Below are 494,616 nucleotides of genomic sequence, written 5' to 3'. Positions count from 1 at the left end.
ACCAGGGACCCATTTTAGGGAAAACAGTTTTTCTATGGACCAGCATGGGTGGGGAAAAGGCTTTGGGATGATTCAAGTGCATTACATTTAAGTATGGAATAACATTTGAGTCCATGATACCTGAGTTCTACATGGTGGTGGGGGGAGTAATAGACGATCCTCTTCCAATATAAATGATCAATATGAGTTGTGCTGTGCAGCACTTAGTCACTCAGTCGTGTCCGACTCTTTGTGACCCTGTGGACTGTAGCCCGCCAGGCTCCTCTGCCATGGGGATTCTCCAGGCAAGATTACTGGAGTGGGTTGCCATGCCCTCCTCCAGGGGATCTTTCCAACCCAGGGATCAAACCCAGGTCTCCCACATTGCAGGCAGATTCTTTACCATCTGAGCCAACAGGGGAACCCTCAACATGAGTTAGGTATCCAGAAAAAGGAGTTCCTAATTGATCCATAGAAACTGTGTTTGTATTATCAGTTACAATACAGACTAATTGAGGGGCTATTTTAAAAGAACATAGGATTTAGGCAAAACAGTCTATTCACAATAGCTGATGGAGCTCTCCAATAAGCAGGGCTCTCAAATGCGAGAAGCTGATCAGCCTAAGAGCATTGACCTCTAGGGCCAGACTGCCTGGGCTTGAATTCAGACTCTCCCACTTATGCAGGGAATAAGCCTGGGAAGTGCTTAACATCTCTGTGCCTCAGTTTCCTCACCTGTAAAATGGGAATTAATGACTGGATTGTTATGAGGAATCCAGGCATAGTGATTTCAAAGCAATTGAAATACTGCCTGTCACCTGTAAGCTCTTGAAAACCCCTCTTCTTGGGCCCATCTTCTCTTCCACCTCACTTCTCATTTCTAACTCAAAATAGGCAGAAAGCAAAACACAACAGTTCTCACTAATCGGCACTCATGGTGTTTGGGGGTGGGACAATTAATTCTTAGTGCAAGTCTGACCCACAGACCATCTGTTATCCTTGATCTCTGGGCACTAAATACCCATGGAACACCCCACTCATTGTGACATTCAAAAATGGTGTCCCTGAGGCTTCCCTAGTGGCTCAGTGGTGAAGAATCACCTGCCAATGCAAAAGTCACGGGTTCTGTCCCTGATCCAGGAAGATCCCACAGAGCGACTAAGCCCGGGGGCCACAACTACTCTGTGCTCTAGAGCCTGGAAGCTGCAACTGCTGAGCCCATGTGCTACAACTGCTGAAAAAACCCACTGCGCCCTGGAGCCTGGGCTCAGCAACAAGAGAAACCACTGCAGTGAAAAGCCCAGGCACCACAACTAAAGACCCAGCACAGCCAAAAAGAAATAAAAATGGTGCCCCTCCCCAACAATATTCACAAATACCTGCTCATTCCAAATGCCCACCTGAGTTAAGGATCACAGTCGATACTTATCACTTACTTTAATAGGTGTCAGTTGAAGTTTAAGGGGGAAAAATGGAAAGGGTGGTAGATGAAATAGACAATAGTGACATTAACAACTACTGTTTGTCGAGTCCTTACTATGTGATAAAGCTCATAACAGGCCCATAAGGAGAAGAAGAAATGAAGATTTTAAATGTTAAATAACTAACCCGGGTCACAGAGGTGTCAAGGTGATATCGGAATTTGAATTCATGGTTCCTTTACACCATATCTTGCTTATCAACTAGGTAGCTTACTGCTTTAAGTCAATGCCAGAACAATGCCATCAGTTTGACCAAAGACCAGATTTTGTGCAACATTAACACACTCGTCTGTACATCTACATGGTAGGCATTAAGCATGTTTTTGCTCATCCTGAGCTCTGGACTCTTGACTTTAAAGATCAGGTAGAGTTCAAACAGTTTGTAGAAAAATATAGATAGCAATACCTGTAAGACTTCCTATGAAATTCACAAAAATTGCCTGGAGACTAATTGAATTCTCAGTCTGTAAAGTAAGAGGAGTGTAAGTCAGAAGTCTCTGGGTCTTTCTAGCCTGTGGCTATGACTTCCACTGGCTCATGTCTCCATTTGCCCAGACAGAAATTCCTGTCTCCAGTAATGTTCCCCCCAGTTGTGTCTAGACATTCCTAAAGGCTTGCTGGATACACCCAGGAGCACCTGTTCTCCTCAAGCTCCACTCCGGCCGCTGTCTTATGAAAACCCCACCTGGGAGATAACCTCTTTATTGCCATTGCTACTGGAGCTGTCAGTGAGAAGGTTAATACACATGCCAAGGGATTCATTTCCTTGCACTTCCAGGCTGACCATTTGGAAGGGCAGGGGCTTTGCTGGGTTTCCCACAGAGGTAGTCAGGATGCCTCTCTCCCCAGTTCCGGGTCACATTTTTCTGAATTGCAAAGCAGGTCTGCTTGAGTCCAGAGTCCATAGAATTTCTCATGAAATCATTTAGTTTGAGGCTCATCCATCTTTCCTTTGGGCTTCCCTGGTGGTGCAGTAGTAAAGAATCTGTCTGCCAGTGTGGGAGATTCACGTTCTATCCCTGAGTCAGGAAGATCCCCTGGAGGAGGAGATAGCAACCTGCTCCAGTATTCTTGCCGGGAGAATCCCATGGACAGAGGAGTCTTGTGGGCTACAGTCCACAGGGTCACAAAGAGTCAGACATGACAGAGCAACTGAGCATGCATGCATGCATCTTTCCACTGATATTCAAACCTGGCTGATGAAGTAATACGTCAGTCATGAATTCTGCTGTCTTTGCCTCTAAAGAAAATAAAAGCAAAACCCCTTATTTTAGTGGCTAACTTTACGTGTCTGCGTGAGCAGGCTAAGTTATCCAGTTGTGGGGTCAAACAGCAGTCTACTTGTTGCCATGAAGGCAACTTTTTTTTTTTAGCTGTGACTAACATTTAATTCAGTAGACTTTGAGAAAAGCAGATTACCTTCAATAATGTGGATGGGCTCCATCCAGTTAATTGAAAGCCTTAAGAGGAAAGACTGAGGTCCCTAAAGAGCAAAAAATTCTGTCTCCAGACTGCCTTTGAACTCAAGACTGCAACGACTCCTGCTGGAATTTACAGCCTGCTGGCCTGCCCTGCAGATTCTGGACTCCTAGCCCCATAATCGCATGAGCCAATTCTTCAAAATAAATCTAGACCTGAATACAGAGATACCATAGATATAGATATGAAATTGATATAGGGAGTACATATAGGATAATAGGATATCTTAATAGGATAATAGGGAAGAGGACAATAGAATATATACAGGATATTAAGATTACAAAATTAACATATAACTATGTGTATGTAATATATCCTGTGATATCTTCTATATATTAATTATATATGTATGATATCTTCTATACATTTACTATATATATCTCCTGTTGATTCTGTTTCTCTGAAGAACCATGACTAATATACTTATTCTCTTACAGAGGATCCAAAAGTACTCAACCAGAGCAACTCAAAAGATGCTCAGAGACTGCACCTGCTTGCAAGGTCAGCAAACCAGACATCGATCAATGACCACACTGAGGTCCTCTGAAGCTCTGTTTTATGTCGTAGGTAATGATTTGTAGGAGATCGAAGGTGGGTTGGGGGCTCAGTCTCGGTTTCTCTCACCTAGGGCGAACATTGCTAAGGAGATCCCCCCGCACTGGCCTTGCTGTTCTTCCCCACCCAGTTGGCACGGTGGCTTCTTCAAGAACCTTCCTAGCACTGCGATTTGTACTTCCACCACTACTATAATTAGCTAACCTTTATTGACCGTTTCCTCTTTCACCCAGATGTCAGCTGGGATATGCTCACTCTCTGAGATCAAATTAGCTGGAACCCACAGTCCAGGCCCCATGCATGCCCACATTTCTGCAGATTTTTTAAATTAAATTTATTTATTTATTTTATTGAAGGATAATTGCCTTACAGAATTTTGTTGTTTTCTGTCAAACCTCAGCATGAATCAGCCATAGGTATACATATATCCCTCTCCCTTTTGAACCTCCCTCCCATCTCCCGCCCCATATCACCCCTCTAGGTTCATACAGAGCCCCTGTTTGAGTTTCCTGAGCCTTACAGCAAATTCCCATTGGCTATCTATTTTACATATGGCAATGTAAGTTTCCATGTTACTCTTTCCATACATCTCACCCTCTCCTCCCCTCTCCCCATGTCCATAAGTCTATTCTCTATGTCTGTTTCTCCACTGCTGCCCTGAAAATAAATTCTTCAGTACCATTTTTCTAGATTCCATATACAATATTTATCTTTCTCATTCTGACTTACTTTACTCTGTATGAAAGGTTCTAGGTTCATCCACCCAATTAGAACGGACTCAAATGCATTCTTTTTTATGGCTGAGTAATATTCCATTGTGTATATATCCCACAACTTCTTTATCCATTCATCTGTTGATGGACATCTAAGTTGCTTCCATGTTCTAGCTATTTTAAACAGTGCTGCAATGAACAGTGGGATACATGTGTCTTTTTCACTTTTTATGGAGATTTTTATATGAGGAGGAAAGTCAACATGAGCTTTAGGGTCCTATTGCTTCTCTATCATGGATTGTCATCTTAGACTTGTAACTCAATTCTTCATCTATTTCTTCATAAAACATCTCAGATCAAATATTTGAGATGATATATAATGATACTGAGGATATATTGTTTTCATTTTTCGAGTTGCTTATGGCACATTACCCAGCACAGTACTGCTGCTGCTAAGTCACTTCAGTAGTGTCCAACTGTGTGCGACCCCAGAGACGGCAGCCCACCAGGTTCCCCTGTCCCTGGGATTCTCCAGGCAAGAACACTGGAGTAGGTTGCCATTTCCTTCTCCAATGCATGAAAGGGAAAAGTGAAAGTGAAGTTGCTCAGTTGTGTCGGACTCTTAGCGATCCCATGGACTGCAGTCTACCAGGCTCCTCCATCCATGGGATTTTCCAGGCAAGAGTACTGGAGTGGGGTGCCATTGCCTTCTCCCAGCACAGTACTACCAATCTAAAAACACATATCAATGTAGTGAATAATATTTGAGATGTGAATTATTCATATTCATACTTTAGCTATGAATTATTTCCTTACATTTCCTTTTACCATTATCTTTCCTCCCACTACTCAAGCAGCTGTAGTACCTTTCAGTTAAAAGGAAGCCAGATAAAAACTAGACCTCAAAAGCCCTTGAATAGCAGAGATTGAGCTGAGAGCCACAATACCTGGAAAAAAAACGATTTCTCGATTCCAAAATGGAGCTTTAATTATCAACATCCAAAGCCCGAGGGAGAAAAAGATAAAGTTTACCCTCAAACAATATATGGTGAAGAGAAGGATGAAGAGTCCATATTCAGCCACACAAGAAGAGGATGAAAGACTTTTCCTGCCGTGGGAAAGAACTTCAAAGGGGAGTGAAGAGGCGGAGGGTGAGTCTGTGAGTGTTTGGTGCTTCACTTCCCGCCGAGGCTGAGTCCATATGGTGAAGACAACTGGAAATCCAAGAAGGGTTTAGAGAACCTGAGGTGGGAAAGGACTAGCTCTTCCCTCTCAGATCAAAGCCTGGGAAGCCTGCGCATCTCTTAGAGAAAGTAGCACCAGCAAAATCTGAGAGATGCCCATACAGCTGGCCCAAGAGCAGCCTCAGGGGCCGCCAGGGTTTCATGGGGGCAGAGACAGAGAACTACGACAGCCCCTGAGAGTGGGGTGAGGATGACACCCAGGCAGGACGTGAAGAAATCTGGGATCTCCACCCCAGTGAGCAGGACCCAGAGTGGCCTGCACAGAACAGATCATCAGGAGGGTTATTGGGAGAACAGTGGTCCCTTGAGCACAAGCAGGTACATCCAGAGGCAGATGGGAGAGGGTGAAGCTCAGCATCATTTCAGAGACGGACACAGGCTGACTGAGGACCCAGCATCCTCTTCTCCTGACCTGGATGATTGTTAAAGTCTCTTCATTCTGGAACTCAGGTCACTGCCTGGGCAGAAAGGAGGAAAGGAGTTGAGGAAGCATAGGCAATGAGTGAGGGCAAAATCTCAGGTGGCACTAGTGGTAAAGAGCCCACCTGCCAATGCAGGAGACATAAGAGACGTGGGTTCAATCCCTGGGTCAGGAAGATACCCTGGAAGAGGGCACAACAACCCCCACTCCAGTATTCTGGCCTGGGAAATCCCATGGACAGAGGGATCTGGTGGACTATAGTCCATAGGGTTGCAAAGAACTGGACATGACTGAAGCAACTTAGCATGCAGGAAATGATTGAATGATCACCACCATCTGTGGAGTTTTACCCTAACTGAGCTAACCCTGAGTCAGGTTATTTTTGTCACTGTTTATTAAGAAAAAGGACACACAAAATTTAGTTCTTATAGAGAAATGAAGTTTCAGTTTTGCATACCTGTGCAATATACGGGGAAGGTTTATAAAATTTTTACTTAAAACTTCAGTCATTCCTGCTGTTGAAGTGCCAGTGCATTCACCCCAGGGATTCTCACTGGCCCTTCAACCAGCCTTACTCTTACTTCTGGTTTTCTTGCTTACATTCACTTCTCTACTCCTTTCCACCTAGTTCGCCTTGGGAATTCCAAGTTCTGCTTCTGCAGGGTGCAGAGCAAGTCAACACCAACCCCTACTCTCACCACACACAAACCAAGTCTTGGGCAACACAAAGAATATTCCTATGGAACAAAATCCGTCCCTAGAAGTCACTTTGGTGATGAATGGCATCTTCCTCCTTTACAACTATGTTGGACATGACTGAAGCAGCTTAGCATGCGTGCAGGGAGAAATACTGGGCTGGATGAAGACTCAAGATTGCCAGGAGAAATATCAATAACCTCAGATACGCAGGTGACACTACCGTTATGGCAGAAAGCAAAGAAGAACTAAAGAGCCTCTTGTGAAAGTGAAAGAGGAGAGTGAAAAAGTTGGCTTAAAGCTCAACATTCAGAAAACTAAGTTCATGGCATCTGGTCCTATCACTTCATGGCAAATAGATGGGGAACCATTGGAAACAGTGACAGACTTCATTTTTCGGGGCTCAAACTCACTGCAGATGGTGACTGCAGCCATAAAATTAAAAGACTCCTTGGAAGAAAAGTTGTGACCAACCTAGACAACATATTAAAAAGCAGAGACATTACTTTGCCAACAAAGGTCCATTTAGTCAAAGCTATGGTTTCTCCAGTAGTCATGTATGGATGTGAGAGTTGGACTATAAAGCAAGCTGAGTGCCAAAGAATTGATGCTTTTGGACTGTGGTGTTGGAGAAGACTCTTGAGAGGGTGGACAGCAAGGCGATCCAACCAGTCCATCCTAAAGGAAATCAGTCCTGAATATTCATTGAAAGGACTGATGCTGAAACTCCAATACTTTGACCACCTGATGTGGAGAACTGACTCACTGGAAAAGACCCTGACACTGGGAAAGGTTGAAGGCAGGAGGAGAAGGGGATGACTGAGGGTGAGATGGTTGGATGGCATCACCAACTCAATAGATATGAGCTTGAGTAATGGACAGTGAGGCCTGGCATGCTGCAGTCCATGGGGTTGCAAAGAATCAGACATGACTGAACAACTGAACTGAACTGATGCATCAGTAATGTGCTAGTTGCCTTTTGTACCTTGCCTCTCAATAACCCAAACAAGAAAGCTGAAGGAGGCTCAGAAGGAAAATAGAAAGAGACATAGGTCAGAAATTGAGTGGGCAATATTCGGACACTGTCTCCCTATTCTGAAATCCTGCACTGTTAGCCATTGTACTGCAAATGTTCCTAGTCTTTGCTTAGGTACTTGGTTAACATCCTTGAGGATGAAGTCTTGGTCATGCCATTTCTTCCAAAGCCTTGGATTCCATCCGGCCTGCTTAGCCTGATTTACTGGTTAACAAAACAGCTGATGGCTGTGGGCTCAGTGTCCCCAACCAGGAAGCTCATTGTTTGCCCTCTCAATTTGGCAACTTGCTCAGTGGTACAGTCAGCCTCACTGCCTCTGAGGCCTGGGGGAGTCTTTTAGTTCCCTTCTGATGAGAACAGTCATCTCCTGCTCCGAGTTTCAACTGAAATTTGATAGTGAATATTTCCCATGCGTCTCTCTGGGAGCAGTAGCTAATGGGTGGTAGTACTGTTTAATCTTTTTATGTCATCACCTGTGGACTGCCAGCATCACCCAGATCAGGGTTCTTGCAGCCTCCTTGGAGGAAAAATGATTCCAAAAGGGAATGGGTTTACGCTGGTTCCCAGCCAATGTTCTCACAAAATAGAAGGGGGAAGAGAGTTGTGTAAATGTACGGAATCTTGCAAATTAGTTTGCCCTAGGCTGAAAAAATTGTATGTTCAGAAATGCCTAACAACTCATGAAAAGTAGACGCTTCAAATATTTTCTCATTTCTAAGAAGACTGAAGAATAGAACACATTACATTTAACTTGGCAACTCAATGATCATTACAATTTATCTATTTCAAAGTCATTTCACTCTGAAGAATTAAGTTTTGAGTGTTTGAAGACAATTTTAGTTAGAAAAAAATCTTTCATGAGTTAATACACTGTGCTGTGATAACAGTCAAGTAGATTAAACTCAAACCCAACTTGATTAATTTCTCTGTTTTAAAAACTCTATCAATTCTAACATAAAATAAAAATTAAATGATAAAAAAATCCCTATTTACCCCAGGTAGGCAAGCTTTTTTAGTAATTAAGAATCAGTGGTGTAATTCACCATAGTATTGGAATGAAAAGAAAAAGCAAACCCTCTCTTTAAAAAAAATTAATTTTATTCATTTATTTATTGGCTGTGTTGGGTCTTCATTGCTGTGCAGGCCTTTCTCTAGTTGTGGTGACTGGGGCCCGCTCTCCAGTTTCAGTTCAGGCTTCTCATAGTGGTAGCTTCTCTTGTTGCTGAGGACCCACTCCAGGCCATGCGGGCTTCAGCAGTTGCAGCTTCCTGGCTGTAGAGCACAAGCTAAACAGTTGTGACCCACAGGTTTAGTGGCTCCTTGACACGTGGGATCTTCCTGGGTCACGCACCAAACTTGTGTCTCCTGCATGGGCAGGCAGATTCTTTACCACTATGCCACCTGAGAAGCCCTGAAAAAAACCTGTTACTGTCATCTCAATAGATACAGAAAATCATTTGACAAAATCCAATATCCATTTCTGATTTTAAAAAAAAAAACCTCTCAGCAAACTGGAAATGGACTGGAACTTATTCACTTGACAAAGAGCATCTACAAAAACTATAGCTAATGTCATACTCAGTGATGAAAGATTGAAAAGTTTTTTCCCAAAGGTCAGAAGCAAGTCAAGGATATAACTATCCTTTTTACAGTAAGCATTTCACAGTGTAGACAGGGAGCAAATCATCACATTGAACCCCTTAAACTTACACAATGTTATATATTAATTATATTTCAATAAAACTGGAAAAAAATTTAAAAATGGGCAAAAAAATTTGAATAGGCACTTCAAAGAAGATACACGAACAGCAAATAAGCACATAAAAGTTTGCTCAAAATAATTAGTCAATGCAGAAATGCAAATTAAGACATAATAAGATACCACCTCACACCTATCAGTTCAGTTCAGTTCAGTTGCTCAGTTGTGTCCGATTCTTTGTGACCCCATGAATCGCAGCACGCCAGGCCTCCCTGTCCATCACCAACTCCCGGAGTTCATCAGACTCACGTCCATCAAGTCAGTGATGCCATCCAGCCATCTCATCCTCTGTCGTCCCCTTCTCCTCCTGCCCCCAATCCCTCCCAGCATCAAAGTCTTTTCCAATGAGTCAACTCCTCACACCTATAAAAATGGCTAAAATTCAAAAGATTAACCATACCACACGTTGGCAAAGATGTTGCACAACTAGAATTCTAACACACTGCTAATGGGAATGTAAAATGGTGCAAACGCTTTGGAAAACAGTGTGGTAACCTTTTAAATAGTTAAACATATACCTTCCATTTGACTCAGCCATTCCACTCTGTTAGGGAATTTTAAATGGAGGAAGTCTTGTTCAGGCTTCAGAAGCAGGAAAGCAGGTTTCTGACCCAGATTCCATGCCTGCATGCAAGCGTAGCAAGTCAGGCAGCACTTTAGAAGAGAAAGGGAGTGGGTCTTGGAATTCTTGAGCTCCTAGGGGTCTGTCCAGTCTCCCAGGGGCTAATAAAATCCTGCAACTCACAAGGTGAAACAAACAGCACTGTAAAAGTTTTAAAAAAACCGCTGCATTTTTGCGTACAAACTGATGACGATACCAGCTTTCAGCCTGGGATTATAAGCATGAGTGCCCCAAACTGCAATTTGAAGTCTGTCATGATGTCAATACATTGCCCAGGACATTTCCCAATTGGAACTCCACATTGCTGTTAACCAGGGACTTCCCAGGGCTGTTTAACTCTGAATGTTGTTCAGCCCAATTTGGTGATGTATATGCTGTTACTTTTCTCTATTGTTTTTATTTCTCTTCTCTTAATGACTGTATATTGCAATTAAGTCAAGTAATCCTCTATTAAATATCACATTTGTTTGTTGAATGTGATGAGAGTGGTTTCTTTTGTTAAACAATCCTTTGAACCTAAAGTAAACCATAAGTAAAACTTTCAGGAAAACACACTTCCAGGCATTTAAACAAAAGAATGTGTCTATATAAACATTGGTACATGAATGCTCGTAGCATGCTTATTTATAACAGGCAAAAACTAGAAATAACCCAGATATCCATTGCCAGGTGAGTGGGTATAGAAATTGTAACATAACCATACAATTGAATACTTTTCAGCAATTTTTAAAAAATGAGCTATTTTCTCATATAACATGTGTGAATGTCAAAATACTTATGCTGAATGAAAGAAGCCAGACTCTCACTCACCCACACACATACACACAAAGACTAGATACTGCATAATTCTATTTATATAGAACTCAAGAAAATACAAATTAATTTATAATGACAGAAAGCAGAACAGTGGTTGTCTGGGGACTGAGAAGGGGGTAAGCTGGAGGAGAGCAGAGAGAAAAAGAGTCAGAGATGACAAAGGGCACAAGGAAACTCGATTGTGGTGAAGTTTCCATATATGTCAAAACTTATCAAGCTGTAGAACTAGTCAATTACAATGACAGTAGTGCTAGTCAATTACAGCTCAGTGAAGCTGTTATACAAAATCTCTTTTAAATGATTTTAATTTATTCAATTATGGAAAATCTGCCTTTTTCTGTATTCTATATTTTCAAATAAAAATAGTTAAGTTACTTTTGGAAATGCTTCAAGCGGTCACTTTATAAGGACACTGACACATTTGAGTGGGATGACTGAAAATGTAAACTGGTACAGTGAGAGCTCTCAAAGGCAAATCTGTGACAGCAGAAGGTCCCAAGTGTTTCAATGTCACCAGGTGCCAGGAAGCGTGCTATCGGTGAAGCATGCAAAAGCTTTGTCCTTAGGGACTCACGTGATTTGAACGAGAAAGAAATATTGGGCTCCTAAGGAAAAGCCGACCTAGGAGAATCCAGGACTGGTAGGTTGGACTGTTGGACTGGAAAAATATAGGCACTGACTGACCGCAAAAGCATGCTCCTAGTCTTCCAGGGCTTGATTGCACTCCTCAGCCAGCCCTCACCCGCCCAGGCAAATAATAAGGGATTCTCTTGGACAAAGTGTATTCTCCTTTGCTCTTCTTTCTCACTCTCTGGAAACAACCACAAAGCCCTGGTCTGGGGTATGAAAATCTGCACAGAGATCCCTGGCATTCCTCATCCCCTAAAAAGCCCAGAAGCACAAAGGGGACCAGAGTTATCCAAGTGTATGCTCTTGATCTGATTTTTCTGTTTCTGCCACTTTCAAAAAGATTCAATGTGTTATTGGCAACAACACTGTATTTATAAACTTCAAAGTTACTAAGAGACTAGGTCTTAATTGCTTTCACCACACACACACAAAAGTGATAATTGTGTCATGTGATTGAAGTGTGAGCTGAGGCTAGGGACGCAACACAGAAATGTATCAAATCAGCACTGTTGTACCCCTCAAACTTACACAATGTTGTACCTCAATTATATCTCCACAAGAAAGAAAAAGATTCAGTGGGAAAGCTGTGCTGCCCATGGTGACAGTGGGAAGAGCCACCGTATACCTGTGGTCCCAGCAGCAGTGCATGCCTGCTAAGTCACTACAGTCATGTCCAACTCTTTGCAACCCCATGGACTGTAGCCCTCCAGGGTCCCCTGTCCATGGGATTCTCCAGGCAAGAATATTGGCACAGGTTGCCATGCCCTCCTCCAGAGGATCTTCCCAACCCAGGGATCAAACCCACATCCCTTTTGTCTCTTGCATTGGCAGGTGGGTTCTTCACTACTAGCACCACCTGGGAAGCCCCAGGAGCAAATAACTTTGGCTCCAACTACATATGTGCAAAATGGCGGCTTCAGCAAAGCAAATCAGTGATAAAGATGAGTTGAGGGAATGGAAGGAAATGGCAACCTACTTCAGTAATCTTGCCTGGAAAATCCTTTGGACAGAGAAGCCTGGTAGAGTACAGTCCATGGGATCGCCGCAAAGAGTTGGACACTACTGAGCGACTTCACTTTCACTTTCTATTCCAGTAGGAGATAGAGATGAATGAATACTGACTGCTCACTGGAGATTCTAGGGTCCAGCCACAAAGGACTTAGCTGTTGCACCAGGATGGGACAATTAACAATAGCCACTGAAGGGCATCCAGCCAACCTCAGAAAACTGGGAGTCATCTAGATCCTAAGGAGATAAAAGTAAAAATTCTCAAGTCTTTCTTTGTAACTGGTTCAGAATTCACTTTTACCTGTTTAAGTTATCCTAAATCTGTGATTTAGTTGTCCTAAACCTGTGATAAAACTCTGGATGTAAGTATCATAGTTTAAATCATTGTTGCACACAGACTGTCTTGCCAACATGGAAATAGTCTTCATCTGCACTGTCCAACCTGTTAGCCACATGAGGCCACTGAATACTTGCAATGTGATGAGTGTGAATGCTATTGAATTTTTAACTGTATTTAATTGTAATTTGTATATGAATAGTGACTTGTAGCTAATGGCTATGGTATTTAATTTTTTTCACTTATCCTGAAACAGTCTGCCTTTTAATCGATGGTAGTGTTGCCCTGAGTGAATTTTGAGAAACAAGTTAAATTGCTACAAAGAAAAAACACCAATATTTTTGTGTTCCATATTTGAGAGCCTCTCAAAACTGGTACATTTGTTCTTATTCCTGTTGTGTTTTGGGGTTTTGTGAATACTAAGAGAAAATTTTAGAAAAGACACATAGTTGTTTCTTTTCTTTTTAAAGGAAAATCCATTAATTTCATTACATTAGAGAATAGTTTAAATTTTTGCACAGTGAGCAAGAAAGTTATGGCAGATATATGTTATTTTGTTACTCATATTAATTTACATTTGTCCTGGTAACAGAGCAATGGTTTGTTTTTCTGTCAACAGAACAATAGTTTTTGTTTTTGGTTTTTTTTTGTTTTTTTTTTTTGTTTTTTTATTTTAGTTTTTTATTTTTTAAATTTTAAAATCTTTAATTCTTACATGCGTTCCCAAACATGAACCCCCCTCCCACCTCCCTCCCCATAACATTGTTTTTTTTATCAATACCTCCCAAACCTATCCACCTCTTTCATTTTGTCCCATCACTTAAACACGGGGAGGAGTAGAAACTTTCTCATCATCCAATCAGAGCCAACCAAGTGAAATAAGATTTTTGTAGGGACTGTAGAGAAAAGACAGCTCATGTCAGCAGGACTGCTGGGAAATAAGCATAATGTGGACCTGGAGGGTCCATGTGAGGCCTGAGGGAATCACCAACAAAAATGAAGTCAGGACCAGAGTTCTTCATTTGTAGAAATAAGCAACTCTCGTACAAGGGTTAAGATCTTTACATTTTACTGACTGTGGATTTACTGTCAGCCTTCATGACAAAGCTGGAAAAAGACACGGGTCCATGTCAGTTCATTTCACTTGGTGGCTGCCTGGTAAACGTTTGGTGAATTAACCAATTATTCAAATTACCAAATATTTGCTGAACTCAATTCTGTAAAGGTGCCAAAAGAAAAGGTCCCTGTCCTCAAGGAGCACTGAACCCTGTTGAGGAAGTTAGACACAAACACCTGCTCATGCTGAGAGTTGACAACACAAGATTCAGGATCATAAAGAAAGCAAGCACAGGGTTAATTGCCAGTTAAGTGATGGGTAATAGGCAATGAAGAATTTCTGAGCAGAAAACAACTATTCAAGCAGAGATGATCAAACGGACATTTTACAGGGGAGATGGTTTGAATTTGATCTTAAAAGACGCCTAAGCAGGCTTCTCTAGTGGTCCAGGGGTTAAGAATCCTCCTGCCAATGCAGGGGACATGGGTTCGTTTCCTGATCCAGGAAGAGCTCACGTGCCAAGGGGCACCTAACCCTGTGTGCCCCAACTGCTAAAGCCTATTCACAGCAATGTAGACCCAGCACAGCCAAAAATAATTAAAATGTTAATAGTTTTTAAAGGTGGCTAAGCTTTGGGTTGAGAAGGGGATGACAGAGGATGAGATGGACATGAGTTTGTGCAAGCTCCAGGAGTTGGTGATGGATAGGGAGGCCTGGCGTGCTGCTGTCCATGGGGTCACAAAGAGTTAGACATGACTGAGCACCTGAACTGAACTGAAGCTTTGGGTGGATGAAAGTGTGAATGAAGCATACTCTGAAAGGCATGAGAACAGGGAAATGCAGACGTTTCCTATCTGGGAGTACAGGGAGAATTAGGATGAAATTGCTTATGTCATCAGTAGTCTTTAATTATGAATCTCAGAGAAGCGAAACATCTCAGGTATTCTTCAGGACTTAGGATACTAAAATTTTAAAAAAATAGATACACTTCAAGTTTTAAAAGATCAGAATAAAAATTTTTTTCTGATTTCCATTACTTGTAAAACTATATTCTCAGGGACTATCATTTGGAAAAGTAATCATCTTTTCCTACTGCTTGAGTTTAAACTAAGTCCCTGTGGTTCTGCATTAAATTTCAATTATTTAAATAAACAACAGACTCATTTCTCTCTTCGTGAATATAAGTGCTCATGGTAATTTTCAATGAGACGTGTGAGAAAAATTCCATATCGTTGGCTTCGACAAGCTAATTTATCTTTTCAACTTCTATGTTTTTCATTGAGATTATGTACCGCATGGGAAATAGTTTTCTCTGTATCTTTCATTTCTCAACAGCCTATCAGGTTTCCAGGTTTTTTCTCTCATCCCAGTAACCTGAGGTCCAGTTTTAGTTTCTGAAGTCCACAAGGAACCTTGATCCAGAGCAGTGCTGCCCAGAACTTGGGCCCTGGTTCCCTGTTTATGCGCCTGTCTGGACATGACAGAAAACTGGTTCTTAGAAGTCGATTGCCTAGTTGTAAAACACATACTTTTCTGCCTAAGAATGAGACCACGACAAAACCTTTCCATTTGCAGAGGGAGTCTAATAAAAGAAAAATGAAAACTTAAAAAAAAATGTATCTGTAATTGGGAAGGAAAATTGTTATCTTCTTTCCTTTCCAAACAGTGCTGGAGGCATATGTCAATATGTACTAAGAACAGAAAAATGTCTCTCTTTTTTTTTTTTTCTTTTTTAATCCATGTAGTTAGTGTGAGACAGCTGCAAATCCTCACTTTCATGGAAACAATCCCACACCCTTATTCACCCTCAAGCTCTTTTTTCCAACTCAGATCGGATTCTTTTCCCTTTCATAGGCTCATAAAATGTTGAACCTCAGGGATCATTTAGTCTTATTTTATAAACTGAATGAACAGATGAGGATGATACAGGAAAACCATGAGAGAATTTTCCCGTGTATCCTATCTTCTGCCCTTGTACTCATGTACAAATTCAACATACTTTAGTAACATTCAGCTTTCTTAAAAGATCTGCTGGTTTTAAGACTCCACGTCTTGGCACAGGCAGTTCCCTTGCCTAGAACGACCAGCTCTTGCTTCATCAGAAACACACCTGCTCATCCTCCAAGACCCAACTCAAAGGTCACCTCATCCTCGGGGCCTTTCCCAGTTCTCTGAGGCGATTGCTGTCTTGTGACTCTCACGTTTCCTTAGAGTGCCTGGCACTTGTGGAGACATGGCCCTTGTCATGGTATATCACAATAACCTTTTACATATTCTGACACTCACTGGACCATGAGTGACTTAGTTTCAGCTTTCCATTTCTACATACCCATTCCCTAGCATGGTACTTGCCACAGAAATAAGATTACTAATAGCTGATGACTGAATGATGGGCCAGAACTTGTGGACAACTTCCCTCATGTCTAATAGATGGGTTACACATTCTGAGGTCTGATTCATATCTAAACTGAAACCATTACTCTGAATAATGAGCCCCACACCTTTTGGATAATAAACTAAATTAGCATGATTGCTTGTTTTTGAACTTCTTTGATATATTTGTTGAATAAATTATTAACCACAACCTACTATTCACTAACTGTTTATTAAATTCAAGAAGTATAGGGTCTTTTGTATTTATCCCTAGAAAAACTCAATCACTGGACTCAGTAGATTTAAAATAAAATTAGAGTTTGGTTATTTTTGCCTTTTTGTAAGAAAGTTCTTTGTCCTCCATTAACTAGATATGATTAGGCTTCATAATCAAATTTTTTAATCTCTTATCCTCATGGGGAGTTTTCCTTCACTTGTAAGTTCTTTCCTACCCCAAGCATTTTAGGGACTAGGAAAAATAAAGTTTAATACATATATATTTCTAAGATGTTACCAAATGTAAGATGTAGGAAATTTTAATTAAAAATTTTATTTTATATTGGATTGTAGCCAATTAACAACATTGTGATAATTTTGGATGGACAGCAAAGGGACTCAGCCATACATAACCATGTATCCATTCTCCCCCAAACTCCTCTCCCATCCAGCCTGTCACATAACGTTGAGCAGAGTTCTCTGTACTGCACAGTAGGTCCTTGTTGGTTATCCATTTTAAGTGTAGCAGTGTGTACACATCCATCCCAAACTCCTAGCTATCCTTTCCTCCCATGCTTCCTCCCTGGCAACCGTAAGTTTGTTCTCTAAGTCTGTAAGTCTAAAACTTAATTTTTTAAAAGTTATCTCTAACCTTATCTTCCAGTCCAGTGGTGAAATGGAAATTATTTACCCTGGGAACTCTGACTGCCTTACTGATGAATCATTCCTGCTGTGACATGAGGCCCCAACCCTGGGTTCCTGTGTATTCTCTCCATTGCCATCCCTGGTTTTATATGTTTATTTAAAATGAGCTAGACTGGTGCAAACATTTCAGCCCCTATCAAGAGGCCACTAACCTGTCTGAAAAGGGAGCTCATTAGGGGTGTTGAATAAATCTTTTGGATAAAAATCAAAGACTACATAAAACTTGGTATAAGCAAACTCTGTAAGCACACATGGAGCCAAAAATAAATGTTGTATATTGGCAAAGGCTCAGCATTCAGAAGTCAGGCTTTGAAACTTCTGGTGTAAGTTTCCAACTTTCCCTGTAAACCAAAAATGTTAGTATTTGCAGTTTGTTATGGTTCTAAACATGTGCTCCTTACTGCAGAGAAATATTGAGATTTAAAATGCTATTTTTAATCTATGTTTTACTCCATTAAGCCAGTTGATATATTGGTGTTTTGGACACACTGGGAAAGAAGTCTTTAAAATCTGCCTTATAATTTCCTAGAGAGAGTTTTACTAAAGGTAAAATCATATCTCCTCATATATTGTACTACCACATGTTTTTCTCCTGATACACAAAAAGACTGTAGCACTTTTGCGTCTTTATCTCTGAACACAATGCTTCACATTCTTTCTTATTTTACATAAAAAAGTAAATAAGTAAATGTGTATTTATGTGTATATATATATACATGTGGGTGTTTATATTTGTCTATATATTTGCTGTGTGTTCATACATAAATATATACATACAAATCTGTACATAAGTAGAGAGCTCTATGAAAATGACATTTTAAATAAATCACCAGATAGATCTCACTGACTACTGAAGGCCTATGAGTGAAGTTATGGAAATAGTCGTCTAATACTAAAACACATGAAGTGTGTTTTCTCATTTTGCATTCTGATCATATCTCCACATCCCATTCCACCTGGAAATAAAAGTGGAGACATACTGGGGAAAGATATTTATACATGGATGTCCTTCCGAGAGCAGGAAATAACTCCAAAAAGTCTCGTGAGAGCCTTTCTTGCCACCCAGCCAGGCCGATTTGGGAGATTCCAGATGTTTATGGACTTATTATAAACTTTGAATTCTTATCTGAACTCTGACACTAAGCATAGGCTCATGTGATTTCACTCCTCCCCACCCCCACCTGCTAAGGTCTGAGATGATATGTCTTTATATTTTGAATTTAAAAACGGGAGGTCGTTAGCCCAGCAAACCTCTTAACAAAAACCCTTCCATCAGTTTTCCTGGCCAACTCTTTAAACCAACAAAAAAAGGCGCCAGATCACTTTTGAACACTTTCGAAACGTAAATCCTAGTTTTTTTGCAATATTATGTTGTTATGAATTCCACACTTTGGGGATTTGCTTTTATTATTAGAGCGCTGATTTGCTTTCTCTCCAGTATAGAACACAAGGGCTGAGTGAGTGAAAACCAGGGGCCAGGCTCTGAATTATCTGCATCAGCTCCCTGGTCTTCTACTGCCCGCCCTCCCTCCACACAGGCTACCACAGTGTGCAATGGCAATTAAATATTGGCCAAGTTATCTGAGAAGAGAAGGATACAGACATAGAGGTATGTAGAGGTTTGGTTTTGCAAATAAAAGAGAGTCTTTTAACCAGAAGTGTTCTCTGGGTCACTTTAAATACAAGGAAGCAGGTAGACAGGTAAATGGTGCCTGGAGACAGAACGTCATCTGGCAGTTGGCCTGCGTCCATTCCCTTCCTTTGGTGACAGTGACGCGCCTTGTCTGGGTGTAGCTTAAGCTTCTCCCTTTGAGAAGTCATCCCCCACCTGGTGTGTCATTCCTGTTGCTTGAGTCAGCCCTTTCACCACTTGTGGAAGCTTGCCTATCATCAGGTGTTTTTGTTTCAAGAGGAGACCCACTTTATTGACTTCCATGCCCAAGGTCCAGCTTCCCTGGTGACTCAGTGGTGAAGAATCCGCCTGCCAATGTAGGAGACCTAGGTTTGATCCCTGGGTCAGGAGGATCCCCTGGAGAAGGAAATGGCAACCCACTCCAGTATTCTTGCCTAGGAAATCTCAGGGACAGAGGAGCCTGGTGGGCTACAGTCCATGGGGTCACAAAGAGACACTTAGCTACTAAATATCAACAACAACAGCCAGGCCCAAAGAAACTGAAAGCGCATCATTAACACGATTCTTGGGACACTTATGTCACAAGACATTTGACATTAGTAAGGAGAGTTTGCAGTGATGACCTAAGTCCATTCAAGACACATGAAAAATCAGCAGTCATCTATCCATAACCCAGTTTTCTGGAGGCAAATCCTAGGGGGAAAAGAATTGCTTCAGAAGACTAAAACTTCATTGTGTATAATTGAATAAAGTGAATTTATTAAACAACATTTAATAAATAAAATGAGTATCCTTTCACCTTCAGAAATGGTCATTTTCTAATGACCATAGATGAACAACAAATCATAGCTGGATTTAATCTTTGTGACAAGATAATAGGCTTTATAAAGAATTGATTGCAGCTATGCCATCTCCAGTCAACAGTTTCCCCAAAATCAAGGTGATTTTACCACTTGGGAAGCAATTTTAAAATGTTAAAGATAAGTTTCTATCTGCTACTGTGTTATATATGACTCTTGCTATATAAAGTCAAGTGAAACCACATTAAAGACCATTATTTCTTAGTGAGTGAAATTTCTTCCTTTCCACACACTCCTGCCGGAGACCTCCTCTTAGCCAGCACAGCTGAAGGAATGCAATCTACACAGCCTCCTTCAGTGGTCCTGATTCTTAAAAGAGGGTCCTTGAACTGCAATGTGCAAAAATACCTACTTTAACTGCACATTTCCTAAACTGCCCTGATAATAACAGTATACTGGCAGCTTATCAAAATGAGAGCTCCCTGGATCCCACCAGAAGTTTACTGAACTAGACACTTGAGAGGCAAAAGTTGGGAATTAGTATTTTTAACAAGTACCTTGGTCATTGTTATCCTCATATAGTTGAGGGTAGAAGCTGGGAAGCACTGGTTTAGGGGATGATAAAGCCCTGGAACCACCTTTGTTGTGGGTGTGTTCGCTCACCTGGGGAAGTCAGGCATCCTTCCACTCCAGATCTTAATGCTTCTCAGAATGAAATAGAAGGGCATCATAGGGACTCCCCTGGTGGTCCAGTAGTTAAGAATGTGCCTTCCAATGCAGGGGATGCCGGTTTGACCCCTGGGCAGGGAAGTAAGATCCCACATGCTGAGAGGCCACGAGGCCTATCTGCTACAACTGAGAGAAGCCTAACGCTTGCCCAACAGAAGATCCCCTGTGCTGAGACTCAGAGCCAATGCAGCCAAATAAATGATAAATAAATATTTTTTAAAAGGGCATCACAATGTGGACAGAGGAGCAGTCCTGAAAAAGACTCAGGAAGTGCAAAATGCAGGTGAGGAGGATAATAAGCAACACTTTTTCATGGAAGAAGAAACCACGCCATTTCCTTGCAGGGTTAGTCTTAGGCAGCTGTAATCATGGGGTGTGCACCCACAGTGCCTCATTCAGTTGTCATATTCAGCAAAATGATGAATTCAACATTTTCATGTCATCACTCCTATATATTCTTAATAATTTAAGGTGTTGTAAGCTTATTTGATAACATTTATTCATAAAGTTAAATGACATTTGCTTCCCTGTTTTCACTTTCATTTTATGAAACAATACAATACTGAAATACAGGCAGGCATACCTCGGAGATAGTGGGGGCTCCGTTCCAGACTACTGCAGTAAAGCAAGTTGCACAAATTTTTGGTTTCCCAGTTCACACAAAAGTTAGATTTACACTGTAGTCTATTAAGTGTGCAATACCATTATCTAAAAAAACAATGTGCATATCTTAATTAAAAAAATACATCATTGCTAAAAAGTGCTATCTGACCCTTCAGTGAGTCATAAACTTTGCAACAATAACATCAAAGATCATTAATCACAGAGCATTATAAAGAATATAATGATAATAAGAAAGCTTAGTATATTGCAAGAATTACCAAAATCTGACAGACACATGAAGTGAGTAAAGGCTATCAGAAAAATAGCGTCAATAGACTTACTCCACTCAATGTTGCCACAGGCTTCAAATTCTAACTTAAAAAAAGAAAAGGGCAATATCTGTGAAATGCAGTAAAGCAAAATACAGCAAAATATAGATATGCCTGTAATCTGCGCAGGCTTCTCTGGTGGCTCAGGTGGTAAAGAATCTGCCTGCAACGTGGGAGACCTGGCTTTGATCCCTGGGTTGGGAAGATCCCCTGGAGAAGGAACTGGCAACCCACTCCAGAATTCTTGCCTGGAGAATGCCATGGGCAGTGGAGCCTGGCAGACCATGGGTGGCAGAGTCAGACGTGACTGAGCAACTACATGATGTGACGTGTGACAATCTGTGCAGAAAAGAACAAAAGATTATCTAAATAAACATATTAGAAGTGAATCTCCAATTTCAGTTCAGTTCAGTGTCTCAGTCATGTCCTACTCTTTGCGACCCCATGGACTGCAGCACACCAGGCCTCCCTGTCCATCACCAACCCCTAGCGTTTACTCAAGCTCATGTCCATTGAGTCAGTGATGCCATCCAACCATCTCATCCTTTGTTGTCCCCTTCTCCTTCTGCCCTCAATCTTTCCCAGCATCAGGGTCTTTGCAAATGAGTCAGCTCTTCACATCAGGTGGCCATATTGGAGTTTCAGCTTCAGCATCAGTCCTTCCAATGAACACCCAGGACTGATCTCCTTTAGGATGGACTGGTTGTATCTCCTTGTTGTCCAAGGGACTCTAAAGAGTCTTCTCCAACACCACAGATCAAAAGTATCAATTCTTCGGTGCTCAGATTTCTTTATAGTCCAGCTCTCACATCCATACATGACTACTGGAAAAACCATAGCTTTGACTAGATGGACCTTTGTTGGCCAACTAATGTCTCTGCTTTATAATATGCTGTCTAGTTTGGTCATAAATTGTCTTCCAAGAAGTCTTTTAATTTCATGGCTGCAGTCACCATCTACAGTAATTTTGGAGCTCCAAAAAAATAAAGTCTGTCACTGTTTCCACTGTTTCCCCATCTATTTGCCATGAAGTGATGAGACCAGATGCTATGATCTTCGTTTTCTGAATGCTGAGTTTTAAGCCAACTTTTTCACTCTCCTCTTTCACTTTCATCAAGAGTCTCTTTAGTTCTTCTTTGCTTTCTGCCGTAAGTGTGGTATCATCTGTATATCTGAGGTTATTGATATTTCTCCTGGCAAGCTTGATTCCAGCCTGTGCTTCATCCAGCCTGGCATTTCTCATGATGTACTCTACATATAAGTTAAATAAGCAGGGTGACAATATACAGCCTTATTGTACTCCTTTCCCTATTTAGAACCAGTCTGTTGTTCCATGTCTAGTTCTAACTGTTGCTTCCTGACCTGCATACAGATTTCTCAAGAGGCAGGTCAGATGGTCTGGTATTTCCATCTCTTGAAGAATTTTCCACAGTTTGTTGTGATCCACACAGTCAAAGGCTTTGGCATAGTCAATAAAGCAGAAGTAGATGTTTTTCTGGAAATCTCTTGCTTTTTTGATGATCCAATGGATGTTGGCAATAAATCTCCAATTTTAAGTATTTTAATTTCTTAAAAATCTTAAATATAACAGTAGAAATGTAAATAAAATACACATTTTAATAGTCTGGTAATTTTTATATGGTGACCAAATTCCTATAATGTACAGTTTTATAGAAGAAAAATCCTACAGGGTGTATATTAGAGTACTCATTCAGTGTTTTATTCTTCTGAAACTGAAAAAAATAAATCTCCATTATGGTGACTTATGGAAGTTAGAGTCTATTCTTAAAGATATTCTGGCCAAGAACTGGACAGTAATGGGTAGCTGGCTGTCATATGAGCCAGGATAACATCTGGGTAGTTCTGGCTGGTATTTGTGATCAGCCAGTGTCCCTGATTATTTGATGGTCTAATGACCTCTCCTAACCAGGCCTGGGGGTTCTGGTTGACATCATTAGGTCTTGTGGTCTCCCAACTGACTTAATAAAATTGATTCCTTGTGAATGTTGATGCTCAGATGTGTTTCTGAAAGGGGTGCCCAGGCTGTGATTATTTGTTAAAAACTGATAAACATGAAAATCCAACATGAAAAGACCATCCTAAGTCAACAGATGTGTTTTTCAAAAAGACAGATTTGTTTGTGAGCAGCCAATAGCAACCTTGCCAATTATTAAAGAGCCAAAGGACTGAGTGACTAAACCCTGTTTATAGAATACGGATGCCATAGAGACTGGGGATGTTGGAAAAGCCTCAATCATGGTTCCTAGGGCGTGGTGCTAAGAAACTCTTGGCCACAGTGCTCTGACATTGCTAAAAGGTGGAAACAGAATGGGGAATTGCCCCTCCCTGATAATCAACAGCAGCTTCCTTAACGTTTAGATCAGTTTCTCTGAGAAATAGATTTAAATTTTTTTTCTTTTTGGTCATAATCAATATCCTCAAACTGAAAATAAAGAGCTTCTATGCTAGAGTTGGAGAAGGAAATGGCAATCCACTCCAGCATTCTTAGCCTGGATAATCCCAGGGATGGGAAGCCTGATGGGCTGCTGTCTCTGGGGTCTCACAGAGTCGGATACGACTGAAGCGGCTTAGCAGCAGTAGCAGCAGCATGCTAGAGTTGGAGAAGGAAATGGCAATCCACTCCAGCATTCTTGCCTGGAGAGTCTCATGGACTGAGTAGCCCGGGGAACCACAGCCTGTGGGGCTGCAGAGTCAGACACGACTGCATTGACTGAGCATGTGTGCTAGAGTTGGTTTTTAAGGCACTTATTTGTTTCAAAGGCATTTTGGGCCCCTCTACCTTCGCTCATTGTGTGACGGAAGCCTGGGTGTTCTGTCGCTGTCCGGTGTCTGCATGTGATTCAGTTGGCATGTGCCTTGGAGTGTGCACTGTCATAAAACCAGTAGTGAGCACGTGCTATACTTGTGAAAATAGATACTGACTTCTGAACCGCACACATAGACTGGTAACTACTGCCGCAGTTACCCACTCTAAACTGGTTGCACGTGCTATGGAAATAAATCCAAACTGGATCTTTTAGAGTCTGTGAGCTTGGGAGCTCTATTAATGAGAAAAGGTACAAGTTTCACCATCTGTAAGGGCAGCCATCCCCAACCTTTTTGGCACCAGAGACCAGTTTTGTGAAAGAAAGTTTTTCCACAGACCAGAGCCAGGAGATGGTTTTGGGCTGATTCAAGCACACGTTCGATTTATTGTGTACTTTATTTCTACTATTATCACACTGTGATATAGAATGAAATATTAGACAACTACCATAATGCTGAAGCAGTGGGAGCCCTGAGCTTGCTTTCCTGCCATTAGACACTCCCATCGAGACGGCGGCACCTGAAGCGTGTTGCTTACGTCCAGTCTACTCTATAATCTCATTTTGGTTGTTGTCACTGCAGAAAACCCTACTTCACAAAAATAGGATGCTGGAAACGGAAGCAGACTTTCAGTCCCTCTGTGGCAATCTCAGGATATTCTCTAGCTTGCCGCTGACCTCCTGCTGTACGCACATGGCCTGTTGCTAGGGTGTTCAGGTTCCTTGTACTGCTTAGGTGGGGGCTGACTTCCAGGTATAGTTTGCTTTACACTGTGGTAATACTGCCTTTACCTAAATGCTTTCTCTTTTGCCCCTTTTATGCACTCCACAAACTACGACAATTCAGACAAGATGAAACACATAAGCTGACTAATGCTGTAAGTATTCAAGAAATTGAATTTGTTATTTTACTGCTCCTGAGAAAAAACTATTCAGACCCAGATGTTTTCAATGGAAAATTTGACCAAACATTCAAATAATGAACACTGATTTCATCCAACCTCTTTCAGAAAGAGAAAGAAATCCTTCTCAGTTCCTTTTACAAGGTCATTACTACTCTGATACACAAAACAGACAGAGACAACATACACACAAAATTGCAGATAGATAGTTCTCATGCAGTTCGATGCAAAAATTCTCACAAAATTTTAGCAATTCAACAATGTATAAAAAGAATAAGCCTCTGATACTAAGTAGAATAAATTCCAGGAACATAAAGCTAGTTCAGTATTTGAAAATCAGTCATTGTAACCTACTATATCAAGAAGCTAAAGAAGAAAAATCATATAGTCAGATTAATTGATGCAAAAAAAAGAGCATTTGAAAAAATTCACACCGATTTATAGTAAAAATCACTGTCTCCAGACAGTGAGAACAGAAAGAAACTTCCTTAATCTCATAAGGAATGTCTACAAGAAATCCTCAGCTTATATTGTATTTATTGATGAAAGACTGATTGCTTTCTCTGTAGATCAGTAACACGGCTGCTGCTGCTAAGTCACTTCAGTTGTGTTTGACTCTGTGCGACCCCATAGACAGGAACAAGGCAAAGATGTATATACTGTTATCACTGTTACTCAACATTGTATTGGAGGTTCTAGTTATGATAATAATGCAAGGAAGAGACATAAAAGGCAAGCAGATTACAAGGGAAGAAATGAAACTATATTTGTAGACAACAAGATTGTTTGCATAAAACATGCCAAGGAATCTACAAAAAGACTCCTAGAGCTTAAAAATGAGTTGAGTCACATGATACAAACCAATACAGAGAAATTAGTTATTTCTGTATACTGATGACAAACAAAAGAAAACCAAACTAAAAAATGGAATCAGTTCAGTCTCTCAGTCATGTCCAACTCTTTGTGACACCATGTGCTGCAGCAGGCCGGACTTGCCCATCCATCACCAAATCCCAGAGCCTGCTCAAACTCATGTCCATCAAGTCGGTGATTACTCCCTTTCCAAAAAATGAAATACTTAGGTAAAAGTCTAAGAAAACATGTACTGGATCTAGGTAATGAAAAATTACTAGATAATTTTTATTTTAAAAAAATACTGAATATTCAGGTTTTTAAAATGTATTGAATAGAGAAATCAATGGAGACTTCAATATTTGGAGAGATACATACCATATTCAAAGATTGGAAAACTTGAAATAATAAAGATGTCAATTCTTACAAACTGATCTATAGGTTTAACACAATTTCTATTGAAATCTCAATAAGGTTTCTCATAGGCATAGACAAGTTTATTCTAAAATTTATATGGAAAGGAAAAAGCCCTAGAATGGCTAAGATAATTTTGAGGAAGAACATACTGGGAAGAATCACTGTTCCCAAGATTAAGGCTTACTACATAGCTACAGTAACCAAGACTGTGGTGCTGGCAGATACATAGACACATATAAATCAGTGGGACAGGGTAGAGACCCAGAAATAGATCTTCACAAATATGGATTCAATTTATTTTTGACAAAGGGGCAATAGCAACTCAATAGAGGAGATATAACCTTTCCAATAAATTGTGCTGTAGCAGTGACATTCTTAGGCAAAAAAACGAAAACAAAACACCTGTATCTTAAACCTCACCCCCTATACAAAATTTAACTCAATATGAATCATGGAGTTAATTGTAAGATATAAAATTAAAACACTTCCAGAAATTAAAAAAAAAAGAGAGAGAGATCTTTGGGAATGAGACGAAATGCTTGATTCATAAAAGGAAAATTGATAAGTTGGACCTCATCAAAATTAAATTTTTTTCTTCTCTGAAAGACTCTCTTAAAAAGATGAAAAATCCAACTGGGAAAAAGTATTTCTAATCATACATCCAACAAAAGACTTGTATCTGGAATAAATAACTCCCCAAACTGAAGATTAAAAAATATCCAATTAGAAAACTGGCAAAAGATATGATTGACATTTCACCAAAGAGGATATACAGATGGCAAATAAGCACATGAAAAGATGTTCAATATTATTACCCATTCAGTTCAGTTCAGTTCAGTCGCTCAGTCATGTCCGACTCTTTGCGACCCCATGAATCGCAGCACGCCAGGCCTCCCTGTCCATCACCAACTCCTGGAGTTCACTCAGACTCACATCCATTGAGTCAGTGATGCCATCCAGACATCTCATCCTCTGTCGTCTCCTTCTCCTCCCGCCCCTAATCCCTCCTAGAATCAGAGTCTTTTCCAGTGAGTCAACTCTTCGCATGAGGTGGCCAAAGTACTGGAGCTTCAGCTCTAGCATCATTCCTTCCAAAGAAATCCCAGGGCTGATCTCCTTCAGAATGGACTGGTTGAATCCCCTTGCAGTCCAAGGGACTCTCAAGAGTCTTCCCCAACACCACAGTTCAAAAGCATCAATTCTTCGGGCTCAGCCTTCTTCACAGTCCAACTCTCACATCCATACATGACCACAGGAAAAACCATAGCCTTGACCAGACGGACCTTAGTCGGCAAAGTAATATCTCTGCTTTTGAATAGGCTATCTAGGTTGGTCATAACTTTCCTTCCAAGGAGTAAGCTTCTTTTAATTTCGTGGCTGCAGTCACCATCTGCAGTGATTTCGGAGCCCAAAAAATAAAGTCTGACACTGTTTCCACTGTTTCCCCATCTATTTCCCATGAAGTGATGGGACCGGATGCCACGATCTTCGTTTTCTGAATATTGAGCTTTAAGCCAACTTTTTCACTCTCCTCTCACTTTCATCAAGAGGCTTTTTAGTTCCTCTTCACTTTCTGCCATAAGGGTGGTATCATCTGCATATCTGAGGTGATTGATATTTCTCCCGGCAATCTTGATTCCAGCTTGTGTTTCTTCCAGTCCAGAGTTTCTCATGATGTACTCTGCATATAAGTTAAATAAGCAGGATGACAATATACAGCCTTGACGTACTCCTTTTCCTATTTGGAACCAGTCTGTTGTTCCATGTCCAGTTATTACCCATTAGAGAAATGCAAATTAAAACCATAATGAGATGTCATTACAAAATTATCAGGAAGGCTAAAAATTTTAAGTGGTAATAACAGAATTCTGGCGAGAACACAGAGAAACTGGCTCACTGATACTTTGCTGATGGAATAAATGCCACAGTCACTTGGGTAAACAGTTTATCAGTGTTTTATAAGACTAATCATGCAAATACCCTACAAGCCAGCAATTTTACTCTTCAAAATTTATTCCCAAGAATGGGAACTTATTTTCATGAAGAACTTTTTACGTACATGATTACAGCACCTTTATTCATGGTAATCAAAAGCTGAAAATTAACCAAACATCCTTCATTGAATGAATGGGTAAACAAATTGGTATATGTGTACCACCAGGAAAGGTATAAACTATTGATGCAGGCAGCAAGTTGGATGAACTTCAAAGAAGTTACTGTAGAGTAGAAAAAATTAGGGAAAAAAAATCTCAAAAGGATACATATTATAAGATTCTGCTTATGTAACATCGGGGAAATAGTATAATTACAGAGATGAGCAAAATTGTGGACACCAGGAGTCAGGAATGGGGAAGGACAATGGGTGTGGCTATAAAGGGGTAAAAGGAGGGATAGTAAAATTCCTTCATCTTCTCCTCCTCATCCTCCTTCTTCCTTTGCAATATAGTTGACATACAGATAGTAAAGTATCTTGGTTCAGGTGTTGGTTACAGGTGGCTGCTGCTGCTGCTGCTGCTAAGTTGCTTCAGTCGTGTCGGACTCTGTGCGACCCCATACATAATAAAATTATATAGCAAAATACGTACATATGTTTAACTCAAATAAACTTTGTGGATTGTATAACTGTAAATTTCCTGACTTTGATTCTGTTGATGTTGTTTAGTCACTAAGTCTTGTCTGACTCTTTTGTGACCCAAGGATGGGAGCCTGCCAGGCCCCTCTGTCTGTGGGATTTCCCAGCAAGAAAACAGGAGTGGGTTGCCATTTCCCTCTCCAGGGGATCTTCCCCAACCCAGGAATCAAACCTGCATCTCCTCCTTGGCAGGCAGATTCTTTACCACTGAGCCACTGACCCAGGGAAGATCTGGTTTAGATATTATGCTCATATAAAAACTCTTTGTAGTTGTTCAAGATGTTAACATTGGAAGTTGGGTGAAGGCTACACAGGACTCTCTGTTCATTTCCTTAGAAATTTTTTTGGATGTATAAATTTTTCAAAATAAAAAGTTAAAAAAACAAACTAACAGGCAAGATGGCCAAGAAAATAAATGTCACTGGTCTTGTCACACTTTTTGAGGCATTCAAAGAGATACAATCTTTTGGAAAAGCAACTTGGCACATTTTCCCCCAAACCTTTTACTTAGAAGTCCCCCTTTTGGGACCCCTAAGGAGATCATCCTAAATGAGAAGAAAACTATATGCAAGAAGAATATTTTCACAGTGCTACTCATAGTAACAACAACAACAAAAATCAGGTGCTGATAAAAGAACCAGGGAGGATTTTCCACTGAACGCAGGGTAGGAGACAATTTCAATAAGGAAGTTAAAAAAATTGCTTGAGTTCCTTGCTCCACGTGCTGCAGATACATAAAGCAATATGAGGGTGAACGACTGTCTTCTATGCAGTCGTTGACATCAGTCATGATCTTAACGCAAGCAGTTACAGGGGAAATGTAGGAGCCGAGTCAAGATGCTTGAGGATACTGAAGGAAGAGAAAAATTCAAGGGTGTTTTTGCAAGGAAACTATGGAGGGGGGCTGAATTATTGAAAAGAATCTTTGTGACACTGTTGGTGGAAATGTACAATGATACAACCACTATAAACACATCTTTTCTTCCAAAAGATGAAAAGAGAACTACCCCATGATCCAGCAATCCCACTTCTGATTCACTGTCTCAAAGGGATGTCTACATCCCTGTGTTCATTGCAGCATTTTCTACCATAGCCATGATAGGGAGACAACCTAAATATCCATCAATAGATGAATATATAAGGAAAAGGCGTTATGCGTCTACAAGGGAATCTGATTCACCCTTAATAAAAGAAGGAAATCCTACCATTCACAATGACATAGAGGACATTAAACTAAGTGAAGTCAGTCAGTCACAGGAAGACAAATACTGATAATGCTCTTATATGAGGTATCTAAATAGTCAAATTCACAGAAGCAGAGAATAAAAAGGTGGCTGCCGGGGGATGGAGTGAGGGAGGGGAAACGGGAAGTTGCTCAGTAGGTACCAAGCTTTAGGTACATAAGATGAATAAATTATAGAAGTCTGCTGTACAACCTACTTCCGATGGTTAACATATGGTGTCGTGCACTTAAAAACTTATTAAGAAGGTATATCTCTTTAAAAGAATTCTTTATTCTTTATTCTTTTCTGTACTGGATCTTTGTCACTGCACGGGCTTTTCTTTAGTTGCCACAAGCGGGGGCTACTGTCTAGTTGCCGTGCTAGCTCCTCATTGCAGTGGCTTTGAGCCCATGTCTCCTGCATTGGCAGGGGGATTCTTTACTACTGAGCCACCAGGGAAGCCCCCAAGAAGGCAGATCTCTTCCTAAATGTTCTTCCTACTGCCAAACAAAACAAAATAAACCAACAAAAAACTGAGCAAGGGAACACAAGAAGTCTTTTGGAGGTGATGGCTATGTTTATTTCATCTCGGTTGTAGTGATGGTATCACAAGTGTGTGCATATGTCTAAACTCATCAAAATGTATACATTAAATAAGAGAAATTTTTAATGAATAAAGTTGCCTCAATAACTTGGGGAAGGGATAGAGCACTCCCTTTCCTGGGCAACAAATATGATGGCTGCTATCTGTTCTATTTTGGCACAAAGAATCTTGTTTATAGGATATCCTTAATACAAGCAGATTATCATACTTCTGAATGCAAATCTACTGATGGTTTATAATAAATAAACGTTAATGATAATGTTAGCTTCTCTTTATATTAATGCTTTAGCATGAATCCCACACTTTTTATATGTTTTTGTATGTCTGATAAACACATATATTGACCCCTCCCAATGACATAAAAGTCAAATATGATTTGCAGGCATCACATGAGATGGCTGCTAAGATCATGAACATTCATTGGATGTTGCAAATCCTGATATTTGCCTGGAAACAAGTCAGTTGACTAGAAATGCATGCCTGGCAGTATACTCTACTTTCGCTTCATAGAATGTTGCAATTTGTAAACACATCTTCATTTGTGTAATTGTTTAATGTCCCTCTCTCACTGGATTTGAAACCCCAAGAGGACATGATCACATCCTTTTCCTTCGCTCCAGTGTCCAAGTTACCTAACAGACTGCCTAGCTCACAGTACCTGATGAGTATGAGTTGAAATAATAAATGTGAGGGCACAAGTAGGTAGGATGTTCTTTGGGCTACCAGAGTAGACAGGAAAAAAAAGAATATTTATAAGAACCAGTTATGCACTAGGTACTATGTGTACTTCTTATTACAATCCTCATGCTAGCTGTTATAACTACATTTGAAATAACCAAACTGAAGTTCAGAGAAGTTGAACCATTTACCGAGGGTTACACGTTACAAGTTGTGTTGACTTGATTTTTTTTTCTGTATCTCACTGCCACCTCAAGCCCTGTTGAGAGGAGAGGATGTAATGAGAAAATCTCCTTTAGAGGGACTGGAAAATAATTGTAGAGTCATCTATGGAATAAGCTTAATAGAGAAAAGAGACCAAACTAGTAAAGTATATATTTCATGAAGTGCTGCCCGCAAGGTCCACATTCCAAAGGACCAACGGCTGTGTTTGAACTCCAATACCACCAAGCAGGTGATAAGTGACAGAGAAACCCATGGCACTAGAAGCACTGTCTTTGGAGAGGAACGTCTCTCATGGGGTAGGTAGCACGGGATGTTACTGATGCCACAGTAAAGTTGTCCACTGGATTTTTTCTTTGGCAACTCTTCCCAATCCCATTTGGATTATAACAATAGTAGCTTTGAAAGGCTGCCTAAAGAATTCTTGGTGATCTGGGCCCATTAAATATTTCAAATTATCTGCAAAAGCCAATATCAGATTTATATTATATCTCTATAAATCTCCAAGCACATCTACTTAAATTGATTGTAGCGCCACTTAACCTCTACTGAGCAAGGGACAAAGGTGAGGGTGCCAGTCACCTTGATAAGACCAGCCAGGCCCACTGCTTCAGCAAAGTCTTTGGTGCTAGGTGTCATGCCAGATGTGAAAACTCAAGGCTAATGAATACAGTCGCTGTCTTCATCAAGATAACACTTCAAGTCATTGTAAACAATAATCAAACTGATCTAAATTCCCCAAATAAAAGTCCAACTAAGACCTAGGAAGGAGAACTCCTCAACTTCACAGTTGACAATCATTATTGTTTACATGAAGAATTAGAGAGAAAAATAATCAAATATACTATGTTCCTTGAGAGAAGAGACCAGATTTCTCTTGGCAGGCTAAATTCCTTCTGTTTTCCTGGAAAAACAATGGAAGCAAAAATGACAGTGGGAAGAAGGGATAGTAAGGATTTACTTGGCTAAACATTCTGCACTGCTTGCTTACTTCTACAAGACAGCACAATATGTATTAAGCCACTTGACTTCAGTGAAATTCCTCAGATGGTTTTAAAATAATTACATGTTGAATACAAACCAATTCTGTCTTTGAGTTCTATTTCATAAGGACAAAGAATAGACAAAGCTGCTCAGACTTCATGAAGCTCCTACATTTTGATGAGTTGAGTGTGAGTGAATCAGAAACATATGGATTTCATTTGTTTTGTAATTCATATGAACTGAAAAACCAAGCACAGCCATGTCAAAACGTGTTCTTCGAAAAACTTGGGTCAATGTTTCTCTCAACCAAACCCAGTGAAATTCTTTTTTCGTTTGTATCTTTAGTAAATTCTAGGAGAAGCAATGGCACCCCACTCCAGTACTCTTGCCTGGAAAATCCCGTGGACGGAGGAGCCTGGTAGGCTGCAGTCCATGGGGTCGTTAGGAGTCGGACACGACTGAGCGACTTCACTTTCACTTTTCACTTTCATGCACTGGAGAAGGAAATGGCAGCCCACTCCAGTGTTCTTGTCTGGAGAATCCCAGGGATGGGGGAGCTTGGTGGGCTGCCGTCTATGGCGTCGCACAGAGTCGGGCACGACTGAAGCAACTTAGCAGCGACAGTAGCAGCAGTAAAAACTTGGCACAGTGTTGAATTTTATTTTGGCTCATTTTCATGTCTCATTGGAAGATATTCCTTATTTTAAACTTCGGACTTTGTGGATGACTGTTGTATTGCTTATGATTTTCTGCTGAATATATGCACACTCAGTCGCTCAGTCACGTCCAGCTCTTTGTATTTCCCATGCCAGGCTCCTCTGTCCACAGGATTCTCCTGGCGAGAGTACTGGAGAGGCAATACCAGAAAAACAAACAACCCAATCAAAAAGTGGGAAAAAGACCAAAACAGACATTTCTCCTAAGAAGACATACAGATGGCTAACAAACTCATGGAAAGATGTTCAGCATTGCTTATTATTAGAGAAATGCAAAACAAAACTACAATGAGATACCACCTCATACCAATCAGAATGGCCATCATCAAAAAGTCTACAAGCAATAAATGCTGGAGAGGATGTGGAGAAAAGAGAACCCTCTTGCATTGCCAGTAGGAATGTAAACGGGTACAGCCACTATGGAAGGTGGTATGAAGATTCCCTAAAAAACCAGGAATAAAACCACCATATGACCCAGCAATCCCACTCCTACTCATATACCCTGAGGAAACCAAAATTGAAAAAGACACATGTACCCCAGTGTTCATTGTAGCACTATTTACAATAGCTGGAACATGGAAACAACCTAAATGTCCATCTACAGATGAATGGATAAAGAAGCAGTGCCTCAGACATAAAAAGGAATGCCTTTGAGACAGTTCTAATGAGGTGGATGAACCTAGAGTCTATTATACAGAGTGAAGTAAATCAGAAAGAGAGATATAAATATCATATACTAATGTATATATGTGGAATCTAGAAAGATGGTACCGATGAATTTATCTGCAGGGCAGCAGTGGAGAAACGGACATAGAGAACATACTTATGGACACGGGGGGAGGAGAAGTAGGAGAGGGTGGGAGGTATGCAGAGAGTAACATGGAAACTTACATTACCATGCGTAAAATAGATAGCCAACGGGAATTTGCTGTATGGCTCAGGGAACTCAGATAGGGGCTCTGTGACAATCTAGAGGGGTGGGATGGGAAAGGAGAGGCGAGGGAGGTTCAGGAGGGAGGGGACATGGGTGTACCAATGGCTGATTCTTGTTGATGTTTGACAGAAAACAACAAAATTCTGTAAAGCAATTATTCTTCAATTAAAAATAAATAAATTTGATTAAAAAAAAAACAAAACATGAAAACACAGGATAATAACATTTAGAAAGGGAAAAAAAAAAAAAGAAGAAGGGTACTGGAGTGAATTGCCATGCCCTCCTCCAGGAGATCTTCCTAACTCAGGGATCAAACCCGTGTCTCCTGCATCTCCGGCATTGCAGGCAGATTCTTTACCGCTTGGCCATCAGGGGAGCCACTTTCTACTAAATACATGAAACTAAAAAAAGACTCTGTGTTCACGTTTGCTAATTCATGTGGAAGAGAAGCTGAATATATTTCTTTTAGGGGTTAATGGTTGGGTGAGAATATAAAATTTTATTTCTGTAGAACCAACTATTGTATTGAAAAAAGGAATTGCAAGAATGTGGATTTTGCTATACTAATCCTAAGTATGCTGTTCAGTTTCATATCTCAGTTTTTCCTACATATAGATTTAATTGACTGTTCTTTTCACTTGAAAGCTCTTGGAAGCAGACTGAGTGTATTTTATCTGCTTATATGGTATTTAAAAAGCTCCATATTTCTCTATGAACTGGATAATGACCAATGCAATTGTATTAAGAAAATTTTCAAAGCCTTGTAAGACACACTTACTGGAAAAAAATCTCAAAGCTCAAATAATTATTCTTTTATTACAGAGTTTACGTTTTGCTAACTGCCAAATATATCAGCTGTGCTTCAAAACTGCACAGCATTACTCTTTTTATTAAATAAAATTTTATTTGTGCTTACAAGGAAAAACAATTGGCTTGCTTTTATATTCTTTATTATTTTTAGAAAGGTCTACTCTTTTCCCCAGAGAAGTGTAAAAATATTTTTTTCTTTCTGTTTTATCGACTGACATTCAGTACTGCTAAACTGAAAGTACACAGCATAATGATTTAATTTATATACACCACAAAGTGTTATCATAATAAGTTCAGTGAGCATCCATTATCTCATAAAGGTCTGAAATTCAAGAAACAGAAAAAAACTTTTGCTTGTGATTAAAACTCTTAGGATTTACTGTCATAACAGCTTCCATAGATAATGTACAGCAATGTTAATTATATTTGGCCCATGGTTCAGTTCAGTTCAGTCGCTCAGTCGTGTCCGACTTTTTGCGACCCCATGAATTGCAGCACGCTAGGCCTACCTGTCCATCACCAACCCCCGGAGTCCACCCAAAATCATGTGCATTGAGTTGGTGATGCCATCCAGCCATCTCATCCTCTGCTGTCGTTCCCTTCTCCTCCTGCCCCCAATCCCTCCCAGCATCAGACTCTTTTCCAATGAGTCAACTCTTCGCATGAGGTGGCCAAAGTACTGGAGTTTCAGCTTCAGCATCAGTGCTTCCAAAGAAATCCCAGGGCTGATCTCCTTCAGAATGGACTGGTTGGATCTCCTTGCAGTCCAAGGGACTCTCAAGAGCCTTCTCCAACACCACAGTTCAAAAGCATCAACTCTTTGGCACTCAGCCTTCACAGTCCAACTCTCACATCCATACATGACCACAGGAAAAACCATAGCCTTGACTAGATGGACCTTTGTTGGCAAAGTAATATCTTGCTTTTTAATATGCCATCTAGGTTGGTCATAATTTTCTTTCCAAGGAGTAAGCGTCTTTTAATTTCATGGCTGCAATCACCATCTGCAGTGATTTGGGGGCCCCAAAAAAATAAAGTCTGACACTGTTTCCACTGTTTCCCTATCTATTTCCCATGAAGTGATGGGACCAGATACCATGATCTTAGTTTTCTGAATGTTGAGCTTTAACCCAACTTTTTCACTCTCCTCTTTCACTTTCATCAAGAGGCTTTTGAGTTCCTCTTCACTTTCTGCCATAAGGGTGGTGTCATCTGCATATCTGAGGTGATTGATATTTCTCCCGGCAATCTTGATTACAGCTTGTGCTTCTTCCAGCCCACTGTTTCTCATGATGTACTCTGCATAGAAGTTAAATAAACAGGGTGACAATATACAGCCTTGATGGACTCCTTTTCCTATTTGGAACCAGTCTTTTGTTCCATGTCCAGTTCTCACTGTTGCTTCCTGACCTGCATTTAGGTTTCTCAAGAGGCAGGTCAGGTGGTCTGGTATTACCATCTCTTTCAGAATTTTCCACAGTTTATTGTGGTCCACACAGTCAAAGGCTTTGGCATAGTCAATAAAGCAGAAATAGATGTTTTTCTGGAACTCCCTTGCTTTTTCCATGATCCAGTGGATGTTGGCAATTTGATCTCTGGTTCCTCTGCCTTTTCTAAAACCAGCTTGAACATTAGGAAGTTCATGGTTCACATAGTGCTGAAGCCTGGCTTGGAGAATTTTGAGCATTATTTTCCTAGCATGTGAGATGAGTGCAATTGTGCGGGAGTTTGAGCATTCTTTGGCATTGCCTTTCTTTGGGATTGGAATGAAAACTGACCTTTTCCAGTCCTGTGGCCACTGCTGAGTTTTCCAAATTGGCTGGCATATTGAGTGCAGCACTTTCACAGCACCATCTTCCACGTTTTGAAAGAGCTCAACTGGAATTCCATCACCTCCACTAGCTTTGTTCGTAGTGATGCTTTCTAAGGCCCACTTGACTTACATTCCAGAATGTCTGGCTCTAGGTGAGCAATCACACCATCATGATTATCTGGGTCATGAAGATCATTTTTGTACAGTTCTCCTGTGTATTCTTGCCACCTCTTCTTAATATCTTCTGCTTCTGTTAGGTCCAGACCATTTCTGTCCTCTATTGAGCCCATCTTTGCATGAAATGTTCCCTTGGTATCTCTAATTTTCTTGAAGAGATTTCTAGTCTTTCCCATTTTGTTGTTTTCCTCTATTTCTTTGCATTGATTGCTGAGGAAGGCTTTCTTATCTCTTCTTGCTATTCTTTGGAACTCTGTATTCAGATGCTTATATCTTCCCTTTTCTCCTTTGCTTTTTGCTTCCCTTCTTTTCACAGCTATTTGTAAGGCCTCCTCAGACAGCCATTTTGCTTTTTTGCATTTCTTTTCCATGGGGATGGTCTTGATCCCTCTCTCCTGTACAATGTCACGAACCTCCATCCATAGTTCATTAGGCACTCATTCTATCAGATCTAGTCCCTTAAATTTATTTATTTAATGTTAGCCTACCATTTATTTTCAAAACCTCATTAAATGACAGCCAATTCACCACCAGTGGGTTTCTGCATAAGAAAGCACGCATCATCCCATCTTGACCATCTCCTGGGATGAGGTATATACAATACAGGGAGCAAAGCCAGGTTAGCCTCTGTGCATTCCAGCCAGTGGACACTGACGGTCTGTTTTTCACTTAGGTGTTTGCCTAAGAGCAGAAGCTTAAACTAAGTTATCACAAGAGTTGCCCAATATGTCAAGCTTGTGAACCAGTTTTTGACACCTACGTCAACATCAGGGAGAAAGCTGTGATTGCAGCTCTCCACTCACACCCCTCCACACACCCCCTGATAACACAAATCACAGGGCTGCCAGGTGGAAAAGATGATCCAACGATTTAGCCTTGCTTTATTTTCATCCAAGTTTTTTTTCTTTGCGGGAGGATAATTGTTTTACAATGTTGTGTTCGTTCCTGCTGCACAGCAACAAGAATCAGCTAGATGTATACATATATCCCCTTCCTCTTGAGCCTCCCTCACACCCTCCCCGCCCCCATCCCTCGAGGTCATCGCAGCACCGAGCTGAGCTCCCGGTGCCCTCCAGCACTTCCCACTAGCTGTCTACTTTACACATGCTAAGTGCACATATGCCAGTGGTAGTCTCAGTTCGTCCCACTGTCTCCTTCCCCCTCTGTGTCCACAAATCCATTCTCTAGGCCTGCGTCTCTGTTTCTGCCCTGCAAATAGGGCTGCCGGATGAGACAGGTGGTCCAACAGTTTAGCCTTGCTTTGTTTCTCCCCCAAAGTTTTATCTCAAGCATTTGCTTTTTGTGTGATATTCTCTATTAACCTCACCTAAACATAGCTGCTGCTGCTAAGTTGCTTCAGTCATGTCCAACTCTGTGCGACCCCAGAGATGGCAGCCTACCAGGCTCCCCCATCCCTGGGATTCTCTAGGCAAGAACACTGGAGTGGGTTGCCATTTCCTTCTCCAATGCATGAAAGTGAAAAGTGAAAGTGAAGTCACTCAGCTGTGTCCGACTCCTAGCGACCCCATGGACTGCAACCTACCAGGCTCCTCCATCCATGGGGTTTGCCAGGCAAGAGTACTGGAGTGGGTTGCCATTGTCTTCTCTGCACCTAACCATAGATATATAACCTAACTTCTCCTAACCATTGAGAAGATTTTGAGTCCCTTCGAGAGAAATTATGTAGTCTATTGGAGAAGGATAAAGCAATGTCCAAAAACTAGTCTTTTTCTAAATAATGTACCCTTTGTACTGGGTTGGCCAAAAAGTTCATTCAAGTTTTTCCATGATGGTGGTGCCAGTGGTAAAGAATCCACCTGCCAATGCAGGAGATGAAAGTGACGCGGATTTGATCACTGGGTCAGGAAGATCCTCTGTGGTAGGCAATGGCAACCCACTTCAGTATTCTTGCCTGGAAAATTCCATGGACAGAAGGTCATCAGTGGGCTACAGTCCACAGCAGTGCAGAGAGTCGGGAATGACAGAGCCCTTATGGAAAAACCCAAATGAACTTTTTGGCCAGCCCGATACTTTATCTTTTGCGTTTGTACAGGCTTGTGACACATTTCACCTAGTTGACAAACAGTTTTGACAAATGCCAAGTCATTGTCTTGCTGTCTCTCCACCTCCACTCACATCTCTGTGTGAAATCACAAGGTTATAGGACAAGTTGTCCTAAGCATTGAAATCCCATATTTGTCTAGTGCTGAAGCGTGTTTGAGTCAAGTACTGCTCTCTGGCCAACTGCTTCAGCCTTGACCTACGGACACCTGCCCCCTACATTACGAGACCAGTGATGCATTAGTGGTAGAACTCTCCTGACATTTATATTCTTCCCTGGAGTAGAGACATCTGCTGGACTGGGGAAATTCCAGAGAACTCTCTTATATTACATATAGGCACAGTCATGGGATTTGTTTTGAGAAGCAAAATTACAGTGAAAAAATTATAACATTCAGATGGGGTATCCCCCCATCCCCAACTCTACCATTAATACGGTTATGGCTTTAGGGAAAGACATTTAAACTACCTAAGTCCCTATTTCCTTTTGTGAAGAATGAAATAGCTGTGCTGGGTCATGCCAGAAACGCACCTCAACTCTAGCTTTCAATGGTTCTATGAAAACAGCAGAGTTTTCCAGTGGACAGAAAGAATACTGAATAGCTGAAATATTTGTGAGTAGCAAAAATAAAAATCCCAGGTTCCCCACTGTTTTGTGATGCACTGAGTTGCCATTTGCTTTCTTTTCTTGGAGGCAGTAGTAGAGCAAAAGCATAAAAATAATCTTAGGAAGTTATCTAACTCATGTTTGGGAATATCCACTTACCTTCTCACATAGGCTTGCATGCGTGTGTGCTAAATTGCTTCTGTTTGGTCCGACTTTTTGGGACCCCATGGATTGTAGCCCACCAGGCTCACTGTCCATGGGACTCTCCAGGCAAGAATACTGGAGTGGGTTTCCATTTCCTTCTCTGGGGATCTCCTTGACCCAAGGATCAAACCTGAGTCTCCTGTGTTTCCTGCATTGCAGGCAGATTATTTACCATTGAGCCTCTGGGGAAGCCCTTCTCACAAAGGCACATACTTGCAAATGTGTTGAAAATCTTGCAGATTTCATTTCTTTAGTCACCAGTGAAGTTCAATGGGAGAGGATGGGTCAGAGAAAAAATGTTTTTACAGGTTTTTCTTCTTTGATGATTATATTTCTTCTTACAATCAACCCTAAAAATGGATGGGCTGCCCAAGAATGGTGTATTTAAAAATAATTTAAACATATAATTCCAAGTCATAAGTATAGAAAAAGAACACAATATACCAGCATGAATACAGAATATCAACCAGTATGTGTTGGGACAAAGGAATCTGAAAGGTAATTTTGTATAAGCAGCTACAAAAGAGAAGTGAATAAGATAGGCAACTGAAGAATATCTCAAAATGTTTTTATTAGACTAGTGATCTCATCACCACTAGTCCCCAGGACACTGTTTATCATAAAACATTGTCCAAAAGTAACAGAAAGCCATGGAAGCTTTCATACCATCAAAAAAAAAAAAAAAATGTGCAACGACACCTCTGGTGAAGCTATTTCCAGAACAAGCACAAAATACTACCGTCTAGTATAAAATTTATTTGTTTTATTGCTAAAGACAGAGCACATACTAAACGATACTAAAAGTTGTACTTTTGGAGAGAAAAACATAGGCAAGCCTCACAGATGTGTCAACAAGCCTAGAAAACCAGTTACAAAATTGAAGGCAAATCTTATGCTCTGAGAGAAAACAGAATTAGCTCCTCCCCAAATCTCTTTACTAAATGACACTGGTGGAAGGCAACTATTACCAAGGCACTGTATCACGTGTGCGTGCGTTAGTCGCTCAGTCGTGTCCGACTCTTTGCGACCCTATGGAGGTCCTCTTTAGCCCCCCAGGGTCCTCTGTCCATGGAATTCTCTAGGCAAGGATACTGGAATGGGTTGCCATTTCCTTCTCCACACTGTATCATAGCCAAGGGTTAAGTTCAATAGGGTAAAATGAAGGCAAAGGAAAAACATTCTCCGTGGAAATCTCTCTGGATGGTGGGACACCAAGTGTCACCACGTAGGAGAGAAACTATCTCTTACCTATTTCAAGATACATTTTCCTCCAACACTGGAACAGATCTCTGCTTAGGTTGGCATTGGATGAGTTACTGGATTACACTTAGAGACCATGCTGTACAAAGTATATGTACCTTCAAGCCACAAAGTCCTACTTGGTGCAGTGAAATGACAGATATGTGGGATCTGAGAGCGGCCAAGGAATGACAAACAGAATCATAGCTCCTGTCTCATGCTTAACTGGGGGCATAAGCATACTGAGTAGAAGAAGAGGGAAGTGGACTATGTACTACATTTACTCAGCAGAATTAAGTTCCAGGACACTCATGCATTAAGATGCAGGACACTCCTGCCCGTGGACATCAGTCAACATCATGGCCCCCTTTTAGAGTAGGGGCTACTCAGAGGCTAGATGACGAATGAAATCTGGAGTCCTGGGCCAAGTCCACCTCACAGGAAATCCAGTGCCTCTTTGGGACACCCAAGTAGAAATGTCTGTGTAGCCCCAGGACATCATCAAAATGACTATGCTTAGAGCTGGAGAACCTCAGCTCACAGGAGTTCTTCGGCCTGCAGAGCAAACCACCTGTTAAGAAAAGCCAAGTGGAGCTCTCCTGAAAATGCCTCCACTGGCCATGATAAGAAATCAAGAGCATGTCATGTCTTGGTAGGATGCAGGTACTGTGAGCCCCGTTATAACCCCATTTAAATAATAATAATTTAAAAAACCCTTTTATTTATTATTTTTTGGCCTCACTGCACAGCATGTGGAATCTTAGTTTCCTGACCAGGGTTGGGAACGCACGGCCCCTGCAGTGGAAGAGAGGAGTTTTAGCCACTGGACCACCGCAGAAGTCCCTCGCCTCCCATTTTAATTTAAAGAAGTTAGCCTGCAACAGTGTCCATGTTTAAAATATCCAAATCCTGGTAATGACTCAGGAATTTGTGCTTCCTGTTCACTGTGCCTGTGCTGGGTCCCAGCCCCTGGAAGGAGAGGGCTCCTTCTACAAGGGGCCAGAGCAAGGTTCCCCTGGACCTTAAGGGACATCTTCTCCCTTGTCACTTTCAGTTTCTTATTCCAGATGACCAATATGCAAAGAAAGAAGCGCTGATCAATATGAGCAGCCAGGGTCGCTATGACATCATGAGGACTGAGATGACGAGGTCCTGCGTATGCTTACATGTGGGCATGTAGCCTGCCTGCCCGCGTTCTAGGAGACTTAATAGCCCCCAGGAGAAGCCCTTCATCCATGTTGATGGGATTGATGTGTCAATATCCCACTCCCCTCTCCCTCAGCGAGAGAATTGTGGAACACATTATCTATACTGTCTCCCAAAGGACTAAGCGCCACTTGTCAACATGGTGCTTTTGAGAACACCTTTCATTAGCTTCTTTCCCTCCCCTGTCTTAATTCCCTATTACCTTATTCCTCCCAAATAAATTCCTTGCAGTCAAATCCTTGTCTCATGTTGGTTTCTGTTATGCTCCGAGCCCGTGTCTCGGAACCGACCGAGAGAGCAAGTCCACCACAGTAATGCAAAAGCAAGAAGGGAGTTTGTTTATTTCTAGCGCGCTAGGGCCCAAGTCTCATCCCACACAAGGGAATCCAACAAGAGCCCCGAACAAAGGAGTATGGCGGCTTATATACAGGCAGTTCTTTGTCTCAGTTACAGGAGTAGCTGGCGTTACATGATTGGCTAGGCAGGATGAGCGCATATCCTGTCTCTTTCTGGTAAACATGACTCAGGTCCTAGAGCCTGTCGTTTGGTCCCTAACAGTTTCTGGGAAAATTCAAACTCAGGTAGTCTTTGAAAACTGTTTTTTCTTTACAAACATATTCATAACATTTAAAAAATACCATCAAAGTAGTCTATGACCATGCGCATGGAGGTAACACACATTACAAATAACATTCTTATTATTTGCATGTTCATAATTGTGACCCAAAGGTGTAAGAAAATTTCATCTGCATTGTCCCTTTAAGGATCTAGGAAGTTGTACACCAATTAAAAAAAATTTTTTTTAATGCTTGCTTAATTATGTACATATACATGGACACTTTAAATTTGGGTACTTAAGTGGACAAAGTTCTGGTCTTTGAGAATCATACCTATGCAGAACAGCTTGTTTATCCCTTCAAGCCTCAGTGAGGCTGTATTAAGGCTGTGTAAATTGTGCTCTGCCTGAATCCCAAGGATGCTTGTCACATTGTTCACCAGAATGGTACCTCTTGGGGTCATGCAGACCACAACTGGCCAGACTTCATGGATACAAAACATGAAATTGTGAAATGAATGTTTACCCCCTTGGAAATGACCGCCAAACTTTCTTAAAAATAAAGTGATGTGAAACAGTCTATCAAATTGAACCCCAACGCCCTAAAAAGAAATGTTACGTTGTGGATGTTGAAGTTATTTTTATTCAATGCAGTGTTCATTGTCCTGAGTTGCTTTAGCTAATGCTGGAATGTACTTCTTGAATCATATTCTAAGTGAGTACCCTCAATGATTCTATATGCGCCTCACAGTCTAATCACGTTGGAACTAGATAAAGGGGCACTGTCACGTTCCATTTAGCCAAGATTACCAGATTACCTCCTCAACAATACTTCAAAGATTTTATTCACTTTAATTCATACGGGAGGATTAGAATATGCACTCAGTTAAAAAAGACTCCTTTGCTATTCTGATGACCGTGCACAATCTTATTGCTAATAAACTCCTTTGTATAGTTTCCCACATGAACAAGTTCAGTTTCTCATGGGAAATATGCTTATGTAACTTTCTGAAAGAAATTTACGCTGAACTTTGTGTTTGTTTAAAAGGCAACGCATGTGCAACAGTACCTTAAAGGGAATACCATCCAGGAATAGTACAGAAAATTGAATATTCACTATGCCTACACTGAATGTGGTTTAAAAAATAATTTTAATAAATAATTTCAGTCGACTGCCCTGTTATATAAGGAACCTTTCGAACAGATGTTGAAAACTGGCAGTCCTACCTGGAGACTAACTGAGCCTGTATTTGTGCATTGCCTATCTGGCTCAGAGTGTAAATTAAAAGAAATTTTTTCTCTTACGACTTTTAATTGATTATTGTTATTTACGTATGTATGTATATAGTTATGGCCACACCACTCAGATGTGAAATCTTAGTTTCCCAGTCAGGGATAGAGCCTGCACTCTCCTCACTGGAAGCAGAGAGTCTTCACCACTGAACCAGCAGCAAAGTCCCCAGTGTCTAAATTTTTGTACTTGAATGCTTTCTCAGTTCTATAGCCTCCCTCCCCCTACCTCACTATTGTCTGATGCCCAGCTAGATTCCAAGTTTGATTTCACCTGCCTGGCCTTGCTGCAGGGGTGGGGCGGGGGCGGGGGGCGGGGGAGAGGTGCTGAGATTGCAGCTTTAGACATGGGGACCAGGAGATTTTCCTAAGATCCACCCTGGGATGAGTTTACTAGCAAATGGGAATATATTTTCATATCCTTTTAAGCATTATCACTTACTTTCATAGACTGTGACACTGAGAATTATAAAATGTGGTAATTTCAAGATTTTCTCCATCTCTCCAATTTTTTGCACTGAGTTCCTCTGAACTGTAGGAAGACTAGAAAGAAGGTCGACACAGAGGCCAACAGAAGGGAAAGCTGTATAAGCACCAAGCTGAGGTCCTTTCAGCCAACGAATGGGTCACAGTCTGGCCATCAGCGCTGCTGACACAGGGAAGATAGCACCAAAGATAGAACTATTGTTGAAAGACTGTGTGGGCAGATATTTGGCTTAAAAGCATTGGTTAGTTAAAACTTTGTTTCAGTGTAATATTAAAGATAATGCTACATTACATTGTTTATGTGTGTAACCCAAGAAATAAGAGAGTTTAAATTTTAAGTTGTTTTTGGAACTGAATTTTAGACTGATAGGGATATGAACCATACAGAACTTTCATGAGTGACTAAACTTGTTCCCAGTGTTTTTGCTTACCTGCGTATCTCCTCACAACCTTTTGGAGAATATATTATATTATTTTACAGGAAAACGAAAGTTAAAAAATGCAATTGAGAACTTTTTGCTCGAAATCATACAGTTAGCTACCTTAGCAACCAGTAAGATTAGTCTGCGTTTTTAAACTGCACATCTGTATGCAATTGTTTCTCCTCCGTTCATGATTGCTTCCCCAGCATTAAATTTTGGGAAGGATGAAAACCCAGGCAGAACTGAAGTGTCTTCTAGATTAAGCCAGGATCCTACTCAGGTTTAGCCTGGCTATAAAAACTCTCTCTCCAGATCCCAAAGCACAAAAGGGCAATTGCTTTGGAAGTTTCTGAACAAAGTGCAGTTTCCCTGCCTGGGGTGGTCAGATCTGACAGTAAGACTAGGGAACAAGCCACTCTGACCTGAGAAAGAAGCCAGGTGTTTGTCCTGGGATGGAGGAAACCAGCGTTGACTTGTTAGGAGGAAACTTGGCCATGCCAGACTGCTCATCATTAAACCAGACTCCACCTCTCTATCTAGGACACAAGAGGTTAAAAAAAAGAGACTGCTTAATTTGCTGAGAGATGTCAATTCATGCCAATCCAAATATAAAAGTAAAACAGTTGGCAGATTTAAAACTATCCTCTCTGAAGTTCTCCTCCCCTAAGGTCTTTAGGACCAGTTCATAGAGCTTTTGAAGGGATGGGTCTTTTAAGGGACAGAGCCCAAGCCAGATAGTAAGACATCAAAGTCATGCTAAGCAAGGAACCAACTGTTCTCCCTTCCCTCCCACCACCAATGGTTAATATGCTTTTCATTATTTGATCTCAAAGTATTAAAAAAAATTTTGATGTGGACTATTTTTGAAGTCTTTATTGAATTTGTTACAACATTGCTTCAGACAGTAAAGAATCTGCCTGCAATGCAGGAGCCCCAGGTTTGATTCCTGTGGGAAGATCCCCTGGAGTAGGAAATGGCAACCCACTCCAGTATTCTTGCCTGGAGATTCCCATGGACAGAGGAGCCTGGTGGGCTACAGTTCACAGGGTCACAAAGAGTTGGATACAACTGAGCCACTAACACTTTCACTTTTTCACTGCTTCTGTTTTTTGTTTTGTTTTATTGCCCACAAGGCATATGGGATCAAACCTGCCTCTCCTGAAGGTGAAGTCTTAAGCTCTGGACCTCCAAGGAAGTTCCAGTATTTAATTTTTTGATGAGGCTACACAGAAGCCCTGCAAGGTGCTAGACAGTAACTTTCCACATGAGTATTTTAAGACCCAAATTTTGCAACTTGGAATTCACAGCTCTCTGCAAGAAGTTGTTGCTGAGTGGAAATTGGAAGTGAGATATATTTTTCAAATGTGTGCAAGAACTTTTGGGGATAGGTGATTCCATAGTAGCTAAGCTTGATGAATATATGGTGTAGAGGGTTTGACATGAAAGGTTTCAGGTCAATATTTTCAAAGTTCAAACCTATCACCTACCCATTCACCACTGTGGCTTCATTCTTTTGGAACCAGAAAGCTTCTTAATCATGTAACCAACCCTTTTACAGCCAGAACTTGGAACTGAATCTGCTGCTTGAATTTCTCATCTAGGTGTTTCCCCTTCATATTGATGATGCCCTTTAGCTATCAGGCCTTGAGAACAAGCATGGGATTTCCAACAGCCCTGGGAGGGACTCAGGAGGAAAAGCCAGAGAACTGACTCAGAGTAGGCTCCAATGAAGAAGAAAGGCTACCTGCAAGTAAGACTTCTATTGCCAAATTTTGGAACTGAAATATCCCTCCTCTGTTTGATTGGGCATATCCACTGACGTATTTTCGAAATGAAAGTTGAATGAATTTAACGTAATGAACTGTGACCCCCTAGGATGTCACAAAACCAAGGCTAAGAAACACTGCTGTGACCACAGAAAGCAACCACATTCCTTTTCAACACCACTGTACCATCTCTGTCATTTTGTCAGAGAAAATGACTAGTGACCAAAAAGAAACACAAAGTTAGAGCCTGGAAGATGGCAGAGTAAGTAAAATACACCAACCATCCCAGCTTTTCTGGGACTGAAGGGTTTCCTGGGACATGGTACTTTTGTGCTAAAACTGAAATAGTGGTTTAGTGGCTCAATCCTGTGTAACTCTTTGCAACCCCAAAGACTGTAACCCTCCAGTTGTTGCTGAGTGGAAATTAGGATTGAGATATTTTTTCAGACTTGTGCAGGAACTTATGGGGGTGGGTGATTCTACAGTAGATCCTCTGTCCATGGGATTTCCCAGGCAAGAATATTGGAGTGGGCTGCCATTTCCTTCTCTGTAAGATCTTTTCAACCCAGGAACTGAACTCGGGTCTCCTGAGTTGCAGGTAGATTCTTTACTGCTGGGCCACCAGGGATAGCCCTGAAACTGAAATACTGCTGGGCAAATCAGAACGGCTGGCCAACCTAGTCAGGTGACAGTTTAAAAAACACAGAGTTCTGTTCTTTACTTGGCTAAGACCCTTCTTTCAAAGTTTTCTCTGGTTCAGGAGAACGTTTCCTCAACAAAAACACCATGCTATACCACTGCCCCAGGCATACACTTGCAGTACGCTTTCTGAAAGGCAGAGCAAATCTGGCTGGCAAAACGCATGTACCTTTTTTTTTTTTTTTTTTAGCTTCAGGTCCTGAATATGTTAGTACCTGGAAGAAAGCAGTGGGACAGAGATTGAAGAAAAGCAGGCAAGAAGTCATTCTAGAGGTGACTGAGCGCATGCATAGAGGCACAGGAGATATGACCACCGGAGTCCCTTCCAGGGCATGGCACTCACCCCAGATAATGGCTGCTTATTTTTTTTTTTTAACGGGAACCATTTAAGACTCTTTTTTGAATTTGCTACAATATTGCTTCTACTTTCTGTTTTGGTTTTTTGGTGGTGAAGAACATGAGATCCTAGCTCCCCCACCAGGGATCGAACACGTTTCCTCTGCATTGAAAAGCTAAGTCTTAACCACTGGACCACCAAGGGAAGTCCCAGCGTCTACATATTTACACCAGGCCTTTTCCCACCTCCTCTGTCCCAGAATGCCTTCCTCGTTCTTCCGCAGCTGCAAAAAGTAATCCCTCTGTCCTTCAAGCATCTTTTGAAATGCTGCTTCTTTAGAAAAGGTACTCCTGATTGCTTCTCTCCTTTAAGCTTCCACAGGGCTAATTTTCCTCTTCAGTCATTCGTTGTTTGCCCACTGGTTGTGTTGATAATTGATTTTCAATGTCTTATCCCCCTACGTGGCTTGTGAAAGCGTAGATTATTCTTTTCTTTTTTTTTTAAAAAATTTGTTGCATCTTGCTTAGTCCAGAACAGGCTTCTCAACTGTCTGAAGCTGTGCTGTTCAGTAAAATGTAATGTGAGCTGCATTTGTAATTTAGCATTTTCTAGCAGACATCCTGGAATAGGAAGTCAAGTGGGTCTTAGAAAGCTTCACACGAACAAAGCTAGTGGAGGTAATGGAATTCCAGTTGAGCTATTTCAAATCCTGAAAGATGATGCTCTGAAAGTGCTGCACTCAATATGCCAGCAAATTTGGAAAAGTCAACAGTGGCTACAGGACTGGAAAATGTCAGTTTTCATTCCAATCCCAAAGAAAGGTAATGCCAAAGAGTGCTCAAACTACTGCACAATTGCACTCATCTCACATGCTAGGAAAGTAATGCTCAAAATTCTCCAAGCCAGGCTTCAGCAATACATGAACCGTGAACTTCCAGATGTTCAAGCTGGTTTTAAAAAGGGCAGAGGAACCAGAGATCAAGTTGCCAACATCCACTGGATCATGGAAAAAGCAAGGGAGTTCTAGAAAAACATCTATTTCTGCTTTCTTGACTATGCCAAAGCCTTTGACTGTGTGGATCGCAGTAAACTGTGGAAAATTCTGAAAGAGATGGGAATCCCAGACCACCTGACCTGCCTCTTGAGAAATTTGTATGCAGGTCAGGAAGCAACAGTGAGAACTGGACATGGAACAACAGACTGGTTCCAGATAGGAAAAGGAGTACGTCAAGGCTGTATATTGTCACCCTGTTTATTTAACTTCTATGCAGAGTACATCCTGAGAAACACTGGGCTGGAAGAAGCACAAGCTGGAATCGAGATTGCCGGGAGAAATATCAGTAACCTCAGATATGCAGATGACACCACTCTTACAGCAGGAAGTTAAGAAGAACTAAAGAGACTCTTGATGAAAATGAAAGAGGAGAGTGAAAAAGTTCGCTTAAAGCTCAACATTCAGAAAACTAAGATCATGGCATCTGGTCCCATCACTCCATGGCAAATAGATGGGGAAACAGTGGAAAGAGTGGCTGACTTTATTTTGGGGGCTTCAAAATCACTGCAGATGGTACTTGCAGCCATGAAGTTAAAAGATGCTTACTCCTTGGAAGGAAAGTTATGACCAACCTAGATAGCATATTAAAAAGCAGAGACACAATATTTTAAAGTAATTAACCTCCAATTAAAATAAATAAATTTATATTAAAAAAATAAACATCCAGCTCGAATACATAGGAAAAAAAAAGCAGAGACATTACTTTGCCAACAAAGGTCCATCTAGTCAAGGCTATGGTTTTTCCAGTGATCATGTATGGATGTGAGAGTTAGACTGTGAAGAAAGCTGAGCACTGAAGAATTGATGCTTTTGAACTGTGGTGTTGGAGGAGTCCCTTGGACTTCTTGAGAGTCACTTGGCCTGCATGGAGATCCAACCAGTCCATGCTAAAGGAGATCAGTCCTGGGTGTTCATTGGAAGGACTGATGCTGAAGCTGAAACTCCAATACTTTGGCCACCTCATGCGAAGAGTTGACTCATTGGAAAAAACCCTGATGCTGGGAGGGATTGAGGGCAGAAGGAGAAGGGGATGACACAGGATGAGATGGCTGGATGGCATTACCGACTTGACGGACATGAGTTTGAGTAAACTCCGGGAGTTGGTGATAGACAGGGAGGCCTGGTGTGCTGCGATTCACGGGGTTGCAGAGTCAGAGATGACTGAGCAACTGAACTGAACTGAGCAGTAACATGGGAAAGAACATCAAAAGAAATAGGTGAAAGTAATTATAATGATGTATATTACCCAACCCAATCAATATACACCAAATAAGATTTCAACATGTTCAGTTCAGTTGAACTCTGCCTATAAGTTAAATAAGCAGGGTGACAATATACAGCCTTGATATACTCCTTTCCCGATTTGGAACCAGTCTGTTGTTCCATGTCCACTTCTAACTGTTGCTTCTTGACCTGCATACTCGTTTATCAGGAGGCAGGTCAGGTGGTCTGCCAGGTATAGAGGAGAGGTAAGTATAGAGCCTCTCCATCTTTGGCTGCAAAGAATATAATCAGTCTGATTTCTGTGTCAACCATCTGGTGATGTCCATGTGTAGAGTCTTCTCTTGTGTTGTTGGAAGAGGGTATTCATTATTACCAGTGCAGGTAGTCAATTTCAACGTGCAAACAATGTGAAGAAAACTATGAATGAGTCATTTTTACGTGATTTTCATTGTACTGTCTTTGAAATTCAGTGTATATTTTACTCTTCTCAATTTACATCTCAGTTTAGACTAACCATTATTCAAGTACCCAAGTGTACATGTGGCAAGTGGGCAGCACGGGTCTACATGGTAAGTTGAGATATTCTGATGGAGTCTTTCCTACACAGGAGTTTAACTTGATTCTATAAAGGATGATAAGATACCATGAGTTGCTGAGAAGACTTATCTTAACATCATAAGGATAGAGATGAAAGATCAAGAGAAAGGATTGTTTCTGTAATACGGAATTGATGGAGGAAGAGTAGTAAAACTTTGTGACTGATAAAACATTAAAAAAGTAAAGGAGAGGGGAGTCAATAAAAATTCAAGATTATTACCAGGACAATACATAACTTAAAGAGGACCAGGAGAATAGTAAGAAGGAACTTGGAGAGAGATATCAGTCTAAGGAAGAGATGGATTTTTCTTCAATCATATAATTTCAAGTGTTTTGCAAGTTCATCTTTCCGGAGAGTTTGGAGCAAAGATGAAAAGCAAGGTCTTGCAAAGTAGCTTTTGGGAGCTATGTCATCAAGTGGGCTGAGCCTTAAAAATGTATAACAGCTAAGATTGTGATGGTGGATGAAGATGAAATGTAGGTATAGGAAGAAGATGAGATCATGAAAGCCAACGGGAAAACAATTTCAACACAGAAAAGGATAGAAAGCAGGAAAGAATTTGAGGGAGTTGAAAACTGAGAACAGTTCCCTGGACACGGTTAGGAAGCCATCCCTGGAGCAAATGAGAACCTCTGGCCAGGCTGGAGAAGGATTTACATCAAGTGAACTCTTTCCTGACTGCCTGGTTTTCAAGCCTCTGCACGACAAAATGACTGAAGAAGTCTGGGTTAAAAAGGCTGATTTTTCCAGCAGCCACAGTCCCACCAGGAATCCTGGCTGAAGGGAACGGAGACAAGCACAGAATGGGTGGAGCTCTGGGCGATTCTTGATTAATGGCCAATGTAGGGAAAACCCAGAAACAAGTCAAGTGGCAGGATGTAGGGAAATTCATAGGGAGAGCAGTGCAGGGCTAGAAACGATTGTGAAAGCATTATTCGGTCTTTGTTAAAAGAGAAGCAGAGAAACACAAATCATTTGTCTTATAAGGGCTTATTGTATTTTTCTTCAATATTTTACTGCTTACCTTAAGGGATGGGTAAATATGGAATGTGTCCAGTGGAACACTGCCTTTAATTTTTCACATGCTTTTGAAAGGGAAATGGAGAATAACGGTGGCCTGAATGCTGACCCAATACTTTCTTCTCCTTCAAGTCTACTTATTCAATTATAACAGCACAAGCTTCACTAGCTAGGATCCAACCATTTGAGAAAAAATTGGGGTATTTTAGCTTTTTCTCTGCTGAAATAGCTTGAGGATAATGGAGTCAAAATTAGAACTAATAAGAATCAATTCATTCAGTCTTGACAGTTAAAGTAAATCACTCATTTGTGGACATGCAATTTACTCTTGAGTTGTATTTGGCAACTATAAGAGTACAGGGTGTGGAATTTATTCAGCTAGAAAAGTCCCTTGAAATTCCCAGCAATTTCACAAAACCTTAGGAGTTCAGAAATGCACAAACCTTTGGAAGACAACAACCTCGATTACTCTTCCTGTTGAAAATGACTAAGCTGGATTTTCATTCCTAAAGAGGAAGCTTGACAGATGAAAGTGTAAACTGTTTATAGTACTTCTCATGGGGTGAGGTACAAGGTGGGTAAAAGAATTACTCACCTAGGAAGAAGATGACAGTTCTCTGTAGCAGGAATAGAGTAGTGTCAAAGGAAATGCAAATGAAGATGTCAAAAGAGCTTAGTCTGTGAAATGTTTTGTTACTCAATGTTTTGTTATTAAATGTTCTATTCTAATTTCTTGTGTCTCTCAGTCTTACAAACTCATACTAGATCTGTGGATCTTCTATTCTTTTTATATCTAAATACATGATAACACTTGAGAAATAACCAAAGATGAGATGCAGGGTTTACAGTTAAATAATTTCAAAAGGAAAAAGGAACATGTTAAGTCAAAACTTCTAGTGTGTTAAGATATTCATCAAACATTATGCTTGTTAGAAAAGACTTGTTCATTTTTGCTTAAAGAGGAAATAGCTTTTATTATTCACACACATGGACACATGTATTGTTTCAATATCAAAATCTGATGGGCAGGATTACTATGTAAACTCAAAGATTCCTCAGTTCAGTTCAGTCACTCAGTCGTGTCCGACTCTTTGCGACCCCATGAATCGCAGCACGCCAGGCCTCCCTGTCCATCACCAACTCCTGGAGTTCACTCAGGCTCACGTCCATCGAGTCCGTGATGCCATCCAGCCATCTCATCCTCTGTCGTCCCCTTCTCCTCCTGCCCCCAATCCCTCCCAGCATCAGAGTCTTTTCCAATGAGTCAGTTCTTCACATGAGGTGGCCAAGGTACTGGAGCTTCAGCTTTAGCATCATTTCTTCCAAAGAAATCCCAGGGTTGATCTCCTTTAGAATGGACTGGTTGGATCTCCTTGCAGTCCAAGGGACTCTCAAGAGTCTTCTCCAACACCACAGTTCAAAAGCATCAATTCTTCGGGCTCAGACTTCTTCGCAGTCCAACTCTCACATCCATACATGACCACAGGAAAAACCATAGCCTTGACTAGGCGGACCTTAGTCGGCAAAGTAATATCTCTGCTTTTGAATAGGCTATCTAGGTTGGTCATAACTTTTCTTCCAAGGAGTAAGCGTCTTTTAATTTCGTGGCTGCAGTCACCATCTGCAGTGATTTTGGAGCCCCCCAAAATAAAGTCTGAGACTGTTTCTACTATTTCCCCATCTATTTCCCATGAAGTGATGGGACCGGATGCCACAATCTTCGTTTTCTGAATGCTGAGCTTTAAGCCAACTTTTTCACTCTCCTCTTTCACTTTCATCAAGAGGCTTTTTAGCTCCTCTTCACTTTCTGCCATAAGAGTGGTATCATCCGCATATCTGAGGTTATTGAAATTTCTCCCAGCAATCTTGATTCCAGCTTGTGTTTCTTCCAGTCCAGCGTTTCTCATGATGTACTCTGCATATAAGTTAAAAAAGCAGGGTGACAATATTACAGCCTTGACGTACTCCTTTTCCTATTTGGAACCAGTCTGTTGTTCCATGTCCAGTTCTAACTGTTGCTTCCTGACCTGCATACAGGTTTCTCAAGAGGCAGGTCAGGTGGTCTGGTAGTCCCATCTCTTTCAGAATTTTCCACAGTTGATTGTGATCCACACAGTCAAAGGCTTTGGCATAGTCAAGAAAGCAGAAATAGATGTTTTTCTGGAACTCCCTTGCTTTTTCCATCATCCAGCGGATGTTGGCAACTTGATCTCTGGGTCCTCTGCCTTTTCTAAAACCAGCTTGAACATCAGGGAGTTCATGGTTCACGTATTGCTGAAGCCTGGCTTGGAGAATTTTGAGCATTACTTTGCTAGTGTGTGAGATGAGTGTAATTGTGTGGTAGTTTGAGCATCTTTGGCACTGCCTTTCTTTGTGATTGGAATGAAAACTGACCTTTTCCAGTCCTGTGGCCACTGCTGAATTTTCCAAATTTGCTGGCATATTGAATACAGCACTTTCACAGCACCATCTTTAGGGATTTGAAATAGCTCAACTGGAATTCCATCACCTCCAATAGCTTTGTTCGTAGTGATGCTTTCTAAGGCCCACTTGACTTCACATTTCAGGATGTCTGGCTCTAGGTGAGTGATCACACAATCGTGATTATCTTGGTCTTGAAGATCTTTTTTGTACAGTTCTTCTGTGTATTCTTGCCACCTCTTCTTAATATCTTTTGCTTCTGTTAGGTCCAGACCATTTCTGTCCTTAATCGAGCCCATCTTTGCTTGGAATGTTCTCTTGGTATCTCTAATTTTCTTGAAGAGATTTCTAGTCTTTCCCGTTCTGTTCTTTTCCTCTATTTCTTTGCATTGTTCACTGAGAAAGGCTTTCTTATCTCTTCTTGCTATTCTTTGGAACTCTGCATTCAGATGCTTATATCTTTCCTTTTCTCCTTTGCTTTTCACTTCTCCTCTTTTCACAGCTATTTGTAAGGCCTCCTCAGACAGCCATTTTGCTTTTTTGCATTTCTTTTCCATGGGGATGGTCTTGATCCCTGTCTCCTGTACAATGTCACGAACCTCAGTCCATAGTTCATCAGGCACTCTATCTATCAGATCTAGTCCCTTAAACCTATTTCTCACTGTATAATCATAAGGGATTTGATTTAGGTCATACCTGAATGGTCTAGTGGTTTTCCCTACTTTCTTGAATTTAAGTCTGAATTTGGCAATAAGGAGTTCATGATCTGAGCCACAGTCAGCTCATGGTCTTGTTTTTGTTGACTGTATAGAGCTTCTCCATCTTTAGCTGCAAAGAATATAATCAATCTGATTTCGGTGTTGACCATCTGGTGATGTCCATGTGTAGAGTCTTCTCTTGTGTTGTTGGAAGAGGGTGTTTGCTATGACCAGTGCATTTTCTTGGCAAGACTCTATTAGTCTTTGCCCTGCTTCATTCTGTATTCCAAGGCCAAATTTGCCTGTTAGCCCAGGTGTTTCTTGACTTCCTACTTTTGCATTCCAGTCCCCTATAATGAAAAGGACATCTTTTTTGGATGTTAGTTCTAAAAGGTCTTGTGGGTCTTCATAGAACTGTTCCATTTCAGCTTCTTCAGTGTTACTGGTTGGGGCATATACTTCGATTACTGTGATATTGAATGGTTTGCCTTGGAAATGAAGAGAGATCATTCTGTCGTTTTTGAGATTGCATCCAAGTACTGCATTTCAGATTCTTTTGTTGACCATGATGGCTACTCCATTTCTTCTAAGGTATTCATGCCTGCAGTAGTAGATATAATGGTCACCTGAGTTAAATTCACCCATTCCAGACCATTTTAGTTTGCTAATTCCTAGAATGTTGATGTTCACTCTTGCCATCTCCTGTTTGACCACTTCCAATTTGCCTTGATTCATGGACCTGACATTCCAGGTTCCTATGCAATATTGCTCTTTACAGCATCAGACCTTGCTTCTATCACCAGTCACATCCACTACTGGGTATTGTTTTTGCTTTGGCTCCATCCCTTCATTCTTTCTGGAGTTATTTCTCCACTGATCTCCAGTAGCATATTGGGCACCTACCGACCTGAGGAGTTCCTCTTTCAGTGTCCTATCATTTTGCCTTTTCATACTGTTCATGGGGTTCTCAATTCAAGAGTACTGAAGTGGTTTGCCATTCCCTTCTCCAGTGGACCACATTCTGTCAGACCTCTCCACCATGACCCGCCCGTCTTGGGTGGCCCCGCACGGCATGGCTTAGTTTCATTGAGTTAGACAAGGCTGTGGTCCTAGTGTAATTAGATTGACTAGTTTTCTGTGATTATGGTTTCAGTGTGTCTGCCCTCTGATGCCCTCTTGCAACACCTACCGTCTTACTTGGGTTTCTCTTACCTTGGACGTGGGGTATCTCTTCACGGCTGCTACAGCAAAATACCCATTGTCCAAGGTAAGGAGCAGCAGGGACTGTCCCTTTACGGTGTTTAAATAAAAATATATGTGAGAATAATCTCATGAATTAAAAAATAGCAACCTCCATTTTTAAAAAAAGATACAAAATTTTAGATTGGGTTCCTCCCCTTTAGAAATTAGACAACTTCTCTTGAGTCTTCCTCCCTGTGTACAATGCCTCCTAGCGTTTGTGGGACTGAATGAATTTGGTGCCAGAGGCTATGGGTATCATTTTGCTCAAAGTCATTAATCATTATTTGCAATAGGAATCTGTTATACCATAAAAAGAAGTTTATATTAACAGAGTTTCTATTGCTTAGGACATTTACTAGAACAGATAATATGTAGCCATGTTGCTGTTTAGATCTCCAGTTCTTTAATGCAATTCTTAATGGCTTTATGAGGTGCATGCGCTTTCACTGAGATTTTGTACATGGATCAGTTTCTGCAGTGAAGCCCTAAACCTTTAATCAGGTAATCTTGGGAACACATGTCTTAAAGAAATTAAGCATGGTTTAGAGTGTCACATGAAAAATGTACATGTAATGCACCAATTACATGTCGCAAAGTGTCGGACACGACTCGGCAGAGACTCAACAACAACAACGCATCAATGTGATTCTGGCACTTTGTCAAAGTGAACATTACTGATAGATGAATAAAGATGTTTACCATGATATTAAGCAAAATACGGTGGATCTTTCCATCAGACTGATAATAATATACACTCACTGTTCAATTCAATCCCAGTGTTTCCTCATTTGGGATTAAAATCAATAGTTTCACAGTGTCTTTAATCTTATCCGAGTCTCTGAAAGTAAACAATAGCGCAGTGTGCGAAACCCTGGCCGTGTAACTCTTACGCTATTGGAAACGAGCATCGCTTTCTTTTTAGCCCACCCCTAAATCATCCGGACTACCTAGTCCCTTTACTGGCATTCTCAAAAGAGCAACTAAACACTGCAATAAACAGTTTACGGTCTTTATTGGCGAACTGAAGCTACTTAGCAGCAGCAGTACTAACTGATAAAGCGTGCTCATCTGGGTTCTATGTAGTACGGTCATTGTTTTACATTGTTATCACTGTTTCCTTTTGTGCAAATTCTTCTCAGCATAAAAAGTAAATCGGGGACAAAAATCACACTTTAGAGGAACTCTGCTTACACGTAACCTCGGAGATGCCCCTGAGACTGGGCCCTCCGGGGAAAGCAGAGATTCACCACCTGGCAGAGCTCGGCGTGCCCGGCTCGCCGGCGCCCACCGCCTGAGCCGGGGGCAGAGCGCTGGCCCACGTGCCCAGCGCTCGCGGCCGCGGACAGACCCGGCGGCGCTGCGGTCGGACCCGCCCACCTCGCGGATTGGCCACACGGGCTGGACGGTGCGCGCGCGGGAGGAGGGCTCGGGCGGGGGTCGGCGGGCGCGGGGGAGGGGAAGAGAGGGGGCGGTGCCTGGCCGGGCACCGCCCCCGCGCGGCTACACCCGCGGCGCCCACGTGCCCAGCCCGCTTTCCGCGGCGCCGCAGCCCCGGCGCTTTTCTCCGCGCTAACCGAGCGAGGCGGCAGCCGCTTCTTCAGTCTCCCCGAGTTCGCTCCAGCCGCTCGCCCGCCACCGCCTCCTCGGCGCGGACCTCGCACCGCCCAGTAAGTTGCCAAGTGTCCGGCGGCGCGGAGGGGCCGCCGGCAGGGGCGGCCTGGGCACCGGGGCCTGAGGGGAAGAGCCGAGACGGGGGCGTCCCGGGCCGCGTCCAGCTGCGCGCAGCTGCTGGGAGGCCGCGCTCAGGCTCCTCGGAGACGGGGAGTTCCGGCGCCGCGCTCCGGGCTGCGCTTCGACTCGCGCGGTTCCAGGTGCTGGGGAAGCCGGGGGGTGGCCTAGCGCGGGGAAGCCGCGGGTCCCCGTGGCCGCTCGGATCTCGGGGGTCCCTGGACACCCCCCACCCGGGCGGGACAGCCAGGCCTCGCCAGCTCTACATGCTGACGGGTCCCCTGGAGGTTCTCGGGTTACCGACAGGACCCCGCTCCGAGCTCTGCAAATCCATTCACACCGAGCTGCCGGGAACTGGTGGGACAGGTAAAAATGGTCCGTCGTGGTGTCCGTTTGAGGGAGTTTTAAGTATATGGGTGCAGTTTTAAACCCTTTTGAGATGGGCTAGACTCTTTCAAACCTATTTCGTGCCGTCTTTAGCCTTGAACTCCAAATACCATTCTTGACGTTTTAGGGACTCACTCAGCCTCCGAATACCCGAGAACTTTGCAACTTTTCAGAGACCGCATCTTAACAATATTTACAAGAAATCCGCTCTCAGAGTTATGTGAGTCGTTTGAGGTGTAAACTACCCAGATTTCAGGAGTAAAAGTTGTCAGGTATCCGAACTCTCAAATATTTATGCAGAACTGCCTTCAAAACCGTTTAGGTGACTCGTTTACGCCTGGTGATAGGTTTATTTAGTCGTTTCTCAGAAACATTTATCCTTTTAACTGGGGGCTATCGTCAGATTTTATTCAAGCAGAGCTGTCGGAATCCTGGCGGGGACTTGAGATACGAACGTAGTGTGTCTGTGACTTATACCTTAATATTTTTAATTCTTGCTCCAGGCAGTCTTTAAAACTTCTGTCAATTCTTCCCGCCCCCCCCCCCCCGCCGCCGCCCCAGCATGAATAATAATTATTTCGTCAGGAAATTACCAGCATTGGTGCCTGTGATCTTCTAGAGGATGTACAGGGTAAGAATATGTTAATTTTGTGTTAATAGTTATTTTCCTTTTTTGTAATATTAAATCCTTTTTTCTTTTAATCGCACTAAAGCTTAACATGAAATGATTTCTCAGTGCAGAAGAACATAAGCATTTTTTAATTTCTCCCCTGAAAAGTTGCTTTTTGGCTCCCCTGGATGACTGCAAGCCACATTATTTATTAGGGTTTTTCATTTCCTCCCTTGCTCCTCATTTGTTTTCTGTTCTGTGCTTTGAGTAAGGAAACTTCATTACCTTAAGGCACTTTAATCTTTTGGGGTGTGTGACTTGACCTTGGAGACCATGGTGTCTCCAAAGATTCAGTTTGCAGAATCCTTGGCCTCAGTTAACTTAGCCTGTCAGTAAAGCCCTTTTGATTCCAAGGTTTCTAATTATTGTCCCTGAATTCAGAGGTTGAAAGGGAAGAGATGGTAGCTATTGGAATTCTGATAGTCTGAAAATACTCTGGAGTTTTTCCTCTTGTATGCTCATGTTTTTATCATTGGGACGTATGTGTCTGAAGGATTTTGAAGTACATGTTTCTTGCTTCCCACTGCAAACCTGCTCACCTTCTCTGAGTGGGGGGTGCCTGGTCTCCTTTCTAGAGTGTCCACTTCATTCTCTTCTCTGTTTGCCTTGGGTCATTTATCATTGTTTCTCCTGGCTCTTCTGGCCAGACATGGAGCCATTCTATGCCCATTTCTTCTCACTTTTACTCAGAGGTTAAAGCGTCTGCCTGCAATGCGGGAGACCCCGGTTCGATCCCTCGGTTGGGAAGATCCCCTGGAGAAGGAAACGGCAACCCACTCCAGTATTCTTGCCTGGAGAATCCCATGGAGGATGGAGCCTGGTAGGCTACAGTCCACGGGGTCGCAAAGAGTCGGACACGACTGAGCGACTTCATTTCACTCTTACTTTTAGCCTTAATTTTTCAGATGGACCCTGCCTCTTAATTTTCCTTTGGTGACTTCTCTATTGAGCCTAGTTTCTGTCTTCACTTCTGTTTTATTTGCTTACTGCTCTGTACATCCATATCTATCTCTCTGTCCATGTATGTAATTTTAAAGTGTTCAGAGCCATCTGCTGGTTTTATTCTGATGCCCTTCAGTGACCAGCTTTCAGAACAGAACCTTGAAAACACCCTGTAGGTTGCTATTTGTTTTATTATTTCCCCAAACAGGATATGAATACATTGATTTCATGGACTGTCTACTTGTAGGCTACTTACTGCAAATCATACATTTAGATCAAAAGCAACATTTTCAGTTGAGTATATTTCTGCATATTCACATACTTAGTACCGTGTGTCCATTGGGCTATGTTGTCACCCAACTGAATTTCGAAAAGCTCAGTTAACTAAGATTTCGGTGACATGATGCCACTTGTCTAAATGATTTGAAAACTTAAGTGATCAACTCATTCCTACACCTTTATCTGAATATTCAAAACCATGTAGATATAGCCTGGATAAGAAAACGAACACAGTAAAATTGTTCTGTTCATCGTTTTCTGTGGTAGTAGCTTTTCATTTTACAGCCTGGCACGTAACATGTGCTTCTTATTGCAGAGTGAACGCCATTGATTTCAGTACTTTAAGAAAGGGTGTTATGTCAGTCTTCAAAGGAAAGTACTGAGTCCCTACTCTGTACCAAGCCTTAGACATCCAGAAGTAACATGTAGCTCCAATTTTGGAGGGATACTACAATCATTTTACATTCTGGAAACTCGCCATTGATGGATTTTAAGAGTAATTTTTAATTTTGTTGTCATTTTATATAAAGTAACAACACTTATAAACAGATGAATTCAGTACTCTGTACCAGAAAGCAAGCAAGGAACACATTCTCTAAAATATGAAGATGATGCTTCTTACTATTCTGTCATCAAAAGTACATGTGCTTGGTGTTTTTGTTTTATTGGTAGTAACAAATTTGTCCCGACTCATCTTACATTTTCTTTTCATTGCCTTTCTGGCTATTTTATAAAATCTGGTATCTGTGGAACTGTCGATGCTGCAGACAAAACCAAAGCAACAGTTGGGGGTTCAGCCCCACCAGGCTCTACCTAGTTGATCAGGCTCTAACTAACTGACTTAATCAGAACATGATTTATCTTTTAATTTTTTTGTCCAATTTAGTAAAAGCTATTTTATATTTATCTGTGGAAGCAAGCAGTATGCTATTATTTGTCACGTGCTAATGGACTCTTTTAAACTTTCAGTGTTTCTGAGAATAGCCTCTGCTGCCATTAAGCTAACCTTCTCATTGGTAAGTATAGTCAGTATTGACTTAAGCTTTGAGTTAATGTGTTTTTTGTTTACAAGTCTGGATTTGAACATGTGGGTCACATCTCTTCTGTTCCTATTTAGAATTTTGCTTTGGATATCTTGCCTCAGCAAAGTCTTGTTCTCTTGTTTTTCTGGGTGTTTATGAATATGAATACTTTGTTGAAAAATCTCGAAGTTTCTTACATCCAAGGTCAGTGTGATGACTTAGTGCTGCAAATGTCATGTGTTTAATTTTATGCCATCTCCTTATCCCACTAGAAGAATAAATAAATAAAGCCTACATGCCCACACCTATTCTTGTGCTACATACTGGTACCTCTGTTCAGAACTTGAGTATTATCTGGGATTCAGCCGTGAGGTGGATGAGATAAGAACATTTTATAACCTTTCTTCCAGGAGCTTGGGGCGGGGGGGGGGAAGAAGCCCTGTGTTATATTCATTTTTGGAATAGTTTGTGAACAATACACAACAAAGAATTTTTATGTTCCTTGTTGATTCTTGCTAGTTTTTCCCTCAGTTGTGGGGGAAATTCTTTTCTTTCCTTAACCCACTCTGGCTTCATCAAGGCTCCCTAAGTCTTCATACAGTCGTACCTTGTACAGGGCTGTTTACACTGTCCAAGCCCACTTCCTTGCAGTAGAGACCTAGTGATCACAGCGGGTAGACCTTGATGTCTCCAGGGATGCTGAATAATACTGTAATTAAGATGCTCCCATACTTAAACTGTTGCCCATCTTTATTTTTTTTCCCATGATTTTACTAGGTCTTTCCATTTAATAACATATGCTTATCTCTCTAAGAAATCAAATATGACATAAACCTTTAAGCTCACTTTTTGTTCATTCTACTCCTTTGTGGGCAAAAAGATGTTATGGGGGATTTGTAACTTGATCTTAATTAAAAGATAAAAGCTGACAGGTTAGGGTCTTTTCTTGACTTGACTCTGATACCTAGCTGTCATCTGGTAAATGATGATAATGATGAATAGTTACTATATATTGAATCATAAGGAAAGAATGGGTTCTCTTTGCCTGTTCAACTTTATTTATTTATTCCCTCAGTGTGAACTTGGAGCAGATTTTCAGAATGTTCTTCAATTTCTACTTAAAAAATAACACTAAAATCTCTAGAATTTGAAATATATTTCAGTGTTGGGGGTGGCAAATTATCTCTGTATCACATGCAAAGTTGTTTGTTTTTTTCCCCACAGTATGTATATCCTTTGAATTGTTCTTCCCACAATCCTCATTCATCCTGTCTGGTTTCTTAAAAAAAAAAAAAAGTATCCACTTGATGGGATTTTATTTTTGTGAAACTATCATGCCAAATTTATACTTTTTAGCAATTGTATGTGCAACCAAATGACTGAATACTGGTTTGATACATAAGGGATTCCCTTGGAATAGGAAATATGACTTTGATTCTGAGAATATCCTAGAAGATAATCCATTTGGAGTCTTCCACGACTGGAAGTTAGCTAATCCATTTTGGATGTGTTACAAATACATATGGCCCAGCCCAAGAGTCTGTAGAGAAGCCAAGAATAAATCAGTGATTTGGTCCCTGTTCCCTGGGCTTTGACCACCACTGAAGGGTTCATAAGTACACACACAGTGGGAAGAGAGTGAGCCATACACAGAGCTGAAGGTATCAGGTGGAGAGGTCTGTTCTAAACTTCTCTTTTTAACAGTATGTGTTGTGATCCTGACATAGACTGAACGCTCCATGAATTTCAGGTACTATTGTCTTCACCATACAGTTACTATTATTGCTGTTAAAACCACTATCACTCTTCCTCCAGTTACTCCTTGGTGAAACGTGGGTCACTTAGCCTTGAGTTCTGGTTGAGCATTTATTCACCAAATCATTTGGCAGAATTGCCTGTCATTTATTACCCTGACACTCAAGAAAGTTGTGATGTTTAACTAAAAATTCAAACTGTGCTGGGAGGTCTTAGAGGAAAATTAAAACACATACGAAGATTATGTTTTAGGTGGAAAATTTGAAGAATAAAATCATTCCAAAAGAGCCATCAAGCAATTGAGTTGTTCCGTTGGTTAAGCTTGGTGCATTTATGACAAACTTAATGAATTGAAAACCCATAAGAGACCTTGTCAGGAATATAAAGATCACAGGAGGCCTTCAGCCATTGCTCCCACTTTGCTTCTCCTGAAGGAGTCCCTCTGAAGTCCAGGAAAACAGTCCTTGTCTGCAGTTTGGTGTTGGTGCCAGCTTAGACTGGATGGAGGATTGATGAAAAATGCTGGTAGCTGAAGAGATACTTTTCAGTTCCATGTTAGAGAGGGAAGAGTTCTTTTGTTAAAAGGAAACACATTCAGTTCAGTTCCTATCATTGACCTGGAAGAAGAAAGAATGTTCTAAAAGAAATTATATAACTGAAAATATATTTATAGTCATCTTTAGCATAGCTCTTGTACTGTACAAGGAGAATTTCTATGAAGGCATGGAGCTGGGTACCACTGTTTTACCTTCTGAGTTTCAGACTTGTGAATGTACCTTTTCCAAAAAAACATCTGATAATTGTTCTTGAGTGGCAGTGGGTGTGTGGCGGGGGTCGGGGGGGGGGGGCTGGCCAGAGAGTTGACTTACATCCTCAGTCTAATAGGCAAGTGTTTACTTAAAGAAATTTTGGAGTGAATTTGTTTCTCCTCAGAAAAAATCACTTCACAGAGTTTTTGTTTAATGGACCTCAAATGCTCTGAATTCCTTTAATCATAATTCTTTGTTTATAGTACACTTGGTCCTGCCTTTATAGGCTCATGTATGTCTAATAAATATTACCCATTTTAGATTGGGTGATGGGTGGAATCTCACTGTATTATAATTTTAAAATAATATATGAATAAATACAATTTTAAATTTCCCCTAAATAAATTAGTAAATAAAGTTTCCACAAATGTGTTCGTTGCGTTTTTCCTTCAAGTGGAGCACATATGTACTGAATGAAAATTTCTTTTCATTCAGAAGGACAGCTTTCTTTAGACAGTGATGTTTTTTTTCTCCTAAAATTCCTTTTTTTTTTTTATTTTTTATTTTTTTTTTTTCCTAAAATTCCTTTATATTCACTCTCATAATGTTCCTCATCTTTTGAAGCAAAGGGTACTTATTATTTTTGCAGGGGGCTTATAGAGGCTGGGGTGAGCTTTGATATTCCATTGTAAAGGCTCATCAGCATTCTAGAGTGTTTGGGACACATTAGGAATTTACCTTTGTCCCAAGGCAGCCTATGCTAGAAAACAAAGGTAAGTTGACTGTAATTCATCTGGCAAAGTGGGATTGCTGTTTCAATTTTTAATTTTTGACATTTTACATTGATCTAGACTTTCAGGAAGGAGTTGATAGGAGTAACAGCCTTCATCCAAGTCTAAAACCTCCTCAGAGTTTTTTCATCCCTTTGAAATCAAGTGACCCTGCTGAGTGGGGCCTGGTGGGCTGCCCTCTAGGGGGGTCGCACAGAGTTGGACACGACTGAAGCAACTTAGCAGCAGCAGCTGAGTTTTTAGTGAGTCTCAGCCCTTGGAGTAAGCACTGAGCAGGAGCTGCGTGCTGTGTGCGGATGTGTCTGAAGAGGTGAATAAGGTGGGCAGGGCTCCTACTTTAGTCTCTGTGGAGCTTCATGGTGTTCAGAGTTACTGCTTTCCTCTCTTTGGCTTTTTAATCTGTATTACAAGGTTGCTGCTGCTAAGTCGCTTCAGTCGTGTCCGACTCTGTGCGACCCCATAGACGGCAGCCCACCAGGCTAACCCCGTCCCTGGGATTCTCCAGGCAAGAACACTGGAGTGGGTTGCCATTTCCTTCTCCGATGCATGAAAGTGAAAAGTGAAAGTGAAGTTGCTCAGTCCAACTCTTCACGACACCATGGACAGCAGCCCACCAGGCTCCTCCGTCCATGGGATTTTCCAGGCAAGAGTACTGAAGTGGGGTGCCATTGCCTTCTCCGATTACATAGACATATTTGGAAGAGAAATCCAAGGTCATATTCTGTTTTGTAGAATCATATTAATGTTTATGATGTGAGGTCCATGCTGTTTATCCAGACTCTGAAATATAACTGTGCAACTCCTGAAAGACCAGACAAGTGAATCAGGTGGGAGAACTAAAGCGATTCAGGTTGAAAAAGCAAAGATTACATTAACTTACTGTCTTTTCTAATGAAAGGCTTCATGACAAGTTTCATACAATTTTCATGAACTGTATTTGAACTACTTACAGTTCTTTTTGATATATGGAGAAGGAACTCTTCCTTTAATATTCTTTCAATTCTGGTAATGTTTATACTTCTGTAGAAGAAAGAAGAAACCACACACATGCATGTGAAATGCCCCTAATGCCCCTACCCCATGAGAGTTCAAGAATCCCTGAGTTTCACCAAGTGGACACCTAGGGTTCCTGCAATCCAGACTAAGATCCCTGAAATTCAGAACCCATTTCAGCCCCTGGGAAAACTATCTCAGGAGAGAGCCTTTGGGGCATGATGGGGCATTCTCGGTCATACATTCTTCCCTTATTGATATAGCATTGCTTGTGGCCGCTGAGAAAGAACTGAGAGGTCAGGGTGGCCGTGGGGAGCTCTGAATTAGAGCTTGACAACAACCCGGTGATGGCCATTTCCCATGTGTGCCATGGTGGAAGCAGTTCCCTGAATTTGAAGGCATGCGTTGGACTTTAATTGTCACCAGCACCAAATTCCTCTAGAATCCTCAGAATTCTTCTCTCCAGTTCTCAGATACACAGATATCTGTGGACCAGGACCTATGAACCAGGAAATAAATCTGATTCTAAGTTTAGCTCAGATCATTGATTAGTTATAATCACAAATGGGAAGGAAAAAGAATGGATAATTGGATTTCCCTGGTGACTCAATGGTAAAGAATCTGCCTGCTAATGCAGGAAACACAGGTTTGATCCCTGGTCTGGGAAGATTCCCTGGAGAAGGAAATGGCAACCCACTCCAGTATTCTTGGCTGGAGAACCCCATGGAGCCTAGCATGCTACAGTCCATGGGGTTGTGGAATTGGACATGACAGCTGAACATGACTAATCAGTGCTCTCTTTTCTTATCTAAAATTGTAACACCTTTAGCATGACATTTAAAATCCAACCTTATGGCTCAATATCATTCTGACATGGATCTTCTTGTGGAAACATCTGGAATTTAATAAAGTTATAGTTTAATAGAACTAAAGAGGTCATAATAAAGACATGTCACTGTAGAGCCTTGTTAGTTTTCAAAGTATAAAATAACTGAAAACTTTCACTTGTTATATTTGTCTAATAAGGTGCCTATGGGCTTCCCAGGTGACTCAGTGTTAAAGACTCTGCCTGCTAGTGCAGGAGACACGGGAGATGCAGGTTCGATCCCTGCATGGGGAAGATCTCCTGGAGAAGGAAATGGCAACCCACTTCAATATTCTTGCCTGGGGAATCCCATGGACAGAGGAGTCTGGTGGGCTACAGTCCATGCGGTCACAAGAGTCAGGTACAACTGAGCAATTGAGTGCACGCGCATACACACACACTCTAAATAGTAGCAAAGCAGAGTGAAGAATTTTAAGTTGCTTTCTGTATAGAAATGCTTATCTTTTGCAAAACTTGCTTTGTAAGTGGTTCAGGTCGTTAATGTTTTGTTGCTAAAATCCCTCTTTTAAATGCATTCCACTTGTGACACAGTGGTTGTGTAGGTGGAGTAGGATTTGTGTGCAGTATTCATCAAGGAAAGAGCACAGAGTGCCTTTCCATGCCGAGGAGAAACAGTGTGGTGGGTGTTGATAACATTTGTAGTACTAGAGCTTTGAGAGCATGTCCTGGGCTCGCGCCTGTTGCAAACTCTCTGAGAATTTCCCCTTTAAAGACAATTAGCTTTTCATTAGACAATCATACATGATTAAGGCACAGCATCCTGGAAGTGTGGTTCTACCACTGTGAAGATGGTGAGACATTCTTGTGATAGTGAGTTTTGTATTCCATACTCTCAACTTAACGATACACTGAAAGCTGTCTTGTGGGCAGTTTCTGAAGCTTAGTTTCCTTTGGTTTCATCTCCCATTCCCCCGGTCACGGACAGTTACTGAGTTCCTTGCTCTTTGTATGTGCCAAGCACGGTGCTAGGCAGAAGGGTAGTAAGCTCCTGAGAATGACATTTTAGAACTCTTCTTTTAATAGTTTAAGAAACTGAGATCTTAAGAGTTGTAACTTATCTGAGGTCAAATAGGGGCAGAGTCAAGACTTGATTTCGAGTGTCTTGACTTAACAAAAGCACTGATTTCTGTCAGTGCATCCTGCTTTCATAAAAGCAAGTCATAATCGCTATAATACACTAAGGTCATAGGAATTTTATAAATGGGGATCAAAATGCAATTTTAACTTAAAAGTTTTTATATGTTAAAATTTCTTAGAAATAAACATATTTGATAAGACTTTTTAGTAATAGTGATCAGTTTATGATGTGAACAGCTTTGTTAAGTAGCGTATTTTAGCCCCCAAATGTAATCTTAACCTAAAAATAAAAAGACTTTGCACAAGGGTTTTCAGCCATCTCATCATTAGGATTTTTGCCTCATAAGTGGTGCTTTTTAAACAAGTTCTGTTTAGAGTGCTGTTCTGCTATCTTAAAAAAAAAGTTTGGATTTTTGCTTTTTCTGATCATAGCTAACAGATGGGTTGCACTTAGTTCAGTGAACCAAACAAAAAAAGAACAGACTATGCATAAAATTTTTGTTGACAATGCATTTTATCTCACTGAAACAGATCATATGAACTTTCTGAATAATGAATAGCATATTTACATTATTCTGATCTTTTTTTGCTACTGAGTGCAAAAGAAGTGCGAAAGACAAATGGCCTACCATTATCATTTTAAAAGTTATTGTAAATTCTTTTTCTGTACTTACTGCATTGCTAACTCTGTGTTTGTTGAATGCTCTGCTTGCAAAAAGAATTGTTCCAGTGACTTTGAAAGCATAAGGCACTATTTATCACGTTGAACTAGTAGACATGGTACCAGGTTAATTTTTATGAATTATAAACAGTTGCAGTCTTATATTTGACTTTCTGTTGATTTGTCGTCACCAGCCCTGTTCATCGTTGGGGGCTGATGCCTCTGTGTGGTGGAGACTTAAGGTGGGTATTAGTGAAGTGGAGGTAACTTGACTAGCGAGGGGTGCAGGGAACATCTGTGGTAGTTGGTACCAACAGTAAAGTTCAAGACCCTTCTGTTTTAGGAATGGGCCTTTATTTTGTCACATATGATTTTAATTCATTACATATCAGACCAGAGAAATCAGTGAAGTTTGAGCTATGTAATTTCACTTCTAACTTTGTATGTGTGAATCAGAATTCAGACTATTTGCAAGAATTGGAAGAAAAGTGCTCATTTTATTGAACTAAGTATAATTTCTGTTGAGTGAAATGAGTGCAAAAATCTTACTTTTTTGCACTCCCCAAAATGATGTGGGTAGAATAATGTTTTAAGGCAGAGAAGAATCATTTTTCTCTAGTATTCTATCCAACAGAACATGTACTGCAGTTATTTCCTGAATTGGATTTTCCATGGTGTCTTTAAAGGCATAATATACAGCATTGCTGGCTTTAATAAGTCTTGAGATTCTAGCTCAAAAGAAGCTTACACATTTCATTTCAAGCAGAACCATGCCTAACCATTCCACACAGGTGTGTGTGTAAGAGTGAGCTGGAGATTATACATGTGCAGACATTGCTGCAGGAAAATAAAAATTTTCTAACTGGCATCATAAATGACAGATGTTCATATTTAAAAGCAAAACATTGAGACCATCTATAAGTGAAGAAAACATTCAGCATTTTGTCATTAATGACTGAATCCCCAGTACATCTATGTAACAGCATAGTTCAGAAAGGAAAATCCCAAGCTTATCTCAACCCACAGAAAGCATGTAAATACCAAAGACACATAATAGTCTTGGTTCTTCCCTGCAAGAGTATGTGAGCTGTCCTTGTAGGACTATTTGGGAGCAGAGCAGCTGTGCACATCCGTGAGGCACACTTCACCTCACAGGGTCTCCCGTTGATTGGGTCCCAATTCCCCAGGTCCAAGCATGTAATACAAATGAGTAAAACAGGTTAGTGCAACATGGTAAGGAATGATTGAAAACTGTGGTGAACTAGAGAGCAATCAATTTTAAAAACACTACATACCCCAAAACTTGCATTGGGAGCTGGGAAGAGTGACTGATAAAACAGAAAGAACCAAGCAACAGAGGAATGGGTAGGGAAGATGTGGTCATGTATACAATGGAGTATTACTCAGCAAAATAATGACATTTGCAGCAACATGGATGGACCTAGAGATTGCCTAGTACTGAGTGAAGTAAGTCAGACAGAGGACAAATATCATATAATATCACTTACATGTGGAATCAAAATGGTACAAATGAACTGGCTTACAAAACAGAAATAGTGTCACAGATGTAGAAAACAAACATGGCTCCCTCCCAAGGGAGGGAGGGTGGGGAGGGATAAACTGGGAGATTGGGATTGACATATATACACTACACTATATATAAAATAAGGACCTCCTGTATAGCACAAACAACTCTGTTCAGTACTCTGTAATGACCTGTATGGGAAAAGAATCTGATAAAGAGTGGATATGTGTATATGTATAACTGATTGCTGTACAGCAGAAACTAACACAACATTGTAAATCAACTATACTCCAATAAAAAGTATTTTTAAAAAGTCAAAAGGCAAAAAGAACTGAGCAGAGTTGCTGACATTGTGAGAATGTTGCATTGTGGAATGAGACTGCAGCCCAGTAAACCCATATTTGTATTCTAGATCTCTAAATATATCAGAACATTGGCATGTATGACAATTCCAAACCTATTTTCCTTTTTAAAAAAGACACGTAGAAAGAAGAATATTGGGAAATAGTCATATAGCAGCTATTGATGGGACTTGATTCCCTGCAACTGTCTGGTTCTGGAATGACCTACATTTTTAGGTTTTCTAGATTTTCCTATTCTCTTAAAGATACTTGGAGTGGAAGCAAAACTCAGAGGTTGAATGTCCTTTCCCTGTTTCTTGGATCTCATATTGATCTCTTAGGCTTGCTTCACTATCCTTTCATTCAGCAAAAAATATTCAACTGAAAACTGTCAACTAAAGCCTCATCTCCAAACAGATTCTATTGATATTTTTTCAAATTATGAATCGCAGCTTCCTTAAATCTTGGGAGCATAACAGTAATGAGGATATAGATAGTGGAGACTGATAAATTTTGCTGGCATGAGAAAGAAAAAACATCTTCTGTTTGTGTGTGATCTGAATATTCCCAGCATTTACTATTGTGATTTTCTGGGCGAAGTGTGTGCAGGATAGAGCTCTTCTGGTCTTGTGGAAGATTGTCTTATATATGATGGGCAGTTACATGGTTGACGTTGTATTACGTGCTACTTGGAATGAAGTGTTCCATATAGGAGTACAAGGGGAACAGGAGAGTAAGAGGAACTGCAGTTGTTAATGCAAAAATAGATTTGTTGTACACAGTGAACCTTTAAACTTAAGAGTTTACCAAATCAATAGTTACTTGATGTGAATAATGGATATGTAATGCTGTAATTGGACTCATCGGAAAAGACCCTGTTGCTGGGAAAGATTGAAGGCAGGAGGAGAAGGGGACGACAGAGGATAAGATGGTTGGATGACGTCACTCAATGGACATGAGTTTGAGCAAACTCTGGGAGTTGGTGATGGACAGGGAAGCCTGGTGTGCTGCAGTCCATGGGGTCGCAGTGAGTCGGACAGAACAACAATGCTGTAATACCCCATCTATATCATGAGGACATACCTTGTGGCTTTTTTTTTTTCTAGTCATTGTGAACTTACATGATTATCACTTTTTTAGAAGGTGAGGCATGGGAGGTTTGTGGCAAGATGGACTTTGGTGTAACATAACTTACCTATTATCTGACTATTGGTTTATACCTATGCAGAAAATTATGATCACAAAAAATTATATCATTTAATAATAGAACCTGAGTTGGCAGACCAAGTAATTTAGCTAACACCCTTTTAGCTAAACCTGATTCCCCACATTTCTGAATCATTCTGAATCATGTGTCCTCTGTTTAAAATGACAGTAACCTGACACCTTTCTTGGAAGGCAGCTGCTAATGTGTAGGAACACTGTTAGGTAGGGTGTGCTGCCTGGTATTGGGTAGTGTCTTACTCTTTTTATTATTGCTGTTGAGTTGCTCAGTCATGACTGACTCTTTGTGACCCATGGACTGTAACCCACCAGGCTCTTCTGTCCAAGGAATTCTCCAGGTAAGAATACTGGAGTGGGTTGCCATTTCCTTCTCCAGGGCATCTTCCTGACTCAGGGATCACGCCGCATTTCCTGCATTGATAGCAGATTCCACTGAGCCACCACGGAAGCCAGCACACTTTTTACAGTATATCCCTTATTTGTAGTTTTGTCTTCTATTATAATATGGATAGAGTCCTTATACATAGCCACTCACATATTTGAAGAAAGTTACCATCTCTTCTCTAAGACTCCCCTCGACCCCAAGAATGAAAAAAAGGAAAATGTGGAAATATGACCAACTTATATTTCTAAAGCTCTTTGCCCAGCACTTTTTTTGTTCACTTAACCTTTATATCACTTCTGTAACGTCTGTTTCCAAGGTGGGATGACTGAGAATCCAGGAACTTGCCCAGATAATGGCTGGTAACTCTCAGAATTAACTGGCTACTCTCAGAGCAGAGTTCCCTCTCTGGGACCCATCTCCATCCCCGCTTATCATGGCTCAGCACCCGCAGTGCCATTAAGTGCCTTCAAGTCATGACATGGTTTCCAGAGCCCTCACCCTATCCTGGTCACTCTTCACTGGATGTACTCGGTCAGCATTCAAGAAAAAGATGGTGGCCGCAGCCAAGTATCCGGCCATTCAGGAAATACTTGAGTGACTGCTTTGCACCAGGCATTCCCTAGGCATTTGGGGGTACACCAGTAAACAAAGCAGTCAAATGAAATTCCTGCCCCCATGAAGCTTATCTTCTGAGGGTTTCCAACCGGAGTTAGGCCCCTGCTGCCACAGCCAACAGCCAAGAGGAGTTTGAAATAGGGGATTGGAGAATTGGAGTAGCCGGTTCTGAGCTCTTAAGAAGTTAAGACAGGAATTCTATTGTTGGTCAGTCACTCAGTCATTTCTGACCCTGCGACCCCATGGATTGTAGCATGCCAGGCTTCCCTATCCGTCACCATCTCCTGGAGTTCACCCGAACTCATGTCTGTTGAGTCGATGATGCTCTTCAGCCATCTCATCCTCTGTTGCCGTCTTCTCCTCATGCCTTCAGTCTTTCCAGCATCAGAGTCCTTTCCAATGAGTTGGCTCTTCGTATCAGGTGGCCAACGTATTGGAGCTTCAGCTTCAGCATCAGTCCTTCCAACAAATATTCAGGGTTGATTTCCTTTAGAATTGACTGGTTTGATCTCCTTGCTGTCCAAAGGACTCTCAAGAGTCTTCTCCAGCACGGTCTGAAAGCATCAACTCTTAGGCATCTTGTTTATGGTCCAACTCTCAAACGTCTGTACATGACTGCTGGAAAAACCTGTATGAAAACTTAAAATGATGTATTAAATAAGAATTATAGTATCTCTGCTTGTGTCTCCCTTCCCATGCCTTCAAACAGATTCCTTCTGTGGACTGAGAAAATAATGTTGGCTTCTACTGAATTATACCAATTTGCTTTCAGGCACAAGATGAGACCACAGAACAACTTTTGGTAATAGGAGAGAAAGGTCTCTGATATCAGAAGCCATTTGAAATAAAATCTAAGCAAAATGAAAACATGAAAGATGTGATTTGCAGGGCCTAACACTTTATTTGTTCTCAGGTATGTTTTGAATTCAGACATATGAGAATAACTAAGGATCTGAGATATTTGAGAACCCAAGAGATGGATAAGGAATGAACTAGATAAATTGCAAAATGAATACAATGTTTCAGAAAATGTTGCATGTTTTTATAAAAATTGTAAACTTTGCAGGGAGCTTTCTTTTATGGGATTGTTTGAACTTTTTGTAGCTGGAAGTAATGAGTTTTAATATATGTTAGCATTTAAATATAGATATAGTTATGATACGTCTCTGGTTCATCGGTCCTTGCAAAATGTCCCCAATGCTTAAATTTTAATAGCTATTACACTTTCAATCTTAAGGTAGTAGTGGTTCATGATTTTGGAAGGTTAAACACTACTAGAGATGAGATAAGGTTTAAAATTCCAAAGCCTGCCAGATACATTTTTGATATCTGGGTGATGCCCTTCATCATGGGCTGGGTCTTAGATGGTCTGCCAGGAGCCTGGGAGCAGCTGGAATCTTGCATTTCTTCATATATTATGAAGTGGTTATATGGCAGAGGAAAAAATACGGGCATGAGCTTTGGAGCTATGCAGAACTTGGCTTCATATCTAGCTCTGTGATTTTGAGCAAGTTCCTTAACACCTCTAAGCCTCAGCCTCATCACCTGCGAATGGGACAGCATTTCCTCTGAGGTGGTCGTGAGGATTAAATAATGTATGTCAAGTGCCCAGAACATTATAGAGCAATGAATGACCCCAATGATTACTTTTTATTTTCATTTCCCAGAGCCTGTGGTAAATGGCCTTGCTTATAAATGAAGTCCTTATTCAAGGTTTTTTTTTGTTTTTTTTTTTTTTTTTCTCTCTCCAGAGAATAGTCTCGAATGTTTACTCCTTTTTTTTTCTTTTTCCCCTGCAAGGGGAAAACTAAACTAAAGGAGTAGTATCCCGTAGCTCTGTCGATTCTGAGGTTCTCTTCAGCAAGCTATCTTGAGCTGCATGATGTAATTGTTAGCTAACCTTGGCTTTTAACCAAGCCGTGGCGACAAGTTTCTTTCCTTAAGGCATGCTCTAGATAGTATTTCATCTCAGTTTAGAATGTGCGCTTCATAACTGGACTATTTATTGGCAGGGGACTGCCTGTGCTCCACTTGCAGGACATGTTGGTGAGCTCTGCTCGTCCAAGCACTGCCTCCTCAGTCCAGGGGACAGAGAGCATGGGAACTCCAAGCTCCGAAAGGAAGACACGCTTCACGCTTATCTCCTTAGGTGGCACAAAGCCTCCAAAACTTCAGCAGCAGTAACAAAAGAGAAACATTGTGAGACTTTATTCCTTTGCTTCTGAAAGGCTCATGCCTACAGTATATCTTACTGTGGAGAGTTAGACTTGATTTTGTGGCCTGACTTTGCTCCATGCTAGCGGATACTTCACCTCTCTAAACTTTGGTTTTCTCAACAGAAATTACTTTCACCTCAGAAAATTAAACATATTTTAGCATCTTTTTCAGTTCAAGCATGTGTGGTAACTCCCAAAGGGGTTATGTGATGACACACAGAACAAAGTTTCTGCCTTGCAGGCTTATCAAATGCATATGTGTTGGGGTTGGGGTGATAAGCCAAATACATGTAATGCACCAATCCAGGGCATAGATGATGAATGCCGTCCAGAGACATGGATGTGTCCACAGACCATAATGGGCTTTCGAAAGAGGGGTCTCTTCTGCTTGAGGGGACCATGAGGAAGTTTTATGAGGAAGACAGGATTTGCAAAGGATCTTGAGAAAGGAGTAAAGGGATATGTATTGGGTTGGCCAAAAATGTTCATTCGAGATTTCCATAAGATGTTACAGAAAAATCCAAACAAACTTTTTAACCAACCAAATACAAACAGAGATTGAGGCTTGAAAGGCATTCTTGATGGAGAAACAGTGAGCAAAGAACTCTGACAAATGTGAGATCTCTTGGCAAAAGAGCACACACTTCTCTTTGACCAAAGTAAGATAGAATGTAAGGGAATGGGAGGACTGCAGGAAGAGAAAGAGAAGAGGAATGATAGTAATAGCTCATGTTTATTGAGCACCTACTGTGTGCCAGGCACTGTTTTAAACACTTTAGTTGCCTTAACTGATTTAATCCTAAAGAAGAGAAGGATGGAAACACAGATTGGGTCATAGTTTGGACTGTGGAGGGTGAGATAAAGAGTTTGTAATTTGGTTGGAAGTGAGGTGTCTGAATTGGAGGAAGGAATAATTGAGCTCCTGGGAAGTGAGAACCATGAATGAACTGAGGTTATAGCAATAAGAAGGATATTCACAGAAATTTTTAATTGAGGTAACCAAGTCCCCCACTACAAAAATAAATGAAGTCGCCATAGGCAGTAGTGTTAGTGTTTTCTTATTTGTAAATTCCAGCTCTTTGAAAAAAGAGGATATATTTTAGAGTATTATGTTAGTTTATTTTATACTCCATTGTTGATTTGTGACCACAGAAGTGCTATATAAAAATTTAAAGTATCTTAAAAGCAAATCAATTCTGTTACCCGCTTTAAGGTTACTTAAATTTTTAACCTGGAGTCAAAGTGCATGTTTCCGAAATGGCCCACTGTAAACCTATTTCAGGCTTAGCATTTTTTAGATACAATTTAATTTTAAAAGAAAACACATAGTACCATGATGGTATTTACTCTTACTAGTTTGTTGACATTATTGATTAGGCTAATATATGCCAGGTAACTACATTTTTCCCCTCTTTATCTTTTTTTGTACTCCTTGAGCTTTTTACAGTCCTTTCCTTCTAGGAAAAACATACTCCAAATATGAAATTGTATCATTTTGAGAGAGGGAGGTTTAAAACATATTTACAACTTCAAAAAAAGTGCAGAGAAATCCTTATAGAATTTAGGCAAGATTTGACTTGCTTTCTGCTTCTCCCCACACACAAAAGAGAATGTGAATGGCCTGTGTTTGTTCTCTGTGATTGACAGGAAAGTAGGACTGGAAATAATTCACACCAGATTAATTTGGCAGGATGTGGATCGTTTCTCAACGTTTTGCTCTAGGCATGCTGTTTCCCTCCTGTTAGCTTGTGTCACCTTCTTGGCTAAGGACTCACACCAAGGGAATTCTGCTGTCGGACACCTGCAGAATCACCACCCATCCAGGGGTCCCGGACCCTGGGCCAGACTTGCTCACTGAGAAGACAGCCCAGAGGTGACGCCGGGGGAACAAAGGGCCTCTCTCCGGCTCTCTCGCAGCACAGCTCTCGCTACCAGAGGGTGCTGGGAGATGCTTGGCTGAGGAGGAAGGCTCGAGGAGAAGCCTTGAAGCAAGCCCAGGTTTTTTACTTTGTGTCCCTGCCCAGAATGATGCACGGGCTAGCGGGTAGACAATTAGGAAAGGACAAAATGAAACCCACATGTGAGGGCGCGTTTCTTAATGCTTTCGTTTCCCCCCTTTCTGCTGGGGCCTTCTTTCAGGAGATATGACCCAGTGGCCATGCTCAGGGAAATTGTGTTTGGAATTCCTTTTAACTGAAGCTACAGAATATCATTGAGTCTGTGCCCTAAAGACTGCTGTGGTGGTAGCAACACAACCTCTTGGGCAAGGGGATGAAAATGATCCAGGGTCTGCATGAGAAGCATTGTTGGCCTCAGAGAAGCAGGGCTGAGCCTGTGTGCTGGGACTGAGTGCTGTCTGTGCTCCTTTGACACCCTGGTAGCTGGTCAGGAGAGGGCAGGATCCTTACTCTGTCCTACCGTATTTTCTCAGATATTTGTCTTCAACACCTCCTGTTATTACCTGGGCACACACATGATGGGCACACACACGGACCCCTGAAATAAAGACTAGGTTCTCAGCTGCACAGAGCCACAGGATGCCACTAGGAACAAGCTCTTAGCATATGTGTTAAGTTGTCCTGTGCTTACTTGGCTGTCTACAGAAATAGCATTTTATTGGAAGTGGAAAAATTACCAAAAGTTATTGATTGGGGCAAGGATCAAAGATGACTCAGAAGTAGACTCTCTTCCTGCACCTAGATAAAGTTGTAACCCAGCATGGAACCATGTTTCTGTGTATTCCCTGCCCCTGTATTTTTGCTCCATTTATGTTATTATCCTTTCAGCCCACCAGAGAAGTTTGCTTTAATTTTTCAAGCTGAATAATATCCTTCACTGAGTGCTTTCAATGTGCTAGGCCCTTGGTCTGCCCCATTAGAAATAATATTTGGGTTAGAAGCATTTCTCTATTTGAAGAAAAGGGAAATGTTTAGAAGTCTTTTTAAAAGCCAAATAAACAGAATATGAAACAAGAAAGTGGCCAAAAATTGTGGTTTTGTCGCATTTTTTTTCTATTGCCTCAGTAAATTATCTTTACACCCACAGAAAGCTGCCCTAGAAAAAGGACACTATACAGATAGGAGTTTGGAGAACTGTAGGAGTGTGGCAAGTCTGGAGGGAGGCACAAGTGATAATCCAGAAGGATTTGTTTGCCAGATTTAACTTGTCAATGAACTGCTTACCTTCAAATGATCATGGTAGAATCCTGCCTTCTGTGCGCTCTGGTAGGGACTGAGTGCATGTGAGCTCGTGCTCAGAGGACATTAAGCAATGGATGGTGTGAGGGCTGAAGATGATGAAACGTTTTGCTGGTTGCAAACAGTGACCTTCCCACAAACAGGATTCGTTGGAACCTTCCTGTGAAAGATTCTTAAACAAACTTGGTCTTTGTTGACGTTAGATAAATAAAATAGAGAAGCTGAGTAGTAAGAGTTTAGGGAATTCAAGAATTTGCACAAGCTCTACTTTTGGGGAATATTCATAAAATGTTTGTCTTTTGGTGACATGGAAATCATCTGCTTAACCTTTAGAATGTTTCCTAATGACCATCTAGCAGACTCAGTCTATGTATTTAAAAATCAGATTTATAAATACTCAAGAGAAAATATGAAAATAATTTCATGGACTGTGCTGCTCAATTGCTCAGACATATCTGACTCTTGTGACCCCCTGGACGGTAGCCCGCCAGGCTCCTCTGTCCATGGGATTTTCCAAGTAAGAACGCTGGAGTGGTTTGCTGTTTCTTTCTCCAGGTGATCTTCCTGACCCAGAGATCGAACCTATGTCTCCTGCATTGGCAGGTGGGTTCTTTACCACTGAGCCACCTGGGATGTCCCATGGCCTGTATGTAACCCTAACAGGTAATACTGTTTAGAAAGAAGAAGATGCAAATAGAGCCGTGCCTCAAGAATGCTGAACCCAAGAACAGAGACCCTGTGAATATGCAGGGTGGGTTATGGGACTCTTGCATCTGTGGATTTGGGTAGCTGTGGCTGGCCCTGGAACCAGTCCCCTGAGGATACCTACAGACAACTGTACAATCAAGACCCTACTCAAGACAATGAATACTCAGAGTGAGGACCAAGAAGCACACACAGCAGGAAGGTTCACGGTGATTGTCACAGGAGTTCGAGGGGCTCAGACTTCAAAGATGGGAGAAAAACGTATGAATCTGTGGAAAAGAGCACAGGAACATTTGAGCTGAATCTTTATGAAATATTTAATCAGGAAGCAGACCTTGGAGTGGTAGCAGTAGATGACTGAGGGAAGGCAGAGGTGCTTTTGTGTTCAGGAGAAAGTTGGCTCTCTGAGAAGAAAAGAAGATAGAACAGATACCCAAAAGGGAAGTTGAGGCCCAAGTGGGTAAGAAAGAATGCAGCTGCTTTAAACTAGCTCACAAAACAACAACAACAAGTGGCTCACAGTTTCAGACCTGGATGAATCACATCTTGCAATATTAAACTAATTTGTAGATATGAGTCTGGAGTGATATCTGTCATCTTGGAGGCACCCTGTACTCCAAGAAAGGGAGCACAGAAAGGAAAGAACCAGTAACCCTTGTCTTCAAAACAGAGACCAGTGCAGATCCTGGAAACCACAGATCAGGGAGCTGGATACAGTTCATCAGTGAAATTCTAGGACTGTGTGGTGCATTCTTGGGGAAAAAGAGACCACTTCCCAAAAGGCATTGTGAGTTCACCAAGAACAGTTATGCCTAACAGGCTCCATACCCACTTTTTAACCTATTACGAGAATGGTGGATTTTTAAAAGTTTAAGCATGACAATTAGCATTTTGGCAAAGCCTTTAATATCATGTGTTGTGATAACCTTGGGCTAAGCTGGAGAGAAATGTGGATCTCTAGTTGTTTGCACAATATCTTGAGATTGTTGCTGAACGAGTCGATAATGGCTTGGAGGGACATTGGTGGTGGCATGCCATGGTCCTGGGTCCTTCGCCCTGTCACATTGTTATCATTTACTTGGGTTAGGATAGAAGTCATGCTGGTTAAATTTGCAGTGACATGAAGATAGGTAAGATGCTTGATACTGTGATGGATAGATGTGTGTTACACAGAACCCCAAATAATATGAAACTTAAAATTCTGAACTGAGGTTTGAAAATAATCAGTGAAACAGAATGGAATCATGAAGACAGTCTATGTAGATGTCTTTGAGAAAAAAAGACCTGAAGGTTTCAGCTGACTACAAACCAAGTATGAGTCATTCATTCCGTGAACATATGTGTACTGACAGCTCTCCTCTCTATATTTCTATCGCTGTGAGTACACCGGGAATGCAGCGAATCGATAAAATAAAGACCTTGCTTTCCTTAGTGTAAAGGAATGTACTGGTTTCTGAGGGTTGCCATTAAAAAGTACCACAAACTGGGTGGCTTAAAGTAACCAAAAGAATGGGGATTTCCCTGGTGGTCCAGTGGTTAAGGCTCAGTGATTCCAGTGCAGGAGACCTGGGTTCAATCCCTGGGCAGGGAGCTAGATCCTGCATGCTGCAACTAAGACCCAGCACAGCCAAATTAAAACACAAAAAATAACAAAAAATGTATTGGCTCACATTTCTGGAAACGCCCAACTCAAGGTGGCAGCAGGGCTGTGCTTCTCTGAAACCTGGAGGGAAGAATCCCCCTTTGCCTCCTGGGGCTTTTGGTGATGGCTGTCAGTCCTTGGTGTGTCTTGGCTTGCAGCTCCGTCACTCCAGTTTCTGCCTCTGTGATCACATGGCATTCTTCACGTGCATTTGTGTCTCCACACAGCATTTTCTCCTTATAAGGACACCTCTGATACTGGCTTAATACTCACCCTGATGACTTCACCTGAACCTGATAACATTAGTGAAGACCTTGTTTCCAAATAAAGTCACCAAATGCGGCACCAGGGTTTAGGACTTCAACGTATCTTCTTTTTTTTTTTTCCTTCTTAATAGATTGAGCACAGTTCAACTCATCACAAGGAGTAAAACATATTCATCCAAGCAGTTGCATAGAATGATGATGGAGAAAAAGTGCCGCAAAGATGGAGTGCTGTGAGCACAGGTGATAGGGTGACCTTAGCTTGGGGGAGGGTGTCAGGGAGGACTGGGAGCTCTCTGGGCAAAGAGGAGAAAGAGTGAGTTCACGGAGAGAAGAGACAGCCATGCAGGGAGCCTGGAGCAGCAAGAGGCACAGAGTTCAGGGAAATGAAAGCTCAGTGCAGAGCAGGGGCATGAGGAGGGCGCAGGAGACGAGCTGAGAGACACCGAGGGGCCAGGCCCAGAAGAGCTCTGGGCATTCTGTTGCCATGGTGGAGGCAACTATTAAAACAAGAAGAGTAAGTATATAGAATGGAGGAAGATAGTAAATGAGACTCTGGGCTTGCTTGACTGAATGCGGACTGCTTTGTCTTGTCGGGAGGGCCATATTTTAAGTGAGTGTTTATCAGTGTGAGTGTTGTAGTTTGAATTACTGTATTTATCCACCTAGACAAAATCCCTGGGGTGATAGCCATTTGGAATTAGTTGAACCAGAAGACTTTCTGCCTTTATTCTTTGGGCAGAGTTAGACCAGTGGGTAGGAGGTACAGGAGGGCTCCATGAAAGGGAGGTCTTCCAGCAGTGGGAGGCACACAGGCTGAGAGCAGGAGGCTTGAGAATTATTTGCCGGAGGAGGATGGCCGAGGTACAAGGGATGATGCAGTGAAGGTGAGAAGGGGACTGTTTTCCTCTAAGGTCCCCTGTGCAGGAAGCCAGCCTTATCCGAGGATAAGAGGAAACCCAGTGAAGTATCCACTAGGGGCTCAGATGTGATGTTCAGATTCCTAAAGTCCATTTCCTCACACTTTATTATTAAAATTTTAAGAGCATTAAAAGGGCTTTGTCACTGGGAGATTATTAAATAAGTGAGTTCATTTAAAATATCTTTGTAACAGTGTTATGTATCAATTATTTGTTGTTCAGTCGTAAAGTTGTGTCCGACTCTTTGTGACTCCATGGACTGCAGCACACCAGGTCGCTCTGTCCTGCAGTGTCTCCTGGAGTTTGTTCAAGTTGATGTCCATTGAGTTAGTGATGATATCTAACCATCTCATTTCTGCCTCCCTCTTCTCCTTTTGCCTTCAATCTTCTCCAGCGTCAAGGTCTTTTCCAATTTTATATATATGTGTGTGTGTGTGTGTGTGTGTATCAGTTATATATCAAAGAAAAATTGGCAGAATTATTTAGATGCATTTACTTTTCCCGAGCCTCTGCTATTATTGCAAAAGTTATCCTTCACCTCACATCTTTGGTACAACTCTTTTATTCCTCTTCCTGATGTTCTCTCAGCTGCACTTACTTGACTTGTTCTGTCAAACTCATTTCTAGGGATCCGTTGCCGGTCCTTAGGCTGGCAATGGATCCTATTCAGAAGTGATGGTATGTAAATGTGTACATTCTGTTTTATACCATACAGGCAATATTGCCTTCCCTGGTGGAGAAGGAGCAGGAAGGCACGTAGGAGGACACAGCATGAACAAGTGTCCATTCCACCCAAGTGCCCTGGGACCCAGTCGCTTTTGGTGGCGGGGGTGGGGGTGGGGGGTCATAATCAAAGAATCTCAGACCAGCTGCCAAAAGTATATTTGTTTATTTATTTTTGAAGGCTAACAGTAGGTTATTTAATCTATTTCAATTGGAGGATAATTACTTTATATATCGCGATGGCTTTTGTCATACATCAACATGAATCAGCCACTGGTGCACATGTGTCCCCCCATCCTGAACCTCCCCCTCCCATCCCATCCCTCTGGGTTAGAGCACCGGCTTTGAACGCCCTGCTTCATGCATTGAACTTGCACTGGTCATCTATTTTACGTACAGTAATACACATTTTAGTATTATTCTCTCAAATCGCCCCACCCTTGCCTTCTCCCACAGAGTCCAAGAGTCTGTTCTTTACGTCTGTGTCTCTTTTGCTGCCTTGCATATAGGATCATCATTACCATCTTTCTAAATTCCATATATATGCATTAGTATACAGTACTGGTGTTTCTCTTTCTAACTTACTTCACTCTGCATAATGGCTCCAGTTTCATCCACCTCATTAGAACCGAATCAGATGTGTTCCTTTTTATAGCTGAGTAATATTCCATTGCATATATGTACCACAACTTCCTTATCCATTTGTCTGGTGATAGACATCTAGGTTGCTTTCATGTCTTAGCTGCAAACATATATTTAATAGGAATTTCCACATATACTTGTATCTCTTGAAGGACATCCAACTCACATTCGACATTAGCACTTCTCAAAATCTCTCCTTTCCTCCCCACTTTTCCCTCTGCCAGGTGGATTTTCTCTAGGCTGTAGGCTTTTCTCTTACTCCCAGCCCTTTATTACATAGACCAGCCTGCTTCTTAGCTTTACATTTGCCAACTGTATGGTGGATTTTTTCCTTCCCTGAGTCAAAAGGAAAGCTCAGGAGTGGACGGAAGAGGCAAAAAAAAGACCCTTCCTGCCACCTCTGAAGTAGCTCAGAAGGCCCAGGAACCGAACCCTCCCGAGGGGACAAGGGAGTGACCAGAAATAAATCTTATCACCTGTGTGTAGACAAGAGGGCAGTGTTCTAGGGACAGTCGGTGGACAAATTGGCTCACAGTATTCACGTGGAGGGTGGACGAGAGTAAGACGAGGGAAGGTGGGCTGAGAGCAGAGGACAGAGGGGTGATCTTGAAACCCAGGCTAGAGCATATGAGTTGGAGAAGTTGGCAGGAGGCCGAGATGATAGATTAGATACAGTCGATTTGAAGCATTAAAATTCAGCTCGTGTGGACCCAGAGGGATGGGGGAGGGAGGGAGGTGGGAGGGGAGGTTCAGAATGTGGGGACACGTGTATAGCTGTGTCATGTGGCCAATTCATGTTGATGTACGGCAAAAGCCACCATAATACTGTAATTATCCTCCAATTAAATGAATTTTTAAAAATTCTGTTCATTCTTCATATTTCATAATTCTCTTGTTACTTAGGAGTCTGCTGATACTTATAAACATTTCCAAGCACATTTTAAAATTACAGACACTGAATTCTCTTTGACCAAAATAATTCATCTACAAGTCTCTGCAAGGCATGGTTTCATTTAAAGTCAGGATTGGGAAATAACAGTGTTATGTTGGTTCTGAGATATTTTTGAAATATTCTCAGACCCAGCAGGAATCAGCCCCATATTGGCTATTTCTCTCTTTGCATCTTGGTGCGGAGTATTCTGAAGGTCAGATGAAATAGCTGTTTGCAAAGAAGCAGCAGGAGTGTGAGGTTGAAGGGTGTTTGTGTAATTTTCTCCTTGTTTTATTCTTCTTGTTTTAATACTCCAAGGGCACCATTGCCAGACTGTGGTACAGAGCCATTTTCAAGTTATTTTCCTTTTTAAAATTCTTCTTCTAAACTTAAGTCTTAGAGGCTTTGAATCCTGATGATGAAGGGCTGGCACTGTTGTAATTACTTTCTCTGAACACGTAATAGAAATGTTTTATTCAGATTTATTTGAAGCCAACATGAACTCCCAAACCTCTCAGCCAATAACAGTGTTTCCACCATCTGCCAAGATGCTAAGGATAAAAATCTCTGGTGATACATTGTTTCTGTATTTTAAAAAGTACAAAATCAGAACATGCTTTTCAAAGTTAAAAATATAGTTTCAAAAACAACTATTTTTTAAGAATGACTTAAGAGCAAAACCATAAGTGATGAGTACACTCAACATGGTATCCATCAAAATTTCTTGAACTTGAATTAAAAATGAATGTGAATTCCGGTTGAATTCCTTTTCTGCCACAGTTTGAGGGAAGGAATTTGGGGTAGCATGGAAACAAAAGTAGCTGAGTTCTAACAACTAAATTAGGTTTTTTGAGGAGGATGAGGGGTAAGTGAATTGAGAGGAATACTATGGCTGTTTGGAAAGAGACCAATTAGAAGAAACCAGAGTGTTCTAAAGGGCTTCTCAGTCCTTTGCCTTCAGACAAAAAGAGCTTTCTTGTACTTTAGCACACCTCCTAGGCCATGAATATGCTTCTAGCATTTTTAATCTGAAATTCAGCTACTTAATCCAGAAATAAGTCAAAATAAACTTGTTGAACAATGGCTCTTAGTCGACAGAAGTGTGGGTTCATCCAGGTCGTCTGGATTTGCTTGGCATCCTTGAGTTGATTCTAATTTCTGTGGACAGTGGATTATTAAGGTAATTGTGAGTATTTATTTCTTTTCAAAACATTTTGTTAGTGTTTATTAAATGGTTGTTTTTGAGAAGTAATAATGAATCACCTTCCTGTAAAGATGAGCAGCTGGAATGCCTGGTACTAAAGCTGACAACCACCTTAAAATGCAGTGGCATTTAGGAGGATCACTGAATTGTGGCAAAATTTGGTCAACAACAGTCAAAGATTTACAGGCTTAAACGTCAGCAATCTAGAGAGCACATTCATCTTGAATACCTTGTTGTGTGCAAACGTCACACCTAGACTTCCTGTATTTAGTTTTCTGACAGTTCAAAGAGATTGATGTGGAAATACATTGTAGGCGCATATATTTAAAGGTACTCTTTATTTTTTTGGATTTAGAATGGCAGCGCAAGTTTTAAATGGTGAAAACAAAAACAAAATAAAACTGTCCATGTATAAAGTTATACTGAAGTCATTCTGACATTACTTGTTCATCCCTTGTTGTGTTATCTTTAAACTACGTGCCATGTAAGGTTTGGATTTTGGAGCTTACAAATAAGAGCTCAAAGGTCAGTCGCCTAACCTAGAAACTTGTCTGCCTTGTCCCTTCCCATTCTCCTTCTTGATGCTTAAGGTGGAGATGCCCTTTCTCCTAATTGCAGCCCTTCAACCCAACACTACTCTCAGTCTTGCACATCTCAAGAAATTTGCTTTATCCATTCTCCCCGCTCTGGATTTCAAGCTCTCTTTCTCTTCTGGCGCTTTCCCATTGGCATCTAAACAGATTAAATTTCTTCTTAATGAGGATCTCCCTTGATCCCATGGACCCTTCAGGCCATTTGCTTGAAAAATCGAAATCCTTACTGACCATATCACTTTCATTTCCTCACTGCTTATCGTTTTGCAGCCCCTGCAACCTGGCTTACACCCCATGGCCCACAGAACCCTCACCTGTCAAGGTTGCCAAAGACTTCTTTATGGAGATCATAGTCTTTCGTTCATTTCAGACACTGACACTGAGGACACTTCCTTCTTGAAAGCTCACTTTTCTTTCAGGTCGAATCTTCTCTGGTTTCTTCAGCCTCTCTTGCCTCATTTCCTCCAGGAGCAGTGATGGTGGTGGTTTTTTGTCTTCTCCTTCCCCCCGCCCATTCCTTAAACGTGTGCATCTTTGGTGTTTCACTCCCTTCCCTCTCCTGTACTGTCTCTCCCTGCGTGATACTGTCAATGTAATTACCATCTCTATGCTGATCCTTCTCAGATCTCCTGTCTTCTGGGCTCTGCTGAGGTTTGCTGAGACCATATGGCAATTCCACACATTTCTTAAAATCACAGTGGTCCAAAAGCACCTCCTTCTTTGCTTATTCCTCTTTTAAATGAAGGTCACACAAACTGTCCAGCAGCTCTGCCGCAGATCCACACAGTCCCCAGCGCCCGCATCCTCCACCTCCTCAGTGGCTCTGTAGTCCACCCGTTTCTCTTCATGATGCTGCCTTTACCCTGGAGCTCGTCACAGACCCTCTTGCCTACATCATCCCAGTGGCCTGTTTGCCCTTCCCCTCAACTCCAGTTTTGGTCTTGCTCATCCCTTCCCTATAACACAATGAGAGCACAGTTGTCAAGTTGTGTATCTGACTTAAAGTTCTTCAGTGCTCTTGTGGTCAAGTCCAAGCTCCCTGCATGGCCTGGGTACCCCTCCTCCCCTCTAGCTTCCCCCAGCCCCTGAGCTCTGTGTGTGTACAGCCACTCTCTGTGCGTCTGAATTTTCTGCTCCCTTTGCTCAGAGCACTCATCATCACCCCTACTCCCCCCCAACCTCCTTCTCACCACATCTTCAGATGGCTCCATCCATCTCATCCCTTCAGAGGTCTCAGGGTAGACACAGCTCTCCAGGAAAGCACCTGTGACCACCTGAATCCACCCCCTCCATGGCCCCCCTCCCCTTGAGCAGAAGCCTTTGCTTGGTGATATTGAACTGGCCACTGTCTGCGCCTCCCACCCCACTGTAAGTGCCATGAGGGGAGGAATTGTGGCAGCCTGTTCAGGTGGTTTCACACCTAGCGGTGTGCACTGAAGTATTTGTGGAACTAATAAGATAGCAGAAGTGCTTTTAGGAAATTTTCTTTTTTTTTTTTTAACAAAAAATAACCCTCTAACATCAACATTAAGGAAAGTGAAAAAGCTGGCTTTAAACTCAGCATTCAAAAAACTAAGATCATAGCATCTGGTCCCATTCCCATCACTTCATGGTAAATAGATGGGGAAACAATGGAAGCAGTGACAGACTATATTTTCTTGATTTTCAAAATCACTGCAGACTGTGACTGCAGCCATGACATTAAAAGACACTTGCTCCTTGGAAGAAAAGCTGTGACAAACCTAGACAGTGTATTAAAAAGCAGAGACATTACTTTGCCATCAAAGGTCTGTCTAGTCAAAGCTGTGGTTTTTCCAGTAAGTCATGTATGGATGTGAGTGTTGGACCATAAAGAAGGCTGAGCTCTGGGGAATTGATGCTTTTGACCTGTGGTATTGAAGAAAACTCTTGAGAGTCCCTTTGACTGCAGGGAGATCAAACCAGTCAGTCCTGAAGGAAATCAGTCCTGAATATTTATTGGAAGAACTGATGATGAAGCTGAAGCTCCATTATTTTGGCCTCCGAATGAGAAGAGCTGACTCATTGGAAAAGACCCTGTTGCTGGGAAAGATTGAAGGCAGGAGGAGAAGGGGATGACAGAGGACGAGATGGTTGGATGGCATCACTGACCTGATGGACATAAGTTTGAGCAAGCTCCGGGAGTTGGTGAAGGACAGAGGAGCCTGCCGTGCTGCAGTCCATGGGGTCACAAAGAGTTGGACATGACTAAGTGACTGAACAACAGCAAGAACATTAAGGTCTTAAGACCAAGAGAGCTTGGGAGACTTCTCTTCTGTGATACAGGAAACTCTGAAACCCTCTTGTGCATGATAAAATATTTCCAGTGCTCCCGTCATTCATCTTGCCTTCGTAAGGCGAATAATTGCCCCACTTCTGGCTTACTACTATGATTTATTGGTGATCAAAATGTTTTAAACACCTTTGGTAAGTGCTGTAGAGCCCTTGTTTGCTGTTTCTGGGACTTTGACAAGGTGGAGGATGTTTCTCCCTTAGAAGTGGGCACTGGAGAAATAGTGGTAACAGGAACCCAAGTTGGATGTACGTTTAAGAATAGGTTGTCTCTGCCTTATATAAAGTCACCTCTTGCAGGTAGAGGGTGTATATGTCTGTGGGTATGCATAAAGAATGGGCCTAACACACATTAAACTCTATGAGCACCTTATTGGAGAAATATCTAAACAAATATAAGTTATTCCATCAGGACACCAGCTCTGGGAAAGAAGAGGGATTATAGGAAACCCACGGGGAATGGCAGGAGGTAGTAATTTTGAAGAGATGAAATTGGAAGTAGCGTTGGTAGAGTCAGCGCAGCCTGATACCACCTTGACCTTCAACAGTTGCAGATCTTTGTCAGTAAAGTGATGTCTCTGCTTTTTAATATGCTGTCTAGGTTGCTGATAGCCTTCTTTCCAAGAAGCAAGTGTCTTTTAATTTCATGGCTGCGGTCACGATCCACAGTGATTTTGGAGCCCAAGAAAATAAAATCTGTCACTGTCTCCACTTTTTCCCCTTCTATTTGCCATGAAGTGATGGGACTGGATGCCATGATCTTGGCTTTTTGAATGTCGCATTTAAAGCCAGCTTTTTCACTCTCTCCTTCACCCTTATCAAGAGGCTTTTCAGTTCCCCTTTGCTTTCTGCCATTAGAGTGGTATCATCAGCATATCTGTGGTTGTTGATATTTCTTACAGCAATCTTGATTCTAGCTTGTGGTTCATCCGGCCTGGCATTTCACATGATGTGTTCTGCATACAGGCTGGCAATGTACAACCTTGTTGTACTCTTTCCCAATTTTGAACCAGTCTGTTGTTCTATGTCTGGTTCTGTTGCTTCTTGACCCGCATACAGATTTCTCAGGAGACAGGTCAGGTGCTCTGGTATTCCCATCTCTTGAAGAATTTTCCGTAGTTTGTTGTGATCTGCACAGTCAAAGGTTTCATGTAGTCAGTGAAGCAGATGTTTTTCTGGAACTTCCTTGCTTTCTCCACAATCCAGCAGATGTTGGTAATTTGATCTCTGATTCTTTTGTCTCTTTGAAACCCAGCTTGTACATCTGAAAGTTTTCAGTTCACGAACTGCTGAAGCTTAGCTTTAAGGTTTTGGAGCATAACCTTACTAGCATGTGAAATGAACACAATTGCGGTAGTTTGAACATTCTTTGGCATTGCCCTTCCTTAGGATTGGAATGAAAACTGACCTTTTCTAATCCTGTGGCCACTGCTGAGTTTTCCAAATTTGCTGACATATTGAGTGCAACAGTTTAACAGCATCATTTTAGGATTTTAAATAGTTTAGCTGGAATTCTGACAGCTCCACTAGTTTTGCTCATAGTAATGCCTCCTAAGGCCCACTTGACTTCACACTCCACAGTGTATGGCTCTTAAGTGAGTGACCACACCATCGAGATTCTCTGGGTCATTAAGATGTTTTTGTATAGTTCTTCTGTATATTGTCACCTCTTCCTAATTTCTTCTGCTTCTGACAGATCCTTGCTGTTTCTATCATTTATCATGCCAGTCCTTGCATGATATGTTCCCTCGATGCCTCCAGTTTTACCGAAGAGATCTCAAGTCTTTCCAGTTCTGTTGTTTTCCTCTATTTCTTTACATTGTTCATTTTCGAAGGGCCTTTTCTCTCTCCATGTTATTCTCTGGAAATCTCTGCATTCAGTTGGGAATAGCTTTTTCCTCTACCCTTGCTTTTCACTTCTCTTCTTCCCTCAGATATTTTTAATGCCTCCTCAGACAACCACTTTGCCTTCTTGCATTTCTTTTTCTTTGGGATGGTTTTGGTCACCACCTCCTCTACACTGATAGGCATGTCTGTCCGATAATTCTTCAGGCACTCTGTTTACCAGATCTAATCCCTTCAATCTATTTGTCACCTCGACTTTATATTCATATAGGATTTGATTCAGATCATACCTGAATGGCCTAGTAGTGGTTTTCTCTACTTTCTTCAACAAACATTAGCTATTTTTATTAGCATAGTACTTCCTAGAGTAGTGATGGGTGTGAAGTAACTTTGGAAAGGGTATCTCTCCATATTTGCAATGGTATGTATAGGGTGACTGGTCTTAGCCAAGGACACTCCTTCAGTGGCTGCTTGGGGAGTGGGAACAGGTGGTACCCTCTGGCATTTGTAGTGATTTATTAGCCCAAGATTGCTCAGCCTTAATGGGACCTAACGTGCCTGGGGCTGCAGTGAGCCACCAAGATCCTTGACTGGGAGCAGGGTGCTGACTGGGTAATACTCTGTTTAAAGCTGCTGAAGGTTCTGTTTCCTCTTTTCCTTTTTCAAAAAATTTCCCCTCTTCTCCAACCCTAAAGACAAATTTGGTCACAGTTCTTTAACTTGTGCTGTGCCTATTTCAATGAGACAGCAAGGTAAGCCACATTCATGTAGTTTGGTGGTTTAATAAAGCTAAATGGATTGACATCTTTTAAAACACCAGCTGCCTTTACAAACTAGAATTCCACATCAGCTGTTTGCATCTTGGATGTCCTTTGCAAGATGCTTGTCTGTATCTGGATTCTGTGTCAGAAATTTTGAAGCAGTTTAACTTCTGAGTATTATGGATTTGATGTAAAAGGGGAGAAAACATAAATGTTACTGCTGTAGTGGTTGTGACTTTGTAGTGGTCTCACTTGTGTCTTTTATTTGTGTGCACCTATCTCTAACAAAGCTAGTGGAGATGATGGAATTCCAGCTGAGCTATTTCACATCCAAAAGATGATGCTGTTAAACTGCTGCAAAAAACTCAGCAGTGGCCACAGGACTGAAAAAGGTCAGTTTTCATTCCAATCCCAAAGAAAGGCAATGCCAAAGAATGCTCAAACTACTGCACAGTTGTACTCATTTCACATGCTAGCAAGGTAATGCTCAAAATCCTTCAAGCTAGACTTCAACAGTATGTGAACTGAGAACTTCCAGATGTACAAGCTGGATTTAAAGAAGGCAGAGGAACCAGAGGTCAAATTGCCAAACCAGACTCCATTGGATCATAGAAAAAGCAAGGTAATTTTAATTCCAGAGAAACATCTACTTCTGCTTCATTGATGATGCTGAAGCATTTAACTGTGTGGATCACAACAAACTGAAAACTTCTTGAAGAGTTGGGAATACCAGACCACCTTACCCTGCCTTCTTAGAAATCCGTATGCAGGTCAAGAAGCAACAGTTAGAACCAGATGTGGAACAATCGACTGGTTCAAAATTGGGAAAGGAGTATGTCAAGGCTGTGTATTGTCACCCTGCTTATTTAACTTCTATGCAAAATACATCATGCGAAAAGCCAGGCTGGATGAGTCACAAACTGAAATCAAGATTTCTGGAAAAATATCAATAACCTCAGATAACAGATGACACCACCTTTATGGCAGTAAGTGAAGAGGAACTAAAGAGGCTCTTGATGCGAGTGAAAGAGGAGAGAGAAAAATCTGGCTTAAAGGTCAGCATTCAGAAACCTAAGATCCTGGCATCCATTCCCATCACTTCATGGCAAATAAATGGGGAAACAATGGAAACAGTGACAGATTTTATTTTCTTGGATTCCAAAATCACTGTGGACAGTGACTGCAGCCATGAAATTAAAAGATGCTTGCTCCTTGGAAGAAAAGCTATGACCAACCTGACAGTATATTAAAAAGCAGAGATGTTACTTTGCTGAGAAAGGTACATGTAGTCAAAGCTATGGTTTTTCCAGTAGTCACGTATGGATGTGAGAGTTGGACCATAAAGAAGGCTGAGCAATGAAAAATTGATGCTTTTGAACTGTAGTGATGAAAAAGACTCTTGAGAGTCCCTTGGACTGCAAGGAGATCAAACCAGTCCATGCTAAAGGAAATCAGTTCTGAATATTCATTGGAAGGACTGATGCTGAAGCCAAAACTCCAATATTTAGGCCACCAATGTGAAGAGCCAACTCTTTAGAAAAGACCCTGATACTGGGAAGGATTGAAGGCAGGAGGAGAAGGGAATGACAGAGGACAAGATGGTTGGATGGCATCACCAGTTCAACGGACATGACTTTGAGCAAGCTCTGGGAGATGGTGAAGGACAGGGAGCCTGGTGTGCTGTAGTCTTTGGGGTCACAAAGAATCTGACACAACTGAGCAACAGGACAGCAACAACCTATTTGGAGAAAACTTTGGAGGAAGATACTGTTTAGAAAATTTTATTTGGAGAAAAGCTAAGTTCTGCACCTAATTTAAGTGAAAGCTTGTTTTCATTTTCCAGAAAAATAAAGGTTTTAGATTTGAATGCAAAAGTTGTTTTTTTTTTAACCTATCAGAGTGAACAGTTATCATTTCTGATCATTTATTCTTTAATATTTATTTATTTGACTGAATCAGATCTTAGTTGTGGCATGGGACATCTTTTGTTGCAGCTTCTGTCTAGTTGTGGCACTCAGGCTTAGTTACTCTGTGGGATGTGGGATCTTAATTCTCCAACCAGAAATCAAACTCAATTCTCCTGCATTGGAAGGTGGATTCTTAAGCACTGGATGCCCAGGGAAGTCTGATTATCTTTTATCCTGCATTGTACTTTTGGTGTATCTTTATGAGAAATTAATCCTTTAAAAGTAAGAGGAATGAGAGAAAAAGCAGTAATTCCATGGTATTATGTTCGTATCTTTTTTTCCTCTCTTTAACTAATTTATTTAACCTACAGTAAAATTTGAAAATTTTTTTGCACTTTAAAGTTATAGAAATGTACTTGATGTTGAGTTTGGGGATTGCAAACCTAAAAGCTCTAGTTCAGAGACAACACACGCATACACAGTGGGGCTAAGTTCCCAGGCTTACATGGTTTAATTCCTTTTTTACTATCAGGCCAAAAATAGAAAGTACTGATATCTCACCAGGAAACTAGCAGCTCAAGTGAGGAAGGGAAATTTGGTTCTAATTCGGATGAGCTAATTTGTTGAGGATTTGCTGGAATGCCTGCTCTGCCAGGTTGCCACAACTACTTTCTCCTGTAAGATTTATTGTCAGGGCCTGTAATACTGATACCAAGGATTAAGTTTGAATTTTTAGCTTTTATTTAGAGGAGGAGAGCAAAGATTCACTTCTGTGCAGCTCAGTGCTGCATCAAACTTTTGGACCAAAGTGGAAATCCAGGATCAACTCTTGACTGTAATTAGCACATTTTTGAAGGATTTCTGTGGTTAATTGAAATGAGGTCTGCTCTATGGCATTGTGATATTATCAGGGTAGGGAATTTACTTGACCTAAAATTCTACATGGTCAAGTTTCCAACCTGGATGGAAGAAGTTTGAGAAGTACATAAATAATTCCAAGTTGCTGAGGAAGGGATTTAGCTTAATGGCAAGAATTCATAGGGGCTCCACCAGGGGGTTAGATATCTAGAAACTGTCATGCTTAGGGTAGGGGATGGAGGTAGGGACTCAGGAAGGTCTCACTTGTATCCTCAGGCTCATTAAATCCAGAGACATTACTGCTGCCTAAGCTGTCGCAGAGCCCTCTAAGCCTTTCCTCTGGCTAGTTAAGTTTTCAGATCTCAGCTAGTATGTGCATATCTTATTCCTCAGTAGAGAGGCCACTCACTACTGAGGCCTCACATCATGTACGGATGTGAGGGTTGGACCATAAAGAAAGCTGAGTGCCAAAGAATTGATGCTTTAGAACTGTGGTGTTGGAGAAGACTCTTGAGAGTCCCTTGGACTGCAGTGGGATCAAACCAGTCAATCCAAAAGGAAATCAACTCTGAATTTGGAAGGACTGTTGCTGAAGCTCTAATACTTTGGCCACCTGATGCAAAGAACTGACTCTTCAGAAAAGACCCTGATGCTGGAAAAGATTGAGGGCAGGAGGAGAAGGGGGCAGCAGAGGATGAGCTAGATGGATGGTATTACTGACTTAATGGACATGAGTTTGAGCAAACTCCAGGAGATAGTACAAGACAGGGAAGCTTGGCATGCTGCAGTCCACAGGGCCACAAAGAGTTGAATGTGACTTGGCAACTGAACAACAACAGAGAGGCCACTGTCTTAGAAATTAGTAAAATAAGCAATTATTGAAGAAAAATACATGTCTGTTTCTAGTGTCACCAAAATAATTTGTGACCTTATAGAAATGTTGATTAGGACTTCTGTATTCCAAGGTTCAGGTCATGGTTATGAGTGTCATATGGGCCTCTTCCCAAAGTCTAGGATCATTGTCCTCTACTGTATTTTATGTAGGTTTCCTACTCAGTACCAATCCTGGTATTAATAGCAATAGCTGACAGTGGATATGTTGGTTTGGATCATTTTCTGCTCTTGGAAAAATTGTGTGCCCTCCAGACCAAATAGGATCACCTTCAAAATTCCTGCATGTTTTCCCTGCATATCTGTTTGCTGATGAGACAACATACCGGAGCCCCGGCAGGGACAGTAAATGCAGACAGGTGTCAGAGAACAAGTGTGAGTGGATTTTTTTCATCAGTGAAAAAACCTTCTAGAAATGAGAGTAAGGTTATCATAACCATTTTACAACAGGAACGTATCTTTTAAAATATTTTAAGGAAAAGGTATTAAATTTTCAAAAGTAAGTATCAAATTATATTACGTTAGACACAAGTATCTTATTTTTTCTCATTCCTCTGTTGCCACTGTACTTTCTATATCAGCATGTTTCCACAAAAACAGATTTTACAAAATAATGGGATTCTTTTTTTCTTTATTGACTAAGCAGTATATTATACACCTGCTAGAATTTAATAAATGTTTATCTAATAATGATTCATTAAATTGATCCAGTACAGTCTTACATTGGTTTTTTTCCATCTTGTTATATTTCTGCAAAGTTGGTTTTGAGTTAGCTTTTGCAATCAGTATTTTATCAGTTGTGCGTAGTTAAGACTGTTTGCAAAGGACATTGCATAATCTGTCAACTCAGAGAAGAGTTTCTGACGTCTGCATTTCTGTTACTGAAAAGCAAATGAATGCTTGACATGTGGCAGCTTGGTTTTATTCCCTCAGGGCAGCATAGGAAAACTGAATGTGAAATTGGAGAGAGGCAGTAGCAGTCAGGTCTTCACTGATTAAAGCTTTATGTCTCTGTAAACAGTTCTGCTTCCCATGTAATCTGGAGTGAATTAAGTTCAGTTTTATATTGATAAGACGAGGATCATTCACTTATTCAGTTTGGGCAATTTACTGAAAAAAAGTTTTCCCTGTTTTTAGCATTTCAAAGAAAGTTTGTTTATTGGTTGACTTGCTTATTCTTTTTTATGTTTATGTTATTCTGTGTTTACTAGAGTTAGAAGTTTCAAACCAACATGGTGACCATACTACCAAAGGAGGGATTAGAAATAAATAACAGCTCACCTACAATCCTATCCTTCTCTTTTTAGTTTTTTTTTGCTTCCTTCCAAATTCCTTTGCAATAGTTTTAAAATTTGTCTTTTATTCATAATATTGGATACTAATCACTTTATCAAGAGAGTGTTTTATTTGTGTGTGTGTTAGTCACTCAGTGATGTCCAGCTCTTTGTGACCCCACGGACTGTAGCCCACCAGGCTCCTCTGTCCATGGGATTCTCCAGGCAGGAATACTTGAGTGGGTTGCCATTGCCTTCTCCAGGGGATCTTCCCAACCCAGGGATTGAACCCAGGTCTCCCACATTGCAGTAAGGATATTGTTTGAGCTACTTGGGAAGACCTGTATCTTGTTTAGTTAATGACTAATAGGTATGCCTCATTCTGTCTATCAGCTGTTTCCTAGAGTTGTGTATGAATTGTCCAATTTTCATATGATTCTTAAATCATTACTAAAATTCACCAGTGGGTCTCCATTTCTGAGTACTTTTTAGTTGGCAGTTGTTCCTACTTCTTGATCTTTGCACGACTCTTGTGTAAAAACACTTAAATGGTACCGAAGGTCAGCATTTAGTAAATATCTTCAGTTCTCCTCCTCCTGCCTCAGTTGGCCTTTGTATAACTTCAGCTTTTTACTTGATTTTTCTTTAAGCAAGACACTTCTCTCCCTTATCTTCTAGATGTGTTATAATAGAAATAGTTATTTAAGGACTACCTACGGGTAGAAATTGATACACATTTGACTTATGGAAGTTTGATAGATTTTGACTTTGGAGCGGAAATATTGGCAAATTGAAGATATCATCTGTATTTGTGAATTTTTCAGCAGCTATTTGTGAGATGTCATGCTTGGCACTCCTTCAGGTGTTTTGGAAGATGCTGATGTATAAAACTTTATTTTACATCAAGGAACTTTTCACTCATTTTTGTTTTTCTCTTTGTTTTTTTTTTCTATATCCTTTGAATCAGCCACTTTCAACATCAAACTTTCAAACATTGTATTTATATTCATGAATGAATAATGTTGAATGAGTTAGCTTTTTATACTAGAGTTAGCGTGAAACTGGATTATTCACATCCCAGAAATTTGTTCTCTTACAAGCACAAGTCATTGAGATTCAGTATAGAAAACATGGGGCTTCCCAGGTGGCCTAAATGGTAAAGAACCCACCTGCCAGTGCAGGAGACATGAGAGACGTGGGTGTGATCCTTGGATCAGGAAGACCCCCTGGAGGAGGGCATGGCACCCCACTCCAGTATCTTGCCTGCAAAATCCCATGGCCAGAGGAGCCTGGCGGGCTACGGTCCATAGGGTCACAGTGAGTTGGACACGACTGAAGTGATTTAGTAAGCATGAACAGAGGTATTTTATTATTTTTAGTATTTTTAAATGAAATACATTTTAATAATAGTTTTCTTTTATGGACATTAAGCTGAGGAGTGTTGGATAGAAAACTCCAGGTTCCTCAGAGAAGTTGTCATGCTGTGATCTCATGAGTTTAGGTTATTGACAGTGATTATAATGAGATTGAAGGGATAACATTCAATCTCTGTAGACCACTGTGCAGTAGAATTGGTAAACATGACTCTGAACTTCTAAAAGTTAAATATATTTAATTTTATTGACCGAGAAGCTGCATATACTATTATATTTCCTATTCTTAAGTTATTTCCTAGTCTGCTGAGTTATATGTCTTCATAGACAAGGCCATATATGGCCTTTTAATTTTTATATTTATTTGCACATAAGCTGTACATATTCATTGGAGATAAATTTAGAAACACATATTAGCAATATAATACATATTGTATGAAATACATAGAAGTAAAAATTAGCCTTCCACCCAAAGATCATTACTGTTAACATTTTGGTATATTGTACTTCAGACTTTTTACTGTAATATATGTATTTTTTGCCTTACTCAATCCATGTTTTGTTTTTCAGTGTTAGATTATTGGGAGCTGTAAGGTGTGGGGAGTAAGACTTTCTATCTACCTCATTCATTCCATTTAAAAAAAAACATAGCATACTTGGCATGGACTTTGGCTTTATTTACTTAGAGATTGCAAGTAAATATAAATAAACGTGTCGATTACAAATCCATACTTTAGGCATAATTGAATAGCAGTTTTATTTTAAAATCTCTAAGCATGTTTGGGGCTTCCCTGGTGGCTCAGTTGATAAAGAATCTGCCCACAATGCAGGAGACCTGGGTTCAATCCTGGGTTGGGAAGATCCCCTGGAGGAGGGCATGGCAACCCGCTACAGAATTCTTGCCTGGAGAATCCCATGGCCAGAGGAGCCTGGTGGGCTACAGTCTGTGGGTTGCAGAGAGTCAGACATGACTGAGCGACTAAGCACAGCATAGCACACAAGATGTTTTGGGGGAAATTTTTTAATTCTAAAAGGTTCAAGTAGCTCTACATTTAAATGAAATAGAATGAAATGAAAGCAGAGCTCACAAGTAATTGATAAAGCTGTAGACCACATAATGATGATATTTTCCCCTGCTTTTAGGCCTTAACTAGACTATAAGTCCTGTAAAGCTAGAGGCCGTTCCTGTGTTCCACATAATTCTAGACATAATCTTAGTGCAATCCCTGGAGTGTAATAAGGCCTAAAAAATGTGAGTTCAAGAAATGATTGAAGAAAAGACAGAGAAACAAAAAGATGAGGTGATTTACTCCTTTGCTTGCTGCAAGGATAAATGAGGTATCTCTTGGAATTTATTTCTATTGACATAGCTTTAAAAATTGTAGCAACAGGGACTTCCCTGGCCCTCCAGTGGTTAGGAATCCATGCTTCTAATGCAGGGAATGTGGGTTCAAATCCTAGTTGAGGAAATAGCATCCCACATGCCAAGCAGCCAAAAGGCAAAACAAACAAAAGACACAAAAACAAACAAAAACCTGTGTAAAAGTTTCTATCCCAACATGCTCTAACTAAATTTTCAAATATAATTATCTATTAAAAATTGCAATAGCAAACAAAAATGGCAAATCCTTTTAATCACCCAAGGTTCCAATTCCTTTGCTCCCCAAATAAGCGACTTGTGGCAGTCCTAAAAGGCCACATGAAAGAGCACTCAGAAAATCACAGCTTGGGCTTATTGCTTCCCAGGTGGCACGAGTGGTAAAGACCCACCAGCCTACCAGGGCAGGAGACTCGGGTTCTATCCCTTCAGAGATGTGGGTTCGATCCCTGGGTTGGGAGGATGCCCTGGAGAAGGAAATGGCAGCCCTCTCCAGTATTCTTGCCTGGAGAATCCCATGGACAGAGGAGCCTGGCGGGCTACAGTTCGTGGGGTCTCAAGAGTCGGACACGGATGAAGTGACTTAACACAGTGTATTTAACCCTCCTGACTGCCCCCAGGCCACACCTCCAGCATCAAGTTAAGAGCAAGCAGGTGCCACAGCTGCCGGGAAGCTGGGCAGGGAACCTGGAGAGAGGACTCCAGACCAGCTTTTAACACTGTCCCTTCTCTTCCTCAGGTTGCCATCTTCAGAATGATTCCCTGCAGAGCAGCGCTGTCTTTTGCCCGATGTCTGGTCCGGAGGAAAATCGTCACTCTGGACAGTTTAGAAGATACCAAACTGTGTCGCTGCCTATCCACCATGGACCTCATCGCCCTGGGGGTGGGGAGCACGCTGGGTGCTGGGGTCTACGTGCTGGCCGGGGAGGTGGCCAAAGCGGATTCTGGCCCCAGCATCGTGGTCTCCTTTCTCATTGCTGCGCTGGCTTCCGTGATGGCAGGTCTTTGCTATGCGGAATTCGGGGCCCGAGTTCCCAAGACTGGGTCTGCCTACTTGTACACTTACGTTACTGTTGGAGAACTGTGGGCCTTCATCACTGGCTGGAATCTCATTTTATCTTATGTGATAGGTATGTTTCCAGAAACTGAACCTAATTGGTTAGGATGGTAGAAATAGCATTCCTGAGGCAGTGGCCTTAGGTTTCTACGTAGCGTCTGCTTTAACTAGCGCCCAGGTGATCTGAGTATATCACTTACTCCCTGTGTCTCATTTTTCTGATCTCTCAGTGACTCCTAATTGCAAAATTCGGTGATTCTGCTTTTTTCCCTGAATATGTCTCTTGTGAGCTTAAAAATCTGTTTCTTAAAAGACAACAGTTCCTTAATGCAAGTAAAGTTACCTGATTCCACAGTTACGGACTTGAGCATTTGCTTGCTATTGTGAGATAATGTTATATGTGTTGAGAATGTTCAATTCTGTCTGAACTAACTCATGTTTATCCTAGAATAGAGGAGTACAAGATGGTAGTAATTTTCTCCCACTGACCTTGTATATTCTGTGGTTTGAAAGGAACATCAAGCGTTGCAAGGGCGTGGAGTGGCACTTTTGATGAACTTCTTAGCAAGCAGATCGGTCATTTTTTCCGGACATACTTCAAAATGAATTATACTGGCCTTGCAGAGTATCCAGACTTTTTTGCTGTGTGCCTTATATTACTTCTTGCAGGTAAGAAACCAGTTACACTTCTCCCTAAGGTGAGCCAGATTTGTTGTCCCAGGAAAATAGGTTACCACTGAATTTTGGACCAAAGTGCCAGGGCTAGGCAAGATATTTACACACAGAAGTCACTGTTGGAGATCTGTGGGCCTCGTCACTACCTAGAATCACATTTTGTCTTATGTGATAGGCATGTTTCAAAAATAAATCTAGGGCCTCCCTCGTGGGTCAGTGGTAAAGAATCCACCTACCAATGAAGGAGACATGGGTTTGATCCCTGGTCTGGGAAGATCCCATATGCCATAGAAGAACTAAGCCCATTTGCCACAACTTCTAAGCTTGTGCTCTAGAGCCTGGGAGCCAGAGCTCCCGAGCCCTTGTGCTCTCGAGCAACAAGGGAAGCCACCGCAATAAGAAGCTGACACACTGCAACTAGAAAGTAGCCCACACTCACCACAACTAGTGAGAAGCCTGTGCAGTGACAAAGGCCCAGCACAGCCAGTAAATAAATAAAACTATATATATATACACACACACAAAGAAATCTAAATTATACGGAACTGTAGAAATAGTATTGGTACTTCTGAAATAAATGATACCTGGAAGGCACTAAATAATCAGATAAGGTACATCAATTTTATATGAATTGGAGATTTGCGGAAATGGCCACAAAGTTTCAAAATAAGGAAGAATGTAAAATTGGGGCATTATTTCATCTTGTCAGTTACAACTAAAGATGTTTGCAAGCATACTGTTTCTAGAAGAAATTCAGTCTTTGTGTTTATGCCTATAGAATGTAGACATCTGGTTGAAAAGGGAGCGTATTGAAACTACCTGTCATTTTTTTGAGGCAGACATTATGTAAACAAACACACTTGATGCTAGAATTTTCCCATTTTCATCAGTTGTATAGCATAGTGGTTTAGAAAGGCAGAGGATTTAGAATGAAGAGTGACCAGGTTTTCAGTTCTGCTCTGCCACTTCCTATCTGTGGAACACTGGATGACTTAATCCTTCCATGACTTAGTTTGTTCATCCATAAAATGAGGATGTCAGTGTTTATCTTGTGCAGGCTTCTTGCTTGATGCATAGTAAGCACATATGCATAGTAAGCATAGATGGCAGGCAGTTTCATTTTGTAGACATAGCTCACCCCTGCCTGATACTTGTTTTAATTATTTGAACATTTTCTATTTTGATTGTCATTCTACCTTGTACTCCTGCTAAACCCATCAAGCATTGCACTAAGAATAAAGTTCATGTTTGTTTCTACTTTCTGCTTGATATACTCTTGCATTCCTGTCCAACCTTATCTCGAGCTACTTTCTCCTTCTCTTTCTATAATTTTTCCATGTATACTTTTATATAATTAAGGAGCTTCTCTGGCAGTCCAGTGGTTAAGACTTAGCCTTCCAGTGCAGGGGTTGAGGGTCTGATCCCTGGTTGGGGAAGGTAAGATCCGACATGCCTCATGGCCAAAAACATAAAGCATAAAACAGAAGCAACATTGTAACAAATTCGATGAAGATTTTTTTAAAAAATGGTTCATATCAAAACATGTTTTAAAAATTATATAATTGAAAATAGCTTTGCCCCTTAAAATGTTAGCCGTTAATTTGATGTTTTATGTAGGGACAGGGTTAGTGACATGAACAAAATTTATAGGTCCTAATTATCTGATATTTTCTTCCTAATGTGAGAAAAAATTGCATCAGTGGTTTTTCCACAGGTGATAGGCTTTGTTTGTTTTGGTTTCTCAGCAGCCTAGTAACATTAAATTACTTACATCACGCTTTATTTAGGGATGGTTTCGGTGACCTTAAATATTCAGCTTTAATCTCTAATGATGAGAAGCATGTTGCTGTGACGCGGTTCCCGTCATTAAGCTCCGTGCAGGACTCGGGCCTTGGCTTGCATCTTGCGTCCTGAGTTCATCAAGCATCAAGCCTTTCTTTCAGGATAGGCCAAGATTGCAGGCTGACTTTGTTCTTAGAAACTTTGAAGACCAAAACCTCCTGCTGTAATCTTTATTCATATTGCAATGTCAGTTGTCTTACCAACTAAGGCTGTTGTTTTTATTAATGATAGCAGGGAAGCATAGGCAGGATTTCAAGAGGTGACTAGTCTACTGGCCGGAGCTGGGGCTTTGAGAATGAGAGCACGCTTAGGGTATTGGGAAACAAAACCTGGAGGTGGCTTTGTTATTTTCCGAAGTCTATAGCAGCATTGTGTGTATTTCCAAGGTGTATAGTTGTATAGTGTTTCCTAATCTGACAGACAATTGCAGAGTCAGTCAGTATACTGAGAGAGTCAATAATTATACTGACCATACAGTTTTCCTTTATGTTGCTAATACAGTTGTATTCTTGTATAATTCTGGGGATGAAATTCAGCATTCTCATCTCTACTTGTATAATTTTGCTTATTTGACATGGGTGATATACATACAAGTAAATATGTGATTATAAGCCTTTCATCACACTTATTGCCCCAACAGTAAAAAGTAAACTTTCTTTGATCCATAATTCATACCTTATACAGGATGGATTAAAAATATTAATAAGATAGATATAATCATGGAAGGACTGGAAGGAAGCAAAGGTGGATGTTTTGGGGTTAACATTAATCTTCCTAGAGGTAGAAACTGAAGAGGAAAAATTTATATTATAAAACTTTCTTACATGTGTTATCAACACCAAGGTTAAAATTAAAATTAGTACGTGATAATTGGGTAGACCACAAGCAGTGTCTGCCATGAAAACTGCATCTTCTCCTTAACAGAGTAAAATAAAACTCAGCAAAACCTTTGTCATTCTTTTATTGGAGAAATAGGCTAGCCCATATTTCAAATTAACCACATTATTTTAATATTTGTAATTTGGGAGATACAAAATTGTAGAAATTTAGAACTAGAAGGGAACTTAAAAGTTATTTAAGTGCACAATTCAGTTGACTACTGTGGTAAGTGGAGTCCAGCAGGTTATAATCTACTCCACATTGCTCGGCTTTGTAATTATGGAGCCAGCCCTGCCTGTTGATTTCCTCTTCAAGGCAGGAACTGCCCATGTGTTTGCCCCTAGTGTGCTTGAATCTAGATATTAAAGGGCAATATTATAATGGTCTTTTTTCCCCCAAAAAAAGTATATGATAAATTGGGAAAACATTCTGTATACATGTACAGTCAGAGAGCTTATAGCATTATTGTATAAATAAGCTTTATAAATCATTATGAATAAGAATAACCTAATGGTAAAAAATGGACAATTTCAACTGGCCAAACTTTCTGGAAACTGTTCTGACAGTATGAACCAAAAGTCTTACATAAAGTGTATACCATTGATATGGTGCTACCTTGTAGAAAATTATTGTAAAGAAATAATTAGAAGGTGTTAAAAGATATTTATAAAAGGATGATTAGGTCAGTACTATTTATAGTGGTAAGAAACTAACAATGACCTGTTTGTAAAGATAGGAGTAAAGTATAGTGTATCCATAGAGTAGAAGAGTATGTGGCTGTTAAAATTATATATTTGTTGACATGGAAATGTGTGCGTGTGTGTGTGTGCAAAATTCTGAAGAGATTACACTTGATCTTTATTGTCTTTCTTTTTTCCTGTGTTTTCGAGTTACTTGAGTCAGAAATTGATTGCCTTTACAATCAAAATATAAAAATAAAGCTATTAAAGTGAGAATTGATTTAATAAAATCTTTGAAATGACAATTGAAGAATTACTTTGTTTAATGTATTCAGTAAGTATGAGGCAGAAAATATGATTGAAAGAAAGAAAAGAGAAAGAAAATTTTCTTTCAAAATTTTGCAGCCATTAACCTTGAAATTGCTTTTTAAGAATAGCATTTCATTAAAAGTAAGTTACTTTACCTCCACCTGGCCCTGCCCACCTGTGAACGATTCCTGAAGTCACTAGTGCATCCCCTGTCTGAAACGCTAGGGCTTCCCTGGTGGCGCTAGTGGTAAAGAACCCACCTGTCAATACAGGAGACATAAGAGAGGTGGGTTCAGTCCCTGGGTTGGGAAGATCCCCTGGAGAACCGCATGGCAACCCACTCCAGTAATCTTGCCTGGAGAATCCCATGGACAAAGAAGGCTGGCAGGCTACAGTCCGTGGGGTCACAAAGAGTCGAATACGAATGAGGTGACTTAGCATGCTCCTCTACCCACCCATTGGTATTAATAGCCACTTCCTAAATTTATTCAGTTATTGGAGAGTGTGAAATCTCCTGGCTATGAGCACAGTCTGCATTCTGAAATCTTTAGTTCTGCATATACTTAGAAGTGACTGAGTAAAAACTCTCCATAGAAAGGGACAATGTCAGTTAAATGTATGAATCCTGCTTAAATAATATCCTAAAGCCTGTAACTGTCTCAAACTGCTGTAGCCTTTTCCTAAAGGTGAGGTAAAAATTAAAGCACCCTTGATTTTTCCATAGGTCTTTTATCTTTCGGAGTGAAAGAGTCTGCTTGGGTGAATAAAGTCTTCACAGCTGTCAATATCCTGGTGCTTCTCTTTGTTATGGTTGCTGGATTTGTGAAAGGAAATGTGGCAAACTGGAAGATTAGTGAAGACTTTCTCAAAAATATATCTGCAAGTGCCAGGTAAAATACTTGGGTTTTTTCCCTCCTATTTCGAGTTTTTTTTTTTTTTTAATTTTGCCTGCTTTTGTCTTATGTTACATTTTCCTCTAGAACAACAGTTCTCAAACTCTTTGTTTCCGAGAACTTTGTGAAGGTCTGTTCTATTTCAAGACTGTTTTCCCCAAAGCACGAGTGTATAGGTACGTTCACCACTGAGCAGCTGTTTGAAGCTGTGAAGCTGCTGATTCTTAACTTCAGGTTTGGCTTTGGGTTTAAGGGAAGAAATGAGAGATCTTAACCACTGAAAGAATGTTTTCTCCCCACCCCCCCCCCCCCGAAAGGTTTGTCACTTCTGAATAACAATGAGCATTTTGGATCGTGCATCCTTTTGTTTTTCCCTTTGGGGACACCATTTGATTCCACTGCATTCTTTCAACCTTGTAGTAATTTTCATGCCTGATTTTTTTTTTTGAGGATGTTATTGATTGCATAAGCAGAATTGTCTATACATTTCACTTTAAAGTTGATCTCAAAAATTAATTTTCAAATGAAAGTTTTCATCCTAAGATTTAAGTATAGTATTCCTATGTGTAAATAAGATTACAGTAGTATCTATTACATGAAGTGATGCACTTGTATATGTTTTTATTTACCTATGTTGTTTGTAGCCATCTACTGAGGCAAAAATTTAGTTTCTTATGGTTTTATACAATTTTTAACATGTAATAAAACTTCAGTATTATTTACCAAGATTAGAGAATTTTATTTCACTTTGTCACATATCTTATAGTAAACTTTTCAAGTGTTCAGTCTGCTCCACTGTCCACGAGAAGCGAAAGTCTCTTGCCTTTATTTCAGACCATGGGCCATACATAGGTGGGATCTCTGTTCTCAGAATCCTGCCTGGCTGTAAGTTCAAGCCAGAGTGGATGTGAGCCTCCTGCTCATACTATTGATCAGCCTCCAGTTGAGAGCTGGCAGCTGGTGAAGGAGCCATTGTTGGGAACACCATCACATCCTCTAGGACTGGGTGAAAAAAAATCAGGGTTTGCTTTTAGTTTTGTACACATTAGCTTCCAAGAGATGATGCGCTCAGTAACCTTCCAAGAATGGAGTTTGAGACAGATCTCTTGAATAAGCAGTTTTCTAGGAAAATGACATTCCATTGTGCTTCTTCTCCTCAGGGACCCACCTTCTGAAAATGGAACAAGCGTCTATGGGGCTGGTGGCTTTATGCCTTATGGCTTTGCAGGAACTTTGGCTGGGGCTGCAACCTGCTTTTATGCCTTTGTGGGATTTGACTGCATTGCAACAACTGGTAAGAGCAGAGTCTTGGCTCTGTGTAGAAGGCAAGAGTGTTCCTTGAACGACATGAGTACCCATGGATGACAACAGAAGGTCAAGGGAAGAGAGTGGAACTGGGGTAATAAGGGCTTGTTCCAGACCCAGAAGTGGCCCCTGATGTATGAAAAGAAACTTAGTGAAACTCTCTGAGCTTGTTTCCATATTAGTAAAAATCAAGAGAGCAGAATCTACCCCTCAGATATAATGAAGGTTATCTAAGATATAGTATGGGTGTCCCAAGTGGCTCAGTGGTAAAGAATCCACCTGCCAAGCAGGAGACATGGGTTTGATACCTGGATCAGTAAGATCCCTTGGAGAAGGAACTGGCAACCCACTCTAGTATTCTTGCCTGGGAAATCTCATGGACAGAGGAGCCTGGTGGGCTACAGTCCATGGGGTCCCTAAGATTCAGACACACCTGAGCGACTAAACACCAACAACAAAATATAATGTATTATGAAAAATAGTGTGCAAGCTGTCAGCCACTTTATAAATGTTGTTTGTAATCAGTACCTTTAATCTTTGGTGTGGAAGTGCTATCACAATGAGTAACAAATGATGATGATGCTCTTAAATTGTTTCTTCTCTAATAGGGAAAAATATATTGTGATCGTTCTTTTTCTCTTTATCCAGTACAAAAAGTAATCATGTTACAGTCACTCCCTAGTGCTTCCTCCGGGTTCACAGTATTGCAGGGCCTTATAATTGACCATATTTTGGGTATTTCAAATGCCAACTCTTATTCGAAAGATCTCCAAAGTACTATTTGTTTTTGAAACTGAAATTTAAATCAATGCACTGAGTAGAAGAAATTTGTCTCCATATATATGGGAGCCTTCATAATTAAGGGCCTGCAGAATGCCATGTTTAATCTCCATGGATGAATCATTTTCCAAATGGATTAATACTACTTTTCTATCTCTAAACATTTTGTGGTGATGGAATAGCATTCTTTCTGGAAGCAGGAAACTGACTTGCAGGATATCTTGCTTTCCCTTCTTGCCTCTGGGCTTTGATCTTTTTATGACAGCGTAGGACCCTGAAGAAGAGAGAGAACTTCATGTAGCATACATGGAACAAGCTGAGAAAACAGAAAGGATAGAAGCTGAGTAGAATTACTATGAAGCAGAAGAAGAATTCATGTTTTACCTATTCATGTTTATTTTTTAATCTTTATTTTGGATTGAAGTATAGCTGATTAATAAAGTTGTGATTAAAAAAAAAAAACAACATTGTGATAATTTCAGGTGCACAGCAAAGGGACTTAGCCATACATATCCACATACGCATTCTCCCCACACTCTCCTCCCACCCAGGCTGCCACATAACACTGAGCAGCGTTCTCTGTGGTATGCAGTGTGTCCCTGTTGGTTATCCATTTTAAATATAGCAGTGTGCACATGTCCATCCCAAGCGCCCTAACTGTCCCTTCCCCTGACTCTTCTCCCCTGGCAACCATAAGTTTTTTCTCTAAGCCTGTAAGTCTGTTTGGGGTTTTGTGAATAAATGAGTTCATTTGTAACATTTCTCTTTGGATTCTGTATATAAGGGATGTCATATGTTATCTCTCCTTCTCTGATTTACTTCACTCAGTATGAAAATCTCTAGGTCCATCCATGTTACTACAAGTGGCATTATGTCATTGTTTTTAATACTAAGTAATATTCCATTGTATATGTATATCACAACTTTTTATCCATTCCTCTGCTGATGGACATTTAGGTTGCTTCTTTGTCTTGGCTATTGTAAACAGCGCTGCAGTAAACTAGTTGTGTTTTATTAAATGTGCAAGATTTTATTTATGTCTCCTTAGGTGAGGAAGTCCGGAATCCTCAGAAAGCTATTCCTATTGGAATTGTGACTTCTCTGCTGGTTTGCTTTATGGCCTATTTTGGGGTCTCAGCAGCTTTAACACTGATGATGCCATATTACCTCCTGGATGAGAAAAGCCCGCTTCCTGTGGCCTTCGAGTACGTTGGATGGGGGCCAGCCAAATACGTCGTTGCAGCGGGCTCCCTCTGCGCTTTGTCAACAAGGTACATTGCATTGTCTTTGCGGCAGGGCTGCGTGGGTTACTGCAGAAGTAGTTGGTGTTCACAGAATTGCTTTTGTATGTTTTACAAACAATCCTAATAGAAACATATCATACAACTATATTCTCTGAATTGGTCACCCAGAATTGCTGTATGGAAATCTTAAGTGATAAAATCTTTTCCCCCTGAGCTGTTACAAGTCACTGTTTCAAGATAATGATGGTCCAAGCTTCTGAGGATCTATATGGCATTTATGCGCATTTATGTATCTCATACATATTTGCATATGTGTGTATTGTAAAGCTTATTGGTGAAACTTGACGGTACTTATACTGGTATGTTTCCCTGCTGGCATTGGTGTTACTTGCAGTGCTACAGGCAACTGAGACCTTACGTGCAGACTTGACATTTTTTGCTGTTTTTTTTAAATAGTGTAAGTCTGTGTGAGTGTAAACTATATGCTGTGGCATTGTTAAGTCTAAGGTGCTTTTCATTATGAAACACTGAAGCTTTTTGTCTTAGCACTGATCAGAGTGAACCTGATCTAGAAATAAAAATTACTGTTTTCAAGTTAATAGTGGAGATTTGTATACATCTGTGTGATAAGAATAGTTGAATCTCAAGTATTCAGAGTTTCCCCAGCCGCTTATTTTAATATTTTATAATTCATTTCTCAAGTTTCCTGAGCTGCTCACATTTTAATTTAACGTGATCATATTTCACTTGAGTGCTGTACTGGAGAGCACTGTTACAAGAGAAAATTAATCTCTGCTTGATTACCAATTTTTTGAAGTGAAATTTTTCTAAAAGTCTGAAATTTTAAAAATAAATCTTTCTGTATAATTCATCAGCCTAGCTCTTTTATCCCCCCTCAAAGCCCTTGTTGTTTTTTTGTATTCAAGATAGTATTAAGCAGCAATTACAAATTACCTCTCGGATCCTCAGCCATCTGATAATATTAAGGTTTATTCTGAATAGTTTTAAAAATCTGAACTGTAAAGATACTTTGTACCATAGTTTTAGAAGAGAGACAGGCAAAGATTTATTTGTGGCCAAGCTCAACCACGCTTTATTGAAAGAAAGATAAAGGAGATGGAGTTTAAAAAATATATTTTACTTATTTTCTCTTAAATTGTAAATTTTTTTACAACTTAATCATGTATAGAATAATGCAGTCAGTAAGCACACAAGTAATTCAAAACAGCTAAAGCAAAATCATTTTCTTAAACTTCACTCTTACTAATGTTTAATTCAGGCTACTTCTATGTACTAAATGTACAGTGAGTTCATCTTTTTTCCTTTTTCTATCTTGATTATCTTATGCTGAGAATTATTTCAAATTTGATCAAAAAATAATGGTAAAATGTATGTAAAAATGGGTAATTATTGAATAAATGAAGTGACTAGATAGTATAAAATCAAATTACTATATTTTCTGTAATTATATATCAATTTATAAATATTCTAAGTTAAAAATGTCTTAATGACATTATTTTTTTTTTAAGTCTTAATTACTTAGTTTTAATTCAGTAGTAATCATGCGCCGGCACAAATTCTTTGCAGCATTGTTTTTAGTCTGATAATTGTGCTGAGCAGATTATCTCTGAGAGTATAATGAATTGCACCGTGGTTAATATTTTTAAATACCCAATCATATTACATTTAAAGAATAACAAATAGCTGTGATGCTGAGTTTTATACAGTGACTTAATTACAGCTCTGTGATGTAATCTTGCATGAATGTGTTTGCCATACTGCATGTGTTTGCTTTTTATTCAGTCTTCTTGGATCCATTTTCCCAATGCCTCGTGTAATCTATGCTATGGCGGAGGATGGGTTGCTTTTCAAATGTCTAGCTCAAATCAATTCCAAAACGAAGACTCCAATAATTGCTACTTTATCATCTGGTGCAGTGGCAGGTGAGAGAGAGTTGACTTTTATTAAGTAAAGGGGGATCTTTTTTCATCAAGGATTCTGGGGAAAAAATGGAAAATTAGGTGGTTTTCTGTTTTGACATGTATAAATATCAATAACTTTTCTGTGAATGTTTCCTATTTTGAACCTCTTTTTGGTATAGGTTCTGTACTTTAGTGTGTCCAGTCTTTACCCGTATAGACTCATCTAGACTAATACTTGTAATAACTCACTTGTGGATTATGGATTTTTCTGTTCTAGTCTTCTGGGTTCCATGTTTCCTTTACCCCGAATTCTGTTTGCCATGGCCCGGGATGGTTTACTGTTTAGATTTCTTGCCAGAGTGAGTAAGAGGCAGTCACCAGTAGCTGCCACACTGACTGCAGGGGTCATTTCTGGTAAGCTTTACAAACAGGATTCTTCAACATTAGACTTGAGCATTTTATGCGCTTCATGGACTTATAAAGCGGATCTGCTTGCTGTGCATGTAAGTTGAAAACAAAATCACTGATAAATGAGGGAATGAACATTGGGATCATATCTGCAAATGGTGGTGGCGGTGGTCTACTGAAATTCGTAACTGACCCTTTGCGATTTGTTACCGTTTTGTTACCTTAACCTTTGGCACTTCTAACAAATGTGCAAAGGGTTACAGTGGTTCCTTATCATGTATCAAGTATTCAGTGCTTTTCTGATCTATGAAACAAGCCCATAAAATTGTATTATCAACACAAAAAATGTTAATTAAAGAATGATTACTTAATCCTTGAATTGTTAATTAAAAATAATGATTCAATATTTTGTTTGTTATCCAGGATATAAGTTGAATATTGCTAAATGGTCATAGGATTTTTGAAAATAGCTAAAGTTTACCCATTCTTAATTAAATATAAGAAATATCAAAGATAATTTATACTTGGCCATTGTTGTTACTGCCCTCAGTATGGTGGCTAACCCCACTTCCTGGGCCCATCATAGTTCTCTAAGAATTACTAATACCTATATTATTATAAACCCCAATAGGAATCTATTTTTCCTTTCAAGAGCTTTGATAGTACGTCATGTTTTCAAAAAAAAAACTCCAGATGCCTACCATTTGGCATGTCATAATATCCATCAAAATGCTTTTGTCCAGATTCTGTTCCACATGAAAAGTTTCAGAGAATTTGCAGATTGAGAGAATGGCCTTAAAGGTGCTGTTATATGGAGCAAGAGAAGGGCTTTAGCAAGCTTTAAAATGGTAAACACTCCTAGTAGTATAAATTCAGACCAAAGATGATAATTTTGTTGAGGCTCTGAATTGTTGGGAAATTAGATTACAGAATACTAATGCTTAATTATGTATGAAATAGGATTCTTTCAGAATCTAAGTATTTTCCTAAACAACTTCACTTTATAAAATGTTTTCTAATAAACTTGGCCCTTTATTAAGATGTATGGTGGGGGCTCAAAACACTTATTTTCTCAGTGCTTAGGATTTCTGCCCCCATAAAATGAAGTTTTCACTAGATGTTGTAAGGCCCACTTTATGATTAAGCAGTGCATTATGATATTAATGAAAGTTCATAAATCTTGACAAAAGATAACATTTTATTTTCTCCATAAAAGCTTTTATTTTTTCCTATAAAATCTTGCCCGTTAATTCTCTATTATGTATTCAGAATTTTTAAAAATTTACCCTTCTTCCTTTAGGAAGAATTTAATTTAATAGCATAATAAGATATTGAAATTAATAATTAAAAGAAGATAATTATAGCATTTTTAATGTACTAAAACATTACATTTTTGCTATTTTGTAGTCTCACTTCTTGCTTGTTTTTAACTTAGAGAGCTTGTATGGATAATTTATCATTTTCTTCTGTTTTGACTTCCTAAAACAGGTTGTCTTTGATTCTTACAGGACATTAAAATTGTAATCTAATGTGTAGCTATACTAGCAATGGAAATTGTTCAAAATAAGGCATGGGATGTATTTAAAGAAACAATATGGGACTTCCCTGGCAGTCCAGTGGTTCAGACTTTGTCTTCCAATCAGGGAGTGTGGGCTTGATCCCCAGTCAAGGAGCTGAGATGCCACATACCTCGGGGCTGAAACACCAAAACATAAAGTGGAAACAATATTGTAACACATTCAATAAAGACTTTTTAAATGGGCCACATAAAATCTAAAAACAAAAAAAAGGAAAAAATACTATTTTAGAAGGGCCACAGGCATATTGGTGTAGCTGGAGCCTTCTTCTTCCTGCAGTGCAGGAGACCTGGGTTGGATCTCTGGGCTGGAGATCCCTGGAGAAGGGCATGGCAACCCACTCCAGTATTCTTGCCTGGAGAATCCCATGGACAGAGGAGCCTGTTGGGCTACAGTCCATGGGGTCCAAAGAGTCAGACACGACTGAACGACTAACACACACACACACACCACTTCTACCCAGTGGTTGTAATCTTGCTAAGTTAACCTGTCTGTTAAAAAAGAGTAATGATCCTATTAGGTTAAACCATGTGAAACTGCTGGGGTTTTATTAAAAAACAGTCAAATGTTGATCAATAAAGCTGAACCTAAATGATTGCCCCCATCTCATAGGACTATTGAATTGAAGATAAATTGAGCTCATAAAGATAGAAAGCTTGCTGAGATGTCTGGAGTGCCACATGAGTGGGGTGTGGTATTCCCTACTTATTATGATAAGGACAACTATTTGGTAAATTCCAGTTAATATCATCACTATTTTAATGCTTCACTGGAGAAAAAAATTGCAAGCTGCAAGTTAACTATTCAACTATGTGAAGTATACTTTGCCTCTTAATATTATTAGGGCTTGGAGGTAGCCACAAATAGTTTAAATTTAGTCAGAGTATGTGGTTTTAATCAAGATAGGATTTATATTCTATCTGAAGCATAATTTAATTGGACCTCATCCTGTCTAAGATATAACTCAGAATGCAGATGGAAATTAAAATGATTATGTAACATCTATAATGAAAGCTCTTCCATTTGAATTCTTTTATTATTATTATTTTTTAAGGAGCCTGCCAGTATTTCCTGGCAATGTTTTTCCTTCTGAAATATCAAAGGCGCATATTCCATCATATAGTATTTTCACTCTTTGTCAGGCCAATATTTTTTAAGTAATCAAAGTAGATGTATTTTGTACTTGATAGATCGCTGAGGGGTTTTGAAGTTTTATTAGCAGTGTGTATGACCTGAGGAACATCTTATTAACTATGAGAAATACACTTTCTACGCTTTACTTGACTTATCATTGGCACTAAAACAAAAAAATTTCCCATCACTTATCTCTCTGACTTTGCATCAGCTGTCTGGAATTTTCTCACAGCTCTCTTCTTCACCCCTTTTTCTTTTCCCTAATAGCTGTGATGGCGTTCCTTTTTGACCTGAAGGCCCTCGTGGACATGATGTCCATTGGGACGCTTCTGGCCTACTCTCTGGTTGCAGCCTGTGTTCTCATCCTCAGGTGAGTTGTCCTCCTTGCCAGATGGGTCTGAAGGGTGCGTGTCAGTTGAGGCCCAGGAAAGAAAGACAGTTAGGGCTCACTGGCCTTGTTTTCATGGAGTTAGCTGTCTCACAGAAGTGAGAGGCCATGGGCATACAAACGTGAATACAAAGCATATTTAGCATACTTGGTCCTGAAGCGAATAAATACAATTGGTAATTATCAATAGGTTGGCCTAATTAATCTATGTGAACAACAAATTCTCATAATGTATAGAAACACTTTAGAATACTGTATTTTTAGTCCTAGTGATTCAGCTGCTAAGCTCTTAGGCTAAAGATTTAATCTTTTTGTGTGGCTGAGTCCCTTTGCTGTTCGCCTGAAACTGTCAGAACGTTGTTAACTGGCTGTGCTGGTACTCAGTCACTAAATCGTGTCCAACTCTTTGGGATCCCGTGGACTATAACCCTTCAGATTCTGCTATCCATGGGATATTCCAGGCAAGAATACTGGAGTGGGTTGCCATATCCTCCTCCAGGGACTCTTCCTGACCCACATCTCCTGCATCGACAGGCGGCTTCTTTTACCACTGACCCACCTGGGAAGCCCTAACTGGCTCTGCCCCAATATAATATAGTGATAGTGAAGTCGCTCAGTCATGTGTAACTCTTTGCGACCCCATGGACTGTAGCCTACCAGGCTCCTCCATCCATGGGATTTTCCAGGCAAGAGTACTGGAGTGGGTTGCCATTTTCTTCTCCAGGGGATCTTCCCAACCTGGGTCTCCTGCATTACATGCAGATTCTTTACTGAGCTCCTAGGGAAGCCCCCCAATATAAAATAAAGATTTAATCAATGCAGAGGATGTTCATGGAAAAGGTAGTTTATGATAGTGAAAAAGTTGAACTAAGTGAATATCAATAATATATCAATCAGTTCAGTTGTCTCTCAGTGACAAGGCCAGTGAGCCCAAAACATAAAGTGGAAGCAATATTAGTGAAGTTGCTCAGTCGTGTCCGACTCTTTGCAACCCCACGGACTGCAGCACGCCAGGCTTCCCTATCAATAGTATAATAATTAATAAATAAACAGTAAGGTCCTACTGTATAGCACTGGAAACTATATTCAGTATCCCATAATAAACTGTAATAGAAAAGCATATGAAAAAGGATATATATATATAAACTGAAGCACTTTGCTGTACACCAGAAACTAACACAGCATTATAAATCAACTATACTTCAGTTAAAAAAAATAGAATAGTTACATAAGTACATTTATTCAGGAGACTGTTCTACAGCAAATAAAATTACATTTAATTATATGCAGAGAGATATCAGTTTCTGGATACAAAGCTATATGTAGCATCTGAATTTATTTAACTACCATACATTTGCATACAAAAAATGATTTTTGCAAATATATACACATATTTGCATTTTTAACTGGCTGAAATTGTAATAAAATGCTAACAGGGATTCACACTGAATGTTATTATTTTGATTTTCTTCTGCATGCTTTTGTGTATTTTTTCACAGTGAGCATATTTCTTCTTTAGATGGGGGACAAATATTACTTTTAAATTTAAGCAAAAGCTTCTCAGAAGATCCCACTGGGGAGACCAGGGCAGATGTTGGAAGCTAAAGCAGGCTGTTATCTTGACACCAGCCAAAGAGGAAGAGGATCAGTAATAAAGGAGAATGGGGGGGGAGGTGGCTGATGAGGGAGATGAGACCAGGGAGGGAGGCTGCAGTGAGACTTTCCAATACCAAACTGAAGGCTGCATATTATATTACCCTGTGTGTGTGTGTGCTAAATCGCTTCAGTCATGTCTGACTATTTGCGACCCCATGGACTGTAGCCCGCCAGGCTCCTCTGTCCATGGGATTCTGCAGTCAAGCATACTGGAGTGGACTGCCATGCCCTCCTCCGGGGGATCTTCCTGACCCAGGGATCGAACTTGCGTCTCCTGCAGCTCCTACATTGCAGGTGGACTCTTTACTGCTGAAACACGCGGGAAGCCCATGTTACCCTGTAGCTGATATTTAACCAGGGTTTCTGTTAACAGGGTTGCTGTTTTCATGAACGGCATCTTCTTTGAACATAGATAATTCCAGAGTAATCATTTATCGTCACAGGTGCCACACTTTAAAATGTAACTCTCTTCGGCATCTAATATATATAACTTTCTAATCAAGTGGCTATCAGGAAATTCAGAGTTGCTGCAGGTATTTTGCTGAGCACGTGTGTGACCTGGCTTAGCAACCCTGAGGCTGCAGCCACAAGACGTGTGCGTTTACTGCACCAGCCATGAATGGAAATGTCTCCATTAGAGTTTGAGAGGCTTGTTTTATTTGGACCATGTGTTTGTTTGAGAATAAAGACACACACTTTTACTTGGGAATAGGTACCAGCCTGGCTTATCTTACGAGCAACCCAAGTACTGTTCTGAGAAAGAAGCTCTGGGATCGTGTACCAACAGAACCTCCAAAAGCGAGTCTCAGGACACCATGCTGCCAGGGCAGGGCTTCAGCCTGCGAACCCTCTTCAGCCCCTCGCTTCTGCCCACAAAACAGTCTGCGTCTCTTGTCAGCTTTCTGGTAGGATTCCTGGGTAAGTTCCCTCACTGTATTCCTTATGAAGACCCAGTGGGTGTGTGTGGGTGGAGCAGGTATGATGTGAAAGAGGATGAAAGAATATGTTAGCACTGTGCTCAGTCCTGAAATGTTTACCTAAGGGGTCACTGGCCATTGAGATCTTCCTTATGTTAGCAGGATAAATCGATGGTATATTGGTAATTGAAGAAGAAAGGAAGAAATTCCCTGGGGCAGGGGTCCCCAGCCTCTGGGATCTAATGCCTGATGGTCCGAGGGGGAGCTGATGTAACAATAATAGAGATAAAGTGCACAGTAAACGTAATACACTTGAGTCATCCGCAAACCATTCCTTACCGTCGGTGGAAAAATTGTCTTCCGTGAAACTGGTCTCTGATGCCAGAAAGGTTGGGAGCTGCCGCCCTGAGGTGAGAGTGGCAGAAGTACAAAATTGGCCCCTTTCGTGAGCCGCAGGGGCTCTTCCTGTGCGAAGCAACGTGCACCTGCCCGTGACCGAGCTGGGACCCGGGGAGTGTGGGAGGCCGTACTGCAGACCTGCTTGCTCCCCACAGTTACATGATGAAGTGTATTTTCAGCAGCATTTATTGATGTGCCAGGAACCCCACTGGGTACTCAGGATGTCAGGAAAGATAGTCCTTGCTCTCACTGGACAGCCTCATTGGTGGCAAGCTAAGGGCAGTTCAAGTTTCTCTGAGAGCACATGGGAGGGACCCCTAATTCAGACTCAATGATCAGAGATCGTCTGGGTAGGCAGTGATGCCACTCTCTGAAATAGGAAGAAAAGGTGCAGATCATGTATTATTTGTTTGCATGAACAGTGTTTACAACAGCTGAACATGAACAGACTTGCTTTCCCCGTTGGAAAAAAAGGGCACTAGCCACCCTGGACAACGTTCCATCAGTCCAAGTGATCTCATCTGAGACTGGCAGGAAGGCAGGATGGTAGAGCCCAGAGGGGAGGCTGACTCCTAAGGAGGAGACAGTCACGAGTAAGTGAAGCGGGAATCTTAAGTCACGGAAATCAGGGATTTCTTTCCAAAATAGAAATGAAGAATCTCAGTATTTGGCAGAGTAGATATATAAAGAACTTGATATCAAAATAGACTTTGAATGACAGGGTCTGAGTGAAGGTCACGTGCTGGTTTTTCACGAACATGTCGTCTCTGCAGCATTCCTCATCCTGGGCCTGAGTGTTCTGACCACGCACAGCGTCCACACCATCGCCAGACTGGAAGCGTGGAGCCTGGCTCTCCTGGTGCTGTTTCTCGTTCTCTGTGTTGCCATCGTGCTCATCATCTGGAGGCAGCCCCAGAATCAGCAGAAAGTAGCCTTTATGGTATGTGTCAAGAGGATTCATGATCCTAAATATTATGCATGTTTTCTCGTATACATTAGTTTTAGTGACTTGTTTCTTTTTTCTTTTTTTTTTAAAAGCACTTTTATGATGTTAACCAGTGAACAAGAGTGTCACAGTCCTTTGGGATGTTCCTTTTTGTCTTAAGTGTTCTTTTAAAAAACTTGAGTGTGCTCCTAGTACATTATTCTATACAATAGTAAACAAATTTCTTGTTCAATACTCTAAAGCATCAGAAAAATAACTAGAATATTTTAGAAATTCAGGAAAGTCCCCACACCCAAAGCCCTTCCACTGTGAAGTGAAGTTATTCTGTTCCATTTGAACTAAGAGCAGAATTTAGCTTGAAGAGGGCTTCCTGGAAGAATCCCCCTGAGATCCCAAGAGTAGTCAGAGTTCCAGTGGCATGCCCTCCTGATATCAGAATGAAACCAGGAAACCCTAAACTAATCCCTGAAACCTACTGCATCTTGGTGGTAATGCAGGTGTTAATGGCTGGATAACCCTCTGTAGCTTTGGGCTGCAGTAAACAATGGGAAATACGGGGCTCCTTTAAGTATTCTCTAGACATTGTTGTTTAGTCACTAAATCGTGTCTGACTCTCTTGCAACCCCATGGACTGTAGCCCACTGGGCTTCTCTGTCCATGGAATTCTCTAGGCAAGAATACCGGTTGCCATTCCCTTTTCCAGGGGAATCTTTCCGACCCAGGCATCGAACCCAGGTCTCCCACATTACAGGTGGATTCTTTACCACTGAGCCACCTGGGAAGCCCATTCTCTAGATAAGTAGTTTTTGTTCAAGTTGTTCTTTCTGTGAGCATATAATCTTACTGACTCACTGTGACAGTATCTATGTATGTCAAATTAGTTGCCACCATGTCAAAACAATTTGAGGAATGTGTTTTAAAATTTGAGTATATTTAAGAAGATACTTCCCCTCCTTAGGTTCCATTCTTACCGTTCCTGCCAGCCTTCAGCATCCTGGTGAACATTTACCTGATGGTCCAGTTGAGTGCAGACACCTGGATCCGATTTAGCGTCTGGATGGCACTTGGTGGGTCTTCTCCTGTTTTAACTTTCTGAATGTGGGCTCTCTCTTCCCCATGTCGTATGCCGTTTCAGAGAAATGCATTCAGAGAAACATTGGTTTCCTCCTTTCCCAAGTTTTAGAATACCGAGTGTCTACTTTTCCAGATGTTTTCCAAATACCTTTTTAAAATTCAATTGCTGCACTGACCCTGTAAAACTCCGTAGATCCTATTTTTTCTAACTTCTTGAGTGAGAAAAATGAAGCCCCCCCACCAAAAGTCAAGGGATCTGATTTGCAAATGGCACCTCTAAAATCTGATTACAGAGCCAGTTCCTTCCAGAGCACCATTGAATTTCTGGCAACATTTTGAATGAGCTAATTGCAAGAAATTTCTTTTCCGATACCTAAATGTCTTTTATTAGACCCTTGGGGTAGAATTTGACCTTACATACTGGGAGTGAGCTTACTTACATCTACACTGCATCTGTTGTCATCACGACTTCTGCAGGGTCCTGTGTGAAAGCTGACTTGTAAATTCAGAGTTTAGCTTTGTTGTAACTGGTGGCCTGAGGAGTTTGAGAGTTTGTGCTTTTTGACGGTCGTCCCGTTGGCATAATGAGTCTCACTCACTTGTGTGTGTGTGTGCATGTGTGTGTGTGTGTTTGCTTTGGCTATAAATTAACTTCATTTCAGTATCAAGCCACCAACCCCCTTGAGCCAATGGGAGGTTTAACCTAGTCGGTCTTCCCCTCCCCCACAGCCGCACTAGTTTTGCCCATTTTGGGGGGGGGGGTGGAATCTGACACGGTGCCAAGGAATTGGGGCGGATCAAAGGTTATCCATCCACACAGGTGGCACTGGGGCATTCTGTCCCTGCGGCCGCTCCTGGTAGGCGGCTATGTCTTATCAGGGCCAGGATCCTGATGGGAGCCCCCTGCGACTGGCTGTGCCCTCCAGGATGAACCACAGAGTCATTCCTTCGGGGTCTCGCCACCTCCCCTGGGGCTGCCAGGAAGCCGAGCGCAAACCCCGGGGCACAGGAAGCGGGACTCCCTCCCTTCCTCGGAGCCCAGAAGACTGTACTCTGGCGGAGAGCTTCCCCACGCTCCTCCCTTTCCGCAAACCACTGCCTCTTTCCTCAGCTGTTGCTCCCTGAAGCTCAGTCGTGTGCTTATCCGTGGTGAAGAGTGGGAACTACGGGACCAGACTCCCCGTGTTTCAGTCCTCCCTGCTGTTTGTTAGCCGTGTCGCCGGGGTCACGTTCCACCCCTGCTTCTAAGTGCCTCGGTTTCTTTGTAAAATGGTGACGTCGCTACCTTTATTTGAGGACAGAAATGCTAGCTCACCAAACCTCTAAGGACATGAGAGGAGATAGAATCAGTTCTAACAACTGCACATGCCAAAATACGCATTGGTGGCCTGCTTCCCATTACTTTACATGGGAAAACTATATAATGCATTTCACATCAACCCAAAACTCACAGTCAACTTTTAAAGTTATAGCTAAAACACAGCAAAAATGCCTACATATCCTGTGAGAATACTTAAAACCTTTCCCCTCTGATCCTCAGTCAGTGTGGTTGTTAATGAACAGTTGCTTTGCACATAGTAATTCATCCTCTCCTGATGACAGGAACGTGTGTAAGGCACACCCATGTTCCCTGCTCACACAGGGTGTGTGTGTATGTTGTCACTTTGGTTGTGTCCAACTCTTTGCAACCCCGTGGCCTCTAGCCTGCCAGGCCCCTCTGCCCTTGGGCTTCTCCAGATGAGAATACTGGGGTGGGTTGCCATGCCCTCCTCCAGGGGATCTTCCCAACCCAGGGATCAAACCCCAGGTCTCCAGCATCGCAGACAGATTCTTTACCCACTAAGCCACCTGTGAAGCCCATTCACACAGGACATGTTTTCCAAAATATCTGACTGTGTCTCTAATAATCCAGCACTTGTATTTGGGGAGTATTTGAGACTTCTCCCTATATATCCTTTTGTTTAAAGTATAGTGTTAACTTTTGAGGAGGTAAATATTTTTTACATAAATATTTCAAAAATATTTATTGAGAAGAACATGCATGTTCAGTTCAGTTCAGTCACTCAGTTGTATCCGACTCTTTGCGACCCCACGCACTGCAGCACGCCAGGCCTCCCTGTCCTTCACCAACTCCCGAAACTTGCTCAAACTCATGTCCATTGAGTCAGTGATGCCATCCAACCATCTCATCCTCTGTTGTCCCCTTCTCCTCCCACCCTCAATCTTTCCCAGTATCAGGGTCTTTTCAAATGAGTCAGCTCTTCGCGTCAAGTGACCAAAGTATTGGAGCTTCAGCTTCAACATCAGTCCTTCCAATGAACACCCAGGACTGATCTCCTTTAGGTTGGATCTCCTTGCAGTCCAAGGGACTCTCAAGAGTCTTCTCCAACACCACAGTTCAGAAGCATCAATTCTTCGGTGCTCAGCCTTCTTCACAGTCCAACTCTCACATCCATACATGACCACAGGAAAAACCATAGCCTTGACTAGACGGACCTTAGTCGGCAAAGTAACGTCTCTGCTTTTGAATATGCTATCTAGGTTGGTCATAACTTTCCTTCCAAGGAGTAAGCATCTTTTAATTTCATGGCTGCAGTTACCATCTGCAGTGATTTTGGAGCTCCCAAAAATAAAGTCTGACACAGTTTCCACTGTTTCCCCATCTATTTCCCCTGAAGTGATGGGACCAGATGCCATGATCTTCGTTTTCTGAATGTTGAGCTTTAAGCCAACTTTTTCGCTTTCCTCTTTCACTTTCATCAAGAGGCTTTTTAGCTCCTCTTCACCTTCTGCTATAAGGGTGGTGCCATCTGCATATCTGAGGTTATTGATATTTCTCCCAGCAATGTGGATTCCAGTTTGTGCTTCCTCCAGCCCAGCGTTTCTCCTGATGTACTCTACATGTAATTTAAATAAGCAGGGTGACAATATACAGCCTTGACGTACTCCTTTTCCTATTTGGAATCAGTCTGTTGTTCCATGTCTAGTTCTAACTGTTGCTTCCTGACCTGCATACAAATTTCTCAAGAGGCAGGTCAGGTGGTCAGGTATTTCCATCTCTTTCAGAATTTTCCACAGTTTATTGTGATCCACACAATCAAAGGCTTTGGCATAGTCAAGAAAGCAGAAATAGATGTTTTTCTGGAACTTTCTTGCTTTCTCGATGATCCAGCGGATGTTGGCAATTTGATCTCTAGTTCCTCTGCCTTTCTAAAACCAGCTTGAACATCAGGGAGTTCACGGTTCACGTATTGCTGAAGCCTGGCTTGGAAAATTTTGAGCATTACTTTACTAGCGTGTGAGATGAGTGCAATTGTGCGGGAGTTTGAGCATTCTTTGGCATTGCCTTTCTTTGGGATTGGAATGAAAACTGACCTTTTCCAGTCCTGTGGCCACTGCTGAGTTTTCCAAATTTGCTGGCATATTGAGTGTAGCACTTTCATAACATCATCTTTCGGGATTTGAAATAGCTCAACTGGAATTCCATCACCTCCACTAGCTTTGTTCATAGTGATGCTTCCTAAGGCCCACTTGACTTCACCTTCCAGGATTGCAATATTGCATATACAGATTAAAATATTGCATATACACGTTATAAATGAAGAAGCACTTTCTACTGGGAAGATGTTTGTCAGCGGCCTTGCATGGGATATGCTGTACTTGCATTCTGCCCTTTTAAAATAGCACAGAAAGAGAAGGCACAAAAGATCCTATTATGTTCTATATTAAATTTGCCACCTACAGGAGGGGGCGTGGGTGTGGGTGTGTGTGTATACCAGTGGCTGATTGATGTCAGTGTGTGGCAGAGGCCAACACAACATTGTAGAGCAGTTGTCCACCAGTAAAAAAAAAAATTTTCCATGTACAAACAGTCATTTTATCACACCAAAAGCTGATTTCTTTTTCCTCTGAAAGGTTTCCTGATTTACTTCGCTTATGGCATTAGACACAGCCTGGAGGGTAATCCGAGGGATGAAGAAGATGATGATGAAGATATGTATTCAGACAACATTAACGCAGCAACAGAAGAAAAATCTGCCATGCAAGATGGTGACCATCACCAAAGAAACCTGAGTTTACCTTTCATTTTCCACGAAAAAACGAGCGAATGCTAGTGCCTGCTGGGGCAGAACTGGCCCACAGTCTTCATGTACGTGGTCTGCATGGAGGGAACCATGACGATGTCATCACCACACCAGGTTGTCATGGATTTGCTGCAGACACAGTTCACCCTAATTTATACTTACTCACGTGAACAGCACCTCCTCTGATGGTGACTCACACATCTAGGGAAACCACTCTGAGCTCGCTCCTCCGTGATAAATATCCCCCCGAGAGTGGGCATGTGGGCATGTGTGTGTGTATGTTTATATATGTTGGGGAATATCATTGTTAAAAGTTGTTGGTGTCTTACTCTTATCGCATTGCATTTTTCCAGTGTTGTCATTCATCAGTAGCCTATCCTGCACCCACTAAAATGGAGGTGATCACTGAATAGAAAAGTATCTTGAATGTGCCAGGTGTGGTTGGGGAAATAACTGTCACTTTTCCTTATTGGACTTTATGTCAAGTTAGAACATCCTAAAATTGCATTTACCCATCATTGTGTCTGTCATTGCTCTGGAGTAAGGGGAGGGGATAGGAAATGAGCCTTTTCTGTAACTTATAAATGTCGGCAGTGGGTTGAGCACAGAGTTTTCATTCTGTGAGGTATGACAGTTTGCTGACAGTTTAGCCAGTCGGAGTGCTTGTGTCTGCAGTACCCTGCAGGGCAGGAGCGGCCTTCTGTGTCAGCGGGTGGCAGACACCCCTTTGAATGGCTGTCTTCTTTGAGACAGTGGTCCTAAAATGTGAGTCCTTCACCTTGTGTGAATGATATCTTCCCCACTCCCCCACCCCGCCCCAGTCCAGTTGGGCTGGAGAGAGGTAGTGTGAGCTCCTAGGGACCCTTTGTGCTGGAAAGTGAAGGTGGTCCCCATGGGCAAGAAGCTCGTGTAAGTGGCAGAGAGGAGGATGCATTTGAAGATCAGAGTAGTTACGTGCTTGGATAAGACCCCAAGCACCCCTGTTTTAAAAGTCACTTAAAACAAGCCAGTAGAACTTCCCTGATCACATAATTGGTGAAATGATTTATACCTTTTTCCATTAGTTAATAAATAATCACAGTTCACAATTTATTTAGGGTATTTTTTTTCTAAGCCAATAGTAAATTCTATCTTTACTACATGCAAAAAAGGGGTGTGGGAAATGAAGGAATAATTTGCTTCTGATGTTTCTTTTTTCTATTTTTTTAATAAATAAACTTATTTATTTTAATTGGAGGTTAATTACTTTACAAATTTGGAAACATTTAGGGATATTTCTCTTCTCCCATCCCATAAATTGTTCAGCACTTTTAATTTCTTTTATTTTTAAATGACCACACCAAAACTACTGATAGAAGTTCCAGTATTCTAGAAAAACCCATCAGTGGTTGAGGAATAGAATATTTTAGTTAAATACATGATTATTTAAAATGTCAAACCAAAAACATTAGCCTAATTGAATTAAAGCCATAGAAACACAATAATCTTTATATGATTAATATGTTTTTAAATGTGTGATTCTCTAATTACTGTATTTCATTTTATAGGTTTATCTAATACGTGGACTACTTATCTTCCATATGTTTCGCTTCTCATGAATTATTTTTCTTACAAATAATTACATGGTTCACGAGATGAGACTAGCACATTATCAAGCCCAGGTGACCAGCTTAATACAAAGGCGAGGAAAACACTGATTTTCTGACAGCTCTTCCAAGAGATCAGCCATTTTATTTTCGTCATTAAAAAGCAAGTTTTGATTGTTTAGGAGTTTCTTGTGATGAAAAATCCAGTAAACAGGTAGGAAAGTCTGGGTGCTAGTGTTGTAGCATCTCAGATCTAGAACTCAGAACTAACATTCCACAATTTCCAGAGTGCACAGAGTACAATCTGAGGCCCAGTATTGCATGTTTTACTGGAGAGGAAGAGAAGGCTGTGCAAGAGGCAAAGTATTTCTGTAATCATTACTGTGGGCCTAATCCTAGATCTTTGCTGTTACTGCAGCATTCTGAGAAGCACTTTGATTCGGTAATCAGGCCCTGCACATGAGAATATGAAGAATTTCACGTGTGGATATTAAACCTTTTACGTAGCACAATCGAGAAATTTATTTAGAACATGACAGGCAGCTAAAACTATTATGCCCACTGTGTTCAATTAGGAGCAAAATTGAGTTAAAAATAATTTTTCTACCTTGAAACACTTTACAAACACAAATGTCTATGAAAGATGCTTTGTTCGTGACTACCCTTTTTTTTTCTCCTGTGAAAACTCAAATATCTGTATGTATGTATGTGTAAGTGTATATATTAATATATACACATGTGTATATATGTGTGTTTCAAATGTTGGTGTTTAAGTCAGCTGGGTTTATGATGGGCTTTGGAAGTGATCCTGTTGTCTAGATTTTAAAAACCCAACTGACAGAAAAAATGTTTTGTATTGATAGGTATGCTTATGCAAAATGTCTAGGTTTTAAACTATTTTGAAATATATGGCAATTTTTTATGTATATTTTCTATAGATAGATTCTTTCAGAAAGATATATTTATAATGTTTCTAATATGAAATCACTGAAGTCTAGTACGTTAGATGCTTTATGATCTGAAATGCAGTGGGGTGGGGGCATTAGGGAATTTCTGTTTGCTTTCTTCTGCTGTGCCTCTTCTGATTTCTGCCTTGGTTTGTGCTTTTTTAGAAAAAGTCAGTACTAGCAGGTCTTTTACTGTCTGTCTGTTACTACGTTTGAATTCACAACCTTTTGAACAAAATGTTGTTTTTGCTTTCTTAGGATTGCCAAAATGTTCTGTGTGGATTTTACTAGTAATCAGACACACTTACATAAACTTCTTTCCAGAAATTAAAAAAATGCATATGCATTCTCTTAATTGTGATTGGGTAAAAACAGCTTAAATTACTTTTCTTTTTTTGCACTAGGAAATCTGCTCTCTGAACATTTTCAGTGAGAAACTTCTTATAATAGCACTTTTATTTTATACTCTTATGATTTGTGAATAACGATACAAAGGCCATACCAACCCTACATTTAACAAGGTAGTTATGCAAGTCCAAATTTTGAAACTATTTAAACTACTTATATTAGAACTTTTGATATATACTGAAATACAGATTATTGCTTAATTAATGCCATTTTCCCCAGAGACGAATATCTAGAAAAGACCAAAACATCATTTGGGATATATACATTAATGAAAAACTAATGTTGATATCTATAAAACCTTCTATTGTCAGCCACTCAGACATAATATGTTTCAGAATTTTCTGTTTCCTTTAAAAGATAAGACCCTGACTTCTTTTAATTTTTCTGAATAAAGGATTTTTTAAACTTTAAAATTTCAAATAATAAATTTAAAATATTTTCTAAGTCCTGAGTATGTTATGATCTTTTGAATTAGAAATTATATTTACCAAATTATTTTCTAAATGCATTTAACTGTTTAGCAGGGAGAATAAGGAAGCGTAATCGCCCACCAGTGCTGATAATGCTGGAGGGACCAGATTAGTCTGAGCTCTTTTTCCTCTTAGATCAGTATATTCTGAGATTATAAACCTCAGACGCAATTATGCCAGGATTCCAACTCTTCCTTCCCTGTGATGTTGCCCGTGATGTTCTGTGCCTGGGTATCTGTTGATATGCTTCAAGCGACAGTAGAATTCAAACCAAAAATATGAATACAGTGTCCCACCTGATTTTAAAGGATTGGGTTTAGAGTGTGCATCAGGGAATATTAATATACACTTGCTTCGTGTGAATGTCTTGTGGGGGTATTATTAGCTTGGTTTGGGGGCTTGTTTTTGGTTTTTGACTAGTGCCAAAATAGTGCCTTCTCTGTACATTTTCTACCTAACATTTTCTAGCTTGTTCTAAAATATCAAGGGAAGAAGTACCAAAGTTCACGTAGGAACTAATGCCAGCACAGGTCATTGATTTTCAGACACATAGATGTGTGAAAATAACGTTGTTTGAGTTCATTGTTTAGCCGAGTTTCTTTTTTTATCTCCTTGTATAATTTTATTTAAACATTTTTTAATGGCTTTCTGGTTTCTGAATTTTGAAAGGCCCGATCTACTGTTGTTGGGGTTGTTGGTTTAGTGGTTGGTTTTTGTAACATTCGTTATTGTTTTTATGTACACAGTTTAGTCTTGTTCATTTCAAATGCGTTTTGTTATGGCTCAACTCAGTTGGCAACCCTGGGAGCAGCACTATTTTAGCTTTTATGCACCTTAGCTGAAGCCACTGCCACTATCGCTGGCTTTCAAGAGCCTTCAGTGACCACTGGCAGCAGCTCCATGGGGATCATAACCAGGACCGTGGGTCTGGCAGGCTGCAAAGTGTGAGTGTCTATAGCTGCCTTTTGTTGGGGAGTCTTGGGATGACAGGGTAGGACATGAAGTGAAAAACTAAAGTAGTTTGGGGTCCTTCATTTCCGTTCCAAATATCCCATGAGTACAAGGTAAATGATAAGGACCAAGGATCCTCTCCGACTCATGGGAAGGATGGCTGCTCCCTGGAGCTGCACCGTAGGTCCTGGCCCCTGCAGTTTCTGCACCAGCACCAACATCTATGTGGGGCAGAGCACACGGGCCACGGCTCCGTTGGTAAAGAACCTTGTATTGCCAGCGTGGCAGGTTTCTCTGGCCCGTGCCTGGTTAACAGGCTCTTCATCTTTGGTATCCGTTTGTTTCATTGCTTTCTTTTGTTATCATTATACTTAACAGAAACCATTGATAGGGCCTAAAACTCTACCAAAATTCTATATCTGTAAAAACCAACAGATACTTTGGTCTTACTCAAATACAGAGTTTTTTGTGTGTGTGTACGATTGTAGATAATTTTAAATTTACATGTTTTTGATGATAATCAGTGTTCCTTTTTGCTTATAACATTGGATTATTTTTTAGAATTTGTAATAAATAAAAACTGCTGCTGCTTTACCACTGTAATATGTGCTTTCTAACCATGTATTTTTAAAATAAATTTTAATATGACTTATCATAGTGTTGTATGCATATGTATGATACCTACCAAAAGCTTACATTTCACACTTACCAAATTTAAACTGCTTTTTCATTTAGGCCACTTTAGAGCTCAGAAATATAGTACAATCTAAATGGAAACAATTATGTTGTTAAGAATACTCACCTGGCAGCCTACTACGATATGACTTCCAAGTCCTGTAAGAGATGTCCTTCACTATATTCAGTCTTTGTGACATATTCCCAGTTGCTCCTGAAGCATGCAACCCCAGGAACACACATCTGAGGTCTTACCAATGCAACTGCCATTTATTTAATGGACCAGTCTCTTTGACATTGCTTTTGTCTGCAAGAAGCTCCTTGTTATGCTCCTGACCAAATCATAGCTTTCAGTAACTGGTGGTCAGTTACCTGTAACTAACAGAAATTTTGTACTGTATAGTGAGTAAATCTTTATCAACTTCAGCCCTCTTTACCCTTTGATGGGGAGGGAGGAGTCAGTTTTCTAAAATGGTTCCAAGTTAGTTAAAATTGCAAATCTCCTAAATTATCTTCTTTAATTTTGAAATGCCATTGTGTATAGACTTAATTCCTGTTGGGGTTTTCTTTTTTTTCCATAAATGGAAGGGAACACCCCCATGTTGAAACTTGGGGTTGAGTATGAATTGAGTATGAATTTAGCCTGCATTGAAAACCAAGCTAAAACAGCAACGTATTTTCCAAATGGAAGTCTAAAATCTAATTTATCTGTTATTTATTGTTGGCTTGATTAGCATTGGTAAGTAGGTTTTAAGGCCCCCCTCTGCGCTGGCACCATGGAATCATGTGAAGGGAGGGTCAGCAAGGTTGGCATCTTCTGAGGTCCAGACCCTCAGCTTGTAGGTGGCTGTCTTCTCCCTGAGTCTTCACGTGATCTTCCCTCTGTGTGTATGTGTGTGTATATCTATGTCCAAGTTTCCGCTTATAAATAAGAATACCAGTGATGTTGGTTTAGGCTTGGGATTACAGAATTCCAAAATTATTGTCCTAATACATTAAACAATTATATAATGGGAACATAAAAATAGACTTGAGCAAATGGAATGATATATAACATTATGACATATTCTGGGATAGGGTGATTTAATATTGTAAATATGAGCATTCTTCTCCCAAATAAAAACTCTATGCAGTCATAATCACAACACAAAGTTTTTATGGAAGTTGATAAGGTGATTTCAAACTTCATCTGGAAGAGAAAATATATAATCATAGTTAACATGACATCAATGATGGGGGCATCCCTTGCCCAAACAACAAAATATACTATAAATCGATCAGGAAGCTTCCACAAGCTTCTTATCCTCATCCATCAGAGGGCAGACAAAATGAAAACCACAATCATAGAAAACTAACCAAACTGATCACATGGACCACAACCTTGTCTAACTCAATGAACTATGAGCCATGCCGTGTAGGGCCACCCAAGATGGGATAAAATGTGGTCCATTGGAGAAAGGAATGGCAAACCATTTCAGTATTCTTGCCTTGAGAACCCCATGAACAGTATGAAAAGCCAAAAAGATAGGACACTGAGAGATGAACTCCCCAGGTCGGTAGGTGCCCAATATGCTACTGGAGACGAGTGGACAAATAACTCCAGAAAGAATAAAGAGACGGAGCCAAAGCCAAAACAGTGCCTAGTTGTGGATGTGACTGTTGATAGAAGTAAAGTCCAATGCTGTAAAGAACAATATTGCTCTGGAACCCGTAAGTTAGGTCTGTGAATCAAGGGTCAATTGGACCTGGTCAAAAAGGAGATGTCAAGAGTGAACACTGACATTTTAAAATGGACTGGAATGGGTGAATTTAACTCAGATGACCATTATATCTATTATTGTGGACAAGAATCCCTTAGAAGAAATGGAGTAGCCCTCATAGTCAAAAAAAGAGTTCAAAATGCAGTACTTGGGTGCAATCTCAAAAATGACAGAATGATCTCTGTTCATTTCCAAGGCAAACCATTCATTATCACAGTAATCCAGGTCTGTACCCCAAACCGCTAATGCCAAAGAAGCTCAAGTTGAATGGTTCTATGAGGACCTATAAGACCTAGAACTAACACCAAAAAAGATGTCCTTTTCATCATAGGGGATTGAAATACAAGAGTAGGAAGTCAAGAGATATCTGGAATAAGTCAAGTTTGGCCTTGGAGTACAGAATGAAGCAGGGCAAAGGCTAACAGAGTTTTGCCATGAGAATGCACTGGTCATAGCAAATACCCTCTTCCAACAACACAAGAGATGACTCTACATGTGGACATCACCAGATGGTCAATTCAGAAATCAGATTGATCATATTCTTTGCAGCCAAAGATGGAGAAGCTCTATACAGTCAGCAAAAACAAGACTGGGAGCTGACTGTGGCTCAGATCATGAACTCCTTATTGCCCAATTCAGACTTAAATTGAAAAAAGTAGGGAAACCACTAGACCATTCAGGTATGACCTAAATCAAATCCCTTATGATTATACAGTAGAAGTGACAAATAGATTCAAGGGATTAGATCTGTTAGAGTGCCTGAAGAACTATGGACAGAGGCTCGTGACATTGTACAAGAGGCAGGGATCAAAACCAACCCCAAGAAAAATGTAAAAAGGCAAAATGGTTGTCTGAGGAGGCCTTACAAATAGCTGAGAAAGAAGAGAAGTGAAAGGCAGAGAAGAAGGAAAGATATACCCATCTGAATGCAGAGTTCCAAAGACTAGCAAGGAGAAATAAGAAAGCCTTCCTTAGTAATTAATGCAAAGAAATAGAGGAAAATGATAGAATGGGAAAGACTAGAGATGTCTTCAAGAAAATTAGAGATACCAAGGGAACATTTCATGCAAAGACGGGTACAATAAAGGACAGAAATGGTATGGACCTAAGAGAAGCGAAGATATGTTGCCAGGAAGTTTGGAAAACTCAGCAGTGGCCACAGGACTGGAAATGGTCAGTTTTCATTCCAATCCCAAGGAAAGGCAATGCCAAAGAATCTTCAAACTACTGCACAGTTGCACTCATTTCCCATGCTAGCAAAGTAATGCTGAAAATTCTCCAAGCTAAGTTTTCAACAGTATGTGAACTGAACCGAAAACTTCCAGATGTTCAAGCTGGATTTAGAAAAGGCAGAGGAACCAGAGATCAAATTGTCGACATCCATTGGATCATAGAAAAAGCAAGAGAATTCCAGAAAAAGCATCTACTTCTGCTTCATCGACTACACCAAAGCCTTTGTGTAGATCACAACAGACCAACAGACCGTGTTTTCACTTTTTTCATGGAATGGGTTACAATTCTATCTGTTTCCTCCCCATCACCTTAGCTGTCTGCTATCAAGCCTATCAGGGAAGTCACAAAGTTCTTGCCTCCAATTTTCCGAGCTTGAGAGGGGAGACTTTGGGAGCAGACCAGCCCTATTGGAAAGCTTTCACAGGTAGTGATTTCAACAGTGCTTTGTAAGTAACTGGTAAAGTGCAGGTTCAGGTTTGACTTTTGGCTGCCTTGTCTAAAAAATGGGGCTGATACTAACCACACAGCGTCCCTGGTTGGGTTGTTGATATGAGCAACAAGAAATGTGTGGTGAGGTTTCTATGCTCTGTGTGGAGTGTGGTGTGCTCCTAATAAATAAGATTTTCCAGAAACTGATGGTAGAGTACAAAATTCAATAAGACATATTTCCTGCCCTTGAACTCAGGAGAAAGCAGGTGAAAGAGGTGAAGCTGGATTCACAGTTCAGTTGTGCATTTTGTCTTGGCTGCTATGATATCACAAAGGATTCACACTGGGGAAGTGCTTGGCCCAGCCAGAAGGAGGTAGGGTCTGAGCTGAGCCTTGTAGGATGAGTGGTGAGAGGGCCGGCAGGTGGTGGAACAAGGAAGGGGGATTTGGGGGGGCCAAGGGGGCAGCAGAAGCCTTGGTGCCCCCCCTCCCACCCTACTGGCTGGCCCGAGGGTGCTGGGAGCATGCTGTTTGCATGGCAATTAGGCCAGGGAGCAGTGGGTGCCGAGAGAGAGACCTGGAGAGGCCTGACCGGGCATGAGAGGTCTGGAGAGCCTTGGGAGAGGGTTAGTTGGGGGTGTGTGTGTGTGTTTTAGAATTGTGTTTGGAGATCAGTCTAATAGCTGGAGGAAGTATGGACTGAGGGGCAAGACAGAGGGGCAGGGAGGCCAGCTAGGAGGCTGTGGCCACTTGCTGGTAACACATGGTAATGCTGTGAGCCAGGGCAGAGAAGGAGGGATGATGGCCAAGAGGGGTGGCCTTGATGCAGTCAGTAGGGTGATGAAGCAGGCCTGGCAGGGCCTGGAGTGAGGGAGGGAGGGAGGTGTAGCCAGAACCCCAGGCTCCAGCCCAGTGTGATGAGCCAGTGGTCAACTTCTCAGAGTCCCGAGGGAGGCCCTGGTGCTGTTACTTGGATCTCTTTTCTGGCACAGTTCCTCCTGAACACCTAGTTGAGTCTTCTGTAGGGCAGTGGGGCTTCTGCTGGGTAAGAGGGGAAGAAGTTTCTCCAAACCCTCCAGCAGAACCCCGGGGAAGTGGCGCCTGCCATGGACCCTCTGAAGGCAGAGCGGCCTCCCCCCCGGGAGCTGCCAGGTTTCAGCTGCAAGGGAGGCTAACGTCCAGCAGGTACAGGGCTGGGTGCGGAGTTGGGACTTCCAGGGGCGATGGTCTTGTTGGTGAGCGCGCGGGAGAGACCTGCTGGGAATGAAGAGATATATGCAGGGGGCATTTTTTACAGAGCGTCACGGCCATACCGAGCTGGTGGGAGAGCGCTGGTGACATCTGGACTTCTGGTTAGATGAGGCCCCGCAGGTTTACGCAGAGCCTTCTCGAAGTTGGTAAACTTGGTAAAACGCGCGGGGACCTCGAACTGGCGGAGTTACTGTTGTAACATTTCGCTCTCAGCCTCGGGAAAAAGCGCAGCGCTTCCCGGCTCCACCAGGGGGCAGGAGAGGTCACATTACACAGATAGAGAAATTTTTAAAAAAATCCCCAAACTTTTCCCTAAAATCTGTGTTCTTCCTCCTGAAACCGAATCCTCCAGCTGCGGCGTCCCAGGCGCCCGCCCCTCGCCCGCCGCGTCTCCTGGCGTCCCTGCCCTCGCCCTACGCTGTCCGCGCGCCTCCAGCCCGCGGTCCCCAGCGCCTCCGACCCGACCCCTCGCCCTGAAGATGAAGATTTGGTTGCTGCTGGGTCTTCTGCTGATACATGAAGCCCTGGAGGATGGTGAGTGGCTCTGGATGGGTGGCATCCCGGCTTGTGCCCTGACTTTACCCCGGGTCCCCCATCCCCCGTGGTCCTGCAGGTCTTCCTCCCGGCTCAGGAGTCACTCCCTGCCCCGTGCACCTGCCCCCGTCCTAGGAGGGTCCCCTTACCTCCCTCTCTCCACTCCCCTCGGAGCCCCTGGAACAGTGGTAGCTGCCCCGACCCCTTAGAATCCCCATCAGAACGTCTCCAGCGCTGCTGAAAAGCCCCGGGCAGCGGGCAAACTGAACATCCCCGGGCAGCGCCTGGTCCAGCCCCCAGTGTCAACGTGTCGGTCTGGGAGGTGGCGCAGGGCGGCCGATCGCTTGTAGCGCACGCGCGCCCGCGAGCAGCGTTCTCCCCGGGATTTTCTGCTGGTGAGGCTGGGTGCCACCCAAGCTGAGCCTTTTGCAAAAATCGAAGGGTCCTCCTCCCCCATCTGCAGCCCTAGATGTGTTTCCTATACCAACAGGAGCTTAAATCCTGCAAGACATGCCCAAGTTTTACAACAGATATTTCTGGGTATCAAACCTTTCCCCAAACTTATCAAAAACCCACAACCATTATGCTTTTGATCTGATTGGAGGGGAGGAGATGAAGCAAATGGGTTTTTGGACAATATGGGGGTCCTTGTGCCGCTGCACTTTTTTGAATGTGTGCCTGTTCTGAGCCCACCCTGTTGTGTAGACCCACAACTACAGGGCCAGACTATGTGTGTGCATTGCTGGGAACTGATTTTTCTGTTTCTCCATCTGTTATCTATGGTTCTGTTGGCATTTAATTGTTTGGGGAGCTCTGTTGTTTTTTCATTGGAGTTACCTATACAGTATATTTTGCATCTGGTACATCCTGGTGTCCTGAAATTTCCCTTGGAATTCTGCTCTGCAGTCACCATTTTTACTAGTTTGGGTTGAAAAGCAGCTTTTACGGTTATGCAACCTTCGACTGGAGCCAGCTCACCCTAGCTCACATTTTATCCTCCACTCAGTCCGGACCAATTCCTTTCTTTCCCCGTGACAGTAGAAACATTTGCCAGAGAATACCACACTTTGGTTTGCATGTGTGGTTGCAAAATGGTTGTGGACTTGAAATTGAATGTGAAGCTCCTTAAGCCTAGAGCCTGGCTGGATAAAGAGTAGGCTGAGCTTCTCTGCGGGGGTAGGGCGGGGGTGGGGGAACAAGTCCCCTTTGCCTACAGATCAGTTGGCTTGAGTAAAATGTAATATTAAATTGCTCCTGCCAGGTCCTTGCCTGCGATCACTGAAGTGATGGGAATGCAGTATTTGGTATCATTTTTTGAATAGGGCAAGAGATGGTCAGACAAGATAATTTCAAATGGCCCATTCAATGGGTTACAAGTTCACCCAAAATGCCTGCTCCAGAGGCTCAGGAGGCTGGGTCAGCCACTGGTTCCTGAATCTGTCCTGGCTAGTGTGTGCTCAGACCATGATTACAAATAGCTGCTTGAATCTGTTAGCATCCGTTTAAGTCAAATGGAAGTCATACAAACAATATAGATTTATGAGACAGTCAGAAAAAAATGAAACACAAACTGAATATTTTCTAAGAAATAATTGATAGATTTTAGGCGTGATGATAGCGCGGTGGCTTTGTTTTTAAAAATATAGTGTAAACTGCTTATGAATAAAATGTTGAACACATTATTTTTAGGGAGTCCAGGGGGAGATTTATTTTTAGATTTATAATATGAAGGCATATATGTATACAGAGAGGAAATGTAAAATAGTTTATAATCTTATGATTTCACTTCTGTTTGGTGTCTTTGTTTTCCATCTTTTTGGTCATGAGAACTGAATGAATTTCACCTGTTTCTAGACTGGAGCATTTACCTATCCCCGTTTTAAAGTACTAGTATTTGTCACACCATAGAAATGTCATTAGTTTTGGCTCAAGGAAAATACTGACCAAATTCCTGAAAATATGTGGACTGTGAAAAATATTAATGTGCCATTTCATTTCCTGAAAATAAAATACAAGTCAGTAAATATTTCAACATAGTGATTTCCATGTTAATAAGTAATTTTTGCTAATCATAAAAATCTGGAAAGCATAGAGATACATAGAAGAGAAAAATGAATCATTTCTCTCTCTCTCTTTTTTTTTTTCTTTTTTCCCCTATTTTAATGCATATTTACATTGTTGTTGTTTAGTCACTAAGTCATGTCTGACTTTTGTGATCCCATGGACTGTAGTGCACCAGGCTCCTCTGTCCATGGGATTTCCCAGGCAAGAATACTGGAGTGGGTTGCCATTTCTTCCTCCAGGGGATCTTCCTGACCCAGGGATCGAACCCAGGTCTCCTGCGTTGGTCCTTTAATTTTGAACACATAATTAGAAAAGTAAGTCTGCTTCTGTAAAGTATGTAAGTTTCTCTAAACCTTTATGTTGTCTCAAGCTTGAGTTATCGTGAGGCTGGCTGGGACCAAGGTAAGGTCACTGAGAGTAGCCTCGGCAGGCAGTCCTTCTGGTGCCAGCCTCTGATTGATGGGTCAGAGTATGGTGCATTACTGGGTCAACCCAAAGTACAAGCTGCAGGCACAGGCCCTTGACTCAACTTCTCCCACTGCCTTTCAGTCTGGCTGATTTCTAGGAGAGGCTTCCAATAGTAAAAGGATTCCCTGAAAGCGTTTAGTGGGTGTACATCTGCTCTAACCCAGCCAGGTTGGCCTGGCCTAATCCTAAAATGCTTTAGGGACTTCCCTGGTGGTCCAATGCTTGCAACTCCCCTTCCATTGCAGAGCGTGAACGTTCTATCCATGATCAGGGAGCCAAGATCCCACATGCCTTGGGGCCAAAAGAACAGCCAAAGCATAAAACAGCAGCAATATTGTAACTAATTCAATAGACTTTAAAAAATAATGAGAAACTTTTTAAACGCTTTAAATTTTTAGAAGTAATATTATTTCTTCTCATGAAGACTAGGAGCTGGAAGGGCGTGTCACTTTTGTAACATCGAAAGTAAGGCATGAAACAGTTAGATGACGGCCCAAGATTTTACTAAGAGACAGATGTGGCTCACTGTACCCGATCTTCAGTATTTATGTGGAATACGTGCTATGGTGTTTATTGATATGGTGCTGCTATTTTTACATTAAAGAGTACAAGAGCACAGGTACTTAGCAACTTTTGATATCTGCATATTTTATCCAATGTTGGGAGCAAATAATGAAGTATAAATATTATAAAAAATATGCAGTTTTGTCAATCTCATGCCAGACCCTCGATTTATTCTAATTAGATCTTCAGTCTAAAGTGGGTTTATTTTTGGTCCTTTGAAGGTTCTCTTTCTGGGAAAACTAAAGAGATTCTTTATAACATGAGGGCAGAACAGCCAGATCGCTAAGAAAGTTAGGGGCCAACACTGACAGTGATGATCTAACCAGGACTCTATCACTTCTGTGATTCAGTTTATTCCTTGGGAAAAGAGTAAAATCTAGTTCAAAAAGCCTTACAATGAAAAAAGAATCATAAAGACTCATTGTTTATGAGTGCAAATAATGAATGTTTTGAAGCGTTTAGGATCTTAGCCTACACGTTTAACATCCAAAATCATCTCTGATCCTTAGAGATAAAAAAGAGATGTTTAATTTTCTTTATCATGACTCTAAGTAAATGGACATTCCTCATACTTTGTACATCCTTCTTTTAAAAAAAAAAAAACCTTTTTATTTTGTATTAAGGTATACTCAATTAACAATGTTGTGATATTTTCAGGTGGATAGCAAAGGGACTCAGACATACATATCCATGTATCCATTCTCCCCCAAACTGCGCCCCCAGCCAGGTTGCCATATAACATTGAGCAGCGTTCCCTGTGCTACACAGTAGGACCTTGTTGGTTATCCATTTTAAATACAGCAGTGTGTTGTACACCTTTCTATTAAAATCATTCTTTTGGGTGTTTATTTATGGATCTGTTTCTCTGATGTAATAAACTCGCCGAGGTCAGGGGAAAAAAAGAGAGAAGTTTGGGGGCAACAGAGAGACCGTGCAGTGCGCCAGCCAGAGCAGCAGGAGGGGCTCGGGGATGGGTGGCTGTCCCTGGGCAAGGCTGTGGAGCCTTTACCTGGTGGGGCTCATTGTCTAATGGAGCGGACGGGTAATCAAGAAAAGGTAACATTTCAGGAACCGACAGTGGATGTGAAGAATCAGCAATCAGGGTGTTTTAGACTTGCTGTACCAGAGCACAAGCTAAGATACTCCAAGTTCATCCTCACCCAATTCTAGGGGCTGGAAGTCTGAAATCAGGGTGCCAGCAGGCCCATGCCGCCCCCGAGACCCTGGGCCAAAGCCCCCCTTGCCTCTGCTGAGCTTTGGCTGTGGCCGGTGATCCTTAGTGTTCCTTGGCTTGCAGCCACGTCACCCTAACCTCTGCTTCTCTTGTCACATGGCCATCCTGTCCCTCTGCGTGCCTTCGTCTGGCATTTTCCTCTGTGTGTGGGTCTCTTCTTCTAAGGACACTGACATTTTGGATTAGATTTTTGGCCCTAATGACCTCATCTTAATTGATGGTGTCTGCAAAGATCCTACTTTCTAATAAGGTTGCATTCACCGGTACCGGGGCTTAGGACTTCAGTTTATCTTTCTGGGGACACAGTTCACCCTGTAAGACAAGGGAAGAGGATGCGAGGGATGAGGAGGGCAGCGTGGGCAGGAGGGTCAGAGGCCGCTGAGAGGGCGGAAGCAGGGGCTGCACCTCTGAAAGAGCCCTGAAGCCAAAGCAGTGGGTGTCCCGGGGGCTCGTGTGGCTGAAGGACTTGTGGTGTAAACCGCCTTGTAGGGCTTTATTCTAAATTAGATGAAAGTCACTGGAGGGTCTCCAGTGGAGGATTTATGGTCTGATTTATATTTTCAAAGGTTAGCATGCTTAGGTAGAAGTCAGGAACTTGCATAGAGGGCTGTTTTAATAGTCTAGGTGAAAGTGACTTGAAACAGGGTGGTTGCCATGGATGCAGGGAGGAGAGCCTGCGTTCTGGGTCTATCCTGAGGGCAAAGCCCAGAGGATTCACTGCTGGACTGGAGGTGGCTTTGGACGGAAAGAAGAGACTCGTGTGTGACTCAAGAGTTTTATGTTCTGAGCCACTGGGTGAGTAGTTGCCATTTACTGATAAACACACACTAGGGGAGAAGCCGATTTAAAACGGCATCTGGAGTTCAGTGCGGACACGTCCAGCTTGAGACACCTGCTACCTTCCGAGTGGCAGTGCGGATTTAACAATAGAATATTCAGATCTGGGTTTAGAGGCGAAGTGAGGATAGGAACAAGGGAGCTCTCAGCATAGGAATGCTTTTAGTGCCAAGGGGACTGGGTGAGGCTGCTTAGAGATGGAGTGTCATTAGAGATGGGGAGGAGTTGTGAGGGTTCAGCCCTTTAGACTCAGATCAGGCTGAAAAGGAAAATGAGTGAGTCTGCCAGACAGAGAAGCAAGGCAGCGCCATGTCCTGGGAGCCCAGCAAATAAAGTGTACAAGAGAGAGTGCTCATTTTGCATTGCATAAAAATATAGGATCATTATGTTGTATACTGCAAACCAATGGGGCTTCCCTGGTGTCTCAGTTGGTAAAGAATCCACCTGCAATGCAGGAGACCTGGCTTTGATCCCTGGGTCAGGCAGATCCCCTGGAGAACGGAATGGCAACCCATTCCAGTACTCTTGCCTGGGAAATCCCATGGACAGAGGAGCCTGCTGGGCTACAGTCCATGGGGTCACAAGAGTCAGACGCTACTTAGTGACTAAACCACCACCTCAAACTAATATCTCAATTGAGCTGTCAATTACATCTCACTTTTTAAAAGTGTGATAAACTGTGTTCTAACGGATGCTCTGAAGAAAACATGTTTTGATCTAAGGTTTTTTATCCTGAAATAGAAGTATCTAATTCTTAGAAGTTGCTCTTTTAAGAAAGCAGTACTTTAAGCAATGATCCGGAGGGTATTTTGGAGTGGGATTCCAGACAGGGTAAGGAAAAGAGGCTCTCACGGCTCTACATTTTCATCTCCCTACTGTCATTGCCTCTTAATTGCTCAGATTTGTTCTTGGAAAAGTATATGTGCGCCTCTGGGGTGTTTCATGGGGAGTGGGGGAATGAGAGTGGGGTACTCAGTAGATACAGCTGGTTGGGGGAGCCCCTCAGCTACCCAGCAGATTTATCATGTGGAGGTTTGGGTGCTGCTCTTGGGTCAGATCTTCCTGCCTGTGGGGAGAGAGAAGTGAACAGTGACAGGTCTTTGATGAGAATGGCTGTGTCTACACAAGTCCATGTCAGGGATTCTTCTAATGAATTTTATTTTCTACTCTCAGACAGTCTGATGGAATTAGAGGTTAATAGTCAGGTCACCTTTACTGAATAAGCTTTGATAGCAACCAGTCCTCAGCAAATGCTGAAGAGCTACGGTCCTTTGTCCTGCGTCCCTCTGGCTGTGCAACACGTATTCATTTTGGAGACTGTGTTGACCAGCGTCTCCTCACTTGGGGATTGAAATGTATGCCTTGGAAAAGCATCTCCAGCCCCTCCAGAAGGGTTGTGCCCTCATCCCAGGCATCGGGTTCTGTTTGACTTGGAACTCCTTGTCAAAGCCCAGGACCTAACAAACAAAGAAACCACTTAGCCGTGCTGTGCATGTGATTCATGCAAATAAAGTGAAAAGCTAATCTCAAGAGAACGGAAAGCAACAACACGAACCAGAGAAGGCTCGAGACCTGGCTTTTCACTGACTTCTTAGTAACCTGCGGTTAGCCACTTGGCATTGGTGATCTCAATTTTTTCACCTGTAAGTTATGGAAAATAGTGAGCTTCTCTGCCTCCATCACAAGCTTATCATGGAGTTCACCCGAGACATTACAAGACAACCGCAGAACAACAGGCAGCAGTCACTGGCACTTACTTACTGTGAGGGCTGGGGATGCTTTTCCAAGGCATACATTTCAATCCCCAAGTAAGAAGACGCAGGTCAACACAGTCTCCAACACTAGTTTCTCAGCATTTTAAACATTTAAAATTAAATTTAAACATGTAATGTCCCAAACAATCCCTGAGAGAGTCGTTATTACCATATAATTTTCAATTTACAGGTGAGGAAACCAGGAGGGTTACTTCCTAATGTGACACAGTTGAAAAGTGAATAATGACTTTAGGACCTGAAGTCGATAATGATATTTAATGGTTTTTTAAAAATTTTATCATTCATTACTCTATAGAATATACCATGATCTCAAAAACAAAATGGTAATGAACTTTCACTTTTATGTATCTGTTACCGAACAGGGTTCTTGGTCTTCTCCAAGCAATAGAAATTGAGTAGAGGTCAGACAGAAAATTTAGGCAAGGCTTTATTGGAGCTCCTGCTGCAGCAGGGAAAGCGAGAACAAACAACGTTCCCTTGCTTACTTGCTCCCTGAGAAGGAGTAGGGGGTGGTGAGGGAAGGCGTTAGGCTTGCTTCTTATATGGGCTGAGGGTAGGGGTGTGTCCAGGGTGGCCTGGAGAGGTGACTTAGGGGTTTTGCCTATCCCTTAGGTGGTGTTTGTGCAGGGGCATGCACAGTACTCTGCTTTTGCTCTTCAAAAGTGGCATTTTAGGTCTTTATGGTCTCTTTGTATCTTTTGTCCAGAATTTGTCCCAACTGGCCATGCATGCAGTTATTTTAAGCCCCATACAGTTTCTTTGTATTTTGTTGCTCAAGGAGTGAAGAGGTGTGTCCAGGTACAAGCATTGTATCACTGCACAAAGGGTCCCAGGTTCCAGTCTGTCTCAGGATCCCTATAAAGTAGTTATAGCCACTCCACTGCTGTTAAACTGCAAGGGATATGGAGTTGGGTACACCTGCCCAGACTAAAGGTTTTACCTCCAGAAACCCTGCATAGTAAAATACTTCTGTGAACCAGTGGGAGATCTGAGACACCTACTCAGAAGACAGGCACAATCAATAGATGAGTAAATGAGGCCGTGGGTGGGCTCCTATGAGAAGCCTTAATGGGACTTGGGACCTTTTGTTTCCTTAGCTGATGTGGTTCTTGACAGTCATCTGGGACCCTTCCATTCTGACAATAGTTGATCTTCAGGGGACCCGTCTTTCCAGGTTTTGAGAACAACTTAGCCCCGAGGTTAATTTCTGAGGACTGCTCTTTCCTCTGTAGTTTCAGTGGGAGCTGGCAGTGTCTTGAGGATGTAGTCCTTGATCGCCTTCTGAACTTGTCCTTGATTAATAGTCTATCTCAGGGCCTGCTTCAGGCCCTCACCCAGTAGAATGCCTGCAGTAAGAAAAGGCTTCCCGGAGATGATTTCAAATGGGCTAAAATCTCAGACCATTCCTGGGTGCTATGCGGACCATGAGGAATGCAAGAGGAAGCAAGTTGGTCCAGGGTTCATGAATTTCTTGGCAGAGCTTTGCTAAGGACTTCTTTAAAGTAGGGTTCCTTCTGCCTACCTTCCCCGAAGACTGGAGGTGCCAAGAGCTATGTAGCTTGAGTCTGTCCCCAAGGCTGTTGTGAGCCCCTCTGTGATTTGGGCTATAAAAGAGGGTCCGTTATCACTCTGGAGGGACTCTGGAAGTCCAAACTGAGGAATTATTTCTTTTAGAAGACGCCTACAGACTTCCATAGCCTATTCAGATCTGATGGGGAAGGCTTCAGCCCATCCTGTGACATTATCAGCAAACACCCTGAAGATACTTATATCCTGATCATGGGGCATTTGGGTGAACTCTAACTGCCACTCTTCTCCCTGGAAATGTCCCTTGGTGTTGGATTGGCCTGAGTGACGAAGCAGGGATTGGATGGGTATGTGGGTTCTTGGCAGCACATAAATCACAGGCTAGTGTTACTTGTTATAGTGTTCTTTTAAGCTCTTTCCCTGAAAAAGTCTTTTCCATCAAGGCCTGTAGTGCATCCATCCCATGGGGGTGGCGTCAGGTAAGCTCTTGGTGAGTTTCCGTTGTTGGGCCTCAGGGATTAGAACCTTATCCTCCTTGCTATACAGCCTGCACTTCCCTTCTCATAGCCCCATGTCTCAACATGTTCCTGTTCCTGCTGGGGATACTGGGGGAGTCTAGGGAGTTCAGGGGGGCTAATCATTAGAGCCAGAACTTGTTCAAGTTCCTGTAGGTGAGTGGCCTATTTTGCAACTGAACAGCTCTGCTTTGCCGTTGCCCCCCAAAGATCCCTCCTTCTGATGGCCCCCTCAGTGGGTTACTGTTCCCTGGGCCGGAAGCTCTGTGTGTGTGTGTGTGTGTGTGTGTGTGCTCATGCGCGTGTGTATGTATGTGTTAGTCAAAGTCATGTCCGACTCTTTGTGACCCCATGGACTGCAGCCCACCAGGCTCCTCTGTCCTTGGAATTCTCCAAGCAAGGATTCTGGAGTGGTAGCCATTCCCTTCTCCAAGAAACCTTCCAAACCCAGGGATCAAACCCAAGTCTCTCATTGCAGGTAGATTCTTTACCATCTGAGCCACCAGGGAAGCCTTTCATGGGGAAATTTTTAGCAATTAACATTTCTCTTTCTTTCCAAATGGCAGCATAAGCATGTAGCACGTGGAACCCATATTTGGAGTCAGTAAACATATTTAATTTTTTATCCTTCCCTAATTGCAAAGCTCTCATTAATGCAATTAGTTCAGCCTTCTGAGCTGATGTGTGGGGTGGCAGGGCCTTGGCTCCTGTTCTATTCATCTAGACCAACTGCGGCATACATGGCCTTTTGGGTTCCTATTCCTACAAAACTGCTGCCATCAGTGAACTGTCTGACCTCAGGGCTGTGAGGAGTTTCATCTAGATCAGACCTACTGGAGTAAGTTTGTCCTATGGTCTCTGTACACTGATGTGCTAAGTCTCTACTCTCCACTGGGGGTTTCTGGGTTTAGGGTCTCACATATCTTTAGGGTGGGTTTCCCTGATAGCTCAGTTGCTAAAGAATCCACCTGCAATGCCAGAGACCCCAGTTTGATTCCTGGGTTGGGAAGATCCCCTAGAGAAGGGATAGGCTACCCACTCCAGTATTCTTGGATTTCCCTTGTGGCTCAGCTGGTAAAGAATCCACCTGCAATGCAGGAGACCTGGGTTCAATCCCTGGGTTGGGAAGATCCCCTGGAGAAGGGAAAGGCTACCCACTCCAGTCGGACACGACTGAGCGACTTTCACTTTCACATCTTTAAGGTAATATTGGAGGCGTCCTTTGGAGGGGCCCGGTATCTTGTTAACCCTCCTCCAGTTAACCAGTGTGTCCTTTGACCTCCAGGGTGTCAAGGTCTCTCCATTCAAAGGCACAATGATAGTGAGAGTCTGGATAAAGAGAATTTTTTTAAAAAATGCAGCTTTGAAGTCTAGACTAGAAATACTGGGCGCTTCCTGAACCTTGGGGAGGAAGGTGTGCAATTTTGGCACCAGTGGGTGAATAGGGATGACGGCTTCACTCACTGCTCGTACGTCTTGAAAAAACCGACACTCCCTGTTAGGCTTGTGAACAGGGAGGATCAAGGCGTTGCAGGGGATTGGCAGGGGCTGATGAGCCCGTGTTTTAGAAATCTGCCTAGCAGCAGTTGGATTCCCCTCAGGGCCCCTCGGGATTTAAGGGATATTGTTGCTTCCAGAGGTATTTTCCCAAGGCCTTAACCTTATACTATTAGGGGGGTCACATTTTGCCCTTCCTGGTACCGAGGTATCCCAAACTGCAGGATCCATCTCTTCTCTCATGTCTTGTTGTCAATATTTTGATGCCCAACAGGTGGGTCTTCCAGGGCTACTGATAGGTGCATTCTCTGCTCGGATTCTTGACATCCTCGGACTTCACCCTGTCCTAAAAAACATACTAGCTCCTAACTTATTCAGCAGATCTCTCCCAAGGAGGGGGACAGGGCATTCTGGCATATATAAGAAGGAGTACTAATAATCGTGTTTTCCTGGAGTTTAGGTTGAACACTGTATGTTAACAGGACTAGCCCTCCTTTCTTGTGTTGCCCATGTGTCTAGATTACAGATAAGCTCACAGATGGTTACATAGGACCTAAACCTTTCTCAGCTACTGACTGGTAAAGTAAGGGATACAATTCTTATGTGGGGTTTTAAAACTCCAGTTCTGCTCCTTTGTTCTATATGATTGTTATTCCCCTTGTATAATCCAGCAGTAACTTTAATAGTGCCTCATAAAAAGGACTTAGAAATTTATTCAAGAAATGATAACCAGAGCAGTCTATAACCTGTCATACTATGCAGAACAGTTTAAAATATGCTTTAACACAGCTAGGTAAACAACTGTATATCTGATATCTGAGCTCGTAGCCACCTTAACTTCATTCTTTTGTCTAAACAAATTACTTTTATACTAAATGGGGAGGCCATCAGCTTGAACAGTCATCTTAAGGCAGAATAATAGTTTTTGATGGAAAAATCTATCAGATTTCTTTCAACAGAAAAGAGATGCAAGATAGGAAATTTCTTTATATCTTGCATTAAAGGAGCTGGAAATTATTTTAAAGATTTTAGCAGTCCACTGTGACTATTTTGCCTGTGTGTGAAAGAGCTTCCTGGTGGCTCAGATGGTAAGGAACCTGCCTCCAAAATAGGAGACCTGGGTTCAATTCCCGGATTGGGAAGATCCCCTGGAGAAGGGAATGGCAACTCACTCCAGTATCCTTGCCTGGAGAATTCCACGGGCAGAGGAGCCTGGTGGGATATAGTCCATGGGATTGCAAAGAGTCGGACATGCCTTTGTGTGTACTGAGCTGCAACTAGTAATGATAGACCTGATCCCGCAGGCAAGCAGAGATGTAAAACGCCTTGCCTTAGGCCGTCCATCAGCTCCTGTCATGGTTGGAGAGGAAGCCGGCTGGCCAAGTCGGAACAGAGCAGTGTCTGCAGGAAATTCAGTTCTGCCTGCCAACACCCGAGGCTCGGCTGGAGTGATGAGGATGGATGGAGTGGGATCTGGAGCCCGGCAGGCCCTCCAGCCCCATCAGTGTGCGGGGAGTTCTTGTCCAAGAGATTGGAGCTGGGCCGGTAGGGGTGGCTCCTCCGGCGCCCACTGGGGGCGCTCAGGACCTTCCCCACTCCAGGGCCCCTCCTGCTGACCAAAGGCACCCTGGTTCGGGCCCAGGTGGCTTCTTGGTGGTCTCTCTAGCCTTCTCGGCCCTCCAGGGTCTCCTGGAGGTGGTGCGTGAATCAGAGAGGCCAGAAGCCGAGTTTCCTTTCTTAGCCTCTTGCCCTTCCTGGCCTCCTTCCCCACTTAAGTCTCAGTTGGTGCAGACCTTGAAGGCCTCCTCTGCTAAAGTTGACAGCGGGGCTTGGGGCCCAGCCTCAAGCTTTTGTAATTCCCTCCAGGTATCAGGCATAGGTGGGGTGATAGAACGCATGGCCAGTGGTGTCCTCCCCTCTGCGGACTCAGGGTCTGTGTGGGTGTCCTTCCTGAATGCCTTTGTCTCCTGGCTCAGGAACACTGCTGGGTTTTTGTCTTTTTCCTGTGCAGCCTCTTGGATCTTATCATAATCTACAGGTTTTACCATACACCTTTTCATTCCTTCCGATAGACAACTAATACCATGTCTCATCCTGGCCGCGGCCTGCATGATCTGCGCAGTCCCGCTGTGGGTCGTGCTCTGGGATGGCATCGCCACCCGCCTGGTGGATTTGGTGACCAGTGTGGATTGGGGGACCAGGAGGCCAACTGCGTGTTCCCTGGCCTTTCTCAGTATATGCTCCTTTTTTTCCGAGGTACAACAGTGGGCCAGGATAACCGTGATGTCCTGCTAGGTGGGGGCTTCCCAGGTGGGGCTCAGGGGTAAAGAATCTGCCTGCCAAGCAGGAGACGTGCGTTCGATCCCTGGGTCGGAAAGATCCCCTGGAGGAGGGCGTGACAACCCACTCCAGTATTCTTGCCTGGAGAATCCCATGGACAGAGGGGCCTGGCAGGGCTGTGGGGTCACATAGAGTCAGACACGACTGACTAAGCAGCAGCAGCAGCCTGCCAGGCGAGAGTGGATGCCAACCCCAGCCTGGCAGCTTCATCCTCAGCTTGTCTGGGTTCTCTGAGAACCTGGCAAACCTCTCCTTACAGAATAACCCGATTAGTTTAGGATCTCTATTTGGAAAGTTCCAGGAGCCCTTCGAAGCACCCCAAAGTTAGCTGGAGGTCAAAAGAACTTTGTATTTGACCTTGGGTTAGTCTGTCAGACATTTTAAAAAGTTTTAAAGCACCCAATCAGATAGGATCCTAGGTATCTGTGAAACAATACTTATTCTGTGAGCTAAGATGGGGGAGAAAAATATTTTAAAAAGTAAATACAGATCACTTAATGGCATAGAAACTCACACAGTCTGATATCAAAAGGACGCCAGGAAAACGTTGTTCTCTTATGAGGAAGAGAAGCCAAATTCAGTCCTGCATAAGCCTACTCTTAGAAAAATCCCTTTACCTGATTAAATTTAATCCAACCTTAGGAGACTCTGACCACATACAAAATTCTTTTCTCAGTGTTCCTCTTCTGCAAACCTCCTGCCATTTCTGTAGTCATACTTTTTTCCTTATTCTTTCCCCATTCAGAAAAGTGAAAACTGAAAGTCACTCACTTGTGTCCAACTCTTTGTGACCGCGTGGACTGTAGAGTCCATGGAATTCTCCAGGCCAGAATACTGAGGTGGGTAGCCTTATCCCCTTCTCCAGGGGATCTTCCCAATCCAGGGATCGAACCCAGGTCTCCAGGTCTCCCACATTGCAGGCAGATTCTTTACCAGCTGAGCCACCAGGGAAGCCCAAGAATACTGGAGTGGATAGCCTATGCCTTCTCCAGCGTATCTTCCTGACCCAGGAATCGAACTGGGGTCTCCTGCACTGCAGGTGGATTCTTTAACAACTGAGCTATGGGGGAAGCCCTCCCCATTCAGAAATAGCCAGCAAATCATCCTTTTTTCTTTCAACAAAAATACATTTCCATTCCTCATACTTTCTTTTCTGAGAACAGATATCCTATTTTGCTTAAGCAACCATGAACTGTCTGCTACATTAGCATTCTACAGGTTGGTGAAGGACCCCTCACGGTGGCACCAAACATCTTTAGTTTCTCTCTCACAAGAAGACAGGAGGGAGGAAATTAGACCTGTTCAGCAATAATGTCCCTAATATTTTATCTTAGTTCAAATGGCCTGGATAGTCAATGAATTCCTATCAGTTAACTTAAGTTGGTTTCAACTTACCAAAATTTGGAGAGACTGTTTTAGATGGATGTTTCCAAAATATAATTATTGCTATAGAGTTTACTAAAGAGTTCTTATCCCAGTTACACTTACTTAAAAATTTAATCTTATCAGGTTGACTTCCCTGTTGACAGATTTCATAACAAAAGCAATATGCACTTATTGACTTTCAGTAGCCCTAGGAACAATAAAAATATTATACTTAATGTTGATCACTCTAAAGTCATTAGAGCATATTAATGAAATCCACAAGCTTAAGCTAGCTTTAATACCAGATATTAATTAAATATTGAATATTTTCCAGATCACATGAACCCAAAATTATTCTGGTGAGCCTCTTCTATGTTTCTGAAAAGGTATTTAAGTGCTCAGTTTCCTTGATAGTAATCAAATGCAGCTCATTTGCAAGTTAATTTTTTACATAAAGACAGAACCAGAGATCTCATTGTTTTCTTGCTTGAATTGAAAATGCACCCCCTCCAACCCTACCTTTTTTCCCCTCAGTCTGGGAGACCACAGATGAATCAGATAGTTCCTGAGAGCTCAGGCAGGAATAGTTGCAAATGCAGAGGAAGGGACATTGCAAGCTCCTGTCTTTTCTTTTTGTTCTTTAAAAATCCCACCAAGTCACCTAAGGCTGGAGTCTCAGGCAGTGTGGGCTGTTTGTGGGCACAGCGGAGAACTTCAGCCTGGAAATACAATTTCAGCAGAGAATTCCAGGAGAAGCTGGAATTAATATCACAAAAAAGATGCCAATCACAAAACTTAAAGACAAAAACTAGAAGCTTGTAGGACGGAGGGGACGGGAGTGCAGGGGTGAGGACTTAGGGAGGAAGACAGAGAAGCTGTGTTCAGTGGTCCTGGAGGTGCCCAGAGCCCCTCCCAGAAGGGGACAAGTGCCCCGTGTTGAGTGTCTCGAAGTCTGTTACCAACCAGGGTTCTTGGTCTTCCCCAGTTGATAGAAGTGGACTAGAGACCAGACAAGAAATTCCGGCAAGGCTTTATCCAGGCCCCTGCTGCAGCAGAGGGCAGCGAGACCAGCAGCAGGTTCCCTTGCTCACTCGCTCCCTGTGGAGGTGGATGCGTGAGTGTGTTCCTTCCACGGAGTGAGCGTAGGAGTGCGTCCAGGGCTTGGGCTGGAGGGGTAGCTTAGGTGTTTTGCCCACCCCTTAGGTGGTAGTGTGTGCAGGGGGCTTGCGCACTACCCTGCTTTGGCTCCAGGTTCTTCAAAAGCAGCTTTTTTGCTCTCTTTGTATCTTTGTCCAGAACTTGTCCCAGCTGCCCAGGCACACAGTTATTCTTAGTCCTGTACAGTTTCTTTGTGTTTGGTTGCTGGAGGGGAGGTAGGCCGGATGCAAGCATTGCAGCGCCGCTGCTGAGGCCCAGGTCCCAGCCGGTCTCATGTCTGCAATGTAAATTCTTATACTTTGTAGGCCTTTAGAAAATATTTACATAGACATCCTGAAGAGTCATATTCTTTAAAACAGCTAGACATGGAATTTGGGAGTCACTCAGTCCTGGGGCTTCTCCATGGGGCCACTAGTCTCCTTGACCTTAGGGTCATCACTGTCCAATCATAGACCGATTCCACAGTCAGACAGCTGGACAGATGGATGGGGCTCTTTGGTCAAGAGGTCAAATGATTTTTGGGGGATGATAGCACATATTTAAAGGTGTACTAATAATACACTGACCAAATGTTCCTGAATAGCAATACCACACAGGATCTGAGAGGCTTAGAATCAGGCAGATTACATGGGCTGCCTTAATTCTCTGGAATTTACACACAGTTGTTATTTCTAATACCTTGACTTCCTGTTACATGAAAAAGAAAACACCCCAAATCAGAGATCAATACAGAGGTCCCTGACTCTCAGAGGCATAGTGTGGCAACGCCTGCAGGGCACAGATGGCTTGGGCAGCATAATGGTAAGCTTTTATTTTCTGCCTTAAGAAAAAGACAGTGACTTTCACCTATGCAACACTGAGGCTTATGCTTCACAATTGATGTTGCTGCATTAGTGTATTTCTGTGGGTCTAATATGTTCCCAAAGATTACACTTTTCCTTCTGGGAGGTTGTGTAAATGTGTACATGGGTGGCCCTGCCCACCCCCATCTGTCATGAGAATCCTGGGGTAAACATATGTGTAGGGTCTGGAGAAGTCTTGACAAACAGCAGGTTCAACAGCTGGCATTGGGGTGTGCCTTGGAGAAGAAGGCTCAAGGGCACAGCTCTGCTCCCTGGAAAGACAGAGAAAGTGTAGCAGGGTCCATGATCCAGAGGAACGAGAGTAGAGGAAGGATGGGGAATAAGAAGAGACTCGGATCCGGGGTAAGGAGAAGTCGCAAGTGAACCTGGAGTAATGGACGGGACAGTGGGGTTCAGAGCAAGGCAGCTGAGCCCAAGGAAGGCAGAGAGCCGAGGAGCAGATGTTGAGCCCAAGCTCGCAGTGGGGTCAGTTCCAGAGTCTGGGCTGAGCTGAACCAGGAGTGGAGGTCAAAGGGCTCCTGTTACAAAGGGCAGCACACCAAAGAAGCCACGTTCATCATTGCACAGTTGAGTCCATCTCAGCCGAGTTTTTGGTACAAATCATCCCCGGAGTTTCAGATGGTAAAGAATCCGCCTGCAATGCAGGAGACCCGGGTTTGATCCCTGGGTCAGGAAGATCCCCTGGAGGAGGGCATGGCAACCCACTCCAATATTTTTGCCTGGAGAATTCCATGGGCAGAGGAGCCTGGAGGGCTACAGTCCATGGGGTTGCAAAGAGTCGGACACGACTGAGCGACTGGCACTTTGAACCCTTTCATAAGTGCATGGCCCCACGCAGCACTCACCGACTGCACGCTCCCACGTAAGCAGCCCGGATCCAGACAGGGTCCCTCTCCTGGCCCTTCCTGGTCACCCCCATCCCTCCAAGGAAGACCACCAGCTGACTCCCCACCTCAGAGACAGAGATATGAAGTGTCTAAAGAACCAAGTTTCTGATATTTATAAGTCAGGCCACCTGCATTTCTGCCACCCTTTGAGAAACCACGGCCTGTGACCCTGACTCGCTCCCTGGCAGCTACCCCTTCAGGAGGATGTGGTCTCAGCAGGTCCCACCCCTCTCCTGTTTTGTCAACTGCCGGGCCCTCTGGTGTAAGAGCTTGCAGCCCTCGCCTTTTCCATCTCTTGATCCCAATTTGATTCTCTGTACTCTTGACCACCCAAGCCCTTTGTACACCAACGTAGTATTAGATAAAGAAATATGAACATCAAAGAAGGCAAACATTTTTTCTCCTGATTTATCACATTTCCCCATTTTATAAAAATGCCCCATAATTCCCTCAATTAGCCAAGATTTCTGTAGTTGTCTGTTCAAAATATCTACAGACTCTTTATCTACAGGTAGTGAAACAGGAGTCAGGAGACCTGAGTTTTACTCTCACGTTCTGCCACTAATCAGCTTTGTATGATGTGTGTAACTTTTAAGGCCTCCTTTATTATTTTTGAAAATTCTGTAACATAAGAACCTTAAATGATCTCTGAGGATCCTATAAATTTGGACATGTTATAATTCTGTGGACTTACAGCGAGGTCACCTTGGAGCTGATGCAGACAGTGGGGCAAACGAATCACCTAGTCTCATCCTCCTTGCTGGGTAGACACAGCCCATGGCCAGGTGGGCTGGGTGGACAGGTGAGATTTCTGGAACCCAGCATCATTCCAAGGGCAGGCAGCATTGTCTGTAGAGTAGGGGAAAACAGCAGTAAGAAGATGGGCTCCAAACACATTGTTATATTTAAAGTGGATATACCTACTGTAGAGCACCAGGAACTCTGCTTAATGTTATGGGACAGCCTGGATGGGAGGGGAGTTTGGGGGAGATGTGTGGATATGGATATCTGTGGCTGAGTCCCTTTGCTGTCCACCTGAAACTATTACAACATTGTTAATCGCCTATACACCAATACAAAATAAGAAGTTAAAAAAGAAAATGACTCAAAGGTGGTCAGTTCTTATTTACCACCGTTTGCCAGCAATTCTCAACAATGTTGGTGATAAAATACTCCTCCCCCTAATACATTTTGTTGGCTAAGTTCTAAACCATGGGTGCAGTTCCCTTTGAGTTTTAATAATGTATATAATGTGTGCTTTAAAAGAGCACAGGGTTAGTATGTATTTCTTACTAAGCCTTGTATCCTACATGGATACCATCCTAACACACACAGATGCCACTATATGAATTCATTTGGAAGAAAGTTCGTGACGGTTCGAAATTTTCTGAGCGCACTTGGAGTGTGGTCTATGTCTCCGCTCCCTGGAGATGATATATTCCTGAGTTTTAACAGTGGGTTCAAAATGAACAGTGACAGTGCTGAGATGGCAGGGTCCAGAAACAGATCTTGAGAGGCTTTGGGTCTGCCCTTTGGGGGAGCACCTTGGAGGTGGTGAGACTGAGCGTGAGCTGCAGGGGAAAGCTGTTTTGTTGTGAAGTGTGTGTTCATTCATATGTGAAATATTTTGCTGAATTTGAACAAAACCTTTGAAGCTGAAATCTATTTTTACTATTTGATTTAAATCTAAAGGATGAACCAAGAAAATAATGATTATTCCCCTCAAATAACTTTTACATAAGAGGAGAAAGGTATTAAAAGTGATCTGTTCGGGGGGTTGAAGACTCTCAGTATGTTGGCCACCAACACCCACTTGTTCTTTCCTCATGTCTGTACCAGTTACTGGCCAATATCCTCCCAAGAACAAGCGTCCAAAGGAGCCAGGAGAGAACAGGATCAAGCCTACCAACAAAAAGGTGAAGCCCAAAATTCCTAAGATAAAGGACAGGGACTCTGCTGATCCAACGCCAAAGACACAGTCTATAATGACGCAAATGATGGATAAAGGTCGCTTCCAGAAACCCGCTGCTACCCTGAGCCTGATGGCAGGGCAAACTCTGGAGCTTCGATGTAAAGGGAATAAAATCGGATGGAGCTATCCTGCATACCTCGACACCTTCAAGGACACCCGCCTCAGGTAAGCTTTAATTTTTTTAGCAATAGTTAAAACAGACGTAGATTCATTTATTTTCGGCTGCATTGGGTCTTCGCTGCTGTGTGCACGTTTTCTCTAGTTGCCTCGCGTAGGGCTTACTCTCTAGTTGTGTTCGGGATTCCCATGGCTGCGCTTCTCTTGTTGCAGAGCATGTGTTCTGGGGCGCTTGGTCTTCACTAGTCGTGTTGCTTGGAGTTAGTTGCCCCACAGCCTGTGGGATCCTCCCAGAACAGGGATCGAACCTGTGTCTCCTGCATTGGCAGGTGGATCTTAACTACTGGACCACCAGGCCTTTTTATTTTTTCCACATTTTGGGGGTTAGAGATTTGGTTTCATACTCTTGTTTAATATCACATTGTATCAGACATCTACTATTTCATGCTGCTGCTGCTGCTGCTGCTGCTGCTGCTAAGTTGCTTCAGTCGTGTCCGACTCTGTGAGACCCCATAGACAGCCCACCAGGCTCCCCCGTCCTTGGGATTTTCCAGGCAAGAACACTGATTATAAAAACAGAAGCTCAGTGAGCAAAAGCCACTGATTTTATTTCTTCACCCCTTTAAAATTGTTGCAAATTCTACCAACACTGGTTAAACAGTGAACTGTCATAGGAAGCCATATGACAGCTAGTTGAAACTGTGATGTATAGAGGTAGACGTTTAAGAATTCATATTGGAAAAAATAATGGACTCAATGCTTCATGTTATTGTTAAAGTAATTGTGATTAAAAAAAACTGATTAATGGGAGATTGCTATGAGCAATTTGACCAGAGATGAACTGCGTTTGAACATACATTTTCACCGACAATGTAGGAGGGTTCCCTTTTCTCCACACCCACCCCAGTGTTTGTTATTTGTAGACTTTTTTTTTGCCACTTTATTTTTTTAACAGAAGGATAATTGCCTTACAGAATTTTGCAGTTTTCTGTCATACATCAGCATGTTATCTGTAGACATTTTAATGATGGCCATTCTGACCAGTGTGAGGTGGTACCTCATTGTGGCTTTGATTGGTATTAATTATCACTAATTAATAATAATTAGTGATGTTGGGCACCTTTTCATGTGCCTACTGGCCATCTGTATGTCTTCTTGGAGAAATGTCTATTAAGATCTTCTGTCCAGTTTTCGATTGGGTTGTTTGCTTTTTGTTGTTGAGTTGTATGACTTGTTTGTATATTTTGGAGATTAAGCCTTTGTTGGCTGTATAACTTGCAAATATTTTCTCCCATTCCTTAGGTTGTGTTTTCATTTTTTAATGGTTTTCTTTGCAATTTGATTAAATCTTATTTAGTTTTGTTTTTATTTCTGTTGCTTTGGGAGACTGACATTGGTAAACATTGGTATGACTTATATCAGAGAATGTTTTGCCTATGCTCTCATCCAGAAGTGTTATGGTGTCATGTCTTATGTTCAAGTCTTTAAGGCATTTTGAGTTTATTTCTGTGCATGGTGTGAGGGTGTGTTCTAACTTCACTGATGTACATGCAGCTGTTCAACATTCCCAGTACCACCTGAAGAGACTGGGTGTTTTTTTCCCCTCCAATTTTATATTCTTGCCTCCTTTGTCAAGATTAATTCAACTTGGTGTGTGGATTTATTTCTGGGCTCTCTGTTTTGTTTCTTTTATGCATATGTCTGTTTCTGTATCAATATCATATGGTGGTTTTTATTTAAAAAAAATTTAAAATTGGAATGTAATTACATTAATGTGTTAGTTTCTGCTGTAACATGTGAATCAGCTATATCTATACGTACATCCCCTCCCTCTGAGCCTCCCTCCCATCCACGCCCCCACCCCCATCCCATGCTAGGTCACCACACAGCCCCGGGCTCAGCTCCCTGCTCTATACAGAGGCTTCTGGCAGGCTGTCTCTTTTACACACGGCAGTGCTTATGTTAGTGCTACTCTCTGAAGTCTTCCCGCCCTCCCTCCCCCTCTACTCATGTCCACAAGTCTGACCTCTACGTCTGCAGCTCTGTTACTTCCCTGAAAATGGCTTCCCCGGTACCATTTTCCAGATTCCATAAATAGGCATTAGTGTATGACATTTGTGTTTTTCCTGCTGACTTCACTCTGTGTGACAGGCTCTAGATTTATCCATATGACTCCAACGGACTCAATTTCTTTCCTTTTAATAGCGGGATAATATTCTATTGCAGTGTGTACACACCTTCTTTATTCATTCATCTGTTGAGGGACATCCAGGTTATTTCCATGTCCTGGCTATTGTAAACCGGGCTGGAATGAACTTTGGGGTACATGTGTCTTTTTGAGTTAGCGCACTGTTTTGATTACTCTAACTTTGTAGTATTGTCTGAAGTCTGGGAGAGTTGTGCCTCCTGCTTTTCTTTTTTTTTTTTTTAGGATTGCTTTGGCAATTCTGGGTCTTTTATAGTTCCATATAAATTTGGGGATTATTTGTTCTAGTTCTGTGAAAAATTTCATGGGTAATTTGGTAGGGATTGCGTTAAATCTATAGATTGATTTGGGTAGTAGTGCCATTTTAACAATATTCTTCCAATCCAAGAGCATGGGATATTTTCCCATCTCTTTGAATCCTCTTTAATTTCCTTTACTAGTGTTTTAGAGTTCTCCGTGTACAAGTCATTCACCTCTTTGGTCAGATTTATTCTTAGATATTTTATTTTATTTTTTGGTATGATTATTTGAAAATTATTTCTTTGGGGCTGTCTGGGTCTTCGTTGCTGCATGCAGGCTTTCTCTGGCTTTGGTGGGTAGGGGATACTCTGGTTGCGATGTGCGGGCTTCTCCTTGCGTGGCTTCTGTTGTTGTGGAGCAGGGGCTCCAGGCACGCGGGTTTCGGGAGTTGCAGCAGTGGTGGTTCACAGTCCTCAACGCCCTGCAGAATGGGAAGCCTTCCCCCACACGGAGGCAAGCCCAAGCCTACTGCATTGGCAGGCAGCTTTTTAACCACTGGACATTAGGGAAGTCCTGGTATGATTTTTAAAGGTTTTTTTTTTTTTTTTTTTTTTTTTTACGTTCCCTTTCTGATATTTCATTGTTAGTTGCCGGGGTCCAGCCCCGGTGGATCCAGGGAATTCGAAGGGTGGACGGCGTCGGCGTGGAAAGACTTGTTTATTTATTAAAGTAAGATTAAATTAAGAAACTATAGTGTAGTAAGAAGATTAAGTGGAAGAAGAGGGCTGAATAGCTTGGTTTACGCGGAAGGCCAATAAAATTCCAGACAAGGAATTTGCACCATCTACGTTGGGCCACCGGCGCCGCTTGAATATCTAACGGTGCCTCGCCTTAAGCTCCCTTTCGTGCGGGTCTTAACAGCCGGGGCAAGTAAGTAGACCTGGTGAGCCTCCGCGCTCCAGGTGGAAATTCAACCCGAAATTAAAGTAAAGAGCAGAGAGAGGGAAAGAGAGAGGAGAAGAAAGAGAGAGAGAGACAAGGGGGGAGCCAGAGCCCCAAGAAACCAGGCCGGGAGACTAGTTAGAGAAGCTGGTCCAAGAAGCTGGCCCCATCCTTTATTGTTCAGAAGGCCTTTTATACTTTTGATAAAACACAGAGATCAATGGGTAACACAAGATTATGTAGCGTTCGCAGCTCAGGTTCTTTCCATACATCATTTGGTATACAAAAGGTCTCAGGTGATTTACATTATCTTCTGACCAAGAGGCTTGTTAACACTTTTTGGCTCTCTTCCTTAATGAATGTTAATCTTGTTTCCCCTGAAGTGTTTTTCTTTAATCTACATCTCCTTAAAGCATTAACATTAAAGTTACATCTCTATAGAACAAAGGTGCAGTGGGATATAACAAAGAAGGTACTTAACTCAAAGATCTAATGTTGCTAACACAAGGTCTACTACTTGTTTTTCTAACTATATCTACAACTAAAGGATGTGAAAATTTGGCAGCAAATATTGACTTAACAAATGAAACCTTTAATCAGTCCTATTCTAAAGATTTTGACTCCTCGGAAGCTCCTACATTCCTAGGATGTTTTAAGCTTCCTGTGCCTCCTGCGGTCAGGAGGCCTCAAACAATCACACGCGCAGCTGTACGAGTCCTGCAGGCAGGCTAGAAAGCCATCAGAGGGTTTTTTGGATTGAAACACTCTTTCAAATGCAGAAGACTAAAGCCCTGAATTGACTTTTTCCAGAAAATGTCAGAAGAGTGGAAAAGCAGAGCACAAAAGCCGGCAGATTTTTGTTGGGGTACATGCTTAGGAATTTCCAGAGGGGTCCCTGAAGTCTGAGCACGCCTTGCGTATGTCAGCTTCCTTCCTCATGACCTTGTCACGGGCGGGATTCCTCACACTGGCTCCCGGCAGTTAGTATAAAGAAATGCAATGGATTCTGAATAGTAATCTTGTATCCTGCTGCTTTGCTGAATTCATTTATTAGATCTAGCAGTTTTTGTGTGGAGTCCTTAGGGTTTTCTATACTTAGTATCATGCCGTCTGAATATACTGACAGTGTTACCTCTTTCCTTTCCAATTTGGACACCTTTTATTTCTTTTCTTTTTTTGGTCTGATTGCTGTGGCTATGACTTCCAATACTGTGTTGAATAGAACTGGTGAGAATGGGCATCCTTGTCTTGTTCCAGATTTTAGCCAGAAGGCTTTCAGCTTTTCACCATTGAGTATTATATTGGTTGTGAGTGTGTCATAAAAGGCTGTTACTATGTTGAGGTATGTCCCTTCTATACCCACTTTGGTAAGAACTTCTATCATGAATGGATGTTGAATTTTGTCAGGCTTTTTCTATATCTATTGAGATGATCATGTGGGTTTTTTACTTTGCTTTTGTTAATCTGGTATATTACATTGATTAATTTGCATGTATTGAAGGCAATGCCAAAGAATGCTCAAACTACCGCACAGTTGCACTCATCTCACACGCTAGTAAAGTAATGCTCAAAATTCTCTAAGCCAGGCTTCAGCAATACATGAACCATGAACTTCCTGATGTTCAAGCTGGTTTTAGAAAAGGCAGAGGAACCAGAGATCAAATTGCCAACATCTGCTGGATCATGGAAAAAGCAAGAGAGTTCCAGAAAAACATCTATTTCTGCTTTCTTGACTATGCCAAAGCCTTTGACTGTGTGGGTCACAATAAACTGTGGAAAATTCTGAAAGATGTGGGAATACCAGACCACCTGACCTGCCTCTTGAGAAACCTGTATGCAGGTCAGGAAGCAACAGTTAGAACTGGACATGGAACAACAGACTGGTTCCAAACAGGAAAAGGATGTATATTGTCAAGGCTGTATATTGTCACCCTGCTTATTTAACTTATATGCAGAGTACATCATGAGAAATGCTGGGCTGAAAGAAACACAAGCTGGAATCTAGATTGCCGGGAGAAATATCAATCACCTCAGATATGCAGATGACACCACCCTTATGGCAGAAAGTGAAGAGGAACTAAAAAGCCTCTTGATGAAAGTGAAAGAGGAGAGTGAAAAAGCTGGCTTAAAGCTTAACATTCAGAAAACGAAGACCATGGCATCTGGTCCCATCACTTCATGGGAAATAGATGGGGAAACAGTGGAAACAGTGTCAGACTTTATTTTTGGGGGCTCCAAAATCACTGCAGATGGTGACTGCAGCCATGAAATTAAAAGACGCTTACTCCTTGGAAGAAAAGTTATGACCAACCTAGATAGCATATTCAAAAGCAGAGACATTACTTTGCCGACTAAGGTCCGTCTAGTCCAGGCTATGGTTTTTCCAGTGATCATGTATGGATGTGAGAGTTGGACTGTGAAGAAGGCTGAGCACTGAAGAATTGATGCTTTTGAACTGTGGTGCTGGAGAAGACTCTTGAGAATCCCTTGGACTGCAAGGAGATCCAACCATTCCATTCTGAAGGAGATCAGCCCTGGGATTTCTTTGGAAGGAATGATGCTAAAGCTGAAACTCCAATATTTTGGCTACCTCATGCGAAGAGTTGACTCATTGGAAAAGACTCTGATGCTGGGAGGGATTGGGGGCAGGAGGAGAAGGGGACGACCGAGGATGAGATGGCTGGATGGCATCACCGACTCAATGGACGTGAGTCTGAGTGAACTCCGGGAGATGGTGATGGACAGGGAGGCCTGGCGTGCTGCGATTCATAGGGTCGCAAAGAGCTGGACACGACTGAGCGACTGAACTGAACTGATTGAACCATCCTTATGAACTTGGGATGAATCCCACTTGGTCATTGACAGGGCCTGCGTGGGGGCTCATAGTTGAAATGGCTCGTTATGTTGAATAAAGTAACAGTGACCCTTGCAACTGACCAAACTGCCCAAATGGCATTCTGTTTTCCTGCTGGCACCTACCTTCTCAAGGCTATGTGACCACCAGATTTTATACCTCCAGCTACGTGACCACAGGACTCAGCTACAGGCTAAAAATTAACCATCCCTTCAGAGAATTTTTCACTGGTGGGGTATAAGAAAGACCCTGTCAGAAAGGGAGGACACTGGTTCTTTTCAAGGGCCAGTCACCCTCTCATTTTCCCTCTAAGAAATTCCTTTTCTTGCCTGACTGCCCAGCTCATTCTCTTTGTCTCTGCACTCACCTTACAGTCATGGTGTATGATATTTTTATATGTTGTGGAATTTGGTTTGCTGATATTTTGTTGAGAATTTTTGCAACTATATTCATCAAGGTATTGACCATCATTTTCTGTTTTGGTGGTATCTTTATCAGGGTGATAGTGGCTTCATAGAATGTTTTTGGGAGTGTTCCCTCCTCTTCCGTCTTTTAGAAGAGTTTGAGAAGAATCAATGTAAGTTCTTTGTATCCCTGGTAGAATTCACCTGTAAAGCCATCTGTTCCTGGACTTTTGTTTATAGGGAATTATTTTTAAAATATTACAGATGCTATTTTACTTCTAGTGATCGACCTGTTCAAATTATCTATTTCTTCTTGGTTTAATTTTGGTAAGCTGTATGTTTCTAAAAAGTTTTTTCATTTCCTCTGGGTTGTCAAATTTGTTCACAGTATGTTCTTATTGTTTTTCTGTTTCTGCACTATCAGTTGAGATTTCTCCATTTTCCTTTTGCTTATTTAGGTCACTCTCTTTTCTTCTTGGTGGGTCTGATCACAGATCTGTCCATTGTGTTTATTTACCCTCTCAAAGAACCAGCTCTTGGTTTAATTGATTTTTTTCTACTGTTTTTAAATCTCTGTTTTCTTTATTTCCTCCCTAATCTTTATTATTTCTTTCCTTCTGTTGACTTTAGGTTTTGGTTATCTTTCTTTTTCTAGCCCTTTCCAGTGGTAGGTTAGGTTGTTGGGGATTTCTCCCGTGAAGACCTGCATCACTATGAACGTCCCTCTAACAATTCCTTTTATTGCATCCGTAGATTTGGAGTGGTATGTCTTCATTGTTTGTCTCAGGGTATTTTTTAAATTTCCTTTTTTATTTCCTCATTGACCCACTGGTTTTGTAGTAGCATGTTGGTTAGTCTCCATGTGATCATTTTTTCTAGTTTCCTTTCCTGTGGTTGATTTCTAGTTCCATGCTGTTGTGGTCAGAGGAGATGCTTGGAATAGTTCACTTTCTTAGGAGCCATAAGTGTGTCCTCTTGACATCTCTGGTGTCACTACCCCAGTCCCAGGCACGTTACCCTTCATCACCACCAGTCCTACAGGAACCACACCCAGGCTGGTCCTCTGCCTTCCTCCTCACTGCACCTAGAGTGATGCTTAAAAAAGGCACGTCTAATTGTGACAATCCCCTGCTTAACACTCAGTGGGCCTCCACTGGGGAAGAAGTTCAGCATCCTCACAGGACTCTTTGAGACCCTCCCTGATCCACCCCACCCCACCCCCGTCTCTAGATTAGTGTCTTTGCTTTCATTGGTCCAAGTTCCTATGACGTGGTCAAATGCAGCAATCTCTGGGAGGCTAAAACTTGCTGCTTTCATGTCTGGACCACTCATGGCCCCTCTTCACCTGGCTGATCTCCTCCGGGAAGTTCATGTCAGGCCTCCCTGGGTTTGCGTACTCATGGCCCCGATGCATCCTTTTGTTTGGAATACTCGTCACACTTTTATCTTTTTTTTTTTTTTTTTAAATCTGTGTTTTTCACTGGGACTTAGCTGCATGCTTTGCATTTAGCTTTATCTATTGAATAATTGAATGACAATCTTTCCCTTTTTTTCACACACATATCTTGGAGAATAAATAATGTATGTGTATAAGAAATATCTCTCCATCTGGCTAACCTCTTGGACTAAGTCATCCTTCACATTTTATCCTGAAGATACCCTCTGGCTTCATGTGGTATGACCATGTAGAGTTTTTCCTGAAAGATTATTGGGTTAGACAAGGAGTGGAGGGTGAGAGAATGAGATCGTTTTTCTCATTTTAATTTCCACAATTGACATGTGTGTGTGTGTTGCTTGGAACAGATTTGACAAGATTTACTGTATGTATGTATGTATGAGTTCAATCACTCAGTTGTGTCTGAGTCTTTGTGACCCTATGGACTGTAGCCTGCCAGGCTCCTCTGTCCATGGGATTTCCCAGGTAAGAATCCTGGAGTGGGTTGCCATTTCCTTCTTCAAGGGATTTTCCCAACCCAGGAAGTGAACCTACGTCTCTTGCATCTCCTGCATTGGCAGGTGGATTCTTTACCACTGCACCACCTGGGAAGCCAAGATTTACTACCATATAACTTTTAAATGACTCAATTTACCAAAGTCAAACTTACACACTTTTTAAAAAAACCAGAATTGAGCTAATTTAAATTTTTCTGAACAGCTAGGCTTTGACTTACACAAACTATCCTAAACCTCAATAATTTAGTTCTTGAATATTTCATGTTTCCTAAGAGTATTTTCAAAGTTATATTAGCCAAAATGTGTTTGAAAACATTTTAAGGACTCAAAGTGAAGTAAATATGAATCTAAATCAAAGAGAACTATCCTGGAGCTGAAAAAAATCAAGTTTGACTTCACATTAAATAGGATTTATTCAAAGCACAGTTAGGGCTTTATGAGAAAGTAAAGACAGATGTGGGCCCCCAAGGACTTTATGGAAAAATGTGAAAAATGTGAAAAACATTGAGTCAGAACTCTGTATCAAACAACAAAATCATGATTTATTTGACACCAGAGATTCATCTAATCAGCTCTTGACATCTTTCCTGGGACATCGTGCCTGGATAGAGAGGTATTCAACCTGTGTTTTCTTTCCCTGTGGAGTGAGCTCTTTCTGGCTCTGTGAAAGCCTGGTCATTTTAACCAATTGGGTGGCTTTCTGGAACCAAGTTTGCAGGCTACCACATTTGCCCTCATTGAATCTTCTGACCAGAAGAGGGAGATTGTTATGAAAACAGATCGGGCTGAGGCACAGCTGAATTAGAATCCCACCTTTCCCACTAACCTGCAAAGTGATCTTTGATCAATAATTTCCCTAGAACTCAGTTTCCTTATCTGGAATGTAGAAATAATATTGTGTGTGTGTGTGTGTGTCCAACTCTTTGCGACCCTATGACCGTAGCCCACCAGGCTTCTCTGTCCATGGGATTCTCTAGGCAAGATTACTGGAGTGGGTTGCCATGCCCTCCTCCAGCGGATCTTCCCGACCTGGGGATTGAACCCACGTCTCTTGTGGCTCCTGCATTGGCAGGAGGATTCTTTACCACTAGCGCTACCTGAGAAGCCCTGGGGAAATAATACTATCCTTTGTAAATGCTGCCTGCGTGCTAAGTCGCTTCAGTGGTGTCCAACTGTTAGTGATCCCATGAACTGTAGCCCACTGGGCTCCTTTGTCCATGGGGATTCGCCAGGACAGAATATTGAAGTGGGTTGCCATGCCCTCCTCCAGGGGATCTTCCCAACCCAGGAATCAAATCTGTGGCTCTTGTGTCTCCTGCATCGGCAGGTGGGTTCTTTACCACTAGCGCCACCTGTGAAAACCAAATGCTGCCTGGCCCAATGGTAAATGTTCAGTAAGTTGTACCTAATTGTTACTAGGCAACACGTATTTCTCATGTACAATAATCCAAGTGATCTTTTGGAAAAGTTCATTCTGACCAGGAGTAGCACAAGTCAGGGAACTGTGCGCCACTGATGTGGCTTCTGATACGGAGGATCCAGGGAAGTTTCCACATGCCTTTCCCACTTTGATTTAATTGAGCAATTCTTCGAAATCTGAGCCTGTGTCCCTCTTCCCCTGTGAAATCCTAAGCCCGCTGAGGGTAAATCCTACATCTGATGGGTTCATCCTCAGATTCCAGACACCTTGAAGAGTGCCTGACATACACCAGAAGTCAGGAGACAGTGTTTGGGTTCCCCGGGGGTTTAGTGGTCATGTCGGAATTCAGTTTGCAATCACGCATTCACTGCACGTTTTAAGATCGTTACACTTAGTGCCAATGTGTGCTCTCTATGTTGCTGGGGAGGGAACCACAAAATGTGAATGTTATTTTATGTCACAGAGGCCGAGCCACTGGGATCCAGCCCCGTGACCCTAGAAGCCAGGAGTCAGGTGACCTTCTCTTATCTCCCTGCTTTTTATCCACCTGCCCCCTCCGTCTCCGCTTCTCTCTTCATCTTAGGTTCCAGAGCCCGTCTTTTCTACTAAACACTTGAGCACGTCCCTAGTAAGTTATTTCGCCCTCTGTTTTTCTTTCATCCCCACTCGGAAATTTCCAACCCCAGATGAACCTGTTCACCTCCCTCCCCTCGCTGGCGCGTGAACCCTGAGCACAGCTGGAGGAAACGGCACAGCTGGCCCCACGGGTGCTGTTAGTCTGCGGTCACGTCCCCAGCCCGACAGAGCTGCGTCTGCTTCTCTAGAGAGCTCACGATTTCTCTCTTCTTAAACCTCTGATCTTCCCCTTCTCCCTCACCCTCCGCTAGTGCAACTCTCACCCAGGGCCCTGAGAAACTGGAGCCCTAGACTTGCCTCCCTGTGCTCATCACTCTTTCCCCTTCCCTGCTCCTACGATTTTAGTGGAGCGGGGATCTCTCCTCTTGACCAAGGCTGAAGCTCCCCCTGAGACCTGGATCTCACCCTTACAAACCTGCTCAGGAGCCTTAAGACAGTTACTGCCTCCTATTCTGAGTCTTCAATCCCCCCCTACCCCAGCCCCGCACTCCTAGAAGAGGTCCTTTCTGTAAGTTTCCATATGAAGAAGCCCTACTTTGGCCCTCATGTACCCTCTGGCCAACCCCCTCTATCCTTTTCTTTCTTTTTAAATTTTTAATTGAAGGATAATTGCTTTGTAGTATTGTGTTGGTTTCTGCCAAACGTCAACATGAATCAGTCACGCGTACACATATGTCCCCTTCCTCCCACCTCCCTCCCCACCCCACCCCTCTAGGTTGGTACAGAGCCTGGGGTTGAGTTCCCTGAGTCATACAGCAAATTCCCATTGGCTGTCTTTTTTACATACATCCCACCGTCTCCCCCCGCATCGTGTCCATAAGTCTGTTCTGTATATTTGTTTCTCCATTTCTGCCCTAATAATTTCTTCAGTATCATCTTTCTAAATTCCATATATATGCATTAGTATATGATACCTGTTTTTCTCTTTCTGACTTTACTCTGTATAATAGGCTCTGGGTTCATCCACCTCATTAGAACTCAAATGCATTCCTGTTTATGGCTGAGTCCATTATATATGTACCACAGCCTCTTTATCTATCCATCCTTTGATGGACATCTAGGTTGCTTCCATGTTCTAGCTATTGTAAATAGCGGTGCAGTGAACACTGGGATGTATGTGTCTTTTTCGATTTTGATTTCCTCAGGGTATATGTCTAGGACTGGGATTGCTGGGTCAGATGGTGGTTTTATTCCTAGTTTTTTAAGGAATCTCTATACCATCTTCCATAGTAGCTGTATCAATTTACATTTCCACCAACAGTGCAAAAAGGTTCCCTTTTCTCCACACCCTCTCCAGCATTTATTGTTTGTAAACTTTTTGATGATGGGCACTCTGATCTGTGGGAGGTGATATCTCATTGTAGTCTTGATTTGCATTTCTCTAATAATGATTGATGTTGAGCATCTTTTCATATGTTTATTAGTCATCTGCATGTCTTCTTTGGAGAAATGTCTGTCCAGGTCTTTTTCCCATTTTGTGACTGGGTTGTTTGTTTTTCTGGGATTGACTTGTATGAGCTGCTTGTATATTTTGGAAATTAATCCTTTGTCAGGTTTTTCATTTGCTATTATTTTCTCTCATTCTGAGGGTTGTCTTTTCACCTTACTTACAGTTTCCTTTGCTGTGCAAAAGCTTTTATGTTTAATTAGGCCCCACTTGTTTATTTTTGCTTTTATTTCCCTTACTCTAGGAGGTGGGTCATAGAGGATCTTGCTGTGATTTATGTCATAGAGTGTTCTTCCTATGTTTTCCTCTGAGAGTTTTACAGTTTCTGGTCTTACATTTAGGTTTTTAACCCATGTTGAGTTCATCTTTGTATATGGTGTTGGGAAATATTCTAATTTCATTCTTTTATATGTAGCTGTCCAGTTTCCCCAGCACTACTTCTTGAAGAGGCTGTCTTTGCCCCATTGTATATTCTTGCTTCCTTTGTCAAAAATAAAATACCCATAGGTGTGTGAGTTTATCTCTGGATTTTCTTTTTCTTTTTCTTTCTTTTATAAAAAAATTTTTTATTGAAGTATAATTGATTTGCAGTGTTGTGTTAGTTTCTGCTGTACCTTTTCATATTTCTACTCTTTTTAGATTCTTTTCCCATACAGGTCATTACGGAGTATTGAACTGAGGTCCCTGTGCTATACAGCAGGTCTTTATTAGTTATCTATTTTAAATGTAGTAGTGTGTATATTTCAATCCCAGTCTCCCAATTTATCATTTCTTCCCTTCCCCCCACTGCCTAGGTAACCACAGGATCATTTTCTACATTTGTGACTCTTTTGCTATTTTGTAAATAAGTTCATTTGTACCCCGTTTTTTAGATTCCGCGTATAAGTGGTAAAATATGATAGTTGTCTGTGTCTGACTTACTTCACTCAGTATGACATTCTCTAGGTCCATTCGTTTGGAAAACTCAGCAGTGGCCACAGGACTGGAAAAGGTCAGTTTTCATTCCAATCCCAAAGAAAGGCAATGCCAAAGAATGCTCAGACTACCACACAATTGCACTCATCTCACACGCTAGTCTCTAAGCCAGGCTTCAGGAATACGTGAACTGTGAACTTCCAGACGTTCATGCCGGTTTTCAAAAAGGCAGAGGAACCAGAAATCAAATTGCCAACATCCGCTGGATCATCAAAAAAGCAAGAGAGTTCCAGAAAAACATCTACTTCTGCTTTATTGACTATGCCAAAGCCTTTGACTGTGTGGGTCACGATAAACTGTGGAAAGTTCTGAAAGAGATGGGAATACCAGACCACCTGACCTGCCTCTTGAGAAACCTATATGCAGGTCAGGAAGCAACCATTAGAACTGGACATGGAACAACAGACTGGCTCCAAATAGGAAAAGGAGTACGTCAAGGCTGTATATCGTCACCCTGCTTATTTAACTTCTATGCAGGGTACATCATGAGAAACGCTGGGCTGGAAGAAGCACAAGCTGGAATCCAGATTGCCGGGAGAAATATCAGTAACCTTAGATATGCAGATGACACCACCCTTATGGCAGAAAGTGAAGAGGAACTAAAAAGCCTCTTGATGAAAGTGAAAGAGAAGAGTGAAGAAGTTGGCCTAAAGCTCAACATTTAGAAAACTAAGATGATGGCATCTGGTCCCATCACTTCATGGCAAATAGGTGGGGAAACAGTAGAAACAGTGTCAGACTTTATTTTTGGGGGCTCCAAAATCACTGCAGATGGTGATTGTAGCCATGAAATTAAAAGACACTTATTCCTTGGAAGGAAAGTTATGATCAACCTAGATAGCATATTTAAAAGCAGAGACATTAGTTTGCCAACAAAGGTCATCTAGTCAAGGCTATGGTTTTTCCTGTGGTCATGTATGGATGTGAGAGTTGGACTGTGAAGAAAGCTGAGCGCTGAAGAATTGATGCTTTTGAACTGTGATGTTGGAGTCAAGACTCTTGAGAGTCTCTTGAACTGCAAGGAGATCCAACCAGTCCATTCTAAGGGAGATCAGTCCTGGTTGTTCACTGGAAGGACTGATGCTAAAGCTGAAACTCCAATACTTTGGCCACCTCATGTGAAGAGTTGACTCATTGGAAAAGACTCTGATGCTGGGAGGGATTGGGGGCAGGAGGAGAAGGGGACGACCGAGGATGAGATGGCTGGATGGCATCACCGACTCGACGGACATGAGTTTGAGTAAACTCTGGGAGATGGTGATGGACAGGGAGGGCTGACGTGCTGCGATTCATGGGGTCGCAAAGAGTCGGGCACGACTGAGCGACTGAACTGAACTGAACTGAACTGAGGTCCATTCATGTTGCTACAAATGGCAATTTTTTTGTCCTTTTCATTGCTAATATTCCATTGTGTGTATGTGTGTGTGTGTGTGTATATATATTTAATAATTCTACATCTTTATCCATTTCTCTGTTGATGGGCACTTAAGTTGCTTTCAGGTCTTGGGTATTTTAAATAGTGCTGCTGTGAACATTGGAGTATATGTATCTTTTTGAATTATGGTTTTCTCTGAGCATATGTCCAGGAATGGGACTGTTGGATCATATGGTAGCTCTATTTTTAGTTTTTTAAGGAGCCTCCATACTGTTTTCCATAGCAGCTATATCAGTTTACATTCCCACCAGCAGTGTAGGAGGGTTCCCTTTTCTCCACCCCTTCTCCAGCATTTGTTTGTAGATTTTTTTGAGGAAGGCCCTTCTGACTGCTTTGAGGTGACACCTCATTGTAGTTTGGATTTGCGTCTCTAACAAATGATGGTTTTGAGCACCTTTCCATGTGCTTTTTGATCATCGGTATGTCTTCTTTGGAGAAGTGTCTATTTAGGTCTTCCCCCATTTTTGATTAGGTTGTTTGCCTTTTTTGTTACTGAACTGCATCCTCTCTCTCGTTCAGTCTCCACGTGTCTGGCCCCCAGCCCCAGTCAGCAGAGGAGAACACGCTCCTCTTGGCTCTCTCAGCATCATATTCTGCCCATCTGGTTTCACCTTGAGGACCCCTTTCTGCAGTTTCCTTCTCCATCTCTACATCCTCTATACACCCAGACACCTGATGTTGGTCCTGCACCTCTTTTCACCACCTGTGGCCAGAAGCCCCCTCCCCCTGCCATTTATCACATATTAGATTAAATGTTTCTTCTCAGCTCTGGGTCCCCAGCTGCCTGCTCACCTGCCTAGATCTTCCCTCAGCCTTTCTGAAACATAACCATCTAACACTGAGCTCATGATCTTGCTCCACCCCGGGTCATCCTCCTGTGTCCCTTCGGTTCAGTGAGCGGCACTAATTCCATCCGGCTGCCCTTGACCAGAGGCCTGGGAATGACCTTGGGCTCCTCCCTCGTACTTCCACATCCAGTCAGCTCCCGTGCCCTAATGATGCTCCTGTTTCCTTATCTTTGGAATTTCCCCCACTTCCTCTCAACCCAGTGGCAGGGCCCCAAAGTCTCTCACTTAGAGGAGTCATCACACAACTGACCTCTGTGGCCCCAGTCTTGACCCTGAGAAGGTCTTCTACAGAAGCACATCGGCCATGTTGCCTTCCTGCTTCAAGCCCTTCAGGAGGGCAGTTATGTTGCTCTCGGAATTGAGTTGAAGCTACTAACACGCCCACAAGCCTGTGCCTACTCTGGCCCCTGCGATCCGTTCTGCGTCCCTCCCCTTTCACATCACTCTCTTGTTGCCCACACATCAGGCTCCATGGACTGTCTCTGATCCCCAGAGGTGCCCGAGGCCTTGGCTCATTTGGGTCCTCCTGCGTGTACTTCACACACAGGAGTAGCTGCTCACTGTCCTGCAGATCCAGGCGGGCCGCTTCCCCAGGGAGCCCTCCTTGCTCTCAGCCCCCACCGTCACTGAGGCCTCAGTTACACGTCCTCCCCGGAGCCCTTTCCACCCACGATGCTATTACTGCTTCCCTGATCATATGCTGTGTGTGTCCCTCGCTAGGCTGTTAGCTCGGCAGAGATGGTGTCTGATCACTGATCACCCGCTGGTGCTTCCCCTGCACCCACTTCAGGGCCTGGTACCCTGTAGTACATCCAAGAGCACTTCAGCGGGAGAATGGTTCGGGGGAGCTGAGCCCAGCGTGCGTGTAAAGTCAGGCCCCCGTGGCCGTGAGACCTGTGACTCTTGGGAACAAGTCCACTGAACTTTAGAACCAGAAGGGACTTCAGTGGTGATCATGCTTGAGCCTCTCTTTGTTACAGATAAGGAAACTGTCCATCTGAGATGATAACGGCTGGTCCAGGGACAAGGTGGTGGGTGGCAGCCTGAGTCTAAACCCTGGCCTCTCGGTTCTCAGCATACAGCTGCTGCTGCAGTCAAGTGCGCCAGGTGGGAGGCATCTGGACCAGAGGGTACTCTGAATGAGGTTGTAGCTTCACAGAACATAGATTTGTTGTCTACTTTTCTTTTCCTCCCTCTCTCCCCCACCTTCCTCTTTTAAAAAAAATCTATTTGGATAAATAAAGTTAATAAAGTTAAGATTCAAAACAGAAGTGGAAAGGATATACTTTTCCAGACTGTTGCAGGGATGGCTTCGAATTGAGTGTAGTTGAAATTTCACACTGATTTAGGATAACTCTTTGGATATCAGAAAGTTAAAGCATTATCCTGGGATGTTTAGGAAGAGAACTCTGTCAGAGGACCATAAATGATGTCTCCTCCTAAAAGGTGGACTTTGACCATCCCAGAGGATGGAGCCAAGCATCTCTCCTGAGAGGCTTCCTTCAGATCGGCAAACGCAAGTCATTATAATGGCCACTAGATGGCAGCATTGAGCTGTGCTGCAACTGTCTTCCTTTCCCAGTAAAAGAGACACTTCTAATGAGGGATTTGTTGTTCAGTCGCTCAATCCTGACTATTTGCGACCCAATGGACTGCAGCACGCCAGGCCTCCCTGTCCATCACTGACTCCCAGAGCTTGCTCAAACTCATGTCCATTGAGTCGAACCATCTCATCCTCTGTCGTCCTCTTCTCCTCCTGCCTTCAATCTTTCCCAGCGTTGGGCTCTTTCCCAATGAGTCAGCTCTTTGAATCAGGTGGCCAAAGGATTGGAGCTTCAGCATCAGTCCTTCCAATGAATATTTAGGACTTATTTCCTTTAATATGTACTGATTGGATCTCCTTGCAGTCCAAGGGACTCTCAAGAGTCTTCTCCAGCACCACAGTTCAAAAGCATCAGTTCTTCAGCACTCGGCCTTCTTTAATGGTCCAACTCTCATATCCATACATGACTACTGGAAAAACCATAGCTTTGACTCAACAGACCTTTGTTGGCAAAGTAGTGTTTCTGCTTTTTAATACGCTGCTAGGTTTGTCATAGCTTTTATTGCAAGGAGCAAGTGTCTTTTAATTTTATGGCTGCATTCACTGTCTGCAGTGATTTTGGAGCCTAAGAAAATAAAGTCTTTCACTGTTTCCCTTGTTTCCCCATCTATATGCCATGAAATGATGGGACGGGATGCCATGGTCTAATGAGGGATTAGGTGAAATAATTGTACTCTTTGTGCCTTCACACAAGTTCTCTCATCCTTTCAGGCAATTCAGCGGTCACAGTTTCAAGTTCTATGTTAATCAGTAAAGAATTCAATTTTCCAACAAGCAAAAAGGGGTGGGCATTTTAAATATAAACTCACACCACATAAGTTCATTGACAACTCTGAGTCCTTCTGAGTGAGGAATGTGCCGAAGAGTCTGTGTGTCCAGGCGCTGAAGCCAATTCAGACTTGAGTTTCTGACTCAGTCGATCCCAGCCGCTCAGATCTCCACTGTTCTTTTGAGATCAGAAGCAGCAAAGATATTTTTTGACAATAGTTGCTCTGTTTCCTGATTCCTCGTCCTTACCCATTTCCAGCTCTCCTGCTTTCCATGCACCTTCCCACCTCTCCCTTTCTTAATTTTGTTCCTCCCTTCCAACAAGGATTATTTTTTTGCATCTGTGGTGTTTAAGGTCCTGTGCTAGGCAGACACTAGAGGTATGATGGTGAGCAAGATAAACAACCTGTATACTCGCACAGCTTTTAGTCTTAAAAGATGACAGACTGTTAAAAAAACAATTTTACTTTTTTTGCATTGTCTTTTTTAAATTGAAGTATAGTTGATTTACAATGTTGTATTTGTTTCTGCTGTAAAGCAAAGTGATTCAGATATATATGTACACACACACACACACACACACACACACACATCCTTTTTTTTATATTTTCCATGATGGTTTATCACAGGATATTGAATATAGTCCTTTGTACTATTCAGTAGGACCTTGCTGTTTATCCATTCTCTACATAATAGTTTGCATCTGCTAATCTCAAACTTAAAAACCAAGTTTAACATACAGCTGTGTGAATGCCTTGCCTGCAGAAGTACAGGATCCAGAAGGAGAAAACTGGGGCTCATGTGTGAAGGCTGAGAGTTCTACCGGGTAATGAAGGGGCTAGAAGAGGAATGTCAGAAAGTTCCAGGATGGGGGAGCAGCACGAGGCGCTTCCTCTAGCTGAGAAAGTGTGCAGCCCCAGGAGCGCTGAATGGGGGTGCACAGATGGGGGGACTCTGGCCAGGGGAGGAGAAAGGAGGTGAGCAAGGTTGAGAGGATGCTGCCTGGTGAGCCAAACTCAGACCAGGGAGGCTTTGTCAGCCATGCTGAGGATTTCGTGTGACATCTCAGGGCCGTTGTGAACCATTAACTAAAACAGACACACTTAGAAAGCACAGAAGGGTATACAGCGTGGGGTGCGGGCTCTTCCGTCTCATGGCCTCCTAGGAAAAGACAGCATCACAGCTCAGGCTCAGGCGGACCCATCCACCCTGCAGCACCCTGACCTGTTTTCCAGCAACTGGGGTCTAGAGACATACCCTTGGAACTCACATGTATTTGTTATATATATGGTCTTCCCTGGTGGCTCAGACAGTAAAGAATCTGCCTGCGATGCCGGAGACCTGGGTTTGATCCCTGGGTCGGGAAGATCCCCTGGAGGAGGGCATGGCAACCAACTCCAGTATTCTTGCCTGGAGAATCCCACGGACAGAGGAGCCTGGTGGGCTACAGTCCACGGGGTCATAGAGAGTCAGACCTGACTGAGCAACTAAGCACAGCACAGCACATATATATATTAAATATTTGATTTTTGCTTCCATTTTGTTGATAATATAAAGAACATTAACAGAAGAATGTCCTGGACTGTGTGATGAAACCTCTGGTTGAGCGATTAACCCCATCCATTTCCTTCTTCTCTGGAAACATTTCTTCAATCTTGTCAAAACACACTCGCTGAGTTTAGAGCCGGGGAATTCTTGGCACAGTACTGAGCCAAGGAAGAAAGTAAGAAGCAGCTTAGGATAAGTGACCCAGAGGATGGCTGGGATACCAATCCATGCTGGGTAGGAGTGGGGAGACGCTGGAGATTTGGGCTAGACAGTGAGCAAGGTCACAGCAGTGAAAACAAGGCTGACTGGGGCGCCCATAAAGCAAGCTGAGGCTGCTGTCTGGAAAATCAGGTCCCGGCATCGTCTTTCAGGATGTCTCTGGTGTCTGGTCGGATGTTAGCATTTTTCAGTCAAGGACTGTAAGTTCGGAGGAGTGGGTGGAGAACAGGAGATCTCTTTGATGGCTGGTTCCTCTAAAAACAATAAATAGCTTCTGGAGAGAAGGGCAGGCATCTGGGTGTTGGCTTGGCCCGAGCCAGCAGCGGTTTATCCACCCACAGACGACACAAAGGGAGGGTGGACCGAGGAAGCAGACTGTGGGCTCCCGGCCAGTCTAATCCTGCTCCCAGAAGCCTGGAGGAGTGGTCTGGGGGCATTTCAAAAGAGAAAGATCTTAAGAAGTGTTCAGAAACAGCCCACTGTTGAGAAAGAATCTGCACAAGCTTGAGTAAATGTTGTCTTTTTACTTTGGGCCTGCGCTGAGGAGGAGGTCTTTTGTTTTTCCCCTTCAGTTTATTTTGGTTTGATTTTTTTTCCTTTGATTTATTTTATTTTATTCCTCTATGTTTGCCAAACAGTTTGACACTTATATTTGGCAAACACAAAATCTACCACTTGAAGCATTTTTGCATACGCAGTTCCGTGGGAGTGAATACATTCAAACTGTCGTGCACGTGTCGTTCTTAAAAATTTTTGATTGGAATATACTTGCTTTACAATGCTGTGTTAGCTCCTACTGTAGAGCAAAGTGCGTCAGCTACATGTATATATACATCCCCTCTTTTTTGGATTTCCTTCCCATCTAGGTCACCACAGAGCCCTGAGTAGTTTCCTGTGCCGCACAGCGGATTCCCATCTGTTATCTATTTTATACGCTTACACAAGTCTTTTTCAATTCAAACTCACGTTCCTTCAGTGCTCGTTTCACTTAATTTTCTGAGAACAGACGAGGTATTATGAGGTTCCATGAAAATCTTGGTGTCCTGACCCTTTGCTTTTGTGCTTGTCTGGAAGCACCCTTTGGGTCCAGTCTGCTGTGGAGGGATCGAAAGTCTGTGTTTCAGCCAAGCTCTGATATTTACCTTCAGATGAATTTCTACCCCCAGAAAGCCACTGGGTTCAAAACAAATGACTTATCCTGCCCTAGAGGTAGAGCCCTCTCTTCTCAGACTTGATGGCTCCAGCACCAGGCCTGCCAGCGTCTCCCCAGAGATGGATCGGTGGGGCGGGACGGGATGCGAGACTTCCCCGGGTGCACTCCTTGTTCCAACAGCGTTCAGGCTGCAGGAAAACATGGCCTGCTCCGTTCAGGGCGTGAGTGGGGGCAGGGGAAGAAGAGAGCGCTGACAGAACCAGCCTCGATGTTGTCAGGATAGATGAGGTCACACAAGTGAAGCAGGGGCGCATGTGCTAAGCCATCTCAGTAAGGAGGAGCTATTTTTATTCCCAACACTGTACCCGAAGGAGGTAGATCACAAGAAAACAGCCAGGTTTTCAGGAAACTTGCCTTTAAAAATTGTTTCAGGCGTGTGTTTCCATCTCATACACACCCTCAACACCCATAACAACGCGGAACACCGCACTCACTGTCTTGTGGTACTGCAGCTGTCCTTAGGCTCCTGGTCATCATGGTGGGTTGAAGTACATTACTCAGTTTGAGGAGGTGGGAAATGTTTTCTGACCTTACCCTATTTTTTTTTTTTTTTGGACTGGGTCTGGTGGCATGCAAGATCTAACTTCCCTGACCAGGGATTGAACCTGTGTCCCCTGCATTGGGAGTGTGGAGTCTTACCCACTTGACTGCCAGGGAAGTCTCTGATCTTATTTTAAGAGAACCGAAACATTTCATAGCAAGAAGAGATAAGAAAGCCTTCTTCAGCGATCAATGCAAAGAAATAGAGGAAAAGAACAGAATGGGAAAGACTAGAGATCTCTTCAAGAAAATTAGAGATACCAAGGGAACTTTTCATGCAAAGATGGGCTCGATAAAGGACAGAAATGGTCTGGACCTGACAGAAGCAGAAGATATTAAGAAGAGGTGGCAAGAATACACGGAAGAACTGTACAAAAAGATCTTCATGACCCAGATAATCATGATGATGTGATCACCAATCTAGAGCCAGACATCTTGGATGTGAAGTCAAGTGGGCCTTAGAAAGCATCACTACGAACAAAGCTAGTGGAGGTGATAGAATTCTATTTGAGCTGTTTCAAATCCTGAAAGATGATGCTGTGAAAGTGCTGCACTCAATATGCCAGCAAGTTTGGAAAACTCAGCAGTGGCCACAGGACTGGAAAAGGTCAGTTTTCATTCCAATTCCAAAGAAAGGCAATGCCAAAGAATGCTCAAACTACCGCAAAACTGCACTCATCTCACATGCTAGGAAAGTAATGCTCAAAATTCTCCAAGCCAGGCTTCAGCAATACATGAACCATGAACTCCCTGTTGTTCAAGCTGGTTTTAAAAAAGGCAGAGGAACCAGAGATCAGATTGCCAACATCCACTGGATCATGGAAAAAGCAAGAGAGTTCCAGAAAAACATCTATTTCTGCTTTATTGGCTATGCCAAAGCCTTTGACTGTGTGGATCACAATAAACTGTGGAAAATTCTGAAAGAGATGGGAATACCAGACCACCTGACCTGCCTCTTGAGAAATTTGTATGCAGGTCAGGAAGCAACAGTTAGAACTGGACATGGAACAACAGACTGGTTGCAAATAGGAAAAGGAGTATGTCAAGGCTATATATTATCACCCTGCTTATTTAACTTCTATGCAGAGTATATCATGAGAAATGCTGGGCTGGAAGAAACACAAGCTGGAATCCAGATTGCTGGGAGAAATATCAATAACCTCAGATATGCAGATGACACCACCCTTATGGCAGAAAGTGAAGAGGAACTCAAAAGCCTCTTGATGAAAGTGAAAGAGGAGAGTGAAAAAGTTAGCTTAAAGCTCAACATTCAGAAAACGAAGATCATGGCATCCAGTCCCATCACTTCACGGGAAATATATGGGGAAACAGTAGAAACAGTGTCAGACTTTATTTTTTGGGCTCCAAAATCACTGCAGATGGTGACTGCAGTCATGAAATTAAAAGACGCTTACTCCTTGGAAGAAAAGTTATGACCAACCTAGATAGTACATTCAAAAGCAGACACATTACTTTGCCGACTAAGGTCCGCCTAGTCAAGGCTATGGTTTTTCCTGTGGTCATGTATGGATGTGAGAGTTGGACTGTGAAGAAGGCTGAGCGCCGAAGAATTGATGCGTTTGAACTGTGGTGTTGGAAAAGACTCTTGAGGGTCCCTTGGACTGCAAGGAGACCCAACCAGTCCATTCTGAAGGAGATCAGCCCTGAGATTTCTTTGGAAGGAATGATGCTAAAGCTGAAGCCCCAGGACTTTGGCCACCTCATGCGAAGAGTTGACTCATTGGGAAAGAGTCTGATGCTGGGAGGGATTGGGGGCAGGAGGAGAAGGGGACGACAGAGGATGAGATGGCTGGATGGCATACGGACTTGATGGACGTGAGTCTGAGTGAACTCCGGGAGATGGTGATGGACAGAGAGGCCTGGCATGCTGCGACTCATGGGGTCGCAAAGAGCCGGACATGACTGAGCGACTGAACTGAACTGAACTGAACTGAAACATTTCATTTCTTGAGCATTCTGGTTAAGTCCAGGTTTGGTTTTCCCAGATATGCTGCACAACATTAAAATAGAGTAAGATGATGGTAACAACATCAGTGCATCAAACCAAAAGCACTGCAGGAATGCCATAAGTTACATTTGATGGTAATTCTTCAGTTCACTTCAGTCGCTCAGTCATGTCCAACTCTTTGCAACCCTATGGACTGCAGCACGCCAGGCTTCCCTGTCCATCACCAGCTCCCGGGGTTTACTCAAATTCATGTCCATTGAGTCGGTGATGCCATCCAACCACCTTATCCTCTGTTGTCCCCTTCTCCTCCTGCCTTCAATCTTTCCCAGCATCAGGTTCTTTTCCAATGAATCAGTTCTTTGCCTCAAGTGGCCAAAGTATTGGAGTTTCAGCTTCAACATCAGTCCTTCCAATGAATATTCAGGACTGATTCCCTTTAGGATGGACTGGTTGGATCTCCTTGCAGTCCAAGGGACTCTCAAGAGTCTTCTCCAACATCACAGTTTAAAAGCATCAATTCTTTGTTGCTCAGCTTTCTTTATAGTCCAACTCTCACATCCATACATGGTAATTCTGGAAACTTGCAAAAAGGAACATTGTTTACAGTAAAACATGAAGAACTGCATGTATTTTACGAGTGAAACTCTGCCTTAAAAAAAATGCGTACGGATGGGACTGAGGTCTGAGATTTAATGTGCAAACATGAAAATGGGTGTTGCTGAAGCATGCTAATTTCCACCAAGTATTTAAATAGGCAAAATGTAAATAAAACCATTTTGGAAGGTGTGTCAGAGGAGGGAGCAGGGAAAGAGGATTAAAGTATAAGACACAAAATGGGAAACTTGGTGTCCCCTAGTATGTAGCTGTAGAGAACGGCGCATTCTGGTGGGGTGGGGAGGGAAGCAAAACTATGATGTCAGAGTTTTGCCTCCAGTTTCTGGGCTTGGCTCTCTTGACAGTGATAACCACCTACCTGGGCAGGTGCGAGGTCACTGCCCTTGGGAATCCGCCCTGAACATGGGGTGTGGACTCCTACCCCACATTTCCAACCTGTTCACTCTGCCCTGGGGCCTCAGGATCCTGACAGGTCCCTTTGTTTGGTTACAGATCAGATTCTCTGTTCAGACTTTGCCCCAGATTCTGCCTTTCAGAGCACGTGCTGTTTACAGCCTGAAGCCCTGCTCGCAACCCCACCCACCGCTTGCTTAGCACTCAGGTTCCACCTGGGGCCCCACCTGCCCTGAAGGGCGATCACTCTGGGCAAGCTCCCCCTTCCCTGTAACAACCCTGCTCCCCCTTAGGAACTTGCCTTAGTCACCAGGACAAGGCAGGGATGTTGAATCCTGGGTGCCAACCAAAGTTGACACAAGAGAACATGCTCTCGTGCATTCTGGTTAGGGAGGTGGCTTACAGGCTGGCTTGTGATGCGGCATCAGCAGGGGTGCATCGTGGAGGGAGAGGCAGAGGACAGGAACTGAGCATACGAAAGCAGAAGGGGCAACTGCAGGAAGCCTGGGATTGACAGGTGAAATTATTGTTGGCCTAATTTATACAGGAAGACTGTCCACTGTGTCAGAAGGGTGGGTGTGAAGGGAACCAGATGTGGCCCTGCCCACCAGTGTCTTATGAACTAGCGGAATGAATGCCATGCACACCACATACAGTTACAGCTTGTGGTCAACTGTGAGTGCTGGAGAGGAGGGGTTGCCCACGGTGAGGAGAAGGCAGCTGGCAGCACAGGCTGGAGAGGCAGGTTGAGTCACTGCATGATCAGTTACCTGACTACAGGCCAGGCCTTGGCCATAAGGTGGGGAGATGCTGAAAGAAGAGCCAGGAGCAGAGTAGAGACCTCCTGGAGGGACTGTGCCATATGGCCAGCTTGGGGCCCACTGATTTGACGTGGACCCTACATTTTATGAGGGATTAGGTTAGATGACCCCCCGCCAAGAGGCTAAGGGGCTTTTGCAAACTTGCAAAGCTTTTAGTGAAGATAGATTAGTTCCCAACACCCCTCTAGTCTCTGCACCCTCCAAAAGCTCTTTCTTAAGTTTCTGATGTTTGCTCAGAAGATAAGCCACCCAAGTGGCCCTAGCATGAGTGGGTGCCTTGAATATGTTGACAGCGTGGGAGATTGGGTGTATCTCTCTGGGCCGTGAGTCCACGGTGCCAGGTACGAATGGGGCCTCTGCATTCACTATTATGACTTGGCCACAACACACTCATTGTGGCTGAGTGCCAGCCCATTAGTAAGCCACAGCTTGTTTTCCTGAAGGAGCTGGTGGAGGCTTGCTCCATTGTCTCCCGTCACTGCTCCCCTTTCCTATTCTTCCCTGAAGATGTGGCCGTGAGCACTCAGCTCAATAGGGCTGGGAGATGGTTTTACCCTGGACCCCCTACCCCTACTCCAAAGAAATGCCAATGAACTTATTCTACACTGTGAAGTTAGAGTGGCCAGAGATGGAATCATGGGAGTTGTTAACATAAATAAACCCTACACATCAGAATCATACGGTGGCCACGTTTAAAAGATGACCTTATCAAAATTACACGACAGCAGCGATTCACTTGTTATTTCTATGAGTTTCTCTCCATGGTGAGTGCACATTTGTTGAGTTCTCTCTTGCCATCCCCCACACCCGTGCTTGGAGTCACTCCCTTGCTCACGATTTGGTTATGTATTCGAAGCAATAGATACATGCTTCCTTTCCGTGCGCAGCAGAAAGTATGGTGGATGCTTTTCCAGGACTCCCCAGGGATTCCATTCCTTCCACCCAGGTGATCTCTAAGGTCCCTGCTGGTTCCAAAATGACCCTTGGAACTTGTACTTAATTCACGTTATATGACACGGAGGCCACGGAGTTAGAACCCTTGGGCAAGTTACTCAGCTGTTTCACTCCATGAATTCTGTTCTGCACACAGTCACCTATAACTGGAGTCTGGCCCACATTAGGCCACATAGAAGGTTGTGGGTGTTGCAGACAAGCATGAGACATGTTCCTGCCTCCTGCCCAGGAAGGGATCATTTCACTAGAGAAATATAATAGGAAGTTGAAAGGTCACACACTGCAAAGTAGCACATATGTGTGTGTGTGTGTGTGTGTCTACATGCATGCATGCTCAGCTGCTCGGTTGTGGCCGACTCTTTTATGAAAACCCCACAGACTATAGCCTGCCAGGTTCCTCTGTCCAGGGGATTTTTCAGGGAAGAATACTGCAGTCAGCTGCCATTTCCTTCTCCAGGGGATCTTCCTGACCCAGGGACTGAACCTGCGGCTCCTGCATTGCAGGTGGATTCCTTACCACTGAGCCACAGGGGAAGCCCACCATGTGTCTACGTATACACGCCTATAGTGATAAAGGCATCAGGTGCTGAGCATGAGAAGTTTAGATCAGGGTGTACTAGGGCACCCCAATAACCCCTAACATGTGTTGAGCATTTATTCTGTGTCAGCATCCTTCCAGGATCGTGTACATTTATTAACTAACTTAATTCTCATAATTAAGTTCTTACCTAGGAGGTAAGAACTGTTATTATCTCCCTGTCTCAGATGAGGAAACTGAGTACAGTAAAATTAAGTCACTTATTCATGGTTACAGAGTCAGTAAGTGGCAGAGGCCGAACCGAACCAAGGAAATCTGACTGCGTGTATGCTCTTAACCCGCCACTTTACAAACACCACCAACCATGAAAGGTCTTCCTAAGAATAGAACAGGAAAGAATAACCCGGTTGAGGTCGGTAGGAAAAAGAAGAGAAACTTTCACAGGCAAAGAGGTGGCTGGAGGGCTGGGGTGGAAACAAGCTGATGTGTCTCGGGTGGTGAAGCCATGGGCGGGTGGAGAGGACGGTCCCTGATGGAGGCGTTGGGAGAGCGTAGGCGCCGTGGGTTCCAAGATGGCGGCATTCGCTTCTGTGCACGCTGGGAGCTGTTCATGCTGTAAAGCTGGGCGGTCCTTGGCAAAGTACTTTTTAAATTTGTTTATTTTCTACGCAGAATCTTAGTTGTGGCATGTGGGATCTAGTTTCCTGACCAGGGATTGAACCCCAGGTCCCCTGCCTTGGGTGTTTAGAGTCTTAGCCACTGGACTACCAGGGAAGTCCCAGGAAAGTACTTTTGATGGTTTTTAATAGAGCATCTGAAACACTCTTCTAGGATTGATTTATAGAACTGGAAGACTCCCCAATACAGAGTTGACAGTGTATCTTGGGATTTTCAATGACCTCTTCCTTTTTTTTTTTTCTTCCGTTAATCCACAGGGCTTCTTTCTAAGTTAAATGAGCATGTATTATTTTGTCATGAGAAAAACTAAGAAAAAGAAAATGAGTTAAACTACTGAAAAAAACCCTGCAGAATGGATCCTCTCAAAAAGTGTACTCAGGCATGGGTTAGGGTTTGTACTTTAAAAGTCTGGAGATGAGTTTTATATTGTGTTGCCATATATATATAATTTGATTTATTTATTTTTGGCTATGTGGTGCACTGGTTTCGCATTGCAGTGGCTTCTCTTGTTGTTGGGTGTGGGCTCTAGGGCACATGGGCTCAGTAGTTGTGGCTCCTGGGCTTTAAAGCACAGGCTCAACGATCGTGGCACACGGGCTTGGCTGCCCCATGGCATGTGAGATCTTCCAGGGCCAGGGATTGAACCTGCGTCTCCTGCATTGGCAGGTGGATTCTTTACCACTGAGCCACCAGGGAAGCCCTGTGTTATCTTTTAAGCATGTGGCTATGCACATTATTCTAGGTGGCCTGATGGGGTTTTCTGTGTGGTCCATCTCAGGCAAGTCAGGCCTCGCTTCTGGTTAAAGGGATATATGTGCCTTGTTTTCTGAGGGTGGGAGGGGAGCTTTTCCTTTGTAAAGAAGCTAGATGGCTTGGCAAGCGAGACAAAAAGAAGAGACGCCACTAGCAGACTGGGAGAGAAGGGGATGAGAAGAGAGAGGGAACATTCCAGTACAGTGGTCAGAGTGGAGTCAGTGTCCAGGACAGGACACTGGAAAAAGAGAGAGGCTGGCAGGGCTGGAGGGACATCATGTGTGTGTGCTCCTGTGAAAGAGTTGAAAAATGCCGACTATGACTTCTTCTTAATTATTTAAAATTTTATTTATTCTTTGGCCACACCATGCAGCATTCTGGATCACAGTTCCCTAATCAGGGATTGAACCTGCGCCCCCCCCCCCCCACACACCCATCCCGCTGCAGAGGTTTAGGGAAGTCCCTGACTTCCTTATAAACAGCACAGAAAAATCTGACATGGGTCAATGTAGTAGAAAAGACCCAGGTCACATTGTGTAGCCTTCACATAAACCACTCTTGGGATCGAAATATTGCAGTTATATTGCAAGGGTTTTGCATAGACCCTTGTTCATTTCAGTTCTGTGACTCAGTGGTGTCTGACCCTGCGACCCCATGGACTGCAGCACGCCAGGCCTCCCTGTCCATCACCAGCTCCCGGAGTCTACTCAAACTCATGTCCATAGAGTTGGTGATGCCATCCAACCATCTTACCCTCTGTCGTCCCCTTCTCCTCCTGCCTTCAATCTTTCCCAGCATCAGGGTCTTTTCCAATGAGTCAGCTCTTCGCATTAGGTGGCCAAAGTATTGGAGCTTCAGCTTCAGCATCAGTACTACCAATGAATATTCAGGACTGATTTCCTTTAGGATGGACAGGTTGGATCTCCTTGCAGTCCAAGGGACTCTCAAGAGTCTTTTCCAACACCACAGTTCAAAAGCATCAATTCTTCAGTGCTCAGCTTTCTTTATAGTCCAACTCTCACATCCATACATGACTACTGGGAAAACTATAGCTTTGACTAGACGGACCTTTGTTGGAAAAGTGGTGTCTCTGCTTTTTAATATGCTGTCATGTTAAATAGTTGGTCATAACTCTTCTTCCAAGGAGCAAGCATCTTTTAATTTCATGGCTTGGCTAGATCCTTGAATAGTATTCAAACATGGAGAGAGAGACAGAAGATTGCTTAATTTCTGATATTGGAACAAGATTCACTTTGAAGTTCCTCAGTTTGCATATTTGGCTCTGTACTTGTTCCTCATCCATATTTATTTCCATCTTTTTAAAGTCACAAACTGTTGAGCTTTGATATATCTTACACAGAATTTGTACTCTGTCGATACAGCTCCATTCCCAGCATATGGTGGAGCAGTTCTTTTCTGACGCCTTCTTAAAAGGAGTCTTAGAGTAAACACAGGCCTGTGCGCACACTTGAAGTACTTGAAGCAAATACTCACTAATCTTTATCTCCCTTGATGCCTTGCACTGTTTTTTGTATGTGGTAAAGCTAAATAATTCATGAATGTGAAATGCATGTTGCATAGCAAGGATATTAGATGACATGTTTTCACCTTCTTCCCTTACCTTTCTGTTTTATACAATGAAATCATTACAAGGTCTGCAAAGAATGTCTGGGATCGTACAGCTAGCTGGCCCTGGGAAAATTACTTAAACTGACCTTCAACTACTTCTCCTGCAGCTCCAACACTGACTTGGAAAAGTTGCCTAACCTCAGTTTGCTCAGCTACAACGTGGGTATAATAATAGCACCTTGAGACTTCCCTGGGGGTCCAGTGGCTGGGACTCCATGGTCCCAATCCAGGGGGCCTGGGTTCGATCCTTGGTCAGGAAACTAGACCCCACATGCTGCAACTAAGAGTTCGCATGCTGCAACTAAAGATCCTGTGTGCTGCCCTGATGCAGCCAAATAAATCTTAACCCAAATAATAACAATAGTAGTGCCTACCTCTCAGGATTGTTATGAGGATGAAATCAGTCCAAATGTGCAAAGGGCTTAACACAGTACTTGCAGCATGTTAAGTACCACTTAGATTTTAATTATGAGTAGTAGTTTCATCATCCAGAGAAGGCAACGGCAACCCACTCCAGTACTCTTGCCTGGAGAACCCCATGGATGGAGGAGCCTGGTAGGCTGCAGTCTATGGGGTCTCGAAGTCAGACACAACTGAATGACTTCACTTTCACTTTTCACTTTCATGCATTGGAGAAGGAAATGGCAACCCACTCCAGTGTTCTTGCCTGGAGAATCCCAGGGACGGGGGACCCTGGTGGGCTGCCGTCTATGGGGTCGCACAGAGTCGGACACGACTGAAGTGACTTAGCAGCAGTAGCAGCAGTTTCATCATCACCATCTTCTGGGGTTGAGAAAGAGTAATGTGTATCTCGGGTGCTCTCAGTTATAATTGTAATGATTGGTTGCTTTGTTGCCTTTGATTTTTTCAGTCACTTGGTGAATGGCTAATTGTACATTTGAATAGAAAATGAAGTATTATGAATAATAATGAGATAATTTAATCAGATCTTTGGGTTTTTTTTTTGGAGGGGGAGCGGAGTGTGGGTGTCTGACCATATTTAACAAGATTTACAGGCTCACTAGGGGCACCATTTCTCAGTCAAAATTCCTTCCATTCATTCACTTTGGTAGGATGGAAATCTGTGCCCTTTTCATTTATAAACGTTCATGACCTGGGGCTTCCCTGGTGGCCCCGTGATTAAGACTTTGCCTTCTAATACAGGAGGTGAAGGTTCTATCCCTGGTCAGAGACCTAAGCTCCCACATGTCTGGGGCAAAAAAAAAAAAAGGGCATAAAACAGAAGCAATACTGTAAGAAATTCAATAAAGACTTTAAAAATGGTATACACACACACACACAAATCAGGGACCTAAGTCTATAATGACACTAGATTAGAAACTCTATCGCCTAGAGTTGGGAGACTTTGAATCAAGTACACTTGTAAGTTTCAGTGTCTTCCTCTGGTAAAGGGGGAAAATCGGGCCTCCTTCCCAATGTGCTTGTGAAACTCATCATAGTAACAGTGTCCAAGGTGTGCTGAGCGCTGACTCTGTGCCAGGTTCTGTTCTAAGTCTTTTTTTTTTTTTTAATATGTATAATTGTTTTATAAGAATGAGATCAAATTATATATGGTTTTCTGCATTTTACTTTTAAAGAAGATTTTTTATTATTGTTATTTTAAACACCAAAAACATTTTATATTGGGGTATAGCCAATTAACAATGTTGTGATAGTTTCAGATTAACTGTGAAGGGACTTAGTCATACATATACATGTATCCATTCTCCCCCAAACTCCCCTCCCATCCCAGCTGCCACATAATATTGAGTTGGGTTCCATATGCTATACAGTATGTCCTTGTTGGTTATCCATTTTAAATATTCTGCTCCAAGTCTTGAACTTACTTGAAGAGCTTAGTATGATGCTCAGCCCTCTGTAAGCATGAGGTATGGTTGTTCTTGTTACTCGGAGTCTGAAGAGGTGGATGTAGCCAGATTGGAAGGCGTAAGCTTGAGCTAAGGCATCCGAAGGTCATGGTGGAGGTGGGACTCGAATCCTATGAGTGTGGCTCCAGAGTCCATGATTGCACGCCTTGTGTGACTGCCACCTGTCACTGCAGTCCTCTGTCCACCTGTGTTCCAGCCCAACTCTCTGTGTTATGCACCCAACTTGCCCTTTGTCTCCTTTCGGGGATCACCTCCCTGGGGAATACACACCCTCTATTTGGTACATGTGGGCTTCCCAGGTGGTGCTAGTGGTAAAGAACCTGCCCGCCAGTGCAGAAGACATAAGAGACGTGGGTTCTATCCTGGGTTGGGAAGATCCCCTGGAGGAGGCATGGCAACCCAGTATTCTTGCCTGGAGAATCCCATGGACAGAGAAGCCTGATGGGCTACAGTCCATGGGGTTGCAAAGAGCTGGACACGATTGAAGTGATTTAGCACACATACACAAGACTCTGTCAGTTTTGAAGCCTGTCCTGCTCACCTTCCTGGGAATCCCCAGGGCACTTTGCACAGGAGAGCTTGACAGCAGGGAACTCTCCAGACATCACTGTGTCCCTGCCTCTCCACTCCCAAGTCTCCCACTTGATATACACTACTTGAGTATTTATGACCAATGAACTGATAATCTTGGAACCCAGGGCTCACCTCTCACGCCTGTCTTCTAGAATCTGGGGGAAGGACAGGAACGTGGAGGACCCCACCTTTGTCACCTGGTCACTGCCCCAGGTGAGATGCACATTGGCCCTGACTTTGGCCCTGTCAGCCTCCTCCTCTGTGTCATCCTGTGACATGGTCCCCTCCAGAAGAGAGTAGGGGCAGCTACATACACGAAGCTTCTGGCCTCCACCCAAACAAGCAGGGTCTGCATATGTAAAGCCAGGGGAGCCCATTGGAAGACACACACACACACACACACACACACACACACACACACACAGAGTCCTAAATTTTGGACACTCTTTGAAACCTGGAATGGTCCATCAGAGTTCACCGTGTGTCAGGTCTGAAAGTCCTGTGCTTAGTCGCTCAGTCTATGTCAGACTCTTTGTAACCCCATGGACTGTAGCCTGCCAGGTTCCTCTGTCCATGGAATTTTCCAGGTAAAAATACTGGAGTGGTTGTCATGCCCTCCTCTAGGGGATCTTCCCAACCCAGGGATCGAACCCAGGTCTCCTGTATTGCAGGCAGATTCTTTACCATCAGAGCTACCCGGGAAGCCCCTGAAAGTCCTGGTTTAGAATAAAAAGATCTGGGGCATGCCTATGTGCTGGGATATTCAGAGCTGCTCCAATTAATATAAATTTTGCTTAACTACATACTTTTGGGGGGCATGTGATTTGTTGCAGCACCTTTTTAACCTATTTTTTGAATTAAGCTTTATTAGAGTATAGTTGCTTCTGTTGTTGTTTGGTCACTGAGTCGTGTCCGACTCTTTGTGACCCCATGGACTGCAGCACGCCAGGCTTCCCTGTCCTTCACCATCTCCCAAAGTTTTCTCAAACTCATGTCCATTGAGTGGATGATGCCATCCAACCATCTCATGCTCTGCACCTTCCTTCTCCTTTTGCCCTCAATCTTTCCCAGGATCAGAGTCTTTTCCTTTGAGTCGGCTCTTTGTATCAAGTGGCCAAAGTACTGGCCCTTCAGCATCAGTCCTTCCAAAGAATATTCAGGATTGATTCCTTTAGGATCAACTGGTTTGATCTCTTAGCTGTCCAAGGAACTCTCAAGAGTCTTCTCCAGCACTATGATTCAAAAACATAGATTCTTTGGTGCTCAGCCTTCTTTATGGTCCAAGTCTTACATCTATCTGTAGAGTACATGACTACTGGAAAAACCATAGCTGTGACTATACAGATCTTTGTCAGCAAAATGATATCTCTGCTTTTAAAGATGCTGTTTAGGTTCATCATAGCTTTTCCTCCTAGGAGCAAGTATCGTTTAATTTCTTGGCTGCAGTCACTGTCTCCAGTGATTTTGGAGCCCAGGAAGATAAAATCTGCCATGGCGTCCACATTTTCCCCTTCTGTTTGCCGTGAAGCAATGGCACCAGATGCCATGATCTTCGATTTTTGAATGCTGAGTTTTAAGCCAACTTAAGATGGTCTGGACTGAGTTACAAAGCAAACCTACAATGACGGAGTTCACTGTGTGCTCTCCCCTGTGTGCATCCACGTCACCCTTTAAGCCGACAGACACTGTCATTAGGCCTCTGCTGACGTATGTATATTGCACAGACACAGTGGATACCACTGAAGCATCAAAAAAAGAATGAAAATTTTCATTTGCAGCAACGTGGATGGCCTTGGAAGATATTATGCTAAGTGAAAAAGAAAAAGACTATAATATCACTTATATCTGAAATCCAAAAATTATAGTAAACTAGTGACTTTAACAAAAAATCAGACTCACAGATATAGAGAACTAGTGGTTACCAGTGGGCAGAGGGAAGGGGGAGAAGTAATATAGGACTAGGGGAATAAGAGATACAAACTAGTAGGTATAAAATAAGCCATAAGGATATATTATACAACATGGGGAATGCAGTCAATATTTTATAATACAGTCAATATTTATACATTTTATACAGTTATGATATTTAAAAATTGTGAATCCCAATCTTCCAATTCATCTAACCCTCCTTCCCCTTCTTGGTAACTGAAGGTTTGTCCTCTACTTATGTGACTATTTCTGTATAGCCAGTATTTTATAATAACTAGAGTAGAACCTTTAAAAATTGTGAATCACTATATTGTAATCCTGTAACTTATATAATCTTATACAGCTATACTTCAATTAAAATTTTTAAAGGATTGTTTAAATTTTATCTTTTTTATTTTGGTCTTTCACATGATATATATACATTACTTTGATCATAAAAAATTACTTAAATTGTTTCATTTATTTAACTTGTAAAGAAATTCATCAAGGGACATCCAAAGAAGGTCATCAAAGGAAGACCCTGATCAGACAACAGAAGTCAAATTAACAGCAATGGCCCAGCACATGCTTAGGTTCTAAAAGTACAGACCTGCTCCTGCAGTTGAGCTCTGTACTTCTCTGCTTCTTCAAGATAGATGTTCTGAAGCTTTCATGGTCCCTAGTGAAAAATTCTTTAAGCCGATTCTCCAGCTCTGTTAGATCAGTCTGGTGCTGCTGGTTTAACTTCTGGACAAATCCTTCATAAGCTATTTGCAACTCATTCCTGGCTTTTTCTAACTTCTCACAGGTGGTTGTACAGTGACTGAAAAGAGATGGAAAAAGGCAAGGGAAGATGACGCACAGCCTGCTAAATGGCATAAATTCGTAACATTCACACACAGCTGTGATGACTCGGAAAGCATAACACAGGGCTCTCAGTGCTAGATTCTCTTGGGACCAGATTCTCAACCGTAACAGTGCAGAAGTGAAGGGTGAAAGGGAAGGAGAGGAAATGGTCTCTGGCAGCAAAAGGCCAACTATCAAGCAGTAAGAGAAGTCCTTGGACAGAGCCAGGTTCCCAAGTGAAGAGCACCCTTACTTGTGGTGACCAATCAGTGCACGGGCCTCAAGGAGAAGAGGCTCTGATTGGCTGAGGTGTCTAAGGCAAGCCAGCCCCTAGGGGAGGCAGCTGAGACAGAGAAGAAACAGAGAAGGTAAGACCACAAAGAAGAAACAGACTTTTAAGCTTGTACCTGACTGGAGCCAATTTAGGCTCATTACTTCAAAAATACAGTAAGAAAAATAAAATGTTAGATTATATGGAACACAAATCACCAGAACATAAAAACTTAAGGAAAAACACATTGAAAAGCTACACTACAATGTGAATAAATTGAAAGGTTAACATTTTAAAAAGGCAAAGAAATCTGATAGACGTAATTTAAAATCAGATCATCCTAACCTTTCACTACCACTACCCAGAACAGAATTATTAACAATACCTTGCAGAACTTGCACATGAATAAATACCCACACACGCTATAATAAATCCTGAAAGAAATGGGAGAAAACACTTGCAAACAAAGCAACTAATAAGGGCTTAATCTCCAAAATACACAAACAGCTCATGCAGTTCAATATCAAATGAACCCAATCAAAACAGGCAGAAGAGTCAAATAGACATTTCTCCAAAGAAAACATACAGATGGCAGCAAATACATGAAAATATGCTCAACATCACTAATTATTCAGTTCCATTCAGTTGCTCAGTCGTGTCTGACTCTCTGCGACCCCATGGATTTCATCACTCCAGGCCTCCCTGTCCATCACCAACTCCCGGAGCTTATTCAAACTTACGTCCACTGAATCAGTGATGCCATCCAACCATCTCATTCTCTGTCGTCCCCTTCTTCTCCTGCCCTCAATCTTCCCAGCATCAGGGTCTTTTCAAATGAGTCAGCTCTTCACATCAGGTGGCCAAAGTATTAGAGCTTCAGCTTTAGTATGCATTTTTCCAGTGAATATTAAGAGATGATTCCTTTAGGATGACTGATTTGATTTCCTTGCTGTCCAAGGGACTCTCAACAGTCTTCTGCAGCACCGCAGTTTGAAAGCATCAGTTTTTTGGCATTCAGCCTTATGATCCAACTCTCACATGACTACTGAAAAAACCATAGCTTTGATTATAGGACCTTTGTTGGCAAAGTGATATCTCTGCTTTTTAATACAGTGTCTAGGTTCATCATAGCTTTTCTTCCAAGGAGCAAACGACTTTTAATTTTGTGGCTGCAGTCACTGACTGCAGTGATTTTGGAGCCCAAGAAAAAAATCTGCCATTGCTTCCACTTTTTCCCTATTTATTTGCCATGAAGTGATGAGACCAGATGCCATAATCTTAGGTTTTTAAATATTGAGTTTTAAGCCAGCCTTTTCACTCTCCTCTTTCATCAACATCAAGAGGCTCTTCAGTTCCTTTTTGCTTTCTGCCATTAGAATGATATCACCTGCATATCTAAGGCTGTTGATATTTCTCCCCGCGGTCTTGATTCCCCCCTGTGATTCATCCAGCCCAGCATTTTGCATATGTACTTTGCATAGAAGTTAAATAAGCAAGGTGAAAATATACAGCATTGATGTACTCCCTTCCAAATTTGTAACCAGTCCATTTTTCCATGTCTGGTTCTAACTGTTGTTTGCTGACTGCATACAGGTTTCTCAGGAGGCAGGTAAAGTGGTCTGGTGTTCCACATCTTTAAGAATTTTCCACAGGTTTTTGTGATCCACACAGTCAAAGGCTTTAGCATAGTCAGTGAAGCAGGAGATGTTTCTCTGAAATTTCCTTGCTTTTTCTATGATCTAATGGATGTTGGCAATCTGATCTCTAGTTCCTCTGCCTTTTCTAAATCCAGCTTGTCTGTCTTGAAATTCTCGGTTCACATATTGTTGAAGTCTAGCTTGAAGGATTTTGAGCCGTACCTTGCTAGTACGTGAAATGAGCACAACTGTAGGTAGTTTGAACATTCTTTGGCATTGCCTTTCTTTGGGATTGGAATGAAAACTGACCTTCTCCTCTCCTGTGGCTTTACAAAGTAGTTGCTTTACAATGTTGTTATTTTCTTCTGTTACATCAAAGTGAATCAGCTCTCCACATACATATAGCCCCTCCTTTTTGGATTTCCTTCCCATTCAGGTCATCACAGTGTTATCCCACCCCTCTGTCTCTATAGTTTGTCTCTATGTCTGTGTCTCTATTTCTGCTTTGCAAATAAGATCATCTGTACCATTCTTCTAGGTTCCACATATATGTTTTAATACATGATATTAGCTTCTCTTTTTCTGACTTACGTCACATCATATGGTAGTCTGTAACTCCATCCACATCTCTGCAAATGGCACATTTTTGTTCCTTTTGCTGCCTGAGTAATCCTCCATTGTGTATATGTATCACGTTTTATTTATCCATTCATATGTCAGTGGACATTTCTGTTGCTTCCACGTCCTGGTTATTGGAAATAGTGCTGCAATAAACAATGAGGTGCACGTACCTTTTCGAATTGTTTTTTTCCAGGCGTATGCCCAGGAGTGTAGTTGTTGGGTCATATGGTAGCTCTATTTTTAGTTTCCTAAGGAAACTCTCTACTGTTCTCTGCAGTGGCTGCATCAGTTTACATTCCCACCAACAGTATAGGAGGCTTCCTTTATCTCCACATCCTTTCCAGCATTTATTGTTTGTGGATTTTTTCTTTATGGTGTACATCCTTCTTTGTATTTGATTATTTTGTTATGCTCTGGGCATGGCATAGGGGGAGAATTATGTGATCCAGCAAGTGGCCCAGGAAAGCTCTCAAGTCCTGCAGAAAGGAAACAACAGGCTGACTCCTGCATTGCTTTGCTGCCCTGTTCCCACTCCGCTGTCTGGCCCCCTTCTTATCTCTGTCAGCTTGTCATCTGTCAAAGAAATCCTACTGGGAGACTCTTGCTTTCTCTAAAGATGCAAGGGGAGATATCCATCACCATCAGATCACGCCTGAGAGGTTGGAGTTGCCCTGAAACTACATCAATCGTCGTCTTCTCCCCCCTCTGCCTTGACCTCAGTGGGTGTTCATTCTACTGAGTACATCTGTCCATCTTCCTTCCAGGCCCATTAATTAAGCAGCTGGGCCTTTATATCCTGCTTTTTTCTAATTATTTTACTATATTTTACTGTTAGTATGCTCTTTTTTCTATTAAATGGTAGTTTTAGTGAGACAGAATTCTATTATTTTCTGTTGACCAATCATGATATGATGGGATTAAGTGAATAATAGTTACATAATCACAGTAGTAAAAGATGTTTATCAGTTTCCACAATCAATAGCCAGACAAAAAATAAAAGATAATTACATTTGCAAGCAATAATGGAAAGTGGATTAAACTAACAATATAAAATAGTTACATACAGTTCTGGGGTTGAGTAGAATGATATGGTAAGTGGAAGTGCATACATGCACATAGTCTCATCTGCTCAGCCAGTCTTTTGTTCAGCTGGTGCATTTAATTCATTTACAGTTAAAGTAATTATCGATATGTATGATCCTATTAGTGGCTTCCCTGGTGGCTCAGTTGGTAAAGGTCTGCCTGCAATGTGGGAGACCTGGGTTTGATTCCTGGATGGGGAGGATCCCCTGGAGAAGGAAATGCAGACCCACTCCAGTGTTCTTGCCTGGAGAATCCCCATGGATGGAGGAGCCTGGTGGGCTACAGTCCATGGGGTCACAGAGATTTGGACACGACTGAATGACTAACTTTCACTTTCATGATCCTATTACCATTTTCTTTAAGGTTTCGGGTTAATTTTGTGTAGGTCTTTTCCTTCTTGTGTTTCCTGCCTAGAGAAGTTCCTTTAGCATTTGTTGTAAAGCTGATTTGGTGGTGCTGAATTCTCTTAACTTTTGCTTGTCTGGAAAGCTTTTGATTTTTCCATCAGAGCTGAATGAGAGTCTTGCTAGGTATTCTTGGTTGTAGAGTTTTCCCTTTCATCTCTTTGTGGATTTTTTGATGATGACAGCTCTGACCTGTGTGGGGTGATCCTCATTGCAGTTTTGATTTGCATTTCTCTAATAATTAGTGACGTTGAGTATCTTTTTGTGTGTTTCTTGGCCATCTCTATGAGCTCTCTGAAGAAATGTCTGTTTAGTTCTTCTACCCATTTTTTTTTGAGTGAGTTTTTTTTTTTTTTTTAAGTATTGAGCGGCATGAGCTGTTTGTATATTTTGGAGATTAATCCCTTGTTGCTTCATTTGGAAATATTTCCTCCCATTCTGAAGGTTGTCATTTTGTCTTTTTATGGTTTCCTTTGCTGTGCAAAATCTTTTACATTTAACTAGGTCCTATTTGTTTATTTTTATTTTTAATACTCTAGAAGGTGGGTCAAAAAAAGATCTTGCTGTGATTTATGTCAAAGAATGTTTTGCCTATGTTTTTCTCGAAGAGTTTTATAGTGTCTGGCTTTGCATTTAGATCTTTAATCCATTTTAGTTATTTTTGTGTATGGTATTAGGCCTTTTTTTTTTAGTTCTACCAGTTTATTACTACAAACCCATTTCCCTCCACCCTCGTCATGCGTGCATACTCAGTCATGTGACCCCATGAACTGGCTCTTCTGACAGGCTCTTCTGTTCATGGACTTTTCCAGGCAAGAATACTGAAGTGGGTTGCCATTTCCTTCTCCATGGGAGGGTGTTCTAATTTCATTCTTTTACATGTAGCTGTCCAATTTTCCCAGCACCATTTACTGAAAAGGCTGTCTTTTCTCTATTGGGTGTCTTTGCCTCCTTTGTCATAGATTAGGTGACCATAGGGCAGCACCTCTTTTTTTTCAGAGTGATTATTTTTTTAATTAAAAAAAATTATTGAAGTATAATTGATTTATGATCTTGTGTTAATTTCTTTGGTACAGCAAAGTGTCATTTATACATGTATATTCTTTTTCATGTTCTTTTCCACTATGGTTTATTACAGGATAGTGAATATAGCTCTCTGTGTTCTATAGCAGGACCTTGTTGTTTATCCATCCTGTGTGTAATAGCTTGTATATACCAGCCTCCAACTCCCAGTTCTTCCCTCCCTTACCCCAGCCCCCAGCCCTTGGCAACCACATCTGTTCTGTATGTCCGTGAGTCTGTTTTGTCACAGCACCTTTTTTTTTTTTTTTTTTAAAAAGCTCCATTCAAACTTCACATCTTGTACTTCTTCCATTTTGGAGGGACGGTTTGTGAAGTGGTTGCGAGAGGAGGGGAGGGTCTGCGACTGAAGCCTCTTAGGAGTGGGCTTTTGGGGACTCAGGGCAGACTCTGCCCCCAAAGGCCTGAGGTCACATCCTAACCTCTTGGATGTCCTGCCGCATGGACTGTGTGATCCCATTAGTAAAAATGGACATTCTAAACCCAGGCATTTAAACTGTAATCCTGCTAAATAATTTGTTTCCTGTTTTATATTGTTGACACAGAAGAGGGGGTGGAAAAATCCAGAAATGTTTTCCAGTGCATTTCCTTCCTTCCACCCCCAGTCCTGCTAAAGATACAGCATGGTGCTGGGGTTAGTCCCAGGTGCTGCGTTTTTCTGTGCCCAGGTTCTTTCCTGGTAGAAACGGCGTCTTCTAATTTCTATCACTACCGTGCCAGTACCTGCTAGGTGCACAGAAGGTGCTCAGTACACTGATTGATCTCTTACTGACTTTGTACCCCAGGTGACAGCTCTATGGGGAATTTTGTTCAGTCCCTGTTGTGCCTGACTGTTTGTGACCCCATGAACTGCAGCACACTAGGCTTCCTTGTCCTTCACCACCTCCTGGAGTTTGCTCAGACTCATGTCCATCGAGTTGGTGATGCCATCCAACCATCTCATTCTCTGTCATCCCCTTCTCCTCCTGCCCTCAATCTTCCCCAGCATCAGGAGGCTTTTCCAGTGAGTCAGCTCTTCACATCAGGTCACCAAAGTATTGGCACTGTGGCCTGATACCATGGTTCACCTGGGAACTCTCACTTCCGTTTTGTCTCCAGCTTTTCCTCTTTTATCTGCTGAAGTCAAACTCCATCCCCACAATTGAAATTACTCGTCTGGTTGCCAAAGATTTTCATTCTGCCATCTTGTGTGTGTGCGTGTGTGTGTGTCTGTGTGTGTGGAGGGGGGAGGACATGAATCGGAATGAAAAGCATCTGATGAGTTTAACCATCAATTTCTTGACTGTTTCTCCTTGGTGATCCCCTCCTGACTCTTCTTTCATTCCTGATTCTACTTCTCCCCTCCTTCTCCCTCCTCTCTTTCTGCTGGTCCCCTGGTTTGTCTCTAGTTTGTCCTTTGCCTTCCCTTTCCTGTCCACACTTTTCCTCACTGAGTTCACTCATTCCTTTAGTCCCTGCTCACAGCCCCTGTAGATGGTGCCCCCAAAAATAAATCTAGAGCTGCTTCACTCCTCTGTGCCTGGCCTGGATTTCCAGGCATTCACACAACACCCACACTTACCTGACCCACATACTACCATAAATTCAGAATCTCCAACAGTCAGTGTATTACTTGCTCACCCGCATCTCCTTTCTCTTCTCAGCTATGCCATTTTAGTTAAAACCCCATTCTTTCCATCATGTGGAAATACAAACCGAGAGGTTTCTATCCATGTGTCTTTCTTCCATCTTGTATACCCAGTCTATCGTGAATCTTCCCCAAGAAAACAAGTCTTGTTTTCACATCTGTTCCACTGCTGACACCCAGCCTGGCCCCAGCACTGGCTGTTCATCCCAGTAAGAGCCTCTCTCTCCCCTCCCTCCTCTCCCTGTTCCTCCCTCTTCCCACTCCCCTCCTTCCCCCTCCCTCCTCCCCTTCCTCCTCCCTCCCCTCCCTACTCCCCCCCCTCCTCTCTCCTCTCCATGGCCTATTCTCCCTACTTGCTAGGAGTAGCTAAGAGGGGCCCTTACTCCCCACCTCCAAATCTGAAGGTGGTCCCTGCTCCCTGCTGAGCACCATGTATACCCTCTCAGTGTTCTCAACCACTTCCCCTGTGACTGCCACCCCCTCCCTCCCTCTCCTTCTGTGATTAGTGGATTAAATCCCCAAGTCATCAAGTGCCTGCTACCCACCACGCACCAGGGACATGCAGTGATATGAACAGAGCAGGTCCCTCCCAGCCCCGGCAAGTTCAGCCTTCAGCCCCCTGCTGGCCCCCACCCCACCTTTCCGAGTCCAGCCTGTCCCACCTCCTCCTCAATGCTGCCTTCAACCTTCCCACCCACAGTGAGGAATCCCTTCTCAGAATTCCTGCTGCTCTTGCTGTGGGCATCACTTTAGCTACTCTCTGATCTCTTCATGACTGTTAGTTTTAGCTCCTCAGCTGGGTTGTAATATCCTCGAGGGCCATCCCCAATTTGGGTGTGTGTATCTGTAGTATTCACAGTGATTACTACTAATCTGCCTGTGTATGTAATTAAGATACAATTAGGATAGCGCAATGAACCAGGCGTGGCAGCAAGTGCTTTAGATGCATTTATCATCTAATGAGTGGGTACTGGGCACACACTTAATTGATTTAAGGAAGACAGTCTTGTTCAGCTGTTCTCCAGCTGTGGGTCTCAGGAAAGTCCTGTTTGCTCTCTGAGACTCGGTCTCCTCATTCACAAAATTGGGAACGGGACTCCTACTTTTTAAGGTTTTTTCTAGTTCCAACACTGTTGTGCAACTTCATTTCAGTCTCCTTGTTTCTAGAGAATTTTTGCTTTGTGTTGTGCACAGATTTGTTGCTCGGAGAATACAAAGCAAATAGGGCGGTATCCCTGCCCTCAAAGTTGTCCCCATCCATTGCAGTAACAGGAAGCCAGAGGTATTGGATGGGTGAGGGGGAGGGAGCCGGTTACGTCACTGAGAGAAAGCAGAGCGATTCCTGAGTTGGTTCTAATTAGAAGCTTCCTGAAGGAGGAGAGATTTCCGTTCAGTTGAAAGGAGGCAGTTGACTGGCAGAGTGGGAGTACAGAGGCGCCTCCTGGCAGAACTGGTAGGCTGAGCAGCTATTCCGCAGAGGCCAGAACAGGCTGTGTTGAAGACCAACCAGCCAGACAGGGTGCTGTGTGCTAAATTTAAAGTGGTGACCGAACCACCGATGTTACTGCCACCTACAACGGAAGAATCTCGACTGTGTCAGAAAAGTATGTGGATCCCAGAGGGGTGAGACATGTGGGTATTGGAGATTCATCCTCAGTTAGGACCATTTATTTTGGAATCCTCACAGGCTGAGGCTATAGAGGGTAGGCAGAGGAGGGGGTCAAACCCAAGGATGATACATATGGGTTCCTAACATAATATAATACAGGGAATTATCATAACAATCAGCTAATCCCAGAGATAATAATAATACATATTTCTTTCTGTTCTCATTTCAACAAGGACCTGAAGGGGTTGGCAAGTATATTCACATGCAACACGATAAAAATATAAGAGATAAAAAATGAGGAAATAAAAGTAGAAATAACTGTGAGGCCAGAGGAAAAGTGCCCCAAAGCTCTAAATACTTGACCAAAGGTGAGTGCATGCTTGGGGCTCCACATCTTAGCAACCAATGCATTTTTTCCTTGTTGTTCAGTTGCTAAGTCGTGTCCAACTCTTTGAGACCCTGTGGACTGCAACATGCCAGGCTTCCTTGTCTTCACTATCTCCCAGAGTTTGCTCAAACTCATGTCCATTGAATTGGTGATGCCATCTAACCATCTCATCCTCTGTCATCCCCATCTCCTCCTGCCCTCAATCTTCCCCGGCATTAGGGGCTTTTCCGGTGAGTTGGCTCTTCGCATCAGGTGGCCAAAGTATTGCAGCTTCAGCATCAGTCCTTCCAATGAATATTCAGGTCTGATTTCCTTTAGGATGGACTGGTTTGATCTCCTTAAGGGGCAGTTCTTATCTGAACTATAGTAATTTAGCATCTCAAAGATTCCAAGCTTGTGTTCAGAGACTTATTCTTACTGATTACAGAGGTTTTGCATCCTGGATAACGCTGTGTGCTTTCATTCACTTTGACTACTGTTAAATAAACTCATTAGAAACCAAAGCTGAAGGCAAAAAGCCCACCCAAGTCTTTGTGGCTGAATGTGTGTGGCTGCATTGCAGCACACCAGTGATTTTACTTAAGGAAACCCCTTAAGTTCTGGGGTCGAAGAGAATGTCTTCTCTTGAGAAAATGTCATTGTCATTGATGTCAAATGTTATTGTCTTAGCCTAGTTCCAAGAAAGGCTTTCCCCTCTGCCTCCTCACCTACCCCAACACACTTTCCCCCCAGTACACCCTTTTATTCATCAGTATCATCCAAGAAGGGCCCTCTGCCCAGAGCCTCGGGGCTTCATGTGTGAAGGCGATGGAGCGGAGAGAGATGGGTGCCAGGTCCCAGCCCCGGTGACCGGCTGTGCTCTCGTTGACAGTGTGAAGCAGCATGAACGCTATGGCCAACTGACCCTGGTCAACTCCACCGCGGCCGACACGGGTGAGTTCAGCTGCTGGGGACAGCTCTGCACCGGCTATGTCTGCAGGAGGGATGAGGCCAAGACGGGCTCCACCTACATCTTCTTCACAGGTAAGAGGCTGGCTGCATTGGCAGAACTCTCTAGACTTCTGGACTTACCCATATTAAAGTTTCCCTCTGTCTGCTGATTATCAGATAAGGACAGTGAAAACACTCCCTGTTTCCCAGACTCTGAAAAGCTCAGGCTTTACATCAATTATTTCATGTAAGTCTTGCAATAACTCTTTAGGGTAAGTACTAATATGTACTTTTTTTCAATGAGAAAGCTGAGGTTGAGGGAGATTAAGTTAAGTCCTTCAGGTCAGATGGCAAGAAGTGGCTGGACCAGGATTTGCACCCAGAACTGTCTGGTCCCAGAGTCTGTACCTGCATTGTCCAGTACGGCAGCCAGCAGACTTGTAGTGTACTAAGTGATAAAAAATCTGCCTGCCAATTCATGAGGTTTAAGAAATGCAGGTTCTGTCCCTGGATTGGGAAGATCCCCTGAAGAAGGAAATGGCAACTCACTCCAGTATTCTTGCCTGGAGAATCCCCATGGTCAGAGAAGTTTGGCAGGAAATGGTCCATGGGGTCACAGAGAGTCAGACATGACGGAGCAACTAAGCACACACACACATAAAACTTAATAACTGATCTGCTATGTCAGGGGAAAGATCGAAGGCAGGAGGAGAAGGGGACGTCAGAGGAGGAGATGGTTGGTGGCATCACTGCCTCAATGGACATGAGTTTGAGCAAGCTCCAGGAGATGGTGATGGACACAGGAGCCTGGTGTGCTGCAGCCCATGGGGTTGCAAAGAGTTGGGCATGACTGAGTGATTGAACTGACTGCCTGATGTCAAGGGAAAGAAAACGGTATGGGCGTGGATTTGAGACTATGGATTTGAAGTTGAGGCATGTGTGACTATTCAAATGTCATTGGGGATTAGTTAAAATTAAACAAGGTCGAGACTTCTCTGGCAGCCCAGTGGTTAAGACTATGTGCTTCGAATGCAGATTCAACCCCTGGTCAGGGAACTAAGATCCCACATGCCATGAGGCACAGCCCCCCGCCCCCCAAATCTCTCCCATGCCAAGGCTATACAAATATATCTTTAAAATTCTTTTAAATTTAACAAAGTTAAAAATTCAGTTTCTCAGTGACAGTTGCCATGTTTCAAGTGCTTCATTGGCACCTGTGGCCAGTGGCTACCCTCCTGGACAGTGGAGGCAGAACAGCCATCAGCACAGAGAGCTCTGTTGCATAGCGTGGCTGTAGACGTCCAGTCACTACACTCTCACAATCTCTGGTGACCTCCTTTCTGGAACTGCCACTGTCAGAGAATGCCTGGCTAACGGTCTCCTTGAGTTTGTCCTTGAGAGCACCACGAGCTGAGGTTTGGGGCAGCGTTCCACAGGCTGGAGTGGCTCCAACCCTGACACCTGCGCCCGAGTGTCAGTCCTCGGTGGACACACCAAGGCCCTTGAAACTCTGCAGGTCAGGGGCCTCTCCTCCCCTGCAGGGCCAGGGCCAGGTCTGCCAGGTGGAACTGCACTTGGAGAAGCAGGCACTGCAGAGTGGCTTGCCAGCCTGTTTTGCTGCCGAGCTCTCTATATTCTAAAGTTTGGGGAAGATGTTCTCCAACAAGGTTCAGAGGTCAGGGACAGCTTTCTGGAATCTTTCAAATGCCATGCCCTGGTGCTGCGGGTGTCCAAGGCGTTTCAGGTGAAGCCAGGAGGCCTCCTTAGCATCTGGGCAGGCTCTGTCATGAGGTGTGTCTACATCCTGAATCCATCTGTTGTACCTGTAGATTTCCAGTGACTCAGATCTACAGCTCAGATAACCATAGGCTCTGACCTTTAATGAACACTTCAGCAAAATCTCACACGTTCTCCCATCCTGCCCAAAGAGCTCCTCTCTGGTGAGTAGATACATCAGCAGAGTGCTCTGTGATTCTGGAGACACGTGCATCTCATTTAATTTCCACAATGCTCTGAGGAAATTAGAAGAAGCTGCCAAATTATCTCTTTTTTAGAAATAATCAGGGAAGCTTCCCGGATGGCTCAGTGGGTTAAGAATCTGCCTATGATACAGAAGACACAGGAGATGTAGGTTCGCTCCCTGGGTTGGGAAGATCCTCTGGAGGAGGGAATGGCAACCCACCCTAGTATTCTTGACTGGAAAATCCCATGGACAGAGGCGTCTGGCGGGCTGCAGTTCATGGGCTTGCAAAGAGTTGGACATAACTGAGCGACACTGCACACTAGAAATAATAATGCTGATGCTACGATACAACAGGGCAAGGTGACTTGTTCCACATTCATTGATTTCAAGTGGCAGAGTGAAGAGTCAGATCCCTTTTTTCTGGTCCAGGATCCAGTGTTCTTACTGCCTTAACCCATTGAGTGAGTGATTGATCAGGTGACTTGTTGATTGATTGACTACTGTGCTGGGTCTTAGTTGCAGCAAGTAAATTGTTAGTTGCAGCATGTGGGATCTAGTCCCCTGACCAGGGATCGAACCTGGGCCCCCTGCGTTAGGACTGTGGAGTCCTAGCTGCTGGACCACCAGGGAAGTCCCTTAACCTATTTCTAAGACAAGGTGATGGAAATATTGACAGACACACATAAGCTAGCATAACTGGCATCGTCAGAATTGCTGACAGGTGTTCATGGCCATTGCTTCTGAGCCTCATTCTGGATTGCACCACCCAGAAGTGCCTACCTGCCCATAGAATGGTACCACACTAGGAAACAGCAGTGGAAAGATTAATTAAGCCTCATGGGACCTATTATTCTGGACAAGGACTGATACCATATTTCAAATCGCAGAATGAAAATTCTTTGTTGTGATTAGCACTGTTGTGTCTTCCCCAAATAATGGTTATTAAAACTGAGATTTTTGAACTGAAGACCTAACTTTGAGCAGAAAGTTTCATTGAGTAATAGGTTCTCTGAGTTCTGGAGGCGGATCCTCTTTCTTAATTTATGGAAGCCCTTTTGGGAATCACAGGAAGGCTGAAAAATCAACATTTCAACTTTCAAAAAAACCTGCATCAGAGCTGTGACTGAATGGATTGTATTGTTTTCTTATTCCTCAACACTGACAATCCAGTTGAATTTTCAGGATAGGGTTTAGCAATTTGTCTTTTCAGGCGTTAGAGAACCAAGATGGGCTGTTATGGAAGCTATTGGCTCTGGAGTGTCTCAGAACATGTGCTTCCCCACCACCCACACAGAAAAACCTGGCATCCATTATGTGTGTGTTTTTCCTAGAGTTTGCTTGTAAACACTGTGAAGCTTCTTTTGACTGTTAATTTGTGCAATTTTTGATTAACCAACTGCTACAAAGTTATATTTGTATTCAGTCTTCATCCAGGAGGCTCTCAGAGAGTTTTTTCTCCCCTGCTCTAACTTTGTATTGAAGTATGACATATTAAGGGAAATACGCAAATCACAACTCTGCAGCTCAGTGAATGATCCTCAAGTTAACCACCTCCCAGATCATGTAACCAGCTCCCAGATCAAGGCTGGGGGGCGGGGGGAAACATTACTAGCAGCAGAGCTTCCTCATAGTAAGAGGCATGGGCTCCAGTTTACACATGTGGTAAAACCATATGAACCAGCATTTTACCAAGCGTGGAGTTTGTTATAATTTGGATTTTAGTTTATCACCTATTAACTAATTTTTAAAAAATCTTATGTTTCCGTGTTTTGTTTTTTTAAAGCAATGTATGTCATCCACTTGAGTGGAAGCATATTTGTAGAGGCATTTGTGATCTATAATTTTAAATATAAACTTGAACACACTTTTTTGGGGGTACATGTATTCTACTAATGGCAGATTTTTTTACTTTAAAAGAAATTAAATTTTTGTAATTTATCAAGTTATAGCAATTCAGCTGAATTAATAAAAAAATATATGCTCAATAAATGTCCAGGAATGAATAAATGAAAATTGGACAGATTTAATTTATAGATAATAATTTGCTTACTCATTCACATATTTTTCCTGCAGCCTTGCTTACTCCATTCACATCGCAAATACATTTTATTTTTCTACTGGTTAAAGCAACTGGTGTGGTTCCTTCTTTCAAAACATGGATTACAGTACAGGAAGTAAGGCCTCATTTTTGCGTTCAGAAATTCAAATTATTTGCTTATTCTACTGGCTTTGCACATTGGTTCAGATTCCTGTTGTTGTTCAGTTGACAAGTCTTGCCTGACTCCTTGAGACCCCACTGACTGTAGCACTCCAGGGTTCCCTATCCCTCATCATCTCCTGGAGTTTGACTAAGTTCATGTATGGATGTGAGAGCTGGACTGCGAAGAAGGCTGAGCACCGAAGAATTGATGCTTTTGAACCGTGGTGTTGGAGAAGACTCTTGAGAGTCCCTTGGACTGCAAGGAGATCCAACCAGTCCATTCTGAAGGAGATCAGCCCTGGGATTTCTTTGGAAGGAATGATGCTAAAGCTGAAACTCCAGTACTTTGGCCACCTCATGTGAAGAGTTGCCTCATTGGAAAAGACTCTGATGCTGGGAGGGATTGGGAGAAGGGGAAGACAGAGGATGAGATGGCTGGATGGCATCACTGACTCGATGGACATGAGTCTGAGTGAACTCGGGGAGTTGGTGATGGACAGGGAGGCCTGGTGTGCTGCGATTCATGGGGTTGCAAAGAGTCGGACACAACTGAGCGACTGAACTGAACTGAACTGAACTGATGTCCATTGATTTGGTGATGCTATCCAACCATCTCATCCTCTGCCATCCACTTCTCCTCTTGCCTTCAATCGTTCCCAGCATTCAGGGTCTTTTCCAATGAGTCAGTTCTTTGTATCAGGTGGCCAAAATATTGGAGTTTCAGCTTCAGCATCAGTCCTTCCAATGAATATTCAGGACTGATTTCCTTTAGGATGGACTCGTTGGATCTCCTTGCAGCCCAGGATACTCTCAAGAGTCTTCTCCAGCACCATGGTTCAAAAGCATCAATTCTTCAGTGCTCAGCTTTCTTTATGGTCCAACTCTCACATCCATACGTGACTACTGGAAAAACCATAGCTTTGACTATATGGACCTTTATCAGGAATGCAATGTCTTTTCTTTTTAACACACTGTCTAGGTTTGTCATAGCTTTCTTGCCAAAAAGCAACTGTCTTCTAATTTCATGGCTAGAGTCACCATCCTCAGTGATTTTAGAGCCCAAGAAGAGGAAATCTGTCACTGCTTCCACCTTTCCTCCTTCGTTTGCCATGATCTTAGTTATTTTAATATTGAATTTTAAGCCAGCTTTTTCATTCTCTTCCTTCATCCTCATCAAGAGGCTCTTCAGTTCCTCTTCACTTTCTGTCATAGGGGTGGTGTTTTCTGTGTATATGAGATTATTGATATTTCTCTCCACAATCTTGATTCCAGCTTGTGCTTCATCCAGTCTGGCATTTCACACGATGTACTCTGCATATAAGTTAAATAAGCAGGCTGACAATATACAGCCTTGACGTACTCCTTTCCCAATTTGGAACCAGTTTGTTGCTCCATGTCCAGTTCTAACTGTTTGCTCTTGACCTGTATACAGGCTTCTCAGGAGGCAGGTAAGGTGGTCTGGTAGTCCCATGTCTTTAAGAATTTTCCACAGTTTGTTGTGATCCACACAAAGATGTTAACAGAGTCAATGAAACAAAGGTAGATGTTTTTCTTCAATTCCCTTGCTTTCTCTATGATCCAACGGATGTTGACAGTTTGATCTCTGGTTCTTCTGCCTTTTCCACAACCAGCCTGAACATCTGGAAGTTCTCAGTTCACATAATGCTGAAGTCTAGCTTGAAGGATTTTGAGTATAACCTTACTAGCATGGGAGATGAGTGCAACTGTCTGGTGGTTTGAACGGGAGAAGGCAATGGTACCCCACTCCAGTACTCTTGCCTGGAAAATCCCATGGATGGAGGAGCCTGGTGGGCTACAGTCCATGGGGTCGCTAAGAGTCGGACATGACTGAAGTCACTTAGCAGCAGCCGTAGCCCTTCTTGGAAACTGGGATGAGGATTGACCTTTTCCGGTCTGGTGGCCACTGCTGGTTTTCTAAATTTGCTGACAGATTGAGTGCAGCATTTTAATAGCACCATCTTGTAGGATTTTGCGTAGCTCTGCTGGAATTCTATCACCTCCACTAACTTTACTGGCAGCAGTGCTTCCTAAGGCCCATTTGACTTCACACGCCACAATGTCTGGCTCTGGGTAAGTGGCCACACCGTCATGGTTAACTGGGTCATTAAGATCTTTTTTGTGTAGTTCTTCTGGGTATTCTTGCCCTCTCTTCTTGATCTCTTCTGCTTCTTTTAGGTCTTTACCATTTCTGTCCTTTATTGTGCCCATCTTTAGATGAAATATTCCTTTGATTTTACCAGTTTTCTTGAAGAGATCTCTAGTCTTTCCCCTTCTGCTGTTTTCCTCTATTTCTTTGCACTGTTCATTGAAGAAGGCCATCTTGTCTCTTCTTGCTACTCTCTGGAACTCTGCACTTAGTTGGGTATACCTTTCCCTTCCTCCCTTGCTTTTTACTTCTCTTCTTTCCTCAACTATTTATAAAGCTTCCTCAGACAACCACTTTGCCTTCTTGCATTTCTTTTTCTTCGGGATGGTTTTGTTCGCTGCCTCCTGTACAATATTCCAAACCCCTATTTATAGTTCTTCAGGCACTCTGTTTACTAGATCTAGTCCCTTGAATCTATTCATCACCACCACTGTATATTCATAGGGGATTTAAGTCATACCTGACTGGCCTAGTGGTTTTCCCCATTTTCTTTAGTTTAAGCCTGAATTTTGCTATGAGGAGCTGATGATCTGAGCCACAGTCAGCTCCTAGTCTTGTTTTTGCTGACTGTATAGAGCTTTTCCATCTTCGGCAGCATAGAATGTAATCAGTCTGATTTCAGGATTGACTATTTGGTGATATCCATGTGTAAAGTTGTTTTTTGTGTTGTTAAAAAAGGGTGTTTGCTACGACAAGTGCTTTCTCTTGGCAGAATTCTGTTAGCCTTTGCCCTGCTTCATTATGTATTCCAAGGCCAAACTTGCTTGTTACTCCAGGTATCTCTTGACTTCCTACTTTTGCATTCCAGTCCCCTATGATGAACAGGATATCTCTTTTTTTTGGTGTTCTAGAAGGTCTTCTAGGTCATCACAGAACTGATCAACTTCAGCTTCTTCAGCATCAGTGATTGGGGTATAGACTTGGATTATTGTGATGTTGAATGGTTTACCTTGGAAATGAACTTAAATCATTGTGTTGTTTTTTGAGGATGAACCTAAGTACTGCATTTTGGACTCTTGTATTGATTTTGAGGGCTACTCCATTTCTTCTATGGGACTCTTGTCCACAGTAGTAGAGATAATGGTCATCTGAATTAAATTCACCCATTCCCGTCCATTTTAGTTCACTGATTTCTAAGATGTCAATGTTCACTCACCATTTCCTGCTTGACCATGTCCAGTTTACCTGGATTTATGGTCCTAACATTCCAGGTTCCTATGCAATACTGTTCTTACAGCATCAGATTTTACTTTCATCACCAGACACATCCACAACTGAGTGTTGTTTCCACTTTGGCCCAGATGCTTCATTCTTTCTGGAGCTATTAGTAATTGTCCTTCACTCTTCCCAGTAGCCTCTTGGACACTTTCTGACCTGGGAGGGCTCACCTTTCAGTGTCATATCTTTTTGCCTTTTTATACAGTTCATGGGGTTCTCATGGCAAGTATACTGGAGTGGTTTACCATTCCCTGCTCCAGTGGACCATATTTTGTCAGAACTCTCCACCATGACCTGTCCATTTTGGGTGGCCCTACAAGGCATGGTTTATAGCTTCATTGAGTTATACAAACCCCTTTGCACGACAAGGCTGTGATCCATGAAGGGGTCAGATTCCTGTACAAAACCGTAAAACAAAAGTTCTTTCTGAATCTTACAATCACACCTTCCTTAAATATTTGCTAAAAAGATATCTTTACTTCCTTGGGCTCCAAAATCACTGCAGATGGTAACTGCAGCCATGAAATTAAAAGATGCTTACTCCTTGGAAGAAAAGTTATGACCAACCTAGATAGCATATTAAAAAGCAGAGACGTTACTTTGCCTTTAAAGGTCTGTATAATCAAAGTTATGGTTTTTCCAGTAGTCATGAATGGATGTGAGAGTTGGACTATAAAGAAAGCTGAGTGCTTAAGAATTGATGTTTTTGAACTGTGGTATTGGAGAAGACTCTTGAGAGCCCCTTGGATTGCAGGGAGATCAAACCAGTCAATCCTAAAGGAAATCAACTCTTAATATTCATTGGAAGAACTGATGCTGAAGCTGAAACTCCAATACTTTGGCCACCTGATGCAAATAACTGATTCACTGGAAAAGACCCTGATGCTGGGAAAGATTAAAGGCAGGAGGAGAAGGGGATGACAGAGGATGAGATGGTTGGATGGCATCAGTGGACTCAATGGACATGAGTTTCAGCAAGCTCCAGGAGTTGGTGATGGACAGGGAAGCCAGGGGTGCTACAGTCCATGGGGTTTCAAAGAGTCAGACATGACTGAGAGACTGAACTGAACAGACTGACAAAGAGATCTTTAATACAAATGCTCCAGATTCTTCTCTTTAGAAACAGGGATACTGAAGCACAGAGAGAAGTGACACATACAAGGCCACATGGACTTACTCCATTTGAACACAGGGGTGTTAGGTAAGATTTTGACCAAGGTAGCCTTGCCTAAGCCTGAAAGGCAACATATTGTGAAGTGGCGCCAATTGCCTGGCCTGATGGAAAGTCTTACAAAAGGTGGAGATTTCCTGAGCCATGATTCCACATTAGAGAAGCTGGTATTATTAAAAATATTATAATACTTATAGGCAAAGAACTCTTGGCCCGTGACGGCATTTGCTATTGTGTGCGAGAATTCTATTCTGAATGTAAAAAACAAAGTCATACAACTAGGACACAAAGGCTAGTGAGGCAAGCCAAGAATAACTGTTTCAGAAATATGGTTGGAAAACATAGGAGACTATTTAACAAAGGTTGGGGTGTGATTCAGTTCAACGATTTCTCTTAGCAATCACTATAATCTCTCATGGAATGATCCAGAAAACAATGTATTTAATGTTTCATGCCCCAAACAAAAAGACACCCCCCACAATCCAGAGTCCCTTGACTGTGCTGAGCAAAGTACAAGGAAACCAGTTCTCATTTCTCTAAGATGAAAATGCCATCTCATCATCAGAACTTCTCTGTGGTCCAGTGGCTAAGACTCTTCTCTCCCAGTACAGCAGGCCTGGGTTTAATCCTTGCTCAGGGCACTAGATCCCACATGCCTTAACTGAAAAGGAAAAAAATAATGCCACCATAGAGAGCTTAAAGAGCATGCAGGGTGATTTCTCAGGAAACAGGTAGAATGTAAGAAACGGGTTGAAGGTCCCCAGCCCAGTGGCCGCCAAGACAGAGCTCAGAACCTGAGACTAGCCGGCTCCTCGAGTGTCCCTGCTTAATTCTCTTTCCACTGACCTTGGGCAGAAATGAGGTCCTCTGGGCTGTGAAGACACCGGCACCACATTGGGCCCATCTCAGAGGCTCTGCTGAGCGGGGAAGTCCCTCCCAGTTACTGAGCAAGGGCTGTGGGGCTGACCTCTCTGGAGACATGGCAGACGGTGCCTAGGTGTTAAAACTGCTCTTAGCACAAGGAAACCAATCTCCTTCACTGCTTCCTCAGTGGGGGAAACCAGTTGGCCTGATTTGGGCTTGAATTAATACTGATTTTGTTTCCTTCAAGAAGATAGGCAGTAATATCCTTCATCCAAAAAAGGAAACTCATTTTTTTTTAACAATTTACTGACCAGAGACATATTAAGACATCTTTTGTTACCCACATCGATGGCCACAGGCATTAGTTTCTGCAAAAATCCCCTGGTCAGTAACGTATTAAAATGAGAGTGAAAGAAAGTGTTAGCTGCTCAGTCCTGTCTGACTCTTTGTGACCCCATGGATGGTAGCCTGCTAGGTTCCTCTGTCCATGGGATTCTCCAGGAAAGAATATGGGAGTGGGTTGCCATTTCCTTCTCCAGGGGACATTCCCCACCCAGGGATGGAACCCAGTTCTCCTGTATTGCAGGCAGGTTCTTTACTGTCTGAGCTACCATGGAAGCCCTTCAGTTCAGTTCAGTTCAGCTCAGTCTCTCAGTCCTGTCTGACTCTTTGCGACCCCATGAATCGCAGCACGCCAGGCCTCCCTGTCCATCACCAACTCCTGGAGTTCACTCAAACTCACATCCATTGAGTCGGTGATGCCATCCAGCCATCTCATCCTCTGTTGTTCCCTTCTCCTCCTGCCCCCAATCCCTCCCAGCATCAGAGTCTTTTCCAAGGAGTCGGCTCTTCGCATGAGGTGGCCAAAGGACTGGAGTTTCAGCTTTAGCATCATTCCTTCCAAAGAACACCCAGGACTGATCTCCTTTAGAATGGAATAGCCTTTTCAATTCCTAAGGACTCCAAGTTTGAAGTACACTGCCAATCCCCTCGCATTTGTGCCCTGAATATGTAAGTATCCTTTAAGTGTTCTCACCCTCCTCTCCAGACTAAATGAGCCCGTGTCTTTCCCTTTGCAGAGAAAGGTGAACTCTTCGTACCTTCTCCCAGTCACTTTGATGTCGTCTACCTGAACCCAGACAGGCAGGCTGTGGTTCCTTGCCGAGTAACCGTCCGGTCGGCTAAGGTCACCCTCCACAGGGAGTTCCCGGCCAAGGAGATCCCGGCCAACGGAACCGACATCGTTTACGACCTGAAGAGAGGCTTTGTGTATCTGCAGCCGCACTCCGGCCACCAGGGGGTGGTCTACTGCAAGGCGGAGGCGGGGGGCAAGTCTCAGATCTCCGTCAAGTACCAGCTGCTCTACGCAGAGGGTAAGCCTTTCCGGGGCGAGACACAAGCCCCTTCCGGCTGGTCAGTGTGGGGTACGGCTGTCCCCAGTGATGGCGGGAGAGTAGGAGGCACAGATGGCTGTTCTTAAATGCTCCTCTCCAGCACTCTCATTTCTAGAATGTTCAACTTTCTTGCCTATGATTCCCCCACCCCCAACTCCCTTCTCTTCAGCTCCTTCCAGCGTGCTCTCTGGTCCAGGCTCCATGTGCGTGATCAGCGTCAGGCTCACATCCCCATGGCATCCTCCCGCGCTCTCCATCCTGGCTGCCGGCGCCAGAGGCGCAGGGTGGGGGCCGCCTCCCCCGACCTCCAGGAGAGAAGGCTCCCTGGCCAGCCCTGCCAGGGAGGAGAGGAGGGACTCTCTCCTGTTTTCGCTCGGAGCACTCTGACATGAGCCCGGTTGATGGTCCTCGTATGAGGCAGAGTGCTCTGCAGCCGTGTTCCTGCCCAGGCATCTCTGCGATAGGGTGGGTGGCCCCAGAGCTGACTGCTCTCTGAGATGGGAATTTGGGCTCCTTCATGACTCTGGGCCTCAGCCCTGGGCTTATTCATGAGGCCACAGCTTCCAACACTGCTGTCAAATAACTCTCTCAAGCCTCCTTTCGCCACCCTCCGCTGCAGCCATCTCTCTCCTCCATCACAGCCAGACTCCCTGAAAGAACCCTCCCGGGGCCCCATCGGGGTACTCCCACCAGGCTCCTCAGTCTTCTCCCCTAGCTCTGCCAAAGCAGCCTTGGCTGAAGGGCCTCCCAGGCCCTTAAGTTCAGCAGACAACTTTCTATCTTCGTCCTTTTAGATTTTACTTTGCCTACATAAACCCCCCCTCTTCCCTGGTCCCATTTCCCCCTGCTTCTTTAGCCACAGCGTTCTCATTATCTTTGCCAGCTCTTTGCCTCTTGCAAGTTTTTTCTTTTTTTAATTTTTATTGGAGTCTAGTTGATTTACAGTGCTGTCTAGTTTCAGGTGTACAGCAAAGTGGATCAGTTACAGGTATATGTATATCTAGTCTTTTCTAGACAGATTCTTTTCCCATATAGGGCATTACAGAGTATTGAGTAGAGTTCCCTGTAGGGAAGCTATACAGTAGGTCCTTATTAGTTATCTATTTTATATATAGTAGTGTGTATATGTCAATTCCAATCTCCCAATTTATCCCTCCCCTGCCTTTTTCCCCCTAGTAACCATAGAATATTTTTTTACATCTGTGACTCTTATTTCTGTTTTGTAAATAACTTCGCTTGTAACATTTTTCTAGAGTCCACATATAGGTGATATCATATGATATTTGTCTTTCTCTGTCTGACTTTACTCGGTATGACAATCTGTAAGCCCATCCATTTCGCTGCAAATGGCATTACTCTTTTTTACTGCTGAGTAATAGTCCATTGTATATATATATATATATATATGTTCCACATCTTCTTATCCATTCCTCTGTCAATGACACTTAGGTTGCTTTCATATCTTGACTATTGTAAATAGTGCTGCAGTGAATAACTGGGTACATTTATCTTTTTGAATTATGGTTTTCTCTGGATATGTGCCCAGAAGTAGGATTGCTGTATCATTTGGTAGTTCTATATTTAGTTTTGTAAAGAAGTATCCCTACTGTTCTCCATAATGGTTGTAACAGTTTACATTCCCATCAGCAGGATAGGAGGGTTCCTTCTCCACAGCCTCTCCAGCATTTCTTGTTTGTAGATTTTTTGATGATGGCCATTCTGACTGGTGTGAAGTGATACCTCATTGTACTTTTGGTGTGAAGTGATACCTCATTGTACTTTTGATTTGCGTTTCTCTAGTAAACAGTGATGTTGGACATCTTTTCATGTGCTTTTTGGCCGTCTATATGTCTTCTTGGAGACATGCTTATTCAGATCTTCTTCCCATTTTTTATTGGGTTCTGTGTTATTTTAATAAGGTGTTGCATGAGCAGATTGTATGTTTTGGAGATTAATCCTTTGTCAATCACTTTGCAAATACTTTGTCCCATTTTGTGTTTTTTTTTTTTTTCATTGTGTTTGTGGCTTCCTTTGCAAAAGTTTTTAGGTTTAATTAGGCCCTATTTATTTATATTTGTTTTTATTTTTGTTACTCTAGGAGGTGGATCAAAAAAGATCTTGCTGTAATTTATGTCAGAGAGTGTTCTGCCTGTGTTTTCCTCTAAGAGTTTTATAGTATCCAGACTTACATTTAGGTCTTTAATGCATTTTGAGTTTATTTTTGTGTATGGTGTTAGGAGGTGTTCTAATTTCATTCTTTTACATGTAGCAACCCAGTTTTCCCTCACTACTTATTGAAGAGACTGTCTCTTCTCCATTGTATAGTCTTGCCTCCTTTGTCATGGATCAGGTGACCATAGGTGCTTGGGTTTATCTCTGGACTTTCTCTCCTATTCCATTGATCTATATTTCTGTTTTTGTGTCAGAATCATATTATTTTGATTACTGTGACTTTGTAGTAAAGTCTGAAGTCAGGGAGGCTGATTCCTCCAGTTCCATTTTCCCTCCTCAAAATTGCTTTGGCTATTCAGGGTCTTTTGTGTTTCCATACAAATTTTAAAGTTTTTGTTCTAATTCTGTGAAAAGTGCCTTTGTTAATTTGATAGAAATTGCATTTATATCCATAGATTGCTTTGGGTAGTACAGTCATTTTGACAATGACGTGGTATATCTCTCCTTCTGTATGTGTCATTTTTTATTTCTTTCATCAGCATCTTATGGGGCTTCCCTGATGGCTCAGATGATAAAGAATCTGCCTGCAATGCAGGAGACTTGGGTCCAGTCCCTGGGTCAGGAAGATCCCCTGGAGAAGGCCATGGCAACTCACTCCAGTATTCTTGCCTGGAGAATCCCAGGTTCAGAAGAGCCTGGCGGGCTACAGTCCATAGGCTCACAAAGAATTGGACATGACTGAGCTACTAACACTTTCACTTTCACACTTTTCAGCATTTTATAGTTTTCTGAATACAGGTCTTTTGCCTCCTTAGGTAAGTTTATTCCTAGGTATTTTAATCTTTTTGATGTGATGGTAAATGGGATTGTTTCCTTAATTTCTCTTTCTGATCTCTCATCGTTAGTATATGGGAAAGCAATAGATTTCTGTGTATTTTTATAATTCTACAAATTTACCAAATTCATTGATGGGCTCTAGTAGTTTTCTGGTAGTGTCTTTAGGGTCTTGTTGTTTAGTATCTTGTCATCTGCAAACAGTGATAGTTTTACTTCTTCTTCCTTTCAGTTTAGATTTGTTTCATTTCTTTTTCTTCTCTGCTGTGGCTAGGACTTCCAAATCTATGCTGAAGAATAGTGGTGAGAATGAACACCCTTGTCTTGTTCCTGACCTTATTGGAAATGCTTTCAGTTTCTCACCACTGAGAATGATGTTAGTTGTGGGTTTGTCATATATGGCCTTTATTATGTTGAGGTAATATAATAATTACCTGTGCCCACTTTCTGGACAGTTTTTTTTTTATCATAAATGGGCATTGAATTTTGTCAAAAGCTTTTTCTGCATCTATTGAGATGATCATATGGTTTTTATTTAGATTGTTAATATGATGTATCACATTAATTTGCATTCATTGAGGAATCCTTGAATCCCTGGGATAAATCCCACTTGATCATAGTGTGTGATCCTTTTAATGTGTTCTTGGATTTGGCTTGCATGTATTTTGTTGAGGATTTTTATGTCTATGTTCATCAATAATACCAGCCTCTATTTTTCCTCTTTTGTAATATCTTTGTCTAGTTTTGGTACCAGGGTGATGGTGGCCTCATAGAATGAGCTGCCTCTGCTAGCTTTTAAATGTTGTAGTTCCCCCCAGGCACTTTCCTGGCCTGTCTTCCTGCTCCTTCTGGGTGGTCTCGGCCATAGACATACACTGCTGCATATTTGTGTATCAGTCACTCCCAGGGGAATGGATGTGGCCTGGATCGCCAGCTTCGTGTACCCAACTGTCTCTCTAACATCTGCACTGAGCTGCCTCAGAGACCCTTTCCTGAGCTCCGGGCCTTCCTCCCAGGCCTGGTTGTTCAGTTGCCCTCATTCCAGTGATGGCGCTGCAGTTCCGGGGTACAGCAACCCGAAACACTCCCAGCTCCTCCCAGTCGTTTTGACTCATTCCATCAAAGCCCTTGCATTCTGCTGTCCATCCTACTGCAAAAAGAGTTCAACTATCATCATTTCTTCCTTGGTCTAACATAAGTACCTTTCCAATTGATCTCTTCAATGCTCCATCTTCCATCCAGTAACTGATTATTGGTTGAATTAAAACCATTCTGTGGGGCTAAATGAACCACTGAACTAATGAACCTCTGAACTAATGAACTTTTCCTAGAACCAAAGTCAAAATCTTCCATATGGCTTGAAAGGTCTTGCAGGGCTGGCCTCTGCCCTCCCCAGAGTTCCCCTCTCTACTCTCCTCGGGGCCTGTCTGCTGGTCCCTCCCTTTTTCCCTGCAGGCCTTCATCCCTAAATAAACCTTTTATGCTTCTCAGACTATCTTGAACTTCCGCGGCACTCTGGGCCTCTCCTATTCTTTCCACAGCTCAGGTTCTAAACCCACCACACAGTGGCCTGTTGAGGGTGTACCTCCTCTGCTGGAATGGAGGCCCCGGGGCTCGGAGACCATGTCTGGCTGGTTCCCTGCCTTAGCCTCCTCTCCCAGCATGTTCCTGGATCCATGCCGCCCTCGAAATTACTCGAGTGGACTGAGCCTGATGAAGAACGTTGTCTCCGCAATGCCATGAAGGCGAGATCCCGCACGCTCTTCCTGCAAGCGTCTCTCCCGTTGGTGGATTCTGACTTGCTCCTCTTCCTCCTGAGGCTGCCGAGCCATACGCCTGTCTGTCTTCCCCGTCGGTGGTCCTCCCTCCAGACCACCTTCTCTTCCTTCCCCTTGTTCTGCTCCCAACCCCCTTCTTCTCTCTCCACCTTTTCATTCACACAAGCTCCTCGCAGATCTTCTGGGCATGTCTCCTTACAAGTGGAATGTCTGGGGTACTCTGGATGTCCACCCCATTTTGGACCACCAAGGTAGACAGAGAAGAGGCATCATAAAACCCCAAGTAGTGGACAGAGCATGTTGGATGCTATAGCTGGCTAGCTGAAGAAAGGCAGGGACGTCCCATATCTGCCCAGAGAAGAGAACACGTCTGTCGGTTTGTGTCTGCCACCCTTGCCCTTGGATGTCATCTCACATCGCTGTCCTCTGCTCACTTCCAGTTCCCAGGGGCCCTCCATCAACGACCATCTCGGCATCCTCGAACAAGGTGAAGGGCGGGGATGATCTGAGCGTCCTTTGCACAGTCCTGGGGGAGCCAGATGTGGAGGTGGAATTCAGGTGGACCTACCCAGGGCAGAAGGTAAGCATGGCACGGCCTCGGCCAGCTGCTGTAGTTTTTAGTTCCTTGTTCACCCTCAGTCAGTGATGAGGACCGTCACTTAAGATGCGTGAGAAATGCGTTGAGCCCTGGTAGGGCCAGAACTTGCTGGTTTGCTGCTAAAATGTTTCCATTATGTTTATATTGGGTTGCCCAAAAAGTTCATTCAGGTTTTTCCCTGTTACAGAAAAACCCAAAGGAACTTTTTGGCCAAGCAAATAAATGGCTTTTTTATTTGAAAGAACAGGAAAAAGTGACTGAGTTCCATTAGGTAATTTAGTCAATGTACCCTCTTTTCTTCATGAACCCGAAGGAAGGGGACAGGGGCATGAACAGGAAAGGAAGGGCCCTCCTTTCTTCAACCCCAACATCAATTTGCAGTCTTAACTTTGGGTTAGTTGGAGGCCAATCTACCTTCCTCCTGGAGTCCTTTAGCCTTTTCCATGTAAAAGTTGGTCCCCAGGGCAAAGAACTCTGAGCAGACACCCACCAAGTCGGCATGTAAACCCAGGCCTTGGAAAAGGTGCTGTGAGGCCGAGATTATCTTAAAATAGACTTGCCATAAACCCAGCTCCAGCACATGCAGCCGTGGGCCTGTTCTGCTCACTAAAATAGACAGCCTCGCTACCAACATGGAACAATCCCCTTGATGCCAAAAGAGATCTGGATCTGGCATCCTAAGATGTACTTGGCAGCCAATACGCTTCTGGTTGAAGGGCTGCGATTGGTGGAAAATAACTCTCCCTGGAGAATGGTGCTTTCCCAGTGCCAGGTACTTGTTTCTAAAGTGTTGTCCCATTTGGAAAACATGAATAGCTTGCATGAGAGGTTTTTTGGTTTCTTTACATTGCTGATTATTAGCAGAAAGGGTACGTTGCTAATTATTAGCAGAAAGGGTATTAATTCAGTAATACTCTAAATATTACGATTATGTTAAACTAATTCAGAAGATACTACTTATCACTGAAGTTGGAGGAAGCATCTCAAAAGTGACTATCTCACTTTCTAGAAATAGGGAGTGAAGTCACCTCGGCTATAATACTATCCATCCCGGGCACAGCTTTCCGCCCACTGCAGTCCTAGGGCACATTTGACTAATCATGTCTCCCTCCCCCAAATCTGAACAGTTGAGAGCTCATGTTCATTTACAAGGTGAGTGCTTCGGGCTTCTAAGTTCTGTGAATAAGAACCTCTGCACCAAGGGGTGAACGCGAGCAGTGGAAAAATTTATCTGTATCTTTATGCCTAATACCAGCCCCACATTCTTGAAGTTCCAAAAGAGTAAAATGTATATTAAGTAGAAACTTGAAGAGAAAGGGCAGGAAGAGAGAGCCAAACAGCATAATGAAATTCAAGACCCTGCTTGGAAAAAAAATGCAGCCTAAACTGACTAGACAGTGTCAGAGCTCCCGTGAGCTGTGCATACCAAATAGTCCCGTAGGAGCATGTGTTTTGCGCTTTGAAAGGGATACTCAGCCGTGTCAGAGGAATGGGAGCTGTTGAGAGCGGCGTGTGGTTTGTGCTCCAGTCCCCGTGGGTGTTGTTCAACAGGATGAAAGGCCCGTGACGATTCAGGACTCCTGGCGGCTGATCCACAGAGGACTTGGGCATACCACAAGGATCTCCCAGAGTGTCCTGAGCATTGAAGACTTTGAGACCATTGACGCAGGTTATTATATTTGCACTGCTCAGAATCTCCAAGGACAGACCACAGTAGCCACCACTGTGGAGTCTTCCTGACTTGGAAGATGAAGTATAAATGAACTGATGGAGAGCCCACTGGGGTGCACAGCCAACTCCAGGATTCTTTGTCTTTGCCAGGGCCAAACCCCAGGCCCTGCCTTGTGAGTCAGACCCAGACCTCCAAACTAAAAGGAAGTCATTGGTCTAATTTTAGAAGTGTTAACTCTCCTAGCAGAAAGCATGTATTCTGACTGCTGACCTACGTGTATGCATTTCTAGTGTTTCTACTCAGAAGGCATATATGTAAACAACTTTATATAATCATTTTCTATTAAAGGAGCAAGTTTTTGTAAAAAGTAAAAAAAAAAAAGAGCTAAGTGCTCGTTGTTTTTAGTCAGTTTGAAGTATATCCAGAAGCACTCATTGGCAGCAATGTTTGAGTCAATACCTAATATTCCCTTTGGTATCATAACCACACTATGAGTCTAAAAATGTAGTGATTTTATATATATAGTTCAACTATACATGAACATATGATATAAAGTATCAAAAAATATTATATACTTTTTTTTTTAAACTGCTGCACTCAGAATGACTAGTTCTAGATTAGACATTTAGTAAGAACAACAGCATTTTGTTGTTGTTTTAAAGATTGTTTATATAGGTTGGACTGGGTCTTCATCGCTGCACGTGGGCCTTCTCTAGTTGTGGGGAGCGGGGGCTGCTGTTCATTGCACTGCACTGACTTCTCGTTGCGTTGGTTTCCCTCTCTCACTGTGGAGCAGGGCTCTGGGCGCATGGGTTTCAGTAGTTGCAGCTCACAGGCTCTAGAGCCCTGGCTCAGCAGTTGTGGTGCATAGGCTTAGGTGCTCTGCAGCATGTGGGATCTTCCCCAAACAGGTATCCAAACAGTGTCCCTTGCATTGCAAGGTGGATTCTTAACTACTGGACCATCAAGGAAGCCCAGCATGTGTTTTTAAATCCTTAATGTTCAATATAAAATAGATGCACAGGTTAAGGAAGATTCCACTTTGTTTAGGCTTATTTTTACCATCTTCAAAATATGTAGACTGTAGCTGTTCCAAGTTTCTTATACAGCAGAAATTATTATTAAAACCAGTAAAAGTTGATTATGTCTCAAATACCCATAGCTTTGAATTTAGAAAATCTTGAGGTCTAGCTCTGGGAGCTAAATTTCAGCTCATGTCCAATTTTGTGGTTGCAATGGAAATTCCTAGGAAATAGGTTAAGAGGAGACAATCCCTATGGTTCAAACTAGATAACACTTTGGAGAGTGCACTATGTCAGAGGATGCAACCCTTATATTGAATATTCCAGCATTATTTATTTAAGTAAAATATTTTCCATCACTCCAAACTGAGCACAACTATGGCTGTTTCCACACTCCTATTTTTATGATGTGCCAACATTTTGCATCCTAAGTGGTAACATTGTTTTCAAGATAATGTTAAAGTTCTGTTTTGTTTCCTCTCTCATCATCTCCCATTCTCTGAAGATGTTTTGTGTTAACTGTGTCAGAATGATTACTCCAGAACCTAAATGGCATGGAGGACACAGGGAACAGCACAACATTTACCACGTGCAGGGAATGGATGGCAAGCCCCGCTTTGGCTAATGATGTTGAGGACAGCTGGAAAGTGAGCAGAGAGAGATTACAGGAGGTGGCAGTGAACCTACGTTCCCATTTATCAGAAATGAACATGAAAGGTTACATACATAGTCAAGTATCAGAGATAAAAGACTTTAGACACAATCACTAGTAAAACAAAACAAACAATGCAGCATGAATATCAGTCCACTTGGTCAGTTCAGTTGCTCAGTTGTGTCTGACTCTTTGCGACCCCATGGACTGCAGCACGCTAGGCTTCCCTGCCTGTCTCTTGCTCAGACTCATGTCCATCGAGTCAGTAATGCCATCTAACCATCTCATCCTCTGTCATCCCCTTCTCCTCCTGCCTTCAGTCTTTCCCAGCATCAGGGTCTTTTCACATGAGTCAGTTCTTTGGCTCAGGTGGCTAAAGTATTGGAGCTTCAGCTTCAGCACCAGTCCTTCCAATGAATATTCAGGACTGATTTCCTTTAGGATTGACTGGTTGGATCTCCTTGCACTCCAAGGGGCTTTCAAGAGTCTTCTCCAACACCACAGTTCAAAAGCATCAATTCTTTGGCACTCAGCTTTCTTTATGGTACAACTCTCACATCCATACCTCTACTACTGGAAAAACCATAGCTTTGACTAGACTGACCTTTGTAGGCAAAGTAATGGCTCTGCTTTTTAATATGCTGTCTAGGTTGGTCATAGCTTTCCTTCCAAGGAGCAAGCATCTTTTAATTTCATGGTTGCAGTCACCATCTGAAGTGATTTTGGAGCTCCCCAAAATAAAGTCACTGTTTCCATTGTTTCCCCATCTATTTGCCATGAAGTAATGGGGCCAGATGCCATGATTTTTTTGAATGTTGAGGTTTAAGCCAACTTTTTCACTCTCCTCTTTCATGTTCATCAAGAGGCTTAGTTCTTTGCTTTCTGCCATAAGGGTGGTGTCATCTGCATATCTGAGATTATTGATATTTCTCCTGGCAATCTTGATTCCAGCTTGTGCTTCATCCAGCCTGGTATTTCACATGATATACTCTGCATAGAAGTTAAATAAGCAGGGTGACAATATACAACCTTGACATACTCCTTTCTCAATTTGGAACCAGTCTGTTGTTCTATGTCCACTTCTAACTGTTGCTTCTTGACCTGCATATAGATTTCTTAGGAGGCAGGTAAGGTAGTCAGGCACTCCCATCTCTTTAAGAATTTTCCATAGTTTGTTGTGATCCACACAGTTGAAGGCTTTAGTATAGTCAATGAAGCAGTAGATGTTTTTCTGGAACCCTCTTGCTTTTTCGATGATCTAACAGTTGTTGGCAATTTGATCTCTGGTTCCTCTGCTTTTTCTAAATCCAGCTTGGACATCTGGAAGTTCATGGTTCACGTACTGTTGAAGCCTGGCTTGCAGAAATCTGAGCACTGCTTTGTAGTGTATGTGTAAGTGACAACTCAAAGATCCACCTCTAGTGGCCTGAACCTGTTCTTTACTATAGGGGTTATTTGTAAAGGCATTGAATGTCAGCTGTGCTGATTGGTAAATACTGACCGCACAAGCTTGACACATGCAGGGAGAGAGAAAAAAGCCACAGTTTTTCCTTCTACTTCCCCCAACGTATTAGAACTGGGGGAGGTAATAAGTGATGTTTTGAAGAGAGACTGAAATGCAACTTGGAGAAGAGCTGGACAAGCCACATTTTCCTCTCACCGGCTGGCCATTCTGCTGTCTTCCCCAGGAGAGGAGATTCCTCAAAGGTAAGTGAAAATTTAGCATTATCTCCCCAGCCTGCTCTATTAGCAAGGTGCTTCTAGTCATCCATAAGTACCGAATCCTGTCTTTCCCAGTTCTGTCAGCTATTGACCCTGTTTTGCTTTTTAATCTCTCTAGGATGTCCCCAAATTTGTACTTTGGAACCAGGCCCTGGTTTATTTGGAAAAGTGTTCAGCACCTTGAAGATGAGCTGGCTTTGGCAAAGCATACTTTGCCCAGAGAAAAGTAGGAAGGAGGTGGAAGGTTTGCTTTTGTGGCTCTGGATGGGGGAGGGAGGAGATGGGGATGGAAGAGAAGAAGCCAGTTGAAATCACTGAGAACAGCTCAGATCAAGCTAAAAATAAGGCAGAGAGCAATCCATGGGTACTGCTCTTTCTCTATCCAGATTTTTTCTTTTTTTTCAAGCAAAATTTAGTTCAGTTCAGTTGCTCAGTCGTGTCTGACTCCTTAGGGTTCTGCATTTGCTCATAGCCTGAGAAAATGGATTGTAGTATTTCACGTTCACGTGGGTAAGTTAAAAAAAAATTAGCTAGTTTCGACTGACACAGCTGAACACTGAAAAGCTGCCAACAAGTTACTCAAAGGGATGCAGAGAAGGTACAGACCCGGGCAAGTCAGAGTTGTTGCTGTGGCCCCCTCTTCCCCACCTGGAGTTAGGATTCTTTACTACCGGTCAGCTCGGCCAACTCCAGCAACTATTGCTCTTCCTTCTATGGCTTCTGCAGAGATGTCTACACTGACGACTGCTTGACGAACACGTCTCCAGAGGTGCTCAGCTCAACACACACCAAGGGAGGCAGTGTCCAACACACGACACTCGGGTCCATCTGCTCCATCCACACAGCCCCAGTCAGACCAAAAGAAAAATCACGAGAAGGTGTCTGGTGAAGGTTATATAAATTACAAAGGTTATATAAGGTTACAAAGGTTATATAAATCTTTATCTTAACAGGCCCCTGAGAGTTTTCCCCTTTACCCATAGGTGAAAAAGGCAATGACCAAGGTTTTTCCCGCTCTGTAAGTGCTTTGTGCGACAGTGTCCGTGTAGATCCGTTCCCATAGCATCTTTGGACTGGGTCGGACGCCTTCCTCTGGAGTCCGGCCTCACGTGGGAGGAGCCGGTTCGGGCCATGGCTTCCCACTTCTAGGGCGGGTGGTGCGCAGTTGCGGGCGGGGTCAGTCCTGCAGAGATGCTGTCTGTCTCTCTCTGGCTCCCAGGAAGGTCTTCTGGGTAAGAGACACTGGGGCTGGGGAAGGAGCCGGAGTTCCGAGGCGACTGGAAGGGGGCGGCGGGGGACGTGGGGGACCTCTTGGGGCTGCACAGGTTCCCATTGTGGAGCTTCCAGAGCAGCTCCTCGTTCTCCATGGAGAGGCGCTTGTTGACCTTGGACTCCTTCTCCAGCGACTCCTGCAGGACCGCTTGCTCCGTGGAAAGTTGCCTGGCAGACAGAAAGGAGCCAGAAATCATGTGAGTCTTTTTTTTTTTTTTTTAAGAAGCTGAAACAAAATTCTTACTGGTTTAAATTTGAGAGCCCCCAGATGATCTCTGGAATGAAAGCAATTGCTGTACACAGGCTGGGCTGGCAGAGGAACAGGGAAGTGTGAGCTGGAGCCAAGGGAAAAGCTATACGTTGAGGCAGTTTCATAGTAGACCTAATAACGCACCCACAGGCAGGCTATGTGTCTCAGGACCCTCATAGGTGGTGGGGGCCAGGGCGGGGGCTGTTTCCTGCTTGGGGTTTGTTTGCTATTGTGATGATCCTTCTCTGAGGGCATTCTCCACTTCCATCAGCCAGGTTTCCCTGGAAAGGGAAGGCATGCCCGCTGAGGACTCAGCCTTTGGTCTAGGCCCCTTGGGTAAGTGAAGGTGCAATGGGCTGCAGTCATTTCCCAGGCAGAAATCAGAACCTCTAACCACTCGCTTCAGTCCAGGAGGGACAGGAGTGGACCGTGCTAAGAAAGGAACACTCAGTGTTCATGTCTGAGGCAGGAAGGAGCTCGGGGCAAACAGGACAGTGGCATTGTTACCTTGAAATTGCCATGTGCTTGTCCATCCGAGCTTTTAGTTCTTCATTCTCCTGCTGGAATCGCTTCAGTTTGTCTACCAGCGCTGTGTTATTGTCCACCTTGGCATAAACGAGAGTGTCAACATTCATACATTAAAAATTACATAAGGCCCCTGATTCTGTGAGGTACCTTCCTGACACCAGTGTAGACTACAGAGATTTAATTTAGGAAAGTTTTTTTTTTTAATTCTTTTCAAGGTTAACAGTATTTTTATTTTATTTAAAAAATTTATTATTGGAGTATAATTGCTTTACGATGTTGTATTAGTGTCTGCTATACAACGAAGCCAATCAGCTGTATGTATACAGATATCCCCTCCCCCTGGATCTCCCATCCCACTCCTCTAGGTCATCGCAGAGCACTGAACTGAGCTCCCTGCTTCCCATTAGCTGTTTTACACATGGTAACGTATATAGGTCAATGGCTACTCTTAATTCAGCAAAGTTGAATCATACGTTGAACGTCTCTACACTGGTGCACTGCAAAAACGAATCTACTGCAGCAAAACAGAGCACACGGATATTACTTTTCAAATGTATGCCGGAGCATGTGAAAACACACACCCCCCCAGGGGTTACTGATTTGTTCAAGGTCACGCTGTTTTAGAATTCCCAAGAACTGGTGCCCTGCCCTTGGAGGCTGTGCCCCTCTCAGTTTCACGGTGAAACTGTTGGCCAGGCAGCCAACATTTATCAAAGACCCTACAGATTCTTATGGTCAATTTGGGGGGAAAAAAAAGAAAAAAAATCCCACATTCGATGAAAACTCAGTTCGTGGCAGTGTTTAACACGCCCTTAATCATGGTTTCCTGGTGACTTGTCAGCATGTCCCTCTGAGTGGCCACAGGGTGCAATCCACAGAGCTCTGTGGAGCCTCAAAACAAAGAAGCGCATGACAAAAGGCACCCCTCCTTAGCTGAACTAAAGACATGTTTATTTTCCTTGAAAGTTTAGCCTGGGAAGGACAACAGGCAAGCAAACTGATCTGCGAGATTGAAGGAGAAAAGCCCAGAAGACACTGGATCAGCTAATGATGAAGAGCTGAATACACTCCTGCTCACTTTCCGAAGGTAAGATTTCATTACCCTCTTGGAGGAGACATCACAGCTCTGTCCAACTTTGTGCTAAGTCCTTGTCACTGCTGCCTGTGACTAAGCTACTCTCATTTCAACTCTGCAGTGCTGGTGTTTTTGGTTTTTGTTTTTTTTTAATTGGAGTATAATTGCTTTACAGTGTTGTTCACTTCTGCTGTACAACAATGTGAAGCAGCTATCTGTGTACGTATATCCCCTTCCTCTTGAGCCTTCCTCAGATTTCCAGCTCTCTGGGTCATCGCTGGGCACCGAGCTGGGCTCCCTATGCTATGCAGCTTTCCTGTGAGCGATCTGTTTCACACACAGTAGCGTGTGTATGTCGGTGTACTCTCTCAGTGCATCCTCCCCTCCCCTCCTGGGTCCACAGGTCGATTCTCTACGTCTGTGTCTCTATTCCTGCCCTGCAGGTAAGTTCGTTACCATATTTTTAGATTCTACATATATGCATTAATACACCGTCTTTGTTTTTCTCTTTTTGACCCACTTCACTCTGTGTGACAGACTCAAGGTCCATTCCCATCTCTACAGATGACCCAGTTTCATTCCTTTGTATGGCAGAGGTACTATTCCATTGTATGTACGTACCACATCTTCTTTATCCACTCATCTGTTGATGGATATTTAGGTTGCTGTTGTAAATAGTGCTGCAATGAGCCCTGGGGTACATGTCTTTTTGCATTGTGGTTTTTCTCAGGGCATATGCCCAGGAGTGGGATTGCTAGGTCATAAAAAACTGAAACTGCAGTTTCAGTTTTTTAAGGGACCTCCATACTGTTCTCCATAGTGACTGTACCAATTTACATTCCCACCACCACCATCTTATTATCCAGAAAAAACTTAGGACAAGCCAACCAGGTGAAATATCCCCCAAATGTGACTAACATGTAAAATAGAGGGAGCCTTGGAATTTCCAGGAAGTATAAAGGAATACAAGATAAAAACACAAGGTGAGAAAATCTGAGATTAAATACTGGGTAGTGATTGGCCTTAAAATAGTATCTCTTCAATTCCTCGTTTTACTGGAGAGGAAACTAGCCCTGGGAACCAGTTCTCAGAGCTAATGATCAGCAGGGATAGTTATTATTATTATTTTTTTAAATGGAGAAAGCCTCTTTGGTTTCTACGTGTCTTATTTTTGACAAAGGCGTGGAGGTTACAAATAAACAAGGTAACAGGGGGCTTATCTGTCATCATAGCAACCCCTCCTTCTGCATATTCACCATGCCAAGCTGACCACGGCAAGGGACAGAAATACTAGTGGATCAACGAAAATGAAGACGGACGAGTAATTTACAGCGGAGTCAGATCTTACTGCACATGAGGGCTTGAAAAGTTTTGATGTGTGAGTGGCAGCATATGGGACAACCAGCTATTAACAGGATTATCTGAGTCAGTGCTGGCGGCCACATGGGCAGGCACGGGACGATCAGGGAGGTCTGTCCATCTGGCAGAAGCTGGTATATACCAGGTTGGGGCCATTAGAGACCATGAGCTCCTTCCTTCCTTTACAAAAACAAGCTTTCCTGGTAATTCAGAGCATCCATGTATCCACATGGGGGTTAGCTCTTACCTCCCTTGAAAGGTAAGTCTCTAGAAGAAAACCAAACAGCAAAAACAAACAAACAAAACAATGAGTAACGAGCGCCTTCCATGCTCCCTCTTGTCCAGGGCTGGTTTGGGTTTGACTGAGGCACCTACTCAACACTGAGTCACCCACAGTTAGGGGGAGAAGGGACAACCTCCCACAAAGCCCTGGATGGACTCCCCACACGCTGATGTCAATTGTCTGTCCTGGAGGGCACAAACTAAACTTTATTCCTGTTTTTCATAGCACTGCCTACTTGTCCAACCAGGTTAATTGTATAAATGTGCAATTCTTTTATCACAGTGTAATTCCCATGAAGCAAGATGAAGAATTTAGATATTTAGCAAGATTGAATTGCTCTGAGGGGATTAAGGACACAACTGATTTGAGCATAAGAAAGCCCTTGAGCTGCTGCTGCTGCTGCTAAGTCACTTCAGTCGTGTCTGACTCTGTGCGACCCCATAGACGGCAGCCCACCAGGGTCCCCCGTCCCTGGGATTCTCCAGGCAAGAACACTGGAGCGGGTTGCCATTTCCTTCTCCAATGCATGAAAGTGAAAAGTGAAAGTGAAGTCGCTCAGTCGTGTCTGACTCTTAGCGACCCCATGGACTGCAATTTACCAGGCTCCTCCGCCCATGGGATTTTCAAGGCAAGAGTACTAGAGTGGGGTGCCATTGCCTTCTCTGGCCCTTGAGCTGGTGGTATATTAAATAACCACTTTTACATTATTTAAACATTGTTTTTATGCAGGTGGCTATCCCCAGGCCACGGATATGAATGACCTTTGTTGTTATTTTTCTAAACACTGACTGCTCCTTTTGCATGTTCCTTGGGATGGGGGTGCGGGGGGCAGGGAACAAAAAACTGTTGCAGAAGGCAGCAATGAATAAGCCTTAAGCTAACATAGAAAAGAAAATGTAATCTCTTTTACCTTTCCTATGTTTCCAAACATCTCTAGACACGAAGACCACCCCATGGATCTAGCTCAGAGGCCTCAGGTGTTACCACGCTCCATAAGGCTCCACATTAAACTTACCAGTTTCTCCATCTTCATTAACTTGACGTCCTGTTGGCGCAGCTTCTCATTCTTGATCTCCAACACGGCTTTCAGGCTTTCTAACTCTTGCTCCAGATACATGATCTGAGGGTTTTTCTGGAAAAGACACAGCAGGATATGGCTCTGACTGATCAATTGAACATGACTGCATGGCTCACGTTCTTCATATAAAGACATCTTTGATTAGATTTAGAAATTAAACAAGTGGCAAGAGACACTGACCTTCTTTCACAGGTTCAAAGAAAGAGCTAAAAAGAAGGGTTAAGATAAGATGGCTTCCATCTCAAAGTCTTTGGTCTTAAAAACGATATGATGCATTCCACATTTGAAAACATTCTCACTCACTCATGAGTAACTTAATATGTTAAAAAAAATATTGATAGCATCAAATATTTTATGGAAGTAAGAGGAAAGCCGTAGCTTACAATACAAAACAGAATTCTGGCTGCAGAGTATGTTTGGAGGGAGAACAGTGAATGATCGTTCGCTCTAACCTAAGTCAGTGGGAAATACGCGGGCAGTGTGTTTATAGGGCTCTCTGGCAAACAACAGAAATGGCAATCACGTCCTGAGTCTTTCGGATGTTTGCCATGGTAGGCATGTGTTGACCTGGCTGTCCTAGGGCAAAATAATGCCCTGTTAGTGAGTGACATCCCAGCACCTACATGGCATAGGATGCATACATTGTGAAAATTCTATCCAAGATAAATCCTATGTAAGGGAAGAACAGACTGAGAGAGAACACCACTATGGTGGATTCCCTGACTCCTTGGCCTTAATTATGGAAATTCAAGTGAACCCTGAATACAAGTTAACCTATGATACAAGTTAACAGCGCACAGTCCTTTGATCAGATGTTAAATGAGGGAATTCCTCAGACAAGCAGTCAGTGGTGATGGTGTGTCAATCATCAGCACTTTCCTCTGGACAGTAGTTAACGCTCTGGGGCAACCCTTAGGGGGAATCAGGGAAGGTGCCCGTGGGGACCGCTTCACAGAGCTCACTGAGGGACCCCAAAAAAGTTGGGAGGATGCAGAGAAGTAAGGATACAAGTTGGAAGAGAAAGTTAAGTTTGCCAGAGAAATTCATGTTTTTCAAAAGTGAGGATTAGCCATACAGTGAAATACTGTTCAGCCAGAAAAAGGAATGAAATGTCTGTACCTGTTACACTATGCACGAACACTGAAAACAAAAGCGGAGGGAAAGAGGCCATACAGAGAGAGCCACGTGCAGCATGGCTCCATTTCAGTGAAATGTCCAGAGCAGGCACTTCCATAGAGATGGAAAGGAGACTGGTGAGCCTGGAGGGCTGGGGAGTTTGCGTTTGGTTTTATTTTGGGGGGGGTGGTGTGGGGAAGGATGAGTTAATAGCTGGAGGGTTTCTTTGGGGGGCGGTGATGAAAGTGGAATTAGATCCTGGTGACCAAGGCACAACTTGTGAACTGCTGATCTGCCTTTTTTTTTTTTTAAGAATGACTATTGTGGTATATAAAGTATATCCCAATATAGCAAGTTAATTTTTTTTTAAAGTGAAGTCTTCACATAAAACACTCTGACCCTAACTGAGGCTTCTCCTATCTTTCTGAAGGTATTAGCATAGAAGAAGTGAAGTGAAGTGACGTCACTCAGTTGTGCCCGACTCTTTGCGACCCTGTGGACTGTAGTTTACAAGACTCCTCTGTCCATGGAATTTTCCAGGCAAGAGTACTGGAGTGGGTTGCCATTTCCTTCTCCAGGGGATCTTCCCGACCCAGGGATCGAACCCAGGTCTCCCGCATTGTGGGCAGACACTTTACCGTCTGAGCCACCAGGGAAGCCCATTAGCATAGATCACTAGCAATATATTGGATTTCATCTGTTACGTCAGTTTTTAGAATTAAAAAAAAAAACAAACTACTAGTAACTAAAGAAGCCACAGTATACAGTTGAAAAAGCATACTGCAGGCTATGTAAAGGACTCCAAACCCATACTATTTCTCTAGCTGCTGAATACTTAATTGACTCTAAGAGACAGTTGAACAGAAGGAAAATTCAATAGTGATGGGAGAGCATACACGACTTACTAAATTTGCTTTCTCTCTTGATACTCTTTTCTGTTCTTCTGATTTCAACTTTTCATTTAAAGCATCATTTTCACTCTTCAGATCACTGATTTGTTTCTGAAACCCAAACAACGAAATGTGGAGCATGAGTAAACAAGCTGGCACCAGCAACGTGGCAGATGTGCAGAGAAACATACCAAAACCACACAAGCCTCAAGACTGATGACCGGGTGTGTGTGCGTTAGAGACTGAGATTACCTACCTCTAGTGATTCCTGCTTCTCGTAAAGCAGATCCTCGAGGGATTTCTTTTCCATTTCATGGCTTTTCTTGATTTCTGGAAAGAAGTGATTTTTGAGTCAATACCACCCTATGAGATCACTGCATTCGTCTACATACATTAAAGCACGTGGATATAAGAGTTGACTAGGAGGCACTCTACCTATGTTACTTTACATTTGTATGGTACTTTCGTATAAATTAAGCTACTTGGTATCAAATTAGCCCATGAGGTGAGTAGGGCAGCTAATTCCCCTTTCATGGATGAGAACATAGAGGCTCAGAGGGGCCAAAAAACCTCAGGGAATGTAGAGCATGCCTTCAGGTTCCTGGGCTGAGTCTCTGTGCTCTGTTCTAGTTGCTCTTCCTGAAGCAAACAGAAGCCTCAGAGTAAACCCATCTCCAACAGAAAGGAAGAAACCCAGTGTTCACTAACATCTACCCTGGGCCAGTCATTCCACATGTTCTCATTGCTGACCTCACACAACACATCTGTTTTTCTGGTGAGAAGGCCCAGTTCCCACCACATGTCCAGATATTTCTCTGTAGATGCAAAGGTTCAGTGCAAGAGCTTTAGCTACATGGGCACTTATGTTCTGTAAAAAAAAAAAAAGGCTTCTTATTCTTTTCCTTTTTTTTTCAGTTTTGATAATTTCTTTTTTTAATTTATTTATTTTAATTGGAGACTAATTACTTTATAATATTGTATTGGTTTTGCCATACATTGACATGAATCAGCCATGGGTGTACATGTGTTCCCCATCCTGAACCCCACTCCCGCCTCCCTCCCCATCCCATCCCTCTGGGACATCCCAGTGCACCAGCCCTGAGCACCCTGTCTCATGCATTGAACCTGGACTGGCGATCTGTTTAACATATGATAAATACATGTTTCAATGCTATTCTCTCAGATATCCCACCCTCACCTTCTCCCACAGAGTCCAAAAGACTGTTCTATACATTTGTGTCTCTTTTGCTGTCTCGCATGTAGGGTCATCATTACCATCTTTCTAAATTCCATATATATGCATTAGTATACTGTATTGGTGTTTTTCTTTCTGGCTTACTTCACTCTTTGTATAATAGGCTCCAGTTTCATCCACCTCACTAGAACTGATTCAAATGTATTCTTTTAATGGCTAAGTAACATTCCATTGTGTATATGTACCACAGCTTTCTTATCCATTCGTCTGCCGATGGACATCTAGGTTGCCTCCATGTCCTGGCTATCATAAACAGTGCTGTGACGAACATTGGGGTACATGTGTCTCTTTCAATTCTGGTTTCCTCAGTATGTATTCTTTTCCTTTTACTTTGCCTCTTCTAATAATGATGAAATAAATGATTTTTTAATCCAGCAAGTGCCGTGTACCTTTCCCAACAGTCCTGGTGTACAGAAGTGCCTGGTATGGGCCCTTCACTGCAGGCAGGATGTAAACTCACAGATCCTTCCTAGGATCTGAAGTGGTCAAGCACAGCTACTACCAAAAAAGCCGTAAGGTTCCTTAAAAGTTCACTCTTTTCTAAAAGACTGGCATTTATAAAAACAACAACAACAACAACAACAACAAACTCTTATCTGCCTCCTTAGAGGAAAGGGCATGTACCACTCCCAATAAACAATGCAAAAAGAAACCAAGAAACTCTCCAAAACTGAACACCACAGGGCATTCTCTGCAGGGGAAGTTATTAATCATTTCTGTGTGGAAACACACCACGCTGTTCCATGAGCTCTTATTCTATTTTAGTAGGAAAAGCATTCTTGCCTGAAAGGGAATTTTCATAGGACTTCTTTAGCAATTCTATTTTCTCGGAGTGGCTTGCTTCGATTTTCAACTTAGAGGTTTCGTGGGTAGCATTTAAGTTGTCAAACTGTAAGAAAAAACCAAAACAACAGTTTACCAATAAAATCAAGTCCTAAGGTGAATGCATAATAGGCGGCAGCATTAGGAGGTGTGACACATTAGCTTGCATTCAAGCCTAAAGGGCTACCAGGCACATGCAAAGCTGAAATGAAAGCTTGATATGAAAAGGGAGCAACGAAATTAAAGAGAGGTTTAGGATATACGATGAAGTGAAAAACACAGGTTATTAAACAAGGAAAGAAGAAATGCAAACCAATGTTGTAGTAGTACCAGAATGCTTACAAAGGGATTATTTCTATGTAGTAGGATAAAGGGATGTTTTATTTTTTAAAATATATCTGAAAAAAACCTCCAAAAACATTAATTTGAAAAGATACATGCATCCCAATGTTCATAGCAGTATTATTTATAAATGCCAAGACATGAGAGCAACCAAAATGTCCATCAGAATAGATCAAGAAGATGTGGGGTGTGTGTATATATACGTGTGTACGTATATGTACATCTCTGTGTATATATACGTGTGTACGTATATGTACATCTCTGTGTATATATACGTGTGTACGTATATGTACATCTCTGTGTGTATATATACGTGTGTACGTATATGTACATCTCTGTGTATATATACGTGTGTATGTATATGTACATCTCTGTGTGTATATATACGTGTGTACGTATATGTACATCTCTGTGTATATATGTGTGTGTATGTATATGTACATCTCTGTGTATATTTACGTGTGTATGTATATGTACATCTCTGTGTGTGTATGTATATGTACATCTCTGTGTGTATATATATGTGTGTATGTATATGTACATCTCAGTGTGTATATATGTGTGTGTATGTATATGTACATTTCTGTGTGTATATATATGCACAAACCATGCAATACCATGGAGGCATTGAAAAAAGAAGGACGTTTTTCATTTGCAGCAACACGGATGGCCTTGGAAGGTGTTATGCTAAGTGAAATAAATCAAAGACAAATACTATATAATATCACTTATATGTGGAACCTAAAAATTACAGTAAACTAGGGACTTTAACAAAAAAGAAACAGACTCACAGATATGGAAAACAAACTAGTGGTAACCAGTGGGGAGAGGGAAGGGAGAGAGGTAATACAGGAGCAGGGCAGTAAGAGGGAAAAACTATTAGGTATAAGATAAGCTACAAGGATATATTATACAACATGGGGAATGCAGTCACTACTTTATAATAACTATAAATACGTTATAATCTTTAAAAATTGTGAATCCCAATCTTCCAATTCATCCAACCCTCCTTCCCCCACCCCTCTTGGTAACTGTAAGTTTGTTGTCTATTTCTGTGACTCTTTCTGTATAGCCAGTATTTTATAATAACTGTAACAGGAGCATGGACGTCCTTATAGCTCATGTGGTAAAGAATCTGCCTGCAATACAGGAGATCTGGGTTTGAGCTCTGGGTCAGGAGGATCGTCTGGAGAAGGGAATGGCCATCCACTGCAGTATTCTTGACTGGAGAATCCCATGGATAGAGGAGCCTGGCGGGCTATAGTCTGTGGGGTCCCAAAAAGTCAGACACTATTGAGCGACTAACACTACTATAACTGGAGTATAAGCTTTAAAACTTGTGAATCACCGTATTGTAATTCTGTAACTTATATAGTGCCTTCCCTGGTGGCTCAGTCAGTAAAGAGTCTGCCCACAATATGGGAGATCTACTTTTGATCCCTGGGTTGTTGGGAAGATCCCCTGGAGAAGGAAATGGCAACCCACTCCAGTATTATTGTCTGGAGAATCCCATGGATGAGCCTGGTGGGCTACAGTCCATGGGGTCGCACATGACTAAGTGACTAACTTTCACTTTCAACCTTTAAAAATTGTGAATCACTATACTGTAATCCTGTAACTTATATAATCTTATACAGCTATATTTCAATTTAAAAAAATTTAAAGGGTTTAAATTTTATCTTTTTTCTTTCAATCTTTCACTCAACATGCATACATTGCTTTGATTGTAAAAATTTACTTTAAAAATTGTTTCATTTATTTAAATTATAATGAAATTCATCAAGAGACATCCAACAAAGAGAAGGGCATCATAGGAAGCCCCTCATCAGACAACAGTTAGAATTCAAATTAACAGCAATGGCCAAGCACATGCTCAGGTTCTAATTCTAAAAGTACAAACCTGCTCCTGCAATTGAGTTTTGTATTTCTCTGCTTCTTCTATGTAGATGTTCTGAAGCTTTTCACATTCCCCAGTGTAAAATTCTTTAAGCCGATTCTCCAGCTCTGTTAGATCAGTCTGGTGCTGCTGGTTTAACTTCTGGACAAATCCTTCATAAGCTATTTGCAACTCATTCCTGGCTTTTTCTAACTTCTCACAGGTGGTTGAAACAGTGACTGAAAAGAGATGGAAAAAGGCAAGGGAAGATGACACTCAGCCTGCTAAACAGCATACATTCGTAACATTCACACACAGCTGTGATGACTCGGAAAGCAGTACTCAATTCTCTCGGGACCAGACTCTCAACCATAACAGTACAGAACTGAAGGGTAAAAGGCAAGGAGAGGAAATGGGCTCTGGCAGCAAAAGGCCAACTGTCTATCAGCAATAAGAAGTCCTTGGGCAGAGCCAGGTTCCCAAGTGAAGAGCACCCTTATGTGTGGTGACCAATCAGTGCACGGACCTCAAGGAGAAGAGGCTCTGATTGGCTGAGGTGTCTAAGGCAGGTCACCCATAGGGGAAGCAGCTGAGACAGAGAAGAAACAGAGAAGGTAAAACCACAAAGGAGAAACAGACTTTAAGCTTGTATGTGATTGGAGCCAATTTAGGCTCATTACTTCAAAAATACAGTAAGAAAAATAAAAGATTATATGGAACACAAATCACCAGAGCATAAAAACTTTAGGAAAAACACATTGAAAAGCTATACTACAATGTGAATAAATTGAAAGGTTAACATTTTAAAAAGGCAAAGAAATATGATACACGTAATTTAAAATCAGACCATCCTAACCTTTCACTACCACTACCCAGAACAGAATTATTAACAATACCTTGCAGAACTTGCACATGAATAAATACCCACACACGCTATAATAAATCCTGAAAGAAATGGGAGAAAACACTTGCAAACAAAGCAACTAATAAGGGCTTAATCTCCAAAATGCATAAAGAGCTCATGCAGTTCAATATCAAATGAACCCAATCAAAACAGGCAGAAGAGTCAAATAGACATTTCTCCAAAGAAAACATACAGATGGCCAGCAAATACATGAAAAGATGCTCAAGATCACTAATTATTCAGTTCCGTTCAGTCGCTCAGTCATGTCTGACTCTCTGCGACCCCATGGACTGCAGCATGCCAGGCCTCCCTGTCCATCACCAACTCCCGGAGTTTACTCAAACCCATGTCCATTGAGTGGGTGATGCCATCCAACCATCTCATCCTCTGTCATCCCCTTCTCCTGCCTTCAGTCTTTCCCAGCATCAGGGTCTTTTCAAATGAGTCAGCTCTTTGCATCAGGTGGCCAAACTACTGGAGATTCAGCTTCAACATCAGTCCTTCCAATGAACACCCAGGACTGATTTCATTTAGGATGGACTGGTTGGATCTCTTTGCAGTCCAAGGACTCTCAAAAGTCTTGTCTAACACCACAGTTCAAAAGCATCCATTTTCCGGCACTCAAGCTTTCTTCATAGTCCAACTCTCACATCCATATATGACTACTGGAAAAACCATAGCTTTGACTAGATGGACCTTTGTTGGAAAAGTAATGGCTCTGCTTTTTAATATGCTGTCTAGGTTGGTCATAGCTTTTCTTCCAAGGTGCAAGCGTCTTTTAATTTCATGGCTGCAGTCACCATCTGCAGTGATTTTGGAGTCCCCCAAAATAAAGTCTCTCCCTGTTTCCATTGTTTCCCCATCTATTTGCCATGAAGTGATGGTAACGGGACCAGATGCCATGCTGTTAGTTTTCCATGAGGTATCACTTCACACCAGTCAGAATGGCCATCATCAAAAAAATCTGCAGACAGTAAATGCTAGAGAGGGTGTGGAGAAAAGGGAACCTCCTACACTGTTGGTGAGAATGTAAAATGGCACAACCACCACACAGAACAATATGGACATTTCTTAAAAAAGAAAACAAAGAAACCCTAAAAATATCACTACCATATGACCCAGAATATACCCAGGGAAAACCATAATTCAAAAAGATGCATGCACCCCAGTGTTCACTGAAGCACTATTTATAGTCTCCAACACACAGAAGCAGCCCAAGTATCCCCTGACAGAGGAGGGGATAAGGAAGCTGTGGTGCATATACACAGTGGAATATTACTCAGCAGCTAAAAAGAACAAAACCATTTGCAGCAACATGGATGGACCCAGACCTTGTCATACTGAGTGAAGTCAGACACAGAAAGGTAAATATCATGTAATATCACTTATATGTGGAATCTAAAAAAAAAAAACCAACAGGAGGGGTACAAATATTTACAAACTAGAAGCAGAGTCATAGATACAGAAAACAAATTTTTGGTTACTTGGAGGAGAGGAGATACATTTGGAGATTGGGATTAACATATATACACTACTATATATAAAATAGGTAACTGGTGAGAACCTGCTGTTTAGCACGGGAACTCTACTCAATACAGTGACTTGTATGGGCAATGAATCTAAAAAAAGCATGGATATTTGTATAACTGATACACTTTGCTTTACAGCAGAAACTAACACAACATTATAAGTCAACTCCAATAAAAAGTTAAAAAAATCATTTCTCGGGAAGTTTGGACTTTTCCATCCTTCCTTTACCTACTAGATACGGGGAAAGGTGTACTACCGTACCACTACCGTACCCATAAGAAGTACTCCACATCCCAGAGTGCCCACAGACTCATACAAAACGGGTACTGATAAGTCTGTTATAAAGTAACCCTTACCTCTATTTTGGTAAGGAATATGCATTTCTGGAGTGGTGGAAGGAAAAAGATTATTTCACAGAGAAAAGGAGGTTTACATCAATGATTATTCTATCTAAGTAAAGGGAAATTGGCTGGCTCCTGGGATGAATTTTGAACAATCATATAGACTTGTTTTCTTGGGAATATGCCACATGGCAGTAGAAATTCCAGCCCTTGAACCACATAAGTATTCCTCCAGAAGTAAAATAAGTCATACTGAAATAATGACAAGCATGTGTGTGTTCTCAGTCCCGTCTGACCCTTTGCGACCCCATGGTCTGTAGCTCACCAGGTTCCTCTGTCCATGGGATTCTCCAGGCAAGAATAGTGGAGTGGGTTGTCACTTCCTCCTCCTGGGAATCTTCCCGACTCAGAGATCGAACCCATGTCTCTTGCATCTCCTGCATTGGCAGGTGGGTTCTTTACCACTGGGCCACTAGGGAACCTTTCAATGACAGGCATACTGTCTGCTAAAGAGAACCCTTAAAATTCAAGTAAGCCCACAAATATTTACTGAAGGGGAAAGGAAACAGGACTAGCAAAAACAAAGTGAGAACTACTAACTGATATTAAGGTTGAAAACGGTATTCCACATGAGCAATGATGAGAGGCTGCACAGTGCCCCTTGGGAGCTAGAACATTCACGAGGCAGAAAAGTTGGAGAGAAGAGTCAAAAAGGTAGATGGAGATCAGACTATATAGACTGTTGACATCACTCACTGACAATCACGCCTTGGGACTAAATGTGGGAAGTGGTTTTTTTCTTTAAAAGAATTTACTAAAAGATAATGGTCATGCTGATTACTACAGAACACCCTCCTCACATCACTAATTAAAAAAGGACAAAGAAGTGATTCAGGGAGACAAATGTCAGCCAAAGAACTAAAAGCTGAGTTGGCCGAAAAACTCATTTGGGTTTTTGGTAAGATTTTATGGAAAAACCAACACAAACTTTTTGGCCAATCCAATATTCATTTCTGCTGCCTTTCCAAAATCATACAAATCAAATTATAGGGCCACAAGCCTCCTTGTGTGAATTCCAGGTTCTTCACATGTAAGTAGGAGATGGAAAATTATACTGCAAGCTGTCAACAAAGGCATCAAGAATAGCTTTTCTAGTCAGAGAACTCTTGACTTCATACAACCTTTTGACTTAATTCCCTTGCGATTTCACATATCAGCAAAATACAAAAGAAAACAAAACAAAAATTCTGGCTCATCTGAATGCTTGTATCTGAGATAAAATGTCTATGTGGACCAAAAACTAGAAGAGCTTCTGTGGGGAAGTTAACAGTAACACCTGCTGGATTTCAACACATCTGCTTGTCATCAAATGACTGTCAGTCTGAATGATTAACTTGAAAATAAAATAGATGGGAATCTTCTCACATTGGTGGCTGAACAGGGTGTTCCCTCTTTAAAAAAAAAAAGCTTAAATAGTGTTTAACTTTGTTGGCCTCTGTGGGTGAGGTGAAAGAGGCCAGGAGGGAAGGAAGGGGAAAGTGGAAGAAAGCCCCCGGGGGAGCGGGGTTGCAGGGCAGGCCTGGCCCCAGGTGGTGACGTCAGCCTGCAGCTGTGGGGAGCAGCTGGTCCATAAAGCCATGTCTCACACGAAGGGCTCCGCATTGAGTGAACTGGCCGGGGCTCCTGGGGAAGCATTTACTTGGCATAAAGACTCATGGAATACTTCTTTTCTGAAGGACACGCATGTCAACACTGCATCAAGGGTTCTCAGGACCCCTCTAGCACCCCACACTCGTCGGGGGAGTGGGGGTCTCCAGCTTCCATCCTGTACGTCTCCTTGGACTTCCTACAGGTTAGGAGCGATTCCTAGGCCACCTGGGCTCTTATTTCTATTCTCCGTCTGTCCCTTCCCTGCTCATTCTCCAGGATTCCTTTCACGGTAAGTCAATCAATTACCCAACACAGCCAAACCAAACATAAAGCTCTCAGAACCTGGACTAAGCAAGGAGTTTTTGCACAGGTTTAGGCGACACTGTTTTCATGAAGTTACTGCACGGACAGAAAATCCACGCACTACAAAGTGGTCCTTCTGTCCTTCCCTGGTGGCTCAGATGGTAAAGAATCTGCCTGCAATGCAGGAAACCCGGGTGTGATCCCTGGGTCTGGAAGATCCCATGGAGAAGGGAACAGCAACCCACTGCAGTATTCTTGTCTAGAGAATTCCATGGACACAGGAGCCTGGTGGGCTATAGTCCATGGGGTCACAAAGAGTCGGACACAGCTGAGTGACTAACACTTTGTCCTCGCGGTTATAATCATTCTATTAGGTGAGTTTTAAAAGCATGTGTATGATGAAGGGCACCAACGAGACCACTGCCTGTAGAGAAATCCTGCACATGCTGGTAAAATGAGAAAGCCCCTGCAGCAATCTACTCCTTAAAATGAGAAACAAATTCCTCAGCATCAAGAAACAAAGAAAGAAACTAACTCATTGACAAGATGGGCCCTAGAGCATGTCGCCACATTACAAGCTGGAAGTTGACATTTTCAACCTGAGATGAAGCAGGCCAGAGAAGAACCCAAGGCCAATGACAGGACAGGAAAAACAGAGAGACACTTCCCTGACAGTTTAACACGTGGAAAACTGGGCAAGGGAAAAATATTTCAGAAATGGTGAAAAGCTTGAAATCTCTCCTTTTCAATTATCTGGATGCCATCTAGAAAAGGCACAATGCCAGAAATACCTTTGACAACAGAGCTGGTTTCCTCATGGTCCTTCAGCTGTTTACCCCAAGGGGTGAAGTCCAGCTGTTACCTAATTGGTCCTGGAGGCCTTATCTAAGAGGAAGAGGTCAGGCTTGTATTATTTCCATCTCATGGAGGCCAGTTGCCCTTTGGTGACTGATGAATGTACTGTTTACAGAGAAAAACATTACACAACCATGGCCCTAAATTGTTAGTATTCTTTCGAAATGATACAGAGGTTTTCTTAGTTTTTGTATCTGAACAGAAGGCTTCATCTTGCGACAACTGGAAATATTTTAAATCTCAGGAACACAAATAAGATGTCTTAATAGATGAGAGTAAAATACTTATCTCAGCCATACTGCTTAGCTCCTGTGTGATTTGCACAAAACAAACCTTCTAAGCCTGAATTTCCTTATTTTTAAGATGGAGATAATATTCGTGTGTTCCTTGCACAATTAAATAAAATATATGTGGGAGCGCCTGGCCGGATGCCTAACTAGAGTAGGCATACAACAAATGTTACTATTACTAGCACTGCAAAAGTCCACCAATTCAAGTGGGTTTGAAGAGTCCTCAAAGACAGACACTCTGGTGGGGGCGGGGAGGGGGGGGTGGGGGGGCTTTGACAGAATGTGATAAAGTAGCCCTGCTTGTCTAGTATTGAAAGAAGATAGATAGAAACACACACCCCCACACCTCCACAGATAGGGTGCACACCCACTTCAGAAGTTCACTTTCTTATATGACTGTTCTTGACATTATATGCCATAGAATTTCCCCAACTTTTGGGTAATTTTATCTAAATTGGGTATAAAATATGAAAGAGAAAAACGGAAAAGAAAACTGAGGCGGAGGTAGGGTCACTCAGAAGATCGCACAGTTTCATGATGCCCTGTAGATACCGTGACAGAAAGAACAGGAAAGCGAGATGACATCACCCCCTGGCCGTGTGCCCACACCTTCTCTAGATGCTTTCCAGCAGGACTGCTGTGGCTGCTGCCCCTTCCCTGAGCCAAGTTCCCCTCTCTGCCCCACCCAGCAGGGACAGGAGATGCTTGATCCAGCCTTTCCTGCCTCCTCCGGGTCTCTCTCTGGCCACCTCACCTGCTTTTATTTCTGGCACCGTCTACTCCTTTCTTGAACAGCACACATTTCTCAGGACAGATGTGTTTTTTTAAAAAAAAACAAAACAAAACTGATAACTGTGGAATAATTTTAGATTGATACAAAATGTACAAACAGTACCAAGAGTTCTTGTATACCCCTCACCTCACTTTCCCAGATGTTATCATCTTATTAAATACGGGACATTCATCAAATATAAGGTTTTAACATCGGAGCAATTACTGTTAACTCTGCTACAGACTTTATTCTGATTTCACCAGTTTTTCCACTAATGCCCCTGTTTCTAAGAATGAACATTTGTAGAATAATTTTAGATGTTCAGAGAACCTGCAGGGATAGAATAGTTCCCAGAGACCTCTCTCCTTGTTTCCCCTAATGCTGATGTCATATATTATGACAGGACATTGGTCAAAACTAACCTGGTGGCTCAGATGGTAAAGAATCTGCCTGCAATGCAGGAGACCCAGTTTCCACCCCTGGATTGGGAAGATCCCCGGGAGAAGGAAAGGGCAACCCACTCCAGTATTCTTGCCTGGAGAATTCCAAGGACAGAGGAGCCTCGCAGGCTACAGTCCAAAGAGTCACACACAACTGAGTGACTAACACAAGAAACCAACCCCGGCACACAATTATTAACTAAACTCCAAGCTGCGTCCTTTTCTTTCTGTTCCAGGCTCCAACCCCAGATAGCACACTGCATTTACCCATCCCATCTCCATCTTCTCCAGTCTGTGAATGTGTCTTCCCCTGCCTTTCATCATCTTGACAAGTTTGAAGAGTCAGGCATTTTACAGAATGTCCCTCAGTTTGGGCTTGTCTGACATTGTTTACTACATATTCCTCTGACCCAGAAATTGCAGTAATAAGAATTTATTTTACTGATATACTCCCACACCTACGAAATGAGGGACATACGAGGCTCTTTACTACAGCATATTTTTAAATAAGAGCAAAACATTACAAATAACCGAATGACCACCATGAAGAAATTGGTTGAATTAATTATTCCATTATAATATAATGGACTAATGCTCAAAAAATAAAATAATTTCACAGCTGTTTAAAAAAGGACTGAGGAAGTTCGTTGTGTACTGATCTTTAAGAAATGCAAAGCAGAAAACAAGGTGTAGAACAGAATGTATAATACGCTACCACTTGGGTATAAAAAGAAGAGAAATGTTTATCTTAACCTACTTCCCTGTACCCCCGTCCCAGCACCATCAATGGGGGCATGGCCTTCTGTCATAGTAGCACAATTATTTCATTGCATCATTCTTTGAAGGGAAATCTGCTCATGATACCCTTCTAGGACATGTGACAATGATGGTAACTCTCTTAAACTAGGGTTTAATCTGCTTAAAATTGGAGATTACCAAGTAGCCCTTTTTAAAAAGTAATATGCTACTTAGTGGAGAGGCTGGTGTCCACAGAACTACAGAAGGGCAGGGACCTACCCCATCAACAACTGGCATGTCCAGTTTTCTGCAGATTGGTTCCCTGACTTGCCAGGTAGTACTAAATACCCCCTGCTGTGCTAACCTTAGAGTGTGGTGAGGACAGAGTGAAAGTGTTCTATTGTGTAGAGTGAGTCTTCACAGACTATCTGCAGAAAGATCATCTACACATGAAAGCCCCAGGTTTTGCTCCCCAGAGGCACTGCTTTTTCTTTTTTTCTTTTTCTTTTTTTTTTTTTTTTGAGGCACTGCTTTTTCACAAGACCAAGAAATCTGGCAGCTCTGTGGGAGAGACAAAGGTCTGTCTCTAAATTTCAAAATTAGCTAACAAAGAGCTTTCAGATTGCTCTTGGAATGATAGGAATTGACAAGAACTGATTTCAAAAGGCTTCCACGAATCACAACTTACTAGGAATTTCTTTTCACAAACCGCCTGCACCATCAAATCCATTCTCCCATACATAATACCACCTTCCCTTTAAAACTCAGTTTATCCTTTACCAAGCGCTTTCACACTTATTTCAGGTAATATAATCATGTCTTGAGTTAATAACACAGGCATCATCTGAAATCTCACTCTACTAGACGAGAGAGGGAACGGACATGGCAAGACTGGGTCTAGAACTCAACCCATTCAGCCCTTTTCAATGCAGGTCCTGCAGCACAGAACACGGAACCTGATCGCAGTGGCTATTTTCTCAACTTGAAATGCATTAAAAGAGAAGTTCATTCATTCATACACTGGACACCTCAGAGGAAAAGGGCTTAATTATCTAGTGGAAGCAAGAGGGTCTGCAAGGTAGGGTAGGTAAAAAAAAACCCAAAAACCAATATTCCCCCCCCCCCCCGCCCCGCACTGATTAGTCCTGATGAAATCTGATTTGCATGCAGGATGAAGGTCTGGCCCAGTCAATAGATCTTAGTAGAGAGGGGTGCCAGCTGGGCCTCCATGGAGCCTGGGGCTCTCCCTGCCAATAAAACGTTTGAAAAGGCTCTGCTGTTTTTCAACTGTCTCACTGGCCAACAACATGCTGCAAAACAGATGCTCTCATCATCACACTAGCAAACATTCCATGGACCAATCAAAACATTTTAGGCTTGAAAAGTGGATCTGAGTCAAAAGTCTGGCTGACTATAACCAGCATAAATGTTCCAAGCTTCAGGCCCGAGGCAAGTGAGTTAAGCCTTTAAGGAAATCACACTTCAATCAAAAGAATAAAGGTTCTTTTATTCTAATAAAATAATAAATTAATACAAGTGTTAATAAAAAGGTGCTGCTCTGCTGCTAAGTCGCTTCAGTCGTGTCCGACTCTGCGACCCCATAGACGGCAGCCCATCAGGCTCTCCCATTCCTGGGATTCTCTAGGTGAGTCCGATACTATTCTGCCTGTCCTCCCTGATGATTTATTTTCAGGGGTCAAAGTTCAAGGGGGCAGGTCAAAGTTACTGATCTGCAAATTATTTGAAAGCCTAAATATGAGAATGAACTCAGTTCAGTTGGAGCTCTCTGGTATTATTCTCTTACTGTGCTCTCTTAAGTCTTACACATATATTATATATGTGTAAATATTTAATATGTAATATTTAATATTACATATTAAATAAACAACATCCTGGAAGCTAGTGCGCTGTCTGAGTGTAGTCCAGGGAGCACTTGCATCAAGTCACCGGGATGATCATCACAAATGGACACCTCCATCCCAAGCCACCCAAGTCAGAAATGGAAATCTGCTTTTCAACCTGGCCTATTTTATTACACAGTGAAGTCTGAGAACCACTTTTCCAGACAAATGATTTAAATCAGGAAAAACCGGACATATCAGAACTAAACAAGGACAAGTGAGGAAAAAGACCAGGACAAGGAGGAAGACTTAAGAGGCTTTCAGAACAGACATGCTTGGTAAATATTCTGCATTGTTACAGGTGAAAGAACATAACCTTTCATTTACTGAGACAGCCAGCCAAGTCTAAGCTCAGGACAAACAGACATGGATAAAAAAAGAGCAAGCCACGTATGAGACAGAATCCACTACATCTTCAACCAACTCAGGGAGATAAAGATTTCAGTTTTGGATTACTCATTATTAGAGAAATGCAAATCAAAACTACAATGAGGAATTACCTCCCATCTGTCAGAATGGCCCCCATCAAACAAATCCACAAACAAATTCTGGAGAAGGTGTGGAGAAAAGGGAACCCTCGTGCACTGTTGGTAGGAATGAAAATTGATATAGCCATTATGGAAGACAGTATGGAGATTCCTTAAAAAACAAGGAATAAAACCACCATCTGATGCAACAATCCCATTACTGGGCATAAACCCCCAGGAAACCAAATTTGAAAAAGACACATGCACCCCAATGCTCACTGCAGCACTATATACAATAGCTAGGACATGGAAGCAACCTAGATGCCTACTGACAGATGACTGGATAAAGGAGCTGTGGTACATATACACAGTGGAGTTAAGACTCGGCCATAAAAAGGAATGAATCTGAGTCAACGCTAATGAGATAGATGAACCTAGAGCCTATTATATGGAGTGAAGTAAGTCAGAAACAGAAAAACAAATATTGTATATTAATGCATATATACAGAATCTAGAAAGATGGTAGTGATGAACCTCTTTGCAGGGCAGCAGTGGAGACACAGACATAGGGAACAGACTTATGGACACAGGGAGGCGGGTAGGAAGGAGAGGGTGGGACGAATGGAGAGTAGCAGGGAACCATATACTAACATATGTAAAACAGAGTGCCAGTGGGAATTTGCAGTATGACCAGGGAACTCAAACTGGGGCCCTGTAACAATCTAAACGATGGGGTGGGAGGTGGGAGGGAGGCTCACGAGGGACGAGCCATATGTATACTCATGGCTGATCCATATTGATGTACGGCAGAAACCAACACAATACGGTAATTATCCTTCAATTAAATAAATTTTTAAAAAGGAACTGTTTTGGCATACAGTTGGTTTTCACTATATATATAATAGATTTTTCATTAAAGCCCACTTCAAAAATGACTTCTGGAATTCTGCAACTCTAAAGTGACTTAAAGTGGAGAAGACTCTTGAGATTCCCTTGGACTGCAAGGAGATCCAACCAGTCCGTTCTAAAGGAGATCAGTCCTGGGTGTTCATTGGAAGGACTGATGCTGAAGCTGAAACTCCAATATTTTCGCCACCTGATGCAAAGAGCTGACTCATTTGAAAAGACCCTGATGCTGGGAAAGATTGAGGGCAGGAGGAGAAGGGGACGACAGAGGATGAAATGGTTGGATGGCATCACCGACTCAGTGGACATGAGTTTGGGTAGACTCCAGGAGCTGGTGATGGACAGGGAGGCCTGGCGTGCTGCAGTTCATGGGGTCCCAAAGAGTTGGACACGACTGAGTGACTGAACTGAACTGAACTGAAACTGACTTAACTGTCAAAGAGTTTTAAAATTATTCTAAATATACAAACTTGCTAAACCACAACTGTACACAAAACTGTGTCAGTGAAGAGCTGACTCACTAGAAAAGACCCTGATGCTGGGAAAGATTGAAGGTGGGAGAAGAAGGGGATGACAGAGGATGAGATGGCTGGATGGCATCACCCACTCAATGGACATGAGTTTGAGCAAGCTCTGGGAGTTGGTGATGGACAGGGAAGCATGGCATGCTACAGTCCATAGGGTCACAAAGAGTCGGACACGACTGAGTGACTGAACTGAACTGTACACAAAACTAGTGAAAGAATTAACACATTCCATAAAGGTGTGAGGGATACTCAAGTTCACAGACATAGTCAAGCGTTGATTAGACAATGTGTACAGTGCTTTAGGCAGAGCCAAGTCACTTTTCCCTAGTATATAACAAGATTTTTTCATCTAATAATACTTCTTGAACTCTTGACTTCCATAAAAAGATTCCAAAAGTAATTATCAATGCAAACTGGTGGTTTATAGCCAATAATTTCCCAATCTTTCAAATATTTGGTTGCAATATATTTTTTGCAAAAATATTGCAAATAATTTTCAAATATTTTTTGTGATCAACAGGTGTTTGGTGGTCTAATCCTCCTGAGTTTTATCCAGGGGCTTTGCTTTTTATACTGACCTTAAGAAAGTTACATAACTGTTAAACCTCAATTTCTTCTTTCTCCCTTTTTTTCTTTCTATAAAATGCAAACCAGTAGATTTAGAGATGAACACTGACATTAGGAAAGAGCAGGCACTCAATAAATGTTGCCAAACCTATCATTTTTACACACAGAAGGCAAAGTCAACTAGTCTTTTATGCCATTGTTATGAGAACCCAGGAATCTCTGTGGATTAAGGGTTAAAATCTCATTTGAATCATGACATAAAAATAATCAGGACAAGATGTGAGTTAGCTATTATTTCTGATGGCTAAAGAATAATTGTGAAATACAAACTAACCCTTATTAATTTAGATTAAAAATGTGATTCCATTCATTAAGGTTAATAAAACAATAGGAACCGCAGAGGATCATAATTATGGCTCCCCATTACACCAACATGACCCTGGAAAGAATCAGAATGACACATTTATTCCCTAGCTCAGAGGCCAAATGTTTGCTGTGGATTATGTAGACCATTAAATTGAACTGTAATTTATTTCAAGGGCTGACATTTTCAAAATGACCTGATTAACTGAGATTGTCAGGCATAATGTAAAATGTTTCCAAGAGAATTACAGCTCATCTTACATTATTACTTATTTTTAACAGTTCATAGGAAGATATCTGTATACAGAAACCATTAAGTATTAGCATATTATAAGGATAAAACCCACTTTCCTTAGCTCCCATCCTCAGCAATGAAGTCATTCATTCATTCTCTGAGTCAATGTACTAAACATCAGAAGTACTACGTGCCAGGCACAAGGTACTAGCTGGTAGAGCTACACAGATGAAGGACGTACTGGCCTTGCCCTTGAGGTGCTCACCGCTCCAGACTATGTGGTCTACAAATAAATACTTTTAAAGAGGTACCTTGAAGAGTATAGTCAGTCATCAGTTCAGTCGCTCAGTTGTGTCCAACTCTTTGTGACCCACTCGACTGTAGCATGCCAGGCCTCCCTGTCCATCACCAACTTCCAGAGTTCACTCAAATTCATGTCCATCAAGTCGGTGATGCCATCCAACCATCTCATCCTCTGTTGTCCCCTTCTCCTCCTGCCTTCAATCTTTCCCAGCATCAAGGTCTTTTCAAACGAGTCAGCTCTTCACATCAGGTGGCCAAAGTATTGGAGTTTCAGCTTCAACATCAGTCCTTCCAATGAACACCCAGGACTGATCTCCTTTAGGATGGACTGGTTGGATCTCCTTGCAGTCCAAGGGACTCTCAAGAGTTTTTTCCAACACCACAGTTCAAAAGCATCAATTGTAGGTGCTCAGTTTTCTTCACAGTCCAACTCTCACATCCATACATAACTACTGGAAAAACCATAGCCATGACTAGACATTATTAGTCATTACTTTGTTGACAAAGTAATGTCTCTGCTTTTTAATATGTTGTCTAGGTTGGTTATAACTTTTCTTCCAAGGAGTAAGCATATTTTAATTTCATGGCTGCAGTCACCATCTGCAGTGATTTTGGAGCCCCAAAAAATAAAGTCTGACACTGTTTCCACTGTTTCTCCATCTATTTGCCATGAAGTGATGGGACCGGATGCCATGATCTTTGTTTTGTGAATGTTGAGCTTTAAGCCAACTTTTTCATTGTGCTCTTTCACTTACACTAAGAGGTTCTTTAGTTCTTTTTCACTTTCTGCCGTAAGGCTAGTGTCATACGCATATTTGAAGTTATTCATATTTCTTCTGGCAATCTTGATTCCAGCTTGTGTTTCTTCCAGCCCAGCATTTCTCATGATATACTCTGCATATAAGTTAAATAAGCACGGTGACAATATACAGCCTTGATGTACTCCTTTTCCTATCTGGAACCACTCTGTTGTTCCATGTCCAGTTCTAACTGTTGCTTTCTGACCTGCATACAGGTTTTTCAAGAGGCAGGTCAGGTGGTCTGGTATTCCCATCTTTTGAAGAATTTTCCAGTTTGTTGTGATCTACACAGTCAAAGGCTTTGGCATAGTAAATAAAGCAGAAATAGATGTTTTTCTGCAACTCTCTTGCATTTTCAATGATTCAGTGGATGTTGGCAATTTGATCTCTGGTTCCTCTGCCTTTTCTAAAACCAGCTTGAACATCTGGAAGTTCACAGTTCACATATTGTTGAAGTCTGGCTTGGATAATTTTGAGCATTACTTTGCTAGTGTGTGAGATGAGTGCAATTGTGCGATAGTTTGAGCATTCTCTGGCTTTGCCTTTCTTTGGGATTGGAATGAAAACTGACCTTTTCCAGTCCTGTGGCCAGTGCTGACTTTTCCAAATTTGCTGGCATATTGAGTGCAACACTTTCACAGCATCATCTTTCATGATTTGAAATAGCTCAGCTGGAATTCCATCACTTCCACCTCCTTCTTTACCATCTGAGCCACAGGAAGCCCAGGAATACTGAAGTGGGTAGCCTATCCCTTCTCTAGTGGATCTTCCCAACCCAGGAATTGAACCGGGGTCTCCTGTGCTGCGGCCGAGAGGAGATACCCCATGTCCAAGGTCAGAAGTGGCAGCTGCGCTTCGCTGGACCAGCCATATGGAGATACCCTATGTCCAAGGTCAGAAAAACCCAAGTAAGATGGTAGGCACTGGAGCGGCTGTGAGGAGATACTCTACGTCCAAGGACAAAGGAGAAGCCCCAGCAAGATGGTAGGCGGAGTGAATTTACGTTTAGAATCAAACCCCGTTCCTGCCAGAGATGCTCAGAGGGCTAAAACAAACCTTGCACGCACCAGGACCCAGGGAGCCCACAGAGACTGAGACAGAAGTGTGTTTGGTCTCCTGTGGAGGTCCGGGTCAGCAGTGGTCTGCCGCAGGGACAGAGGCTCTGGCTGTGGGTGTGGCATAAGTCCTCTTGGAGGAGGTTGCCATTAACCCCACCACAGAGCTGCCAGAACTTACACAGGACTGGGAAATAGACTCTTGGAGGGCTCAATAGAACCTTGTGCACCAGGACCCAGGAGAAAGGAACAGTGACCCCACCGGAGACTTGCCTGTGGGTGTCTAGGAGTCTCCCGTGAAGGCGTGGCTCGGCGGTGCCCTGCTGCAGGGTTGGGGGCATGGACTGTAGCAGTACATACATGGGATCTTTTGAGGGAGGTCACCATTATCTACATTACCTCCACCATAGTTTGGCCCTAGGTAAATAGTAGGGAAAGCTGAGCACCGAAGAATTGATGCTTTTGAACTGTGGTGTTGGAGAAGACTCTTGAGAGTCCCTGGGACTGCAAGGAGATCCAACCAGTCCATTCTGAAGGAGATCAGCCCTGGGATTTCTTTGGAAGGAATGATGCTGAAGCTGAAACTCCAATACTTTGGCCACTTCATGCGAAGAGTTGACTCCTTGGAAAAGACTCTGATGCTGGGAGGGATTGGGGGCAGGGGGAGAAGGGGACAACAGAGGATGAGATGGCTGGATGGCATCACTGACTCAATGGACGTGAGTCTGAGTGAACTCTGGGAGTGGGTGATGGCCAGGGAGGCCTGGCGTGCTGTGATTCATGGGGTTGCAAAGAGTCGGACATGACTGAGCGACTGAACTGAACTGAACTGAAATAGTAGGGAGGAACACAGCTCCATCCATCAACAGAAAATTGGATTAAAGATTTACTGAGCATGGTCCCACCCATCAGAACAAGACTCAGTATTCCCCTCAGTCAGTCTCTCCCATCAGGAAGCTTCCAAGGCCTCTTATCCTTCTCCATCAGAGGGCAGACAGAGTGAAAGCCACCATCACAGAAGACTAACCAGTCTGATCACATGGACCACAGCCTTGTCTAACTCAGTGAAACTATGAGCCATGCCGTGTAGTGCCACCCAAGAAGGACGGGTCATGGTGGAGAGTTCTGACAAAACATGGTCCACTGGAGAAGGGAATGCCAAACCACTTCAGTATTTCTGCCTTGAGAACCCCATGAACAGTATGAAGAGTATAGTAGGAGATGCAATTCACGTGTTTGAAAGATTTGGGTGAAACACAATTGAAGACAAAATATTTTAGCTGGGACTTTAAAAATAAGTAATGAGAAGGAAGAGTCTGGGGACAAAAAATAGAGAGATAGTGGGAAGACAGAAAAGAGCCTTTCAGAGAGGATGATGTGTGCCCAAGAAGCAAAAGGGCTTCCCAGGTGGTGCTCGTGGTAAAGAACCTGCCTGCCAATGCTGGAGATGTGAAGAGACTTGGGTTCAATCCCTGGGTCAGGAAGAACCCTTTGAGAAAGGCAAGACAACCTACTCCAGTATTCTTGCCTGGAGAATCCCTTGTACAGAGGAGCCTGGTGGGCTACAGTCCATAGGGTCGCAGAGTCGGACATGACTGAAATGACTTGGCATTCACACAAAAAAGCACAAAAGAGGTGTGGATGAGCTTGTGGCTGGGACCCAGGGAGAGAAAAGGAGGTGTGCAGAGGGGAATGCGGGTCAGACACCATGAAGCTGCACCAGAAACGTACAGCCACATCACACATGTTGGCTTTAGTATGTTTGGACTTCATCCCCAAACCCAAATGGGGGTCTACTTATGTTTGTGAAGTGTCTGCTAGATGACACACATGAGACTTATTACAAGTCTAGTCCTGGTAGCATCTGGAGAAGAGAGAAGCAGGCCTGGAGGCAAGGTGATCTGCTGGGTGACCACTGGGATACTCTGCAGGTGAGAAATGATGGGGCTTAAATCAGGACGGTCAGGAACGGCCAGTCTGAACAACATTTAGAACACAGATGGGTATCGTGTGGAGGATGGAGGAAGAGGATCATGAGCTTAGTTGGTAGCTTGGGTGGTAAGTGAATAACAATCCACTGAAGAAGGTGATGAACAGACTGAGGTTTGAACAAGGAGACACTTCACAGTATTCACAAAGTGAGGGGCTGGGAGTCAGGAAGTCTGATTACATTAGACTGACTTTTCTAGAGGCAGCTCTTCACTGGGAAAAATGTTATCTGCAGCTTGGGAAGGAGAAGACTAGAGAAATAAATCCAAGTCATCACCCTACAGGTTGTAGCTGAAACCACGCGAATGGACAGGAAAATAGCTGACCATAACAGCCTTACAATGACATTATTTAAGGGGTGAATGAAATTAGGCTCTGTCCACTTAGAAGATCCATTGTCATTAAACATGAGCATATGAAGACCAGGATGCAAAATGGCAAAGTGTATCCCAAGCACTTGTATTGGGAAGGGATCCATCACATCTCATTTTTCCATTTGAAAGTCAAGAGAAAAAAATAGCCTGACCTAAGGGATTTCTAAGAATATTTAGCTGAATTACTACTCTCTTCTGCAGTATGGGCTTCCCAGGTGGCTGAGTGGCTAAAGAATCTGCCTGCAAAGCAGGAGATGCAGGTTCGATCCCTGGAGGAGGGCATGGAAACTCACTCCAGTATTCTTGCCTGGAGAATCCCCATGGACAGAGGAGCCTGCTGGGCTGCAGTCCATGGGGTTATATAGGTTAGTCTGCAGTATAGTCTCTGCCCTCGTAAAACAGTAAATCGGTTACTACACAGCCGTCAACTGCACACATCTCACTATTTATTGGGTTGGCCAAGAAGTTCATTCAGATTTTTCCATAACACTTGGTGGTAGTGACTCTGCAACAAGTTACCTCATACAGTCCTCGCAGCCACCATAAAAAAGGCAGACAAGTTTACTGCCATTTTACAGAAAAAGAAATCGGGACAGAGGACGTGGGCTATGTCTCCCCTACCCAAGGTCATCCAGCTACCAAAGATCTGAACGTGGAGAGTATGCCCACAAGTCTAGCCACTTTACACCACTGACGTGTTAATGCTCAAAATTCTGCAAGCCAGGCTTCAGCAATACGTGAACAGTGAACTTCCAGATGTTCAAGCTGGTTTTAGAAAAGGCAGAGGAACCAGAGATCAAATTGTCAACATCTGCTGGATCATCGAAAAAGCAAGAGAGTTCCAGAAAAACATTTATTTCTGCTTTATTGACTATGGCAAAGCCTTTGATTGTGTGGATCACAATAAACTGTGGAAAGTTCTGAAGGAGATGGGAATACCAGACCACCTGACCTGCCTCTTGAGAAACCTATATGCAGGTCAGGAAGCAACAGTTAGAACTGGACATGGAACAACAGACTGGTTCCAAATAGGAAAAGGAGTACATCAAGGCTGTATATTGTCACCCTGCTTATTTAACTTCTATGCAGAGTACATCCTGAGAAACACTGGGCTGGAAGAAGCACAAGCTGGAATCAAGATTGCTGGGAGAAATATCAATAAGGTCAGATATGCAGATGGCACCACCCTTATGGCAGAAAGTGAAGAGGAACTCAAAAGCCTCTTGATGAAAGTGAAAGAGGAGAGTGAAAAAGTTGGCTTAAAGCTTAACAAAGCTTTAAGCCAAAACCCTCCCCCAGACGCTCTTTAGAAAACAAAGATCATGGCATCTGGTCCCATCACTTCATGGCAAATAGGTGGAGAAACAGTGGAAACAGTGTCAGACTTTACTTTGGGGGGCTCCAAAATCACTGCAGATGGTGACTGCAGTCATGAAATTAAAAGACGCTTACTCTGTGGAAGGAAAGTTATGACCAGCCTAGACAGCATATTAAAAAGCAGAGACATTACTTTGCCAACAAAGGTCTGTCTAGTCAAGGCTATGGTTTTTCCAGTAGTTATGTATGGATGTGAGAGTTGGACTGTAAAGAAAGCTGAACACTGAAGAATTGATGCTTTTGAACTGTGGTGTTGGAAAAGACTCTTGAGAGTCCCTTGGACTGCAAGGAGATCCAACCAGGAGATCAGTCCTGGGTGTTCACTGGAAGGACTGATGTTGAAGCTGAAACTCCAGTACTCTGGCCACCTGATGTGAAGAGTTGACTCATTTGAAAAGACCCCCATGTTGGGAAAGATTGAGGGCAGGAGGAGAAGGGGATGACAGAGGATGAGATGGTTGGATGGCATCACCGACTCAATGGACATGGGTTTGGGTAGACTCCAGCAGTTGGTGATGGACAGGGAGGCCTGATGTGCTGCAGTTCATGGGGTCGCAAAGAGTCGGCCACGACTGAGCGACTGAACTGAACTGAACCGACATGTTAAAACTGAGCGGTAAACTTTGCTATGTTAACTTCTTTCTCTTGCAGCTCATGCTGCCATCAGTTAAACTGGCAGCCTCAAGAGCAGTCTTCCTGGACTGTTTCATCAGAAGGAAGATTACAGGCTTCTCTCTCCTCCTCTCATGGAACCAAAACCCTCCCCCAGACGCTCCGCACTGGTACTTGAGCCATTCGATCTGATTCACCATTAGTATTGCCACACTTCCTGAGAGGCCAGCCTTGGGTGACTGGATGATATGGACTGGCCAACCACGCCTCCCGACCCTCCAAGAGCAGCAGGAAAGCCACACGCGGGCTCGGTGTCCTTATCACAGATGGAGAATGGGTGCCAACGGTCACAGCTACTTCCTGTCGGGCTAAGTGACTAACTGGAGGTGCTGAGTACCTGGGTCCACTGGGATCACGGGATCGTGCCATCCACTGAAAGGTGAAAAGAGGATTCCCCCATTCAAACTGACTGAATGAGAACAGTGTTCCTTCGGCGTGTCTGCCTCATCTTGCAGGAGGAGGCTGAAACGTGAACCCCCAGGGAGGCTCCTCTCCACCTCTACCAGGTTGGAGAAAACCCTGAAATGCACACAAAAGGCCTCTTTCCTGATCTGCTGACCCTATATCCATTACATGATTTAAGGCACAGACAAAAGCAAGTTAAGTTGGTCGTCTGGATAATCAAAAGGGCAGCAGTCACATTCAGTGACCTGGCAGAGAGCCTCAAGCATCTCTGGGAGCTGGCTTGTTTCTTATCTGAGGTTTCCTTGAACTGTTTTCCTAGAACTCTCAACTCTTTGGGGTCCCGAAGTCCCATCTGTCTTACAATTACTCTTCCATAAACAGTCCTCCTTCCTAAGGTCAGGAGAAAATGATGCCCCGGGCTAGGCATCAGGGTAAGCCAGGGGTCCGGCGCTGCTCTGCATCGGGAGGTGAAAAAAGAAGAGGAATACAGAGGCAAGGCTTCACCCCAAGTTCACGGCTCCTTGCTCTTTGACCGGGTGTGGTGGGAAGGCGGGGTGGGGGCGAACTTAAGTGTGTTCAAGTGCCAGCAAATTATATTGACACTGGTTAAACTCTGATGCTGTCCACAGAAAAAGGAGCCATCTCTCCCGGAACTAGACTGAATGCCGTTTTCATCGCTGGCCGTTGCCTTTGCATTATTTATACACGTACCTACACACACATACACACACACACACACACACACACACACATACACACACGGAAAACCGCAAAGGGCCAGGAATACAGTCTTTCAGTGAAAGATTCCAGCAAAGTCTGAAGTGACTGCCGCCAGCAGACTGTCTAGAACTGCAGAGGACGGGGTTTGCGTGGCAGCCAGCCCACTCCAGCCCGCGGGCTCAGGGAGGAAAGGCAGTATTGCCTCTGTCTCGTGAACCCAGGACTCTTCCAGAAAAGAACTAGAAGACAGTTCGGCCTGGGCACAGGGACACCCAGGGCGATGGCGAGTGCCACAGACCTGAGAGGCACCTGGCGCCCGGTGGAACTGGGTCCGATGGGAAGATTAGCCCAGGATGTACCTTCTAACAACATCATGCTCTCTCCTCACAGACCACCCCCAAGAAGTATGATACAATTACTGCTATGAAAGAGGGAACTGTCTCACCACTCTTTCTCATGAAAAATGGTTCAGGAAAAAAAGATAAAATCAACAAAACCTGATGGAATTATTTAACAGGAATTCACACAATTACAAAAACCAGTCTGCCCCTCTTTTCAGGAAGAGAAATGGTTTGGTCATCAGAAACTCTGCTCGGCTTAGTCAGATCAGTGCCCGGAATTCTGTGAACTTGAGGTCGAGCTGCCAAGATTCAACAGAAACATCGATAGGAGGAAGTGTTTGCAAAGACACCAGAGTGAGGGGCTAACACAGCCAGGGTGCGACTCCAGGCACCACGCAGAGAAGAAAACCAACTTGGCTGACTTCCCCCTCAACCCTGGAACTTTAAAGAAAAAACAAAAGCTCTTACCTAGCTCTCCCCGGAGGTTGACAAGTTCTTGAGATAGGGTTTTGTTTTGTTTCAGTGCTTCCTCTCGCTGTGGAAAACACACATCAAGTTACTAATGTTTTCAAGAGGGTCCCTTTTCAGTAAAGCACACACACTCGTTATCACCAGGAAAACGAGACTCAGAATTGAGAAGCCAAGATATGAATCATTTAGGCTAAACAGTTTGTGTTGTTAAAAAAACACAGATGTCCCTTAGTTGTTAAGGAAATTCACATCGCAAAAAAGTCTGTATTTTCTCAGGTTCCACACTGAATGGCCCATTTAAAAAATATTGACTTTGAGCCACGCTTCATTGCCAATCCCAGAACCTTTCTGCTGATGCATACTGTACTTCAGACGTAATGCACTCTCCTCCTCCAAGGGCAATGAAGGCTTCATCAGTGAAAGATAAATATTTAATGTTCTAAACATATGTACTTCATGCACTTTGTCCTATATTTGCAAATACAAAACTTTCCTTAGGAGGAGGACAGTACTTTACTTCTAAAAGGAAGACACACAAGTCTGTTATAAACCTCTGGTCAAAATAATAATAACAATAACCCTTTAAAGACACAATGAAATTAATTTTACTCTGCTCAACATTATTTTCTAAGGATGATGCTATATCCAATCGGCTCTCTAAGATGTTAGAGAAAAATGTCAAAGAAAACCAGGTTGCTCTTTCAGAATCCAAAAAAAAAAAAAAAGCAATGATCAGTCTTGCAAAAGAGAACAATTTTCAAGTTACCAGCAACTCATAGCAAGCACACAGACACACATCCTTGTACGAATACGGCAATGAGATACAGTTTCTTAACAGGCAGACTCCCTCCCACCGGCGCGTTAAGGAAGAAGGCAAAATTCACAGCTCTCTGGAAATGCCCCCGCTGGGACCGCCCAGGACCCAGCTCCGCCGCCTTGCCAAGGCTAGATGTCCGCGCTGCGGACCGAGATCACGGGACCGGCCTTTGCAGGGGAAGAGTTGCTTGTCATTCAGAGCATTTCCCCCTGCTAAGATCAGACAACCTCTGCCTGCCTCCCTGACATTCTTCCAGAAAACCGCTAGAAACAAATCCGAATTACCCTTGTTGCCGCACATGGAGGATACAGGCACATTCTGCTGCCGGAGCAGCCCATTTTCCAGCTTCTGTCTCCAACTCCCCCCACCCCCCAGCGCCGGCCGAGGAGCGCACCGGTGGCCACGCCACCCACCGGGCCGGTCTGTCTACATTCAAAGCTCCGCCAGGAGGCGCGCCATTGGTCCTTGCCCGGCCTTACTCACGTCCTGCAGGTTGGCGCGTGTGCTTCGGCCGCCTCTCCTCCCAGGAGCTGATGCTGCAGCTTCTGCCTTTGGCACCGGCAGCCCGCGATTACTTAAAGCCACAGCCCTTCATTTATGAGAAACCAGAGCCAGACCTTAGGCTGATCGATTGCCACTTACTTAAATATCAGCTGGTCCAGTGGAAAGAAAAACCAAGCTCCTCTGCAGTGGATAATGGAGTTATTTTTAGATGTGTGCGCCTTTTTTATTCCTCTCTCTAATTGAGGTCATTAGATGGTTATTCTTGCTAATAGAAAAAGGAAATTTGTTCTTCAAAACCTTTGTGCTAAGTGAGTTATGAAAGAGAGGAATGGCGTGTGTTGTGACTTAGAATTTAACGTGACATTGTAGAATGAATGCTTTTTCCCAGAAAAATTAGCTTGAATGCTTACAACATGGTTCACTGGCATTTTAAGAAGTGTGACCTGCTGATTTGAGAGTTGGCGATCAGATCTATTTTATGATTTTTTTTTTTTTTTACTGTGTAGTTGTTTCTCACTAAAAAGGTAGGGAAGTTAACCACACACTAGCACTGTTGTGGACATTTAACGGTGACTGGAATTTAAGTACATTTTGGCCTTAATGGTATTCTAAGTGCTTGATTTTTAAAATGCAGTATTAGGTCGTTCTGAAAACACAGTTCAATGAATCCAAGGTTTTCTAGTGAACAACAAAGGTCCATCTAGTCAAGGCTATGGTTTTTCCTGTGGTCATGTATGGATGTGAGAGTTGGACTGTGAAGAAAGCTGAGCACTGAAGAACTGATGCTTTTGAACTGTGGTGTTGGAGAAGACTCTTGAGAGTCCCTGGGACTGCAAGGAGATCCAACCAGTCCATCCTGAAGGAGATCAGCCCTAGGTGTTCTTTGGAAGGAATGATGCTAAAGCTGAAGCTCCAGTACTTTGGCCACCTCATGTGAAGAGTTGACTCCTTGGAAAAGACTCTGATGCTGGGAGGGATTCGGAGCAGGAGGAGAAGGAGACGACAGAGGACGAGATGGCTGGATGGCATCACCAACTCGATGGACATGAGTTTGAGTGAACTCCGGGAGTTGGTGATAGACAGGGAGGCCTGGCGTGCTGTGATTCATGGGGTCGCAAGGAGTCGGACACAACTGAGCGACTGAACTGAATGAGTTTCATGATGTAGAAATTATAGGTTGAGGGAAATCAAGATGGATAAAATGGGGAGATGAATAAAAATATCTATACTACAAAATTAAGTTGGTATAAAATTTCCAGGGATAATTTTGTGAAAATTTTCACATCCTATCACAAGTATCTACCAGGCAATCTTTTTGCTTATTAAAGGGGACCTGGGAGCAAGTAGTTTCAGTACAGTTGAAATCCAAGGTTGGTTGGATCCCTGATGTGGAACATGTGAGTACCGAGGACCAGCTGTACTACATCATTTTATATGAGGGACCTGGGTGTCCATGGATTCTGGCATCTGTTGTTGGGGGGTACACTGGGGGAGGACTGTCCAGGAACCAACCTCGCAGATACCAAGGGTTGACTGTACCCATATGGACATTCCCCCAACTCTACTGCACTCAACCTGCCTCAATGCCCAGAAGCTCGGATCTCCCTGGGGGTCCAGTGGTTTAAGACTTTGCCTTCCAATGTAGGGGGTATATGTTCAATCCCTGTTGGGAAGCTAAATGCCACATGCTTCGCAGCCAAAACACCAAAACATAAAACAGAAACAATATTGTAATACATTCAATAAAAACTTTAAAAAATGGTCCACATTAAGAAAACAATGCCCAGAAGTCATCGGTATCTTCCAACCTCTGGCAGTCCCAGTGATAATAACAGGACAATTCATGAAGTCATTTTGGACTCTTCTTTAATGGGCTGCACCAAAGTCAGTCTGTTCTTTCTTCCAAATGTGTCTTAAATCCCTTGCACTTTTTCTATTATTACTGCCTCCATTCTAATCCTGATCCTTGCCAACCCCATCCTAAACCATGGAAAGCCTTCCTCCACACTGTTTTGCAGAGGATTAGTAGATTTTCATCCCATATTCTTGGATCATATAAGTGTCCTTGCTCAATGAGAGCCCTCCATTGAGTGCATAAAGAATAAACTTCCAGAGGCAGCTCACTCTCTGAGACCGCCCATGTGTCTATCCAAATGTATTATTTTCCTAGTAAACACTTTAATCGTTTCACTAAAAAAAAAAAAAAAAAAAAGTCCATGAACCTCAAATCACCCAGCTCCTGTTTAGACGACCCACTCCGCTTCTAAGTTGGGCTTGCCATGCACGTCCCATCTCCAGAAGCTGGAATGCCTGGTCTTCTGTAATTGACCCATTTTATAAGCCTTCAGGGAATACTAACAGTCAATCATAGATACCACTGCCTTCGCCACATGCCTAGACAGGACATTCATCCTTCTGAATTGGTTGGCAAGTTATTACTCAGTACCAATTAACGAAGTACCACTCCAGATGCTGGGGAAAATAAGGAAAAAAATTTAAGACATGGGAACAATGTCTGAAAGAAGCTTGGGGGCTATGTAGAGTTAAAACATCCAGGCCCCATAATTCAAGGCAGATGACCTCATACGAGGGACCGTGGTACTGGATAATGGAAAAACAAAGGGCTTTTGATCCTACGAGAAACGCCAACCACAGTGCCCGTATCATGATAAGCATATGCTCAGTGTTCGTTTCTGTCTGACTCTCCTGGGAGTTTGCCCTTTAAGATATTTACCCTTTGTAGATGACAAAATGCATTTTGTCACTTAGATATTGATTGCCTGTTTCTTTTTGTTTAGCTGCTCATATATCAGTGTTTCTGTCTTAGACCTTTATGGTCCAGATAACAAGATTATTTAATTCTCTTTGTATTGTAATATGCAGAATTTCACACAATGTGGTGGGAGGGTGGAGAGGGAGTTGGGAATCAGGTTGGAAAAAAATGCCTTTATGCTCATGCATTACAGATATGAAGTGCTCCAAGGCGGGGGGAATGAACTCACCATAATTTAATTAGGAGTCCCTGGGACACAGGCACTTAGTCCCTGGCTGTCGTCCCATCAGTGAGCCTCGATTTGCTAGCTTGGGAGCAGTCAACAGCACAAGAGACTCTGCAGCAAAGAGCCCAGTCTGATGGCTCAGATGTAGGCTCTCTCTGACCTCCTCCATCCCCACTACTACACAATGAATTGTGTCCACTTTTCTGGGTCTCAGACATTTTTACTTTTAGAGTGCTAGTGTCATTCAAAATTCATCTTTGTTTAGGTGCCACTTTGGGCTAGATTTCACTTTCAAAAATATCGGAGGCACACTGAATACTGTTCAGATGTTTGGGGGTGGGCGGGGGGGGGGGTGTACCTGGAAACTTTTATGGAGAAACTGGGATTACTGCCATCAACACTGTCCTTCTCTTGGCCTGTATGCACAGAACATTTAACAGCTATACAAGGATAAACCAAGAATAAGAGCAAAAACTAGCAACAGTATCCTTTGAGAAACAGAAAGGGTGGTATTGGTTACCAGATTCATGAGATGAGCATTAGAACTTCTACTCTGTGATGAATGATTGTTGTAGTTGTTTAGTTGCTAAGTTGCATCTGACTCTGTGACCGCGTGGACTGGGGCCTACCAGGCTCCGTGTCCATGGGGTTTTCCAGGCAAGAATACTGGAGTGGGTTGCCATGCCGTCCTCCGGGGGAAATGATGATGATATCTAATGAATGATGTCTACTACCAAAGTGGTAAAGTCAGTCATTAAATAGACTTGCAACAAATGGATAAGTGATAGTTCTAGGATTCCAACCACTTTTACATATAATTTAATGCTCTGAAACTATTTAGAAAAACTTAGCAATGACAAGACAGATATGTATATACAGATCTCTATCTATCTATATATCAATCGCTTCTATAATGGGTATAAGAGAACCAAAGGGTTAAGTAAAAATTCTGGGAAAAAAATGCTTAACTTCCCCCTTTGTTTCCCTTTCCTTCCCAACTATATTTTTAACAGTGCCCTCTACACATTAGGCAATCAGTAAATATTTGCTGATTGACTATAAAGAGCTAGAAAAGAGCAAAGAACATTTGTGTAAAGACTTTATAAGTTCACCTTACATCTGGGATGCCACCCTCTTTATTGCCCCATTTGTTCATTCAGATACACATGCCTGCCTGCTAAGCCCCTTCAGTTGTGTTCCACTCTGTGCGACCCTATGGACTGTAGCCTGCCAGGTTCCTCTGTCCATGGGATTCTCCAGGCAGAAATAGTGAAGTGGGTTGCTATTTCCTCCTCCAGGGGATCTTCCTGACCCAGGGATCAAATTTGTATCTCCTGCACTGGCAGGCGGGTTCTTTACCACTAGCACCACTGTGTCTACTATGCATGAGGCACTGCCATAGCAGCTGGGTGGTTTCCTAAGAAAGCAGGAAACACAGATTCTGCTCTCAGTGAGCTGCCTATCTTAAAAACAGCTGCAAAATGGTGATACAAACAGCCGACTCACTGGAAAAGACTCTGATGCTGGGAATGATTGAAGGTAAAGGAAGAGGGCGGCAGAGGCTGAGATGGTTGAATTGTATCACTGCATCAACGGACATGAACTTGGGTGAACTCCAGGAGATAGTGAGGGAGAGGGAGGCCTGGTGTGCTGCAATTCATGGGGTCACAAAGAGTCAAGACATGACTTTGCGACTGAACAACAACAACAATAAGTAGAGTGTGCCAGGGAAAATGTACGTGCTCCTAGAATCCAGAGAGTAGATAAAACAGAGCTATGGTGCTCTGTGATGACCTAGAGGGGTAGGATGAGGGGTGGGGTGGGGGGCAGGCTCAGGAGATAGGGCATATATGTATACATATGGCTGATTCACAGTGTGGAGCAGAACTAACACAACATTGTAAAGCAATTATAGTTCAATTAATTTTTTTTTAAATTAGAAAACAAATAACAACAACAACAACAAAAAAACAGAGCTAGAAGGACCAGGAAAGTCTTCATAAAAGAGTGTCTTTGGGCTGAATTTTAAGAAATTCAGTGGACTCACAATATATGGGCATTCAGTTCAGTCACGTCTGACTCTTTGCGAGCCCATGAATCACAGCACGCCAGGCCTCCCTGTCTATCACCATCTCCCAGAGTTCACTCACACTTAAGTCCATTGAGTCGATGATGCCATCCAGCCATCTCATCCTCGGTCGTCCCCTTCTCCTCCTGCCCTCAATCCCTCCCAGCATCAGAGTCTTTCCCAAGGAGTCAACTCTTCACATGAGGTAGCCAAAGTACTGGAGTTTCAGCTTTAGCATCATTCCTTCCAAAGAAATCCCAGAGCTGATCTCCTTTAGAATGGACTGGTTGGATCTCCTTGCAGTCCCAGGGACTCTCAAGAGTCTTCTCCAACACCACAGTTCAAAAGCATCAATTCTTCGGTGCTCAGCTTTCTTCAGAGTCCAACACTCACATCCATACATGACCACTGGAAAAACCATAGCCTTGACTAGACGGACCTTTGTTGACAAAGTAATGTCTCTGCTTTCCAATACGCTGTCTAGGTTGGTCATAACTTTTCTTCCAAGGAGTAAGCATATTTTAATTTCATGGTTGCAGTCACCATCTGCAGTGATTTTGGAGCCCCCAAAAATAAAGTCTGACACTGTTTCCACTGTTTCTCCACCTATTTGCCATGAAGTGATGGGACCAGATGCCATGATCTTCATTTTCTGAATGTTGAGCTTTAAGCCAACTTTTTCACTCTCCTCTTTCACTTTCATCAAGAGGCTTTTGAGTTCCTCTTCACTTTCTGCCATAAGGGTGGTGTCATCTGCATATCTGAGGTGATTGATATTTCTCCCGGCAATCTGGATTCCAGCTTGTGCTTCTTCCAGCCCAGTGTTTCTCAGGATGTACTCTGCATAGAAGTTAAATAAGCAGGGTGACAATATACAGTCTTGACGTACTCCTTTTCCTATTTGGAACCAATCAGTTGTTCCAGGTCCAGTTCTAACTGTTGCTTCCTGACCTGCATATAGGTTTCTCAAGAGGCAGGTCAGGTGGTCTGGTATTCCCATCTCCTTCAGAACTTTCCACAGTTTACTGTGATCCACAAAGTCAAAGGCTTTGGCATAGTAAATAAAGCAGAAATAGATGTTTTTCTGGAACTCTCTTGCTTTTTCGATGATCCAGCAGATGTTGACAATTTGATCTCTGGTTCCTCTGCCTTTTCTAAAACCAGCTTGAACATCTGGAGGTTCACGGTTCATGTATTGCTGAAGCCTGGCTATGGGCATTAGGAACTTAAAAAATTGGAGGTAAGATGAAATTCACAGACAGTACAGGGAGCCATGAAGCTCACTGAGTCTGCCCTGCTGCGGATGAAAGCATCTCTCAGGGTGCTCGACCCAGTGAAATGTTTTCTCTGGTACTGGACCTAATCTTTCTGCAGCTGAGCAACTGACAGAATGTTTGGCTTGTGTTTAGGGGCCAAGTCATGTGGGAGGAAAGTATCTTCAAACGCTAGGACCACATGGAGTGCGGCAGGGGCATGCCACATGGGGCACAGAGGGACTGGGAGCACAGGTGAGGGAGACTGTCGTCCTCACAGGCGCTCCTGTGCCTTTGCTCACAGAGGGGCACAGAAAGCAGGACGGCCTCATTATTGAATTTGCATTTTTAACTTTGGCAATTTGTATAACAAATCCATGTAAAGTAAAATCCAGGTAGCAATGGGATGCTACTGCAAGAAAGATCTGAACACATAGGTATTAGGGAGAAGGGTGGTAACCTATTAAAGATATTAAACAAAGGATGAAAAGGGGCAGGAAGTTAGTAGAGGATTTGAACAAGGTGATGGACATGGCTTTCTCTCTCTCTCAAAAAAAAAACTACTTATTTGTTTGGCTATGCTGGGTCTTAATTGAGGCGCACAGAATCTAGTTCTCTGACCATTTGCATCAGGTGCCCAAAGTATTGGAACTTCAGCTTCAGTGTACCAGTCCCCCTGCATCGGTAGCTCAGAGTCTTAGCCACAGGACCACCAGGGAAGTCCCCGTAGGGGATTTTGAGTTCACAGTGACCTAGTCTTTGGTTCAAGTCCTGGTCCTTCTCTTATCAGCTAACTGATGCTAGTCAAATTACTTAACAGTTCTATAGCTCAATTTTCTTACTTATAAACTCCAACTTGTGTTTTTGGAGACGATCTTAATAGTAAGTGAGAATGTCTGGTTCTTAGTAAACACTCAACAAATGTTAAAGCCTTCCTGTTTCTCCTTTACCTTCTTGATTATATAGCTGGAGCACACAGGCAGTGAGGGGAGGATTGAAATGGGCAGCTTCTGCCAAATTATAGAGAGAATTTTATATTCCCTGTTACATACTGGAGTCATTCAAAAGAAGTATGTGAGCCATGGAGGTAGTTTTAATTTCCTAGTAGCCACATTTTTTAAGTTTAAAAGTTAAACTAATTTGACAATATATTTTATTTAACGCAGTATATCCAAATTATCAATTCAACATACAGTCAATAGAAAAATTATTAATGAGATATTTAATATGGTCTTCAAAATCCAGGTATATTTTACACTGACTGCATATCTCAATTCAGCCAGGCTACACTTCAAATCAAACAAGACCAAATCAGTCAATCCTAAAAGAAATCACCCCTGAGTATTCATTGGAAGGACTGATGCTGAAGCTGAAGCTCCCATATTTTGGCCACCTGATGCAAAGAGCTGACCCTTTGGAAAAGACCCTGATGCTGGGAAAAGATTGAGGGCAAAACGAGAAGGGGCAGCAGAGGATGAGATGGTTAGATAGCATCACTGACTCAATGGACATGAATTTGAGCAAACACCAGGTGATAGCGGAGGACAGAGGGACCTGGGGTGGTGCAGTCCATGGGGTTGCAAACAGTCAGACATGATTTAGCAACTGAACAACAATAACATGATTCAAAAGCTCAGTGGTGTCTTCAAGCTAGTGGCTACCATATCGGGCAGGTCAGCCATACAGTCAGTGGAGAGACACTGAAGGAGTGCTTTGGAAAAATCAATCTACTAGCATTGCTTGAGATGGATTACAGGGGAAAGAGTGCAAGCCTGCAGACTGGTTAACAAGTTACTATCATAATCTAGAAGGTAGTTTACCCAGGGTTTGAACAAGGTTGGCATCAGTAGAAATGGAAAAGAGAGGATGAAGGAAGGGGAGGAACACAGCGGGATGAGAACTAACTCATCAGACATGATTGGATATAGTAAAGCCAATAATTGGCTTATCTCTACATAGACAAATTGTTCCCTACATTTAATAATTATGTGCTTTCCAATTTAGTTTACTTGGTTATATAAACCAACTCTCAAATTCCTTTCTTACTTAATAAAGAAAAACAAAAGTACTGAAGATAAATGAGTTTTAACTCAAAATCATGTGGTACTGTTAAGTCAAGATTCTAACAACAGATTTCCATTAGATGAGATAGAATTTAACCTATACATTTTTAACTTTTTGTCTAATAGCATAAAATATTTAGCAGTAAAGTAAAAAGTGAATAAAACCAGAAATCAGAATTCATGCTCTCCCATCACTGGTTACAGTGTATACAAATTTTGAACAGTTTATTCAGTTCTTAGAACTGTTTCTTCTTCCACTAAGAGAAAACTATCATATGTCTTGATTATACCACAGAGGTTTGTCAGCATGATAAGAAATTTGTGAAGTACTATAGTAGCTAAATGCCATGGGTATCACAGAAGGGAAACAATAGGATTTTTCTTCTTGTGTGTGCCTATTACTGACTTGCTAAGTTGCCTTGAGAAAGAATTTAGCTCTGTTCCCAAATCTTATAATAATGACTAAAATATCTCCTCTTTTGAGCTCACAGGAAGGCAACTGATAGAGAGACATACAGAATATAAGCCTAAACTGTTTTTTTAAAAGAGTATTTATGAAATACCTGAAAGCATTGTTTTAAATTTTTTAAAGGATACTTAGAAATGAAACACATAGATATGTTCTCAGTGTCTAATCATTCCATATTTACCACAAAGGCAATTTCCCATCTTAATTACTCACATTACGTTTTAGTGGGTCCAGATACATTATTCTACTTGTGTAACATTTTATTGTTTAAATCAGTGGCACAATATTCCTGAAGGACAACTCTAATGGGATACATTTGTGCCAACAAATATTTAGACACACACACTAAAACCCAGAAAAATACTGTATGCTACTGTAATTTAAAACTAGATGTCTACATCTCCATCTCAAAAAAAGGTGTGTATGTGTATATATATATATATATATATATACACACACACACAGAGTACAAGTAGAGAGATATATATCTATAAATATATATATGTATGTATATATCTATATATGTGTATGTGTGTATATATATATATACATGTATATGTGTGTGTGTATATATATATCTATATAGACTACACTGTGAGATCTTAGTTCCCCGACAAGGGATTGAACCCATGCCCCCTACATTGGAAGCAGTGTCTTAACCACTGGACCACCATGGAAATCCCTCAAAAAATATATATATATATTTGAACAAAGCTGTAAAATGTTCACTAAATACTGATCTAAACTGTCTACTAGCTTGGAAGCTTGTCAAAGGCACAGAACAGGTCTCATTCACCTCTGTCTCCCCTGCCCCAGACAGGCAATCACATCAGAGTAGCCTAAGAAATGAGTGTCGGTTTGTTGGATTGAACTGAACTACAGAACAGGCAAACTGAACAGATTTCCTCCTGAGATGTCATGTATCTTTGTCTTTGAAACAGTGATTTAAAAATACCTAGAGAGCTCAAGTTACATTCTCATCCCAGTATTTCCCCTTAAATAATTAACTTTCTGTTGCTATGCCAGTGGCATATGTTCATAGAAGCTTGGTTTTCTCAATGCATTTTAACTAGTTCCTGAACTGACATCCTTGTATCACGGGAAGAGTCAGTAAGCAAAGAAAATCTGTTTCATGTTTGTTGTACGACACAGTATCTTAGGAATGGATGAAAATTCTGAAGAATCCTTGGACCAACACTGAGAGTTATCTCAAAAATTTGACCCATAATCATTCTCATTTTTCAAACTGTTAACCTCACTGTGTGATATGGAAAGCTACACATAGTCCGATAAAATGTGAAGTGAAAAAAAAAGTTAATGCTGTGAAATAAAAGTCCTATTGTATGGCAAGACAAGAAAAGTTTAAACATAAAATGTTCTCGGTCCTTTGGCCTTCTCTCTTCCTCCACTATGTATTGCGTATCTGCGTTATGCTTCAGCCAGACCTCCCCCATCAGCAGAAATACCTGCTCAGCCGTTATAAAGAGCACCGTTCTAGCGTCAGCAAGACAACTCCTCAAAGATAACATTCCCTGAGAGCCTGTGAGGGATCACATGATCTACCACTTTGTTCTTGCAGACCTGGATTGTGTAAACTGTCTCAAAAAACATGCACCCTACTTCCAAGGTGTGGAACAGTTCTCCGACCTTTCCGAGAAGCTCTTCCCAGATTAAAATCCTCAGTTTGGCTCAAGAACAATTTTCTGTTTCTTTCTTAGATCTGCTGATGAATATTTTTATCGTCAGTGCTAATATAGTCTAGAGGTGTATAGTAGTTGAACAAGCAATTATATTTTCACTGTTGTGGGGCTAAGAAACTCCAGAGGAGAAAGAGAAGAGCTCAGAAATGTTTCAAGCCCAGATTTCTAGAAATCTAGACTCTACGGTGACTCTAGGTATCAGGTGAGTTGGCAAAAGCATAATTGGCTGCATACTAAGTTGCTTCAGTTGTGTCCAACCCTTTGCAACCCCGTGGACTATAGCCCACCAGGCTCCTCTGTCCATGGGATTCTCCAGGCAAGAATACTGGAGTGGGTTGCCATTCCCTTCTCCACAGCATCTTCCTGACCCTGGAATTGAACCCTAGTCTCTTTATGTCTCCTGCAAATAGGCAGGTTCTTCACCAGCGCCACCTGGGAAGCCCCAATCTTACTGATCATTCACAAGATAGGAGCATGCGCATTGCACATCCTGTCCACCCTCCCCGCCCTCGCCCCCACCTTAGTGAGAAGGCTGTTTAGAGGGTCTGTGTCCTTACCTGAGACAGCAGGTGCTGAGCCACAACTGTTAATGCCTCAAACTTGGTGTTGCCCAGGGAAAGAAGCTGCTTGAGCTGTAGGATAACTCCACTTTGCTTCGTACATTTGCTTTTATATTGAGCCAACTCAAGTGCTTTCTCAGAGGACAGCACATCTGGGGATGTCTGGGTCTGGATGCACAGACTTCGGGGACTCTTCTGTCTGCCCTTCTCAACTGCAAAAGGAACGGATATAGGTATGAAAACATGTGACCTTCATTTTCCTAAGCAACACCATCTGGGTTCCCTAAACACTAGAGCAGCCACACAAGAGCGCTTCAGTTATGTTTATAAAGAGAAGCATATGGATGAGAACGCGGATTAATCGGATATCTGCATGTCTGGAACTAGAACCACAGATGGCGGCTTTAGTTCTTATTTAAAAGGATGTATACCTGGCAGACAACGAGGGGTATAAGGCAGATGGATTGACCAATCCAGAAACATGAAAACTGTGTAAAAAATAATGCTGACTTCATGGTTTCTAATTTTCCAGGTAAAGTGGTACAGAAATCTGCTGTGACAAGTACCCTGACTGGAGGCTCTGATTCAGGCTGGCTGAACACACACACACACACACACACACACACACACACACACAGACACACACAGACACACACACACAGACACACACACACACACACGACTGAACTGTTAATGCCTTTCCCTCTTCCTATACGTTTCCTATCAATTTCCTCTCCTTTCCCTGCTGATGGCCTGGTGCGTTCCCAAGATTTATACTGGACATATTACACTGTACATGAGTCATTTCCTAATCCCTGATAAATCACCACATATACAGTGAAAACCTACTCACATTTAACCCCTGATCTTTAAATTCACTGCCAAGAGTACTATACTTAAAAAAAAAGAAATTTTTTTTTTAATTTTATTTTGAACTGTAGTTGATTTACGATGTGTGTTAGCTCTAGGTATACAGCAAAATGATTCATTGAGAGCTTTATACGCTTCATAAAATGCTTTTATTTACTTTAATTTTGGGCTACGTTGGGTCTTTGTTGTGCTGGCAGGCTTCTCACTGCGCTGGCTTCTTCTGTGGCTGAGCACTGGCATCAGAGCACAGACTCAGTAGCTGTGGCACAGCGGCTTAGTTGCTGCGTGGCATGTGGGATCTTCCTGGACCAGGGATCGAACCTGTGTCTCCTTCACTGGCCAGGCGGATTCTTTACCACTCAGCCACCAGGGAAGCCCTGAGTATAATACTCTTGACTATACTATTCTGTTTTCTATCAAATACAAGCTCTGTTGTTTCTTTTTCCCCTTCAAGCAGCAATATGGTTTAAAAAAGAATTTTTTTTAAGACACACATGTAATACTCCAAACCCATCTAAGATGCTAAGTGACTGCTCACTTTCTGTCACAGGGCCCTGGGAATCTATTTTATACAGAAAAACTGTTCCATCTTGGAACCATTCCAAATGTCTCAGCCACTTTAAACATTCCACAGAATTGGAAAAAAGAGGAAAGCAAGCTGCTTAACTTCTTAAAATGAGTAGTCTAAATAATCAGATGTAAATCTTAAAAAATAAACTCAAACACCAATACAGTATACTAACACATATATATGGAATTTAGAAAGATGGCAATGACAACCCTGTATGCAAGACAGCCAAAAAGACACAGATGTGTATAACGGACTTTTGGACTCAGAGGGAGAGGGAGAGGGTGGGATGATTTGGGAGAATGGCATTCTAACATGTATACTATCATGTAAGAATTGAATCGCCAGTCTATGTCTGACGCAGGATACACCATGCTTGGGGCTGGTGCATGGGGATGACCCACAGAGATGTTATGGGGAGGGAGGTGGGAGGGGGGTTCATGTTTGGGAATGCATGTAAGAATTAAAGATTTTAAAATTAAAAAAAAGAAGAAAAAGAAACTGCAAACCAAAAATAAATAAATAAATAAAATAAACTCATAAGAAAGTAAAAAAAAAAATTTTTCTTTATTCTCACAGGCATTCCCTACAGTGTCTACATTCTGTGGTGACAAACCTGAGACCATTTTATAGATGGTAACTACTTTCTCTAATTTTTTAGAAGGAAGAAAACAGTGATTTCTAGAAGGAAAATAAAGAAACCTCAGTATTCAAGTCCCCAAAACCAGTGGGAAAATACATTCAATATTCTTTAGGTTGAGCAAACAGGAAAAGGGCTCTCCTTTTCTATGGTAGCTTTCCATGGTTAAACAACTCATATTTGTATTAATACTTGATAATTCTCACTTCTAAAATGACTAAAGTATTGTGTTTTTAAAATACTTAGACTTCCCAGGTGGTCTAGTAGCTAAGACTCCAGGTTCCCAATACGGGGGACCCAGATTCCATCCCTGGGCAGAACCTTCAACTTACAAATCTAAGATCCCACAGGCTGCAACTAAGACCCAGTGCAGCCAGACAGTTGTTGTTGTTGATAATCATTATTTCTGTATTTATTTACTTATTTTGAAAGATAAAACATTTCAAATATAAGAAAAGTACATATAAAATAAGCAATTTAGTCTATAATTGAGATGAAATATATGTTCAAATTTTGCTGTAGTTGTTTCAGATTTTTTTTTCCCCACTCTTTTGTTTTTTCCTCTGTGGGAGAAGGCAAGGGTGGGATGATTCGAGAGAATAGCATTGAAACATGTATATTATCATATGTGAAACAGATCGCCAGTCCAGGTTCGATGCATGAGACAGGGTGCTCAGGGCTGGTGCACTGGGAGGACGCTGAGGGATGGGATGGGGAGGGAGGTGGGAGGGGGGTTCAGGATGGGGAACACATGTACACCCGTGGCGGATTCAGGTCAATGTATGGCAAAAACCACTACAATATTGTAAAGTAATTAGCCTCCAATTAAAATAAATAAATAAATTTTAAAAACCAGTTAATAAATCTTCTCAGTGGCCCTCTATAGCAAAGCGAAGTTCAAGGATGTGAAGGGCCTAACCTGGGCGTAGGCAGCATCTATAGGGCAGACTCCAAGATAAGAACCTAGGCTTCTGTTCCCACCCATTCTGGAAAGTGGAGATGGACTGTGGATGTAATATTGTTGCATAACTAAATATAAACATTTATGCAGGAATCTTAACAAAATGTTACTTAATTCATCCAAGCCCATTATCTGCTAACTTCATTTCAATAAACCTATATACTGGTAAATACCTACCTTTTATATCCTGTTTTATACACTTTTATACAAACAAACAGAAGAGCAAAAAACTTCTTTTAATCCTGACCATCCAGAACTTCCACTGCAACCTATGTAGACACAGGTTCACTTTCCTGACTGATATCACAGCACACATCTTCCCAGCACTTACTGAAATATGTATTCATTTATCATTTACTGCTCTGATGTTACCATTTCTTAAATCTTTAACATTTCATTCTGTTTCTAGGATTTCTATGCTAATCAATTTTATTATGTAATACAATATCAGTTCTTAAACCATTAAGTTATAATTATTAATAAAATCAACAAATGAAGCTTTTATATTAACATTTTTGGAGAAAACATTAAGTTGCTTGCCTACTTAGTTTCTAGGAGGAATTTTAGTATTAACAAGTCCTGTGCTAATAAGTTATTTCTATGGAAAAATATGAAATATAAATTAATTTATTAAGCACTGTTTTTTATACTCAGGATGAAAATATAGGTACTCTTTTTGTAGCACCAAAATTTTTGTTCTTCAAATTATCCCTTATGCCAAAGTTGGGCAGCAGCTAAATATTAATGTTTATGTTTGGCTCCTTGAGAAACTAAACATTTTTAACTGGATTATCAAGACTTTCAATTTACAACTCTACAGAATTTACAGAAATTATTTTCTTAGTATCATTGTTTGGCTAAATTCCTTGTTATATGTATATACTTTTTTAATATTTACCTGTTTTTCTCATTGAATGGTTAATTCCATTTCTAACACTATTTCAAACACAGGGAGATTGACTTATCTTTTCTTGTTTCAAAGAGATTAACTTTAGTGTTTCTCAATGGACATAGATTTTGAAATAATATATTTACATTGTGTTAAGCATCTGTCAATATTTTGAAAAAGTGTTTAAAAAATAAGAGTTGAATTAAGCTTCTGAAGCCATTACAATATTTTTTGTATTTTACCTTACTAAATTTTGTTAAAGGCTTCAAATTCCCAAGACAACTTTTTTTTTTTTTACCATCTGAAATCTAATTTGACATTTTTTCCCATATAACGGACATATAATATTACATTAGTTTCAGGTGTACAACATGGTTTACCATACATATCTCAATATATTTTTATATGTTGCAAAGCAATCACCACAAAAAATCTAGTTAACATCTGTCACCATACGTAAAATTTCTTTTCCTGTGATGAGAACTTTTAAGATATACTCTCTTGGAAACTTGTAAAAAAGCAATACAGTGTATTCAATTTTACTCTCCATTCTGTATATCTCCATGATGACATACTTATTTTATAACTCCAAGTTTCTACGTTTTGACCCCCTTTCCCCAGGCCTGACCAACACTTATTAATATTTTTTCCCCACCCCCAGATCTGGCCATGCAACAGTGTAAGCCACTCCTGAGTTTGCTGCTGAATTCAGATGGCTTAGATCTACAAGTGAGTTGGTATCTATATATTTCCTTTATTATATTTCAGTTGCTTTAACTTTTGGTAACAAAATGGCATTTGTTGTGAAAAAGAAGATACATATATATGTATATATAACTCAGTCACTTTGCTGTACAGCAGAAATGAACACACACAATAATGGCATTTGTACTTATGAAAATCCTATTTGTCACATTTTGGAACTGCTGTGTCAAGGCATATCTGTTTTTTGAAATTTTAGAAAATTCTCTAGGACTTGATACTGTATTTGGAACACTGCTAAAATCACTATAAATGAACTTATGTAGTTTTTACTGAGGTACACCCTGGAAAAGATCCTGATGCTGGGAAAGATTGAGGGCAGGAGGAGACAGGGGTGACATAGGATGAGGTGGTTGGGTAGCATCACCGACTCAATGGACATGAGTTTGCACAAACTCCAAGAGACAGCGAAAGGCAGGGAAGCCTGGAAGCCTTAGCGACTGAACAACACCCCTGGAAAACATCAACTGTCCAAGTGTGATTGCATTCCAACCATGCAAGTCTCTGGTTCTCAGCTGCTTTCTCATCTGTGCTTTGCCTGGTTCCTGTTTACCTCCAGCTGCAGTTCAGGGTCAGGGTGCTACCTCCATCTAACCAGAGAACTGGGGCGGGGCGGGGGCGGGGGGCAGGTAAGCCACTGCCTCTGGAAAACTCAGGTTCTCCAGGTACCAGCTTCTTTTTCTCTCAGGCTTTCTTAGTGGCCATAGAACTGGAGTTTCAAAGTAGGAAACCTCGCATACCAACAACGGTTCCTAAAGGTCCAGCCATGAAAATCCCAAACACCACACCTAGAATTCAAACCCCACTCTGCCTCAGGAAGTGATAGAAATCACTGAAAATTATCATGGACATCATGATGCAGTTTTCAGTGCTACCAGGGAGAATCTCATTCAGACATTTAAAATGACTCTGATGATGTCTGCCTGCATAGTGTCATATCCCAGATGGAGGTTTAAGAATATAAAACCTGCTGATAAGGCTTCTCTAACACATCTTAGCACAAACTGATGGAGTCACAGCTAGTAGGGAAGAATATATTCTCTTATGAATCCTACATGGGGTTAAAATGACACCTAATAAGCGGTCTTAATGCAAACTTGCTTGCAGAGAAAAGATTTAAAAAAAAAAAAACAACAACCAGCCGCAATGTCCATAAGGAGTGAAGTGAAGCGAAAGTCACTCAGCTGTGTCTGACTCTTTGTGACCCCATGCACTGTATGGTCCATGGATTTCTCCAGGCCAGAATACTGGAGTGGGTGGCCGCTGCCTTCTCCAGGGGATCTTCCCTACCCAGGGATTGAACTTTGGCCTCCCACAATGCAGACGGACTCTTTACCAGCTGAGCCACCAAGGAAGCTCAAATAAAGCAGAATCTGCCGTGCTTTGCTGTGCTTAGTTGCTCAGCCGTGTCCAACTCTTTGCAACCCCATGGACTGTAGACCATCAGGTGCCTCTGTCCTTGGGACTCTCCAGGTAAGAATTCTGGAGTTGGTAGCCATGTCCTCCTCCCGGGGATCTTCCCAACGCAGAGATCAAACCCAGGTCTCCTACATTGCAGGGGGACTCTTTACCATCTCAGCCACTAGGGAAGCCCGTCCATAAGTAGAGGTGTGCTTAAATAAATGTTTGGTACAGTTATACAATGGAACACCACAGCTGTAACACACAAATAGAAAGTTCTCTGTGTTAAATGAAAAAAACATGCTCAAGAGCAATGTAGATGATGTGTCTCATTGTATCAAGAGGTATGTACTTTTTTGCTTATAAATTCATAACAAAGCTTTCATATAATATATATAAAAGTACTAATGATGTTTACCTTTTCAGAGAAGACAATAGGAACCAGATCGATATAAAGGTGGCAACCCACTCCAGTACTCTTGCCTGGCAAATCCCATGGATGGAAGAGCCTGGTAGGCTGCAGTCCATGGGGTCGCTAGGAGTCGGACACGACTGAGTGACTTCACTTTCACTTTCCTGCATTGGAGAAGGAAATGGCAACCCACTCTAGTATTCTTGCCTGGAGAATCCCAGGGACAGGAGCCTGGTGGGCTGCCGTCTCTGGGGTCACACAGAGTCGGACATGACTGAAGCGACTTAACAGCAGCAGCAGTGCATTTTTAAATGCTTTTAAATCACAAGCTAAATACATTGCGAGCTTCCCTAATGGCACAGTGGTAAAGAATCTGCCAAAGAATGTTCAAACTACCACATGATTGCACTCATCTCACACACCAGCAATGTAATGCTCAAAATTCTCCAAGCCAGACTTCAATAGTATATGAACTGTGAACTTCCAGATGTTCAAACTGGATTTAAAAAAGGAAGAGGAACCAGAGATCAAATTGCCATCTGCTGGATCATCGAAAAAGCAAGAGAGTTCCAGAAACACATCTACTTCTGCTTTATTGATTATGCCAAAGCCTTTGACTGTGTCAATCACAACAAACTGTGGAAAATTCTTCATGAGATGGGAATACCAGACCACCTGACCTGCCTCCTGAGAAATCTGTATGCAGGTCAAGAAGCAACAGTTAGAAGCTGACATGGAACAACAGACTGCTTCCAAATTGGGAAAGGGGTACATCAAGGCTGTATATTGTCACCCTGCTTATTTAACTTATATGCAGAGTATATCATGTGAAATTCCGGGTTGGATGAAGCACAAGCTAGAATTAAGATTGCTGGGAGAAATATCAGTAACCTCAGATACACAGATGACACCACTCTTATGGTAGAAAGTGAAGAGGAACTAAAGAGCCTCTTGATGAAAGTGAAAAAAGAGAGTGAAAAAATTGGGTTGAAACTCAACATTCCAAAAACTAAGATCATGGCATCCGGTCCCATCACTTCATAGCAAATAGATGGGGAAACAACGGAAACAGTGAAAGACTTTATTTTTCTGGGTTCCAAAATCACTGCAGATGGTGACTGCAGCCATGAAATCAAAAGACCCTTTCTCCTTGAAAGGAAAGCTATGACCAACCTAGACTGTATATTAAGTAGAGACATTACTTTGCCTACAAATGTCCATCTAGTCAAAGCTATGGTTTTTCCAGTAGTGGATGTATGGATATGAGAGTTGGACTATAAAGAAAGCTGAGCACCAAAGAATTGATGCTTTTGAACTGTGGTGCTGCAGAAGACTCTTTAGAATCCCTTGGACTGCAAGGAGATCAAACCAGTCAATCCTAAGGGAAAACAGTCCTGAATATTCATTGGAAGGACTGATGCTGAAGCTCCACTAGTTTGGCCACCTGATGCGAAGAACTGACTCATTGGAAAAGACCCTGATGCTGGGAAAGATTGATGGCAGGAGGAGAAGGGGACGACAGAGGATGGGATGATTGGATGTCATCACAGACTTGATGGACATGAGTTTGAGCAAGCTCTGGGAGTTGGTGATGGAAGTCTGGCATGCTGCAGTCCATGGGGTCGCAAAGAGTCGGACAAGACTGAATGACTGAACTGGACCAATCTGCCCACAGTGTGGGAAACTCAGGTTCCATCCCTAGGTTGGGAAGATCCCGCGGAGGAGAAAATAGCAACCCACTCCAATATTCTTGTCTGGAAAATCCCATGGACAGAGGAGGTCGGGCTACAGTCCATGGGGTCACAAAAAGAGTCAGAGATGACTTAGTGACTAAAACAACTACAACAAATATATTACCTACTCAAAATTTAAATGTAGGATTTTTTAAAGGTGGTTAAAATGAATTCTGAGCTTCAATCTTTAACACTTAACCATCAAGCAAACATAGTCAGTCCATGTTTTTTCCATGGGGAATCTGGGCAGAAATCTAAGTAATGCAGCTTCTATTGAATGTGAATTCTTGGAATAGATTTACATATCTTCGAGTTTTAGCCTAAGAGCAAATAAGCATACAGACTGCCCTCTACCTGGAGCTGGAAAAGCACGCTGTGACCTCAATCTTCCGCCCCATATACTGTGCTCCCTGAGGACACAGCTGTACCACATGACAGCTGATGACCCAGTTTGAGCATCCTTCCCTCCCTCCTCACCCCTGGACCAACAGAAGATCAGAAACGATGCAAAAATCTCCAATGATGCTCAAAGCCCCAGTGCTCATAAACAGAGTACTTTGTAATGCCAAAAATCAACAGTTTCCCTTAAATCCTACCGGATTTATTATTATAGCAAGTTAGCTTAATATGAACCAAACTTTGCCCTTGTGTTCCCTTTATTAGCATGTTACCATTTTGATAATACAACTATTTAAAACTTAAAAAATCTCGTTTATTATCTCCATTAACAGGCTATCTAATTGCAAAGAATCAACTTACTCAGAAATCTTAAAAGTAAATGTTAACTTTCACATAGATTCAGATGCATGTTGACAAGATAATCACCACTGTGTGTCTGATCAGACCTTCCTGGACTTCATTCCAATGAAACTGAAACCTCCCTCAGAAAAACCAAAGTCCTGAGTCCAGGACATTTGCTCACTTGAAAAATAGCTGGATAACACTGTTTACTCTCTTTGATCTTTCTGCTCAGGAATCTCAACGTAATAAGATTTCAAACCAGCCTGAAGAACTTATTTATCATCCTCTTAAAGAAAACGGTTGAAGAAAGAAGAACAGGCCCATGTTTCAGGCTCCGTCTCTCAGGACCCCCACCCTCAAGGCAAAACACTTACTTCTGAGAGAAAGACTTAACCATTCAGACAGGGACTAACCTAGCTGCTGAGGATAAAACCGTCCTAAGGCAAGAACAAGCCACGGACAGAATCTGCTGGCTTTCTGAATATTAAAATAAAGCAAGAGACAAGGCCTATGAGGAGAGGTTGCCTTGACTCGAATGAAAAACTAGACGTGGCCTTCAGTAACTAACATTTGTTTCATATACCTATTGATTTCTTATTTACTCACCAAATATTTATCAAAATCTACCGTGTGGCTTTGCTGTGGACAGGTGGACCTACCTGGTGTCTTGGGGGTGGTGTAAGCAGGTATAAGAGGGCGGTACCCTACAAAGATACACGGAGACACCCTGTGTCTGATAGTCAGCTCTTGCTGTTTAACTCACACACACAGCTATCTGCGAAGGTGATCATCGCTGGCGGGGATGTGCCTTCCGCTACATTACTGCCTTGACAACTAAGGCTTGTGGGTTAATAAAACATAAGCAGTGAGCTAACAGGCTTGGCGAGCAGCTTGAACAGACAACTGGTTCCCATCTTTCTACCTTAATCTTAATCTCCTCGTCTAAAACACTTCCTGGGACACCTGTCCCTCCACAGGCTCTTTCTGTCAGTGTTTGCTCAGCAGTTGAGGATGGCAGTTTATGCTGAGGGGGAAGTTCCAATGACAACGAGGTCTTAAAGGTGGACTTCCTGGAAATATGTGCTCTGATAAGACGGAGCATCCAGTTCTGAAACGATGACCCACATGACCCCTGTGCATTCAGCAAACATCTGCTGGATGTGCCTGCAGCAAGCTGGTCCTTGTCCTTAAGGGACTTTTACGCCGCAGAGACAGAAACAGGCCACTGCCGATGGCCATATGATAATTAGGAAAGAGAATTATGTACACAGCGCAGTGAGAGGACGGGGTGGGGGAACACCTGGATCTGCGACCAGCAAGAAAGGGTGCTGGAGACAGTGTGGATGGACATTTGCACGTCAGGCAGACAGATGTGAGAGCAGAAAACACCAAGGCAGAGAAGTATGGGAGCCCTGGAGGTCCTGACATTCGGTGCTGACAGCAAAGCACTCCTGAAGTTAAAGTAAGAGGATGTGGCTGGAAGCAGAAACAGGGGCCAGACAGGAGTGCCACACAAGGCTTATTCTGGTAGGAGACCCAGAGCAGTGCTGAGCAAGTCTGGAGACACAGGGGAAGGGGAGGATCTGAGGGGGTGAGCGAAGGGAGGCCCGGGGTCAGGGAGGGACTCGTGGCCAGGGCAGTGAGAACCGGCAGGAAATGACGAATGTGTTTATGAGGCAGAGCAGGACAACTTAGCGACCATCTGGATCAAGAGGAGTGCCGGGTAAGTCATAGTTTCCAGCTCGGAAGTAACACACAGAGGAGCAGATCAGCATGTGAGAATCAGAGAGAGGGCCGAGGGACCCGGTGGGCAGGCATCCTACACTCTAATACCCTGCTCCTCATTCTCCAGAAAGATGCTGTTCTAGCCTCACCAGCCCCATAAGGCTTTCCAAATGGACTTGTCAGCTGGGGTCTTTTCCCCAGGAGCAAATCAGTTCTTTACTTCCCCTTGTCCCAAATGCTGCCCCTAATACAAGCCAGGGCTTCCCTGGTGGCTTAGATGGTAAAGAATGTGCCTACAATGCGGGAGACCTGGGTTCGATCCCTGGGTTGGGAAGATCCCCTGGAAGAGGGCACAGCAACTCCACTCCAGTATTCTGGCCTAGAGAATCCCCATGGGCAGAGGAGCCTGGTGGGCCATGGTCCATGGGGTCACAAGGAGTCGGACACGACTAAACACGGCACACTCAGTGCAAGCCTGTTAACACACACTCTCGCAGCTTGATGAACTGCAGACCCACAGAAATCTAGACGCTCTTACCAAGCTTTCATAAGAAATCACTACTCAGTGTTGTATGAAAGGAGGAAGTTAGCATCTGCCTTGACAAGGGGGGAAGAAGCCCTCAAGCCTAACAACATGCATATTATAGTTAAGGCGCTGACACTTGCTTCCTGGCATCTAACCATTATTAAATTAAACAAAGTAAGAAACAAATTAGTGTCATTAGCTTAAATTTATATAAACCTTTTCAATATTCCTTTCACTATGAGTTTGCTCTAGAAGAGTTCTTAGTAATCATAATTTAGAAGCCACACATAGCATTTTTCTACTTCTAGGCAGGTATGGCATTTGCTTACAGTGGAACATTTCAAGCTCAACAAAGCACAGTGTTTAGACTTTTGAAATTACCCAAGCTAATTCTTTTGGAGGCAGATGGGAAGGAGTGCCTTAAGACACCTATTAAAATTTTATAGTACTAGACTATTGGACCTGCTGCAGTGCTATGTATCATATGTAAAATGGTTTTACTTTTTAATTTCAAAAGGAGATTACAGGATAGAAGGCATATTCCTATTAAATACTCTTATTTCAGGATAATTATTGCTTAGACAACTTTGCCTGAAAAACCAACCAAACTTGATATTAAACATTTTCCATGTGGCTGGCAGGGAAAGAAAAACACGTTTCTCATGTTCTTAAAATGCACTACTAACTGCGAATGAAAGTTAGCAGAAATTCATTACATTTGAAAAAAAATGTTTTTTCAGAAATACTTTTAAGAAAGTATCAGTTCCATCAATTTGTTGACTAGTTTTCCGTCAATTTGTTTCTAAATAATAGAAGTGCACCTTAATATGTTAAGTTTCTGGATTTGTTTCATGACTAGAAGAGCATACTGCAAATACCAGCAAGTAGTAAAATTTCAGGCCTATAACATTAAAAATTCCAAAGATGCCAAATGAAAATATTTTTAATCATCTAACAAGCAAAAATTTCTTCTGAAACATGAATTTTATAGTAGGGGAAGAAAATCTGAATTTTTATCTCAACTTAAGGAACAAGAGTCTCTTGTTATACGTGTTTACAATGTATATGCACAAACTGGATAGGTCTTGCCTTGGTAGCTCAGTTGGTAAAGAAACCACCTACAATGCAGGAGACCCCGGTTTGATTCCTGGGTCAGGGAGATCCACTGGAGAAGGGATAGGCCACCCACTCCAGTATTCTTGGGCTTCCCTGGTGCCTCAGCTGGTAAAAAATCTACCTGCAATGTGGGAGACCTGGGTTCGATCCCTGGGTTGGGAAGATCCCCTAGAGAAGGGAAAGGCTACCCACTCCAGTATCCTGGCCTGGAGAATTCCATGGGCTTGCAGAGCAGTCGGACACTACTGAGCAACCGTCACTTTCACTAGCCTCAGAGCACAAGGAGGAAGATAAAGATGTGACTGAGGTGTCACTTCACAGGATAGCAGCTCTGGGACTGACTCTTTCTCTTTGTTACTGAGGCAAATGACCCAAAATATTAAATGCGAGCTGTCACAGGCATCACAGAGCCGAGCTGTGCTGTTGATTTCAGTGAAGATGGCAAACGCCAATATGTCCCTTTAACTTTACCACATGGACGAACACGGCACCAAGAATAACACTCTGTCACCACAAAGAACCATTTCCAAGACAAGAACAAACAAAACTCTCCGCGGCCCTTCTTGCTGTATCCACTGCAAGCACATGTACCTTGTTAGATTTTTTAAAACTGTCTTTTCTGGACTTTTCCACCTTGAGCTAGCCAGCTTAGGTGATGTCACCCTTGTGCCAGCGAGGCCAGGCCCCGTGGGTCAGTGCTCCACGGCCACAGGCGGTGTCCCTAACATCTCGGCCATGTGCAATCACGTGTTCTTCATCAAGCAGGGCCCCCAGCAGAGCAGCAGGGCTGAAACAAGGGACATGCAGACAAAAGATCTGAGTGGGGAAAATAAATCCCCAAAGTGGGTCAAAAATCTCCTTATTGTGAATTAAAGATGATAGACTACCTTTAATAGATAGTAGAAACCAGAGTTAGAATAGCCAATTAAAACATTCAATGTTAGGAATTTCTCTAACACAAATGGGCTTCCCTGGTAGCTCAGATAGTAAACAACCCGCCTGCCATGGGGGAGATCTGGGTTTGATCCCCGGGTGGGGAAGATCCTCTGGAGGAGGGCATGGCAACCCACTCCAGTGTTCTTGCCTGAAGAATCCCTAAGGATAGAGGAGCCTGACGGGCTACATACAGTCCATGGGGTTGCAAAGAGTCCGACACGACTGAGCGACTAAGCACAGCACAGATACTATAAATAATAAATAAAAAGAGAATGTTGTTCTCAAAATATTAACAAGTTATGGAAAAATAATTTGAGCATGAGATGTCTAAAATTCAAGTAACAAGGGACAATAGGAAAAAGCCCAGTTTCTCACGCAATAAGAAGCTTTACTGGTATTAATGTTACCCAGAGCTACATAATTGGTGCCTTTTATAAAGGACTCTCATGTGCTAGGGCCTCCCTGGTGGCTCGGATGGTAAAATGTCGCCCACAGTGCAGGAGCCCTAGGTTTGATTCCTGGGTCGAGAAGATTCCCCTGGAGAAGGGAAGGGCTACTCACTCCAGTATTCTTGCCTGGAGAATCCCATGGACACAGGAGCCTGGAGGGCTACAGTCCATGGGATCTCAAAAGAGTCGGATGCGACTGAACAATTTACACTTTCTTTCTTTCTCAGGTACTGAAATAACCCAAAGTGTCACCTAAGCCAAATAAGAAAAATAATGTCCAATTTTGGATATATTTAAAAACACACCTGTTGTCTTTTTACCTAAGAAAACAGTAATGTGCATACTATTAATAAAACACTATTACTAGCTGTGAAACATGCTTTAGAGCTAATAAACAGTACCATAATCTGTATTATTTCATGTATAGGGTGATTCTCTACTATCCAAAACTCAACCTAAATATTTCAATGTTTCTAATTAATTAAGCATTTACTATATATGTTTCCCGTGCCACATTCCATTTTTTCCAGATAAAAAACCCTGTTTTACTTCCCATTCTGAATTCAACTTCAAACTATACTGTATGGTTTATTTTCTATGTTTATGTAATAACAGATACCACATTAAAGCACAATTTGGCATGGTAAAACTTTATCTTTTTCTTTCAACATCTAACTTCTAAAGACTTATCAAAAATATTACCTATTATGAGTAAAAATTCATTTAACATATCACCACTCTCTTACATAGACTGCAATAACTATGAAAGGGCACCTTTTAATGTCATAGCAAAGCTGAAGCTATAAGACTGCCATACCAAAGAGTTCAGTGTCAGTCTATGCCAAGACATTTTTAACATAATGCCATTCACAGAACCAGTTCTTAGCAAATGCTTATCAATGTGGCACGAGGCCAGTGTAATTTTCAAAGCTGCCTTTCAGGAAACTGAAAAAAAAATTGTGGATTCACAGAAGCGATAACAAAGGGGGTGGTGGAAGGCCATATCGCTCCTCTATTGTTCTTGAATTTGATCCTTTTGATGTCTTTTTGCATTATACAAATGACTGAATATTTTAATTTCTTACAAAAATTCTAAATATACAGTTATTTTATGGGAGCTTTCTAAAATGCTTTCACTGGCTTCTATATTTTGTAATGTGTGAGAGAAACACAGAGAAATTAAAATTCAGCATCACCTTAATGCATGACTAGACGCTCCACCACATATGTTCCTAATAAAATATATCTTTTATTAACACATTTTAAGTACATAAAAACACATTTAATGTCGAGAACATTCTTTCTCAGTGTACTATAACTGAAAATTAATTCATTTAAGAGAGCAAAATCAAATATTAACCTCTATGTCCAAACAACAAAATAACTTGAAAGTGTCCAATTAACATAACTACAAACTAGGTGATCATTACCAAAACAAAAATTCATATCCTAAAAGAGAAGAAATGATGAGGTGTGTTGCAAGATTCAACTTGTTAAATGATATACTGCCCTTATTTATAAGCTATCAGTATTAGCTTTTGAGAAATTAGTTTTGCCTTCTCTCTAATCTCTTTACCTGCATGCACTGTAGAGATTGGAGAAGCGAAACACTCAATTTCCCAGCTTCCTTTGCAGGTAGAAACAGCCATGTGACTGAGATTTAGCCAATGAGATGTAAGCATGAGTGATATGGCACTGCCCCTTCCCTGGGTGTTGTTTTTGCTGCCTGCGGCAGCCATTGTGAGATCACGAGGCAACATTCATGAGAAAAAGGCTAAGAAAATAGCATAGGTGTTAATCCTGACACTGCTGAGCCTCTGAGCAAGGTAAGAGCTGCTTCTTGCTATGTGAGACAAATAAACTCCTTTAAGTCAAGTTGCCTTAACAAACTGCATCTAAAAGCATTTCTGGGGCTTCCCTGGTGGTTCAGTGGTAAATATGTTTCTAGTGCAGGAAACACAGGTTCGATTCCTGATCCACGAAGATCCCACATCCTGCGGAGCAACTAAGCCCTGTGAGCCACAACTCTTGAGCTCATCTTCAGAGTCCACATGCTGCGAGTACTGAAGCCAGAGTGCCCAAGATCTTATGCTCTGCAACAAGAGAAGCCTCAGCAATGAGAAACCCTTGCAGCAACAGAGACCACACACAGCCAAAAATAAATAAATAAAACGATTTTAAAAGCATTTCTGTTGGACAGCCTGAAAAGTGAACACCAAACATAAGAACATTACAACGACTTTCATTCTAATTAAACACTTAATCCTGTTCCGCCTCACTCTTACCAAATACCTAGGCAAAATGGTTCTCTTTAGTGTGGCTTCAAGTAAATGAAAATATCTTGTGTTATTAATAATACTCCTCCTGCCTTTCCTCAGAGTATGTGTAAATACATACCTCCCCTCTTTGCTTAGAGTAATTGCTTTTACTCTTACTAGCTCAGCAGAAAGAATTCTCTTAGTGCAGTGAATTGCCTTCACTTGGGTCAATGAGAATATCAACTCTGAGGTTCAAACTGGCACTTTTCATAATAATGAGTACAAATATCTCATCTCCAGCTGCACAGAAGACCCAGATTCCAACAGAACTGGAGGCAAGGAATATTTCTACAGAGACGATTTCTTTCCCTCTGCTGACTCATAAGATGTAAATGAATACGTTGAGGCAAAATTCTGAGCCACACTGAACCGGATGCTTTGGTGAAGTCACTGGAACCACTTTGGCCCTCTGAGCAGGTGTGGGCCCTCCTGGGATGCTACCATCTTCATCTACTCTGGATATCCTGCAACATCACCCCAAACTGACATATTCACACTCATTCCTTGTGTCTGTTTAACAGAGGGAACTGTATCCTGGACTAGACAGCACGCTTTGCCAATCAATTTATTAATATTACAGTGCACAGTGCCCCACACAAAGGTTGGTAAAAGGGCCCATTCCATCTGGACCCCTATAACCACCACCTTATTGCTGGCAGCTCCCCCTCCACAGTCCATGCTCCAATGTGTTAAAATTCTTTCATTTTCTTGAAGGAGCTCACCTTCAAGGCTTCCCTCACCTCCAGGCTTTCACATGCTATTTTCTCTCCCTGGAACACTCTGTTTCTTGGCTAATTCCTCCTATCCTGGGGTCCCAGCTGACATGGCTCTTCTCGTGGAAGACCTGGGGAGTCAGCCTCACCTGCTTGGAGCTGCCTGGACACCTAGTCCATGTCATACCATGACTGTCTGATGGTCTTTGCCTGACTCCATGGTAAACCGTGGGCTGTGGGAAGGCAGGGGGCTACGTGTGACTTAGTCCTGGCTACAATATCAGCATCTGGCATTGTACCTGCCACACAGGACATGTCTAACAAATACTTGTTTATGAAATGAATGACTTGACCCTGCAATGTGAAAAGATAGTCTGGAAGCAAGGGAAAGGCTGGTTGGTGGCAAAGACCAAAACTAGAAAATCCTTCAAAAAGCTCCAAAGTATTAGAGTGGGTGATAACAAAACTGTTGATATTTGACTGTTTTTCACCTCTAAGAAGAGCAATTTCAAATGTTTCAGCCTACTAATAAAGCCTGAACTAGAGTAGGCAGAAGGCTTCCCAGGTGGCAAAGTGGTAAAGAACCCACCTGCCGATGGAGGAGCCATTGGAAATTCAGGGAAGATCCCTGGAGGAGGGCAAGGCAATCCACTCCAATATTACTGGGCTTCCTTGGTAGTTTGGTAGCTTGGTAGCTTGGTAAAGAATCTGCCTGCAATGCAGGAGACCCCGGTGTGATTCATGGGTCAGGAAGCTCCCCTGGAGGAGGGCATGGCTACCCACTCCAGTATGCTTGCCTGGAGAATCCCATGGATAGAGGGGCCTGGTGGGCTAGAGTTCTTGGGGTTGCAAAGAGTCAGACACCACTGGAGTGACTGAGCATGCCCGCAGAGTAGAGAGAGCGTAAAAACAACGGAGATTTTACAAGACAGAGTCATAGAGTCTTGCAACCCAAGAATTGTGGTTAAATGAGAAAGAACAATGGGGAATTTGAGGACATACTAAGGACCCAACAATGGTGGTGTGAAGAGAAATAAATCAGTATTCACTGAGTTTGGGAAATAAGCAGAGAACTCATTTAGATTAGATAAGAATAATTTTCAGGTGTCAGTAACACATCAAGGACTTTTAAATCTGGAGCCAGGAAATTCACAGAATTTGAGGTTCAAGGGACCTTGGAAATCATCTCGTCTGATTCCTTTATTCTGTATCCCTGTTTGGTTAAGCGATCAAGGTCACTGCCTTGGTTACCAGCAGAACCAAGGCTACAACCCTGGGCTCTTGGAATCCAGGCCAATACCACTGTCAGTGCAGCAACCAATAGCAACACCACCTCTTTTTCTACTGTTTACAACCCAGGTGGATAAGAAGAAATGTGACTACTCCAATCTATTTTTTTATTGGAAGATTTCTCAGACCCTCTAGTTATGTAAAATGGGTAAGCTCATAAAAGATTCTTACTGGGGTAAGTAGAATTATATTCTTTACTTAATTATAAAATTCTTCCTACATGCAAAACTCTTTTTTCCATCATGGCTATTCACTAGATCTAACAGAATTACAGCAAGATTCATAGCTGGAAAAAAACCTAAAAAAAACAAAAAACAAAACCAAGAGGTCCCAGGTTTTAGTCCCATCTCTGCCACTGGCTGTGTGTCCTTGGGCAAGTTAATTCTCTGGGCCTCCGACCTCCTGGTGTAAAATCAGATAAACTAGATCACCTTTAAGTACACTGAAACTACGATGGCCATCAAATGAATGGTTCAAAATATTTTTATGTAAATTCAAAAAATAAAATGTGCCCCAAGTGTCACTATTAGTCAAACTCTGGTAATAAAAGCTTTAAGCTGCCTTGTAAAGCTATCTGCTTCATAAAAACAGTAGAAACAACCTAAAATGTGTTCTAATGGAAGATTGGTTTAAATCCTGGCTCAGTCAGCAACAGGATGTTATATGACTGCTAAAACGCACGTGGTAGATAAATGCATTAACATGCAAATCTAAGATATGTCCATGCTTAAAAGTAAGCTATAAAAGAGTATATATTATGCTTCCATTTCTGTAAAACAAAAAGGGGTAAAAAAGCTTACATGGGCTTACACATGACTAGAAAAATTACTGGAAGGATAAACAAGCCCCCACGAGCGTGACTGCATCTGTGGAGAGGGCCTGGGTAAGAAAGAGGCTCACCTGGAATGGTATAACCTTCTGCACTGTCTGATTTTCTTTTTAATTTGGAATGTGGATTGATTTTTTTTTAAGTTAAAATTAAAAGCCACTTGGGAGCTATTTTAGATTATAGATTGTTACAGAGTACCCTTACATCTTTATTTTTCACCTTTTTATTCTTTAAAGTTGAGAAAAATGACAGTGGCGTATAGGCTAGGAAAGACACAGCCACTGGTTCCCTCGGAACTTGTTCCATTTACCTTCAGCTGTCAGCTCAGACCGAGAGGGAAAGGCTGGCAGATTCCGGTGACAGGTCAAGGGGAGTTATGAAACACGAGGAAGAGGTGCTGGAGAAAAATGGGAATTATCCCACAGAGCAGGGAGATGCCCCTGGGAAAACTAAAAGCAGTCAGCTGAGAAAAATCACTGGGGACAGAGATGGAAAACAAGACCCAGAAGAGCCAGCATTCATGGGGAACAAAACAACATCTACTCAATATTTACATACTCGGAGGATGCTAGCACGGTTACCACTAACCAGCCCAAATTCAAACGATCAGCACTCCCGTGTTTATAGCATGAAATCAACTTAATTGACCACAGTTGCAATTATATCCAAACAACAGGCAGTGACAGGAGGCAAATGAATCCTCTAAAAGTGGGCAGGCCAGTGACATGTGCCTAAAATATACTCTGCGTTCATTTCCATCTCTAGGCACAGAAAATAAAAAGCAGATACAAGCATGAAGATCAGAGGCAGTCTCTTGTGATTTGCAAACATTTTCACCATGAAGCTTGGAAAACTTAATTTGTGGTTCATTTCCTACCTGTCCACAGCCATTATGATGCTTTATTTCAGCAAGGTCGAGAACACAGCAATCGTTTAGCATACCAAACCAGCCTGTCACAACCTCAGTGAGGAACTACAGACGAAAAACTACGGAACCCTCTCTTTTCATCTCCTTCTTTAAAGGAAAGAGAACTAGTTGTCTTGATTTACCTGTCGCCCATTTCCGAAATCATGTGAAGGAAAATGTAACCGAACAGGTGCTGATTTTTTTTCCAGATCTGGCTGGTGTCAGAGCAAAGAGCTGGGAGCATCCAGGCAACAGTCCGGCTTTCAACGAACAAACCAAGCAGACAGTAGCTTGCAGACGAGGAAAAGTGCTAGGCACATGTGTTGAAGCACAAGAGAAAGCTGCTTATTTTGACAAATTATGCCTGGTTCTCCCATGAGAGCTTTCTTTCCTCAATAATCTGTCCCCTTAGGAAATTTCTGGTTAGCACCTGCAAGGTAACCACGATGCCCCCCCCACCCAGTGTAACAGTACAGAGAGAGGTGTACCAGACAAACCTGTGTGGAAAATGACAGTGCTTTTCCGAAACCCTGAAGGGAGTCGCAGGTTCCGCAGCAACCCTTTGGCAGTCAGCCGGACGTGAATGGTGGACAAGGAGAACTTGGGAGACAACAACATGTCTTCAGAGCAGGTGGAAAGAAAATTTCACAGAAGAACCAGCTCCCACACGGGCTCTCACATACTGTCTTTTCCAACCCTGCACTCGTCTTCCAGGCCAAGAAACAGAGCGAGAGAAAACATGCCTACATGCCAGACGCTGCTTACCGCGCCCGCACAAAAGAAAAGCCCCAGAGCTATCCAAGTGCTTCTGGCTTCCGCTTGCACTGCCAGATGTTGTCGAAACAATGCTCTTCCTCTGAAGCAACTCCTCCTAGCAGCCCCAGCAGTCAGCAGCCTCTGAATGACATCACACTGAACATGCTATGGGGTTGTTATGGTTTGCATCAGAGATGGTGAAGGGGAGGAGAAAGTGGGTGGTCTTAGGTGCTTTACATAACAACCAATAATGTCACCGGTTTGGTGACGGCTTGGAAGATCCTTAAGGGGAAACAACTACTTTGAGATGTGCCTAATACTTATTTAGTAATTATAAAGAATTAAGACTTCATTAAAGTAGTCTGTGTTCTGATTTTTTAAATTGTAATTATACCTATAACTTAAACTGTAATTATATATATACACATACACACTAGTAGTAACACAGGGCATTTTTTCAGATATTTTACATAAGCCTATATAGAAACCTAATACCTCAGACAAAAGTGTTCCCAGTTACAGTTTTAAGTAAGACGCCTACTATAACATCTGGAACTAAGCACTGTAGGTCAGTTATATTTCTTAAAAAAATCTTTTTACTGTATTAATGAGAGATTGAGAAAAGGTTAAAGTTCAGCTTTACCACTCATATTCTGGAGACCTCACTAATAACCAACAATAAAAGGTTAATGCAATACCTCTATCAAATGTAATATAATAGTTCCAGAGGAATAAAAAATTAGTCTGACAAGCAGTGTTCTAAAGACTCCACTTACTGACTCATTGACTCATTGTACTTACAGTATATCAGGCGACCTCTCAAGAATAGTAGTGTTTTGAGATTAGGAACACCAGGAAGGTGAGATTATTGTGTATCAGTAAGAATTGAGATCTAGCAAATGTTTACTTGAGTAGAGTCCTTTGTAAAAAGTACATTAAAATATGATGGCAAAAACTAAAAGAAGTTGCAGGACAAAGGAATATGGACATAAGAGAATTGCACCCGCAAAATGCTCACTTAGGTGAAGCTAATATTAAACCAGGAAGAGCCCAAGCTCTTGATAGATTTTAATTTTTAAAAGTATAAGAAAACAATATGTAAAAAAAAAAAAAAAAGATCTATGCATGTTTCCTAGATTTCCAAAACTTGGTAACAGAAATGAATGTGGCTGTTGACCATAAATAACTAATAGATGCTATGAGAATGGGCAGGACACAGTTACTTTCAGAAATTCTCTAGAGTGTTCAGGGTGTGATGAGTGGAGGAGACAGACAGGAAAGGAAATTCTGAGTAATTCCTTCTCCCTTTTCACTCACCCCACCTCCCCACAACCCCAGCCTCTGTGGGCAAGCTACAGCTTATTCATACACAGATGAGGGGTCTTGTAAACATTTTGCCCACGGAAGCACAAATAACCAAGGAATTAAAGTCTGGAAAAGCTACATTTAGGTATTGCTTCTTCACTTTATCACAGTTTTTATTAAAAAGCAAATTAATTAATTCCACAATTTTCCACAACCAAGTGTCCTTCCTGCTCCCCATCAAGAAAAAAAAACTTGTAAAAACTAAGATTAAAAACCAGCATTAAAATTATAAATAGAATACTACTGATATTATTAAAAATAGACAGGACACCACCCTGTTTACATGTTTTTTGTTTTGTTTAGTTTTTTGTTAGTTAAGTAATAGTAAACTCTATCCTGGTTGAAAGGGAAATCCTTTAGCCCGGGTTACTCTAAAAGAAGAAAATAGCAACATGCCATCAATTCATTTTACTTATTACAATGTCTACTTGAACTACTAAGCTACACCACATATATGAAAAGTTATGTTGCTAATGATCTTTCTAAACAGCAGAGCATGGCTCTCTGCTCCTCCCTGTGAGTGATGCCCTGTGGCCCTGGGAGGACTGTGGTGTTTCCCATCCTCTGGGGAGCTCTTCCTTCAAAGGCAAAAAGCCCAAAGCCAAAAAACAGCACAGCTAGGAACTATAAGAATAAAGAGAAGCAGTGCCAGTCAAAAGGAAAAGTCAAAAGTCAGAAGGAGTAGTTCCTGTTTCTACAGCAATGTGTACACACACACACACACACACACACACACACTCACACACACTCACACACACTCACACACACACGGAAAAAGGGAAAGACTAAAAACAGCTCAAGCAGGGTTTCCCTTCTTTCCCAAACACAAGTCTGCCGCCTGGTGGCCGTTGAGCACAAGTGCACCAAAGCAAAAAGGCAGCCTTGACAACTGATAAACAGCCAATAAAATGTTATGTGCCAGACACACTCCTAAACGCTTTTTATGCATGCACTCTTTTAAATAATCAATCAGCAATAATTGCAGGGTTACAATAATTTTTATTTTATATAGATAGATAGATAGATAGATAGATAGATAGATAGATACACACACACTTCTGGGAGGTTGGGGAAGCACAGAGTTTAAAACTGGTTCAGAAAGTTCAAATAATTTGATCACTTATTTGATCAGTTACGTGTGTACACACTGTCATTTCTGGATTTATACCAAATACAGAAGTATAAAAATGATAATAAAGTGTTCACCTTTATTATACAAAGTCTTAATTTAAGAGGACGTAAGGAAAAATTTAAGGAACTTTTAGTACTTAAATGAGAAAAATATAGTTATAAAAATTAAGAGTAAGATCACAGTCATTAAAAGGAAGTATTTTCTTTTTTAAAAAGTTGAAGTGGTAGAATAGCTTTATAAAAAGCCCATGATATGAACGGAGTTTCCATTAATGACACAAAGAAAAATAATAAATAATTGTAGAGAGTAAGGCTTTAAAAACTAAAGAAGGTATGTTATGGATGATAAAAGTGTTTGGCAGTCAATGTGTTATCCTGTCATAGTAGATTCAAACATCAAGAATCACAGGTCTCACTGCAGTCTGTATAGAAATGTGTGTGTTTCATTAGTGACTTGACGTTAGAAAACAATGATGTTACGATTCCAGCATAGGCTATGCAGGGTTGCTCAGATGCTACGAAATACATCCAACTAGGACAGATTTATTTATTGTTAATGATCATTAAGAATCTGGAGATAAAAAAAAAAAGAATCTGGAGATTAATGTTTAACCAGGGATTCAAGCCTCTCTATTCAACCAATCTTCCCAAGAACTCCAGCACGAGTATCAGTCTTAACATTTATTATATTTCCTCCCTTTCCCTAACACAGCCCTAATTGCCAGATCTTCTTTATTTTTATATACGGCACTTTTTAAGTTCAAGCCTCCATTCCACCTGCAGAAAGTTTCAACGCAGAGTCCAATTTTTCCATAATGTCTTCTTGCTTAGCAGGAAGAAGAAGGTCTATAAGACACACTGTGAGTAACTATCAGAAAATTCACATGAAACGACCGGGAAGGGCTTCCCTGGTGGCTCAGGGAAGGAGCCTGGAATGGTGGTGGCTCCTTCCTGGTGGTAAGGAGTCTGCCTCTCAGGGCTGGAGGCACGGGTTCGACCTCTGATCAGGAAAATCCCACAACTAAGCCCGTGCGCCACAACTACTGAGCACGTGCTCTACAGCCCAGGCATCACAACTCCCGAGCCCCGTGTCAGAGCTCCTGAAGCCCACATGCCCCAGAGCCACGGCTCTGCAACAAGAGGAGCCACCGCAGTAAGTCCGTGCACCACAGCCAGAGAGTAGCTCCCCGATCGCTGCAGCTAGAGAAGAGCTCGCTCAGTAACCAAGAGCCAGTACAGCCCAAAGTAAAGAGATAAATAAAATTCAACCTCCACCCAGCCCCTAAGACTATAAATTCTCCAAGGTTAGTGGCATTACCTTTTAGTTCTGGTCGCCCCAAATAAAAGCAACAATGTTTTATCCACATACAATATGTGTTTTTAAAAACGAAGGGAAAAAGTGTGCTCAATGTAGAATTAAAAAAAAACTCAAATTATCTGTACATCATAGTGCTCTGTAGCCAGTTATTTTTAAACTTAAAAATTTCACTTAAAACTTAAAATTCTTTAAACCTTAAAATGTCAAACTTAAAATTATCCTGTGAAAATGATAATGGCAATGATAATGCCATTATCATTCTAAGGTATTAAATAATCCTCTATGTTACTATTTTAATGGCTTTAAAAATGTTATTGGAATGCCAGTGAACATAAACAATACCTGCTGTTTAAATCACTCAGACTGTTTCCGATTTCCCCCCCTTTTAAACAGTTCTGAAAAGCAATAAATAAGTCAATCATTTTCCTAGAATCAGTTCTGATAAACAGAATGCTGAGGTAGAAGGCTTTTGTCACATGTCGCCAAAATGCCTCCATCCAGGAAGGGCTACAGTAACTTACACCACCTCCCCACCACCCCCACAGTGATATGTATGAGACAATTAGTCCCCACGCATTTCACCAGCACTCTTAGAAATATAATATTTGTCACTGCTATATTTAAAATGGATAACCAACAAGGACCTATTGTATAGCACAGGGAACTCTGCTCAGTGTTAAGTGGCGGCCTGGTTGTAGGGTTCAGGCAGTTTGGGGGAGAATGGACACATTGCATGTGTGGCTGAGTCCCTCTGCTGTCTACCTGAAACTATCACAACACTGTTAATTGGCTATACTCCAATATAAAATAAAAAGTTAAAAAAAGTTTGTAAACTTTTTCAATATTTCTTAGCCCTCTTTTGTGTCTTAATTCTTTTACCATTTTTTAGTGAAGTATAATTGATTTGCAGTGTTATGTTAGTTTCAAGTATACAACATAGTGATTTCACATTTTTATAAACTCCAGTTAAAACTATAAAATATCGGCTATATTCCCTGTGCTGTACATTACATCCTGGTACCTTACTTTATACCTAATAGTTTGCACCTCTTAATCCCCTTCCCCAATATTACCCCTCTTCCGTACCCTCTCCCCACTGGTAACCACTAGTTTGTTCTGTCTCTGTGAGTCTGTTTCTGATGTTCATTATTTTGTTTTGTGATGTTCATTATTTTTTAGATACCATAGTAATAGTGAAGTTGTTCAGTTGTGTCTGACTCTTTGCACCCCCATGGATTGTAGCCTGCCAGGCTCCTCCATCCATGGTCTTCTCCAGGCAAGCATACTGGAGTGGGTTGCCATTTCCTTCTCCAGGGGATCTTCCCGACCCAGGGATTGAACCTGGGTCTCCCACATTGCAGGCAGACTCTTTACTATCTGAGCCACCAGGGAAGACCAAAATACAGCACCCGGGATTCCCAGGTGGTCTCCCATCCAAGTACTAACCAGGCCTGGCCCTACTTAGCTTCCAAGATCAGACGAGACAGAACGTGTTCAGGATAGTATGGCCATAGATAACATAGTATGTCTTTTTTGGTCTGACTTACTTCACAGCATTCTCCTGGTCCACCCATGTGGTTGGAAAGTTTTTCATTTTTTATGGCTAAGTAATATTCCGCCCCCAACACACACACTCACACACACACACACACACACACACACACACACACACATCTTCTCTATCCATTCAACTGTTGATGGACACTTTGGCGGCTTCTATACCTTGGCAATTGCACATGGTGTTGCTATGAACATTGGGGCACATGTGTCTTTTTGAATTGGTGTTGTCATTATCTTTGACTAAATACCTAGGAATGGGACTGCTGAATCATATAGTTCTATTTTTAAAACATACTCCATATTCATAGCGCTGCACCAATTTACATTCCCACTGACAGCACACCAGGGTTCCCTTTTCTTTACGTCCTCACCAGTATTTACTATTTGTCATCTTTCTGAGGATGGCCATTCTGACAGGTGCGAGGTGGTGTCTCACTGAGGTTTTGATTTGCATTTCCCTGATGATCTGTTTACTTTCCTACTGTGCAGTTGTCTTTACCCTGATTTGAAATGGCCTGAACTGGAGTAAACAGGTTGCTGATGTTGTCCCAATCTGTGGTGTGACTGCTACTACTGTTTACAATGGCTTTCGGTTGAGATTTAATAGACATTAGTTTTATGTGCACAAGGTAATGATTCAGTATAAGCATAATCCTGTTTTTTGCTCTTCATAAATACTGTGGGGGTATTTAAAAAAAAAAAAAAACAAACTGAAGATTTGTGGCAACCCCATGTTGTGTTGAGCAATGCTATCGACATCATTTTCCCCCACAGCATTTGCACATTTTATGTGTTTGTGTCACTGTGTGATACTTTTTGCAAAATTTCACACTTTTTCATTATGATTATATTCATTATGGTGAGCTGTGATCAGTGGTCTTTGGTGTTACCATCGTAACTGGTTTTTTGCTTTGTATGTTTAAATTAAGATATGGACCTTTTTTAGATGTAATGCTATCATCACACAGTTAATAGACTCTGTGTGCTTAGTCGCTCAGTCGTGTTCTACTCTTTGCAACCCCATGAACTGTAGCCCACCAGGCTCCTCTATCTGTGGGATTCTCCAGGCACGAATACTGCAGTGGGTTGCCATGCCCTTCTCCAGGGGATCTTCCCAATCCAGGGATCGAACCCAGGTCTCCCACATTGCAGGTGGATTCTTTACCAACTGAGCCACCAGGAAACCCCACGAATACTGGAATGGATAGCTATCCCTTCTCCAGGGGGTCTTCCTGACCCAGGACTTGAACTGGAGTCTCCTGCATTGCAGGCAGATTCTTTACCAGCTGAGCTTTAATGTAAACATTTATGCACTGGAAAACCAAAAATTAACGAGAATTACTTTACTGGGGTGGTCTGAAACTGAACCTGCGGTACTGCTGGCGTATATCTGTTATTTGTCAATATTGTGAAACAATCACAAGTCTAGTTACAGCTAACATCCATCCCTACGCCTAGAAAAAATTTTTTGACAAAAGGAAGGTCTAAACCTTTTGTTGTCATAATTAGTAATCCTTTCTTTCATAGTAACATCCATGGAAAAGTCTTTTCTGTAAAGTCTGTACTTTTCATGCTTGCATTCTGATGTTTGTTTAAAACTTGAGTCTGGAATATATTTGTGTGTGGTGTGTGAATTAAGAATCTAGCTCCTGATAAACAGATGGTCCTTGTTCCAACAATCCATGCTTTCCCTGATTTGAATACCAAACTTCACACGTTGCTCAAACACCATCTGCCTTTTAAGCGGGAGAGGACAGTTATAATCATAAAACCACAGAGGAGGACAGCCTCACCCCTACTCTCAGTGAAAGAAACACTGGCCACCCTGGTGTCACCTTATTGGAGGAGGTGTGCAGTTCTCAACCATCTCTGTACACTTGCAAGAGGGGGTACAGAGAGCAACCCGATCCTCCTGAGCTGGATTTAGTGAGAGGGGAGGTGGAAGGAGCATGCCTTTTCTACTTCCCAGGGCAGACTCCACGGCACCTGAAAGTGATGATCTTGTGTAAAATAATCAGAGAGCAGGATAAATACAACTCTGGTGCTCTGGCATCCCTAACAGCTTTAATGTGGGGTAGAACCACATAATAATAGTACCTGGTATGCGTGGCATCATCCTTATAAACAGCAAACCAAGGTTTATTTAGAGTCAGAGTTGGTGAGAATCTTGCAGCATCATCATCTTTAAATAAATGACAACAGCTAGACCCCACGAGGGTGGTTCTTGACGTTCAGTGGTTTTCCCTGCTTGCTTAAGGGATTTAAAATAATTCATTCTCCTGGAAAAGAGCTCTAATAGTAAGACACTAGAATCATAAGAACAATGAAAAGGATTATCCTCGTCACTGTCTCCTAGCAGCTACCCTTTGAGAACTTTTTATATAACAACTCTACATAAAATACTTCTATACTGGGAAGTCCTCCTGAAACATGCTTGTGTCCCCAAGTGAGAAATATGAGCCTTTGGAGAGGCTTAGTAATGAACCCAAGATCAGGACACCAGGGGAATGCCGCAATCCCAACAGTCAGTGCCGGCCAAGTTCATTTTCTTTCTGCTCCTCTTCCTTTGCCCACGAGGTGATGGAACTGTCTTTGATGTAACTGATTTTCAACTACTAAACTAGTCAAATTAAAAAAAAAAATGGTGAAGCCGGTACTCTTTTATGTTGTCAGTCATGCTATAAAAGGATATGAAGCTTTTGGAAAGCAATTTGCTGAGTGAAGTGGTGACAAATATGCTGTGTTTTGATTTGTTTATGCTACTTACAAGAATTTATCACAGGGGACTTCCCTGGTGGCCCAGTGGTTGAGAATCTGCCTACCAATGAGTGGGACACGGGTTCAATCCCTGGCCCAGGAACCAAGATCCCACATTCCACAGGGCAATCTCACATGTAACAGCCATTGAAGCTGTGCTCTCTAGAGCTCGTGATCTGCAACAAGAAGCCACCACAGCAAGAAACCCGTACTCCACAACCAGAGAGCAGCCCCGCTCGCTGCAACTAAAGAAAGCCCAAGTGCAGCAAGGAACACCCAGCACAGCCAATATACTAATTAATTAAAGAAAAGAATCTATCACAAAAACTCCCCTAAACTTTGAAGGTATTCGTTGTAGAGATGTTCATCACAGGATCATCTGTGAATGTGCTATAGAAGAACCGCAAATATTCAAGAGGAGCAGTTAAATGCTGCTGCATATGTTAAATGTAATAGTCATTATAAGTGATTGCTTGTATTAGGGGACAGCAGGGTATAACGTTATCTACATTTTATTTCAAATCACAAATTAAAAAATACTAAAGGGTGATTTCTAAACAGGCTAAACATTTTAGACCTTAGCAAACTGCTATAATTCAAGTCAAGTGATTACTGTACACAAATGAAAAGATATGAAGTTGCTCCATTTTAATCTCCACCACCGTTTGTTGCTTTAAAAAAAGAAAACTATCTGAGAGCCATAAGATTTAATGCTCAGAGGAGCATGTCTGTATGCGGAGGCAATGTCTTCTGTACAGTCTAAATGATGACATTGCAAGCAAAATAGAAAGACGACGTGCTCTGCCATCACAGGCTTAGAGAGCAGGGAGAAGCCTTGGTGATCAATCATTTCAACCATACAGAAAAGAAAACTAGTATTAAGAAGTTACATGATCCACCCAAAAAGTCACTGCTGTTTGGACACTACTTCTGAGCATCTGGGCTTCCCTGGTGGCTTAGATGGTTAAGAATCTGCCTGCAATGCAGGAGACGTCGGTTCAAGTCCTGGGTCGGGAAGATCCTCTGGAGAAGGGAAAGGCTACCCACTCTAGTATTCCTGCCTGGAGAATTCCATGGACAGAGGAGCCTGGTGGGCTACAGTCCATGGGGTTGCAAAGAGTCGGGCGTGACTGAGCAACTAACACCTCACTTTCTCAGTTTCTAAGCTGCTCTTCCAACAGCCAACAAACTGTGCCTTTTCCTGAGCAGGCTCACCATAATACTCAGTCAGTGTTAAATAATGATAGTCACTAACCATCAACAGAGAAGCCTGGAAAAGTCAAGTTTATGACTTTTGGAAAATACGTGTTAATACTCAAAATCTAGATTAAATCACAGTGCTGACCCCTTAAAATACAGCTTCTCCCACTGCAATTGTTAGAGCAGGGTTAACTGAAGGCAGGCATTCTCAAACTCTGTCCTATGCCCTATTTCTTTAGAGAAGGAAATGGCAACCCACTCCAGTGTTCTTGCCTGGGGAATGCCAGGGACGGGGGAGCCTGGTGGGCTGCCATCTATGGGGTCGCACAGAGTCGGACACAACTGAAGTGACTTAGCAGCAGCAGCAGCATGCCCTATTTCTTTTTTTAAAAATATATATTTATGTATTTATTTATTCGGCTGCACCAGGCCTTACTTGCAGCACAGGGGATCTTCAATTGTGGCACCCAAACTCTTAGTTGCAACATGTGGGATCTAGTTGCCTGACCAGGGATCGAACTCAGGCCCCCTGCATTGGGAGAGTGGAGTCTTAGCCACTGGACCACCAGGGAAATCCCAGCATGCCCTATTTCTAATCCATGGTTTAGAGGCTTTGCCAGACAAAACCACAGTATGATTTATACTGTCCATTTCTTTTCTCAGTCAGTTGTTAATTTGCCATTGTGATAACCTTTCCTATCAAGGGTCACTGTTACATTAAGTGTCAATGGAAACAAGACATCGCAGTAGTCCCACAATGTGACAAGGGAAAATGCCTAATGCTAATAGTTTTTCCGCATGTAGAAAGGAGATATATATTGGAGGTTGGTTTTTTTTTGTTTTGTTTTGTTTTTGCTATGTCTATGAAAACAAATATCCTTTACAATACTTTATATTTTTATTGATTTTTGCCGTGCTGGGTTTTCGTTACCGTGAGCGCTCTTCTCTAGCTGTGGGGAGCAGGGGCTACTCTAGTTGTGCGTGGGCTTTTCACTGCAGTGGCTTCTCTTGCGGGGGCACGCAGCCAATAGAGTGTGTGGGCTTCAGTACTGGTGGTACACGAGCTCAGCAGTTGCAGCTCCCAGAGAGCAGGCTCAACAGTTGGTGGCACACAGGCTTAGCTGCTCCGTGGCATGTGGGATCTTTCCTACCAAAAGCTCGAACCCGTGTTTCCTGCACTGACAGCCAGATTCTGAACCACTGAGCCACCAGGGACGCCCTACAATACTTTATGTAATCACTGACTTGAGACGTAAATTAAGACTGCCTTTCCAAGCTGCACAGAGCAGGCATATTAGACTTGTTTAGTTCCTTCACTGTGACCAGTATCAGTAGCAGCTCCAAAGCACAGAGATTTCACACAGCAAATACTCCCCAAAGGAACTGCAAAACTTGTGTTTGAAAACTACCAAAAAGTCGTTGAAAGAAATGAAAGGAGACCTAACTAAAAGGGGAGGCCACCCCACATTCATGAAGCAAAATACTGAATATTGTAAAGCTGGCCAACGCTCCAGAAATGCATCTGCAAATTCAAGGCAATCTCTATCAAAATCCTAAATCCAACAGCTTCTTTGACAAGCTGACACCAATGTTCACATGGAAATTCAAGAGGCTCAGAACAGTCAAAATAATCTTGAAAAAAGGACAAGTTGAAGGATGTGCACTTTCTGATTTCAGAACTCATCACACCACAGTAAGCAAGACAACATGGTACTGATGAGGATCAGCACGTAGATCCATGTGTGACCCCACGGACTGTAGCCCATCAGGCTCCTCTGTCCATGGGATTCTCCAGGCAAGAATACTGGAGTGAGTTGCCATGCCCTCCTCCAAGGGATCTTCCCAACCAAGGGATTGAAACTGGGTCTCCAGCATTGCAGGCAGATTCTTTACCATCTCGGTCACCAGGGAAGCATACGGGATAGCTTAGAGAGCCTAGAAACGAATCCTCGTGTTCACAGCCAACTGTTTTCAACAAAGGTGCCACGATAGTTCAGTGGAGGAAAGAGCAGTGTTTTCCACAAATGGTGCTGGGACAGCTGGAAATCTATATACAAAAGAATTAAGTTGGATCCCCCTACTTCATATCATATACAGAAATTAACTCAAAAATGCATCAAAGTATAAGCGCTGAAAGTGTAAAATGCTCAGAAGAACACATAGGTATAGGTCTTCATGACCTTGTACAAGCAATGGCTTCTTAGACATAATACCAAATGGATAAGCAACATAAGAAGAAAAATAGATAAACTGGATCTCATGAAAATTAAAAATGTGCCTCAAAGGGTGTTATCAAGAAAATGAAAAGACAGGGACATACTGGTGGTACAGTGGTTAAGACTCCATACTCCCAACACAGGGGGTCCAGGTTTAATTCCTAGACAGAGAACTAGTTCCCACACATCATAATTAAGTCCTGGCACAGTCAAATAAATACTAAGAAAGAAAGAAAGAAAATGAAAACGCAACCTACAGAATGGGAGAAAATTTTTTGCAAATCATCCATGTGATAAGAGCCTAATATTCAGAATATACAAAGAACTCCTACACCTCAATAATAATAGTACAAATAATTTTAAAATGGGCAAAGGATTTGAATAAACATTCCCCCAAAGAAGATACATGAATGGGCTCATAAGCTTCTGAAAGATGCTCAACATCTTGAGTAGCCATCAGAGAAATGCAAATTGAAACTACAATGAAATACCAGTTCATACCCATTAGAATAGGGCTTCCCTGGTATCTCAGATGGTAAAGAATCTGCCTGCAATGCAGGAGACCCGGGTTCCATCCCTGGATCGGGAAGATCCCCTGGAGGAAGAAATGGCAACTCACTTCAGTATTCTTATCTGGAGAATCCCAGGACAGGATCCTGGTGGGCTACAGTCTGTGGGGTCGCAAATGGTCAGATACAACTGAGCAACTAACACTAGATCTAGACTAGACCCACTTGCTATAATAAAAATTAAAAAAAAAAAAGCGGACAAAAACAAGTGTTCACACTACTGTGTATAAAAGAGATAACTTATTCCTACTGTGTAGCGCAGGGAACCCTACTCAATGCTCGTTAATCACCTATATGGCAACAGAACCTAAGACAGAGTGGATATAGGTATAACTGAATCACTTTGCTGTACAGCAGAAACTAACACAGCATCGTGAATCAACAGTAGTCTGATAAAAATGAGTTAAAAACAAACAAAAGCACGTGTTGACAAAGATGTGGAAAAGCTCATGGAAATGTAGAACCAGTGCAGCCACTTTGGAAGACACTTGGGAAGTTTCCCAGTTAAACCCAGAATTATCACCTAGCTTTCAGATAAAAGTTATCTGATTTAACATGCAGTCATCCTGTAGCGTGTTGGGCTTCCCTGGAGGCTCAGGTGGTAAAGAATCCACCTGCAATATTTTATCTTCAAAATACTAGGATGTGCTGGAAATTTACAATGAAAGAAAATAAAAATCTCATTGTGTGCAGAAATGTTTCCTTTGGCCTTTAAAAATTAGTTTGGTAAACATGTATGTTCAAACTCGTGCTCTTGGAAGCCTTTAGAATTTAACCTGCTCCTAGGTCCTCTCTAGCTCTATAGTAAGTGAGAGCCTGTAACAGGTAAGCCTGTAACTTGCCTGCCTGATTAAGCTGAGGAAACCAAGGACGCCTCAGGAGCATCAAGTTATTCCATATGGAAGATTATCCATCCCATTTTCTTTAATATGCTACCTGTATACAGGGGGTTGGGGTGAGGGGTATCCACAAATTTATACCTCCTATTCAGGCTTTCCTCACTACATCAGAGCCTTTAACTAGGAACCAGCAATGCTCCTTCCTAAAATTTATTGCAATTGTGATTGTATATTTATTTGCGCAATCCTTCAACTTTCCTGGAACCTTCCTGAAGACAAAGCCCTTACTCATTTGGGGCTCACCTTTAAATCCTTAGCTCCCAGTGCTATCATGAAGCATGATAATCTGTAATCAGTGTGTCATAGTAATACCCTTCTGCCTCTGCCGTTTGATTTGCTGTTGTAATCCTCAATGGACTCAGAAGCCATCAAACTGTCTTATAACAGCATATTAAGGAGGAGAATTTAAGTAGTGGGTAGGGACCTAACCAGCTATAGATAAAACATAGAAACTGTAGTGAGTACAGTTTATAAAATCTTCTCTGGCTTCAAGAGACCAAGTTTTTTAAAGTCCTAGTTGATGTTCAAAGGTTCAGAGACAGTCTTAGAGATAGGTGTTAATTTTTTTCCATAGAAGTGTGAAAAGGAAAAGAAAAATGTTAAGTGCTTGCTACTACTAAACCTGATCACAAGATTTTTAACCATTAAAGACTATCCATTTTACAATAGCGTATTTCTTAGAAAAAGTATATTCTCCATATCTCCACATGTTGAATAATAAATATGCTCCACATTTGAAAAAAAAAATCATTACTTAAAAAAGCAAATTATCTGTGATTAATAAAACATCCTTCTGCATCAGAAGGCTTAGCAACCCTGTTCACCAAGTTTTAGCCCTATGCCAGCCAATGTCACAAGCAGTTATGTTTATGCCACAAAACAAAGTATATTTATAAGCAACTAGTGAAAAATCACTGTGAATACACTTAAATACTTGATAATATAACTTTACAAAACGATTCTTTTCCTCTATCTGTATTTAAAGTGGTCACTTACCTGTATTCAAGGCTGTAAATAGACTTTTTCTTGAAGGATCTAAAATATAAGAGAAATATTTGTAAGATATACATTTTACAGGAAATATCACACAATAAACCATTTTACAAATAAAGTTCCCCTTCTCAAGTATAAAAAGATATTCCAAATAAGATCAAATGGTAGTTTAATGGTTTAATGGTGATATTATTCATTGTCACTGATTAAATATGTTAGGACAAACCACAGTTTTTTTCAATTTAAGAACTACTAAAATTCAAATTCAACAGTACTGAATTTACATGTGTCTTACACACTTTATGCTATTCCACCACTTACAGAACAGGAAAAGGGCCAGAATTTATGAAAGAAAGGGTGTGATTTCTAAAACTGCTAAGTATTAAATCCAGTTGTATTGCTATTCAGCTATGAAGGAAAAAATATATATACGCTCTTCCTTCAAATGGATATGATATAAAATTGTAAGCAGGGGAATTCTTTCACAATGTATGTATGCATTAAATCAAATTTATTCTAATTTTCATTGTCAATTATACACCCATAAAGCTGAAGAACAAATACAACCAGGAGTGGTGACAGGCACAGAGCCTCCAAAGTCAGTCACGAGGAGATTATGAGCACGTTTTCCTGACACGATAGTCGTTTCTAGGGCAAAGGACCGGCAGATCAGTCAGAACAGTTGCCACATTCTATCCATGGAATTTTACAGAGAAGATAATCTCTTAAAATATGTGGCCGTTGTAAATAGAAAGCATTGATTTCCACTCAAGTAAAACCTCTGTGATACAAAAGCTCATAAATTCAATAAAAGGGCATTTTAGAATACTGAGGTTCTCTGTTCTGTAAAGGTATCCGAGGAATCAAGCTATTCCAACTCTGCAAGTGACCTTAGTCTCAAAGTTAGACTTTTTTTTCCCAGGTACCAGTGTATGTGGAGATCATGGGGCTTTATCATCCATCAATAAAAACAGATTTCGTAAACTGATGTCATCCCAACAAGGGGTCATTTGATGTCTCAGAAGTTTATTTAAGACCTTGGACAGATGAGAACCTATTGGCACTTGGAAGAATCTCTCTGCCAGTATCTGTACCTATTCTCTCTTGAATTCAATAGAAAAAAAAAGTGTTGGTAAATACTAATAGGTAATCAGCCTCAAGTTACCACAGGAACCTTCACATACATACATCTCTCTCTCTCTCTCCCTCTCTCTCTCTCTCTCTCTCTCTCACACACACACACACACACACACACACACACACACACACACGTTGAGAAGGACGCAGAGCAACAGACTCACTGCTTTGAGAGACTAACACCTTTCTGGAATGTTATTTAATGACATAATAACAAGTTCCCAAAGATTCACACAGTTTAACTCAGTGATCCCTCTTGTAGGGAAACCTCATGGATGTAACTAGAATCTGAAGCAATGAACAATGTTCACCTTCAAAGATGTTCATCCCAGTATAAGGTGCCACAGTGAAAGTCAGAAATTGTGTTCAGGAACCACAGAATTAGAAAACAGGAGACAATTTCATAGTCATTTAAAATGAAGATGCTCTCATGACATACTACTAAATAATATAAAGCAGCCCAGCACAAGAGAGGGTACATACTATGCTCTGAGTTTTCTTGAAACAAAAGGAAAATGATTTGCAAAAGAAATGAACAGGAGGAAATGGAGCAGTTATTCGTGGTTGATGGGATGAAGGAGAACTGTGTAACTTTCTGTCTTTTTTAGACTCTCTAATATAAATATGCCTCACACATGACAGCTCAAGCTTCTCATTCACAATTATTCTTTCAGCTAAACAATCTTTCAGTTCACTGAATAACAACTGTTGATGTGCTTAAACTCCACTGTGATAAACCTGCAAGAGAACATTCCATATAAGCAGTGGTCGCCCAGCCTTTCTGGCACCAGCGACTGGTTTCATGGAAGACAATTTTCCCATAGACCTGGGGGCAGGGTGGCAAGTTGTCGTGGGGTGGAGAGGTGGTTTTGGGATGACTCAAGTGCATTACTTTTATTGTCACTTTATCTCTATTATTATTGCATCAGCTCCACCTCAGATCATCAGGCATTAGATTCCAGAGGCTGGGGACCCCAGAAGTATATACCACTTATGTTGTAAACCTGAAGATTAACCTTTATAGCTGCAGCAATTACAAAGTGAGTGATTCAGAGAAGAGATAAAGAAAGAGGTGTGGGGGTGGGGGTGGCGGTGAGGATAACATGGTTGGATCCAAAGTATAAAGTAAACCATGAATTTCTATGCCATTACTATAGATCACCACTTTCACATAATTTAACTCTGGAAGTTTTATTTCTTATCACCTTATAGCTTTGCTCTATCTGCTGATTTCTGTGTATCAAGTTTTAGCTACAGAACCAGCAGACTCTCAGAACAAGAAGAGCTCCCTCAGTGTAAAATCTGCTATGGCTTTATTTCTCAGACTTTTTGTAAATAAAAGTCTGAGGTACCATGAAGCTGTCAACATTTTAACCTCCTACAAGCCAAGGATTTGAAAAGCCTCATCTTCCTCTTCTCTTCACCAGGAGGTCCCATACCTTTTGGAGGAGTTTTCAGAAAGTGCGCGTGACCTCTGGGTACAAAGGGCTTCAAATATAAGGATGCTGAGGAGCCATTCTGAAATGCTGGTTTTGGAGGTTTTTCCTCATATTTGATGACAGCGGCATTACCAGCTAGAATAGAACAGAAAAGTGCATTTCAGTTTACTGATAACCACAGTATGAATCTTCCGTGACCTATCTGTCCCTCTTGAATTTGCAGGTGCTCACTAAGCACCTACACCACCTGCCAGTCGTTACTGGATGGTGGGGATACAACGACAGACAGCAGGTAGTTCTGTTCGCAGGGATGATCGTAACCAGAGTGATCACACATCTTGGTACAGCCCAAGTTCATGCCTCAGGTCCAGGGCAGCTGTCATCTCACATGAAACCTGGGAGGTGTTTTGGTATCCTTGGGGGTTCTGGAACCAATCCCCTGTGGTACCGAGGGATGAGTATTATCCACAAACTCATCTGTAGCTGTGAAGATGAGATCAGGTTCTGACCCTTCTCCACTGCAGCAAGACGCTAAGACTCCAACATCTGCCCTAGAACAAAGGTGCCTAAGCCTCAGAGTTGAAACAGAAAATGGAATTCCACCTAAATAATAAAAGCATCTCTTGTATTCCGCACACACCTTTCTTCTCTCACTCACACAGGAATTAACTCGGGGTTGGGGGCAGAGGGACGTTTCCAGGCGCTAAAGGAACTGAATAAAGGACTTTTGGAGCAAATTTGAGACTAGCCACCTATGCTTAGACTGTGCTGTAATTCTGAGTCCATGACAGTTAAACTAGCATAAGGGGGCTCCCACAGAAGCAGGCCTACACCATTTCCCAGGAAGAGGTCGGAGTGAAGGTGACCAAATACTCTACTAGGTCTGACATGTCATGGGTCCTGGAAAGGATGTCTGCTATCTTGCTAGTCTCTGATTTTGCTTCTCTGTCTTCACTGGGACCCTAAAGGCAATCTTGGCATTATCAAAAGACAATGACATTTGGAAATAAAAACACACCTTTAAAAAAATTAATGATTTATAACTCGTTGACTGTCTACCAGAGTGAAAATCTGAAACCACGGAGTAACCTGTAGACAAAGCCTTCAATAGATGCTTTGCTTACTTGTATTTCTTCTTTTGCACAGTAATGACTGGAGCCCTGGGCAATGAAAAACTAAGTATCTTTCAGTTACATGAGACAACTGTGTAGATGGCATGTTTATGTAGGTTCTCCACCAACGAGAAATTTCTCTTCACATTTATAGCTTCCCACTGGATTGAAAAAAATAACCCAAATCTTCTATTGTATCCTTAAGGTTTATAAGGAGCAGGGGAAGAGGCAAGCAAAACGAAGGAGCAGGGTCTATTTCCTGTGCTCTGAATTCAAAATAAGAATGCATTTTCACACCGCATTTTTGGTAAAGGTGCACTGGGCCCGTCATGAGGTCCCATGAAACAGTGTTCCCAGCTGTGGTATGTTTGAGAGGATGATGGAAACTTTAGGAACATAACCAGCACCCCCATCACTTACTGCACTGTTTCTGGCTGAGTGTTATCTACATTTTAGAATCGAGGTAAGTGTCCAAAACCTTAAAGGAAAGGTTTGGAAACAATAGAATCGGCATGTAAAGATAACACAGTAAGCTGTTTCAGAGACTTGCCTGGGTGGCTCAGGGGTAAAAATCCACCTGCCAAGGCAGGAGTCACTGGTTCGACCCCTGATCCAGGAAGATCCCACATGCTGCAGAGCAACTAAGTCTGTGTGTCACCCCTCCTGAGCCTGTGCTCCGGAGCCTGAAGCCCATGCGCCCGAAGCCTGTGCTCTTAACAAGAGAAGCCACTTCTCTGAGAAGCCTCTGAGGCCAAAACCAAACAGTAGACCCCACTCACTCCAACTAGGGAAAGCCTCTGTGGTGACGAAGACCCAATGCAGCCAAAAATAACACATAAAATTACATATATCAAAAAGGCTGTTTCCAATTTTAGTAAGTAGTAATAAAAACAGAGAGAAGAGCACCAGCAGTGACCTGATTAAGAGGGGGAGGGCATCAGTATGTCCTTATCATTCTGAAATTCTCCTTTTAGTTCTCCAGAACTGAATAATCTTTGAAAAAGTTCACTGTCTAGGAGCTCGGCTCCTACAAGGAATTTTAACAGCACTGCTTGGCTCTTGCTGAGAGGTTACCATGTTATACATAATGCTCAAGAGTGTAAACACAGCACTTTGCCCTTTTCTCTCCACATCTCAGGAGGGGAAAAAAAATGAAAAGAAAACTACTTAGAAAGTTTTATAGTTTTTTCAATTCCCATAAAAGTTTACCTTTTTATCTATCTCCCCTTGGTAACCATACAAACCACTGGCATATTTATGTCACCATATACTTACTGGGCTGGAGGTTTGATCATTCACAACCTGGTTTCCAGGCTTAATTTCCCCCTCTGCCAACCCAGACGGGACTTTTTAATCATTTGTTTCAAAATAATTTTCAACACCCAATTCTAACCATCCAATTCCAGTCTAATTATTAACGCTTACAATCACGAAGGTCTTTATCATCAATCTTGATCCCTTTCTTCACTTCACACTTCTGCAAAGGGATGAGATGTCAATCCTATTTACTAACATTTATAAATTTGAAGACAGAAATTTTCCCATAGGCTAAACTGTCCAGCTCTACAACAGTCCTGAAGGATGTCACACTTGAACCTGGTGAAGACTTGCCATCACTCTGCCCTGATCAACATCAAGTGCCCCCTGCAGGGAGCCATCTGTTTGTTCTTCCTGTGCCCAGGTAACACTTAACACCAGGCCAAATCTACAGTCTTCCCTCCCACTGACAAGTTTCTGTCAATTTCCTATCCTTTCCAATTCCCTTCTTCCCTAGAATGTGGAGACTTGAGTTTCCCAAAGCTGACAGGGAGCTAACGTAAATGTTAAACACTGAAGATACAACCACTACAAAATTCAACATAACTTTTTAAAGAACCGATGGGTAGTGACTTCATAGTCTTAAAGAAACAGAACCAAAGTGTCATAGAGCATGTCTTTTAGAATTTCATAGAAAATGGATATTGAGTTTCAATCAACATTTCCACCTATACTAACTCAAAATTTATGAAGGGAAGTGAATGGTGTTATTGGTATCAACCGTATATTACAACAATCTGGATTCGAGTCTGGCTTTTCTTGACACATTTTGAAAACTATATTCAGCAGCAAATAAGTTGCCTATTCAGATTTTGAAAAACTGAATTTAACTTACAGACCTATTATAAATTCATATGCTAGTAAATCCACATGTTTTATTTCTAACCTTTGAACATAAAGACCTTCAGTTTCCAAAGGACTCGGTAAAAGGATTTGTCACGAAAGCAAAAGACTTTTCTCATGAGGGACAATATTCCCGACTCGGTCGTGTGCAGAACAGGAGGCGCTGGGGGCCAGCTGTCTCATGGCCGCCCTGGAGGCTCAGTCCTGCCGGCATGCGATTGCATCAGTGCTAACATGCGAGGGTCAACATTCCATATGACAAGGATAAAAATGAGCTTGACTTGGGGTACACACACACACACACTTCCATTTATATGTAACATACACACACATATATACATATGCACACACTCACATAAACACACACTCTTCCATTTTTATGTGACATAAATACACACATATACACATATGCACACACTCATAGACACACACATACACTTCCATTTATATGTAACACACATATACACATATGCACACACTCACATAAACACACACACTTCCATTTTTATATGACATATATAAACACACACACACACATGCACACACCCACAGACACACACACCTCTCTCTCTCTGATCATCTACTATGCACGCCCCCTTCATTCTCTCCCATGTTACTAATGTGCTGACCTTGTGACCAACACTTACACGTCCCTCAGTTCTCTAAGGCTCTCCTCTAAGCTGGCCTGCCGCTTTCCGGTAAACCCCAACTGGAAGGACGACCTTTATTACAAGGCACGATGCCTTGAGAATATTTCTCCTGCCTTCTATTTCAGCTGGGCAGCCAGCTGGGTATGCTGAGAATGTCTGCATTTCCTCTTGTCTAGAGTTATTATGTCCCAGTGATAAACCCTTCAGCGGCACAAGTTCCAACAGAATGACGGAAGCACCTTAGTGTCAAGGAAGGGAATGGAGCCGGTACTGTCTGAGTTCTGGGCCTGACTGGGCCACTGCCCAGCTGTGCTGAATCGTGTCACCTGTCGACGCAGGAGAGGGTCTGAACCCCTAGTGTGCAGACAGTGCAGACCCCCACTAACGGGCATGGGGTCCCCCTGAGGCTGAACACCCCCTGGGACTTCTCCCAAACACGGTGCTCCAGGAGGCATGGCTGCCCCGTGACAGCTGGTTTGTAGACTCAAAGTGTGAGGTCCCACGAGTGGTCGCCCGTGCCTCAGCCAGGTCTAATGCACACCGTTTTAGAACTGCCCCCCCACCATGTTGTTGTCAGCCTTGGTCTTAGCTGCCCTGATTATGCCAGAGCAACAGATGCTCGTGAATCCTTCATTTCCCCACACACAGAATGTGGTTCAAGTGAAAGGACAGAGATGACCAAGTCTGCAGAGAAAATGAAGAGATTTCCAGAGAAGTCCAAGCACAAGGAAAACGATTTCTTTGCTAGAGTAAGGCTTCCACTGTTCCAAACTGTTATTTGCAAACTAACACTTCACACCACACTCTAGCGCCTGCTCCACGTTAGTTTTTGTTTTTGTTTAAAAAACATGTATATATGCACGGAGCCAACCTTCTGCTTGTTTTCTGAACTTTCGATGAATCAGCTTAACACTTCCCACTGCGCCAGATCCTCTGCCCACCTGGCTTCAAATCAAATCACGACTTACGTCCAAGCTCTCAAATTCCAAACGCAAAATCACCCAACCCTGTGCTAACAGGAAGGTCTCAGACATAGTCCAGAAAAGAATGAAAACAAAACACCAGTCTGGATGATAGTATTTTCTTATTCAATCATCCACTCGGATGTGCTTAAGAACTGGGTATGTGCTGGAACACGGGGCCAATGTATATACCACCTGCCTTTCACCCCCTTCCTCACCTCAGGCAGGCATCAGTGGTCAAACCCACGCTGGGTCTGCTCTGAACCTGGAAGCAGCTGGGAAAACTTTCACTGCTGTCTGGGTGATTCCCACCAACTGACCGGTATTGGCAGGTGACACAACATCAACTTGCCATTCAGCAATGAGGACGGGACTGAAGGCGAGTGAGATAGATCCTTCTCCCCATCACCTTGGCCCCTACTCCAAACACCCTTCTTCCAAGCTGTTAGGCACCATTTTATCATCTTTAAAACTAAAGGTAGGCAGAAGCCTTTGCCGCCGCAAGGATTTAGGATGATCTGGGTCTCCCCGCCCATTCATCAGGTGAGAACACTGAGGCTAAGAGAGTGTGAGACTGTCCAGCTTCCATGAGTTAGAAAGACAGCTTGCAGGAGTCCAACTCGGATGCTCTTTTCTACTGTATCATGCCATGTGCACCGGAGCTGGCCGTGAAGGTGAGGGAAGAGAAAGCTCCATTTCTTTAGTTTACCTCTGCCCGCTCCATTTCCCAGACAGTGCAGACAGCTCGGGTGTGCAACCTTTCATTTCCCCTTGCCATCTGTCTTTCAAAAATAAATGTGCTCATCATGCTTTTCCGGCCAAACTGGGAGGTGTAAAAAGCTCTTGGGCTTCATATCTGCTAATATGGCAAAATTCTGGACTCCCCTGAGACCTCCTTCTACACTCACACAAAGGTCCCTCAAACCTCCCCCTCTTTACAAGACCTACACTATGTAACGTATTTTTATCCAATGATCTTAAAAACTGGACCTTAGCTCTCTGAGTCTGGAAGAGCTTACAACATTTAACCTCTAAAAATGAGCATATTTGATACAGAAACTACCAGATTAAATTTTGTACATATATATATAAAATCAACACTGTAACTTTAAAAATTTTCTATGCTGAAACGAACACACACAAAGCACTTCCTGGAACCCCCACAAAAGAAAGGTTTATTGTCTTATCCATTTTGATTCAGTTGCTTTAGAACTTGGTCATGTTATTTCCATACATCCTTAAGCACGGCAAACCAGAATTTTCTAAGAGCATCTTGTCATCTCAGAAGCAACTGCCTTGACAGCATCACATCACAAAGAGAGGAGCAAACAAAGCAAGGAAACATTCTTTAAAAGCATCCAAAGGCTTCACCCCAGAAGAATTTAAAACACAGATCGAAAGGTTATTTCCTAACATGACCAGAAATCATGATCATTCCATGATCATTATCAGATATCAGAAACACTGCAGCTCAAAATGATTTTTTTCACGTTTGAAGGTAATTCTGAAAAAGTACACATTTTAAATATTTTTAGATAGAATATGCATAAAAGCATTAAAATGTGATGATTTCATTCTAATTCTAGGAAAGTATTTTTCCTATGCTCACACAACGGTTGGGTAAACACACACAAAAACTACCAGTTGTTTCATCACAAATGAGACCATTAACTAGGCTTTTATAAAGTAATTTCATGTGCCAGGAACATCAACAACATTACTGAATCATATTTAATCCGAGTTCCCAAACACACAAAATACACAATAAAATTGGTTCTATGCAGAACCACTCACAACTTCAATATAAACATGCCCGAGAAATACCACAATTAACAAATTACAAGTTATAAAGATAGCAATCGAGAGATACTAAGTCAATTTATTGAAGGAAATTTAAGCATGCTTACAAAGAAAGAATCAAACCAGAAATCGTCGACCTACTTCTTTTGCCAGTAAACGTGGCTAACAAAGGAACTACACAAAGGCTGTAGGATCCCAGAACCAGCAATGTCAATAAGGTAGCATCGTAGTGCCTCTCTGAGCCGGCCGGTGGGGAGAGTGTAGAATTGATAAATATTTTCGAAGATGCATCCGTTTCTGTACAGCTGCGAAATCCTCCTGGTATAGTCATTTAAAAGGATCACAGCAAGCTCAAGCAAGGAAAACTGCAGCCATGTTCACGCTCCTATTCCTCATGCTTGCTCTTAGTGAATTAGAATGGAGCGGGGGGGGGGGGGGGGGGGGGGAAACTAAGCTCCCAGGCACTACACAGAACAGATTAAACCAGCTAGTGGATCCATCTAAGAAAGAGACTCATTGAACGCTTCATCTGAGACAGGGACACACAGCCAGTAGACAGGCTCTGTGGGTCCACGGGAAGCCCTTTTGTTAAAAGACAAAAAGAAACAGACAAAAGCATTGTGATACCCTCCTTGGGAGTGTCAGGCGCGGTCCTGAGCGGGGCCGTGGCAGCATGGCTGTCGGTGGGGACGCTGGGCAGTGGCTCCACGGACGCGCCTCCTGCCAGGGGCACAAGCGCCAACTCTTCACAACCCTCCAGCCCCCCCGATAGCACCTGGGTGCTTCTGTTCAGGCGGTTTTGTTTTTAATATCTCCTGTTACAAACAGCGAATGCTGCAAATGCAGCAGTGACCTTAAGGGAATACACCTGTCAATGACCTTTTCAAATCAAGAATCAACAGATAAACGCAAACCCTCTGATCTGCCACGACTTCAAACTTCAAGTAGCAAGTGGATAACAGTCCCGTTTCACTGCAGGTAACGTATTCCAGGGTCCCTAAAGTTCCCATATACAGCTATTTACTCTCATAGGAGACAGATCCTGCTGCTAAGTAACCTCCTGGAAATGTGCTCATTCTTTCAGTCATTAATTCCAAGTCTTAGCCATAAACTTTCTCAGTTCTGTCACATGCTGGCTGAGTGCCCTTGGACCAGCGACAACCTCTCTGAGCTGCAATTACCTCGCATGTAAAATCAGGGTAATGGAAGTTATTTGAGAAAAAAAAAATAGAGAAAGTATGTACAGTAACCCTATATAGTGCTCCACACCCAGAAGGTTCAATAACATGACTCCAATCTGACCTTGTCCTCTCACAGAAAGAAGAAACTGATCCCCTCTAAGGCAGAGAGAACTCCCCTCCTCCCCACCACTCCCTTATTCCTTGTTTTATCTGATATTCTAGTTATCCTTGTAAACATCTTCTTTATCCTCAACTATCTTTCACACAGGGACAATTTCTCTGATATTTCATATCCTTCCCAGCATCTACAGTGCTGCCTATATACAGCAGGCACTCCAAAATTCTTCACATTTGTTAATCCATGAGCTACTGCTGAAAGAAATTAAAAAGGAAATGAGCAAATAAACACTAAGACCAAATACATCTTTTGGATGAAAGGGATAACTCAACTTACTATTTAAGAAAATAACTGTTATTTTATACACAGAAAACAAAATTCATACTAATTGAAAATCCCCTAAATATTCTCAGTTTAAATTATTTAAAACTAAGCTTGAAGTTAAAATATTCACTCCTAATACACTGAATCTAGCATCCAAAGTTTAAGATTAGGAAAAACAAACAAATGCTTCTACAAAATGCAGCTGTTTACAAAGCCAATGAAACTGAAGTTATCTATTTTTCTGATTTCCAGTTGGGTTCCAACAATTCCTAGTCACTTTCTTTCCTTAAACCAACCAAAAAAAAACAAAAAACAAAAAACCCACCACCACCAACAATAACCCAGCTTCTTCAAATGGTACACTTTAGAATTAATGAAAAAAAGAAAAAAAACACCCACATGCCTTCAACAGATAAGTATGTCAGTGTTTCCTAGCACATTCATCAAAAGAGAATGTCGCTGAGACAACTTTCTTCTCCTGCCAAACTTTTTTTGAGCAATTCCAAGGGAGAAGTGGGATGTGTATTTTCCCCTAAATCAGAATCAAAAATCCTGATAATTGGTAGCTCATTAGATTTCTCTCACAACTACAGTTTCAACAGGCCCCGAAGTCTGACGCAAGACTGACTTACAGTTATTGCTGTAAGCGCTCAGCTCACTGTGGACGCTGGCGACAGAGGAGGCGCTTTCTGTCCTCCGCAGCGCAGGGTTTTTCACAGATGCTTTGGGTCTAGGAAGCAATCTGGGCAGATTCACACGAGACGGCTGCGCTGTTTTCAAGGATGCAGGTTTTCCTTGGGGGTTGAAAAAAAGACAAACAGTTTCCAGGGCTATTCATTCCAAAAGCTCTAAGCTTGTAAACCTGAGCTCCTACATGAACAAGTGAAAGTGAAGTCATTCAGTCGTGTCCCTGACTCTTTGCGACCCCGTGGATAGTAGCCTGCCAGGCTCCTCCATCCATGCAATTTTCCAGGCAAGAATACTGGAGTGGGTTGCCATTTCCTTCTCCAGGGATGAACAAGTGAGTCAAGATGTAAAGTGAATATTCAGAATTACGCAGGAAGGATTCCTGCAATCCTGCCACCATGAAGGAATTAACTGGGGTCTTCTGGGACATGGGCTTCCCTGGTGGCTCAGATAGTAAAGAATCCACCTGGAACGCAGGAGACTCAGGAGACCTGGGTCCCATCCCTGGGTTGGGAAGATCTCCTGAAGAAGGGAATGGCTACCCACTCCAGTGTTCTTGCCTGGAGAACTCCATAGACAGAGGAGCCTGATGAGCCACAGTAGTCCATGGGCCACAAGGAGTCAGACACGACTGAGTGACTAACATACATGTTTCTGTGACACAGAGTCATTTGAGACAGAAGCTTTTGGCAACGTTGAAATCAAGGGATAAACAAATTGATATGACTTCTCCCAATACTGTTGATTTAAAAGTAAACAAATTAATGTGTTCACACACTAAGCTACGAGATAAAAACTAGGTGAAAACTAAAAAACAACCAAGATAGGAAGGAAGAAGTCCATTTGAGAAAAACAATTCAAAAATACCTAATGCCTAACAGCAGGTGGTGCTATATTATTAGCACTCTTTTTTTCATCTGCCCTTTTCATCCTTGGGCTTCCCTGATAGGTCAATTGGTGAAGAATCCACCTGCAATGCAGGAGACCCAGGTTCGATTCCTGGGTTGAGAAGATCCTCTGGAGAAGGGGTAGGTTACCCACTCCAGTATTCCTGGGCTTCCCTGACTCTGCCCCCAATGCAGGAGACCTGGGTTTGATCCCTGGGTTGGGAAGATCCCCTGGAGAAGGGAAAAGCTACCCACTCCGGTATTCTGGCCTGGAGAATTCCATGGACAATACAGTCTGCGCAGTCACAAAGAGTCAGACACGACTAAGCGACTTTCACTTTCATCTTTACTCTTTATTTGGCAAACTTAAATGGTTCTCACTCAAACTCCAGCTCTTTTTTGTAGCAAGTACATCCGCTTTTCTATAAGATATGTATGGACACTTCCCATTCTGTGGCATCCTTGAAACCACACCATCCTGCTGCTTCCACCTGAACATGGGCATTTCCTAAGTCCACGCCTTGGCTCCAACTTTTTACATATCCGCCTCTCCAGGAGAGTCCATTTTATCTACTTTAGCCACTGCCCTATCTCGATGAACCCCAAATTCTCACCTGCAGCTTTGTCCTCCTGAATCTCATTGCCACTCACATTTTAATTTTCTTGCTGAAAATTGCAACTTGGGCAGTTAGACAATCTCCTACCTACTAACGTTAATCGTAACTTCCTTTCTCCCACCCCCAAAACATTGGAATCACCTTTTTACCTCATCAGATTCTCATATCATCTAACATTAAGTCTCTCAACGCCAGTAGAATCATACAACTGAAGAATGTCAAGAGCTGAAAAAGACCTTAGCTGCAAATTATTGAGTCACATATTACCAATGTCGCCATAACAGAGGAAAGTAGGTTTTCCAAAGAGTAATGCTCACTGCTTTGTCCCAATTATTTCACTTATAAAAATCTCACCTTAACAGAAAAGAAAGCGCTGAAGTACTTGAGGCCTGGCATCTAAAGTTCTCCTGTCCGCAGCCTCAACCCTGGGCTGACCTTGTACATCAACGTGAGCCCTGCTCCAGGTATCCTGGTTTTTCCTCTGATACCAGGATGTGCTATTTCAATCCATCAGGCACATCATTTCTTCTCAAAAAGTTCTCCTCCTCTCTATCCAACCGCTACAAATCCTTACCCACTCCTTTAAATGTTGCCTAAATAACTGTATTAGACTTTAAAGTTCTGTTCTTCCACCCTTTCCAGCTCCACCATGTTGATCTTTTTGAATGTGAAAACTAAGGTCAGGACCCAACCTATAATCTGTGATTCCCCATTATCTACAACCTACAGCAGTGGCGCTAGTGGTAAAGAACCTGCCTGCCAATACAGGAGACATAAGAGACGTGGGTTTGATCCCTGGGTCAGGAAGATCTCCTGGAGAAGGCAATGGCAACTCACCCTAGTATTCTTGCCTGGAGAATCCCACGGACAGAGGAACCTGGCAAGCTATAGTCCATGAGGTCACAAAGAGTTGGACACAAGAGAAGCAACTTAGCACCACCCAGTGTTAGCACCATTATCTGCAGGATGACATTATTTTTAATCCCCTTAATTAATATTTAAATTTAAAGACATAAGAGGCAGTTCTAGGGTGGATTCCTAACCAAGTGCTTCACATGCGCTTACCTCTCTACACACACACCCACAGACACACATCTTTTTATTTTTCCAGGACTTTTTACTCTGTTCTTCTCTTCTGTCCATCCCTGTGAATACAATGAGCTTCTTTCCCTCCAGTCCCCAAACTCTGCCTGAAGTGAAGTGAAGTGGCTCAGTCGTGTCCGACTCTTTGCAACCCCATGGACTGTAGCCTACTACGCTCCTCTGTCCATGGGATTTTCCAGGCAAGAGTACTGGAGTGGGTTGCCATTTCCTTCTCCAGAGGATCTTCCTGACCCAGGGATCGAACCAAGGTCTCCCACACTGTAGGCAGACGCTTTACCATCTAAGTCACTTACAAAGTGAGTTGATGATTCTTTTAAATCCCTGCTGCCCCACCCAGGGGTCTACAGAATCACCTCTCCCTTCATTAAGTTTGGGAATCACCACCTCTTAGTGAAGCCTTTCCTTCTTGGTCATAGGAAACACCATCTTCCAACAACACAAGAGACAACTCTACGCATGGACATCACCAGATGGTCAATGCCAAAATCAGATTGATTATATTCTTTGCAGCCAAAGATGGAGAAGCTCTATACGGTCAGCAAAAACACCACCAGGAACTGACTCTGGCTCAGATCATGAACTCCTTATTGCAAAATTCAGACTTTAATTGAAGAAAGTAGGGAAAACCACTAGACCATTCAGGTATGACTTAAATCCTTTATGATATACAGTGGAAGTGACAAATAGATTCAAGGGACTAGTCCTGATAGATTGCCTGAAGATTTATGGACAGAGGTTCGTGACACAGTATAGGAGACTGCATTCAAAGTCCCCCCAAAAAGAAACACAAAAAGGTAAAATGGTTGTCTGAGGAGGCCTTACAAATAGCTGAGAAAAGAAGAGAAGCAAAAGGCAAATGAGAAAAAGAAAAATCTATCCATTTGAATGCAGAGTTCCAAAGAATAACAAGGAGAGATAAGAAAGCCTTTCTAAGTGATCAATGCAAAGAAACAGAGGAAAACAATAGAATGGGAAAGACTAGAGATCTCTTCAAGAAAATTAGAGATACCAAGGGAACATTTAGTGCAAAGATGGGCACAATAAAAGACAGAAATGGTATGGACCTAATAGAAGCAGATGTTAAGAAGAGATGGCAAGAATAAACAGAAGAACTATACAAAAAAGATCTTCACAACCCAGACAACCATGATGGTGTGATCACTCACCTAGAGCCAGACATCTGGAGTGCGAGGTCAAATATGCCTTAGGAAGAATCACTATGAACAAAGCTAGTGGAGGTGATGGCATTCCAGTTGAGCTATTTCAAATCCTGAAAGATGATGCTGTAAGTGCTGCACTCACTATGGCAGCAAATTTGGAAAACTCAGCAGTGGCCACAGGATGGGAAAAAGTCAGTTTTCATTCCAATCCCAAAGAAGGGCAATGCCAGAGAATGTTCAATCTACTGCACAATTGCACTCATCTCATATGCTAGCAAAGTAATGCTCAAAATTCTCCAAGCTAGGCTCCAATAGTACCCGAACCAAGGAATTTCAGATGTTCAAGCTGGATTTAGAAAAGGAAGAGGAACCAGAGATCAAATTGCCAACATCCGATGGATCATCGAAAAAGCAAGAGAATTCCAGAAAAACATCGACTTCCCTGGTGGCTCAGACAGTAAAGCGTCTGCCTACAATATGGGAGACCCAGGTTTGATCCCTGGGTGGGGAAGAGCCTCTGGAGAAGGAAATGGCAACCCACTCCAGTACTCTTGCCTGGAAAATCCCATGGATGGAGGAGCCTGGTAGGCTACAGTCCATGGGGTCGCAAAGAGTCAGACACGACTGAGCGACTTCACATCACATCATCTGCTTCACTGACTATGCTAAAACATTTGACTATGAATCACAACAAACTGTGGAAAATTCTTAAAGATATGGGAATACCAGGCCACCTTACCTGCCTCCTGAGAAACCTGTATGCAAGTCAAGAAGCAAGAGTTAGAACCGGACATGGAACATGGACTGGTTCCAAATTGGGAAAGGAGTACGTCAAGGCTGTATATTGTCACCATGCTCATTTAACTTATATGCAGAGTATATCATGTGAAATGCTGGGCTGGATGAAGCACAAGCTGGAATAAAGATTGCCAGGAGAAATATCAATAACCTCAGATATGCAGATGATACTACCCTTATGGCAGAAAGTGAAGAGGAACTAAAGAGCCTCTTAATGAAAGTGAAAGAGGAGAGTGAAGAAGTTGGCTTAAAACTCAACATTCAAAAAACAAAGATCATGGCATCCGGTCCCATCACTTCATGGCGAATAGATAGGGAAATAATGGAAACAGAGACAGACTTTATTTTCTTGGGCTGCAAAATCACTGCAGATGGTGACTGCAGCCATGAAATTAAAAGACACTTGCTCCTTGGAAGAAAAGCTATGACCAACCTAGACAACATATTAAAAAGCAGAGACATTATTTTACCAACAAAGGTCTGCCTAGTCAAAGCTATGGTTTTTCCAGTAGTCATGTATGGATATGAGGTATGGAACATAAAGAAAGGTGAGCACCAAAGAATTTATGCCTTTGAATTGTGGTGCTGGAGAAGACTCTTGAGAGTCCCTTGGACTACAAGGAGATCCAACCAGTCAATCCTAAAGGAAATCAGTCCTGAATATTCATTGGAAGGACCGATGCTGATGCTGAAGCTCCAATACTTTGGCCAACTGATGCAAAGAGCTGACTCATAGGAAAAGACCCTGATGCTGGGAAAGACTGAAGGCAGGAGGAGAAGGGGACAAGAGAGGATGAGATGGTCAGATGGCATCACCGACTCGATGGACATGAGTTGGAACAAGGTCCTGGAGTTGGTGATGGACAGGAAAGTAGGTGTGCTTTGGTGAAGTAGGCATCGTCCTGTGTCCTCAGTGCCTGCTGGTCCGCAGTGATGGTGGAACAGGAAAGACAGGCTGGGACCGTAAACTGCCATTAGATGGAAAGGGTGGGGTTGGACGACAGAGAGACTTGTGAAAATGGGAGGGGCCAGTCCATGGGGTCTCAAAGAGTCGGCCACGCCTGAGGGACTGAATCGAACTTCCTTCCTGGACACTCCCATCTGAGGGCAAAGGACCACACCTTCCTACTCAGATCCACACTTCTGTTACAACATCTGTTTCAATGTGCCTCTCAGACTAGTCTCTACGGCCCCTGAGACCAGGAAGAGAACTGAATTCAATTCCACTGAGGACATAGCTTGGAGAAGGCAATGGCACCCCACTCCAGTACTCTTGCCTGGCAAATCCCATGGACGGAGGAGCCAGGAAGGCTGCAGTCCATGGGGTCGCTAGGAGCTGGACACGACTCAGCGACTTCTCTTTCACTTTTCACCTTCATGCATTGGAGAAGGAAATGGCAACCCACTCCAGTGTTCTTGCCTGGAGAATCCCAGGGACGGGGGAGCCTGGTGGGCTGCCATCTATGGGGTCACACAGAGTCAGACATGACTGAAGCGACTTAGCAGCAGCAGCAGCAGAGGACATAGCTAAGCATCTAGCATGGAGTGAGTCTTAATGCTTGCTAAATGAATTAATTTTTCTTTTGAGGCCAAGAGTATGGTGGGAGGAAATAGTTGGGAAAGGACACAGACTGTTGGCTCTCAGATGCATAAGGCCCAAGGATAACATCAGACATGGTGACTAGAGTTGATATATAGTGCTATCACTGTAGCGAAATTGCTATGAGAGTAGAACGTACATGTTCATACACACACGGTAAATACATGAGGGAATGAGGTTTAACTAGATGGTAGCAATCCTTTCACAATGTATATGTACATAAATCAAATATCTTACAAATTATATCTCAATGAAGCCATAAAATTCACATAGAATTTTAATGATAACAGTAATGGAGCTAGTTTAAAAAAAATTTTAGGGGGGAATTCCCTGGCAGATCAGTGGTTAGGACTCCATTCTCTCATTGCCCAGGGGCCTGGGTTCAATCCCTGTTACAGGGAACTAAGATCCCACAAACCACATGTGGCCAAAAATTAAAAAAAAAATTAAAAAAATTTAAAGGCCAAGAGTGAAGGACAAATTTTAATAATCTCTTCTCTCACCATCTACACTGAAGCATTCAGCACGTAATCAATTTTTATCAGCTTAGCTGTCATTCATTAATAGACTCTTCACTCTATCAACTTTTCTTACATTCCTTATAATAATTAGCAGATAATGGATATTCAAGTAGCCATTTGACTGTTTAATATATATTTGGCCACTGATTTTACTTGCTCTCAGGAGGGATAAACAGATTTTACAATATAAATTTACCAAATTGCTGCTCCTTCAGCAAATTCATTCTAATCAGCCGTTATTATTGGAAACAATGAACAAGACTGGGTAAGTGACAGATAAAAATTTCTAGGCCACCATTGCAATTCACTCAAGGGTCAGCATGTCTAGAAAATTAACCTTTTTTTTTTTAGAACAGGTTGTCTCACAGCACTGTTTCTGAAAGCATCAAAGGTTTATAGACACTTCTCCATGTGTCTCAGAATTACTACACACCTGTACCCTCTGATTCCAACACACAGCCTGGCACAGAAGCAAGCTTACCCCCAAAAGCCTGATTCTCATTCCGGAGAACTGGCCCCTCCCATTTTCACAAGTCTCTCTGTCATCCAACCCCACCCTTTCCATCTAATGGCAATTTATGGTTTCAGCCTAAGTCTTCCCCATTCCACCATCACCCCAGACCAGAGGGCACTGAGGACATAGGACGATGCCCACTTCACCAAAGGATTACCCCATGGAAACTAAGATGCATCCTGACAGTGCCTTACTATTGCCACCTCCAGTTTATACATTAGCAACCTACTCACGTGGCTAAATGGCTTCCTGGGGTCCCACACATATAACCAGCAAGGGGCCGAATGCAGGTCAGTCCAGCACCTGCCCGCTGCTGCCTCTCCTGTACCTGAGGCCAGCCAGAGCCCCTCCCCTTGCTCGAAGGCGAGCCTGCAAGAATGCTAAAAGCAGCAGGACCAGCAAAGGCACCTTACTGCGTCACCCACGGTCCTAACGTTTAACTTACAGCTGACTGACAGGACCTGTCACTGGACTTGGATAAAGAAGCAGTAAAACATACACATCATAAGTAATATTACAGGGAAGACATGACAAAGTCGGGCTGAGCATCTCTGAGGATCCCAAGCACCAAATGCCTCAACAGTGAAACCAAGACAGGACTGCTCCTCCAGTTCTGAAAGATGACTGCTACCAGTTTATGTCGTGCCGTGTGACCTATCTCGGCTGTGAACCACAAAGGTTTAAGACCTTCCTGCAGAGACATCACATGGACCTTAGTGGTTTATTTTAAGCTCATGCTATTAGCATCAGCCTACTTAGAGACAACAGATTTGTTCTGATTCTGTAACGATAATCATCTTTTGTCCAAGAAAACCTGGAAAGAATAACACCTTCACTTTGCCTTAGACAGTAACACAGATTCTACTGGTTTTGAAACATACCTTCATCAAATAAGCAATTTACTTGGAAAACCACCTTGGAAAATCTGATTAATTATACTGCCTTTCAACAACAAAAAATCATTAAGAAACACCTTATAAAACTGAAAATCTATAAGATATTTATTAAGTGGAAAATAGCACTGTGTTAATATTACCCAGTTTCCTTAAGTTTGTACTTATCTAAATGTTGAAAAATTCCAGAAGGTTATAGAAAAATTTTATGGGCCTCTTATGGGGTAGGGACATAGAGGAAAAGAGAAGGAAAGTAACAGAAACGGGGAATTTTCCCTTCATACTTTATATACTTACATGTCACTCCATGTGAATTTTTTCTTACCATAAGTCTATTTTTATAATATAAATTAAAGAATATTATTAAAGTCGGTGGGCTCAAACCTTTAAACAGAAAGAGGTACTCAAGACAAAACAGATTAGCAACTAAAAATGGATAAACTGGACCAATAATTGAAGTAAGTAGATTCTAATAATCTTTTTTTTTCCTGTACATCTATAAGCATTAGGTACTCTTTAATTCTTTAAATTTTAGTACAAAAAAGTCAATGCCATAACTGACACTTTTATGTGGTCAAGATGAAAAGCCACTTTACCACTGGAAAAATCTTCACAAAACCATAATGGTATGTTTCCTTTGGACTGGAAATTAAAGACAAAGAATGAACTCCTGAATGGCACTCTTTCGTTCTGACACTCATATTAAATGATGCATCCTCCAATAGGAGCTCCCAGAGACTTCACAGAATGGAGTGTCCTCTCTCAGCTCCATCTTCTCCTCCTCCATTCTTTAAGGAAGAGCCTGGGAAAGAATCTGGGTCCCACACATCTCACAAAACACCTTCAAAGAAATGAGAGCAGTTTCCAAAGCCACAGAACCATCTACCAGTTGAAGCAAGTTCTCACCTCTGAACTCTCAATGAGATAAGAATGAACTCAGCTCTAATGTATTTTTCACAAGACTGTTCCACACTGAAAAAATGACTTGCTGTTCTTTACATTTGGTGCAATTTACGGGTTTTGAAGATGTTGACCAAATTAGCTGACAAAAAAAACTTGGCTACTGTATTCCCTATATTAAAAGACACAGATAATCTTAACAAAAATTTAGACAATGGATTCACATGAGGGGTTGTGTTACACAAGTATTTAGTGCTTACACAAGGTAAGGTAACTGCAGATGGAGAGGGTGCTGGAAACATCTTTCTACACAAATCACTACCAAACATTCTCAGGAAAAATGATTAACTTCTGGAGAATACATTCCATCTCACTGTATGAAAATGTTTGGTTCTGTGATTTGCTTCACTAAGCAGGAATACACGTGTCATGGGGAAGAAAAACAACAAGGTTGGAGTGGTGGGCAGTTTACAGTTGGCATTAAGTAGCTTAAAGTTTAAGATGGCATTAATGCCAGGCTAAGAACTTTAGACCTTAATTATGGGGGGTGGAGCGTGAAGTGGGGGAGCGGGGCTCTGCAGCTTTTTGAGCTCTTACATCGGAACTTGATCCTGGGGCAGCCCTGTGAAGAGCTGATGGAAGGGAAGAGTTTAAAATCAGGGGAACACTTAGGAAGCTAGTGCACTTGCCAGGGCTACAGGCAATGGGGATTTAACTAGACAGTGAAAAGATCACTGAGGTCAGTCTGGATATATACGCCACATATTAATATGTGCAATTTAAAGTATAAATTACTATAGAAAGTATAATTATTATTAAGGAATGCAAGGGCCATTAACTACTAGAGCCAGGAAGAGAAAACACCAAATATATAACATAGATAGTTAAAATACAAACAAAAGAAAAGAAAAGAATATATTTACAGCTGTAATTGTAACTTGGGCTCTTTAAACACTACTATAATGAGGAAATGAGCTTTGGAGTAATTCTCTATTACTAGGAATTATTATCATGAAACTAAAATATGGCTACCCAAAGGAATAAAGAATTAACTATCAGTTATAGGGGAAAATCATACATGTGTCAAACTGTGGCCACAGACTCACTCTCAACCCAGAATGACCAAATTCTCTCATTGACATTAATGCATATATTTAAGATTTTGCTTTGAGGTAGAGTATTGTCTAAAAATTATTTAAATAGATCTGATAAGCTGCTTACGAAATACTGTACAGCAATCAACAGCTTTCTGATGTACCAGGCGCAAAAAGGAAAAGATCCTTTGCGTTAGCAACAAAAAGCAATTACACACACAGACATGTACACACACACTATTTCTATGGAGAAACATGTCAAACAGTGTTAGTGTGATGAAAAATTATAAAAGTGAGCTGCATAAAAGATCTGAATAAGTGGGACATACACGTTCATTCTTCTCTGAATTAATGTATTGACTCTTGTTCCTAGATAAATCATACGTGATTATTTTCAAAGAGGAAATTGGAAGAATTTTTAAAAGAGCAATTTAAACTAGAATAGGAAGAATAGTCAGAATTTTTTAGAACATAAAAATGAGGATTGTAATTCAACAGCAACAACAACAGAACTGATTTAACAATGGGCAAAGAACTTGGATAGAACTTGCTCAGAAGAAGACATAGTGGCCAAGAAGCACATGAGAAATTGCTCACCACCCTTAGTCATTAGGGAAATGCAAATCAAAACTACAATACGATACCACTTCACATCTATTCGTATGGCTATTATAAAAACAAGACAGAAAATAATTGTCAGTAAGAAGGTGAGGAAATTAGAACTCTGCACTGGTGCCAGGACAGTAAAATGGTATAGCCGCTTTGAAAATGGGCTGTTGGGTTTCTCAAAAAAATTAAAAACAGAACTGTTTTATGATTCAGCAATTCAGCTTCTGGGTAGTCATCCAAAAGAACTGAAAGCAGGACCTTCAAAAGAGACCAGTACACCAGGTTCATGGTAACGCTATTCACAATGGCCAAAAGGCGGAAGCAATCCAAGTGCCCATCAGGGGATGCCCGGGTGAAGAACACCTGGCACGCACATGATTACCATGACATATTTATTCAGCCTTTAAACAGGGAGGAAATTATGACACGGGCTACAACATGATGGACCCAAAGACCTTACGCTAAGCGAAATAAGCTAGTTCCAAAAGGACAAACGACTCGTCTCACGTGAGGGGCCTGGAGCAGTCCAATTCACAGACAGAGAACAGAATGGGGGTTGCCAGGGGCTGAGGGAAGGGGAGGCTGGGGAGTTCATGTTTATTGGGCAGAGTTTCAGATGCAGAAGAGGAAAAGCTCTGGAGGTGGGACGGTGGTGGGGACTGTACGTCAATGGCAATGGACGTCATACCCAAGCTGTACCCTGAAGTTGCTAAAACAGTAAATTTTCCATAGTATTTGTTTCACCACAATTTTTTTAAAGTTTAAAAACGTAGAAGGAATTTGTTACTAGTTCATTACAGTGTAAAATAGTAAAACAGTCTAGCAATGGCAAAAACATACCGACAGATTAACAAACAGGTGTGTCAATCTCAGAAATACAAAAATTTAGAATAAGATAGTGGAGATACTTCAGATCAGTGAAGACACCCATTTGTGGTATTAACATATGTGAATCAAAAAACAATTAAAATGTGAGAAGCAGCATGGTGTAGTAGTTAAAAGTCGACAATCTGGAGTCAGACTTGTTGTTCGATAGTTAAATTGTGTTCAACTTTGCGAGCCCATGGACTGTGGCATGCCAGGCTCCTTTGTCCCCCATTATCTCCTGCAGTCTGCTCCAATTCATGTCCATCGAGTCGGTGAGGCTACGTAAACATCTCATCTTCTGCCGCTCCCTTCTTCTTTTGCCCTCAATCTTTCCCTGCCTAGGTTTAAACCCAGCTCCGCCACACATGCCCTGAGGGCAGCCTCCTTTATGCCGTGTCCTCATACATAAAAGAATGTGGGTGATTATAGTGGACTCATTTCACAGGTGCTCGGGACATTTAGATGAGTTTATATTTTAGCACATAGTAAGTGGCATATAAATATCAGCTACTAGTTCTCATCATACACCACAAATATTTATAAAATTGGATTAAAAAGGAAACTAAAACCATAAAATTAACCATAATAATTATAGATCTTCTTTCAGTTGTGAATCATAAAAACACGAAAAATTACAAGATGTATGTGACTATAAAAAGCGGAAAAATTTCTAAATTGTATGCAAAATAAAGTCATACGGTGAAACACAAGCCAAGGGACGACAGATAATATCAAGTCAGTAACAAAGCATCATACGCCCCCAAATAGTACAAGATAGCAAAAGATCTAAACAAGAATAAATTAAAATAGAACTCTTGGTTTTTTTTTCAATTTAACCTTATCTCGTCTAACATCTGTCTTCCCAAATGGCACTCCTAATCTCCATTTCCACTGCTCATCTTATAGAAAGCGTCAAATAAGCCAAATACTTGCGTTCCTAACCATTCTTCAAGTTATGGATAACCATGTGATCCGGTGTGTGCCAATAAGACTTAAATGTAAGAGTGCCAGGGGGCAAGGTGCTCAGTAGGACTTTTCCTTCCTGATGAAAGCAGGCAGGCATGTCAGGAGAAAGGCCGGCCTCCGCTCAGCCCACCGCTCCCAGCCTCTGCCCAGCAGCAGCAGGACCTTGGAACCCTTAGCGACCATACTTTAACTGAAAAGTCCCTGACAAAAGCAACGTGCGGAGGACAGCAGAGGTGACAGTACTCAGTCACCCACCCAGGAACTGCCTGCGTCTGGCTTCCTGTTAAATAAGCACACAATGCTGCTGGTCTGAAACAATTTTTGTCTTAAGCACCACATGTTCCTTCCTCCTGCCTTTCTGCTGTCCCTTCCTGCTCGTTATTGTGACTCCTCCTCCTCTCTCCAGCCCTTCAAAGCCAGGAGGACCCCAGAGGCACTTCGTACATACTCCACGGAGTTCCCTAAAAGACCCTTGCCCTGTTCTTGTGCTCTGATCCAGTTCAGTGGCTTTAAACACTGTCTACCTGTTGGTGAATCTCAAACTAATCTCCCTTGACTCCTCCTTCACACTCTAGACATTGGCCCGCCTTTCCATGCTGCAGCTTCACTTACGTATCTAATATTCATCTCAACATGATGTTTGTACAACTGAGATCCCGATACCCACCTCCCAGCATCTGCGTCTCCTTCCTGCTTCCCCATCTCAGCATCCTGCCACTGCTCATACAGGAATACTAGAGCCATCTCTGCCTCCTCTCTTTTGCTTTTGCCCCTCATTCCACCAGTAAACCCCATTGGCTTTATTTTCAACACATATATCTAGAATCTGGATCCCTCTAAAACCCTATCCAAGTAGCCCTGTGTAAGCCAGTCTCCTGCCACGATTACAGCGAAACCTCACTGAGCTTTCTGATGCAGCCCTCACCCCATTCCGTGCATTCTCTCCACATCTGCCACAGTGATTCTGTTAAAATTAAAGTCACTTCGGAAGGATGGGCAAAACCGTTAGGTAGGGACTTTGAGACTGGTATTTAAAATGGATAAACAAGGACCTACTGTACAGCACAAGGGACTCTGCTCTGTGTAATGTGGCAGCCTGGATAGGAGGAGAGTTTGGGGGAGAATGGATACATGTGTATGTATGGCTCAGTCTCCTTGCTGTCCACCCGAAACTATCACAACGTTGTTAATCAGCTATACTCCAATTACAAAAAAAAATCCAAGTCACTTAGGTTAAAAGCCAAAGTCCTTATGATTTTCAAGACTGTTTGTGATCTGGCTCTCTGCTGCCTGTCAAACCTCATCTCCTAGCTCATCTCCTCTCTCCTAGTTTCCTCATCTCATTCCTTGCTACCCCTGGAGCTGTCAGTTGGACACCGCCTCAGGGCCTTTCCACTTGCTTCTTCCTCTCACTGGTACAGTTTTCTTCCAGACGTTCATGTACTGGGTCCCCAGGCCGCCACACAAAAGCCACGGCTCCATCCCCCCACCCACGCTCTCTGTCCCTCTCTCTCTCCCACCCCCAGAAACCCCAACATTTCACATTCCCCCTATTCCACGTTAGTATTTCTTCTCTCTTTAGTACTGGAGGTTGTCAAACATCCTTTATATTTTACTTATGAAGGCCCTGTCTCTCCTACCAGAATGTAACTTCACAGAGGGCACATTGTGACCTTGTATTCACTTCAGTTTCTGAGCATGTTGCCCCTTGTATCTACATTCATCTGACAAATATTTGAGCACCAAGCATATGCCAATTAAAATAAGATATTTTACTTTCCTAAAGAGCGAATATCTGGCAAGATTGTCAATGAGGGGAATATAGCCAATATTTTTTATAATAACTAAAATGGAGTATAACCTTTAAGAATTATGAATCATTACACACCTGTAACTTATATAATATTGTATAGCAACTATACTTCAATTAAAGAAAATTTTAAAACTTATATTGGCTAGGGTGCTGGGATAAACGCTTACACACACAGAGCAGGAGCACAGACTTGCATGTTGTTCCTAAAGGGCAACTTGCAACGTGTATCAAAAGTCTTACAAATGCCCACACCCTCTGATTCCACTTAAAGGAATGTATCTAAGTAATTTATCTGATCAGCTTAAGTACTAATATACAAAGGCCTTCAGTGCAGAGTTGTTTAACCTACTGAAAAACACTGGAAACAATGTGATGTTCAAAGAAGTCTGAAGAAACAAATTACAACACATTTAGGCTACAACAGAGTCATTTTAAGTCGTGTCTTAAAAAGAATGTACAAAAACTTCAAAAGTCTATCAAAATAGGCACCATACATTTTAAAATGAAAAAGAATTTCAATCAAGTAAGTGCCTACTGACTGTTAGGTTTGGGGTTTACTACCCACTTTCCTTGGTGGTTCAGACATTAAAGAGTCTGCCTACCATGCAAGATACCGGGTTCAATTCCTGTGTCAGGAAACCCACTCCAGCATTCTTGCCTGGAGAATTCCATGGACAGAGGAGAGTCACGGACTACAGTTCACAGGGTCACCAAGAGTTGAACATGAGCGAGTAACCAATACTTATACTTTTTCAGAAATTGTTTTTCCCCATCAGAAATATGTAAGCATATAGGCATGAGAATATGCAGAAAGAAAAAGTAGTGAATAGCTATAAATTATGAAGTAAAGACTGGCATTGATTAGATTAAGATGTTCCCCACTCCACCACTTACTCTTTTAAATAGCCTGCTGGGAAGAGAGCATTAGAAACCTGATGTGATATTCAAAGCATTAATAACGGGTTAAATTCATGATACAATGGGGCAGAGTAAGGTTTACCTTGCTTGGGACAACGCCTGCCATGTTCCTTTCTTGACCTTGACAGACATGGGCTCTGTCTAAACCCCTTATCTTTGCTGACTGCTTAAACACCATTGCTTCCCTGATAGCTCAGTTGGTAAAGAATCCTCCTGCAATGCAGGAGCCCTGGGTTCAATTCCTGGATCGAGAAGATCCCCTGGAGAAGGGATAGGCTACCCACTCCAGTATTCTTGGGCTTCACCTGTGGCTCAGCTGGTAAAGAATCCTCCTGCAATGTGGGAGACCTGGGTTCGATCCCTGGGTTGGGAAGATTCCCTGGAGAAGGGGAAGAAGGGAAAGGCTACCCACTCCAGTATTCTGGCTTGGAGAATTCCATGAACTCTATAGTCCATGGGATCGAAAAAAGTCAGACTGAGCGACTTTCACTAAACACCAATGCACTTTACTCTAATTACTTACCTGCCCTCCTCAATTGGTCTACACATTCTGTACTGAATGCCCACGACCTTTACATTCTATACTCTGAACCCTAGCTTCCCATTTATTGATACTTCCTAGTGTACCAGCCAAGTACTAAAAAACACTTGAATTCATATGCATCCTTCTTATTTTTAATTCTGGGATTTCAGGGGCAGAAATTAAAAAGTAGAGAGCATCAACACTAACCCAAGACTTATGTATGTAAAAGTACACCTCCATTATATTAGAGAATTGTCTATATTATTACTGCAAGAAAGAAATTCAACAAACTTTGATATTTGTAAAGTTATACCCTCCTAAATCCCTAGAGCTCTCTCTCTCTTTTTTTTTTTTTTATAGTACTGTAAGGATAGATGTGACGAGGGATGAATTGCCATTGCCCCCTTCTAAGAATGGGCCAAGAATCATGTCTCACCCATTCCATGATTCCTCAAGCTCTGGAGTAAGAGTTGCACAGTGCACTTTCAAACTCTCTGCCAAGGGAACAAGTGAAGTGCAAGTGTGAGTCATTCAGTCTGCCTGACTCTTTGTGACCCCATGGACTGCAGCCTGCTAGGCTCCTCTGTCCATGGAATTCTCCAGGCAAGCATATGGGAGTGGGGAGCCATTTCCTTCTCCAGGGGCTCTTCCCAACCCAGAGATTTAACCTGGGTCTCCTGTATTGCAGACAGGTTCTTTACCATCTAAACCACAAACTGCCTACAAAAATCCAGAATTTCAGAAGCATTCTACATTTATATATTGCAAAATATGACTTTATATTCCACATTCTTGAATTAGCTAAGACAATATTATACTAGTAGAGTAAAAGAAACTGTCCTCTGTATAACCACGACTATTTTCTTAAGTTCAAGGGTATACCATTCAGGTATGACCTAAATCAAATCCTTCACGATTATACAGTAGAAGTGACAAATAGATTCAAGGGATTAGATCTGATAGACAGAGTGCCTGAAGAACTATGAATGGAGGTTCATGACGTTGTACAGGAGGCTGTGATCAAAACCATCCCCAAGAAAAAGAAATGCAAAAAGACAAAATGGTTGTCTGAGGAGGGCTTACAAATAGATGAGAAAAGAGGAGAAGTGAAAGGCAAAGAAGATGAGGAAAGACATACCCATCTGAATGCAGAGTTCCAAAGACTAGCAAGGAGAGATAAGAAAGCCTTCCTCAGTGATCAATGCCAAAAAACAGAGGAAAACAACAGAATAGGAAAGACTAGAGAGCTCTTCAAGAAAATTAGAGATACCAAGGGTACATTTCATGCAAAGATGGGCACAATAAAGGACAGAAACAGTATGAACCTAACAGAAGCAGAAGATATTAAGAAGAGGTGGCAAGAATACACAGAAGAACTATACAAAAAAGATCTTCATGACCCAGATAACCACAATGTGTGATCACTCACCTAGAGCCAGACATCCTGGAGAGCGAGGTCAAGTGGGCCTTAGGAAGCATCACTATGAACAAAGCTAGTAGAGGTGATGGAATTCCGGTTGAGCTATTTCAAATCCTGAAAGATGATAATGTGTAAGTGCTGCACTCACTATGGCAGCAAATTTGGGAAACTCAGCAGTGGCCACAGGACTGGAAAAGGTCAGTTTTCATTCCAATCCCAAAGAAAGGAAACGCCAAAGAATGTTCGAACCACCGCACAATTGCATTAATCTCACATGCTAGCAAAGTAATGCTCAAAATTCTCCAAGCTAGGCTCCAACAGTACCTGAACTGAGAAATTCCAGACGTTCAAGCTAGATTTAGAAAAGGCAGCGGAACCAGAGATCAAATTGCCAACATCCACTGGATCATCGAGAAAGCAAGAAGAGTTCCAGAAAAACATCTACTTTTGCTTTATTGACTACGCCAAAGTCTTTGACTATGTGAATCACAACAAACTGTAGAAAATTCTTAAACAGATGGGAATATCAGACCACCTGATCTGCCTCCTGAGAAGTCTGTGTGCAGGTCAGGAAGCAACAGTTAGAACTGGACATGGAACAACAGACTGGTTCCAAATGGGGAAAGGAGTATGTCAAGGTTGTATATTGTCACCCCGATTATTAACTTATATGCAGAGTATATCATGTGAAATGCCAAACTGGATGAAGCACAAGCTGGAATCAAGATTGCCAGAAGAAATATCAATAACCTAATATATGCAGAAGATACCACCCTTATGGCAAAAAGCGAAGAAAAACTAAAAAACCTCTTGATGAAAGTGAAAAAGGAGAGTGAAAGAGTTGGCTTAAAACTCAACATTCAAAAAAAATAAGATTATGGCATCTGGTCCCATCACTTAATGGCAAATAGATGGGGAATCAATGGAAACAGGGACAGGGACAGACTTTATTTTGGGGGGCTCCAAAATCACTGCAGATGAGGACTGCAGCCATGAAATTAAAAGACACTTGTTCCTTAGAAGAAAAGCTACGACAAACTTAGCATATTAAAAAGTAGAGACATTACTTTGCTTACAAAGGACTGTCTAGTCAAAGCTATGGTTTTTCCAGTGGTCATGTATGGATGTGAGAGTTGGACTGTGAAGAAAGCTGAGTGCCAAAGAATTGATGCTTTTGAACTGTGGTGTTGGAGAAGACTCTTGAGAGTCCCTTGGACTGCAAGGAGATCCAACCAGTCCATCTTAAATGAAATCAGTCCTGGATATTCATCAGAAGGACTGATGCTGATGCTGAAGCTTCAATACTTTGGCCACCTGATGGGAAGAACTGACTCATTTGAAAAGACCCTGGGATGCTGGGAAAGACTGAAGGCAGGAGGAGAAGGGGATGACATAGGATCAGATGGTTGGATGACATCACCAATTCTATGGACATGAGTTTGAGCAAACTCCAGGAGTTGGTGATGGACAGGGAAGCCTGGCGTACTGCAGTCTATGGAGTCACAAAGAACTGGACACTACTGACTCAGCTAAGAGTAAACTCAAAGGATAAAGTGAGTCACAACAAAAACAGCAAGTCTTAAGAGGGCAGTAGTTTGACAGAGAAAAAAGAACATCCCACAAACAAGGTTCTCATGATGACTCCAATTACACAGGAGCATAGTGTTTATGGTGATACTGTCAGTACCTGTTCCTGCAAGTAAGTTCACAAGATGCCTGCTGTTTCGGGTGGAGCTTAAACCAAAATAACTTCCTGCGTCATGGGCCTGGGAACACATGACCCATAACTAAGGATGTAGTAAGTCAAAGGCTTAGAAATGTTGCGTGGCCTTCCAGGTACCACAAAGATGAACAAGGGTCTTCACGTGTTCATCAGCAAATGTACTGCTCTGGTCATGAGTGATCTTACCGTTACTCACAAGAGAATTCCTAAGAAGAGCCGAGGCCACAGTAGGGAGCCTCCTGGCTCATTGAAAACCAAGGCCCACAAGCAGAGCTATACTTTCAACACTGAGGTCACAGGGACTCAGAACGGAACACTCTCTTTAATCTGCTACCCTTTCTAAGCCAACAAAAACAAACCAATCAATAAAATCTGCACAAGCTCCCCTGAAAGAAATCACCTAACCTCACAAAAATGAGCCAGAAAATCTGAAAGACGAAGCTGCACATTCTCCACAGCTGGGGCTCTGAATCTTCACTCTTAACCCCTCAACCTTCTATCTGGATCTGCACACCCTGCATCTCCGTCTCTGTTTCAGAGACAAGCCTGCCTGTGCCCTGTACACATGGGTGCTCCCCTGCTCGGCTGTCACTCATCCCATCCTTCATCTCTGTACCAGCTCTTTCCCTACAGCTTCTTCATCTTCCTTACAGTTTTAATGTCTTAACCCTCACACACACAACACACAGCCCTTCAAGGTGCTTTCTCAGTCTTTAGCCTCTTCAAGTTCAACATGCCTCCAAACTAACCCATTATTTTCTCTCTCTTTTTTTCTGGCCGTATAACAAAGCACGCAGGATCTTAGATCCCAGCCAGGGATCGAACCTGCAGCGCTGCAATGGAAGCATGGAATCTCAACCCCCGGACCACCAGGGAAGTCTCCCATCATTTTCTTTCTGACAGCCTCTTCTCACTGCTCTAGGCCCTATTTCACCCCAAGACCATTCAGACAAGAAAGCTGGGCAGACACTTCTACCATTCACCACCAGTGGGGCTTACCAGACCCTCTTCCTGCAAGAACATTTTTATTATTTTCACTCTGCTCTCTACTCCCAAACACCAGGGTGACTCTTAAAAGTCTGTGCCTAAACTATTAGGACTGATCTGCCTCAACCTTTCTTGGGGCTCACTCATCACTTACCCCTATACACGGCCTGCTTGAAGCATGGCTGACCCCACCTTTTATGTTCCCCAAACACCCCAGGTCCCTCATAAGGCTACATTTGCACCCTTGGGAATGCCAGCAACTTCCCAGGCCTGGAAACCTGCCCAGAGGCACATTCCAAGGCCAGCTCAATGTCACCACCCTTTTCCAGTCTTCCCTCTGGCTAAGTTAGTGGTGTTCCCTTTACTGTGGACACACGGTACCTCATACAAGTTTCCAGGCAAGTCAAGCCAGATAACATTTGAACACCTGTTGTGCAATAGGTACACTGTGCTGAGGGCTGGAAAGGATAAAAATAACTGAGACCTGGACTCTATCCTTATGGGTGGCATGGAGATGGAAGAAAATAACTATAGCCCAGCACAATAAATGCAGGTTATCACAGAAAACAGGACAGTTCAGCTGGGGTATGAAGAAGGAAAAGGTGGTGTTCAAATGATTTTCTGTAACCCTTTCCTACCTCACCCTCCAACCAGGGAGTTCATTAACAGGGCACATAAGTCATGTTTATATTCTCCGAATCTAGCAGACCGCCCAGCACAGAGCAGGCATGCCAAACATTTCTTGAATGGACAAATAAGACAGACTGCACGGTGTGTGAGTCACCGCGTGAAGCAATCATCCCCAGAATTACTTGCCAAGTGAGAACAGTGTGGAATGATCAAGAATTCACAGCAATGATGTGAATAAAGAAGAAGAGAGAAGACACTGTCTCTGAGGTGTCTGCAAGGCCCTCCTTGGTTGACCTCATCCCCAGTCCCTCGTACTCACACACACTCTCTCTCTCTCAGACATACACACCCACCCACACCTAGGACGGCTGCCTGGTTCTCAAGCCCTACCCCCACTGCCTTGGGCTTCTCACTTGCGTTCTCTCCACCTGATAACCAGATATTTCCCTCCTCCTCCCCCAGGTGTCTGCTCAAATATGTCACCTTATTTAAAGACCTAACTCCCTAACCTGCTCTGTTTCCCTCCTTGAAGTGAAGTTGCTCAGTCATGTCCGACTCTTTGCAACCCCATGGACTGTAGCCTACCAGGCTCCTCTGTCCATGGGATTTTCCAGGCAAAAGTAGTGGAGTGGATTACCATTTCCTTCTCCAGGGGATTGTCCCAACCCAGGGACTGAACCCAGGTCTCCTGCATTGTAGACAGATGTTTTACCATCTGAGCCAACAGGGAAGTCCTTAGCCGTTATCATTTTACACACACAACATTTTATCCACTACTTGGTTTTCTGACTAGAATTTAAGCTCCACAAAGGCAAAAATTTGCCTCTTCCATGCCACCTCTTCATGCCCAGTGCTTAGAGGAGATCCCAGCACAAGCAAGCCCTCAGAGGCTTATTCAATGACTGCGAGTACCCAACAGGCAGGGGCATGGAGCTGGGGACTCCCAGGCCTGTCTCCTGTCTCCACCAATTATTAGCCATGTCACTTTGGGCAAACTGCTAAAACTTTCCAAATCTCAAAATCCTCATTTGCAGGATGGGAATAATCATAGTATGTATACATCCTGAGTTGTGAAAATTAAATTACACATTTAGAAATTATAATCTAAATTATACATTTAAAAGCTTAGAACAGTTAGCACTCAAAACACCTTACTACTATTATTATTATTTTTTTTTATGGAGAACAACTACTATTATTATTTCTTTATGGAGAAAAAACACTATTATTATTTTTTTATGGAGAAAAACCTTGAGATACATTCTTTAAAATGTGAGTGAGTGAGTGGTTTAATTACATACAAATAAACAACATCCCTATGAGCAACATATTCAAGTTTGCTTTTAGAATGGTTCTTAGATGATCTTCCCTGGCTTTCAGTACTTCTGCAAGCGTGACTACATTTCTCATAATTTTGATTGCTATCTCTCTCAAACTCTTGCCTTGAAAAGGCCGAAACGGTACAGAAGTAAGCTGAAACAATTTAGAAAAACACTCGAGCACTAAATCAACAAGAAGCCAGTTTACAAAAACAACTGAGTGGGAAAGAAGGGAAACCTAGAAGGGTAGGCAAGTCATTACAGGTTTGGGATGCACTCCTGGTCTGAGAGGAATTTATTTCATGAACCCACATTAGATGAATGAAAACAAAGTTTTGCCCTTTTGAACTGGCCTTTAGTTCTCTTCTGGAGAAAGAGAACCATTTCCTTCATGAGGCCTTGCTTCAGTCTGGTATGATCAGACAGGTCCCTGAACATCCTTCTTTTCCTCCAAATTCTAAAGCACTTAAGGGCCCTCTGCACACCGCTTACAGATCCCTTTGAGCTGCTCTGCGGTTGCTGTAGAAACACGCTCTCACCCTCGCCAGGTAGGTAGTTTAAAGGTGCCCCACGGCAGAGGCATACTCTGCTTTATTTCTGTAATCCTGCCTACCTCAGGCTGGCCCCCGGCAGGGCAATTACAAGTGGCTATGAAGGAACACACACATTCATAATCTAAAACCTGGCAAGAACTGGTATTACCTCTGAAAGAGGGTAGCAGGTAGTTTCTGAAGGCACTCGATCTTGAGGTATTTCCTAAGCAGTTGTTTTATTCAACAGCATTAATCTGCAATGCCCACATAAAACCATTGTCCTCACAGTAAATTGATACAGATTGTGAAGACAAGAGACGTGCCACAGTTTCTAATGTATTCAGCTGAGCCTAAGAATTCTTCCAAAACTCATGGTTAACTTGAAAGTGTTTCTTTAAGCTGATAACATCAAGGTGAAGAGCACGGACTCTGAGCCCTGTTTCTGGTCAGAATCTGTGACCTCTGTGACTTTCTAGCTGCACAACCTGGACAAATGAGTCAACCTCAGTGTGATGGTTTCCTCTTCTGTAAAATGCAGGTAAGCCTCACAGACCTACTGTGAGGAGTAAAGGAATTTATAGGTGAGATGATAAAGACAAAGCCTGGAACCTGGAAAGCATGTTAACAAGTGTGAGCTGCTACTACTGGCATCATGATTATTATTAGAAATATTTTTCCTTGCTTATGTCATCTTATCTGAGTGGTTAACACACACACATACTCCAAAAACGCAAAGATAACTTGTATATTAATCACTAATCTGGTTTCATATAAACTTCCAGATTTAAGTTACTTTTTTATTTCTAGTTTTAATGAGATGTGATTGACATACATCACCGTGTAAGTTTAAGGTGTGCAGCGTAATAGTCTGACTTACATGTATTGTAATTACCACAATAAGTTTAGTTAACATCCATCATCTCATATAGATACAATTAAAAAACTTTTTTCCTCGTTAGGAGACTTACTCTCAGGATTTATTCTCTTAACAACTTTCCTATATATTAATAGATAGCAGAGTTCACTACAGTTCTCATGCTGTACATTACAATTCCCGAGTTTTGACAAGTGAAATGGAAAAGTTCCATTGGATTTAATCACAAGTCTTCCTCATACTCATTTTATAGCTTCAAGAAAATGGCTATTTCACAGCTCCAGGTCTGGTTTTCTCCTTAGTTCTCTGAAAGGATTTATTGAAAACCCCAAGTGGGCTGGAACATTCCTGCTGGTTACCTTTCAGGAGAGCAACTTTGTATGAGCACAGGGGATGTCCATTTGGTTTCAATTTTCGAAGACACAAGCACTTCATTGTACGGCAAATGGCAACATGCTCTCCATGATCCAAAGGCACATTGTTTTTGCTGTTTGATTTTTCTGTTCTAACTCTGTGATGATTAAGTTTCCTGTTCTCTATGACAAACACCTCTCATTTTACTGTCAGCGTGCAAACAAGTTATAGTTGCTATTAATTTTATTAAAAAATAAACACATTTTAAACATAGCATCACCAAGTTAATCTTCCAACTATTCAACTCAAATGCAAACCCACAAAATTTCTGGCTACAGTCATTTTTTTGCATTTATATATGGAAAATTACCAAGTATGAGATTCAGTTTTTGCCTAATTGAGTTTTTAACTTGGATTGAAAACTCTCCATGCATAACTTAGTTATTAAGCTTATGTGCACAGGTTAATAAAAGCTCAAAAAATGTCCTGTCTTTTCATGAAGACTAGGCAGACCTACTTTTCTCTCTTTAAGGCATGGCATTCTGTAGCATACAGTAAAGGGACTTCAAAAATATGTCACTCCTTGGTGGGATCACCTATATAAAAGAATCTCATCTTTTGCAATATATTCTGGGTATTGGCCTAATTTGTAGAAGTGCGTGTGCTTTAGGTTTTCTGGGATTTGAGCACCATGTGATAGAATTACACTACGAGCAGCCACTACTCAGAAAATTAGGTGAGCTCCACACTGTCCCTAGAAAGATGAGGACTGCAAAAGCCTGACAGTCTCAAACCCTGTCACTTCACAGAAGCTGAGGGAAGGTACATGACTAGCTCAGGCAGCTCCCTGGGGCCACAGCCCTGCCATAAGGTAGCGCTCCTCTCAACAAGCCCGGCTGCCAATGGCTATGGCCCTCCCGGCCGCCAGGCCACAGGGGCCCCTGATGCCTGAGCAGGAAAGGGGCTTCCCATCTGCAAATCTGTGAGCCTTGGACAGCAGCAGCAGTAAGGACCAAAGCTTTGATCTCACTTCTGCCCAACTCCCCAGACTGTGGCAACATCCCGAATAAGGTTTATTGCTTCTCCCAACGTCTTGAGCGCCTCTTACTGTTGTTCTCCCAGACTTCCTCTGGGGGTAGAAATGGAAATGTGTGCAAAGCCCCCTTCCTCCTCTTCCTCCTGGGCTTGCTCTTCACAACCCTCAATATCTGGGTGCACAAGCCCTGATTTATTTGGGCCTGGACCTAAATAAATCAACCTGTCTGCGTGTTATATAAGCTTCTCACATAACGGCTTCATAATAGGATTGGAAAATAAAACCTTAAAATCCTAAGGTGTAGACAGGTAAAAAGATCCCTAGGGGTTTCACTGGTTTTGTTAAGTTTCTGCAGAATGTTCTCACGTCTGAGGACATAGAAACTTTGAGGCACCTTCTCCCCTAGACCATTCAACAGCAGCCACTATTTTTATAAGGGAACTCACTTCTAAATCTATCTGACATGCCTTTCATTTGCTCAGTGCTATACCTGCTAAAATGAGGGGTGCCCCCTGCAGAGTGCTCTCAGTCAACTGGAATGGCCAGCAGGCTTTTTGTCTTGGACTCTTTGAAAGGGGCTGCCTTCCCCACTTCCTGTTCTGATTTTGTAACACAGAGAAATGCTAACCTCAGCCAAACTTAGGAAGACATTTAAGAGCTACTCTGGAAGCTCTCAAATTTTATAAATCTGCCTTCACTACTTCTAATATGCAAACCAATATAAACAACACTTGTATTAGAAAAATGTAACTCTGTAGTCACCTTCATATCCCCGAAGATTTTAACATGTTTATTTGACTGCGTTAGGTCTTAGCTGTGGCATGTGGGACCCAGTTCTCTGACCAGGGATCAAACCCCGGCCCCCTGCATTGGGAGTGTGGAGTCTTAGCCACTGGACCACCAAGGACATTCCTCCTTGAAGATTTTATAAAACACTTTTCAGTAAAATTCAAGAAGAACACTAGTCTCATTTTTGATAAGGGCACATCATGAAGGGAATGTATCACACAAGTATTATTGAGCACTTCACTGTTTGTAAAACATCTGAAAGTGAAATGATTCCTGTATGACTAGGGCCTGCTTGTATATGTAGACATGCCTGCCTCTGGAGAGCTTTTATGTCGGTTTATACACATCTCTCTCCCCAACTAGCCGTCAGCATTGCTCAAGGATCAGAGCTGTGTCTTGGACTTCTTTTTCTACCTTCTCTGTGCAAGATGCTGGACCACAAAAGACTAAACGCTTTCGTGACACAATGCACTAGTGTTCTAGAACCAAAACCTGCCTCTCTGAGACAGGTTCCTGATGGGACCGATGTAAATCTGAATAATTCACGAGCTGCTCTACAGCACAGCTGAGTTATTTGACTCTTACCAGAACTGGACACACGCCTGATCCTCTGGGGAGACACGGCCCGATCGGAGGTGAGATTTCTGCTGTCGCTATTCCGCCTCAAACAGGAAACAGAAGGCCCCACTCTGGCTTTCGGACCAGGTGTTTTCCTCAGAATGGAGGAGTTGGGTGTAGCTGGTTTCCCACCTGAGATGCTTGCAAGTTTGGAAGCGGAATCCTGTGGGAAAAAGAGGGAAGACGTCAGTCCAGGTCACGCCTTCCACTCCCACACCACCACTTCCTGATGGTGGTAGGTATGGGAAAGAAACAATTTCTGTCTAAACAGATACGCCCAGTGGATATTTTTCATTTTTACTATGAAGACATGTCCGCTCTTGATAGTTGACTCTCTGCTTCACCGTGATTGGCCTTGGTTCCCATCAGGGAAACTGCCCAAGGTGACTGGTGCCGCAAGTAAATTCAAGCTATAGCTTTCCATTCTTTCCCTAGAGTTCCTCTCCATGGTCTCCAGCCCCCATGATGCCATCTTTCACTGGTTTCTCCCACAGAGCTCTTTCCTGGATTCCCTTCTATCCGTCTGGTTATTCCTTCTCTGGGTTCTGTTCTTCTCTGCCTTTAAATGCTGGTCATCGCAAGTGTCCTAAACTTGGCCCTGGAAACTTTCTCACCATATACTCTCCCCAGATGACCCTGTCCACTCTTTTAACCACCACCAAGCCCTCATGTCTGAGTCGGCACTCTCCCCCGAGTTCCCCACATATTTAATTTCTTTCTTCATCTGCCTCACTTAGCATACTTCAGGTGCCTTGACCCAATAATGTTGGCAATAATCATATTATTGTTGTTTTTTAACTAATCAACATACAGCCCTTTTAAAATGAAAAGTAAGTTCAAAATGTACATATCAATTCATGATCCTAATAACCGTTCAGGATGTTTTAACCATACTCCATTTCATAGCCGAAGAACATGAAGCAGTTTCTAGAAATCAGGTGAATTTTACCCACCCATCTCAAAACCTAGCTTTTCTCATATTCACTACCATGTGCCCAGACACCTGACTTAGACAGTGAAAGCTGTCTCTAGAAGTCTCCTTTCTTAACTTCTGTATGTTTCTGTATCACCATTCCAACCACACACACAGAACACAGCAGACAGAGGCATAACCCAACCACCTTCAATTAAGTCAGACATTAACTTTACAAAAATGTAGAACAGTGCCAGTCTCTTCATTAAGTATTTTTGTTTTGGAAAATGTGGTTAGTTTTTAAAATGTTATATTAACACGCAACGGATTTATCTTTATTTCAAATGTATATACACTCTGGAAATGTCTTAATTTTAATGTTAAATGCCACAAATGCTGACAGATGTAGCCCCTGTCAGTCTGCCTGAGCACAGGCTGCCTCATTTCTGCGATGCCTGGAACCAGGTTCTGGTTTCCCCCGCCTCCAAAGCATCTCCCACTCCACTGCTCAGGGCATCTCTCAAAAGTCCAAACTGGGCCAGGAGGCTTCCCTAGGTCTCCTAGATAAAGTCAGCTCTTCTGAAAAAGGCCTCTGGGGTGTGGCGGTCCTGCCCTCCTCTTCACTGGTTCCTTACTGCCCGTGGTTCTGCATTCCCAGCCCCAGACATCCTCACTACCCTGCAACCCCCGCATGACAACACGCCTTCATCTTGGCACGTGTTATTCCTTCCACCCAGAATACCCTTCCAACTCATCCTCCATCTTCAAGCTTCAGCTGGTGATCCATGTGCTCTCCCTCCTAGAAGCCTTCCTTCCTGGATCTCTCTCCCCATCACCGCCACCAGCACAGCAGCCATACACACCCCCAGCTGAGAGCCTGACAGCCCATCTTTCTTTAGATTCTAATGCCCGCTGCACTAGACTCTAGGCTTGGCCAGGGGCTGGGTCTTTCCATCTCTATATCCCAACAATCACCACCATATGCAGCACACAGTGTGTGCTGGCTGCTCAGTTGTGTCCAACCCTTTGTGACTCCATGGACTGTAGCCCACCAGGCTCCCCTGTCCATGGGATTTTCCCAGCAAGAATACTGGAGTGGGTTGCCGTTCCCTTCTCCCAGGGATCTTCCCAACCCAGGGATCAAACCCATGTCTCTTGCACCGGCAGGTGGATTCTTTTACCACTGAGCCACTTGGGAAGCCCCCTAAGGCACACAGTGGGCACCCAATAAATGTACACATAGAAAGTGAGAGCCTGAGGTTTACTCCAAGAACAAATTTCAATACTGTATGCCATGGTTTATATTCTTCCATTACATAAAGAAAAATTGAGCCTCACAGAGACTAAGTAACTAGCCTGATGCCACTTTGCCAGTGAATGGATGGAGCTACCATGTAAAACCATGTCGATCTCCAAAATCGGTGATGTGAACCTCTGCGCTGCCTTTTCCCCAGCAGGACCCTTGCTTAGTAAGTCAGAAGTAGATAATTTCCCACAGAGCAATATAAAGCCCATGCTGATGATATCCACTATGTGAATTAAAAACTAACTTAAATAGGGCAATACACTAAGAGAACACTGGAAAGCAATGTACAGTTGGCCAAGAAAGCAAGCAAAGGACAAAAAATCTTCTCCAACCATTGTGAAACTGGCTAAGGTAATCCCCCCAGAGAAAAATGTTTAAAAAGTAACCCAAACTACTAACCAACTTACAAAGTAAATCTTTAACAAATTAGATTTGCTCTTTGCCTTTTAGAGCCAACATTCCTTGAAATTCTGAAAGCCCAGTGTGTGGAGCAGAAATGGCCAGGATTCAGGTCAGGAGACCTGAGTTTGAATCTCAGCTTTTACAACTCACCAGCTGTGTGTGTATTTTAAGTAACCTCTATGAATCCTTAAACTGTAGCTAAGAACTTGCCTGTTGTTACTGGAAAGAGTAAATGATAATGTATAAAGCACCTGAACATTCTGGAAAATTAAATGACATAATATATGTAAGAGCCTAGAGCAGAGGGTTTTGCCCAGAGCAGTCACTGAAGAAATATGTTTCCTTGCTTTTAGATAATTTCCCATTCCTTTCATCACACTATCACCAATATAAAACCTCTGTAATGTGTAGCTACACTCAAATGCATCAAATTAAAATCAAGTTCCTTCTGACATAGAACTTTTCTGAAGTTTCAGATAAGCCCTGACCAGCTTCCCTTGTGGCTGAGATAGTAAAGAATATGCCTGCAATGTAAGAGTCCAGGGTCTGATCCCTGGGTTGGGAAGATCTCCTGGAGAAGGGAATGACAACCCACTCCAGTATTCTTGCCTGGAGAATTCCATGGACAGAGGAGCCTGGTGGGCTACAGTCCTTGGGGTCACAGAGTCAGACATGATTGAGCGACTGACACTCACTCAAACAGCTGTGAAGTCGTAGGCAACCTAAGGATTTGGTAAACTCAAGGACTAATTCTGCTCAAGACCAACAGAGCACAGAGAAAACGCATATCCCTCCAGCACTGTCTCAGCATGGACCCAGGGCAGATCCAGAATCTTCAGGTACTGCCGAAGTAACCAAGAAACACAGGGGTCTGCCTACAACATGAGGAAAAGGCTCATTCATTCAGCTCTCTATAGCAGGTACAAAGCCTGTGGCCAGTGGCGGTTTGGCCAGCCCCTGCCCTGTGACACACAGAAATGTGTAAGCAGTGAATAGGGATATTGGAGAGAACTGCGCAAAAAACATTACCATGGGGGGAAAATGAGTTTGTAGTATTTGCCAGTAAGTAAATGTGTCAGTGCTAATTCAGATCCTGAAAGATGATGCTGTGAAAGTGCTGCACTCAATATGCCAGCGAATTTGGAAAACTCAGCAGTGGCCACAGGAAAAGGTCAGTTTTGATTTCAATCCCAAAGAAAGGCAATGCCAAAGAATGCTCAAACTACCGCACAATTGCACTCATCTCACATGTTAGTAAAGTAATGCTCAAAATTCTCCAAGCCAGGCTTCAGCAATACATGAACCATGAACTTCCTGATGTTCAAGCTGATTTTAGAAAAGGCAGAGGAACCAGAGATCAAATTGCCCACATCCGCTGGATCATGGAAAAAGCAAGAGAGTTCCAGAAAAACATCTATTTCTGCTTTCTTGACTATGCCAAAGTCTTTGACTGCGTGGATTACAATAAACTGTGGAAAATTCTGAAAGAGATGGGAATACCAGACCACCTGACCTGCCTCTTGAGAAATCTGTATGCAGGTCGGGAAGCAACAGTTAGAACTGGACATGGAACAACAGACTGGTTCCAAATAGGAAAAGGAGTATGTCAAGGCTGTATATTGTCACCCTGCTTATATAACTTCTATGCAGAGTACATCATGAGAAACACTGGACTGGAAGAAACACAAGCTGGAATCAAGATTGCTGGGAGAAATATCAATCACCTCAGATATGCAGATGACACCACCCTTATGGCAGAAAGTGAAGAGGAACTAAAAAGCCTCTTGATGAAAGTGAAAGAGAGTAAAAAAGTTAGCTTAAAGCTCAACATTCACAAAATGAAGATCGTGGCATCTGGTCCCATCACTTCATGGCAAATAGATGGGGAAACAGTAGAAACAGTGGCAGACTTTATTTTGGGGGGCTCCAAAATCACTGCAGATGGTGACTGCAGCCATGAAATTAAAAGACGCTTACTCCTTGGAAGAAAAGTTATGAACAACCTAGATAGCATGTTCAAAAGCAGAGACATTACTTTACCGACTAAGGTCTGTCTCTTCAAGGCTATGGTTTTTCCAGTAGTCACGTATGGATGTGAGAGTTGGACTGTGAAGAAGGCTGAGCGCCGAAGAATTGATGCTTTTGAACTGTGGTGTTGGAGAAGACTCTTGAGAGTCCCTTGGACTGCAAGGAGATCCAACCAGTCCATTCTGAAGGAGATCAGCCCTGGGATTTCTTTGAAAGGAATGATGCTAAAGCTGAAACTCCAGTACTTTGGCCACCTCATGCAAAGAACTGACTCATTGGAAAAGACTTTGATGCTGGGAGGGATTGGGGGCAGGAGGAGAAGGGGACAACAGAGGATGAGATGGCTGGATGGCATCACTGACTCAATGGGCATGAATCTGAATGAACTCTGGGAGTTGGTGATGGACAGGGAGGCCTGGCGTGCTGCGATTCATGGGGTCGCAAAGAGTCGGACACGACTGAGCGACTGAACTGAACTGAACTGAACTGAACTGAAATGTGTCAGTACTAAAAATATGGAAATCCTACTGCAAGATTTCTTTCTTTTTTTTTTTTTGCACGATTTCTAAGATGAAAAGTGCTTCTTCTCCAAGATACACTGGGATCCATTTGAACCAGATGATTCTATCACCTTATTTCTTTATCACATCATCAGCCTGAAAAACAGGATTTCCTTCTGCATGTGGAAAATAAAATGCTCACTTACATGATGCACGGATCAGAAAAGCTTTTCATTTCAAAATTACACAACCAATTTATAGTCAAAGCAAATGTTATTGAAAGAAACTTTATGCTAGGATTTGGGAGGCAGTTGGTGATCAATGCACAATTAAAAAGTCTCCCATAAATCAAGGAGGAATAATTCTATTGTTTTCATGTATATGTATCTAGAAATAGCAAACTAAGAATATTTCTTAGCATTACCACAGCGTATCATTTAATTTAGCAAAGTATCAAATTAAAAATTATATACAATGAGTTTCCTAAGTTTGACTTCAAAAGAAGTTAAAAAAATAAACACCTGAGTTTTGAAATAATGGACAGTCTCAGTAGTTCAGGCATCACTATGGTGTGCCATTCTTTTAAAAAAGATTTATTATAAAAGCTAAAGCATCTCTAAGCTGACCTAGCTCAAGACTATCTCTAACAGGACCTAAGAATTCCTGATGTACCCTGAAATGTGAAATTGTTAGTTGCTCAGTCATGTCCTATTCTTTGTGACCCCATGAACTGTGGCACACCAGGCTTCTCTGTCCACGGGATTCTCCAGGCGAGAATGCTGGAGTGGGTTGCTATGCCCTCCTCCAGGGCATCTTCCCAACCCAGGGATCAAACCCGTGGTCTCCTGCTTTGGCATACGGATTCTTTTCCATCTGAGCCAGTAGAGAAGCCCTGAAAACACTTACAACGGCCTTCCAACACTTCAAACCATACATGTTTCATTCCTTCAGACGGGAGGCCTTCACAGAGATGACTCACAGCTGCCTTCCTTCCCTGGCACCTGGCACCTGGCACCCACGTCCACTCTTGACCCACAGGACAGAAGCCCAAGAAAAGCCCTACGTGGGCTGAAAATGCATGCCCGTGCCCACTACCAAAAACAGGACCAAGGACAAACACACAGAGCGCAAGACTAGCCTCTGAAATGTGTCTAAAACTCCGAAATCTAGTTTCTTCACGCTCTAGGCAAACATTACATACACATTTAATGTCTACGGCTGAGTCCCTTTGCTGTCCGCCTGAAACTATCACAACATTGTTAACCAGCTATACTCAAATATAAAATTAAAAGTTTAAAATAAATAGATATATACATGTTTAAAGAAAAATAATCTTGAACTGCATGTGAATTCCTGTTTAAATCGAACACCCAAATATCTGCCAAGTGCCATAAAAAAATATTGCCTTTTCACCATACAAAATACAGTGGGTTTTCTTTTCGTATCAGGGTCCAATATATTAGGACAGCAAGAGATCTCAGACAGTTACTGGCCCAATCCTTTCATCTCTGTGTCTCAAAATACTACTTGGCCGAAGTTACATTAGCTGATCAGAGGCAGCATCCGGAATCCTCCTGTTCACCAGAGGGGGCTCCACTGCCCGGACTGGCTTCCTCAGAGGAGCCCAGGAGCTATTTTCATATTAACTCTGTTTACCAGCACTGCTGAGACATTTCTCAACTGTGGTCTGTTACAGTTCAAAGTTCATAAAAAATGTTTGTTTTTTTTAATAAATATAAAATCCAACCAGGTATCTAACTTCAAACAACTAATTACACGGAAACATTAAACTAACTTGTCCTTTCAACTTACTATTAAAAGGAATATTGATGCTCAAAATAAAATACTGAAATTAAGTTTTTTTTCCAATATGCATATTATCAATGAACACCCTAAAAAGTACTAAGAATTAAAATAATACCGCAATACCTGAAAGCAAATCTGCACACAGAGTTCAGCAATATTATTCACTATTAAAGGGGAACCAATTGCTAATTCACCCCACTGTTTCCACCCCCACTTCCTGAAGCAGGCAGAAATTTCACTTACCAAAAACAGAGAACCAAAGGCAGAGGTCTCACTCAGGATTTCCTTTTTTAGCTCCTGTTTTGCCACTGGTGTCCCATTTTCTTCTTCACCCTTCTTTTCAGGGCTAATCCTATCGACGTGGGAAGCAGAGGGCACTTCCAAGCCTTCTGTGCTTTCCATTTTCACAGGGAGCTCATCTTTGATCTGAAAAACCGCAGCCACGGACCCAGTCTCACACGCTGGATTGGAAGAACTTGCTTTGTCAACATCTTCCTGATTTGATTTCATGGCAGATGTTGTTCTTGGATGCTTCTTGTGTGAAGCATTTTTAGAATGAGTTGTAACATGCACAGCCTGGCTCGTAATGAGTTTATTAAACTGCTGCTTATGCGTCTTGTTTATTGGAATTTCTGCTTTGGGGTCTGCATTCAAGTCATATGTTGCTGTTTTGCTTAAACCCGTTGACTGTCTTGAGGAAGACACTGATGAGGGAGACGAGGCACCAGTTAACTGAGGTCTGGGCGCAGCCTTTGATAGAGCAGGGTCCTTGGGCTGCAACACGGGTCTGGATACAACTTTTGCTTTAATGTTCTTGAAGTTTGGTCTTGGGTAACTTATAATTTTGGTTTTTCGAACTTTGCTGCCTAGGGGGCTATTTGCTTTGGTGGTAGATTTTCCTAGGTTAAGTTTTGACACAATCATTGGTGCTGCCTTCAAATTTGGTAAACATCGGGGCTCTCGATTACTCGTCTGCACTTTGCTACATTTCTCCAAGCCTTCAACAGGTGAGACAGAAAAGGTTGTGTTCATGGGTTCAAGGACTGGTGTGGACATGCAAATTCTGTTATCTGTACTGATGACCATATCATCTGCATTCCAAGTCAGCTCAAGTAGTGACGCTTCCTTTTGTCCTGGCGGGCTATTTGGTATCAGTTCTATGGTACGATTTTGGGTTCCCAAATGCTTTTCATTGGAGGCAGTTGGTGTGTCTTTAGTCACAGTGACTTGGTGTTTTGGGCCCAGCACTTGGGTTTTGCTTTTATTAACAGCTGGCACCAGTAAAGGGCATTCATCATCTATAAGACAATTGGACACTGTTTCTTTTACATTTTGGCCCATTTCCTTTTGCCCATATGAGCTCCATGAATGTGTCTCCCTATTTGGTTCATCTTTAGATGGACAAAAGAACTCTTGTGATACAGACCCACTGGGAGCATCCATGCCATCAGAAACTTGTGTTAGAGCTTGTATCTCCTTTTCTCTGCCTCGTCTTTGCTGTGCTCCATCTGGGTACTCACTGGCGACCTTTCCCAAAGAATGGTGGCACTGATTTTCGGTATCTGGAACAACAACATCAATTTGCATCACCATGTCAGAAAATACTGCGTAAGTTGTGTCCTGGGCCTGTGATGCTGCAGGTTGAGAATTTTCAAAGCTCTCTCGATCACAACTTGTTTCTCTTACATGTATCTTATCAGAATGGGAAGATGGAAGAATGGAAGAGGATAAAGATGTATTTATGCTTCTCGTGTTGGTTGGCTGCAGGCTTGCAGTGGTAGGCAAAGACTGACTTTTTCCAGTGGTATCGTGTGTTACGAAGGTACAGTTAACATTATCCACTTTTATATCAAAAGTCTGGTTGAGCAGTAAGGCAGTAGGATTGTCTGTACAGTTCAAATCATCATTGTTAGTTTTCCATACACAAGTTAGAGATGTCTCAACACTCTGGTTCAACGATCCTAGGGAATGACAACTGCTATGCAAATATTTGGGTTCCGCTGTATTTACAACCTGTGCAAAAGATGGACACGTGGCATCCGTGTGCACCTCTAATGCCTCCTCACTGATGAAATTACTTGAAGACTTTTGGTGATCGTGTACTTCAACACACTGAGGGTTTAAAGAAATGTTTTCACCAATGTCCACATCAGAGCCAGTTTCATAGTCACCCACCATGCCATCTGGGTCGGCGCAATGCCAGCTCACATTATTGGTTGCAGCGTTTTGGGTAGGTGGTGGTTTTCGGTTGCGTGCATATGTGTTTCCATTTTTATCACAGATAAACAAGGATTGCAATTCATCTTCTGTCTTGCCATCTGAATTATCATCATTCATCCTGAGTATTAACTTTAAACCTCTGACGATTTATTTCTTTTTTAAGTCCTTTCAAATGAGAGGGAAGGAAAATTTGTCTTCGGTTTTTCAGCACAGTTGAAAGTTTCTCAGTCGAAGATGCTTTGCAGTGGAAATGGTTTGTTGTTTCCTGGAAGAAACAAAATGTTTCACATTCAAGTGAACATTAGAAAAATCAACGAGTCATTATTTGATTAATTTCAATTGCCTTATTTTTACATTTCAAACCTGCAATTAAGGACATAGGTAATTAAGATATTAGCTACAGACTCAACCTCTTTTCAAACACCGTTTTTCATTTGAGGAAATGGGCAAAACGGAAGACAGAGGCAAGATGCTGTTTAAACTGTCCCCTCCCTAACTCATCGCAGTAGAGAAGGATGCCAAATCTGACAATAGATTTTCTTTCTTTTTGGTTGACAGAGTTGACCACTGGTTCTAATTTGCCTAGGATGGTCCCAATTTATGCTTTTTGTCCCAACATAATTATAAAGAATGCCCTTTTCACTTTCAGAAGGGCCCCCTACTGTCTCCTTGGAGGGTGATTATCAGATAGACTAGGCAGGCACAGCAAAAACAGGCTGAATGTTGATGAAGACTCAGGGCACCAGTATTTCTCTTTCCCCTGCTTTCAGTGTGAATCTCAAACATAATGCACTTCAAAATTGAAAACAAAAGCCACTGATTCTTCATAGTTAAAGTGGTATTCTATTGGAAGTACCAAAAAATGTTAAACTGAGTTACTGCATGACACAGCAAATCTACTCTGACATATCTACTAAAAAGAAAAATTTATGTTCAAAAATTTATACACAATAGTACACGATTTGTAAAAGAAACATTCACAACAGCCCAAAAGTGAAAGCAAGCCACAGGTCTACTAACTGGTAAACAGATAACAAAATGTTATATATCCATGCAATGAAATATATTTTTCAGCAAGAGAAAGGAGTGGAGTATTGATTGGTATGTGCTACAACATGGAATCAATGTTAAGACTTCAAATATTATAAACAAAAGATAGTATAAGCAAAAATTACACAGTATAAGAAGCCAGTCACAAAAGACTACATATGATGTGACTCTATTTCCATGACATGTCCAGAACAGGCAAATCTATAGAAAGCAGATGGGTGGTTCTCTAGGGCTAAGGGGCAGGAGGGAAGAGAATGAGGAGCGGCTGCTAACTGGAGCGTGTTTCTTTTTGAAAGTAATGAAAATGCTACAAACGTTAAGACTGTGGTGATGGCCGCAAAGGGCTCTAAGTACACTAAAACAATTCAATTGAATGCTAAAAAAAAAATCGTTAAAAACAACCCATGAAAGCTTTCAAATTCAAGGATTTTCTAAATAACTAAAACCTTATGCTTTCGGTTAAACTGAAGTGCTTAAGAAAGGGCCAAATATTTAAGCTAAGACTGCAAATAAGTCACACAGATAGACATTTGTTTGAACTGACTTGCTCATCTCGGTAGGTACTGTCAGTTGGGTATCATGGTGCTGTTCTGAAGAAATAAAATATCCATCAGGGGAAAACAATGACATTCTGTAACCTAGAAAATTGTAAATTAAGAGCAGATCTCATTTTTCTAACTTTCAATCTTTCCTCTGTATTCAAACATACTTCAGTGACCTAAATACAACCAGGACAATAGCAACAAGGGAAGAACGGAAACAATCAGCATCTCCACTAACAGGGCTCTGTGTTTCTTGCCATGAATGCTGAAACCAGCCTCTACTGGGGGCACGAAGAAAGGCCTCAGTGTTTAGCTCAACAGCACACATGTCCGTGCACACCAACACACGGAACCGAGACTCTGATCTCAGAATAAGCGCTATGTAACTCATATACTAACAGAAACAGAAGGAGAATTCTATAGAAAATACAATTTTCTATACTAATATAAAATGCAAATGTCTTTTTTCCCCCCACTGTAGCTCCTTAATTAGAAAATAAATTACTAAAATAATAGATTTGGGGGCAGCACCTTAATAAAAGATTTTATGAAACACAAGTGAACATTTTTAATCCTCAAGTATAAAACAGGTTCAAGCTAAATGAAAAGGGAAGTCCATGTATTCATATTTTAGCTTTGTGTGTGTGGGGGGGGGGGGGTTGATTTCACAAAGCACTAAATATGCTGAAACTTTATGCTTCCATGAAGGCCAATACTCATTTAAGAAACCCTGGTATAAGCAGATGGGAGTGCCACAAACAGCATTGAACACAAATCATAGAAGTTATTTGTCTATATAAACAGATTCATTAAAGTCAACTGATGGAAGTTTCACTTCCTGAGCTCCCTCTTCCAAAGTATATAAAATATGATTTAAAAATTGCAAAAGAATAAAGAAAATGGTTTGTATGTCAAAACATCTCAAATTATTTCTAAAATAAATGTACAAAGGATAATTTACACCACTTCGCTGCTGTTTAGTCACTAAGTCGTGTCCGACCCCGTGGACTGTAGCCCCGCCAGGCGTCTCTTTCCATGGAATTTCCTAGGCGAGAATACTGGCTTGGGTAGCCACTTCCTTCTCCAGGGGATCTTCCAGATCCAGGGACTGAACCTACATCTGCTGCATTGACAGGCGGATTCTTTTCCACTGAGCCACCAGGGAAGCCCTAATTTACAACACGAGTTACATGTCATTCTCTATTTAGGTTGTTTCTAGTTTTATTATTAAATATTATTTACTTATAAATAGCACTGGACTAACTATTTTTGCTGTTCCCACTGTTTGTCACTGTTTCCCCATCTGTTTGCCATGAATTGATGGGAAACAATGGAAACAGGGACAGACTTTGTTTTGGGGGGCTCCAAATTCACTGCAGATGGTGACAGCAGCCATGAAATTAAAAGACCCTTGCTCCTTGGAAGGAAAGCTATGACCAACCTAGATAGCTTATTAAAAAGCAGAGACATTACTTTGCCAACAAAGTAATGTCCATCTAGTCAAAGCTATGGCTTTTCCAGTATCATGTATGGATGTGAGAGTTGAACCATAAAGAAAGCTGAGCACCAAAGAACTGATGCTTTTGAACTGTGGTGTTGGAGAAGATTCTCGAGAGTCCCTTGAACTGCAAGGAGAGCCAATCAGTCAATCCTAAAGGAAATCAGTCCTGAATATTCATTGGAAGGACTGATGCTGAAGCTGAAACTCCAATACTTTGGCCACCTGACGGGAAGAACTGACTCATTTGAAAAGACCCTGATGCTGGGAAAGATTGAAGGCAGAGGAGAAGGGGACGACAGAGGATGATATGGTTGGAAGGCATCACCATCTCAATGGACGTGAATTTGAGTAAACTCTGGGAGTTGGTGATGGACAGGGAGGCCAGGAGTGCTGCGGTCCATGGAATCGCAAAGAGCAACACAACTGAGCGACTGAACTGAACTGAAATATTTTTGTAATCTTTGACTACCTGTTATTGCTTCCTTTGGAAAAACTTCCTGAGAACAACAGCATTACTGAGTCAAAGGATATAACTTTTTAGGGCTCTTGATATAGTCTGTCAAATCATTAATCTTAAAAAAAGGCAGATTATTAATAACATATATATTAATATGCATATATAACCTGAGTTGTCTTTTAAAGCTTGTGTGTTTTGCTCAGCATTGTCTCCCCAAGATTTTCCCGTGTTACTGGAATACTAAAATATTTCTAACAGTTGTGAAATTCCACTAAAGGTAAGATTAAATTTTTTAGATTTATAAGTCAGTAGATTACAAAGACTAATAGGAAAATTAAGAACCCATCAATTCTTATATGACTGTTCAGCACACTTGGGTATATGCTTTTTTAAATTCATAGATACAAAAAAAAATCTCAAAGTCAGTGAACAAAGCTATCAAAAAAAAATAATAATAAATACCACAGGGAGTTCCCTGGCCAGTGGTTAGGACTGCTATGGCTCTGGGTTCAATTCCTGGTCAAGGAACTAAGATCCTGGAAGGCACGCAGTGAGGGAAAAAAAACCAACCCACCACACCTCCCTAAAAAAGAAGCCACAAAGAATGGATTCAGAAGAAATACTTTAGGAAAATTTTGGTATGAAATCAACTTACTGACATCTTTCGTACTTTAGACTTCCCTGGTGGCTCAGATGGTAAAAGCACCTGCGTACAATGCAGGAGACCTGGGTTCGATCCCTGGGATGGGAAGATCCCCTGGAGAAGAAAATGGCAACCCACTCCAATATTCTTGCCTGGAAAATTCCAAGGACAGAGGAGCCTGGTAGGCTACAGTCCATGGGGTTGCAAAGAGTCACTGAGCAACTTCACTTTACTTCATTTTTCCTACTTTTAGATAAGAACAGATAACAGCAGATAAGAGTAAAGAATTAGAGGTACAGAGATGTGAATACCACACAGATTCTGCAGTAAGCTTATCAGCTTCAGGATTAGTTGGAAGATTAACCTCAACATTCACTAAAGAAAAAAATAGCTTCAAGACATCACCACTAAGGAGCTACAGCCCTGGGCAGGAGAGAGTTGACCAGCCTTCCCTCAGGAATTTTGTAAAAAAAAAAAAAGTTAGCCTTGTTGTATTATGGCCAGTTTCATTCCCTTCCTGCCTTAGGAAGAGCGGCACTGACATATACCCACTACCACGTGTGAAACAAACAGCTGGTGGGAAGCTCCTCTGGAGCACAGGGAGCCCAGCTCTGTGATGACCTAGAGGGGTGGGATGGGGCGGGGTGCAGGAGAGAGGCTCAAAAGGGAGGGGATATACTCATAACCTGTATCTGATTCACTTTGACGTACAGCAGAAACACAACATTGGAAAACAATTATACTCCAACTTAAAAAAGAATAAGAGGACTTCACTGACGGTCCAGTGGTTACAGAATCGCCTGTCAATGCAGGGGACACAGGTTCAATCCCTGGTCTGGGAAGACTCCAAATGCCTCGAGGCAGCAGCTAGGCCCCGGCACCACAACCCTAGAGCCCGAGCTCTCAGTTCAGGAGCCCCAGCTGAGGAAGCCTGCACAGCCTAGAGCTTGTGCTCGGCAGCGAGAGAGTAGCCCCGCTCGCTGCACCTAGAGAAAGGCCGTGCAAAGCGATGGAGACCCAGCACAGCCAAAAACAAAATAGACAGAAATAAATCTTAAAAAAAAAATAGTACCTAAATTTCTATCACATAGAACTCATTCTCTGACCTAATCTCATGTTCTTTGCCTTCATCTCTCCTGACACATGAAGAAATGTCTTTATATTTCTATGATTACAATGTGATTTGTAAAGTCTTTAAAGTTACTACCTTGGGAACTTTTTTTTTTAACTAAAGCAAAATTAAAGATGCTTAAAAAACAGAGAGAGGAGGTTGGACTAAATCATTCTCATCCAAAGGGTTAATTTCTCAAGCTGTTTTTCAGTAGCATTATCTATCAGTACAAAGTAGAATGATTAACTTTGCTCTCCTTTCTAAGAGTGCCATCTGGGAAAATAAGGAGATCTTTTTCCGAGAACAATTTGGAGGAGAGAGAACAAATTCTTTGCTTATTAAGATTTGAGAATATGACAGGGGAGCTCCTCTCGAAAAAAAATTAGCAAAATACTAATTTCTATAATTATCTGTAAGGTCAAATATTGATAGATAGGTCATAAAAGAAATGTTCAATGAAAAGCACTACCAGTACAAGAAGTGAGCTATTTCAGGATCTTTAGAAAAAAAACAAGGTTGCTCTCTAAATCTTAGCTTAAGAATGGGTATTAATTCCCCAAAGATAAAAATTCATTATCATATAGTTGAATTCATTATCATTAATACTGGAGGACATTTTAGAGATTCAATTCAAATTTCCTCATTTTACAAATGATGAAACCACTTCTAAGAAATAAACTACACGGCTGGACCAAATTAGTTACTAATGGCAGTTTACTGTTAGATTACACAATAGTTATGTTTTATTTGTCAACTGAACTATAAACCCAGAAGAGGCTAACACATGGGTATCTATCTTCTACATTTTCCAATGACCCTGCAATGTCGAATCCAATAGTTTGAACTTAATACAGCTAAACTTGAATCCCATATAATTATGAAATATTATGTTTCCACAAGTCACATTGCTTTGTAGCCATAAAGAACTTTACTTCTTATTTATGTTAACACACAACATACCAGTTGTTTAATACAAATACAGCTATAATTTACAGCTTTAAATCATAAAATTAGATCAATCAACTTTTTAAGAACTCACTAATTGCAACTGTAGTTCAGTTCTCTGGGCTTTAAAACCCAAAGTATTATCTAATGTTCAACTTACGGTAAAAAAAAAAAAAAAAAAAAAGACACATGCATTCAAGCCCTGAGTTTAGTAAAGAGCATCTTTACATCTAGGAACCAAGTACCAACATACCTACTTGCTGATTTTGTAACAGCATAACAGTTTTCAGTGAAGCCATTTAAAGGAATGGCTTTTCTTCCTTCTCCAGAAGGAATCTAGAGTTGGTTTAGTAAATTTAAAAATGAAAGCTACAATTAAAAATAATAAAATAATGCCATTTGCAGCAACATGGATGAACCTTAGTCAGTTCAGTCGCTCAGTCGTGTCTGACTCTTTGCAGCCCCATGAATCGCAGCACGCCAGGCCTCCCTGTCCATCACCAACTCCCGGAGTTCACTCAGACGCATGTCCATCGAGTCAGTGATGCCATCCAGCCATCTCATCCGCTGTCGTCCCCTTCTCCTCCTGCCCCCAATCCCTCCCAACATCAAAGGCCAAAGTATTGGAGTTTCAGCTTTAGCATCATTCCTTCCAATGAACACCCAGGACTGATCTCCTTTAGAATGGACTGGTTGGATCTCCTTGCAGTCCCAGGGACTCTCAAAGAGTCTTCTCCAATACCATAGTTCAAAAGCAGCAATTCTTTGGTGCTCAGCTTTCTTCACAGTCCAACTCTCACATCCATACATGACTACTGGAAAAACCATAGCCTTGACTAGACAGACCTTTGTGGGCAAAGTAATATCTCTGCTTTTTAATACGCTATCTAAGTTGGTAGATAACATACTACTTCCAAGGAGTAAGTGTCTTTTAATTTCATGGCTGCAATCACCATCTGCCGTGATTTTGGAGCCCAAAAAAATAATAAAGTCTGACACTGTTTCCCCATCTATTTCCCATGAAGTGATGGGACCGGATACCATGATCTTCGTTTTCTGAATGTTGAGCTTTAAGCTAACTTTTTCACTCTCCTCTTTCACTTTCATCAAGAGGCTTTTGAGTTCCTCTTCACTTTCTGCCATAAGGGTGGTGTCATCTGCATATCTGAGGTGATTGATTCCAGCTTATGCTTCTTCCTAGCGTTTCTCATGATGTACTCTGCATAGAAGTTAAATAAGCAGGGTGACAATATACAGCCTTGACATACTCTTTTTCCTATTTGGAACCAGATAAACCTAGAGAGTATCATACTGAGTGAAGTAAGTCAGACAGAGAAGGAGAAATATCGGATGACATCCCTTATACATGAAAGATACAAGTGAACTTACTTACAAAACAGAGACTTACAGACTTAATGAACTTATGGTTGCCAGGGAGGACGTATAGAGGGAAGGGTTAGTTAGGGAGTTTGGGACACACACACACACACACTGTTATATTTAAAATGGATAACCAACAAGGACCTATTGTACAGCACAGGGAACTCTGCTCAATGTTTTGTGGCTGCCTGGATGGGAGGGAATTTTGTGGGAGAAAGTGTTTGCGTGTGTTTGACTCTGTGACCCCGTGGACTATAGCCCGCCAGGCTCCTCTGTCCATGGGATTCTCCAGGCAAGAATACTGGAGTGGGTTGCCATTTCCTCCTTCAGAGGATCTTCCCCACCCAAGGATCAAATCAGCTTCTCTGGTTTCTTCTGCATTGCAGGCAAATTCTTTACCACTGCCTGGGAAGCTCTTGGGGGAGAATGAATGCATGCCCATGTGTGACTGAGTGCCTTCACAGGACTGACCACCTGCAGCTATCACAGCATTCTTTGTCGACCAGCTATACCCCAGTACAAAATAAAAAGCTTTTTTAAAAATGAAAACAATAGATGCTCCACAACAAAATTGAACAGGTTCAGGATTGGGAACTCATGTACACCCATGGTGGATTCATGTCAATGTACGGCAAAACCAATACAGTATTGTAAAGTAAAATAAAGTAAAAAAAAAAAACAAAAACCTTTCAATAATTTAGAAAAGAGATACAAATCAACCGGGCTGCTTGTGAAATAACGCAGACTGAGTCAGTGGACCACTGGTGGGGCCTGAGAGTCTGCATTTTGTATCCATCTCCCCAGTGATGCTGAAACTCTGGGCCATGGACCATCCTTGGAGTAGCAGGATGTAGCAGAGCGCGCTGAGCAAAGACTGCCCACTGAGTCTCTCAGATCAATACAGGAACTCGTCGGTCCGAAGCAGTTAGCCTCACATCCAACTTTATAGTTTGTTCTCCAAAACAGACATTTCCTACTTTTGAACCCTTAATTTATGCTTTTGCTCTTTCCTCTCAGCTTCCCAGATGGCACCAGTGGTAAAGAACCTGCCTGCCGATGCAGGAGACTCATGTTCAATCCCTGGGTTGGGAAGATCCACTGGAGGAGGAAATGGCAACCCACTCCAGTATTCGTGCCTGGAGAATCACATGGACAGAGGAGTATGGGGGCTACAGTCCACGGGGCCGCAAAGAGCCAGAGGCTACTGAAGTGAACTGGCAGCTCAGACAGCTACTACACCCTCTATAGAAAATAACTGAAAAAAATTTTTTATAGTCACAGAGTTTATGTTGCTTCTAAATCCTACTTGAGTTTATTCCTTCCACATGGAGGGAGTTCAGTTAATGCAACATTCCTGCCCCTCTTCTGTGCTTTTACTCATTCCATCCAGAAGCAGAAATGTGACTGGATTCCACAAATTCAGAAGAACCAGCTGGGTGAGGACTAGTAATGATGAGGGTGGCATTTGCCTTGGGCACTAAATTTAAGAGACTCAGTAACAGCCCCCACTGGATCCTGAAGCAAGGCAAAAGTCAGTAATGCTGACCCTATCTTCATTTTAAATTTGAGATTTTGTTTCTGCTTTTTTCTTAACATTCTGATTTTTTAAAATAGTGCATTAAATATTTATCTTGATCACTGAGGTTTTTCCGGCCTCACTCTCTTCACCCTAGTCTCAGCCCCATTACCCATAGAGAACACAAGCTCCATTCTGTTCCTCTGTCCCTACAGTGGAGGGACATCTGAAAATGTAATTCACCTGTAATCATCTAGCCACCTTACTCTGTTTCCTATTTCTCAGATGGTTCATAACCAGAGAGAGGAAGAAGGAGAGTATCCGAGAATCAGCAGCTAACCCTGACCATGTGTTAGCCACGCTTTGGAGCAGAGCCCATGCTTTTGGAGCGGGCCCCCAGGTGCTGGATGGGGTGGCGGGAGGTCAGGGTGAGGGGGCAGCGACAGAATCCCCCAGGAAGGGCTGCAGTGGCTCCGGCAACCCAAGGAAGCTCGTGGGACTTTCGACTGTGCTTTTTCACAAACCACTGCAGGAGAGCGTCTATACTGTAACCATCAGCTCAGCCATCTGCATATAGTGAAATAACTCAGTCGTGTCCGACTCTTTGCGACCCCATGGACTGCAGCCTACCAGGCTCCTCTGACCATGGGATTCTCCAGGCCAGTCTGAATAGCCGTCTCAAAAACAAGGCATTAATTATTTTTTTTTAAGGCATTAATTATTGAGCCCTCTCAAAACTGTGAATATGTCACACTAGGCAGCAAACCATCAGAAATTAAGAAGGGGTAAACTGTGGAAAATTCTGACAGAGATGGGAATACCAGACCACCTAACATGCCTCTTGAGAAATCTGTATGCAGGTCGGGAAGCAACAGTTAGAACGGGACATGGAACAACAAACTGGTTCCAAATAGGAAAAGGAGTACGTCAAGGCTGTATATTGCCACGCCGCTTTTTTTTAACATATATGCAGAGTACATCATGAGAAACGCTGGACTGGAAGAAACACAAGCTGGAATCAAGATTGCTGGGAGAAATATCAATCACCTCAGATATGCAGATGACACCACCCTTAGGGCAGAAAGTGAAGAGGAACTAAAAAGCCTCTTGATGAAAGTGAAAGAGGAGAGTGAAAAAGTTAGCTTAAAGCTCAACATTCAGAAAACGAAGATCATGGCATCTGGTCCCATCACTTCATGGCAAATAGATGGGGAAACAGTGGAAACAGCGTCAGACTTTATTTTTGGGGACTGCAAAATCACTGCAGATGGTGACTACAGCCATGAAATTAAAAGACGCTTACTCCTTGGAAGAAAAGTTATGAACAACCTAGATAGCATATTGAAAAGCAGAGACATTACTTTGCCAACTAAGGTCCATCTAGTCAAGGCTATGGTTTTTCCAGTAGTCATGTATGGATGTGAGAGTTGGACTGTGAAGAAAGCTGAGCACCAAAGAATTGATGCTTTTGAACTGTGGTGTTGGAGAAGACTCTTGAGAGTCCCTGGGACTGCAAGGAGATCCAACCAGTCCAACCTAAAGGATATCAGCCCTGGGATTTCTTTGGAAGGAATGATGCTAAAGCTGAAATTCCAGTACTTTGGCCACCTCATGAGAAGAGCTGACTCATTGGAAAAGACTGATGCTGGGAGGGATTGGGGGCAGGAGGAGAAGGGGACGACAGAGGATGAGATGGCTGAATGGCATCACTGACTCGATGGACGTGGGTCTGAGTGAACTCTGGGAGATGGTGATGGACAGGGAGGCCTGGCATGCTGCGATTCATGGGGTCACAAAGAGTCGGACACGACTGAGCGACTGAACTGAACTGAATGTGTGTGGGAGTAAAACCCATGTGGGGAAACTGGGGCTCCTGCCCTGGCCCCAGTGGAAGGTGCTTAGGCTCAAGGCACTGCCAGAGGTTTTATCACACTGGCAGTTGCAGCCTCTATCCTGTAATCCAATGGCAACCCACTCCAGTATTATCATCTGGAAAACTCCATGGACAAAGGAGCCTGGTGGGCTACAGTTCATAAGCTGGACAAGACTGAGGGACTAACACAACAATGATCTTGTAATCCAGCTCACTTTTTCAGCTGGAAGGTTGGTTGTAAATAACACAGACTGGGCGAGAGGCTTTAAGCCTAAAACTGTACATTCTTCTGACCTGAGTGAGCAGCTCCAGCACACGGGAGCTGGGTCCGTGGGAGACTGGCTGTCTCCAGGGAAGGAGGCTGCATAAGTCTGCGTCTTGAAGAGTACGGGGCCAGGGACCCCTGTCTGAAACAAAGCCACTTGGGTGGAGGCCTGAGGGCAGGCTGTTCATAGGCAGCCTCTCCGTGCGGGGCACCCAGCTGGACCTCAAACAGGGCCTGGCAGACATGGGTGAAAGCAGAGGCTCCAGCAGACCCAGGAGACAGCTGGCAGGAAGCTCGGGTGAGACTCAACTACAACTGTAGGGAAGAGAGTCGTGATGGCCCTTTCAGACTTTGGTGGTCTATAGAATACATGCCTCGCTCGTGAAAGCAAAGCAGAAGATTCCTGTGTGCCCCACAGAAAACGAGAATGTTTCTGGCTTTCAACTGTTAGCAACAGATCTGGCAGGTGGTGCTAGACAAGTTACCCCCAATTCCATTCTAACCAGTCAATTAATTCTAAAGGAAATCAACCCTGAATATTCACTGGAAAGACTGATGCTGAAGCTCCAATACTTTGGCCACATGATTCAAACAGCCGGCTCACTGGGAAAGACCCTGATGCTGGGAAACATAGAGGGCAGGAGGAGAAGGGGACAACAGAGGACGAGATGGTTGGATGGCATCACCGACTCGACGGACATGAGTTTGAACAATCACAAGGAGATGGTGAAGAACAGGGGAGCCTGGAGTGCTTCAGTCCTTGGAGTCACAGAGTCGGACATGATTTAGCCATTGAATAACAAACAAACACATTCAGAGACAATGTGGGAATGTGGATGGGCTCTGGTGAACAGGAATCCATGTGGGTTTTCAGAAGTTTCAAGAATCACAACACCAGCCCCCCAACACACAGACACACCCCAAAGTGTTTCCAGTTCCTCCTTGACTGGATAATTAAATACTAGGAGTAAATCCTCCGTAAGACTCAGGTTTCTTATATTTAAGTAAATCCAGAAAAGAGGCAGAAGCAATAAGCTGTTAGCAGCACAAACATGAAAATGTCTGCTTAAAAGAGAGGGTAAGGCGTGTCCTAGGTGGGGGCTTTCCTAGTGCAGAGCAGTGACCTTCAGAAACATTTTAGAAACTATAGATCAGATAAACTTTCCCTGTATTACTATTTCAGGGTTAGGCGATTGGGTTGTTTTCAGAATGTGGTAGTTTGGGAAGGGGAAAAAGGGACAAGATGATACCGGGTCACTTGTGTGCCCTTCACACTCTGGCTGCTGAACTCACAACTTGGCAGTGATGACAGCCCTTCCTATGAAGAACTCAGGCTGTGTTTTCTGGAAGAACATGAAGTCCATCTAGATTCTGAGACCACTTTAGCCTGACAGAACCTGAGTAAGATACTGGTGTGCTACGTTGCTTCAGTCATGTCTGACTCTTTGCAACCCCATGGACTGTAGCCCGCCAGGCTCCTCAGTCCATGGGATTCTCCAGGAAAGAACACTGGAGTGGGTTGCCATGCCCTCCTCTGGGATATCTTCCTGACCCAGGGATTGAACCTGTATCTCCTGCATTGGCAGGCAGGTTCTTGACCGCTAGAGCCACCTAGGAAGCCCCAGATACCGGTAAGGATATTTACTGAAACTGAATTCTGGTCTTTTAATTCAAAGTCTCTAGAAAGAAAGCTCTAGAAGGACAGGATTTCTTCTCCCTTGGGTCTGGTTTATTCACCAAAATATCCCCAATACTTGGAAGAGTACACAGAGTGGATTTTCAATAAACAAACTGTTGAGTTAATGAATATAAGAAAGGGCCATGAAAATTTGACTTTGAACTTTCACTTCTGTAACATATTTGAACTTTAACTTGTAAAGTTAGGCAATTCTACAATTAACTTTCCTCTAGAATCATGACAGTGCTAGAGGTTTATAATAAAATTTAAGCATCATCACTATATTATTGGCAGCCTTCCCAGGTGGCCCAGTTGTAAATAATCTGCCTGTGATGCAGGAGACACAAGAGATGTGCGTTCAATCTCTGGGTCAGTAAGATCCCCTGGAGGAGGGCATGGCAACCCACTCCAGTATTCCTGCCTGAGAAATCCCCTGGACAGAGGAGCCTAGTGGGCTATAGTCCATGGGGTCACAAAGAGTCAGACACGACTAAGCACGTGCACGCACATACACACACACACACACACACATGTTACTGGCAATTTAACTCTGTCATGGGAACTCACTGTACTTTGTGGGACAACATGGCTTTATACCATCTGAGATTAGAAAGAGGAAAGTAAAATTAAGCCCCAGGTACAGAGCGGCCAGAATCGATGTAATTAATGCACCCATCAGAGCCTCCAAACTCTCTGCCCAGATGCCCAGATGTACTAGAAAAGTACCCAAAGGGAGAGAGGTTTCACTGGGGAGCAGCCCCTTGAGGGTACGAGCAAGGCCCTGGTTAACCATGGGTTAGATTCAAAGTACAATGTGTGAAGAGACCCAGAAGCAGAGAGGCTGGAGGAGAATCTGTTCCCTTCACATGGGAACTCAGTCTATCCTCGGCGTCCATCTGACCTTTACCTTCATCCTGCCCTGAGGATGGACAGTACTATATCTGCCTGGAGAAATGGGGACAAGCAGATGGCAGAGGCTTGGCTGAGCTCTGCCCACTGTCTCCTGGGAGTGAGCTGGCCTGTGGGGAGCACAGGACCCCCCTCTCCAGGACAGCCCTACAGTGACCAGGAGAACCGAATTCTGGGGGCTGTTAGGACCCCTCTTCAGGTTTCCCTGGTGGCTCAAATGGTAAAGAATCTGCCTGCCACAGGGGAGACCCAGGTTCATTCCATGGGTTGGGAAGATGCCCTGGAGGAGGGAATGGCAATGCATTCCAGTATTCTTGCCTGGAGAATTTCATGGACAGAGGAGGCTGGCAGGCTACAGTCCATGGGGTCACAGTCGGACACAACTGACCAACTTTCACTCACTCATGTGGGAACTTGACCTCCCGAAAGACTTTTAACAAGGGTGATTTGATAGTTTAAAGGCCAGTTGACCTGACTCTGCCATACTCCTCCATTGGTCCAGAACCCAGCTCAAGAATAGAGGTGTCCAGAACCCAGCTCAAGAATAGAGGTGTTCCTTACTGGACAGTTCAGTGAATTGTTACCCAGTTTTATTTTTCTTTTAGTTCCCAGCTTAAATCTGTGACTCTATAAGGTCCACTTTTTAAAACAGTGGTACAACATGCACAGCATTTTTCCTTAATTGTACAGTTATATAGCGATAAGTGGGCTTCACTGGTGGCTCAGTGGTAAAGAACTCACCAGCCAGTGCAAGAGATGGGAGGGATGTGAGTTCGATCCCTGGGTTGGGAAGATCCCCTGGAGAAGGAAGTAGCAACCCACTCCTGTATTCTTGCCTGGAGAGTCCCATGGGCCGAGGAGCCTGGTGGGCTACACGGACACACAGCATTAAGTATACTCACAACACTGCAACCCCACTCCAGAATGTTTTCATCTTTCCCAACTGAGACTCTGTGCCCATTAAACACTCACTCCCCATTCTCCTCTCCCCACACCACCCACCACTGGTGACCAGCGTTCTATTATCTATGAATCTGACTACTCTAGGTATCTTATAGAAGAGGAATCACACTACACTTGTCATTTTGTGACCAGCTTGAGTCTAGTCAAGGCTATGGTTTTTCCAGTAGTCATGTATGGATGTGAGAATTGGACTGTGAAGAAGGCTGAGCACTGAAGAATTGATGCTTTTGAACTGTGGTGTTGGAGAAGACTCTTGAAAGTCCCTTGGACTGCAAGGAGATCCAACCAGTCCATTCTGAAGGAGATCAACCCTGGGATTTCTTTGGAAGGAATGATGCTAAAGCTGAAACTCCAGTACTTTGGCCACCTCATGCGGAGAGGTGACTCATTGGAAAATACTTTGATGCTGGGAGGGATTGGGGGCAGGAGGAGAAGGGGATGACAGAGGATGAGATGGCTGGATGGCATCACTGGCTCGATGGACGTGAGTCTGAGTGAACTCCGGGAGTTGGTGATGGACAGGGAGGCCTGGTGTGCTGCGATTCATGGGGTCGCAAAGAGTCGGACACAACTGAGCGACTGAACTGAACTGAACTGAGTCACTTAGCACACTGTCTTCAAGGTTCAACACTGTTGCAAAATGTGTCAAAATTTCCTTGTCTTTTTTAAGGCTGAATAATATACCACTGTACTTATAAGCCCCATTTTATTTATCCAGGTATCCACGGATGGACACTTGGGTTGCCTCCACCCTTTGACCACTGTGGACAATACTGCCAGGAACATGGCATACAGAAGATCTCTTCCTTTGAGACCCTGTCTGCAGTTCTGTTGAGTATATACCAAGTGGAACTGCTGGCTCATATGGTAATCCTACGTTTAACTTTTTGAGGAATCAGAACTGTTTTCCACAACATCTGTACCATTTTTCATTCTCACCAGCAATGAAGAGTTCCAATTTACTTACATTTTCACCAAAACATATTCCTTTGTTCTTTTTACTTTTTTAAGATATAACGGCCATCCTATTGGGTATGAAGTGATATATCACTGTGGCTCTGAATTGTATTTGCCTAATGACTCATGATGTGGAGCATCTTTTCACATGCATACTGACCATTTGTTTATTTTCTTTAGAGAAATGTCTATTCAAGTCCTTTGCCCATTTTTCAATTGGTCTTTTTGATATTATGGTTGTTTAGCCCACTCTTTAAGATCACATGCTTTAGAAAAATATTTTCCTTTTCTCTGGGAAGCTTAATTGACTTAGTCTGTTGGAGCAGGCCCAAAAGCAACTCGTGTTATTAAACTGCTGTTACAGGTTGCATTGCGTGTCTCAAAAAGAGACTTACAAATGGGCATTATTTGGAAATAGGGTCTTTATAAATGCAATCAAGTTAAGATTAAAGTCATTCGTGTGGGCCCTAATTCAACATCAGTCCATATAAGAGAAGGAGCATCCAAAGAGAGAGAAATGCCATTTAAAGGAACAGAGACACAGGGGGAAGAGGGCCACGTGAAGTGGAGGCAGAGACTATAGACTTACATTGACGAGCAAGTGAGGCTACCCAGAGCTAGAAGAGGCAAAGATGCACCCTCCCTCAAAAGCTTCGGGTGGGCAGGTCCTGCGGACACCTTGACTTTGAATTTCTGGCCTTCAGAGCTCTAAGAATAGGTTTCTATCAATTTAAGCCAAGTAGTTTGTGTTGCTTTTGTTACAAACTACTACAAGCCTGTTCTAGAAAAACAGTGCATCACTGAAGTCCTTTTCCAGGTTGGTTGCATGGAATTCAGAACACAGTTTCCATTGTTTTAAACACACACACCCATAAATGATGACTGGGTTCCCAGGCAGCCTAGGGATGGCATTTTAACCCTTCCTGGAGCATAAGCATTGCCCTAAGTTGTGTCCAACTCTTGCAACCCCATGGACTGTAGCCCACCAGGCTCTCCTGTTCATGGGATTCTCCAGGCAAGAATACTAGAGAGGGTTGCTATTCCCTTCTCCAGGGAATCTTCCCAACACAGGGATCAAGCCATCTGAGCCACCAGGGAAGCCCATGCCAGCAACACAAATCCTCCTCCATAGCCACAGCCTCCAGATAAGTATACCTTTTCTCTCTAATGGGCAAAATAATGACTCTTCACCCATCCACTCAAAGCGCTCCCTGTTGCCCAGATGGTGACAATCTATCCTCGCTGCCCCTTCCACACACACCTGCACTCCAGGTGCACAGCCAGTGACAAGAAAGATTATAGCTCCTCCAGATGTTTCTCCCCCTGCTTGTAAAGGCAGCAAAAGTTTAAACTGTCCTTCACTTCAAGGATGAGTAGCAGTGAAAAGAAATGATTTGAGGTAAAGATCTTGGTTTTAATCCAAAACTATCTTTACCTTTGGGAAAGTTAACCCAGGTAGCAACTAACAATTCAACTAACAATTCTAGCAACAGTGGAAAGAGATTTACCTTTATTATTATAAATATTGTGGTTAATACCTCAGTTTAGAATTTCAATGCATATAAATTTAACAATAAAAAAATCAAAAGAACAGACTCCTATTTAAGCTCAAAGCTTCAAAGTCTTTTCATCTAAAACTCACAAGCAGATATAAAAGAGTCAAATGCCAAACTTAACCTTGAGGATGATGGTAGCAAAAGCAATGCACACACACCATCACACAAAAGTGACACAGAAAGTTATGGTAAAAGTGCCAATGAGCAAAGCAACATTGACAAGAACGTTTCATTGTGTAAGTAAAAATGAACACAAGTAGTACTTTCCCCCATTCTCCCTAAAATACAAAGTCATCCTTCCACATATGAAGACACGTGACTTTGATACAGGACGCTTACTCTTTTTCTAGTCTGAAATCATTATAATCAATTTTAAAAATATTTGTTTACCTGCAAAGGGAAAAATAAGAATAACAAAAAATCCACTATTATGTGACACGTTAATCACAAACCTCAATATCTGAGGGCAGAAACGACTTACTAGAGTACAGAGAAGTCAAACAAGTTTGCAAAGAACATACTGCAGGGTGCAAGGCAGACAGGCTGCACAAACCCAGAGGGACCCAGGAACTAGACACGCAGACAACAGAAGGTGGGCAGGCGGTGCTTGTGATAGGGAGACTATCTGTAGTTCTCTGTTGTTCAATCACTAAATCGTGTCTGACTCTTTGTGACCCCATGGGCCACAGTACACCAGGCTTCCCTGTCCTTCACTATCTTCCAGAGTTTGCTCACATTCGTGTCCATTGAGTGGGTGGTGCTCTCTAACCATCTCATCTTCTGCCGCCCCCTTCTCCTTTTGCCTTCAATCTTTCCCAGCATCAGGATCTTTTCCAATGAGTGAGCTATAAGGAATTATAATTCTCTATAAGGATTCACTAAACACCTCCTCCGCCCAGGTCCCCACCTCTACCCTGTACATTTAGACAACCGTCCTGACTCTGGCAACAGCCATATGATCTTAGAAGAAATGGGTGAAACACCCCCATTTAGAGCCACTAGACCCAGAAGAGGGTGAGGATAAGGCATGGTGGGTGCAAACAAGGAAGTTTAGTGAAATTTTTCCTGTAAAATGGTAGGATTACCAATGCACTTCCTGTCCACAGCTCCATACAAAGCTTATCATCGCCAGGCTTAAACAGCCCAGGCAAAGGATAAGATTGTTCTTTGCAAGAGAACAATGCTTGGAAACAACAGAGAAAAAGACCTAGAGATACTGACACCAAAGGTTTCACATTATCATGCCTCCCAGGGTAAAGCCTGCCCCAAAGACAGTTTTCTGAGTTTTTTGAGACGATCAACCTTAAAAAGGAAGCTGAACATCAACTCAATATTTGAGGACATTTTGATATAAAAGAAAAACAAATAATAAAAAAAAAATTATCAGAGGAAATTGACGCTATGCTGGCAAGAGAAAATTAGAAAATTAGAAAATCTGTAATTAATAGCCTGAAATATATATCCATGCTAACACTGTGATTATTTTTAAAAATATAAGGACATATAAGAATGCTCAGAAATCAATGTGAAAGTGATAATAAAAAGATTCAGAAGATATAATCTAACAAACTAGCTCAGAAATGTAAACTAACTCAGAAATTTTCACAAAAATGCAAAAGGATTTTTTTAAAATTAAAGATTCATCCAAGTGATCCAGCATTCAACTCATAGTATTATAAGAGGGAAAAGAAAAATTTTGTAGTAAATATAATTAAAGAAATAATACAAATTCTTCCCAGAGCTGATGAACTAAAGCCTCCAGATTGAAGAGGTACATTGTTTGTTCTACGCAATAAATGAACAAGATTTGATCACTGCATGTCACTGATGTTTCAGAAAAGTTAGATTTTAGTGACAAATAGCAGCCACTGTACGACTCTTACACGCAAACAGCAGTTCCAAGCACCATACATACTTCTTGTATAATCCACAAACAAGCTTTCAGAGGCATCAAGCACTATTATCCTCACTTCGCACGTGAGGAAACTGAGGCACGGAGAGTTACATAACTTGCCGTAGTCGTGTAGTTAGAAGGAGGCAACCCTAGACAGTCTGGGGTCATGCCTGTGGCTTCACTCCATGCTATGAAAAGGACTTAACGGAACACATTTGAGTCAGTTCGAATGAGGTGGATGAACCCAGAGCCTATTATACAGTGTGAAGTAAGTCAGAAAGAGAAAGACAAATATCGTATATTCACACATATATATGGAGTCTAGAAAGATGGTTACCGACGACTCTAAGTGCAGGGCAGCAGAGGAGACACAAAGGTGCAGAACAGACTTTTGGACTCTGTGGGAGAAGAGAAAGGTGGGGTGGTTCACAAGAAAAGCACTCACACATACACAATACCACGTGCAAAACTGCCAGGGGGAGCTTGATGTACGACCCAGGGCAACCAAAGCTGGCGCTCTGTGATGACCGAGAGGCATGGGATGGGGAGGAAGGTGGGAAGGTACAGGATGGCGGGGACAAATACATCCTATGGCTGATGCATATTGATGGATGGCAAAAACCATCACAATATTGTAAGGTAGTTATTCTCCAATTAAAATAAATAAATAATATATTTTTAAAAAGGACTTACAGAAGACCAGGTATCAGAATAGCAGACTTTACCACATTAATACTGAAAGCCAGAAGACAAATGAAGGGATATCTTCAAAGTTCTGAGAGAAATGTTCAAATAGGAATTCCAATCCTGCCAAGCCACGAATCCAGCTTGAGTGTGAATAAAAGGGTCTTTAGGCACACAAAGCCTCACGCTTCTCTCTCCTGCATGTTTTCTCAGGAAATCTACAAGAGGCGGAATGCTGCCAACGTGAGGAATTAAGCCAAAGAGGGGTATCATGGAGGAAACAGAAAGTCCAAGAGGAGAAAAAGGAAGGACTCCCAGGAAAAGCCCAGGTGACGGCTGTGTCCTCCAGGGCAGCAGGAAGTCAGCGGTCTGACAAGGATGTCTGTGGGAAAACAGAGCTAATCAGCTTTGGGAAGTTGGCACCAACTGAGAAACTGAACTGAGAGAAATGTGAGAGTGTTTTGAAGGATGTGAGCTGTTTCTGTCAGATATTAAAACTAAAAACAAACAAACAAAAAGAAACATCACCCACTTCCCTCTGGGCTGGCCCACCAGCACGTGGCCGTTCTTTGTTGCCTCCACCATCATCACCTGCCTCTTTGCCAGCTGGCGTGCCCTGTTGCCCACTGCACAGCAGAGGACTTGGGCAAGGGTGCTGAAGGCAGGCAAGGGGCACACAAAGACAAACCAACTGGCAGCCAGACAGCCCCTGAAGAGAGACCTTCAGGCAGGAAAGTCTCCCTGACCGCTCTTCCTTCACCCTACCTTCACAAATGATGGGAGGAAGAAGTGGGACAAATACCCTTCCAGTATCCCCCAAATGTCTGAGCCTTCAATATTGAGTTTTTTCTTTATAAAAATGTACTTTTATTTTATAAAACAAACAAACAAAAAGAAACATCATAAAATGCCAGTTGGATCACAGAGATACTATTCATAGTTATTTTGATTTAAGAGATGAAAGGAAACACAAGAAACAGTGGAGAGAAGAAACATGACTGTCTCTGAGAACAGAGTGGGCTGTTCTTTTACATAAGCCTCTGAGCACTACTTATCTTCCTAAACTCTCAACATTTGATAAAAAGTTAAGGAGTTTGTTGTTCACTTGTTTCCAACTCTTTGAGACCCCATGAACTACAGCATGCCAGTCCTTCACCATCTCCCAGCGCTTGCTCAGATTCATGTCCGTCGAGTCAGTTATGTCATCCAACCATCTCGTCCTCTGTTAGGTAAAATAATTATTTTGAACCCTTTCTATTTATCTTCTTTTCTCCTTCCATTAAGAAGCCTCTTATCAAACAAGGCTGCTGTCTTAGTTCCTTTTAAAACCCCCAACAGCTTGGCTTTTCTGCAGCTGAGCATCAGGAGAAGCCAGTGAGACTACAGACAGGACTCCAAGAAGAAACCCAAACTTGAGCTGCAAGGGGCCTCTTCCTGAACCTAAAACTAGTGACTTTGCGGCTGCACTATCCTGACAGTGTCTCTGCTCACCTTAAGCCAGCAGTCACGCTTCAACATTGTCCTGCTAACTCAGCCACTCTTAAGGACACCTAAAGACCATCAAGGTCAAATGTCAGGTTCTGTTCTAACTACATTTCAAAGCCAAGAGTACCCCGGACTTCCCTACATTCCCAGACACGCTGTAGGCTCCCCTACAGTGGCAAAGAATCCATCTGCAAATGCAGGGGTCACCGTCCAATCCCTGGTCTGGGGAGATGTCACATACCGAGGGCAGCGAAAGCCTGTGCACCGCAACTCCTGAGCCCACGTGCTGTGATTCCTGAGGCCTAAGTGTCTACAGCCCACGCTCTGCAACAAGAGAAGCCACCACAACTAGAGTTGCCCCAGCTCACCACATCTAGAGAAAGCCTGTACTCAGAAACGGAGACCCAGTGCAGTCAAATAGAGTCCCTCTTATAAAACACATCCTTGCATCAGAACCATTAAAATGCAAAAATATATGTCTTAGAAATGAACAAATACCATAATTTATTAAAGCAAAGCTCAACACTTCAAAGTCACTGACTCTCAGGGTTAGAAGAGACCTTAAAAATGACCTGTGGAATCTTAACACTAATCTGACATTTAAATCCTCTTAAGCTGTAATCAACCAAATCTCTGCCCCTCCAGAGAATGTACAATGGTTCCTGGCAGTTCCTACTTCCCCTGTCTAAACACTCCTTGCCCAGACTCATAAAGTATACAATAGGATTTAGGATTCAAAGTCCAGCCATAGCAGACAGAAAACCTCAAATAAGTGGCAAAAGACAAGTTTATTTCTGTCTCAGACAAAAGTCTGCATAGGTTGTCCAGGGTCAAGAGACCCACCTGTTAGGGACCTTTCTCATTCCTCTCCTGTGCGTGACCTCAACCTAGGCCCCAAATGGCATTATCTGTGTTTCCTTGAATAGAACAAAAGGGTCCAGAGGCAATAAACATGAAAAGTTAAGTCCAGATAACACAGCACACTGAAGTCAGTGGCCAAAACCTGACCATCCAGCCACACCTGCCCATAAGGCAGGCTGAGGCATGGACACCAATACAGGGTACATACACCTGGCTAAAAATCCTATAAACATAAAAGATGGGGAGAAGTGGAGAGTGCCGGACAAACAGCCACCTCTGTCAGATTTAACCACAGACCCAGTGCTCTACTTGTCACTACCCAGGGACTAGATCTGTATTTAAACGACCAGGTTTTCTAGAAGCCAGGAGGTCTCAATCTCAGATCCTTTCTGAGAGTATCTTGCTAGACTCTGGGGAGAAGCTCTTGAGGGGAGATCTTCACTGTTGACATGAAAGTGAAATCACTCAATCGTGTCCAACTCTTTGCAACCCCATGGACTGTAGCCTACCAGGCTCCTCAGTCCATGGAATTTTCCAGGAGTGGATTGCCATTTCCTTCTCCAGGGGATCTTCCCCACCCAGGGATCGAACTCAGACCTCTGCTCTGCAGGCAGACACTTTACCGTCTGAGCCACCAGAGAAGCATCTATGTTACCACATAGATGTAATTGCTCTGACAACTATGGAGGTGGGCTTGTAGACTTTAAGGAAAGCTTGTGGACCACTCTGAACTACCCTGATGTAACTGAAAATTTTAATTTGTTTTCTTAAAGATGGTCTATCAAGCTTACTTTCAGTCTGGTTTTGCTTTTCGATGAATCAAACTCCTTGAATGGTCCACTTGAAGCATGATTCAGGGCAGGTGTACTTTTGGATCCTGGACTAAAATTTGTATGCAATCCAAAGTTGAAGACCACTAAAATCACAAGATGAATACAATCAGGGATATTATTTGAAATATGCCTTTCCTGTCTCCCACGTGCTGGGCAGTCAGGGTCTGGGGCTGCTGTAGACTTGACTGTGGGCGTTTGTCTGGGACATGAGATGTAACAACAAGATGAGTGCCTTCCTAAAGAAAAGATCAACAGACCAATACATCAGAAGGATGAACAGATCACAGCTGAGAGATCTGTTTGCCTAGTGGAGCTGGGGGAAACTATCAAGTATAAATGGAAAGACAGGCAATGCAGCGGAAGGAATCCAACTGGCTCTAAAGTAGGAAAGGGCTGGAGAGACTGGGAAGGCTACAAAGCTCAAAGTGGCTGCAGATGGAAAGGGTGAAGACCAGCCACTGGGAATGTTCCGCAGTTTGAATTCTATTCTGGGAATGGTGCGAGTCTGCCAAAGCTGTTAAGACACTAATACTTTGGTTTGGCTGGAGAGGGGAAGATGTCCCTGTGAGCAAAGAGCGAGAGCAGGATATATTGGGAGGGACCTGAACCAGCACAGCAGTGTCGGGATGAAAAGGGGACAAAAAGCCAGACGGAGTTTAAAAAGGTTCACCTCTGTGCTTTCTGCAGCAGAGAGCCTGGCGCACAGTAAGCACCCAATTACGTGACTGCAGACACACACATGAGCTTAAAAGACTACTTCATTTGTGTTCATATTTTTAAGATGGAAGCCACAGCAAATATATTGAAAAACTGCACAAATAAAACTGGGAGGATGCAAAAAAAGATTTCAGCTTTCAGTATAAATTTTCTAAGTATTTTATAATATTCTATTTTTCTTTAAATAAGCTGACATGAGTTTAGGATATTGATTCTGGGAGCACTAACTGCAAAAAAGCTTTTTAACCATTCCAAGCAACAAATAAAGGAGAGATTCACAGAATGAATAAAAGATCTAAGTTACAATGAATATGGTATTGGGCACAGGGACATATTGCTTAATCACTCAAGGAAAATTAATTCATTTCTTTCTAAATCAACTCAACTTTAGAATTTTTAAGTGAAAATACTACTCAATAGTAAAAGCTACCAGTGAAACTTTGTTTATGCCTTGACAAAATAAAACTACTTCAACAAAAATATATCACCTCATCCCCCATCCATGCCCAAAACCATATGACGTCTGTATTTAAAATATCTTTAAGATCTTCTATTTCATTGATTAGAACATGTTTATAGGAAGGATCTATTAATAGTATTCCCAACTGTCGTAACAGAAGATCCTCAAATAACCCCAGTAATAAGACTCTCAGCAGGTAACAGAGTAAACAGATGGCACTCAAAATGGACATGAAACACACCATAAAAATTAAAGTATCCCAAGGGGAAAACAAACAAACAAACCATTTTTACACTAATAAATAAAGATTAAACAATTAACTGATAGTCTGTTTGAGCCTTGTGGTTAAATAATTTTAAATCTATGGTCACATCTTAATGAGAACTGACATCTGAAAACAGACTATTCTATACTTATTACTACACGATACAGTTGGCCCTCCATATCTGTGGAATCTAAATCCATGGATTCAATCAACAGCAGATAAATATTGGAAAACAATTCCAGAAAGTTTCAAAAAAGCAAACTTTGAATGTGCTACCCATTGGCAATTTTTTACATAGCATTAACATTCTATGTATATAACATTTACATAGCATTAATATTCTACGTACAGCTATTTACACAGCATTTACATTATTTTAGATATTATAAGTAATCTAGAGACGACATGAAATATATGAGAGCATGTGCATAGGTTACATGCAAATACTACCCCATTTTATACAAGGGACTGGAGCATCCACAGATTTGGTGTCTTCGGGTCCCGAAAGCAATCTTCCACAGATATGAAAGGACTATGGCATAGTTAGTCTTTTACAGGTAAATCCACACTTGCAGGAAATCCAATGGACAGAGGAGCTGGTGGCTACAGTCCATGGGGAAGCAGAAGAGTTGGACACAGTTTAGCAACTAAACAACACTTGCAAGAGGGGCAGAGAGAGTGAAGCCCTGGCTGATTAGGATAAGGACACCACCACTGAAGAAGAATCTGCTAGAAGAGTCAACACAAAGCCTGTTAATAACCTCCTGAGCTTCAAGAATTCAGATCTCTGGCCTTTATTCCAAAAATGTACTTTTATTCCAAGACTTTCTGGCTGAAGAATTTCCTAAAACCTCAAACCAGCATATGGAAGACCCCACACACTCACAGATTCTTAAAACCACATTCCTGAAAGCTTAGTCAGAAATTCTCCTAAATAGAATGTTTTAATGTTTTCCTTTTACAAATATCTATGTTTCAGGACATTCTATATTCTTTAAACATATCAAACAGCATAAACAACCAAGCTGTGTTTCCATAATTCTCTTATTTTGTTGCTAAGATAGCACGGAAGTCAAATGGCCAGGTTAAACATACTCAGAGTATTTTAAATCATTAATATTTCAGTACTTCTAGCTTTCTTCCGCACCTCCCTCCCTTCCTCCCACCCTCTTCTCTCTCTCTCTCTCTCTCTCTCACTCACACACACACACACACACACACACACACACGGACTCAGAGTTATAACCAGAATCACAATGCAAAGCTGACCAAACAACCAAGGATCTAGGCACTTCAGATGACAGAGGAACTATTTGGAATCATCTCCTACCATACTTTTGCTATTGTAAGTGTTAAAAACACACACACACACACATAAAATGACCATGTTGTGACAATATAGAAAATTTACAATATATAAAATTATATATTATATTAAAAAACTGACTAGGTAATGTGAACTCTGATGAAGCAATGTGTGAAATTTTTATTTAGCAAGTTAAACACAAAGCACAGCATCACAGGGGCTGAACTCTTTTCTTCTCTAAAAAATGATCATTTTGATATGATCATTTGTTCATAGTAATCTTTGGCTTTCACACATTCTAGAATTTATCCTGAAATAGCGGTGTTTTAATAAGATAAATATCACAAATAGAAGGAGATGAAAAAGGGTATCTGACTTAAAAAGCATTTTTTTAAAGTACCACTTCTAAAACATAATTAACTCAGGCATTTTGCTTAATTTAAATGCCCTAAATCAACCATGTCAAGGCAACTTACCTATATTTCTCAGAAATAAAAATCAACAACTATCAACATAAGCAAGTGATGTCTCATTCAAGTTAAAAAAAAAAAAAATACTTGGCTGCACCGTAGGGACTGTCTTCTTCATATCGCAATGCAGAGACTACAAGCACACTGAAGGAAATGCACTCCAGACCCAATGAACCCTCTCAAGGGACCATGGTTATTCAAAGACCAGCTCAGCCTTGCAGCAGTAATACGGCTGGGTATAATGACTAGTTTTTTTTTTTTCCCCAAAGTGAAGAATTTCCCCTGGACTCTCTGCCAACAAAACATCACAGATTTTTTTAAGCCTTACAGAGAGAAACGTGTATGTTCCTTGGCTATACTGTACATCACTTACAGTAAAACTCAAAACAAAAACAAAGTGTTCTGTGGAATAAGCAACTTCCTGGCCTATCCATACCAGGTCTGAAACAGGAGTTACTTTCACTTGTCAGATTAAATCAGCACTCACGGTTGCTGGGTGACTGCATCTGGATTAAAGAAACCAGAATATTCAAGTGATTTGGAAACAAACAAAATATTTGAAGAAAAGATGGTAAGTAAGCATCTATATCAAAATATAAAACTCAGATTTAAGGTATAATCTTCATTAATTAACCTACAATTTCACTTCTCATTTCCTATACTAATAAATTCTTAGGCATTTCATATCCTTTAAACTTAAGGTGAATACTCAAAATTTTTCAACTTAACATTTGTGTAAGAGAAAGTTCTAGAAGGATATAATTTCAAGAGTTTATCACCATCCCCTTAGGTTGGAGCAGGGGTGTAGAAGAGACTGCCACATTATACATTTGTGTTACACATTTCATTAAATATTTATAATTACTTTTGGAATCTTATTTAAATACCAAGATATTAAAGATACATCTATATTCCAGTGGAATAAAATACATTCTTTACAAATTGTACTTCTTTGATCACCATTTTTTTTTTTCATAAAAACTGAGATTAAAAGATTTGGAGGTCATTTATTCAGAATCTTTGGAGAAGGAAACAGCAACCCACTCCAGTATTCTTGCCTGGAAAATCCCATGGACAGAGGAGTCTAGTGGGCTACAGTCCATGGGGTAGTGATATTGATATATTAATATTAATGGTTAGTGATACTGGATATCTTTCCAAGTGCTGTTTGCTGTCTGTAGATCCTCTTTGGTGAAGTGTCTTTTTGATTTTTTTTTTGTACATCTTTATATAGGTTTTTTGGGAGGTTTTTTTTTTTGAAGAAGGAAATGGCAACCCACTCCAGCACTTTTGCCTGGAAAATCCCATGGACAGAGAAGCCTGGTAGGTTACAGTCCGTGGGGGTCTCAGAGTCGGACACGACTGAGAAACTTCACTTTCACTTTATTTAGAATCTTAGGTCAACATATCTGCTCTTCAAAACATGAATAACTAGTGTCAAAGCTGTTATAGATCTTCCTCAACTTATGATGGAGTTTCATGCTGATAGACCCAATGGAAGTTGAAAACAGTAAAAGTTGAAAATGCATTTGGTACACCTCACCCACCAAACATCACAGTTTACCTAGCTTACCTTAAACTGCTCAGAACACTTCCATTAGCCTACAGTTGGACAAAACCATCTAACACAAAACTTATAATAATGTACGATCTCATGTAGATGACTGAATACTGCACTGAAAATGAAAAACAGAATGGCTGTCTGGGTACAGAGAGGTGAGTGTATCGGTTGTTTACCCTTGTGATCACGTGGCTGATGGTGCCTGACACTGCCCAGCATCAGGAGAGAGGATCCTAGCCCAGGAAAAGCTCCAAATTCAAAATATGGCTTCTACTGAAAACACTATTTTGCACCATCAAGTCGAACCACTGTAAGTCAAGGAACATTTGGACTTGACAAAACAATCAATGTAGTCCCTAAATAAATGCCTCTCAAATTCCAACAATAGAACCATTCAGTTCAGACACCCGAAGCACGTTCCAAGAAGTCTTATAGCAGTTTATTCATGAATCCAAAGACTACAACAGACGAACTTCTCTTGAAACAGACTACTCTTAAGAACGAAGGTAATTTTACTATTCCCCTGTAAACAGGGCCCGCTCACGGAAGAGGGCTTGACGAACACTAATGACTGGCTCAAGTGTCTGGGTTCACTGAGTCCAGTCTGAAAACGAAAGTGTTGATTGCTCAGTCATGTCCAACCCTATGGGACCCCATGGACTGTAGCCCGCCAGGATCCTCTGCCCATGGATTCACCAGACAAGAAAGCTGGAGAGGGTAGCCATTCCCTTCTCCAGGGAATCTTCTAGACCCATCGATTGAACCCACAGTTCCCTCAATGCAGGCAGATTCTTTACAATCTGCCTATTCGGTATGTAAGAAAATTGTGGTCTACAGAAAATAAGTTATGGTTTATAGTGCTGCTTTCAATTACACAACGTTAGGAGTCACCATTCACACCTATTCTGTGGAAAAGCAACACTAACAGTAGGGTTACACTGAAGATGGTGGTAATGGTGCCCCGGGAATCATGCAAGTTAGCAGCTCTGATGACTTCCAAGTTCATACAACTATTTAGAGACAGAACCAAGGTTAAATACTCTTGCCTCCAGCCCCTTCAAGTCACCACCATCTTGCCTCATAAAAGTACGATTTAATGGTACATTTAGAATAAAGCCCTATCCTAAATTTTTATCCTCTTTAACAATATTTATTTAACCACCTTAGGTGAAATGGCACAAGTACCACAAACTAACCCTGCGTTAAGAAGATCAAACATAACTTCAAAGAAAAGAAACCAAGTCTGCAGAAACTAGATACAAGCTTAAAGAATACAATAATTAGGGAAAAAAAAAAAAAAAGTTAAAGGCTGTCTATACTAATGTAACGCATTAAATAAACAGTCTGTGTCTCAAAGCTACAAATGAGCAAGGGTAAATATTTCACTTGCATTATCCAAACCCGAGTCCCTATTGTTCTCAATCTCCCAGTGACTACACCAAAGTGGAGCTAAATAAAGGGACTTTTACTTACTACAACTGTCAGGCACATCTGCTAAAACAAAATTATCTGGACCTGCTTCCTAGAACAAGAGGCCAGCTTCATCTTTTGATGTCCTACCAAGGAAGAAGTTTGGCTACAATCGCCAACGCCAATTAAGATAAGAAAACCAGTACATTCAGTACTGGTCTCGAAACAGATTATGTTTTTCTACAAAGGGAAACTAGGCCAAAAACTAAACACTATGTTCAATCTTTTTGTGAATCCAGTGTCACTCAATGATAAAGAGGCTCTAGTAGAAACAGTTCAGATTGTTTACTGAATAACCAAAGTAGTTCTTCCAGTTTCTGAAACTGCACAACTACCTGTGATTCTTCACAAAGAGACAGAGGGAGAAGAGGGCCGGGGAAAGAAAATGGACACAAGCCTATGAAAAAAAGTAGCAGCTCAGCATAAAAAGGAGCACATTTTAGTCAGTTCTAATGAGGTGGATGAACCTAGAGCCTATTATACAGAGTGAAGTTTAAGTCAGAAAGAGAAAAACAAATAGCATATATTAACACACACAAACATATATATATATATATGGAATCTAGAAAAATGGTACTAAGTAACCTATTTGCAGGGTAGGAATGGAGACTTAGACAAAGAGAATAAACTTGTGGACACACTGGGGGAAGAGAGGCGGGACAAATTGAGAGAGTCGCATTGAAACTTATACACTGTCTTGTGTAAAACAGATCGCTAAAGGGAAGTCGTTGTGCAGCAGGGAGCGCAGCCTGGTGCTCTGTGATGACCTAGAGGGGTGGGATGGGGTGGAGGGGAGGAAGGGATGGGGTGGGGGGTTCAAGAGGGAGGGGACATGTGTATATGTATGGCTGATTCATGTTGATGTATGGCAGAAACCAACACAACACTGCAAAGCAATTATCCTACAATTTAAAATAAACAAATGTTTTAAAAGTAGCAGCTTAGGAACTTGTTGAAGATTATATTAAAAAACTATTTAATCCATATAAAAGAATCAATCTATAAGAGATTAAACCTCCAAAGACATGTTCCTAAGAAAGAGAAGCTACCTCCTAGAAACTAGAGCATCCTGTCAGGTTCCAAGCAGATGCAACAAATATGCGCACAATAATCCCTCGTTTCCCCTACTTGATTTGAAAAGTTAGCTTAGGCTGAGAACTATTTCTCTTCATTCTCTGAGACACCAGTAAGGCTCCAAGAGGAATAAAGGTATATAGCTGTAGGGGAACAAATTTTGCCACCCTAAAATCTCTCTTTGGCATGAAGATTATTTCAAGATGGAAACAATCAAGCCCAAAAGACTCAGAAAGAAACTCTGACCTTCCCCCACTGACTGTCTGGGCGCCCCTGGTGGCTCAGTGGTAAAGAATCCGCCTGCCAATGCAGGAGACACAGGTTCGATCCCTTGGTCAGGAAGATTGCCTGGAGAAGGAAACAGCAACCCACTCCAGTATTCTTGCCATGGGAAATTCCATGGACAAAGGAGCCTGGCAGGCTACAGTCCATGCGTCATAAAGAGTCAGACACGAGTGAGCACGCACGCAAGCACGCACGCACATGGACTATTTAAAGAATGTAGACGGAGGACTTGTTCCAGGAAGGGAGCCATCATCATAGACAATCTGGTATGAGCCAGGTATGCACACGGGGAATCTAGCAGTCTGTTTGTTAAAATCCTGTGTCCCATTGTCTCTGCTGACCCAGCAAACATTTATTTACCTAACATTTGCTTTTCCATCTTTGTGTCAACTGCCTTACTCCCTTCTAAGGCCCCAAACCATTGTCCCCAAGATCCTTTTTTTTCTTTAGCTGAAATGGTGTTTAAGGTGAGGATTTTGGCTGTTTTGATGAGTTGCTCCATTTTCCTGGGTCCCTCCCATGTATACATGTTACTAAACTTCTGTGTGATTTTCTCCTACTTGTCTGTCTCATGTCAGTTTACTTCTGAGACCAGCCAGAAGAACCTAGAAGGGTAGAGGAAAATTTATTCCTCCTTGTAAAATTACATAGAAAGATTAGAAACCAGATCCCAAGGGAAAAAAATAATCAATTACACATCACGGTAAATCAGTATCTCTGAGCCAAACTTTTAAAACAGCTTACTGTTGATACCTCAGACCAAACTCAAGTGGGGCCATGGGGGAAGAGTCCGTAAGAGCCGTGCCAGCCCACGATCAGTAGAGACAGATGCTCTGAGGTTGCTGGAGCCTTCATACTCAGCCGTGTCTGAGACTCTGCAACTCCATGGACTGTAGCCTGCCAGGCTCCTCTGTCCATGGGATCCCCCATGAAGGAATACTGGGATGGGGAGCCACTTCCTACTCCCGGGGATCTTCCGCACCCACTGACTGAACTCTTCTCCTGCACTGGCAGTCGGGTTCCTTGCTGCTGAGGCACCAGGGAAGCTGGGTTGCTGGAAGTCACTTGGAAAGTCTAGGGTGTCAATATTAAAAAAAAAAAAAAAAGGCAGAAGAATAAAAGAATTCAAGGAATAGACACAGTTTTAAATGTCCATGTGAAAGGCAACAGAGACCAAAAAAAAAAAATATATATATATATATATATACACATATATATATATACATACATACATATATATATATATATATATACACATACATATATATATATCTAGGGCCAGTACACAAAGGCAGACTTGGGGTAAGATGCTACACTTTGATGAAGCATCAAAACCCAGCAGGTTCAGTGACTGTGAGGCTGGGGAAACTCCAGCCAGGAGGAGGACTTCAGATCTCATTGTCCTCCCAGCCCTTTGATCCTCGCCCAAAGCCCCTCAATAAAATGGCTAGATCCTCCCCCTCTCCCAAAAAGACTCTTATGCCTCTCTCGATATTTCTGTATTTGTCAATCAGCACACAGACATTACCCCTAGGCACACGTGTATCAATAGCTGGCATTTCTGAGGTAGAAACTTGGCTCCAGAGCACCACCCAAGCAGGGGGGATGCAGACGCACCAAGTCGGTGCTGCTCCCCTCTCTGCGGCCCCTGTACACATGCTTCCTCCACAAGTCCACTCAGCTCATCACACAACCTTCAGCTACTCTGCTGGTATAGGCAGTCCCCGGATTATAGGCAGGCCACCACCTATAGTTCATTCGAAAATTTACTTTAGCTCAAAACTAATTTTCCTAGAGTGATGCTCTTCATGAGGAAGAGGATTCTAGCCTGGCCCCAAATGGAAACAAATTTAATTTATAATTTAAGTCCTATTAGGTCAGCTAGACCTAACCCTTAACACACGTGCAAAGACCAAGAAGCTGAATACAAGCTAGGGTGTTGTTTCAATGGGGAAAAAAATGCATTCCAGGTCAAAAGAAAGAGAATCAAAGAAGTTACTTGTCCTGCTTGACACTGGCTATCACCACCTTCATCTCAAGAGTCTGAAGATGTAGGGGCTGGGAAAATAAAAATGGGAGAAAGTTTTCTCCCTTCTAAAACACAGAGAAACAAAAGGGGAGGCAACCTCATTTTCCATCCTGCCTCCTCTTCCTCCTTTTACAATGCTAAATGGGATTAAAGGCCTTAAGCCTTTCTTGCTCCAATCAGACAGGTGGCGTGGCCTACCTTCTCTGTGTGTGTGGGAGCGCATAACCCACTTGAAGATCCCAAAAGCAAATTTTTACTTCAAAGGATAAACTTGTAATATTTCAACATCTTCTGCTAAAACAGAGAAAACCTTCCCACTTTTAGTCCAATCTTCTTAAGAATACATATATACACATAGACATTCAAGAGAGCTAAAATATAGGACTGTGAAACACCGAGGCCTTTCATTCAAAGGAAGGAGGCATTTCTCCAAGGATGATATGCAAATGACCCCTGAAAAGACGCTTAACATTATGAGTCTTTGGGGAAATAGAAATCACAACCATGAGATGTCCACCAACAGAGGAATGGATAAAGATGTGGCATGCATATACAACGGAATATTACTCAGTCATAAAAAAGGAATGAAGCTGTACCATTTGCAGAGATGTAGATAGACCTAGAGGCTGTCACACAGGGAAGTAAGAAAGAAAAGAAAATGCATATCAACATACATGTGCAATCTAGAAAAATGGCACAGATAAACCAATTTGCAAAGCAGAAATATAGACACGGACATAAAGAACAATGTATGGTCACCAAGGGGGGAAAGGAAAGAAGGGATGAATTGGGAGACTGGGATTGACATACACATACTACTATGCATAAAATATACTAACTAATGAGAACCTGCTGCACAGTACAGGGAGTTCTACTTAAGGCTCTGTGGTGACCTAAATGGGAAGGAAATTAAAAAAAACACACACACAGGAAATATATGTGTATGTATGAAATTCCCTGATGGCTGTTAGTAGTAAAGAGCCCACCTGCAATGCAGGAGACTTAAGAGACTCGGGTTCCATCCTTAGGTTGGAAAGATTTCGTCGAGGAGGAAATGGCAACCCACTCCAGTATTCTTGCCTGAAGAACCCCACAGACAGAGGAGCTGGCAGGCTGCCCTCCTAGGGCTGCAGAGAGTCAGATGCAACTCATCAACCGCACACACACGCGTGTGTATGTGTAGCTGGCTCACTTGCTGTTAACACGCCACACCCACTGGCACGGCCATGATGAAAATGTCAGCAAGGATGTGAAGAAACTGGAACCCTCCTGCGTTGCTGGCGGGTAAGTAAAATGCCACAGTGGTTGTGGAAAACAGTTTGGTGGTTCTTCCAAAGGTAAACACAGAATCACCATACAATCTCGCATTCCACTCCAAAGCGTACACTGAAAAGGACCCAGGGCAGGGATTTGAACAGATCTCTGTACACTCATGTCAACATCAGCATTATGGATAATAAGCAAAAGGTGGAAACAACCCAAGGATACATAGGTGAATGAATAAACTAAATGTGGTAGCTAAATACAATGGAATATCATTTGGCCATAGAAAGAAATGAAATTTTAATAATGCTGCAAACAGATGGACCTTGGAAACATTCTAAATGAAAAGGACAGAAAACGACAAACATGGTATGATTCCTCTTACATGAGGTACCTAAACAGGAAAATCCATAGAGGCAGAAGAAGGTAGGAGAGAGGTTACCAGGAGCTAGTGAGAAAATTGGATCAGAAATTATTCCTCAATGATTTCCAAGTTTCTGTTTGGGATGATGAACTAGACAGGAACTAGACACCCTGGAACTAGACAGGGTGATGATTACACAATACTGTGAATGTACATACTGCCACTGAACTGTATACTTAAGAATGGTTAAGTGGGATGAACAGAGAGAGTAACATGGAAACATACATTACCACATGGAAAATAGAGAGCCAACGGGAATTTGCTGTATGGCTCAGGGAACTCAGGCTGCGGCTCTGTAGCAACCTAGAGGGGTGGGATGGGGAGGGAGGTGGGAGGGAGGTTCAAGAGCGAGGGAAAATAGGTATACTTATGGCTGATTCATGCCGATGTTTGGCAGAAACCAACACAATACTGTAAAACAATTATCCTTCAACTAAAAACAAATGAATTTTTTAAAAAATCAAAATAAATAAAATGGACAGCCAACAAGGACCTTCTATACAGCACATGGAACTCTGCTCAATGTCATGTGGCAGCCTAGATGGAAAGGGGGTTCGGGGGAGAATGGATACATGTTTATGTGTGGCTCAATCCCTTCGCTGTTCACCACTGCTAATCAGCTATACCCCAATATAAAATAAAAAGTTAAAAGAAAAAAAAAAGAATGGTTAAAATGGTGAATTGTTATGCGTACTTTACCACAATTTAAAAAAAGATAACACCACAAACTGATGGCTTAATTTCACTGCTATCTCAACTTTCCTAATCTATAAAACAGGTGAAAAAGTCTATATCAGGTATCTTAGAACTTTGGGATGCCAAGGTCCATACAGCCAAAGCCATGATTTTCCCAGTAATCATGTATAGATGTGGGAGTTCAGCCATAAAAAAGGGTGAGCACTGAAGAACTGATGCTTTTAAACTGTGGTGCTGGAGAAGACTCTTGAGAGTCCCTTGGACTGCAAGGAGATCCAACCAGTCCATCCTAAAGGAGATCAACCCTGAATATGCATTAGAAGGACTGATCCTGAAGCTTGGCCACTTGATGCGAAGAGCAGACTCACTGGAAAAGACCCTGATGCTGGGAAAGATTGAGGGCAGGAGGAGAAGGGTACGACAGAGAATGAGATGGTTGGATGGCATCTTCAACTCAATGAGCATGAATTTGACCAAACTCCAGGAGACAGTGGAGGAAAGAGAAGCCTGGTGCACTGCAATCCATGGGATCACGAAGAGTCGAACCCAACTTAGTGACTGAGCAGATGACTATTTGAGATCTCAAATGTTCAATCCACAAGGGGAAGGGTCTACACAATGGCACCACACTGACAACTGTGGCACCACACCTGTGAGGCAGAAGTTCTTCTGGGCTAGACAGTCGCATAGAAAGAGCCCATTTGTACACGTGAACAGATACCCTTAAGTGTGCAAGTTTTGCTGTCATAATCTTTTAAATCCTCACCCTATCAACATCAGTCATAAGAGACATGTGATTTCAGAGAAGAGTAAAATCATGACAGTAACCAGGGCAACGTTGCTGGCAAAGACTTTCAGATGCGGTTGTCTGAGATTGAGGAGGAGGAAGCCGGAGGAGCATCTAGACCCACAGCCAGTCAACTGGGCAAGTCCCTGGAAGGATCAGGCAGGGACTCCAGGACCAGCGGCCTGATCAGCCTAGGAGACTCCAGCCAGGGCCTCAAGCTCAAAGACAGCACAAGACACACAACCCAGCTGGTCACACAGCTCAGGAACAGGCTTCTAGGCAGGCATCCATAAATGGAGGTGCTCAGCTTCTTACAAGCCTCCAAACCTTTCAGCATCACTGCTTGGTTCTTTTGGTTTTGTTTCTGCCACATCACAAAGCTTGTGGGATCTTAATTCCCCAACCAGGGATTGAACCCAGGAGCATGGCAGTGAAAGCACAATTTTTAACCACTGGACCACCAGGGAATTCCTAGCACCACTACTGAATTATTTCCAGATCAAAGCTGACGCGATTACCTCTACATGGAACACTCCCACTCAAGGCCCACTTCAAAAGAAACTCCTCCTTCAAGGTAAAACAAATCTCAGCTTGATTGCATGGTTGAGAGAATAATCCCTTTGAATAAACTACCTGTATTTTACACACGTCTCGGGCACAATGCTTATATAAAGTAAGCATTCAATAAATGTTGGCTGTAAATGTAAATCAGACTTTCTCAGCTATCCATTACATATCCCTCAGAGATGATGGATCAAAGCTAAGGAGTGGTAAACAACTATTTTTAAAATCTAAACACAAATACCAGCATCCCAGGTGGCTCAGTGGTAAAGAATTCACCTGCCTATGCAGGAGATGTGAGTTTAATCCTTGGGTTGGGACGATCCCCTGGAGGAGGAAATGGCAACCCACTCCAATGTTCTTGCCTGGAGAATCCCATGGACTGAGGGTTACAGTCCACAGTGTCACTAAGAATTGGACACCACTGAGCAACTAATCGTGCAAACACAAATACAAAAAATATATATATAATAACTCTCTACCAGCCTCCTCATTTTTTTTCAATTAACTGTTTTGGATTATTTTAAAACTTTCTATTTTATATTGGAGTACAGCCGATTAACAATGCTGTGACTGTTTCAGGTGAACAGCCAAGGGACTCAGCCATACATATACATGTATCCATTCTCCCCGAAACTTCCCTCTCATCCAGGCTGCCACATCACACTGAGCAGAGCTCCCTTTGGAATTCAACTTCAACAGTGATAAAAATGGCTTTTATGTAGTCTTATTTGGAATCTAAAACTTCGAGGGTGGAATCAGGTCACAACAATCCCCTTTGACAACAGCCCCCTTGACTCCCTGAAGTGGCCTCACTCTATGGACTGGCCCTAGTGGAGACACCAACCCTCAAACAGGGCCAGGTTCTGTCTTCCAAACCAGCATGCGGATTTGAAAGAGACTGGCTGAATTCCATGGATTCATGGAATTCCCTAAAACAGAGAAGCTGATCAAGCCAAGCCTTGCAGTTAGTCCCCTTCCTCCCTGCACCCAGAAGCAGAGGAAGCAAGGATCTGCAGGAAAAAAGCAGCTTTGTCCCAAGAGACTCAGAAATGAAAGCAACGAGGGAACTGACCTGACTTGGTTCCCACCAGCTGCCTTGACACTTGAGTTGTGAGCAACTTCCTACACCCTTCCTTATGAAGCCTACCTGGTTTTTGCCTGGGTTTACCTGGATTGATTTCTACCACTTCCAATTAAGAGTCTTAAGTTAACTGTTGCCAAGGATTTGTCATAGGGGAGGCCAGAGGATTTTTAGCATATTTTCTACAACTGACTTAGAAGCAACCTAAATGTGAACAAGGGACTGATAAGAAAATTATAGCCGAGTAACTCAATGAAATACAACCATTTTTACCTATGCAGTGTACAAACAACTAGGAAAAATGCACATTTTATGATGACAGTCATAAAATATATAGTAAAAGAACATGAGAAGATGAATATATTAGACGTAAGGGGGGGTACAGAGCTATGGGCTATTGAAGCTGTTTTAATATCATGTCCGTGTTATTAAGACCAGGAAGAAAAATTTAATAATTTCCCCAAATTAGAAGTAAACACATATGTTGATAGATGAATAAAATATCTGCAGTACATCCATGTAATGAAATAGCACTCAGCAATAAAAAAAGGTATGGCTTCCTGGTGGCTCAGATGGCAAAGAACTCACCCACCAATGCAGACCTGGGTTTGATCCCTGGATTGGAAAGATTCCCCTGGAGAAGGAAATGGCAACCCACTCCAGTATTCTTGACTAAGAAATCCCATAGACAGAGGAGCCTGGCGGGCTACTGTCCACAGGGCCACAAAGAGTTGGACAGGACTGAGCAAGCTATAAATAAATCGTACCTCAGTAAATCTACCTTTAAAGTAAATACAATACTGAGCTTGGAAACCAGAGCTATGGTCGCACCACTGAGAGAGCTCTTTTCTTGACATTCATTTATCCAGTTCGTCAGGTGCCCATCATATGCCAAACATGCTGCTAGGTGCGTGAACAAAATGACAAAAAGGTGAACGAAATAGACAAAAAAAAAAAAAATTACACAACTATTCAGCCAGAAATTGTGGTCAATTAAGAAAGACGTTGGTATTCTGGTTGCTATTATAGGAGTAGGGGGTCTCTGAGCAAGTCACACGTGTAGGTGAGACCTGAAAAGTTAGTAGCAGCTAAGGTGGCAAAGAACAAAAAGGGTCTTTATATTTACATATGTGTATATATAATTTAAATATTGATTTATTCAGTTGCACAGGGGCTCAGTTGTGGCATTCGGGATCTTTAGTTGTGGGATCTAGTTCCCTGATCGAACCAGGGCCCCTTGCACTGGGATGGTTGAGTCTTAGCCACTGGAGCAGCAGGCAAGTCCCCAGGAAAGTCTTAACTGTAGTGTCTTACCAGCAGTCAGCAGCAACTGTTTAAATATCAAGTGTGGTTATATTTCAATGTGATACGGAATGGGGCCTCTGAAGTAAGAGCCCAGGCAAAGGAAGGTCTTAAAAGAGCACTAAGGGCAGTGGTGGATATAAAGAAGTGTTTGGGGACTTAGGGGCCCTCAAAGAGAATTACAGTGCCTCCACCCATTGTCAACATTTCAAAGATGATTAACAGAATACATACATTTCTCTGAAATGAGGTTGCCTAACTAAATCTCAGATTCTGGTGTGTTTTTTTTAATTGATTTTTATTTGGAGTATAATTTCTTTAAAATGTTGCGTTAGTTTCTGCTGTACACCACGAGTCAGCTATATGTATACCTATATCCCTTCTCCTTTGAGCCTCCCTCACATGCACCCCCCATGCCACCCCTCGAGGTTGTCAGACATCAGCTCGCTGAGCCCACTGTGCTATCCAGCAGCTTCCCGCTAGGGATCCATTCTACACGGGAGGATATCCCTGTCAGTGCTCTTCTCCCAATTCACCCCACCCTCTCCTGCCCCTACTGTGTCCACAAGTTTGTTCTCTACGTCTGCCTCTCTGGCATTCCTACCCTGGAAATAGGTTCAGCGGTATCATTTTTCTAGATTCTATGTATTCTGGTGCTTTAAAGTAATTTGTATTTGTTTTTACTTTTGGCTGAATTTGACCATGGTTTGCTAAAGCTTATCAAAGATTCTAAATGACAACTACACACACACAAACACACAACTTACCAAAAAGTGAACAGAAGTGTTCTCTGTCTGGTAAACACAACTCTTCACCCACCCTAGGGTTCAAATTCAAGACACCTCCTTCACGTGACCTCAGAGGCATCGCTCTGTCTGCATTCTCTGAAACTCACAGGCTGCTTCTTGGCAAATGCCTCTTCTGGATTCTTCTCTGACCAACACCCCCCACCCCCACCCGTGTTGAGAGTAAGGCAGGGCTCAGCCCCTTAACCCCTTCTCTTCCCAACTCATGGTATTATTACAGTAAATACTTTCTGTTGGATAACGACTCCCACAAGCATATATCTCTAGTCCTGATCTTTCTCTAAAGCTCCAGATTTTAATATCCAGTTGTCAAGTCAACACCTACATTTGCTTATCTAATAGGCATCTCAAACTTCCTACATCTACAAGACAACTCTGGGCTTTTAGACCTCCCCACAGCTTCCTTCTTGCCCCAGTCTCTGTTAAGACACTACAGTGCAACCCCACTGATTATGCCAAAAACCCAGTTGTCATCCTTCATCCCCCCTCCCACCCCAATAGCCACTCCTAAAGAGGAAAGAGGCTACCTTCAAAATACTTAATACATCCCAAACCCAGCTGCTTCTCACCTTCACTATTACCCCAAGTACAAGTCACTACTGTCTCTCTGCTGAACCAAGTGAGCAAATCATTAGCCTCTTTTCATAGCCTCCTTTCAATACATTCTCCACAAAGTGACCAAAATGATCCTTCTGAACGTGTCCCCTCGTGCAAATCTTCTCCCAAAGCTCTGTATGGCCTCTCATCACACTTAGGAGGAAACACAGACCCACCAATCTAGAACAACAATTAGCAACAGGTTAGCCTTTGTGCTAAACCTGAGAAGTATCTTCAAAAGGCAAGGGAGCTCTCACTGTGGCCCCCCAAAGAGATGATATGGTCTAAACTAAATAGTCAACCTGGGCTTCTCTGGTAGCTCAGTGATGAAGAACCCGCCTGCCAATTCAGGAAGACACAGGAGACGTGAGTTCCATCCCGGGTCGGGAAGATCCCCTGCAGAAGGAAATGGCAACCCACTCCAGTATTCTTGCCTGGGGAATTCCATGGATAGAGGAGCCTGGAGGGCTATAAATAATGGGGTCGCAAAGTGTCGGACACCACTGACAAAAAGTCAACTCTGAGACAGAGTGGAAGAATCCTTGAAAATAAATGACCATCCATTCCTAAATCAGTATGGGGAACTCCCTGGTGGGCCAATGGCTACAACTTGTCACTTTTCACTGCCAAGGGCCCAGGTTCAATCCCTGGTCAGAGAACCAGGATCCCCAAGCCGTGTGGCATGATTTAAAAAGAAATTAAATAAAACCTAAATCAATAGGTTTAGCCTATGTCTTCAAACAAAATATTCTCCATCTCTTCACCACCCATTGTTATTATTTAGTCACCAGTGAAGTGAAAGTGAAGTCGCTCAGTTGTGTCCGACTCTGCGACCTCGTGGACTGCAGCCTCCCAGGCTCCTCTGTCTATGGGATTTTCCAGGCAAGAGTACTGGAGTGGGTTGCCATTTCCTTCTCCAGAGGATCTTCCCAAGTCAGGGATAGAACCCAGATCTCCTGCATTGCAGGCGGACACTTTACCCTCTAAGCTACCAGGGAAGCCTTATTTAGTCACTAAGTCATGTCCAACTCTTTGTGACCCCATGGATTTCCCAGGCAAAGAATACTGGAGGGGTTTGCCATTTCTTTCTCCAGGGGATCTTCCTGACTCAAGAACAGAACTTACAACTCCTGGTGTTCACTGCTGAACCACCAGGGAAGCCCCTTCACCATTCAGTCCTCCACAACTACCTGTAGGCTGGGAGGAAAAAGGTGTGCTTGGCCTTTAAACGAGTGATTGTCAAGGGATACAGGTTTCACCTTAAATTAAAAATAGAAGTCTCTAAAATAACGATTAAGTTTTGGATAGTTCATACCCAAACAAAAACCAGCTACCTTTCTGAAAAGTCTTCTGTGTCTCACTTTGAGACTGAAGCTTCTCCAAGCTCACGTGACTTCAACATAAAATGCACACCATACATATCCAAAGAGTTATGAGTAAGCGTGTTAAATAATCCTCCCAGAAACTTCCATTTAAAATGTACAGGTCTTTGTCTCAATGATCTGTTGTCTGCAAGTTTTCAGACAATCCTCAGCTTTGTGTTCCCGGGGCCGTATAGGAAACAAGGCCCGTTACTGTTTCCATTCCTCAAAACTACTGCGACTAACATTAAATACAAAGTATTTTCTTGCAAATGAGAAACATCAAGAAATACATCTCACCAGCCCAGCCTCAAAAAGATAGCCTCCCTTATTTCCCATTTTCTAGGGTTTTGAAGCAGTCAGTCACTAACACTGCCACCTCCCCCTACTCGAGTCAGCAGGAGAACACTCGCCCTCCCTACACTTTTCACACCTGTCTTCAGACACACACCCTCCCACTTGACTGCTCCTTTCCAGATCTTCTCCTGGCAGCAGGAAGGCAGCAGTGGCTCTGTGCCATTGACTCTCTCCTTTTTTATATTGGGACTATTTTTAGGGCAGCAGCCCCTCTCTGATTCTGGACTTGGCCCTGGATCATCACGAGGCCAAGTCCTTAGAGAGAAATCCTGCAGAAGGCAGGCAAGTCTCAGGAGGATTAGCGGACACTCCTCTGCTGACGCAGCAAGAATCTAAGGGCCCTGCAAAGGTGAATGCCCTCCAAGGATATCGGGGCCATAACCTTTACAGTCCAACCCTCCCCAACACTGCCTTCAGTTGGCCTGACCAAAGCTGGGGCTCCTTTTCCCCAAACATGCAACCCATAATGCCCACTATTTCATCAGGTTAAAAAGAAAAAGAAGAAGAAAGGCTGAAAGATCTCCTACTCTTATGAGAATTTTAACACATGTGCCAGGAAAAAAATTTTTTTTTTTTACATCTTTTGGCCACGCCATGAAGCGAGCGGGATCTTTGTTTCCTGACCAGGGATCATATTGTCACCTTCCGCAGTGGAAGCATGGTGTCTTAACCACTGGACCACCAGGAAAGTCCCTGTGCCAGGAAGTTTTTAACTCAGTGACGATTTTTTTTTCCTGAAATAATCACTTCCAGCAAGCAGCAAGTTGGAGATTTTAGATTTGTGTAACACCCTTGGGAACAGGTAGGTATTGATAAAAATATTCTAAGAAAGTTTTAGTCACTTTTCAAAAAAAGAATCGCATACCAAGACACAGTAAGTTAAATATCCCTTTGCACTATTTATAAAAATAACCATATACTATAACTTCTGTAATTGGAACAGAGCTACCAGAAACACTAAATATATCTGATGATTAAAGACTGCACCATTTACTACTACAGCTCTGTAAAAGACAGCTACGGTAACATGAGTTTCAAGCCAAGTGTTTGGTTGGTTTTTCCATCTCACTGCTAAAATGAAGCATTAAAAACCTCAAACTAGGCTTGAAGGTTTTAACAACTGAAATTTCAAGGGAGAACATATACAAAAAAACCAGGGGAAAATACGTTTCTGTATTTTACCTTGTACCTCTCCTGCAAGGACACCAGGCCTCATCAAAATTCATCTCTTTCATTCGTCCCCAACTTGGATGTTCTAAAGAAATGTGTTTTCTGAATCCACAATGTTAAATATTTGCTCTTCAAATTTCTACTGATAACATTAAATGAAGACCTCATGAAAATGTTAAGAATAGCATGTTAGGCTCTAGTATTTGAGAAGACAACAGGGCAGCCTGACACTGAGCTGCAGATCCAGGGAAGAAAGAAGGGTCAGTCGAGGGTCCTGGCTGTGGCACTTAGCATCCACTTACTGGGGGTCTCCAGCCCTACAGGTGAGCACCCTCCCCTCCTGCAGTCCCAGGATGGCTGAATGCGGGAATTCACCAGGAGAACAAAGGAATACAACATGAACCTCAGGACGTGAGAAACCCAGCCAGGTCCCTCCTTTACTCTCATAAGCAGAACAAAACTTCACTGCTCCACAACTGGCTACTTTTGGCATTTCTCAGATAGGAGTATAGAGGGAGCCTATTCTTAGACTCTGTCCTCCAGAAACTTGGAAAAATAAACAGTGTAATTGAAAAAGAAAACAAACATTGAATATGCATATTGTTGCACTAAAGGCTTCCCAAGTGTCTCAGAGGTAAAGAATCCACCTGTCAATGTAGGAGATGTGAGAGAGATGAGTGTGATCTCCGGGTCAGGAAGGTCCTCTGGTAGAGGAAATGGCAACCCCTCCAGTATTCTTGCCTGGAGAATCCCATGGACAGAGAAGAAGCCTGGGAGGTTACAGTTCACGGGCTTGCAATAGAGTCAGACACAACTTAGCGACTTAACAACAGCAAATTGTTGTCCTATAGAAGTACTTGGAAATTCACAGATTTGACTCTGTTTAGCTTTATATTCCTTCTTTTTTTTTTTTTTTTAGCTTTATATTTCTAAAGCGAACTGTTTAATACCAAGTCTTCAGCTCCATGAAAATGGTCCAAATTTGGCTCTCAACTGAATGACAGCCTGACCGATTGTGACAGCCTTTAAAATCATCAGTACATGAGAGTCAGTCGAGACAGAAACCTCTCAATAAGTATCCTCAGCAATCAATTCTCAGCAGATATTATTCAATAATATAACTCCAGCCTCAATGGCAACCCATAACTCAGTTGTGGCCAACATGCTGTAAACTGACTGGGGCCAAGACCCCTGCTTCCCTTTTCACAGACCCGTGATGGCAAGACAGGCTGGCTTGGAGTTGAAAAGGCAGAGATGGAGGTAGTGAAGATTTGCACTTAAAAGCAGGAGCGGATTCCTAGAGAAATGGCAACCCACTTCAGTATTCTTGCCTGGGAAAATCCCACGGACAGAGGAACCTGGCAGGCTACAGTCCATGGCATGACAAAGAGTTGGGGACACAACTAATCATGCAATTGAACAACAGGTAATCAGGTAATTGAACAACACACAATCAGGCAGACTGTGATTTGGGGAAACACCTCTTGACGGAAATGTGACCTAAAATGGAGAGTGCAGTGACCTAGCAATATGGAATACAGAGTTTTGTAAGAAATTAAAATTCGTGCATAGACTAATAGGTACAAATGTGCAAACAATGAAGTCCGTGGTTAAAGGAAGAAAGAAAAAATAAAAATAGGAGAGGACTGCTCCACAAAACAGTATTTGTGAAATTCAACATTCCAATTTAAGTGAAGAATTCCACTATCTACTCATGCCTTTCTCCAAGTGACTGTAACCGTCTGTATAAAATATTTTAATCAGAATTACATAAAATAACACCACGCTTTGGGGATACTAACTTCCTAGTTTAACTGTTGTAAACAAAAGGGCAGTATAGTTGAACTTAATCCACATTTACAGTTGAGACTAATTCTGTCCCCCACAATTATATAAATGTAAGATATTTTAGTTAGCAATCTAAACCTTAACCAATTTCCTTACAATATTTTCTTACTATTAGAGACTTTCAAGCATGAAATATTTCTTATGTGATTTTTATTATATTCAAAAGCCTCCAACTAGCTACAAAAAAATAAAAGAACCCATATACAAGGGTACTAGAACAGTCCTAAGTACTAAGTGAGGGTCAGTTACTTCATGCATCATCCTGCCAGTTTCCTCATCCCAGCTATCAAGTGACTTTTTACTAAAAGAGCTGTCGTTCATTCAACAAAATGCATTACTCGCCTACCATGCACCAGCTGCTCTGCTAGGGTCACGATGGTGAAGACAGTCCCTGTTCTTGAAGCAAAGGACAAATAAATAATTACAAAAATTGCAGGGGACTTCCCTGATGGTCCAGTGGTCAAGACTCTGCGCTTCCACTGCAAGGGGCCTGGGTTCGATCCCTGGTTGGGGAACTAAGATGTTACACGGCTCAGCCAAACAGTAAAAACATTTTCTAAAAACTGCAAAATGACACAGCCTGAGGGAACCTGGAGGATGGGCTCCGCTGATGCCGACATGGAGGGCATGGTTAAGTGTGGAGAAGGGGAAGCTTGGGCTGAAGATAAGGAACAGGTCAGCAAGTGCTGGCTGACCTTTCAGATTTCATGGACAAGTGAAAATTTCCTCTCTGAAGATCTGGAGAGAAAACGTGGGGAAACCAGCTTTAAATTTTGCCTCTAAAGACACTTCAGACAAAGTAACGTTTTACTACTACCAACACATTATTAAAGGACATTTTAACACCAAAATGAAGACTTTTAGACTATATGAATTAGCTTGATGAAAATCTCAGTATGTCCCTTTTTTTTTTTTCCACTTCATCATTTCATAGGAGACATTTTGTCCCCAAGCACACCTGGTTCATAAATCCTCACCTGGCACCTCTGAGCCCAGTGAAAAAGGCAGCAAGGAAGAAGAAGGAGGGTGCCTGCTGGGCCACAGGCAGCCAACGCCCCCTCTCCAAGATGACCGAAGAGGAGGACAAGAGAGAGACTCATGCAAAAGAAACTGCAGAGACAGCCAGTGGATCAGAAAGGCCTGGGAGCTCTCGAAGAAGGGTCAATGTATGCCTCAGCCTTCCACTGGAAGCCCATACAGAGACCAAGAAGCTGGCACACACACAAAAGCCCCGTGGGCTCCACGCAGCCAGAGGCATCTCAAGACTGTCCCTGATGAGATGCTTCTGCAGAGACCAAGAGCTTGGCAGGAGGACCTGGACCAGACAGCCTCCCCTGTTGCTATGACGGCATGATGCTGTAACACCCCTCCAGGACCAGGAACCATCCCAGAAGCGGGTGTACTGAGGAGGGAGGAAAACGATCCTAGAGAAAGCAGCCCTGGAGAGAATGCCTGCACTGACCAAACATAATTCCTGAAGTTAGGGCTACATTTCATCACTGGCATCTATGCTAATGATGGGAATGGCTCATCTTCAGGAACACAGAAGAACACATGAGAGAATTCCATTCAGACCGGTACACATCCCACAGTTCAGATCACTCAGGGACTCACCCACCTCAAGCCAGCGCAGACTGTTTTGTATCAGGGATGCACTTTTCAGAAAGAAAATCAAAATAGAACTGTTTAAAGACTCTCTTCAAATAAAATGACAAGCATTGTGGAATGAGGCTGACCTAACAGCTGAAAAATGGAGGCTTTTGAATGTCAGAAGACGTGAGACAGAAAAGGCTGTGTAAACACAGTATTCAGCACACCGAGAAACAGACAGGTGGGGACTGCTTCTCCCTGACACAATGTCAAGTCCTTCTTGTCCGCCCACAGCCAGCCAGTGTCTGCGGCCAGGCTGGGGGAGACGCAGCTACCTCTTCCGTGGTTCAAGATAACACACCAGTGCACAGCACTTGAAAGTCCTCAACGTGTTCTCATAGTCATCCGCCCAGCTGATAGCCCCGTGGGTCAGACAGGTCCCATGACAGTCACCTCTTTCCCACCCCGAGCCTTTTCAGATGTTAAATCTGATACGTCCAGTCATCCAGTACCTTGCCCAAGAAACAGAGTTAATAAATAGCAATGGACATTAAAGCCAGTCCAAATGTGTCCTCAATCTCTTTCCAAACTCTCCTTTTCACAGTAATAAAATCAACTAACTTTTATGGATGTGTGAGTTGGACCATAAAGAAGGCTGAACACCAAAGAACTGATACTTTGGAACTGTGGTGCTGGAGAAGGTTCTTGAGAGTTCCTTGGACAAGAGATCAAACCAATCAACCCTAAAGGAAATCAATCCTCGATGTTCATTGGAAGGACTGATGCTGAAGCTCCAGTACTGTGGATACCTGATACGAAGAGCTGACTCGCTGGAAGACACCCTGATGCTAGGAAAGACTGAAGGCAGGAGAAGAAGGGGTGGCAGAGGATGAGATGGCTGGATGGCATCGACTCAATGGACATGAGTTTGAGCAAACTCCAGGAGATGGTGAAGGACAGGGAAGCCTGGCTTGCTGAAGTCCTTGAGGTCGCAAAGAGTCAGACACAACTGAGCGACTGAACAACAACTAACAAATGCAGCTACAGACCCATAGCTGCCTGGAACAGGAGGCAGGCAGTGTTCATAGAGAGCGCCCACATTTACCCAGTAACTGGGTTACCTACCTCGAGCAAGCTGAAAATAATCTTGGCCACATTTTCCTCATCTGTAAAAACTGATGCAACAAGAATATTCCATCTTTTAGGACTGTTGAAAGAATTCTGTGAACGTTTTAGAAACTTTCTAACTCACACACAATCGTTAGCTGCTATTGTTATAACATTAACAATCTTGTAAAACAAGCATTATTATAGTCCTCACTTTACTAGTGACCAAAGCTTAGCAACTTGTTCACATGGTTGAAAGAACTTTCTGGGAGTGATGGACACGTTCTCTACCTTGATTACTATTGGCTACACAAGTGTGTACCTGTCAAAACTCATAATTGTGCACTGAAGCTAAATGCATTTCAGGGTACTTAATTTTATCCCAATTAAAATTTTTTTTCACAGATGACATGGCTAACAAACAGCAGTAGGTATTCCAGAACACATCCATTCATTCAGGTTGGAACAGAAGTGTTCCCCTGGTTCTTATTCTATAATCCACTTTCCAACTAATCCTTCCTACCCAATTGAAAACCTGAATGCTGACTATACCCACAGCCATTTCTGTCTGATCTCGTGGACATCAAACCTGCTCTACTTATGTAGCTACATGAAAAAGAAAGGAATTAGAACATTCTTTGACACCATACACAAAAATAAACTCAAAATGCATTAAAGACCTACATGTAAGACCTGATACAATAAAACTCTTAGAGAAAAACAGGCAGAACATGGACATAAATTGCAGCCATATCATTGATCTACCTCCCAGAGTAATGGAAATAAAACCCCAAACAAACAAACGAGATCTAATTATACTCAAAATCTTTTGTACTGCAAAGAAAACTATAAACAAAATGAAAAGACAACTCATAGAATGAGGGAAACTATTTGCAAACAATATGACTGATAAGGGATTAGTCTCCAAAATTTACAAACATCTCATGTAGCTTATTAAAAAAAAAAAAAAAATGGGCGGAAGACCTAAATAGACATTTCTCCAAAGAAGATATACAGATAGCTGAAAGGCACATGAAAAGATGCTCAACACTGCTAATTATTAGAGAAATGCAATCAAAACTACAAAGAGAGTATCACCTCACACCAGTTAGATCATCAAAAAATCTGCAAACAATAAATGCTGTTTATTTATTCCTTTTCTCCACCCTCCTTCACTATTGGTGGGAATGTAAATTGGTACAGCCACTATGGAGAAGAGTATGGAGGTTCCTTAAAAAAAAACTGAAAATAGAGCTACCGTATGATCCAACAATCTCACTCTTGAGCATATATCCAGAGAAAAACATGGATAATGGTAAAAGGATGCATGCACCCCAGTTTTCACTGCAGCACTATTTACAATATCCAAGACATAGAAGCAACCTAAATGCCCATCAACAGGTGAATGAATAAAGAAGATGTGGTACCTATATGCAATGGAATATTACTTGGCCATTAAAAAGAATAAAATCACGCCATTTGCAGCAATATGGATGGATCTGGAGATTATCATACTGAGTGAAGTAAGTCAGTAAAAAACAAACATCATATGATATCACACAGTTGCAGAGTCTAAAAAAAAAAGATACAAATAAACTTACTAACAAAACAGCAACAAATTCAGACTTAGAAAACAAACCTAAGGTTATCAGGGAAGAAAGGTAGGGGAACAGATAGACAGAGTTTGGGATCAACATGTATATACTGCTATATTTAAAATAAAATGCCTTTCCATGGGGGGAAAATGATGCTTTTCCTGGTTCTTCTTCTATAATCCACTCTCCAATTAACCCTTCCTATCCGACTGAAAACTTGAATGCTACTTGAATAGAATTTATATCCTACTGTTGCATGTAAACTGTATAAAACTTAATTATGCTGAATTGGTTTATAGTGCTTTTCAGGTCTACTATATCCTTCTACTTTTCTGCATATTCATTTTATTAAGTTTTGAATTTGATATCGAAACTCCACTAAATATCTTAATTTATTTACTTTAAAAAATAATTGTAATATACAGTAGAACTATATGTAGCTTTGTTTGGCATTTTCCAAGTCTTCTGTAAATATGTTATACTTTCATAATTTAAAAAATGAAAAAGAGGGGAAAAAAATGAATGCTGACAACACCCCCTACCCTTTTGGTCTGATCTCACGGACATCAAATCTGGTCTATACTTATTCCGATATTTACATTTTACTGTTAACTTCCCACCATATTACATAGACGCCCTAGAGGAGGAATTCTCTGGCAATGACCCTACAGGGCATTACAGGTCTAGACCTCAGCAGTCACCTTGAAAATGCAAGTCAGGCCCATGTACTAGGTGCCTATAACCCAAATCAACAGGTCCCCAAGAATCTAAAATATCAACTCTCAGTCTAAGTCAGCATTTCTTCAACATTTTTGGGGGGGTCAACTGATCAATGCAAAGAAATAGAGGAAGACAATAGAATGGGAAAAACTGGAGATCTCTTCAAGAAAATTAGAGATACCAAGGGAACATTTCATGCAAAGATGGGCTCAACAAAGGATGGAAATGGTACAGACCTAACAGAAGCAGAAGATATTAAAAAGAAGTGGCAAGAATACACGGAAGAACTATACAAAAAAGATCTTGATGACCCAGATAACCACGATGGTGTGATCACTCACCTAGAGCCAGACATCCTGGAATGTGAAGTCAAGTGGGCCTTAGAAAGCATCACTACGAACAAAGCTAGTGGAGGTGATGGAATGCCAGTGGAGCTATTTCAAATCCTGAAAGATGATGCTGTGAAAGTGCTGCACTCAATATGCCAGCAAATTTGGAAAACTCAGCAGTGGCCACAGGACTGGAAGAGGTCAGTTTTCATTCCAATCCCAAAGAAAGGAAATGCCAAAGAATGCTCAAACTACCGCACAATTGCACTCATCTCACACACTAGCAAAGTAATGCTTAAAATTTTCCAAGCTAGGCTTCAGCAATACGTAAACCATGAACTTCCAGATGGTCAAGCTGGTTTTAGAAAAGGCAGAGGAACCAGAGATCAAATTACCAACATCTGCTGGATCATTGAAAAAACAAGAGAGTTCCAGAAAAACATCTATTTCTGCTTAACTGACTGTGCCAAAGCCTTTGACTGTGTGGATCACAATAAACTGTGGAAAATTCTGAAAGAGATGGGAATACCAGACCACCTGACCTGCCTCCTGAGAAATCTGTATGCAGGACAGGAAGCAACAGTTAGAACTGGACATGGAACAACAGACTGGTTCCAAATAGGAAAAGGAGTCCGTCAAGGCTGTATATTGTCACCCTGCTTTTTTAACTTCTGTGCAAAGTACATCATGAGAAACGCTGGGCTGGAGAAAGCACAAGCTAGAATCAAGATTTCCGGGAGAAATATCAATAATCTCAGATATGCAGATGACACCACCCTGTTGACAGAAAGTGAAGAAGGACTAAAGAGCCTCTTGATAAGAGGAGAGTGAAAAATTTGGCTTAAAGCTCAACATTCAGAAAACTAAGATCATGGCATCTGGTCCCATCACTTTATGGCAAATAGGTGGGGAAACAGTGGCTGATTTTATTTTTCTGGGTTCCAAAATAACTGCAGATGGTGATTGCAGCCATGAAATTAAAAGATGCTTACTCCTTGGAAGGAAAGTTATGACCAACCTAGGCAGCATACTAAAAAGCAGAGACAATACTTTGCCAACAAAGGCCCATCTAGTCAAGGCTATGGTTTTTCCTGTGGTCATGTATGGATGTGAGAGTTGGACTATAAAGAAAGCTGAGCACCGAAGAATTGATGCTTTTGAACCGTGGTGTTGGAGAAGATTCTTGAGAGTCCCTTGGACTGCAAGGAGATTCAGATCCTAAAGGAGATCAGTCCTGGGTGTTCATTGGAAGGACTGATGTTGAAGCTGAAACTCCAATACTTTGGCCACCTCATGCGAAGAGCTGACTCACTGGAAGAGACCCTGATGCTGGGAAAGATTGAAGGCAGGAGGAGAAGGGGACAACAGAGGATGAGATGGTTGGATGGCATCACCAACTCAAAGGACATGAGTTTGAGTAAACTCCGGGAGTTGGTGATAGACAGGGAGGCCTGGGGTGCTGTGGTGCATGGGGTTGCAAAGAGTCGGACATGACTGAGCGACTGAACTGAATTGAACTAAATATAAGGCACTCTTCTAAGTATTCCTGTTAAGGGAAGTAAATGAAGTTAAATTCTCGGTTTGTGGCTATTTCATTATAGTGATAACTTTCAGAATCCCATCAAAAAGTGAGCCTTTTCATCAAAATCAGTGAAACGAGTCAAAACAATAAGCCAATTTCACAGGAGCAATGAGCCAGCACAGAAAGGGCTGTCTCTACGAAAGTAACTAAAATCAAACCACCACTTACACACAGTGCCTATCAAGGGCCACTGGCAAGGTTTGTACAACTGAGCTGGAGAAATGATTTGATGTAAAAACTCTGCAGTCCTTTTGTTTTTAAATTATGTATAGCTATTAAAGAAATTACCACCAGAAAATTGCACAGGTTGTTTCTGGGAAATAAGGACAGACCAGGTACACAGGGCAGAGTCCAAAACTAAAATAATTATCTTTTCCTCAAAGTGTTAAATGAGGGACTTCCCTGATGGTCCAGTGGTTAAGACTCCACACTCAATGCAAGGTTCGCAGGTTCAATTCCTAGTCAGGGAACTAAGATCCCATGTGCAATGCAGTGCAGGAAAAAAATTAACTAATTTTAAAAATGGTACTTCCCTGGAAGTCCAGTGGCTACGAAGCCACACTCCCATCACAGCAGGCACAGGTTCAATCCCTGGTCAGGGAACTAAGATCCCACATGCCAAGGAGTCAAAAAAATTAAAAACTAAGTATCAAATGACCATGAATAGGGACTTGTTTAGAATCTTTCAGACACTTGCCATATCTCTTCAAAGTTCACTTGGCAAAAAGGAAATAATTTTCCATCTGAATCATGCCAAGACCAATTGAAAAATGCCATTATGTGTGCACAGTTACGCAAGTCGGCACCTTACAAGTCGCTATCTTCCAACCTACATTAAATATCAGCTTCCTGTAGCCTTTACTGGGAATGATAATGTGTGGTGAGCTTTCCACTAGCAAATAAGAGTGTTTAAATAGAACGTCCCGTATATACACATCTAACTCACAGGGGCGGCCTGGGATGAGCCAGCCTCCCTGAAGGAGCCTACTCTCCAAGTCCTAACACCAGGCATTCTTTGGAAGTCACTTTGGTAATAAGAACTGTTGACCTTTAGGGCTAGAAACCCTGGCTGATATCCAAGGTGAAACTGTGGTTTTATGGGACATTCTCTTCCCGGTTCTGACTGACAACAGGCCTTACCTCCTAGTTAAATTTCTATCTGGGATTAACTCCATCTGCCCAAGAATTACTTGCCTCCAAATAGCTTAAAATAAGGAAATAAGATTCAAAATTTCCATGAGGGGGAAAAACTTTTCAGAAAAACAAATATTGGACATCCCTGGTGGTCCAGTGATTAAGACTTCACCTTTCAATGCAAGGGGTGGCAGTTCCTGGCTGGGAAGCTAAGATCCCTCATGCTTTGAGACCAAAAAATAAAATAAAAACAGAAGAAATACTATAATAAATTTAATAATGACTTAAAAAAATATTAGTCCCTATTCAACGTGCATGAACTTGCATTACTATCTGTAAAATGGGTATACTTTACACTGTATTGTTGTACAGTCAAATGATTCAGATGATCGTTCAAAGGAACATAATTAGGTTCTTTTTTTAAAAAGCAGCCTGAAAACTATAAATTCTTATAGAAATGTGATCTAGTGTGGTAATAACCTGCAACTGTAAATTCTCCATTTGTGCTATTAATCAGAATGGCTTACAAGACTTAACATTCTGTTTTATGTTCTGTGGCTAGAAAATGGAAGAACAAATCATAATTCTAAGCTATGTCATCTAAAATTTTACATATCCAAACTACCATGTGCCTTTGATCCCATTTCAGCAGCAGTGTGAAGAAAATGCTAGCAACAGTAATGCATTACTCCTTACAACGTTAGCAGTAGCCAAGTAGCAGTATCATATGTGGAGCAGGGAATGCACCAGGAGGGAAGACCAGGTCCCAGTCCTGGTTCCGTAACTTACTCATCATAACACAAAACACTGATGCGAAGAGTTCCGCGTCTCGATTTCCTCAGGGATAAAACAGAGCTCCGATCACATGCCTTGTCCACCTCACAGGGTGGATGTGATAACTGAATGAAAACGTCTTTAATATCACACCTACAAGCTACTTTCCGAAAACATATGGCATTTTATTTCACTTTTCTGAAAGATGAAACTTTAGCATTGCCTCAGTAATTATATATGATTGCTAACATTTTAAAACCAAAACCCTTAAACATGCCTGTCGTTGGACTAAGTAACAGGTTAAAAAGATCAGAGGGTGGCAGTACTTTAAAATCCACCAGTGCTTTTTCTGGTTCAAAGTGATGACTCAATTCTGAGTGCTTTTAGAATGTGCTGACAACTGGCAACATTATGAACAGATTTTGCGTAGATCAAAGTATCTAACTTTAAAAATGCATCTCAAATATTTAAAAAAAAAAAAAATTAGCAACTCAACTCAATGCAAACTTCCAAGAAAACAAAGAGCTGACAAAGGTGGAGTTGAAGGATAAGTCGTCTCAGCTGGTACCGGTACAAATGGACTTGTTTTAAGGAAGAGGGAAAGTTATCTCAGGCTCCTGTTTCTGGAATTTAATTCTCTACAGAGAGCCCCAGAGGATGCAAGCAACACCCCCAAAGCTGAGTGGAGAAAATGAATGAAACTTCCTAGTCATGAATTAGAAGAGGTTTAAAATAAGAAGCAAAAGAAGATTGTTAGCATTTCTTTATACCTTCCACGTATTAGGCCCTGTGGTCAGTATTATCTCCACCGTCCTGAGGAGGCAGCCAGGGTTAAAAGGCGATCGAATAACTTACTCACAGCCTCGCAGCTCAGGCACAAACCCTACTTGGTCAAGTCTGCATCCTCTCTATTACATCCCTGTACCAAATGTTCCGGGTATCAGTAACATTTTTTCCAGTTCTATAACAAAGTATGCCCCCAAGGTTTCATAAAGGACATCAGGGTGAACAAAATGTAGCTCAAGGTTGAAAAGCCTCTATTTGTTTTCCCAATTTTAATAAAAATATGAGGAAGCAGAGAAAAACAGTACCCTGGCCTGGAGGCTTCTACAAGTAGAAAATATTTTTCACCTGATTAGATACCCATAAAGTTAAAAACTTTAAATAGTCAGTGTAACAGGATATAACCAACATTTTGTAACACAGTAGTCACATCTTCAATATAAAATCACTTAAAGTGTTTCATAAAAAGAGAAACACAGGATTTTTCCTATCTCCATTCCCTTTTCATTGACTAGACCCACTCTTCTCATACTGCAATCAAAATGAATTAGTGAATCCTTCTGCATAGTTGTCATATTTAGTATCTCCGTAACATAACATCAGAACATTAAGCATTAAAAAATTAAATAGTTGAGCGTATTAAATTCAATAAGCAGCAATTCCAGTGAATGATCAAAATGTTCCACTCTGCAACAAATCTTATTAAATGTAGTAAGAGAAACAATCCCAGACTGAAAAGTCATCTAAATCCCTCTTCAAAATGTAAATACGTATTTCCCCAGAAAAGAAACAGTCCAAGTCTCTATTCATGAGAAACTGTCAACTTGGGGCTGTCTGCCCAAATGGAGAATGGAATAAAAAGGATCACAGGAGGCATTAACTCTGAGCAAGTATTTGCACGTGGGTGTGCCAGATATTCTGAGAGCAGCACCTCATAATAAGACAGCATTATAACTCTGAAGGAGCAGAAACCACACACCTTCCACTCTATTTTACCCATCAACCCTGAATATTCATTGGAAGGACTGATGCTGAAGCTCCAATACTTTGGTCATCTGATGCGAAGAGCCTACTTATTCGAAAAGACCCTGATGCTGGGAAAGATTGAAGGCGAAAGGAGAAGGGGGCAGCAGAAGATGAGATGGTCAGATAGCATCACTGACTCAATGGCTATGAATCTGAGCAAACTCCAGGAGATAGTGGAGGACAGGGGATACAGGATAGGGAAGGGGACCTTTCGTGCTGCAGTCCATGGGGTTGCAAAGAGTCACAGACATAGTGACTGAATAACAACAACCTAACGGTACAGTCCTCAGAGGGACACGAAGCCACAGGTTGAGTTGGGCTGAGAGTATCACAGTGAATGGAGGGCATGGAGCGCCAGGAGAAGACAAGGAGGAAAGTCAAGAAAAGCAGTGAGGAAATTAATATCTTGGGCTTAAAAGATCCTCTAGTAGCTATGACTAACTGAAGAAAGAATTTCAAACTCCCATGCCATCAGAGTTCAGAGCTCTGGATGATTTACTCGAGGCTACATCTGATACAGATAACTATTAAAAATACAATTTTACCCGGCATCATAAAGTTTAGCCCCTATCCTCAAGAAGCTCACAAGATGTAATAAAAAGATACAGGAAAAGGTCACTAAAAAGATTATCCAGAGGAAGTGAGTGAAATCACAGACTGTAGTGCTAAGCATCTTTTGGTAAGAAGGAAAAGAATAAGAGTGAGTAAGGATCAGGAGTGGTTAGGTAACTAAAAACGTCAAAGAAGCTTTATGTCTACCAAAATTTGGTCAGGGTAGTAAGCAGAGTTTCCGAGACCCAAGAGAACACGTCTGGGAACCTGAACACTTACCAACATTTCCAAAACAGCCCTTTTCACAATGGTGGAAGCTTTCTTGAACTGACTCCCATGAGAACTACAGCCAGTTTTGCTTTTTCCATACCAACCCGGTACAATATTTGGCCCATAGAAAGTTTTCAGTAGATGGTTTGAGGCAGAAGAAAATCAAACTTAAGATTCCAAAGGTAAGGATTGTTACTCATGTCTTTTTTCCACCACTTAACATCAAAATATAATCCTAACTATACACCATGTATAGATGGCTTAATTCTATATAGGGTCTAACTAGAGGATCCAATAAAACAGGTGCAGTTTTTCTCAGTAAATAGAAAAATGTACCCTTGGTAACCCATTTCTCCCCTTTTTTGAAGCTTATTATTTATTGGGGTTGCGCTGGGTCTCTGCTATGCTGCGGGGCTTCTGATCGCGGTGACTCCTCTCGTTGCAGAGCCGTCTCTACAGCTTGGGCTTGGTAGTTGTGGCACTCGGGCTTAGTTGCTCCACAGCACGTGGCATCCTCCTGGACCAGGGATCGAACCTGTGTCTCCTGCACTGGCAGGTGGATTCCCATCCACTATACCACCAGGGAAGTCCCTCTCTCATTTTTTTTTTTTTGTTTAATTTTAACCATGCCTAGCCCCACTTGGGATCTCAGTTCTCTGACAAGGGATCAAACTCTCAACCCCTGCATTGGGGGTTCTGAGTCCTAAACTGCCAGGGAAGTCCCTCTCCCATCTTTCTTGATTTCTTACCACCGAGGAAGATGTCCGAAGTTCTCATCTGAATTATGGACAATTTAGTTAGGTTAGGAGAAATGTACAAATACGGTTCAAATCAATATTCTACCTAGGAATGAAATGACTACAGTGTAGCTGTTTACTGTACAAGAAAAAACAGACCTTTTATATCACAAGGAGATTTAACTGGTAGTTATTCTGGTAAATAACTCGATCAACTTGACAGAGGTTGGGAAAGGGAGGGTAAGTCCACATGTGAACGTGGCCTCTTAGACTGCCTATATCTGTATCGGCTTCTATTTTTGTTCCATGAAGCTAGCCAAGGGAACTATGTTTTTAAAAGACGCAGTTTCAACTTGATATCATTAATTGTTGCCAACTATCAAGAAAATCTATGAGATAAACATAAAAGAGAATTTCTCACTTGTCACTGAACAATAAGAAACACGTCGTATGACCTGCTTATCAGAAATAAGATGAAGAAATATTGGTTTTTCCTTCAGAATTGTGATGTATGTAAATAATGTCTGAGTTAAATATTAGCAAGTCGCCAGTGCAGAAAAAGCACGGAAGACAAGCTAACAACCAACAGCCAACCATGAACATTGCCATAAACACGAGTTAAGCTACAGGTTAATTTACACAAGAGTATATATATTTTTCACCTCTCCTCCTTCCTCTTTTGATAAATGACTCTCTCCTAGAGGGGTTCCTTTCTTAATGCCAAATGAGGACACAAAATGCCCCAAAACATGTTGATTCATTGCAGAAGATTCAGATAATTATGAATGATTGGCCCTCAAACTCAACACTCATGTTTTCTTGGCATTTAATTTAAATATAAGTTGACGAGGCACAATTTAAAAGAATGATAAGGTAACCTAATGGCTTTAAAAATCCTCTCCCCAGGACTTTGCCTGGTACTCCAGGGGTTAAGAGTCTGCTTCCAATGCAGGGGACACGGGTTCGATTCCTGGCCCAGGAGGATTCCCCATGCCTCAGAGCAACTGAGCTCTTAGCCTGTATACCTAGCACCTGTACTCTGCAACTAGAGAAACCCCCGGCTCACCGCAACAAAGACCCATGCAGCCAAAAATAAATAATAGTTAAAAACAAAAAAACGGGACTCCTTAACTCAGGACTGGGCCCTTTCCCCGCTGTTCTGTTCCCAGTCCTGTCTCCTCCTTGCGCTGTGTGCATACGGTGGGTGGGGGAGCTGGCCAGGCCTGCCCTTCCACTCAGCAGTTCTTACTGAAACACAAAACCTGTACAGTTTCAGACGAAATGACACCATCTGGAAGCGCTGGGTCAGCTGAAAAGTTCACTCAGGTTTTTCTGTAAGGTAGTATGGAAAAAGCCCAAGCGAACATTTTGGCTGACCCAATAATTTTTCACGACTGTTTGCCCTTTCCCGCTTGAGAAACTCAGGACTCACTTTTCATCTTCCTTCACTGCTCACAGAAGAATGGAATCAATCCTGAAGACGTCAACGTCTCCTTAAAAGAAACTTTAACTGCCTTTAATACTACCTGTACATAGTTTAATAACTTCAAAGTGAAATAAACTTTTTTAGGTTAAAGGTAGGATGTGTGATTTTTCTTTTACTCATGTAAGTAATGTGTACACAAGAACATTTATTAATTTAGATCTGGGCCTATTGGCTATCTTTAAGTAAATACACTTTTGCTTCTCTTCGATGTGGGGCTTAAACTGAAGGCTAAGGAAAACCTACTAGTTTTAATGAACAAAGTTACTTCAGAATCAAAGATTTATATGCAAATAAGTACTTCTGCAACACTTGAATGCTATTTACTTAAGCAAAATACCACTAGGTTTAACCTTGTTTACACTGTAAGGTTGGGGAGCAAACCCTTTTTTTTTCCGCTTGATTGTATAAAAGTTAGGCATCAGGACAGTCACAAGTTGCAAAATTACTTATGGTATACAAAAATGAAGCTTCATTGTACATAGTCAAGAGTAGCCCCCAAATCTGTCATCCCCAAAATGGAAAAGTCTTTTTCATCTTGAGCCAAATGAACAAGAAAAAGTCATGCATTAAGATCATGAATAACTACCCACATAAAAGAGTAGTAACTGCCGATTTCAAAGAATATTAAAGTCATTTTAAAAAGAAACTACCATGAGGGCAATCTTTCATAAAATTGCTTAGAAATAAATTTTTAGAGGTTGCCAGTCAAACTGAGTTCCTGGTTATACTGGATATCCAACTTGGTAAGCCAACTCTGGAGAAGCCCAATCAAAGCAGGCTTTTCTGAACCACATTTCAGGTTGGCTAATGTCACACCAAACCGTTCAATCCTTCTCTTCCTGCAAGGCAAGATCACTCATCCTTGGTCCCTCTTTATATCCTGTGGAGGCCACAAGCCACTGCTGCCCAAGTACCTGCCAGCTAAAGGGCCGTGGTTGCTTCCTTCCAGACTCATGTACCTCTAGGTCTGGGCCCATTTCCAAGTGCCTCCAAACACACACACCGCATACCAATCTCACCCTCACATTCATATATGGCCCTATGGTTTATTGTTAGGCTGGAAAAGATGGGAAGTGAAAGGCAGAAACTCAGGCTTTTATGGACGGCAGTCTGAGTGAGGTCTTTTAACACCCTCAGGGTATATTACAGCTTCTATAGTAGGGAAAGGTAACTCAAGTTTCAGAAATCAGAAGGGTTTTTTCTCCCCATCTTCAAATAAAGTTTAATCTATGAGTGGTGTTAAAAATTAACTTGGAAAATTTTTCAAATTACATATACATCTTATCAGACATCAAGAAATGACTCAAATCAATAACTTGGTATGAAAAAACAAAATGGATATGAAAAGAAGAATTCTGGCAAAACACTACTGCTAAGGCGATGGCACCCCACTCCAGTACTCTTGCCTGGAAAATCCCATGGACGGAGGAGCCTGGTGAGCTGCAGTCCATGGGGTCGCTGAGTCAGACATGACTGACTTCACTTTCACTTTTCACTTTCATGCACTGGAGAAGGAAATGGCAACCCACTCCAGTGTTCTTGCCTGGAGAACCCCAGGGATGGCGGAGCCTGGTGGGCTGCCGTCTATGGGGTCGCACAGAGTCGGACACGACTGAAGCGACTTAGCAGTAGCAGCAGCAGCATCAATGGATTACTGAAGATAAATGGTTGTGACCCTAGTTTACATAATCATAGAACAGATCTGAAAGGCTCATTCCCTGCAATTGAAAACTTTCCTCTCTGATTTCAAAGGGTGCTGTTCTGAATGTTACATACCATGCACAGCTCTCCCTCATCACCAGTCCACTCTGCTCTGCAACAGTCTCTACTCCAAGACATGGAGATTCCAAAACATCTGAAAATTCTGGAGGATTCTCTTAAGAGTCATCTTGCGCCAGTGTCATAAGATATATAATGCTTAGCCTATGATTCAGAAGCACTAAATGTTTTTGTTTTTGAGTAAGTCAACTGGTTTGCCTATATTAAAGTACAGAAAGAACTATAAGTCAGAACCACTATACACGTGTGCTGTTTGTCTTTATAAGACAAAGACAAAATGGAGGGAGAGATATTTGCACTACAAAAGGCAAAAGTTTACTATCAGTCTATAAAAGGCTCTTAAGAATTCAGAGAAAAATACTAATATCTCCAGGAGAAAAATTTGGCACTACATTCAATTAAAAGGGAATAAAAATGGAAAACAACTAGATTTTTTTTTATATTCAACATCATTTGGAATCAAAGAAATGAAATTTAAATACTGAGATAGCAATGTTCACCTATAAGACTGGCAAGAATTATTTTTCCTTTGCAGGATAAGTTTCCACATTAACAAGAATACAGTAACACAGATACTCTCATAGGCTGGGAACTGGTGGGAAAAAACTTTGGTAAAACTTTTTTTTTTGGAAAGCAATGATCACTCTGTATTGATGCATCTTTGGGCCACCAACTATCTTCCAGAGGACTCTATTCTAAGGAAACAGAGGAGATACATACAAAGTTTTACAAAAGTTATTTGTTGCAGCAGGCTTCCCAGGTGGCACAGTGGTCAAGAATCTGCCTGCCAGTGCAGGAGATCCATCCCTGGGCCAGAAAGATCCCCTGCAGGAGGAAACAGCAACCCACTCCAGTATTCTTCTCGCCTGGAAAATTCCATGGGCAGAGGAAACTGGCTGGCTGTCCATGGGGTGGCAAAGAGTCTGACATGACTGAGTGACTGAGCATACATGCATTTGTTGCATCAGTATATATTTAATAATAGTAACTGGAAATAAATGAGAAGTTCAACTGTAAGGTAATGGTTACATTAATTGTTACAATGTAATATTATGTAGCCAGTAATAATATATAGAACCGTAATGACATGGAAATCTTTTCACATGTTAAGTGGAGAAAAAAATCATGCAACAGTTATTAACTACAGTTACACAGTTTTGTATAAACTATAAAACTGTAATAAATAAATCTTACATGTTAACAAGTATAAAGAAAATACTGTAATTATCTTTGGATGCTGGAATTATTTAATCCTTACCCTTTTTCTGAATCTACCATTTTTTTACTGCAAGCATGCATGCGTTACTTGGAAATCAAAGCAAACCAGGCCAACAGAACAGGGCTATTAAGTGACATACTTTTTAAATGTCCAAGGCTAATAACTGCAGCTTCACTTCCAAGAAACACTGAAAGAACTCCAGCACTGCATAATCCTCTGAATTATTGATACATAATTAAAAGATGCAGCTCTTCTACAGCATTATTTGTCCATAGATATAATGCTAATCTTAAAAATAGGTAGAAAAGTTGGTGCATGTTAAATATTATATAAACAAAATTCCATTCCTAAGTATTTTTGAGTACATGTATCTAATCATTTCTTTGCATAACTTATGGAATACTGTACTTGAGGGAAAAAAATAAAACATTTTCTACATTGTAAAGCACTGTTCAAACAGGGCATCATTATATCAATTTAAATTGCCTATCATTTCCTGCCCTAATTATCCCTGAAGAAGTTTGTCTACAGAATAGCAATTTCAACTATGTAATTCCTTTCAGGGTTAACCACACACTCTTATCTGGGCATATCTACACTCTTCAAGAAGGTCAAAGGTCCCCAGGAAGGAGAGCCCCATTTTTAAAAAATTCTCCTGCCTCTTAGAGTCCCCTCCCATCTTCCCTCCAGGCCTAACAGGGCCACGCTCACCCTTCAGCCCAAGGGCTCGAGGTTTAACGTGACAATAATTGAATTCCTATCACCTGGCTAAACACAAATGCTTTCATCTCCCCTGTTTTGCCTAAGACTTGATTCAAACAAACAAAGACACCAGATTTCCTAGTACACCGAGTTCTTAAAACAAATAGTAGTTAATAGAATGTGTGAAACTTTATGCAGGCCAAGTGAAGAATTAATCTCTTCATTCCTACTCCAAAATAAATGAATCCAAGCCAAAAATCAATAAATAATATAAAAGAGCAAGTCTGAAAAAGAAGAGGGGAAAGGTTTCTTGAAGGTAGGTAAACACCTAAGTCCACCAATTACTCGAGTTAATCAGGTGACCTTAGCTGAGAGTTGGATTTTTCTAAATAGCTAGGGAAGCACATGCGAACCTCAGGAAGTAATCAGATCCAGGCGAAGGGCCTTGAGAACTGCCGCAATCCCAAGAATGCCCTATTTCCAGCCCGGATCGACCAAGCTGAGAATGGGCCCCAGCGAACCGCCCAGCGGGACGGCTGAGACCGGCGGCCCAGTAGGGTCAAGTGTCCGGTGGGCGGCTTCCGGCGGAGGACCTGTCAGTCTGCGAAACTGACTCCCCTGGGAGCTCCTTCGGTCACTTTCAAGGTGACAGCTAGGAGATCCGCATCCGTCCCTCCCTCGGTGCCGCGCTGCCCCCACGTGAGACCAGCCGTCCGCAGCCTCCGCAGCTCTCCCCCAACTCCTGCACCCGAGGTCCCAGGACGCCCCCCACCGCCCGGCCCAGATCCCCTCCGCGCCCCCGCGCATCGGCACCAACTCCGAACTCACCCGCAGCGCCGCCGAGCCGACCCCGCGCTGCGCAGCCGAGACGCCGAGCCCGGGCGCCCCCGGAGCCCCCGCAGAGGCGCGCCAGGCCCACCCGCGAGGCCCGCGTGCACTGAGGGCCGGGCGTGCACCTGGGCACCGCGGGGCTCGTCACCACCCCTGCCCCCGGCCGCACGCCGGCCGCCGCTGCAGCTGCCAGGCGGGAACCCCGAGTCCGGGGCGCCCCCGGCCTCCGCGCCTCCTCCCGGGCCGCCGGGGGTGGAGCCAGGGCGGGGAGTTGGGGAAACTTGTAAATAGGCGAGCGCGGCCGCCTGTGCCCCCTCGCCCGCCCGCCGCTCCCTCCTGGCGGCCCCAGCCTGCGCCTCGCTGCAGGAGACAAAGGCCGGGCGGCCGCCCAGGGGGCTGCGCCCCCCACCTCCCCAAGAAACCCGAAAGACGCGCGAGGCCGAACCTCCAGACGCCGGCCCCGCAGGCTCCAGGCGCTCGGCTCCGCGGACGGGCCGGCTTCCGGCTCTCGCTCCCGGGCTGAGTACCCACCCACCCCGCGCCCGCGGCGCCCGCGGCGCCCGCTCCGGCCGAGATGCACCTGTTGCCACGTGCGACGCGGGACCCGCGGCTTCTGCCCGCGCGCCTGGAGGAACCGCGGGTCCGGGACCCCAGCGGCCCACGGCGGGCGACCCGAGCTCGGCCGCGCCCCCAAACCTGGCCGGCTGCGAGCGGAGCTTACCTCCTACTCCCCTCCTGCCACCTGAGTTTTCCGCGCGAGCTCGCGGGCTTCCCGCTAGCCCTGGGGCAGGGCCGCGGGGGCAGGACGGGCTGCGGGCGGGAGAGGCAAGCGGGCAGAATTGTCTGAGCGGAGGTGGGCGAGCAACCAGCAGTGATTTTGTCGTCAGGGTCCCGACTCCAGATCCGTATTATCTTTGTGCTTCTAAGCGGTTAACTAGCTAACACCTAGTACAGGTTAAACCCAGAAGAGTTCCTAAAGACCCGCGGGGAGGCGGGGGTGGGGGAAGACGAGGCCCAACCCACTTTTCTTAAAACACAAATCGAGTCCCTTTTACTAAACTGAACAAATGTCATCCATAGCTATTAGACCCGTAAAATATTTTCCTTATCGGCCTATTTTAAATACAAAGCTTTTCCAAAGAGGCTAGTCCACCTACGAGAGATGTATTAATAACGTTATTGAATTATTAAATGTCAGACAACTTGACTTCAAATTTCTTTGAGATGTTAAATTACCTGGTTTGGATTTCCCAAAACTTTTCAAAAGAAGTGAGTTTTTTGTTTGGGTTTGGTTTTTTTTCTTGAAAATTAAGCTGATAATACTGTAATTGACAAAGTTTTCTATACTGTCAATATCAGAACAACTAATAAGATATATTGCCATTTACTGTTGTAAAGCCTTTTCATTGCACAGTATTCCATTAGTTCTTCAACAACGTCAAGTAATAAATAGGTCAGATTAGTACCTCCATTTTTCAAGTGAGGAAATGGAAGCTCAGAAAGGTCAAGCGATTTGCTCAAGGTCACACAGCTAGTGAGGGAGGGGCTAGCACAAACTAAGCTGACCTAACTTCTAATCTTTTTATTCCATTACCTGGAGGACAGTTCTTTGAGATTATTTTTAGAGATACAGCATTAAACACCATTGAATAGTTCTTCCTTATGCAAAAGCACCAAAAAAACAACACAAATTAAAACAAAGCACTAACATTTGTTTCTGCAGGTCATGAGGCAAATATGCTAATTAGCAACATGCCTCCTGCCTAAGCAGACTACTCCTAGTGTTAAACATATTATTTAATCTTTATAACCCTCATGTGACCCAGATGACTTGGTCCAACCTCCTACAGATCTATTGTGTGGCTTAGTTATATCTATAAATATAGAACCTGTTTTACTTCATTTTTCTGTGGTATAGATTGAAGGGGAAAAAAAAAAAAAAAAACCTCCTAAGTATTTAGAAGCAACTTTTATGGCCACTGAGGAATTTGAAACTTAGCTTCTAATTGCATTCACATAAAAACAGAAGTTACCTTCTAGGGACATCATCTGGGTCTCTGTCAAGGCAAACATGCTTCAGATGGGGCCCACTGCCTTTTCTTTCCTTCTTGATTCTGGGCATGTTGCCACGGTCTTGATCTCTGAACTCTAATATAGACTCCAGGAACAATACAAAGGGTGATAATACCACATGACTTTGTGGTCCTTTGTCCTAAAAAAAGATTAGCATTTTTTTTCCTCACTAGAAAGATGCAAATTAAAACTGCACTGAGAAATCACTTTTCACTTATCAGATTGACATTGACAAAGATTAGAAAGTTTGATAACCTCTGTGTGTTGGCAGAAGTGTGGAGAAACACAGTCGAAGTGCAGATTATGAATGTAAATTAGAATGATCTCCTTTAAGGGCCATTCACAATACCTAACAAAATTATAAAGGCACATAACCTTTGAGCCTGTAAGTCTACTTGTAAGAATTCATCTTACAACACACGTGAGAAATGGCAGGTGTATATGCTGCTAAGTCACTTCAGTCATGTCCAACTCTGTGCGACCCCATAGACAGAAGCCCGTCAGTCTCCCCCGTCCCTGGGGTTCTCCAGGCAAGAACTCTGGAGTGGGTTGCCATTTCCTTCTCCAATGCATGAAAGTGAAAAATGGAAGTGAAGTCGCTCAGTCGTGTCCAACTCTTAGCGACCCCATGGACTGCAGCCTACCAGGCTCCTCCGTCCATGGGATTTTCCAGGCAAGAGTACTGGAATGGGGTGCCATTGCTTTCTCCAGCAGGTGTATATAAGCTTGCCCATTTCAGCATTTTTTATAACAAAAGATTTTTTAAGTACATTCATTAATAAAAGACTGGTAAATTACTGATACTGCCATAAAATGACATCTGCGGGCTTCCCTAGTGGTTCAGATGGTAAAAAGAATCTGCCTGCAATGCGAGAGACTCAAGTTTGATCCCTGGGTGGGGAAGATCCCCTGGAGAAAGAAATGGCAACCCACTCCAGTATTCTTGCCTGGAGAATTTAATGGACAGAGGAGCTTTGTGGTCTACAGTCCATGGGATAGCAAACAGTCGGACACAACTTAGTGGCTAACACACTATGAAAGTTTAAAAATAAAAGAATAAGAGAGCTCTTTAAATTTCTGTGAAATGATCTCTAAGATCCATTATGTGCACAAATTTTAAAATGCAAAATGATTATGTAATAGTGTATTTTCTATTAAAAAGGGGAAATTGTATACCATTGTTTGTTTGTAGAAGCATAATGTCTCTGAAAAGATATATCAGAAACTGGTAAAATTGGTTGCCTTTTGGGAAGGGAGCTGGGTGTCTGGAGGGCAGGATTTGAAGAAAATTTGAAGATAAACTGCACTAGATCTAATTTTGTACTTTTTGAATCTTGAATGATGTAAATAATAGTACCCGTTTCAAAACTTAAAATTTTTCACCACTTGAAGTTTTCCATCAGGAATGACTCAGATTCCCTCCTTACTAATTTAACTTACAAATAAATAAATGATCAAACTTCTCATGCATTAATGGGGCAACAGCAAAATTCTCAATAGATGCTTTCAAACTATAAACTCTAGTTTATCTAAGGATGAAGGCTTTAGTACATAAAATTCTAACATGCTGTGATTATGGTGAAGATGATGAGCTAGCAAATTCCTCAGAATTTTATTAACAGTGACATCTCCCTGGGGCAGAGCTTCCAGCTAATTTTCCCAAAGTCAAATTCAATCAGAAATGAAAGAAGGAGCTCAGGCTAGTTCCCAAGAGGGATACTCTAGTACCATTGATTTGAGTGCAGAGGAAGTAATTCTGTGGGAATTCCATGGAGTCATTTACTTTACTCTCAAGTTTGATATCTTTTTGTTTTTTAATTTGGGAAAGATCCTGATGCTGGGAAAGATTGAAAGGAGAAGGGGATGGCAGAGGAAGAGATGGTTAGATAGCATTATCGTTCAGTGGACATGAATTTGAGCAAACTCCGGAAGATAGTGGAGGACAGAAGAGCCTAGTGTGCTATACAGTCCATAGGGTTGCAAACAGTCAGACACGACTAGTGACTGAACATATACCATCACTTTGGAGGAGGAAATGGAAACCTATGCCAGTATTCTTGCCTGGAGAATTCCATGGCCAAAGAAGCTTGGTGGGTTACAGTCCATGGGGTCGCAAAGAGTCGGATATGACTGAGCAACTAATACAACACACCATACTATCACTTCATTGAACAAGGGATCTGAGCAACTCACAAAGAAAGACAGGCACAGTAAAATTTTAAAATAAATATTTACAAATATAAAATAGAATCCAAGGAAAAGAAAACAGCTGAGAGTAAACATATCCCTGAGTAACAAAATAAGCCAGTGAGCTTCTTGGTAGCCAAGTGCCCCAACCAGTTACATAACAGCCATTTTTCAAAAGGGGCTGATAGTTCCTCAGTGGAAGCACTGAGTTCCCTAGCAATGAATTCAAAGAAAAAATGTTTTCACTCACATTTCCAATCAAGACTACTGAATGGAAAACAATAATATATTTTTGATAATACTGTAAGAACCTTTTATGTGGTTATTTTTGTAGTCATTCTGAACAAAACTCAAAGTATTCTAATGAAACTCAACAAAGGTATTCATCCAATCAGGTACCAGGTCAGCATCAATCAAACCTTGTAACAACCTAATGTGAACAAGGTTGACCTGAAACAGATGTGACTGGACTGCAGTTCCTTACTATATTCTTCAGAAAATCAAACATACTCACAGTCAGATTTTTAATGTCTCCACACACCCCTCACCTTAGAGACAGATGTTTCTTTATACAACATTCCAGAAATTTTCTAGTCGGCCAGTCATCTGATAATTATTAGAAGTGGACTCAGTTGCTTTAGTCATGTCTGACCCTATGGACTGTAGCCAGCCAGGCTCCTCCGTCCCTGGAATTCTCTGGGCAAGAATACTGGAGTAGGTTGCCATTTCCTTCTCCAGGGGATCTTCCTGACCCAAGGATCGAACCTGCATCTCTTGAGCCTCCTACATTGCAGGTGGATTCTTTACCACTAGTTCCACCTGGGAGGCCCTTGGATGTGATAGAGACCCGGAATGCTGGAATTCTGTAGATGACTTTTTTCCTATTTTTGTTAATAGATGTACATTACAAATTGCCATATGACTTTTGTTACTTGTATCCCAAGATCATGAGACATGCAAAGTCAAATGTGCACACTGACCAACAGTAGCAATGACTGCGGAGCCAGAAAACATCATCGCAACAGTGAACGGTCTTGATTTATTTACAAATAATTCTTAGGTTCCTAATTTTCCATTCTTCTTTTCAGTGGGCTTGGAGACTCAAGTGGACTCCTCTCTCTGTGTTCCAAAAGAGTGAGATCAGATTAGGGATGTTCTAGTGTAGAAGTCTGCAGATTAATAAGCCAAGTATCTCAAGAAAGAAAAGAGTTTCTTGTGAGTTCAGAGCCGTAGCAGTTATAAGGAAATATAGCTTTCTCTTATCAAAATGACTTGAGAACATCTAAGAAACTTCTCCATCCTCTAATAAAATGGAAGGCATCTTCAACAGTCCTTTTATTCCATTTATAGACTCGGTAGAAGGAATCATTCTTATAACATGATGCCAAAATTATTTTAGCTCACACACAAACAAGTTGTTCTGTAATTGTGCTTTTGACCACTTCATATTAGGAAAAAATTTAAAAATATATAGCACTACCACTTTGTTATGAAACCACTTTGAAAATGTTTACTTGGACTCTTTTAAATGTCACGACTAAAGAAACTACTGTTGTGTGTAATCCACTCTTGACAGTGAATCATAACTGTGTCACACGTGGACTTGGTTAGCCTTTGCTCTGATCTGACAGTCTTTCCTTAAAAAGAGGATGTCTTTTCAACTGCAAACTATTTATTGCTTCCTGAAAAATATAATAACTTTGTGACTCTGAAATCCCATATCTTTGAGACTATCATAGTCTTGATTTAGACGTTTTGAATATGCTTTTAATTTATGCCTCTGGCCTTATCAGTTCAGTTCAGTTCAGTTCATTTCAGTCACTCAGTCGTGTCCAACTCTGCGACCGCATGAATTGCAGCACGCCAGGCCTTCCTGTCCATCACCAGCTCCCGGAGTTCACTCAGACTCATGTCCGTCGAGTCGGTGATGCCATCCAGCCATCTCATCCTCTTTCACCCCCTTCTCCTCCTGCCCCCAATCCCTCCCAGCATCAGAGTCTTTTCCAATGAGTCAACTCTTCGCATGAGGTGGCCAAAGTACTGGAGTTTCAGCGTTAGCATCATTCCTTCCAAAGAACACCCAGGGCTGATATTCTTTAGGTTGGACTGGTTGGATCTCCTTGCAGTCCCAGGGACTCTCCAGAGTCTTCTCCAACACCACAGTTCAAAGGCATCAATTCTTTGGCACTCAGCTTTCTTCACAGTCCAACTCTCACATCCATACATGACTGCTGGAAAAACCATAGCCTTGACTAGACGGACCTTAGTCGGCAAAGTAATGTCTCTGCTTTTGAATATACTGTCTAGGTTGGTCATAGCTTTTCCTCCAAGGAGTAAGCATCTTTTAATTTCATGGCTTCAGTCACCATCTGCAGTGATTTTGGAGCTCCCCCCCAAAAAAAGTCTGACACTGTTTCCACTGTTTCCCCACCTATTTGACATGAAGTGATGGGACCAGATGCCATGATCTTCGTTTTCTGAATGTTGAGCTTTAAGCCAACTTTTTCACTCTCCACTTTCACTTTCATCAAGAGGCTTTTGAGTTCGGCTTTTGAGATCCTCTTCACTTTCTGCCATAAGGGTGGTGTCATCTGCATATCTGAGGTTATTGATATTTCTCCCAGCAATCTTGATTCCAGCTTGTGTTTCTTCCAGTCCAGCGTTTCTCATGATGTACTCTGCATAGAAGTTAAATAAGCAGGGTGACAATATACAGCCTTGACGTACTCCTTTTCCTATTTGGAACCAGTCTGTTGTTCCATGTCCAGTTCTAACTGCTGCTTCCTGACCTGCATATAGGTTTCTCAAGAGGCAGGTCAGGTGGTCTGGTATTCCCATCTCTTTCAGAATTTTCCACAGTTTATTGTGATCCACACAGCCAGAGGCTTTGGCATAGTCAATAAAGCAGAAATAGATGTTTTTCTGGAACTCTCTTGCTTTTTTGAGGATCCAGCGGATGTTGGCAATTTGATCTCTGGTTCCTCTGCCTTTTCTAAAACCATCTTGAACATCAGGAAGTTCATGGTTCACGTATTGCCGAAGCCTGGCTTGGAGAATGTTGAGCATTACTTTACTAGCATGTGAGATGAGTGCAATTGTGAGGTAGTTTGAGCATTCTTTGGCATTGCCTTTCTTTGGAATTGGAATGAAAACTGACCTCTTCCAGTCCTGTGGCCACTGCTGAGTTTTCCAAATTTGCTGGCATATTGAGTGCAGCACTTTCACAGCATCATCTTTCAGGATTTGAAACAGCTCAACTGGAATTCCATCACCTCCACTAGCTTTGTTCATAGCAACGCTTTCCAAGGCCCACTTGACTTCACATTCCAGGATGTCTGGCTCTAGATGAGTGGATCACACCATCATGATTATCTGGGTCGTGAAGATATTTTTTGTACAGTTCTTCTGTGTATTCTTACCACCTCTTCTTAATATCTTCTGCTTCTGTTAGATGCAGACCATTTCTGTCCTTGATCGAGCCCATCTTTGCATGAAATGTTCCCTTGGTATCTCTAATTTTCTTGAAGAGATCTCTAGTCTTTCCCATTCTGTTGTTTTCCTCTATTTCTTTACATTGATCGCTGAAGAAGGCTTTCTTATCTCTCCTGCTATTCTCTGGAACTCTGCATTCAGATGCTTATATCTTTCCTTTTCTCCTTTGTTTTTTGCCTCTCTTCTTTTCACAGCTATTTGTAAGGCCTCCCCAGACAGCCATTTTGCTTTTTTGTATTTCTTTTCCATGGGGATGGTCTTGATCCCTGTCTCCTGTACAATGGCACGAACCTCATTCCATAGTTCATCAGGCACTCTTATCTATCAGATCTAGGCCCTTAAATCTATTTCTCTGGCCTTATGCTCCTGGCCAAATGCAAGGGCTGGGAGATGCCTTCCAACTAGCCTCCATTTCCCTCAGGCCTTGATAATTGATCAGTGATCTCTTAAAAAAGAGTGTAAACTGTGGAGTTCAGTGGGTTCAGTGTTGCTTCATGGTGACCTGTCCAGGCCTCATCCACTGATTGATTTTGGTTCAATGCTTTGGCCACCTGATGCAAAGAACCAACTCATTGGAAAAGATCCTGATGCTGGGAAAGACTGAAGGTGGGAGAAGAAGGGGATGACGAAGGATGAGATGGTTGGATGGCATCACTGACATGATGGACATGAGTAGGCTCTGGGAGATGGGGATGGACAGGGAGGCCTGACGTGCTGCAGTCCATGGGGTCACAAAGAGCCAGACACAACTGAGCGACTGAACTGAACTGAACTTTTACAGCTTTTGGTTTGAGATCAGAGTTCCTGATCCGTCCTTGACCTGGAGATCCTCTGGCCTTGCGTAGGATATGCAGTCCAGCAGGCCTAGTGTTCTAAGTTCTAACAAATGTTTCAAAATATAATGATGTAGGAAGAGCCCTAGACTAAATCAAGGACAGCAATTAGCTCTCATGCTCTTACTTAAGCATTCCTCAAAACAGAACTGCTCTTCTAAACATAGACTGGCAATTCAGGATAGAGCCACTGGAAATGCTACCCTCATTATTCTCTTCATACAGTGGATAGGACCCGCACTAAGGGCCTAAACTGCGCACTGCTCTGTGACAACACTGTCAGGTAAGCGTGCCTGGTTAGTGACCAGCAAGCAGGGCAATCTTAACTCTGGGTTTCTAGAACATTGAGAAGTCAGACTGATAATCCAGGAGAGCAATTTAACACTACCAAAGATCTATCTGTTTTGGATAAGTCTACTTTTTATCTCTTTTTGAGTATCTACAAAATTATGGTTAGTTTTTCATAATTTACAACACAATTACCAATTACCATATACATACCTACATATGTATATATTTGTTATCCAGTAAAAAAAAATTTATTGTCTGCAGATTTTAAATAGAATAAATCCACTACAACCAGCAAAAAAAATACGATTGGGACTTCCCTGGTGATCCAGTGGTCCAGACTCTGCTTCCACTGCAGAGGACATGGGTTCAATCTGTGATTAGGGAACTAAGATCCCACATGCTGTGCAGCTTGACCAAGCAAAGAACACAAGACTCAAAAAACCCCATAAAATATTATCACTCCAAAAACAAACAAACAAAAAAACATTATCACTCCAAAATCAGGGACGCAAATAAGACTTAGTTTTGATACCTATTAATAGACATGTTTTAATTGATTTGATCTGGTTTAGATCTTAGGGTCTCTTCTATAAAATTACTTCATTAGATCTCATGGGGGCTTTGTGAGGACAAAGTATGTTTGGAATTACTGATATCACTCATTTCCCTTCCCACTGGTCTGTGAACTTGAGCTGAGGAAAGGCTTACCTTGCCCAACACCATCCCCTCCAGTCTACTGAGGCCTGCCACATCCCTCCTCACTTCACCTTTCATTTCATACCTGAAATATTCAAGTGAGCAGACCAGTGATCTCCAAACCATTCCCTCATACACCCCATCTATAAAAAAATTAAGTGTGCATGCCAACATTTGTTTTCTTATACATTGTATATAGCATCAGAATACTGATATGTACACAATAAACTACACACAAAAGTAGAAATGGGTCAGATTTAAAAATCGATAACTAGATTAAAGTTCTCATATTTTCTTCCCACACCCCACCATATACCCTCTGGGGACAAGAAACAATCTCATTCCTCTGAAGAGCCTTTATTTATTTATTAAAATTTTTTTTCATTGTGCTGCACAGCTTGTGGGATCTGAGTTCCCCAACCAGGGATTGAACTCAGGCCCTTAGCAGTGAAAGGGCAGAGTCCTAACCACTTGACTGCCAGGGAATTCCCTAAAGCAGTCTTTAATGTAGAAGACTTTTCCACTGGTGACAAGTTAAAAGGCAAAAGTAAGTGCCACTTTCAGTGTAAATACCCAAAGTCACCTCTTTTAACAGTTCAGCATTCTAGGTAAACTCCAACAGGTTTCCATTAAAATGAATGTACCTGGATGCAACCCTTTAAATATTAATTTAACTTCTATCTATAAATTTAATTAATTTATCTTCTATCCAGAAAGAGATGGGTGAATTTTTTAAACTTCTCCAGTGTGTTTTTTTCCAACACACACAAATCAATTCTGAGAACACTGACAGATTGCCTTACAAATTTCACTCACTTCTTTGATAGCATCAGATCCCACAGGATAAAAGCTCGGTCTCACAAGACCTCTCCACTTCAGATGACACACCCAAGTCCAGCTTGTTACCTGAGCTTCTGACCCTGTGTGTGTGTGTGTGTATTCATGCTCAGTCAAGTCCCACTCTTTGCTGCCCTGTGGACTGTAGCCCACCAGGCTCCTCTGTCCATGGTATTTCCCAGGCAGGAATACTGGAGTGGATTGCCATTTCCTCCTCCCTTCTGGACCCAGGGATCAAACCAGGTCTCCTGCATCTCCTACATCGGCAGGCAGATTCTTTACCAATGTGCCACTTGGGAAGCCGTGTTTTTGACCAACTGGCTATAAATTGGAGGTTCCCGTGACTCTCTTCGTGGGTCCGATTAATTTGCTAGAGAGGTTCACAGAACTCAGAGAAACATTTATTTATATGTATCAGTTTATTACAAAGGACATTATTAAAAGGACAGACAGATGAAGAGGTATAAGGAGTGAGATGTAGAAGGGCTCAGAGCACCAGAGCTTCTGCCCCCATGGAAATGGGTGCACTGCCTTTCCAGTGCCTGGATGCATTCACTGACCTCAAAGCTCACCAAAGTTTATTCAAGAATTTTTATAGAGCTCAATCTGAAGCACCCTCGTACCACCCCTTTCCCCTTCCAGAGGTCACTGGGCAGGGCTGAAAGTTCCAATCCTCTAAACAACAGGTCTTTCTCATGACCAATCCCATCCTGAGGCTGTATAGGAATCCCACCCTAAGTCAAGTGAAGTGTTCAGTTTAGTTCAGTTCAATCGCTCAGTCGTGTCCGACTCTTTGCAACCCTATGAGTGGCAGCATGCCAGGCCTCCCTGTCCATCACCAACTCCCGGAGTTCACTCAGACTCGCGTCCATCGAGGCAGTGATGTGTTAGTCATGTTCAACTCTTTGTGATCCCATGGACTGTCCACTAGGCGGCTCTGTCCATGGAATTCCCCAGGCAAGAATACTGGAGTGGGTTGCCATTCCCTTTTCCAAGGGATCTTCCCAACCCAGGGATCAAACCCAGGTCTCCTGCATTGTAGGCAGATTCTTCACCATCTGAGCCACCAGAGAAGCCCCAACTCAGGGAAGCATAAACTCAAGTGTGCTCAAAAGCGGCTTCTTATGAATGAGGAAGTAAAGTGAAGTGTAATCGCTCAGTTGTATCCAACTCTTTGGGACCCCGTGGATGGCAGCCTACCAGGCTCCTCCATCCATGAGATTTTCCAGGCAAGAGTGCTGGAGTGGGTTGCCATTTCCTTCTCCAGAGGATCTTCCCAACCCAGGTCTCCTGCATTGCAGACAGACGCTTTAACACCTGCGCCACCAGGGAAGCCACCACTGAGGAAAGATATACCTATTGTTGGAGAAGTTCCAAGGGTTTTAGGATCTTTGTGCCTTTAACTGGGGCAAGGACCTAATACATTTTTTGTTACACCACAGTCTAATTTTAAAACATAACAGACACAAAACTTCATGAAACAAATTCATAACCTAATACATTTTATAAAATAAACATCCTTTAAAGGCACTGCTTCACTTAAGGAGTAGAGGGGAAGTAGGAACTGGATGAAGATGATCAAAAGTACAAACTCCGGGAGATAATGAGGGACAGGGAAGCTTGGCATGCTGCAGTCCATGGAGTCTCAAAGAGTCAGACATGACTTAGCTATTGAACGACAACAAGCGCTGTAATGGCCAACATGATAAATATAGTTAACACTGCTGCATGTTAGATATGAAAGGTAAATCCTGAGTTCTCATTACAAGGAAAAAAAATTTTTTTTATTTTGTATTTATGTGAGATGTTCGCTAACTTATTGTGACAATCATTTCATGATGTGTGTAATACAGTGCTGTGATCCTCTGTTTTTATGGAGAGATTGGTGACCCTCCATCTTCCAGACACAGTGGCGATCAGATGGAAAATTTTGGTCACCACAAAACCTGTTTGGTGGGCACTTCTTGACAGCACAGAGAATGAAATGTTCACACAGGTTGACAGAAGCCTTCTGTGGATGCTTAAAGAGATCCACAGAGAGAAAGAAAGAACACAGCAGAAGGCAACCAGCTTTTACTTGAAGTCGACTATGTGCTCGATATTTTGCTAGCAGTTTCCATATCTGTTATTTCCATTTGCATTAATCTAATCATCACCACAATTTTCTGAAATAGAATTTAAGCCCAGGTCTGCATAAGCCCTATGTTCACTTCACTTGTAATTATGAGAAACTTAATCTCTCTGAAGGAATAGAAATTGATTAAAATGTGACAGAGTACAGATAGCTGCCTCAGCATTACAGAACCTTTGTGAGGTCCTTTTGTTTTAGTCAAACTTGGCTGGAATCTTAAAGTAAGGTTATGAATATCTTTTAAACGCAAAGGATGACATAGCTGAACTTAAAAAGCATAGGAAAATATCTTTATAAGATGTAAAAGGAGTAGATTTAAAACAGAGATCCTCCTATCAAATCAGGCAATTCAGAAAATATAGAAGCATTGGCACAATACTGTAAATCAACTATACTTCAACAAAAATGTGTAAAAATAAAATATAGAAACATAGCCTTGAAAAGTTAAACAGCAGCACGCAGCTTGATAGGGAGCATAGATTCAAGAGTTTTGTGGTTAAAATTCTGTCACTAACATTAATTATGATTATAAAAATAATAATATCAAACCTTGATGTGTGCCATGCACTAGTATAAGCATTTTATGTTTTACATGTGTTGTATAATTACTCATAACAACCCTATTAACTAGGTATTATTTTATCCATTTTATAAATTAAAAATTGAAACCCAGTCTGGCTAGAAATACTACCCAGTGTCACACAGCTAACAATTAACAAGACATAGGATGGAAACCTAGGTCAGTTTGACCTCCAAGCACCAAACTCTTCATAATTCTTCATTAGATTTACTGTTGTGTTCCAAAAGCAGATGTATAGCTCAAAAATAATGCATTACATTAAAACTAAAGGTAAGTTTTAAATGAGAAGAATCAGGAACAATTGTATAATCTGTTGTTAAGGACCTCTTAGGGAGAAACATGAGATTCAGGTCACACAGTAGTCAGTTTACTTACAGAAACATAATGAGGTAATTCTGTTACCACATCACTAAATATAAAGAGTGTAAACAAATTTACACTTGCATATTACCTGGTTGCATGCTGAAAATGTCAATGGAGTCAAATAAGAATGATTATAGACAACTAGAAAGCAGAATTCATCATATCAACAAATGCATTAAGTATCTGGAAGTAAATGTAATTAAAACATGCTTTTTATGATTAAATCCTAAGGAGGGAAAAATAATGTAACTAAAGAATTAGGCATGCTTTTTCTGAGAAACTAAAGACCTTAATATTATTTTTATATTTAGATTTATTGCAGTACAAGTAAAATTCCTGTAAGAACTAATGAAAAATAAATGAACAACAACATCAAAACATTTTCATAGGTAATAAGGTAAGGGTAGATTCAGCCTAGCAGATTTGGAAAACTAAACTCACTGTGACATGATGAAAATCATATGGTATTGAGTTATTGGAGTTTGAAATATGAGCCTGACCTATAATAGAGACAAAACAAATAAAGGGCAAAGGATAACCGCTTAATTCATTGTCTTTCAAATAGTTAGCTAAAGACTTGGAAAGAATCAACTTAGATAAACACAGGAGAACCAAACACTACAATAAATTCCAGCTGTATCAAAAAGTAAAATAATTTTTTAAAAACCAAAGAATACCTTATTTATCCCAGATGTGGAGAGAACATGTTCTTCTAATCCCTGGAGAAATGAAGGTTGTTATCAGGAATGAAATAGAGTAATTGAATATGCTTTTAACCCTGGTGGCTCAGAGGGTAAAACGTCTGCATGCAATATGGGAGACCTGGGTTTGATTCCTGCGTCAGGAAGATCCCCTGGAGAAGGAAATGGCAACCCACTCCAGTACCCTTGCCTGTAAAATCCTATGGACGGAGAAGCCTGGTAGGCTACAGTCCTTGGGATCATAAAGAGTCGACTGAGTGACTTCATTTTCACCTTAAACCTTGTAATTTTCAAGCAACAAAATATAAGATTCAGTAATCTGATTATATATTTCTCCCCCAAATATATGAGGAAATCAGTGACTGTATAAGTCAATAACCATGACAAATTCATCACTTTCAAACGGGGAAATCTTCCCAACTAGTTTGATTTCAAACTTTCTTGTAGGTTGACTCTTCCCAGGTAAGCCTGACCTGTTAGACTTCTTTGTCACTGCTTGATGGAATTATTCTTCATCTTTCAGAGACCAAGGTGAACTGGAAACTGGGAGATTTTTGAAAAAGCATTGTCGACTGTTGATATGTCTTCTGTTTTGTACCCCAGGTAGAAATGCTAAGCCAAGGAAAAGAAGTAGGTAAATTCAATTTCAGTTTCAAGGACCCTTTGTGGGTAATTATAAGGATGAATTATCTGCATGCATGCGGTAAAGCTCTGTGGCCCATGAAAGTAGGATTTATAACAGACCTATGACTGGTATTTCAAGACAAAAACCATAAAGCAGAGACTTAAAAATTTCATCATTAGACTAATTGTAATTCACTTGATCCTCTAGTGTAACAATATCCTTCTGTCCAAGCCATTATTCCTTCCATTCAGCATACTGGCTTGTCTATCATTAAATATTCATTTTCTGCCATGCTCTTTGGAAGGCAGACAAAGCAGTCACTTTACTGCTTTGTATCGATTTCTGCCTGGTTGTCTTTAGGAAAAGGTTTCAGTAGGTTCAATTGTTTTGAAATATATTTAGGTTTACTCCATGATTGGCAGATATATTTTTTTCTTCTTACTTCAAAAGTGGAAGCTTAGAACTTAGATCTTTATTTTTTTCCATCTAGTCTGTACTCTCATTATCAGTGAAGACCTTAAATGGTACTGAACTGTAAATGAACTCTATCTGCTTAAGAGAGTATTAGAGGAAACAGGGTCACTTTGCATGCTTCCAGACATGATTTCAACTGTTTTCAAAGGAAGTTGTACAGTGAAGAAAAGAGCCTTTAGGAAAGCTGAAGTTTTGGGCTTCAGGTATATTTCTGACTTCTATGGGGAAGAACTCAGTAGTTTTATTTAACTAAGAAGGCCCTTTATCAAGACTTACTTACAACTGGCTTAAACTTGAACTTGTGATTTATAGAATCCTTTCATGAAGCGTCAGTGCTTTTTTTACAAGACACTTATCAGATATTTATCCAGGTTCTTATGAGACCCCTCTTTTGTTTGAGTGTGTGATGTATTATCTTCCATAAAGTGGATTTAAATAAAATAGTTTTATTTTATGTTGTTACATATTTGCTGTGGTAAATATTTGAGGGGCCAGTTATAATGGAAAAAAATACATGGATGTATGTATTAATAGTCATTTTCTTTTCTTCCCCAGCTTTATGGAGAGATAATTGATATAAAACACTGTATAAGTTCAAGGTGTGTCATTTGCTGTTTATCATAGCTAATCCGAAGATATTTACTAAATGGATGCTATATCCTCTATATGCTTTACCATGTGCAGCTACTCTAAAAGATCCACTGTATAGAGTACAAAAAAAGTATAAAATGTAGTTCCTGACCTAAAATATAAAGTTATAGTAATCAAGATGGATAATACTGGCAAAAGAAGAGACACATAGATCAGCAGAACAGAATGAAGAGCAGAAATAAGCCAGCACCTATATGTTTATTTCATTTTGGGTAAAGATGCCAACTCACAGAAATAGAAGAAGCCATCCTAAGATTTCTTTGGAACCAGAAAAGACCTGGAAAAATAAAAGCAATCCTAAGATAAAACAACAAAGCTGGCGTTATCTCAATTCCAGATTTCAAACAAAGGTAACAAAAGGTACCAAAGCAATTCAATGAGGAAAGAAAGTCTTAAATAAGTTATGCTGGAAAACTGGATATTCACATGGAAACAAAAGAACTATGACCACTACCTCTTTAATTCAAGATAAATCATGGACCTAAACATAAAGGATAGAGCTATAGAGAGTTTAAAGGAAAAACATCAGCATATTGGCACAACGTAGGAAAAGGCAATCATAGAAGAAAAAAATTAACAAATTAAGCTCTCTCAAAATTAAAAAATCTTCTTTTTAAAAGTCAATTAAGAGAGTGAATAGGAAGCCACAGACTGGAAGATGGACTTGTGCCCAGAATAGAAAAATAACTGCTGTATCTCAATTATGAGACCCCAATCCCAAAAGAAAAGGAGTTAAAAAAAAAAAAACTTTGAGACACATGGCAAAAGAAGCTTTATGACCATCTAATAAGTACACAATAAAGAACTCAGTATTGTTAATAATCAGGGGAACACAAGTTAAACTACACTGAGAGAATTTCCTTCAGGCCAGTGGTTAGGACTCAGCACTCAGAACTTTTACTGCTGTGGGCTCAGGTTTGATCCCTGGTCAGGGAACTAATATCTCACAAGGTAGTGCCAAAAAACAAACAAGCGAAAAAAAAAAAAAACAAATATGATGAGCTATTACTCCATACTCAACTAGGATGGCCAAAATTAAATACACTGAAAATACCAAATATAGGCCAAGAGGTGGAAGAAGTAAAACTCCCACACATTACTGATGAGATGCAAATTAGTACAACCACATGCCCTCTTGAGAGTCCCTTGGACAGCAAGGAGATCAAACCAGTCAGTCCAATCCAAAAGGAAATCAACCCTGGACATTCATTGGACGGACTGATGCTGAAGCTGAAGAAGCTCTAATACTTTGGGCCACCTGATGCAAAGAGCAGACTCATTGGAAAAGACCCTGATGTCGGGAAAGATTGAGGACAAGAGAAGGGGACAACAGAGGATGAGAGGGTTGGATGGCATCACTGACTTCATGCACATGAGTTTGAGCAAGCTCTGGGAGAGGGTGAAGGATAGGGAAGCCTCGCGTGCTGCAGCCCATGGGGTCAAAAAGAGATAGACACAACTTAGCGACTCAACAACAACAGCAACCAACCTCATTCATTTGGGAATTTCTTACAGACATACATCTACCTTATGACTCAGAAATTTTACTCATAAACGTTTACCAAAGAGGAAAGAAAACATACATCCACCAAAATGCATGAACGAGAACATTCACAGGCATCAAAAGCTGAAAATAATCCAAATGCTCATTAATAAGTGGGCCAAAATCACTATTCATTTTTTTTCCCCTGTCTCATTTTTAAGCCATTTTAACCTTCAAAATTCCTCCACACTCAGGCTCTATTACAAAGCCACAGTCATCAAGACAGTATGGTACTGGCACAAAGACAGACATATAGATCAATGGAACAAAATAGAAAGCCCAGAGATAAATCCACACACATATGGACACCTTATCTTTGACAAAGGAGGCAAGAATATACAATGGAGTAAAGACAATCTCTTTAACAAGTGGTGCTGGGAAAACTGGTCAACCACTTGTAAAAGAATGAAACTAGATCACTTTCTAACACCACACACAAAAATAAACTCAAAATGGATTAAAGGTCTAAATGTAAGGCCAGAAACTATAAAACTCCTAGAGGAGAACATAGGCAAAACACTCTCCAACATAAATCACAGCAGGATCCTCCATGATCCACCCCCCAGAATTCTGGAAATAAAAGCAAAAATAAACAAATGGGATCTAATTAAAATTAAAAGTTTCTGCACAACAAAGGAAAATATCAGCAAGGTGAAAAGACAGCCTTCTGAATGGGAGAAAATAATAGCAAATGAAGCAACTGACAACTAATCTAAAAAATATACAAGCAACTTATGCAGCTCAATTCCAGAAAAATAAACGACCCAATCAAAAAATGGGCCAAAGAACTAAATAGACATTTCTCCAAAGAAGACATACGGATGGCTAACAAACACATGAAAAGATGCTCAACATCACTCATTATTAGAGAAATACAAATCAAAACCACAATGAGGTACCACTTCACACCAGTCAGAATGTCTGCAATCCAAAAGTCTGCAAGCAATAAATGCTGGAGAGGGTGTGGAGAAAAGGGAACCCTCCTACACTGTTGGTGGGAATGCAAACTAGTACAGCCACTATGGAGAACAGTGTGGAGATTCCTTAAAAAATTGCAAATAGAACTGCCTTATGACCCAGCAATCCCACTGCTGGGCATACACACCAAGGAAACCAGAATGAAAGAGATACATGTACCCCAATGTTCATCGCAGCACTGTTTATAATAGCCAGGACATGGAAACAACCTAGATGTCCATCAGCAGACGAATGGATAAGAAAGCTGTGGTACATATACACAATGGAGTATTACTCAGCCATTAAAAAGAATACATTTGAATCAGTTCTGATGAGATGGATGAAACTGGAGCCTATTATACAGAGTGAAGTGAGCCAGAAAGAAAAACACCAATACAGTATACTAACACATATATATGGAATTTAGAAAGATGGCAATGATGACCCTGTATGCAAGACAGCAAAAGAGACACAGATGTGTATAGCGGACTTTTGGACTCAGAAGGAGAGGGAGAGGGTGGGATGATTTGGGAGAATGGCATTGAAACATGTATACTATCATGTAAGAAATGAATCGCCAGTCTATGTCTGATGCAGGATACAGCATGCTTGGGGCTGGTGCATGGGGATGACCCAGAGAGATGTTATGGGGAGGGAGATGGGAGGGGGGTTCATGTTTGCGAAGGCATGTACACCCGTGGTAGATTCATGTCAATGTATGGCAAAACCAATACAGTATTGTAAAGTAAAATAAAGTAAAAATTAAAGTTAAAAAAAAATTCCTCCACAAAATCTGGTCTTCTTGTATTTCCTGTCTCAAAGTCTATCATTCTCATCCACTCAGTTGCTTAAGCCAGAAGCTTGGGCCTTATCCTTGACCTCTCTTTCCTTCAGCACCCATATCCAAAAAAGCATTAAGTTCTGACCATTTCTTAATAGCTTCTGAATTTTCACTCTTCTTTCCATCTCTCTGACCCTGTCTCAGTTCAATAGATATCTACCGAGAAGTTCTCTCCAAATCGCTCAGATCGTGGGTGTATACGTGCTTAGTCACTCAGTCTTATCTGACTCTTTGCGACCCTGTGGACTGTAGCCTGCCAGGCTCCTCTCTCTATGGGATTCTCCAGGCAAGAATACTGGAGTAGGTTGCCATTTTCTTCTCCAGGGAATCCCCCGAACCCAAGGCTCGAACCCAGGTCTCCCACATTGCAGGCAGCTTCTTTACTGACTGAGCTAGCAGGGAAGCCCATGAAAACTGGACTCGAACTAGGGTCTCTTGCATTGCAGGCAGGTTCTTTACCAGCAGAGCTTTAGTGTAAATATAACTTTTCTATGCACTAGAAAACCAACATTGCACAGTATGCCCTGAGGGGAATCCAAGGTGAAGAAAAACAGATTATTGGTCCTAGATAGTGAGGACACATATTAAAGAAATAATTTCAACAAGCCTAGACTCTTCCTATACATAGAAAAGCACTAAAATCATTAACTTGAGATGTCTAGGTTTTTGTGACTAGAAGTAATCTTTGGATGTTCAATTACATGTGCTGTGGAGTTTGGGGTTTTTCTGCTGTTGTTTTCTCTGTTGTTGGTTTTGTTTTTTTTTTTTTTTTTCAAGTGAAAACTCCCACAAATCCTAGCTCTTCCCTTATTTCTTTGATTAGACCCTCAGATCTACATGAGAGGCTGCCTTCCCAGGCTACAGTCTTCAGCAATGTCTTTGAATAAAAATATAATTCTTAACTTTTAGGTTGTGCTTTTTTTTCAGTCAGACCTTCTTTTCTTGGTTAACGTTTATTTAACAGTTGGATCTCAGCTTAATAGTTCCCTTTCTCAGAGAAATCTTCCTTAATCCCCCAGCCTAGATCAAGTACTCTGCACTTTAACATTTACCACACTATATGGGGGGGGGGGGGAGGGGGGAACAGGTACAAAAACCTATTAATAAGATTTTACATTTTTTTTTCTACCATTAGCACAGAAATTTCTTGCCAGAAGCTAACTTCATTTGTATTGAGGCTAGACTAGATGAAAGAAGAGAGAGGATGAGAGATCAAGGAGGTAGTTCTTCAGGCTGAGAGTAAGGAAGAACTTTGGGAAAATCAGTTTCCTCAGCTTACTACTGGCTGGGTGCCATACTGAGAATTTAAGATAAAGGAAATAAAAGATATTTTATTGTGCAATAAGAATGGACTCACCCTCGGGTATTTTCTGCAGAGCCTGCAATAAAGATTTGAGTTGCTTTTATTTAATATGATCTGCTAGACTAACCAAGAGGGTGGCTGGTTTATATGGGTTACACATATTGAATATTAACTTAACGACTCCCCACCCCTCACCCCTACTTGCATACAAACTTTATAAGGTCAGTGGCCTTGTGTGTTTTGCTCATTGTTTTAGCTCTAGTGTTTGCACGTAGTAGCAGATGCTGAATCAATACTGGTTGAATTAATGTGTGATTTGAGGCAATTTGCTTAGTCTCTCCAGGCCTTACCTAGTATTGCAACTTCATGTTTCTCAGATTTTTCAATAGACAGAACCAGCTGCAGAAGAGGAAAAAGAAAAATTACCCCTAGAAGCCTAGGGTTGCCTGAAACATCCCATTACAGTTCCGATATTTCTCTGGAGTTTCTTTCAAGTTTTGAAATCAAGCAGGACCCTGAGGGGCCCTCCCAAGTACAAAAGCCATCCCGTGTCCCCATTTCTTGTTGTAGAAATAGGCCTTAGTTGAGTCCAAAGAAGAGACTCAACAGTTACTAATTAGGAAAGTGAGTGGATGCAGAAACAGAGGAAAAGAAGTTAAGCAAGAAAAGTAATGATAGTTTAAACAATAGTCAGCAGCTAAAACAGAGTTCTATTGATAGTTCCTCCTCAAGAAATAATACATAACAATCTGACACATATCTTTGAGCTATCTGGCAGAAACTAAGACCCCTGCCCAGGCTGAGGATGATGACTACACGCTGACAACAAGCATGTAGACCCCAGACAGGTTGGAACCAAAAGGTTGATGAAGGTTCCTGAAACACCACCTTCTCTCACCAGCAACCAAACAGAAGAAAGTCCATGTGTTGCAACCCTAACCCCAAACATTTGCCTTTTAAAACCCTTCCCTAAAAGTCACTGAGGGGCTTCCCTGGCAGTCCAATGATCAAGACTCTGAACTTCCACTGCAGGTGGCACAGATTTGAGCCCTGGTCCAGGAATTAGGACTCCACATGTCATGTGGTGCGTCCCCTACACGACCCAACTCCCCCCCGCCCAAAAAAGAAAAAAAGCCTTGGTGGCTTGCAAATAAGTGCTGTACTTTCCTTCACCACAACCTGGTGTCCGCAGATTGGTTTTGCTGTGCAGCAGGCAAGCGAGCCCTAGTTGGGTAACAGTTTTATATCTCAGCTTCTTTTGGCCACATGGCATATGGGATCTTTGCTCACTAAATAGGGATCGAACCCACGCCGCCTGCATTGGAAATGTGGTGTCTTAATCACCAGACTACCAGGGAAGTCCCTCATGTTTCATCTTAAAATCCTGTTTCATGTTTCATTTTAAAATGTACTTAAACTTTACATCACTATATATCAGTATTTATTTGGAGAAGGAAATGGCAACCCACTCCAGTATTCTTGCCTGGAGAATCCCACGGATGGAGGAGCCTGGTGGGCTACAGTCCACGGGGTCACGAAGAGTCGGACACGACTGAGCGACTTCACTTCACTTCATTTAAAACTAAAGTAATTTTTAATCTCAATTCTTCTAATGAAAATGAATGACATTGTACCTATCACTGGCTGGGCTATATAAACCTCAAAACTTCTGAGAAACACAAGCACTCATTAAGTGATTTATAAAGGTCCCTTTTCGCTCAGAGTTTTATGATTGTCTAATTATAGCTAGTCAAACAACTAATATTTACCGAGTTCCTTTCCTGTTCAAGTCACAGGGAGAGAATACAAGAAACAGACAAACCATCTGCTTTTAAGAAGGTTGAGCTGTCATGACAAGTCATAAATATGTAAAAAGATAGTATTACAAGGTAGTGCAGACTGAGTGCCAAGTGACTGAAGAATCTTGTTAGCACAGAACAGTGTAGAAGAAGAATTAAGCCCTCTAAGCCTCCATTTCCTCATTTGTAACACGGGATAACGATGCTCACACCTTTTATCTCAGAGAGCGGTTGTTCGAGAAGGTAAAATATGCCCACTTACAAATAAAAAATAACATCATTAAGAGGTCAGGGCATTCCGTAGCTTGGTGGAAACTTGACGTATGGGTTGCAGACAAGTGGAAAGGCGAGTATGGGTAATGGTCTTCGTAAGGTCATGGAAGGAGAAATACATCACAAAGGCACTGGAAACTAAAAATAACATAATCTTTATTGAGCTGAAAGCTCAATTAAGGAAGATATGTGTGAACAAAGCAGAATGTTGCTGGCCGTGAATTCTAAGTTAGGGAGTTTAGGATCATTCCTGTAAAGTTTATTTTGAAAAGATAAGCTCCTTGAAATAATTTGGTCCATATTTTGAGACAGCTGGGAATGTTTTCACACAGACCAAAGAACTATTTAAAATGTTTCAATTCCTGTAAAGAATAGTAAAAGGAGAATTGAAGAAACCAGATAATTGTTTGCAGAGATCAAGTGTCAGGATTGCAATATGGCTAAAAGAATAAAGAAGGAGAGGATAGCTGTGTTTTCTAACCAAAAGTGAGTTGGCATTATGCCAAGTGAGAGAGAACAAAATAGAAGTAAATTCAGAAAGGAGTTTCAATATAACTCTTGATGGGAGGCTAGAAGCAAATGGCCTCCAGAATAATTTGGAATACATTTCAGCACTATTGAATGAATAACACATGGTTCAAATCTTAATCTGAAAACTCCATCAGTTACATGTGATGAAACCTTGACATTTGTAGAAGGCTGAGCTTTGGGGGCATGAGTTTTTTTAGGGGAAATGGTACCTGGTGATGATGATAACTCTATCTGATGATTTAAATGGGATATCTGAAAATCAAATAAAAAGAAAAGGCATTGCTAGTACACAGCCCGAGAAGGCAATGGCACCCGACTCCAGTGTTCTTGCCTGGAGAATCCCAGGGATGGGGGAGCCTGGTGGGCTGCCATCTATGGGGTCGAACAGGACTGTAGCAACTTAGCAGCAGCAGCAGCAGCAGTACACAGCATGAGAATTTGTGTTTAATGGAAGCATTTCAATGCAAAACAAATCCCTATTTAAAGAAGTTTCTATAAAGCACACCTTCTTTTGCAAAATTAGAAAAGGCCATAGAACTTAATGTTGGCATGATATACATTGAGTACATTTGAACAGTGAGTAGGGTGTACCACATTTTGTATAGAAAAAAGAATGTACCTATTTGCTGGTGTATGCATAAAATAAGCCTGGAAGGATACAAAACAAGCTATTCATCTGGCTTTGCCTCCAGGACACAGGAATAAAGAGGAGAAATTCCTTTGTGTGCTCTTTTGTATTTTTTATTTTTTTAATTGGAGTGTAATTGTTTTACGATGTTGTGTGAGTTTCTGCTGTACAACAAGGTGAATCAGCCATGAGTATACATACAGCCCCTCTCTCTTGAGCCTCCCTCCAACCCCATCCCCACCTCTCATTCATAACAGAGCACCGAGCTCAGCTCCCTGTGCCACACAGCCGCTTCCCACGCTATCTGTGTTACACGTGGTGGTGTATATATATCAAAGCTTCTTTCTCAATTTGTCCCACCCTCCTCCCTGTGTCCGCAAGTCCGTTGTCAACATCTGCATCTCTGCTCCTGTGGTGCCCATTTATATTTTTAAAATCTGACTCCTGTTCATTATGTAGTCCGATAAACAAACAGACAATTCAAGTGCCTGCAAAGAAGACAGGTATCTTTGAAATGGTTTCTGGAGATTTGATGTTCAGTGAATTAATAAGTGAAACAGCTTACATCCTATAGTCAGACGGATAAGAGTTACCCTTCTGAAGCATGTTTTCCCCAAACTTTAGCATGCATTAGGATACCTTGGTTAAATATGGAATTGACATGGTAATATTACACTTTACCCACCAAATTGTGTGCAGTGCAACAGTGGAACATTTAGGAGGAGAATACTGAAAAAAACCAATATGCAGTGAATATGCCTTTTGTTGAGTAAGGCTTGTCTCTGATTGTTTTGAGTTTGTGAGTCAGAATCTGGAGGAGGAGGGAGTGGAATCCTTCCCCTCCCTTCCCTCCCCCCATCCCCTGTTCTCCCACACGGCGCTCCTTACTGACCACAGATTCTTGGCTTTGACTCTTATTAGGGGTTTTCTGTCAGATTTTATGGTTTTCCACATTCTAAAATACAAGTTGTATAAATAAATGACACATGCCTCAGGCCCACAGATGCCTTTAGATGTTTTTGAGATTCCCTGTGGGCTAGTTCTCCACCTTACTTCATAATGTAACACAGATTGGGCATTTGGACTGGAATTAGCCAGCAATAATTGGGTTTCAGCCCTGGACTCTCATTTGCCCGTTGCTGCAGTGGCCCTGGCTGGGGTTTGATTAGGGTACATAGGATTTTAATGAACCCACTTTAAACAATTTTTGGAAAGTTCCCATCTATCAAAATAAAAATTTTTGTGATGTCTCTGTGAATATTGGCAACATGTTGGTGTATCATGTGCTTCATTCTGTAAAACTAACCTGCAGTGTATCACAGACAACTGGTAAAGGTAGGGTTCATTCCATCAGCTTCTACCCTCAGGTTCAAGGATACATCCTACCAAGTAGGCAGAAAGGAGAAGCAGAAGTTTCCATGGAGCAGTGGGGAATAAGATACTAACAGCCAACTCACTGGAAAAGACCCTGATGCTGGGAAAGATTGAGGGCAGGAGGAGAAGGGGGCGAGAGAGGATGAGATGGTTAGATGGCATCACCGACTTGATGGACACGAGTTTGAGCAAGCTCCGGGAGATGGTGAAAGACAGGGAAGCCTGGAGCACTGCAGTCCACAGGGTTGCAAAGAGTCAGACACAACTTAGCGACTGAACAGCAACATAATAAAGAATATTAGTGGACTTCCCTGGTGGCTCAGTGGTAAAGAGTCCACCTGTCAATACTGGAAACACGGGTTCAATCCCTGGTCTGGGAAGATTCCACTTGCGTGTAGCAACTAAGCCTGTGCACCACAATTACTGAGCCTGTGCTCTAGTGCCCAGGAGCTTTAAGTACTGAAGCCCACGCTCCCTAGAGCCTGTACTCCAAAATAAGAGAAGCCACGTCGATGAGAAGCCCGCGCACCGTGACCAGGGAATAGCTCCCACTCGCCACAGCTAGAGAAAGCCAGCAGAGCAATGAAGACCCAGCACAGTCAAACGTTTTAATAAATAAAATTATATATATGTGTGTATATATAAGAATATTAGTAAGATCTTCCTCCAATCAACTCTGATTTTACCAAATTAGGGAGAAATGTCTAGGATCCAGAGAAAGGACTGAGCATTAGATGACCTTGGCCTCTAGCATCAGGGGCAGAAGAAGGCTTCTGTGGTGGATCATCATTTTGAGATTGTATATAAATATTCTTCCACTACTTACCTCCATCAACCAGATGAAAAACATGCATGCTCTGTGCTTAGTCGCTCAGTTGTATCCGACTCTTTGTGACCCCATGAATTGTAGCCCCCTCCCCCCACCAGGCTTCTCTGTCCATGGGGATTCTCCAGGTAAGAATACTGGAGTGGGTTGCCATCAGGGGATCTTCCCAATCCAGAGTTCGAACCCAGGTCTCCGGCATTGCAGGCAGGTTCTTTACCGTCTGAGCCACCAGGGAAGACCAATGAAAGGCATCAGTTCAGTTCAGTTCAGTTCAGTCGCTCAGTCGTGTCCAACTCTTTGCGACCCCATGAATCGCAGCACGCCAGGCCTCCCTGTCCATCACCAACTCCCAGAGTTCACTCAGACTCACGTCCATTGAGTCAGTGATGCCATTCAGCCATCTCATTTCTGATTACTGAGTCTGAGGATGCCTGAATCCTCACTCATCAGGCCTGAGTTTGGGCTTTGTTACAGAGATAACGGTGAAAAAGAGGTGCTTTCTTCCCTCTGTCCCTGTAGATGACTGCAAAGATGATCCCTTCCGGCATTTATCATTGGGGGTTAGGTCAGATCCATAGGCACAAATGCCACGTAATTAAAAGATATTCAGAAGTCAGTTTGTTAAAATGATTTCCAATGAGGAGAATTAGAACAGTATTAAGAAAATATTTCCATTTTTCCTGATTTTAAATTAAAAATTCACATCTAATGGTTACTTACTCTGGTTTTAAAAAATAGAATTGAAATTGTTAGTTCATTTTTCCTTAGTTGTTTTCTTTAAGCCCTTACTCCTCTCCTCTGTGACTCATTTATTCTGAATTTAGAGACACAGGCGTCACACAGGTGTTTAGAGTGTGACTTCTAGAGCCAGGGTTGTTGTTTAGTTATTGAGTTGTGTTCTACTCTGTGCAACCCTGTGGACTGTAGTCCGCCAGGCTCCTCTGTCCACCAGGATTCTCCAGGCAAGAATACTAGAGTGGGTTGCCATTTCCTTGTCCAGGAGATCTTCCTGATCGAGGGATCGAACGCGAGTCTCCTGCATTGTCAGGTGGATTCTTTACCACTGAGCCACCAGGGAAGCGAATGCTTGCGTTCAAATCCCAGTCCCTGCCTACTAGCTGTGCCTATGTTTCTTCACTCATCAAAAGGAAATACCTTTTATAAAATCTAGCTTGCAGGGTTGTTGGGAGGCTCGATAAGCAGAGATGAAGCACCAAGAACAGCGTTTGGCTCTTGGTTAACCACCACAGTGTCACCTTTATTCCTATTCTTGCTGAAAGCCTTTCCTGTACCTTTTGGCACATGATTTATCTCTTCTTGATGTTGCTTCTCTCCTAGTCTTGCCTTGAGCCTTCACTCTATTAATATATAAACATGATGACTTCATTTGTTTATTTCTTGGTGTAGATTTTTCCCAGTGGTTTTGTATCATAAGATTTCCTGGGTGGTAATGACTTATTATTAACCATCAAGACTTTGATATAAATATAAAGACTATCACTTGCTAAGTGATTCATTTATTACCCATTATGGTCATGCATGGGCATCCCAGCTGGCACTGTGATAAAGAACCTGCCTGCCGAAGCATGAGACTTTACAGAAGAGGGTTTGATCCCCAGGTCAGGAGGATCAAGTTATCTTTTGGAAATAATGTGTAACATTAAAACCACAACCCCAAACCATAACACCTAAGCTTTGGGAGAAACCAAAAAGATCACTCCACTTATTACTCAGCTGATGCATGTGTGTGTTTACAATTCAGTTCAGTTCAGTTCAGTCGCTCAGTCGTGTCCAACTCTTTGAGACCCCATGGACTACAGCACACCAGGCCTCCCTGTCCATCACCAACTCCCAGAGTTTACCCAAACTCATGTCCATCAAGTCGGTGATGCCATCCAGCCATCTCATCCTCTGTCGTCCTCTTCTCCTCCTGCCCTCAATCTTTCCCAGCATCAAGGTCTTTTCAGATGAGTCAGCTCTTCCCATCAGGTGGCCAAAATATTGGAGTTTCAGCTTCAACATCAGTCCTTCCAATGAACTCAGGACTGATCTCCTTTAGGTTGGACTGGTTGGATCTCCTTGCAGTCCGAAGGACTCTCAAGAGTCTTCTCCAACGCCACAGTTCAAAAGCATCAATTCTTCAGTGCTCAGCTTTCTTTATAGTCCAACTCTCACATCCATACATGACTACTGGAAAAACCATAGCCTTGACTAGACAGATCTTTGTTGGCAAAGTAATGTCTCTGCTTTTTAATATGCTATCTAGGTTGGTCATAATTTTCCTTCCTAGGAGTAAGTGTCTTTTAATTTCATGGCTGCAGTCACCATCTGCAGTGATTTTGAAGCCTCCAAAAATAAAGTCTTTCACTGTTTCCACTGTTTCCCTGTTTATTTGCCATGAAATGATGGGACCGGATGCCATGATCTTCGTTTTCTGAATGTTGAGCTTTAAACCAACTTTTTCACTCTCCTCTTTCACTTTCATCAAGAGGCTCTTTAGTTCTTCACTTTCTGCCATAAGGGTGGTGTCATCTGTATATCTGAGTTTATTGATATTTCTCCTGGCAATCTTGATTCTAGATTGTGCTTCATCTAGCCCAGCATTTCTCATGATGTACTCTGAGAAGTTAAATAAGCAGGGTGACAATATACAGCCATATCCTCTACCAAAATTCCAGCTTTGGTTAAATCCTGTGATGATAGTTTCATCAACACAAGAGGCAGCTTATATTATCATTTAGATAGCTTTGATTCTTAGGAGATTCCTCCTAACTTAATCAACATTAGCATACTTGAAGTTTGCATCCATCATGCATTTAATTTACTTATTTTACTCTTGAGTTTGGGGGAATAAATATAATACAACATCTTTCCACAGAAACACTTCAGACATTCCCTGACTGTTCATATTTCTCCATGAGCTTCTCTGAGTACCCCAGTTGAGCTAAGTGTTACTAATTTTGTCCATTGTAGACAGTCTTTCCTCAGTGAACTTACAGTTTCTTAATATCCTTTTAATTTTGGTCCAAATTGAACCCAGTATTCTGTTATCTAGCTGGTAAAGTTCAAAGTAGCTACTACTGATATTTACTATTCTATATTCTAGATGTTATACTTCTACTAATAGTTCCCAAGATCAAACTAACTTATTTTTTGGTAGCTACATCATCTTTGTGAATAATATTGTATTACTTCTGTCCAAGTGACGTCCCCACACAGGTCTAATTAGCAGCTCATTCTTCGGCGGTTTCTTCAGTGGTTCCAAGGCATTTTTGTATACAGACTGCTATTATCAAAGTACAAAGGTATTTTAATCATTTTATTGTGCTTTGATTCTAATTTCTAATTATTTTATTGTGATTTTGCATTTGACTATGAACTCCACCTAGGTGAATTTTTCATCATTTGTTGTAGTGACTAACAGCTTATCTACTACACAAACATGTCTGTTCAATAAATGTTATATTAATCATTATAGTGCCTTTTAAGGGTCATTGTAATTAACAAAGGTCATTGTACCATAAAGTCACATGAAAATTTTGATAGAAGAGGGCCACAGAAATGAAAAAAACCCATCTTCTTTTCTGGAAGCTTGCATTCCAAACCATCTAGATAAAGAGTTGTATAACCTGAATCTACTGAATATCAAGATAAGGGATTATTAAACCTAGTAGCTTAGCCAAGTGTATGCCCTGTACATGCCTCCAACTGTATAACCATTGGAAACATTGGGTGAGATATGAACGGATTACCATGCAGAGTCAGCACCCACCATGGCAAAGTTACCAGTTTTAGAAAACTAATGCCATGAGCAAACCTGTTCCAAGGAAACCTGATGCTGGAAACTTCCAGTGAATTCTGTGGTCTTGGCAGTTACTTGACATCCCACAATCTGGTCCAAGAAAACTTAGAGAACAGCATGCCTTTCAGGAGATTGCAATGACTCTGACCTTAAACTAAACATGGGAGCCTGAAAGACTATGGTTCTATTTCTGCTGTTTGGGTTTTTATGTCCCTCATATCCTTTCTTATTTGCCCTTTGGTTAATATACTTTCTTCATTAACAGCTGCTGTACTACACACAGAGGAACAGCTACCTCGAGACCTTAAATTCTACTGGATTTTGCAAACTTGATGTACAATTTCTGGATTAGCATTGATAGCAATGGTTCCAAGTGACAATTAGTAGAAAATGATGAGGTCAGTTCTCCTGACAGTGCAGTCCTGTGTGCATTGGGGCTATGTGGGACACTGAAAAAGTAGATGTCCCTGTCTTCGATGTGACTCAGGCTGCATCCAGTCACTCTTCTTTTCCTTTCTGTCCAGAAATTCCCAACAGAAAAGTTACAACCAAGATAAATAAAGCTGTTGCTTGCTTACTGAAGGGCATTTCCATTACTTGAGAAGAAGGGAAGAAATTCTAGCCCTTCCTTATTAACATCTCAGGAGGCATTGGTGAAGCAACACCTGAGACGATACAAGCAAGAACAAACCCAGTAGACAATCAATTCCCAGTGACTGTTCCCAGGCCCATACCCAGAGCCTCTCTGAAGACCCTGAGGAGCCCGAGGCAGAGAATGCCAAGCAGTGGTGAGGCGTGAAGGCCTCGGCCAGTGTCTAGGGAACCCACTGGGCCAGTTCCTTAGGGAGGAAGGCCTAAAGACAGGAGAGGGAAAAGCCTGGCTTCACCTAGGATTTGGTCTGCAAAGAAAGTTGTCTCTGGGTGGCATCCTTTGTCACTATCACTTTGCAGGGTGAGCAAGCCATGTTTTGAAACCACAGTACAATTCCGCCTGGGAAGTAGCAGGAGCAGACCCACAAAGCGGCCTGTGAGCAATCAGACAGAGGCAGTCACTCTGTCAGAGCCCACACGGTGCGGGCAGGGAGGCCCGGCCTACACTGCAGCCAGTTCTTCAGACAGTGGCCACGGTGTCTCATCGAAGGACAGAACTCAGGTCACACCCAGTGAAGGGCCTCGGGTCTGCCTGCTGTACACCTTTCCCGCCAAATTCATAAACAGCAAAGCTAGAAAAAGCTAACAAGAGTGTGTTCATGTCCCACCACTGCTGGACCTTTTTTTTTTTTAAATAAACTATTGCACAAAATTTCCTCCTACATTTTCTTTCTGTTGCTTCAGGAAATTTGAACAACTTATTTTTCAGGTAACATACGCAAGTATTTATTATAAAATATTTAAAATTTTACATTTTAAAGCACTCTCTGGCCCAGAAAGTATTCTGTCCTGAGGACTTGTTGCATCTTAGAATGGAAGGCTGTATTTTGGCGGGTTTTATTTATGGATATAGGAAAAAACGAGTCACTGAAACTGGTCAAATAGACTGCCCCCACACTTTACAAAAAAAAAAAAAAAATTGCTCTGGGCTTGCATCCAGCGTGGAAAAGTTTTAGTCTCTAAATAGACTCTTTCAGGAAGTTGTGGGTGATGGTGAAGGATGGTATAAAGAGACTTGTGGCACTCTAACTTTGGCTTTGATGAATATTTTCTTATTCAGAAACTAGAGTGACCAACAGACTTTGGGGACCAGTCTTTCATTAGATTATGAAATGAGGAGAAAGACAGCTGACATTCATGCCGCCTTGGCCAGCCTGGGCTTATTGACTGAAGGAATAAGTGCAGAGTGCTCTCCTCCTGTCTAAGCATCCTCCTGTCTAAGCATCCTCCTGTCTAAGCATCCTCCTGTCTAAGCATCCTCCTGTCTAAGCATCCTCCTGTCTAAGCATCCTCCTTTGGGGCATCTGATCCTCAAGTGGTCCCTGAAGGATTGGGAGAGCATACCTGAGAGCCATCAGCACGCTGTAGCCATCATTGAGGGGTTTCCTTCTTGCACTGTTTCAGAAAACCGTGCTAGACGATAGATCTTGTTTTCACATAAACTATTATCACTTTCCTTTTCTCCAGGAAAGCGAAGTTTATTGCTTTCAGGTTCATCCCGAAAGACTACCCTTGAACTAAGACTAAGATGTCAGACAGTTCAACTTCTCTGAATGAGAAGAGTGTAGAGGAGAGACTCCAGGATCTTTAAATTCACCCTGAAGGGTGAGTCAGATTTGTTTAAGCAACTTGTTCAAAAGTAAGTGGCCCTGGATGACAGCTCGATATTTTAAAACAGCCTTAAAAGTAAGACACATGGTCCTTCCAAATGCCTAGTTCCTCTGAGTTACTCATCCTGTTACCTGTGACTCACATACAAACGGTATGCAGATGTTCTCTGGACCCACCTTTCAAAGATCCTTACTGAGAAAAAGCTCTTCATCGTATTCACCAAATTCCTGACATATTCTGAAAGTTTGCAGACTAATTATTTTTCTGGTCCTACTGGTCTCTGAGGCAACATGGAACTCCATGTAGAACTCTAAATAAATTTCACATTATTTTGCATAATCTTTGCCTAGATAGAAGTCTATCAGCTTTTGACTTTTCAGCCAAAAGCTCATAGACTTTTTTCTGTTTTTTTCTTGTAAGTATATTATTTCCTGCCTCTTCAACATGAGTGAATACATGAGGATATAATACTCTTTCAAACCACAGCCATTAGAATCAGACATAATTTGCAAGAGAATGTTCATTTTCTACCAGCGAGCTACTTAGTATTGTTTCAGAGTTAACTTTCTCGTAACTCAGAAAACATAAGTTATTTTTATCTTTTTTTAAAAAACTCATGATTAAAAAGATGGTATTATCTCTTGAGGGCCTTCTTTGAAGAGTGTGAGATTCCTAAGGCTCTCAGTTAGTTAGCTGGTCACCAGAAAAGGAAAGAGAAGCCTTCATAACTAGCTGACTTTTCTGAGGTTTCATTTTACATTTCAAGAGCTCCGAGTTTCAGTATCCCTCAACTGAAGAGATAGAGTGGGTATAATTAAAGGAGAAGAGCAAGAGGTGAAACAGCTGGCATGTGTTAGCCACCATTAAGAGCTCCCAAACTACCTGGTATTCCAAAGAATTATGACGTGCATGGTCATTCCTAAGGGTTTAATCATTCCTTCTGAGAGAGAAGCCACAACAGAAACCAGAGAGTGAGCTAGTATCCAACAAAGGAGTATCTGTGCACCCGGAAGAAAGAAAAAAAAAAATTACACTACCCCTAAATCCAACTGTGTAAGGTCATCTTCCAATGAACTAGAAAACTAGTTCTTTTAAGATATACTCCTGGCCTCATTCCAGTTACTATATGACCTTGCAGAAACCTCTTTTGAACTTTTCTGTGTCTATAAAACCTGGATAATAGTACTATCTGTCCCAGATGGTTGGATTATATGAATTAATTAGTTCAAGCTGGAATGATCTTTGATAATGCTAAAGTGCTGAATATTGTTGTTAGAGGTGCAGGTGGGGACAATGTTATGAAGCACATCTATAATTAGAAAGGCCTAGAAACTGCAAATGGTGCCAACACCCAAGGAGTGAAGCTAAAAAGACAATACCAGGTGTCATTTTCTCCCTGAGACCAAGTTGGCGTGATTGAATGACTAATTTGCTCTTTTATCCTCTTGTAAAGGTGGCAGCTTGTCATGAACTTGCCCACCATACAGTGTGGTATTTACTGAGTGCACAGGCTTTAGAAGGCAGTGTTCTAAAGGAAGCGCTGATATTCATTAGAACACAGGGTACAGTCTTGGGATTATAATACTTGTTAACTCATCTGAATCCAGGGAGTAACAAAGTCTGACCCCAGAAAGACCTGTCCTCTGCAAAATGCAGTAAACTTCTTCATCGGAATCTGAAAAAAGGAGCAGATCTAAACCTTGTTTGAGAGACAATAAGCTTTCTTTCTTTTCCAAACAAACAAAGTGAAGTGAGGTCACTCAGTCATGTCCGACTCTTTGCAACCCCGTGGACTGTAGCCCACCAGGCTCCTCCATCCATGGGGTTCTCCAGGCAAGAGTACTGGAGTGGGTTGCCATTGCCTTCTCCAGGGGATCTTCCCAACCCGGGGAAAACAAACAAAACCACATAAAATATAGCCAAGTGTTATGTGGAACCCAAATACAGAGACTAGATTAAAAACAAACACAAACAAACAAACAAACAAAAAACAGCTGTGTTGAATGAAAAATGAAAGATGAAAACTTACTGTTCTCTGAAGGGACCCCAAGGCACACTGTCAAAATAAAAGACCCTTCCCCACCCCAGCCCTCTGTAGAGACCACTGGATCAGATAATCTGTAAACCAGGTTTCATTCTCTCACTTTTTAGGATTTTAAATTCTATTAAGAACCTGGACTGCGGAGCTTTTTAAAAAAAGATACAACTTACCCAGAGGCATAACTCACTTTATCTACACCCTGTCTGGAGAACCTCTATCTTCTCACACTTTCAACTATAAGTGAAGGTCATACAGGACTCTAGTTCACCATTACCACATTCCCTTTTTTTAAAAAAATTTTATTACTTTGCCAATTATCTTTAAAAATATATATTATTTATTTTTAAATTTTTGGCCATGCAGTGGATCATGCAGGATCTTAGTTCCCTGACCAGGGATTAAGTCTGTGTCCTCTGCATTGGGAGTGCAGAGTATTAACCACTAGACAGTCAGGAAAATTCCCAGATTCCTTTTTTATCTTCCTCTTCTTCACTAGCATCACCACTGTTATCATAGCAAATATTTATGGAGCACTTAGTATGTGCCCAGCATAGTATACCTCATTTAATCCTCACAAAGTATGATCTATGAAACACTGTTCCCTCAAGAAGGCATTAAAAAAAAAAGTTCTGTAATCTATGAAATAGACTCACAGAAAGAGCAGACTTGTGGTTGCCAAAGGGAAGGGTGGGATGGGGGAAGGATGTGAGAGTTTAGGATTAGAAGATGCAAACTCATATAGATAAACAACAAGGTCTTGTTATATAGCCCAGGAAACTATATTCAATACTCTTTGATAAACCATCATGGAAAAGAATATGAAAAAGAATGTATCTATATGCATAACTTTGAATCACTTAGCTGCATGGCAGAAATTAACACAACATTGTAAGTCAACTATAATAAAATAAGTTTTAAAAAGTTCGGGAACCACGGCAGATACTTCTCTTGCCTGTACATTTTAGCAACTATAAAATTAAGCAATCTCCCTCATGATCTTACTTCCAGATAGAATAACTATATGACACAATTCTGGCCAATAAGGCATAAACTGATGTCTATTTATGCTTTATTAAGCCAATAAGGCATAAATAAGAAGATAAATAAATCCTCCCTTCTTCCTGCTTTCAACAGGGACTCAAAGCAGAAACTGCAGAAGAAAACCTGAGATTCTGAAGGAAGGGCAAAGTGAGTGGCAGAGATATCAGCTTCCACACCGCAGAGCACTGAACCAAGGCCAGCAACCTCCTACCTCCTGAGTTCTTGTTACATAAGAGGGACATGTCCCTGTTTGTCTGGACTTCTATAATCAAGCGATTAACATCTTGCAGCTGAACACACTCCTGCTGCTGCTGCTGCTGCTGCAGCTAAGTCGCTTCAATCGTGTCTGATTCTGTGCGACCCCATAGACGGCAGCCCATCAGGCTCCCCTGTCCCTAGGATTCTCCAGGCAAGAACACTGGAGTGGATTGCCATTTCCTTCTTCAATGCATGAAAGTGAAAAGTGAAAGTGAAGTTGCTCGGTCGGAACACACTCCTCAGTTCAGTTCAGTTCATTTCAGTCGCTTAGTCGTGTCCGACTCTTTGCGACTCCATGAATTGCAGCACGCCAGGCCTCCCTGTCCATCACCAACTCCCAGAGTTCACTCAGACTCACATCCATCGAGTCAGTGATGCCATCCAGCCATCTCATCCTCAGTCATCCCCTTCTCCTCCTGCCCCTAATCCCTCCCAGCATCAAAGTCTTTTCCAATGAGTCAACTCTTCGAGTGAGGTGGCCAAAGTACTGGAGTTTCAGCTTTAGCATCATTCCTTCCAAAAAAATCCCAGGGCTGACTAGATCTAAAAACACAAAAGTGGTTTCCCCTGCTTATCTGCAGGGAATATGTTCAAAGAGCCTCGTGGATGCCTAAAACCGTGGATAATACTGAACTCTATGTATTTTTTTCTTATACATACATATCAGTGATTAAGTTTAATTTATAAATGAGGCATAGTAAGATATTAACAGTTGCTGGTAGCTCAGATGGTAAAACGTCTGCCTACAATGCGGGAGACTTGGGTTCGATCCCTGGGTCAGAAAGATCCCCTGGAGAATGAAATGGCAACCCATTCCAGTACTCTTGCCTGGAAAATCCCATGGACCAAGGAGCCTGGTAGGCTACAGTCCATGGGGTCACAAAGAGTTGGACTTGACTAAGTGACTTCACTTTTTCAAGAGATTAATGGGCTTCCCTGGTGGCTCAGAGGGTAAAGCATCTGCCTACAATGTGGGAGACCCGGGTTCAATCGCTGAGACAGGAAGATCCCCTGGAGAAGGAAATGGAAACCCACTCCAGTATTCTTTCCTGAAAAATCCCATGGACAGAGAAGCCTGGTAGGCTACAGTCCAAGGGGGTTGCAAAGAGTTGGACATGACTGAGCGACTTCACTTTCACTTCACTAAGAGATTAATAACAACATTCGTTGGATCATAGAGAAAGCAAGGGAATTCCAGAAAAACATTTACTTCTGCTTCGTTGACTATGCTAAAACCTATGTATGGATCACAACAAACTGGAAAATTCTTAAAGAGATGGGAATACCAGACTACCTTACCTGTCTCCTGAGAAGCAACAGCTAAAACCAGACATGGAACACAGATTGGTTCCAAATTGGGAAAGGAGTATGTGAAAGCTATATACTGTCACCCTGCTTATTTAACTTCTGTGCAGAGTACATCATGCACAATGCCAGGCTGGATGAATCACAGGCTGGAATCAAGATTGCCAGGAGAAACATCAACAACCTCAGATATACAGATGATACCACTCTAATGGCAGAAGGCAAAGAGGAACTAAAGAGCCTCTTGATGAGGGTCAAAGAGGCGAGTGAAAAAGCTGGTTTAAAACTCAACATTCAAAAACTAAGATCATGGCATCCAGTCCCATCACTTCACAGCAAATAGAAGGGGAAAAAGTGAAAACAGAGATAGATTTTACTTTCTTGAGCTCCAAAATCACTGCAGATAGTGACTGCAGCCATGAAATTAAGACATTTGCTCCTTGGCAGGAAAGCTACAACAAATCTAGACAGGATATTAAAAAGCAGAGATATCACTTTGCCCACAAAGATCAGTATAGATCACAGCTATGGTTTTTCCAGTAGTCATGTGTAGATGTGAGAGTTGGACCATAGAGAAGGCTGAGAGCCAAAGAATTGATGCCTTCAAATTGTGGTGCTAGAGAAGACCCTTGAAGAGTCCTTTGGACTGCAAGGAGATTAAACCAGTCAATCCTAAAGGAAATCAACCCTAAATATTCATTGGAAGGATTGCCACTTGAAGCTGAAGCTCCAATAGTTTGGCCACCTGATGCAAACAGTCGATTCATTGGAAGAGACCCTGATGTTGGGAAAGATTGAGGGCAGGAGGAGAAGGGGACGACAGAGGTTGAGATGGTTGTATAGCATCACCGATTTAATGGACATGAGTTTGAGCAAACTCTGGGAGATACTGAAAGACAGGGAAGCCTGGTGTCCTGCAGTCCATGGGGTCACAAAGCATCATACATGACTAACTAAACAACAACAACAAACAGTAAAATAATAATACACTAATCAAAGTTATGTGAGCATGGTCTCTTTTCCTCTCTCCCCGCAAATATTTTTATTGTATAAATTTACTGCCTTTTCCATTTTAACTAAGCGCTTAGCACACTCTGTGGCTCTGACTTTTGTTGTTTGAGATGCAACAGCAAAACTAGCACACATCTATTTTTCCTTGTTCAGAGTTTCACAGAAACGAGGTGAGGTCTTACTGTAGACTTGAGCAACTCTAGCATATGACTTCTTTTCCTTTCTCACTGAGAATTTTCACATTTCAGTTAAAGCAAGCATTTTACAACTCCTTTTTGGCAAATCTGAATTGTAAGCATCACTACCCTTGCCCTTAGGGTGTCATTATGAAGTAAAGGAAGAGTCGCTTGAACAGAAGCATCACGATACCCGGTTGATCTGATGCTGAAGTGGCTACTAAGTAACAGGTAAGAGACTCCAGACAAAAGGAAGATTTACGTTCTGCAAGGGACAGAGCAGATCCGCGTGAGATTTCATCACGTTACTCAGAAGTTGTATAATTTATCAATAACACATAGTTTATCTCTGAAATTTTCTGTTTAAAATGTTCATACCATGATTGACTGTGGGTAACTGAAACCTTGGAAAGGGAATCCACAGGTAAGAGGAGGAGGACTGTATGTTCCTGTTGGAACTTCAGCATGTGCCTAGGAGTATTACAGGACCCGAGAAATACTCGAGAGAAGAAATCTCATGAATTTTGTTTACTATATCATCTCCTAAATACATCTGATAGAGCCCTTTTCTTCTTATATTAACTATTACTATCCCACAGAACTATATAGATCCCTGTTTTTGTAGTTTGGTCGCTAAATCATGTCCGACTCTCTTGTGACTCCATGGACTGTAGCCCTCCTGGCTCCTCTGTCCCTGGGATTTCTAAGGCAAGAATACTGGAGTGGGTTGCCATTTCCTACTTCAGGGGATCTTTCCAACTCAGGAATTGAACCCGAATCCCCTGCATTGGCAGCCAGACTTTTTGCCACTGAGTCACCAAGCAAGCCCATGGTTCTGTACACCCTTACGGTTCAAAGGGTGATCCCTAGACCAGATTCCTCAATATTCATCACCTGGAAACTTGTTAAACTCACATCTTAGGCCCCATCCCAGAATCACTTTAACAAGATGCCCAGGTGGCTGGTATGACATTAAAATTTGAGAAGCACTGCTTTGGGAAACACCATTTAGAGGAGAAAGTACGACTAACTTTAACATCTTTATGTGACTCATTATTTCAAGACATCTATTGTTATTGTCCCCTAATGCCTATTTCACTAATAATCACACCTATTTCTTTCTGACTGTTTTGTGCAAGGCACTATTCTAAGTGCTTATGTAATCCTCAACCCAATCTAAAGAGGCAGGCACTGTTATAATCTTCATTTAATAGATGAGATTATTGAGGCTCAGTGGAGTTAAGTCCTACTCAAGGTCACACAGATAATAGGCAGCAGAAACCTTGGTTTGAGGAATTAAGGATCACCAAATATACTCTCTATGTTTCCATGTACTTTCTTGCTTTGTGTACTTTACACAAGGATTTCTTTCTTCCTACAATGATCTCCCACACACACACCTAGTGAACAGATCTCAGGGACTTCCCTGGGGGTCCAGCGGTTAAGAATCTGCCTTTTAATGAAGGGGACTCGGATTTGATCCCTGGTTGAGGAACTAAGATTCCGCACGCCACGGTGAAGATCCCGCACGCCGCAACGAAGACCCGACACAGCCAAAGAAATGAAAGCGTATTACAGAAAACAAAAAAGCTCTCACTTTAAAAAGTTCATTCCTCCAGGAAACTTCTCTGGCCCCTCTCCTCCGAACCAGGTCAGGTTCCCTACTATACAGCTCCCAGGCACACAGTTTTCCTTCTTACTTATCAGCTTTTGGGATTATTTACATTTCTGTGATTGTATGGCTGGTATATAGCAGTAGCAGTGTTAGTCGCTCAGTCGTGTCCAACTCTTTGTGACCTCACGAACTGTAGCCCGACAAACTCCTCCATCCATGGGATTCTCCAGGTAAAAATACTGGAGTGGATCACCATTCCCTTCTACAGAGGATCTTCCTGACCTAGGGATCGAACTCAGGTCTCCTGCATTGCAGGCAGCTTCTTCACCATCTGAGGTACAGGGAAGATCTATGGTTAGTATACGCTGCTGCTGCTGCTAAGTTGCTTCAGTCGTGTCCAACTCTGTGCGACCCCATAGACAGCAGCCCACCAGGCTCCTCCATCCATGGAATTTTCCATGTACTGGAGTGGGGTGCCATTGCCTTCTGTATATCTTTAGCTAAAAAACTGAGCTTCATGTGGACTTGAAGTGTGTCCTCTGCATCTGACGCAGGCTGGCAGAAGCTGTAGCCTGTATGCAAAGTATTTGATTTTGCATCAGAAGACTTGGATTTGAGTCCTGTTCCCCTACTTATTAGTTTTCTAAATGTTAAGCAGTCAAACAGTCTTAGATCCATAAATTCTCAGCTCTGTTAAGTGGGGATAATAATGCCTGGGCTTCCCTGGTGGCTTAGTGGTCTGCCTGCCAATGCAAGAGATATGGGCTTGAAGATCCCCTGTAGAAGGGAATGGCAACCCACTCCAGTATTCTTGCCTGGGTAACCGTATGGGCAAAGGAGCCTGGTGGGCTACACCCCGTAGGGTCACAAAAGAGTCAGACATGACTTAGCAAATAAATAACAACAATAACACCTTACAAGATTAATAAAAGAATTAAAATGAGGGTTCTGAAAGAAGTGTATGGTCTACATAAGCATCTGAAAAATATGACAGAGTGTTCCATAGTGATTAGGATCCTGGGTTGTATTTTAAAGTTCTAATGTGCAGTCAGACACCTGAGTTCATTGCTAACTCATAATATTTACCATCCAGACAGCTGATTTGGCCATCCATCATTTCCTAAACTTCTTTTCATGTATTTTTTAAACTGCATTCATATGTAATTTATTATATATCTATGCTGTGTTGTCTCCCAAGTCATATATATACTGTATGATTTTATATTCTGCTCATCATCTCTTATCAGAGCCCTTTGCACATAGCAATTCAATAGATATTAACATAATCTACATTTATTTGGTGAGTATCACATATTTGCTGTATGGAAAGTTCCTTAAGTAAGAAAAGTAAGAATGAAAAGTAGTGCACATGATAATTGCCATCATCATACATGTGAATGTTCAGATTTGTTACATTTTTCAAATCACTTAAACCAAGATAAACTGCAGAAATGAAACCCCAGCAGGGACAATTAAACAATATTTGGAATGAAATCATTTGGCCTAATTTTCATAACCACAGATTTCAAGGAATACCACCATCCATGCCAGGTGTGCCAGACAATCCCATTGTCCGTTTTAGCGGTGTAGGGACCCTTGTGGTATAAACCATTCAGGTTTGCAGAGTGACACCTAGTGGAAGGAAAAATAAACACAAAGCAATCAGACTAGAAAGATAACCTTTGAAACCCTTATTTTGTGAACAAATGGCTGAAAACATTTTAACTATGAATTCTGCCATTTTTTCTTTTTCTTTTTGGCTATCCCTTGTGGCTTATGGGATTTTAATTCCCCGACCAGGGACTGAACCCAGGCCCTTGGGAGTGATTGCACAGAGTCCTAACCACTGGACTGCCAGGGAATTTCCTGTGCTGTTTTTGAATAAGAGAATATTTAGCAGTCTCCAAAAGCCAAGAGATTTCTACAACATGAGTTTTTTAAACTGGTGGGTTTTAGTACCATAACAACTCTCAGGATAAAACCCAGGCCACTTATAGAGTATTTATTTATTTATATCTGGCTGTGCCTGATCTTAGTTGCAACATGCAGAATCTTTGATTTTCATTGCAGCAATGCAAACTCTTAGTTGCAGCATGTGGGATCTAAACCCAGGGCCAAACCCAGGGCCCCCTGCATAGGGAGCGCAAAGTCTTAGCCTCTGGACCACCATGGACGTCCCACTTATATTGATCAAAAAAAAAAAAAAAGTAGCTCTGTTCTTAATAGACTTTAAATGAGAAAGAAAGGAAGGAAATGAGAGAGGGCGAGAGAGGCAGGCAGGAAGGAAGAAAGAAAAACAAGCAAACAAAAGCATGAGCTGGTAAGCCTGAGCCTTAGTCAGAGTGGTATGGGTGTGGCGCGCTGCTCCATTTGCCAGCTTCCCTGTATAATTTACACTTAAAACGTTCATCCATCTGCTGCCAAGACTTAGCTTTCATAATTTCAATTCCCTTCCTCCCTCTTGAGTCACCAGTATATCAATTATTTTAACCTCAAAAGGGGGTAAAGAAACAAAACCCAAATCATGATTTAAAGTTTTCCGGTCATCAGCTAATGATCATCTGTCTTAATTGCAGAGTTTATTATTTTTACCTATATTGTTCCAACAGAGATACACTGGTTAGGGTATCATGAATTTTAAAATGTCCCCCTTTCTCTTTGGGATCTGTAAATTTTGCTCCTAATATGGCTAAACAAAGAGTAAGCGATAATTTTCTGGGTATTGTTATTAAACTAGTTACTATATATTTCTTTATTGCTACAACCAATGAAAAGATTTCAGACACTGGGACATAGATGAACATTCAAAAGAATAGTTCTGAAAATCTATGGAAAGTGCCTGAATTACTGAGTCAAAGTAAGCATATAATTTACCCATCAATATTGAGTGGTTGACCAGCCTCACTTACCAGCCTTCGTAATTCTTTCCTACTAATTGTCCCCACAGTCCTCCTAATTTAAATTGATGTAACTAATCAAAACCATGTATGCTAAATCTGTGTTAGAGCCTGTTATGTTTTTAAAACTGCAAAGTAATGTCAAAAGAGAAAGTAATGTCAAAAGAGACAATATTCTAGATTGAGCCTCCCAAATACATATTTTGACATGTTCTATCTTCCTAGAGATATCTACTACATATGTTAATATTTTTCTATTTACTCTGTGATTTGAATCCTGTTAGGAAGCTGACTCTGGTCAACATAGCAAACCTTAGTAATTCTAAGACCACTTTTCCTAGCATGTTTCGGGTTCTAGAATAGCCTAGACTTAAGGCTAGGTTGGTAGATGGGGCTCCCTTGGTGAAGAAGTTGCCTCGTGAACACACATGAGATGCTACACTGGTAAAGAAGAGAAGACATCAACGCTCAGTGATTGGTTTGCTGTGATGAGAAGGAATGCCTAGTAGGTGGGTAAAACTTAGAAATGCCAAGATTCTATGTAAATTGGAAGAACTATGGGACAGGGAAAAAATAAGAACAAAACAAGAATAAGGAGGAAGAGGATGATGGCGTTAAACCACAGCAGAAGCAGGCGTGGAAGAAGTAGCACCGAGCTGCTGGAACAATTGGCTTTCTCTTCAGCTTTTCTGACTTTCCATCCGCACAATCTCCTTTGACTCCAAGGATAATGGAGTTTCCTTGGGTGGCTCCAGCAACTGAATTGCCTTTCTTTGTCTTCTCTGAACTCCTACCTTTAAAGTCAAGTAAATCATTTATTATTCCACATTGAACTGTGTGCCACTTATCATTTCATTGGGTGGGTACTTGGTATTGATCTCCTGCTAGTATTAACCAACATGGTTGTTATTTCTGTGTATGGAATTCTGTTATATTAAGGGGTGCTTCGGAGAAGGCGATAGCACCCCACTCCAGTACTCTTGCCTAGAAAATCCCATGGACGGAGGAGCCTGGTAGGCTGCAGTCCATGGGGTCGCAAAGAGTTGGACACGACTGAGCGACTTCACTTTCACTTTTCACTTTCATGCATTGGAGAAGGAAATGGCAATGCACCCCAGTGTTCTTGCCTGGAGAATCCCATGGATGGGGGAGCCTGGTGGGCTGCCATCTATGGGGTCGCACAGAGTCGGACACAACTGAAGCGACTTAGCAGCAGTAGCAGCAGCAAGGGTTCCTTGAGACTTTGCGAATTATAGACAAGTTCTATATAATGTTGATAATTCTTACATAATGCTAACTTAGAAGGAAAGGGGAAGAAAAAGGAGGATAAAGAGAAGATGATAATTATGGTTTTAAAGAGAACAAGAAAACCATAAGGGAAAAAGATTGTCACCACCTTTGTTTGATTTGTTAAGTAGGATAGATAACTTTGGTTTTCTCTCCCCTCTCACTGCTGTGTATGTTCTACGTCCTTTACAAATGACCAAAATTTAAACAGACTCAAACTTTGAAAAAAGCAAAATCCAGATAAAATAGTGTTTATACAACTACTTAGATTCAACTTGATATTCCACACTATATACAGCTAACTGTGCCTCCATAAAATCTATGACTCTAAAATCAGCACATCACAATAACTCAAGATGTTCATAAGGAGGATTCTCATGATTTTATGGAAAATAGATCTATGTCTGGTATACCTCCACTTAATAAGACAGAGGATTCTTTATGTCTTAAAAAGTATTTATGTAATGAAAAAATGTTAAAATTTAGATTGTGGAATTCAAATGATTCGTCCTCAATTACATGGAAAACTCAGCACTCCAGACATACTCACGAAGGATTCTGTAATGGAATGTTTAAGTGTCCAGATATTTTGTCTTCTAAAGACAAAAGGAGATGTTCAAAGGCCATGTACTAAAGAAAAAAAAAAAAAAAAGCCCATGTATGCCGTAACAGTTGAACACAACTGCTTGGTAGACATAGTGGGCTTATCAGGTTATTTTTAAGGAAGACTGAATTTTTCCATTCCTGCCTTAACTTTGTGATGACAACAAAGGGTATTGTCTGGAAATCATCCTGGGTGAAGAATAGTTAAAGGAATGAGGAATACCTAGCCTACAGAAGAGAAAAGGTCAAGGAGCACAGTAAATATTTTCTTATCCAGCACCCGAAGAGTTATGTTGAAAAAGAATACAGTTACTCTGTAACTACTGAGGAAAAAAAAACTGACAAAGTAATAAGAAGCAAGATTTCAGGTTAGTACAAGAAAGTGAAGAAAAGCTGACAGAGTGGACTTCCCTGGCGGTCTAGCGGTTAAAACTCTGTGCTACCAGTGCTGGGGGCCTGGGCTCAATCCCTGGTCAGGGAACTAAGATCCTACAGGCCCCGCAGTGCAGCACCCTCCAAAAAATTTTAATACACAAAAAAAGATTAAAAAAAGAAAAATTGATTTAGTACAATCAAAAATGGAATGAATTTGCTGATAAAGTAACATTGGAGCATTCAACCAGAAGACGGAATTAGGTTTCAGGAATGTTAGAGGAAATTTATGCATTGAGAGGAGCTTGGGTGAATGATTTTGAAAAAGTCACAGGAAATGTAAAATAGTATTACACAGAAAAATTTACAATAACATGGTAGGAGAAGGTGAAGAGCTACCTGGTTATTAGAATGTCAAAAATGCTCTGTATTTCTTTGCGTCAATTTGTGACCCACTGTTTATGATAATTCACCTATAACTCCATTTGCAAACAATCTTTATAAAAGTAGTAATTTGATTTTTCTCTATGACGTATCTTTTAGGCTTGACTAAGGTACGCAATGAACACATCCTTAAAGCTACTTCATTACTGAAAGATTCTAATAAGGATGATTACTTAATAACACCAGTATTACAAAGCAGACCAATACTTCTGCATACGTTATAATTAATGCCCACCAGTCAGATATCTGGAGAGAGCAATGGCAACCCACTCCAGTACTCTTGCCTGGAAAATCCCATGGATGGAGGAGCCTGGTGGGCTGCAGTCCATGGGGTCGCTAAGAGTCGGACACAACTAAGCAACTTCTCTTTCACTTTTCACTTTCATGCATTGGAGAAGGAAATGGCAACTCACTCCAGTGTTCTTGCCTGGAGAATCCCAGGGACGGGGGAGCCTGGTGGGCTGCCATCTATGGGGTCACACAGAGTCGGACACGACTGAAGTGACATAGCAGCAGCAGTAGCAGTCAGATATCATCAATGCAATCGCAACTGTGTTTATGAAACATCAAACCTGTTAAACCACCAGCCAGATTGATCCTCTTTCGCACAGTTCCCTTCGTAGTTGTCGTTATCTCTGTCCCACGTGCTGAATTTCATTCTTTGGTGACTGGCCCACCACTGTACTTCAGGATGAAAATTTCCAGTAAGGGAGTCTCCAGCGGTTCCAGAATATTCCCCAATATGTAAATCATAGGAATTCTGAAGAAAAAGAGGCGATTTCCTTGATCAGTTGTTACTATTTTGTGTGTGTGTATGTGTGTGTTCAGTCACTCAGTAGTGTCTGACTCCTTGTGACCCCATGGAGTGCAGCCCGCCCAGTTTCTCTATTACTATTTTAAAAACAGGCTTATTTAATAAATAGAAGATCAGGCTCTATCGCAGATTTTTGTTTCCCCTGACTTTGGCTTTTATATTATATGTTTTACACATTAATTTGTGGCGATATGTATTTAAAAATGTTAGTACCTTTTCATCTCCAACTTTGAAATTTTTATATTGAGCATAACGGCTATTTTTCTCAAAATCTGCAAGGTCGATTTTTAACGTGTAATCTCCTAGGAAAGGGAAAAAAAAGAAATTGTAGGTTTTTTTTTTTTTAATGTATGAGATGACATTTACTTCAGTTCAGTTCAGTCGCTCAGTTGTGTCTGACTCTGTGACCCCATGAATCGCAGCATGCCAGGCCCCCCTGTCCATCACCAACTCCCGGAGTTCACTCAGAGACATTTACTTACTGAGGCTTAAAAACAGTTCGTGGCTCTATTTTACTTAGACCATTTCCTTCTACCATGAGTCAGCTTTCGAAGAATAAACTGTGACTCCACTGTATTTACAACATGCGTGTTTTACTGTGTATTTTACTTGGAAAAAGTTAGGAATGTAATATTAAAGGTAGAACATTTCTACTAGATCTATCATAGATAAGAGCCAGTGTAATTCACTTGGCAAAGAAGAACAGAAAGCAAGTCATTTTTCAGTACATAAATTAAGAAATCTAATAGTGAATAAACAAAAGTTTTATGAAGTTTAAAAGCTGACTTTTTTTTCTTACTTTTGGTAAGGATGCTGATCTTCAACATTAAATAATGACTGAAATAGTTGATGCCATCAAGTAACCAGCTTTTCTTCACTGTCTCATCATTTGCAAATAACAAAGACTACTCTTTCAGAAACAGAACTATTGTTAGGAACACAGAAAGTTATCAAACTGACAGTCAGATAATATATTTGTATTCAATCGTTCTACTTTGATAAATAAAATTTCACAATGACCAGTAAGATCAGGTCTGAACTCAGAGTCTTAGCCTCCTCCCAGTTCCAAGCTGGAACATAGCAGCAGGTCATGCAGACCTGGCGCACGGTCAGCTTGCTCTCTTGTCCCACCCCAATCTCCATCACACAGAGCAAAGGGCCTTGCCCACACTTATGGACATTCCAGACTGCACACCAAGCTCTGTTGACATCCAAAATAAAAGCTGTTTCTTCACTTCCCCTCAGACTTAGGGGTGCACACACCAGATGTACAATTTTCCTATGGGGGACAGATGAAGAAGAGGCATGAATAGGTCCTGGAGACAAAGTCAAGGCTTCTTCAGTAGAGAATGCTGGACTCTATATCGCCAGAGTGAGTCTAGGAGACTCTGGCCCTACAGAGTCCTTGACCTATGGAGCTCTCTAAAGTGGGATTTCAAGGAAGAGGCCACTTTAATCTGATCGAAAGGTAGTAAATGTTATGTGAGCTAAGACTGTGAAGTGGACTAGAGCAGAAATAAAGGCTAAATCAATGCTCCTAAAAAGTACTTTGCATTATAGAAGAGGTTTAGACTTTTAGGTAACCATCTAAATATCTCTTTAGTCAATGAGTAAATAAAAATTCAATTTTGGATCATTTCTAAATTAGCTTTATTGCAAACACTTCCAGCCAAAATTTATATAATGGGGATAAAGCTGTTTTAAAGAGGCAACTCCTTAGTTTTAAATGCTCTCATAATTAAGAAATGTAGGGGGACTTCTCTGGCAGTCTAGTGGTTAAGATTCTGTGTTTTCACTACACAGGGCATGAGTTCTATCCCTGGTCTGGGAACTAAGATCCCTCATGCTGCACATGGGGGATATTGTGGTACAGCCACAATACTTTTTTTTTTTTTTTAAGGAAAGAAAAGAAATGTAGGGAGAAAGTCACTCTTTTTCTTGGGATGATGTTCTATGCAGTTGTGACACCTGGAACTCATAAATACATTTTTGCTACCATAAGAGTAGCCAGCCTGAAACACCAGTGAAAATGTGAAGCAGATATGTTGCCAAAGTGCATCTGGACAAATAAATACTTAATAATAATTTGAAAAAATAATATTTTATTTTTTAAATAATTAATTAATAATATTTGTTGTTGTTTAGTTGTTCAGTCATGTCTGACTCTTTGCCACCCCATGGACTGCAGCACACCAAGTGTCCCTGTCCTTCACTATTATTAATTAATAAGTTTGAATTCTGTATGTTTAGAAGGATCCAAGGGTTACTTCTTGGGGTTTTCATTGTTTCAATGACAAACCAGATGCATATTAATATGTAAAAGAAACAGGAATTGGTATGATAAATGTTATATATCTATCATAAAACACAGGTAGGATAATAAATACTTTGAAATTTAGAGAACACTGACCATAAGAAGAACATACAAAGAAAGCTTTAGATTTCTAGGATTATCCATCCTCTCTAAGTTACTTTTCTGGGGTGTTTCCAAGATCTCTATAATTATAATGATACTATTATGAATATAGACACACAAGTCACTTTCCTTAACTTGTTTGGAATGAATAAACCTTGCTCTTACAATTAGTGCCTTGCCAGTGTGATTTAACTTGCTTTCTTGAGCAATACAATTGCCTTTTATGAAACATTAAGAGTCAGGTTTGAGTGGAACTGACTACAATCTCAGGTAGAAAGTGAGATAAGGAAGATAAAGGATTGGCGCAAAAGAACATGGAAAAGGGCAGCTTGAAAAATATTAAGCTAGTGATACTTTAAACAAATGTCTAACTCTAGTTAAAGACATCCATGCAGAAGCAGATAGAAGGAATGATACAGATGTCTGTAATATACTTGGAAATGTAAAAAAAATGGATCGATGGATGGATAGATGAAAAGTTACAGGATTAAAATGTTGATGTAAAATCTAGGTGGTAGGTTGAAATCTCTTGCAAGTTTTTCAAATTAAGATTTGGAGGAGGATGGGAATAAGAACATTTATATTTTATGGTATTTGATTCCAAAAACAGCCATAATTCCTCAATTCTTCACCTTTCCCTTTGCAATGGGACTTTGTAAGTCCTCCCATTAAGCCTATTTCCTTTTTCCTTATATCTGAGCTGGTCCTGTGACTTGCTTTCACCAAAACGGAAGGCAGTGTAAGTGACTGTGTGCCATTGCTGAGTCTAGGTCTCAAGTAAGTTATGTGCTTTCATTCTCGTTCTTAGAACTCTGCTTCTGCTTCAAGAACAAGTCCAGGCTAGCCAGCTGGAAGATGACGGACCATGTGGAGTGAGCTGGACAGCCAGCCTCCCACTGATGAGGAAGTTGATCACCAGCTCATGAACAAGCCCAGTGAGATCAGCAGAGCCCAGCCCTAATGAGCAAAACCACCCAGCTGCCCTGTATATTTGTGAGAAATAATGAAGAGCTGTTGTTTTAAGTCACTAAATTCATAAGTGGCTTGTTATACATACAAGTTTTGAGTCATATAAGTCATTTAAAAGAATGATTATGACAGTAGATTTCCTTCCCAGAAACAGAAAAAATGCATGTGAGAAATATCTCTCCCACAACCTAGGTCTAAGCAGCCACCTTTTACAAAGGAGATTATTTCCCAAAAGGGATTATTGGCCATCTGCAAATCATAGTAGTTACTGAATTAGTTCTATTGTCTAGGATTTAGTGAAAAACAGTTGTGTTCCCTTTGTTGTATCTCCAGTGAATTTGGTATAAGGTAAACCTTACCTTGTGTGGTCAATAAGTGAAGATTTCTATTACCCAACCAATATTCACCATTTTTTTGGACAAAATTTCCAAAGCCATTTTCATAGTCACTCCAGTCTCTAAAGAATGAAAGTGAAAGCTGACTTTAGCAAAATCCAAATAGACCTTTGCAGTACCCAAGGTGCACACTTCTACCCCTACCAAAAATATCTTCTTGATTAGCTAATATACTTTTATTTAGAAAAAATGAAGTTCTAATGCACTTCAGGTATAATAAAGAAGCTTAACTTTTGTAAATCTCGTATTTCCTACTCCAAATAAATCCTTATATCATAATTAGCACACCTGTTAAAGTTTTCACTGCCATCAGATCGTCTCTGAATTACAGTCCATCCTCCTCCTTCAGACATATCACAATAAACAGAGAATTCTGCTGGGCTCTGGAGAGGTTTGATTTTATAAAATCCACTCTGCTTGTACCCGTCATTGAAAATCTCTGAACAATCTGTTTGGAAAACAAAGTAATGTAATATTTGTCATGTGTCTTTTTTTTTTCTTTTAAAGGGAGCCTCTGAATGAGATTACTCAATACTAATGGAGACAGATAAATACATGATGTAGATAATCAGCTGTTTAAAACTGAATCTTGTACATCTTCCAGTGGCTACTGGAAGTTCTTTTTTTCTAGATGATATAATTATCATCTGACTTCTTGATATGATCATGGAAAAAATAAAATAGTGAAATAGGTATATGGTTTCTCATTTCTGATTTTTTTAGAAGAGTCTGAAATTACGTTTTAGGTAATTACAGTATATTTAGGTGAAACATATCTTTATCAGACAGGACAGAACTTTTTTCTCTCATGGCACTAAAATGAAAGTAGAAATATAATACCAAACAATTGAATACAGATTATCTTGATTTACAGCATTATAAATCATTCTGAACATCTGGAAATGAACTCAAAATAGTAATCTTGTTAGATTCTTATAACCTCCCAGTCTCACCAGAGTTTTTACTCACCCACTGAAATTTCTAAGAGTCCATGCATTCTTAGATGTTTTTGCTAAAAACTGCAAGTTCCTATTATTTCATCCCTGCGGTCTTCTCTGTGCTGATATTTCTTTGACCACTGAAGCTACCAATTTGTCACCAAAAAGTAATATCTGTTTCTTAAATCACGTGCTGCTGCTGCTGCTAAGTCGCTTCAGTCATTTCCGACTCTGTGCGACCCCATAGAAGGCAGCCCACCAGGCTCCCCCGTCCCTGGGATTCTCCAGGCAAGAACACTGGAGTGGGTTACCACGTTCTTCTCCAATGCATGAAAGTGAAAAGTGAAAATGAAGTCATTCAGTTGTGTCCAACTCTTAGTGACCCCATGGACTGCAGCCTACCAGGCTCCTCTGTCCATGGGATTTTCCAGGCAAGAGTACTGGAGTGGGCTGCCATTGCCTTCTCTGTAAATCACATGAGGGTGGGATAAATTAATAACCATTGGTCTCATCTAGGATGATCTGGGCTGAATTAGAGAATACAACTGATATGTGTGTCCTAGATCACTTCAGTCATGTCCAGCTCTGTGGGATCCTATGGACTGTTGCCCACCAGGCTCCCCTGTCCATGGGATTCTCCCAGGCAAGAACACTGGAGTGGGTTTCCGTGCCCTCTTCCAGGGGATCTTCCCAACCCAGGGATCAGCTTGGTCTCTGCATTGCAGATGGATTGTTTCCCACAATCCTCCTGCACTGCAGGTGGATTCTTTACCACTGAGCCACTGCTGAAACCCACATGGCAGACACAAACTCACTATTGTTTAGATGCCCAGGCAGCTCTGGTTTAGGGTAGTTGAATGAATGGCCACTGTAAAGAGATAGTTTCAAGGATACCCAGTCACAGACGTTTGAATAAAAATACTACAATTTAACATCACTAACTTTCAAATTTTACCCCTATCATTTTGTTCATTTTCTCCTTTTTTTAAAAAAATATTTTCTACAATTCTGTAACTATAAATGGTGATGGATGCTAACTGGACTTAGCGTAGTGATCATTTCACAATATATACAAACATCATGTCATTATATTATAAACCAGAAACTAATGTAATGTTTTATGTTCAAAGCTGAAACTCCAGTACTTTGACTCACTGGAAAAGACTTTGATGTTGGGAGGGATTGGGGGCAGGAGGAGAAGGGGACGACAGAGGATGAGATGGCTGGATGTCATCACTGACTCAATGGATGTGAATCTGAGTGAACTCTGGGAGTTGGTGATGGACGGGGAGGCCTGGTGTGCTGCAATTCATGGGGTCGCAAAGAGTCGGACACGACTGAGCGACTGAACTAAACTGAACTGAACTGTACCTAATAAAAATTTTCTTGCCCTGATTGACAATTTCATTCTTTTAGCATATTTTTTCTTCATTTTCATTGTTCTGATGCCAAATTGTCTATAATTTTGTTACAAATAAAATATATCCCACATTAAATAGATTGAACAGGCAATAGGAATCAGCAGATAAACAAAAATAAAGAACCTTAGTCATTTTCTAAAACCTTCATCAGTTTGAGACTCATCATATACTACTGCTTTGGTGAGATGTCCATTTTTATAATGAGTTAGGCCTTAATCATGTATTTATTTTTGAGATTCAGAAGCCCCTGTATTCTTTTCCACATCCTGGATTATTTTTTAAAAATCCTGTTTTGCAGTTAAACAAGAAGAAATACAATGTGAAAATGATTATCTAAAATTGGTTCAAGGTTGTTCAGAAGCTTACATCTTGTGGTCAAGTACATTGCACAGCATTTTTCATTAGAGTAAGCAGATTTTTTCTTTCCACTTACTTTTTTTTTTTAATTGGAGGATAATTGCTTTACAATGTTGTGTTGGTTTCTGCTGTACAACAAGGTGAGCCAACCGTAAGTACACATGCATCCCCTCCCTCTTGAACGTCCCTTCTACCCCGCCCCACACCCCCAGGTTGTCACAGAGCACCCTGTGCACTACAGTGGCCTCCCACTGGCTATTTTACACATGGGAGGGTATGTATCAATGCTTCTCTCTCAGTTAGTACCACCCTCTATTTCCCCTGCTGTGTCCACAAGTCTGTTCTTGCATCTCTATTCCTACCCTGCAAATAGGTTAATCAGTACCATTACTCTAGATTCCATATGTATGTGTTAATATGCAATATTTATTTTTCTCTTTCTTACTTCACTCTGTATAAGCTTGTTAGGAAAAGAGCACTTTGCTTACATTTAACCATCTACCAAACAGCTGAATAGTAAAGACTCACAAGCTTCAGACTATTTCCCAAGCAAATATGGAAATAATTAGCTATAACATTTGCCTCTGGAAAACTCTGTGAATATGGAGTTTTAAGCCAACATTTTCTATTTGTTCTTACTTTATGCCAACTCCGAGTTTAAGTTTTTAAAAAGTTTTTGATCTTTGCAGAGGTAAATGCCAAACACAACTTAAGATTCAGAGGAAAGATTTCCACTGAAAACAAAAACAAAAACAAAACCCAAACAAAGAAAAAAAAATGCCACTAGCTCAGTTTCTTATACCAAATATATTAAGGAGCCTGCCTAGGGAAAATGTGACTTTTCCTCTGATAGAAAGTTCAAGCAATAGAGGGTTTAAAATATTAACTAGACATTTCAAACTACAATTTTCAAAATGTTTTGACTCACTCAACCACTCTAGAGAATAGGCAGAAGAGGGGTAGGGTTAAAGAGATCTGTGTTCACGGGAGTTTAAAAAAGAATTTTTGGATACTTACATAATGCTAGAGTGAGGCCATGGCTTCCTGCCCTCAGTTTGACAAACACTGTGTTAAACTGGGTGAGGTGAATATGCTCTGCTCAAGCAGAAAGCAAGTCGTGCTGGAAGCACAAATGTTGAAGCTTCACAAAGGGACGTGCCAGCCTGCCAAATGAACTTTTTCCTTTTGTCCCAGAATGGTGACCGAGAACCAAAGGCACTAAGTACCTCCACATTCTAAACTCAAAGGAAGGCCAGCCTGAGCTCAGTCACATGCCACAGAGCATGCTGGGAAATGCCAGGAATGCCATCCTCACCCCCAGGCAACATAAGATGAGACTTAGAGGAGAGAGAGGAAGTTGCAATATTGCTGTGGGGAGGATTGGTGGGCTCTCACCTCTGAAAGTAAAGGAGAGAAGATATAATAATGTAGGTAGAGAGCTGGCATTCACTGAGCCAAATGAGAAATACTTTTGTAAGCATTTCATTAGATCTATTTACTTATTTGATCTTTACACCAAAGAAACAGGTATCCTTACCACTCCCATTTTACAGATGAGGAATAAGAGGCACAAAGAGGTCAAGTAATTTGCTCAAAGGCCACTTCTAGCAACATGCGCAACTGGACTTTGAACCCAGGCTTTGGAGTCTCTACTTTAAACAGTACACATACTGCCTTTTGAGATACTGTCTCATAAATACTGGGGGGCTCCTGCACAAGGGGACATGGTTAAATTAGTGGTCGTGTTGGCTGAACAGATGATGCTAAAAGCCTGTTTTGATTGTCAACAATTAGTGTGAACTTGGTAGACTAATCTTTTAATAAAGGCACATAATTCAATCACACCTAAAAGCTTAAAAAGTACATTTATATTATATAAAAATCATGTGATTTGTGCATTGTTTTCAAAAATTGCCAGGTTGTGTGTAATTAGGTGTTTCCTACTATGAGATGAATTAGGATTCAGAAAATAATTGATTTAGTAATAATACAGTAACTTGTAAAAAAGAAAAAAGAAATTTATTTCTATGGATCATATACATAAATATTTAACCTTTTTTAAATTTAAAGAGACCAAAAACATACCCTTTGGTGTGATCAAATTTTTATACATTTTATACATTATATATTATGCTAAATATATTATATATTTTCTTAGAATTTGTTATTATATATTTTGTTTATTGAGTGTTGTTTTTTTTTTTTTGCTCTTGATAGATTCTCTAGTAGTTTTCCTGTATGCTGAAAAATAAAGTAAAATTGAATTGGATTTATATTTCATAGTTTATTTCTCCTTCTCCTCCATGCTTACAACATCTGTGAAGAATATTAAATACAGATCTACTGACTTCTGGAATTTTTTTAGCTGTTACGCCCCAAACAGTCACGTAGGATGTCTATTATCTATCTTAGGGGCTTCCCTCATAGTTCAGTTGGTAAAGAATCTGCCTGTAATGTGGGAGACCCGGGTTCGATCCCTGGGTTGGGAAGATCTCCTGGAGAAGGGAAAAGCTACCTGCTCCAGTATTCTGGCCTGGAGAATTCCATGAAGAGTCAGACATGACTGAGCGACTTTCACTTTTTATTATCTATCTTACCATTGTGTCATACATTTATTTTTTATTTAAAAATCTTTATTATTATTATTTTTAATAAGCTTTGGCTTAAAAATTTTTTTTTTGGCCAGGCTGCACAGCATGTGGGATTTTATTTCCCTGACCAGGGACCCATGCCCCTTGCCTTGGAAGGGTGGAGTCTTAACCACCGGACCACCAGGGAAGCCCCAGTGTTAAGTTATTGAAACACTTGAGAAAATTAGATTATGTAAATGAACTATACCCCAATAAAAAGTTAATTAAGGAAAAAGAAATAAAAATAAATTCTGACCTGCGTATTGTCTCTTGCCTCCAAGGTCAATGACACTATTCTCCTCTCCTTTATCAAGGAGCTGGATTTCCTTCTCATGCAAAAGCTGTGAGATCTTGACTTGTTGCTGCTTGACCCGAGTCTCCAGCAGGTACACTTGGGCTCTGAGCCGCGCCTGCTCCTGGAGGCAGTTCTCCAGAGCCTGCAAAATAATGTGCATCTCGTCTTACAGAAAATAAGCCCCCGGAATGAGTTGCTAAATTTATGGTTCAATTTTGTCCCCAGTTCCCATTTCAGCATAGTATTCTAACCGGGAAGTGTTTAGAGGTCCTAAAACCATGTATTTGAAGAAAAAGGAATTATGGCTTACCAGAATAAGAAATTTTTGAACTAAAAAATGCTATAATCTGAATGACCATGCTAAGAGCTTTAGAGTCGCTGCTTCATTTGATCCTCATAATAATTCCATGAGATAGGAAAGAGCGCATCTTTGAGTAAACTTGCTCAAAAATTCTCAGTGGATTCACATCCAGTTCAAGGTCCCTGCTCTCAATCTCAACGTGTCTTCTCCTGAGTGCTTTCTTAACAGGAAAGTGCTTTATGCATGACTAGTGTTGCACTTTCTAAAATAAACGAGGCTTTTGAATGATCTTTTGGTATTAACATGTTTAAAAATATATCTGAATGCTTATAACCTGATGACACATGGCCATCTTTATAAAGGATGCTACTTCAGTTCCTCCTGTCCCCGAGGATCTTACCCTTTTACCTGTTGCTAGAAATATGACTGGAGTCACTTAACTTTGTATAGTGTTTTTCCCTTAATGACTTCAAAAAAGGGATGGAGAAGCCTGAGTTTTTCAGTTGAATCAGCTACTATCTTTAACAAAGGCAAATAACCCAAGAATGCCGCACATGAATGAGTTTATCAGTTCCTTTCTAAAGTGGCATCTTACTGAGCAGATTCCTCCAGAAATAAAGTGAATGCGGTGAGTTGGGAAGGGGAGTTGCGGAGGTTGGTCTCCTGGGAAGAGCTACTAAGACCAAGAAGCTGTAATAAAGGCTCTTAAGGATTCAACACTGGGAGAGTTACTAGGGGACCATGAGAAAAAAGGACAAAACACAAATTTTTGCCACTTTCCCATTTTTACTCTGACATCTCTGTTTGCAGCTCATGTCATGATCTCCTGTGATAAATGCAAAGCTTTGCTGAGAAATTATGATTTTTAACATGTAAGTGCTTTACACTACTTTTATATTATTTCCTTTTATAGGCATTTAATTAGAGTCAGGTATATTTCTCAATTTATATTCACATAACTTCCTGTTCCTATCTTTATCTACTACCTTATATATATTCCTCCTTCCATAATCCTCCAGGGGATCTTCCCAACCCAGGGATTGAACCCAGGCAGGTCTCCTGCTTTGCAGGCAGATTCTTTACCAGCTGAGCTCTAGGGAAGCACCTTATATATCTTTCTTCTATAAACTGGAGGACCTATTGTGTTCTGGGCACTCTGTTAGGCAGTTTGAACAGTAGATATCCTATTTGGGAAAAAGAAAGAGGTATGTTTTTTCACTATGGCCTATAATGCAAAAATAGAAATTCAACCTCAAAACTGAAAGTCTTACAGCAAGTGAATGAGAATGACAATAGAGGCCCCCTCTCTCCCATCTCCAGGCCCAAATCACCAACTCTCTCCAGGCTGTTTCTCTAGGACTATTTCTCTTTCGTAAAAATTTTCATTTCTTTATTTACTTTTGGCTGTGCTAGGTCTTTGTCGGTTGGTGAGTGCAGGCTTTCTTTAGTCGTGCAAGCAGGGGCTACTCTCTAGTTGTGGTGTGGAGGCTTCTCCTTGCGGCTTCTCTTGTTGCAGAGCGCCGGCCCTACAACACACAGCTTTCAGTTGTGGTTATTCCGGGGCTCTCGAGCACGGGCTCAGTAACTGGCACACGGGCTTAGTTGCTTCTCAGCATGTGATATGTTCCTGGATCACGGGTCGAAATCGTGTCTCCTGTTTTGGCAGGCAGATTCCCAGCCACTGGACCACCAAAGAAGTTCATCTCTAGGACTATTTTGTATTTTCGTAACTTTCACCTCACCACTCTTTGATTCATTCTGTCTGAACCAATTATTTGCTTAGCCCCCTCAGTCACGCCTGTCTAAAAAATGAACAGCAAAGTCATTTTATGGCATATGGAATTCTGCCTTGCTTTCTAACAGTGGAAGATTGGTTGTGATACTGTTAAATACAGTGAACTAACAGTGAACTATACAATTTAGAGTCCCTTGGACTGCAAGGAGATCCAACCAGTCCATTCTGAAGGAGATCAGCCCTGGGATTTCTTTGGAAGGAATGATGCTAAAGCTGAAACTCCAGTACTTTGGCCACCTCATGTGAAGAGTTGACTCAGTGGAAAAGACTCTGATGCTGGGAGGGATTGGGGGCAGGAGGAGAAGGAGATGACAGAGGATGAGATGGCTGGATGGCATCACTGACTCGATGGACGTGAGTTTGAGTGAACTCCGGGAGTTGGTGATGGACAGGGAGGCCTGGTGTGCTGTGATTCATGGGGTCGCAAAGAGTTGGACACAACTGAGTGACTGAACTGAACTGAACTGAATATAATTTAAAGTGACTAAAGGATTACAGGGCAAGAATGTTCAATTTTTATGTAACTATATATACAGTGTTAGTAAACTTATTTAAAACTTAGTGGGGGAGCTTCCCTGGAGTACAATGGCTGGGATCTCACCTTCTAAACCAGGGGTTGCAGGTTTGATCCCTGGTCAGGAAGCTAAGATCCTACATGCCTGGTGGTCAAAAAAGCCAAAACATAAAACAGAAGTGATACTGTAACAAATTCAATAAAGACTTTAAAAATGGTCCACATCAAAGAAAAAAAAGACCTTTAAAAAAATTAGGGATTTTCTTTCTCCTACAACTTTGAGTAAATGGGTGTTTTCTCACTTTCATTCATGGAGGGAGGCATAAGTTCATTTCAATTACTTTCAAATAACCTGTTTGGTTTACAAGGACAGTGTCCAATATTACAAAGCTCAAGGTAAATCTGAAAGAGCTTTTAAATTCTTAATACCATGTAACCACCCAAATAACCTCAGTAAATCGAGAAGACTTAGTGTGAATACTGATTTTTTACTCTAAAAAAATTTTAAAGCACTTAATAAGTGCCTATTACATGGCAAGTGCTTCCACAAATCTTTTTCATTTTTCCTCCTTAGTTTTTTCAGTGGCAAGTTACTACAGTTTTTTGTTTTGTTTTTTTTTTTTTTGCAAAAGAAAATTAAGATCAAAGCAGGAATTAAAAATATAATAGTTTTTGTAATAAGCTTACCGAGCTTCCCCTGCCTATTAGCAGAGCAGTGGTGACAAGGATGAAACTAAACATCTTCTCCTTTTTTCCCATTGGAAGAACTGTAAGAACAAAGAGAATTTAACTTATTGTGAATTTTTTATGAGACCAGTGCTGGCTTGACTCAATGTGATCCAGGAGGTCAGACACAGCTCTAGGTTGAGTTTAATCTGTGAGTTGCCAAGGAAATTCTCTTGGATTTTCCCAGGCTTTCCCCCACAGAAGGATGCTCACTGTTACCTTGTAGAGAATTGAAGCAGCTTGCAAATACAGAGGAAAGACTATGGTTCTCTGAAGTGTGGAAAAGGCACAGACTCTTTAAGCACTAAGACCTGGTTCCATATTTTTGGCTGGTCAGTTCCTAGTGGTGTGACCTCACACAGCTTACTATAAAATGCTCCTGATCTGTAAAATGGACATCATAATTCTTACTTTGTAGGACTGTGGCCATTTTGATATTAATTTTTCTGTATACCCTGGCATGCGATAAGTGCTAAATGATTAGTTACTCATTTTGTACAGGGAAGCCTGTTTTTATTTTGAGAAAAAGGAAGAAAAAAGTTATAACAAATAGGTGATATGAATTACTTTCCTTAATGTTTTAATGTGTAGGCAGCTAATGAGATAAAATAAAACCCGAAGTTCTCTTTAAAGTTGTAGAGGAAAATTAATTCTACCACTTCTTGAGATTATTCTTAAAATCAATCATGAAGTCATGAGTCTTGATGAAAAATTTTGCTCATCCTCAAAATAACTTCTCTATGCCAACCAGTTGTGAATTCTCATAAATTTTAGAAGCTCAGGAGCCTAAGAGGACAGAAATATCTGCATAATATTCTAAGAAAATTTATGCCTATGGTTGCTGCTAAAAAAACCTGAAATTAACTGAATTATTTATTTGTCAGCCTATTTTTATTCATATAAAACCTATGACCACAGGTCCTTTCCATGTATCTCTTTCTGAGTTTCTATGTAATTAAAAAAGTGGGTCCTAAACTTTGTTGCCCATTGGGATCATCTGAGGAGCTTTAAAAACATTTCCATGTCCAGGAATTGAGTCGAACGTCTAAAGGTGGCAGTCAGGCCTTAGAATTTTTAAAAGACTGCCAGCTTTTTCCAATGGTCAGCAAAGTTTGGGAAGCAACGATTTAGGGACTTAATAGACACATTTTTTTCAATCTATTTTAACAAAATAGGTAGTTTTCAATCCTTGTGGGGCCATACAAAACAACAACAACAACAAACAGCTACAGTATGAGAGGGGCATTACTTAAATTCAGGGGCAAGTAGCATGCACGAGCATCTTGGGAAGCATTACTATCTATAATGTAAATTTTTAGAATATGTGAAATTTGCACATTACAGATGGAGAAGGCAATGGCACCCCACTCCAGTACTCTGGCCTGGAAAATCCCATGGACAAAGGAGCCTGCAAGGCTGCAGTCTATGGGGTCGCGAAGAGTCGGACACGACTGAGCGACTTCACTTTCATGCATTGGAGAAGGAAATGGCAACCCACTCCAGTGTTCTTGCCTGGAGAATCCCAGGGACGGGGGAGTCTGGTGGGCTGCCATCTATGGGGTCGCACAGAGTCGGACATGACTGAAGTGACTTAGCAGCAGCAGCAGCACATTACAGAGAGTAATAAAGAGTCTCCTAGATAAACCATAAAATTTTACTTCACACAATTTTACTTCTGGCTGATGTATATTTTTATTACACACCTAGAATTGTGCTATGCATTTGACCCAAAGACTTTTTTTTTCTTCTAATTTTGATTTATTTTTTAACACCAAAAACATTTTGCATTGGGGTACAGCCAGTTAACAATGTTGTGATAGTTTCAGGTGAACAGTGAAGGGACTCAGCCACACATATACATATATCCATTCTCCCTTTAACTCCCCTCCCATCCAGGCTGGCACATAACATTGAGGAGAGTTCCATGTGCTATACAATGGGTTTTTGTTGGTTATCCATTTTCAATATTGGGCTATGCATTTTCTAAGCATCTTATTTCATCCTCAACTAATTCTCTAAGGCAAGTACTATTATCCTCATCCTACAAATGGGTAGATCAGAGATGTCAAGTCGCTGAATACCTAATGTTCCTTCACAAAGCACAGGACTTAGGAACGGATAAGTCATAGTCATGTTTAGAAGTGAGAGTGATCTTCACTGGAGAAGGTCAAGGAGCAGGGCCTCTATACCTCTGTGCATCTTGCGTCCCTTTGTGTAACAGGCGTATATGTATATAGAAAGGAAAACCATGCAGAATGCAGGATCGGGGTCATGGACCCTCCAGGTAGGAAGCCTTTAGCTCCTGTGAAGGAACATTAGGTCAGCCTGGCAGGAGAGGAGACAGCAGCACTAATGAGAAGCAGTCCTAGAGAACTGTGGGACCAGCAAGCGCTAACTGATCATCAGCTAGCCGCTCAGCACTGGCTCACATGCTGTGGGAAGATAACATATAGCTGCCTCATCAAGGCAATATTTGGGGGAAGAAATTAAAATAAATATTAAAATGGAAAGAAAGACAACAGAAATTTAGTATACATGAAGCCATATGTAGTTAAACATAAAAGCTCAATTTTTCCAGATGAACTCTCAAGACAAAATTAATTACTTCTTCCACTGTGATCTCATACTATGTTTACAGACCAATAAAGCATTCATTCACTCAGGGAACAGTGTGCGCTTGCGTGCTATGGTTCAGGCACTGTGCCAGGTGATGGAATTGTCATCTGGTCGGCTTTTCACATGTCTCTCTCCAACTGCTTCCCTTTGTCCATGATTTTGTTTAAGATAGAGTTTTTGAAGGCAAAGGCCACATCTTGGAAACTGTTGTATCCTAGCATCTCACTGAAACTGTGGTGACTCCAATATAAGTTTAGAGTTTCCCAAGAGGGAAAATCCTTCTCAGAGGGGAAAAATGTGATTTCCTTGGCATAAAACTGGTCTGTTCCCAGTGACATACTTCCTTCCCTGTGCTTATCCTTGTCAGGGGGAAAACAACGAACTAAGTATATTTTGAAAATATGGGTTAAGAAGGAGTTAGGGACTTTGGGTTGGATTGAACACATAAGTTTTTTTTTCTTTCTCACAAAACCCCACTAGGAAAGGAGTAAAGAAAAATGGAAAAGACAGGGATTGACAAGGTGGAGGAGAAAGAGAGAGGAGAAAGCACTTTGCATTCAATGTCAACAACAGAACCAAAAGCACATCGCAGAGTTCACAAAGCTGCTGAAAAAGAATTACTTTAAGAAGAGATACTTGGATTTATAAAATCCCCAAAGGAAAAAAGAATGGAAAACTTAATACCTGAAATATTAAAAATTTGGCTCTTAACGGGCAGCTCAGCTGGTAAAGAATCCACCTGCAATATGGGAGACCTGGGTTCGATCCCTGGATTGGGAAGATTCCTTGGAGAAGGGAAAGGCTACCCACTCCAGCATTCTGGCCTGGAGAATTTGATGGACTGTATAGTCTAGGGGGTCGCAAAGAGCTGGACACGACTGAGTGACTTGCACTTCACCAATGGGGCTAAAGCCATTATCATAGCTATCTCATGATAAATTATTAGTTTGAACTCTTATTTTCAGTTGGTAGTAAATATATTTATTGAGCAAAATTACAACAGTTATGCTGCCATTTTAAAAAAATCTCATTTATACTCTTATGGTCACTTATTATTTAATTTTAAAATTTATCATGAAGTTTAAGTAGCAAAAAGTAAAACCAAACCAAACCAAAAAAACCGTCCACATAATGGAGGTTTCTTAACGTGTAATAGTCTTCTACATATAATCATACAAAAAAAAAAAAGAAGCAAGAATAATTGTTTTATTATAAGCAAGCAAAAGAAAATAAAGACAAAAAATAGAAAATGTTATTTTAAAACACATAAAAGAGATTTTAGAAGTAGAAAGTATTATCCCATGAGGCTAAAACACACGGTCAAAATATAATTAAAGGAAGTGAGATCATCTGGTCAAATGTCATCAACATTTGAGGAAACAAGGCTCAGAGAGGGAAAATAATTTGCCTAAAGAAATAAAACAGACTTTTACTAAGGAGATTCACATTACCTTAGAAGCTTAGTATAAAAATTTACTACCATTTGTGAATGTGAGTCATACTGTTTTTCTGACTGAAAAGAATCAATATAGTGAATGGATTATTGATTGGGGTTTTTCCTTTTTCTTTCCAGTAGGAAAAGTAATCTCATTTTTCTTATATAATAGCAACCAGATCTTCGTTACTTTAATTCACTTCCAGCAGCTATCAGATACAATATTCAGGAGTCAGGAACTAAGTTATGAAAACTTTTGCCATCCTCACTTTGTTTTAATATTATCTGCTGAAATTATATTTTTGTTTGGTTCATCAAATTCTCTTATATATTTGTGGGAAATAAAATAAAGTATTTTATTTCAGAAATGAATAAATTAGGTTAAAAAGAGAGCTTTAAAAATTGTTATTTTTTTTCCCCAAAATTGAAGTATAGTTAGAAAGCAACCTAAACGTCCATGGACAGATGAACAAATGAAGGAGATGCAGTGTCTGTGTAGATATAATGGAATATTACTCAGCCATAAAACGAATGAAATAATGTCATTTGCAGCAACACAGATAAACCTGGAGATTATCACATTAAGTTGAAGTAAAGTCAGACAGAGAGAAACAAATATCATATGATATCACTTTTGTGGAATCTAAAAAAAAATGACACAAATGAATTTATCTACCAAACAAACAGGCTCACAGACATAGAACACTTATGGTTACCAACGGGGAATGGGGCAGGGACATTAGGAGTTAGGGGTTAACATATACACAACACAATATATATAAAATAGGTAAACAACAAGTACCCAATATATAGCACAAGGAACTATGTTGCTGTTTAGTCACCAAGTTATGTCTGCCTCTGCGCCCTCATGGACTGTAGCCCGCCAGGCTCCTCTGTCCATGGAATTTCTCAGGCAAGAACATTGGGAGTGGGCTGCCATTTCCTTCTCCAGAGTATCTTTCAGACCCAGAGATTGAACCCATACCTCAAGCATCTCCTGCACTGGCAGGTGAATTCATTATCACTGAACCACTTGGGAAGTCACAGGGAACTGTACCACTTTACTATACACTTGAAGATACCAGTAACTATACTTTAATTTAAAAAAATTATGTTCTTAAATCTGTATCTGAATCTGGCTCTTGTTCAAGTAAAAGTGTGTGTTGAAAGTGCTCTGGGAGATACTGGGAAATTATTTAACATATATACAGATTGCAATGTATTAGATTTGTAGAAAATAAAGGGCCGGTGAAAAGCTTTGGCAGGTTTCTCTTGTTCTCCTGAAATTTCCAACTCATTGCCATTAAAATAATCAAATCTGATCTTTCTCAGAGAAAGGAAGAAGCCCCTGGTCTGGCAGATCTTTAAACAATAAGGCATTTCAAAATGCTACATATATTTTAACAGTCATTACATTACTTTATCATCTTTAGAATAATTCCTGAGACTGTCTTAAGACCTCTAAAATTCCCTAGTGCCTCTATTAGTAACTCCACCCATCTTCTACAATATTGAAGAAATATTTAGGTATAAGAAACTTGCTTTGAAATTCTCATCTCCATCATTCATTACAGTAACCATTATTGTTTTGCAAATCTGGCTTGTGGTGAAGCTATCAGATTATTCACTCCTCATTATACAATTAGTTGTATTTATTTTACAATGCTTTTGCTTTGGGCTATCTCAAAACTTTTAATTATTATAAAATTGAAATAGTTTCAAATGGTGGTCCTTTGATGTACTGTATTATTTGATATAAATTGTTCAAAGTGTTAAGTCTAATTTCCTCCCAATAAACATTTTTAAGTTAATTAATTATAGTAAATTAAAATTAAAGGCAAAATATTAACTTTAGGGCTATAAAGTTATAGTTAACATGTAAGTTTTAAAAACACAATCACCAAACAAATATACATTACTAGCATGTAAAATTTCAAAAATGGTATGTTTTAAGTGAGCTATTATGAAAGGATACAAGATAGAAAAAAAGAAAAAGTTATTGAAGGAAGCATATTTAATCAGTTGGCATTCTCAGATGGCAGTGCTCACACATATTAATGGGTCTCATATTAATGTAAAACAGTTAAACAATTACCCTTAACATAGACTTAGAGACTCCCTTTGGGTTATTTCCCTCTAATTTCCACCCCCCCCCCTTTTTTTCTGGTAATGGAATATAACAGTATTTTTGTTATTTATCTCAAGAGTGTATACTCAATGAAAGCCTTAAAAAGCCAAGTAAGTTTGACTTCCAAAAGACAGAAAGAAAGAACAACATATCTGGAGTTTTTACTTCTGAGGTAAAAATTATAACATGGTCCATTTCGTTTTCTATTCTGTATTTAAAGTTGCAAATCTTTTTATTTACATCAAATTCTCATCTAATTTATTCAAAATGTATCAGGAATGGAAAAAAATGTAATTCTGATCTCCTTTTCCAAGCCGCAGAAGCGGACATCTATCTAATCAACATCTTTCTCAACAGCCAACAGTTGTTTTTTGAGTTGTGTTTTAATATCGTACCTATGAAACAAACTAGCATTATTAGAATTATGTCAAAGTGCTGAGAAGTTAAATACCTTGCCTAAAGTCAGAAATGAGTCAGAGACACGGCTTAGGCGAGGTCCAGTTGCTCTGCCTTCCAGGCTCCTCTATCTGCATTCAGGCTTTCTAATTGTTTCTCTGCTATTTGATTAGAAAAACGGACAATGTTGATTCTGGCTTCAGTCCAGAAATAAATAGATGAGGAAATCAGTTTAACTGGAAGGAAAACTAAAAAAGGAGATGCAAGGACAAATTCTAATACTCTGATATTTTTCTTTTTTCCCTATTTGTATGAATTTTTATGAAAGATCCAATACTATATCTTTATAAAAATATATCTCTGATTTTTTAACCTTTACTATTGTGCTCATCCAGAAAATTTTTGTACTTTGACTAATTTCAGTAATGCTCACATTAAGATTAAGTAAAACCAAAGTGTAGTGGAAGCTTTGCTTTATTGTACTAACAATAATAAAATTTTACCTATAAAGATATGGATTAAATGTCATTTCAATTACCATATGGAGAGAAGCCAGATTTTTCTTATAGAAAAAAGTGGCAATATTTGCCAAGATGAAACAGTTTATTTGACCTTTAAAATACACAAAATTATTCCCTGAGGGGCAAAATTGTGAAATTTATCTGTAAGCATCAGTTATCCTCTGAACGAGCTGTTCGTTTTGTTTTAAATTGTAGAGGAGTTTTGAATGTGTAAGATGTTAGCTTCATTAATCATATTGCATAATAGTTTCAGACTGGAAACCCAGGTTCATTTCTATTTTCATTCTGTTGTAACTCACACAGTCCTTTGCCGTTTGTTCTTTGATCACTATTTATTAACTCAGATTCCAGTAAAAAGTTGTTTCCTTGCTGTTCTTCGTTGTTTTCTGAACTCAAGTATTACTGGTGTTCAGCCTTCCTGTTAAGCATTTTCACATTATTCCCTGAAAAGTTTTCCAGTTTAATAAGGAAAAGGTAATCTTGCTGATTTATTGGAAAGAAAAAGTCAATTAGGTTGGAGTGATTTACACCCACAGGAGAAGTGGAGATTATACATTCATAATAACAAATTCAAGCTGCTGCAGTTAAATTTCAAAAACAAAGGTATGGGATTATTTGGCTGATTTGATAATTACCTCTGGTAAAATGCAACATTTTTAAGTAAAAATGTATATACATTTTTTATCCTTGTATACATTTTGCCTCTTCCCTGTTAAAGCTTTTAATGAGCCTTGTGCCTACTTCCTCAGAGGAGGGACAATCACTGTGGTAACAATAGCTATCATGTGTGGCATAATTATGTACCAGACATGGTTAAAAAATGAACTCATTCAGACCCAAGAACCCTATCATCAGGAATTGCTATCTTCATTTCACAGATGAGGAAACTGAGGCACAGAGGTTTAAAGAACTAGCCCAAGGTCACACATTAGCAAGAGGGAGAGCTAGGATTCAAAGGCAGATTGGCTCAGAATCTGTGCCCTTTACCATTAAAGATGGTCATTGCTGTCTGTCAAGGATCTCTCCAGCCCTGTGCCTCAAGAGAAACTTGGAAAAAGCAAATCAGACACAGGGGCAGAAAAAAAAGTGAAAGTGAAAGTCACTCAGTTGTGTCCGACTCTTACAACCCTACGGAATGTAGCCCTCCAGGCTCCTCTGTGCGTGGAATTCTCCAGGCGAGAATACTGGAGTGGGTTGCCATTCCCATTTCCAGCGGATCTTTCTGACCCAGGATCGAACCTGGGTCTCCTGCGTTGCAGGCAGATTATTTACCATCTGAGCCACCAGGGAAGCCCCCAAGGGCAGAACTTAGGGTGAATGTCTTGTGAAGGCATGCCAGAACCTGAACTTGCTGGGAGGAATGCTGTCGCTGTAGTTCATGGACGCCATGTCACAGCATAGTGGAGGAACTGTCATCAGGAAAGGTCAGATTTGTGACCTTGCACAACTGTAGCAAAGCGATGAAGTGAGAATGAGACCCGAGCTCACTGGCTGACATAAGTGTGATTAAACAATGATAAAGAGTAGCCAGTGGGATCCAGTTTTTGAGGAGATGGGCCAGAAACAGAGTGGTTGGGACGCGTACTCTAAGGCACAGCTGCTTCCCATGCGCGCCCCCACCCCCCAGCTTGCTTTCTTTGTTAAAATTTGAAACATAGTTGCTGTACAATATTATACAATACAAGTGTACATACAGTGATTTGCCTTTTTAAAGGTTATACTCCAATGATTGTTATTATAAAATATCGGCTACACAGAGTCACATAAGTAGAGAGCAAATTTATAGTCACCAAGGGGGAAGGGAGGAGCGGGATGAATGGGGAGAATGGGATTGGTACATACATACTATTGATACTATGTATAGATAACTGATGAGAACCTACTATATAGCACAGGGAACTCTATTCAATGCTGTGGTGACCTGAATTGGAAGGAAATCCAAAGAGAGGTGATTTATGTTTAGGTATAGCTGATTTATTTTGCTGTACAGCAGACGCTAACACAACACTGTAAAGCAACTAGACTCCAATAAAAAAAAATAAAATATTGGCATATTCCCCCATGTTGTACAATAAGTCCTGTTAGTTTATTTTATATGTAATAGTTATACCTCTTACTCCCCTACCCTTCTTTGCCCCTCCCTGCTTCTCTCTCCTCACTGGTAACCATTAATTTATTCGCTATATCTGCAGGTCTGCTCCTTTCTTGTTATATTCACTAGTTTGTGTATTTTTTAGATTCCCCATATCATACAGTATTTGTCTTTCTCTGTCTTTTTTCACTTAGCATACAGGGCACAGCTTCTTAAAGGGACTTTACTGAGCAGAATAGTGAGATCATTAGGCTTACACCTTCAATCAGCTTGTCTAGAAGTTGCATTTTACACATTTACCTTGAGTGATTATTTTCTGGAAAATGCACTCGTGGATAACAGTTTCCCAAAGGATAAATAAAACAGAAAAGTAACCATATTAATTTAGAAAAAGAGAATTGCTTGGTAAGATAACCTGTTTAGGAATGTACAGAGATTTCCTCCTGGTGGACAGATATTCAGTTCAGTCAGTTCAGTTGCTCAGTTGTGTCCGACTCTGTGACCCCATGAACCACAGCACGCCAGGCCTCCCTGTCCATCACCAACTCCCGGAGTTCACTCAAACTCATGTTCATTGAGTCGGTGATGCCATCCAACCATCTCATCCTCTGTCGTCCCCTTCTCCTCCTGCCCTCTCTCTTTCCCAGCATCAGGGTCTTTTCAAATGAGTCAGTTCTTCGCATCAGGTGGCCAAAGTATTGGAGTTTCAGCTTCAGCATCAGATAGATATTATCCCAAAGCAAATCAAGCAAAAGGAATTTTGATGAACAAAGAACTTGAATAAAGTGCATTGGACTTAGAGGCTTTTTTTTTTCTTTCCCCAAAGTAAAGTAATTAGATATAATTTTCTTCTCTGACCGGAGAATATTTCCACTGGATGACAGGTATAGTTGTTGCACCAAGATCAATCAGGTCACTCTGGCTCCCAGACAAGATTAGATGAGCACTGACAAATACTTTCCTTCTCCTTTTGGATTTCCCTGGTGGCTCAGATGGTAAAGCATCTGCCTACAATGCAGGAGACCTGGGTTCGATCTCTGGGTCAGGAAGATCCTCTGGAGAAGGAAATGGCAACCCACTCCATTACACTTGCCTGGAAAATGGAGGAGCGTGGTAGGCTACAGCCCATGGGGTCACAAAGAGTCGTACATGACTGAACAACTTCACTTTTCTCCTTTTGGAAGACCATAGTCAGAGAACTCTCTCAATTAATACATCACTTATAGCACAACTATCATCCAAACCCTCTGGACTCTGTATTGTGTCTGCCCCTTACTTGATACCTGACCCAGTCCCAGGAGGAAAGTTAAGTTCCTGATCTCCCCATCTCCAGGCTCCCACCTGCAGCAGTGAACATGTCTGTTCTCGTCCCCATCATGAACTACACTCAGACAACTGTCATATACCCTTTAGAGTATTCTACCAGCATACATTCCTGATGGTCACACTTTCCAACCTTAACCGCCAATGAAGGGGGAGACACCTTGTATGGGACTTATAAAATCCTTTGCCCTAAATACAGTGAGCGCACAATTGCACTCATCTCACACGCTAGGAAAGTAATGCTCAAAATTCTCCAAGCCAGGCTTCAGCAATACATGAACCGTGAACTTCCAGATGTTCAAGCTGGTTTTAGAAAAGGCAGAGGAGCCAGAGATCAAATTGCCAACATCTGCTGGATCATCAAAAAAGCAAGAGAGTTCCAGAAAAACATCTATTTCTGCTTTATTGACTATGCCAAAGCCTTTGACTGTGTGGATCACAACAAAATGTGGAAAATTCTGAAAGAGATGGGAATACCAGACCACCTGACCTGCCTCTTGAGAAACCTATATGGAGGTCAGGAAGCAACAGTTAGAACTGGACATGGAACAACAGATAGGTTCCAGATAGGGAAAGGAGTACGTCAAGGCTGTATATTGTTACCCTGTTTATTTAACTTATATGCAGAGTACATCATGAGAAACGTTGGGCTGGATAAAGCACAAGCTGGAATCAGGATTGCTGGGAGAAATATCAATAACCTCAGATATGCAGATGACACCACCCTTATGGCAGAAAGTGAAGAAGAACTAAAGGGCCTCTTGATGAAAGTTAAAGAGGAGAGTGAAAAAGTTGGCTTAAAACTCAACATTCAGAAAACTAAAATAATGAAATCTGATCCCATCACTTCATGGCAAATATATGGGGAAACAGTGGAAACAGTGGCTAACTTTATTTTGGGGGGCTCCAAAATCACTGCAGATGGTGACTGCTGTCATGAAATTAAGACACTTGCTTCTTGGAAGAAAAGTTATGACCAACCTAGACAGCATATTAAAAAACAGAGACATTACTTTGCTGACAAAGTTCTGTCTAGTCAAAGCTATGGTTTTTCCAGTAGTCATGTATGGATGTGAGAGTTGGAGTATAAAGAAAGCTGAGCACTGAAGAATTGATGCTTTTGAACTGTGGTGTTGGAGAAGACTCTTGAGAGTCCCTTGGACTGCAAGGAGATCCAACCAGTCCATCCTACAGGAAATCAGTCCTGAATATTCATTGGAAGGACTGATGCTGAAGCTGAAACTCCAATGCTTTGGTCACCTCATGCGAAGAACTCACTCATGTGAAAAGACCCTGATGCTGGGTAAAATTGAAAGCGGGAGGAGAAGGGGATGACAGAGGATGAAACGGTTGGATGGCATCACCGACTCAATGGACATGAGTTTGAGTGAAGTCCAGGAGTTGGTGATGGACAAGGAGGCCTGGCATGCTGCAGTCCATGGGGTCACAAAGAGTTGGACACGACTGAGCACCTGAACTGAACTGAATACAGTGAGCACATTTTCAACTTAAAAATATAACTTCTATAAAAATATTTAGAATGGAACATACTTTAAGTATCAAGGAAAAGATTATCAAGGCTGATCTTCATTTCAGGCAACTAATAGGGCCCCTCAGGTGGAGATAATAAAACTCCTAAATATATAAACTTCCTAAAATGTTGGTTTAGATATATTTCATATGGAATCCTGACAGGGTATAAAACATTCTCATGTAGTGTAAGTCTGAGAAATTACTACGGAAAAGTATTTTTAAAATTAGTAAAACTAAACCAAAATCTTACTAGCAAATCACCCTACCTATTCCTATTGTCTATGTAACTGCTGCTACTGCTAAGTCACTTCAGTTGTGTCCGACTCTGTGCGACCCCATACACGGCAGCCCACAAGGCTCCCCCGTCCCTGGGATTCTCCAGGCAAGAACACTGGAGTGGGTTGCCATTTCCTTCTCCAATGCATGAAGGTGAAAAGTGAAAGGGAAGTCACTGAGTCATGTCCAACTCTTAGCGACCCCATGGACTGCGGCTCACCAGGCTCCTCTGTCCATGGGATTTTCCAGGCAAGAGTACTGGAGTTGGGAGTGGGGTGCCATTGCCTTCTCCAGTCTATGTAACTAGTAAAGTTTAAATTAATAGATACTCAAAAATGGGTCCTGAATTAATTAATCCATGTCATGTCAATATGAATGGTATGGTCAAGGGAATAGAGTCATTTTCCTGAAGACTGAGAGAACTGCATTGATTTCCAAGCTCTGTCATGGCTCATTAGATGCTCTTGAGCAAGTCACTGCTCCTCTCTGAACCTTAGTCTTCTCATCTATGAAAATAGCTATTGGATCTAACAACCCTTATGACCCACTCCCACTTTTAAATTATTTTTTGCTTATTTATTATTATCTCCAAGAAATCTCCCTAGAATATGCTATAAAGAAAGAAAGATAGCACTAAGTCATGTGACACTATGAACCGTAGCCTGCCAGGGTCCTCTGTCCATCAGATTGTCAAGGCAAGAATACTGGAGTGGGTTGCCATTTCCTTATCCAGGGGATCTTCCCAACCCAGGAATTGAATCCAAGTCTCCAGCATTGCAGGCAGATTCTTTACCAACTGAGCTACACAGGAAGCCCAGAACATGCTATGAGAGAGGACTGAAGTTTCATATCAAAGTTAAGAAACTTCATGGATAGTAAGGCAACACTAATAAGTATGTGCAATGGATGAGTCAACTAGGTTGGAACTGAGACTTGGGGTACAGAGTCCCATGGAATTAAGAACCCCCTTCATAGGTCCTCTGGGACTCAAAGCAGAAAATCATAAAACTGCTGAATTATCCAGTTGGGAAACCCATATTATCTAAAAAAGTCTAGTTGTTTGTCTCTGTTCCTGGCCAACTCCTGGAGTTAGTTATAGGGCCATGGTGGTCTTGAAATGCTGCTGTTACCACCAGATTTCAAAATATAAGTAGTGGTGGTAGGAAAAAGTCACTTTCTCCTTCCCTAACCTAATCTAGACTCAGACACAAGTCTCTCCCCTGAAACCCCAACAAAAGCATTTAATAGGCTGTGATTTTTGCAAAACTTTTGAAACTCTGGGGATAATGGAAGGAATTACAATGCAGAGAAGGAAAATGTTAAACAGCAATGTTAGCTATGACTATTCTTTTCTCCACAGAGAATAGAGGGCCCCCTGGGCCACCTCTCCCCTTATCCATGGACCCACACTACTGACATATTGAAGGAATTACATAACCCCCCATGCAGAGAATGTCCTTGATCATATCCTACCCTTAATTCCTCTCTTGGTTTATAAGAGGGGAAGAAACTTCTATCTCCCCAGCCAATAAAGTACTAACCACTAAGGATTCTTTACCTACTATTAAGACAAATTTATAGATGATACAGAAAATTTTTGCTTTTCCATAAAGTTTCCATTTCAGAATATAGTCTGCACTGTACTTTTATATAATAAAAGCTTATTAAAGTATCACTTACCAAGAAAAAGAAAAGCTTTCTCCAAAGATAAGTACAGCTCTGTTTCTAGCTAAACAAAAAATTGTTACCAAAATCTTGTTAAATATGGTGGATTGATTGCATATTTTAATATGTGCTTTCTCCTCAAATCTCTTTAAAATTACAGCAATGAAATAAAAAGGTATAAGCCTACAATGTCAAAAAGGGCTTCCCTAGTGGCTCAGTGGTAAAGAATCTGCCTGCCAATGTAGGAGTTCATTCCCTGGGTCAGGAAGAGCCTCTGTAGAAGGAAATGACAACTCACTCCAATATCCTTGCCTGGAAAAGCCCATGGACAGAGAAGCCTGGTGGGCTACAGTCCATGGGGTCGCAGAGGAGGACATGACTCAATGACTAAACAACAACAACAATGTCAAAGCAAACAGGAATGACATGTGAAGGAATAAGAGATCACAACAACTTATTGGAAGAGATGTAAGAGGAAACACAAAATTTGAGAGTGACTGTCAAGGCTGAAAATAAGGAGATTGGTGAAATAATATATGAAGTATATTTGGACCTGATTGTCTCTTCCCCACCCCATGTAACTACTACCCTCTTTATTCATTCACTACCTATCACTTGCCCATTTTTCACTCCTAAAAGAATTTGATTTGGAACTTATTTTCATTTGGGAGTAGCAAGAACATTGAAAGGCAGGAGCTACAAACAGAAGTTAAAGTATGTATCGAAAAAATACAACCAGGCACCTCTTTCTATTAGCACAAAGCAGAAAGAGCTTAAATAAATTAAATAGTCAAAGTCAAACTTCACTGAGTGGATTAGAATATATATTCAAGGAATCCTCCCAAAAAGCAGAATAAAAATACAAAGGAAGTCAAATAGGAGGGAAAAGATAAGAAAATTAGAGGTATAGTTTAGGAAGTCAATCAGGTACCTAATAGAACTTTCAAAGAGGTGACAGGCCCTGATGGAGAGTGAATTATAAAAGAAACAATACAAAAGCAACTCCCAGGGCTGAAGGAGAGGAACCCAGCAAGCTCCTCGGCCCATGGGATTTCCCAGGCAAGAATACAGGGGTAGCTTTCCATTTCCTCCTCCAGGTGACCTTCCCAACCCAGAGAGCCAACTGGTGTCTCCTGCATGACGGGCAGATCCTTTGCCAGTGAGCCACCAGGGAAGGCTCAGTGAAGGAGATGAAGATGAGTCTATTTACTTGCCAGCACAAGGCTTTCCTGGTGGCTCAGTGGTAAAGAACCTGCCTTGCAGGAGATGTGGGTTTGATCCCTGGTCTGGTAAGATCCCCTGGAGAAGGAAATGAAAACCACTCCAGCTTTTTTTTTTTGAAGTTTTGGCTACATTGGGTCTTTGCTGCTTTTGCGTGGGTTTTCTCTGGTTGCAGCAAGCAGCGGCCACTCTTTGTTGTGCTGCTTGGGCTTCTCATTGCAGTGGTTTCTCTTGTGAAGCACAGGCTCTAGGCTCTTGAGCTACAGTAGCTGAGGCACACAGGATTAGTTGCTCTGTGGCATGTGGAACTTTTCCGGGCTAGGGATCGAACCCATGTCCCCTGCACTGGTAGGCGGATTCTTATCCACTCTGCCACCAGGGAAGTCCCCACTACAGTATTCTTGCCTGGGAAATCCCATGGACAGAAGAGCCTGGGGGGCTATAGTCCATGGGGTCACAAAGAGTCAGACAGGACTTAGAGACTAAATAACAACAACAACAAAGAATTTAAAAAGCAAGACAAAAAGCACTCACCTCTTGGGAAAATCATGATAAAATTTTGAATAGCAGTGTTAGTGAAAAATTCCAAAAAGCTTTCAGAAAAAGTGAAATCGCATAAAAAAGTATGGAGACTCAGAATGACATCTCGCTTCTCCACAAAAGACCACCTTAAAAATTCTGAGGGAATTTATATTGCCCAAATTGGGACTCTCCACTGCCAATCTAGCAATCACGTGTGATGTGTGAATAAAGCCATTTCAGACGAGCAAGAACTAAATAAAAACAAACAATAACAAATAAAACAAATAAATTGCCTTAACGTAGCCTTTCTGAGAAAGTCTGACAACTATGATCCAGAAAAAAGGGCAAATGAAGATTGATAAAGAAAAAGACAAAGAAAAGGAACCAAGAAAAAGAGTTGGAGCAGGAGGAGGGGGTGGGGGTGGGGTTGGTGTCAACTTATCTAGACCAAGGTCTTCCCTGTAGCTCAAATGATAAAGAATCTGCCTGCAATGCCAGAGACCCAAGCTCAATACCCGTGTGGGGAAGATCCTCTGGAGAAGGGAATGGCAATCCACTCCAGTACTCTTGCTTGGAGAATCCCATGGACAGAGAATCCTGGTGGGCTATAGTCCCTGGGATCCCAAAATTGGACTCTACTAACACTACTCTCTAGACTAAACTCCATTTCCCAGAAATCCCTATCCTTCACCACAGCTGAGATTCCCGCTGCGAGGCTTGCAGGGCAGGCAGGCTTTGTAGCCGTCTCCTGCTGTTGCCTGTGTGTTGGCTCATCTCATCGGCATAAGGCCTCTGCCGGAGTTGCAGCTGCCTTTGCTTCCTCTGGATTTTCAGCATGTGACAGAGGGTTCCGCTTCTCCAGGACACCCACAACACCAAGGTCAGAGGCAACTAGAGCTGAGACAGCTTTCAGTCCGTCCTCATGGGCCCCTGCTCCTGCTTCCCGGAGGGCCATCTACCCTTCTCACTTTAGCCTGCATCCTTCGAACTCATCTACCATCTTATGTCAAGAAAAGGGCCTTCGTGAGATCCACAATAGCCTAAGTCTCACCCCTTATGTATCCTCGAGGCTCTGCTTCTCTGAGTGAACTCTGTTACGTACAGGATCTGAAACAGAAAGACCAAATGCCAGAGAAGGAATTTTCCAAATGCACTGTTGTTTGCTGGAAGGCTCCCGGCCAGAGCCCTCGGTTCTGCTCAAATCTGGCCTGTTGGTCTGCTACATGAAGCATGGAAAAAGTTATCTTAACAGACGTTTGACAGATGTCCCCAAATGTATAGCTTCAGGTCCCACAAAACCTGTATCCTCCCCTGCTTCCCTGTTAAGATACAAAATGAAATGCTTATTCACTACTCTTCTTTCCAGAGGTTGTTCATCTATCTGAAATTTTTTTCCTCTGGTATCAAACCAATTCAAAATGTGTTGCTTAACAGGGCAAAGTGCAAAAGATGTTTCTTAATTTATTTTCCCAGCGAAGAATAAAAACAGCTCTGGCCAAAGAATGTTTTTCTTTCTATGTGTATGCAAGGACTTCAGAATTGCATATATTTTATGCTTCTGAACAATAACATCTTTCCTTAAAGAGGAAGCTTCCCATAAGATCATGTCATTAAAAAAAAACAACCTGTAACCAAATAAATATTAAATTCTAACATATTTAAAAACATATTTTTTACATTAAATACATGAAAATGAAATTTAACCATATTGTGTAAAAAAATACGCGGAGAAAAAAGAAAACAAGAGCTCATATTAAGTAAAACCACATTTTAAAATACGATTTTATACCCAAGGAAGATGGGTGGTAACACAAGTGTCTGCTTTCACTCCACTCCTCAGTACAACTTCTCTGCTTTCTTTGATAAATTTGCTATAAATCTTTTTCATTCAGGTACCTAAATCTGATTTCTATGTGTGCTTTTTTACCCCCCAGTTTTTAGATTCTTAAAATATTATCTCTCCTAAAACATCACCCAACTAATTTGAAAACACATGATGACTCATACATTTATGACCACATCTAAAAGTAGAATTCCCAGAATTATTAGCTGTACTGACAAAATTTCTGGACATGAGCAGAAAATTTAAAATAAAAAAATAATATTTTTTGCAATTGTCAAAAGTGTATTTGCACATTTGAATTTAAAAGTTGCCCTTATTTTTCATTCAGCTTTTAATGATTTTTATTTCTTAGAAAACATTGACAGTCTAAATATAATGCTCTGAGATACAGTTCTTACTTTCACTTCAAAATAGCTACATAATCTGAGAAAAAGTTTTATTGTGCACAATTACACACATATTCTGATTCGCTGGTTAGCCCACAAATGGCTCATTACAAGGAATTAATTTTTCTGCATGTGCATTTAAGATCAGAAACTGATGTATTAAACTTAACATTTAAAAATTTTACATTTACATGTAAAATGTAAAATGATTTTACCAACAACTAAGACTAATTGAAAAATAAAGGATAGGTGCCCACACATGTGCATGACCAAGAGTATACACTGAAGTGATTCTCTAAGACTAAAGTGTTTTCGTGTGTCCTTAGAGATATTGAAGGAAAACTCTAGAACTTTTAGATTAGATCTTTTGTCCCTATCTCTAGTAATCAAAGCTCATGAAATATCAAAGCCTAATCTCAGAGTAATTCATTTACACTGTTTTTTGTTTTGTTTGTGCTTATAAAGCTAAAAAAATTAATTTATCTAGTCACTGTGAGTAAAAAAAAAGCAATTGAATTTATTGGAGGGATACTAAGGTAAGTAATAGAACCAATAACGTGCTGCCACAGAAAGTGCTGAGAAAGGCAGAATGTGTACTGCACCAAACCCTTAGCAGGAGGTGCTGTGGGATTGATTCTGTTGTGTGCACCCTATGTTGTTGTTGTCTAGTTGCTAAGTTGTGTTAGACTCTTTGGGACCCCATGGACCATAACCTGCCAGCCTCCCCTGTCCCTGGGATTTCCCAGGCAAGAATGCTAGAGTGGGTTGCCATTTCCTTCTCCAGGGGATCTTCCCTTCCCAGGGATTGAATCCAAGTTTCTTGTTTCTCCTGTATTGGCAGGCAGATTCTTTACCAATAGCATCACCTATATGCATCAGTTCAGTTCCTTTCAGTCACTCAGTCATGTCCAACTCTTTGCGACCCCATGAATTGCAGCACGCCAGGCCTCCCTGTCCATCACCAACTCCTGGAGTTCACTCAGATTCACGCCCATTGAGTCCGTGATGCCATCCAGCCATCTCATCCTCTGTCGTCCCCTTCTCCTTCTGCCCCCAGTCCCTCCCAGCATCAGAGTCTTTTTCAAGGAGTCAACTCTTCGCATGAGGTGGCCAAAGTACTGGAGTTTCAGTTTTAGCATCATTCCTTCCAAAGAAATCCCAGGGTTGATCTCCTTCAGAATGGACTGGTTGGATCTCCTTGCAGTCCAAGGGACTCTCAAGAGTCTTCTCCAACACCACAGTTCAAAAGCATCAATTCTTCGGCGTTCAGCCTTCTTCACAGTCCAACTCTCACATCCATACATAACCACAGGAAAAACCATAGCCTTGACTAGACGGACCTTATTCGGCAAAGCAATGTCTCTGCTTTTGAATATACTGTCTAGGTTGCTCATAACTTTTCTTCCAAGGAGTAAGCGTCTTTTAATTTCATGGCTTCAGTCACCATCTGCAGTGATTTTGGAGCCCTCCAAAATAAAGTCTGACACTGTTTCCACTGTTTCCCCATCTATTTCCCATGAAGTGATGGGACCGGATGCCATGATCTTCTTTTTCTGAATGTTGAGCTTTAGGCCAACTTTTTCACTCTCCACTTTCACTTTCATCAAGAGGCTTTTGAGTTCCTCTTTACTTTCTGCCATAAGGGTGGTGTCATCTGCATATCTGAGGTGATTGATATTTCTCCCAGCAATCTTGATTCCAGCTTGTGTTTCTTCCAGTCCAGCATTTCTCATGATGTACTCTGCATAGAAGTTAAATAAGCAGGGTGACAATATACAGCCTTGATGTACTCCTTTTCCTATTTGGAACTAGTCTGTTGTTCCATGTCCAGTTCTAACTGTTGCTTCCTGACCTGCATACAGATTTCTCAAGAGGCAGGTCAGGTGGTCTGGTATTCCCATCTCTTTCAGAATTTTCCACAGTTTATTGTGATCCACACAGTCAGAGGCTTTGGCATAGTCATATATATGTATAAATAATATATTCCGGTTTCTTTTCCTTTATTTGCCTATTCTAATATTCCAATAATCCCTCTGTAGCCTCTATGAGTGAAATAAGACTTCCCTGGCCACTTGCCCTACCCCTGAGCTCATCCACCTAGGCTGGATGTCTTCCTATGTGTTTCCTCTCTTACATCACACGTCACTATATCATGTACTAGAACTTCTCTTGTCATTAAAGACTGATCATGGACTTTTTTCTTGCTTCTCTATCCACAGCATCTAGTATATACATATCATACAATAGAGGCGAAAAAATATTTATTGTTCATGGAACAATCCCCTGTGTGTAATAGTATATAATAAAAGATTCAAACTTGGTAACTTAAATGAAGTACTCGCTACTGGGCCTAGTACACAGACGACATAAATTTTAGTTTCTTATTGTCTTGAAGCAGGAATAAGCCTATTGAATTTAATCTATAGAGAGTGAGGAAGCAATATATACACACAGATAATTAAAAGTTTCACGTGCTAAGTCACTTCAGTCATGTCTGACTCTTTGCGACCCCATGGACTGTAGACCACCAGGCTCCTCTGACCTGAGATTCTTCAGGAAAGAATACTGGAGTGGATTGCCATGCCCTTCTCCAAGAGATTTTCCTGACCCAGGGATCAAACTCACGTCTCCTGCAGCTCCTGCATTCAGATATTTTACTGCGGAGGCACTGAGGAAGACCTAATAGTTTCTAATTTGCTAATTTAGATGGAGAAGGAAGAAAGTGATTTTTAATAATCCAAAATTATTTGTGAGATGGGGAAGAGGTGAATCTGGAGACAGTATCCTGCTCTTAAAATGATTTTCTAACAATGCCAAACTCACGTCGAGCAGAATGAGAATTTTATATTCCAATAAAGAAAGGTAACAGAAGCTTCTGCTTTGATCTATAATGGAAGTGCTTGTAGCAGAACAAAATTGTTACCAAGAAAGATGTGAACACTTAGGAAAATAAAAAAGACTATCTGTATGAAATCATCAGGGAGTCACTAAGGCAGTCAGGGCTTAAGAGGCCAGACCGTAAAGAGAAGAAAGCTGCCCACAGTCATAATACAATAAATGTAAATTATTCTTGTTTTTTAAAAAAGCATAAACAGTTGATGAAAGCAAAAATTACACACAGGAAAAGTGCACAAATCATTAGTATATAGTTCAGTGAACTTTCTCAAACTACTTGTTCTGTAGTGTAGACACTCTGGTGATTGATTTTTCCATTTTTTTACATCTGAAAATATTTCTGCCTTAGTTTCGGAAAGGTATTTTGCTGCATATAGCATTCTCACCTGCATTATTTCAGCAAGAAATGCTCTAGTATCCTTGTTTCTCCCTCAGTAACACTTGTTTTTTCCCTCTTGCTGGTTTTAAAGGAACCAAGTCTGTCCATTCAGATTATATTCTCCAGGAAGCTAACTGTGAGACAGAGTTTTGTTCTTTGGATATTCATGAGGGAGTGGCTTGTGATCCATCCCTGTGGAAGGGAGCAGGTTTGGGTAAAGGGAGAAGCTAGGTAGAGTTTTGAACTAATACAGCCCATCAGAGGTACACTGTTTTGGGCCCAAACTGCTGGACCTCACTCCCTGCTTGATGGGACATGACATGTGGGCTACCCAGGGAGGCGAGAGACCTTGGCCAGAGGTGGCTCTCTATACTGAGGGAACCCTTTAAAGGGCTGATACCACATCCAGCAACAGAGCAACAAATTCTCCCTTGAAGTGGCCATCTGGAGGTGGTGCATCACCATTTCGATTACACCTACGGATATGGTCGCAGGAGTTATTCATTCACTTGGCGGCAGAGAGCAGAGTCTATTAATAGATACCCAATAACAGAAAGGAAAGGAAAGTGAAGTCGCTCAGTGGGGTCCAACTCTTTGCGACCCCATGGACTGTAGCCTACCAGGCCCCTCTGTCCATGGGATTTTCCAGGCAATAGTACTGGAGTGGATTGGCATTTCCTTCTCCAGGGGAGCTTCCCGACCCAGGGATCAAATCCGGGTCTCCCGCATTGTAGACAGACCCTTTACTGCCTGAGCCACCAGGGAAGTATACAAAAAGCTCTTTGTAACCCAGATAACCATGATGGTGTGGTCACTCACCTAGAGCAAGACATCCTGGAGTGTGAAGTCGAGTGGGCCTTAGGAAGCATTACTGCAAACAACCTGGTGGAAGTGATGGAATTCTATCTGAGCTATTTCAAATCCTAAAGATGATGCTGTTAAAGTGCTGCGTTCACTAGGCCAGCAAATATGTAAAACTCAGCAGTGGCCACAGGACTGGAAAAGGTAAGTTTTTATCCCAATTCCAAAGAAAGGCAATGCCAAAGAATGTTCAAATTACCATACAATCACACTCATTTCACATGCCAGCAAGATTATGCTCAAAATCCTTCAAGGTAGGCTTCAGCAGTACATGAACAGAATTTCCAGATAAACAAGCTGGATTTAGAAAAGGCGGATGAATCAGAAATCAAATTGCCAACACAGGCTGGATCATAGAAAAAGCAAGGGAATTAAAAAAAAAATCTACTTCTGCTTCATTGAATATGCTAAAGTCTTTGACTGTGGATTACAACAAACTGTGGAACATTCTTAAAGAGATGAGAATACCAGACCACCTTGCCTGTCTCCTGAGAAATCTATATGCAGGACAAGAAGCAACAGCCAGAACTGGACATGGAACAACAGACTGGCTCAAAATTAGGAAAGGAGTAACATCAAAGCTATATATAGTCATTCTGCTTATTTAATGTATATGCAGAGTACATCATGTGAAATGCCTGGCTGGATGAAGCACAAGCTGGAATCAAGATTGCTGGGACAAATATCAATAACCTCAGATATGCAGATGATACCACCCTTATGGCAGAAAGTGAAGAAGAACTAAAAGGCCTCTTGATGAAAGTGAAAGTGGAGAGTGAAAAAGTTGGCTTTAAAACTCAACATTTAGAAAACTAAGATAATGGCATCTGGTCCCATCACTTCATGGCAAATAGATGGAGAAACAATGGAAACAGTGACAACTTTACTTTTGAGGGCTCCAAAATCACTTCAGACAGTGACTGCAGCCACGAAATTAAAAGACGCTTGCTCCTTGGAAGAAAAGCTATGACCAACCTAGACAGAATATTACAAAGCAGAGACATTACTTTGCCGACAAAGGTCCATATAGTCAAGGCTATGGTTTTTCCAGTAGTCATGTATGGATGTGAGTTGGACTATAAAGAAAACTGAGTGCTGAATAATTGATGCTTTTGAACTGTGATGTTGGAGAAGACTCTTGAGAGTCCCTTGGACTGCAAGGAGATCCAACCAGTCCATTCTAAAGGAAATCAGTCCTGAATATTCATTGGAAGGATCAATGCTGAAACTGAAGCTCCAATACTTTGGCCACCTGATGCGAAGAACTGACTCATTAGAAAAGACCCTGATGCTGGAAAAGACTGAAGGTGGGAGGAGAAGAGGATGACAGAGGGATGAGATGGTTGGATTGCATCACTGACTTGACGGATATGAGTTTGAGCAATCTCCGGGAGTTGGTGATGGACAGGGAAGCCTGATGTCCTGCAGTCCCTGGGGTCGCAAAGAGTCGGACATGACTTAGTGACTGAACAACAACAATATTCCATTGTATGTATATACCACATCTTGTTTATCTATCCATCTGTTGATATATATTTGGGTTGTTTCCACCTGTTGGCTACTATAAATAATGCTACTATGAACATTGGTATACAACATATCAGTTGCTTTTTAATCTCTCCATGACTAATAAAGGATGAAAGAGAGCAAGAGGCCAAAATATGAACTATGAACTTCAATTGGTGAAATTCAGTGTCAGATTTTGAGTTTTAGGTCATTCAAACTATATGAGAATTAAAAGCAGGTTTGCAAAACAGGTAAGTGTCTTAAAAAGGACTGTTCAGCTTTCAAAAGAATAAAAGTCCAGGAAAGATCTGAACAAACTCATGTTTCCTCCACCCCAGCCAAACTGGATGTGTGCCATTTCCCAAATACAAATTGTACTTTCTGTTTCTGTACCTTTGCCCATGCTCTTCATTAAGCGTGCAGAAAACTTTGCTCAAAGGACCTGTGATAGTCAACTCCGACCTTTGCTCGGAATAGAGCAAAATGCTAATAATTATCTTCCTATTCTGAGGCAATTTCATTTAGCATCTTTTCATTATACTGTTAATGCCTGTTTCGATTTATTCCTTTTTTATTTTTCAGTTTGTCCTTTAAATACTACATCATACATATTACAGCCAGCGAAAGTTGTACGTTCTAGATCATAAGGTTCTTATGTGCTGTGATCAGATGGTCAGTCATGTCTGACTCTTCGCGATCTCATGGATCGTAGCCTGCCAGGCTCTTCTGTCCATGGAATTTTCCAGGCATAAATACTGGAGTGGGTTGCCATTTCCTTCTCCAGGGAATCTTCCTGACCCAGAGATCAAACCCAAGTCTTTTAAGTCTCCTGCATTGGTAGGTGGATTCTTTACCACCAGCGCCACCATATGGTTATTCACTTATCAGTGACCAGTTCTGCATCATCCACAGTCAGCAGGCAGCCTCAGACAACAGCCCTGTCTAGTTAACTGAACTGTCTGGTTATCTGCAGTTCTTTTGCCTCCCAGCTTCTATTCCTCCTCTCTAATAGCATCTCTATTTCTGTCTGGGCTTCTCCATAACTTTTTGGGGAATTAATTCTGTGCTTAAGCTTCCCTGGTGGTTCAGACGGTAAAGTGTCTGCCTACAATGCGGGAGACCCGACTTCAATCCCTCGCTTGGGAAGATCTCCTGAAGAAGGAAATGGCAACCCACTCCAGTATTCTTGGCTGGAAAATCCCATGGACAGAGGAACCTGGTAGGCTACAGTCCATGGGGTCGCAAAGAGTCGGACACGACTGAGCGACTTCACTTCACTTCCACTGCAGGAGCCAGAGGACAGTGGGCTGAAGGTGCTAGATGCTTTTCCAGAATTTGCCCGTTTAAGGAGGGACACAAGGAGATTATGCATCCCAGGAGAGCAGAGGAGGCAGCATGCTGGCCAAAAGGCCCAGGATATGACACAGCTGCTCTACCCTCTGCTTCCTGCTTCTTGGCTTTCCAGAGCTCCCTTAATTTCTGTGCATCCTGAAGTCTGATGGTCCCAGATGCGTTATGATTATGTGAGCCCCACAGTTTCCAGTAAACTTCAATAAAATTGCTTAAATTAGCCAGTCAGAAATAGGAACTCTGATACATTAGTATTTTCCTGCTCCTACTCATCTCTCAAATTTCTGTTCTGCTCTGGCCTGTATCTGTTTTTTAAATTATATATATAATTATATATACATACATTATATATATAAAACATATATATATATAATATATATCAGATTGATTATATTCTTTGCAGCCAAAAATGGAGAAGCTTTATACAGTCAGCAAAAACAAAACTGGGAGCTGACTGTGGCTCAGATTCATAAACTTCTTATTGCAAAATTCAAACTTAAATTGAAGAAAGTAGGGAAAACCACTAGACCATTCAGGTATGACCTAAATCAAATCCCTTATGATTATACAGTGGAAGTGACAAATAGATTTAAGGGATTAGATCCAATAAACAGAGTGCCTGAAGAACTAAGGACAGAGGTTCATGACATTGTACAGGAGGCAGTGATCAAAACCATGCCCAAGAAAAAGAAATGCAAAAAGGCAAAATGGTTGCCTGAGGAGGCCTAACAAATAGCTGAGAAAAGAAGAGAAGCTAAAGGCAAAGGAGAAAAGAAAAGATCTACCCATTTGAATGCAAAGTTCCAAAGAATACCAGGGAGAGATAAGAAAGCCTTCCCCAGCGATCAGCGCAAAGAAATAGAGGAAAACAGTAGAATGGGAAAAACTAGAGATCTCTTCAAGAAAATTGGAGATACCAAGGGAACATTTCATGCAAAGATGGGCTTGATAAAGGACAGAAACGGTATGGACCTAACAGAAGCAGAAGATATTATGAAGAGGTGGCAAAAATACACAGAACTATACAAAAAAGATTTTAATGACCCAGATAACCATGATGATGTGATCACCAGTCTAGAGCCAGACATCCTGGAATTTAAAGTCAAGTGGGCCTTAGGAAGCTACAAACAGAGCTAGCGGAGGTGATGGAATTCCAGCTGAACTATTTCAAATCCTAAGAGATGATGCTGTGAAAGTGCTGCACTCAATATGCCAGCAAATTTGGAAAACTCAGCAGTGGCCACAGGACTGGAAAAGGTCAGTTTTCATTCCAATCCCAAAGAAAGGCAATGCCAAAGAATGTTCAAACTACTGCGCAATTTCACTCATCTCACATGCTAGCAAACTAATGGTTAAAATTCTCCAAGTCAGGCTTCAACAATACATGAACTGAGAACTTCCAGATGTTCAAGCTGGATTTAGAGAAGGCAGAGGAACCTGAGATCAAATTGCCAACATCCACTGGGTCATGGAAAAAACAAGAGAGTTCCAGAAAAATATCTACTTCTGCTTTACTGACTATGCCAAAGCCTTTGACTGTGTGGATCACCACAAACTGTAGAAAATTCTACAAAAGATGGGAATACCAGAACACCTTATGTGCCTCCTGAGAAATTTGTATGCAGATCAAGAAGAAACAGTTAGAACTGGACATGGAACAACAGACTGGTTCCAAATTAGGAAAGGAGTACATCAAGGCTGTATATTGTCACCCTGCTTATTTACTTATATGCAGAGTACATCATGAGAAATGCTGGACTGGATGAAGCACAAGCTGGAATCAAGATTGCAGAGAGAAATATAAATGACCTCAGATATGCAGATGACACTACCCTTATGGCAGAAAGTGAAGAGGAACTGAAGAGCCTCTTGATGAACATGAAACAGGAGAGTGAAAAAGTTGGCTTAAAACTCAACATTCAAAAAACCAGTATCAAAGCATCCAGTCCCATAGCTTCATGGCAAATAGATCAGGAAACAATGGAAACAGTGATAGACTTTATTTTCTTGGACTCCAAAATCACTGCAGATGGTGACTATAGCCATGAAATCAAAAGATGCTGCTCCTTGGAAGAAAAGATGTGACCAACCTAGATGGCTTATTAAAAAGCAGAGACATTATTTGCTGACAAAGGTCCATCTAGTCAAAGCTATGGTTTTTCCAGTAGTCATGTATGGATGGGAGAGTTGGACTATAACGAAAGCTGAGCACCAAAGAATTGATGCTTTTGAACTGTGGTGTTGGAGGAGACTCTTGAGAGTCCCTTGGACGGCAAGGAGATCAAACCAGTCAATCCAGAAGGAAATCAGTCCTGAGTATTCATTGGAAGGACTGATGCTGAAGCCAAAGCTCCAATACTTTGACCACCTTATGCGAAGGATTGAGTCATTTGAAAAGACCCTGATGCTGGGAAAGATTGACGGTAGGATGAGAAGGGGACAACAGAGGATGAGATGGTTGGATGATATCACCCACTGGATGGACAGGAGTTTGAGCAAGCTCCAAGAGTTTGTGATGGACAAGGAAGGCTGGCATGCTGCAGTCTACGGGGTTGCAAAGAGCTGGTTATGATTGAGTGACTGAACTGAACTGATATAGATGAAAAGTAAAAGTGTTAGTCACTCAGTCATGTCCAGCTGTTTGCGACCCCATGGACTGTAGCCCATCCAGCTCCTCTGTCAATGGAATTCTCCAGGCAAGAATACTGGAGCGTGTTGCCAGACCTTTCTCCAGGGGATCTTCTGAACGTAGAGATTGAACCTGGGTCTGCTGTATTGTCAGTGGATTCTTTATCATTTGAGCCATCAGTGAAGCCCATATTTTATATATATATATATATATACACACATATATATACATATATATGATATAGACATATTTGTATATGAATACATAGATGTAACTTTAGACACAGATTGGCGTAGAAAAACATCTATTTACCTACCTCTCATCTCAAAAAATGAAGGATCAGATTTAGAAATAATGGAAAGTGAAGGACAAAAACATAAGTTGGCAGTTGGCTTTTATTGCTTTTCCCATTTCTTTTCAGAATAGCCTTACCCTAGGCTACTTATCTGATGAAAGAGTATTATTGGCACAAAGACAAACAGGCAAAAAATATAGCTTGTGTTTTAACAGCCATGTACTCAGTTTGGAAAGAGTTTAACAAAAGTGACAAAGTGTGATTTGTTTGGAAAAGTCCAAGACTCAGAATTCGAAAGCCTGGGATA

General features: G+C 41.9%; 4 protein-coding genes, 2 long non-coding RNA genes, 2 other non-coding genes and 1 pseudogene across 19 annotated transcripts; 5 read left to right on the top strand and 4 right to left on the bottom strand.

The window, feature by feature from the left end:
* Positions 1-57,663: 57,663 nt before the first annotated feature.
* Positions 57,664-124,479, top strand: SLC7A2 (solute carrier family 7 member 2). 2 transcript variants are annotated; one of them, XM_069573325.1, is made up of 12 exons: positions 57,664-57,807; positions 98,543-98,933; positions 99,374-99,529; positions 103,970-104,135; positions 105,299-105,432; positions 107,272-107,494; positions 109,667-109,803; positions 112,776-112,878; positions 115,265-115,470; positions 116,642-116,808; positions 117,773-117,881; positions 121,804-124,479. In XM_069573325.1, the coding sequence occupies exons 2-12, from the start codon at positions 98,558-98,560 to the stop codon at positions 122,001-122,003; spliced, it is 1,977 nt and encodes a 658-aa protein (XP_069429426.1). In that variant the 5' UTR covers positions 57,664-57,807; positions 98,543-98,557; the 3' UTR covers positions 122,004-124,479. The 2 variants fall into 2 exon arrangements, with proteins under 2 accessions (XP_069429426.1, XP_069429427.1); XM_069573326.1 differs by lacking the exon at positions 109,667-109,803 and adding an exon at positions 109,271-109,410.
* Positions 71,774-77,667, bottom strand: LOC138431125 (uncharacterized). Its single transcript, XR_011253542.1, has 2 exons — positions 77,569-77,667; positions 71,774-72,809 (listed from the first exon to the last, which is right to left on the bottom strand). It is a non-coding gene; the product is annotated as an uncharacterized lncRNA (long non-coding RNA).
* Positions 124,480-131,994: 7,515 nt separating the features above from the next.
* Positions 131,995-215,297, top strand: PDGFRL (platelet derived growth factor receptor like). The gene is made up of 6 exons (XM_069573339.1): positions 131,995-132,217; positions 151,151-151,448; positions 195,809-195,960; positions 206,530-206,823; positions 212,069-212,208; positions 213,778-215,297. Exons 1-6 carry the CDS (start codon positions 132,163-132,165, stop codon positions 213,964-213,966), a joined length of 1,128 nt encoding a protein of 375 aa, XP_069429440.1. The 5' UTR covers positions 131,995-132,162; the 3' UTR covers positions 213,967-215,297.
* Positions 215,298-216,679: 1,382 nt separating this feature from the next.
* On the top strand, positions 216,680-231,192 carry LOC138431120 (uncharacterized). 2 transcript variants are annotated; one of them, XR_011253537.1, is made up of 3 exons: positions 216,680-218,763; positions 220,311-220,431; positions 229,664-231,192. It is a non-coding gene; the product is annotated as an uncharacterized lncRNA (long non-coding RNA). The 2 variants fall into 2 exon arrangements; XR_011253538.1 differs by having other exon boundaries at positions 216,929-218,763; positions 220,316-220,431; positions 229,664-230,147.
* On the bottom strand, positions 218,176-408,736 carry MTUS1 (microtubule associated scaffold protein 1). Of its 10 annotated transcripts, none has more exons than XM_069573316.1 (15): positions 408,465-408,736; positions 342,555-344,796; positions 335,324-335,519; positions 309,235-309,396; positions 300,296-300,430; positions 297,723-297,761; positions 263,167-263,381; positions 250,734-250,800; positions 229,465-229,679; positions 227,184-227,289; positions 225,402-225,475; positions 225,161-225,256; positions 223,077-223,193; positions 219,324-219,421; positions 218,176-218,734 (listed from the first exon to the last, which is right to left on the bottom strand). In XM_069573316.1, the coding sequence occupies exons 2-15, from the start codon at positions 344,646-344,648 to the stop codon at positions 218,440-218,442; spliced, it is 3,909 nt and encodes a 1,302-aa protein (XP_069429417.1). In that variant the 5' UTR covers positions 344,649-344,796; positions 408,465-408,736; the 3' UTR covers positions 218,176-218,439. The 10 variants fall into 10 exon arrangements, with proteins under 10 accessions (XP_069429417.1, XP_069429421.1, XP_069429420.1 ...); XM_069573320.1 differs by lacking the exon at positions 408,465-408,736 and adding an exon at positions 408,324-408,458; XM_069573319.1 differs by lacking the exon at positions 408,465-408,736 and adding an exon at positions 408,189-408,321.
* On the top strand, positions 274,437-274,563 carry LOC138431191 (U6atac minor spliceosomal RNA). Its single transcript, XR_011253592.1, has one exon. It is a non-coding gene; the product is annotated as a U6atac minor spliceosomal RNA (small nuclear RNA).
* Positions 288,923-289,041, bottom strand: LOC138431174 (5S ribosomal RNA; annotated as a pseudogene).
* Positions 389,970-390,042, top strand: TRNAG-UCC (transfer RNA glycine (anticodon UCC)). Its single transcript has one exon. It is a non-coding gene; the product is annotated as a tRNA-Gly (tRNA).
* Positions 408,737-448,540: 39,804 nt separating the features above from the next.
* On the bottom strand, positions 448,541-473,207 carry FGL1 (fibrinogen like 1). Its single transcript, XM_069573335.1, has 8 exons — positions 473,068-473,207; positions 466,399-466,478; positions 463,063-463,243; positions 457,749-457,908; positions 457,425-457,522; positions 453,894-453,982; positions 453,439-453,626; positions 448,541-448,895 (listed from the first exon to the last, which is right to left on the bottom strand). Exons 2-8 carry the CDS (start codon positions 466,468-466,470, stop codon positions 448,736-448,738), a joined length of 948 nt encoding a protein of 315 aa, XP_069429436.1. The 5' UTR covers positions 466,471-466,478; positions 473,068-473,207; the 3' UTR covers positions 448,541-448,735.
* Between the last annotated feature and the right edge of the window lie 21,409 nt (positions 473,208-494,616).

This window comes from Ovis canadensis, chromosome 26 (assembly GCF_042477335.2).
Source record: "Ovis canadensis isolate MfBH-ARS-UI-01 breed Bighorn chromosome 26, ARS-UI_OviCan_v2, whole genome shotgun sequence".
Classification (NCBI taxonomy): domain Eukaryota; kingdom Metazoa; phylum Chordata; class Mammalia; order Artiodactyla; family Bovidae; genus Ovis; species Ovis canadensis.
This window is presented reverse-complemented; position numbering and strand designations above follow the sequence as displayed.

Excerpts from the sequence above, each read along its gene's own strand:
- SLC7A2 (XM_069573326.1), top strand. The coding sequence starts at position 98,558 with ATGATTCCCTGCAGAGCAGCGCTGTCTTTTGCCCGATGTCTGGTCCGG. Across the intron at positions 107,495-109,270 it reads CTCTGCGCTTTGTCAACAAG|TCTTCTTGGATCCATTTTCC; the intron begins GTACATTGCATT and ends CTTTTTATTCAG. Across the intron at positions 109,411-112,775 it reads ATCATCTGGTGCAGTGGCAG|CTGTGATGGCGTTCCTTTTT; the intron begins GTGAGAGAGAGT and ends TTTCCCTAATAG.
- PDGFRL (XM_069573339.1), top strand. The coding sequence starts at position 132,163 with ATGAAGATTTGGTTGCTGCTGGGTCTTCTGCTGATACATGAAGCCCTG. Across the intron at positions 132,218-151,150 it reads ACATGAAGCCCTGGAGGATG|TTACTGGCCAATATCCTCCC; the intron begins GTGAGTGGCTCT and ends TGTCTGTACCAG. Across the intron at positions 212,209-213,777 it reads GGACCTACCCAGGGCAGAAG|GATGAAAGGCCCGTGACGAT; the intron begins GTAAGCATGGCA and ends GTTGTTCAACAG.
- MTUS1 (XM_069573316.1), bottom strand. The coding sequence starts at position 344,648 with ATGAATGATGATAATTCAGATGGCAAGACAGAAGATGAATTGCAATCC. Across the intron at positions 297,762-300,295 it reads TCTGAAAACTCCTCCAAAAG|ATCCTTCAAGAAAAAGTCTA; the intron begins GTATGGGACCTC and ends CTTATATTTTAG. Across the intron at positions 218,735-219,323 it reads AAGCACATGGCAATTTCAAG|GCAACTTTCCACGGAGCAAG; the intron begins GTAACAATGCCA and ends TCTGTCTGCCAG.
- FGL1 (XM_069573335.1), bottom strand. The coding sequence starts at position 466,470 with ATGGGAAAAAAGGAGAAGATGTTTAGTTTCATCCTTGTCACCACTGCT. Across the intron at positions 453,983-457,424 it reads TCACTTATTGACCACACAAG|GAGATTACACGTTAAAAATC; the intron begins GTAAGGTTTACC and ends TCCCTTTCCTAG. Across the intron at positions 453,627-453,893 it reads TCAAAGTTGGAGATGAAAAG|AATTCCTATGATTTACATAT; the intron begins GTACTAACATTT and ends CTTTTTCTTCAG.